The sequence below is a fragment of the Schistocerca nitens genome, chromosome 4, assembly GCF_023898315.1.
Source record: "Schistocerca nitens isolate TAMUIC-IGC-003100 chromosome 4, iqSchNite1.1, whole genome shotgun sequence".
Classification (NCBI taxonomy): domain Eukaryota; kingdom Metazoa; phylum Arthropoda; class Insecta; order Orthoptera; family Acrididae; genus Schistocerca; species Schistocerca nitens.
In genome coordinates, this window is record NC_064617.1 from 579,133,891 (window position 1) to 579,710,606 (window position 576,716).

Here is a 576,716-nt window from a genome sequence, read left to right on the forward strand (position 1 = left end):
AAAAAAAAACTTGACATTTATTATGTAATGGATATTACTGTTACTTTATTTAGAAAGTGAAAGTGGTGAAGCTTTGATTATTTAAATATGTTAAAATGTGAATCAATGTACAATAAGTTGTAGCCAATCAGATGGACGTCTTCAGGAAAGATAACTGCGCTAGTCAGTTGAGCGAAAATGTTCGGTGCGCGGGAAACGCGGTCGGAGACGGGCAGAGGGCAGTTGTGGTCGAGACGCCCAAGGGTACACTTCGGATTGAGACGCGAAAGCGGACAGTCTGTCTTAAGCAGCTAGGAAGTGAAACGACTTAGAAAATTTCGCTTTGTGTGGTATCGCGAGACTTAGTCTCTGAGAGGTGAGCAGCCGCGCGCCTGATGCGAACTTTTCGCGTAGATAACTTGTATCTCGTGATGAGACTGAATGATCGAACTGTGTCAAATGGATATGCGCTCGAGTGTAATAGTAATTCTAAATACTACCTATTTCGCTGTTATTTTGCATTCTGAATAAACATTATTCTAACCAAATTGCAACTGTGAGGCCTACATCATTTATGGGTTGTTCAAATGGCTCTGAGCACTATGGGACTCAACTGCTGAGGTCATAAGTCCCCTAGAACTTAGAACTACTTAAACCTAACTAACCTAAGGACATCACACACATCCATGCCCGAAGCAGGTTTCGAACCTGCGACCGTTGCGGTCACGCGGCTCCAGACTGTAGCGCCCAGAACCTTTATGGGTTGTTAATTTAGTTCCCGATATCATTACTGTTACTATAGTTACATTAACTTTGTATTTAGAAATCTTGTCATCAGCCAGACAATTTAACCAAAGTGTCACGAGTGTGTAGCTTAGGGCGTGTAGTGCGACACGTGCGGTTTAACCCCTAAACGAGTTTCAGCCAAGACATTTCGACTAAAAGGAACCGAATGTGAGCCCGAACATCTCAGGGATGTTAGCTCACACACGACACCGAAATAAAGGAAGACATCGAAGCAATTTAGAGGCGAGCCGCTAGACTGTCAACACGGAGGATTGCAGAGATGCTTCGTGAGCTCAAATGGGAATCCCTGGAGAGAAGACGTCGTTCTTTTCGCGAAACCGCATTGAGAAAATTTAGAGAACCGGCATTTGATGCTGACTACAGAACGATTGTACTGCCACCAACGTACATTTTGCATGAGTACCATGAATATAAGAGGAATTATGGCTCGTACGGAGGCATAAAGATAATCGTTTTTTCCTCGCTCAGAGTGGAACAGGAAAGGACACGACTAGCAGTTGTACGGTGGCTTGCGGAGTGTAGATGTAGGTGTAGAACGCTATTTACCTTAGCTCTTTTCTTGGCTGGTTCTTCCCATTCACCCCTCGTGCTCACCTATCAACCTTCCGCAACTCTTGGCACCCTTTTGTGTATTCTGTGTAAACTGCGTATGTTTTCACAAAGTTACAGAAGAGTGTTAATAATTTATGATGATTATTGGTTTAAAGGGATTAAACAAATTGATTATCAGTTCCTTTTTCAGTGTAACATCCCATAGGAAAATATGAAACGTGAAAAGGAGAATTGGCAGCTCCGGGGCATGTGAACTTGTCGTCGTGGATGAAAATGTGCTTGACAGAATTAATCAGATAGTTAAAAAGTAAGATAAAACACACGCTGCTAAAAACTGCAACTGGTCACTGAAGGCCACGCCAGGAAGAGTCGTCATAGCAAGTACGTCTGAATTGGGGTGAGAAAATGAATACTGTACAGACTAGAGAGCTAATTAGCTTGAACAGTTAGATAAATAAGATTGCTCCATAAAAATTTATAAATGCATGACAGTGCAGAGGGATGGAAGTAGCCAGAGGACACTCGGGTCACACGCCGCAGCGAAAGGCACTCCCCCACTTCAACTCCTAATATCGAAAGTTAAGGTGTATTAAATTTTCTAACATAATCCGTTTTTTCTCAGGAAACTTATGACTTCGTTAGCTGCTATCCCACCGTCCCCAAGTATTTGGGACAGGGAGGTAGACAGTTTGATGGCTCGCTCAGACCAGTCAGCTGGGCACACATTGTGAGAGTATGATCTACTGTGAGGTGACTACTTCAGCAGCATTCGTAGCAGTCCTCTTTACATGAAAGGAACTCGTTTGGAAGTTTGGTGTGGCCGATAAGCAGTCGGCACAGTACAACGTCATCTTTCCGAGAGGGCTAGAGAGAAGGATGTCATTTCTTGGTGGTTCCCTTTAAGGTCGTGATAACCTGCCATTCCATGTCTCAGGATTTCAAAATCTGATGCCGCTGTTGCAATCATCGGTCTGTACCCGGTACTAGAAATTCAAGTTGCCTCCGATTGTTGCTTCTTTAACTAATTTGTCAGAAAGTTCATTTAGCGGAATACCTACGTGGCTCTGTGTCCAGAGGAATGTTACGGTGGTGCCGCAGAGCTGGATGTCAACAAAGATATCTTGGCTGCTAGCTGCAAAAATATTTCTGGGGTAGCACTGTGATTTACCTTGTGAACAGTTCATTAATTCGCTGCTAACCTAGGAGTACTTTGTGAAGAGATTTTTAATGTATTGCAGAGTTCGTGATATGACGACCAACTCTGCAGTGTATACAGTTCATACGACCAGCACAGAGTATACTTTTCGTGGCCCCTTGGGTACGCAGAAAAACGTAACCTACACTGTCTCTGTCGATCCGTCTGTGTAGATGCATGTCTAATTCAGGTCGTCGTAAATAATCGAACGGAATAGGCTTCTGTGAATGGTGTGGTCAGCAATTACCTTGGTGCCACGGAAATATCTATACAAATCGAACACATGACGGTGGATGCCTAGAGGGAACTCTATATATATATATATATATATATATATATATATATATATATATATATTTATATATATTGACAAGAGGAAGAAGAGGAAGGGGAGAGGGGGGGGGCGGCGGCAGTTGGATGTCCTCTTACAGAACTTCCAATCTTATCTCAGCCAGCCAACCCATTTGTGGGTGATCTGTAAACCCTAAAAACTGCTGACTGTGAAAGAGCCAAGTAACATGGATGGGTAAACCACTGACATTGTGGCTGCATAGTTCACTCATAGGCTAGGGGTAGTGGATTTAACTGATAATCAAAACATCCTAGGTCCTATGTTCGCATACAGACATCGCTTAAATTATGAATAGAAATCATCAGCAATGGCGGTCGAAGACTTCCGCCAAAATGTGTCACTCTTGTTCTGCCAACGGCGTTCTCAAGGACGACAGAGGAGCAGACAGAGGTTCAGGCCACTCTCTAGCCCTTGGTGTGGGGAAACTGCCACTAAAAGGTGGAAGAATCAGCAATGATCAATGGTATGAGGGTGCAGAAGGCTTTTGGGGGGAGGGGGGGAGGGGGTCATCAGTCTTCTGACTAGTTTGATGCGACCTGCCACGAATTCCTCTCCTGTGCCAACCTTCATCTCAGAGTAGCACTTGCAACCTACATCTTCAATTATTTGCTGAATGTATTCCAGTCCCTTTCTTCCTTTACAGTTTTCGCCGTCTACAGCTCCCTCTAGTACCATGGAAGTTATTCCATGATGTCGTAACAGATTTCCTATCATTCTGTCCCCTCTAGTTGTCAGTGTACGAGGGTCACTCCAAAAGAAATGCACACTATTTTTGTGAAAATACAGTTTTCATTCTGCATGTGTGAAAGTTTGACAGTGTGTAGATACATCCTTCCCGCTTGTTTTCAAACTTAGTTCAACCTGTTCCCGTGAGTGGTGCCGTCACAGCATGTCTTCAAGATGGCTGCTACACTTGACATTCGTCATAAGCAACGTGCTATCATAGAATTCCTGTGCTGTGAAAACGAGACAGTGGGAAACATCCACAAGAGGTTGAAAAAGGTGTACGGAGGTGCTGCTGTCGATCGCAGTACAGCTAGTCAGAGGGCAAGCAGGTTACGTGATGAAAGCGGGCACGGCAATATTGAGGATTGTCCTCGCAGCGGCAGGCCTCGTACTGCACACACTCCAGACAATGTGCAGAGAGTTAACGAAATGGTGACTGCTGACAGACGCATCACAGTGAACGAATTGTCACGCTACATTGGGATAGGGGAAGGAAGTGTTTGCAGAATACAGAAAGTGTTGGCGTTAAAAAAGGTTTGTGCCAGGTGGGTTCCCAGGATGTTGACAGCGGCTCACAAAGAAACAAGAAAAAAGGTATGCAGCGAACTTTTGGAACAGTAAGAGAATGTTGGAGATGAATTTCTTGGAAGAACTGTGACAGGTGATGAAACATGGCTCCATCATTTTTCACCAGAGACGATGAGGTAATCAATGGAGTGGCATCATACAAATTCACCCAAGAAAAAAATTCAAAACCACAGCTTCTGCTGGAAAAGTTATGGCTACGGTGTTTTTAGATTCCGAAGGACTCTTGCTTGTGGACATCATGCCTAGTGGAACCACCATAAATTCTGATGCATATGTGACGACACTGAAGAAACTTCACACTCGACCGAGTCGTGTTCGACCACATCGGCAAAAGCAGGACGTTTTGCTGTTGCGCGACAATGCACGGCCACATGTCAGTCAAAAAAACCTGGAAGCGATGGCAAAACTCGGATGGACAACGCAAACACCCACCTTACAGTCCTGACCTGGCTCCGTGTGACTATCATCTCTTTGGGAAACTGAAAGACTCTCTTCGTAGAACAAGTTTTGAAGATGACTCCCTTGTACACGCTGCCAAACAGTGGCTCCAACAGGTTGGTCCAGAATTTTACTGTGCGGGTATACAGGCGCTGGTTCCAAGGTGGCGTAAGCCAGTTGAGAGGGATGGAAATTGTGTGGACAAATGAAAATATTGTTCCTCAAGGATGTATCTACACACTGTAAAACTTTCAAACATGCAGAATAAAAGATGGATTTTTAAAAAAATAGAGTGCATTTCTTTTGGAGTGACCCTCGTATTCCACATATTCCTTTCCTCTCCAGAACTGCGCAGAACCTCTTCATTCCTTACCTAGTCAGACCACCTAATTTTCAACATTCGCTTGGAGCACTACCTCTCAAATGCTTCGATTCTCTTCCGTTCCGGTTTTCCCACAGTCCATGTTTTCCTACTATACACTGCTGTGCTCCAAAAGTACATTCTCAGAAATTTCTTTCTCAAATTAAGGCCTATTTTTCATACTAGTACAATTCTCTCGACCAGGAATGATCTTTTTGCCAGTGCCAGTCTGATTTTGATGTCATCCTTGCTCCGTCAGTCACTCGTTTCTTGCTGCTTAGGTAGCAAAATTCCTTAACTTCAACTACTTCATGACCATCAATCCTGATGTCAACTTTCTCGCAGTTATCATTTCTGCTACATCCCATTACTTTCGTCTTTCTTCGATTAACTCCCAGTCCGTTTTCTCTACTCGTTACATTGTTCATTCCATTCAGCATATCATGCCGTTCTTCCTCACTTTCACTCAGGATAGCAATGTCATCAGCGAATCGTATCATTGATATCCTTTCACCTTGAATTTTAATCCCACACCTGAACCTTTCTCTCATTTCCAACACTGCTTCTTCGATGTAGAGATTGAACAGTAGGGGGTGGGGGGTGGGAGCAAAGACTACATTCTTCTCTTACACCATTTTTAATCCGAGCGCTTCGTTCTTTGTCGTCCATTATTCCCTTCTGGTTCTTGTAGATGTTTTACATTACCTGTCTCTCCTCGTAGCTTACCCCTATTTTTCTCACAGCTGCGAATATCTTGCACCATTTTACATTGTCGAAAGCTTTCTTTCAGGTCGACAAATCCCATCAAAGTGTCTTGATTTTTCTTTTGTCTTGTTTCCGTTATCAACCGCAATGTCAGAATTGCCTCTCTGGTCTCTCTTTTCTAAAGCCAAACTGATCGGCGTCTAGCACATACTCAATTTTCTTTTCCATTCCTCTGTACATTATTCTTGTCATCAACTTGGATGCATGAGCTGTTAAGATGATTGGGCGACGATTCTCGCACTTGTCAGCTCTTGCACTCTTCGGAATTGTGTGGATGATATTTTTCCGGAAGCCAAATGGTATGTCGCCAGACTCACATTCTACACACCAACTTGAATAGTCGTTTTGTTACTTCCCCCAATGATTTTAGAAATTCTAATGGAATGTAATCTATCCCTTCTGTCTTATTTGATCTTACGTCCACCAAAGCTCCCTTAATTTCGATTCTAATAGTAGATCCCATATCTCTTCTAAATCACTCCTGTTTTTTCTTCTGTCACATCAGACATATCTTCCCCCTCATAGAGGTCTTCAATGTACTCTTTCCACCTATCCGCTCTCTCCTTTGTATGTAAAAGTGGAACTCCCATTGCACTCTCCATGTTACCACCCTAGCGTTTAGTGTAGCCGAAGGCTGTTTTGACTTTCCTGTAGGCTGAGTCAGTCCTTCCAACAAATATGTCTTTTTAGATTTCTTCAATTTTTTTTCATGCAGCTATTTCGTCCTAGCTTCCTGCACTTTATTTATTCCATTCAGCAGCAACTTGTTTTTACGTTCTCCAGAATTTCCCTGAACATTTCAACACGTCCTCCTTTCATCGATCAGCTGAAGTACTTTTTCTGTTACCCATGGTTTCTTTGCAGTTGCATTCTTTGTACCTATGTTTTTCTTTCCAACTTCCGTGATTGGTCTTTTTAGGGATGTCAATTCCTCTTCTACTATTCTGCCTACTGAGTTGTTCCTTATTGCTTTATCTACAGCATTAGAGAACTTCAAGCGTATCTCATCATTCCTTAGTACTTCCGTATCCCACTTCTTTGCATATTCATTCTTCCTGACTAATCACTACTACATTGTGATCTGAGTATATCTGCTCCTGGGTGCGTGAACAGGTATTCGCTATTACTAGCTGAAACTTGTTACAGAACTCAATTAGTCTTTCTCCTCTCTCATTAGTTGTCCAAAGCCCATACTCTCCTGTAACCTTTTCTTCTACTCCTTCCCCTATAACTGCATTCCAGACCCCCGTGACTGTAAGGATTTCATTTACCTTTTGTGTACTGTATTACCCTTCCAATACCCTCATACTTTCTGTATCTATCTTCAGCTTGCGATGTCGTCAGGTATATCTGAACTGTCGTTGTCGGTGTTGGTTTGCTGTCGATTTTGATAAGAACAACCGTATGACTAAACTCTCCACTGTAACACATTCTTTGCCCTACCTTCCTGTTCATAACGAATCCTACCCCCGTCGTAGCATTTCTCGCTGTGGTTGATATTACTCTACACTCACCTGCCCAGAAATCCCTTTCGTCTTTCCATTTCACTTCACCGATCCCTACTATATCTAGACTCAGCCTTTGCACTTCCCTTTCCAGATTTTCTAGCTTCCTTACCACATTGAAGCTTCTGACATTCCACGCCCCGACTTATCTTTTCGTTGATTATTCAATAGTTTCCTCATGGTCACCTCCACCTTGGCAGTCCCCTCCTGGAGATCCGAATGGGGAACTATTACGGAATGCCAATGGAAAAATCATCAAGACAATGGAAAAATCATGACACTTCTTCAAATACAGGCCACATCTTCTGTGGATACACATTATGTGTCTTCAATGTAGTGGTTTCCATTTCATTCTGCATCCTCATGCTGTTAAATGTAAATGTCGTCTGACCAGGTCCTCCCGTCGTGTAGACCGTTCGCCGGGTGCAAGTCTTTTGATTTGACGCCACTTTGGCGACTTGCGCGTCCATGGGGATGAAATGCTGATGATTAGGACAACACAATACCCAGTCTCTGAGCGGAGAAAACCTCCGGCCCAGCCAGGAAACGAACCCAGTCCCTTAGGATTGACTTTCTGTCGCGCTGATCACTGACCTACCAGGGGCGGACCTCATGCCGTTGATCGTAGCTGATTCCTCCGCCTTTATGGGCAGTTTCCCACCCCAAGGACAAAAGAGTGCCCTGAACCTTCTGTCCACTCCTCCGCACTTTCTGACAAGGCCGTTGGCTGAATGAGGGTGACTTCTTATGACGGAAGTGTTCGGCTGCAGCCGTCAATGAATCAAAATTTAAGCGGTGGCGACTTTCATGCCCGGTTAGTTGGTTTAAAAGAGGAGGGGGGGGGGGGAGGTGGGAAGCGACGAAACTGTGAGGTCATTGGTCTCTTGTTCCCGGTAAAATAATTTCACAAGGGGAAGAAGAAGAAGGAGACGTACAGCACAATAACAGGAGAAAGGAAGAACCAGAAGAACGACAGAAGGACAACCAACACTACTGTGACGAAACAGGAAAAGAAAAGAACAGAGAGAAGCAAGAAACAGGTAGAACGGATAAACCAAGAGACTAGATGACCGTGGCTGGCCGACCACGAGAATAAAATGGAAAAGCCAGTCACTCTGCGACACATTAAAACATCCACCCTAAAAGCATTAGAGTGGACAACGCAAAGGGACAAAGAATGCGCGCTAAAACTTATATAGAATGATAAAACACACAGTCATGTATTAAACGTAAAACTAAATTAGCCGATGAGGCGTTGTCAGATAAAATTAATGGCAACGAGTCTGGTAACTGAAGAGTCCGTCGCAGGGCAGCCAAAGAAGGACAGCTCACCCAGATATGGCCACTGTCAGCCGGGCGCCGCACCGACACTGAGGTGGGTCATCACGGTGCAGGAGGTAGCCGTGTGTCACCCAAAAGTGGCCAATGAGGAGCCGGCACAGAGCCACAGTGTCCCTGCTAGAGGCCCCCATGGAGGACTGCCACACATTCGTACTCTCCTTGATGACGCGCAGTTTGTTGTGCACGCTGAGGTTATGCAAATTCGACTCCCAAAGCCATAAAACCTTTCAGCATAGTACTGAATGCAGGTCACTTGCAGAGAATCAGAGCTCCATAAGCGGTTTCCGTGTAGCCTGTCGGCAAGTTCGTTGCCTGGGATTCCGACGTGGCCTGAGGTCCAGACAAACACCACTGAACGACTGGACCGTTCCAGGGCATAGATGGACTCCTGGATGGTCGCTACGAAAGGATGACAAGAGTAGCACTGGTCGATTGCTTGTAGGCTGCTCAAGGAGTCAGTACACAGAAGAAACGACTCCCCAGGCCGTGAACGGATGTGCTCAAGAGCACGACAAATAGCCATCAGCTCAGCAGTGGAAACACTGCAGCCATTGGGCAAGGAATGCTGTTCAACATGTCCTTCATGGATATAAGCGAAACCGAAGTGAGCATCAGCCATCGAGCGGTCGGTGTAAGCCACTTCGTGGCCGCGGTACATGTCAATAATCGACAGGAAATGGCAGCAGAGAGCCATGGGGTTAATTGAGTCCATATGAAAGGTGTACACAGACCTAGGTGTACACCCTGAAGGTGTACGTGAGTGGACCTCACATATAGGTTGTAAAGGCAAGGACTCCAGTTTGGAAAGAAGGGATCGGACACGAACTGCAATTGAAAGCGCTGAACTGGGCAGCTGATGCGGGAGATGAACCGCCGTGAGTGGGAAAAGGAGATGTTGATTCGGGTGCGCAGGGGAACTACTAACGTGTGCAACGTAAGTGGCCAGCAGTTGTGCAATGCAGGGATTCCAGCTTCCATAAGTACGCTAACCACCGGACTCGTCCTAAAGAGCTCCTGTCGCTGGGCGAACCCCACAGTGGCGTACTGGGTCGAGGAAACGCAACGTTGAGAGCGCCGCCGAACCATAAACCAGACTCCCATAGTTAATTGAATTGAACTGAACAAGGGCTCTGTAGAGCTGCAGCAGCGTAGAGTGATCTGCAGCCCAGTTGGTGTTGCTCAGGCAGCGGAGAGCATTGACGTGCTGCCAGCATTTCTGTTTAACCTGACAAAGGTGAGGTAGCCAAGTCAATCGGGTGTCAAAAACCAGTCCTAAGAAGCGATGTGTCTCCACTACAGTTAGTGGATCGTCATTAAGCTAAAGTTCTGATTCTGGATGAACGATACGACGCCGACAGATGTGCACAGCACACGACTTTGAGGCCGAAAATTGGAAATCGTGGGCTAGAGCCCATAACTGCGCCTTGTGGATGGCTCCCTGTAGGCGCCGCTCAGCAACAGGAGTGTTGGTCGAGCAATACGAAATTCAGAAGTCGTCTGCATACAGAGAGGGTGAGACAGATGGCCCTACAGCTGCTTCTGGACTATTAATGACAACTAAAAATAGACAACACTCAATACAGAGGCCTGCGGGACAACGTTCTGCTGGATATGGGGGGAACTATGGGAAGCACCAACTTTGACACGGATTGTTGGAAGCGACTGTAAGTTTTGGATGAAAATCGGGAGCGGGCCTCGGAGACCCCACTCGTATAATGTGGCAAGGATATGATGGTTCAAATGGCTCTGAGCACTATGGGACTTAACTTCTGAGGCCATCAGTCCCCTAGAACTTAGAACTACTTAAACCTAACTAACCTAAGGACATCACACACATCCATGCCCGAGGCAGGATTCGAACCTGCGACCGTAGCGGTCGCGCGGTTCCAGACTGTAGCGCCCAGAACCGCTCGGCCACCCTGCCAGGCAAGGATATGATATCGCCAAGTGGTGTCATACACTTTTTGTAAATCAAAAAAGGCGGCAAGCAGGCGTAGGCGTCTGGAAAAGGCTGTTCGGATGGAGACTCGAGGGACACATGATTATCTGTGGTAGAGCGACCCTGCCGGGAGCCGCCCTGACATGGAGCCAGTAGGCCACGTGACTCCAGGACCCAACCTAACCGCTGACACACCATATGTTCCAGCAGCTTACAAAGAACGTTGGTGAGGCTGATGGGCTGGTAGCTATCCACATCAAGCGGCTTTTTACCAGGTTTGAGCTCCAGAATGATGTGCTCTCCCGCCATTGCCATGGAAAGACGCCATAACACATGTTCCAGTTGAAGATGACGAGATCTCGCTTGTAGTCAGATGAGAGATGTTTAATCATCTGACTGTGGATCCGATCTGGCCCAAGAGCTGTGTCGGGGTGATATGCAATGGCACTGAGGAGCTCCCACTCTGTATCGGTATGTAACACGCCATTTACGTTAACACAGGGAACACCTGTTGGGGTCTGGTACTCGAAAACACTTTTGGTCTCTGCCCAGACTTGGGAAGGTGACGAATGGCACCCAGTGGTCGAGACATCTCTCTCACAACACTCCTGCTTCCGTCGTTTGATAAGTTGGCGATCGCGGTACGGAGCCGTTTAAAGGTCATGACGTGCTCCACGGAAGGGTCCGCTTATGCCGCTGTAGAGCTCGCCGACACTCCTTAATTGCTTCACCAACTTCTGGCTACCACCATGGGACTGCCTTTCGCCGGGGGCACCCTAAAGAGAGAGGGATCGTGTTTTCTGCTACATAAACGATTATTGTAGGCACCTGCTCAACCATCACATCGATGTTACCATGTGAAGGAGATTCAACAGTGGCAACAGAGGTGAAAGTTTCCCAGTCTGCCTTGTTTAAAGCCCAACTAGGCAGGCGTCCGTGGGCCTAACGCCGGGGCAGTGACAGAAGGATGAGAAGTGGTCACTACCACACAGGTCGTCATGTGCTCTCCAGTGGGTACATGGGAGAAGTCCTGGACTGCAAACTGATAAATCAGTGGCTGAGTAACTACCATGAGCCACACGGAAATGTGTGGCGGCCCCAGTACTTAAAAGGCAGAGGTCGAACTGAGACAGTAAAGTTTCGACATCTCTGCCTCGGCCAGTAAGCATGGTGCCATCTGACAAGGGGTTATGGGAGTTAAAATCTCCCAAAAGTAGGAAAGGTTTAGGGACTTGACCAATCAGTGCAGTTAATACATTCAGGAATACTGCATTAACAGGAGGAAGATTTCCTGTGTCGTCCTCATTCTGACAGCCACAGCTTCAAGAGGGTTTTGAACAGGCACAGGTTCACTACAACATGAGTTCAGGACATAAACGCAATCCACCTGACACTCAATATAGTCACTACGGTTCCTGTAGTATCCCTTATAGCTGCAGAGGACAGGGGTCCACATTGCCGGGAACCAGGTTTCCTGCAGGGTAATGCAGATAGCAGATGTAAAGCTTAACGGTTGCCGTAGCTCAGCCAGGTGGTGGAAAAAAACCACTGCAATTCCACTGGAGGATGACGTCATCGTGAGACTGGGAAGGCATGGAACATTCAATGAGGCGCTTTACGCCTCAGGGTCACCTGCTGCCACCGACTTTTTGCCTGAGCAGTCTATATCCATTCTCTCTGAGGGTCCGGCGACATCTAGGTCCTCAGTGGACACCCAAATCTCCACGTCATCCACACATGCAGAGCTTGTAGGTAGCGGTGGTTTGGGTGCCATCGCCATTGCTTTGGTCTTGGGGACCTTCTTCCTGAATTTCTCTCGCTTCTCCTTGGGTTTCCCTGCCTGGGAGGACTTCACTGATTCAGTCTCCGGGATTGAGAATGAGCATGAAGCCCTACAACTAGCTGCTTTTGGGCTCTTCAGCTACTGGCGGGTGTCATGTTTCCCATTAGCAGGAACCTGGGAAGGGAGTGCCCCAAGGGACCCCTTCCTAGCGAGAGGATGGGACTGATGTCCCCGATGGTTGGGGTGGGGGGGTTTTGCTCCTGAAGTAGGGGGTGCAGGAGCAACAGGGAGGGAAGTGCCCCCTACCATTGTGGGGGCAGGTGTAGTCTTCTGGCTCTGAGAGGCGACAGGAATGCGAGCAACTGATGGCGATACAAGTGTTGTCGTAGCAGCAGTGAAGAGGAGGTCATAATCACAGGATGCAGGTGCTCAAATTTCCTCTTAGCCTCAGTGGTCAGTTGTTCCGGGGTCTTATATTCCATGATTTTCCTCTCTTTCTGTAAAATCCTGAAGTCTGGCGAACAAGGTGAATGATGCTCTCCACAGTTGACACAGATGGAAGGAGGGACACATGGAGTATTGTGATGTGACAGACGACCACAATCTCGACATGTGACGCTGGGAGTACAGTGGAAAGACATATGGCTGAACTTCCAGCACTTAAAGCACCACATCTGGGCAGGGATATATGGCTTGACACCACAGCGGTAGACCATCACCTACACCTTCCCGGGCAATGTCTCATCCTCTAAGGCCAAGATGAAGGCACTGGTGGCAGCCTCATTATCCGTCGGACCCTGATGGTCGCGCTGGATGAAATGAACACCTCACCACTTTAAATTCACGCGCAGCTCGTCGTCAGACTGCAAAAGAAGGTCCCTGTGGAATATAATACTCTGTACCATATTTAAGCTTTTATGGGGCGTGATGGTAACTGAAACATCCCCAACTTGTCACAAGCAAGTAATGCCCATGACTGGGCAGAGAATGATGTTTTTATCAAGACTGACCCAGAGCGCAGTTTGGACAAGCCCTCCACCTCCCCAAACTTGTCCTCCAAATACTCCACAAAACACTGAGGCTTCATGGACATGTAAGATTCCCCATCAACTCTCGTATATACAAGGTACCGGGGCTAATAAGTTTGACTGCCATCCTTAGCCTGGCGTTACTCCCTGGTGTGAGGTCATATTTCTTAGGAATGAAGTTAGACTTTGCCCGCTTGGAGACTGATAGTGGCGGATCACCAGGAAGAGATGAGGTACTAAGCTTCATGGCGTGTCATCTGCCCTGATACCACCCACTCCGACCAGGGGCCCTCCCCATGGGCGCCACCCAGCCTCAGCAAGGGCCACCTGGCAGGATGGTCATTGCCTGGAATCCCGACGCCCCAGGAAGATGGGCATCTACTCCATGGCATATGTGGGGAGTTATGGACGCAGGCATCAGCAGAGTGATCCCTGTGTTGTCAGGGGAATACAATTAACAGGGTACAGTACATAGCGGACTGACTAACATGCTGGATATGAGGTGCTAAGAAGTCCATGGTCATCGTCGGCGCAGAAAGCGACACTGCGTACTGCAAGGTGGAAAACGCACCCAAGAAGGTGCCCTTGCCCAAGAGATGGAGAATCAGCGGGCTTGAAATGCGACGACGAGAAAATGAGCTAAAGATCTCAATGCACGATGGACACAATGCACCATGTAAGGCGCCCTTCCCCAATTGGCTCGGTCTTCGGGAAAATTTAGAAAGATCAAACGGACAGGAGACCATCACATAAAGGCCGAAACGTGTGAGACTCCTTTTAGGGGCCTCTTACGATAGGCAGGAATACCACGGGCCTATTCTAGCGAGGATGTTTTGATGCCTAATTAAAGACGCTGCCCCTATACCACTGGGCCTACTAGGCAATGGATACCAATGCATTAAAGATACAACGTGTACCTATGGGACATTTGAGTAGTATTTGAAAAGTGTCTTTATGTTCTCTCCAATGGCTGAAGACACTCGACTAGTCCCCCGACCGGATTTCCGAGGAGGGGCTGCCAAGGGGGATGTTACCATGAGAAACAGATTGAATAGCCAACGAAATAGTAATCTTATGTGAGTTTGAGCGTGGAATATCACGTGTTTGAACGGGGAAGCGGAGCTAGAAAATCTGAGAAGGAAATGCGAAGACTATCTAGATATAGTGAGGATCGGTGAAGTGAAATGCAAAGAAGATAAGGATTTCTGGTCAAAAATGTATTGGGTAATATCATCTGCACCAGGGAATGGTGTTACAGGAGTAGGATTCGTCATGAATAGAAAGGTAGTGTAAAATGTGTTTCACTGTGAACAATTCAGCGATAGTGTCGTTCTCTTCAAGATCCACAGCAGACCAACACGGACAACTATAGTTCAGGTATACATGCCGAAAATGATATAGAGAAATTATATGAGGATACGGAATGGCCAGTTCAGTGTGTAAACAAGAAATGGTTAAGGAGAATATGGGCTTGTTACTCGGAATGAGAGAGGAAAAGAGACTGATTTCTGCAATAAATTTCAACTAGTAATTGCGAATAATTGGAAGAGGAGGAGGAGGCATACTTGGATAAGGACGGGAGATTCGGGAATATTCCAGTTATATTACATCATGGTCAGACAGAGATTCTGAAATCAGAGAAGTGGGATACGGCAGTACTAAGGAATGAGGAAATATGCTTTAAGCTCTCTGTGGCTATACGTTCTGTGCTGAGGAATAGTTCAGTAGGCAGTACAGTTGAAGAGGAATGGACATCTCTAAAAATGGCAATCACGGAAGTTGGAAAGAAAAACATTGGTACAAAGAAAGTAACTGCGGAGAGACCATGGGTATCGAAAGGAATGCTCGACGAACGAAGGTACTACAAAAATGTTCGGAGAAATTCAGTAATATAGAAATGCAAGTTACTTAGGAATGAAATAAATAAAAAGCGCAGGGAAGTTAAGGCTAAATGGTTGCACGAAAAATATGAAGAAATCGAAAAATAAATGATTGTCGGAAGGACTGACTCAGCATATAGCAAAGTCTAAACAACCTTCAGTGAAATTAGAAGCGAGAGTGGTAACATTAATAAGATTGCAACGGGCATTCCTCTGTTAAATGTAGAGAAGAGAGCGGATAGGTGGAAAGAATACATTAAAGGCCTCTATAAGGGGGAAAATTTGTCTGATGTGAGGAGACAAGAGTAGACTTAGAAGAGACAGGAAATCCAGTATTATAATCATAGTTTAAGAGAGCTTTGGAAGACTTAAGATCAAATAGGCAGAAGGGGTAGATAACATTCTACCAGAATTTCTAAAATCGTAGGGGAAAGTGACCACAAAATGACTATTCAGTTGATGTGTAATATATATAAGACTGGAGATGTAACATCTGACTTTAAGAAAAACATCATCCACACAATTAGCTTAACAGCTCACGCATCCAAGTTACTGACAAAAATAATATACAGAAAAAAATGTAAAAGAAAATTTAGCATCTGTTAGATGACGGTCAGTTTGGCTTTAGGAAAGGTAGAGGTACCAAAGAGATAATTTTGATGTTGCAGTTGATAATGGAAGCAGGACTGAAGAACAATCAAGAAACATTCATAGGATTTGTCGACTTGGAAAAAAGCTTGACAGTGTAAAATGGTGCAAGATATTCGAATTTCTGAGAAAAATAGGGGTAACCTATAGGGGAAGACAGTTAATATGCAATACGTACAACAACCAAGAGGAAAAAAAAAGACTGGAATACCAAGAACGAAGTGCTCGGATTAATAAGGACGTAAGACAGGGATGCAGTCTTTCGTCCCTACTGTTCAACCTGTACATTCAAGAATCATTGATGGAAATAAAAGAAAGGTTCACTAGTGGGAGTAGAGTTCAAGGTGAAACGATACCAACAATAAGATTCGCAGGTGGCGTTGTCACTCTCAGTGGAAATGAAGTATTACAGAATCTGTTGATTGGAATGAACAGTCTAATGAGAGGACAATATGGATTGATAATAAATAGAAGAAAGGTCAAAGTAATCAGAAGTAGCAGAAATGAGAATAGCTTGAAACTTTGCATCGTAATTGACGATCAAGAAGTTCATGAAGTTACGGAATTCTGGTACCTAGGCAGCAAAATAACCTATGACAGACAGAACAAGGAGGACATCAAAATTAGACTAACCCTGGCAAAAAGGACATTCCTTATTAAGAGTAGGCTACTATGTCAAACATAGGCCTTAATTTGAGGAAGGAATTTCTGAGATTGTACTTTTGGATTACAGCATTGTATGGTATTGAAACATGGACTTTGGGAACACGGGAACATAGAAGTATCGATGCATTTGAGATTGGTGTTACAGAAGAATGTTCAAAGTAAGGTGGATTTGTAAGGTAAGGAATGAGAAGGTTCTTCGCAGAATCGATGGGGTTGTGAAATACGGAAAACATTGACAAGAAGAAGGGACAGGGTGATAGGACATCTGTTAAGACATCAGGGAATAAATTCCATAGCACTAGAGGGAGAAGTAGAGGGTGGAAACTGCAGAGGAAGACGGATTTGAATGTACTCAGAGTAACACTTGCAACCTACGTCCTCAATATTATTTTCTGAGTTGAAAACATTGACACTGGAGAGGAATTCGTGGCTTACCACATGAAACCAGTCAGAAGCCTGAGACAAAAAAGAAACTTGTATAACTCCATGAAGTTGGTACTTTGCGGTATGTAATGATGTAGAGCTGTAATATAGGCAAACGTCGTCCACATAAAGTGACTGAGACCATAGATCACGCTGCAACCATGATATCATTGACTGCAATGGTGAAGCGGTTTACGCTCAAAACCGATCCCTGAGGGACCACAGTTTACTGTAAATATTGGTTGCTGAGGGTTCATCTTATCCGGACCTGGAATTGTCGAAGTGTAGGAAATTCTGGACACAACTAGGTAAGCAGCCCCAGAAGCCCCACTCAATCAGTGTAGATAGGATATGATGGCGCCAGGTGGTGCCACACGACTTCTACATATCGAAGAATACAGCGATGAGTTTTTTTCAATGCGTGCAAGCACTGCACACTGCACACTCTGTTTAAATCAATTGCTCAATGGTAGACCAATCGCCCATCGATAATTATTCGAAATTTGAGGGTCTTTTACCCGTTTCAGGCTAAGAAGCTATCGTTCCCGTGAAATATGATTGATAAATTCGAGGTTGTGTTTTATGCTGTCGTTGCTAAGGAGTTTAACCATTTGATTGTGGGTTTTACTGGATCCAGAGGCTGTCTCTCGACATTCTGCTGAAGTGTGGTGGAACTTCCTTGACTAAATGGAATACTGGATGTATCAAAGTCTTGCGTAGGAGGGTAAGTAGTTTGCTCCGCCACGCGTTTCGTAGTCAGCAAAGTGTATCGCGAAGCACTCAGCAATGACTGAGCGATGAGTGCAGATGTCGCCATTGAGGGTGTTGTTAGGAAGTATTGTGGACAGTGGGTGGCGGAGTTCAGTCCATGGTTGAGATGATGGGATGTGGGCCATCATAGACGATACATACTGTTCTCAAGAATCTGCTTCATTTTTCTTTTTGTTAAAAACCGTGACTTCGCTCAAAGTCCCTCAAATGCTATTAAATATTCCGTAGAAGAATGGCGTTTGTATCGTTGAAGCTCCATACGACTCTCTCTCTGTTAGTTGCAGATATTTTTACAGACACCGTCACACAGGTTCCCAGGAGGGCCTGAAAAAATAGGGTATCGTTGCTTTCGCACCGTTTATAATCGTGTCAGAAATATCTTTTACCAATTCATCGATATCTTTCCCTCGTCTGGATTCAGAAGTTGCTTTGGAAGTCTAAGTTTGCCAGTTGTCTTTCTGAAGCTACCATCGTGGTGCATTTTCCCTTGGTCGATAGCCTGAGAGAGTGCTCGCTGTCTCAGGGGAGGCCATGGACGTACTACTGAATCAAGAGTAAGGCGCTCAGGCTGCAGACTGTAATACCTGTGGCTGGTTACGTTTCATAGGTTGTACTGAAATATGTTGCACCCTCAGAACAGACTTCTGGTTCTGAAACTAATTGCGCTATTACTTGGCCCTTGTTAAATGAGTGTTTCAGCATCCCCCACGCAGAGCATTGTGGGTACTGAAGTTCCCTTCTAGGAGTGAGGAAGGAGGCAGGTGTTATACTAGCTTCACCAGCTTGTGATATGGTATTTATCTGTCGGGGATAGATAAATATTACATGGTTTTACCCTGACAGGTAGACACAGCCACAGTTTTTAATGCAGTGCTTAGTTTTTTTTTTTGTTATGGTTTTGGAGCGCAAAACTGCTACGGTCATTAGCGCCCGGTCTGTGACTTAGGAAAAGCTAAAAAACGAAACTGGAAACCAGCAGCACTGGGAGCAAAACTCAAAAAAGTGGGGAAACCAAAAACAGAAAGAAAGCTTAAAAAACCACTATAGAAGGGGGGTTGTCTGTCCCCAAAGAAAAGCTTCAAATTACTGACGTCATCTCACTGGCACTAATGAACTCGAGAACGCGATCGGCTGATCGCGTGTCATCTGCTAAAATGGAAGATATATCAGGCGACAGCTGTAGACGGGCGCATAACGGAGTAAAATATGGGCACTCAAGTAAAAGGTGTCTCACCGTCCACAGTTGAGAGCAGTGGGGACAGTGGGGGAGGATCGCCGCTTAAAAGATGTCGATGGCTAAAAAGGCAGTGCCTTATTCGGAGTCTAGTTAAAATTACCTCCTCCCGACGACGAGTTCGGGAGGAAGAGGTCCAAGCACAGGGAAGAGCTTTCACGTCCCGCAATTTATTATTGGGAAGTGTCGACCAATGTGCGTGCCATAAAAGAGCAACACGGCGACATAAAACACTCCGTGGATCGGCGAAGGGAATCATGCGAATAGCTGGCCGAAGAAGAGAGACTGCAGCCTTGGCCGCTATATCGGCCGCCTCATTTCTACAGATACCAACGTGTCCTGGGATCCAGAGGAACGCCACAGAGACGCCCCTCAAGTGGAGCAAGTGGAGGCAGTCCTGAATCCGGTGGACCAGAGGGTGGGCAGCGTAGAGAGCTTGGAGACTGAGGAGAGAGCTGAGAGAGTCTGAGCAGATAACATACTGTATCCGTTGATGGCGACGGATGTATTGGACAGCCTGGAGAACAGCGTAAAGCTCCGCAGTATAAACCGAACATTGGTTGGGAAGCCGAAATCGATTTGGGGTGTCGCTAACAATATAGGCACTCCCAACACCAAACGATGTTTTTAAGCCATCAGTGTAAATAAATGTGGCATGCTTCATTTGTGCGCATAGAGCAGCAAATGCCCGACGATAAACAAGAGAAGGGGTACCATCCTTGGAAAACTGACAAAGGTCACGGAGCAGGCAGGTCCGGGGCCGGAGTCAAGGCGGTGCTGTACCCCAAGTTGTCAAGAAAGTTTTAGGAAAGTGGAAGGAAAGAGAATGGAGCAGTTGACGGAAGTAGTAGGGAGGAAGGGCGGACAGAATACCCTAAATCCAAGGAGGCGTCGAAAAAAATGTCATGGGCCGGATTTGCAGGCATGGAAGACAGATGGCTAGCATAACGACTCAGAAGGACAGCTCGCCGATTGGACAGCGGAGGTTCAGCAGTCTCAGCATAAAGCCTTTCCACAGGGCTGGTGTAAAAAGCTCCAGACACTAAACGTATTCCACGGTGGTGGATAGAGTCGAGACGCCGAAGAATATACGGCCGAGCAGAGGAGTAAACTGGGCTTCCATAGTCCAATTACGAGCGCACTAAGGCGCGATAGAGGCGGAGAATGACCACTCGGTCCGCTTCCCAAGAGGTGCCATTCAGAACACGGAGGGTGTTGAGGGATCGCAGACAGCGAGCCGAAAGATAGGAAACGTGGGAGAACCAGCACAGCTTTCTGTCAAACATAAGACCCAAGAATTTAGCGACGTCCACGAACGGAAGGTTGACAGGACCTAGATGTAAGGACGGCGGAAGAAACTCCGTACGACGCCAAAAATTAACACAAACGGTCTTACTGGGAGAAAAGCGGAAGCCGGTTTCGATGCTCCAAGAAGGGAGGCGATCGAGACATCCTTGGAGACGTCGTTCAAGAAGGCTGGTCCGTTGAGAGCTGTAGTAGATCGCAAAATCGTCCACAAACAGAGGGCCCGAGACATCAGGAAGGAGACAATCCATAATTGGATTTATGGCAATGGCAAACAGTACAACACTTAGCACGGAGCCCTGGGGTACCCCGTTTTCTTGGGAGAAGGTACGGGAGAGAGCAGTGTTCACCCGCACTTTAAATGTGCGCTCTGTCATAAATTCACGAAGAAAAAGGGGCAGCCGACCTCGAAAGCCCCAAGAGAACAGTGTGCAGAGGATGCCTATCCTCCAACAGGTATCGTATGCTCTCTCCAGATCAAAAAATATTGCTACTGTTTGGCGTTTCTGGAGAAAATTGTTCATGATGTAAGTGGTGAGAGCAACAAGATGGTCAAATGCAGAACGATGCTTTCGGAAACCGCATTGGGCAGGTGTTAAAAGACTGCGGGTCTCCAGCCACCAGGCTAAACGGCAATTCACCATACGCTCCAAAACCTTACAGACACTACTCGTGAGAGAAATGGGGCGATAGCTAGAGGGAAGATGTTTGTCCTTTCCAGGTTTCGGAACAGGAACGACGATAGCTTCCCGCCATCGTCTGGGAAAGGTACTGTCGGTCCAAATTCGATTATAAAGGCGAAGGAGGTAACGCAGACTATGCTATGAGAAATGCAGCAACATTTGTATGTGGATACAATCCGGTCCTGGGGCGGAAGAGCGAGAAGAAGAGAGTACCTGTTGGAGTTCCCGCGTGGAGAAAACAGTATTGTAGCTTTCGCGATTTTGAGAGGAGAAGGCAAGGGGTTGCACTTCCACTGCACGTTTCTTCGGGAGAAACGCTGGCGGGTAATTTGAAGAGTTCGAAATCTCAGCAAAGTGTTGACCCAATGAGTTAGATATTGTGACGGGGTCCACTAATTTATCATGCGCGACAGTGAGCCCAGAGACCGGGGAGATAGGCGCTCCAGATAACCGCCGAACGCGACTCCAAACTTCCGAGGAGGCAGTGAAGGTGTTAAAGGAGCTAGTAAAGAAGTCCCAGCTTGCCCTCTTGCTATCGCGGATGACGCGACGGCATCGCGCACGGAACTGCTTATAGCGGATACAGTTGGCCAAAGTAGGATAGTGTCTGAAAACGCGAAGAGCAAGTTGCCGCTCACGTATTGCGTCACGGCATGCCTCGTTCCACCAAGGAACTGAGGGGCGCCGGTGCAATTCGGAGGTGCGAGGTATTGTACGTTCGGCAGCTGTAAGAATAACTTCTGTAATATGAGTGACCTCATCGTCGACGCTCGGAAAGTGACGGTCATCGAATGTCGCTAGAGACGAAAAAAGTGTCCAATGGGCTTGGGCAAACTTCCAGCGTCTCGGGCGCATATATGGCAGTTGTGGCTGCAATCGAAGGACACATGGAAAGTGGTCACTCGAGTGTGTATCAGCAAGAGCGAACCATTCGAAGCGCCGAGCTAGCGGAACAGTACCGACCGAAAGGTCCAAATGAGAGAAATTAGTCATGGAGGCAGACAAAAACGTAGGGGCCCCAGTGTTGAGGAAAACAAGATCCGCTTGCTGGAAGACGTCTATCAATAGATAATGGACATAGAGTGGATAGAAAATGGAAGAATGTGAACAAGGTTGCCCACAACTCAACGACTGCTCAGAGCTTGCGACCGACAGCGTGGAACGGCATTCAGCTGAAGGCAGAAGATCCTTATCCATAGGTTGTTCGGGAGCAGCTCCTGCGACCAGCGATCGGTCGGTTGATCGGCCGCCAGCAGTGCGCCTCGGCGACACAGAAGACGGCCGAGGGCGGTTCCCGCCAGGCGGTGCTGTAGAGGAGACACGCCGTGGCGGAGAAGGAGAGTAACTGGGTTTCTTATTAGCCTTTTTGGAAACAGAACGTTGAGATGAAGGAGGAACCGATGGTTGAGAAGTTGGGGTACGTAAAAAATCTTCATGAGTAGGCTCTTTTTTGGAAATCCCGGTGTCTGATTTTGGGGCTCGAGATTTAGCAGAACCCGATGAAGGGTTAGCCATAGAGTGAGCAGGTGATAGTGGGGAGGTTGAATGGGCGATCTTTGCGGTGGCCGATCTGCGTGGCTTCCTCCTTTGTTGGCCGAGGACAGTGCTGTATTCACCTGTGTGAGGCACAGTAGTCTATCGACTGGCGAATAACTTTCGAGCAGCAAAAGTCGACACCTTTTCCTTCACTCTGATCTCCTGAATGAGCCGTTCGTCTTTAAAAATGGGGAAATCTCGAGAGGAAGCAGCGTGGTCACCCATACAACGAGGGGATGGAGGTGGACAAGCACCCTCATGGGCATCCTTGCCACACGTAACACATTTGGCCGGATTGGAACAGGACTGGCTGGTGTGATTGAACCACTGACATCGATAGCAACACGTAGGGTTTGGCATGTAAGGATGAACGGAATTTCTCATAGCCCGCTTTTATGTTTGATGTGAGTTGAACTCTGTCAAATGTCAAGAAGACAGTATGGATTGGAACGATGTTCGTGCTAACCCTTTTCACGACTCTATGAACAGCCGTGACGCCCTGGTCAGACAGGTAGTTTTGAATTTCCTTGTCGGACAATCCGTCGAGGGAGCGTGTATAAACGACCCCATGTGATGAATTTAGAGTGCGGTGCGTTTCCACCCAGGCAAGGAAGGTGAGTAGCAGTGAAGTAGGCAGCAATTTTTGTGCCTGGAGGGCACTGACTGTTTCTAACAACAATGTGCCATTTCGTAATCTGGAACAAGACTTTACAGGACCTGCAATTGCATCGACACCTTTCTGAATAATGAAAGGGTTGACCGTGGAGAAGTCTTGACCTTCGTCAGACCGAGAAACAACAAGGAACTGTGGCAACGATGGAAGAACTGTCTGTGGCTGAGACTCATTGAACTTACGCTTGTGAGCAGACATAGTAGATGATGAGGAAACCATTGTGGAAGTATCCCCCATGATTACCGGCGTCTCCAATGGCGCGCTCCTCCCTTGTTGGGGCCCTCTCTGAGGGCACTCCCGCCTTAGGTGATTGTTCACACCTCAGGTCACACCTCCCGAGAAACCGACGGAAGGACCAATCGGCACTTTCGGAAGGTATCACCTCGGGTCATCACCCCTCTCTGGGCCTGGCCATTACCAGGGGGTACGTACGTGTCCTGCCTGTCTACCCGGCGGCGGGGAATTACGCGTTACTCCGTCACCGGCTACGCATGGGATTGCGTGGGTCGGCCTTCAGACACGCACAGGGAGGAAAAAAGGGAAAGACAAAGAAAGGGAAAGGAAAGAAGAGAGGTCTCAAACGCCGCAGCGGAGAAAAGGGTAAAGAGAAGAGGTAAGGAAAAGAGAAGGACAAAGACTTGTCAGCAGAGAAAGCGAAGAAGAGAGATTGTATTACATTTTCGAGCGTCCGTCTCCAGACATAGGCACAAAAAATACTCCCAGGGGGACAAAGGGAAGGAAAGAGGCAGAGGTGAGGGGGGGGGGGCGAAGATGAGGGATGGGGAAGGATGCGGAAAAGGAAGGTATGCAGCCCGGAAAGGAAGGAGGGCCACATTAGCTCGGGGTCCCGTGCTCGCTATGCATGTATCCACAAAAGAGTTGTGGACCCCCTGGGGGGTGACAGCAGTACTTAGCGACACTTGCTCACTGAAAGTGTCAGATCGAATGAGTATGCAATCTCGTCCACAAACTTTGCGTTAACTCGATATTTAAGGTACTATTTGTAATTTTTAATAGTGACAGTCCAGATTCTGAGAATCGTGTCTCCTGAAGTGTCACTTGGACTGTAGAGTAACTGAAGATATCGGGCCACGTGGCAGTGGTAGCCGTTACAGTACCACATGAGGAATGTCAGATGGTCTGATAAAGCAGCGAAGGGGCAACAGGAGTAGTGTACGAATTACTTTGTTGTTGAGTCGTCATCCACCTGAATGTGCCTTTCTTCAACGGTTTTCATAGGCTCGACCTTGGTCGCTGGGGGCGGTAGATCGAAAGGGAGCAGATCGACTGGTGCAGCAGAATTCGTTTTCCCAGCTAAAGCATTTTTCTCGGAGGTGAACTGTGGCCATAGGAGCCTATGTAGGGTCTCTTTTTTTTTGTTTTTGTTTTAGGGCGCTAAAACAACTAAGGTCATAAGCGCCCACGTCAGAAACTTAGAATACTAAGACGAAAAAGGAGTTGAAAGCGGCTATATGTTAAGCCCAATCGATGGAAGAAGAGAGAGCTAAAAACAAGGACCTCCTCTTTGCGAAAGATGCACTAAATACGCTATAGAGACAACCTAGGTACCGAACTGAAGATTAATATCCTTCGCAATATTTCTATGAAGGATAAAACGTATAACGCGGTCAACAGCCCATGCGTCGTTCGCTAAAATGGCCAATAACTCAGATTGCGAACATACAATAGTGATTAAAAGAAGGGTATAGGGTCAGGAAATGACGAACAATCAAAGTTTTTTGACAATAGCAGAAAATGGTGAGAATCACCACTTAATGGCGAAGGCTAAAAAGACAGTACCCAGTACACAACCAAGCTAAAATGATCTCGTGGTGAAAGGACCGAGAGGAGGGCGGCCAAGCACTGGGAGAGGTTTAATTCCCCAGAGCCTGCTCCCATGAAGGGAAGATCAGTGGTGATGCAAAGTGATACCAACTGCTGACAGACAGCAACACGGAGATCATCGGAGGTAAAGGAAGAACTAGCTGGCCGAGGTAGGACGACTGCAGCCTTGTCAGCAACGTCATCAGCGTCGTTTCCCGTCAGACTGGCTTGATCAGGGACCCACAAACACCACAGTGGTTCCCTCAAGAGTGAGCAAGTGGAAGTTTTCTTGGACCCTTTGCGCTAAGGGGTGGACTAAGTACAGTACACACAGGCTCTAAAGAACACTGCGAGAATCGGAGCAGATGACAATTGAAAAGCCTGTGTCGTCGGATGTACGGGGTGGCCTCATACAGGGCGAAGTGCTCTGTAGCAAATACTGACTAGTGATCCGGAAGCCTATACCAAAAGTGGTCGATGCCAACGACGAAGGCACACCCAACACCACGGTCAGTCCGACAGGCATCAGTATACACAAAGGTACTTTCACTAAGTTCTGTGCATGGTAGAGAAACTGATAGCGATAGATAGAATATGAAGTAGTGTCCTTAGGAAGTGAATGAAGTCCAAGGTGAACACGGGCCGCCACACAAAGCCAAGGTGAAGGGTTCACAGCCATTGGGAAAGTGGCGGATAGCATGGAGTTAAGGTGCTGGAGCAAAAGCCGAAAGTGAACTCTGGAGGTAATAGGGAAGATGTATGCACCTCATACTGGTGGTCAAACGAGTCATCAAAGAAAGAGGCATAACATGAGTAGCTAGGCAAGGCACACAATCGGCATGCTTATCTGCTGAGGAGAACATCATGTCAGTGTGACAGCGGAAATTTGGCAGCTTCGACATACGTACTCTCAACCAGGCTAGTGCAAAAGGCAACAGTGGTCAAACAGGTGCCATGATGGTGGATTGTATTTAGACGGTATAACATGAAGGACGTGCAAATGCGTAAACGAAACACCCATAGTCTAGTCTCGAACGGACAAGGGATCGGTACAGATGGAGGAGGGTGGCCCGATCCACTCCCCAGGAAGTACTGCTGAGGACACATAGGGCACTAATAGACTGGGTACATTAGACAGCCAGGTAAGACACATGGGAGGACTAAGAAGCTTGCTATCAAGATTGAGCCCCAGAAATTTTTTAGTTTCAGGGAATGGAAGAGCAACAGGCCCAAGATGTAAAGACACTGGAGGAAACCAATTGCGCCGCCAGAAATTCTTAAGAACAGTTTTTTCAGTGGCAAAGCGGAAGCCATTGTCGATACTCCATGAGTAAAGACGACTGACACACAGCTGGGGACGCCGCTCAAGGAGACAAGTCCGCAGAGACTGCAAAATCGTCCATGAAAAGGGAGCCAGAGAGCCCAGTTGGACGCAGGTCGTAATAGGTTTAATGGTGATGGCAAAGGACGACGTTCAGGACGGAGACCTGAGGCACCCCACGATAAAGGTGTCTGACAAGGCAGAATACAAACGTACCTCGAAAACTCTGTTAAAAGTTCCTGAATGAAACGGGGCTGGTGGCCTCAGAGGCACCATGTGTAAAGAGTACAGTAGGCTTCATCTGGATTAAAAAACACGGCCACAGTCTGATATTTTCGCAGAAAACCGTTCATGAGATGAGTTAACTGCAGAATGGGGCGCTCGAGATCTACATTGTGCAGTGATTAGTAAATTGTGAGACTCGAGTCACCATACCAGCCAGGCATGAACCATATGTTCCAGCTGGTGAGAGAAACGAGGAGGTAGCAAGAAGAAAGGTGTTGGGCCTTACCAGCTTAGCTATGGGTACGATAGTGGCTTCACGCCAGCGTCAGGGAAACGTGCCACCTGCCCAGATGCGATTATACGTATGAAGGAGGAAGTGCTTGCCCGCAAAAGAAAGGAGATGCAACATCAGAATGTGAACATCGTCCAGCCCTGGGGTGGAAGGTCGGGATGAAGTGAAAGCAAAATCTAGCTCCCACATAGTAAAGGCGGCATTCTAGCATTCACTATTCTGAGAGGAGACGAATATCTCCTGAGCCTTCTCCACTAGTTTCCGAGAGAGGAAGGCAGGGGACTGATGACCTTCGCTGTTTAGTCCCCCCTTAAACATCCCAACAACCACCACCAGAGTGATAGTGGATGGAGCTAAAAGATCTCCGCAAAACAGGGGCTCAAGGTGTTGGAGATAGCAATGGGATCCACAATGACATCATCTGCTACGGTCAGACCGGAAACTGGGGAAAGGACCTTGGTCCCAGAGAGTCGTCAGAGGCTGGCACACATGATGGAAGAGCTATAGTGTTAAACTAGTAAATGTGATCCAGCTAGCTTTATTGCTATCCTGAAGAATGCGACGACACTGCGCACGCACCTGTTTATAACGAATACAGTTCTCCATCGTAGGACGATAGTCAAAACCGCGGAGAGAACGTCGCCGAGCGTGAATTGCGCCACGGAACGCCTGAGTCCGCCAAGGGACAGGACACGTCGCACTAAAGGTGAATTGCGAGGAATGGAACATTTTGCGGTGGTAACGATAACGTTTGTAAGATATTCTATCTGCTCATCACAACTGGGCAAATGTTTTTCGACAAAGATCGCCAGGGAGGAGTACAGCCTCCAGCTGGCCTTTGAAAGCCGCTTTACACGTAGGAGAGGTAGGAGTTTGTAAACGGACAGCACATGGGAAAAGGCAGCTCGATTACATGTCAAAGAGAACAGACCACTCGGGACGATGGACAAGCTGGGCAGTGCAGAACGAGAGGTCCAAATGGGAATAGGTGTTCTTTGGAGTCAAAGGAACGTTTGTGTCCCAGTGTTAATGCAGATGAGGTCTAGTTGATTCAGAAGGTCAGACGAGAGGGCATCTCTCGGACAGGTTCGCAAAGGGGATGCTGCCCACTGAAGTCACTGAGCCTGTTGATCAATAAGCTGTAGGGAGTCTGCCCTAGTGCCACTGAATGATTAAGGCATGTCGACAGTGCAAAGATAAAAGGTGAAGCAAGGAGGGAAAATGAGGATTGCAACAGCTTGCAGCCATGTGTTCAGTGAGATGGTTTGTCTATTATTATCATCACAGATGAGCAGGTGGCTCTCCCAGGAGATGGAATGCTGTCCTCAGGGAGAAGGTCAAAGTGGGTCAGAAATAAAGGCAAGAGATCAAAGTGGTCGTGAGGACGCAATTTTGTTTCCTGTAGCCAGAAAGCAAGTTATTGGATATAAAGCTGAAAACGTTCCATTGGAGAAGACTCATGATGTGGAAATGGAAGGAGAGAAAAAATGAAGGGTTGTCTTCTCGGCAGCTGCTGAGTCCTAGCCTTCAAAGACTCACTGCTACTGGCGCAGAGGCTAGAGTATCCTGCTCCTTGAGATCTAGAGGCGTTGGCATTCTCACTAAGTCGATCAGCAGATTGCAGGGCAGAGAAATGGTTGGTGGTGCGCACCGGCGAAACAGAGGTCGGCCAGGTGAGGGTATCACGCTGTGACACTGTGGAAGAGGATCACCGGTCAGCAGAGGAGGAGACTGGTTGCCTTTATTTGGATTCTTTGAACCTTTGCGGTTGACAGATGAAGACTCAGGTGTTTGTTCCCTGGAGGGATGTAAAACGTCTCCACAGTAGTATTTCTTCTGTCCTTCCTGCCCTGCCAGTTGTGCAGCAGGTGATTTTGTCGCCAGAGGCGATAATTTGGTGGTTTGTTGTGCAGTTGGAGGAGAAGAAACATCGGGTTCAGGATGTACAGTCTGACCATGACGACTTCATAGCCAGATTTGATCTTTGATGGAAGCACTACTCTATCCAACGTGAGAAAAAGAGTGCTTGTAGGCATGAAATATGCATCAACCTTTTTCATTACCCAATGGACTGCAATGACGCCCTCGATCTGTTTGCTTTTAGTAGACATAGACTGAGTTGGTGATTGTCTCATTGCAGGAAAAAATCCCCCATGATTGCCAGCGTCTCCAATGGAGCGCTCCTTCCAACTGGGCTGCTGCCCCCCTTCCCTTTGTTAGAGGAGGGCTCACCCGCCTTGTGTTCTTTCACACTTCCGGTCACACTTCGCGAACTCCCGACATAGGGACCAACGGGTAATTTGGGAAGGTATAAGCTCAGGCAATCACCCCTCCCTGGGCCTGGCCTGTATCACGGGTTACATGCGAACCCTTCCTGTCGACCTGGGGCTAGGAATTAAGCGTTACCCAGTCACCTTTTACACGTCAGACACATGGTCTTTGGGAGCGCACAGGGAGGAAGAAGAAACGAAAAGGAACTTCGAACGCCGCAACAGAGGAAGGATAGGAGATGGAGAACAAAGAAAGAATAGAACATTAGAGGGATAGTTTTGATGTCAGGCTACTGAAAACTGAGAACGCATTTCCAGAAATATCCCAGAAATGTTCCCCAAGGGAAAAGAAGAGGAATAGCAGGGGGATAGACATGCAGCACGGAAGGGGAAAGGTGCTGCAAAGGCTGGGGCCCTGTGGTAGCCAAGCACAAACTGAACAACGAATGATGAGCCGCCTGGGGTGGGGAAGGGGGGGGGGGGCTATAGGGTTCCGATGGAAGAAAGGAGAGATTTGTGGAGAGTTGGGATTCGAGCTGGTTTTGGAGACTTTCTCTGATGACTTATAAAGAGCCGCTTGAAACTTCAATGCGATTTATTTATTCACATATATGTGTAGTCAAATCACAGGAGTGTGCAATCGCATCCAATTCATCAAAGTGCTATTGCTAAAAAGAAAAGAAGGACGCTGTAGAAAAAGGACTGTCTGCATCAAAAAGCAATTAAAATAGATTACTGAAGCAGCTGGAAAAGGAGGTAGGGACGAGGGTCCCCAAATCTAGTATGTGACTGCAGATACTGGAAACCCCAGTCACCCTGCCCTCACCCAGAAAGTAGTTTAAAACATTAAACCTGAGAATAAATGCCACTGTTAGTGAGGAAAAAGATAACCAGTACAATTTTCAGTGATTCGTCTGCCAATATTAAGGCCAAAAATCCAGATGACCGTGTCTTGCATGCTCAGCCAGAAGGGGGCCATGCCACCCGGATTGTTACGTAAAATAAAGCAATGGGTTAGCTTGGTATGGCCAATGCGAAGGCTACATTACAAAGTGGATTCCTCCTAGGAGGACTGGAAGGAGGTACCCCATGCACCAGTTGTCTCCTTGATAGTGTGGAGTTGATCATAGGTGGCAGTAGCCCACCAGATAATTTTCAATCTTCGAATGAGAAGATGTTTTCTTGGCACTCACAAATCTGCACATGAGATCGCCAAAGCGAATGGGTTCTAATGGCTCTGAGCGCTATGGGACTTAACTTCTGAGGTCATCATTCCCCTAGAACTTAGAACTACTTAAACCTAACTAACCCAAGGACAGCACAAACACCCATGCCCGAGGCAGGATTCGAACCTGCGACCGTAGCAGTCGTGCGGTTCCAGACTGTAGCGCCTAGAACCGCTCAGCCACCCCGGCCGGCCAAAGCGAATGGGGGTCGAATACTCCCTTCTCTAGCCAAGCAGTCGGTCACTTTCCCTGAGATACCCAAATGACTCTGAACTCATAGAAAGAAACTGAACAGGCAGTACAGCTACGGTCAGAGAAGTGGTCATGAATAAAATATTATCACAAGGTGACAAGAGTAATATCGATCAATAGCTTAGACACTGTTCATTGAGCCACGGGTTAAACGGCGATCAAGGGAGGTTCGTTTCACACCATGTAGGGCTCTTTTAGTGGCTATCAGCTCCACCAAATGAACGCTAAACGTTCCAGGAAACAAATACCGTTCCTGACTGGCGAGAGATTTAACAGCAAATCCCGCACTACCCATGGTTTTACAGCCATCGGTGTACATGACGGTAGTAAACAGATTCTTCTGAAAAAGTGACAGATACCAGAAGGTCATGAGGGCGACTAAACCTTTAGGATCGGTCCTAGTTCGTGGACTGGTTATAAGCCAACACAGGGTTTGCAGGAAAACACGGTGAGCTCATTCAAAGGTGGTTTGGTGGAACTCTTGGCAGAGGGCCTCAAGGACATTCCATCTCATAAACCCACCCGAGGCGGATGTCATTGGTTTGTATGCTAAAAGAATGTGAAACTGGATGATTGGCAAATTGTTGTATGTTAATTGCGTAGGAGATCAAGATTTGACACCATCTAAACTGAAGAAGAAGAATCCCTACTTCGATAAGAAGATTATGAGTCTAGTCCAGAAGGCACTAGTGGCCAATGTTACTCCATTATAAAGGACTGGGTCCAACAGTTTCAAAGCTGAAGATGCCATTGGCAATCTTAGTACCATCTCAAGAAGCCCAGGGCCCAGTAAATACAGAGGAGAGTAAAGTAATCTGCATCCCAAGAGATGTGGTAAGGAAGCGGGGACCTTTAAGTTTCCACATGCAGCTAATTTTTGTTGGCAAATGTTGGACAGCCAAGCCAGCTTTTTAGGAAAAAGGAGTTCCAGAAATTGGGACTGTGCAACAAATTCCAAGCACTTGCCTGTCAGAGTACAGTTCTGGTCAGAATGGATCGTGGGAACCATGCGAAAGGGCCCAAACAGACGCCATTCGGATGCTGCCTTGCAGCTGGGGATCAGCCCAGTGTATACAGTGGGAGCTGTACCAACTGAAAAATATTCGACATATATCCTGGTGGTGACCAGTGGTCCATTCATGGTGATGAGGGAGACTAACACTCAGCACGGAGCCCTGTGAGATCCCAATCTTTTGGACCAGTAAAGAGCCGAGTGAAGTACCAACTTTAACCAGGAACAACAACCTGTGGGAAAAACTGCTAGGGAGACTCGAAAATACCAGTCATTGAGTTAAGTAAAATGTGATGTCAACAAGCTTTGTTGTATACCTCCTGCCGATCAAAAAAAGATTGCTGGCGTTTAGAAAAAGTAATAGTGGGACAATAGGCCCTGTGATTCAAGAGCCCAGCATCCTAGCTGGATGCAAACCTTTCAAGCAGTTTGCAGAGTACTTTTAAAGGCTAACAGATGAACAGCTATGGATGAACGTTAAGTTTCTGCCCGGCTTAAGGATTGGGACCATGACATTATCTCGCCATTGTGAAGGAAAGATACCTTCTAGCTTAGTACAGAGGAAGACTTTGAGTAGATGGAATCTTTAAGTAATATTCAGACGTTGTTCATCTGATTATGAATCGAATCAGGGCCTCGAGACGCATGGTGCGACATGGTGAGAGCCTGAAGCAATTATCAGTCAGTGAAAGGTTCAATACGTAGTTCGACTTGGTGGGTAGTGAAGGATATGGAGATGTCTTCAGTTTGTTTATCCGTTCGAAAGGTAGCTGGGTAAAACGAGATTACTGAAACAGTCGCAAAAGGGATCTCTAGGTGTTCAGCACAAACCGAAGCATTGATACAGATGGGATGAATGGCGAATGTATTTTAAGATTTCACGACAAATGATTCTGGGCACAGTTGGCACTAGTCGTACCAATGAAGTGTTTTACTTGTTGCAGCTCCTTCAAACTGATAATGAATTGAAACGTATGCGTTGCAGAGCAAGATGCGAGTTCAGCTTGTGACCATCACGAAAAAGAAATCCTGCAATCCGTCATATCGCCTGCGAAATAAGTTCATATATTTTCAATTCGTCTTTTTTGTTCTCTAGAGAAAAGTAACCTGATAACATCCCTGTTCTCATTACTGTAAATCTATATTATGGACTTCAAGGAGTTACAATATTCAGTTTCAGATTGGTTCTTACCAATTATTTAAAGGATTGGATTATAATGGTCCATTCAGTGGCTGTGGCAGTGTGATGGCAAAAACCGCCTTTATCTTGGCACCGATCTGTGTCACACTCAGAGAGACATGACACAGCATGTGTGTCTCATAACAAACTTCCGTATGGTTCATATATTATTTTGTATGTCAACATTTTGAAACACTCACGGTTTCTTTCAGGGATTATTTCTTTGCAGGTATATAACTTTGTTCAGCAGTTTCAAGAGATGTATGGTGTATTAACCATATAGTTTAGTACCATTTTTTTTATCTCACAGAGTGCAAGGAAAATTGCAATCAATATATGTAATAAATGCAAGGGCGATATGTCTGTTCATATCACTATAACTCTTCAATCCACCCCCACAGCCCTCTGGAGGTTATAAAATACGGTAGCTCTCTAAACCCATCTATGAAGGACGTTTTGAAGCTATGGGTATCAAAAGAGGGCAAAATAGACTACGGGAAGACGCATTCGTTAGTATACTTTTGGAAATTGATAAGAGCAGACCAAGCAAAAAGTGAAAGTGATAGAAAGTAAAATAAATGTAGGTGAAAGTGAATTACGTAAGGAAGAAAGGAAGATCAACGTTTAACGTTAAAGTCACCATCGAGGTCATTAGAGTCGGAGCACAAGCTATGGCGTTTTCAAAGATGGGGAATGAAATCGGCCGCGACCTTTCAAAGGAACCATTCTCGATTTGCTTGTAGTGATTTAGGGAAATTCCTTCCGTATGTGAGCCCAATCCACTAACCACTGTACCACCTCGCTCGATAATTCCATGAGTTAGTGAACACCGTATTAATTGGAATTTTAGTAATGTTAAGTAATATCATTTAAAAGGCTGCTGAAACACCAAAGAGGACGGAGGAGATCTTGCAAGTGCTGAACTGAAATAAAGGAAAGAACGAACAGTGAAGAAATGAAACAGATGACAAGCGACGAAGCAGACATAGAGAAACTGCTGAAGCAAGATTATGAAATGAACGGAGTTAAAATGAGTGAAGGCAACGTTCGCAAGCGCTTGAACAAAACGGTATACGAGAAGCTAAAGGCAGGAGAAGAAGGCATTACGTTTGACAGGTAGCATTACATTATGATTTCACTAAAGACTACAATAAATATAAACACGCTGTCAATGGCAAAGTGGTTCATGCCCGTCAGTTCTGCAGTGCTAGGAAAATTGGTAAAAGAACACCAGTAATGCGTTGCGTGACTACAAAAAACTGATCGGCACCACTGGAAGTGCCTCTATCGGAACTGCAGGATCGGCAGTGTTCACGCCGACCGTAGAGGGCGCCGCTCCAAATGCAGTCGAGCGCCCCCTGGCCTCTATGGGGCGTCGTGATCAATCCAGATTCTCCGTCACTCGCTGCAGGGCCGACGGTTGGCACTGCCTATGAAGACAGAGGTCGCCGCTAATGGCCAGCCCACCACGGAGAAAATTGTATCCTTTGTAAGCTACCCACTATTTGTTTATGAAATTTCGATCAAATTTACCTCCCACTCTGCAAAAAGTCTAAGTATTACCAAAATTATGTACCTACGACTGTTATCCAACTTAAACTCATATGCTAACATCTGACTAAACAGAATCCAATTCGAACTGAACTGTCACAGTATATATACACTCCTGGAAATTGAAATAAGAACACCGTGAATTCATTGTCCCAGGAAGGGGAAACTTTATTGACACATTCCTGGGGTCAGATACATCACATGATCACACTGACAGAACCACAGGCACATAGACACAGGCAACAGAGCATGCACAATGTCGGCACTAGTACAGTGTATATCCACCTTTCGCAGCAATGCAGGCTGCTATTCTCCCATGGAGACGATCGTAGAGATGCTGGATGTAGTCCTGTGGAACGGCTTGCCATGCCATTTCCACCTGGTGCCTCAGTTGGACCAGCGTTCGTGCTGGACGTGCAGACCGCGTGAGACGACGCTTCATCCAGTCCCAAACATGCTCAATGGGGGAAAGATCCGGAGATCTTGCTGGCCAGGGTAGTTGACTTACACCTTCTAGAGCACGTTGGGTGGCACGGGATACATGCGGACGTGCATTGTCCTGTTGGAACAGCAAGTTCCCTTGCCGGTCTAGGAATGGTAGAACGATGGGTTCGATGACGGTTTGGATGTACCGTGCACTATTCAGTGTCCCCTCGAGGATCACCAGTGGTGTACGGCCAGTGTAGGAGATCGCTCCCCACACCATGATGCCGGGTGTTGGCCCTGTGTGCCTCGGTAGTATGCAGTCCTGATTGTGGCGCTCACCTGCACGGCGCCAAACACGCATACGACCATCATTGGCACCAAGGCAGAAGCGACTCTCATCGCTGAAGACGACACGTCTCCATTCGTCCCTCCATTCACGCCTGTCGCGACACCACTGGAGGCGGACTGCACGATGTTGGGGCGTGAGCGGAAGACGGCCTAACGGTGTGCGGGACCGTAGCCCAGCTTCATGGAGACGGTTGCGAATGGTCCTCGCCGATACCCCAGGAGCAACAGTGTCCCTAATTTGCTGGGAAGTGGCGGTGCGGTCCCCTACGGCACTGCGTAGGATCCTACGGTCTTGGCGTGCATCCGTGCGTCGCTGCGGTCCGGTCCCAGGTCGACGGGCACGTGCACCTTCCGCCGACCACTGGCGACAACATCATGTACTGTGGAGACCTCACGCCCCACGTGTTGAGCAATTCGGCGGTACGTTCACCCGGGGTCCCGCATGCCCACTATACGCCCTCGCTCCAAGTCCGTCAACTGCACATACGTTCACGTCCACGCTGTCGCGGCATGCTACCAGTGTTAAAGATGCGATGGAGCTCCGTATGCCACGGCAAACTGGCTGACACTGACGGCGGCGGTGCACAAATGCTGCGCAGCTAACGCCATTCGACGGCCAACACCGCGGTTCCTGGTGTGTCCGCTGTGCCGTGCGTGTGATCATTGCTTGTACAGCCCTCTCGCAGTGTCCGGAGCAAGTATGGTGGGTCTGACACACCGGTGTCAATGTGTTCTTTTTTCCATTTCCAGGAGTATATATATATATCATATTCATCCTTGCTGTCCTTTACAGTAACTCTTTCTTCGTCTAACAGATGCAATCACAAGTCAACACAGCACTACTGACTGCATAGAGGAAAGACTGTGCCACAATAAGACCTAAGACTGTGTAACAGTAACGTGACTTGCTCTCTCTCTCTCTCTCTCTCTCTCTCTCTCTCTCGTGCACATCGATAACTAATAAAAATCAAAATGACGAGCCCATCTCACACCTTCGGCGCCTCTATTTGTTGGCGCACGCAGAGACAGAGAGATCAGGAGAGCCTTTAAAGCCTGCTATCAACGCTGGCGCCACAAACGTCAATTACTAGTGGCAACTACTCGAACTGAAGACTATTCAGTGAGAGAATCCATTCTAAATCCAATAGCGTTGGCTACACGTAAATATTGTAAATATAAGTGTATGAACTTTACCCATGCGACTGAATGTCTGCTTTTTTAGAATTAGTATCCACCTTGTACCTGCCACTTACAACTGTAGACAAGAATCACTTCATCATTTGAGTGTAGAGACTCCGTAATTCAATCATCTTAATGCAAACGTAAGTGATTTGAGACAGCGTTCTCGGCCGAGTGTTCCAGGCCGTTCTAGAGGTTTCCCAGCCGTTTCCTAGTGTTCCAGTTTTTTGTAACGTTCTAGAATATTTGTGAATGGTTTGGGATGTTCTGTAATGCCTTGGAATCTTCTCAGTGTTCTATGAAGACTTAATTATTGACAGTAGTTTATTGCGAATTAGAATATATCCGAATATTTAATTGGATTTAACAGTACTTCAGAGTATTTTTGAGCGCAGCTAAAGACCAAGCGGAGCTGGTTTCTTTTCAACTGATGTGTTTACTTTAGTATGTCCTCCAGTTTTTCAACTTTCTTACTGTACACCTCGTGGCTACCGTGTGACTTCTATTCTGGAAGTAATTTGTGTTTTTTCCAATGAGTGTTGTACATAAAAATAATGAAAAGACGTGGATGACTATTCTGAAACATTAATTCGCGTTTCGTGTTCGGTCCTGCAAATACTGTGTGCCACATAGAAATGGAGTCCATAATTTAACTACTTGCACATAATTTTGTGTGATTCTTTTTAAGAAAATGTTATCATTCTGCCTTTTTTAGCAGATTTATCCAATAAGTAGTGACTACGCAGAATGCAATAGTACACCAATACGTATCCTTCCCTATTGATTCCTGGGATAATACAGATAAAACGGTTACAAAGGTAGAGAGAGATGGGTTCTGGGATGAAGCTGTGCCTAATAGACCTACACGCAACCAGTTGGATATTTAGCACTTCATTTCTTTAATATAGGATCAATAGTTAGAGGAAAGAAGTCATTGTTTATGGAATAACTAACAATGAGGCAGACATTGCGATGAAATTTAAAGACACATAATTAATAAAAACGTGTGTATATTTAGTAAATCTTACCTGGGTATAGTTAAGTTCTTCCACTCATCAATAGTCAAACCAGTATTCTCTCTGCCAGGAACGTAACACCAATGGTCGGGAGTCTGCATTGCCAGGTAATACAAATGTACACTCATCAGATTGACAGTGGCACCCAAGTAAGTGAAGATTATGTTAAATCTCCTCTGGAACTTCCCTCTTGCGCCAATAGCCTCCATAACTTCCTCAAATGCTGGTGCCGTTACTTGCTCGCAATCTTTTGCTAGTAGTTCCATGTTCGCCTGCAACCGAATGACAACAGTTTTTCTTCACTATTATATCTCCGTAGGTACCTGTAACGATCACAGGTGGCAATGCAGATCCTGAAAATGTCTTTAAACGGGTCGAAGAATCATGTAAATGTATTAAATCTAAGAGATCCGTAATCATGGTTCAAATAATGGTTCATTTGGCTCTGAGCACTATGGGACTTAACATCTGAGGTCATCAGTCCCCTGTAACTTAGAACTACTTAAACCTAACTAACCTAAGGACATCACACACATCCATGCCTGAGGTAGGATTCGAACCTGTGACCGTAGCGGTCGCGCGGTTCCAGACCGAAGCGCCTAGAACCGCTCAACCACACCAGCCGGCGTGGAGCTGTCCAGTCGCTACGAGCTTCGTGGTTCACCGACCCAGGACGTCGAAGTTGAGCAGTGGCTTCAACTACCCAGGCCACGTCCATTCATGTTGTGGTGGTTCGTTTCGGTGGTTAGCTGTTGGGTAGGTTTTCCTGTGAGCAACACAGTGTTTCTACTGCTGAAAGTTAGCTGCCATGCGTTGCAGTTAACTATTTTGGTTGACTTCAATTCGAGTGCACCAGTGGAATGTTCTGCCTTGTGGCCGTTAGTGTTCTGGTTACCTGTCCTGGGCACTGACGTAAATTCAGGCAGCGCTCTTTCCTCACCTGTTGTCGCTGTCCAACATGGTGTGTAACTTTGACAGCTAATACATATTCCATTATGGATTATCACGTCTGCCTTTAAAAGATTGTGGTAATATACTTAAAAATTTTGAAACTTAATTGTGGCCTTCAGCCATTGGTATTGCACCTCGCATGTGTTTGTTCTATCTGCTTTGCCTTGTGGCTTTCCATTTAGCCGTGATGTTTTTTTAATTATTTTATTGCTATTTGAATTGGATTTTTATCTTGTTGATTTGTTAAGATTTCTTGTTTAGAGGCCTTCAGCCGTGAAAGAGTTACATTTGGTAAAGGTTCAGCTTTGTGCCGCTTTGGTTGTAAATATGTTATTAAATTACAATAAATTATAATTAGAAGGAGAAACTGACCCCAACCTTATTTGGCCCCTTTCCACTATCCTAATTACCTGTTCTCCCCAGCGGGTTTAGCGGGCGTATCACAGACTTCTGAACCTTTCCTGTTGAATGCAAATGTCTCATGATGGTTAATTGGTAATACATCACTTATTTTAGTAGTTGACACTTCCTGAATGTGGAAAATCATTCATGCCAGAATGGTCTTTGTTCAAACAAGAATATCTTTTTCTGGCGTATTTTTCCCAAAAGCACTCGCTCCACACAGAATTCAAATCTTTCGAGCTGCTTTTTCCGCATTCACTCCTCTATTATACCAAAAGTAAATAGTGTTGCAGATGTTACACCTTTTTCCACTTGCGACCCAATTTTACAATGCTTAACCGTAGTTCATGATTTTGAAGTATGTAAAATGTCAATGCTTAACTGCAAGATGATAACTAGACCTTCAAATTCGAAAATCACAGGTGATACATACACTGACAGTGTCCACCATGGCGGCGCCCGATTTCAGGCGGCGGGTGGCGTTTGGCCGGTGGCCGGCCACGAGCCTCCTGCGGAATTGTTTCTGGAAGTGAAGCGAATAATCTTCGATGTTCAACCAGACTTAATTTTAGATGAGGGCCGAAATGTGGTAAAAAGAAAAAAAAGGGAGCTATAGTTGGACATGAACACGCGACTATAAGTTCAGAATGCACGACGATCACCATTTTTTTATCTCATTTTGTTCTATATTGTTCTTTGCGGACGTCCAATGACATTTGTTCAGGTTGTTCGTTAATCCGTTTACTCAGTTTTTTTATTACAGATGGTAGCTAAACCCTCTGACCGAATACATTGAGCTACCATGCCGGCCGGCGCCACTAGACCACGGGCTCACACAGCACGACACATCTCGGAAGTAGACAACACTTCCTCATCTTACAATGTTGTCAGATTGTGCAGATTGCCGGACTTGGCATTGTCAGGGGCGGTCGGTTTTATTGGCCACCTTAAGTGAACGACTCTGACTTCGTCTCTGTGGCGGCCGGCTGGCGGTCAGTTTTTATGTCTAAGACTGTACGTACTTACGCAAGAGATGTAAACTTCCTGTGAGCTCGTGTTTTGCTGTTGTGGAGGTTATCAGGAGAAGCTGTTTGGAGCCAGCCAGAGGCGCTGTTACACAGTTCGGGCTGTGGAGTTCACAGTCCGAGGTCTAATCCCTGCATCTTTCTGAAAGTAGTTAGATCACTAGGGAGCATTAATAATTGATTTTGTAGAAGTGACATGTTGAATTCTGTCTCGTTGGTCAAAACGAAGCTCGTGACGCATATTATGACTGATTTTGTAGGAGTATCAGTTCAGAAGATTAATCCAGGTCCGCTAACAAACGTTTCCGATTAAACCTACAGAGTAGCTAGTTGCGTAATTTCTGTCACGCGCCGCACATCACTTAAGAGTGCGTGGTTCCTAGCCAGGGCGAGACGTGAACCTTCGTGAGGGGCCACAAAAGCTGTGAGGGCGGGCGGATGGAACACTTCAGACCCAACGAGCAAGACATTTTCGGTGGTCTAATCTGTCAGTTACTGCGTCATAGAAACCCTTTGGTCTGTAATAAAAACTTTTAAAAAATAGAGTATTTGGAATCATTCTGAATAAAATACATGATTCCATTTTAAAATGCAACAATGCATTGTATGAGCTTGGCCACTAACGTATCCATCCACCATCCTCCTTCCCTTGCCGTGCACATCAACTCATACATGTGAAACCTTTGTCTCACTGAACTGCCACTCACGAGTTCTTTCCATAAAAAGACAACTTTCATAGTATCTAAGATTTTTGGTCCCAGAGGAAACTAAGAACTAAAAGATCTTCACAATCGGCACGATTTCCTACGTCTACGCTACTACCCAGCAGGTCACACTTAACTACCTAGCAGAGGGTTCTCCGAACCTCCTTCAGACTATTTCTCCACCTTTGCACTCTCTAACAGAGCGTGGAAAAATGAACACTTAAATATTTTTGCACGAGCTCTGGTTTCTCTTATTTTATTATGATCATTTCAACCTATGCAGGTTGGCGACAATAAAATACTTTTCACATTCAGTGGAGAAAGTTGTCGATTGAAATTTCGTGGAAAGATCTCGCTGCAACGAAAAGTCTTTGTTTTAATGACTGGTATCCCAATTCGCTTATCATATCCGCGACAAGCTCTCACCCTTTTAGTGATAACACAAAACGAATTTTTTCGGTGTACTTCGTCAATCCTATTTGGTAAGGACCCCACACAGCACAACAATACTGTAGCAGAGAAATAACAGGGGATTCGCAGGCAATCATATTAGTAGACCTATTGACTCTTCTAAGTGTTCTGCCAATAAAACAAGCTTTGGTTTGCCTTCCCCATAACATTATTTGTGTGTTCGTTGCAACGTAAGTTGCTCGTAATTTTAATTCCTGGGTATTTCGTCGAATTTACAGGCTTTAAATTTGTGTGGTTGAACACTTTCCGTTACTGAGAGACAATTGCCACTTTTCGCACCATTCAGATATCACGTATACGTCACCTTGGAAATGGCTTTGATCTTCTGATGACTTAACTAGACGGTAAATGACAGCAGCATCTGCAAACAATTAAGACGGCTGCTGGTATACTATATGGGCCAGAAGACTTGCCTTTATCGAGTGCTTTAAGCTGCTTCGCTACGCAGAGCAAGTCTTCAGTTGTTCTCGATTGAAATTCTGCAACATTTCCTTTATCATCTGTGGTGAAGGACTTTCGGTAATCTGTGTTTCCTAACTCCGCTTTAGTGGTGCTGCCATCGGCAATATTACCATCGGTATCGCGCAGTGAAGTATTTATTGGGCATTGCTGCTGGTGTACTTTAGATACAACCTGAATTTCTTTGGCTTCTCTGTAATGTTTCGAGACAGTTTCATTGTGGGAGCTATTAAAAACGCATCCCACTGGAGCGGCTCTAACTTTCGAGCTTCAGTAAAACATTGCCAAGTCTCGGTCATTTTATGTTATTTTAAATTTGGCAAGCTTTCTTTTGTTGCTTCTGCAACAGTGTTCCGACCTGATTTGTGTACCAAGAGGGACCAGCGCCATTTTTTTATTAATTTATTTGGTGTAAGTCTCTCAAATGCCTCAGATATTATTTCTTTGAATTTAAGCAACATCTTGTCCACACTTACATCGTTAGTTGGAAATGAGTGGAGGCTGTCTCTTAGGAAGGCGTCACACGAATTTTTATCTGCTTTATTGAATAGATGCACTTGCGTTTACTTTTGGTAGATTTGAATGGTATGGTGGTCAGTCTCACTACAGCGATCTCGTGGTCACTAACTCCTGTATCCGTCATGATCCTCCCTTTGTGCTCAGGATTACTTGTTGCTAAGAAGTTTGTTTTCGCAACCATTTACACTTTGAGTGGGCTCCTGAATTAATTGCTCAAAGAAATTTTTAGAGAAAGCATTTAGTACCATTTCTGACGATGTTATATACCTATCACCGGTTTTGGATACGTATGTCCGCCAATAGATCGAGTGTAGATTGAAAGCACCACTAATTATTACTGTAAGAGGGGGGGGGGGGGTACCTATTTGTGATGAGACAAGTTTTCTTTGAACTGTTCAGCAACTGTACCATCTGAGTCTTGTGGATGCGAGGGAGAGGATCAGTAAAAGGAACCAATCATTAATTTATTCCCGGTGTCAAGTACAACCTCTACCGACACTACCTCACAGGAATTATGTGCTCCAAATTCGCTACTAGATAAACTACTTCTAACAGCAACAAAGCCGCCATCACCAACAGTACTTAATCTTCCCCTTCTTAACACTGTTAGGTCCTTTGATTTAATTTCGGTTGAGCTTATCTGCGGTTTCAGCCATCGTTCGGTACAACAACGATTTGTGCTTAGTGCTTGGAGCTCTGGTTCTTCCCCAACAAAGCTGCGACAAAACTACAATATTGATTGTTTCTATGTCCACCCTCTTCCTGTGTTCGTCCTGCCCCCTTTGAAATGAAGCCCTTTTTGCACTTTCCCGACACCCTCTAATCCACAGAACCGTCCAATCTATTCCACACAGCCCCCGCTACCACATTCACAGACCCGTCAGATCCTCTGACTCAGACCCTCCACTCAGCTCAAAAGCAAAAGTCTGCAGTCTGTTCTGTCAACAGTGCTACAAATGGTGAGCTCTGCCTTCATCTTTCAAGTAAGACTGGCACTCTTTACCACTTCAGCTGTCCTCCCAAAACCAGGAAGTATCTCTTCTGATCCAAAACGACAAACATCGTTAGTACCGACATCAGCCACCACCTGCAGTTGGATGCACCCTGTGCTCTTCATGACATCAGGAAGCACTCGTTCTGCATCTGGAATGACCCCTCCCAGTATGCACAGAGACGGGCACACTGAATTTTCTCCACTTCTTATCAGCCATATTACTAAGGAGCACAATTACGTGCATGAAATAGGAGCTCCCAGCCACTAGTAAGACCACTACTGGTGAATACCCAGATCTTGAGGACCGAGAAGCTTCCGCTGAAACAGGGTGAGTGACTGCATTCGCTTCATGGTTTTCGTCAGTCACACAGCTCCCGAAACCTGTTCATCGTACGAACTGGGGGAGGTGAGTCTTCAGTTGCCCCCCCCCCCCCCCCCCCCAGAATTTCTTTCACTATCTGCGACACCTTCAAACAATCTCCCACTCGACCAATGGTGAGGGGTCATGCTCAATGCAGGCAGTACCCAGGACTGTCACAGTAGTGGGTCAGTTGAGAGGGGTGGAAACGAGTGACGTGCTGAACGTACCGTCTATCCCCATATCAGCCCCATACAGAGATGCCCATTGGCAACACCCTAATCTGCTTGATCAAAGCCAGTACTGCCTGTAGCTGGGAGAAAAGGGGGCACCAACTCAGCTCGCATCTGAACACAGAAATCACATACACCATCCATATTGAAAGTAGAGGAACTGTAGAATATAAACTAATGAAAACGCAGAACTATCAAACATAATTCTATGCTCCAACGTGCTGCTGCCTGGATGGGAGCTGCTGACCAACTAACGAGTTCTACAGTTGTAACTGACTACTAAAGCGAAAAAACTCCCGACACAAATATACACTACACAGTATTTAAAACGCGAAACTGCGGCTACTAGAAACACAAATACGCAAGAAACACGATTTTAAACAGAAATATAACAGTAAAAAAAACTAAGTCGCTTCGTTTTATTTGAAGCTCATAACTCACAAACCAAACTGTACTCTGGCTGGACAGGAGATGCTTACTAACTAACAAGTTGTAGAACTGGCCATTTCAATCGCTGAAGACACAAGACATAGGGTTGTATCATCTTCTGCCACTACTAAATGCGTGGGGATCCTAGCTCCATGCAGTGTATGTCACTACATATCGACCTATCCCATGCAGAATGCAAATGGAAGCAACTTCCCAAATTGCCCACATAAATGCACAGATTATTGTATCTTTTTGCAACACTAACGCGGCAGTCCATTAATTTCGTCGTATAGTATTTGCTATCTAAGATTGTTCATAGTAGTGATGAAGTGTAGGAAAGCGTAACCGCTCACCACGAAGGTGGTTCGGCAATATCACAATTGAGAAACATCCTGCTCCGTCGTCCGTGAACTGGGATGTGTGTTTATGTCCATGACAAACCAGTTCATCTCAAGGATACAGCCTGCACAATTCTGCCCACCGGCACATCTGTCATACATCTGGATCGCGGACTAAAGGATAAACACTGTCTCATATGGACGGTGAGCGGAGATACGCCAACTATGTTCGTCTGTGGCATCAGTGTAAAGAACTCAGGCAATCCTAAATTCCTCCAGTTCACAACTATAATTTTATCGATCGAACTATATTACGGAATCTATATTCCACGTAATAGTTTTCCACTGGTTCTTATTGCATCATGCGGCCAAACGATTAAAGCATAAAAATGGTAAATAAATCAGTTTTACCGGGTAGAAACTGAGTAAATAGTGCTGTCATAATATGAATCTATACTCAAGAAGATAAGCAAATAAGTATTCAGGGAATATTTGCAATGCATAGTGAAGATTGATATTTTTGCCATACTTTAAAAATTAGGATGTTTAGCAGTAATGAACAAAAGGTAAGGATTTTAATTGAAATGGCACAAGATTACTGACATACAACGAAATAATTGAGCGACTTTTTTTCTTTTTTGTGTAAAAATTACGAAATGCATGGGACCACTGCAATACTTCCAAGACGAAGTTTGCTGGCAATTGACAAGTGTCTGATCGGACAGATGCACGAGAAGTGATGTGGGATGATGATCAGCACAACCGTGAATAAGGCAGCCTCTAATGTTATAGAGCGGGCAAGTAATGTTTTAAAGTAACGTATAATTGCTCTGATCTCCATACCTTCCTTAAATATTACCAAGCTATTTTACGCCAAGTGACTTAATGGGACACAAAACTAACTCTCTGCAATGATAATTTTGTTGAGCTACACTGAGCTATTTCCCCAAATATAAATTGGATGACTTCTATGCTCCAGCGATCGCGTAAGAAACCAAGAACTGAAATCAGGTAAATGGTACGGTCTCTGATATAAGTTATAAGATACACGGTTATTATTAAGACTCCATTACTGATACTAGAAGGAACAAGTTACAGAACGTATCACGTACCGATCTGACTCTGAAGAAGAATCGACTAAACCGTCAGATCCTGAGAGTACAGCACCTGCGGCCAGTGCCACGACTAGCACCCATCACACGGCAACCCATTGGAAGTGGTTCACGTGGCGACACGCTGTGAGACACAACGCAGAGTAAAGAATCGTCACACCTATAGCAGGTCTGACTCGTTTTTATGCAGTTATTGAGACTTACCGTATGTGGAATGAACGACGAAAGCTGATTGTCACCGTTTGATATCGTTGGTGCGGGGTTCCTTAAACTCGATTTTGTGTGTCGTTAATCTTTAGCTCTGTAATTTGTGTGGGCCTGTTTTATGGCCTGTTCAAGGTAACAGATACCGTGCTAGTTGCATTATCTGTTTAAGTGCGTCAAAAAGTTATACGTTTATCAACAAGCAAATCACGCAGTTTGAGACGAAGCCTGAACAGTATTTCCATAAACAGGCAAAGTACCAGAAATTAAAATTTATTCCTTCGATGTGATACACTGGCAACGGCCTTGCCACAGTGGATACACCGGTTCCCGTGCGATCACCGAAGTTAAGCACTGTCGGGTGTGGCCGGCACTTGGATGGGTGACCATCCAGCCGCCATGCGCTGTTGCCATTTTTCGGGGTGCACTCAGCCTCGTGATGCCAATTGAGGAGCTACTCGACCGAATAGTAGCGGCTCCGGTCAAAGAAAACCGTCATAACGACCGGGAGAGCGGTGTGCTGACCCCATGCCCCTCCTATCCGCATCCTCACCTGAGGATGATACGGCGGTCGGATGGTCCCGATGGGTCGCTTGCGGCCTGTAGACGGAGTTAGTTAGTTAGATGTGATACACTACTTCATACCTTGATCTTCTTACTGCATGGCACTGAAACATCTGAGGCAGCCACCCTCAACTGGGTCACTTCGTGAATCCCAGTCAAACTAAATGTACACTAAGAGACTGATACAGTTGAGGTGTACATAATTTTCAATTATACGCCTTGAATAAATTATCACATTTTCATACAGCCACCAATGTCGTCTATAGTGCCTCTAAAATTTGTTGCTACTTTTGACGATTGGCTGAACCGAGAGGACAAGACGCCATTGCCCACGTAACACCGTTTTTTTCCCCTACCACGCTGACAGCAGTTTGGTTGGTAACGCGCCCATGTTGCCGCTCCGGGGATATACAGTACGACGCGGTCTCGCGCAAGAGATGCATCTACATTCACTAGCTCTTGTTGTGAAGAGGTATTTTTCTGGCGTTGAAGTACTCTGCAGTTGTCATGTGCTGGGCGAACAAGTATTTTGTGGTGGTTTTGCGCTAATAACAGTGCAGCGTGTATGAACAAGAGATTCGCAATAAAAGTGATTGTCCAAGAACACGTTGGGCTGCTCTGAAGATAATGTTCTGCTGCAAAATATGAATTCGACAACAGTAACGGACAACGCGCCATACCACTCCGTTGTGATGGGTAAAGCTCCAACAACGCAATGGAGAAAATTGATATTTTGCTCTGGGCACAAAGAAATGTTCCACTAGATAAAGTTGAACCTAGAATGTTTAGGGCGGAGTTAATGGAATTTGTAGTACTATACAAGCCAAAAACTCTACGCTACCATGTCGTCAGACTCACTAACGCTAAAGGGCATAGCTTAATCAGGCTTCCTCTCTATCATGCTCACTTAAATCCACCTGAAAATATATGGGCCCAGGTGGAAAGTAACGTGGCAAAAACCAAGAAATTGACGCTCAGCGAGGTTGAAATGCTGACAAAAAAGCCACTGCAAATGTTACACTACAGGACTCGTCTCGAGTTGTCAGACATACCACAAAAGTACTTGAGTCAGGAAGGACTGACGAGTTTTCAGTAATACATAACTTTTTTGTCATATTAAAGAACTGCTTCTTTTGCCGAAACACACCAGAGTTTACAAATATTGTCCCACTAACATTCTAATGCAGTTGAAATTGCGACAGAATCCTGAAACAGTATTATTAAACAAGCAACTGAGGGCAAGACAGGTCAGTCGTTACGAAAAGGCCTATTGTCAGTATATCAATAGACGTATAATTTCGCTTATTTTGTTGCAAAACCTACAGCACCTCTCATTTCACCATCTATTAATGGTATTTAAAAATTTCATCAGTTCACTGAAAAAAACTGTAGTTGCTTGAATATAGCGGTAGTCATGGAAGTTTTGCTTTTTAATCATATGGCAAAATACTCTCCTTTTCGTGTGCTATCATTTGCAAAAAATCTTGTTTTGATATCTCAGAGAGTTTGAGATACGAGGGTTTTCTGAATATTTCATTCTGGCTTTTCCACTGGCATGTGCGTTTGTGACGGAGTGCCTTACTTACATTCCATTTCGTCGACACTGGAGGCAGATAACAATATCCTTCCAAGTTTAAAGAATAATTCAGTATCTTATTTAAATTTTACACGCAGCAACATATGCAATTGCGAATTCATAGCAACCCCCATTTTTCACTGCAAAATTTAAGAATTTCTTGCAGTAGTTTACCAAGTATCAGAATATCGCAGTAACTATGGTCATTAACGAAATGAAAGGCACTTAATCATGAAGCTGACGCATTAAGCTATAAGATGTGCCAAAATCAAAGTTTATACCGAATAATTTCTTTAAAAATCTTTTGAGAACGATTGGAGATCGGCCAGCTTGTGCAGCTTGCTGTTCACACAGTCCAACGAGCTCGACATGTCCCGCATCGAGTAGGTCTGGCATTATGGTCACCTGCAGACGTGCTCAGCACTCACTGTCAACTGCGCTTCTCTCTGTTCGCTGCGTCGCTGCGTATTGAAATGTCAAAAGTCGCAACTAATTTTAAACGCACTGTAAACACCGTATCACGGTATTAAAATTTTTCCAAGTCCACGTAAGGAAGTTCTAGACTAATCAATGCCTCAATAAGCGTCTCGGATACACTTCAATGATAAAGTTATCGACCGAAATAAGGTAGCGATAAACGAAATATAACACATTTACTGTAACCTAAGTAATCGCGCAAAATTACTATGATCCTTTCTTTGGCCTCTTTCGGCAGCAACGAAATATTTCCACCACTTTGGAGGGGTCCTCGCTAACGTGACATTGTGGAAAACTATACTTGTTCTATGCTTTAGGACTCAAAACTGGAACCTATTTCTTGGCAAATGACTGGTATTACCTTCGCTGTGCATATTCTTAATGGCCTGCTGCATTCAGAAGAAAAGTATACTTTAATTTATATTCGACGGCCAACTTTATCTTTGGAACCCGCGACATTGCGTCATCATTGAGAAATGTATCCCGATTTGGTTCTCTACAATATAAATTTTAATTTAACTCATGAAATCACGATGACTGCGCTTTATAACCTGTTTTGATTGTCACAGAAACTATGTTCAAATAAAATTACTGCCATGCTAGTACATTAAAAAGTTATTGCACACGCATGAGCTGTTCAAAAATGTTTCATGCAACAAACCGAATATAAATGTGTAGCAGTTGCCACGTGTTCTAGTCGCAGCTGTCTCGAGATAAAAAAAATTATTGCTGCAAAAAGATGGTTTACATCTAAGACTAATGTGCGTTTAAGGCCATGTGTTAACCGAACCTAGAGCGTACGATTTGTTGTAGGTCTCATCGCACCTTATTAAGTTAATAGATAGTTCGAAAGAGGCCAATAGCGCACTATCTACAACAGGACCAGGACTAGGGAAGCTCAGACGCGTGAAACAGTCGTCGTGTTAATGGCATCCCTCATTTCTTCCTGTTGTGGTAACTACATCTGAAAGGATGAAAGTACAAATCAAGGCAGTGAAAAAGCATAACTTCTTAGGAAAAGTCGATATGAATATGCAATAATTTAGAATCACTACCAATAAACAGGGCCAAAATAACTGCCAAACGGAAATGTTCCGTCTATGCAACTGAATGAAAAGCATTTTGTTTTCTACTATACGCATTTCGCTTTTATTTATGAAGCATCTTCAGTGGCCTCTAATACATATTTCTTTTTATACACATAATAAATGTACTATGTAGTAGTTACAATATGTTACTGCGCTACATTCTGTCATGCTTTTCCTCTTCTTTTTCAGATTTGAAACAAGTTCTGTAGCACAAATTACGTAAGGTTAAATTATCGTTTAGTACAGGTAGAAGGTCGAACACCTGATGATACATGTAACACACATGAAAATTACTAGAGCGAACAGTCACAGTAGAAAACTCCTGACATTACAATAAAACTTTCACATAAAAAGCCCTTGGAATGAGAAAGAAAACAATTTACGACTAAATCAATACAAATAACTCCCTGATGATGTTAGCCACTAAAACAATGATAAACAGAAATCTGAAATATAACCAAAGAAAATAATTAATTAATCTCTCTCATATATATATATATACCTGTTCTATGCTTTAGGACTCAAAACTGGAGCCTACTTCCTGGCAAATGCCTGGTATTGCCTTCGCTGTGCATATTCTTAATGGCCTGCTGCATTCAAAAGAAAAGTATACTTTAATTTATATTCGACGGCCAACTTTATCTTTGGAATCAGCGACATTGCGTCATCATTAAGTAATGTATCCCGATTTGGTTCTCTACAGTATAAATTTTAATTTAACTCATGAAATCACGATATATATATTTATTTATTAACTGTAAACATACACATGTTTCTTACTAAATGAAAAGTGCAAGTGATGTGCTGTGATAAATGTGGGTGAAAAACATCGAAAATCGGCTGGAGCATGGGAACTGAGCGGACACATCTACAGGACCACGCATATGGACTTAGCCTCACGAAATTTGTGGTACGGAAGTTTTCTCTAATCTGAAAAACAAGAGGGAAACATGACAAATTTTGACATATTGTTACTACTATGTAACACGTTTACTACATGTATAAAAAGAAACGAATCACATGCCACTGAAGGTGCTTCATAAGTAAAAGGAGCGAAACGCTTGTATCAGAAAACAAGCTACCTTCCATTTACTTGCATAGACGCAACAACCTCCATGAATCTGAAGCTACGAGTACTAAGGATTGACGGAAAACGGAAAAATGACTAGATTGTTCGTTGCTCAAAGTAATGAAATTAACAAAGGCTATAAGTATAACCGTAATACTGGTAGTATCCAAAAGACTAATTTTCCAAGGCATAGGCCGGCAGCTGTGGCCGAGCGGTTCTAGGCTCTACAGTCCGGAACCGCGCTGCTGCTACGGTCGCAGGTTCGAATCCTGCCTCGGGCATGGATGTGTGTGATGTCCTTAGGTTACTTAGGTTTAAGTAGTTCTAAGTTCTACGGGACTGATGACCTCAGATGTTAAGTCCCATAGTGCTCAGAGCCATTTGAACCATTTGAACATATGGTTAGTTACGCTCCTTAGCTTTTACAGTTAGATGAGAAAATAAAAACAATTCAAGTAACGATTAATAACTTTTAAGCGTTTGCTGACAAGTGACAAAACAGAAAACCTCTTTGTACTTCAAAGTGTTTATTTGTTGCTATGTGTATTTTGTAGCCGTTTGAAATGAATAATTTTTAGCGTATAATTATCCGAAAAGTTATCCTCGACTACACGCAAGAACTCTTCTTTGGGGGAGTGTTATTTCTGCCTGGGACATCACAGGTGCTGAAGTGGTAGTGAAGTGGCAAGAAATAGCATGAAACGGCATGGGCAGTACGGACAGATCACTTACTCGTACGAGAGTTACAGAGGACAATTTAAAGTTGTCTATTCACAGAAAATATCCTCGTATTAATCTGTAGTGATGTACGTAAACCACTCCATATCTAAATGTGGACGACTGCGCTTGGATTTGAATTCAGCTCTTTCTCAATACGAGTGATGTGTCTCCAGTCACTAAGTGTAAGCGGATTAGTGGTTGGATTAAGTCTATGTGGTCAACGTTGCCACAGAGCACTGCGCATCGCAGGAACACTTTTCAGAGGTATAGTAGCACATATCCGGACGCGCTTTGACCACTAGTAGCTGCTATGTGAGAGCACACGATCACTAACTTTCGATACCTAGCGGATTTATTGGTTATTTCTCTTTGAATGATGTTAAATGTAACACAGATGTTGCAATCTGAAAGATACGGCACTTAAACCTACCGCGCTACTGCTCCTATGGACTCCGTAAAACCGAGCGAGGTGGCGCAGTGGTTAGCACACTGGACTCGCATTCGGGAAGACGACGGTTCAATCCCGCGTCTGGCCATCTTGATTTAGGTTTTCCGTGATTTCCCTAAATCGCTCCACGCAAAAGCCAGGATGGTTTCTTTGAAAGGGCACGGCCGACATCCTACCCCATCCTTCCCTAATCCGATGAGACCGATGACCTCGCTGTCTGGTCTCCTCCCCCAAACAACCCAACCCCAACTCCGAAAACTTCGCATCAGGGTCTCGAGCACACCTTCAGTTGTCCACTTTTTAAGGAGCTTTTGCGCATGCGCGATTGGCCTGAAGTAATTGCCTTACGGCCAAATCCATACGGATTTGCACCGAGCGAGGTGGCGCAATGGTTAGCACACTGGACTCGCATTCGGGAGGACTACGGTTCAATGCCGCGTCCGGCCATCCTGATTTAGGTTTTCCGTGATTTCCCTAAATCGCTTCAGTCAAATGCCGGGATAGTTCCTTTGAAAGGGCACGGCCGACTTCCTTCCCCATCCTTCCGTAATCCATGAGACCGATGACCTCGCAGTTTGGTCTTCTCCCCAAATAAACCCAACCCCCCATACGGATTTGATAAACAACGTGTACAGTTCACGATATGCACACGTAGCCCTTGCCACCCAACTAGAAGTTTACTTCAGTGCCACCAGGTGGTAGCACACTACAGCAAATTTTTAACCCCATTTGCTCATCATATATGATGTGTTGGATGCGTCTTGAGCGATGTGTGGCTGTGTTAGATGATACGGGTGCTTGCCATGTAGTGCCTTCCCCTTCCAATTTACTTTCTTTGTATTTGTTGATGTTATGTGATCTAAAGGGTTGTAGAAGTGGTTATGAAATTGCAGTGGTGTAGCCGATGTATTTATATGAGTGATTGCTTTGTGTATTTTGCTAGTTTCTGCTCGTTCTAGAAAGAATTTTCTTAAATTGTCTACCTGTCCATAATGTAGGTTTTTTATGTCGATGAATCCCCTGCCTCCTTCCTTTCTGCTTAATGTGAATCTTTCTGTTGCTGAATGTATGTGATGTATTCTATATTTGTGGCATTGTGAACGTGTAAGTGTAAGTGTATTTAGTGCTTCTAGGTCTGTGTTACTCCATTTCACTACTCCAAATGAGTAGGTCAATATTGGTACAGCGTAAGTATTTATAGCTTTTGTCTTGTTTCTTGCTGTCAATTCTGTTTTCAGTATTTTTGTTAGTCTTTGTCTCTATTTTTCTTTTAGTTCTTCTTTAATATTTGTATTATCTATTCCAATCTTTTGTCTGTATCCTAGGTATTTATAGGCATCTGTTTTTTCCATCGCTTCTATGGAGTCACTGTGGTTATTCAATATGTAATCTTCTTGTTTAGTGTGTTTTCTCTTGACTATGCCATTTTTATTACATTTGTCTGTTCCAAAAGCCATATTTATATCATTGCTGAATACTTCTGTTATCTTTAGTAACTGGTTGAGTTGTTGATTGGATGTTGCCAGTAGTTTCAGATCATCCATGTATAGCAAATGTGTGATTTTGTGTGGGTATGTTCCAGTAATATTATATCCATAATTTGTATTATTTAGCATGTTGGATAGTGGGTTCAGAGCAAGACAGAATCAGAAAGGACTTAATGAGTCTCCTTGGTATATTCCACGCTTAATCTGTATTGGCTGTGATGTGATATTATCTGAATTTGTTTGGATATTAAGTGTGGTTTTCCAGTTTTTCATTACTATGTTTAGGAACGGTATCAATTTAGGATCTACTTTGTATATTTCCAATATCTGTAGTAACCATGAGTGGGGTACACTATCAAAAGCTTTTTGGTAATCAATGTATGCGTAGTGTAGCGACCTTTGTTTAGTTTTAGCTTGATATGTCACCTCTGCACCTATTATCAGTTGCTCTTTACATCCTCGTACTCCTTTGCAGCAGCCTTTTTGTTCTTCATTTATAATTTTGTTCTGTATTGTATGTGTCATTAGTTTCTGTGTAATGACTGAAGTTAATATTTTGTAGATTGTTGGTAGGCATGTTATGGGGCGATATTTAGCTGGGTTTTCTGTGTCTGCTTGATCTTTAGGTTTCAGATAAGTTATTCCATGTGTAAGTGTAGCAGGGAATATGTATGAGTCTGCAATGTAACTGTTAAATAATTTAGTTAGGTGTGAATGTGTTGAGGTGAACTTCTTCTGCCAGAAATGTGCTATTTTATCATTTCCAGGGGCTTTCCAATTGTGCGTAGAATTAATTGCTCGGGTGACTTCATGTTGCAAAATTATCACTTCAGGCATTTGTGGTATCATCTAGTATGAGTCTGTTTCTCCTTGTATCCACCGAGCATGCCTGTTATGTTGTACCGGGTTTGACCATATGTTGCTCCAGAAGTGTTCCATGTCTGTTATGTTTGTTGGATTGTCTATTTTTGTGAGTGTGTTATCTATTGTTTGGTAAAATTTCTTTTGGTTTGTGTTGAATGTTTAATTTTGTTTCCTTCTATTTTCACTTTTTTTGTATCTTCTAAGTCGTTTGGCCAATGCTTGTAATTTCTGCTTCTTTTCATCTAATTGCTCTATTGCTTCTTGTTGTGAGACTTTACCTAACCTTTTTCGTTTTTTTTGTCTGATATTTCATTTCTTATAAATTGTGTTAGTTGTCCGATGTCCTTTCTCAGTTTTTCTATTCTGATCTGTAGCCTGTGTTGCCATGCTGGTTTTGTGGGTTTCTTCTGTGTGTTGGTTGGCTCTGATCTCTGCCTAGTGTGTATATTTAGTGTAGTGAGTGCTCCTACATAAACCAGTAGTTGTAACTCTTCCATAGTTGTGTATTCATTTATTTTGTTGTGTATGATTGTGTTGATAGTTTTTATTGTTGTTTCGACTTGTGGGTTATTTGGTGGTCTATGCAAGAATGGTCTAATGTCTGTATTTGTGTCTTTGTATTGTATATATGTCAACTGAAATTTTACTTCTACATCTAACATGTGTGTCACTTCATGTTCTATTTGTGCTTGTGCTGGTGGCTATCTTAAGATTTCGTTTTCCTCTGATTGTTTAATTGATGCGTGTTGTTCTTTGTTTGTTTGCTCTGGGTTGTTTGAGTCCATTACTGTATTTTCTTCTTCTTCTAATTGCACATTATTTTGTTCCAGTATTTGTTGTACTTGTTGTTTGATGTTTTCTAATTCTGACTGGGGTATCCTGTTATTTTTTATTATTACACGGATCTGATCAGCTAGTCGTTGTTGTGTTAAAAATTTTAATTCCGGGTATCTGGTAATAAATGTTGTGTATACTTGTGATCTGTATCCAGTTGTGTTGGTTCCTAGGTTTGTTGCTTGGTAATAACAGAACATGAGGTGTCGTTTAACTTCATCTGACCATCTCATCCTCTGTCTTTGTTTTCCTTCTAGGGTGGTTGCAGGAAGCATATCCTGCAAAACACCTCTATTTGGATTTAAATCATTTTCCAGTTGGCTAGCAGTTTATTATTATTATTATTATTATTATTATTATTATTATTATTATTATTAACGGCAGTGGCTGTAGTTATATGAACTTCTTGATAACTGTATAACTGTTATACAGCAGATGCTATTAAGTTCACTGTCAAATTTAACTTAATCTGAAAATTTTATCAACACCCAAAATTCATACTCACGAGGCGCCACTGGCTCTGACCCATTATGAGTATTATTTCTATGGAATACATTGCGTAAATCTCACCTGTTACGAGCGTATGCGTATTGCATTCTGCTTATCAATTAATTCAGTTTTTCTCCTTACTTTAGACCAGCATGCGCGTGCCATTTTAAAAACCTATCGACCTAATAGCGTGTGCCTAAAAGACTAGAAAGATGACCGTTGGAAGGGGGGGAGGGGCTTTATTAGTGCCTAAGACCTAAAGCGTCTCATTCTGTAGTGGCTGTTCTCCGTACAAAGTCCTATTTTGCTTTCCGTTTTCCATCAACACACAAGGCGTCACTACGCAGCTAACCTAGGCAGGAACAGCACTTCGCTAGAACTGCTACATATTTTTATGAATGTGTTGCGCCAGACCGGGACTAAAACTCTGATCACTCGCTTATTGCGGGGAATCTGTCTACTAACATTCTGCAAAATTTACGATTTATTGCAGATACTACCTATTCGCGGTTCCCGCCAATCTGGTATTGTCAGTATAAGGCAGTGGTTCTCAAAGTGTGCGCCAGGGCGCACCGGTGCGCCCTAGAACACTTACGGGTGCGCCCTGTAGTATTTTAGGAAACCATGTGGACAAATATAAAAGAACATATAGCTACTAGATTTTATCCATTTCACGACAGGTATAAAACGGAACGAGTGCTTAAGTTTTGTCGAACAGTTCAGTTTGGTTAAGGAAACAGGGTGGCTTATTCTGCTTGTAGAGTAGACAGTATTCGGAATGTTTCATGCCGACTGTATTCTCTCTTCCATTGCTGCTTATTTTAGCTATCTAACAGTAGCGGCTGTTTGGGAACTGAGCAAAGGTATTTCAAAATAATGAGTGATGATAAAGCCATTGCCGGCCGCTGTGACCGAGCGGTTCCAGGCGTTACAGTCCTGAACCGCGCTGCTGCTACGATCGCAGGTTCGAATCCTGCCTCGGGTCTGGGTTTGTGTGATGTCCTTAGGTTAGTTAGGTTTAAGTAGTTCTACGAGGCGGGGCGTGGAATGTCAGAAGCTTGAACGTGGTAGGGAAACTAGAAAATATGAAAAGGGAATTGCAAAGGCTCAATCTGGATATAGGAGGGCTCAGTGAAGTGAAGTGGAAGGAAGACAAGGATTTCTGGTCAGATGAGTATCGGGTAATATCAACAGCAGCAGAAAATGGTATAACAGGTGTAGGATTCGTTATGAATAGGAAGGTAGGGCAGAGGGTGTGTTACTGTGAACAGTTCAGTGACCGGGTGGTTCTAATCAGAATCGACAGCAGACCAACACCGACAACGATAGTTCAGGTATGCATGCCGACGTCGAAAGCTGAAGATGAACAGATAGCGAAAGTGTATGAGGATATTGAAAGGGTAATGCAGTATGTAAAGGGGGACGAAAATGTAATAGTCATGGGCGACTGGAATTCAGTTGTAGGGGAAGGAGTAGAAGAAAAGCTTACAGCAGAATATGGGCTTTGGACAAGGAATGAAAGAGGAGAAAGATTGAGTTCTGTAACAAGTTTTAGCTAGTAATAGCAAGTACCCTGTTGATGAATCACAAGAGGAGGAGGTATACTTGGAAAAGGTCGGGAGATACTGGAAGATTTCAATTAGATTACATCATGGTCAGACAGAGATTCCGAAATCAGATACTGGACTGTAAGGCGTACCCAGGAGCAGATATACTCAGATCACAATATAGTAGTGATGAAGAGTAGGCTGAAGTTCAAGACATTAGTCAGGAAGAATCAATACGCAAAGAAGTGGGATACGGAAGTACTAAGCAATGACGAGATACGTTTGAAGTTCTCTAACGCTATAGATACAGCAATAAGGAATAGCGCAGTAGGCAGTACAGTTGAAGAGGCCATTACAGAAGTTGGGAAGGAAAACATAGGTACAAAGAAGGTAGCTGCGAAGAAACCATGGGTAACAGAAGAAATACTTCAGTTGATTGATGAAAGGAGGAAGTACAAACATGTTCCGGGAAAATCAGGAATACAGAAATACAAGTCGCTGAGGAATGAAATAAATAGGAAGTGCAGGGAAGCTAAGACGAAATGGTTGCAGGAAAAATGTGAAGACATCGAAAAAGATATGATTGTCGGAAGGACAGACTCAGTATACAGGAAAGTCAAAAGAACCTTTGGTGACATTAAAAAAAACCGTGGTAACATTAAGAGTGCAACGGGAATTCCACTGTTAAATGCAGAGGAGAGAGCAGATAGGTGGAAAGAACACATTGAAAGCCTCTATGAGGGTGAAGATTTGTCTGATGTGATAGAAGAAGAAACAGGAGTCGATTTAGAAGAGATAGGGGATCCAGTATTAGAATCGGAATTTAAAAGAGCTTTGGAGGACTTACGGTCAAATAAGGCAGAAGGGATAGATAACATTCCATCAGAATTTCTAAAATCATTGGGGGAAGTGGCAACAAAACGACTATTCACGTTGGTGTGTAGAATATATGAGTCTGGCGATATACCATCTCACTTTCGGAAAAGCATCATCCACACAATTCCGAAGACGGCAAGAGCTGACAAGTGCGAGAATTATCGCACAATCAGCTTAACAGCTCATGCATCGAAGCTGCTTACAAGAATAATATACAGAAGAATGGAAAAGAAAATTGAGAATGCGCTAGGTGACGATCAGTTTGGCTTTAGGAAAAGTAAAGGAACGAGAGAGGCAATTCTGACGTTACGGCTAATAATGGAAGCAAGGCTAAAGAAAAATCAAGACACTTTCATAGGATTTGTCGACCTGGAAAAAGCGTTCGATAATATAAAATGGTGCAAGCTGTTCGAGATTCTGAAAAAAGTAGGGGTAAGCTATAGGGAGAGACGGGTCATATACAATATGTACAACAACCAAGAGGGAATAATAAGAGTGGACGATCAAGAACGAAGTGCTCGTATCAAGAAGGGTGTTTGACAAGGCTGTAGCCTTTCGCCCCTACTCTTCAATCTGTACATCGAGGAAGCAATGATGGAAATAAAAGAAAGATTCAGGAGTGGAATTAAAATACAAGGTGAAAGGATATCAATGATACGATTCGCTGATGACATTGCTATCCTGAGTGAAAGTGAAGAAGAATTAAATGATCTGCTGAACGGAATGAACGGTCTAATGAGTACACAGTATGGTTTGAGAGTAAATCGGAGAAAGACGAAGGTAATGAGAAGTAGTAGAAATGAGAACAGCGAGAAACTTAACATCAGGATTGATGGTCACGAAGTCAATGAAGTTAAGGAATTCTGCTACCTAGGCAGTAAAATAACCAATGACGGACGGAGCAAGGAGGACATCAAAAGCAGACTCGCTATGGCAAAAAAGGCATTTCTGGCCAAGAGAAGTCTACTAATATCAAATACCGGCCTTAATTTGAGGAAGAAATTTCTGAGGATGTACGTCTGGAGTACAGCATTGTATGGTAGTGAAACATGGACTGTGGGAAAACCGGAACAGAAGAGAATCGAAGCATTTGAGATGTGGTGCTATAGACGAATGTTGAAAATTAGGTGGACTGATAAGGTAAGGAATGAGGAGGTTCTATGTAGAATCGGAGAGGAAAGAAATATGTGGAAAACACTGATAAGGAGAAGGAACAGGATGATAGGCCATCTGCTAATACATGAGGGAATGACTTCCATGGAACTAGAGGGAGCTGTAGAGGGCAAAAACTGTAGAGGAAGACAGAGATTGGAATACGTCAAGCAAATAATTGAGGACGTAGGATGCAAGTGCTACTCTGAGATGAAGAGGTTAGCACCGGAAAGGAATTCGTGGCGGGCCGCATCAAACCAGTCAGTAGACTGATGACAAAAAAAAAAGTTCTAGGGGGATTGATGACCTCAGGGGTTAAGTCCCATAGTGCTTAGAGCCATTTGAACTATAAAGCCATTGCTGGCCTATCGAGGTCATCCCTTACATCACCGAGAAGTGTAAGGAATTCTAGGGAAACTGTAATTCGCAGAGGGGCGAGAAAACTAAGTATTCGGGTGGCAGAATGCTGCGATCTGGAGAAACAGAGTGGTCAGATAATTGTCACATTGCTACAATCATAACAATATGCAGTGGTGGGAGTGATTAATTCAATTAAAAATCGTTGTAACTGTATTTATAAATGTAACACTTTTTCCGTAGTAAAGTTTGGTGTGGCCGACACAGTAACTTATTTGATGTGTTGTAAAAAACTTGCAGTCCAAGACTGCAACCATGGACTGCAAATTTCTTACAACATAATGCTTCATGGTCATTCATAATTAATACACGTCTCAAATGCTTCTTCAACTCCTTGCACTAGAACTGTATTTCAAATTCCTTACCTTAATTTCACAATTTTTTATATAAATCATGTGTTTTCAGCGAACCCTTTGTACTTTTGTGTGTAAAATATAACTATCTGAGTCACTGGTCGGTACCAGGCATACATATATCCGTGGATGACTAGTACTGGTCGTGAAATTTTCCTTATCTCCCCCTCTCACCACCCTTCGCCCTGTAGACGCCGTGAAAATTATTTTCGCAAGCCTCGTTCCGTGCCTTCTCCTTAACCAAACGGTATGACACTTGTGTCGCTCTTAAAGTTTGTAAATAAACAGAGTTAATTCACAGTGTTGTCAAGCGTTAATGGATTTCTGGTCAGATCCAAAAGTGCAGAATCAGGATAAAACGGTGAAAAAATATTTGATGACACGGATTTTTCCGATGGAAACTCTTACGGATATTACCTGGTCGTGTCGTGCTTTTGTTTCGCAATTGATTTGCCTATGGACGTTTTTCTTTTATGATAGTAGCCAGGCTGAAGTTGAGACTTGTGAGCTATGCATGTGGTTACAACTTGTCCATAGAATTCGGAAGGTTTCGTGTCACTCCCGATGATTGCGAGCCTGTCCCACCTAACTCCGAGTGGCGCTGCAACAGCACTTAGGAAGTGGATTACATATTATTATTATTATTATTATTATTATTGGCCATTACCGCGACAGTGTGTCAAAAAATTATAAACAACATCCGCAACCAGTCATTTTTGAATATTTAGTTGAAGATGGATATCTTTCTGTTCTCAATAAAATATTATTGAAAAGATAAACTGGAAGAGGAAATTATCTATGAGTGCTGCTTATTGTTTGACATCGAGCTGTCCGTGATTAAAAGAATTTCAATTCATGTTCTTTGCTACAGATGAGTAGCACATGTGAACATGATCGTCATTCATGAAGCCTTGCTACTTCTGAGCGTCATTTCCACTGCAGTTTAGGATCCAGTGGATTCATGATAGAATTTCCAGCAATGTTAACGGAACTTGAAAATTGTCGTTGGCAGCACAGTTAACCCATGGAGGCACAAAAATCCAGGCCCAGAAAGAAAACGCGTTTCCATTGTTGTGCGCTTGACGTTATCGCAGAGCTTTCAGGTTATATGTCAGTGAGGTGGTGTTAGCGCATGTGGGGCTTGTGTTTTGTCTACAGCTTACTGCTTATTTCCAAAGCGCTAGAAGTGAATCTTACACGCAAAATACAATCGAATAAAATGGGAAGAGTTCTGAAAATTCAGCATGCCGTCGAAGAATCCAATTTTGGAAGTGAACAACAGCTAAGTGCAAGTGAAAAAGCGGAACAGCGGTCTACTCGTAAGTACAGTGACAGCTACTTAAGCTATGGTTTCACTTGGATTGGGAGTGAATATTATCCTTCCCCACTATGCTTAGTATGTAGGGATAAAATGGCAAATGAATCTCTGCTTCCTAGTAAACTGAGCAACGTTGTAAATCAATGCAGTCACATTTTCGAGATAAACCTGTAAGCTATTTCAAGAGATCGGCTGAACAGCAAACAAGGGCAGCAAATTCTTTTAGAAGTGTAATGTCTGTTTCTGATAGATGTCTGTCTGCTTCCTACCATGTCTCTGAACTAATAGCAAAGAGTATGAGAGCTCATACTACCTGGTATTGGTGAGGCACTTATTTTGCCTGCTTGCAAAAAAAAAGATCATGACGATGCTAGGTAATGAAGCAGCCATGAAAATTAGCAAAATTCCTTTCTCGACTGATACAATTCACAGGAGCATTATAGAAATGTCTACTGATATTGAGAAAAATGTATGCAATAATAAACTCAAGCACTCAGACTTTGCATTGCAAGTTGATGAATCAACAGACGTTACCAGGCAATCCGTTCCGTTCCGTTCCGTTTCATTAATCAAGATCAAATAGTAAATCAGTTTCTTTTTTTTAAAAAAAATAAGAATAAGTGTGTGTACTAAAAGTGAGGATGTTTTTAACATTTTAAATTATTATCTTAATAAATGGTAGTTAACATGGAAGTCGTGTGTAGGCATTTGTACAGATGGCGCCCCTCCAGTGGTAGGCTGTGTTAAAGATCTTACTTCTTTAGAAAAAAAAAAACTAAGATGTTATCGTAACTCAGTGCTTTCATCATGTGGAGGCCTTAAAGCAAAAACATTGGGAGAAAAATTGAAAGCAGTCTTCGATCAAGTTGTTCAGATGGTAAATTTTACTAAATAAAGACCTGTCAGACCCCGTTTATTCAAAAAACTTTGTATCGATATAGAGTCAGAACATAGACTGTTGCTTTTACGCACAGAAGTCAGGTGTTTGTCGAGGAAGTAGTACTTACTCGTGTGCGTGAGCTACGACGAGAACTTCTCGTGTTTTTCGTAGAAATGAAACATTTGCATTTTGCACCCCCCTTCGAAGTGAATTTTGGATTGCTAGATTGCAGTATTTGGCCGATATATTTCAGCAATTTATTATTTTGATTGCTACATTGCAAGGAAAAAGAGGAAAATATGCTCATATCCACCAACAAAATTAAAGCGTTTCACAGAAAACTACAATCATGGAAAAGAAAAGTTGTTCAAGATAACTTGGAAATGTTCCCGTGGGCAGGAAGCACATACATAAATGAAATACTTGCAATAGTAGTAGATCATTTAATAAGTTCAGAAGAGAAACTGAGTTCATATTTACCATCCCACGACGCTGAACAGTACGATTGGATTCGAAACCCTTTCATGGAAACTTCAGGTGATTTCGGCTTAACATTAACAGACGAACTGGCAGCTATATTTACTGATCGTAGACTGACGATAAAGCATAAGGAATTCTCTCTCTAAGCCTTTTGGATATGTGACGATATCTAAAACGTCTTTGAGCATTTTACGTCAATTTTCGACGTCATATTTATGTGAATTAAGATTTTCTGCCCTCAACACAATTAAATGTAAAAAGAGAGGAACTCTTCAATGTATTGACTAGGAAATGAGAATGTCTTTCAGATATACCTCCAAATATTGAAGAAATCGCGAGGAAGCATCTGGCTCATGTTTTTCATAAACACTAGAAAGAGTAGACGTAAGGTACGTTTCATTTGTATTGCATTTTTACTTTTCTCTATAACTTGAATTAATCGTTAGTTTTATTGCATTATTTCATTTCATTACGTTTCACTTAAGTTTCTCTTGCCTTTCGTCTTGGCAGGATAGGAGGCAACATGGCGCTCGGCCGTCGCATTTTGGTGACTATCGAGCTTCATGAATCATTTTTCATACAAAAATTATTTGTTCACATTGTAATAATGTATGTTTTTTATTAATATAAGTTGCATTTTCTGTAGTCTGGACGCGAAATTCAAAATAAAATGACAATTTTTATTTTATCACAGTGTTTATTGCCTGTATTAACTGTTGTAAAATATTCCTCAGTAATGTGTATGTAGTGCACCCACAATTATTTGCGGCCTTTTAACTGCGCCCGAAGCTCAAAATGTGTGAGAACCACTGGTATAAGGTGTAAAACAGGACTTTTGCACTTCTTTATATGTGACATACCACTCAAGAACTTATAATTGTTACAGTGCATAAACTATAAATTATGACGACCTCTTAATAAAATATGGTCTAGTAAAATTTACGATCGGTTGCCCCCCCCCCCCCCCCTCCTTTAGTGTTAGAGTTAACCACCATTCTATCTCGTCTCCACGGCTGAAAAAACAATATTATCAATTATATTTACTCCTATCACTTATGAATACTATAAAAAGAGTTTAAATTAACCATATGATGGTGTGTCAACGAATGACAGTTATTACAAAGTAAATTTCGGTTACAAAAACAAACACCTTTTACAACAGTTGTTTGTTGGTCATTTCGTCTCCAGCTAGCCAGAGAGAAAAATGATCACTAATGCGGCTATATGTTTTCTCCTAAAACTCCTGAATATTATTTCGAAGGGATGCGTAGAATAACACGACTGGTTGGATTCCCGGTATGCAATTTTTTTAAAGTATTTATTACGTAGAAGAATCAGAATATTTGAACAGATATCACTTATTTCACGTCACTGCATCATAACTTATTTCATCCACCTTGTGTTCAATGATTTCGTATCAGTGAATTAAATTTGTTGCTTTATATTTCTGTAAGAACAAAGAACGCTGGACATACTCATTTCATAAGAATACCTAGAACCAACGCGATGTGGTTATGTACAGTGAAAAGAGTACCTAGTATCTATATATGCATAGAAAATGGTAGGCGCGGAGAGGATTGTACGAAACTACCTTACTCATACTAACGTACTTAATAACACTCTTGTACAGTCCCCCGTCAGAATTCGGTTCGCGTGTTTAGGGTCCGTGCAAGTTAGACTGTTTAACCACCACGAAAGATCAAGAGTTTTAGTAAGACTGGCAACGCTAAAGGCTTATTTGACCGACGGGAAAGTAACATCTGTGCTGCACAAGCTGTCTTGGCAAATGGACAGATGATGAAAGATGCCCACATTGTAATACGAGCAGTAATTTTTTTTCCACTCTCCATTTCTGAAGGTAACGGAAGTTAAATATTTGCTTCAGTTTCGAAACAATCAAAATGGTTCAAATGGCTCTGAGCACTGTGGGACTCAACTGCTGAGGTTATTAGTTCCCTAGAACTTAGAACTAGTTAAACCTAACTAACCTAAGGACATCACAAACATCCATGCCCGAGGCAGGATTCGAACCTGCGACCGTAGCGGTCTTGCGGTTCCAGACTGCAGCGCCTTTAACCGCACGGCCACTTCGGCCGGCTCGAAACAATCCTTTGACAAATATTTTGCAAAGTGCAGATATACAAGCAGAATAAACTTCAAACATTAAATATTACACGCTGCATCGAAAAGTGGCCAACATGAGACAGAAATATAAGAAAAACTATTTTGTTTACGTAACAAAGCTCTAACATAATTCAATCTTGCTGGAACGGATCCACACGCCTACAATATTGTCAGCGGTTTTTTCTTTCACCTACTTAGGGTCGCCTGTCCTATTACGCTAAACAGAAAGAACGCCCAACACTTACAGGTAAGATGTATCTGCGATGTAGCTCCAGTGCTTGCAGTCTAACTACACTCCTGGGCCGCAATATAGCTCGGGGTTTCTCGCCGAGGTCTTCACGTCATAACAGCGATTAACTGCGGCGTGTATTCTAACGTACTGCTTATGTTCTTCAGCATGCAAGCGGCTCTACGACGTCATACGACGCAGCTTCCAATGCCACATTCTCGCTTTGATACGTGTTACGCCATAACCCCATTCTGCCATGATGGCGCCATCTTGGCTGTTGCCGAGCGGGAAGGGGCTGTGGTAAAGGAACTCGATAATTAGTTATTTAAAATTGCCGTTCCACAGCTGTTTACGTGAATTTTTTCCGTGTCCTTGTCCTATCCTCCACCTTTAGTGGCCTTGTAATCTCCAAGGTATTGATTCCCAATTATCCGCATTGTTTTCCTTCTAATATGAATTTACGCTTTACACGTCCGGAGTTCATTTCAGTAAGGTTCTACTGTGTCTGTGCGCGCGTCATTATAATACGATAAAAATACCGACATTTCGGTTACTTTTGCAGCCACTCTGATTAAGGCTGCTTGTAATAGTGGAAGAAACGTCGGTAGTTTTATCATATTATTAAGACGCAGTCACAGACATAGTAGAACATTGTGAAATTTATTCCTCCTTGCTTGCTGGCAAAATGTGTTTTGTGCTTGTTAGCCTCCACATGGCGACCGCAAGTCTTGTCCAGAATGGCAACTGCGTCCCGACTGTCACGTGTTGGTCTAGTGACAATTACACGTTGATCGGCACTTTTGCTTGAGAACAGTACTCGCACACTATTCCTTCGACATCATATATTCGCAGAGAAATACGTGGGGATTCCCAATTCTTTTAAATAAACCACAGGCCTATTAAATATAGATTCTCCATGTTTTTGTATAACGTGATTTGGTATGGACTCTTCGCACTGTCTTCTGTCATTTCACACATGATAGACGTGTTAATCACAGATTTTGATGAGTCTTAGGTATGTTGCGGAGGCACCTATTCTGAGTCTCTGGCTAGCTGTTTTTCATACGACGGCTGGATGTTTCCGTGAAAATCGATGTTGAAATCTTGAGTGTTCCTGCTATACCTTTAATGTTATCATGCATCATGTTTTCAAACAAGCGAAAGTAGCTCAGCGGCCTAAGACTCACTGCTCTCACGCTGACGGTACAGGTTCAAATACTACCCGTGTTTGTGACTTTTTTTTCATTTTCATCGTTCAAATTATTATTAAATGGTGTATATTAGGCAAAGTTATTCATTTTCCCTGTAGTAATTCGATTAATATATCAATCATTACATCAAATTTTCTTCAGATGTGTATTCCGTTTGTGTTTCGCAATTTGGATAATGTTCGCTTGATTGATAGGAAGGTTAGACTGATCAGACACTTTACCATCAAATCTTTGTATATGACAGGAATGCGTGTATCTATACCGTAAAAATTCTCATCCAAATGTATTCCATTTTGCCAATCCTTTGATGTTTGTTTTTACAGGAAGGTTAAAATATTTACGAAAAATATTCAAAATGTTCCGAGCCTGCTAAAAGCTGATAGAGAAACCACTTCGGGAGGACATTTCATAAAAATACACTATTTAATTCTGCATCCGTTTGGTGCATCTGTTTTCACAGGAATAATCCATGCGTGGTTCGCGTCGAAGCTAATCGACGAAAGAACAATCTTTTAGAATCCAAACGAACTGTGTTTCCCATTGTCGCTTCTGAAAAATTCGTGTGCCAGCAATGCAGTAGCTTTCATATGCGTGTTTCTCTATGAATTTGTGTTTTGGTTGCTTCTACGGCAAATACCATGCGGAATTCTGTAATAGCACAGGAAGCAATGTAAGCGATAGCGAATAAGACGATACTGTTATCTGCTCTGCGACAAAAGGAATACGCCTTTGAAGAAAGTTTTCTGTAGTGTCTGAATATTATTAGTCTGAATCAATGGGAAAAAATAAATAACAAGTAAACGAAAAACACACTGTTCCATACTGCGACACAAATGGTGATTCAACCTTACATAACTGCATATTTCAGAAATTTTTCTTTTGTCTCTCTACATGTTTTCATCTTGGATTATTTGTGATGCTGCGTGGTATGATATAGCCAAATTCTTCCTTACATTTGGTATCAGGATGTAATGACTGAATGTCCCTTGAGCCAATAGACGGCATTTCTTTCCGTGTTCGGGTATGCCGCTCCTTCTGGGTATAAAAAAGTCCACTCATGTGATACTGTTTGGTGTTACCCTGCACGTGCAAGCTAATTACTGCCTAATTGTTTGCCACATGTCCTGTACTTTAACGCACACTAATCTGTGCTCCTCAGAATTAATTAACCCTCGAGATGCGAACAGTGGAGACTCTGTTTCGTGTATGGCGTGAAGTTTAGAGTTGGTAGGTAGTTTTCTCTTGACAGCCTTGTACATATCGCTTTCACATCCGAAGGTAAATTCTGGTGGCTACTGTTTCTCCAAATCTCCTACCAGTCGTAATGTGGATTTTTCAGTTCTGTCATATTTCTGTTCTTACCTTCTCTTAATTTCTGATGTACATCTTTCACTGTTGTCATACTTTTAGCGGTGAGTTTCAGTTGGATATAACTAAATTCTATTAAAAAACCTTAAAATGATAAAAACCGTTTGGAATGTGCTGCACATCTGTGGGCGGGTACAGATTAACAGCAGTGATCTCATACAGTAAATGGGTCGTTAAACTACTGGGCGACTTTGTCCACAGTTTGTTATACCTATACTCACTCAATGCCTAACGTATGCATGTGGGAGTCCACTTTTACTTTCCCGGTGTTTTGCGTGGGAAATCCTCGTCCTTCATTCATTATACCTGATTTTATTTTGTTCAGTTTTGCACCTGATGCCAGTTCGTATCTGCGTATAATTTGTAGTGCGAGCTGTATGTCGTCTCCGTTTATTACTACAAGACCTACATCGTCGGCGTATGCCTTACAGCCAATGTTTTGGCTATGTATGTGTAATCCTCTAAGCTTTTGCTGCAGAGTGACGAGCAAAGGATCAATAGCGATGGAAAACAAGGCCAGCGACAATGGGCAGCCTCACCTAACTACTAAAATCAAAACGCCTCGATAACTGACCGTTGATCATAATTCTTGATGACCCGTTCTCTAATAGTCAATGTATCACGTTGAGCAACCGTAGTAGAAAGCCCATGGTACTCATTGTCTCTAGGAGGTACTGGCAGTTGATCATGTCAAAGGCGTTTTCAAAATCTAAAAAAATGGTTCAAATGGCTCTGAGCACTATGGGACTCAACATCTTAGGTCATAAGTCCCCTAGAACTTAGAACTACTTAAACCTAACTAACCTAAGGACATCACACACACCCATGCCCGAGGCAGGATTCGAACCTGCGACCGTAGCAGTCCCGCGGTTCCGGACTGCAGCGCCAGAACCGCTAGACCACCGCGGCCGGCAATCTTCAAAATCTAATGACATTATTGCACATCTATGGTCAAGGTCGCTTGCTGTAGCTATAGTGTCTATATAATTACACGCGATGTGGAGGATTGATCTGTCCATACCAGTTTGATAGGCTCCGGTGATGTCATGTATTACCCTCTTGGTCCTTTGTGCAAGGATGCGGGCCATTATTTTGTAGTCAACTGTTAAGCAGTGTGATGGGTAGCAGCTTCTGAGAGACCCACTGTGTGAGGTTTTCAAAATGAGCACAACCGCTTCTTCCATATTTGTAATAATTTAGGTGTCAACTGTGCATGGAAAATCTGGTAAAACGCTGAAGGCACGCCACCTGGACCAAGTGATTTGCTTTTCGGACTAAATGATATTGCAGCATGTATATCGTCTTCATAGATCTTCTCTATAATACCGTGGGATGTTGTAATACTGAGTTTCCTTCGAATATTAGTTAACGGTTCTGGCGGTGCACCGAGAGAGGTGGCGCAGTGGTTAGCACACTGGACTCGCATTCGGGAGGACGACGGTTCAATCCCGTCTCCAGCCATCCTGATTTAGGTTTTCCGTGATTTCCCTAAATCGTTTCAGGCAAATGCCGGGATGGTTCCTTTGAAAGGGCACGGCCGATTTCCTTCCCAACCCTTCCCTAACCCGAGATTGCGCTCCGTCTCTAATGACCTCGTTGTCGACGGGACGTTAAGCACTAACCACCACCACCACCACCTGGCGGTGCCTCGTTATCAGTAGCAATGGGGGACATAAGTTGTGCAAAATGTCTGTATATTTCTTTTCTAATTTCCAGTTGGTTGATTAAAACGGCTTCTTCATTCGTTTGGAGTTCCATAAAATTTTTCTCTTGCCCCCTCTTCTTTTCGCGTGCAACGTGAAAAACTGATGTTTCGAAAACCGCGTCCTGCCTTCTCGACAGAACTTGTGTTCTTCTAATTGTCTGCGCTTCAAGACAATATTTTTGCTTTTATTTTTCTCGATATGGATATAGTTCCCAATTGCCGATGCATCTGGTTTATGGAGATCCCTCAGACACTGGTAATAAATTTCAACAGCTCTCTTATACCAGAAACTTTATCCGTGCGAATAATCCATTAACGGTTTCCGTGGTTTCGGTTTGAAATATTGAAGCCACAATGACAAAGCAGACTTATAAGTAGTAAACTTCCTCTCACATTCTCCCGCTGCTCGATGGGTTTTCTGGCTTTTATATTTGATGTCATTATATATGCAGCATGGTTGGAAAAGCTTGTAGGCCACAGTTCCGTCTGCAGTACTCTGTTTTTCAAGGTGCTTAAGATGTAGATCCTGTCTACACATCTCGCTGAAGTGTTCGTAATGAAAGTAAAGCCAGGTGCTTCACCCGTGTTAAGCTTCCATGTGTCAGATAGTCTAAACTCTTTCACTATTTATGCTAATACTGTGGACGTGATAAAATTGGGGACTTGATCTTTGGGATTTAAAACACAGTTAAAGTCCTCCGTAGTTATGATGTTGCCATGGTGGACACCGAACAGTGGAGCAATTTCGTGTTTGAAACACTCTGCTCTACTGCATCGATTGCTGCTTCCTGACGTTGCCTAAATAGTGATGATTCTCGTGTTATAGAATGCGCAAGCAATCCCTCTACTATTAGGAAGAGTTTCAATGCCGTTAACGACAGTTCCTCCTTTCGTTAGCATCGCTGTCCCTAGTTCACTTCCATGTCCAGAGTTAACATAGCATTAAACCCATTTATGTCATTTAATTCGATGTCTTTTACTTCTTCAAATAAGGCAAAGTCGATATCGGCGACATAAAAAATCTTTAAGGCTACTGAAGTGAATTTCGAATATTGTTTACGTTCAAGGTTGCAATTCCATAAGCATGAAAGGGGTCACAAATTTGTGAGCATTGTTACGAGCTATCGTCGCTACCAGTTGTTATCATTCATCAGATAGCCGTGGAATTCTTTGCAACTAACGGCCTTAAAATTATGTTCTAGACTCTATACTCGTCTTCAAATTCATCCCTCCTACGTCTGAAACAGAAATACTTTCCCTGCAGTTCTTTAATAAACTTGCAATTTCTGTCAGGCATGTTAGCATTTAATTTAATAGCTTACGCAACACCAATTATTTACTTGAAAACACGGCCAAACAATGACAGGGCAGTACAGAATGTGCGCACGGAGAGCAGCAGTGTTGGGAAAGAATTTCGACATATTGCGCAGCGCTAACAACCCAGGGTTTTCGCTTCGTACCGACAATCTACTATGGTAACAATTACACATGAAAGCAGCAAGGTTTCGAGAGAGCGCAGTTGGGGTTGGGTTGGGTTGGGTTGTTTGCGGGAAGAGACCAAACAGCGAGGTCATCGGTCTCATTGGATTAGAGAAGGAAGTCGGCCGTGCCCTTTCAAAGGAACCATCCCGGCATTTGCTCATAGCGATTTAGGGAAATCACGGAAAACCTAAATCAGGATGGCCGGACGCGGGATTGAACCGTCGTCCTCCCGAATGCGAGTGTAGTGTGACAGCGCAGCATAGAACGTTAATATTCGTAGCAATGAATATAATTTGAAGGTGTGGTGTCTGTCCTTCGGACGTGTCCGAAAGAATAGTCACCGCGCAGGATCCGCAGCTATGATACCTATTATGTAAATTGAAGGGGCGGGGGGCAGAAAGGAAAGGAGAGGGCGGAAGCTAATGATCGGGACTTTGATGAGTGAAAATGTTTGCCAGACTGAAACTCAAACCCGGCACCTCCTACGTACTAGGCAGTCACGTTAACCACTGTTACACGCAGACACAGTGTTTATAGCAAATGACCAGGTGAAGTGGCACAGTGTAGAGCACACTGGACTCCCATTCGGGAGGACAACGGTTCAAGCCCGTGTCCAGCTATCCTGATTTAGCTTTTCCGTGATTCCCCTAAATCGCTTCAGGCAAATTCCGGGATGATTCCGTTTGCTTCCCCATCCGAGTTCGTGCTCCGTCTCTAATGACCTACTTATCGACGGGACGTTAATCTCCTTGCCCTCCTTCATCGCAAATGCGCGGACTATCTCACACGCTCCACGGCCGACTTACACTCCCACCTAGCGCCAGCTATCCGCAGTCACAGCCGATGTCCTCCATGCTCGCTAATTTTAGATTCCTCCTGGAGGGCGAACGTAAATGTGTATCATCAGCGAAGGTTGTAGATTCATTGCCCATCGAAGTCGCCGCTGATTCGGCATCAAGTCCCGATGGAGCTGATATCATTTGCTCCTTTCCTTTCCTTCCCTTTCTCCGCCCTCCCCTTCAGTTTACGTAATATGTACCACAGCTGCGGATCCCGCTCGTGGTTCCCGTTCTTTCGGACACCGTGTATTGGTTCAAATGGCTCTGAGCACTATGGTCATCAGTCCCCTAGAACTTAGAAATACTTAAACCTAACTAACCTAAGGATATCATACAACACCCAGTCATCACGAGGCAGAGAACACCGTGTATTCACATAACTGATTCGCCTCGGTGGGAAATGAATCCACAACCTTCAGTGTGAATGCAGATTTACGTTTTTCCTCCAGCGGGAATTTAAAATTAGCGATCGTGGATGACATGGACGGGACGGGTGGATAGATGGCGCTAGGTGGGAGTGAGTGTTAGCTGGGGAACTGCCGAGGTAAAAAAAGTGGTTCAAATGGCTCTGAGAACTATGGAACTTAACTTCTGAGGTCATCAGTCCCCTAGAACTTAGAACTACTTAAACCTAACTAACCTAAGGACATCACACACACCCATGCCCGAGGCAGGATCCGAACCTGCGACCACTGCTGTCGCGCGGTTCCAGACTGTAGCGCCTAGAACCGCTCGGCCACCCCGGCTGGCCTGCCGAGGTAATCCACGCATTAGCGATAAACACTGCGTACAGGTCGCTGTAGGGGAAACCGGAGCAGAAGAGAATCGACGAATTTGAGATGTGGTGCTACAGAAGAATGTTGAAAATTAGGTGGACTGATAGGGTAAGGAATGAGAAGATTCTACGCAGAATCGGAGGGGAAAGGAATATATGGAGAACACTGGCAAGGAGAGGGGAAAAGATGGTATAGCATCTGTTAAGACATCGGGGAATGACTGTTGCCGTATTAGAGGGAGCTGTAGAGGGCAAAAACTGTAGAGGAAGACAGAGACTGGAATACATCCAGGAAATAATTGAGAGAGTAGGTTAGATGTGCTACTCTGAGATGAAGACGTTAGGAGAGGAATTCGTGGCCGGCCGTATCAAACCAGTCAGAAGTCTGATGACTCAAAAGAACGCTCAGTGGCTAGTTTGCCGGCGGTAGCGCTGGTGAGTGGTTCTCTGCGGTGTGCTGCTGTTGACATCTCTCGCGGCTTGGTGAATTTGTGTGATTAGCAGCCAACAGCTGTCTGTATTTGGAACCGTTTGAATAGTATAAAATGGCGCGATGTCTCAGCCAAGTAGGAAAGACACTTCGAAGTTCACTTTCGATGGAAATTCTATTAGACCGACTTCCTTTGTGGTTGAAAAGTTTCTACAAAAAGAACTGGAACTGGATTTTGACGATCTTATTGGAATTAATTTGTCGACTGTCAGCATGGCTGTATTGGTGACGCCGGCCAGAGTTGCCGAACGGTTCTAGGCGCTTCAGTCTGGAACCGCGTGACCGCTACGGTCGCAGGTTCGAATCCTGCCTCGGGCATGGATGTGTATGATGTCCTTACGTTAGTTAGGTTTAAGTGGTTCTAAGTTCTAGGGGACTGATGACCACAGATGTTAAGTCCCATAGTGCTCAGAGCCATTGGACAGATACCATCCACCTCGCATCGATCCCGACTTACAGTGTTAGTGAAAGAATCATTCCGAAGGAGACCACAGATACTGCGGAGGTGTCCCTGACCACACTGCAACTGACAGAACCTGTGACTAATGCTCCAACCGCTAACATATTAGAAAACACCACAGCAGCGGCTAACACTATACGGGAACCACCCACCCCGATTTCAACAACACTCAACAATGGCAATGTTAGTGCAAGTGACATCCCAATGACGAACACCGAAACAGCAGTGGAATCCTTTAGCAAACCACAACTCACAGAAGCTGTAACGAAATCCCCCATCACCAACATCCCAAATGACTCGAAAGTTACTGAAGTAGCATCTGCTGACGATAACATTTCCGATCAGGACCAGGAAACTGCAGAGGGGTCTTCAGAGACTACACGGAAAAGCTTTTCCCTAGAGGGAAAAAAAAAAAAAAAAAAGCGAAAGCTTGCACGTGTAGGAGCTGAGCAAATTGCTTCGCTAATGCGTACAAACACTAAAGAAGTAGCTAATAAAATCAATGAGGGATCTGTGGGAACCTCTGTCTACAGTCCACCTGTGCCGTCCATCAAAAATGCCTCCACCCCTGCTAAACCGATCCACATTGCCAAGTGACAGAACGGACACTATGGGCAGCATACCCAACATACGAACAGCCCTACCACTCAAGGGAATTGCGCAACGAACCAATCGAGGACGCAGAGATAAACAAAATACCCGCATCCACTGACGAACGAATGATAGATGTGTCAATTATTGAGAAACATAAACTCTACAGAAAAGTATTCATTGTCTGCTGTTAACTAGTAGCAAACTGCAGGAAACAAACAATAGTACTGTAATTGTTTCTAAATATAGAAATCTAGAAATACAGAATATCTACTGGTTGTCGATGTTCTCTTGACCCATAAGCCCCACAGTTCTGATCCGTACTTGTCGGTAGAATTCACAAGACTGTGTGCCGCATGCAGCTACTACCAAACTGTACGACCTTACAGCAACTGTGTTAAAGCAGTTGGAGTGTACTCCGGGTCAAGGGAAGAGAGGATCGAAACTGGAAACTGAACTGAGCTAAGTGAACTAACGGAACGGTTTCGGTCTTCGAATTAGACTCATTTCACACACTTCACCATCAGAACAATAGGCTCTTAGATCCTGGGAGTGAGATGTACTCAGTATCAAAGGAGGGGAGATTCATCCATGCGTATGATAAGTTTCACTACGAAAGGGAAGTAGAAGTAAAAGAACGATGTTGTTGTTGTGGTGGTCTTCAGTCCTGAGACTGGTTTGATGCAGCTCTCCATGCTACTCTATCCTGTGCAAGCTTCTTCATCTCCCAGTACCTACTGCAACCTACATCCTTCTGAATCTGCTTAGTGTATTCATCTCTTGGTCTCCCTCTGCGATTTTTACCCTCCACGCTGCCCTCCAATACTAAATTGGTGATCCCTTGATGCCTCAGAACATGTCCTACCAACCGATCCCTTCTTCTGGTCAAGTTGTGCCACAAACTTCTCTTCTCCCCAATCCTATTCAATACTTCCTCATTAGTTATGTGATCTACCCATCTAATCTTCAGCATTCTTCTGTAGCACCACATTTCGAAAGCTTCTATTCTCTTCTTGTCCAAACTATTTATCGTCCATGTTTCACTTCCATACATGGCTACACTCCATACAAATACTTTCAGAAATGACTTCCTGACACTTAAATCTATACTCGATGTTAACAAATTTCTCTTCTTCAGAAACGCTTTCCTTGCCATTGCCAGTCTACATTTTATATCCTCTCTACTTCGACCATCATCAGTTATTTTGCTCCCCAAATAGCAAAACTCCTTTACTACTTTAAGTGTCTCATTTCCTAATCTAATTCCCTCAGCATCATCCGACTTAATTCGACTACATTCCATTATCCTTGTTTTGCTTTTGTTGATGTTCATCTTATATCCTCCTTTCAAGACACTGTCCATTCCATTCAACTGCTCTTCCAAGTCCTTTGCTGTCTCTGACAGAATTACAATGTCATCGGCGAACCTCAAAGTTTTTATTTCTTCTCCATGAATTTTAATACCTACTCCGAATTTTTCTTTTGTTTCCTTTACTGCTTGCTCAATATACAGGTTGAACAACATCGGGGAGAGGCTACAACCCTGTCTTACTCCCTTCCCAACCACTGCTTCCTTTTCATGTCCCTCGACTCTTATAACTGCCATCTGGTTTCTGTACAAATTGTAAATAGCATTTCGCTCCTTGTATTTTACCCCTGCCACCTTTAGAATTTGAAATAGAGTATTCCAGTCAACATTGTCAAAAGCTTTCTCTAAGTCTACAAATGCTAGAAACGTAGGTTTGCCTTTCCTTAATCTTTCTTCTAAGATAAGTCGTAAGGTCAGTATTGCCTCACGTGTTCCAGTGTTTCTACGGAATCCAAACTGATCTTCCCCGAGGTTGGCTTCTACTAGTTTTTCCATTCGTCTGTAAAGAATTCGTGTTAGTATTTTGCAGCTGTGACTTATTAAACTGATAGTTCGGTAATTTTCACATCTGTCAACACCTGCTTTCTTTGGGATTGGAATTATTATATTCTTCTTGAAGTCTGAGGGTATTTCGCCTGTTTCATACATCTTGCTCACCAGATGGTAGAGTTTTGTCAGGACTGGCTCTCCCAAGGCCGTCAGTAGTTCCAATGGAATGTTGTCTACTCCGGGGGCCTTGTTTCGACTCAGGTCTTTCAGTGCTCTGTCAAACTCTTCACGCAGTATCATATCTCCCATTTCATCTTCATCTACATCCTCTTCCATTTCCATAATATTGTCCTCAAGTACATCGCCCTTGTATAAACCCTCTATATACTCCTTCCACCTTTCTGCTTTCCCTTCTTTGCTTAGAACTGGGTTTCCATCTGAGCTCTTGATATTCATACAAGTCGTTCTCTTATCTCCAAAGGTCTCTTTAATTTTCCTGTAGGCAGTATATATCTTACCCCTAGTGAGATAGGCCTCTACATCCTTACATTTGTCCTCTAGCAATCCCTGCTTAGCCATTTTGAACTTCCTGTCGATCTCATTCCTTTTTGCCTGCTTCATTTACTGCATTTTTATATTTTCTCCTTTCATCAATTAAATTCAATATTTCTTCTGTTACCCAAGGATTTCTACTAGCCCTCGTCTTTTTACCTACTTGATCCTCTGCTGCCTTAAGTACTTCATCCCTCAAAGCTACCCATTCTTCTTCTACTGTATTTCTTTCCCCCATTCCTGTCAATTGTTCCCTTATGCTGTCCCTGAAACTCTGTACAACCTCCGGTTCTTTCAGTTTATCCAGGTCCCATCTCCTTAAATTCCCACCTTTTTGCAGTTTCTTCAGTTTTAATCTACAGGTCATAACCAATAGATTGTGGTCAGGGTCCACATCTGCCCCTGGAAATGTCTTACAATTTAAAACCTGGTTCCTAAATCTCTGTCTTACCATTATATAATCTATCTGATACCCTCTAGTATCTCCAGGGTTCTTCCATCTATACAACCTTCTTTCATGATTCTTAAACCAAGTGTTAGCTATGATTATGTTGTGCTCTGTGCAAAATTCTACCAGGCGGCTCCCTCTTTCATTTCTTAGCCCCAATCCATATTCACCTACTATGTTTCCTTCTCTCCCTTTTCCTACACTCGAATTCCAGTCAGCCATGACTATTAAATTTTCGTCTCCCTTCACAATCTGAATAATTTCTTTTATTTCATCATACATTTCTTCAATTTCTTCGTCATCTGCAGAGCTAGTTGGCATATAAATTTGTAATACTGTAGTAGGTGTGGGCTTCGTATCTGTCTTGGCCACAATAATGCGTTCACTATGCTGTTTGTAGTAGCTTACCCGCATTCCTATTTTCCTATTCATTATTAAACCTACTCCTGCATTACCCCTATTTGATTTTGTGTATATAACCCTGTAGTCACCTGACCAGAAGTCTTGTTTCTCCTGCCACCGAACTTCACTAATTCCCACCATATCTAACTTCAACCTATCCATTTCCCTTTTTAAATTTTCTAACCTACCTGCCCGATTAAGGGATCTGACATTCCACGCTCCGATCCGTAGAACGCCAGTTTTCTTTCTCCTGATAACGACATCCTCTTGAGTAGTCCCCGCCCGGAGATCCGAATGGGGGACTATTTTACCTCCGGAATATTTTACCCAAGAGGACGCCATCATCATTTAATCATACAGTAAAGCTGCATGCCCTCGGGAAAAATTACGGCTGTAGTTTCCCCTTGCTTTCAGCCGTTCGCAGTACCAGCACAGCAAGGCCATTTTGGTTATTGTTACAAGGCCACATCAGTCAATCATCCAGACTGTTGCCCTTGCAACTATTGAAAAGGCTGCTGCCCCTATTCAGGAACCACACGTTTGTCTGGCCTCTCAACAGATACCCCTCCGTTGTGGTTGCACCTACGGTTCGGCTATCTGTATCGCTGAGGCACGCAAGCCTCCCCACCAACGGCAAGGTCCATGGTTCATGGGGGGGATTTCACCATAAATTTCTTAATTCATATTACGTTATACCCATTACTTCAGAAAATTGTGCTTCATCTGTTCTTTTCACTTTTTGTTCGCTTCTGTGACACTATATCCCGCATACTACCGATTATTTATTTCCTGGTTTTGGTTAAATGTTTGAGAGGAGCGAAAACAAAACTCCCTAAATATTATGCAGTAGGTTTTTGTCCGAATTTTCATAGCAAAAGTGGGAAGTGGATAAATGGAGCATGGAAATGGCCAGGTCACGTCTACTTCAGCAAAAAAATAATATTTGTTTGAAAGTGAACAGGAATGTTAAGAGAAACTTAATTAATGACTGGAGGGAGAGCTGAAATATTTCACGAGTATCTGCTGCCAGATACGGAGTAAGTGAACTGTGAAAATGTTCGTCTCTTTAACGCATAGACATTTCGGGTGAAAAATTTGTATTTGTGTGATGTTTCATCTTCCTTCAAATCAAGTACTAAGCTTAGATCATTTCGAGAAAACAGGCACCAGGAAGACCAATGAAATATCAGAAATGCATTTCAACTTCTCACAGCTTAGTGTATAGTCCATTAAATTTCGGGCATGCACCCACGCAAATAAAATTTCTTCGACGAATTTTTCGGCCACTTACCGTCCGGCCATCCTCGGAGTGAGTTGCAAGACTTGCAGCTCACTCTGAGGATGGCCGGACGATGATAAGCGGCCGAAATATCAGTGGAAGAAAGTTTATTTGCGCCACTGCATGCCCAAAATTTAATGGACTCAATACCAAAAAGTTTATCTTTTCAAGGCCCAGCTATTTTGGCATAAAACGTTTCAATACTGTAACACTTAACTGTCAGAAATATTTCTTCTGAATCAAGTACTAAATTCAGGAAATTTCGAGAAAAGAAGACACTTGGAAAGCATACGCTTTCTGAACAAAACTTGAAAATAAAAAAAAAATGAAAAAAGTCGGGCAAATGTACAGTAGAATTAATTATCTACAAGTAAGAAATAAAATAGACTAGAGGAACATTTGACGCGCCTTTGAATGATATTCGAAATAATGTACAGAGGAAAGGTGCTCTTCAAAAAATGGTTCAAATGGCTCTGAGCACTACGGGACTTAACTTCTGAGGTCATCAGTCCCCTAGAACTTCGAACTACTTAAACCTAACTAACCTAAGGACATCACACACATCCATGCCCGAGGCAGGATTCGAACCTGCGACCGTTGCGGTCGCGCGGTTCCAGACTGTAGCGCCTAGAACCGGTCGGCCACCCCGGCCGGCTGGAAAGGTGCGTCCAATATTTTCTAATCCATGTTATTTCTTACTTTCAGACAAAACATTTTACAAAATATTTGACCGATATTTTTCAGAATAGTTTTTTATATCACTGTTGACGTTACACACACTTCTATGCAGTACTGAATTTGAAATATACAGTTCACTAAATTACATTTACTTTCGCTCCTAATGCATTTCAATTGTACAGCTTCCGAGGATCAATTTAAATATTGTTTTGTACACTCTAAGATACAAAAAAAATGATGCACCACCACGGAATTATCAGAATGGGACGAAAATCGGTAGATGTGATATAAATGCAAGACAAAGAAATGGTTACGATTTCATAAAAAAAAATGGATGATTTATTCAGGAGAACCAGCTTCGGAAATTGAGCAAGTGAATAACTCGTTGGTCCACCTCTGGCCCTTTTGCAAGCAGTTATTCGTCTTGGCATTGATTAATAGAGTTGTTGGGTGTGCTCCTGAGGGATATCGTGCCAGATTCTGTCCAATTGGCGCGTTACATCGTCAGAATCCCGAGGTGATTGAAGGGCCGTGCCCATAATGCTCCAAAAGTTCTCAGTTGGGAAGAGATCCGAACACCTTCTTGGTCAAGGTAGTGTTTCAAATCAAATGTGTCAATTCCTAAGTGACCAAACTGCTGTGGTCATCGGTCCCCAGACTTACACACTACTTAAACTAGCTTAAACTAACCTATGCTAAGAACAACATACACACCCATGCCCGAGGGACGACACAAACCTCCTGCGGGAGGGGCCGCGCAGTTCGTAACATGGCGCCTGTAACAGCGCGGCCACTCCGCGCTAGGTAGTGTTGGACAAGCACTAAGACAAGAAATAGAAACTTGGTCAGCAAGGTCGCCAATTGAGATTGGTTTGTGCATTATGGGCAGGGCCCTCCAATCGTCTCGGGATTTTGACGTTGTAACGCGCCAATTGGACAGAATTAGGCACGATACCCCTCAGGAGAATATCCAACCAGTCTATTAACCACAGCCAAGCCGAATAACTTCTTGCATAAGGGCCGGAGGTGGACCAATGTGTTATTGACTTCCTCAATTTGCGAAAATCGCTCCCTTAAATAAACCATCCAAATTCTCTTAAATTGTGATCATTTATTTGTCTGTGCATGTACATCGCATCTATTAATTTCCGTCCCACTCCCATAATTCCTTCGTAGTGTCTTTATTTGTGTCTTGGAGTATGTTATCTGAGATTTACTTACGGTGATTCAGGTTAATACGCGAGCAACTCCGTATGATGTATCTTTTTGAAATACATTTATCTCAACCGAAACATTAACACGCAATTTGTGCCTGCGTTTATGGTGATACTGCATCTCATCTACATGAGTAATCAGCAACAAACACTGATAGAAAAGAAATTCACAAAATCAAACTTCATAAATTAGAAAAGAGAACATAATTCAGCGTCGGCTTAAATTTCGGTCGTTTTGATTTGAATGAAGCACCGATCTAATAATAATAATAATAATAATGAAACTGCTTCTTATTACCTGTTTTCGTAAGACGTGACATCACTAGGTTAGGGACACACTGCGATCTACATTATTTATTGAAGATGATAATGGTCGTGATCGCTGTATAATGTAATTATCTATCATCTAGCTCTAATTACATTATGTTACGATCAAACCCACTAAAATTTGTCATGTTTATTATCTTGTTATGTAGAATTTCCGTTTCTTTTAAACTTCCTTGCATTTTACCTTTATTCATGCTGAATACTTGGCCACTCTTCCATCAAACCTTCCTCAGCTCTCTCTTAACGAAGTTGACCTTCGCGCATTTGATCCGTCAGAATTTTTCATAAATAGTTAATACTAACTAAATTAGGATTGTCGTGATACCAGGGTAGGTCAGAAAGGTCACAGTTCGTAGTAATAGACGGAAAGTCAGCGAATAAAACAGAAGTAATATCCGGCATTCCCCAAGGAAGTGTTATAGGCCCTCTATTGTTCCTGATCTATATTAACGACATAGGAGACAATCTGAGTAGCCGTCTTAGATTGTTTGCAGATGATGCTGTCACTTACCGTCTTGTAGTCATCAGATGATCAAAACGACTTGCAAAATGATTTATATAAGATATCTGTATGGTGGGAAAAGTGGCAATTGCCCTTGAATAAAGAAAAGTGTCAAGTTATTCACACGAGTAATAAAAGAAATCCTCTAAATTCCGATAACGCGATAATTCACACAAATCTGAAGGCTGGAAATGCAGCTAAATACTTCGGGATTACAATTACAAATAACCTAAATTGGAACGATCACATAGATAATATTGTGGGTAGAGCAAACCAAAGACTGCGTGCGATTCATTGGCAGAACACATAGAAGGTGCAACAGGTCTACTAAAGAGACTGCTTACGCCACGTTTGTCCGCCCTATTCTGGAGTATTGCTGTGCGGTATGGGATCCGCATCAGGTGGGACTGACGGATGACATCGAAAAAGTACAAAGAATGGCAGCAGCTCGTTTTGTATTATCACGAAACAGGGGAGATAGTGTCACAGACATGATGCGTGAATTGGAGTGGCAATCATTAAAACAAAGGCTTTTTCCTTACGACGGGATCTCCTCATGAAATTTCAATCATCAGTATTCTCCTCCGATTGCAAAAACATTCTGTTGGCACCCACCTACATAGGGAGAAATGATCATCACCATAAAATAAGAGAAATCAGGGCTCGCACAGAAAAATTTAAGTGCTCGTTTTCCCCACGTGCCATTCGAGAGTGGAATGGGAGAGAGACAGCCTGAAGGTGGTTCATTGAACCCTCTGCCAAGCACATTATTGTGAATAGCAGAGTAATCACGTAGATGTAGACGTAGATAAACATATTCAGAAGGTACGACAGGGGCTCGATACATATGGAGCGTCTTAAATGAACGCAAGTGCTTCATGGTCATGAGTCTAATTTTTCTTGGCTATATAGCCTCAGCCGACGATATACAGCCATTATCGGAGAAGGTCGACGTTTTGCTCAACCTACCCAAACCTACAGACTACAAACAGCTTAGGCAGTATGGTAAATGTTTTCCGACGTCATTTACCAATTACCGCCGAAACACAGGCACCGCTTACGAATGCACTGGCTGGCAAGAATACCACAGGAAAGCGAAAGCTGCAGTGGACACTAGAAATGACCAAAGCTTTTGGAAACTTACAAAGAAGCCTAGAGGCAGTGATACTCGCGCACCCCATACCTACAGCACCGTTGGGTATTCTAGTAGAAGCCAGCCGGAACGCAATTGGTGCAGCCTTGCAAAAACAGGTCGATGGACATTGGCAACCTCTTAGTTTCTTCTCAAAGAAGCTGCAACTTCGATAGACAAAATGGAGTGCATATGACAGAGAATTGTTGGCAACAGAAGAAAGCGTCAAACATTTCCGCCCGCGTATTGAAGCCAGGTCAGTAACAATTTTCACTGATCATAAACCTATGGTGTCAGCTTTCAACAACACTTTCGTGCATTAGGTGTTGACGAACTGTACACATGTCATACTCCGCACAGACTCAGTAAGAGCGCCATATACCTGGAACTTATCGAATAGCACGACGCAACACCCAGACTATGGACATCTCACAGAACGACAAAACTATTAGAGTGTCCATAGAGAGCGGGTTTCTATGGCCGAGCGGTTCTAGGCGCTTGAGTCCGGAACCGCGCGACCGCTACGGTCCGGCATGGATGTGTGTGATGTCCTTAGGTTAGTGAGGTTTAGAGGTTTACGTAGGTCTAAGTTCTATGGGACTGATGACCTCAGTTGCTAAATCCCATAGCGCTCAGCGCCATATTTGTCCATAGAGAGGGTAAAATCAGCATGGGTCTTGCCGGGACCGGAGTATGATGACACTCAACAGAATGAGAAGGACCGAAGCTTGGAACTCACTATGAATGATATGGTTTAGGTTTAGGAAGACGTTCGGGGTTTGATGAGGATCGTTTAAACGCATTAATCCACAATGATCAACGTGCTCGAGAACTGGCGAATATGATGAATTGTGATCATTCCACCATTGTGCGGCATTTGGATGCATTGGGGAAGGTTCAATATTGGGTGTGTGGGTACAGCAGGCTCTAAGCCAAAATCACAAAAATCAGCAGGTGGCCATATGTGCATCACTGCATGCTGTTACGTTATATAAATTTTATTTTTTTAATTTATCAGGTGAATATTTTTTGTTAGAGCATGATTCTTTCTCTCAGGGATATTATCTTTTCTTATCACATTTACTTACGTGCATAAGTAAATATGAAACGGGTTCTTGAAGGGCCGCTGTTATTCAAGTACCATCTTTAGATTTTGAACATGATGACTAAAATATAGTTGCCGTTAACTGAATTGAACGTAATTTTGTTAATTTCTATTTATTGATTGCAAAGCAAGGCTCGAGAGAATTTCGATTGTTGCCGTGGAGCGACCAAGATAAAACTTACTGAACTCAAACAATATGTATAATTTAAAAAATGAACTTTAACATTATATTAATTATCTGTTGCAATTTAGAAACGTTCTTACAACGAAATCTCTCGCATTTACAGTTACTGTTAACACTTTGGAAAATAAATTAATACTTCGGCGCGTAATGGCCGACCAGAGGCTGCATCGGAAGATGAGCTTCCAGCAGCGCAAATTACTGAAAAATTGCTTGAAGAATCCATTATTCTACACCACAACGGATCATCATGCTGCATGTGTGTGATCTCTCGATACATACGCACATATTTGTTCCGCCGGGTGGAATCTCCCAGTACCAAGATTTTAAATTCTGTAGATTGTTCTACAAGCCCTGCAAATTCTGGTAATGCTCGGGGTAATCCAGACAACGAGTCTGCCACAACATTGTCAGTCCTTACACATGTCTGATTTGAAAATCGTAGTCCTGTAGAGCTAAAATCCACCTCGTGAGTCGCTTGTGCAACAAACGGCACGTAAGCACGTAGCTGAGCGCCTGGTGGTCGCAAAAGATTATGACTCTTTTGCCATATACATTGTAGTGAAATTTCTTCAAGGCCCAAATTACTGCAAGCGCCTCTATTTCAGTTGCAGAATAGGACCACTCACGTGAATTTAACACTCGGCTGGCAAATCCTATTATCTTTACTTCTGTTTGCTGGCCATTGTTGTGTACTTGGAATAAACAACATCCCAGCCCGCAAAAAGATGCGTCTGTTGCTAGATAGAAATCTCGTGACATGTCAGGATGGAGTAGGATTTCTGCATTCACTAATGCGGCTTTAATTTGGTCATGGGTTCTCTTGCATTCTTCCGTAAAATTCCACGGCCGATTCTTTCTAAGCAGACGTAGTAAGTCCTCACTGTTTAGCAACTGTGCCGGTAAAAACCGCCTAAAAAAGGAGGCCATTCCAAGGAATGATTTCAATTTCTTTTTCGTCTTGTGGTACGGCATCTGCTCTATCGCTTTCACCAATACGTATTTTTTTGTTTGTGCCCAATTTTACTTTTAAGGGGTGAAACACACCCGAAAGGTACTTTGGCTTATTAGGTTTAGAGGTAATGTCTTCGAAATGATTGTATTGCACAAAAAATGTTTCTCATATAGAATTCTTATGTAATTAACTTTCTTGAAAAGTGTATAATCGAATTTTGTAATAATTTAAAATTCTGCAAAATACTCCACCGCCATTAATTAATTTTGAGAAACGAAAACTTTTTCAAGCTATGTACAACCCTGTACATCCTGGTTTCTAGAATACCATTTATGGACAACATGAGTAGTCTGTATACAATGTGCAGTCAGAGCATTTTCAACATAGTTAATTAAAAATGTAAACATTCATTATTAGTCTAGTTGTTAATTTTACTTATATTTGTTTTATGTTTTCAATTGTTACTTTAAGTTTCACGTTTTTCTGTTTTTTTTTTTATTTTACCATTTTACATCCGTGTATTATGTTAATTGAAAATAATAAGTAACTGATTATGAAACAAAATCATTACAATAATGGTAATCTTTAAATAAATGCTTAAAACATAACGTTTTCTTATTCCATGCACATAAAATAATCGAAATTTCAACACATAATGTAGACAACAGAGAACACAATATAAAACAGTATTCAGCAGGACTTCAAATTGTTGCGGGTGATCCTCTAAATATCTAGATTTATATCAGACATATTTCAGTTCATTGGTAAGCCTTGGCGAAAAGAATTGGTTATGTACTAGCGACTGCAGCTGAATTGTATTGTTTCGCAAGTGGAGACTGACATCAAAATCATTCAGTAGAACTAGATCTGAAAATCTTCTCGCAAGGTTCTTCCAACATCGAAAGTCATACAGGTACCACATCTATACCTATGCCGCCGAGTCCTCTGGGATCACCATGTCAGGCAAACGTGAAAGGCAGAAAACCAATCATACTTGTGCCTAGGCAATGTCCTGCTGAAATGCAGAATGTGGAGCAGCTTGAAAAAGAAGCAACACCTCAAGCTTCAAACCATACGTGATGTAACAGTTGCTGTTCAGATTACTCCCAATACGTAATAGACGAGACTGCATATTCTATCCAGGGGCACTCTAAACCATCAGTGTACACGTTTGGACGTTACACTCTTCGAAAAATCCAGGTTTCTAGATTACAGTCACCACTGTAGCAACTAACACATGGGACAAGTAGAAGCGAGACCTGCGTAGAAACACATTTCGTCACTCATAGTACCAGATCCCCCCCATTAACGATGGACCTTGCCGTTGGTGGGGAGGCTTGCGTGCCTCAGCGATACAGATAGCCGGACCGTAGGTGCAACCACAACGGAGGGGTAACTGTTGAGAGGTCAGACAAACGTGTGGTTCCTGAAGAGGGGCAGCAGCCTTTTCAGCAGTTGCAGGGGCAACAGTCTGGATGATTGACTGATTTGGCCTTGTAACACTAATCAAGACGGCCTTGCTGTGCTGGTACTGCGAACGGCTGAAAGCAAGGGGAAACTACAGCCGCAATTTTTCCCGAGGGCATGCAGCTTTACTGTATGGTTAAATGATGATGGCGGCATCTTGGGTAAAATATTCTGGAGGTAAAATAGTCCAACCATTTGGATCTCCGAGCGGGAACTACTCAAGAGGACGTCGTTATCAGGAGAAAGAAAACTGGCGTTTTACGGATCGGAGCGTGGAATGTCAGATCCCTTAATCGGGCAGGTAGGTTAGAGAATTTAAAAAGGGAAATGGATAGGTTAAAGTTAGATATAGTAGGAATTAGTGAAGTTCGGTGGCAGGAGGAACAAGACTTTTGGTCAGGTGAATACAGGGCTATAAATACAAAAGAAAATAGGGGTAATGCAGCAGTAGGTTCAATAATGAATTAAAAAAATTGGAGTGCGGGTAAGCTACTACAAACAAAATAGTGAACGCATTATTGTGGTCAAGATAGACACGAAGCCCATGCCTACTACAGTAGTACAAGTTTATATGCCAACTAGCTCTGCAGATGATGAAGAAATTGATGAAATGTATGATGAGATAAAAGAAATTATTCAGGTAGTGAAGGGAGACGAAAATTGAATAGTCATGGGTGACTGGAATTCGAGAGTAGGAAAAGGGAAAGAAGGAAACATAGTCGGTGAATATGGATTGGGGGTAAGAAATGAAAGAGGAAGCCGCCTGGTAGAATTTTGCACAGAGCATAACTTAATCATAGCTAACACTTGGTTCAAGAATCATGAAAGAAGGTTGTATACATGGAAGAATCCTGGAGATACTAGAAGGTATCAGATAGATTATATAATGGTAAGACAGAGATTTAGGAACCAGGTTTTAAATTGTAAGACATTTCCAGGGGCAGATGTGGACTCTGCCCACAATGTATTGGTTATGAACTGTAGATTAAAACTGGAGGAACTGTAAAAAGGTGGGAATTTAAGGAGATGGGACCTGGATAATCTGACTAAACCAGATGTTGTACAGAGTTTCAGGGAGAGCATAAGGGAACAATTGGCAGGAAAGCGGGAAAGAAATACAGTAGAAGAAGAATGGTTAGCTTTGAGGGATGACGTAGTGAAGGCAGCAGACAATCAAGTAGGTAAAAAGACGAGAGCTAGAAGAAATCCTTGGGTAACAGAAGAAATATTTAATTTAATTGATGAAAGGAGAAAATACAAAAATGCAGTAAATGAAGCAGGCAAAAAGGAGTACAAACGTCTCAAAAATGAGATCGACAGGAAGTGCAAAATGGCTAAGCAGGGATGGCTAGAGGAAAAATGTAAGGATGTAGAGGCTTATCTCACGAGAGGTAAGATAGATAATGCCTACAGGAAAATTAAAGAGATCTTTGGAGAAAAATGAACCACTTCTATGAATATCAAGAGCTCAGATGGAAACCCAATTCTAAGCAAAGAAGGGAAAGCAGAAAGGTGGAAGGAGTATACAGGGTGTTACAAAAAGGTACGGCCAAACTTTCAGGAAACATTCCTCACACACAAAGAAAGAAAATATGTTATGTGGACATGTGTCCGGAAACGCTTACTTTCCATGTTAGAGCTCATTTTATTACTTCTCTTCAAATCACGTTAATCATGGAATGGAAACACACAGCAACAGAACGTACCAGCGTGACCTCAAACACTTCGTTACAGGAAATGTTCAAAATGTCCTCCGTTAGTGAGGACACATGCATCCACCCTCCGTCGCATGGAATCCTGGATGTTGATTGTGAAAATTTCCAGTTTGATCACGTTGGAATGAAGCCTCATCCGTAAAGAAAACATTTGCACTGAAATGAGGATTGACACATTATTGGATGAACCATTCGCAGAAGTGTACCCGTGGAGGCCAATCAGCTGCTGATATTGCCTGCACACGCTGTACATGGTACGGAAACATCTGGTTCTCCCGTAGCACTCTCCATACAGTGACGTGGTCAACGTTACCTTGTACAGCAGCAACTTCTCTGACGCTGACATTAGGGTTATCGTCAACTGCACGAAGAATTGCCTCGTCCATTGCAGGTGTCCTCGTCGTTCTAGGTCTTCCCCAGTCGCGAGTCAGAGGCTGGAATGTTCCGTGCTCCCTAAGACGCCGATCAATTGCTTCGAACGTCTTCCTGTCGGGACACCTTCGTTCTGGAAATCTGTCTCGATACAAACGTACCGCGCCACGGCTATTGCCCCGTGCTAATCCATACATCACATGGGCATCTGCCAACTCCGCATTTGTAAACATTGCACTGACTGCAAAACCACGTTCGTGATGAACACTAACCTGTTGATGCTACGTACAGATGTGCTTGATGCTAGTACTGTAGAGCAATAAGTCGCATGTTAACACAAGCACCGAAGTCAACATTACCTTCCTTCAATTGGGCCAACTGGCGGTGAATCTAGGAAGTACAGTACATACTGACGAAACTAAAATGAGCTCTGACATGGAAATTAAGCGTTTCCGGACACATGTCCACATAACATCTTTTCTTTATTTGTGTGTGAGGAATTTTTCCTGAAAGTTTGGCCGTACCTTTTTGTAACACCCTATATAGAGGGTCTATACAGCGGCGATGCACTTGAGGACAATATTATGGTAATGGAAGAGGAAGTAGATGAAGATGAAATGGGAGATATGATATTGCGTGAAGAGTTTAAGAGAACGCTGAAAGACCTAAACCAAAACAAGGCCCCGGGAGTAGACAACATTCCATTAGAACTACTGACAGCCTTGGGAGAGCCCTGACAAAACTTTACCATCTAGTGAGCAAGATGTATGAGACAGGAGAAATACCCTCAGACTTCAAGAAGAATATAATAATTCCAATCCCAAAGGAAGCAGGTGTTGACAGATGTGAAAATTACCAAACTATCAGTTTAATAAGGCATGGCTGCAAAATACTAACTGGAAAAACTAGTAGAAGCCAACCTCGGGGAAGATCAGTTTGGATTCCGTAGAAACACTGGAACACGTGAGGCAATACTGACCTTACGACTTATCTTAGAAGAAAGATTAAGGAAAGGCAAACCTACGTTTTTAGCATTTGTAGACTTAGAGAAAGCTTTTGACAATGTTGACTGGAATACTCTCTTTCAAATTCTAAAGGTGTCAGGGGTAAAATACAGGGAGCGAAAGGCTATTTACAATTTGTACAGAAACCAGATGGCAGTTATAAGAGTCGAGGGGCTTGAAAGGGAAGCAGTGGTTGGGATGGGAGTGAGACAGGGTTGTAGCCTCTCCCCGGTGTTATTCAATCTGTGTGTTGAGCAAACAGTAAACGAAACAATAGAAAAAATTCGAGTAGGTATTAAAATCCATGGAGAAGAAATACAAACTTTGAGGTCCGCCGATATCATTGTAATTCTGTCAGAGACAGCAAAGGACCTAGAAGAGCAGCTGAACGGAATGGGTAGTGTCTTGAAAGGAGGATATAAGATGAACTTTAACAAATGCAAACCGAGGATAATGGAATGTAGTCGAATTAAATAGGGCGATGCTGCGGGAATTAGATTAGGAAATGAGACACTTCAAATTGTAATAGAATTGGGGAGAAGAGGAGTTTGTGACACAACTTGACAAGAGAAGGGACCGGTTGGTAGGACATGTTCTGAGGCATCAATGGATCTCAAATTTAGCATTGGAGGGCAACGTGGAGGGAGACCAAGCGATGAATACACTATGCAGATTCAGAAGGATGTAGGTTGCAGTAGGTACTGGGAGATGAAGAAGCTTGCACAGGATAGAGTAGCGTGGAGAGCTGCATCAAACCAGTCTAAGGACTGAAGACCACAACAACAACAGTACCAGATGGAGAATTCATCCATCCGTTTCAGCCTGAAGCTTTTGTAGTTTCTGCAAAAAGAAATTTGAGGCATACATGTCGCCAGTCCAATCAGCAGCTGACGGTGTCTCAGCGTCGACGCTGACAGGTGCACACACACGCCTTTCGAGAGTGGAACGATACAAAAATAGCTTCACATGTGCCTATCGAACAAGTCCGAGATATTATTAGGTGCAAAGTTATTAAACATTGTCCTCCAGCAAACCTTACTGATATTCAGTGGTCTAGCGTACAAACTACAGGACAGAAATTCACCAGCAGTAGATGAACCCTTTGCCAGATACTTAATTGTGAGTTGCAGATTATTAATCATGTAGATGTAGATGCAGACAATCGTTAAATTGCTCTAATATCGACCCACAACCGTGCTGTGCTGTGCTGTCAATTACTGACATGCGGACAGCTCGGAGATACATGAAATGTATTCGCAGTTACGAAAACGAACAACCACCGGTTTCATGAGGGAATGACGACAGCGAAAATTTGTGCCGGAGCGGGACTCGAACCCGGATTTCCCGCTTTACGCTACCGGTCGCCTTAACCCTTTAGCTATCCGTACGCGACTAACGGCAGGCCCCAGACTTTCATATGTCGTCGTTCCTGCATCGTACCTTGTACACGTACACACATTATGTAATTCCCGTACAGGGGAGGACATTTTAATTGAAAGTCGATGCCTGTCATTGTCAGATAAATACGATATCGCAGTGCCTGTGTTGTTAAGAAGAATGATGTAGTACCGTAAGTTGGAGAGAGTCTAATGCTCTTGTCATGTCACCATGTCCAGCACGTCTGTTTTCATTGCATACAATTTTCTTGAACCCGCTCATTCAAAAAGCGAATCACTCTCTCACCAGTCGGTTCTGTACGAGAAAAATGTCGCGTTATCTCAGTCCCATTTGCCAGATACCGATAATTACGAACCGTTTGAATTCACTGACTTGCTGAATATTGAACCCACTTATCAAAGATCCGTAACAGTCAAAATTTTCATTTTGTCACTTGCCACACTGTTTATTGATAGGAACCGCCTTACGCGTTTCGATTATATATCATTTCCAAAGGTTAAATGAAATGGTTCAAATGGCTCTGAGCACTATGGGACTTGACTTCGGAGGTCATCAGTCCCCTAGAACTAAGAACCACTTAAACCTAACTAACCTAAGGACATCATACACATCCATGCTCGAGGCAGGATTCGAACCTGCGACCGTAGCGGTCATGCGGTTCCATACTGAAGCGCCTAGAACCGCTCGGGCACAACGGCCGGCAAGCCAAATGGAAAATATATACATAATGTCATGAGTGAATAAACGGTTACATTGAATCTACAACGGAACTGAAACATTCAGCGTACGCTGAACGAATGTCTACGTAGTATCTAGTCATCTGTAGTGAGCAACAGCCTGTGTAAATTAACACGTTGCTCACAACAAATGACTAGATACAGTGGTCTAGCGGTTCTAGGCGCTCAGTCCGGAACCGCGCGACTGCTACGGTCGCAGGTTCGAATCCTGCCTCGGGTATGGATGTTTGTGCTGTCCGTAGGTTAGTTAGGTTTAAGTAGTTCTAAGTTCTAGGGGACTGATGACCACAGATGTTAAGTCCGATAGTGCTCAGAGCCATTTGAACCATTTTTGAACTAGATACAGTGTACCCAAACGTTTATGCAGTGTTTTTAATATGCGTAAGTCAGTTCCAGTTAATAAACAGTGTGGCTAAGACAATTTGAAAATTTTGAGTACAACAATGCCGCTACGCCTCTTACTCCATTATTGCAGATCATTAATGAGTAAAAGTGTTTAACTTTCACATGTTCTGATGGCTCATTGCTGGCTGAGATCGCCATGGCATTGACTTCTTTGGTAACACAGAAGAGAGCACGATTGAAAGAGTGGAGGGGGGCGTATGTGTACGCCATCTCTGTACTGTCTCAATCTCGTGTGGTTGTCGGAGCTGCTTTCGCCATTCAGCAGGCCCGCATGTGCGTTGTCCGCCGACGTTTGCGCATGCCCAGAGCCGCTGCGTCGCCTGCAATGCGCTTTCCTCATCGACTCGCACCGTGCGTGCTCTTCCCGACTTCCGCGATCACGACTTCCCTCCATACCCGGTGTTCGCTTTTATACCGTCACTTCCGTAATTCAATAGTGGACGCCACCCACTAAATTGCGAAATATCCTCAGTATTACAGCTTGTTACTGCGTAAGTTGTGCTGTTTGCAAGAATTGTCACAGTTCAGTGATGGAATGCAAAACTAAAGATGATGTATGTTGTAATTTTCTTCAGGGCTAGTTTCACCCGGCATTAGTTTTCACTGTTATTATTTAGTATGTCCATAGAATAATATTGTCGGAAGTTTTATCCATGTTCTAATGTAGTATCTTTTTGCTTAAGTCAGCTGGCCTGACGTATTTTTTACACTATGACATTAAACATTTCTGCCTCTTCGTGAGCCTTGTAGTAGTCTGTCACACTTATCCAAGGGTCGTTTCATAGTCACGGGCGTAATATTTGTGCAGTTTACCCCGAAGTATTAACACACAAATAAAGAAACTGAAAGACCTCATTATGACACTATATACATCGTAGTTCTAAGGATGCGAGTTGTGTTGATTTGCCACTAAACAAATCAACAGGAAGTGTTACGGACGTAACAAAATCGCGTTTCACGGAATGACTCCGAAGTATTATTCTCTTTCGGGTAGACACAAAAATGGTTTAATGGCTCTGAGCACTATGGGACTTAACTGCTGAGGTCATCAGTCTCCTAGAACTTAGAACTACTTAAACCTAACTAACCTAAGGACATCACACACATCCATGCCCGAGGCAGGATTTGAACCTGCGACCGTTGCGGTCGCGCGGTTCCAGACTGAAGCGCCTAGAACCGCTCGGCCACTAGGGCCGGCGGGTAAACACAAACTGCTAAACAACTTCGTTTATCTGCCCTTCATTACTGTGATCTCCGGATTATTTCGGTAATTTTTTTTTATGAACACAGGGTGAATCACCGTAAACTTGCACCGAAAATACGGCGGGAATGGAAAATGCTATTGATGTTTGGTTTTCACTGAATGGATTGTTAATCAGGGGTTCATATTGTTAGCCAATCAACAGATTGTAACAATACTTAGAACGAGCAATTTTTGTGCAAACATAAACTTTTAAATGGAACGATACTCATTGACGCTAGAAAACTAAAAGTAGGATAAATTAGAATGTTATTGGTGTGTGCTGCAGCATTCTAGTACGAGTCGTTTACTGGATACCGTATTTTGAAAGGTTCCCTCCTGACACTTGTACAACCCCTGTAGTAGCACACACTAAAGAACAACATAAGTTGTTACGGCGTAAAGTCAGCGCTGGCACGCCAGTCGGGAACGACAGAGAAGAGACGGCTGTGAGAATAGATCAGCCAATCGCACACTGACCGACCTCCCTCGAGGACGACAACGTGACGAGTGGCCCCTAGCTGAAGAGGACATAAGCGCCGCGCCCGACTGGTGGCAGCATCCCTCCAAGACCCAGGCGGTCATCATAGGCTGCACCACCCGTTCCTTCCGCCTCCATGATTTCTACCTCACAATTTATGGCCGTCCTATCCATCTCACTCCTACCCTCAAATACCTTGGCCTCACACTCGACTGCCACCTCACCTTTACTCCCCGTCTCCTTACCATCCAAAACAAAGCTCACAACCACCTCTGCCTCCTCAAACTCCTGTCTGGCCAGACGTGGGGTCTGCATCCTTCCACCATCCTTCACACCTACAAATCCTTGATCCGCCCCATCCTCTGTTATGCCAGCATAGTTTGGATTTCCGCCCTTCCCCGGTTCTATAAAACCCTCCAAATCCTCGAACGCCGTGCGCTGCACCTCGCCTTCCGCATCCGCCTTCTGTCCCCCCACGCGCATCCTCTATGACCTCATCCCCTTCCCCCACCTTTTCCTTGAACACATCCGCACACTATATATTGTCCGCCGCCTTGATCCCCCTCACCCCTGGTGTTTCCCTTCCTCTCCACCCCCAACCGCCGCGCCTTTACCGTTGCGTCCCACCCTCTCTCCATCTCCACACCCTCCATCTCCTTTCCCAACGCAACTTCCATCATCTACCCCTCCCGGATGATGAGCTTCGCCCTGACATCTACCCTTCCTACCAACTCTAACCCCATCTTCCTGCCTCCTCCTCAGGGCTCCCTCTCCTCTCCCTCCCTCCTCCTGAGCGGCTTCCCCCTCCTACTCCCCCTCCATCTCTTGTGCCTCCTTTCAGTGTCTCTGCGCTCCCTCCTGCCCTGTCTTCCCTCTTCATCTGCCGCCCCACGTTTCTCCTGCCTTTTCGTGTACCCACTGATGCCCCTCCTCTCTTCATCCCACTGCTTCCCCTGCTGCCCCTTGCTCTCCCCTACTTTTCCATCCTCTCTGCCCTTTCCCTCGGCAGGTCCCGCATGGCAGTTTTATTCTTCGTCATGTGTGCTCCAAGTGGGTTTTTTAAGTGTGTTGTTCCGGAGTGTTTTTACTACTGGGGCCGACTTTTAACCTGTGCATGTCCATTCAGTGTCTTCTCTGAGTTCTGAAGAATCGCCAAATGTTTTTTTTTAACTTTCTGGTGACTTTTTTAAACTGTCCTCCATGAACCCATGAACGTCTCCGTGTCAATCTATTTTTTACCTCCATTTTCTCCCATTATTCTGTTTTAAGTTCCCCTTTATCACCTTATGTATGTAACATTTTATTCTTCTTTTAAGTTGTCATATCACTCGGCTGAAGAGCGGCGGATTGTGCCGCTGACAGCCCTCCCCTGCCCCATATGAAATCACAATAAAGAAAAAAAAAACTGGTGGCAGACCATTTCGACAGCAGCTTCAACGTTAGACACTTTGGTAGCCGAGACATCGTAGCCGCTAGCATTAACAATATCTATGTAGCACAGACTTGTTTGTCTATTGTGAAGAATACTATTTTGTATGTCGCCCTTTTCTTGCGCCACATCTATCAAAGTTAAGTAATTATATGTCATCTTGTTGTAATAAAACTCATTAATACGAGTTGTCTGATTGTTATCCTAGCGAACTGAGTATGCAGTATTCCTAGACACAACACAAGTTATGTCGGATCTGACCAGTTACATGAATATTGACCATTACAGGTTTGTTGAAAATGACCACCGACAGCAGCAATGCATGCTCCCAGTCTGATATGGTACGACCACCACACGTGTGATATCAATTCAGTGGAGATGTTCGAGCAGACTGTAGTAGGTCGTTGCATATCATCAGTTATAGTTAGTATATTCTTGAAGAAGCGTCTTTCAGCATTCCCCACAGAAAACAGTCTTCAGGTGTCAAATCTGGGGAACGGGCCGGTCAAGGCACGGACACACTGTGACCAGTCCAATGATTTGGAAACAATTTGTGAAGACATGCTGCAGAACTTCGTTCACTGTGGGCTGGACAGCCATCATGTCGGTATCACAGAGGAATGTCTTCTAGTATCCCTGGAAGATGGTCTGTTGGGCGGCTGCAGTACTCATGCACATTCAGTGTTCCGTCTATGAAAACCGGCTTATGAGCCGATGCTTCACTATACGACACCACACGTTTACACTCCATGGACGCTGAAGTTCCATCTGACGAAACCAACGAGGATTGTCAACAGACCAATAGTGCATGTTTTGGCGTTTTACCTGGCCATGATTGGTAAATGTGGCTTCATCATTGAACAAGTTACATGGTACATCTGGTGTATCCTGTCTTAATGCCCATATACAGAAGTTAACACAATTCTCATAATTGTTGCCATGCAGTTTTTGATGGAGGGAGATGAGATAGTGATGGAACCTATATCGACGAAGAATGCGGAGGGCACTAGCCCGACTCTGCCCCATTCTCGTGCGATTGCGCGGAAGCTAGCGTGCGGGTCAACAGCAACAGCAGCAACAACATTAACTTCCCCCTCTTCTGTAGTAACTTTTTTCTTTCTGTTACATTGTCTAGGTGCTACACTACCACTTTCACGTACATGGATGAAGAGGTTGATAAATAATTGCTGAGATAATTAACGTCTATTGATATATCTTACCGCATATACTGTACAAAAACGAACTGCATTCTTCCTACACTCTCCATAGGTCATGAGCATGTCGATCTTTTTCCATTTGTTTTTCCACTCACAACCTACTGCTTGGACTGTCACACACTAACTGACTAGCAAGTCGCAATGCACTCAAGGAACACACAAGCACTCTGTGAGCAAACATAACAGCGTCATATCTAGCAACTACACAGGCTAATGGCACATACAAGTGTCAGCGAAGAAACTGTTCAAAATACAATGCTCACACAGCAATCCTGCAAAATCAGCCTCTGACATTCTAATTTATCCTACGTTTAGTCTGTTAATGTCAATAGGCATTGTTCCATTTAAAAAGGGTATGTTTGCACAAAAAATACACTTCCTAACTGTTATTACAATCTGTTTACTGGCTACCAGTACGAGCCTCTGACTTCCAATCCATTCAGTGAAAACCGCACATCAATAGCACTTTCCAAAAAATGGTTCAAATGGCTCTGAGCACTATGGGACTCAACTGCTATGGTCATAAGTCCCCTAGAACTTAGAACTACTTAAACCTAACTAACCTAAGGACAGCACACAACACCCAGCCATCACGAGGCAGAGAAAATCCCTGACCCCGCCGGGAATCGAACCCGGGAACCCGGGCGTGGGAAGCGAGAACGCTACCGCACGACCACGAGATGCGGGCAGCACTTTCCAGTTCCGCAGTATTTGCAGTACAAGTTTCAAGTGTTTCACCCTGTATACTTCCTTTTTATGTAACTGCATAGTTGGACGATATTTGGGAAAATTAATTTTGTGAGTCCACAATGAAATTTTCCCTCTGCACGAAGTGTGCGCTGATATGTAGGAGTATGAGAACTTCTGTGAAGTTTGGAAGGTAGGAGACGAGGTAATGGCTAAGCTAAAGTTGTCAGGACGCGTACTGAGTCGTGCCTGGGTACTTCAATTGTAGAGTACTTGCCCACCAAAGGCAAAAGTTCCGAGTTCGAGTCTCGGTCCGGCACTCACTTTTAATCTGCCGGGAGGTTTCACATCAACACACACTTCCCCAGAAGAAGGGAAAACCCTCTTCTGATGCGCGACGCACAACCTGGAGCGATCGCAGCTTATCATGAGTGTGCCTGGATAAACAAAGATTTGTTTTTGATATGGTTTCAGAGGTTTGTAGATTTTGCAAATCCTTCAAAAGAAAAACCTGTCCTCCTAATACTGGATGGTCACAGCTCTCATGCTAAGAGTATCGATTTAATTGAATTAGCAAGGCAACATAACGTAATTCTTTTTTGCTTTCCCCCTCAAACAACCCACCATCTTCAACCCCTCGATGTTTCTTTCATGGCCCCCTGGAGCACTACTACGAGCAAGAGGCCAGGCAGTGGATGATTTCAAACCCTGGTAGACCGGTAACTATTTACCAAATAGGAAAACTATTCAAAGGTGCTTTTACAGGTGCAGCTGTAAAGCAAACCGGTGAGAAAGGCTTTGAAAAGACTTTAGTATCCAGCTCTTTAACAGACATGTTTCCCCAGATCATCTATTTGCGCCGGCAGATACCACCGATCGGCCTGCGCTCTTCAAGATGTGCCTCACCAACTTTTGCAAACCTCTGTACAAGCTGGCGAAACTGAGGTAGAAACGCCGAAAGCACCTCAGTCCCTAGAAGGAGAAGATATTCCAGAAGAAGCACCCACTGAACAGCTAACGGTAGTAGAGGCTGATGACGGCCAATTAGAAATTTCCCAGCAAAACTCAAAGAATATACAAGTTTCTGGACCTTCACGAGTGTCACCGTTTCCATCCATCTCTCCTAAGCTGTTAATGCCTCCTCCAAAAGTAAATTTGGAGGCGAGAACCAACAGACCAGTAAAAGCAATAGGAAAGAAAGGTAAAACAGCGATAATAACTTCTTCACTATACAAAAATGATTTGCAACAAGATGTAAAAAATAAACAAGAGCGAGAAGAAAAAAAAAGTTTGAAAACAACACTTTTCAAGCCTAGTAGACTTATATGTATTAGTAGATCTAAAACAAAATTCCAGAAAGGCAATAATGTTCCAAAATGATAAAATCTGTGGAGAAGCTATCAATCTCAGCAACACGTAGCCTGGTGAATAAAATCAATGAAGATGTTTGATGAGAGTTCTAGCTCTTCAGACGAAGACAACCCTAAGGAAGCTTGTATATTTTGCAACGAGTTGTATGCACAGTCTCTTTCGAAAGCAGGATGGATTCAGTGCATTTCCTGTCATGTTTTGGCACATGAGGTGAGCTCCAATGGCAAGGAAGAGGATGACACATCTGTTTGTGACTTCTGTTCTTAGTTGATTAGGGCTAAGTTTTGTTTGCAAAACTTGTTCAGTTCTTCAAAATTAATAACTAAATTTAAAGATTTTTAAAAATACGCCAATTATGTTTCTTTTATAATATTATAAACTGACAATTTACCTTGTAAAGTAAAATTTGCCTAATAACATTAATTTTTAAGTACTTTAGGCCGAAATATTTAATAAAGTAACTTGTGGGAGTCTAAACTATTACATTTACTGACAATTTCGAAGTTAGTATTGAGTTAAAAGGTTTTCAATAAAAGTTTTACAATAGTGTACATTTTTTGTATTGATTTAAATGGGTACCCAATTTTACCCAACCCATGGGGTAAAACTGGGTTTTTGCACCTGCTGAACAAAAATATTGTAAAATATTGTGTGTTAATTTTAAAGTAAAAACATAATAATATGTTGATAACAAATAAGTCAGAAACCTAAAAAACTATGGTTTGTTGATCTATTGCTAATAGATATATTTTTATATTAATTTTAAGTTATGGTACCCAGTTCTGTTTGACTCTTCCGTATATCCAAACATAAGGGGCGATAGATTCATTTCATAAACAGCTGCACAGTTAGCAATGTGAGGGTTCAACTGGATCTGCTACAGTGTACAAAGAGGACAGGCACAGTGTGTCCCCTCATCGGCTCCCTTACACATACTCTCACGTTTTCTTTGTTGCACTATTGACTGCGATGTTGATTACAGTGCACGAACCCATATCGGTGATGGCTTTCCAACCCTTTTGTCCGTGGGAGCGCTATTGATTATCACATAGTGCTGGATGCCTGTGCTTTATAACACTTGTTTGAGAGAGTCTTGGCAGGATGCAGCACCTTCCAGAAGCGCTGACAGGGAGACTTAAAAATCAAATGATTTTCTAGAACGTCACAACAAGTAACGATACTTCAGTGATGTGAAAACGCGTGAATGCCTCGATTTCTTCTGTCTTCGAAAATGACTTGTATAAAAGGGGGGAAATCCAGATTTCGAGTGAGAAATTCGAGGGATATGGTCAACAACATCACTGCCTCAAGTTGACTAATGTGGATTATTTTAAACTGGAGGGGGTCTATGCCGGGGTGGTTGGTTAGAACTACTGTATACACCCAAGCTGCAGCTCTTTGTTTTGCCGTGCACCATAGCTGGCTGCAGCGGCAGTCACGAGGAGTTGGCAACAGGAAGTTACGGATTAGCTCAGCCTGTGACGAGTACAATGTGCCGAATTGTCTGGTCTTGCCCACAGCAGTGAGGGCTGGCGAAGCAACCACTGTGCTGGGTAAGTGCGACAGAAGCAGACGTGTGTGTGTTGCCTGAGAGAAGATTCACGTGACACATGTTTGTGCTGGGCATATTGATAACATCTGAGTTCCTACCACTCCAGTCATCCCTGGACGCCCACCATGGACGGACGTAGTGCACTCTGGCATACACACTCATTCATGACTATGGCTGAGGCCACATCGGTAGTTTTCACCGACCTCTGAACGTCGGTGCTGGGGGCGTATGAGGGGGTTGGCATGCAGCGTGTGGACCTCAGGACATGAGTGCATGGAATGTGTGGGTGTTTTCAACCATCTCCAACATATGGTCGTGGCAACTACTGCTACAGACTGGATCGTGGTGTAAGGGTGTCATGTTTAGTGCTTCTGAATTGCAGTGGTATTTGCTGTTTTCTCCATCCTATCATGCAGTATACCTTTCTCCTTCCATCTTCATCCTGGTGTAGCTGAGAGAACCAGTCAACTTTCGAATTCTATAGTACTTTTAAAAAAGAAAATACACTTAGCAGATCCATAGTGAATGGAAGCTTTATAACTGTGATGGTATAAATTCGTGTCGAAATTTGAAATTCCAGCTATCATTTTATACGTTTATCAGATAATTTAGAATTTTGCACAGAGCAGAACTTAATCATAGCTAACACTTGCTTCAAGAATCATGAAAGAAGTTTGTATATACTGAAGAGACCTGGAGAATATGGAAGGTTTCAGATAGATTATATAATCGTAAGACAGAGATTTAGGAACCAGATTTAAAATTGTAAGACATTTCCAGGGGCAGATGTGGACTCTGCCCACAATGTATTGGTTATGAACTGTAGATTAAAGCTGAAGAAACTGCAAAAAGGTGGGAATTTAAGGAGATGGGACCTGGATAAACTGAAAGAACCGGAGGTTGTACAGAGTTTCAGGGACAGCATAAGGGAACGATTGACAGGAATGCCGGGGAAGAAATACAGTAGAAGAAGAATGGGTAGCTTTGAGGGATGAAATAGTGAAGCCAGCAGAGGATCAAGTAGGTAAAAAGACAAGGGCTAGTAGAAATCCTTGGGTAACAGAAGATATATTGAATTTAATTGATGAAAGGAGAAACTATAAAAACGCAGTAAATGAAGGAGGCAAAAAGTAATAAAAACGTCTGAAAAATGAGATCATCAGGAAGTGCAAAATGGCTAAGCATGGATGGCTGCAGGACAAATGTAAAGATGTAGAGGCATATCTCACTAGCGGTAAGATAGATAGTGCCTAAAGGAAAATTAAAGAGACATTTGGAGAAAAGAGAACCACTTGTAGGAATATCAAGAGCTCAGATGGAAACCCAGTTCTAAGCAAAGATGGGAAACCAGAAAAGTGGAAGGAGTATATAGAGGGTCTTAACAAGGGCGATGTACTTGAGGACAACATTATGGTAATGGAAGAGAATGTAGATAAAGATGAAATGGGAGATATGATACTGCGTGAAGAGTTAGACAGAGCACTGAAAGACCTAAGCCGAAACAAGGCCCCGGGAGAAGACAACATTCCGTTAGAACTACTGGCAGCCTTGGGAGAGCCAGCCCTGACAAAACTCTACCATCTGGTGAGCAAGATGTATGAGACAGGCGAAATACCCTCAGACTTCAAGAAGAATATAATAATTCCAATCCCAAAGGAAGCAGGTGTTGACAGATGTGAAAATTACCAAACTATCAGTTTAATAAGCCATGGCTGCAAAATACTAACACTAATTCTTTATAGACGAATGGAAAAACTAGTAGAAGCAGACCTCGGAGAAGATCAGTTTGGATTCCGTAGAAATATTGGAACATGTGAAGCAATACTGACCGTACGATTTCTCTTAGAAGATAGATTAAGGATAGGCAAACCTACGTTTCTAGCATTTGTAGACTTAGAGAAAGATTTTGACAATGTTGACTGGAATACTCTCTTTCAAATTCTGAAGGTGTCAGGGGTAAAATACAGGGAGCGAAAGGCTATTTACAATTTGTACAGAAACCAGATGGCAGTTATAAGAGTCGAGGGGTGTGAAAGGGTAGCAGTGGTTGGGAAGGGAGTGAGACAGGGTTGTAGCCTCTCGCCAATGTTATTCAATCTATATATTGAGCAAGCAAAAGAAAAAAACAAAAAAAAAAAGAATAATTCGGAGAAGGTATTAAAATCCATGGAGAAGATATAAAAACTTTGAGGTTCACTGATGAAATTGTAATTCTGTCAGAGACAGCAAAGGACTTGGAAGAGCATTTGAAAGGCATGGACAGTTTCTTGAAAGGAGGATATAAGATGAACATCAACAAAAGCAAAACGAGGATAACAGAATGTAGTCGAATTAAGTTGTGTGATGCTGAGGGAATTAAATTAGGAAATGAGACACTTAAAGTAGTAAAGGAGTTTTGCTATTTGGGGAACAAAATAACTGATGATGGTCGATGTAGAGAGGATATAAAATGTAGACTGGAAATGGAAAGGAACGCGTTTCTGTAGAAGAGAAATTTGTTAACATTGAGTGTAGATTTAAGTGTCGGGAAGTTTCTGAAAGTATTTGTATGGAGTGTAGCCATGTATGGGAGTGAAACATGGATGATAAATAGTTTGGATAAGAAGAGAATAGAAGCTTTCGAAATGTGGTGCTATAGAAGAATGCTGAATATTAGATGGGTAGATCATGTAATTAATGAGGAGGTATTGAAGAGAATTGGGAAGAAGAGAAATTTGTGGCATAACTTGAGTAGAAGAAGGGATCAGTTGGTAGGACATGTTCTGAGGCATCAAGGGATCACCAATTTAGTATTGGAGGGCAGTGTGGAGGATAAATACCGTAGAGGGAGACCAAGAGATGAATACACTAAGCAGATTCAGAAGGATGTAGGTTGCAGTAGGTACTGGGAGATGAAGAAGCTTGCACAGAATAGGGTAGCATGGAGAGCTGCATCAAACCAGTCTCTGGACTGAAGACCACAACAATAATAACAACATCAAAGATTATTTAATGAAAAAATTGGTTCAAATGACTCTGAGCACTATGGGACTTAACATCTGAGGTCATCAGTCCCCTGGAACTTAGAACTACTTAAACCCAACTAACCTAAGGACATCACACACATCCATGCCCGAAGCAGGATTCGAACCTGCGACCGTAGAGGTCGCGCGGTTCCGGACTGAAGCGCCTAGAACCGCTCGGCCACTCTGGCCGGCGTTATTTAATGAAATTTCTAATCTAAAACATAGTACTGTTGTTTATGCATGCAAGCTACTGTGCAGTGTCGATGTTTTTTTTATTTCAAGTAGTTTTAAACTGTGTGAAGCAAATTGCTTAAACACCTATATTAACGATTTAATTAATATTTCCTGTGACACACCTTCTGAACTATTTGTGACATCTTAAAGATGTAATATTTCCGAAGGAGATTTAATAACTCCTGAAGCAGTTCGGGAAGTGTACCACAAGAAAAGTGCACCTGGAAGGCTGGGGCAGTTTAGAGTCCATGGCGAAATGAAATATCTCACGCTAGTTCCTATGTCATCTGCAGAGCAAACTACAGCTCTCTCTCTATTTCTCTCTCTCTCTCTCTCTCTTTATACAACGATCATTTCTGAACTTTATTTCGAGTCAGCTTTCTACTACTTTTATGATATCGTTAATCAGTGTGTGCGAAATAGCTACCACATCCGCGTTATGTCCCCCACATCACGATCATGTAACCGGAAATTAACTATTTACTAAATTCAGTAGTATTTTTGGATCGATTCCCTGTCATGTATTTGATTTGGAAGGAAGGCGTCTCTCGTGTGCCGGTATCCGACATGTTGGTTCATGAATACAGACCACTTGAGATGGCTGTGGGGCCGACAGGAGGTATGGCGCGGCCCCGGCAGCCAACGTGGGCCCTGAGGTACGCGCTTGGGGCAGCCTGCAGGGTTGGCGAGACGCGAGCAAGTTTTTTAGATATGTTTAAGCGATCTGTGATGGTGTAATTACATGTTTCCTTACGTGATCGGAATAAAAAAAACGTCGCAGTTGTTTAAATATTCCACACACTGCAATCGATTTCCTGATAAATTCTTTACATAAATTATATTCCATATACCACCTTGTATCCCCTTACTTTTTTAAATAAACGATATTCTACACATTGCCTAAGTTGATTGAACAATATTCCATACAATGCAATCGATCAATCACTATTTCCAGAAGGGATCGGGAGGCAAGGAAAACTGAAGAATATCGATTAAATATTTAATTAATTACCAGTAGTTAGTCAAATTGATAAAGTGGGAGGGTGGGGGAGGGGCAATTCGAATAACCCGAGGCAACTCATGAATACGGAAAGTGACACAACTGAGCTATTTCTTACCATTTGTAATCAATTCAATTAATTAGTCAATTAATGTCATATAAGAAGTGATACCAGGTTCCCAATAGGTTAAGGATCTGTCAGTCAAAAGGATGGATTATCTCCAGGGGGTTATAATCCTCTTAGCAGAATAACAGGTTGAGGACCTTTCAATCAAAAGGGAGCAATAGCTTTACCCGTGAATGTGTACTTGGCCCTGGTGCAGGCAACCCATAATGTGGGGCGACCTGAACTTCGTCCCACTAATACAGATGGTTGTTAGCATCCCACTTAGACAATGAATTGACATCATTTAGCTGCAGTACGATGGACGTACAGTAATTGTGGGGAAAGTTTAAACGGACTGTAATTCATACTCTGGAGAAGTATGGGCTGAGTAAGTGGATTAAGGACGACAAAGACCCACTATGGTTTAACAACAAAATTCTAAAAATGCTGAGAAGCAAAGGCCGTTGCACTCTTGGTTCGAAAAAGAACGCGCAAATAACGACAGGCTGTGTTTCAGTTGCGTTGCATGTTTGTCGCCAATAGAAACAAATCGTTGAATTTTACATCGCGATGATTACTCCCTTCACCATGGACAATATACTTGGTGTTACTTGTACAACGAATTACCAAAAATACTTCCGTGTGTGTCAGTAGCAGACGATGCATTGTTACCTCTACTGTTCGCCTGCGGTAGCCACATTCCGTAAACATGAAACAGCTGACTGTTGCGCGGGTTGCGCTGACAAGAAGCTTTCTGCTGTCACATCAAATACCAAAAGTTAGATTTTTATGTTTTGTGGAGAATGGAAGTGTGCTGTGAATGACTGTTCAGAATATGGTACAGTAGTTGTTAAGGCCGGTGTACTGAAGTGTACGTGGCAAATATGGAAGGACACTCGTCCGTATCGTCAGCGTAGATATGAGCCTTTATCGCACCTTCAGTAGAACGATTCCAGTTTTTGTCGTTGTAATTCTGTATCTGTTAAAGTGTTACTGCCCCGTGAATGGTTTTGGATACAATACGTCACGGCTGACTGCGCCTTGCAAGTAAGCATTTTCATAACTTTGTCAATAAAAGGCATTCTCAGATACTAACGTTATGATTACCAGACGTTGTCTTACGATTTTTATGAACTTGTTGTTAAAATTGTTGCTCTTAACATAAGTTGCAGTTCGTTCGTAATATGTTCTTCGTAATATGTATAAACCCATACTTCAAACACATGTTATATTTGTTTGTTAAATGCGCGGAAGTAAATTTTGAAATCACGATGCTGTGTTTACTTAGTAATAAAGACACGAACTTTGGTAATTTCTGTCACATCAAATATGTAGAACGAAACAACTTTATTTTACTTCATGTTTAGAACTGCTTCGAAGCGTAAGAAAGCGGTACAGGGCAAAATGATTACGAATCCGAAAATCTAACACAATAGCTATATTCAGAGAAATGAACGTTGTACCAGATGGAAATTGCAACTTGCTCAAGTCATACATTGACAGTTACGTATCTGACAAAAGCGAAATCTGTGTAGAGATAATGGATTACACACCTCAGAGCAAAGCAGGGTAACAACAGACAGTTTAAATCGATTTTCGGTGGGTTAATAAAATTTTTAGCCGACGTACCTGTATCTGATTTTGATATTTCATGTTTGCTGTGAATAATCACACACACATTTTATAACAGCCAATGTCTGTTGTCAAGAAATCTTCAGGGAACATTGGAAAATAAGTATTCTCATGCAGGCTGATTGAAAGTCACTGACACTGCAAATCTTTGTTTGTTGCAAAGCAATTGTTCATGCATACCATTAGTAAAATTTAAATACTAGTTACTGATGCAAAATGGGCTTACAGTAATTTTGAAAATTATGCTGTATGAAAAGACATAAGCCATTCATCAGTAAGATGCTCTGATAAATACCTCCAAACAGGTGCATCTGTTTACAGTATTCCAATAAGTTTCCTATGTTTCATCCTGTAGTACTACACTGCAAATGATTAGTAGTAAGCACATTATAAGAAGCTGTAGGAATGGACCTCAGTTGTGCAGTAAAAATAGTTGAGTCATGCTTTTGGAATTGATTAAAACTTGTAATTTATCATTTATCATATTTAATTTATAATTATTATATCATTATGTTGTTTGGCAACTGATATTTAGCTCTTTTAGTTGTGCTCTTAGCTATGTGTCTCTAGTTCTGTCAAAATTCTGTTGGTCAACCCAATTCACCCACCCTGTTGATTTCTCGGTTTGATGTTCGCAAGTAGTATATTGCCACACAGTTTTCAGGGCATCTTTCATATTGCCATTGAAGCCTATATTGTACTTTGTTGTTCCTCTTTATTCATTTTTTGTGCTGGATACAGATATAGGAGAAACTAATTTAGAAATAGTATGATAATGTAGGCCTACATCTTTTATAGTTAAAAAAACATGAATCATTTTAAAACTATACTGAACACCTTGTTTCTGTTAAGTTAGTATACAAATACAACCACAAAAAATACTCAGTTAATTTCAAGTGAATTCTTAAAATTACTGTGAAATAGTTGACATTTACCATTAAATCCTTAAACATTTCCGTATGTTTCTCTTCCTGAGGAATTCCTCTAAGCTGTTTATAGACTTTACTTTCTATTTGACTTAAGAACTGTATCTGCATATTTTATTTCTTGGATCAACCAAATATAATGTAATGCTCTCAGGGATGAAAGTGTTAAATTTCTTTATAAACCAATATGAATTAGAAACCTGCCAATTTTCAATGAAGGAATGTTGATAAAAATATCAAACAATTAAAAGATGCATTTATGAGACAGTAGATGAAGCACTGGGTCAACAAAGCGAAGAAAGGAAATAAAGCCCAGAGTGGTGGACAGAGGACACAGGAAAAAAGACAAAAGTAGAGAAGTAAATGCAAAACATGGGTGAAAACAAGAGACCCAGAGAATAGAAAAAGATAGGCCTTTGTGAATACAAAGAAGGAGGTTAAAGAAAATTGTTAATAGGAAGAATGAGACAGGGAGGAAGGAGATATGAGGAGAAGGATGTACGGGGCCACAAAGGTGGGAGAAGTCTGGAAAACAGTGAAGAATTTAAGAAGAAATGTGAAAGAAGGGACAAATATAATAATTATTGTAATTACAGAATGGGGAAAATCATTTCAAGGCACAGCTTGTGAAAGAGAGAACTAGTTATAAGGCATGGACCTGGGTTTGGGGAATGAATTTTGTGGAAATGTGGGACCAATAATGATTTGATTTGATTTATTATTGGTCCTGTAGATCATACAATTTGTACAGCAAAGCACATCATGATATAGGACAAGTCAATTTGAAAAATTATGTTAAGATGGTATATGACAAAAAACAACAGTAGTGGCACATAACTCACATAGCAGAATACATATAGGATATATAGACAAATTATAAAAAAAGGTGGTGTGTGATGAGAGATGACGGTGGTGCATACAGCACATAGCAGAATACATATAAGAGATACAGACAGAATATGAGTGACAAACAATAATTAAATTATCATACTAAGTAGAAATATCTACAAGTGAATATACAGCTTATTACAAGTAATTAAAATATTGTGGCACGTAGTTCACATAGTGAAATACATATATGAGATACAGACATAATATAGATAAGATACAATAATTATCTTACTAAGTAGAAACATCTACAACTGAATAAACAGCTCATTGCAAGTAATTAAAATTTTGTTTCAAGAAATTCATGTACGGAATAGAAACAGTGATTTAGTAGCAATTCCTTTAATTTAATTCTCATTATTTTTGGATTTTTGCTTGTTTTTTATGCCTGTTGGTCGGTGGTTGTATATTTTAATGCCCATACATTTAACCCCACTCACATATAACTTTGTGTTGTGGGCTATAATTTGTAACTGTGTTTTGTTTCTGGTGTCGTGTGTGGCGGTCTGCATTTCTGTCGAGGGCGTCCAAGTGTTGTACTGTAAAACAAGCTAGTTCCAATATATAGAGGCATGGCAGTGGCAGGATTTTTAGCTGTTGAAATAGTGGTTTACAGTGTTCAGTTCTTTTTTTACATTTCATTATTCTTACTAATTGCTTTTGTAGCTTGAAAATTGTGAGGGAATCGGAGCTCTTTCCCCAGAAGATTAGGCCATAGCTCAAGACAGACTGAAACAGGGCATGGTACACCAGCTTCAAGGTATCTACACTGGCTGTGTCTTTTAATGATCGTAATAGATAGCAGGTTTTACTAAGCTTTTGTGACAATGCCTCGATATGTGGTTTCCTATTTAGTGTGTTACTGATGGTAAGTCCAAGAAATTTGGTGTCCTGCCTGTTCGTAATGTTATCTTTGCTGATAACTATAACTGCATTGAAGGTGGTTAGATTTTGTCTAGTATATAAGTTCATACTTACAGTTTTTTGAGTATTTATGAGTAGTCTATTTGCTTCAAACCACGATTGTAAATGACAAGTAGTTTCATTAACTGCATCTTGCAATGTGTCACCTCTACAAGTTATCAGGATATTTGTGTCGTCTGCATACAGAAAGAAGCTGGCATTTGGTATGTGTTCTGGGAGATCATTTATGAACAATATGAAAAGAACAGGGCCAAGGACAGATCCCTGAGGGTCGCCATTTGTTGTATGTAGTATATCTGACCTGCAGTTCCTGAATGTCTCTGATTTTCTTATTTCTGCATATTGCTTTCTTTGACTAAGGTAGCTATGGAACAAATTGTGGGCTACACCTTTAATCCCATACTTATGGAGTTTCATAAGCAGCAGCTTGTGGTTGACCATGTCAAAGGCCTTGGACTGATCAAGAAATATACCGACAGCAGGTTGTTTATGGTCAGCGAAACTTTAGCACTTTTCTAGAAATGCATACAGAGCATGTGTGGTGGACATATTTTTCCGAAATCCGTATTGGGAAGATGTGATTATGGTGTTAGAATTTAAACGTATTTCTAATCTAGTTAACATACAGTATTCAAATATTTTTGAGAAGGCAGATAGTATAGCAATTGGCCTATAGTTTGTCATGTCCGTTTTCTCTCCCTTCTTGTAGAGAGCTATAATTTTAGCGAGTTTTAGCTGATTTGGAAATGTTCCCTCTAGAAATGAGGTATTTATGATATTTGACAGGGGTCCACTGATGTAATTTGAACACTTATGAAGTAAGAAGCAAGGTATTAGATCATGCTCTGCAGAATAAATCTTTTTGACTCTTTTTTTGTTTTAATAATATCTTCAATTTCATACGGTGTTGTAGGAGATAGGAAAAAGGAGTTCAGAGGAGTATTATTTTTGAGACAAGAGTGCACAGTGTTTGGAGAGTTAGTCAGGAGATTTGTGGGAGGAGAGTGAACAGTATTTGAAGAGTTGGTTAGGAGATTTGTGGAAATATCTGAAAAATAGCTGTTGAATTTAGTGGCAATTTTATGTACATTTTCAGTCTTTTGTCCTTCTATATTTAGTGTGATTTTATCCTCTATCCTTAACTTTCTGCCAGTCTGTTCATTTACTATACCCCAGATGGTCTTGCATTTGTTGGAAGAGTGCCTAATTGTTTTTATCATTATGAGCTTTTTTAGCCCATTTGATAACTCTCCTGTATGTGTTTTTGTAATTTTATTGTATACCTTGAACTCAAAGCAGAAGTAGGGAGATGTGTGAAAGAAATTGAATGTGGCAAATCTCCTGGACCAGAAAACATACTAGTAGAATTAGTGATATATGGACTATGGGTGCCTTCCAGAATGAGATTTTCACTCTGCCTTTTATGTGTGCCTTGTTTTGCAAGTTGTTTAACCCATGCATGTTAAAGGGAGAGAACATGCACAAGGTATGGAGTCTGAGTCATGTTTATAAGAAAGGTAGTAGAAGGTATGTAGAAATTATCAAGGAGTCAATGTTACAAACTCTGTTGGTAGATTCTATGGTTGAGCCTAAAAGGATAAAGGGAATGTTGATGGACGTTGAAGAGCAAAGTGGATTTTGGAAGGAACAATCTGATCATGACAATATTTTTACTTTAAAATAACTAAAGGAAAAGAGACAGGAAAGGAATCTGAGTAGTCATTAACTATCACATTATTTGCGATTGTCAGCGGTAACATGCATGCATACATGCAGCACATTGCTGTGATCGTGTGATTGTAGTGGCTGTACAACTGGTTAAGGAAATAGAAATCCTTTTATGCAACTGATTCCTGATTATTTCAGTAATTACAAATACAGTTGCTGCAGATGGATAAAACACTAGCCATTTGATGTTCATAGATCTCGAGAAGGTGAAAGACACTGGGCTGCTGAAGAAACAGCTTGAAGTCTTGAGGGAGAGTGTGTGTGGAGAGAGATATGTTAGAAGTATATACAACCTATACACATTTGCAGAGTGTGTTATAAAAATGGGGAATAAAATTTCATCATAGCCTTTTAATATTTCATAAAGATTGAATCAGGGAGCGTAATAGTAGATGATCAGCACATCAAGGCATGTCAAGAATTTAAGTGTTTGGATAGCATCTTGTCAGAGGAAGGAACAAGTAGATGGGAAATGCAGCAATTAGTAGTCTATGAGAAAACAGTAATCCAGAAGCTAAACCCTCTTTATGCTAGCATACTTAATAGGTTTCCAGATACATTGACAGGAAAAAAATTGCAATGCCAAGAAATAATTAATGAAGGGTAATGAAATTTCAGGAGTACATTTGTTTAGGTAACATAGTTAAGTGATTAACATACAAGATCACAGGTTAATGTACATGTGAGATAAGATGTTGCAAATGTGAAATGCTGGTACATTAATAACTGGTGCAACTGCCAGAATGTTGAATGCAAGCATGCAAATGTGCGTGCATTGTGTTGTACAGGTGTCAGATGTCAGTTTGTGGGTTAGAGTTCCAAGCCTGTTGCACTTAGTTGGTCAATACAGGAATGATTACTGCTGTTTGTGAATGATGCTGGGTTATCGTCCAATGATGTCACACATGTGCTTAATTGGAAACAGATCTGGTGATAGAGCAGGCCAGGGCAACATGGTAACACACTGTACAGCATGTTGGGTTACAACAGGAGTATGTGGGTGGACATTATTCTGTTGGAAAAGACCCCATGGAATGCTGTTCATGAATGGCAGCACAACAGATCGAATCACCAAATTGACACAAAAATTTGCAGTTAGGCTGTGTGAGATAACAATAAGAGTACTCCTGCTGCCATACAAACTTGTATCCCAGACTATAATCCAGGTGTAGGTCTAGTGTGCCCAGTGCTGCAACAGGTTGATTGAACTGGCCTCCTCCTCAATCAACACACATCCGTCACTGGCACGTAGGCAGAACCAGCTCTCATCTGAAAACACAACAGACCTTCATCCCATCCTTCAATGAGTTCTCAGTTGACAGCACTCAAGTCACAAAAGTAGGTGGTTTGAGATAATGGAATGCACATGCAGGGATGTGGCTTTGAGATCCTTGAAGTAACCATTTGTAACAGTTCATCTTGTCACTGTGGTGCCAACTGCTGCTCAGATTGCTGCTGTGGATGCCGTTTGATGCTCTTGAGCCATAAGCCAAACACGATGGTCTTCACTCTTGGTAGTGCCACATGGGTGTCTGGAGCACTGTCTTCTTGCGACCATACATTCTCGTGACCACTGCCTTCAGCAACCACATGCAGTGGCTACATTCCTGCCAAGTCTTTGAACTGCAATATTGCTGAAGGAACATCCAGCTTCTTGTAGTCATATTGCACGACATCATTCAAACTCAGTGAGGTGCTGATAATGAGGTCTTAATCGCCTTAATGGCATTCTTGACTAACATCAACTCACCAAGGCCAATCTCAAAGGCAGCTAATGCTCACAACCATTACAGTGTGTATTTAAAGCAAACCTGTACTCTCACTCTTAAGGGACTGGTGGTAAATTTGAAGAGACATCATCTTTCAGATATAGAAACATGCCTACCTCCTTCAGTTTATGTCACACAATTCGTTCTTGGTGTTGGGATCGTTTTGCTCTCAGTATGTGTGAATGGTTTGAAGAGTGTTCATGAGAGACAAGGGTGTCATCGGGAGTGCCGCAGGGAAGTGTGAAAGGGTAGAGTGAGCAGCTGTTTGTGACAGCTTGCTGGTGACACTGCAATATGTGGGAAGGTATCATTGTTGACTGACTGTAGAAGGATGGAGGATTACTTAGAAAGAATGTCAGTTTGGTGTGATGAATGGCAGCTTGCTCTACATGTAGAAAAATTTAAGTTAATGCAGATTCATAGAAAAGGCAATCCTTAATGTTGGAATAACAATATTAGTGGTACGCTACCTGACAAAGTCACATTAATTAAATAGTAAGGTGTAACACTGCAAAGCAGTTTGAAATAGAACAAGTATATAAGGACAGTAGTTGGGAAGGCAAGTGGTCAGCTTTGGCTTATTGGGAGAGTCTGAGGAAAGTATAAATTATGTACAAAGGAGACCATGTATGGAACACTAGTGCAACCCATTCTCGAGTATTGTTAGAGTGTTTTGGATCACCAAGTAAAATTAAAGAAAGGCATCGAAGCTATAGAGAAGCGCACTGCTAGATTTTTTACCAATAGATTCGATCAACACACAAGTATTACAGACATTTGCTGTAGGAAAAATGTGACATTCTTTCTGTGAAACATTACTGAGAAAATTTAGAGAACTAATGTTTTTGGGTGATTGTAGAACAGTTCTACTGCCACCAACATACATTTCACACAAGGATAATGAAGACGAGATAAGAGGAAGTAGAGCTCATTTGGAGGCATATGGATAATCTTTTTCCTCCCATTGCATGTGGAACAGGAAATAAAATGTAGTAGTAGTAGTAGTAGTAGTAGTAGTAGTAGTAGTAGTACATTTTACCACCCTCTGCCATGTACTGTAAGGTGGCTTTGGAGTATGTATGTAGATGTAAATGTACTTTGTTGAACATCCAAAGCAAGTTGCTAAGCTTTACACCATTTTCAACTATTTTCATGATTTACAGTAAGTCAGAGTTTACTACCAACATTGTAAATCAGGCCATTAGTATGCAAGATTGACAGCCATGATCACAACATACTTCTTTAGGAGACACCGCCAGCCAGTGTGGCCGAGCGGTTCTAGGTGCTACAGTCTGGAACCACGCGACCGGTAGGGTCGCAGGTTCGAATCCTGCCTCGGGCATGGATGTGTGTGATGTCCTTAGGTTAGTTAGGTTCTAGGGGACTGATGACCCCCATAGTGCTCAGAGCCATGTGAACCATTAGGAGACACCGGAAGTTACTTCTACATCTGTTAATCCCCCATTAATCTCCCCATTTAAGATAATGTTCTGCATCATTCTTTTCAATCCAGTCATAAATTTCTTTGATACTCCATGTCATGCTACTTTTGTTAATAACCTTTGTTGTGGAACTGAGTCAAATACTATATCTGAAAGACTGCCTTGATCCAGAGCTTTCAGGATGTTATTTGGGAAACGCGCAAATTAGCTTTTGTGTTACTGGGTGGGGTAAGAAGAAACAAACACAAGAGAACAGTTGCAAGGTAACAGTCTAAACATACTTGTTCTTTAGAATAAATTGAAGAATTAGCATGCCGTTTGTTTCACCTGTGCCATCCAGTCACATAATTTGTCATCTTCTTAGCTTACTCTTTCCTGGTATTCCTGCTTCCCAAAAGTACTGTGATAAGTATTTCACAGCACATGATAATGGTGATAGGCCTATATCTTATCACATATGACTGTAGCAGTATTTTGTTGGTAGCACATGCTATCTAAGGCAAATAATATTTTTCCTAAGAAAGAAAGTGAACATCAAATCCAAATGAACATGTTATAATTTTCACCACACCGTAACTCCACAGTAAGTTACTGTCTTGAATAATAAACCTCACTTGATTTGTGTATATCATATACTACCTCAGTAACAATTTGTTGATATCATATTTGGAACTTGGGGAAAATTGTATTAAATTACATCAGAACAGATGTTTAAAAACAAATACTGATTTAATTCTTATTATATTTGGAACATAAATTACAGATACTAATGTAACTGTTGTCTGTGATTATTTGTTACTAGTAATGAGGCAAGAGAATATTATTTCTATCTCTCACTGTTATTTGGTCCAAACAACCAATACCATAAATTTCAGTGTGGCCATGACTCTGTTATTTCTGATATTTATCAATGCTGGTAGAAAATACTCAACCTGTCTACGTTATCAACGTAATTGGTCTGTGATGGTGAAACACTGTGCGTCATATTAAAAATCGCCTTCTTTAATTGTACCAGTACAGATCTCCATAGTAACTATTTATGCTGAATGTGTGCTACTTGCCAAAGTGGGTGGAGAGGGGGTGGGGGGAGGAATATTTTGTATAAAAAGACACCCTTGTTAGTGGGTGACTGTTGTACTAGACTTGTTCGTGTAAGTGAGACTTTAGATGCTGACGTGTATTTTCCTCACTGCTCATTGGAATTCCATGAATGCCAGTTCTCAATCTTTTAAAATTTCTTGTTTCATGGATGGACTGCTTGAGTCCTATCCATCCAAGCAACAGAGTTCTTATAGATCCTCAAACAATAAAACTAAAATACAGCAACTGGGCACCACTGTAATCAATATCATTTGGTGGTCTGAAGGAGAGAAGATAGTTTTGAGAAATTCTCCTTGTTACAGTGATACTGGTTAGAAGATATCATGTAATACTCAAATAGTGCTACAGGTGAGAAAACTGCAAAATTACTGTCATAAAGGAAACTGGATGACACTCTTATCATTTTTAAACTGTGCAACACACTCAGCCCATGGTAGGAGGCTGTGACATGGCTGCAAGATCACAGACATGATGTGAAAGAGTTACCCTGCTAACTGATGAAAAAGTTGAGTTTTTGGCCGTAAAAAATAGCTTTGCTAATCAATCAGAATAATGTTAATGGAAGGGTGTTTGTTTGTTTGGGCATGCATTTTCTCGTTTTATGAAGGTCAGTTCCTTTACATGTTCAGAATCCTTTTTAGCACAGAAACAAAACTGCCATTTAGTTGTTTCTGCATTTTGTTTTTTTTATTCCAGGGTAGCAAGACCGTATTCGTGAACTGAAAATTGTTGAATGCCATGGAGGCCTGATTGCTCGTCTTTCACATTGAGGAGTCACTTATGGACTTCATAACAGAACCTTTTGAAAATTTCTACGATGTGTTTGAGGATATTGGAAAGTAAGTTTTCTGTGTAATCTTACACCTTGCACCTAGTAACATTCATTTACTTTGAAATACAAATACTAGATTTCTATGAAGTCTCCTTCAGTACAGATTTGTTGATATACAAATAAAAAAAAGACAGAATAGGTCTTTTTTTTAAGTCACTTCTATACCTTCCTTTCCTAAGTAACTAATGAAATATTGACATGAAATTTGTTATTGAACATATGATACATGACCGAACATTTCATTATGGAAATCATCTTCACGAAGCAAAAATTTAACAGTGAGGACAGCTTCTGATTGCCTGCAATGTATCTCCCTGCTCTTGATCTGATAACAGATTTTCTGAAGCATATGTTGTTATGCCTGAGAAAAGATGTGAACAAACACGGTTGTGCCAAACTTGTGTGACACTCGTTATCATTGATTGCAGGTGCTTTGATGATAGAACATGTTTTCCACCAGCCCATCCAGTTTGTCTACCCCTCTTGCACATGCTTTTCTTACTGTTAACTCATGTAATATGCATGGATCAATACCATCTCCTAGGCAATGCTTTTTACATGTGTGACAATCATTGTCACACAACAAAATATCCTCATACTGTGAGACTGTGTAACAGGTCCCCCCAATGTAATTACCTTTAATGTATTCATTTCCCAACACCACAAATAGTTTTCCACAACTATTTTTACATCTCAGGTCTTTATTTGTTGATCTGCCTGGGTTTATTTAGTTTGTTTCCATTTAGCAAGTGTCTTTTAGGTTTATTTCCAGTGTTATCATGCAGTGCTTAATCCCCACACCCCCAAGCAAAGTGTACCACCTGTCACTACTAGTCATTTCCATTCCTATTCCAGTCGCAAATGGAGCAAGGGAAAAACAACTCAGTATGCCTCCGTATGAGCTCTAATTTCTCTTATCTTGTGTAAAACATAGTACCATATAATGTTTATGAAATGCAGCCTCATCAGTCAAAATCACCTGCCCCCAACCCCACAAGTGAAATGTCATAACCAAAAAATTTCTTTTCCTCATGTACCACCCCTCTTTTCACAATGATCTCCATGTCTTTGGAGTACAACAATCCATATCCCTCAGAAAAAAAATTCCTTGGGAAAGTTGCCCCTGAATTATCTCTGCTCTGAATTCAGTTATGCACTCCCAATTCTTTGCACCCTACCTTCCAAATTGAAATTATTGCTCTCTAATAACTGGAAGACCACTCCAAAGACCATTTCTTAAAGTTATCTAATTTTCTGTCATTCATCTCCTGTCTCAGAAAATCACTGCCCAACAGGATGTATCCTACCCCAATGAGACCTCCTTGTCAACCTCACGTACAACCTGAGCCAGTCTTGCTGACCTCTTCCATCTGCAAAGTCCTCCAAAATGCTCTCCCAACATCACACAAATCCCAGAATCCAAACAAACCCAGTAGTCTGTTGTCAAACTACTAACCAAGAACTTCAGTCCCACAGAGGATTCAGTCACTGTCAATGACATGCCCAAATTCAATCATGTTGGACTAATCAAACATCTACTATCACCTAACCCGTATATTGTAAACACGTAATTGCAATAATTCCTTTGACAAAACCTGACTAACAGCTAACGTTGAACCTTGACTCTCCCATTTCTTACCTCCCCTTCCCTTCCCCCCTCCCCCCCCCCCACACCCCCTGCCATCCACTCTACCAGTTACTTTCCAGGAATACCTTACTTGCAGCCTGGCCACATGTCTCTTCAAAAGAGAACACAAACCATTTCCCTCATTGCCTCTCCCTCACTCTCACTCCCTTTCCACCTGGATTCTTTTTTGTCACTGCCAATGTAACTTCCTCATAAAACAACATCCCCATATCCAGTGCTTTGCTGTCATTGAGCATTACTTCTTGCAGTATCCTGCTGGCTCCAGACACACCTGACTAGCTATGTTGTTACCTATAACTATTTCTCCTTTGATGAGAAAGTATGTAAAAATCTGTGACATGGCAATGGGCAGCCGTATGGCACCCTCTTGTGTCAACCTGTTTATGGGCTGTCTAGAGGAAGCTTTCCTAGCTACTCAATATCTTAAACCCTTTATCTGGTTCAAGTTCATTTCTGACATAAGGGACAAGATACTCTATCCTCTATCCTCAATCCTTCATAGTGTCAACATGTTCTGTGTCCATTTCACCAGATCTTCTTTGACTCATTGTACTACATTCCTAGAAGTTGACCTCCAACTTTCAGATAGCCTTATGAAAATCTCCATCCATGTAAACCCCACCAATTATCAACAGTATCTCCACTATGTCAGATGTCATCCGTTTCACATTAAAACATCCCTCATAAAAAGTCTAGCCAAACATGGACAGAACATCTGCAGTGCCAAGTAGTCCATTGCACATATGTTGTGATAGTCTTCAAAAACTCCAAATTTAGTCCACAAACAGATCTCCTGTGCCATAACATGTGCCCCTAGTTCTCCAACCATCCTCACAAACCAGCTGCGGAGGACAACTCCCAAGGCTGAACAGCAGCAACATGTATTTTGCCAGGACTTCTACCACTTTTCATTGTGCCCTGAAGTGAAGAGCACCCTTACCAAAATTCTCCCCACCTCCCCCAAAGTCTAATTCTGTGGAATATCCAGGTCCTTCCATGTGCCACGCCTGCACACAACCCCTTGCTACATGTAGTATATCCCTGTGGAAGACCATGTTGCAAGACTGTTCTCCGCACTCACCAAGAACATCCTACTCTAGTCCTCTCATACCAAATCTGCTGTATCTCAAGCACCACCACTAATCAAGGCAGTCCGTGGAAAAATGTGGCACTGAGCACAACATGCTCTATTTAAATGTCTGCTACACAATTTGTGCCATCTAGATGCCATCCCCCTACTCCCTCCCTCCTGCAGCTGTCCCACAATACCAGCTTTTATTTTCCGAATTACTTAGATGGGAAATGTCTCAATTTTCAGTAACTCTGGTGCCACGTCGATCTTCATCCTTATCCTCATGACATCCACTTTTCTCTGTGAATCTACTACCACAGAATAAATTCTGCTGTCTTTCTCTCCCTCTGTCGTATACCCCCCCCCCCCCCCCCCAGCCCACTCCTTCACATCATCGTGTGCTGCACACATCTTCCTCTTTCTCTACCAGGGAAAGTACACTAGTGTCATGTACCTTATCCATTTTCTTGCTGCCTCTTGCTCCCAGACATCAGCTTCCCCTCGTGCCCCTCCAACTCTCTCTTCCCTTAACCACCTCCTCCAATGCAAGCATTCACACCATACCTGTGACAAATGTAGGAATACCTGAAAAATATGCTTGCAGTTGACACTTTGAGACATTAGAAGAAATGAGACAAAAATGCAACCACGGATGAAGTTTTAAATGAATAAAACTAAATGCTTGGGATGAAATAAATACACATTTTTAGTAGGTACAATACAAATGTAGAAGTATACACTTTTTGTTTTTTATTATTTTTGTCTTTGCTGTCTGTTTAATTAGCATAATGTTGTGGAATTTCCTTAGCACATTTCATCTTCCATTGTATTTTTAAACTGTGTTTTTAGTTTTTTCCTATCCTAAAATCTACAACTGATGTTATACTTCTGATGTATGAATTGATACTATTTAAGTATAAGTACCATTGTTTTGTGTTCTGATAAACTTACAGCTGTGTACATGTGTTCTTCCTTAGAGGCCAATTTGCAGTGGTGCGACGCTGTCAAGAGAGGTCAACAGGACGGCAGTTTGCTGCCAAGTTTGTCAGAAAACGTCGTGTATGTCGAGGAGTATCCCAGGAAGACATACGACGTGAAGTGCACCTCTTGCGTCGCCTGGCTGGCCATCCACACCTTGTGACATTGCACCAAGCTTTTGACAGTCCTCGACATGCTGTCCTGGTTCTTGAGATGTAAGCATGAATATTCAAAAAACCCAACTACAGAAGTCAAAAATTCAAAGCTGCATTTATTTCTATAACAAAAATATTTGTCAGTGGTATCACTTGTGTGTGCATGCATGAGAAAATTTATAAAAGAACTACTTGGAACAAATATTTAAGACATGCTATACACATTGTAGAAAGTTAAGTTTTATTTTGTCCTGTCCATGCTGAGAGAAGATAATTGATCCTTGACATTGAGCTTGCAGGACTCTGCAGAGTTCTTAATGACATTGCTGCCTGATGACTCTGGCTTAAAAAGAATCAGAGAAACCTAGAACATTAAGGAAAAATATGAAAGACTACAAGAAAATTACAGTGCAGAATTTCTTTTTATTTAACAGGAAGTGTGCATGTCCATCAAACATTTGAAACAGTGAAAAGTGTGATAAATAGGTGGGATAAAAATAGAAATCTTTCAGGATATAAAGAAATAAGGAATGAAATCATGAGGAAAGAAATCACTCCCTACATGACAAAAATTGAAAGCAACATCTTACCCCATGAACTTGGAAAATGTGAGAAGCTGTAATTCCAAGGAAACAGGAAGACTGAACACAGCTAAAGTCATAATGGCATATATGCTTACTGAACATATTGGGCAAAATTCAAGAAAAGTTATTATTTACACACTTGACAAAAGCAAGCTCGTGAAAGTGTCTGTTGTAGCTTCATGGACTACTGCAAAGACTGAACACTGAAGTGATCCATTCCTTATACCCATCTGCAGAAAAATAAGTATAACAAAAGGTTAACCATAGGATTCTACTCATGAACCAACCTTCCGAGATATAAGTAAGGTGTTGCATCTGTAAAGATTTGAACAAACAGCACCAGTTTTTAAGGCTTCATAGACAGTGTCTTAATTACAGTTGCAGGGTACTTAAGAATTGAATATTAGTAATCTGGCACTAAATATAGTAAGTAATGCTTTGAGAATAAACTAAAAGTAGCTACTAACGAAATTACATATGTCTTGCTGAAGAGAAGGTTTTCCAAAACACAGAAAATTCGCATTACAAATGAACAAAGAAATTCTCTCTTGCATGAGATTGTGCCAATACCTTGACATTATTCTGTACAAGAAACAAAAATTTCAGGTCCTTACATGAGAAAGTGAGAAAGGAACTAAAATAATGAAAACATTGCAAATGTCCGTGTAAAAAACTTGTGGCTAAAACTGAAATATCATGAGGCATAATTTTCGACTTTTGTCACTTTTGGAGCATGCACATCTGAAAAAGTAAAAACTGATAGAACCCATATCGCCCCAGTATTGAATAAAAAGAGAGTGCTGCTGCAAATTGGTTATACAGTGTGTTTGGAAAGTCACTGTGAATTGGACTGTGGACCGTGGATGCAGATTATGTTGGAAGTTCGAAACAAAGTTGGCAGAATTCTTTCTTTCTTTCTTTCTTTCTTTTTTTTTTTTTTTTTTTAGATACACAAATGTTTTTTAAATTAATTTTGCATTTGCTTGACATTTAACTTTTGGTCCAGTAGATGAAAGCTACTGATAATGCAATGTGTAGTGTTTGTAAGTTCAAATTGTTTTTAAATTATGGTGCTTTCAACTGAGAAATGTAGTTTTCTTGTTGAACATGTGTTTCAACATTGCAATAAACATCAGATTTAGTGCAGGAGTCATTTGCTGAAAGAGTCTTGGAAACAGTTGTATCTTATTGCTGTTCAGTCAGTCATCTTATTGAGAAATTTTGAGAGACAGACTCAGTGTTAAATGACAAATGAACTGGAAGACTACCTAAACCAAATGAACAGATGTTGATGAATATTGTTGACTATATGCAGCGGAGCCCAGCAAAATCATGTGCATGTTGGCACAAGATAAAGATGTTGAGCTTACAAGCACACATAAAGCAGTTAGGCAAACATTGAAATTGTTTCCTTTGAAAGTGATAGCCATGCAAGAATTGCAAGATGCTAATAATGAAAAGAAAATTGGTTACTGCAGATGGTTTACATCTTTTACTGAGAGAAATACCATTAATATTATTTAGTATTCTTTATGTGATCTTCTGTGCAGTTGAACCCTGATTTTACTGGTCAGGCAATGTTAACACACAATTATGGTCAATGAAGAATCCTTGTGTAGTGCTTGAAATGCCATTTCATAATCAGAAAATTGGAGAATGGATAGCATTATCGAAATGGTGCAATATTGGGCCTGTATTTTGTGAAGAAACTGTGGGCAGTGACATTACTGTTTATTGATTCATGTTTCATTGGCCAACTAGTGGAAAATGAAATCAACTACTCATGGTTTCATCAAGATTCCACTACTGTGCGCACAACTACTGCTATGTGTCTTCTGGAAGAGCTTTTTGCAGAACAAGTCACTCAAAAAAACCTATGGCCCCTTCACTCCCTGGGCTTTACTCCACCAGAAATCTGTAGTATGTAGCAATCTCCCATGCACAGTTTGTGATTGAAAACAAGAAATAACTGTTTACGTAAGAAGTGTCAGATCTACTGAAGGTGTTTTCCAATAAAATTCAGCTGCTCAAACCTATGTATCCATCCACAGGTGTCATTTCCAACATATGTTGTAACTGCACAGTAACTTTCTGTTCATCCTGTGCCATGCAGGACAATATGAATTAAAATTCTGCTGAGAATGCTTGCATTCAACCCGTAGCCTTATATGCGCTTAAGAAGGCAGCAGCTTACTGTTTAAATAAAGGGAACCAAAAGAAAGTAGATAACATCTTTGGTAAGTTGGTAACATCAAAAGCTGATATTTATAAATGCTTGACAAAGAAATGGCAGCAGACATAAGAATGAAGACCCCATTAGCACCAGTCAAAGATACAAGAAAGTCAGACCACATTAATCTGACAAAAAGCTTGATACACTTTCTGCCTGAACATGATTCCTTCTCCTTTTACACTGTCTGGTCACACCAGTATGCCCACCTGTCAGAAGCCTAAATGATCATCTTTTGGAGTGCAGACCTCTGCAAGATGTGTAGGGAGAGTGTCAGTGAGGTTCTGGAAGGTACCAAAAGGAATGTGAAGCCATGCTGACTCCAGTGCCACGGCCAGCTGTGCTGAGTTTCTTGGCTGGGGTTCCGTAATGTGAACAGCCTGACTGAGGTGGTTCCACACTTTCTATGTAAGGTTTAAATCCAGACAGTTGGTGGTCAGGGACATATGGAAAATTCATCCTGATGCTCCTCAAACCACACATGCACACTGTGAGATGTTTGACATGTTGCATTATTATGATGCCATTTTGCTGAGGAAAATCGAACTGTATGTAGGATGGACATGGTCCCCAAGGATAGATGCATACTTCTGTTGCTCCATTGTGCCTTCTGTAAATAGGAACTCACCCAAGGATGCCACGAGAACATTTTCCAGACCATAAAGCTCCCCCCTTGTTTGCTATAAGATATTTCATGCCATACACACCAATGGCAATCTCTGTCCAATTGACCATAAAATATGGGTCATTTGAAAGGCCAACTGTAGCCACTCAGTGGACATCCAATTGTGGTAATGGCACATAAATTCCAATTTTGACACTGATGAACAGCAGCTAGCATGAGTGTCCAAAGCAGGCATACACAGCACTGTTCACTGGACGCTCATTAAGGAGATGCTGTTGCTAGTCTCTTGGTTCATCTGGGCAGTAAGTTGTTTAACAGTTGCATATATATTTGCCTCTACACATTTCCACAGCTGTCATTCGCCCCTGTCATTTACAGCCTGTGGTGCACCACAGTTGCCTCGGCTTGGCTTTGGAAAGCACCATTTTGCTGTGCACAGTATACTCTAACCATGTGAACAGTTTACAAACTGAGCCATTTCAGAAATGCTTTCGGAAATACAGAAGCGTCCGATCTTACCCGTCGGCTTTGACCCATGACGTCACAAATACCGCGGAAACGACCATAAACAACAATTCCAATATGGCGGATATAAAAACATCGAATACGTATTGTAAACACTGAAATACACAAGTTTCACAAAAAGCCTAATGAGTGTAACGGGACAAGCGTGGGAAATTGGGGGTTTTTGGGTGGGGAGAAACTAAATATGTCGTTATGCGGTGGGGGGAGTCTGCAGTGCCCCCCCATCCCCCCACAGGCTTCATTAGTGTCAAATCAATATTTTCGAATCATAGGCGGCCGCTGCCGCGGCCGCATTCCAAAAAAAAAACTCCCAACCTAACCTCAAGTGGGCTACGCTACAGATCAATATGTTCATCAAATTGCTTCATATTACGTATACATGTTCTTTAAACAAGAGTACATCAAACCATGTATTAGGTTTTCCGCGTCGTAATGACGTCACACACCACAACACGCTTACGTCACGGGTCAAAGCCGACGAGTAAGATCGGACCTTTCTGTTGACCCATGCTTTCACACTTATTCCAAAATCCAATCTTTCTAGGTGTTAGATAAACCGCTCCATTTCCACACTATGATAACTGCACTGTTTTCTACGTGCCCCAACATGCTTTGTATACCCTCCACTACTACTGCTGCTACCTGTTGTCTGTGAATAGTTATAGCACATTGACATTGAACATAGGTGGTGGTTGTGGGGTCCTGCCCACTCTTCTCTTATTGGGAGCCTAAAGGATGCTGCATTCTCGGATAGCTAACAACAATTTAAGCAAAACACATTAATAGTTTTTTATGACAATAAAGATGGTTGACAATAGTTAACTTTGGATATACAGTGAGTTGTTGTAAGCGATGGGCAACATGCAAACATTCAGTGTCATTTGCTATATGCAATGTTCATGCAAATTTGTCACACAGTTTGTGGATCTCTAATAATGGCTTTTGTGGTGCTCTAGTCTAAGGCGTGGTTTCTACTAGTGTCTGTCTTCTACTCTCCACCGAGGCTAGTAGGAGTGGCACTTATATTCTCCCCATATAGAGGCCGCTCCTGTCGTGGTGCAGTCCTAGTTAGCGGGCTATTGGCTGATGCCATCTCACAGCCTTCTTGTGCCTGTGTTTGTTGTTATGCTTGAACAGTGGTCACATTAATTTAATTGGGCCGTGTATTTTGGATGAAGGAAGAGAACAGACACAGCATTCAGTAAATGTGGAGTAAGCTGAAATGCCGAAGTAAGAATTCCATCAGATCCAAATGACATAGAAACAAGCATCTTCCAAGGAGGCACTGTGTATAACATAAGAAGAAATTAAGTGCTATGAAGAGAGTTGAATGAAATGGATAATAAATATTCTTTGAGACTGTTGGGGACCTCAAAGACTATGCTGTTCACATCAGCAAGTAGGAACTGGACAGCAACCATTAGCAAAAGGAAGACAGACCAAAGGCAAGACTGCTAAAGACATGCTACCAGCAAAGAGATGTACAAGAAGAAATTGCTGCTGTGAAGACATAGTATGCAAACTGGTAGGCAACATGGTTATGTAAAAGAACTCCTTGTACAACATTAATTTATTCTGTATGTCGTATAGGCCTAAACATCTATCTCAGGCTGCAGTAATCCTAGTCAATTTAAGTCATGAAATTATGACACAGAATTGTTGGGCAGTGCTTGCCTATATGAGAAATTACAGTACTGCTGATAGACACATGTACAGTACGTATGCTATACTAGCATTTGGAACTAATAGTTCCTTTCTCAAGAATAGAAGGGGGGTAGGTTGGGGAAAAATAAAAAGAAAGGCCAGTTCATTCAGAACCGAGGATGAGAGCAACCTCACCTGTCAACAAACTGTTAGATCTATACGTATTTACGAAGGCAGCAGCTTACTGCTTAAAGAAAGGAAACCAAAAAGAAGTTGAGGACGTCTTTGGGAAGTTTAAAGCTGAGATTTATAAATTACATGACCATAATGCAGATAAACTTCAACAATTACGGGAAGGACTTATTACTGTAGACCTAAAATCAAACTGTAACTTGACTAAAGTGGTGTAGAATGAATACACTGAAAAGAAAATATTATATATTTGCAATGAAGCTGCAAAGCCAATTAATGAGTGTTGCTATTTAAAAAAGCTGGAGACAGGGATTAGCTGGGTGACGAGAGAAGTCAGAAGATTAAAATGTCTTGCAGTACTTTTGGTTAACTAAATAGCATCCAAAACTAAGCTTACACTGTGTCTGAAACACGAAGTAATCATTGTTAATTAACAGTTTTGACTAATAGTAGTTAAGAAAACCTTTCTGTAACTGAGTGTTGCTCAGTGAGCATTGGAGATATCCGTGTCAGGAATTATTAGGAGCAACGGGAAAGCAAACAAATGGATCTTGAACAGACTAGAATGGAAGACAGTTATGACTATAATGAAAATGTAGTGGAGATTGGTGAAGCCAGGTTAGACCGTCAGTGAGAGAGCACTTTGATTTCCTGCTGCTAATAAGGCGAGTACACCGTTCGCTTGTTACACATTTTTACGAGCTTCAAACAGGTACAACTTATTTCAGTTATCTGGGTAGTTACTATTTTATTTTTGTAATTTCTTGCGTGTTTGAGTGCCTACTAGACACAACCTTTTATTTTAATAACAGTGTAGTGTACAGTATCGCCGTTGCTATCGACCCTCGTATCGTACAGGCTTTTGTTTGTTTGGTTAGAACAGCTCAGTGTCGGTTAGACCGTCAGTGAGAGAGTACTTCGATTTCCTGCTGCTAATAAGGCGAGTACACCGTTCGCTTGTTACACATTTTTACGAGCTTCAAACAGGTACAACTTATTTTCAGTTATCTGGGTAGTTACTATTTTATTTTTGTAATTTCTTGCGTGTTTGAGTGCCTACTAGACACAACCTTTTATTTTAATAACAGTGTAGTGTACAGTATCGCCGTTGCTATCGACCCTCGTATCGTACAGGCTTTTGTTTGTTTGGTTAGAACAGCTCAGTGTCGGTTAGACCGTCAGTGAGAGAGCACTTTGATTTCCTGCTGCTAATAAGGCGAGTACACCGTTCGCTTGTTACACATTTTTACGAGCTTCAAACAGGTACAACTTATTTCAGTTATCTGGGTAGTTACTATTTTATTTTTGTAATTTCTTGCGTGTTTGAGTGCCTACTAGACACAACCTTTTATTTTAATAACAGTGTAGTGTACAGTATCGCCGTTGCTATCGACCCTCGTATCGTACAGGCTTTTGTTTGTTTGGTTAGAACAGCTCAGTGTCGGTTAGACCGTCAGTGAGAGAGCACTTCGATTTCCTGCTGCTAATAAGGCGAGTACACCGTTCGCTTGTAGGGTAAACATAGTCATGTGTAGGGACTGTGGTTGTTGTGAGCGGACGCAAGGAGAATTGGCCACTCTTCGGGGGCAGGTGGAGGCTTTGTCTGTTAGGCTCATCGAGCTCGAGGCGCAGGCGTCGGCTCGTAGTGGCGTTGGGGCAACTGTGGTGAGACCTATGCCTACTTCGGTGGCCTTGGAATCGCATGGAACCCCTGATGTCGCTGCGTCTTCCGGCAGTGAGCATCTTACCGGTCAGCCATCACTCCAGGGTGAATGGCGGACAGTGGTGGGCTCGCGCGTGCCTGGCCGAAAGGCGAAGGTGGGATCTGGCCGCGTGGCAGCTGCCTTACCCCTTTCCAACAGGTACGGGGTACTTCCTAGTGGTGATGACATCGTTTCCGAGCCACCACAGGATGCCTCGCCTGTTGGGCCAGTGGCCGATTCTCCGGCAAGGTCCCGACAGTCACAGAGGGCGGGCCTATTAGTTATAGGGAGCTCCAACGTTAGGCGGGTTATGGAGCCCCTTAGGAAAATAGCGGGTAGGTCGGGGAAGAATGCCAGTGTGCACTCGGTGTGCTTGCCGGGGGGTCTCGTCCGTAATGTGGAGGAGGCCCTTCCGGCAGCTATTGAACGCACTGGGTGTGACCGGCTGCAGATAGTAGCACATGTCGGAACGAATGACGCCTGCCGCTTGGGTTCTGAGGCCATCCTTGGTTCCTTCCGGCGACTGGCTGATTTGGTGAAGACAACCAGCATCGCACGCGGAGTGCAAGCTGAGCTTAATATCTGCAGCATAGTGCCCAGAGTCGATCGCGGTCCTCTGGTTTGGAGCCGTGTGGAGGGTCTAAACCAGAGGCTCAGACGACTCTGCGACTATAATGGTTGCAAATTCATCGACCTCCGTTATTGGGTGGAGAACTGTAGGGCCCCCCTAGACAGGTCAGGCGTGCACTACACACCGGAAGCAGCTACTAGGGTAGCAGAGTACGTGTGGCGTGCACACGGGGGTTTTTTAGGTTAGAGGGACCCCCCCTTGGGCGAAACGATAAAATACCTGACGGCTTACCAGAGAGGACATCATCATCGTTGATAAAGAACGTCCGTCCTCAGAGACCAAAAACAGGAAAAGTCAACGTAATATTGGTAAACTGCAGGAGTATCCAGGGCAAGGTTCCTGAATTAGTATCTCTTATTGAAGGAAATAGTGCGCATATAGTATTAGGAACGGAAAGTTGGTTAAAACCGGAAGTGAACAGTAACGAAATCCTAGACACAGAATGGAATATATACCGCAAGGATAGGATAAACGCCAATGGTGGAGGAGTATTTATAGCAGTAAAGAATTCAATAATATCCAGTGAAGTTATTAGCGAATGCGAATGTGAAATAATCTGGGTTAAGTTAAGTATCAAAGGTGGGTCAGATATGATAGTCGGATGCTTCTATAGACCACCTGCATCAGCAACCGTAGTAGTTGAGCGCCTCAGAGAGAACCTGCAGAACGTCGTGAAGAAGTTTCGTGATCATACTATTGTAATAGGGGGAGACTTCAATCTACCAGGTATAGAATGGGATAGTCACACAATCAGAACTGGAGCCAGGGACAGAGACTCTTGTGACATTATCCTGACTGCCTTGTCCGAGAATTACTTCGAGCAGATAGTTAGAGAACCAACTCGTGAAGCTAACGTTTTAGACCTCATAGCAACAAATAGACCGGAACTTTTCGACTCCGTGAATGTAGAAGAGGGTATCAGTGATCATAAGTCAGTGGTTGCATCAATGACTACAAGTGTAATAAGAAATGCCAAGAAAGGAAGGAAAATATATTTGCTTAACAAGAGTGATAGGGCACAAATCGCAGAATATCTGAGTGACCACCATCAAACGTTCATTTCTGAGGAAGAGGATGTGGAACAAAAATGGAAAAAATTCAGAAACATCGTCCAGTACGCCTTAGATAAGTTCGTACCGACTAAGGTCCAAAGCGAGGGGAAAGATCCACCGTGGTATAACAATCATGTACGAAAGGTACTACGGAAACGAAGAAAGCTTCATCATAGGTTTAAGAGTAGTCGAATCATAGCTGATAAGGAAAAGCTGAACGAAGCGAAAAAGAGCGTAAAGAGAGCAATGAGAGAAGCATTCAACGAATTCGAACATAAAACATTGGCAAACAATCTAAACAAGAACCCTAAAAAGTTTTGGTCATATGTAAAATCGGTAAGCGGATCTAAATCCCCTATTCAGTCACTCGTTGACCACGATGGCACCGAAACAGAGGACGACCGAAGAAAGGCAGAAATACTGAATTCAGTGTTCCGAAACTGTTTCACTGCGGAAAATCGTAACACGGTCCCTGACTTCAGCCGTCGCACGGACGCCAAAATGGAAAATATTGAAATAAACGATATCGGAATTGAAAAACAACTGCTATCACTTAGTAGCGGAAAAGCATCCGGACCAGACGAGATACCCTTAAGATTCTACAGTGATTATGCTAAAGAACTTGCCCCCTTTCTATCAGCAATTTATCGTAGATCGCTGGAAGAACGTAAAGTACCTAGCGACTGGAAGAAAGCGCAGGTCGTTCCCATTTTCAAGAGGGGTCATAAATCAGATGCGAATAATTATAGGCCTATTTCGCTTACGTCAATCTGTTGTAGAATAATGGAACATGTTTTGTGTTCTCGTATTATGACGTTCTTAGATAATACAAATCTCCTTCATCATAACCAACATGGATTCCGCAAACAGAGATCATGTGAAACTCAGCTCGCCCTATTTGCCCAAGAAATTCACAGTGCCGTAGACACTGGCGAGCAGATTGATGCCGTATTCCTGGACTTCAGGAAGGCATTTGATACGGTTCCGCACTTACGTTTAGTGAAAAAAATACGAGCTTACGGAATATCGGACCAGGTTTGTGATTGGATTCAGGATTTCCTAGAAGAAAGAACACAACATGTCATTCTTAACGGTTCAAAATCTGCAGATGTAGAGGTAATTTCGGGAGTACCGCAGGGAAGCGTGATAGGACCTTTATTGTTTACAATTTACATAAATGACTTAGTTGACAACATCGGTAGCTCCGTGAGGCTATTTGCAGATGACACGGTTGTCTACAAGAAAGTAGCAACATCAGAAGACTCATACGTACTCCAGGAGGACCTGCAGAGGATTAATGCATGGTGCGACAGCTGGCAGCTTTCCCTAAACGTAGATAAATGTAATATAATGCGCATACATAGGGGCAGAAATCCATTCCAGTACGATTATGCCATAGGTGGTAAATCATTGGAAGCGGTAACGACCGTAAAATACTTAGGAGTTACTATCCGGAGCGATCTGAAGTGGAATGATCACATAAAACAAATAGTGGGAAAAGCAGGCGCCAGGTTGAGATTCATAGGAAGAATTCTAAGAAAATGTGACTCATCGACGAAAGAAGTAGCTTACAAAACGCTTGTTCGTCCGATTCTTGAGTATTGCTCATCAGTATGGGACCCTTACCAGGTTGGATTAATAGAAGAGATAGACATGATCCAGCGAAAAGCAGCGCGATTCGTCATGGGGACATTTAGTCAGCGCGAGAGCGTTACGGAGATGCTGAACAAGCTCCAATGGCGGACACTTCAAGAAAGGCGTTACGCAATACGGAGAGGTTTATTATCGAAATTACGAGAGAGCACATTCCGGGAAGAGATGGGCAACATATTACTACCGCCCACATATATCTCGCGTAATGATCACAACGAAAAGATCCGAGAAATTAGAGCAAATACGGAGACTTACAAGCAGTCGTTCTTCCCACGCACAATTCGTGAATGGAACAGGGAAGGGGGGATCAGATAGTGGTACAATAAGTACCCTCCGCCACACACCGTAAGGTGGCTCGCGGAGTATAGATGTAGATGTAGAATGGATGGCAGATGGATAGAGGATATTTTTTTGCTGGATTCCAAAAAGCGATAAAAATGACATTTTGTTCATTCATTCTTAAACCTATTGTATTGTATACATTCCTTAAAGAAGGAGAAGAGCCTTCAGGAATGTGTAAGGAGTGAAGATATACATTAATTGGCAGAATTAGCCATTGCACACTTCTGTAAAGTGTACTAACAACCAGTTTCACTTATTGCTGATCTAGTCACTTTGATAAGTGTGGGAATTAACTCTTAATTACTCTTTTAGATTGAAAAGCAGCTACTTAAAAAAGAGGCCACAGTTCTTCGTCTTTCACTACTCAGCTGCTATTGTTATCTAAAGTTTCACACCAAGCTGTCAGCTGTCTATATATTGGTAAAATTAAAGCCTGTTTAATGCGAAAAATACTGTGATGTAAAAATAATTGCAACACCAAAAATTGATTAATGTAGAGTAGTGAAATTTCAGGAATACATTTGTCAAGGTAATATATCTACGTTATTAACATTGCAAGATCACGGGTTAATGTAAGTGTGAGATATGAAATGCCAGTATGTTAATATCTGGTGTAACTGCTAGAATGTTGAATGCAAACATCCAAATGTGCATGCGTTGTGTTGCACAGATGCCAGATGTCAGGTTTTGGGATGGAGTTCAATGTCTGTTGCACGTGGTTGGTGAATGATGCTGGATTTGTCATCCAATGATGTCCTATATATGCTCAATTGAAGACAAATGTGGTGATCAAGAAGGCCAAGGAATCGTGTCGAGACTCTATAGAGCACGTGGGCGAGTGTTACCCTGTTGGAAAACACCCCTTGGAATGCTGTTCATGAATGGTAGCACAATATGTCGAATCACCAGCTTGACATACAGATTTGCAGTGCAGCTGCCTTAAAAAAAAAAAAAAAAAAAAAAAAAATGCAGGATGCATGGGATAGCCGCAAGAGTGCTCCTGCTGTCATACGAAATCGCACCCCAGACAATAATTCCAGGTGTAGGTCCGGTGTGTCTACCATTCCGACAGGTTGGTTGCATGTCCGCAACTTGCCTCTTGTCTGCAGCTCGTGGTCTCGCGGTCGCATTCTTGCTTCCCGAGCATGGGGTCCCAGGTTTGATTCCTGACGGGGACAGGGATTTTCACCTGGCTCGAGATGACTGAGTGTTTGTGTTGTCCTCATCATTTCATCATCATTCATGAAAGTGCTGAGATTGGACTGAATGGAGGTTGGAAATTTGTACGGGCGCTGATAAACGCGCAGTTGAGCGTCCCACAAACCAATCATAATCATCATCATCATCATCATCATCATCATCATCATCATCATCATCATCAACTGGCCTCCTTCTAATCAACACACGGCCATCACAGGCACCGAGGCAGAACCAGCTTTCATCAGAAAACACAACATACCTCCATCCGGCCCTCCAATGAGCTCGCACTTGACATCACTGAAGTTGCAAAATAGTGGTTTGGGGTCAATGGAATTCACTCTACAGGGCGTCTGGCTTGGAGCTGTCCTTGAAGTAACCGGTTTGCAACAGTTTTGTGTCACTGTGGTGTCAACTGCTGCTCAGATTGCTGCTGCAGATGCAGTATGTCGCACCAGTGCCATATGCCAAACACAGTGGTCTTTCCTCTTGGTAGCGCCATATGGCCATCCGGAGCCATGTCTTGCAACTGTACATTCTAGTGACCATTGCTGCAAGTAATCATGTACAGTGGCTACATTTCTGACAAGTTTTTCTACAATATCACAGAAGGAATCCAGCTTCTTGTAGCCCAATTACACAACCTTGTTCAAACCCTGTGAGATGTGGTCAATGGGGTCTTCGTTGCCTTAAAAGCATTCTTGACCAACATCAATTCACCACGTCCAGAATGTATTTAACGCAAACCTGATTTGCTTCCTCATATTGGCACTACAAGCACCATTCTTCTGCAACTGGTGTGAAAATTTAGTAGATATCATCTTTCAGATGTAGAAACACACCTTCATGGTGTTGGCAATGTAGCATTAACTGAAACTCTCATTCCCAAATTCAACCATTCTGGTAACATGCAGAAGGATTGGGCAAATAGGTACTCTTTTACTCAAATAAAGTAGAAGCACCTAATGGAAGGTGGCCAGATGACATTCGGAAACATGCAACTAGTTCTGTAGGAGGTCTTCATCAAGCAACAGATGTCAAATGTTTATGGTTTTTGTAGTCATTAGATTAGTTTTTATTATTTGTGATAGTGGTTTTTTACTAACAACAACAACAACAACGACGACAATATAATAATAAAACCAGGTCCATGGGCCAGACACAAATGAAACTGCATACACAGTAAATCACCAGCTATACATTGCAGGAATTGAAACTGCTTCAGTGAAAAGACTAGAAAAACACCTTGGGAATATATTCATTCAGACGCCAGACCACACATATGCTCCTGAACATGAAACGTTTTCATGTTTCATTTACTGTATTTGCAATAACTTTCTATGGTGTAGAATGTAATTGGCTTACAAAAGTGAATGTGTGGTAAAATTCTTATTATTTACATAATTGGTTGTACGCTACATTCACATATTGCATAATTTGGGTTTAATGAAATGCACAGTCTGTGTCATAGATAGTCTTCCCACCAATTCCAGCTTTTCTGAATTGCACAGGTGGGAACTCTCCCTGCAGCATGTCCTTCATTCCCATAATCTTCTTGCTACAACCTTCACTTGTCCCTGTCCTCCATCTGCCTGTCCTCTTCCTTAGTCCCACTCCAGCATTATACAAGCCTTCTATCCCACAACACACCGGCATACACCTTTCCCCTTCTCTGATCTTCTCTTCTCCCTTTCCCCTCTCCAATCATAGCCTCCTGATGCTGCACTTAGCAGCCCACTATCCTGTCCCATATTATCCCTATAGGCCCCTGCAGGCAGCACTTAGGCCTTCCCTCACCCTTATCCAATATCCCTCCCCATCCCTGCCACACTTCTTTGGTATCCCCACTATCCCCTCCAGCTAGATTGGTGCTCACCTCAGATACAGTCACATTTGGGCCTAACACCAAGAGACAACAGTGACCATGTATGTGTGTTTTCTATATCTGATGAAGGACCTAGTCCAATGGGTGAATAATAACTAGGAGTCTTTTTCTCATTCTGTCCGTCTGCCACTCAATGTCTCCTGTATGTGGTGTGTAGCATCTGCCCATTATTAATATTGTTGTTCCATACCATGTTTTTCATTGTTTAATCTTTAAACACACACACACACACACACACACACACACACACACAAAAAAAAAGAGAGAGAGAGAGAGAGAGAGAGAGAGAGAGAGACTGTACAATGTTTGTTTTTTTTGTTTGTTTTTTTTTTTTCTTTTTTTTTTCTTTTCTTGTGTGTGTGTGTGTGTGTGTGTGTGTGTGTGTGTTGAGAAGGAAAGTCGAGATTCGAGAGAAAGTTTTTACATTGTGTGAGCTGTGTTGAGTGAGTTGTGTTGAATAAGAAAATACCTGGAGGATTGAGTCACTGGTCTGGGTGCTGAAGTGGAATTGGGTGTAAACAGGAGAGTGGGTAAAGGCAGATGAAGGGTAGGGATTAGCAGATATTAAGATGAGGTGTTCTTGGAGTGATAGATATGTGCGAGAAGATTTCCCACTTTGCAATTCAGAAAAATTGTTGTTGGGGAGAGACTTAAAATATTATTGCTTGTAATGCATCTGCTGGAGTCAGTGACATTATTTTCAGAATGAATCTTTCATTCTGTAGCATGGTCTGTTTGGTTGTTGTCATTTGTCTACTTGGATAATTTGTGCTCTGATCGGTGTAGAACACCGGGCTGTGGTTGCAGTGAATTTGGCATTTTATGTAACTGATTTTGAGGGTGGCTTTACCTTTGGTAGGGATAGGAAATCCACTGTCTCTTCCATGGGAATAAGACCTGTTTAGCAAAAGACTAGGAACAGTGAGGCTGCATGGGGCTTAGATATGGACAAGGATATTGCATAATTTGGTTCAACAGTGGAATACCCTGAGATGTATGGACAAAGTTTGTGGGGAAATATTCACAATGGGGTGTAATCAGAATCCTGGAGCAGTATCTTATTTAGTCATTCCAGTTTTGGATGATATTGAGTGATGAAGAGGCATACTTTTGTGCTTGGCCAGTAGAAGTACGGCCATAGGCCATAGATGATCTGTTTCTTGACAAGATTGGGAAGGTAATTTTTTCTTCAAAGTTCTTGGGAAGACCTAACCATACTTGCCACTTTGAGTACCTTTCCCGTAGGTGGCTGTCCTGCATTGGAGGGACATTTTTATGTGGGATTGACAATAGCAGTGAAAGTGGTTAATAGGTTTGATCAGAACATCTTCATTTGGATTTCCTATCAATGCAAAGAGACAAAAAAGGGGGAAGAGCAGATTTCCATTTTTCTACTTATTTTATCGTAGAACTGTTGTCTTCTTCATTAATACATTGTTGGAAACTGTCTATGGCATTTATTTTCCTGAAACATGGAACATTTTGTGAAAAGAATTTTTATGTCACACACTATAGTTTAATGTAAATGAATAAATAAACCACATAATTTTCAATATGCTGCATAGTGTGACGAAAGTCTAAACATTCTAGTGGGAAAAATGTGATTGTATTCTGAATGGAATGTAACAACATGAGAGAAGGAAAGTTGCTACTCACCATATAGAGGAGATGCTGAGCCGCGATAGGCACAATATCTTTTTATTGTGCGTATCGCGACTCAGCATCTCCGCTATATGGTGAGTAGCAACTTTCCTTCTCTCGTATTGTTGATTGTATTCTGAAATGCACTTCTGATTGTAAACTTTTTTCTCCTTTAGGTTTTATGGTTCTTGACGGCTGCGCTTCATTTCATCTATGAATTAGAATTAGAAACTGTTATTCCATTTCATTTGAATTAAAATTTGAATCACATTTACACTTTCATTGCAGGTCTCAAGTGCCTTGCAGACTACTTGTAGTAGTCACCTTCTTTCACCATTTCAGCATTTTTAATATGCATAAGATATTTTTCATTACTCAGAACTGATAAATGTTGAAAACTGTGTTTTCAACTACCATTTAACTACTGCTCAATGCTTTTAACTATGTGATATTTGTCTTTATAGATTGCAATAATTCTACTTGAAAAACCAGTACATGCTACCCTTTATTGTGTTGCCAAATACAAGATGTAATTGTTTTAGGTTCTGGTGTTATAAAGCAGTTTTATTGCTCTAAGTTGAATATTGTGGTATGTTGTTGTTGTTATTGGTGGTGGTCGTGGTGGTGGTGCAACACTCATCATTTCTTTCAATTGTTACATAATTTCGCAAGTTTTGCTGCCTGTGTTCTGTCCTAAGATGTTGTTGTTGTGGTCTTCAGTGCAGAGACTGGTTTGATGCAGCTGTCCATGCTACTCTGTCCTGTGCAAGCCTCTTCATCTCTGAGTAACTACTGCAATCTACATCCTTCTGAATCTGCTTACTGTATTCATCTCTTGGTCTCCCTCTATGATTTTTACGCCCCATGCTTCCCTATAGTAATAAATTTGTGATCCCTTAATGCCTCAGACTGTTTCCTACCAGGTGATCCCTTCTTCTAGTCAGGTTGTGCCACAGTTTTTTCTCCCCAGTTGTATTCAGTACCTCCTCAATAGTTATGTGGTCTACCCATTTAATCTTCGGCATTGTTTTATAGCACTACATTTCAAGAGCTTCTATTCTCTTCTTGTCAAACTATTTATTATCTATGTTTCACTTCCGTACATGACTACACTCCATATAAATACTTTCAGGAAAGGCTTCCTGACATGTAAATCTATACTAGACGTTAACAGATTTCTCTTTTTCATCAGAAACACTTTTCTTGTCATTACTATCCTACATTTTATATCGTCTGTACTTTGACAATCATAATTTATTTTGCTGCCCAAATGGTGGAACTTGTCTACTACTTGAAGTGTCTCATTTCCTAATCTAATTCCCTCATCACCACCTGATTTAATTCGACTATGTTTCGTTATCCTTGTTGTGGCTTTGTTGCTGCACATCTTATGCCCTCTTTTTCAAAACACTATCCTTTCTGTTCAGCTGCTCTTCCAATCCTTTGCTGTCTCTGACAGAATTACAATGTAATCGACAAACTTCAAAGTTCTTATTTCTTCTCCCTGGACTTTATTTCCTTCTCTAATTTTTTCTCTTGTTTCCTTTACAGCTTGCTCATTATACAGATTAAATAACATCAGGGGTAGGCTACAATCCTGTCTTACTCCCTTCTCAACCACTGCTTCCATTTCGTGACCCTCAACTCTTGTAAAGGCCATCTCGTTTCTGTACAAGTTGTAAATAACCTTTTGCTCCCTGTATTTTATCCCTGCCATCTTTAGAATTTGAAAGAGAATATTTCAGTCAACATTGTCAAAAGCTTTTTCTAAATCTACAAATGCTATAACCATTGGTTTGCCTTTCCTTTACCTAACTTCTAAGCTAAGTCGTAGGGTCAGTGTTGTCTTGCATGTTCCTATATTTCTCCAGAATCCAAACTGATGTTCCCCGAGATCAGCTTCTACCAGTTTTTCCATTCTTCTGTAAAGAATTTGCGTTAGTATTTTGCAATTGTGACTTATTAAACAGATAGTTCGGAAATTTTCACATCTGTCAGCACCTGCTTTCTTTGGAACTGGAACTATTATATTCTTCTTGAAGTCTGAAGGTATTTTGCCTGTCTTGTATGTCTTGCTTAACTCTAATGATTTTAATTTCTCGTTTGTTATTCCACATTTATATTAATAAAACTGCATGAATTATGTGAGAAGGGGTAAAATTTTTAAGGGACACAATATTGCTATAAGTTGGCATTACAATGTTATATTGAATGGACACTTGGCAGAGTTCATGCCACCCTTTTACAGATACAAAGATATTATGTCTTCACCTTACGTAAACATAATTGGTTGAAACATTTTTTGTACATTTGTTATAGTTTTTTTCTTCTGTCACACATTTAGCAAAGTAATAAATACTGTGCTAATAGAATAGAGCTGCTTCAAGAGTTTATATATTTAATGTTTATTGTTTGAATTCTAACAGGCTGGAGGGTGGAGAACTGTCCTCTCTCCTAGAATCTCGTGGTCATTTGGAGGAAACTGAATCAGCTTATTGTGCTCATCAAATACTACTTGCATTACAACACATGCACAGTCAAAATATCGCTCATCTTGACCTCAAGGTATGCGAGAAATAGCAATACTTCCGAAGCACTGTCATAAAATTTTGGTTTGAATTATTTCTAACATGAAATCATCAAGGTTAGTAAGTTTATATGAAGTATGGTTCTTCATTTTCAGTGTTTAAGACATAGTCTCACATACAAACTGTGTGGACAGAGATCCCCCACGTAGCTTTACTGACCTAGAATTATGCCTATGACACCTCATAACATACCTTGTTTTATTGTTTTCCTACTATTAATGGAATTGATGAATATTTATTAAAGTACACAACACTGCACAAGTTGATTTTTGATCTCTTCATGTTTATTGACGCTCGAAGTTATCTTTTATATGGTCAGCTTTGTAACCTGCAACAGCCTCAGTAGTTGACATAGAACAGCAATGAAACAATGAAACATAGATTGTTTTCGTAATGATTGCTAGCTTTTGACTGAATGAGAAGTACATACTGTTTACATTATAAAATGGATTCACAAATTGTAAATATATTTTAACATCAGTTGTACATTTTATTAGTGACACATGAAAATTTGTGCCGGACCACTTGAACCTCAATTTCCTGCTTTTTGCAAGAGGTTGCCTTTACCACTGCGGCTGTCCATGTATGCCTCCCACACTGACTCAGAATTCCATGTGTCATGTTGTCCATATCCCCTATGCTCTACTTTGTGATTCCCACACAGGGAGAGAGAAAGTTTTTTGTCATCATCATTTTAGCCTGTCGAGGCATCTATACCACTGATTTCCACAATGTCTGTGTTTACACAGTGCCTGTATGTTATATTACAGTGTTCATGCATGTCTGAAGACACGGACACTGATAATTCACAGTTGTTGTAAATTTTACGAAATGGATTTACAAATAGTGAATATGTTTTGATGCCAATTGTACATTTTATTAGTGACAAAGTTATGCCAGACCGGGAGTTGTATATGGATAGCCAGAGTGGTTAAGGTGACTGCTCGTGATAAGCAGGAAATCCGGGTTTGTGTCGCAGTCCAGCACAAATTTTCATGCGTCACTAATATGTACAGCTGACGTCAAAATGTACTCGCAGTTTGTGAATCCATTTTGTAAGATTTACAACAGCTGTGAATCATTAAGCTGTGTCTATTCCTTCATGAAGGACACTGTAATGTAACATACAGATACTGCATAAACACAGACAGTGTGTAAATCATTGGTAATATTCACAATTCCAATCCAACAACCTGCCTCAAAGGAAACGTACACTTTAACTGGATAGCAAATATATGGCAGGGCCTCCTAAAGAATTAATAAAATGAATAACATAGGAGGTCAGATTTTTATTATGGAACATGAACTAAGTGTGGCCTTATGTGTGATGTACATACTACAGGAATCACAAAATGGTAATGTGTGCACTTATTAACATAAAAAACAGGAGAATTACAAGTGACTAAGGCAGTGTCCCATGAACTATGAACCATGAACTTTCCCTTGATGTGGTGGCTTGTGTGCATTGGTGATACAGTTGCCATACTGTGGATGAAGGTGTAACTGCAATGGAGGGGTACCCATGGAGAAGCTTGATGAATGGGTGGTTCCTGAAGAGGGACAGCAGCGTTTTCACTAATTACAATTGCAGTAGTCTGCATGATTGACTGATCTGGTCCTGTAAGATAAATGGACACAGCTTTGCTGTGCTGGTACTGCAAATGACTGAAAGTAAGGGGAAACTGCAGCTGTTATTTCCCAGAGAGCATGCAGCTTTACTATATGGTTAAATGTCGCATAAAATATTTGGATTAGTGGGTGGGGCCACTCAGGAGGATGCCGTCATCACAGAAAGCAAAAACAGCATTACACAGGCTGGAGTGAGGAACGTTTGATCTCTTAATTGGGCAGATTAGTTAGCAAATATAAAAAGGGAAATGGATAGGTTGAAGCTAGATATGGTGGAAATTAGTGAAGTTCTGTGGCAAGAGGAAAAGGGCTTTTGGTCAGTTGAGTGCATGGTTATAAATGAGTGGTTCCAGTAATAAATAAGAAAATAGAAATTTGAGTAACCTACTATGAACTGCATAGTGACTACATTATCACAGCCCATATTGACGCAAAGTCAACACCCACCACAGTAGTACAAGTTTATATGCCGACTAGCTTTGCAGATGATGAAGAGATCAAAAAACATTTATGATGATGAGATTATTCAGATAGTTGAAGAGGGGCAGGAAAATTTAATTGTGGTGGGGGGCTGGAATTCGATAGTAGGAAAAGGAAGAGAAGGAAGAATGTGGTCTAGAAGAAAGGAATGAAAGAGGAAGCTGCCTGGTAGAATTCTGCACAGAGCATTATTTAATTATCACTAACACTTGATTTAATAATCATTAAAGAGGGTTGTATATGTGGAAGAGACCTTGAGACACTGGAAGTTTTCAGATTGATTATATAATGGTAAGACAGATACATAAGAATCAGATTTTAAGACGTAAGACATTTCAGGGGCAGATGTGGGCTCCAGCCACAATTTATTGGTTGTGAACAGGTAAAACTTAAGAAATAGCTAGAAGGTAAGAAATTAAGGAGATGGAACCCAGGTAAGTTGAAAGAACCAGAGGTTGCTGAGAGCTTTATAGGGAGCATTAGGCAACAAGTGACTGAAACAGGGGACAGGAATACAGTAAATGGCAAATGGGTAACTTTGAGAAATGAAATAGTGAAGGCATCAGAGGATCAAATAGGTAAAAAGATAAGACCTAGTGGAAAGTGTGAGATATCACAGGAGATATTAAATTTAATTGTCGAAATGAGAAATATAAAAGTGCAATAAATTAATCAGGCAAAAGAGAATACAAATGTCTAAAAAATTAGATTGACAGTAAGAGCAAAATGGCTAAGCAGGAATACTTAGAAGACAAATTCAAGTCTGTAGAAACATATAACTAGGGGAAAGATACGAACTTCATAAAGAAAACTTAAAGAGACATATGGAGAAAAAAAAAACTGCTGTATGGAGATGAAGAGCTCAGATGGAAAATCAGTATTGAGCAAAGAAGAGAAAGCTGAAAGGTGGAAGGGGGTACAGTATGTAGAGGGGTTACACAGTGGAAATGAACTAGAAGGCATTATTATAGAAAAGAAGAGGATGTAGTTGAAAATGAGGTGGGAGATATTATACTGCAAGAATAATTTAACAGATGCCTGACTGATCTAAGTCGATACCAGGCCATGGTGTAGACAACATTCTGTCATAACTAGTGATATCCTTTAGAGAGCCAGACATGACACAACTATTCCATCTAGTGTCCGAGATGATGAGACAGGCAAAATACCCTCAGACTTGGAGAAGAATGTAATAATTCCAGTTACAAAGAAAGCAGCTGCTGACAAGAGGTGTGAATATTACCAAACTGTCGGTTTAATAAATAACTGTTACAAAATGCTGACACAAATTATTTAAAGAAGAATGAAAAAACTGGTAGAAGCTGATCTCAGTGAAGATCGGTTCGGATTCTGGATAAGTGTAGGTACCTTCAAGGCATTACTGATGCTACAACTTCTTTAGAAGAAGGGTTAAAGAAAGGCAAACTTAAATTTATGGCATTTGTGGACTTTGAGAAAGATTTTGACACTATTATCTGGAATACACCCTTTGAAATTCTAAATGTAGAAGGGGTAAAATACAGGGAGTGATAGGCTATTTTCAACTTGGACACAAACGAGAAGGCAGTTATAAGAGGGGCACTGATGACCTCGATGTTGAGCGCCCATAAGCCCCAACACACACACACACACACACACACACACACACACACACACACACACACACACAGTTATGAGTCTAGGGGCATGAAAGGAAAGCAGTGGTTGAGAATGTGTGAAAAAGAAAGCTGGGATCTTCTTTTTCCTCTCTTGTTTTGCCATCTGCCTCCTTAAATTCAATTTTTCAATTTTAACTAATTACCATTAACACACATAAGTATAATCTGCATTTTCATAAAAGGGAAAGGTTGGCCCTCAGTTTTAAAGAATATAACACCGTATCTTAATTTTGTGCTTAGTTTTGTGTATGTAATTAATTTCCTGATTTATTTTGACTATTCATAGTTAATATCTTTCGTTATAGGGTGAAATCAATAATTGTTTCGTAACTTAAATTCTGTTATTGACTTATAAACAAATATAAGTTCTGTACTAATTATAAACATTTGGAAGACGAAACACTGGCATTCTTTAAGTATTTATTTGGCTCTATTCGAAAACATATTCCAGTTTTGTCAAAAGCATTGTTTGCATAACTGTATCTGTTAACTTCATCATTTAAATAAATAATTTGCCTTAATCCTCGTGGTAGAAGAAGTTGTTAAAGAGAACCAATTTTTCAATTTATTAAGTTAATTTAATGAGTTGAGTTTTAATTGTAATTTCTGTAAATTAAACATCAAACAATGTATAGTTCCAGTACCTATTATTGTGATGATATATAAAGGCCCAATTTTTGGTCTCGAGACAGTCAGTCCACTGCCGATTTTCTGATGAAGAGTCTGTGCTGGTTAGAACAACTACTATGTATCAATTGAACAGTGGAATAAGTGTAACACAATTAGGCCATGTGTTAAAACAATAACAGTGTCTGTCCAATACATACTGTATTATTCTGCAAGAAGTGTGAACTGTGTGGTTAGGTTTTTACCGCTGATAGATATTCAATAGTAAACTGTTGTAGTAGTATGCTAATGTTTGCCTGCAACCTATTAATGGGGCTTATCAAAATCTGACAATAGTTAACTGGCCATATAACTGTGTAATATTGGGGATTGTGAACAGTGAAAGTAAAGAACTGTGAAACGCAACTGTGCAACTGTTGGCTACATCATTTACAGTAATCAGTTTTGAACTTTCAACCCCCAATTTTCAGCCAGTATAACAACGCAGTACATCGACATCGAGGACTAACAGTGAAGAAATAAGCAGGTGATCGTCACAAAGGGAGTGAGACAGGGCTGTAGCCTGTTCTTGACATCATTCAATCTGTACATTGAGGAAGAAGTAAAAGAAACCAAAGGAAAAATTTTAAGAGGTAATTAAAGTTCAGAGAGAAGAAATAAAAAGCTTAATTTTTGCCGACAACACTGTAAGGCCGTCAGTTACAGCAAAGGACTGGGGAGGAGCATTTGAACAGAATGAACAGTAAGTTGAAATGAGGCTATAAGATGAACATCAGCAAAAACAGAATGATTGTCATGAAATGTAGTCAGATTAAAGCTGGTGATGCTGAGAGAATTAGATTTGGAAAAGAGAGAATTAGATTTGGAAATGAGACACTTAAGGTAATACATGAACTTTGCTGGTTGGCCAGTAAAATAACTGATGATGCACGAAGTAAATAGGATATAAATGTAGACTGGCAATAACAAGGAAAGTATTTCCAAGGAAGAGAAATTTGGTAACATCGAATGTAGATTTAAATGTTAGGAAGTCTTCTCGAAGATGTTCATCTGGTGTGCAGCCATGTATAGAAGTTGAAACATGGACAATAAGCAGTCCAGATAAAAAGAGTATAGAAGCTTAAAAGTGGTGCTACAGAAGAACACTGAAGATTAGATGGGGAAAGGGCATAATTAATCTACATCTACATGGTTACTCTGCAATTCACACTTAAGTGCCTGGCAGAGGGTTCATCGAACCATTTTCATACTACTTCTCTACCTTTCCACTCTCAAATGACACGTGGGAAAAAGGAGGTACTGAATAGAACTGGCTAGAAAAGAAACATGGCATAACTTGGCTAAAAGAAGGGATAAATTGATAGAACCCATCCTGAGAAAGCAATGTATCACCAGTTTAGTGTGGGAGGGACGTGTGAAGGGTAAAAATCATGGAGGGGGAGGTAGAGATGAATACAGGAAGCAGGTTCAAAAGGAGTACTATGTTGCAGTACTTATTCATAGATGAAGATGTTTGCACGGGATAGAGTAGCTTGGAGAGCTACATCAAACCAGTCTTAGGAGTGAAGACCACAACAACAAACAAGATAAAATGAGCAGTGACTTAAGGTTGTATAACTAATAGCTCCACAATTATGAAATGGCAGAAGTATCACTACTATTTTATAGGAGAGCAGTTCACTGTGAAAAAGGATTCCCTAAGTTTACTTAAAAATATCAAGGAAATGAAATATTCTGATTGGAATAATTAACAGACTAATGGACTATTTTAGTGAAATTATTCATTTTTGGAAACAGATTTTGGAAGTAAACTGCCTGACACAAAAAATGAGCACCCTGAAGGGGAGAGGGAAATGAAATAAAGCTTCACCAAATGAGAAAGTATGTGTGTTATTTAAGTAATTATAAACTCAAGTCCAATAAACATCTAGTCCATGTATATCTTCAATTGATTTTTAGGATGACATGAGGAATTCTTCAAAGTCCCCACTGAACATTGTAGCACTGCATTCATCTCTGATGTGTTGGATGGTCTGCTTAGGCACACCACAGTCACACGCTGGAGAAGACAGCAGCCCCCATTTGAAGAGTGGGTCAGCACATCTTCCATGGCCAGTTCTTAGTCAGTTCAGAGTTGACCAGATCTTGCGGGGCTGATCAAACCCAGGAACTGCCTCAGTAATACAAGCCATTAGGTGGCAAGTTGTTGGAGCATTTTGGAGCCATTCTTTTCTCCAAGAGTTGATGTCAGTCCCAATGAGGCTGTTGAGAGCAAGAGGAGGATGTCTTCAACGAAACCTCTTGATACTCAGATCAGGTATATCGATGTGTACCGGTAGTTCAGGGTTTGCTTCGATCTTGCTGTATTCCCTGACCAAGGCTGGTTCTCATCATATTTTTGGGGGTGGTATATGACTCAGGACAGGTATCCATATGTTAGGTGTAGACCCAACAGTTCTTGAAATAATGCGCATGGTGTTGTGAAGTTCAACATTGATTTTGTTCACATGGCTACTGTTTAGGCGTGCTGGTGCACAGTACTCCGCCGCAGAGTATACTAGGCTCAGCGCAGACATCCTCAGAGTTGTTGCTGTTGATCTCCAGGTGGTTCCATAGAGTTTATGGATGAGGTTGTTTCTTGTTTTCACCTTGGCAGCTGCTTTTGTAAGGTGTGATTTTAAATGACAAGATTCTGTCTTATGTGACCCCCTAAGTACTGGTGCTCCTTGGTGTGGTTGAGGTGTGTGTCGCCAAAGTGTACTTCCAGAGCTCTGTCGGTTTCTCTGTTATTGAGATGGAAGCAAGTTACCTCTGTCTTCGTGGCATTAGGCCTAAGCCTCCATTTACAGAAGTATGCTGCCTGTGCAGACAGTTTGAATGTCACGGTTTCTTCCATTGAATCAGAATCGGTGTGCTTTGTTGCAATGCCCCAGTCATCAGTGTAGCCAAATTTCCCACAAGCTGTTTCTGGCATGTCAGCAATGTATAGACTGAAAAGCAGTGGGGCTAATACTGAGCCTTGAGGTAAGCCATTTTGAAGGAATTTTTGGCTCCTGACTTTATTTCCCATGATGACTTGCAATCCTCTGTTACTAATCATATTACCAATAAGCTTTGTTACTTTTTGACAGGGAATTATTTTCATCAGTTTATAGAGTAGGCCTTGCCTCCAGATGGTATCATAGGCTGCTGATAAGTCAATGAAGGCCACAGATGTTTTTAATTTCTTTTGGAATCCTGCTTCAATATGTGTTGTAAGGGCCAGGACTTGGTCTGCACAGCTTTGGTTGGGATGAAAGCCGGCTTGTTCGACTGGGATGGCCTTGAGTATTGTCTGACCAATCCTGCTAAGTAGTACTCATTCCAGAAGTTTATACACCATTCTAAGCAGTGCTATGGGCCAGTAGTTTTGCGGAAGATTTCCCGGTTTACGTGACTTTAGGAGGGAGATTATCTTGACACATTTAAGTTCTTGTGGTATGTTTCCTGTCTGCAGTAGTGATGTGAAGAACTTTGCTAACCATATTTTCGTATATTTGCCATACTCGATAAGAAACTCTGGGAGGATGTCATCTGAGCCAGGTGCTTTACCTGGTGTTGTGTCCTTTATTGCTGCCGAGATCTCTTTGGGAGTGATGTTGCATGAATATTTTGTGTCATCACTGGCTGTTGCTTTTAGCTTTCTAAGTTCACTTTTAATGCATATTGTTGCCTCTCAGTGGTTTTCCCCTTTAGATGTTTTAACAATGTGCACAGCAATTTTGTTAGGTGTTGTGGGGTTTTCTTCTCGAGTGATACCGCTGGCTCCTAGTTTTCAAAGCAGGAACCTTGCTTTTCTGGTGGATACTTTAAAGTCCATAGCCCGAGTAGTTTCCATCCACTTCTGCCGTGCAGTATCAAGGCTGTGTATGAGTTTATCTGCTATTTCTCTGTCACCACTGCTTTGGTAGTCATTATACAGTTCCTCACATTTCTCATCCCAGACTGGAATGTATTCTTTGCGGTATCCCCTAGGTATATGCTTATTTGCTGTTCTGATGACTGCTCCCACAAATCTTTTATAGCTATCAGCAGATCGATGGATCCATCCCAGGCATTTATCGAGGTCTTCAGAGTAAGCTTTCCAATCTGCTTTTTGTAGGTTCCATCTAGGTCGAGGAGCTAAGGTTATCAATGGAATACTTGTGCCGATTTCTACTAGGACTGGATGGTGTTGACTATGAGGGAAATCTGGCAAAATATTTTGGCTTGTGTTGACCAGCTGGTGATTTTCATCAGCTGTGACAAATCATAGGTCTGGGTCATACTCACGTTTCCAAGCTGCTGAGCTAAAGCAACCGTGATCTTTAGCATCAAAAATGAGATGGATGTTGTTTTCTTCTGCCCAGTTTCCTAAGGCTCCACCATTTGTATCGGTTGTTCTGTATCATCATTGCTTGTGGTGGCTGTTGAAGTCTCCCACAAAGACCATCGGATGGTGGTGTGATTAGAGAACATCTGCTGGCCATGCAGATCCTGGTGGTTTGTAGATGTTACTTATGGCTAGTTCACCAATTTTGATTATCACAGAGTAGATTTTGTCATTTGTGGAAGTGGATATCAGGTGACTGTTCTCTGCGTTATCTGTGTGGGTTTCCTGTAGGGCAACCACATCAATGTTGTGCTTAGTCAATAACTTTTGAAGAATTTGGCATTTAGGAAAGGGCATTTAGGGAAGGGTGTCATAAAAGTGTTGTATCCCCTCCTGAGGCAAGAGAATGTACAACCGTTGTAACTAGTCATTTCTATCGTTGATGGTGGCTCTGGGATGGAGGTGATGTTCTGGTTCCATATGCACTATCGGAGAGAGATTTGGAGATCTTGTTGACCACAGGAGTACCTCAACTTTACACAGACAGTTCATAGAGACGTGCTATGTGTGGACAAGCATTGTCCTGTTGAGAAATGGCACTGCAGTAGTGTCACTTGAAGATGACAACATACTGTTATGCCATCAGAGTTCCATCAGTCACAACTATGATCTGAATTCATATTCTGTGGCTCCCCACACTATGTTGCAAGAAATAATACAACTGTGACCCTCCAAAACATTGGAAGTATGGGACATCTCCTCAAGTCGCTACCATACTTGCTGATGATAGTCATGTGGGAAACACACTTGATCATTGAACACAACGTGAAATCGTTAATAAGCAGACCTCGCCAGATGCAGCTGTTTGCATTGTGGTGCTAATGAATTGGGATAGTAATTCTCTGGTCCCACTGTTAATCTCTGACTAATGATATGAAATGACACAGAATGCTGCAGGGAGTTACTTGTTCTTGGATGCCCGGCATAGACGTGAATTGTTTATGATGTGCTTGATGCTCAGTATGGTGATCCTCTCTTGTGGTGGTCAGACGTGGTCGACTGAAACCTTGACGAGTACATCTGCACTCGTGTGCCCATGCAGTCCAACATTGGGCCACTGTCACATCCAAATGCCCCACCAATCTGGATATTGCATAATTTGATAGCTGTCCAAATGAAGACGCACAATAAGGTGAAACTCTTGTCAGGTGCTGATAACACTATCTAACATGAGTATGCAGAATTTCCATGTTGTCCACTATGATCCCCCAAGATCTGATGCTGTTCATGTCCCTTGTATATCCTACCAGGCCTGGTAACAACACTAGTGCATTCTGGAGGCTGTTGTATCTGTCGCAGAGCATTGCAGCTCTAACCATTTACATACCTACTGATGTTGTGTACAAGTATGAAGTTACACAGTAGTCTGGGTGCTTAGTTTTCTTTTTCCAGTCAGTGTAATTACATACTAAGATGGTAACATTATAGAACACAAAAATTTTAAATGTGCATAGCTTCTGAAATATGAAGTTTTTGGAAAATATTAGTTTGTTGGAAAATGAGGGCTTTCACCTTCTCATGATCTGCATGCATATTCAATGACAAATATTTGTTTAAATAAAATATTTTGAGTCAAAATAACTACAGTATGTTGCAGCTATCAGTGATGGGAAAATTATACAGTGAATAATAACATTTTATGAGACCTTGCTTGAATAAGAAATTGAATATTTAGTGTAACTATTATATATTAACGAGACAAGGAAAAAACATTATTGGCATCAGAAGTAGTGTAGGAGCAAGTAGTATAGCCCCACTTTTCTCTTTTACAACTAGGAACACATGATTCTGTGTCATGGGCTACTTCATCTCAGAGCATAGTCAGTCCTGAGTGCAAAATCATGTACAGTTTTGGAATAACAATCGTACATGTATTGTTATGTACTTTATCTGTTGTACAAAGTTCATATCAGTCACATGTATCCTGCTTGTTGTTGCACTTTCCATAAAATAGGTTTATATTACACTATTCATAACATTTATATTTGTAACTTATCTTTTAGTTGTGAGTGTTAGTTTACAGAGAATATGATGTTTATTTAAGAAGCAGGTAAATTACTTTTTGTTTCACTGATATTTGTTTATTGCTACTAGGCTTTTGACTTATGAGGTCATCATTAGGGAGCAACTGACCACGGTCCACAAAGTCACTAGCATACAAAAAAACAAACCTTGAAAACTGAAGATATAAATTAACTGCATGGAATCTTTAGCCATGAAATTGTTTAGCAAATGTAAAATCGAGTACTCATCAATCACGAAGTGTGCCATATATGTTAAGACAGTTAGCGGCTTTTAGTTACTCTGCTGTGGTACAATAGCATAGAGAAATAATTTGGAAGTGGACAAATTACAGTGTAAATGGTGGGCACTATACATGTGACACATTTCAGTGCTAAAAACACATGGATTCTAATACAACTTAAATATTGACACAGAATTTTTGCTATGATTTTGTGCACTATGTGGACACAAGTAACTATATACTGTGCTGGATGATGGTACGGATAAAAGAGTATTAAATTATGGTTTACAGAATTAATGACACCTAAACGGTACAAAATGAATGAAGACTGTATGAATTTAGTATGCTATCTGGAGGGAGAGTCCAAAACGTATAAATTCTGTTGTGAATATGCAACATTGACGTTGAGATCCAGCTTTATGCATGTGACTGATTTACTGAATCACGTAAAACTTGGAAGTGAGGATGTGGTCAGCAGTATCTGATCAATTAGAACCAAGAGAGGGTTTTATGCTAAAAGCTTATTTGTTACAAATATTTTCTTTCCTGTGTTGTCTAATGTAGAACATGAGAGTTTCCTAACACTTGAAGTCAGTAAGAAAATGACACAAAACTCTCACCTGATTCATAATGATCAATTTATAACTGAGCACATACCCACTCTTCAGCTTGACATGACCTAATAAACCAGTCACCACACTTCAAATACACTGGTCTATATTCATCCCCACATACCACAAACTGATACTACAAAGTTGTGTCATTTAGGTTTTGTTTTGTTTTCCATTCAGTCTCTCATCATATTATTATGTGCTTATTGTGCCTTTGCTCATTTTGGAATGTCCAGACTTTCTTTTCTAGAATTCAGTTTTCATACATTTTGTAGGTCTACTGTAACTAGTGGTTATCATCCTTTATGATCCTTCATATTACCTGGTACCATGATGTAAGTGTCTTTTATGCCTTACATTGCTTTCTCTGCAAACCTTTGCCTTGAGGTACCTGTTAGCCCACAGTATTGCACTATCAGACAAATTTGGCTACACACTGCCTTATTTACTTGTTATTGCCAAAAACATATCCATGTTAATGTCATATCTTTCATCTCATCCCTGACACTTAATGTAAACAATGCACATCTTTGTTTTGTAGCATCATTGTAAGGTGTCAGTGTATTTGAACATGTGAAGTCATTGTGTAATCAAAGTGTTCAATGGAAAACTGATGATGGTAATCCACCTTTGATGCTGTGTTTTTGTAATTGTGTTTGTAACACTGGGATATGTTTATCATGATGATAATGTGTGTTACATGTAAAATAATGAAAATGTAAGCAGTTCAAAGCAATGAGGACACAGTCACTGTAAGTACTTGTGCTATAAGCTCCAATGCAATTTCCAGCTTGTATTTATCTTTATTTCCTTCTGAATATTTCTCAGTTAAAATATTTTCTCTCTAGAGCACAATGGCATGCAAAGCACCCAACATCTGACTAACAGTTCATCCTGTAATGCAGCTCTCTGATGATGAACAGAAGTTCAAAACCAGTAATGGCAAGGAGCAATAAAACATGTTAAACAAAAACGTTCTCAAAATTATTGTTTGGTGTCTGTTTCTATAACATATCATATATTTCAAGCTCAATTGATTTATATAGGTGGATGGCCAACTCAACAGATCTACTGCCATCTCTGCGTAAGGGTTAGTTTTCACTAAAGTGAGGTGTCACAGGATGTGGGTACTGCGATGTTTGCGTATGTCTGGTTAAGGGTAACCATTAATAAGCGCTCATCTGGAGATACATTCGGCCTAAGTCGAATGAAGCGTAGCAGTTTGAAGGGCAGAGGAAAAAAAGTGCTAATGCAAGAGCCAAGGGAAAAAAAACCTCTGCGATAGTTAGATCAGGGGGTAAGAGCAGTAACAGATGTCTTGCTGCATGCGATAGGTCATGCAAAGCTAGGATTTGTTAGTAGTGGGTATCATGCATGTCGATACCTTTGACATTGTGCGGTGGTGTTGTTCGGCGGCTGCCGCTGGGTGCCAGTGTTGAGCTCTCGTCAGCAACCTGCAACAGTTAAGTTTATTATCGTTTTTGTGTCCGATAGGTCATATATCGGATGCACAGTGTAGGGTGATGTTGGCGAATTGTTTGTGCGTCAGTGGGCGAGTTGTCTGTGTCCCTGCTGTGGCCTGTTGGTTGGCTCCAATAGCAGCTGGTAATTACCAGTCAGTGTTGCTGATATTCAGGGGCTTGCCGACATTTGTCGCTTGTTAGTGTATGTTAGCTTACCTTAGGTGGCTATGCCCTAGCTAATAGTGTCTTTGGCTGCTTGTGCTTCCACCTATAGTTGTGATCGTAGTTTCCCAGAGTGAGTATGAAAGGATTGTTCGAGTGTCTCGAGTTCCTGTATAGTCATGTGGCAAGTTTTTTTGAATACTTCCTTGAGGGTTTCAAGGCGGTATTCTCAGTGCAGAACCACGGTGCGTGTGTAGTGTATAGCGTTGCTAATGATTCGTAGCACTTTGTTCTGTATGATCTGCAGGCAGCGCAGTCGTGTAGGAGCTGCATATCCCCAGACGGGAGCTGCGTATGTCATCAGAGGTCTAATCAGTGTCATGTATATGGACCTTGACACCCTCCTATTCAGTGTGCTTTCTCTGTTGAGCATTGGGTAGAGCTGTTTGAGCCTCGTGTGTGCTCTGTTGGCAACATACTCGATGTGGTCCCCCCATGTAAGTTTCCGGTCCAGCCAGACACCTAGGTATCTGACTTTCTCTCGGAAACGTATTGGGCGTGTATGTATTGTTATCGGTCTGCTGTGTTGCTGTTTGCGCAGTAGTTTCAGTCTGTGTGTAAACAGAACTGCTTCGCACTTGTCGACGTTTACTTTAATACGCCATCGCTCCAACCAAGGCTCGGCTGTTCTGAGTGCTGTCTGTATTCGTGAATTAATGTTCGACGGTTTCCAATCTTGCGCAAGGATGGTGGTGTCATCCGCGTAGATGGCTAACGTCGTGTTTTGTGTTGCTGGGAAGTCGTAAACGTACAGGTTGAACAGGATGGGCCCTAGGATGCTTCCTTGGGGTACTCCAACTTGGATACCATGTTGTGTTGATTGTTTATCCTGCACGTTAGTGTTGAAACATCTGTTTGTGAGATATGAGTGTATGAGATGTACGAGTTCGTCTGGGAAACCAGCTTTGCTTAGTTTGCGTATGAGGCTGTTGTGCCAGAGAGGGTCGAAAGCTTTTTCGATGTCCAGGAACACGGCCCCTGTGGCTTTGTTCATGTTGTAGCCATGTGTTACATGTTTGACTATGCAGAGGAGTTGTTGTGTTGTCGAGTGGTGATTCCTAAAGCCGAATTCCTCCAGTCTTAGGGTATCATTGGTGATGCAGTGCCTAGTGATACGTTTTAATATTACCTTCTCAACAATCTCGCTGAGCAAACACAGCGGACTGATGGGTCAGTAATTTTGTGGGAGGGAGTGGTCTTTCCCTGGCTTCCTGAACATCAGGACCTTGGCCACCTTCCAAAAGTTAGGGAAGTGTTGGTGTTTTAGGATGGCATTCGTTAAGTGTGTAAGGTATTCTACGGCTTTATCCATGAACTCCTGGAGGACATGGTTTTGAATGCCATCAGGCCCAGGGGCTTTCCTAGCGTTGGTGTGCTTGATAGCCCATGTGATTTCGTTTGTGCTAGTGCGTCTAATTTTGTTGCGCGAGGGCTGGGCTACAAGTTGTGTAACCTCTTGGTCCATTTCAAGTGTGAATACTGGATCTGAGGGAGCCAGATTCGGCATGAAGGGCACTGCAAGTGTTGTGGCCATAGGCTCTGCCTTCTCCATTGCAGAGTAAGCTGGGCTGTCTGGTCCTTGCAGCGTGGGAATGTAATGTTTCTCCCTGGTGAAGTGTCTGGCTAGCTTCCACATGTCAGGACGTGTGGTATCTAGCCTAGCGAGTTTCCGTCCCCATTGTTCGTTTTTAATCTTTGTATTTTATTCCGTATTATGCCATGGAGTCTGTTGACATGCAGTTTATAGAACGGGTGCCTGGTATGCTGTCAGTATCTCCTGAGGCGGTTCCTCATTGAGATAAGGCCCGGGATCTCCTGGGGCAGGGCCGTCAAGTGTTGTTTTTGGTGTTCTGTATGGAATGGCGTCAGTCATTACATCTTGGACGGCAGTTGTGAGAGCCTCCACAGCCTCATCAACTGATATTTATCATAGGTTTTATAATTTGTAAGGTAGTATGTCTGCTATTGAAGGACAATGTATTCCAGGGCTTTAGATACAGTAGATTTACTTCAGTGTAAGATTGGTTATGCATGAGTTTGAAAAACAGTCCAACTTTGTCTGCATTAAATATGTCACATACTTGTATTGTGCTGTCAAACCTACTAAGACACCATTTTCCTGGCAGGTACATTATCTTTGTAAACAGATGCAACCTCATCACAGATTTTATGGTGTACAGTTCCAGGATGTCCTCCAAACCTATGTGGAGCCACCCCATTGTTCTAGTAAAGTTTTCTGTTTTCATCTTGCTCACAATGTCTATAGCCTTTGCTTGACTTACTGCGCAACACCAAACAAATCTAGGGTGGCTTCATTGTGTATTTTTGATGTCATACTCTGTTGCCATTATGCTATACAGTCACAAAATACAAAAGTAATAAAATGATAGCAGTATTGAAAGGAAAGATTGCTGCTCTCCACATAGAGGAGGTTCTGAGTTGGAGATGGGCACAATGGAAAAGAATGCTAGAGATACTAAGCGTTTGGAGTAACTCCTTCATCAGACATAGAAACCTCACATATATGCACACAGGCACAACTCACACGTACATCTACATCTAAATCTAAATTCTGCAAACCACTGTGAGTTGCATGGCAAAGGGTACATCCTATTATGCCAGTCATTTCTTCGTGTTCCATTTACGTATGGAGCTAGGAAAGAATGATGTTTGAATGCCTCTGTACATGCAGTAATTATTCTAATCTTTTCCTCACAATTCCTGTATGAGTGATACATAGGGGTTGTATTGTATTCCTAGAGTCATCATTTAAAGCGTGTTCTTGAAACTTTGTTAATAGACTTTCTCAGGATGGTTTATGTCTATCTTCAACAGTCTTCCAGTTCAGGTCCTTCAGTATCTCTGTAACACTGTCCCATAGGTTAAAGAAACCTGTGACCATTTGTGCTGCCCTTCTCTGTATCCATTCAGTATCCCTTGTTAATTATACTTGGTATGGGTCCCACGCACTTGAGCATTGTTCTAGGATAGGTCCCACGAGTGATTTGTAAGCAATCTCCTTTGTAGACTGATTGCACTTCCCCAACAAACTGAAGTCTACCACCTGGCCACTGTCATCTCTGGTAGCTAAGGCTTGACTGCAACTTTGTCTGAGATGGATAACAATCTAGCTGGTATGGTAGAGGTATGGGCAATGCATGGGGCAGGGAGGCAGAAGTATAGCAGGATAGGGGTGGGGTGAGGCAGAAGCTAGTGTTGCAGGGACAGGAAAGGTCTGTTATATACAGTGTGGGGAGGCGGTGCTTGGAGTGGGGGGAAACAGAAGAGAAGATTAGAGAAATTGAGAAGGGATAAGGACTACGCAGTGAGATCAGGAAAGAGGGATAAGCAGATGGAGGACAGGGACTTGTGAATACTGAGGCTAAGAGGGTTGTGGTAATGAAAGATATTTCTCAGAGGGAGTTCCCACCTGTGCAGTTCAAAAAATCTCAGGCTGGTGGAATAATCCAGATGGCACAGGTTGCGAATCATGACACAGGTTGCGAATCAGTTGTTAAAGTAACACACATCGTGTTGGGAGGCATGCTCAGCAACTGGCTAGTCCAGCTGTCTCTCGGGTACAATTTGGTAGATAATGGTAGATCAGATGTTTGCTTTCACAGGTGGTCCTGCCTTGATGTGGTAGGAGATGCCCGTGACAGGACTGGAGTAGGTGGTACAGGAAGATGTGTGGGACACGGAGCAGGGATGGAGTAGGAACAGATGGAGAAATTGCGTAGATGTGATGGGTGGTGGAAAACCACACTGGGAGGGGTGAGGAGGATATTTTCACCCAGAATCCTAAACCATCAACCCCCCCCCCCCCACCTACCCAGCTAGATTACCGGACGCAGTTTCAGTGTGTGTGTGTGTGTGTGTGTGTGTGTGTGTGTGTGTGTGTGTGTGTGTGTGTGTTGTTTTTCTACATCTGACAAAGGACTTAGCCTGAAAGCTGAATATTTCTAGCATTCTTTTTCAATGTGCATGTTTGCAACACAATGCCGTCTCTATGTGGTTAGTATCAACCTGTCCTTCCCATATGGTTTTAATCCATCCTGTATCTTTCCTTGTTTGAAAATAATAAAAGGAATTACTGGAGACCTAGGTTGTTCTATCCACTGTATTAAAACATTTTCCAGCTCAGTACACCCAGATTTCACTTTATGCTTTAAAAGCAATTTGTTAGAGATACTTCAGTTTCCTAACATTCCCTTCTAATATCAAAGATGGCATCCCAAGAGACAGCTTGAATCCTTTTTATAACAACATCTTGTTTTTGTTGTACTTCTGTATGATATGCAGTTTCTTGGCCCCTGAAAGTGTTTTTTTTCTTTCTTATTTCATGTAGCCATTGTGTCACACTCTAAACACATTTCTGTACAGTAAAGAAACTTTGTTCCGTGGCTAGCAATACGTCACAACTAGGCTGGTGGTAGGAACCCTCATGTGACATAAGCTTTATGAGGTGTATGACCAGCAGCTGGAAGTTAGGAATGCAGCTAGGAGGAAGGTTTCCCACGTCCAGTTGTTAACAACAGCCCACCATTTGTCTTGTGCAACATTTTAAGCCTCCCGGCATCTGCTGACAGCTTTTATGAGCCTTCTCGTGCTTCATGGAAAAGTGCCATAAAGGAAGTGGCAGCATGTGTTATACTAAAGAGAAGTGCATCAAAATGGGAGATATGTTACAAGGGTGTCATGTGGAAATTTTTGCAGCACTGAAGCAAAGGAGTGTTTTACATGGGTGTGTGTTTAGAGGTTTCGCCATACTGCATTCACACTACATGTATGCTGTAATATAATGTGTGTTTTTTTGTACAGTTTTCATAATAATCAGTCTCTAAATGGTAATTTAATAAGTTTTATGCTTTGCTACCGTTATTACACTAAAAAAAACTATGTTAATGTCTATGGTTTGTTAAAAATTACAGTTAATGTGATATTTGTATTTAAGTGATTCTCTCATATGGTGGCCACTATTCACATTGACATTTATACATTTTCAACTTCTTTATTTATACACTTATGCCACAGTATAGAAAGTAAAATCTGTTAACCATTGTGATGTACTGTATTTGACAGGTAACACAAAAAATGAGCACTCAATGTAACACTTTGTATATGATCTCACAAGCAAAGATTCTAAGCAGTTGGTTTTTATCTTCAGTTTCCAAGGTTTAGTTTCTTACACATTAAAGTCTTTGTGAATACTAGACCTTATCTGATGATTGCCTAGTCAACTTCTTGCTGAAAAAATTAAAAAAAAAAGTTGATCAAAGCAGTCTGTTTGCTTTTCACCCTGCAATATTAAATTGTTCTGCCAGGTAGAGACCAAAAAATCCGTTAACATGACAGAATTTATTTACAGCCTGAAAATATACTTCTCGTTGGTGGAGGACTACAGCTGAAGTTGGTGGACTTAGGACTTTCACAGGAACTTGAGCCTGGTACACATCTACGAACCACTCTGGCAACCCCAGAATTCGCAGCACCTGAGATTGTCAGTTACGAGCCTCTCTCCTTAGCTACTGATATGTGGGCACTTGGTGTCATCACATACCTCATGTAAGTTGCAGGTGTTGCAGTTTCTTAAGAAAGTTTAGAAATAATGCAAATTTAGGAGACAAAAATAATTTTTCGTTCTTCCTCCCACATTGGTGAATGAATCTTCTAACAAGGAAGAGCAACAGTATAAGATTTTAATTTAATTTATTGAGTTGCTTCAGTTCTTGTGTGTTTCAGTATCATATCTGTGATACCTTGTTATGATGTGGAACATGTCAGTCATTTTACATATATGATAAATTTTTGTAATGAAAATAAAGCTGCTTGCTGACCATTTGCATTACTGGCTTTAACATTTATCTTGTTTATATTCAAGTAGCGTAGTGCCCCACTGCTTCATTCACATATACTGTATGGTCTGAACAGACTTTTTCTGTTTCTGTTTAATCGAGTTTTTATGTTGTTCCAAAATTGCAACACCTTCTAAACTTTTTACCCTAATGAAGGGCATAGAGGCATGGTCTTTTCCAAATTTACATCTGACTAAAATGCAATTCTGGCAGCTGGAGTCAAAGTCTCTTGTTAATGATGCTTTTGCATTCTTGTGGTGATATTTGTGTAGAACTTTCGTCACCTAACACATATTTCTTTACATCTAACTGAGCAGGGAAATACCAGTTTTCAAAGTTTAAAAATGTTTTAATTTTATGAAATATTTTCCTAAAAATTTGCATTCCTTACTTCACCACCTTAGGGGTTAAATTTCCAAAAATACTTAAACTCATATTTTTATTGTTATTTTTAACTGAGAAGTCAAATATTGATTTTCATAGAGGTAGCTTTCAAAATGCTTTAATATTTGTTTAGTAATCATTTACTTCTAAAAATATTTTTCACCCACAGTTTTACCCCCTTAATAGTTGAATTTCCAAAAATGCTGAACACATTTTTTTTTAAATTTCTGTCAGTATTCAAATACCAGTATTTGTAGTTCTAGGTTCAAAATTGGCTTAATAGTGACGGACCTTCAAAAATCCTTTCATTCCCTATTTAACCCCTTGGAGCGGAATTTGAACAATCCATTTGTAAACAACACCTGCAGTATAAGATCCACACCCTCTATAAATTTCAAGTTTCTATCCATGGCGTTTTGGGCTGGGCAATGATGATAGATATAGATAAACAATGGCCAATGTGAGTTTTGAGAAAGGCCATCAAATATTATCCTTACAACTTATTTCTGTGCAATGAATACTATATATTTGTAGATTTGCCACAGAACATTACAGTATTCTTTATGACAGTAGTGAATGAAAATATGCAAAGTAAGGTAACCTTTTGCCCACTTTCATAATTGAAATCAGCATGCACATAGAGCATAGGTAGTTGAATTAGTGTTTGATAACATCTATAATACAGCATTACTAATTCAGGTTCTTACAAATATGCACTCCCAGAATGTTTTAATATTCAGTTTTATGTACATTTCACACATTATTGTTATCAGTTGTGTTATGTCTTGCATTTTATTGAATTTATTTCACTGTGTATTTTCTAAGTTAATCTATAGACCATTTACAGAAAATGAATTGATATTTTTTTGAAACATTTCTTTGGTCATTCACTCTGCTAGAGAACTACTTAGTGTGGAAAATGTGGTGGCAATCAAATGAACTGGTAAACTAAGTAGGGATAATTAATAGGCTGATAAACTATTGCTGCCCTAGAACTAAGGAAATGGTTTAAGCAAACATAGAAATGGACACAAATCCCTAAACTTGAAAAAGCATGATAATAAACAACTTTGAAAGAGTTATAGAAAGTAGAAAAGGTATCTTTGGAATAAGAAGAATTGTTTAAGATTTTAAAGTTAAACAAAATATTAAAGAAATTAACTGTCCCTTTTATTGTTCTCTTAACCATTTTTGAATGCTATGTGATTACCTCCAGATTTTGTTGGAATACTGTGCCTTGATGTATCATATAAATTCTATTAAAGAAGTGGTACCTGCTAATCTCAAATGAAAGGAAAAGTAGCTTCACAGTATAGGCAAGTAGAAAGAAGTAGCACAGGAATTCTTTGAGCACTATAAATTACCCAAATGATACATCATCTCCCACAGATTTTATGAAGATGTATTAAAGTGAACATGAAAACCATTATCTTCAGTGGTGTAGCTACAGTTAATAATAGATCTAAGTTGTCATCCTACAAAACCACCAGTTTTAAGGTCACAAAAGAAAGTGAAACACTCAGGAGACATCGTCAGATGTCTACATCTACATCTGTATCTATACTCTGCAAACAACTGTGATGTGCACATCAATGCAACTTCGTAATGTACACATCATCAGCTGGTGTTATAACTAGGAATAACACAATTAATATATCACCATTCCAAGGTTTATTTTCACAGCACTGATACAAATGCTTCTGTTACCAGGCACAAAGTTGTAGATGAACACTTTATGGAAAATTATAGAAATTGATGGTGGTTATACCAGTGTCAAGGAAGTGCAAGTGAAATGCAGAATTCTGGTGGAAATCACAAGTCCATTTCATGCTAAGCCTTATGAACATTGAAGTCCAAGTTCCAGTATAGCAATTGGATTCTAAATCCACAGCGCAATCAAATCAACATCGAACAGCAGATCTACCGCAGCATAGCACTTCTGAGTTGTGGAGTGGGAACATGGCATGATGAGAACTGACTTGTAGACTTCAGGAGCAATGTTAAATAAGGCTCCATAGTTAATGGAGCCAGTGGCTGGGGTCCCTGTATATTCTGGGCAGTCAATCGCTGAGTGTTATGGGAGGCTGTGTTTTGAAGCACGCATATGCTAAGGCAGCCTGTGATGTTAGCAGTGGGCTGCGCAGGGAGAAGTGCAGTGAATGATGCATTTCTTGGCCTTACGTAATGGAGCACACACTGCTCGGTGTGGAGATTTAATAGTGGTGGATGCCACACACCTCACCCCTAGGGGAAGCAGGGAAGCACCTGCTGTAAATGCAGCAGTGTTGGTGACTCGGAGCACAGAAGCATATGGACGAAAACGCCCCGGCCGGGAGTGAAGGTTGTACCATGTGGACCTCAGCAGCAGAGCCAGTGGAGTAGGAGCAGCCAGTGGCATGTCTTCATCTTCATTTAGAATTACTCATTGTTGGTGGCAGGAAAACATCTCATAGGCCGGAAAGTGCAGCCTGGGGGGCTGGGAGATGTCTGGGATAAGATGCTCTTTTTGGGGTGTGGTGTTGATCAGCTGGATGTAGACAAAAGGCATCTATAAGTCTGGTGTTACTCTGGATGTGTGACTTTGGGTAGGATGGGAACCAGGTAATTGGTAATGGTGGTTCTGAGACGGGGACGGAAAAACTGTTGGGAAACTATTTTGGGGTGAAATTGATTGGCATGTCGCAGAACCTCCTGGTCCAGGAACTGCACTCCAAAGACCTTCTGGCCCTGATGCTGGACAGTTGTTACCGGAATCCAGGGTGGTTGCCAGCCAAATCCTTTTGTCCTCACTAAAGTCTCAGGATGGAACTTGGAAGCAGGCAGTGGTGGTGCTGGCCTTGGCATCGGCGTGATCAGGCTTAAGAGGGCTGCAATCAGTGTAGAAGTTCCACAAGAATTTTGTATCTGATGGGTGTGGACCTGTAACTGCTCAAAAAAAAAGTTAGTGATGCATCAGTGGAGTGATCCTGGAGGTATTTCTTCATCTGAGTTTTGAAATTGCATACCATCCTCTCGGGTTCTCCATTCGATTGTGGATGGAAGGAGGTTTTGGAATGTGGCGAATGCCATGCTGGTCACAGAAACCACAAAACTCCTCGCTATGGAATTGTGGACCATTGACTGTTACGAGCACTTCCGGCAGATCGGCAAACACAAATTTTTTTTTCTAAGGCCATGATGGTGTTGTCATTGCATTGGACAATGTACAGAAATTGGGAGTAAGCATCAACCACTATCAAGAACATAATGTTAAACACTGCACCGGCAAAATCAGTGTGTACCAGCTCCCAAGGATGAGCATATGGTGGCCAAAAAGCAAATGAATGTTGTGGGGGTGCCTGCTGGCTTTGGCAGGATGAACATTTTGGGGTGAGTTGTTCAGTCTCCTGGTTCATGCCCGGCCAGTAGGTGAACCTGTGAGCCAGCAGTTTAGTTCAGGATACCCCCTCAGTGATGTTGGTGCAATAGTGCAGGACGTAAAGAATAAGGAATGACTATTCATGGGTGTCCCTTGTTAGAAACAAGTATAATTACTCCCTTGATCAACATGAGCTGATGGCAGGCATTAAAAGAACTGACGGAATGCTGCAGAAGCCTTGGGAGATTGTCGTTCGGGCCATCCATGAAGTATGTGACTCCAGACTTGTTGAGAATACCTCATCACTACCGGTTGCGTCTGTGACCCGGGAGCTGGTAATGGGAAAAGAATCTATGGTGGCTTCTGCTTCTTCATCAGTGTGAAAACACAGAATTTCTTCTTTGTTGAACTCTGTATCGGGTCCCCATGGAAGATGGGAGAGGACATCAATGTTGGCATGCTCAGTCGTGTTGCAGAAGTGAATCTCATACTGGTAGCATGCCAGAAATAAAACCCAGTGCTGGAGGCAGTGAACAGTCCTGTCTGGAATCTTCACTGCTGGATTGAATAAGATGATCAGCTGTTTATGGTCTGTGATGAGGTGAAACTTTGTGCCAAACCAAAATGTGGTATTTCTATAATACGAAGATGATGGCCAGCATTTCTTTTTCTATTTGGGAGTACCTGTGTTGTTTGTTAGTAAATGTTTTCGATGCACCTTCCTGTGTGCCAGGACCACCCTGACACCTGTATCAGGTGCGTCTGTTGCAATAACTATCTGCTTTCTGGATAAAAACGTGCAAGGCACAGCGTCGTCAAAAACTGGGATTTCATCCTGTGGGAGGCATGCTCACAAGCTGATGTTCACCGGAAAGGCAAACCTTTTTTGCATAACTGGGACAAGGACACAGTTTCTGTTGCTGCTGCGGGTAAGAACTTTTGATAATACAACATCATACCCAGAAAGGAATGAAGTTGCTTTAGTGATATTGGTCTGGGAAGTTTGATTCTGGCTTCGACAAATGCCCAAGATGAAGATTATGTGGCTGAGGTACTCAGTCTCAGGCTGGAAAAACAACATTTTTCTTTCCTGCATTTTAGCCCAGTCGTCCTTAAGATCTGAATAAAGATTTCACATTGTGAACGTGTTCCTCTGTGGTTCTTCCTGTTTCAGTGATGTCATCCAAATAGTTAATGCATTCATCTTCATTAAGTATTAACTTTTCCAAGAATCATTTATAAATGGCAGGAGTACTTGTTATACCAAACATTAGGCATTTCAAACTATGAAGCCCATGCGGCATGTTAAGTGTAAGAAACTATTGAGATTCTGCATCAAGGGGAAGTTAGTGGTATACATCCTCTAGGTCTGTCTTAGAGAAGAAGTTTCCATCTTTCAATTTTGACAGTAATTCTTACGGCTTCCAAATAGGATATGTCTCAATGTCTGACTGGGCATTGACAGTTACTTTAAAATTACTGCACAGGCGGATCTTCCCTGATGGCTTTCACACTATGACTAATTGGGGAGCCCATTGACTAGAAGGAATAGATTCTAGAACTCCAGTTGCAATTAGACAATACAATTCTTCCTTTACTTGGTCTGTGAGAGCTAACCTAACAGCATGGGCTCGAAAGTACCAAGGCTGTGCATTGTGTTTCAGAGCGATGTGCACCTCAAAATCCTTTGTGGTGCTGAGTTCTGGGGTGAACAGGTCCTCATAATCCTAGCAAAGTGTCTGAGGTTGGAACATCTTTAGATACTGAATTCACAGAATCTTCTATTGAAAATCCAAATTTCTGGAAAGAGTGGAGTCCAAACAAGTTCTCACTGTTAACGACTTAGAGGGTAATTTGGTGGGTGACGTTATGAAATGTCATCAGCAGTTCAACTTGGCTATGTACTGGGATGGTATGTTCATTATAAACCATTAGAAGTCTCTTTGTTTTTTCCAAGGGAGGAGGTCCAAGTTTCAAATAGGTACAATAATTCAGAATGCTCACAGCTGCACCAGTGTCTACTTGTAATATAAATGGTTTCTCTGCAATTTGCACTTCTGTTAAAAGCTTATTGGAGATCTCTTGATGGTCAATAGTGGCTACCAGATTAACAGTCATCTGTTTGGCAGGAGGTTGTCTTGCCTGACGGAAGTTACGACATACAGAAGTTGAATTACCATTGGTAGAACAGGTTTTGGAATAGGCCCATCTGTCAGGACAGTCTTTGCATTGATGTTTTCTAAAACAATCAGGACATTATGACAATCATTTCGGTACCCAAGACTGGTTTGATTGACTCGAGTGGGGTGGAGTACGTTGTTGGTTAATGGTACGGTGTCCTGCCTGTAAAGTTGCTACATCCAAATCACCATTAGTATGGCCATTGGCTGTTGGCTTGAATGAGTTTACATTAACAGCTGCTATGTCAATCCATGACTCCAGTTTCTTGCTTGCTGCTCAGGTCACTTCAAAGCTTTGTGCTAAGTCCAAAACTTTGTCTAATGACAGGTCTTTGAGTTGAAGTGCCTTGTGCTGGAAATCCCTGTCTGGAGTACCCCGGGTGATCATGTCCCTGATCATTTCTTCTGCACATGACTCCATACTTTTAGGGGTAACAAAATGACATTTTTTCCCTAAAACGCCATGGCCCATTCTCTAAGAGTCAGGTTTGGCTGTTTCTTGCACTGGTAGAATGCTACCCAGGAGTAAATAACATGGGTATGCCACTGGTAATATTTAGTCTGCAACGAATGAATATTTGGGAAGATGAGCTCTGAAGGCTTAGATAAGGGAAATAATTTGCACAGTAGCCAGTCAGTCTCAGGTTTTGACCATGACGAAAACAAAGATTTCATGAGGCTGGCATCAGTTACCCTGAATGCATGGAAATGCTCCAGTAATCTTGACACATAGGCTTCCCAGTCCCCTAAAGTCTCATCAAAGGAAGGAAAAGGCAGCACTTGTTGTGTTGCTTGCGCCTGCAGTGAGCTTTGAAGAAGTGATTGGAGGGTATTCAGTAGCAGCTTCTGGTGCTCTTCCAGCTGATGAATAAATTGTGTGAGTAGAAATTCCAATGTAGATGATTGCTGGCTCATCTCCATTTCATTGTGTTATACTTAGGAATAAAACACATTATCACCATTCTATGGTTTATTGACACAACACTGATACAAACAATTCTGTTACCAAGTGCCAAGTTGTAGGTGAACACTTTATGGAAAATTATATAAATTGATGGTGGTTATACCAATGTCCAAGAAGTGCAACTGAAATTTGGCGGAAATCACAAGTCCATACTAAGCCTAGTGAACACTGAAGTCCAAGTTTGAGTTTAGCATTCAGATTCTAAGTCCAGAGCGCAGCTGAATCAACTTCGAACAACAGGTCCATCGGAGCGTAGCACTTCAGAGTTGAGGGTTAGAATCAAAGCTTGATGATGACTGGCTTGTAGATATCAGGAGCAGTGTTAAATAAGGCTCCATAGTTAATTGAGCTGGCAACTGGGGTTGCTGTATATTCTGAGTGGCTAATTGCTGAGCGTTATGAGAGGCCAATCGCTGTGTTTCGAAACACGCACACATGAAGGCAGCTTGCGATGTTAGCAGCGGGCTGTGCACAGAGAAGTGCAACCAACTATGCATTTCTCGGCCGCATGTAATGGAGAGCACCACTGCTCGGTGCGGAGATTTAATAGTTGTGGATACCATAGTTGGTAAGTAACTGATTAGAGTTGCAATTGTCTGAGACAGAATGGCCACCACCAGTGTGCATAAGTGTTGTTCATGTTCATTGTTGTTACTAGACCTGATGTGCTGTATAAGGGTTATGAACAGTGTCAGATGCTGAGTGGCCACTGCAAAGGACACAGAGATGCCACATACTTGTATGATACAGTGTTATCAGCTCCTGATAGAGTTTGAAAGAGGCATTATTGTGGTTCTCCATGTGGCCAGCAGATCGAATCACACAATGTCCAGATTTTTGGGGCATTTAGATGTGATAGTGGCCCACTGTTGTACTGCATGGGAATATGAGCTCTGGCATACTCGTCATCAATGTCCTGGTCAACCATGTCTGATCACCACAAGGGAGGATAACCGTATTGTGCATCAAGCACATTGTAAACCATCCCCCTGCATGTGCTACCAAAAAATGAGTAATGGGCCCACTGCAGGATTCTGTATCATCTTGCACCATGGGTTGGATACAGCAGGAGCCACATTAGTGAATTAACATCCCATGAATAGACATCTGTAAAAATCATACAACGACTATGTTTGGAGCAGTGCTGTGACTGTGAAGCATGGACTGCTGATGCAAGGCATCACATTGTCTTCACTGATGAATTAGAATTCTACATTAAGCTGGATGACCATCATTGGCGAGTATGGTGGCAAGCTTATGGAAAGGCTAGTTCTTCCACAGTTTTGGAGGTGTACAGCAGTATGAACCATGGACCTTGCCGCTGGTGGGGAGGCTTACATGCCTCAGCGATACAGATGGCTGTACCATAGGTGCAACCACAACAGAGGGGTACCTGTTGAGAGGCCAGACAAACATGTGGTTCCTGAAGAGGGGCAGCAGCCTTTTCAGTAGTTGCAGGGGTAACAGTCTGGATGATTGACTGATCTGGCCTTGTAACATTAACCAAAACGGCCTTGCTGTGCTGGTACTGCGAACGGCTGAAAGTAAGGGGAAACTACAGCCGTAATTTTTCCCGAGGGCATACAGCTTTACTGTATGGTTAAATGATGATGGCGTCCTCTTGGGTAAAATATTCTGGAGGTAAAATAGTCCCCCATTTGGATCACCAGGCGGGGACAACTCAAGAGGACGTCGTTATCAGGAGAAAGAAAACTGACGTTCTGCGGATCGGAGCATCGAATGTCAGATCCCTTAATTGGGCAGGTAGGTTAGAAAATTTAAAAAGGGAAATGGATATAGTAAAGTTAGATATAGTGGGAATTAGTGAAGTTCGGTGGCCAGAGGAACAAGACTTTTGGTCATGTGAATACAGGGTTATAAATACAAAATCAAATAGGGGTAATGCAGAAGTAGCTTTAATAATGAATAGGAAAATAGGAGTGCAGGTAAGCTACTACAAACAGCATAGTGAACGCATTATTGTGGCCAAGATAGACACGAAGCCCACACTTACTACAATAGTACAAGTTTATATGACAACTAGCTCTGCAGATGATGAAGAAATTGATGAAATGTATGATGAGATAAAAGAAATTATTCAGGTAGTGAAGGGAGACAAAAATTTAATAGTCATTGGTGATTGGAATTCAACAGTAGGAAAAGGAAAGGAAGGAAACCTAGTAGGAGAATATGGATTAGGGCTAAGAAATGAAAGAGGAAGCCGCCTGGTAGAATTTTGCACAGAGCATAACTTAATCATAGCTAACACTTGGTTCAAGAACCATAAAAGAAGGTTGTGTACATGGAAGAATCCTGGAGACACTAAAAGGTATCAGATAGATTATGTAATGGTAAGACAGAGATTTAGGAACCAGGTTTTAAATTGTAGGACATTTCCAGGGGCAGATGTGGACTCTGACCATAATCTAATGGTTATGAACTGTAGATTAAAACAGAAGAAATTGCAAAAAGGTGGGAATTTAAGGAGATGGGACCTGGATAAACTGACTAAACCAGAGGTTGTACAGAGTTTCAGGGACAGCATAAGGGAACAATTGACAGGAATGGGGGAAAGAAATACAGTAGAAGAAGAATGGGTAGCTTTGAGGGATGAAGTACTTAAGGCAGCAGAGGATCAAGTAGGTAAAAAGACGAGGGCTAGTAGAAATCCTTGGGGAACAGAAGAGATACTGAATTTAATTGATGAAAGAAGAAAATACAAAAATGCAGAAAATGAAGCAGGCGAAAAGGAATACAAACGTCTCAAAAATGAGATTGACAGGAAATGCAAAATGGCTAAGCAGGGATGGCTAGAGGACAAATGTAAGGATGTAGAGGCTTATCTCATGAGGGGTAAGATAGATACTGCCTACAGGAATATTAAAGAGACCTTTGGAGAAAAGAGAACCACTTGTATGAATATAAAGAGCTCAGATGGAAACCCAGTCCTAAGCAAAGAAGGGAAAGCAGAAAGGTGGAAGGAGTATATAGAGGGTCTATACAAGGGCGACGTACTTGAGGACAATATTCTGGAAATGGAAGAGAATGTAGATGAAGACGAAATGGGAGATACAATACTGCGTGAAGAGTTTGACAGGGCACTGAAAGACCTGAGTCGAAACAAGGCCCCGGGAGTAGACAACATTCCATTAGAACTACTGACGGCCTTGGGAGAGCCAGTCCTGACAAAACTCTATCATCTGTTGAGCAGGATGTATGAGACAGGCGAAATACCCTCAGACTTCAAGAAGAATATAATAATTCCAATCACAAAGAAAGCAGGTATTGACAGATGTGAAAATTACCGAACAATCAGTTTAATAAGCCACAGCTGCAAAATACTAACACGAATTCTTTACAGACGAATGGAAAAACTAGTAGAAGCCAACCTTGGGGAAGATCAGTTTGGCTTCCGTGGAAATATTGGAACACGTGGGGCAATACTGACCTTACGACTTATCTTAGAAGAAAGATTAAGGAAAGGCAAACCTACTTTTCTAGCATTTGTAGACTTAGAGAAAGCTTTTGACAATGTTGACTGGAATATTCTCTTTCAAATTCTAAAGGTGGCAGGGGTAAAATACAGGGAGCGAAAGGCTATTTACAATTTGTACAGAAACCAGATGGCAGTTATAAGAGTCGAGGGACATGAAAGGGAAGCAGCGGTTGGGAAGGGAGTGAGACAGGGTTGTAGCCTCTCCCCAATGTTATTCAATCTGTATATTGAGCAAGCAGTAAAGGAAACAAAAGAAAAATTCGGAGTAGGTATTAAAATCCATGGAGAAGAAATAAAAACTTTGAGGTTCACCGATGACATTGTAATTCTGTCAGAGACAGCAAAGGACTTGGAAGAGCAGTTGAATGGAATGGACATTGTCTTGAAAGGAGGATATCAGATGAACATCAACAAAAGCAAAACGAGGATAATGGAATGTAGTCGAATTAAATCAGGTGATGCTGCGGGAATTAGATTAGGAAATGAGACACTTAAACTAGTAAATGAGTTTTGCTATTTGGGGAGCAAAATAACTGATGATGGTCGAAGTAGAGTGGATTTAAAATGTAGACTCGCAATGGCAAGAAAAGCGTTTCTGAAGAAGAAAAATTTGTTAACATCAATTATAGATTTAAGTGTCACGAAGTCGTTTCTGAAAGTATTTGTATGGAGTGTAGCCATGTATGGAAGTGAAACATGGACGGTAAATAGTTTGGACAAGAAGAGAATAGATGCTTTCGAAATGTGGTGCTACAGAAGAATGCTGAAGATTAGATGGGTAGATCACATAACTAATGAGGAGGTATTGAATAGAATTGGGGAGAAGAGGAGTTTGTGGCACAACTTGACAAGAAGAAGGGACCGGTTGGTAGGACATATTCTGAGGCATCAAGGTATCACAAATTTAGCATTGGAGGGCAGTGTGGAGGGTAAAAATCATAGAGGGAGACCAAGAGATGAATACACTAAGCAGATTCAGAAGGACATAGGTTGCAGTAAGTACTGGGAGATGAAGAAGCTTGCACAGGATAGAGTAGCATGGAGAGCTGCATCAAACCAGTCTCAGGACTGAAGACCACAACAACAACAACACAGCAGTATTACTCCTGGTGTCACAGTATGGCGAGGCATCGGTTATGATATCATGTCGCAATTGGTAGTGACTGACAAACTGTGGTGGCACAACAGTACAACAGAAAGATCCTGTGCCTCATTTGTTACCTCTCATGACCGTGCTTGTCGACACTTGACATGTGTCTCTATGAACTGTCTGTGTAATGTTGAGGTACTCCTGTGGCCTGCAAGATCCTGATATCTATGCATGATAGAACAGGTTTGGAATTCTGTCCCAGTGCCAGTAACCAGTATATCAAAGACCTGTTAAAACACTTGAGGGCCGGCCTGCCTCAGAAAGGATAGAACAGCTTTGACACCCTTAATACCCATATGAATCAGTGCATTCATCCATGTCACAGGGGCACATCATCATACTGATAGGTTGGCTCACAATGCCAAGTTCTTTGCAAATTTGACTTGATTTTGTAATCACTGAAATAATGTCCCTGAAATAACATCACATCTCCTCTCATCTTACGAAGTTTTATTTCATTTCCTCCTCTCCTTGTCAGGCAGTGTAGTTTTCACCTTGCCATTGGTGTTAAAGTCAAGAATAGCGTTTTCTTGCAGTGACAGTTGTATACATTGATGTTCCTAATCGAATTGGTAGCATTGTAAGATATTTTTACTTTGTGTACAAACATTCCTGCAAATTTCACCTTACATATATACATGGTGATTCTTATTAACGTTTAAAAACACCCGAAGTGATGTAGATGCCACTGTGGGAAGTAATGTAACATGAGACACAGGGGAGTCACAAATGTCAGGAAATACCCCAAAAGTGGATGACAAATGTTGAACATGTGACATCATGAGATGACAAACCTCGCCATACGTGCGTCTGTTGGGCTTATTGATCCTACACTTGCCAAGAGCATTGCTAGATATCACTGCAAGACGGTGCAAATTTCAAACACCTTTTGTAAACGTTATCTGTAGTAAGCATAGATGTTACAAAATTATTGCCCTTGCTGTAACCAAGTAAAAGCTATTCTTATTTTATGTTTCCGTCCTGTTGTCCTTTCTTTTTTGGGTACAGACGTTATTTAGTAAAGAAAACATAGATCGGTTACTGGTAATGGTGAAATTTGGAAGCTTATACTCATTTACACGTGACGCGGTATGGTAGGGTTTTGGTACTGTACTTTGCAATAAACTTGCGGAGACAGCGAGATCGGTAAATAAAATAATAACTCTTACTGCAGCATAAACACATGATTTTCAAATGCAATGCAAGAAAATACTGCCTGCCAGATGCAAAACTCAAACCCTGAGCCCCAAAGAGTAAAGTCGTGCACATAGGCCTGGAGCCTCACCAATGTGCATCCTTAACGTGGGTTGAGGTGGCCAGGTGCAGCACGCTGACAGGCTCAGCTGCTGCATGGGTGGTATCATACGTCATCTGGCAATGTCACATGTTTGAGATTTGTCATACACTTTTGGGATATTTCCTGACATTTGCAGCCCCATGTATCGTGTAATAAATCACTTGTCTCAGTGCCATCTACGTTGCTTCAGAGGTTTTAAATGTTCATAAGAATCAACCTGTACACTAGGAAAGTTCTAATGGAATGTAAATAATTTAAAAGTGAAGGAGACCAATCATTTTTTCTTTTTTGTGTGTGGCTGTTGATTACTCGTCGCTTATTCCTATGTATGGTAGATAATTATCTGGGGGGGGGGGGGGACAAAAAAGAAAAAAAACACCATGAAACTGAGGAACTTGTTTGGAGGTTGTTGTGTGAGGTGTATAGATCAGTGACAAGATAATTTAGCCACATAGAACTGTCTATGTTCCATAGGTCATTTGAACAATTTTTGTATTGAAATGACATAGAACTAGTCAGTTTACAGTAACATTAATAAAAACAATATTTTCTAGACTTATAAATGCAGCTACACAAGAAAGTAACTCTCTTTTCTTCAGGCTACCAGTTTTCTAATTAAAAAACTCATCCTTGGAATAGAAGTAGTTGTCGAAGAGCAGTGATTTCATGTTAGATTTATAACTTGCATTGCCATTTAGATTTTTCAATGTAGACTCCACTTGCTAAAATGATAATATGCTTAATATAAATCTAGTATATCTAATGTTAGTTGGGAAGACTTGTGGGGAAAAAACAGGCAAAATATTTATTTTATTTCAGCATCATCAAACAGTATAACGTATATATTACAAAGAATAAATGAACACAAAAATTAATAGTACCAAAATATTAGAGAAGTTGTATAGTCATTAGTTTGGAAAGGACTCAACTTCACAATTAATTTGCTGTTTGTAAAACAAATGTAGACTACATTGATATATGAATAATTAATGAATATTTCAGTGGAGGAAAGAATATAAGAAGCACCAAAATTATAGTAAAAATTGTTTTATTGGAAATAGCAATAGCTCAATGCAAGTTTTACCACTAAATTTTAATACATGCTTGAGACCTGTGTGGATGTAAACAAACTCACACGATTCACTGGAAGTTATGGCACTATGTGTGTAGCTGGTTCATTGGGGTCAAAGGAAAGCCTAAGTGGGGGGGATATGACCAGTTGCAAATGAAATACATTTCAGAATCACGATCAGACAATGCATTAACTGCATGCTTATCATTTATCTTCTCATTATAAACTTCATCAGTGACATCAATTAGAGGTTCTTGCTGTTGCTCAGTGTCTTATAGTAAATTTAATACTAATTTCAAATTGTAGGAAACAATTACAGTTGCAGGTAATGTGTGTCATAATTTTTTTTCTGTATTGAAATCATGTGTTTCTGTTTGACGAACTATGTGGCAAATCATTAATATCCTTAATAAACTCCTACTTTTTCTAACAGTGAACAGAGGAAAGGGTAGATGAAAATTATATCTTTATTATTGTTTTAGATTTTTGTTGTAATTTGCTTTTATTTCAATTTTGCAACAGACTGAGTGGAATATCTCCATTTTTGGGAGAAGACAAGCAGGAGACTTACTCTAATATAGCTGCTGTGTCATATACGTTTGAGGAAAATGCTTTTTCTCGTGTCTCGACAGCTGCCAAAGATTTTATTACCAAACTCCTTTTGAAAGATTCTTCGAAAAGAGCAACTGTTACACAATGTCTAGATCATAGTTGGATTCAGGTATGTAATTAAACAATAAAAAAAGTAGATTCTTGTTCATTGAATCACATTTTGCTTACATGTTTTAATTACTTTTATATCTGAGTCCTGTGTAGGCTCTGGAGTTCTTTACAGCAACCAGTTTCTACAAAATAAAATGATGAAAGCACTAGATGTATGTTTTGTTTGATATTGACCAGTGTGTTTGGTACAAAGGAAAAGACATACTCACATCCCTTCATGTGCTTTCAGGCATGCAGCTTAAGCTTGTCAATCGTAAAGCCTAAAATAGAAGATAATATAAGGAAAGTGACATTGAAAACTAAAAAACATTGGAAGGTAAGACATCCTTATGATTTGGTCATAATTTTATTATATTGTTTTATGTTTTGCCAGAAGACACACAAACTGATAAAAAATTTGGCCTTATTTAGATGTTTAGTGTGGAACATGAAATTGTTATCTGATGAGGGGCACGATGCAGTTACATTATACACAGACTTAATTTGTATCATTAGTATATTATAACACACAATTGCCTAGACCTGATATGTGAGAAGATGGGGCTATGACCGAGTGGCGTCAGAATTGTTAGCATACTGGACTTACATCCAGGAGGACGATGGTTCAAACTTGCATCCAACCATCCTGATTTAGGATTTCTGTGATTCCCTAAATCGCTTCAAGCAAATCCCAGAATGGTACCTGTGAAAGGTTACAGTTGTGACTTCCTTACTCATCCTTTCCTAATCCGATGGGACCGATGAACTCACTGTTTCATCTCCTCCCCCAAATCAACCAACCAGCCACTGCTGTGGAACACATGCAGCCATTGCACAAAGAAGCAAAGGGGTGCATGCATTGGTGCAAAGTTATTCAAGCCACTGATTTGTGCACGAGTCACCATGCATAGGTGCAGGAATCTCTCTATCCCAAATCATGAGACACTTCTAATGGTTGTGCATCTGTCTGCAATTCTATTTGGTGCTTTGCAATAATACATCTCACTGCTAAGAGTTCAGTTTTTTGCATGCATTCAAATTTTCCTTTGCTTTAACACTTTGGTTCAGTGTCTAAAAAAAATGCATTGTATTTGGGGAGTATTACTGTGTGTTTCCTTGTCTGTGGTTCATTGAATCACATATACCTTTACAAAAACAGAATGATACAAAATGACAGTCTGTGAGTTCCTCACAAATAAGAACAACCTGGAACAAACAAAGGCAAGCCTGAACCAAGTAAAAGGCCTTTTGAATACATTCTGAGGCCTTTGATGTGCCAAAGCCATCCTGGGTCCTTTATGAGCTGCTTTGATCAAAAAATAATTTATGTCAATGAAAGCAAATAAAATAACTACAAAATCATGCTTATAAGTGAAGTAGCTGTGTCCACCATTGTATGTGAACTGCAGAGTAATATATTTCTCATCAGAGGTCACCAAACAGTCCAGCAAATTCCACTGCAATTCAAAATCTGGCACAACATCCAACCATTCGTCTCGATTTTGGAGGTGCGCGCCCACACACACACACACACACACACACACACACACACACACACACTCTCTCTCTCTCTCTCTCTCTCTCTCTCTCTCTCTCTCTCTCTCAATCTCTCTCTCTCTACTGTATCCTGCTACTAGTGAGTGTGAGTGTGCTGAGTGTAGTGTTGCTGTGCATGTGTACTTAAATTAGCTGCCAACTGTATCAGGATGGGCCAGCCATGTATCCCTGCTGTGCCGACTACCAGCAACTTGCACCTGTATATGTGGGGAGCAGCACTGTCCCACACTCACAATGTGTTTTGAGTTGTTACTGCTCACATCAGTTGTTCTATGTATCTCTTATGTTCCGCCTTCTGTATGATTCTTTTGTCGTGTTACATGTGGAGTCATGAGAGGTTTATTTCCATTATTGTTCAGAGTTTATGAATAGAGCCATGAGGTTTATGAATAATGTCATATTTGTGTTACTTGGATCAGTTTCATGTATTACTTGGCTACTATGTGTTTGGCAGTGCATTTGTAACAGTTTCCATGCGTGCAGTCTTGAAGTGTGGTTTCGTCAGGTCTAGTCATTATGGATGCTGTGCTACCACCATGATTAAACGACTTAGCTGAGGATTGGGAAGCTTACAAAAACAGACTCAAGACGGCATGTTTTGGCTTTGAATTTTTTGGCTTTCAGTGTGACAGACTCGAATTTGTACAAAGCCTTATTCCTTTCATGGATCCACCTAAGGTGTATAATTACTGTGTTAGCTTGCCCCTTTACAAAAATTGGCAGTTCTTACTTTTGATCACATGTGCTGTTTATTGTCCAACTGCCATCGCAAATGAAACATGTCATAGTGACACGAGTTGAATTCTACCGGTGCTGCAAGAAACCGAACCAGTCCTCCAGGGCCTGGGCAGCCGAACTTGACAGCCTTAGCAGTTAGTGTCAGTTTGTTATTGATGCCCATAATGACACTTATGCAGATTCTACAGTGCACAACACAATTATCTGTTTAGCTCTGGACAAGGAAGTGCACCAGAAGACTTTACTCTGTTAAAAACCCCTATTGGCATAACTTTTGCAAATAGCACAATCTTTTCATGTTTCCATGTTTCTCAGGCAATGGTGACCAAATTAAGCATGGGGGATGATGTGGCAGTAGTGTCACTAGGAAAAAAGATAGCCTGCACAAAGAAGTGGCAGTAGCGGCTGTTAACATGTGGGCCCAGCATCAAGTAGACCAAGACAGCTCAAGCAGCCACGACCACCACAGCATCAGCATTCTCTGTTTCCTTGTTGTCCTTCTGTTTTGTTCAGCAAACATTTGGCATGCCCTAAGCACTGGGCTACTTACAGTGCTTGCTAGAAGAAAGGCAGTACCGTCCCTGTGTGTCGTTCACTGAAGGTTGCTCAGGATATGGACATGGATGTAAATTGAGTGACTTCAATGCTTGTGACTTCTCATAAGTTGTGTATTGAGTTAAGTGTTTTTCGCCAAGTGCTCCATCTACAGGTTGACACAGGTTCTACAGTGACGTTATTGAATTCTCAAACCTATGTGAGTTTAGGCTCATTGCCTTTGATTCTGGTCAGTTATAACAAACAGAACATTGTGCTGTTGGGTCAGTTTATAGCATGTGCCTCTTACAAGTCAGTGGTTCATTCCATTACAGTTTTGGTGGTTGTTGTTGCCGGTATAGAGAATTCGGTTGAGATCGATGCATTTCGGGCATTTGGACTTTCTACCACCAGTGCAGTGGATCAGGTACCGTATTCTCAATTGCAAACACTGTGTAAGGAATTTTCAGACTTATTTTTTGAAGTTATATGGTGTGCTACAAACTTTTCTGCTCACATTTCTTTGAAATCCGTGGCTGGGCCTCATTTGTATCATGTGCATCCTATCCTGCCATCCAGAAAGATCACGTGAAAGCAGAGTTGGACAGACTTCCATCTCTAGGGGTGGTACGACCTGTTACAGCTACTGAGTAGTCATCTCCACTGGCTGTACTCTGGAATCCATCAGGGAAATTTCACCTCTGTGGTGACTTCAGTACTATTGTCAATGTGCTGTTGATCATGTATAAGTATCCTCTCTCAAACCAGAAGGAATTGTTGGTGAAAATATTGGGTGTCCAATACTTTTCTAAAATTGGTTTGTCTTGAAGCATAAGTGCAGGTTCCTCTGGATGATGAGTCTCGGTGATTTCTGCTTTTAAACACTCCTTTTGGTCTCTGTCAATATTTGTGCCTGCCTTTTGGTGTGAGTAGTGCCCCTGCTGTTTTCCAACATTTTTAGAGCATTTTGCTATGCCTGTCTTGGGTTGCATTAATTATGTAGATGATATTGTTCTCACAGGCTCCTTCATGACCGATCACTTGAAAACTTATGCACTTTATTTTCTGTTTTACAGTCCACAGGCATACACTGTAATCTCATGAAATCTCAGTTTTTTCAACCTTCTATTGTTGTTTGGAGTTCAAGAGCTTGTGGGATGGGCTTTGACCTTTGTCAGACCACATCTCCACTGTTACACCTATGCCTCGCCCCTCGTCCACAAAGGAGCTTCATGCCTTCCCAGGGAAGATAGCCTACTACCATAAATTCCTGCTGTGGTGACAACATTGGCCCACCCATTGTATGCCTTGTTATGCAAGAATGTGCCTTTTTGCTGGAACTCAATTTGCAGACATACTTTTCAAATGTTGAAATCCAGACTACTCTCAGCCCCTGGCTTAGCTATGCTCTCTCAGGACCAACCTACTATTTTGGTAACTGACACCCCTCAGTACAGCCTCAGTGTGGTCCTAGTGCACCAATATGTCGACAGCTCTGAATGACCTGTTGCTTTCGCCTCTAAATCTCTCATGCTGACCCAGCAGCATTACTCCCAGATGGAAAAAGAGGTTCTTATCATAGTCTTTGCTCTCCAGAAATTTCATGGTCTTTTGTATGACTCCAAGTTTCACCTCATTACTGACCATAAACCCATGATTCCCTTGTTTCACCCCCACACTTCCTTGCCTGACAAGGCAGCACACCACTTACAATTACAATTACAAAATCCATTTTCGATCTACGTAGTAACATGCCAATGCGGATGCCTTGCCCTGCCTTCCTGTGGGTCGTGATCCCGACTTTGATCATGAAGAATGGCTTTGCTTCCATCTTGATACTGAAACACAGGCCGTGGTGAAAGGTTTCCCAATTACGAGCTTACACATAGCAGCTGCTGTTGCCACCAACCCGTATCTCGGCCAGGTGGTTCGTTTTGTTGAACAGGGCTGGCCAAATAGACTGCCAGGTCAGGCTTCAGACTCGCCGTGCATCTGTTTTTCCTTATTGTATCACCTCTCAGTTTTTGACAGTGTTTTGCTTTTATGCTTAGAAGACCTTGCTTGTGGATGCATTTTTCCAGTTTCCTTCTTTCTCCAGTGTGCATCAGCATAGGCTGAGGTCAAAATTTGTTTCTTTTTGAGGGTTTTTTTCTATTGAGGGATTGCCTTAAACTTGAGTTCCTGTTAATGGACCGTAGTTCATTTCTCACACCTGTCAATTGTTTTTCCTGTCACAGAACTCATCATGTTATGGCTTGGCCATTCCACCCTCAATTACATAGTGAGGCGGAATGACTAGTGTGTGTGTTCAAGTCCCAAATGATAAAGTTCGAGGTGGATTCTTCGCCGGATGATGCCCTTCTCCAATTTGCTGAGCACCTATCGCTTCATGCCTATGGGGTGCAGAGTCCACGAGTTGCTCACAAGAGGTAGGCGCTTATGCTCCTCCACCTTCTGTAGCCTGTGCTGCACCTGCTGCAGTAGGGTTCCTCCGGCTGCTTCATGCTGCGATTGCCGGTATGGGTATGAGGGGTTGGTCATAGGTCCGAGTGGAAACCAGCCACTGCTGTCTGCCGTCGTGGTCGCCATCTTTGTGATGTCTAAATGGCTGATGCCCCCACTCATTGTGGGTGTCGCCGATCACCGCAGCCCGCATCACTGCTCTCCACCTCAGGCCCATTGTTGACTGCTGTGGAGGTGCCCCGTCATATTGGCTGCCTCCTCTACATGTGGTGCCCTTAGGCTTCAGCTCCCTGGTACCAGGTGCCGGTCTGTCTCCTGCCTGGGGTCCATTGCCGCAGCCTGCTGTTCTGGTCAGGCCACCTCCTTTGGCCCCGTTATCACCTTTGCCTCAGCCATCAGTGCCAGTGGGTTCAGTCCCGTGTCCACCAAACTACAATCTTCCTCCTGATGATGACACAGAGATGGTGATGGCACGCTCCTTCCCAGTGCTGTCATCGGGCACCGTGTGAGCCAACCACCTTGGGCATGCCTGCATCTCAGCGCATTCCATCCATATAGTAAGTGCCTGATTGGCACATAGTCCCTCCCCTGCCATCGGCACCAGCTGCTTCCACTCGAGACCCAGTGGATGTGTCTCTTGTCGGATCTCCGACGTCTCCTCTGTCCCCTGAGCACTCTCTTTGCATGAGGAATAGGTATGCTGTATCTTGCTACTAGTGTGTGTTAGCATGAGTGTGCTCAGTGTAGAGTTGCCGCGCGTATGTACTTAAATCAACCACCAACTGTATCAGCGTGGGCCAGCCATGAGAGGCCACCTGTAGGAAGCGTGCACATGGCATGGTCTCCGCCTCGCTGTCTACCAGTGACTTGTGCGTATATATGCATGTAGCAGCATTGACTAGCCCTCACTATGTTATTTTAGTTTGTACCACTCACGTCAGTTGCTCTGTGTGTCACTTATGTTGCACTTCCTGTATGATTCTTTTGTCTTGTTATGTGTGGAGTCACGAGAGGTTTATTTCTGTTATTGTTCAGAGGGTTATGAATAAAGCCATATCGTGTTACTTGGATCGGTTTCGTGTATTACTTGGTTACTAGACACACACACACACACACACACACACACACACACACACACACACACACACACCAGTGCTGATGAGATTTGACTGCTGGACATTTAAACAAAAATGTATTATCCTTTCTAAATACCTCTACAGTGTTGCAAGGTCAGAAATATACAAATATTTGTTTATTCTTGGAATGCTGACTGTAAATTTTAAGATCAAATAACTGTTTTGTGTTCCAGAGAAAGAAACATTATACGGTAACAACATAGCTTAATGTAGTTCTCCAGGGATATTACCAGAGCCTGGACAACTTTTGGGTGGTTGATAGATTTTGCTGTGGTAGATACCTTGAACTGGAACTTCAAACAGGGATAATTGTCCCTGTCACAGCAAACCTCGTCACCACTGGTACAATATCTCTGTATTTTGTTTTTACCTTTACCATCAATGGCTCATTACGATGAAATCACAAGAACAGATATTAAATAGAATACTTCTTGCCACTTGTACCTCTTCCACTATACTCATGCTTGCATTATATGACAGGTATTAAGTATCCTATTACTTGAGCTTCTTTTTATGATAGTGACTTTGTCTCAAAATATACTGAGTGGAGTGTCAGTTGCTGCTAACAAACTGGACATCTTGATCACTGTAATAGTGTCTGCAGTTTACACATGCCTCTCCTTGCATGTGAGGCAACACAGGTGCACAGTGACTAGGTACAAGGCACAGAGGTGTAAATGCACCATTAGATGGCTGAGCAGTTTAGAGCAAGTTTTCGTATTGCAAGAAGTTAGGAATTTTTCTGCATTCCATATTCACATGAGAAGTTGTGGTTCTCTGGGGGCAGATGAACGAGATGTATTAATGACAGACAACATCATGTCAGTAACTGATATCTAAATTGGACTGAGATGATGAAGAAGAAGAAGATTTATGCCTACATTCACATACGTACTCTGCGAGCCACCACATGGTGAATGGCAGAGGTTACCTTGTACCACTACCAGTCACTTCCTTTCCTGTACACTTGCAAATCCCAGCAAGGGAAAAATAACACTCTAATGCTTCCATATTAGTCTTAATTTCTCATGTGTTCATGGTTTTTGGGCAAAATGTGCCGTGGTGGCAGTAAAGCCATTCTGCAGTCCACACAGATGTCAGTTCTCAAAATTTTCTTAGTAGTATTTCGCGAAAAGAATGTTGTCTCCCCTCAGGGATTCTCACCTGAGTTCACGGAACATTTCTGTAACACTCCCATGTTGATCAAACCAGCTGATGACAAATCTAGCAGCATGCCTCTGAATTGCTTTAGTGTCTTTCTTTAATCCATCCTGGAGGGATCTCAAACACTGGAGAGCAGTACTGTAAAATGGGATGCACCAGTGTTCTATTTAAGGTCTGCTTTATAAATGAGTTAGGCATTCCTAAAATTCTTCCAATAAATGAAACCATTCATTCACCTTTCCCACTAATTACCCTACTTGCTTGTCCCATATAATATTACTTTTCAACATTATGCCTAGATGTTTGATTGACATTATTCTGTCTAGTAGCACACCCCTAATACTTTACTGAGCATCAGATAGATTGTTGTTCCTACTCATCTGCTTTAACTTTTATTTTTCCAGATGTAAAGCGAGCTGCTATTCACGACACCAGATAGAAAGTCTAAGTCATCCTATATCCTCCTACAGCTACTCAGTGTTTATATTTTCAGGTATACAGCAGTGTCATCAGCAAACAGTTGCAGATTGTTGCTCACCTTGCCCATCAGAATAATAGCAGTACTATCACACATCCTGTGTGTGTGTGTGTGTGTGTGTGAGAGAGAGAGAGAGAGAGAGAGAGAGAGAGAGAGAGAGAGAGAGAGTGAGGGTGTGTGTTTGGGGAGAGGGGGGGCATATTACCTGATGTTACCCTATTACTTAGGAGGTTTTTGAGCCACTCACATGCCAGAGAACATATTTCGTGTGCTCAGACCTTCATTGACATCTGCAGCTGGACACTGTGTCAAACACTTTTCAGAAATCTAGGAATGCAGGCTCTGCCTGTGGCCCTTCACCCATGGTTCGCAAGATACTGTGTGAGAAAATGGCAAGCTGTGTATCACATGACTGTAGTGATTTGTAGACCAATGCTTTTCTCCCTCAAGGAAATTTATTGTATTGGAACTTAAAATATGCTCAAGGATACTGCAATAAACCAGTGTTAACAATATCGGTCTGTAATTTTACAGGTGTGTTATTTTACCCTTTTTATGTACAAGATCACTTGTGTGTTTTTCTAGTCACTTGGGAAATTTGCCTTAAATGTGAGCTAAGTAAGGGACTGTTGCCAAAGAGTACTCTCTGTAAAACCGAATTCAGACCTGGTGGCTTGTTTGTTTTAAACTCCTTTGTGTTGCTTCTCAGTGCCAGGGATGCCTATGTCATGTACTCGATATGGGAATTTATGTGACTGTGAAATGATGGTATGTCTGTACAATCCTCCTGCATGAATGCTTTTTTTTTTTTTTTTTTTTTTTTTTTTTTTTTTTTTTTTTTAATGCAAAATTTGAAACTTCAGCTTTCCTTTTGCTGTTGTCTATTGGCACATCAGATGATTGACAGGTAACTGAACAGAAGCCTTTGACCTGCCCAGTGATTTTAAATAGGACCAGAATTTTCATGGGTTTTAAACAAGATCTCTCACTAATGTATTACAGTGAAAGTTATTGTAGGTATCATGCATCATCATTTTTATAGACGCATGAGTTTGTACTAACTTTTGTCTGTCGACATTTGTGCATTTGTTTTTTAACCTAGAGTGCAACAACGTCTGTTTCTGCAGCATTTTTCAAATTTTGTCAATAAACCATGGTGGTCTTTTGTGTCCTTAATCCACTTACTAGACCACGTATTCCTCCACAGTGTTGTTTGTAATTAGTTTCAGCTTTGCCGATAATTCATCTAATTCCATCATATTGGAACTAAATTATGTCCATTCATTGTCTAAGTATGATACTAACAGCAGCTTATCTGCTCTTTCCAACAGTTAAACTCTCCTAGCCTTCTTAAGGGATTTATTAACTTTAGTAATCCCTGTCGCCGTGATGATGTCCCGACAACTAACCCTTCTCTCTATACTGTCACTGTCAGTAAGATCAAGCATGTTTGTACCTACAAGATTTAAAATATTTCCATTGCATGTGGGTCGCCAAACTAGTTGTTAAATATATTTCTCAGAAGAAAGGCCTTTGCGTGTAAGAAAGACAGTGTAAATTGTGGAAAATTTAACTCGTGCGATCCTACATATTGTCAGTGTATTTTTTATTTTTCTTTCAACTTTTTTATTATTAGCTATGAATGTAGATGTGGATGCATATTTTTGTCATGTGACACTTCATATTAGTGTGGTAACATTGTGTAAGGGTTTGAGAGAAAAATAAGGGTAAAAATCACTATTCTCAAAGATAAGGGGAAATTGTGCATACAGTGATGACATCTATCAGAAATGATGGAAATGACAACCTTTGAACTGTAAGTGATGTGCATAGCATTGCATCCTGTTTGCACTTCCCTGTTAAATACAGGCTAGCTGTGCACCACCAGGGATTTATATTTTGAATTTTCAAAACATCAACTGCAAGTTTAAATATTTTTTCCCTTTACATGTCGACAGCTGCATTCATTACTAATTTGTTTTTGTTGTTGTTGTTGTTGTTTTTCGTCGTCTTCTTCTTCTTCTTCTTCTTCTTCTTCTTCTTCTTCTTCTAAGCTTCAGTTCATAGACTGGTTTGATTCAGCTCTCCACTCCAGTCCATCCTGTGCAGGCCTATTCATCTCTGAATAAATGCTGCAACCTACAACCATTTACACACACACACACACACACACACACTCTTCCCCCTCCACTTCCCAAATTGTCTGTACCTAGATGCCTGATGATGTGTCTGATCTACCATTTCCATCTTCTAATTAAGCTGTGCCTCCTCATTGGGTATTTCATCTACTCATCTAAATTCTTCTGTAGTACCACTTTTCAAAAGCTTCTATTCCCTTCTTGTCTGAACTGCTTATTGTGTGCATTTCACTTCTATAAAAGGCTGCATATACCTCCAGAAAAGACTTACTAACACTTAAATTAGTATCAGATATTAACAAGTTCCTTATTTTCAGCAAGGCTTTTCTTGCTGTTGCCAATCTGCATTTTATATCCTCTCTACTGTAGCCATTATCAGTTTATTTTCTACCGAAATAGCAAAACTCATATAGATTTCGTAACCTAACTCCTTCAAAGCCACCTGATGTAATTTGATTACATTCCACAGTGCCATTGGCAAAACCTCAAAATTTTTATTTCTTCTCTCAGAACTTTAATTCTCTTTCCATATTTCTTCTTTGTTTCATTTACTGCTTGCTCAATGTATGTACAGGTTGAAATACATCAGGGATAGCCAACAACCCTGTCTCACTTCTTTCTCAGTCAGTGCTACACTTGCATGGCCTTCAACTCTTATAACTGGAGTCTGGTTTGTTCTATATAATTTTTCAATCCCTGTATTTTATCCCTTACACCATCAAAACTTCAAAGAGTGTTGTCCTGTCAGCTTTATCAAAAGCTTTTGCTAAGTCTACAAATGATCTGAATGTAGGTTTGCCTTTCTTCAGCTCATCATTTATGATAAATTGTAGGGCCAGTATTGCCTCATGTGTCTTACATTTCTCTGGAGCCCAAACTGCTCTTTCCCAAGGTCAGCCTCTCCTAACTTTTTCATTCTTTTGTAAATAATTTTTGTAATTATTTTCAACCTTGGCTTATTAAACTGATGCTCTGGTAATTTTTCACACTTGAGAGCACCAGCTTTATATGGAACTGGAATTATTACATTCTTCTTGTAGTCTGAGGGTATTTCTGAGTCTCATATATCCTACTTACCAAGGGGAATTTTATTTTATTTTTACATCTGGTTTCAAAATTTTCATCTTCCCATTATATAATCAATCTGAAACCAACCATTATCCCAGATCTCTTCCACATATACAGCTTTTAAAAAATGGTTCAAATGGCTCTGAGCACTATGGGACTTAACTTCTGAGGTCATGAGTCCCCTAGAACTTAGAACTACTTAAACCTAACTAACCTAAGGACATCACGTACATCCATGCTCGAGGCAGGATTCGAACCTGCGACTGTAGCGGTTGCGCGGTTCCTAGAACCGCTCGGCCATTTCGGCCGGCTATACAGCTTACTTTCAAATGTTAGTGCTGATTAAATTATGCAATGAGCAAACTTCTGCCAGGTAGCTTCCTCTTTCATTGCTTTTTCCCTGTCCATGTGCTACTTTTTTTTTTCTTTTTTATCTCCACTAACTACCTGAATTAATAATTCATATCTAAGATTTTTCTAGATGCCCCCACACTCAAAACCCTTTTTTTTGAATCGTGTATATTCTTAATCAGACTGTTATTGAACGTCATGTCTCATTGTATCTTAGCCAGTAGATCCACTCTCCAGTTACCTCACAACTTTGGAAAATACTGTCTATTTTTATGCAAACATTAAAGTTCACTACAAGAGTAGAATCATTTGTTGGCCCTTTCATTTCTGCTATTGCTTGGAATGTTTTGAATGATGTTACATTTAATACAATGAATAAGTCTCTCATAATACAGCTTAAACATCGAAAAGTAGCATCTTGTCTCTATTTAAGTAATATTCAGTAACTTTATCGTTGAATAATGACAGCAAAATCAACCATGTGGTAATATTACTCTTTTAAAGAAAGTAGTGGAATTTTGAATGCTGTGCACATTGATACACCCTTGAATTCCATTTGCCAACTAGATCGTATTCTAAAAATTGTTCTCAGAGTGGTAGCAGCATCTCTTTACGTTGGAGATGACCTTTAAAATATCACATGCTTTGTTAACAAACATCTCATTTTAGCTCCAGTGTGAATGATTTTACAATTTGTTATTGTTTTGTTAGAATTTTATTCTATTTTATTGTTATAAAGTGTAAATAAAAAAATCTGTTGCAGCAATCACTTCGTGCTGTAAAACTCTGCCTGCAGCTGCAGGCAACTGGCGGTGATTGCAGTGTATATACTGATGTAAGTTGCTCGTGCTTGTGTGCTGCTGGTTGCAGTAGTAGATTCATATGTTCCAGCATGGCTTTCAGAGGGTAATTGTTTCATTGTTTCACTTGCTTTAAGTGTGCATGCGAAAACACTTGTTAATTTACAAACAAAATTTATTTGTATAGGTTATTCTTTCATTAATATTCTGGAAACGAATCAGTTTGGATGAAATCTTGTTTTTTATGTTTTTAATTTCTTGTTTAAAGGAGTAGTTAACTGTTTCACCAAAAAGCTGTCTAGAAGATTTTAGAAGGCAGTAGTATTGCAAAAACCAGCATTTAAAATTGCTACTCTTGTTACATATTACTAGTAAATGATGATATGAACAGTCATCTTTATATTGCTGTGAAACTACTGTACAGGGTACACCAGAATTAATTTTACAAATTTAGAAATGCTGGAGATAACTTCTCACTACAAAAAAAAATAAATAAATAAATAAATAAATAAATAAATAAATAAATAAAATAATAAAAAAATTCATATAAACGAATATTTGAAAAAGCTTCATTTTTTTAGTTGTTAATGGAACATCATTTAACAATGTTCTCAGTTTAGAAACTAGTAGCAAATTTTCCACTTCCACCCTCACAAAATGTATGGGTAGACGAGGAACCTCATGGCACAGTTCAAATTAGACACCAGTAACAGTTGATATATGGGCCAGAATTGTAGGTGACTGTGTGGCAGGCTGACACTGTGGTAGGCCCATATGAGTTCCCAGAATGTACTATATTGTTTATTTACAAGGATTTTATTCAGAACATTCCGTATGATGAGGCTCGAATACTTCTCAGTGACAATTTTGTATGTGTAGTAGGGTAATATCTACCTTGACACATGAAACATGCAGGGAGAACCAATTCCATGCCTGCTTGTTCCCCATAACTTAGTTCTTTCAATTATTATTTATGGGGCTACTTTTATTCTTTCAGCTATTATTTATGGGGCTACTTAACACAGTTGTTTTATGTAGCAGTCATGTTTCATCAGCAGAGGTGTTTTATTGGTGTGTCATGGAGCCCTGTCAAACCAAGAGGCACTCTTTGGGGTTAATAAAGTGTGTGTCAGTTCGTACTCTCATTAATGTGTGTATGTGCAGAAACAAGTGGAGGGCATTCTTTAATATTTGTTGCAGATTTCTGACTTAAGATCTTAGTAAATTGTCCTTGCAAAAATAACTTTGAGATGAGGTATTTTTTGGATATGTGTTCATACAGAGGCTTTTTTCTCATTTTGTTGTTCAAATCTCTCTTCCCCCTCCTTCTCATAGGTTGTAAAACAGGTTCTGAAACACACTGTACTGTATATTTCCCAAGGGAATCATGGATAAGTGAAAACTGTCACATACTCTTCAGCATTGCACATTTATTCCATTCAGTAAATAGGCTACTCTGTGCTGCTACAATGAGAAAAATAACATAATTAGTTCATTTACTTACTGACAGATGATTGGTAAAATCAGTTTGTGTTTTTTCATAGGTTTCTTATGGGCAAATTAGCTATTGACTGCTTAACAAAACATGCATTTCTACCTGCTGACTACTGTTGATATGTTACCTTCTCACTTCAGGAGATAAATATCACTTATTCATTTTATCCAATATGAACTGATTCATTCTTTGAGTAGAATGATATAGGGCCTTTATTTCAGTTTTCTTCTTCTTGAATTGACTTTAGCATACTATGAAGCACCCAGATAACACTTAATGATGTCAAACAATAGAGATTCCATAGTGTGCAAAGGATAGGTTGATACTCAAACACACACACACACACACACACACACACACACACACACACACACACAGAGCCACCATCTTCCCGGATGCTACAGCCCGTAGCTACCAGCAGTACAAGGATGGTCCCATAAGTACCTGACCCAACAAAGAAAACACAAAAATTTTGGAAAAAATGTATTTATTTTTCATCATTATCTCTTTCATCTCTGTACACTTTTACCAGCGATCTTCAATAAGTTCAATACCCTTCTTATAATCAGAACTGTCTAACTCCTCAAAATAGCCATTAACTGCCGACATCACGTCTTCATTTGTTGAAGATCTTTGACCACTACGCCATTTTTTCAAGTTTGGCAATAGAAAATAATCCAAGGGGGCTAAATCTGGTGAATAGGGCGTATGAGGAAGCAATTCAAGCTTTAATTTGTTAATTTTGGCCATTGCAATAATGGACTCATGAGCTGGTGTATTGTCCTGAAGAAATAACACTTTCTTCTTGGCCAAATACTGTCATTTTTGCTTGATTTCTTCGCCCAAACATTGCAATAAGTTTGCATAATACTCACCATTGATAGTTTTTCCTTTTTCAAGGTAGTCAATGAAAATTATCCCACGCGCATCCCAAAAAACTGACGCCATGACCTAGCCTGCAAATGAAACAGTCTTTGCCTTCTTTGGAGTTGATTCCCCAATTTATGTCTTTTGTTTTGATTGTTCTTTTGTCTCAGGTGTGAAGTGGTGGACCCATGTTTCATCCATGGTTATGGAACGGTGCAAAAAATCAGCTCTGTTGCTGCAAAACTTTGCGAAACACTCATTTGAAACATCTTCACGACACTGTTTTTGCTCGAGTGTGAGCAAATGCGGCACAAACCTTGCACACAGTTTTCTCATGTCCAAAGTTTCAGTTAATATGTGATGTAACACACTTTTTGAAATGCCTACTATGCCTGCTAGCTCGCGCACTTTCAGTTAACGAACATTCAGTACCGCTCTGTGGATTTTCTTCAGCATTTCTGGAGTCGTCAACTCATTTGGTCGACCACTGTGATGCTTGTCTTGGCAGATCAAATGGCCTCATTTAAAATCAGCTGCCCAATATTTTACTGCTCTCAACGAAGGAGCAGACTCTCTCAAAGTAGAATCTAGCACATCTTTAATATTGGTTGCACTGAGGCCTTTCAAAAAAAATATTGTATCACATAATGATGACCAATTTTCTCCATTTTCACTCATAACATTCACTATTGATGGCTGTCAAACAAATACTAAACAATGAAATGGTAGTTAAATCAAGACCCTAAGCTGCTGACAGGTATTGGTATACATCAACAGGGGTAGTTGAAAATGTGTGCCCTGACTGGGACATGAATGTGGAATCTCCTGCTTACATGGCAGACCCTCTATCCATCTGAGCCACCAAGGGCACAGAGGATACTGCGACTGTTGGGATTATCCATTGCACGCTCCCCATGAGACTCACATTCCCAACTTAATGGCCACACACTACGTTCGTAGTGCCCCTGCCCATTACACTCTTTACTCGTGGCAGACAATCTTACAGAGACCCGTAAGAGTTTTGGCAATGCATATGCATCCGCACAGAAGAAGGTCAATGGCTGGTTAGCCTTAACTACATGAAGATGGTATCTGTTCTTTTTGAAACTTGAAACATATGCTTCATAGATCATATACTTTCTAATCCAGAGACGTTTTTCAACAACAACTGCCATCTCTCAGTCAGGCCAGGTACTTACATGACCAGCATCGTAGTGCCTGAAGACAGTGGCCGGCCATATGCGTGTGTGGGTTGTGCTTTTTTTGTGTGCGTGTGTGTGTGGTTTTTTTTTTTTTTTTTACATTTTCTCCTTCTTCTGCTTTTGAAGGACTTTCTCCAAAATATGAAATATTTTTAACATTCTTTTTCACTGTACCTGTCTGTCACTCAACACCTCCTCTTTGTGGTTAGTTACAATATATCCTTCCCATATTGTTTTTATTGATTTCAGTTTTCTTTGGTGCCAACACAACTTAATTTCTATGACTTCTGCTTTTTTCTTGTCTCAGTCCATATGACTTGCCTTTTCTACGTGAGTTCTTTAAGTGATTAAAGATTATCTTAGTGAGTCTAGTGTCAACCATGCATGAGATGTGTCCAGAGAATTTCATCCTTCTGTTCTGCATCACCTGTGAGGCTCTGTTACATCCCTTGGTTGCTGCAGAGACGCTCATTATCACTGATATTTCTTGGTGCAATATTTTCTCTTAATATGTTCTACCCCTAATTCTCTCTCTCTCTCTCTCTCTCTCTCTCTCTCTCTCTCTCACACACTCACTCACACTCACACTCACACTCTCCCTCGCTCACTCTTCACTATATCCTCCTGTTGCCACTGGTAATTTGTTAGCTTGACATTAGTCGAGATCGCTTTTGAAATGTGGGTGTTCTTTGTGAAAAAGAATTACTTATCCATTTTCTTGACTCTTTCATAGTTTGCATTCATGTCTAAACTGTGTTGTTATATAATCTAACTGATTTATTTGATCTGGCCAATCCTATTGATTCTACCATTCCTTGTGGAGATGTATTTCAGGCATTTATTTAGTACTGGATATGTACTTTGTCTTTCCAAAGAAATTTATGTAATAAGTTTTGGTGTTACCTCCTCGGGAGTGTTAATTTGTCTAATGGTTGAACCAGTGTGCCGCGATAACGCTAAAAGATCATAATCAAATGTTACGTAGTTGAGAGAATGTTTCCTTTTTTATGATCTATTACAATTTATTCTTTAATACCATCTTATTCAAGTGTTTTTTCCAATTATTTGAGAGCTTTGTCCTTGACACAGGTGACAGGTATAATATAAATAGGTCAATCTTTTGTCTTATGTGGGATTTTGCTTTAAATGGTTCTGAAATCTCACCCATGAACTTAATTTTCGAGCTGTTTAGATGATTAAGAGTAACATGGTTTTGTTCACCCTTATTTCTTTGAGAATGTCATAAAATTTGCTGCTTATTAATTGAATCATAAGTTTCCTTAAAGTCCACATATACTGATAAATATTTCTTGCTTCTGGCAATTATGTACTTTGGTAGTGTTTTGAGATTTCACATTTATTCCACACAACATTATCCTATTCAAGAAACAGCCTCATATTCACCAATCGTGTGCTCCACTTTCTTCTTTAATCACAGGAGCAGTGCCATCAATAAGATCTGGTGTTTCTTGGGTAGAACTGGGCTGCCAGTGTCTGTTTACTGTAGCAAATATACATCAGCGCATTTTACAGTCATTGTGAATCTTGGATGTATCATATACTGTATTTATCCAACTATAAGATGAAGCTTTTTCCCCGAAATTCTTCATTCAAAAAGTACAGGGTTGTCTTATATTTGCAAATTAAACTATTGCTGCTGAGGTCAACGTTTTTACGCATTAATAGATTAATTAGTGGTCATCTTAGATTTACAAATGAAGCTTTGGCTTCTGAGGTTTCGTACGAATTTATTTTGAAGAATTTTGATGGGTAGGACTTAGCAAAAAATGCTTTCGTTGTAATAGGCTCGAGAACATCTGATATGCCGATATACTTGATACAGTGTCAACCTTGCTCAAAGAGTCACAGGATATTTGACTCGCAGCACTAGTACAAGGGATAGATGAGAATGAATTAGCCACAACAACCATCTAATGATCTGCTTAAAACATTGACAATTTCTTGAAACACAGGAGGAAATAGCATCAAATTCTATCAACTTACAAACATTTTTTTTGGTATTTAACAGGTTTACATTAAAAGTTTTCATTCATGCATGAATACCATATACATACATTTTGTGCTGTTTTTAAGTACAGTTAACATTCAAAGGTGAAAATGTTGTTCTTCAAAACCCTTACTTGTTTCTGCACCCAAATATTGATGAATTGAAACACAAAAATATGTATGTATATTTTTATTAGTTTGGAATTTTTTGTTTGTATGTATAACAGTTAGGAATGTCTTTTAAAGGAAATTAAGAAAAGAGCATAAAACAATTTATTCATCATCATCTTCGGAATTGTCAATTGACAGATTAGAGGGTGTTGAAGTTGCCCCAAAGTTGAAGTTGATGGCTGTGCATCACTATCATCTTTGATATTTCTTGAAATATGTAACATATTGTACCAGCTCAAATTTCCAGTTTGTCCTGCATGAATTCATCCACTGAGTAATAACATTTCAGTGTCAGTACATCATATAGCTTTCTTTTAAGTGGAGGTAAATTCATCTGCTTCAACTTGTTCCCTGTTAATTTATTACAAATTTTCATTCCTGTGTATTGAGGTCCCTGGGCATACAGTCTGAGGTGGTGGGTGGGGAGCATAAATATTTCTTTGTTTTTAGTATCATGTGGATGGACAAAATGGTTTCCCTCAAATAATTCATATCTGATGTACAAAAATTTAATAAATCTCAAATATGTATAGGGATGGCAAAGTTAATATTTTAAGTTTTCTAAATAATGGGCAACGTGGTTCTTCATGATTTGCAGTGCACGTATTTTGAATGTTTTTTCCTTGTGTTTTTAGTATCCACACCGTGTTTCTCGAGTTACCCCAAAAAACAATGCCATACCTAATAATGGATTCAAAGTAGCTTGTATATGCTACTTTTTGTATGTCTGTGTCAGTTGCAGTTGATAATATTTGCATTGCAAATGCAAAGATGCTCAGATTTTAGGTATTTAACGTGTGGCTGTCAGCTCAAATTTTTATCTACATTTATATCTTGGTTGTTGTTGTCGTGTCCCACTGATGTGTCCTGAGAGGGAGTGGAAGGACTGTGTTGGTACGCGTCAGAGAACTTACTTGGCATGAGGTCTCGGTGGTGTGGGCCGCCAACTCCTCACTGCTCCATTGTAGAGAAGGCTGCAAGGTGAGCTAGAGTACGGAACTCGGATAGGATCTTAGGGAAGCTTTCATGTATGAACACTCGATGCATAGAATGATTATACTGGAAGTACCCCTGGCACTTTTGATTTAAATAAGATTCTATATACAGTCTCCAATGATTGTCTATCTGGCTATGCAGTTGCCATCCCTAACTTCCCAAACCTAAGTCCTAATACAGCAGAGGCGAGCGCACCAGACTAAGTGTCAGCTGTGTCGATTCAGCATAAGTCCCTACTTGTTGCTGTGCTCAATACTCTCCTGCAACTCTTGCAGCATCCCGACGCAGACTAACGTGGACCGGCGTCCTAAGTACCTCACTCCATCACTGTCCTTCGATCTAGCGGCTATCTGCTTTTATAGGGGGTAGTGCACCCGGCACCACTTGTTCTAGAAGGTTCGAGCACCCCCAAACTTTGAGCCCTGAGTAGGCTAGTCACGCAGCAGCATGTGACGCCTACGTGATGAACTAGCCATTCTCCACTGTTTGCTGTGTCCAAGGGTTGCCACTAACTGTGCTTGAGCCTCGTGATACTGCATACTCCGCTCTTGTTAGTCGAGTACACATTACACATTACACATGAGATAGTCTGGTCACGTCCGCCTCGCTTGATCTGTAGCAATAATTTTCCAGCCTACAGCCTACATGATATTAATTCTATCTTCTACTATTCGCGACATGTGAACAATTTGAATCTGCTCATATTTTGACTGTTTGGTTTTGAATTGCATCGTGTGAGTCTTAGATATGTTTAGATTCAACCCATTTATCTGAAACCAAGTTTCTAAGGTAGCAAGGGCACTGATCACAGATCTGGGAATTTTTTCCGAATCCTGATCTTCAACTAAGGCAGAAGTATTATCTGTGAACAGAACTGATGGGGATCTGATATTTAGTGGTACGTCATTAACATAGAAGAGAAATAGGACAGGGCCTAATGTGGAGCCTTGTGGAACAGCCTGAGATAATTTTTTTTTCCAGTCAGAGAAATTGTATGTGCCATTTAAAGAGATGCTAACTCTTTGATTTCTGTTTGGTAGGTAGGATTTAAGCTACTGAAGGGCACTGCCACTAATGCCGTACTTATCAAGTTTTGTGTACCCCGTAGTTGTAGATATTTCCCAATACATTGATATCATTATATCCCATTTCTTTTGATAGATGGCTGACATCTTAGTACTTGTTACAGACCATTTTGTTCATCTTGATTAAAATTTTTGTTTTGTAATTCTTTTATAAGCTTCACTCTGAAGTCAATGCATTGTTTTGTTACCAATTTGACACTGTCCTCAGATAAGTTGAACTTCCTAGCATAGGTTTCAAAAGCATAGCTGAGTGAAATATAGGATTAGGATGACTTTCTTGATCAGATGTAGTTAAGACGTTCACTGTAACAGCAGTCTCATAAATCACTCTTTTACAAACAGATTGCAAACGAAAAGTAAATGTCCAGCAATTTTGTGGGATCAGTGTTTCCACCCTCAAATGCTTTCATGACTGTTCGAACTTCACCTAAAACACTTTGTAAATAAGTTAAGTACAGCAAATTGTTTGTATTTTTTATCATAGAATGGAGTAGTTCCACTGTGGAACAATTTATTTAATTTTACATCCCATTGTTGTAAAATACAACACTTCCGAAATGACATGAGACAATTACAGGTTCCAAGCTAAACTGAAGAGTTTCGAAGTGGCATGGCATGAGATTAATGCTGACTTGAGAGTGACTTGCTCTGGATTTTTGAAGTATCAAACAGCTGTTCTTTTCAAGTTTGGTTAGTGTTTCCCTGTAGAGTTAAGAGTTACAGCATGTATATTCCAGAGAAGTTGCATGTGGTAGTTGAAGAAACATACTTTAAAAAGTCGCTGAATAAATTTAGTCACTAAACAGTTTTAAAATGTCACTTTTGATGTCAAAATGTTCCTTAATCTAGTGAAAAACTCGCTAAATTGGCAACGTTGTGTGGGAGGAGGGGAGTGGTGAGTGGGCAGCAAATTTTGTTGTGCTGCCAACCACAGGAATGAGTACTTTATATACTGCATTTTTTGTCTTTTTATGAACATCTACCATGTTTAACTTCAATTTGCCTGAATCCATTTGTACAGGGAATTGAACTGACTTCAAAATTGGACAAACAGTCAACAGTAGCATACATGTCTGCAGATGATGCAAAAAATGTAGATTGGGTCCAGTGGTGTACTTCTGTATATCATGCAGCAATGTTGTCGATGCACACCATTAGGTGTGACGGTAACAGTTGGGGGTTGTGTCAGCTGCTGGTTCAACACAGGCAACGAGAGAGCAGCATGGAGAAGATATGTTTGAAAGCAAGGGATATTTTAACGTTCACGTCAGTATAGAAGCAAAATGCTCTATGTGCTCAGAAAAAAAGACAGCAGTGTTTGCAGGTCCCACCTTACCAATAATGTCAGAAATAGCAACTTATTTTGAATAAATAGCCAAATATGTGTGACAATGAAGTTGTGTCACAGCTGCCCTGTTAGGGTGATGATGGTGATGGTGATTCAGCGCAGATGACAGCAAACAAAAAGGGGGATAAAAATTTGTGATTTGGTTAGTTAGAATATGTTAAAAAATAAATTTTTCTCTAGGAACCTCTTAAAAAAAGGGGATGATCTTATTTTCAGGGTCATCTTATACTTGGGGAAATGCAGTATCTTGTATCACTGTTGTAGATTTTTGACTACTTGCAGAATTGCATGTTTTCATAGTTCAGTTGATATTGAAACCTCACTGGATGCTTCATCATTCTTGAACTTTGTTATTGCTCCGTTGATTTTGCATTCATCTGGTGGTGTGAAATCCAAGTTTTGTTGTGTGCTTTTTGTATTGAGCCTTTTTTTCTGTTATGACCTTTGAAATTGTTTTTGCTCTATTCCCAAAACAGCAGTGATCCTCCAGTTTTTTTAGGGCACCATTTTTTGTGCTTGCAGCCTATTATGTGTTCACTATTATCATCTTACCATGGATGTTTGCAATTCTTTGTGAGTGTTGCTTTGTCCTTATAAGCTTCTATCAAAGTCTGTTTCACCTGAAATCTGGTGGAAGTTTTAGTATTGATTTATTCTTGATATCCGTTGCTCTTCTCTTTCAAGTTCATCATATTGAATTTAAGTAACAATATTGTGAAAAGGAAAGTTGATACTCACTATATAGCAGAGATACTGAGTGTAAGATAGGCACAAATATAGCTTTTGGCCAGTAAGACCTTCATGAAAAGTAGGCGACAAACATACACACACACATTCACGCAAATGCAACTCACACGCACATGACTGCAGCCATGTGTGTGTGAGTTGCATTTGCATTATTGCGTATGTGTGTGTTTGTCTTCTAATTTTGACGAAGGCCTTATTGGCTGAAAACTAAATTTGTGACAGTATTTTTGTTGTGCCTATCTGCGACTCAGCATCTCCGCTACATAATGAGTAGCAACATTCCTTTTCACAGTATTGTTACATTCCATCCTGAATTTTCCATTGTTTGAATTTAAGTAACATGTAGGTGTGGCATTTACTTTTACTGTTAAGGATATATATTACCTAGACAATTGTTAATTAGTGATCTGTTTCTATGTTATGTTTTATTAAAATATTAAACAATTTTTATACATACAAGATTTCTGTGATACCTGATTTCATTGTCATATATTGTGGCTCTTAATTATTTTTCAACCGAACTTTGTCATACATTTCTATGTCTCATCAATGTGGGGCACTATTACTTTGTTGGTTTATATGTTCTTTAATATCAATGTAAATGTTCCACGTATAGGAATTATGCAAGTTCAAATTAACATAATGTCAACAAATTTTCGTAGGATGTCAATAAATAACTATACAGCCAACCTGTGAAACTTTGTACCCCTTTCTTCCATTTTTTGAAAATACTGTATACAAAATACCACAAATTACACACCACAACAGGCATTGTAACAGTTTACATTTATTGTTCCGTAACCTGTACAGAAAATTGGGATAGAGATCAACATAAACATCATTTCCTCCCTTTTTATTGCTCATGAAAAATACACATTGCATCCAGAATGAGATATTCACTCTGCAGCGGAGTGTGCGCTGATATGAAATTTCCTGGCAGATTAAAACTGTGTGCCAGACTGAGACTCGAACTTGGGACCTTTGCCTTTCGCAGGCAAGTGCTCTACCAACTGAGCTACCCGAGCTTCGGTAGCTCAGTTGGTAGAGCACTTGCCCGCGAAAGGCAAAGGTCCCGAGTTCGAGTCTCGGTCTGGCACACAGTTTTAATCTGCCAGGAAGTTACACATTGCATGTTGTACCACCATACAGCGAGACTTTCAGAGGTGGTGATCCAGATTGCTGTACACACTGGTACCTCTAATACCCAGTAGCATGTCCTCTTGCATTGATGCATGTCTGTATTCGTCATGGCATACTATCCACAAGTTCATCAAGGCACTGTTGGTCCAGAATGTCCCACTACTCAATGGTGATTCGGCGTAGATCCCTCAGAGTGGTTGGTGGATCATGGTGTCCATATACAGCCCTTTTCAATCCATCCCAGGCGTGTCGATATGGTTCATGTCTGGAGAACATGCTGGCCACTGTAGTCGAGCGATGTCTTTATCCTGAAGGAAGTCATGCACAAGATGTGCATGATGGGGGCACGAATTGTCGTCCTTGCCTCGCCAGTATGCTGCCGATATGGTTGAACTATCGGTTGAACGATGGCATTCATGTATCATACAGCCGTTACACCACCTTCCATCACCACCAGCAGCGTATGTCGGTCACACATAATGCCACCTCAAAACAGCAGGGAACCTCCACCTTGCTGCACTCACTGGACAGTGTGTCTAAGGCATTCAGCCTGACCGGGTTGCCTCCAAACACATCTCTGATGATTGTCTGGGTGAAGGCATATGTGACATTCATTGGTGAAGAGAATGTGATGCTATTCCTAAGGTGGTCCATTCAGCATGTTGTTGGATCCATCTGTACCATGCTGCATGGTGTCATGGTTGCAAAGATGGACCTCGCGATGGACGTCGGGAATGAAGCTGCAGTTTGATTCATAACACGACCTCCTGTGGTTGCACGAAAACCATTATCCAACATGGTGGTGTTGCTGTCAGGGTTCCTCTGAGCCATAATCTGTATGTAGCGGTCATCCACTGTAGTAGTAACCCTTCGGCGGCCTGAGCAAGGCATGTCATTGACAGTTCCTGTCTCTCTGTATCTCTTCCATGTCTGAACAACATCACTTTGGTTCACTCTGAGACACCTGGATACTTCCCTTGTAGAGAGCTCTTCCTCGCACAAAGTAACAATCTGGATGCGATTGAACTGCGGTATTGACCGTCTAGGCATGGTTAAACTACAGACAACATGAGCCATGTACACCCTTCCTGGTGGAATAATGACTGGAACTGATCAGTTGTTGGACCCCCTCCGTCTAATAGGCACTGCTCATGCATGGTTGTTTACATGTTTGGTCAGGTTTAGTGACATCTGTGAACAGTCAAAGGGACTGTGTCTGTAACACAATATCCACAGTCAACGTCTATCTTCAGGAGTTCTGGGAACCGGGGTGATGCAAAACTTTTTTTGATATGTACATATAGTTGCAATACAAACTAGAAATCATAGAAGTAATGAAACTGTTACATTTAATACAAAATAATGCAAGTTTGTGGAACATTGGTCATTTCAAAGAAGAAAAAAAAGAATGAAATAAAGGAAAGTAGTAGATCATACAAATATACCCTGTCTGGTAAAAAGTTACCCCGATCGACTGTATTGAAGCCATGAAATTTCCTGCATTTAGATAGTAGTGCTTGTTTAATAATCTGCCAGAAAATGAACCAAGATCTAATAGAAGTATATGTTAAGCACAAGTACTAGTTCTTGTATATTATGCATTGTTTTACTTGGTTATCAAATGCCATTTTGGCTAATGATCTTTTATGCTCAGGTGCATATTCTTTTGTACTTCATAGAGGATGTAGGATTGAAGGGGGTCAGTGGATGTTGTCCATCATGAACTGATTTTTTGATTGCTCGTTTGTCATATTGTAACAGATGACTACTGCATACTTTAATGGAGCTAAAGGACATTCTGAAAAATTCAAAGAAAGAGAACGTAAGACCGGAAGTACAGTGGCAATTATTCAAGGGTGATTACAAAATAGATTTTCTTATGACTGTACTTCTTTTCTACTTATCACAGGCCATCTTCATAAACAATGTCTATACGTATGAAACATAAAACTTTCCCAGTGTTCCATCATGAACTGATTTTTTGATTGCTCGTTTGTCATATTGTAACAGATGACTACTGCATACTTTAATGGAGCTAAAGGACATTCTGAAAAATTCAAAGAAAGAGAACGTAAGACCGGAAGTACAGTGGCAATTATTCAAGGGTGATTACAAAATAGATTTTCTTATGACTGTACTTCTTTTCTACTTATCACAGGCCATCTTCATAAACAATGTCTATACGTATGAAACATAAAACTTTCCCAGTGTTTGAAGTGTTTCCTGCAGTTTTGGGCAAACTGCCGGATGTCAATAACTTGTTGCCCCAATATTTCAGTGCAGAGTCTTCTGACCACCTTCAAGTGTATAATGGTGAAAGCACATGTAGCTCCCTTGTTTAAAACAGTGTCAGTGCATGTGTGGTAAACTCACTTGTCATGTTGCACATGTGTCTTCTGACAACTGAGTACACCAGGCACACAGTGGTGCAGTTTTAAACAAGGGATTTCAGTGTACTTTCAGCAGTATTGACTTGAAGGTGGTCAGAAGGCACTTCACTGATTTATCATGGCAGAAAGTTATTGAAATCCGGCAGTTTACCTGAAATTTCATGGAATTATGCCTATATAACTAACTATCTGAAATTGTCTAATGATAACCAGATATCAATTGAAGACATTGTTGTGGACTGGCAAGACAGCCAATCCACTGTGACGGGTAGCCGAAAGGCACGCGTTTAAGCTCACGCAGGCTGGCGTGAGGTCTGGAAAATGACAAGGTCTTTATAGTAGCAAAAATAGTACGTAGCTTCTGGAATACTTAACTTTAATCCATAGTTGGTGAACATCTGTCTGACGGTACATGCATCACAAGATAAATAGCAAATGATAATGGCGCCTTGCTAGGTCGTAGCAAATGACGTAGCTGAAGGCTATGCTATCGTCTCGGCAAATGAGAGCGTAATTTGTTAGTGAACCATTGCTAGCAAAGTCAGCTGTACAACTGGGGCGGGTGCTAGGACGTCTCTCTAGACCTGCCGTGTGGCGGCGCTCAGTCTGCAATCACTGATAGTGGTGACACGCGGGTCCGACGTATACTACCGGACCGCGGCCGATTTAAAGGCTACCACCTAGCAAGTGTGGTGTCTGGCGGTGACACCACATTCCTCCCCCGCAAATCGGCGGACGGTTGTGGCATAAGGCTTCCGCCCGCCGTGAAGAGGACCCCATGTTGACGCATGCGACGAGGTGAGGAGCCTAACAACAGGCGAGGCTGTGCCACCCGCACCCTGCCATTCGGTCCGAGGGGAGCTAGGAAACGCCTGAAAACCTAGTCTAGGGTGCACGCCAACATGCAGTGTAAGCGCCCTTAGAGAGACAGGAGGGGCCGAAGGGTCGACCTCCATCGAGCCGGGGCACCCTACAGGCGAAGACGACATATGGTCCGGATCGGGCAAGAATTCCATGGCGGAGGACAACTGGTCATGGGAAGCGATCGGCGGCGCGTGACCCATGGAGGCGCCCGGCGGGTGCAGCGACGCGTCCACTGCGGGCGTCGCCGGCGGGAGAACAGGCGGCGGCGGCGGCGCGTCGCCATGGGGCAAAATGGAAGGCAGCGTCAGTAACACCTGGGGCTGAGGCGAGCCAGTAGATGGGTCCCAAGGGCGCTGACCAGACGGCACCGTCGCTGAAAGCAGACGGGGAGCGGCAGATCCCGTGTGACGACAGAGGCACAGCTGATTGAGATGCCGACGCACCTCACCAGAGGCCCCCAAAACCAAATACATCGCGCGGCCGAGGCAGCGAAGAATGCTCCCTTCGAGCCAATGCCGTGAACCTCGATAGTTGCGATAGTATACAACGTCGCCTGGGGCAAAAGCAGGTGTCTGCCGCTGCACAGGAAACTGATGCGGCGGATGTAGCAAAGACATCAAGGGTCGATGAGGACGACCGTAGAGCAACTCAGCCGGCGAGCGACCATCTCGGGACTGAGAGCGATACGAGGACAAAAAGAGCAATAACGCGTCCTCCCGAGAATGCGACTCTTTCAACTTCAACATCTGTGACTTGAAAGTCCGGACCAATCGTTCAGTGGCACCGTTTGAGGGTGGCGAAAACGGCGCGGTTGTCAGATGTTGAATACCATTGGCCTTGCAGAATGACTGAAATTCTGCAGACATGAATTGTGGGCCATTGTTGGAAATAATAGTCTGTGGAAGACCTTCAATGCAAAAGATAGCGGATAACGCTTGGATGGTGGCAGATGACGCCGTGGAAGACATCCGGACAACAAAAGGAAAATTACTGAATGAATCTACCAGAACCAACCATCGAGCATTCCAGAATGGACCAGCAAAATCGATGTGTAAGCGTTGCCAAGGGGTAGTGGCTTTCGGCCATGCAAAGAATTTCCGTGGTGGTGCGGATTGTTGTTCGGCACACGCCATGCAAGAAGAGCACATATCCGTAATCGCAGCATCGATTCCGAACCAAGTACAGTGCTGACGAGCAAGTTGTTTCGTTCGCACTATACCCCAATGTCCTTGGTGGAGAAGCCGTAAGACAGTGGACTGTAACGAACGTGGGACCACGACCCTGGACTGATCATTATCAGAACGCAACAGCAAAACACCACGTCGAACAAAAAGTCTCTCCTTGTGAGCAAAAAATCGGCGAACCAACGGATCCGCGATCCGTGACTTTGACAAGGGCCATTGCATAGCAACAAAACGCAAAATGGTAACAAGGTCAGGGTCAGCAGCTGTGGCTGTAGCTACACGACGAAAATCAATCGGAAACGATTCGACCACATCATCGGTTTCCGCATCAATGAACATGCAAGCAAGTTCGGAAGAATCGAATGCTCCATCCTCAGCAACAGGCAAACGGGACAATGCATCGGCGTTTCTGTGCTTAACAGTGGACCGGTACAAGATATCGTAGCGGTACTGCGAGAGGAAAACAGACCAGCGAATGAATTTTTGCGCTGTATGTGGAGGTACAGGCTTGGTCGGATGAAAAAGCGATGTCAAAGGTTTGTGGTCTGTGATGATGGTAAAGTGACGACCATACAAGAAATCATGAAACTTTGTAACACCAAATACGAGAGCCAATGCTTCTTTCTTGATCTGTGAATAATTTCTTTGTGCAGACGAGAGCAATTTGGACGCAAAGGCAATAGGGCGATCATGCGAACCATCTTTGTGCGCAAGCACAGCACCGATCCCGAAATCTGATGCATCCACGATCAACAAAAGGGCCTTCGGGGGATCGAATGGCGTAAGGCAAGTAGGGGAAAGCAACGCCGATATCAAGTGTTGAAAGGCGCGTTCGCATTCAGTCGTCCAGACGAACGGAACACCTTTACGGCATAAGCGATGAAGCGGAGCTGAAATGGAAGAGGCGTGGCGCACATAGCGATGATAATAATTGATTTTTCCCAACACACTCTGTAGCTGCTTCAAATTCTGCGGCGAAGGCAAGTCTTGTATGGCACGGAGGTGCTCTGGACTGGGATGTATGCCTTGGGCATTGAGTACATGGCCCAGATAGGGTAAGTCACGAGCAAAAAACGCACATTTGTCCTTCCGCAAGCGAAGACCATTTTGTCGCAAGACCTGAAATAATATTCTGAGATTGGCTAAATGTTCTTCTTCCGTCTTTCCGGAGATCACAATATCGTCCAGATAGTTTGCTGCAGTAGGGACCGACTCACAAACTGTTTGCAGATATTGCTGAAACAATGCAGGGGCGGATGCACACCCGAATGGCAGTCGTTTGAATCGATACAAACCAAGATGTGTGTTAACCATCAAAATGCGCTGGGATTCTTCGTCCACCGGTATTTGCAAGTACGCATCTGCTAGGTCCAACTTCGAAAAATATTTTCCCGGACACAGTTTGTCAAAAAGATCTTCCGGGCGGGGTAAAGGAAAAGTTGCAATCACTAGTTGTGGATTCACTGTTGCCTTGAAGTCCATACAAAGTCTCAATTTACCGGAAGGTTTTGGCAAAATTACTAAGGGTGATGCCCAGAGAGAAGCCTGCACACGTTCAATTACACCTTGTGATTCCAAATCGTTTAATGTTCTTGCGACCTCATCACGCAATGCGTGGGGAACATTGCGCGCTCTGAAAAATTTCGGTTGCGCATTTACTTTCAGTTCCAAATGTGCTTTATAGTTCTTAGCGCAACCAAGGCCCGGTGCACAAATGTCTGCAAACTCTTCACATAGACGAGAAACACTGTCTGAAGGCACAGTCTGGTTCACTGATAGGACCTGATTGACTATAGACAAGTTAAACAACCGAAATAAATCTAAACCAAACAAGTTCACTGCAGAAGAAGAACGAAGGACGTAAAATGACACAAGTTTTGTTTGTCCTTTGTATGTTGGAAGAAGGCTGCACTGTCCTAACACAGGGAGCCCGTGACCTGAATATGTAGTTAGCTTAACATTTGCGGCACGCAACGGAGGTGTGCCCAGCTGTTTGTACGTGTCGTGATTGATCAAGGAAACTGCAGCTCCGGTATCGAGCTGGAATGGTATCACGTTGTCATTAATGTCCAAGTCTACAAAAAGTTTATTGTCCTGTTGACGACAAGAGCGACTGTCTCGTGCAACGTGAACTGACACTGGTACAGAATCACTTACGACTTGATGGGATTTCCGGCGATGTCCACGCACACTATTCGTGGGACGAACACAGTCACTGTTAGAGAGAGTGGCACTGGGCGGAGTGGAATGAACTACCTGAATTTCCATGGGCGAAGGTTCACGAGCCTGAGTATTCGGGGTTCGATTCCGATTCCGGCACGAAGCAAAAGGCCTGGAATGGTTGTGAGTGTCCGTTCTGAGCTTTTTCTGGCAAACACTTTGAACATGTCCTTTTTTATTACAGAAAAAGCAAATAGCCTGGCGTGACGGGCAATTCTCACGCGAATGTCTAGTAGCACACTGCGGGCATGATTTTAGCACTGCATTTGCTTGCCGGCGCGGGACACGCAGCTGAGAGCTTGGCGGCAGCTGTGTGGACGGGCGCGAGGGCTGTTTACTGTTCCGTGCAGCGCGCCCGGTGGGGCCGGTGAATGTGACACACGGCCGGTGAAGTTTCAAATAATTCCTGAGCGAAGTCAAGAGTGTCCTGCTGATCCAATATGTCCATCACCTGTTGAAGGGAGGGATTGACTAGTTTCAAAAATCTGTTCCCGTATACGAACATCAGAAACGTTCTGTGCAATTGCATCACGTACCATAGTATCTGAATAAGGGAGTCCACATTGACACTCAAAAGCACAATCCCTAGTAAGGCCTTGCAAGGTTGCAACCCACTCCCTATTAGTCTGACCGGCCGTACGTTTTGTACGAAAGAACGTATACGGTTTGGCAACTACATTGACTGATTCTTTGAAATATGCATCTAATGCAGACAAAATTTCTTCGTAGGACAGAGTTGCTACGTCGCGTCGGGGAAATAATTTCACTATCACACGGTAGGTGGACACTCCGACACAAGAAAGCAGAAAAGGCTGCCACTCATTACCTTGAATTCTGTAGGCGGCGAGATGGAATCCAAATTGGTGTGACCACTCCGTCCAGCTTTCCAGTGCAGCATCAAAAGGACGAAAAGGTGGTGCAACTGCGTGTTGTGGCTGCGGGAGTGGTGGAGCGGCGGCGGCCGCATTGTTTTGCATTGCACGTTGACCCTGGACGAGCTGTCCAAGGTCATCCAACAAGGCCTGCGTCTGCTGATTCTGTAAGCGATAAAATTCGGACAGTACATCTGGAGATTGTGGCGAAGCCATTACACAAGTAAATCAGTCTGTAGAGATACGAACACGAAATCCTCGTCGTCAACTGTTGTGGACTGGCAGGACAGCCAATCCACAATGACAGGTAGCCGAAAGGCACGCGTTTAAGCTCACGCAGGCTGGCGTGAGGTCTGGAAAATGACAAGGTCTTTATAGAAGCAAAAATAGTATGTAGCTTCTGGAATACTTAACTTTAATCCATAATTGGTGAACATCTGTCTGACGGTACATGCATCACAAGATAAATAGCAAATGATAATGGCGCCTTGCTAGGTCGTAGCAAATGACATAGCTGAAGGCTATGCTAACTATCGTCTTGGCAAATGAGAGCGTAATTTGTCATTGAACCATCGCTAGCAAAGTCGGCTGTACAACTGGGGCAAGTGCTAGGACGTCTCTCTAGACCTGCCGTGTGGCGGCGCTCGGTCTGCAATCACTGATAGTGGCGACACGCGAGTCCGACGTATACTACCGGACCGCGGCCGATTTAAAGGCTACCAACTAGCAAGTGTGGTGTCTGGCGGTGACACCACAGACATAAAGTCTGTATTTGAGTCTGCAATCATTTTATTTTTAGCACTTTTATTTTCACAAGTCCATCTTGATCACATAATTTTTTTACGCTTTATGACCGGTTTCGGCTTATTGCCATCTTCAGATCAGATAGTAGCAGTTTTCTAGCATGGCTCTTAAACCATGGTGAGTCTTTCTCATCCTTTATGACCTTGCCTGGAATTAGTCTAAGCAATATTGATTGATGCTTCTGGATTTTTTTCTATTAATGCTCTGACATCTTTGTCCTCAGCACTGAATATTTGATGCTGACTACTCAGGTACTCTACAGAGTGTACCCTGTCATTCTCGCTAAGCCAAAATATTTCACAACCTCTCTCAACATTCCTTGTAACTCATATAGTCGTAGATGATATCACAGTCTTAAGATCACTGACATCCTACTCTATGTAAACTGGTTAGAAAAACGCAGGTCTGTTTGTTTCTGGGGGGAGGGGTCTAAGATGTTACCTTAATGAGTCCATTCTCTAACTATCTGTCTGAAACAATTTTCAGACAAAATATTCACAATAATGTCACATGAATCTCTGTTTCTGGCACCAGTTTTGATCTCATGACTTACCTGTTCTATACCTGAGAAATTGGAGTCTCCCCCTATTACAATATCATGATCAGGAAACTTATAGAGGAAATTCTGCAAGTTGTTTCTGGAGCACTCCACCATTACAGCTCCTGATGCAAGAGATTTACAAAAGCATCCAATTACAAATTTTGACCCTTCTTTGGTGCTTACCATTAGTGAGATTAATTCACATTTGGAATCCATGGTAACCTCACTGTCAGTCAGACTCATGTTTAGTCAGGCAGTTTTGAAATGCAGAAAAAGATTATCCTGTGCAGTGTTTGGGAAAGGTATGATAAATGATGTAAAAGTATGTAAGTGGTGCAGACTTCGTGATGAAGGAAGGAAGAATGTTAATGATGAAGATCGATCTCAGTGGCCTACCTTCATCAGTCGTGTGACTAGGGCCTCCCATCAGGTAGACAGTACGCCAAGTGCAAGTCTTTCAATTTGACACCACTTTGGCAACTTGCGCATTGATAGGGATGAAATGATGATGATTAGGACAAAACAACACCCAGTCCCTAAGCGGAGAAAATCTCCGACCCAGCTGGGGATCGATCCCGGGCCCTTAGGATTGACATTCTGTCGCGCTGACCCCTCAGCTACCGGGGGTGGACATCTTCATTAGTGAACCGTTGACACAAAAAGTTGATGAAGTTTTTTGAAAACAGACACTTTAGTACTGATGGTTTTCAGCAGCATGTACCTCAAGTTTCAAGTTCAGTAATATATGCGATTGTTACTGACAAGCTTTAATACAAAAAAATAAAAAAGTAAATAATGTGCAAGATGGGTCCCAAGAATACTGACAGATGAACACCAAAAAAAGCTTCTGGTGTGTTCTTTGTCATTTTGGAGTGCTAAGGCAAGGATGGTGATCAGTTTTTGAGTCACTTTGCAACTGGTGATGAAACATGGTTTCCTTACTACCCTCCAGAGACTAAACAAGCCAGCCAGTGTCATCGTTCAAATTTTCTGACAAAGCCAGTTTTCTGGGACTGAAAAGGTATTTGTGTTGAAAGACTTCCTGCCAAGAGGACTGACATTAAGTGCTGAGAGGTTTTGTGTAATCTTATTAACTTTGGTACAGCATTTAAAACTGCCAGTGGGAACTATTCTCAAAGGGCATCGTTCTGCTTCACAACAATGCTCAGCTTCACATTTCAGCAAGGACAAGGGTGCAACTGGACAAGTTTCAGTGGGAATTACTGGATCTCCTGCTCTACAGTCCTGATCTGGCACTCTCAAACTTTCATGTTTTTCAAAAACTTAAGGAATTTCGTGGTGGACAGTGGTTAGAGAATGGTGACATGTCAAAAGCAACTGTAACAGGCAGCAGAGTGTATGATAACAGTATCCATAACTTGGTGCCCTGACTGAACAAGTGTTTTAGACATTAATGGTGATTACATAGAAAAATAAACTAATGTTCATGTTTTAATTTCCTATAAAAGTTATGACCATAAATAAAATGTTCATTGTGCTGTAACAAAATGGTTTCATGTTTTTTTTTTTTTTTTTTTAAATACTTGTTTTATCGAATTCTTTACTGCCTTAAATATGCCACCACCTATGGCATCCACCTCTCCTTAATCATATTCCAATTTGAATTTAGGATGTTGTTGCTGTTCACTTCAGCTTTCAACCAACTCTCTGTTCCTAATACTATTGGGGTGCTATTACCTTTAATAAACAATGTTAATTCTGGGGCCTTACCAATGGTGCTCCTGCAGTTTACCGATATTGTATTTTCTACCTGTGAGGACAAGCTTGCTCTGATTATAATGTGGCTGAAGCATCTTTGATTTTGTCAAGCAATTCGTCTTCATCCCTAGAGGGTTCCTCCAACAAAAAACCTCCCATGTTGCATGCCACCTACCACAAGTACTCCAATCTGATTTTATATTTATAACAATGTATTCACCTGACCAGAAGTCCAGTTCTTCCTGCCACTCAACTTCACTAATTCCCACTACATCTAACTTTAAACTATCCATTTCCCTTTTTAAATATTCTAACCTACCTGCCAGATTAAGGTATCTAACATTCCACGTTCTGATCCTTAGAATGCCAGTTTTTTTACCTGATGGTGATAAAAGATATAAGTCTGAATTCAATCTGCAAACTTAGTGTTTAGGAGACCACTGCAGAGCAGATTTTTATGTTCGTTTATGTTTGTGTACATCTCAAACTCAGTGGTGCCATAGTTGAGTAACTTTCTCTCCTCCTCTGATTTAGTCATGACTTTATTGTTGTATTTTTGATGTTTTATGAAGTGTTAAAAAGAAAGAGCAACAACAATAACAGTATGAAATGGATAGGGGCAGTGCTTCTTGTTTGCATAAACAAGGAGAACTGGCTGCTGTCCATAAACAGCTGGAAGCTGTGTAGACCATGTTGGCCATCGCCAATGGGCTTCACACTTCTGCCCAAAGTCACAGCGACATCAGGGCACTAGTGACAAGCTCTGTGATACTTTTGGTGTGGTTGGAAACCCATGGTAACCATGTTGTCGCTCTGACTTCCGATAAGCAACATCTGACTGGTCTGTCTTCAATTAAGAGAGAGTGGTGAACAGTGGTGACTTTGCATGTCTCTGGGCAGAAGATGAAAGCAGGAACAGGCCGCACAGCTAACTCCTGAAAACTTAGCAAGAGGTATGAGGTGCTATCCAGTGTTGGTAACACTTCTAAGCTGGCATGGTATGCTCACATGTCAGGCCAGTGACTGATTTTCCTGCCCAGTCTGGACAGTGCAGAAGGCACATATTCTTATCTTTGGGAGCTCCATTGTTAGGCACGTTATGGACCCCCCCTCCCCCTCCCCCAAAGGATATTAGGAGATAGGTTGAGAAAAAATGCCAATGTCAAATGTCAACTCAGTAAGTTTGCCAGAGGGTCTCGTTCGAGATGTGTAGGAGGCTCTGTCAGCATCTATCAAGCACACTGGTTACAACTGTTTGCAAGATAGTCAGACCTGCACATGGGATACACTCTAAACTCACTGTCTGTAACATTATACTCATAATCAATTGCAGTCCTCTAGTTCAGAACAGAGTGGAAGGTCTGAACCAGAGGCTCGGATGATTCTGTGTCTGCATCAGATGCAAATTTCTCAATCTCTGCTACCAGACGGAGAATCATAGGGTTTCTTTAAATAGGTCAGGCACTACAGCAGTACACAGCTACTGGGATAGTGGAGTACATGTGGTGGGTGGGTGGCACGCTACATGGGAGGTTTTTAGGTTGGAGGAACCTTCCCCCCCCCCCCCCCCCTCCCCCACCACCACCACAGTAGTACAAGTTTATACACCAATTAGCTTCACAGATGATGAAGAGATCAAAGATATTTATGATGAGAAAAAAGAAATTATTCAGATTGTTAAATGAGACAAAAATTTAATAGTCACGAGGGACTGGAATTTGATAGTAGGAAAGGGAAGAGAAGGAAAAATAGACTGGGAGAAAGGAATGAAAGAGGAAGCTGCCTGGTAGAATTCTGCATGGAGTATAATTTAATCACCACTGACACTTGGTTTAAAAATGATGAAAGAAGGTTGTGTACATGGAAGAGATATGAAGACCACGGAAGATTTCAGATTGATTATATAATGGCTAGACAGAGATTTCAGAACCAGATTTTAAACTGTAAGACATTTTCAGGGGCAGATGTGGACTTTTACCACAATTTATCAGTTATGAACTGTAGATTAAAACTGAAGAAATTGCAAAAAGGTAGGCAATTAAGGAGATGGGACCTGGAGAGACTGAAACAACCAAAAATTGAAACAACAAAAAATTGTTGAAAGTTTCAGAGGGAGCATTAGGCAATGATTGACAAGAATAGGGGAAAGGAATGCAGTAGAAGAAGAATGGGTAGATTTCAGAGATGAAATAGTGAACACAGCTGAGTATCAAGTAGGTATAAAGACAAGGGTTAGCAGGAAGTTCTGCAGGACTCTGACTGGTAATCCTACTAGACATCTAATCATCTTCTTCTGCCATCTGAAAATATATTTAGCTCCTGGTAAATTGCCTTTGCTGTACAGACAATTTGGGTACTCTTCCCAAGAGTGTTTTTGGTCTATTAACAGTCCAAGAAGTTTTACTGTTTTATTTTTGGTTACCTTTATTTCTTTTGTTTGTTTATACACAGCTGATTGGCATGTCACCAGTGATCAGTAATTTGCATCATTTCTCTGTTGTTAGCCAGTACACTTTGTAAATTCTCACACGTGGTTATTAATGTCATGTAATCATCATGTACTATATTCCTACTTGGTATATAATTTGAAAAGTCATTAATGTAGGCAATAAACGGGAAAGACCAAAGAACAGAGCCTTGTGGTATTTCTCTTTTTATTGGGAGTATTGCTGATATCTGCTTATTTTCATACAAAAGCTGTAACCTATTGCTTAAATAAGATTTGAATAAATTGAGTGATTTACCTCCTATGCCATAATATTCTGACTTTTTGCAGATTATTTCATGTAACACTGATTCAAATGCTTTACTTAAATCAGTAAGTGTCCCAGAAATAGATAGCCTTTTTCTGTGCTCTTCATAAATGTTATTCACCAAAGCTTCAACTGCTTTTACAGCTGACGGATGAGACCTAAATCCGAATTGTTGCAAATTTAAAATTTTGTTCCTTTGAAAATAGCTATATATCTGTTTATCTAGGATATGATTGGTACTATTGAAAAGGGCCTGTAGCTATTTGCGAGGTTCTCACCTTTTTTACACATAGGTAACGTAACTATGAGCTTAAGACATTCTGGGAAAGTTCCTTCACCTAGTACTGTTGGGCTGTGGAAGAAAAGAAGCGTTATTTTAATTTCCTTTGCTATACACTTTATGACAAAATTACTGAGTCCAAAATGGTCTGCCGGCCGGTGTGGCTGAGCGGTTCTAGGCGCTTCAGTCTGGAACTGTGCGACCGCTATGGTCGCAGGTTTGAATCCTCCCTCGGGCATGGATGTGTGTGATATCCTTAAGTTAGTTAGGTTTAAGTAGTTCTAAGTTCTAGGGGACTGATGACCTCAGATGTTAAGTCCCATAATGCTCAGAGCCATTTGAACAAAATGGTCTTCTGTTGTGGAATTGCTTAGTTTGTGTATCGATTTATGAATGTCATTTAAAATGATTAGGGTCCACATAAATTTCTCACTTGTTTGTTTTGCATGACCTGGCAGGGCTTCTGCACCTAATGGAGAAATATTGAGTGGAGTGGTCATGCTGATAATATTTAGAAAATATTTATTGAATGTATCACAGTCAATAGGGATACTGTTATCTTTACAGATATTATTAATTTTCATTTTGATTACATTCTAGGCTGCTTTACATTTACTTTTGCAATTTAAAATTTACTCACCATCTGCACTCCACTTAGCATTTTTTATTTCAGATCTGTAGAGTTTTTGTCATATTTATATAAAAGTTAGGAAAGATAGCTTGCCACTTACCATAAAGATGACACATTAAGTTGAAGACAGTTACAATTATAAGACACTTACAGAAAAATTTCAGCCACAGCCTTCATCAGAAAAAGAGAAACACACACCAATCGCTTGCACAAGAAAGCACATCTCACGCACACATGACCACCAACTCTGGCAGCTTGGGCCAGAATGCAACTATCACATGGGATGGTAGCAGTGGGTGGGGAAGAGGAAGAGAGAGCAGTGTTTGGGTGGGGGGGGAGTGCTGTCTGGCAGGTCTGTTTTAGATCTGCCTGGATAGCCGAGTGCATTGAAGTGCCCACTTCCGGGGAAGGGGGAACTGCTGACCCTGTATTGAGTCTCACACAAAGGGGGCTGGCATGTCAACTAGTCAGGATGTGGTTTTACACAGTTTTCCATGCCCAGCTGGTTCCATGTCCTGTCTCAAATACACAATGCCCAAACACTTTCAAAAATGATGTGACATTTGAACATGCGATTAAATTAGACACAAAAAGAAAGAAAGGGTACACAGATCCTTCTTCCTGGGTAGAGCGGCGGAGGGGGAGGGAGGGTGTGAGGACGTATTGGCAGTAGCTTTGCCTTTGGAAGTGGTGACCTAATCATAATAGTACCATGTACAGGGGTGTGCCAGATTGGAAAACTGTGAACACATGAATGTTACCTGAAAATCCAAAGGTGAAGACAGTTAAAGTGTGGACCCAGGAGAGAAAAGAACTACATCGGAAATGAATGGAGGAGCATTGCACATTGTCAAAGTTTGGGAAAAGAGACAGTTGAATTGACATGGTCCGATAGTTGGCTGGAATAATGAAAGAACAATAGCAACATTTGAAACCAAGATCACAGGATACCAACCACAAAATCCGTGTTTCAGATTAAAGTGTGGCGAACTGGCACTGAATGACAAAGAGAAATTTGAGACAGTGGTGAAGTACTTTGGTGGACTATTGAATTGAGTCGAACAGGTAGAGAGATTCCCAAGAAGCCGAGAGAAAAAGAGAAATGGTATGTCAAAACATTCAGATGAATTGGAGATTAGATGACAAGTCAAGAAAAATGGTAGAACAGCAGGAGAAGATGACACCATAGCTAAACTACTTTCAAAGCTGGGCTAAGCGTCACCAGAGAAATAACAAATATCATAGAAGACATATGGGATACTGATGTAATACCAGAAGACTGGAAATGTCTCTACATAATAAAGGGGTAGGACTGTTGTTAACAGTTACAGAGGGATATCTTTACTGCCCATCAGATACAAAATTCCATCACAGTGCCTGCCCAGTAGGACACAGCTCCAACTGTAAAACAAAGTAGGAGAGTATCTTGCAGAATTCAGTGTGGAAGGATTCTGTGCTGAAATATTCCTGAGACACCAAGCATTATAAGCAGAGAGACCGTATGTACCTTTGTAGAATTCAAGAAGGCATATAACTATATAGATAGACCATCATTAATCCAAGGATTGGAACAGACAGACCTCAGCGAGAAGACAGTGAACTTTATGAGAAAGAAACTAACGAACACCAAATCCTAAATTAAATTTGTGGGAGAGTTATCAGAGTCCTTTGAGATAAGAAAAGGGTGTAACAGGGCAATGGTAATTCATCAGTATTGTGAATTACATCGGTGTCAATGTACTGCATTGCTATACTGGCTGAAAAATTGGGGGGGGGGGGGGTGTATGTGGAAGTCAAACATGGACTACTTTAAATGATGTAGCCGACAGGTGCACATTTGCATTTCACAGATGTTTACTTTCACTGTTCACAACCCCCCAATAAGTCTCATTAATAGATTGCAAGTGAACATCCACATACTGCTTCAATAGTTTACTGTTGTACATCTACGAGCAGTAAAAACCAAACCACACAGTTCACAAGTCTTGCAGAATATTGCGGTACGTATTGAACAGACACCGTCATTGTTATAACACACAGCCTAGTTGTGTTATACTTATTTCACAGTTAATTTGATGCATTGTTGTTGTTCTAACTAACACAGGTTCTTGTCTGAAAGTCGGGCATGGACTGACTGTCTCGAGACTAAAAATTGTGCCCTTCTTTATCCTCACAATAATAGATGCTGAAACTACACAGTGTTCGAAGTTAAATTTACAGAAATTACAATTAAAACTTAACTCAATAAATTAACTGAATAAATCGAAAAATTGGTTCTTTTTAACAGTTTCTTCTACTACAGGGGTTAAGCCGAATTATTTGCTTAAATCATGAAGTTAACATATATAGTTTTGCAAACAATACTTTTGACAAAACTGTTAATTACTTTCGAATTAATTAAGGGCTGGCTCTGCTAACATGGTTTTGAATAGAGCCAAATAAATACTTAAAGAATGCTAGTGTTTCATCTTCCAAATGTTTATAATTATTATATAATTTATATTTGTTTATAAGTCAACAGTAGAATTTAAATCATGAAAAAATTACTGATTTCTCCCTATAATGTAAGATACTAACTAGGAATAGTCAAAATAAATTAGAAAATCAATTACATTCATAAAACTAAGCACAAAATTAGATCTGGTGTTATATTCTTTAAATCTGAGGGTCACTCTTTCTATTTTATGAAAATGCAGATTATACTCACCAATGTTAATGGCAATTAATTCAAAAATGAGAAAATGAATTTTAAGGAGGCAGATGGCAAAACAAGAGGCGAAGTAAAAATATCCCAGCTTGCTTCGTCACAGAAGGAAAATCAATAGACAAGATATTGGCCGTCTGGCATTTGTTGATAATCTTGCTATGCTCACAGAAACTGCAGTAAAGCAAATCAAGGTCCTTAAAGAGAATGTCAAAAGATGATACTACAGGTATCTTTCAAGAAAACAGGATTCATACCAAACCAAAATGATGCACAACAAAAGAATAAGACAAAATATGCTGAGATTAAGAGAGTTCACACATTCAAGTATGAGTGGGAGATGATACAGGCAGATGGGATAGGGAAAGAAGCTCAAGGACAGATAAATTGAAAGATAAATAAAGCATTCTGGAAGATTGTAAACATCTGCAATAAATCATGGCGATTGTGTAATGTAAAGTGAGACATTACAACACTACCATCAAACCAGTAACCTCATATGCATCAGAAATGTCATGGATCAGAAGGGTACACTAGAAAATACAAGAACCTAGAGAGAAGAATCATCAGACAAATCCTAGAGCTCAATAGGACAGGAGGAGGCTACAGATTGTGGAGTAGATGAGGGATGGACAGATATCTAAAATAGTACATGACTTGAAAAAACATTAACTGAAATTTTACGGGCATATCAAGAGAATGCCAGGACACCCAACATATTAAACAAATCTTGGATTACACAAAATGCATTAAGAAAATGAAGTGGGTCACAGAAGCCAGGGAAGACCTGAAGGATGCCAGCATAACAGACTCAGATATAGAGGATAACCACACATTCAGCCACAAAGTACTGAAGTTGGAATGTGAGGCAAGAGGTCGAGAAATTCCAGATTGGAACAACTTGGTCAGGAGAAAGAAAGATAGTGCATGGTGAGAAGATGAAAGAAGTGTGGCACCTGAGAAAATCTCATGTCAAGTTAGCACTTTGTGTGATCCTCTAGCCGCCTATGTGTTTATAGTAACACTATCACTAACACTTACGCACATAAAGGCAGGAATATGCATGTGGGTAAAAGAAAAAGAAATGAATTGTATCGTGTATAAGTCAGAAATAGTCTCCTTTTTTAAAATTTTAAACAGTTTAGATTATTACAATATGCCAGTGTAAATTTATTATAAAATATACTACCATACAGAATGAAATAAATATTAACTGCTAGTGAAATAAATATGTGAATTTTGTTAATATGCATGATTTTTCCACATTAAATGAACAAAGAAAAGTTTTGTGAAAATTAGGATAAGCTTCAGTCTGATTCTGCAGATTTTTAGTATGGAGACTTCAGCACACACCTACCAAATCCACTTGCCAATCAGTTGCAATTATTAGGGTTTGAGTGACTCTGTAAACTTCATTTTCTTGACATCTATAGTGTGTTAAACTAAAGCTGAAACAGTTGTCATCCCTTCATTCCTCCCAAACCCCTTCCAGTGACGGAAATGCGTTTAGACTTTCTTCCAAATCCATGACTCACAATTACTGGCCTCAGTCTCCTTTAAAAGTGGCCTCATTCTGTTACATTTATCTGACAAGAAGCTGTTCCCAGCATGCAAAGTAAATTTCTTAATTCATCAAAAAAAGTTTAATATCAAGTATAAAAAAATATTTATGTAATTATTTTCTTTCCAAACAGGATGGCGATAATTTTGTTGTGTCTGCACTGAACAGTGCTGCAGCCTCTGGTAATGTGGAAGGTCTTCAGAAATTAATGAGTCTTACAAAAATCAGTTTAAATGTCTCCAATAAGGTATGAACTCTGATAAACCTTTACATTGTGTTGTTCTCTACTGTATTTTAATTTTAATTTTGACAAGTAAATTTCTCTCTCTCTCTCTCTCTCTCTCTCTCTCTCTCTCTCTCTCTCTCTCTCCACACACACACACACACACACACACACACACACACACACGTACACAAAATCACAGTGTTAAGTGTATGTTCACAGTTAAATGTTTTTTTTACCAATTGTAGATCAGTTATTCAGATAGGTTAATGCAATTTATATTTTCAGGATAGCGCAACTATTGACTTGTCCATGTGTACACAAACATTTGTGAAAACTGCAACATTTGCAGGTGATGAACATGTGATCAAGATTATAGAACTGCAACCGATCTCTTTGAGAAATGAATACTTTGTTAAGTCCGTGTTTATTGGAATCTGAGTCTCTGAACGTCATGGTATGGAAGCAAAGAAAATCGCTGATGGTCTTGGAAAATATCACTCCATGATGTTTGTAATCACCATTGGTTGCTGGAGAACTGTGATAAATAAATTTCCATCCAACCATATACAAGATATGACTGATGGGCAAAATGTCTGGCAAACATATAGCTCAAGGAGAAAGTGCTAGGCTAGCTGTCATTCTGTGGAAGAGGAGCATTGTCGTTCTGAAGTACAGTTTGTGGATGTGGTTGAAGAAATTGAATTTCCTTGGGCTCTGAAGCATTTCATGCAGAGTTAGTTGCTGCTGAGATGACATACAATGTGTAAAAGTGAAGACAATAGTGCCACAATCTGTTGCTCTCAGCATATGCTCACAGCTCCACAAAAAAGTGAAAGCCACCAGAACGTAATTCATCACAGTAGCTTCGTACACATTTGTGGTCATCATCATCATACAGATTAAAGTGACACATACATTTTGTCACTTAATTTCACAGCAATCATATTCCCCTGTCTGTTACAGTCCAGTGCATGTGTTATTTCTAGACAGTGTCAGTTAATGTTGGTATATATCCAGCTCACAACAGATTATACAAAACAGTCAGTGCAGACAGCATACACGTTTTACAGTGTTTTAGCATAAAACCAATACTATAGATGGAGTTACAGTCTTGCAGATAAGAGGTGAACATCCCTCATGATGATATGATTACAGTCATGGTTAGGCATTCACTCACTGATGTATGTAAGTTTCTTCATTCTGCTGCCACTGTACTTGTACCACTGTTGTAGAAGTGTGCCATGTACAAACACAAATGTTACAGGATGACATAGCCATTTCCTGGAGGTCAATCATTCTGTCCCATTCAAACTTGGCCCCATACTGATAATGCTTCTGTTTGCACTCTAGGCACTTGCGTCCCCTTCCCCCTTTTCACTGTGTTTGAAAGCTAATAAATGAAAAAACTTAGTGTAACATTGACATTTCTGATAAAACTGTAGAGGTCTTTGCTAGTCCTATGTGTACACCAGTTCTTTTGCACCCTTAATCACTCACTCACGATACACAGTTCAACACATCATCTGAGTTTCGCTTCATTGTCTCATTCTTCCTGACTCTTACAATTTTCACAAAAATTGGTGTATACACAAACCAGTGAAGTTAGTTGTTATTGTTATTTTTTTTTAAACTGTCTTGCATAATGTAAATCAGAGCATCCTACTGCCTCACTAAGCTTAATCCTATTGAAGGGGGTATGCCGTTATGCTCCTCATAGCTCTGAAATGATATAGACAGCCAGTTATAAGGGGACTTCCATTTTAATGTGGACAAGGAACCATGCTGTAACTTGGCATCATTCACTGACACAAATCAGTCTCACAGATGAAGTAAAAAAATGGGACCATTGATGACTGAACCACAAACTTTTGGATTCAATGTCTGACGCTTATGTTCTCAGCCACCAATTCACATATAGCAACAGTATCATCATCAGGATTTCCTTCCAGCGAGACAGGTATGGACTTTGTGCGCCATATATTGTATAGACATTGAAAGCAATAACATGTTTTAGTCCTGTGCTGGCCTACTAAGCCTAACACATCTGAGGATTTTCTTTCTGGGCTAACTCCCGTAGCCTTTGAAGATCCTCTGTGCCCCTAGGTAGTGGTTCCTCTCTTCATTAGCCCTCATAAAGGAGAGTGTACCTTCTCCACCAATTACGCTTTACCAAAGGTATTGTTTTCTGCCGAAGTTGCCATTAAGGACATCACCATAACCATGGCAAGGAACCTGTTTTTGGTCCATGAGAGGTATTTTATTTCCCTATTTCCCTCAAATCCTCTGGACAAATCCAGTCAGCCTCTGCCCCCACCCACCCAATCTGCCACCTGGGATGCGCCATATAGTGGAATAGATAAACCCCAATGGGATAGCAGCACCAGACAGCAGCAATTTTTTGGCCTTTGGAATTGTTAAAAAGTCAAAGTTTTAGAGAAGAAGATAAAAATATCTATAAGAAGATTAAGTCTACCAGAATTCAACAGTTAAGTGCGACATGACCGGCTAAAGATTAGCCACAGCTATGATCACAGGAATATCAGTATATCTATGAATATCTGTTTCAAGACTATACAACTTCTGCTGAAAGATAGGCCTTAATAAAAAATCTTAACAGTGTTTTATAACAGTGTATTCAGTTATACCAATTTAACTTCTGTTAGCCCCTTGTGTACGGTAATTAAATCACGGACAATCATCCAAGGTACTCTGATTTGGAGCCAAATGGAAAGTTTAAACCAGAGGCTCAGACAATTTTGTTGCAATCTTGGATGCAGGTCCTGACCTCTCCTGTCTGGGAGAAAATACGAGGGCCGTTCAGAAAGTAACCTCCGGTTGATTTAAAAAAATACACCAAGTTAAATAAAAATATTTTAATATATACATCTTACAACTACATCTTTGCACTATGTTTCTACATAGTCTCCATAGCGATTGAGGCACTTATCGTATCTCTTCACAAGCTTTGAAATTCCTTCTGCATAAAAATCACCCGCTTGTGCCTGGAGCCAGCCTGTGACCGCATCTTTGAGCTCTTCGTTGTCATCAAATCGCTGTGACCCGAGCCATTTCTTCAAATGCATGAAGAGGTGATAATCACTTGGCGCCAGGTCTGGGCTGTAAGGTGGATGGTTGATAACGTCCCACTTGAAGGACTCAAGAAGGGCCGTTGTTCTGCGAGCAGAGTGAGGACGGGCGTTATCGTGCAAAAAAACTATACCGGAAGTCAGCATACCACGGCGTTTGTTCTGTATAGCCCGTCGTAACTTTTTTATTGTTTCACAGTACACGTCTTGATTAATGGTCGTACCACGTTCCATGAATTCAACCAACAACACCCCTTTGGCATCCCAAAACACCGTTGCCATTAGTTTTCTGGCAGAAAAATCTTGCGAGGCTTTTCTTGGTTTGGTAGGCGAATTTGAATGTGCCCACATCTTTGATTGTTCTTTTGTCTCAGGGTTCACGTACTTAATCCAGGTTTCGTCACCGGTCACGTTTCTGTTTAACAATGGTTCTCCTTCGTCCTCATAACGTGACAGAAAGTCTAATGCAGAGGCCATTCTTTGAGTTTTGTGGTGGTCGGTAAGAATTTTGGGCACCCATCGTGCACAGAACTTACGGTAACCCAATCTTGCTGTCACTATCTCGTACAAGAGAGTCTTAGAAATCTGTGGAAAACCAGTAGACAACTCCGACATTGAGAAACGTCGATTTTCACGAACTTTTGCATCAACTGTCTGAACGAGTTCGTCAGACACCAATTATGGTCTACCACTCCTCTCTTCATCATGAACGTTTTCTCGTCCACTTTTAAATAAACGGACCCATTCACGGACAACTCCTTCACTCATAACTCTTGGTCCGTACACGGCACAAAGCTCACGATGAATAGCTGCTGCAGAATATCCTTTGGCTGTAAAAAAATCTTATGACAGCACGCACTTCACATTTGGCGAGGTTTTCTATTGCAGCACACATTTCAAACTGCCACAAAAACTAAACTAGCGCAGGTACGACATTCACTCGACCACGGCTTGATGCCGACTGACCTGTTGAGTGCGTGAACGCACAGATGGCGTCGCTACTCCCCCCACAACCCGCACTGTGACCAATCGGAGGTTACTTTCTGAACCGCCCTCGTAGTTCAGGTGTGTGCTACATGTTGGTAGGAGCTACTATGGTAGCAGAGTGGATGTAGCATGCACACATAATTTTTTTGATAGTACAGAAATCACTCCACAGGCCTGACAAGACACATTCTGGTTTGAGACAGGGAAGAATAGCATGCTCATTAATTAAAGAGAATAGCATTTATCATGGCATATCAAGGGTAGGAAACATCAATATAGTATCAGTTAATGGCAGGAATGTCTATGGAAAAGTCCCAGTACTAGTCTTGCTTATAAACGGTAACAATACCCATGTAGTACTAGATGCAGAAATATGCTTGAAGCCAGGTGTTAATATCAATGAAATTTTAAATTCGGACTGGAATGTGTATCTCAAAGACAGGCTGAACACCAGTGTTGGAGGATTATTTTAGCTGTAAAAAGTATTATTGTATTTAGTGAGATTAGTAAGGATTCCAGCTGTCAAATAATTTGGCTAAAGATAAGTGTTAAAAGTGGATAAAACATGGTCATCAGATGATTTTATAGACCCCCCTGCCTCAGAAGGAGTTGTGGTGGAATGTTTGAGGGGAAACTTGGAGAATATTTTGTGTAAATTTCCTTGTCATGTCATTATATTAAGCGAAGATTTCAACATACCAGATATAGATTGAGACTAAAGTGATTAAGGTAAGTACAGGGTGTATACGACCCGGGACAACCGGGAGATCCAGGAAAAACCCGGGAATTTTTTCATCCGGGAGGAAACCAGGAAAAACCCAGGATATTTTTAGAATTCCGGGAATTTTTCATTGTTTGAGTTTTCAGTTAAATTTTTGTAATTTTGGCTGCTAAGAACCGATATTCTAACAAAGGATATTACTTATCCCGCTACTGCAGAATAAAACTTCAACAATAAAACATAAACGAGAGAAAAAAACGAAAATAACTTAAATTGCAAAGGAAATGCGCCATATACAACAACGACACACAGTGCTCATGCAAGCGTCTGCCAATCGAAAATGTGTCAAAGGCTTTAGGAAGACTATGCAGTGCTTCATAACAACAAATTGCCTCCAATGAGCGTGATGTCGAAACTGTTTAAATTCGATTTGTTTTAGCATTTCGCGCGCGCTCATGCACATGCGCAGTTGAGTCACGTTTGAGTAGTGATTCTCCCGCTTCTGGCTACAGGAATGTGGCTGTTGGCTGTGCAAGCAGTCGCAGCAAGCAGCTAGATGCTACGGGAAAAGGGGGCGCCAAATTCATATTCTTGGGGAAAAAAAAACTTGTTTCACAAAGCGCCTAGCATCCAGCACACGTTTGTCTATCGATTATTGATATGATTTTGAAACACATCCCTGTTGGTTTTTGAACATTTTTGAACACATTTTAACTTGATTTCTGAATGAATCATAAGTTGACTTTTGAATCCATGCATAGTGTACGTGATGTTTCTGTCAGGAGAATCCTCGTCGCATCTAGAAATAAACTTTCCACAGACAAAAGGGGCCGGGGCAATACGAGCTGAGGGAGTAAAGCCGAACAGATGAATGCCAATCGCTGCCTGATTATGTGGTTGATTGGGTTTGCAAATGATAAGCATTGTTATAATTACTAGCGAAATCCATAGATTCAGGCTACCAGAATGGAAATAAATGACTAACAGGAATAACAGGTGAGAAAGATTACGTATTATCTTCTCGGTGTATCCAAGAAAATCAAATTTTGACAGAAAATTTTTGGCCAGATCGCTACACTGGTAAGGACCAGTTGTAAGTCCCCGGCTAGCAGACGCATAGGTTCTATTCTGGAAGTAACGTGGAAAACGTGTTGTTCGAACACATAATAACGCCTAACCGAAAAATAATCGCGGGATAACTAAACTTGTGATTCTGACAGGGTTAGTGAAGTCAATCAGCGAACAAATTTTGACAATGGCAGCAATAGCTACAGAATTGGTGATGACAAGATTGTTAGAACGAGGAAGGAGAAGAAACGGGGACATCACACAAATTATAGAAGAATAAGATGATTCCAAATTTATATGAAAATTTTGTAGTGAAACTATTTCCTAACATAAAGCCTTTTGCTTGTAGTAGGCCTAATAGACATTTGATATTGGTACTTCGTGGATTATATTCTGTCGTGTTATAAAATGGCCATTTGTGCCAAAACAGTCTCGTTTATTTGGTGTGTTTCAAAATTGCTGCCGTATGAGAAAGGCCTATTTTGTGTTTATCTAGCAGACAGTTACAAAATAGACGTAATCAGATCAAGAAACCACACCAGTCTTGGGTATTATTTGTATTAACAGCTTTTTCAGTATTAGATAACAACATTTCGATTTTTCATGTAGCAAAACGTAGCAAGATTAGAAAGAAAAAATGCTAGGATCTAAGGTTTGAAGAAATGTGTAATTTCTTGCTTATCTCTTGTCAGTATTGGTTTTATATAGCCTATATTTAATTTTATGTCACACAAAACAGCAAGTTATTAACTAATATGCAATAAAGAGTTCAGATTTTCTGAAGAGTTCTTGTTCTCTCGATTACAAAAAAATCCCATCCGCTATTAATTGTGAGATTTTTTAAAGAGAGGCAGGCTGTCAAACCGACCGACTGGGAGCAGAAGAGGCACCACAGGACATTTCAATGTCCACTCTCCTGAATATAGTTTGGACATGCGGTAGAAAAATGCTTTATGAAGAGGCGTGGCACTGCACTTTGGCATACTTAAGACCAAATAATGTGTCTTACATTTCCTCGAATGCTTATGTTTTATGTTTCAGACTTCTCAGAAAGATGTGCGCTACAAGATGAACATATTTTGAAAATTCAATTTTTTTTAGAATTGACTCGGTTCGCAAATGTAGATCCGGCGCTGATGTGCAGAGCAGTCTGAGTTATAGTGGGTAGTCTCCACATGACCCGTGTTTACATTTAGTGATTTTGCTGTTTCCCCTTCGTTTACTCTTACATCAAATGAAAACAAAACAGGTATCTGTGGCCGGGAGCTATCAAGTGAATTAAAACACATTCACATAATTACGGAAGGCTAAAATATGTCATTAGTTTCAGATTTTATTTTATTTCCACCTTTCTGACAGTCAAGCATTAATCGCCTTGAGGAACAATGACGTTATTTTTGTCTGTTCGCTAAGGAAATTTGACTTTTGTTAACCTTTTCCGCAGAGGCAGTCAATGTATTTGAAACGAAATGTTTAATTCCACAGTATTGGCTAGTTTCAACTGTTTGCTGCATTTCAAGTGCACGTTTTCATTTTCTAGCATGTATGGCATTATGTCATAATAAAGAACCAAACATGATATAATTCAGTACTGATGCTCCAAGAAAATTTACATCCCAAATACCACACTGAAAAGCTTAATATTATGTCGAGGTCTACATCATTTAGAATCCGGACATACAAATGTGCCCTTTCAGTATGCACTTTAAATGTGCACATTTTAATATTGTTCACAAAATTCTGATGTTCTTGTAGTATCCTCTGATGTCTTGTTACTTTGATGACATAATGTATGATCTTTCAATGTTTTACACGTACGTACATACGGGCTTCTTACGTCATGATAGCTACCAAAGCGCGGTGTCGCCTATCTGTGTTTTCTGGCAACTGCTGAAACGGATCTGTTTCTAATAGATCGCGGGAAAATATTGCGAATGGTGGTTGGAAAAGCGTTACATTCAAAGTAAATATCCTTTTACGTAAGTTGAACTATGTGCAAGAATGTACCATGAATTTATTAAATCACAGAGCGTTTCCCTCTCATTTAAAAATCAACTCTTTGAACCCTGCGATCAGACATTGTCATTATTAAAAATTTTACTGGCATGTTTGTGTGATATATCTTGAAGTGTAACACACGCAAAAAACATCAACAGTATATGCGAAAGCTTAGCTTCTCTTGCAGCTTGAGAACAATATTATATGTGAAAACTTTGCTTTTCTTGTAGCAACACTATATTAATTTAAACTATTAACTTTCCCTGTTTATGTGTTCGTGCTACTTAACAGTGATGTTGCTGTTGGCTGACTACATCACGTGTACTATGCTCTGAATATACGCTGTCATCGACTGACAAGATCACGTGACATGAGCTACGAACGGCCTACAAAAGTGCATCGAAATCTCGATTTCAATGATTCGGAAAGTAACATGCGGTGTTTGGTGGAATTCCAGTGTATACTTTCGTAATGCGAAAATACGCAGCGTACATGTTGCTGCACATCAAAGATGTTTTTCCAAAACGTGTCTTTTCCCCTGAGTTTAGTTTTCTAAAGTGCCGGGATATTGTACGCCCGGGTATAAAACAACCATTCAAAGGACTGATAAGGGAAAATATACTGTCACCCAGGAGAAACTGTATTTTGAACCGGGAAATCTGGGAAAAATCCGGGAATTTTTTTTTTTTTGTCCACGTATACACCCTGTAAGTAGTACAGGCAGGGAATCATGTTAAATTGTTCCCCTCTCTTACACAAAAGTTTGAGCTGATAATCAGAGAAACAACTTGTGAAGGCCACATATTAGCTCTCCTGGTCACTAATGGGCCTGAAGTTTATGACTCAATGTGGAACAGGGAAGTAGTGCTCATAAGACCATTACAGCATCACTGAGTACAGTTGTAACTTAGGATATTTCTGCTAAGCAAGAGTGACAAAAACAGATTTCAGATTACCTGAGTGGCCAACATAAAAAATTCCTCTCCAGGACCAAAAATGTAGAGCAACATAGGACAGTGTTCAAGAGTATTGTGTAATATGTCTTAGACAGGAATGTGTCAAGCAACGCTGTGAGGGATGGGAAAGATCATAAATTACCTCTTATATCTGTATTGACGAATGCCTTCATAATCTGGTTGGAGGATGCCCCAGTTTACGGTGATTCCGGCTTATAGGTAATCATATTCCTAGCTATAATTGAGTGTGTTTGGGGGTCAGATAAAAGACACCTGTAAATTTAAGTGGGGAGTTGACATGTATTTTACGTGATGATGAGATGAATGTGTTAAGCTTTTAAATCATTATCAAACAATGAAAAATCCAGGATGGAATGTAATAATATTATGAAAAGGAAAGTTGCTACTCACCATATAGCAGAGATGCTGTGTCACAGATAGGCACAACAAAAAGACTCAATTAAAGCCTTTGGCCATTAAGGCCTTCATCAACAATAGGCAACAGAAACACACACACACACACACACACACACACACACACACTCACTTTCTTTGAAGTATATGTTTAAAAATTTGTTAAAAATTTCTAATATTATTTTTGATAAAAAAGATAAGATTATTCTGGATTTTTTGATGTTTCTTTTCTTTGTTGTCTCAGATCTTCTAGATGTTCTTTTTTTTGGACAACTCTATTTTCTGAATTTTTGAGAACTTTTTTCTAGTAATTATTCATTCTCTTTGTCCCACCATGTCTTCTTTTTAACTCCTGACCAATTCTAAAGTTTTCTCTACTGATTTACCAATTTGTACATGGAATTCATGCCAAACCCATTTTTTGTTGTCTCAATTTCTTCTCTGATTTTTTTCTGCATTTTCTGTCGTCATATTAACTGTAGTGGAGTTGTATCTCATTACTGTCTTGGTTGTATTTTTTGTTTTAGGTGGGAAAATCATATTTTAATCATACAGAGATAATGATCTGAATTAGATTCCCCATTTCTGATCACTTTAACATTCATAATTTCTGTAACACTCCTTTTAGATATGGCTATGTGATCCAGCTGAATTCCCCAAAGTTTGGATTTGTAGATATCTAGGTTTCGGATTTTCTTGGTAGTTTGTGAAAGTGTGTGGACATAAGTTTTAATGGGAACATTTTACACATGTTGAATGCTCTTTCACCATTTTGTTCATTCTTAAGCATGTTGGATATTCTTATACAATTTTTTTTTATTTTTTTCCCCCTAGCTTGTGCACTGAAGTCAATAAGAAGTATCTTAACATTATTTTTAGACACGTTGGAGATTTCAGGTTGTGAGACATCCCAAAATTGATTTACTTTCTGCAGATTACTACTACTACTACTACTACTATACCTAAATTGCTTAAGGCAAATGCTGGTATTATTAATTTAAAAATGATTGTCAGTTTCTTTCCCCATTCTTCCCCGATTCAAGTTTGAACTCCATTTGTTATGACTTTGTTGGCAACTGGATGTTAAACGCTAAGCTTGGTTCTTCCTCCCGAGTGAGGAGGTGCAATGGTTAGCACACTGGATTCATGTTCAGGATGATGATGGTTCAAATCTGTCTGGTCCTCCAAATTAAGGTTTTCCATGATTTTCCTAAAGCATTCCAGGCAAATACCAGGATGGTCCCTTTGAAAGGGCACAGCCAATTTCCTTCCCATACTTGAAATATTCCAAGCTTGAGCTACATCTCTAATGACCTCTGTGTTGATGGGATGTTAAACTCCTAACTTCCTTCCTTCCTTATCCATCTTTTGTTTCCAGTGTAAGCATTTAGGGTGGATAATTTGTTGTCATGTTGATTGGTTGGCACATCCAGTTTTAACCATATTTATCTCATACCATACCAGTTTAGAAAAACAGACAACAAAGACCTTTGTGTAATCTAATCAGAAAACCTATCATCATGATTGTCTGTGCTGCTGATGATTAATATGCTCCTCTTTTGTAGAGCAGTTCTCATGGACTCAGATGCGTTTAGTGATCTTCAGGTATTTCATCTGATGTGTCCCACACAGTTAAAGGTCCAAAACACTATAATTTTTTAATAACAAACTAGTGTAAGTTGTGCAAGGTAAGTAACCACTCTGGGCACAAAACTATTTTCCTTTGATTTTTCACCGAAGAAAAAAATCCGTCATCACATGATGAATCGCTATAAGTGGGGAGGAAGCTGTGTCTAATACGGTGTTCACTTAAGTGACAAAGATAAACCGCCTTTCTATCCCATAACAGAAGGTGGTGATCGTAAGCCAGCTACTGTAGGTATGATGCATAACTATGATTCCTGATAGACTCCTCTACCAAGAGAACAAAGTGAGTGTACAGGGTGTTAAAAATAGTGTCGAATACTTTGAGAAGTGGCAGTACTGATTGAAACAAGAAAAATGAGTCCAGTAATTATGGGTCCAGAAATGCATAATTTCTACAATAAACACATGTTTACAGGAGGTATTAAATGTGGCATCCATTCATGACAGTGCATCCCTCTGCCTTCCGGCATAAGGAATGACACACCCATTGGAGTATTTGGAGTATACTTGGTTGTTATTGTACCTGCTGGCATGCACTGAAGATGCAACCCTGTAAGTGTCCACACATCTTTGATTGGCATTGCATAGACCAATTCCTTCAAGTGTCCCCAAAACCAAATGTCTAGGGAATTGAGGTGTGGGCTATGAGCAGGCCAAGATGTGTGGTCTCCTCGACTACTCCAGCGGTCCTGAAATGTCTGCATCAGATGTTCACGCACATTGTGACGAAAGTGTGGTGGTGCACCATCATGCTTGAACTACATTTGTATTTGCTGCTGCAATGGCAAAGCCTGAGCAAGATAGACAATACAGTAATGAGAAAGTCCAGATACGTGCCCCGGTTAACCTTCGCGATAGCATGTATGGCCATATTACTCTATCTCCAAGTACACTTGCCCATATGTTGATGCCCTCTTTTTTGAAATGCTTCGGGGTTTACATCTGCTCAAACAAGCTGGCTGTGGAAATTCGTAACACCTTCTCTTGTGATTCCCACCTCATCAGTAAATAAAATCTTGGATGTGAACAGTGGATCTGCTCCATACATCTGCCATCTACCATGATGATCCTGTGGCCTTGGGGCCGGAAGACATTGCAGATTATATGAGTACAGCAGTTGTTCATGAAGAACCCTCTGCCCTGATAATTGAGTGAGACATGCCTTCTGCTGCTGATGCTGCTGCTGCTGCTGCTAATTGTCACACACTAGTTGCACACTTTGTTCCACTGTACATAGCACATGCTCCTCTATGTTGGGTGTGTGGCTTGTTTGGAGCCTTCCATTCTCAGTCTTCTGAGGTGCAAGGGTACCTGTGTCCCTCAGATACTGGAAAAGTTTCCTGAACAGTTTATCAGAGGGCACTCTGCACTGTGGATATTTTGCATAGGCTACATACATACATTTGCTAAACCATAGCAGAATATCATGTCCACCATTTCACGTTTTGAGTAGTAAGCTTCCATTGCTAATAAGTGGTGAAAGAGAGAAAATGTAAGTGTACTATACCATTTGTGTATATAAATAGCGCAATGACAGTAAACACATAAGATAATTTGAGAATCTGGATTTGGAAGAAGGTAAAACATCATGATACATATCCAGGATTGACAGTTCTGTACAACAATGCAGACTGATATGACGAAAACTAATGTAGCCTACAACACCACTCAAACCACACAACTGACTGCAGCCCACCTAATGGTAGGTAGAGTACTGCAAGTAAGACATCATAACATCCTGCTGACAAATTTGACAGTGTGCCAGTCCAATGATTGTGTTAACACCCGCAACCCAGCATCATGCAACCCTTCCTATAAACACATGATTATCTCAGAAAGTATCCGTTTCTGTATCCATGTTTATTGGACTTATTTTTTGTGTTTCGATAAGTACTACCACAACTCAAAGCATTCAACATAAACATTCTGTACATAGCATGCAATAATGTGTGACACCTACACAAAAAAGTGCCTCAGTCTTACATCTTTTGTGTTACAGGAGAGAGTCAGTCCTGCACATGTGGCAGCAGGCTGTGGACAAGTAAGTGTACTGGAGTTACTAAACACATCTGGAGCGAATCTACAGGCCAAAGATGACTCTGGTGACACACCACTGATTTGGGCAGCTCGTCATGGACAAGAAGATGCTCTCAGCTTTCTTGTCAATGCTGGAGTCAATGTCTCAACACAAAACTTAGTGAGTTAATGTTGGAATATTACTGTGCATATTAAGCAAGCATGTTACTTGGTACCTGGAGACATTATATCAACGAACGTAGTCAATTTTTGAAACTATAATGTCATTGGATAGATAGAAAATCTACTCACCAAGCCACTGCTATCCAGTTACATTAACTGGAAACATTGTCAGACAAAAATGATTTATTCTGTGAATATATACTCTGTACTTAGATAACAGTTCTCAAGAGATTGGTAATGTAATAACTCATGTAAGAAGCTGAGTTGAGTTACTTTGTGTACACGTAATACGGGAGGATACAATAGAAGAGTTCTTGGCCTGGGGCAGAGATGGTATTGATATCAGTAATATTGTACAATTGTCTGAAGGAGGCATTGAGTGACAGGCAGTCACAGTGAAAAAGACTATTAGATATTATTCAACTATAGACTAAGTTCTTTGTCACACATAGAAGGCAAAACCATTACACAATTACAAGAGCAGAACTGACACACACATGGCCAATTTTATCTCCAGGTGCTAAGGCCTTGTCCCAGGCCTAGAACTTTTCTCTGTATCCCCTTATATTAACTCGGCATCATAAATGAATTGTTACATCACCAGTCTCTTGAAAACTGTGATCTGTGTGGCGAGTATCAATATATCCTTTTAATATAAGGTAACTGGATAGATAAAAAAGTCTACTCACCAAGCGGCAGCAGAACTCACACACAAAAGATTACAATTAGACAAGCTTTCAGAGCCAGAGGCTCCTTCTTCAGGCAGAAGAGTTGAAGAGGAAGGAAGAGGGGTGAAGGAAAAGGACTGCAGAGGTCTAGAAGAAGGGGTAGATTTTGGGAAAGTCACTTGAGCTGTGTGTCAGGGGAGACTTACCGGACAGGATAAGAAGGAATGACCGATTGTTTGGACATGCTCCAGATGAGATTTGAAAACCTGAGAGCTTAAAGGTGGAAGACAGGGTAATATGCAAGACAGAGATTTATGCTTAAACATTGTGCACGAGTTAATAAAAGTGAAATGCTAAGTGCATTGTAAGTAACAGATGAGGGGGGAGGGGGGGTGCGAAAAATAGACAGATAAGAAAATGCAGGATGTAGAAAACTAAAACGAAGTGAAGAAATGAGTAGCTACTGTGAAAAATGCTGAGGCAGAAAAAATTAACACAAATTAAGACCAGGTCAGTGTCGAGAACCAAAGACATGCTGTAACAGTAGTTCCCATCTGCAGAGTTCTAAGAAACTGGTGTCTGGGGGAAGAAACCAGATGGCACGTGTGGTGAAACAAGCACCGAGGTCACAATTGTCATGTTGTAGAGAATGCTCTGCAACAGGATATTGTGTGTTGCCAGTATACACCCTCTGCCTATGCCCGTTCATCCAAAGTGATAATTTGGTGGTAGTTATGCCAATGCAGAAGGTCGAACAGTGTTTACATAACAGTTGATATAAGATGTATGTTTTTACAGGTTGCTCTCCCTCTGATAATATATGTTTTGCCAGTTACAGGGCTGGTATAGGTGGTGGTAGGAGTGTGCATAGAGCAAGTGTTGAATTGGGGACGGTCACTGGGGTAGGAGCCATAGGGTAGGGAGATGGGTGCAGAAGGAGCATAGGGCCTGACAAGAATATTGTGGAGATTGGGAGGGCGACAAACAGCTGTTCTAGGTGTTTGGATTAGATTAGATTAGATTAGATTTACTTTCATTCCAATTGTTCCGTAGTGAGGAGGTCCTCCAGGATGTAGAACATGTCAGAAAAACAACAATACATGACAAGTATTTACAACTCAAACAAATAAGATAATGTACCATTCCACAGGTCCCAAGTGGAATGATCGTCATTTTTTAATGAACACTATATGAAAGGATCATTTTACAAATACTAATGCACTGAATTTAAAATAAAAAAAGTTTTTTATTAATGATATGAATAAAATAGGAAGAAACATTCCACATGGGAAAAATATATTAAAAACAAAGATTCCATGACTTACCAAACGGGAAAGTGCTGGTAGATAGACACAATAAAAAAACACACAGACAAGATTTCAAGCTTTCGCAACCAACGGTTGCTTCGTCAGGAAAGAGGGAAAGAGAGGGAAAGACAAAAGAATGTGGGTTTGAGGGAGAGGGTAAGGAGTCATTTCAATCCTGGGAGCGGAAAGACTTACCTTAGGGGGAAAAAAAGGACAGGTAAACACACACACACACACACACACACACACACACACACACATATATATATATATACAGACACAAGCAGACATATTAAAGGCAAAGAGTTTGGGCAGAGATGTCAGTCGAGGCGGAAGTGCAGAGGCAAAGATGATGTTGAATGACAGGTGAGGTATGAGTGGCGGCAACTTGAAATTAGTGGAGGTTGAGGCCTGGTGGATAACGGGAAGAGAGGATATATTGAAGGGGAAGTTCCCATCTCTGGAGTTCTGATAGGTTGGTGTTAGTGGGAAGTATCCAGATAACCCAGACGGTGTAACACTGTGCCAAGATGTGCTGGCCGTGCACCAAGGCATGTTTAGCTACAGAGTGATCCTCATTACCAACAAACACTGTCTGCCTGTGTCCATTCATGCGAATGGACAGTTTGTTGCTGGTTATTCCCACATAGAAAGCTTCACAGTGTAGGCAGGTCAGTTGGTAAATCACGTGGGTGCTTTCACAAGTGGCTCTGCCTTTGATCTTGTACACCTTCCGGGTTACAAGACTGGAGTAGGTGGTGGTGGGAGGGTGCATGGGACAGGTTTTACACCAGGGGCGGTTACAAGGGTAGGAGCCAGAGGGTAGGGAAGGTGGTTTGGGGATTTCATAGGGATGAACCAAGAGGTTACGAAGGTTAGGTGGACGGCAGAAAGACACTCTTGGTGGAGTGGGGAGGATTTCATGAAGGATGGATCTCATTTCGGGGCAGGACAGACCCAGTCTCTCTCATCTACTCAATCTCCCACTTCTAGCTCCACTCCCCCCAACACCTCAAAATTCTAGTCAACACAATCTGGAGCCACAACACCCCAATTCAGTAGTTAACTTTCCTCCAAACCTCTCTCCCAATCTGAAACATCTGTCCTATCCAAAGGCCTCACCTTCAGCCCCACTCCCAGATTCAACCAAACTGCCCTTGTCAAAGATTTACTGTCGTACACTCATAGTCTCTGCTGGAAATATCACTTTGCCACGAAGAAAAATATTCCTGATCCTTCTCCTAATGATCCAACTCCCCAAGACACTATCCAAATTGAACCATGCCTGGAACAGTTCCGTCCTCCATCACAGCAGGACCCACCTCCTCTTCCTCAAAATCACCCTCTCCAATCCTTCCAGGAATTTCTCACTTCCAGCCTTGCCTTTCAATCTTTCTTGAAAAACCTTAATCCTACTCCCAACATCACCACAGCCGAAGCCCAGGCTATCTGTGATCTGAAAGCTGACTGATCCATCATCATTCTTCCGGCTGACAAGGGTTCCACCACCATGGTACTTGATCGTCGGGAGTATGTGGCTGAGCGACTGCGTCAGCTTTCAGACAACACTACATACAAAGTTTGCCAAGGTAATCCCATTCCTGATGTCCAGGCGGAGCTTCAAGGAATCCTCAGAACCTTAGGCCCCCTACAAAACCTTTCACCTGACTCCATCAACCTCCTGACGCCACCGACACCTCGCACTCCTACCTTCTACCTACTTCCTAAAATTCACAAACCCAAACATCCCGGCCGCCCAATTGTAGCTGGTTACCAAGCCCCCACAGAACATATCTCTGCCTACGCAGATCAACACCTTCAACCCATTACATGCAGTCTCCCATCCTTCATCAAAGACACCAACCACTTTCTCGAATGCCTGGAATCCTTACCCAGTCTGTTACCCCCGGAAACCATCCTTGTAACCATTGATGCCACTTCCCTATACACAAATATCCCGCACGTCCACGGCCTCATTGCAGTGGAGCACTTCCTTTCACGCCGATCACCTGCCACCCTACCTAAAACCTCTTTCCTCATTACCTTAGCCAGCTTCATCCTGACTCACAACTTCTTCATTTTTGAAGGCCAGACATACCAACAATTAAAGGGAACAGCCATGGGTACCAGGATGGCCCCCTCGTATGCCAACCTATTTATGGGTCGCTTAGAGGAAGCCTTCTTGGTTACCCAGGCCTGCCAACCCAAAGTTTGGTACAGATTTATTGATGACATCTTCATGATATGGACTCACAGTGAAGAAGAACTCCAGAATCTCCTCTCCAACCTCAACTCCTTTGGTTCCATCAGATTCACCTGGTCCTACTCCAAATACCATGCCACTTTCCTTAACGTTGACCTCCATCTGTCCAATGGCCAGCTTCACACATCCGTCCACATCAAACCCACCAACAAGCAACAGTACTTCCATTATGACAGCTGCCACCCATTCCATATCAAACGGTCCCTTCCCTACAGCCTAGGCCTTCGTGGCAAACGAATCTGCTCCGGTCCTGAATCCCTGAACCATTACACCAACAACCTGAAAACAGCTTTCGCATCCCGCAACTACCCTCCCGACCTGGTACAGAAGCAAATAACCAGAGCCACTTCCTCATCCCCTCAAACCCAGAACCTCTCACAGAAGAACCCCAAAAGTGCTCCACTTGTGACAGGATACTTCCCGGGACTGGATCAGACTCTGAATGTGGCTCTCCAGCAAAGATACGACTTCCTCAAATCCTGCCCCGAAATGAGATCCATCCTTCATGAAATCCTCCCCACTCCACCAAGAGTGTCTTTCCGCCGTCCACCTAACCTTCGTAACCTCTTGGTTCATCCCTATGAAATCCCCAAACCACCTTCCCTACCCTCTGGCTCCTACCCTTGTAACCGCCCCCGGTGTAAAACCTGTCCTGTGCACCCTCCCACCACCACCTACTCCAGTCCTGTAACCCGGAAGGTGTACACGATCAAAGGCAGAGCCACGTGTGAAAGCACCCACGTGATTTACCAACTGACCTGCCTACACTGTGACGCTTTCTATGTGGGAATGACCAGCAACAAACTGTCCATTCGCATGAATGGACACAGGCAGACAGTGTTTGTTGGTAATGAGGATCACCCTGTAGCTAAACATGCCTTGGTGCACGGCCAGCACATCTTGGCACAGTGTTACACCGTCCGGGTTATCTGGATACTTCCCACTAACACCTACCTATCAGAACTCCGGAGATGGGAACTTGCCCTTCAATATATCCTCTCTTCCCGTTATACACCAGGCCTCAACCTCTGCTAATTTCAAGTTGCCGCCACTCATACCTCACCTGTCATTCAACAACATCTTTGCCTCTGCACTTCCTCCTCGACTGGTATCTCTGCCCAAACTCTTTGCCTTTAAATATGTCTGCTTGTGTCTGTATATGTGTGGATGGATGTGTGTGTGTGTGTGTGTGTGTGTGTGTGTGTGTGTGTGTGTGTGTGTGTGTGTGTGTGTGTGTGCGCGTGTGCGAGTGTTTACCTGTCTTTTTTTCCCCCCTAAGGTAAGTCTTTCCGCTCCCGGGATTGGAATGACTCCTTACCCTCTCCCTTAAAACCCACATCCTTTCGTCTTTCCCTCTTCTTCCCTCTTTCCTGACGAAGCAACCGTTGGTTGCGAAAGCTCGAAATGTTGTCTGTCTGTTTTTTGATTGTGTCTATCTACTAAAAGTTTTTTATTTATTTATAAGGTAATAAACATGTAACACAACTACTATAATACTTATTTACAATGAACACTTTACTGCACTGAAATTGTGCAGAAGTTATATAATAAATCAGTTGGTTCTACTGAGAAATTCATCAGTGGAGTAGAAGGAGTTGGCCACCAATAAATCCTTTAGGCTTCTCTTAAACTGAATTTCATTGGTTGTTAAGCTTTTTATGGCTGCTGGCAAGTTATTGAAAATGTGTGTTCCTGAATAATGCACACCTTTTTGTACAAGACTAAGTGACTTTAAATCCTTGTGAAGATTATTCTTATTTCTAGTATTGATTCCATGAATTGAGCTGTTGGTTTGAAAAAGTGATATATTTTTAATGATAAATTTCATTAAAGAATAAATATATTGGGAAGCAGTAGTTAGTATCCCTAGTTCCCTAAACAGGCTTCTGCAGGATGTTCTTGAGTTCACACCACATATAACTCTTACTGCGCGTTTTTGTGCCCGGAAAACTTTAGCTTGGCTTGATGAATTACCCCAAAAAATAATCCCATATGACATTATGGAATGAAAGTAAGCACCAGCTTTTTCATTTTTATATCCCCTAAGTCTGACACAATTCGCATTGCAAACAGAGATTTGTTAAGACGCTTCAGCAGTTCCATGGTGTGCTTTTTCCCAGTTGAATTCATTATCAAGCTGTAACCCCAAGAATTTAACACTGTCCACTTCTTCTATCTGCTTGTCATCATATGTTAGGCATATACTCGTGGGACACCCCTTACAAGTTCTGAACTGCATGTAGTGTGTTGTTTCAAAGTTTAGTGACAAAGAATTGGCTAGAAATCAGTGATTAATGCCCACAAATATTTTATTAGCTGATCTTTCTAAGATTTCTCTTGATTTGCTATTTATTGCAGTGTTTGTATATCGGCAAACAAAACAAACTTGGCATCTGGTAATGTTACTGATGAAAGGTCATTGATATACACAAGAAAAAGTAAGGGCCCTAAAATGGAATCTTATGGGACCCCACGTGTAACTAGTTTCCAGTTGGATGATGCCTGATAGCTTGATACATGTCTCTTTCCTAATAACACGGTTTGTTTCCTGCCAGAGATATAAGATTTGAACCATTTTGCAGCATTTCCTTTTACACTATAATATTATAATTTGCTTAAAAGGATATTGTGATTTACACAGTCAAATGCCTTTGACAGATCACAAAAAAATACCAGTTGCCTGCAATTTTTTATCTACTGAATTAAGCACATTTTCACTGTAAGTGTAGGTAGGCTTCTCAATATCAGACCCATTTAGAAAACAGAACTGTGGCTTTGACAGTATGTTATTTGAGATGAGATGGTTATAAAGCCAATTGTACATTAATTTTTCTAAAATTTTTGAGAATGCCGGCAAAAGTGAAATTGGACGGAAATTCAATACTATTTCTTTATCTCCCTTCTTAAACAGTGGCTTAACTTCAGCATATTTTAACCATCCAGGAAATATTCCACTGTTAAATGACTGGTTACACAGAAAGCTTAATATGTTACTTAACTCAGAAACACATTCTTTAATTAGCTTTGTTGATATTTCATCATACCCACTATATGTTTTTGATTTTAAAGATTTTATGATGGACATTATTTCTGCTGGGGTAGTGAGGGTCAAAATCATATTATGGAAGTTACTTGAAATGTCTGGTCTGAGGTATTCCATAGCAGCATCTACACAACCTGACAACCCCATCTTTTCAGTAACAGTTATAAAATGTTTGTTAAAAAGTTCTGCAACACTATACACGTCTGTCACCAATGTATCATTTACTCTTAATGCTATTTGTCCCTCTTCATGTCTGGTTCTACCAGTCTCCTCCTTCACTATATTCCATATTGTCTTTATTTTGTTATCTGATATGACTATCTTGTAATATATTTGCTTTGATGTCCGTTTTACAGTCTTTAATATTTTGCAGTATTTCTTGTAATGTGCTATAGCACCAACATCGGAATTGTTTCGGATTGACAGATACAGTTTTCTCTTTGTTTTACAAGATAACCCTATTCCTTGAGTAATCCATGGCTTCTTTGTAGACTTTTCCCTAACCTTGGTAAGTTTTTGGGGAAAACAGCACTTTATTAGCAAAAGTGTTATATTTTTCATTCATGCCATGAGCACTGTAAACATTAGTGCCGTGAATGTCTCTGAGGAGTGTCCTAAAATAATCAATTTTTCGCTTATTGATTACCCTCTTGAGCTCAGATTTAACAGATTTTATATCCTATTCAGTATTAACATTTAACAGAAGGAACTGCATGTCATGATCTGAGAGGCCATTGACTATTGGTTTTGTAATGTAATTTTGTTCATTGGACTTTTCTATAAAGATATTATCAATGGCTGTTTGTGGGCAATTGGCTACCCTAGTGGGGAACTTTACAGTGGGAATTAAGTTGAATGATAGTGTTACTAACTCCAATAATTTCTTATTGGGAGAGTCTTTAAGGAAATCTACATTGAAATCACCAGCAACCACTATTTCTTTGTTTTTGGCAGTTAAATGGTCTAGTACAGCTTCAAGGTGGTTTATGAACAGATTAAAGTTACCTGCAGGTGGTCGATATACACTTAATATTATGAAGGATTTTTTGTGAAATTCTACTTCTGTTGCACATGCTTCCATATGCTGCTCTAGGCAAAATTTATGAATGTCTTATGTTCTTAAATTTATGACAGTTCCTGATGAATGTGGCAACTCCTCCTTTCTCCATTTCTGATCTACAAAAGTGAGATGCTAACCTAAACCCTGTAACACTTAAAAGTTCTATACCATAGGTCACATGATGTTCAGAGGCAGATTATGTCAGCTGGGTTTGAAGACTCTAATTCATCTGTGGTGTCACCGCCAGACACCACACTTGCCAGGAGGTAGCCTTTAAATCGGCTGCGGTCCGTTAGTATACGTCGGACCCGTGTGTCGCCACTATCAGTGATTGCAGACCGAGCGCCGCCACACGGCAGGTCTAGAGACACTTCCTAGCACTCGCCCCAGTTGTACAGCCGACTTTGCTAGCGATGGTTCACTGACAAAATACGCTCTCATTTGCCGAGACGATAGTTAGCATAGCCTTCAGCTATGTCATTTGCTATGACCTAGCAAGGCGCCATTATCAGTTGCTATTGATATTGTAAATAATGTACAGACAAGAGCTACGTTCAACATTAATGGATTTAAGTTAAGTATTCCCCCATCTGCATCCGTTTTTCTAAGTTCTAGTTTCCTTGTCCTGTTCCAGACCTCACGCCAGCCTGCGTGAGCTTGAACGCGTGCCTTTTGGCTTCCTCTATTTGTACAGGTTGGCTCTCCTGCCAGCCCACAACATCATCTCTGCAGATAATTAATTCATTAATTTTATTTCTCAGACCTCGAATATTTTGATGCAATAAAGATAGCTGACATTTCACATTGACTGAGTTAAAATTGGTTAGAGTTAAAATATCTGCTGACTGTTGAAAATTCTTAATCAATGGCTGTTTATGCTGATGTAATAAGCTAGAATTGTGTTTTTTGGTTTCTTTCTCAAACTGAAGGTTTGTCTCAGTCCTAACCTCTCTTAAAATTTGGTTTCTTTCTGACCTCGCTACCCTAAAAAAGGGTATTTTCTGAACCCTATAACCACTGGTATTTTATCACTCATGACAGTGCCTCCCCCCTTTAACTTTCCTGCTATTTTCCCAGCCAGTTTTCCCTTCCCCTTCCTGTTGAGGTGAAGGCCATGCCTAGTATAATCCCACCTATTGAGAGAATCAACAGGAACCACACCAATGTGTGATCCTACACCCAACATAAGCAACAATTCCAACTCCAAATTAACTCTCTTGACAGAAGAGTTCAAATGAGGTCGGTCATGGCGCCCAAGAACAGATACAAACTCAACACTCGTATGCTTCAATGCTGTTGCAATCTTTACCAGGTCACATGCTATACTGTATCCAGGATATCTGTCAATACTATTACCTGCTCCACCCACTATAACCACGGTGTCTTCCTCAGTGAAATCTTTGCAAAGTGTTCCTAAATCCTCTGTCACCTGCTCCAGACCAGCACTAGGTTTAAAAAAATTGATAACCTGGTATTCTGATCCTAGTCATCCTGCAAAAGTTGGCCAACACCTCTGCCATGGGAACTACCTAACAACAACATTTTCTTTTTCTTTACTGATTTCCCTAAATTCTTACTTTTCAATTTGCTGCTGAAAGTTTGTTGTGCCCTGTCTACACCTGCAAGTGCTTGAGGCTCACCAGCTTCTAACTGAAGCAACAGGTCAAATTCATTTTCCACATTCTCCACGAAACTGTGAGACAAAGTTCTAGGCCTGTTCCTCCTGTTGCCTGTTGCTACTTCCCACCTCTCTTCATGCTTCTCTCTCCGTAACCTGTCAAGATCTCCCTTGGCCTTGTCTAACTCAGCCTGAAGGGCAGCAATTTTCCCCTCCTGTTCTAGTAATTTCCTATCTCTACTACAAATCCTACAAAACCACTGATGAGTCTCATTTACTTCCCCTATTCCCACACCACTATAGTCACCCACATGGAAAGAACTACAGCACCCATCACAACAAAGCCCCGACCTAACAATTCTACAGCAAGTCACACTTTTAATTCATGATAAACGTGATAGTTTATTAAGAATAAGTCAGTTAAATTACAGATAAACAAAAAAATGTGGTTCCACAAATTTGGCCTATACGCAACTGTGTGTAAACAAAAACAACAGTGCAAAGTTTCTGAAACAACAACTTAAACTTTACGCTACTTTCCGGAAATGCTAGTTAAATAATGAAGAGGTACGCTACAGTTAAATTGCTGGAGAGAGCAAAGAACAACTAAATGAAATTCTATAGATTTTCTGTGGCAAAACGTAAACAGAAAATACGACTGTACAATCTTTTCGTGTTTTCTGCTATATTATGTAAAGAAAAATGAAACCTTTAATGCTACACTTAAAAGGCACACTAATACACCTATTTACCACGTAATCAGTAGTAAATTATATGTTTTATAATCTAAAATGACTTATCTGTACCAGAACACCAAAACTCATGCAGTCGCCTGGCTGCAGGGCTGCCAACAGTGAATGTGGGGGGCAAAATCTCAGACAGAATTGATCTCATTCAGGGCATGATTTTAGGAAGTCATGGACTTGTCAAAGTAGCTGATTAATACATTTCAGACCAGGAATATATTGAGTGAGCAGAGGTGTGCTCCAAAGTTGTTTTTTGGAGGGATCAGTAGCATCTGGATTGGATGTGATGCCATGGGAAATACGCTTTTGAACGAGGCTGGTGGGGTACTTACATCCAGTGAAGGTTGAAGTGAAATGGTGATGTATTGCTTTAATGAGTGTGCATCCAAACAAATATGTTTGCCTTGAATTACAAGGCTGTATGGGAGAGAATGGTTGACATGGAAAGGATGGCAGCTGTCAAAATGTAAGTACTGTTATTTGTCAGTATGTTTTATGTGGATAGAAGCTGGAGGAGGATGAGATCAACATCATGGAAAGTGGCATGGGGTTTGGAATATGACTGTGTGAAGGTACTCAGAGATTCCAGGAATTTTAACAGGTCAGCCTCACCATGAGCCATATGGTAAAGATGTCATCAATGTATCTAAACCAAACCAGGGGATGAAGACTTATGGATCCCAGGAAAGCCCCCTCCAAGTGAACCATGGAAAGGTTGGCATAGGAAGGAGCCACCCTGATTCCCATGGCTATCCCCCTTTCTGCCCCTCAAAGGTGATGTAGTTGTTGGCAAGTATAAAGTTGATTAAGGTGATTAGGAAGTATGTCATAGATTTGGAATCAAGTGGGCACTGACTAAGGAAATGTTCAGTAGCGGACAAACCATGTGTGTGGGGGTTGTTGGCATAGAGGGGTGGCATCAATGGCGACGAGCAAGGTGTGTGGTTGGAATGGGAGAAGGATGGACACAGGTTACAGACAATCTAGTAAGTGGTTGGTATCTTTGATACCAACCATTGTATTTGAAGCGATTGACTATAGGATGATTGGGTTTTTGTATCTTAGGGAGAAGGTAAAGGGGGGGGGGGGCATGGTTTGGGTGGGATGAGAAGTTCTATGAATTGAGTGGTTAGTTCTTTTGAGGGGCCTGAGGTTTTAAGGAACAACTGCAGGTCAGTATGAATCACAGGGATGGGATCTTGATGGCAGACACTGTATGTAGTGGTGTTAGACAGCTGGTGTAGACCTTCACTACCATACTCATTTCAGTCAAGTACCACAGTGGTAGGTCCTTTGTCTGCTCGGAGGATAATGATGGGATTATCTGCTGACAGCTTTTAGGGAATGTAGGGCCTGAAGTTCTGCAGAGGACAGGTTAGGGTAATGTTGTAGGGACATGAGGAAGGGTTATGAAGCAGTGCTGGATGTGTGTTGTCAAATCTCGCTGATGCAGTCCCCAACAATCAGTCTTTCCTTCTTATCCCGTACAATAAGTCTCCCTGACCCGAGGTTGTGGGTGACTTCCCGATATCTACCCCTTTTCCTAGACCTCACCACTACTTTTCCTTCACCCTTCTTCCTTCCCCTTCAATCCTTCTGCCTGAAGAAGGAGCCACTGGTTCCAAAAGCTTACCAATCACAACAGTCTTTTATGTGTGTGTTCTGCTGCCACTTGGTGAGTAGATTTTTTTATCTATAATTAAATAATCCACCCCCCCCCCCCATCCCCATGAACCATGGACTCTGCCATTGGTGGGGAGGCTCGGAGGCTTGCATGCCTCAGTGATACAGATAGCCGTTGGTGCAACCATAATGGAGGGGTACCTGTTGAGAAGCCAGACAAATGTGCGGTTCCTGAAGAGGGGCAGCAGCATTTTCAATAGTTGCAGGGACAATAGTCTGGATGATTGACTGATCTGGACTTGTAACGTTAACCAAAACGCCCTTGTTGTGCTGGTACTGCAAAACGCTGAAAGCAAGGGGAAAGTACAGCCATCATTTTTCCCGAGGGCATGCAGCTTTACTGTATTGTTAAATGATGATGGTGTCCTCTTGGGTAAAATATTGCAGAGGTAAACTAGTCCCCCATTCAGGTCTCTGGGCGGGGACTACTCAGGAGGACACCGTTATCAGGAGAAACAAAACTGGCGTTCTATGGATCGGAGCATGGAATGTCAGATCCCTTAATTGGGCAAATAGGTTAGAAAATTTTAAAAAGGAATTAGTGAAGTTCGTTGGCAGGGGGAAGAAGACTTCTGGTCAGGTGAATACAGGGATATAAATTTAATCTCAGATAGGGGTAATGCAGGAGTGGGTTTAATAATGAAGAAAAAAATAGGAGCATGGGTAAGCTACTGTGAACAGCATAGTGAACGCATTATTGTAGCCAAGATAAACACAAAGCCCACGCTTACTACAGTAGTACAAGTTTATATGCCAACTAACTCTGCAGATGACAAAGAGATGGAATAAATGTGTGATGAGATTAAAGAAATCATTCAGATTGTGAAGGGAGACGAAAATTTAATAGTAATTGGGGACTCGAATTCGATTGTAGGAAAAGGAAGAGAAGGAAAAGTAGCAGGTGAATATGGAATGGGGGTAAGGAATGAAAGAGGAAGCTGCATGGTAGAATTTTGCATCATGCACAACGTAATCATAGTTAACACTTGGTTTAAGAATCATGAAAGAAGGTTGTATATGTGGAAGAGGCCTGCAGACACAGGAAGGTTTCAGATAGATTGTATAATGGTAAGACGGAGATTTAGGAACCAGGTTTTAAATTGTAAGAAATTTCCAGGGGCAGATGTGGACTCTGACCAAAATTTATTGGTTAGGAACTGTAGACTAAAACTCAAGAAACTGCAAAAAGGTGGGAATTACAAGAAATGGGACCTGGATAAACTGAAAGAACCTGAAGTTGTAGACAGTTTCAGAGAGATCATTAGGGGAACAACTGACGAATGGGGGAAAGAAATTCGGTAGGAGAAGAATGGGTAGCTTTGAGAGATGAAATAGTGAAGGCAATACAGGATCAAGTAGGTAAAAAGATGAGGGCTAATAGAAACCCTTGGGTAACAGGAGAGATATTGAATTTAATTGATGAAAGGAGAAAATATAAAAATGCAGTAAATGAAGCAGGCAAAAAGGAATACAAACGTCTCAAAAATGAGATTGTCAGGAAGTGCAAAATGGCTAAGCAGGGATGGCTAGAGGACAAATGTAAGGATGTAGAGGCATAAGTCGCTGGGGGTAAGATAGATACTGTCTACAGGAAAATTAAAGAAACCTTTGGAGAAACAAGAACCACTTGTATGAATCTCAAGAGTTCAAATGGAAATCCAGTTCAAAGCAAAGAAGGGAAAGCAGAAAGGTGGAAGGAGTGTATAGAGGGTATATACAAGGGCGATGTACTTGAGGACAATATTATGGAAATGTAAGAGGACAAAAGGTGAAGATGAAATGGGAAATATGATACTGTTTGAAGAGTTTTAGCTTCGGGAGAGCCAGCCCTGACAAAACTCTACCACCTGGTGAGCAAGATGTATGAGACGGGCGAAATACCCTCAGACTTCAAGAAGAATATAATAATTTCAATCCCAAAGAAAGGTGTTGACATGTGTGAAAATTACTGAACTATCAGTTTAATAAGTCACAGCTGCAAAACACTAAAACGAATTCTTTACAGACAAGCGGAAAAACTGGTAGAAGCCAGCCTCAGGAAAGATCATTTTGGATTCTGTAGAAATGTTGGAACACGTGAGGCAATACCGGCCCTACGACTTATCTTGGAAGATAGATTAAGGAAAGGCAAATTTACGTTTGTAGCATTTGTAGACTTAGAGAAAGCTTTTGACAGTGTTGACTGAAATAATCTATTTCAAATTCTGTAGATGGCAGGGGTCAAATACAGGGAACGAAAGGCTATTTACAATCTGTACACGTATTAGATGGCAGTTACAAAAGTTGAGGGCCATAAAAGGGAAGAAGTGGTTGGGAAGGCAGTGAGACAGGGTTGTCGCCTCTCCCCGATGTTATTCAATCTGTATATTGAGCAAGCAGTAAAGGAAACAAAAGGAAAATTAGGAGTAGGACTTAATATCCATGTAGAAGAAATAAAAACTTTGAGTTTTGCCGATGACATTGTAATTCTGTTAGAGACAGTAAAGGACCTGGAAGAGCAGTTCAACAGAATGGACAGTGTCTTGAAAGGAGGGTATAAGATGAACAACAACAAAAGCAAAACAAGGATAATGGAGTGTATTCGAATTAAATCAGGTGATGGTGGGGGAATTAGATTATGAAATGAGACACTTAAAGTAGTAGATGAGTTTTGCTATTTGGGCAGCAAAATAACTGGGGATGGTTGAAGTAGAGAGGATATAAAATGTAGACTGGTGATGGCAAGGAAAGCATTTCTGAAGAAGAGAAATTTGTTAACATCGATTATAGATCTAAGTGTCAGGAAGTCTTTTCTAAAAGTATTTCTATGGATTGTAGCCATATATGGATGTGAAACATGGAGGATAAACAGTTTATAGAAAAAGAGAATAGAAGGTTTTGAAATGTCCTGCTACAGAAGAATGCTGAAGATTAGGTGGATAGATCATGTAGCTAATGATGAGGTACTGAATAGAATTGGGGAGAAAAATTTGTGGCACAACCTGACAAGAAGGGATCGGTTGCTAGGACACATTCTGAGGCATCAAGGGATCACCAATTTAGTATTAGAGGGAAGCATGGAGGGTAAAAATTGTAGACGGAGGCCAAGAGGTACATACACTAAGCAGATTCAGAAGGATGTAGGTTGCAGTAGTTACTCAGAGATGAAGAGGCTTGCACAGGATAGAGCAACGTGGAGAGCTGCACCAAACCAGTCTTTTGACTGAAGACCATACAACAGCAACAACAACATCAACAACATGAGGTGCGATCAAGAACTACTAGGAAATTTTTTTTTGTAAAGAATCTTTATTTATTAGTCAGCATCAACTTTTTTCCATTCAAAGCAATTCCCCCCCCCCTCTCCCCCCCAGATATAAAACTCTTTTGCCAGCCCTTTTTTTGGTCTGGGAAGCACTTCTTTAACTCCTTTTTCGTTATGGTGTTCATATTCTTCAGAGATTCTGTTTTTATGTCACCAATGGTGGCAAAATGGTGTCCTTCCGTGATTCTCTTGAAGCCTCAAGAATAGAAAGAAGTCACAGCGGGCCACGTCCAATGAATACACTGGCCGAGGCTAAATAACAGTTTTCTTTTTTGCCAAAAAATCGCAAACAACCATTGAGAAGTGAACGGGAGCATTATCGTGATGCAATTTTCGTGAGTGATTTTGCCACAATTGTAGTAGTTTTGTTTGGATTGCTTCATGCAAATGGTGCATAACTTACAAGTAGTATTCCTTATTGACCATACAACCATAAGACAGGAATTCATGATGCATTGTCCCATCGCTATTGAAGAAAACAGTGAGAAGGACCTTCACATGTAATCAAACTTGTCGAATTTTTTTTTGTCTTGGCTCTTCATGCATTTTCCATTGGGATTATTGGGACTTGGTTTCAATAACATACTAATTTACCCATGTATCATCTCCTGTTGTAACTTTCTTTAGAATTTGTGTATAGTTGTCAGCTCATTCAGCAATTCCTGAGCAACATGTATATGATGTCGTTTTTGGTTGAAATTCAACAATTTTGGAACGGACTTTGCTGCTACATGTTTTAATCCCAAAACATCTGAAAAAATTGCTTGGCATGAGCCAAAGGATAAGCAACCTCTCTGATGGTTATTCTTTACTTCTTCCACATTGTTGTCAGTAATTGACGTGCTAGGGCACCCAGGCTGGTCGTCATTTTCAACATCTTCTCAACCATCTTTTAAATGTTTGTGTTACTTGTAAACTCTTGTCTTACTCATAGTAGATTAACCAAAAGCCACAGTCATCATTTTGAATGCAGTGCTGCACGTTATTCCATTGTTTATGCAAAATTTAATGCCAATTCTTCGCCCCACATTCTTTGAAAGTAAAAATTTTTCTGAACGTCAAAAACACTTGTATCCTTGTGTACTGTCAGCAATAAACTAAATAAAGTTAAAAATCTTCTCGGTTGTTAAGCTGCATCGTATTTCATGAAATAGTTTCGATCCTTCTTCTGCGACCTTCTTCAGGGTCTTGTGGTGTCCGCAGTAGATAGGGCCCAATCTACAGTGGACACCACAGGATGATCCACTGTAGATTGGGCCCATTCTACAGCGGCCACCACAAGATCCTGAAGAAAATTCCAGCAGAGACATTGAAATGTCGATTGTGTGAAGAAATGTGACGAGGCCAAACAATTCAGAAGATTTTAACTTCAGTGACAATTGACATGGAAGAAGCATGCAGACTCACATAAATAAACTAAATATTCAAAAAAGCTGAAAATGCAAACATAAATGAAGAACATGTGTACTAATAAGATAAAAAAATTGGAAAATCGGGTGTATAAAGCCCATTGAATTAAAAAATTCCCATTACTTTTTGGTCACACCTCACGTTGTTTAGATAGATTTTTAAAGCAATTGCTTTTTGTGTTTTTGTTGTGTATATTTGAGTTACTGTGTTGATTAAGGTTTCCAAGTAGTCGTCTTCTCCAAGTTCAACGTTATAGAATGAGCAACTGATTTCAACAGGCCTGTACTGTTATTGAAGATCATGTGTGTTAAATATTTCATTAAACTGCCATCACAGTTGTAAACATGATGAAAGTGCACATCACATTACTAGATAGTAACCACATGAAGGGATATTTAGTAGCTCACATAATAAGCTTATGAATAGAGGGAGTGCAATACATTTTACACGAACAATTAACTTTGAGTTACCATTTCGTAATACAGTATGTGTTCCACATCTTACCAGATGTGGTGAAATGTGCTTCTTTATTGTTAACAGTTCAGAAGTACACTGCAAAACTTCAGCCACAGATATAAACACTGGAAAAATGTGCAGTTGAGTTGTCGACCCTTCACTCACATCTTCAGGCTGCATTGGCTTCCACCACACAGCTTGAAGCTGCTGCCTAGGGGCATCACTGTGGGGAGTCAGACGCGGGGATGCAAGGGACGTCAAGCACGTCCTATGTGTCCCCTGGTCAGTCCACTACTGTGGTCGCCCTGGGTACTGGCTGCCCTGAGGTTGACCCCTCACCCATGGTCGAGTGGGAGATCATTCCAAAGTCTAGCAGGCAGCGAAAAGCTTTCTGAGGGGCCGATCGTAGGGCCTCCCCAGTTCATTTGATGAACAGGTTTTGGGCATTGTCTATGGCTGACAATGTCTCTGAGCTGGATCCAGTCGTTCACCCTGTTCCAGAGGAAGCTTCTCAGCCCGCAAGATCTGGGCATTCACAGAGGGTGGGTTTTCTGGTAGTTGGGAGCTCCAATGGTAGGCATGTAATGGAGTCCCTTAGGAACATGGCTGCCAAGGAGGGGAAGGAAGCCAGTGTACACTCCGTGTGCATACCAGGGGGAGTCATTCCGGATGTGGAAAGCCTGCTTCCAGATGCCTGAAGAGTATAGGGTGCAGCCAACTGCAGGTGGTGGCTCATGTCGGTACCAATGACATACATCACTTTGGATCCGAGGATATTCTCTCTGGTTTCGGGTGGCTAGTGGAAATGGTAAAGACTGTCAGTCTTGCTTGCGAGATTAAGGTTGAGCTCACCATCTGCAGCATCATCGATAGAAGCAACTGTGGTCCTTTGGTGCAGAGCCGAGTGGAGGGTCTGAATCGGAGGCTCAGGCGGTTCCATGACCATGTAGGCTGCAGATTCCTTTACTGGTGCCATTGGGTGGTGGGTTTCTAGGTTCCACTTAATAGGTCAGGAGTCCACTACACACAGGAAGCAGTTACATGGGTAGCAGGGCTGTATCGAAGAGACTGGGCGATTTTTTTATGTTAGAGGGCCTCACACAGAAAGGGCGTCTGCCTGAGAGAGGGCAGGTAAAACACAGTAAGTTACTTGTAGAAACGATCGGTATTGTTGTTGTAAATTGTCGTAGCTGTGTTGGGAAAGAACCAGAACTCCAAACTCTAATAGAAAATACTGAAGCTTAAATAGAGGTACAGAAAGCTGACTAAAGTCAGAAATAAGTTCAGCAGAAATTTTTTCAAATGATCTAACACTGTTCAGAAAGGATAGATTCAGTACACTTGGTGGTGGACTATTTATTGCTGTCAGAAGTAGTTTGCCTGGTAGTGAAATTGAAGTAGATAGTTCCTCTGAAATAGTGTTGGTAGAAGTTATACTTGACAATTGGACTAAACTATTAATTGGATCGTTTTACTGACCCCCTCCCCCCCGACTCAGAAGATATAGTTGCAGAACAGTTCAAAGACAACTAGAGTCTCATTTCAAATAGATATCCCACTCATACAATTATAGTTGGTGGTGACTTTAATCTACCCTCAATATGCTGGAAAAATTATATGTTTAAAGCAGGCAACAGGCATAAAACGTCATCCAAAATTTTACTGAATGCTTTCTCAGAAAATTATTTTGAACAATTAGTTCATGAGCCCACTTAAAACGTAAATGGTTGCAAAAGCATTCTTGACCTCTTAGCAACAAATAATCTTGGACAAATAGAGAGTATCGTGATGAATACAGGGATTAGTGACCACAAGGCAGTAGCTGCTAGGCTGAATACTGTAACTTCTACTAGCGTCAAAAAGAAATGCAAAGTATATCTATTTTAAAAAAAACTGATAAAAATGCTCTTAACACCATTTTAAAAGACAGTCTGCACTCCTTCCGATCTGAACATGTAAGTGTAGAAAAGTTGTGGAATGATTACATAGAGATAGTATCAACAGCAATTGAGAGATATATACCTCATAAATTAATAAGTGGTGGTACTGACCCCCCATGGTACACAAAATGGATCAGATCTCTGTTGCAGAAGCAGCAAAAACAGCATGCCAAATTTAAAAGAAGCAAAATCCCCAAGACTGGCAAACTTTTGCAGAAGTTTGAAATATGGCATGTACTTCAATGTGAGATGCTTTCAGTAATTTCCACAATGAAACTCTGTCTCAAAATCTGGCAGAAAACCCAAAGAGATTCTGGTCATACATAAAGCACACCAATGGCAAGAAGCAATCAATACCTTCACTGCGCGATAACAATGGTGAAGTCACTGATGACAGTGCCACTAAAGCAGAGTTATTAAACATGGTTTTCTGAAACTCCTTCACCATAGAAGACGAAGTAAATATTCCTGAAATCCAATCGAGAACAACTGCCAAGATCAGAAACATAGAAGTAGATATCATTGGTGTCACAAAGCAGCTTAAATCAGTTAATAAAGGCAAGGCTTCTGGTCCAGATTGTATACCAGTCAGGTTTCTCTCAGAGAATGCTGATACAATAGCTCCATATTTAGCAATTACACACAAAAGCTTGCCCACTGAAATATCCGAACCTAAAGACTGGAAAATTATTCAAGTCACACACCAGTACCCAAAAAGGGAAGTAGGAGTAATTCGTTGAATTACAGGCCCATATCACTAACGTTGATTTGGAGTAGGATTTTGGAACATATACTGTATTTGAACATTATGAAGTACCTTGAAGAAAATGATTTGTTGACACATAGTCAGCACGGGTTCAGAAAATATCGTTCTTACGAAACACAACTAGCTCTTTATACTCATGAAGTAATGAGTGCTATCGACAGTGGGTGTCAAATTGATTCCATATTTTTAGATTTCCATACGGCTTTCGACACCGTTCCTCACAAGCGTTTTCTAACCAAACTCCTTGCCTATGGAATATCACCTCAGTTGTGTGACTAGATTTGTGATTTCCTGTCAGAAAGGTCACAGTTCTTAGTAATAGACGGAAAGCCATAAAATAAAACAGAAGTAATATCAGGCGTTCTCCAAGGAATTGTTATAGGCCCTCTATTGTTCTTGATCTATATTAATGACATAGGAGAAGACCTCAGTAGCCGTCTTGGATTGTTGGCAGATGATGCTGTTATTAACCATCTTGTAAAGTCATCAGATGACCAAAATTAATTGCAAAATGATTTAGATAAGATATCTACATGCTGCAAGAAGTGCCAGTTGCCCCTGAATAAAGAAAAGTTTGAAGTTATTCACATGATTACTAAAAGAAATTCGCTGAATTTTGTTTACGCGATAAGTCACACTAATCTTAAGGCTGTAAGTTCAACTAAATACTTGGGGGTTACAGTTACAAATACCCTAAATTGAAATGGTAACATAGATAATGTTGTGAGTAGAGCAAACCAAAGACTGTGATTCATTGGCAGAACATGTAGAAGGTGCAACAGATCTACTAAAGAGACTGCTTATACCGTGCTTGTCTGCCCTGTTCTGGTGTATTGCAGTGTGGTGTGGGATCCACATCAGATGGGACTGATGGATGATATCAAAAAAGTACAAAGAAGGGTAGCTCATTTTGTATTATCACAAAGTAGGGGAGATAGTGCCACAGACATGATATGTGAAGTGGAGTGGCAATCATTAAAACAAAGGCGTTTTTCATTGTGACGTGATCTTCTTAGGAAATTTCAATTACCAGTTTCTTCCTCCGATTGTGAAAACATTCTGATGGCACCCACCTACATAGGGAGAAATGATCATCACGATAAAATAAGAGAAATCTGGGCTCGCACAGAAAAATTTAAGTGCTCGTTTTTCCTGCACGCTGTTCGAGAGTGGAACGGTAGAGAGACAGCTTGAAGGTGGTTCATTGAACCCTCTGCCAGTCACTTTATTGTGAATAGCAGAGTAATCACATAGATGTAGATGTAGGAGAATCAGTTATTAAAAGTGTATGGATAGCTGACACCATAGGTAAATCAGAAAAATTGCTAAAATATGACTAGATAGATAAGAAAATCTCCTCACCAAGCAGTGGCAGGAGAAAATACATGTAAAGGTTAAAGAAATATGCAAGCTTTTGGAGCCAGTGGGCTGCTCCTTCTTTGAGAAGGACTGAAGGTGAAAGAAGAGGGATGAAGGAGAACGACTGGAAAGGTTTAGGAAATGGGGGAGGGACTACTCTGTCTCATCCTGTATTCCAGAATGAGATTTTCACTGTGCAGTGGAGTGTGTGCTAATATGAAACTTCCTGGCAGATTAAAACTGTGTGCAGAAGTAAAGCTGTGAGGAAGGGGCGTGAGTTGTGCTTGGGTAGCTCAGTTCGTAGAGCACTTGCCCGCAAAAGGCAAAGGTCCTGAGTTCGAGTCTCGGTCCGCCACACAGTTTTAATCTGCCAGGAAGTTTCATCCTGTATTGTTGCACACAGAAGGGGGAAATATAAGAAAGATTATGATTATTTACAATACAAAATAAATTTGAATTATTATTTACTTATTAAACTCAAAGAAACATTTTCTATCATTTAGGATGTAATGCAAACCATTGTTTTCTCCTTATTTAAACTTACTTTCTGAATGACAGTTCTTGTCATGCCACTTGTCCTTTTGTGTCTGTAATTTGCCAGACAGAGTGATAAATTTTTACTCTCAGATTTCCGTACATCTGTATTGGGAACTGGAACAATCTACAGCATGACATGAGTTTTGTTATATGTGTATTCTCTCATCCACAGGATGGCGGAACAGCATTACATGAAGCAGCATTACATGGTCGTACAACGTGTGTACGTCGACTCATCGCGTGCCCTGACATTTCACTTGATATTCCAGACTGTAATGGCCGAACACCTCTTCATGTGGCTTTGGCCACTGTTCGTGAGGACTGTGCGTTACTGCTCTTGCATGCTGGAGCTGACGTTGATATGTGTGATGTGGTAAGACATCTGCTACTAAGGTAATATTTTTTTAATTGCATGTAATTTTGAGCAGGTATTACATAAATTATAAAGAAACAGTAAGCCATTTTGTGAAAATATCATTACTGTAACACTTATTACCAAAGATAGATGAAGAGTATGTCGATTGATTAAAATTGCAGTGAATAAACAGTATAATTGGCTTAAGCTGACTTTAATGAAAGTGCTTCTTTTATGTAACAAATCTCTTTATAACATAATTTTAGTACTGTTCTTTATTACTATTCCTAAATTAATCAAATATATTTTAAATCGAATGGTGCTGTGGTTGTTTTTATGTACAATGGCATCAAACTTAAGAGTCCTTTTAGCACAAAATCATGTGGATTTTCCAACTTCCTTACCTATAAAAAAAATAATAAATCATCATCAGATACATCAGACCATTAAAGGAATTGATTTTCTAATAGTCATATACTCTTCATTGTTGATTCTTCAGTGGAACATGATTGATTACTTACTCTTTTGTGCTTCAGCCCATGTAGAGCCTGAAATATGCTCACGATTTTTATTTACTTAAATCTGGCATATTTCGTGATAGTACCTTTTCCGTGAAATGTTTACAAGATGATATTTGTCTTGGTTTCAGTCGTCTAGTGGAAGTATGATTCCACGATGCAGTTTCGTCGGCTGCAGAAATGACCTGGTTCAATGCGTTTGCCTCATTTTTGGTGCTTCAGATACCATTTCTTCGAATGTGGTTTCTTCTTAAAGTTTATATAAAAAAAGTAGTAACATAATTCATTTTTTCCTGTTCACTAGAAAATATTTATAACGGTGACCTGCACATTGTTCTACCGTCAACACACACCAAAAGACATTTTACACAACCTTCCACTAGTAATCAGTCTCTTTGATATTGTTCGTCACATCTACTAATAGTAATCAATATGCTGTCACTCTCAAAAATATAAGTAAATTAACATAAAATAAGGCAAATTACAATAAAAAAATTCTGACAAAAATATAAGAAAACATTTACAATTTGGCATCGACAACTCCGGTAGAAAATAACACATCTCCCAGATCCATTACAAGCCTTAGCCTCTCCAACAGTTGCAACCCAGTCTTAATGATCTGCTTGCCATATCTTTCTCAGATCATTCTGCACATCATGCAGCCATAGTTTCCATGGTCTTCCTTTGCACCTTCCTTCTGCCACCTGTATTTCCTCTGTAGACCTTCATGACGGATTTCTCCTCTGACATTCAATCTACATGGCCGAACCATCTTAATCTGTTACTCTTGATTTCCAAAACTAGGTCATTATAACCATATAGTTCTTCTAATTCTTTGTTGTTGCATATTGTCCATTGCCCTGCCTCACCCATTGCTTCAAAAATCATTCTTGTTGTTTTCCTCTCCAATTTGTCAGGAACTTCTCTACTGCCGCAGTTGTCCACATTTCGAGCCATTCATTACCATCAGCCGTATAAGTGTTTGATATATAGTCACCTCCGATTTTCTGCTCAGGCTATGTGACTGAATAATCTTAGTTGGGGTCCAGTAAGCTTGATTCCTATGGCAATCCTTGCTTTCATTTCTTCACACATGCTGTTATCATCACTTAGCAGCACTCCAAAATTCTGGAAATCCTCACATCTCTCAAAGTTGACTCCATTCAACTGGCATTTGTCTCTAACAGCAGTGTTACTTCTGGGAGCTAAAAGATATTGAGCTTTAATGTTGTTTACGCGGAGTCGCAAGATGTCTGCCCCCTTTTCTCGATTGCAAAATCCTTCTCCCGGCTCTTTAAGGCTTCAATACAGCTTAGAAACATCATTGGTGTATGCTAGGTTTTCGTTCATTTCATGCCAGTGTGTGTCATTTGTACCAATCTGATTAGTTTACATGGAAATTCCATGTCTATTTGGGTCTGATACAGACCTTTCCTTTTGATGCTGTCATGAGCCTGTGTAAAATCTACAAAGAGCTGATGCACATCCACATTATATCCATAGCACTTTTTCATTGTTAGCTTTACAGGGAAGATACGGTCAGTTGTTGATTACCCTGTAGAAAACTACCATCTTTTCAGCAAGTGGAGCGATCCCATAGCAGTGACTTTGGCTAAGACTTTGTATATAACGAGTAAAGTGATGCAGTGGTAATTTTCACATATTGCTTTGTCCCTCTTCTTATGAAACAGGCAAATGATGGCCATGTTCTGCTAGTTCAGCTCATAACTCATTAAAAACAGTTTAAATTGTTTCCATGGCATGATGGCATCCCAGTTAGGATTTAGATCTTGTGACGGTGAGAGACTACATAAGATTCCTAATGTTAGTGGAATGTTCTTCAAATTGTGCTGACACATTGTAATAACATCAGAGTGTTACAATTCTTGTTGGAGGTGCAAGTCACCTCTGGTTCTTTTGTATGCAAGCAAACAGCAAACAGGTGCACATAGTCAGACTGTAGCTTGCTGTATCATTTACCATCGAGAGCTGATGTCAGGTGTATCATACACCATTCCTCTCGTCTCATACAGAAGTCCTCTGTATAAGAACATGTATTACTGTTGCCTGAGGAATGTTCTGTTGACAAGCTGGATTCACTGTCTCAGTGACAAGTGTTTCTCCTGCCAATGGTGTGCGTCAACTTCTGCTGGAACTCATCAGTCCAGATGACCTTTTCCAGTGTTCAAGCAACTAATGGCAATGTTCCTGCATCCATACCTATTTCTGCAACATGCAGTGAGCATTGTGAGAAGAGGTACATGTGGTGTAGTGGCTTCAGCACCCATTAGTGAGAATGTGATTCTGGATGGTGTGGCTGCTCACTTGTTATTACTGTTAAGCATTGAATTTGGGGGAGGGCAGGGGTTACACTGTATTGTGGCATGTTTATCTGCTGTTAGTCTGTAATAGTTGATGATAATCTCTATCACCAGCAATTGACTGTGTCTACAGCGGTTTTCCCAGAATAGAGATGTTTACACTACATGTGTAACGCCAATGGCATCTGAAAAACCCAGTGGCTGTCCAGCAATAGGGATTGAGTTCTCCATGTGTCTGGCACTCATAATGTGATCATAATCAAATGTACTGATATTGTGGGTCTTTCCCATCCTGCAGTTGACTGTCCCAATGTTGAACAGTGCAAGATATGACATCCCAGTCACATAACATACCAACCTACTCTGTTGCCATCTTCACAGTAGCACAAACTGTCAAACACAGCAGCTGCCTCGCATACAGTTCATCATGACTGTATACTTTATCTGACAGTCATCATATTCTAGTTCCTGTACTTCTAATACTACATTGAAACAGTGTTCCTGTTTAGTAGTTGGTGCTGAAGGACTCATACTGAACAGCAGTTGTGTGCAACATAAAATGTAATCGAAGGGAAAATTTTTAGGTAAAGTATTCACTGCAGTAGGGATAACTTGATTAGTCCTGTTGTATTTAAAATATGTTTATTTTCATGCCAATATGATAACCTAACAATGAAAATTCCAGGTAGGAATATCAACCATGTAGGAAAAGATAGATTGCTACTTGTGGTAAAGAATATATGTTAAGTTGCAGACAGGCACAATGAAGACACTTACCAATCCTTTGGCTCACAGCCTTCTTCAGCAAAAGAGAAACACACACCATTCATACACACATGCTAGCACATCTCACATACACACATTTGAGTGAGGTGGTGTAGTGGTTAGCACACTGGACTCGCATTCAGAAGTACAAGGTTCAAACACACATCCAGCCATCTTGATTTAGGTTTTCCATGATTTCCCTAAATCGCTTCACGCAAATGCCGGGATGGTTCCTTTGAAAGGGCACAGCTGATTTCCTTCCCCATCCTTCCCTAATCAGAGCTTGCGCTCCATCTCTAATGACCTCGTTGTCGATGGGACGTTAAACACTAATCTCCTCCTCCACACACAACTGCCAACTCCGGCAGCTCTGGCCACAGTGCCAGAAGGTGCAAGCTGCTGTAATTAGCAGTTGTGTATGCATGAGGTGTGCTGGCTTGTGATGAGGTGTGCTGGCTTGTGTGTATGAGTGGTGTGTGTTTCTCTTTTACTGATGAAGGCTGTGGCTGAAAGCTTTATGCAGATGTCTTTTAATTGTGCCTGCCAGCAACTTAATGTGTATAGTAAATAGCAATCTATCTTTTTGAACATTGTCAGTAGGATAATCTTTATGGCCAAAGAGTTACTTTCTGTAACATTGTAAATATTTGTAAACTGGGTCAGTAAAAGAATTTCAATGTTCACCAATTGTAAAGGATGCTGTATGAGGAATGTACAGCATTTTATGAGATGATTTTACTAGGGCAAAGGAAACCTAATATCAGCATGTGTTCTGTGCATTTGTTGAACCATAACTGTTTGAATGTAAAGTAACTGAACTGTTGTCTGTTTCTCTCTGAGGTGAAAGAGATCTGCTTCAAAACAAAATCTTTTTGTTTTACATCAGCAGATTTCATTACCATTAAATTGGTAGTGATGTGTGGCCTTGGAAGCATGTTAACTCTAGTGTTTCACTATTGAAATGTATTTTACAGAGATCAGTGATGTGAATTGTGACTGGGAATGCTATAGTGAACTACTGGAATAGTTTAATGACATAATGGATAATATTTGATACACCTATCCGTGGTAGCTGTTTACAGATTCATGTAGTTCCACATGTACTATGGAATAGCACCACTGTGTAACACACATATTATTCACTACAAGTGACAAATTCCCTTAGTATATGCTCAAAAGTCACTGAATGATTGTGTTCACATATGATGAAATCTGTGATAGCAAAAATAATGATAAATGACAAAAACAGGTGACTATTGTATGAATTCTTGGTTTCCTGGTTTACAGATGTGGACACAATATAAATTCAAAGAATCTCAAATACGAATGAACTGACCAGAATCATGGTACATTAACTATGAAATAGTGAAAAATAGAATCAGGGTGAAAGTAGACACATACTTGTATTAAGTGTTTTATTTATTAAGAGCAATATTATCTTCTCCAAGAATATTGCAAATTACCCTAGAGAAATCTTGCATAAACATGTACTGTTGTTCAGTAATTTCTGACCTTTGGTATAGGGACTGCAGAAATTGATAATTACCCTTATAATTACATTCGAAACACTGTGTTTATAGGAGGGTGATGCACCTATTCATCTCGCTTCACGGACTGGCCTGCTGACTGCTGCTCAAACTTTGTGTGCTTTTGGTTGTACGGTTGACATTGCAGATGCAGATGGTCTGTATCCTATTCATTTAGCTGCACGCTATGGCCATGGAGAAGTCGTTAGGTAAGAGCATATTTTAATATGAGAATTATTAAGAATTTAAAATTCATTGTAATAATGAAGGTTATGATAATGTAGTGGTGGCAGTGCTGGTGCTGGTGCAGGTGTTGCTGCTGGTGGTGGTGGTGGTGGTGGTGGTGGTGGTGGTGGTGATGATGATGATGATGATGATGATATGATGATGATAATGATGGTGATTGGGATTGGAATCACTTCTAATTACAGAAATGATTATGAGCTAAGGATTTTAGCAGATTATTTATTTGCTGATCGTGGAGTTTTTAGAGTGATTTGTTCTGTGTCTTGATTCATACTTGGCAGGCCTCCTTAAGGTGTGTGGCTGAAATAGTTTTGCTAGGACTATCATTTCCTCCTTTTCCTGTTCCATTCAGTACTGGCGGAGGTTCGAGTCCTCCCTCGGTCATGGGTGTGTTTGTCCTTAGGATAATTTAGGTTAAGTAGTGTGTAAGCTGCTTAGGGACTGGTGACCTTAGCAGTTAAGTCCCATAAGATTTCACACACATTTTAAACTTTTTGTTTCCATTCACAAACGGAAAGATGGAAGAACAACTGTCGATTTATATCCATATGAGCTTTAATTTCTGTGTTTTTCTCATCATGGTAATTTTGTGAGGCATTTGTGGGAGGAAGTAGTATGTTGCCCAACTCTTCTTGACGTGTATAGCAATAATGGAAATACCTGATGGAGCAATATGTATAATAAGGGAAAGGCAGCCACTCGTCTATAGTGGATTGATGCTTGGAACACAGAAACACACAATAGAAAATGGAATTCACACTAGCTCTTTTTCTAGCAAATGTGCACACCTTCACATGCACAACCACACAGACATTCAAACGTATACTCCCGTGGCCATGGCAAGACTTGTTCACGTTAAAAGTCTATGTTTCATTGCTGCAAATCAAACCTGGGAATATATACTGATTGTGAAGTTGTTTTTTGACATATCAAAAGGTTAGTTCTGAAAATCGTATTTAGTTTATCAAGAGCACTTGGTCGTTTGTATTCTCCTGTTTATTTATTTTCTTGTTTTTCCCATCGTTGTCCTCCATTGCCATAGACACAAAAACTAATCACCTGATTTGCTCACATCATTCATTTGGTTTGTTCTAGCTTTTCTGTTTTGATGTGTTCCTTATACATTACATTAGTTTTGTTATAATTCATTTTCAGCCTACTTACAACTTGCTCCATTAATTTCTTTCATGCATTGTTGAAGTTTGTCTCCATTAGAACCGAAAAGTACATTGTCAGGAACAAAATGAATGTAGTTATAATATAAAATATTTCTTCTTTGTTTTCCCAGATTAAAAATCTGAAATCTTTTTTTAGGACTGTTGAGAATATTTTTCTGAAACTAGAATATCTCTGCCTGACTCCTTTTTAAATGCTTAATTTATCACTAACCTGATAGAAACTAATGGAAATTGGTAGCATTGAGATGTATCTTTTTCATTAGATGTAACATAAGATAAATCTGTGCCTTGTTTCTCAAGGGCTGAAAGTACAGATTCTGCCAAAACTGAGTAAAAATATTTCTCATGATCTGTGAGTCCCAAACAGTGTGCTTATTCATACTCATTGTTCAATTCTATATTTTCATTCATTACTTGCAGATGTTCCATGGTGCTGTATGTTCCTTTAAAAACACATTTTTTGTTTATTTTTTTCTTGCTTAAAACCAGTCTTTCCTTTTTTTCCTTAAAATCAGTCTTTCCTTCTCGTCCATCTGATAAGGCTCCCCTGTCCAGGGGTTCTGGGTGACTTATCTAAACTGTACCCCTTTCCCTAAACTTCTCCATTCCGTTTCCTTCACCCCTCTTCCTTCACCTTCAGTTCTTCCGCCAGAAGGAGCCACTGGCTCCGGAAACTTGTAAAAGTTAAATCCTTTTGCAAATGTGTTCCCCTGCCGCTGCTTGGTGACGGTATTTTTTTTTATCTGTCCATTTACATTATATTATCAATAATTGATTATTTTTGTTGTTACATATTTTTTGTTTGTTTGCTTGCTTGCTTAAAACAAAATAAATTTTCCTCTGCAGCAGGTACCAAACTTAGTTAATATCTTGTACATTATGGAAAGGAGAATTACTGGACTGTAGTTTTTCATTTATTGTTTATTTATTTGATTAATCAATTTGTTTATTCATATGGGGATTATCTCACAATGATATAAGATTCGCCATCATGATGAAATGCCGGCCAGTGTGGCCGAGTGGTTCTAGGCGCTTCAGTCTGGATCTGCCCGACCACTATGGTCGCAGGTTCGAATCCTGCCTCGGGCATGGGTGTGTGTGATGTCCTTAGGTTAGTTAGATTTAAGTAGTTCTAAGTTCTAGGGGACTGATGACCTCAGATGTTAAGTCCCATAGTGCTCAGAACCATTTGAACCATTGAACCATAATGAAATGAAGATAAATAACACATACAGAATATTCAAACAAATTTCGGCCTTGCAGCCGGTCGTCGTTCAATACTTCGCACGATATTTCAACTGGGCACCTGCCAGTCATCTTCAGGTGAGCCGTCGCAGACTGGTGGTAACGTCCTCTGCTCCGCAATATATAACGTACTGTAACTATTCTGCGCATGCGTCGAAAATAAAGTGAATAAAGAGGAGAACATGCCAGAACAATCTTTAGCTTTTCTTCCTCTCGTTGGCAACACTTCGTTTAAAATAGCAAGAATCCTCCGAAAATTTCAGGTAAGAGTGGTTTTCTGCACACCATCGAAGATTGCGGACCTTGTGGAATCAGTTAAGGACAATCTGTTACTACGAAAGGCCAGAATTTACAAGATACCATGCCAATGTGGTATGGCTTACATAGGTCAAACCACACGCACCGTGAAAGAATGCTGCACTGAACATCAACGTTACACCCGCCTTTTGCAGCCAAGCAAGTCCGCTATTGCTGAACATTGTATTTCTACTGGACATTCAATGGCGTATGAGAAAACAATGATTTTGTCCACAGCAACGTCTTTCTGGGACTCCATTATTAAAGAATCCGTAGAAATACGACTGGCGGAAAATCTGTTAAACCGTGACAGCGGCTACTAGCTGGACAGTGCATGGAATCTCATCATCTCCACGATTTGCTCAAATCGAAGACGACAGAGTGCGTCGACGGCCGTGGCAAACAGCAACGCATAGGGCGACTGAGTTCCGCTATTCCACCAACGAGGGCGCTGCCGGCGGGCAGTGTTGGTTCAACTATCAAGTTTTCGACGCATGCGCAGAATAGTTACAGTACGCTATATATTGCGGAGTGGAGGACGTTACCACCAGTCTGCGACGGCTCACCTGAAGATGACTGGCAGGTGCCCAGTTGAAATATCGTGCGAAGTATTGAACGACGACCGGCTGCAATCCCGAAATTTGTTTGAACAGTCAATTCACCGGGAAAATTTTAAAGTTCACACATAAAGAATTTATTAGTATGGTTTTATGAGGATAGTATAAGTTGTCGGCTGTGGTCTTGATGAAGGAACCATCCCAGCATTTGCTTGAAAAGTAATGGAAAACCTAAATTAGGATTGCCAGACAGAGCAAACATGCTTGTCAATATAAGTGTTTTAACAACTGCAGTGACTCAATTGATTGGTCCCTGTTACACAATTTGGTCAAGATAACTTAAAATATGAGACATAGTTTTGCAATTCATTGCTGCACACCCTAAAGACAACCTCTGGTTACTTCTGGCACTTAATCATGCTGCTATGCCCTTTGCACTAATTCCAGTTTGTTGGGAAACTGACTGCAGGGCCATAAACATGCAACTATTATGTATTGTTGAGGTATGCATGCTGTCTATACACACATTCAGAAAGTAGACTGGAACTTCGTCTATGGCTGCTGATCTCTCCATTTTTTAGTGTAGTCTTGCTGGCTTCAAGCTCTGTTGTGGGAAACATCTTTGTGCTTGCTGTTTAAGTCAAAGCGGGTGGGGCATGTGTTTAGGAAGAGCTTGTTGCAACTTTGTCACAATATCAGGTAAACAGTCATTTACAAAACAACAATTCCTGATGATACTCTCTTATTCTACCAACATATATGATTTGTATGTTGTTATACTTGTGTCTGCCTTTTCCAGTTTCATGTTTTATGATATGCTTTGTATTACTTTGAACTATTTTTTGCAGCAAGCAGTACCCTCCTGTAATTTTTTTTTCCATTTCTTTACCTTTGATAGTAATCTAGGAGCTGTGGAATAGTAATGCTTTTGTAAAGACTGAGAAATTTAAGTGTGTGAGAGTACTTTATAACACTGACAGTTGTCCCTCTAGTTTCCTTAGTTGCTGCTGTTGAAGTGGCTACCTTTTAAAATGTCTCTCAAGAATTAATTTGAACATTGTGCAGACTTTAGGGAACTTAGCATGTACCTTGTTTTCCATGTACACTACATCCCAGGTTTGATTTGCCAATACCATAGAAACAGTATGTATTTTCTTTTCTGAGAAGTTCTGTGGGTTTTACCAAGATTGTCTTTAGCTTTATTATCTGACAATAAGGATCGTGAAGGCCAAGACCCCTTACACATACTTTATAATTCTCTGTGTTGATATCTGTAAGTACATAGTTTAAGATTGATGGTGAACTTATTGATACCCTAGTTGCAATATTGTTTGCCATTACTGTCATGCCAAAAATGATCAAAATGTGTAGGAAGTTATTACTAATTTCTCATTAAACCTATGTTAATATTCATGTCTTCACTTGTTGTTATGTGAGATTTTGGGGCTGAGACTTTTTCAAGGACTCCAGTTAATTTGTTGAAGAAAGTGTCCCTACCTTTCGTGTACCTGTGAAAGAAATGTCTAAACTGGTTCAGATATTTTCAAGGAATGAGTTCCTGTTATCATGATTTATCCCCGGGGGGGGGGGGGGGGGGGGTGTAATCCAGCCCATGACAACAGTTATCTGACGACGTGTGGCCCCACACTTACCTGCTATACTCTCACTAATTAATGCCACCAACCTCCCTTTCCCAGTCCTGTTGTCGTGCAGATTGTACCTAGTGTAGTCCCATCTCTAGATAGTCCTTACTGGCGTAATGCAGTGAGTGCCCAGTCAACAGTCATCAGTGCCATCTCCAGCAACACATTTATTCACCATAAAGCACTGCCAAGTCATGATGTTAGGACAGCCCAACCATGCTCACATTTTTGCTACTGTTTAGTTGGCTCACAACCTATGATGTATTTTCAGTCTCTATCCAAGCTGTTCCCAGCCCCACACATTGTCACTATCAAATAATCTTTCATGAAATCCTTCCGCAAAGACCCTAAACCCACCATCCGATACAACACAGCGCTTAGACTGAAAATGCTGGTGATCTGATACTCATCTCCTAACACCTCCGGTAACTGAGGGTTGCTACCTAGCAGAAATATGCTCTTTTCCCTAATGTTAATGTTATTCCTAACCTTCTTACTCATAGGCAGAGTCTACTGCACATCTCCTACTGTTACACAATACTGAATCTCCTCTCCTTTCGTCTCTGTTACTGGCAGACTCAACAGAACTATCATAGTAACTGCCATCTGCTAGACTTCTGCCAAGTGCAACTGCCAGTTCCCAGCCCCCCCCCCCCCCCCCCCACTAATGCCTTTTTTTCCTTCATTAGCTCTCTCCCAGTATCATCGAGATGTACCCAAAGAGCACAGATCTTCCTTCCAGCTCCTCTATTAACCTGTAACTGCTGCAGTTTCAAGAGAGGGCTTCAGTGACCTCTCCAGAGTTCTCCCCACTACATCCTCCCTCCCTCCCTCCACTCTCCTTGAATGATGCTGTTTGGTACAGTTCTCACAATGCATCCCATTATTTATTTTCCTATGGCAACTCTCACAGTTTCCACTCATGGTCAACTAAAATAGCTATAGCAAAGGGAAAATAATCTCTCAATACACCCTTGCGAAGTTGAATAATTAGAGCATTATTTCAGTTTCTGAGAGACTCTTCCTCTGCAGACATTCTTTAAACAATTTTGCGAATTCCGTTCATATCACTTTACCTCCAACTTTATGTGTTTCTGTTGAAACACATTATTTCCACATTCTTTTCCTTTCTCCATAGCTCAAATGACTTTATACAGCTCATCTTCATTTACTTACAGAATGTTGTTAGTTTGGTTAACCATCCATGTTTCTGATTCATGTCGTCAGTTATATAAATATTTTAAAAAATGCTAGAACAATTTTCTCTCTTTTGTTAGTTAGTGTGCTATCTGGCTTTTGAACTGATGAAATGTGGTGTTTGCCCAATACAGTATTTTACTTTGTTTTTCTGATGCCTTTGCTGTTTTCAGTTGTTTCTTTTACCAGATTTTCATTGTATTTCATTACAGCCTCTGTAAGACATTTCCAAATAGTTTTTTTGTAATTAATGTTATCATTTGCTTGAAACTCTCTCGTCCTGTGTGACAGTTGCTTTATTCAGTTGGAGATTCTTTTCTTTTGCGTTCTTTGTGTCTGCAAATACCTTTGCTATTTGCATAAGTAACTTTGTTACATAGTTACTTCTTTTGTCTATATCTGTAAAGTCTTTAGTTTCTAAGATGCAGAAATTGCTGCTTAATTTACTGTTGTGTACCTTCATATTCTTAGCTTTTTCTGATCCACTGTCAGACTACATCCAACATTACAATTTTCCGCTACAGCTCCGATGTGAGATGATGCCTGAATCGTTTCCATTATTGTGCTCTCCATCTGATCCAGTGTTGGGATTCGCTAGACACATGGCAGCACATAGTACAAAAAGGTGACAACACAAAGCATATTGTATTCACAGATTTCTAATAGGATAATGACTAGTAGAAAACATGTAAGTGCTGATGATATTGTCAGGTGGCTTCTCGAAGACAATCTACCAATGGAGTGGAAAGTGATGAAGAGACACACCCTGTAGGAGATACCTGGAAAGTTAATCACGATGGCGAGGGTGATCTTCTGAAGTTTCTTTTTTCTGTCAAGCAAGAAGGTTTCACCAATCCTCGTGGTGTTCGATCAAAATCAGAACTTGAATATTTCAAACTCTTCTTCACTGATAATCTTACTAGCAAATCTGTGAATGCTACAAATGTGTATGCTACAGAAAAGATACAGAAAGTCACTCCACTTACAAAACTTTCAATGTGGCAGTCATGGAGGGATGTTTCATTAGAAGAACTGAAGTCTTCTCTTGGTGTAGTATTGAACATGGTCTTGAATTTGAAGGTAGAATTAGTTGACTGTTTTATGTAAGACTGGCTAGAATCAACTTGTGATAGGACATACTGTGGGGACCCTTATATGAAGTATTTCTTACCGCACTTTCACATTTTACTTATTATGCAATACACATTACACAATATAGCAAATACAACTTTGGTGCAGTGTATTGTTTCAGGTAACATTGCACATGAGATATATAAAATTTAACACAGGCATTTATTCAACTACAGCTCATTGAAATACAACTACCAGAAATCTTTAATTAATGGAAAAGTATGTTATTGTAATCATCAATTGTACAAAATTTACAGAGAAACTAATTATTTCATTTCTGTAACTATCAGACAATAATCACATAGAAATGGTAGTGTTAAAATCAGTTCACTCATTAAATGGAAAATTCAGTTATTTAATAAAATGTGAAAATTAATGTTTTGGGTAGATTTCTGGCTAACTTATGCACTGAAAGTTACACACTCTCACGAGATTACGTTTCTATAAAAACTCAAATCAGATTCTTTGTAATTAATTTTATAATTATGAGTTCTAGAACTTTCTGTCATAAACAAACTATTATTTTCATCATTTGATCAAAACAAAATTATTATGTAAAATTTGAACCTCAAAATCCATTTCTACATTATGTAAAGTATTCCAAAATATGTTAGCATCAAAATTCCTACTGTAGTTAATGAGGTATTAATTATTTTGTATCAAGTATTTTTAGTCAAATATCTCAAACAGAATTTCAACACTAAATCTGAAAAGCAATTTTAGAGATCAAATTTGTTATAATCAGTCATTCATTATCATCAAAATTGTAACTGTAATTTTGTGTGAAACATCTTGATTTTAATTGTAACTCAATTAATGTGACAATATTATGAGAAGGAAAGTTGCTACTCACCATATAGCGGAGATGCTGAGTCACAGATGGGCACAACAAAAAGATTTTCACACTGAAAGCTTTCGGCCAATGGCCTTTGTTGACAATAGACACACACACACACACACACACACACAGACATGACTGCAAATGACTGCAGTCCCAGGCAACTGAAACCATACGTAATTAATGTGACTCTGTTGAACAATACTTTCAAAGAACTTGTATTGTTAAGAAATTATACAAGCAGGGAGCCTAAGAGCCTGTGGGAGGGGGGGGGGGGGGTAGTAGTTTTCAGTTAGTTTGAGTACATGATCTTGTAAAGTCAGTTTCTGTGAGCTGTGCACTGTGTGAACATCCTGGGACAATATAAACATTAACACAGAATGCAAACTCTTTGTTGGTGTAAATTATTTAATATTATCGGTTTTTCAAATTGACTCCTGGGATTTCTGCAGTGAAGTAATTAATATCAGTCACACCATTTAACAGTGAATTGATGGAGAAAAGTCATTGAAACCAACGAGATAAGTACACAATCACAGCATTTCATTGAACTTAACGAACTCTTAATCTACGAGTACGTTAATCAAACATTTTTAGCTAGAACCTGGTAAAAAGAGAGTGTTAGAAACTCCTTTTTTCAAGGATGTTTCTTCTTATTATTCTTTTTCTTCCAGCCCAAATATTTTGGATACTGCATTTAGTTCCAGCTGTCAGAGCTCAGGTGTGTCAATATATGAGAGGGAACAAGATGAAGAACATTAGTGAGTATATTGACAGTAAATGCAAAGGACTTTATGTACCAAAAAGAAATGTGCCTATAGATGAGAGCGTAGTAGGATTCAAAGGAAGAATTCAATTCAAGTGCTACAATCCAAAGAAGCCTACGTAGTAGGATTTACAAGTTTTCTGTCTGTGTGATTCAGAAAATAGTTAAGCTGTTTGTCGCATTAAATATTATGGAAAGACAACAACAGAAAGTCTAATTTGTTCTGATTTACCTTTTGCAACCTGAATAATGGTTCAAGTGCTACCTTGTGCAGATGGTTCAGGCTATCACGTCTTTACTGACAGGTTTTACAAATGCCCTCAACTTGCTTCATATTCTAATGGGTACAGTTATGCCTTCTAAGAAGAAGATGGAACTTGCTGAATATGAGTTATGTGCATATCAAAAGCGGGATGAAAATTTTACACTAATGTTCAGAAAAAAACAGAACACCTTGAACAACTATATATAGAACATTCATACTCACAGGATATGTACGTTAGTATGTTCTGCAGGAATGATTAGCATTTCAGTCACCTTGATTCAGCATGTCTCCTGTTGCCTAGTAGGCCCTGATATATTTTTTCCAAGCATGATGACACCAACGCATATAAGATGTGAATGGTGTCCTGTGGTACAGCCATCCATGCTACATTCACCTGGTTCCAAATTTCATCTGTGGTGGTTGGGATTGGGTCACAGCACTGCACCCATTGTTTCACCATATCCCACACATCTTCGGTTGGCGATGAGTCTGAAGATCAGGTGGGCCAGGGCAAAAGGCTGACATCCCATGACCCCAAGAAGACATGTGTTCATGCAGCAATATTTGGTCATGCATTGTCGTGGTGAAAAAAATGCGTATGGGGTGTTGTGCAGAAAGGCTATAGCTACGGGTCATAGGATGTCATTCACCTTGGCCACACTGATCACAGTGCACTGGACACGCACAAACTGTGATTTGTGGTTGTACCCAATAGGACCCCTCATCATAAGGCCTTGAGTTGGTGCTGCTCTCCCTGTCTGAGGCAAAGCATAATGTGGCCCTCATTTTCCAACAAACAGAACCTGGATTCATCTAAAAACACTATCTGATGCCGTTCCTGTCCACAGTGGCATTGTTACATACACCATTACCATCTGCCATGTTTCTGCACATTCATGAAAGGTAGGTGGGGAAGTGCATAATCCGTGCCTTAATAAACAGTGATGGACAGTCATCCCCGATAGTGTATGACGTGTTAAATTGTTCCATTGTTGTGCCAGAGCTGAGAAGGAAGCAGATCTGTACTGCAATGCCAATCAGATGAGGTATTGATCTTCTTGGTGGGGGTGGGGGGTGGTCTGGGTGGTGTGACCTAACCTGTCATCATGTTCTACAGCCTTTCATGAGCCATTATCCACACACCTTTTGCACTGCTGAAACACTTCATCCCCATGAGCAACAATTTTCTGGATGGATGCATCGAATTCTCACATGCCAGTAATGCACCCTCTTTCAAACCCACTGATTTGACGGTACAGTTTGTTTCATTTATACATCTGATAGGCATCCTGTACCTCTGCTCAAATCACACTGGCCCATTACCTGTAGTTTGTAGTGACAACGAGAGCCACAGGCACATTTTATAGGTAGGTGGTGTTGAGCCATGGTATCGATGTTGACCTCGAAACCGTGGGCCAACATGATTCAAATGTTAATCATGTCTGCAGAACATATTAATGTACATGTCCTGTGAGTGTGAATGCCCTATCTCTAATTGTTCAAGGTGTTCTGCTTTTTTTCTGAACTTGAGTGATGTTCTTCATTCCATCAGAGATTAATGTTGAGTACATTCTTTGGTTCTCAGACCCAACTGATTCCTGGTTATAGAAAGAAAGAGCTTGTGTGGTTGCTGAAACCCACTGTTACTTTGGAATACACTAAATTTATTGGAGCAGTGGACAGGGCTGATCAATACAGTAGTTGATATGGTTTTACAAGATGATCATACAAGTGGTGGGAAAAATTTTTCTTCTGTCTGATTGAAGTTGATGTAGTGAACAGTAATATTCTTTACTCAAAAGACAAAAACAGATGTGGAGAACAACTGCAGATTCACTTTTCCTATAGGATAAATACTGTCGGCTAGCTAGTCGGCCAAGTGGGAAATACAATTTCAAAGAAGAGAGGAAGACCATCATTGCCTGACACCAAGTAGAGACTTATAACGCAAATTGAAAAGAAAAAAAAGAAGAAGAAAATCAATGAAGGACTGCATAGTTTGCAGCAAACACAAGGAGAAAGAGGAAGAAGTGAAACAATTTTCTAGTGCGAAACATGAAAGAGCAAGTGTGGACTCACCCACAAGAATGTTTCAAGATGTACCATACAGAAAATCTATAAACAACCATAAATAAAAACACCATATGTAGTTGCAAAAACTGTTGTTGTTGTTGTGGTCTTCAGTCCTGAGACTGGTTTGATGCAGCTCTCCATGCTACTCTATCCTGTGCAAGCTTCTTCATCTCCCAGTACCTACTGCAACCTACATCCTTCTGAATCTGTTTACTGTATTCATATCTTGTTCTCCCTCTACAATTTTTACCCTCCATGCTGATCCCTTGATGCCTCAGAACATGTCCTACCAACCGATCCCTTCTTCTAGTCAAGTTGTGCCACAAACTCCTCTTCTCCCCAATTCTGTTCAATACCTCCTCATTAGTTATGTGATCTACCCATCTAATCTTCAGCATTCTTCTGTAGCACCACATTTCGAAAGCTTCTATTCTCTTATTGTCTACACTATTTATTGTCCATGTTTCACTTCCATACATGGCTACACTCCATACAAATACTTTCAGAAACGACTTCCTGACACTTAAATCAATACTCGATGTTAACAAATTTCTCTTCTTCGGAAACGCTTTCCTTTCCATTTCCAGTCTACATTTTATATCCTCTCAACTTCGACCATCATCAGTTATTTTGCTCAACAAATAGCAAAACTCCTTTACTACTTTAAGTGTCTCATTCCCTAATCTAATTCCCTCAGCATCACCCGACTTAATTCGACTACATTCCATTATACTCTTTTTGCTTTTGTTGTTGTTCATCTTATACCCTCCTTTCAAGACACTGTCCATTCCGTTCAACTGCTCTTGCAAGTCCTTTGCTGTCTCTGACAGAATTACAATGTCATCGGCGAACCTCAAAGTTTTTCTTTCTTCTGCATGGATTTTAATGCCTACTCCGAACTTTTCTTTTGTTTCCTTTACTGCTTGCTCAATATACAGGTTGAATAGCATCGGGGAGAGGCTACAACCCCGTCTCACTCCCTTCCCAACCACTGCTTCCCTTTCATGTCCCTCGACTCTTATAACTGCCACCTGGTTTCTGTACAAATTGTAAATAGCCTTTTGCTCCCTGTATTTTACCCCTGCCACCTTCAGAATTTGAAAGAGAGTATTCCAGTCAACATTGTCAAAAGCTTTCTCTAAGTCTACAAATGCTAGAAATGTAGGTTTGCCTTTCCTTAATCTTTCTTCTAAGATAAGTCATAGGGTCAGTATTGCCTCACGTGTTCCAACATTTTTATGGAATCCATACTGATCTTCCCCGAGGTCAGCTTCTACCAGTTTTTCCATTCGTTTGTAAAGAAGTCGCGTTAGTATTTTGCAGCTGTGACTTATTAAACTGATAGTTCGGTAATTTTCACATCTGTCAACACCTGCTTTCTTTGGGATTGGTATTATTATATTCTTCTTGAAGTCTGAGGGAATTTCGCCTGTCTCATACATCTTTCTCACCAGATGGTAGAGTTTTGTCAGGAATGGGTCTCCCAGGGCTGTCAGTCGTTCTAATGGAATGTTGTCTACTCCTGGGGCCGTGTTTCGACTTAGGTCCTTCAGTGCTCTGTCAAACTCTTCACGCAGTATCATATCTCCCATTTCATCTTCATCTACATCCTCTTCCATTTCCATAATATTGTCCTCAAGAACATCGCCCCTGTATAGACCCTCTATATACTCCTTCCACCTTTCTGCTTTCCCTTCTTTGCTTTGAACTGGGTTGCCTTGTGAGCTCTCGATATTCATACAAGTGGTTCTCTTTTCTCCAAAGGTCTCTCTAATTTTCCTGTAGGCAGTATCTATCTTACCCCTCGTGAGATAAGCCTCTACATCCTTACATTTGTCCTCTAGCCATCCTTGCTTAGCCATTTTGCACTTCCTGTCAATCTCATTTTTGAGATGTTTGTATTCCTTTTTGCCTGCTTCATTTACTGCATTTTTATGTTTTCTCCTTTCATCAATTAAATTCAATATTTCTTCTGTTACCCAAGGATTTCTACTAGCCCTCGTCTTTTTACCTACTTGATCCTCTGCTGCCTTAAGTACTTCATCCCTCAAAGCTACCCATTCTTCTTCTACTGTATTTCTTTCCCCCATTCCTGTCAATTGTTCCCTTATGCTCTCCCTGAAACTCTGTACAACCTCTGGTTTAGTCAGTTTATCCAGGTCCCATCTCCTTAAATTCCCACCTTTTTGCAGTTTCTTCAGTTTTAATCTACAGTTCATAACCAATAGATTGTGGTCAGAGTCCACATGTGCCCCTGGAAATGTCCTACAATTTAAAACCAGGTTGCTAAATCTCTGTCTTACCATTATATAATCTATCTGATACCTTCTAGTATCTCCAGGGTTCTTTCACGTATACAACCTTCTTTCATGATTCTTTGACCAAGTGTTAGCTATGATTAAGTTATGCTCTGTGCAAAATTCTACCAGGCGGCTTCCTCTTTCATTTCTTAGCCCTAATCCATATTCTCCTACTAGGTTTCATTCCTTTCCTTTTCCTACTGTTTAATTCCAGTCACTCATGACTATTAAATTTTCGTTTCTCTTCACTACCTGAATAATTTCTTTTATCTCATCATACATTTCATCAATTTCTTCATCATCTGCAGAGCTAGTAGGCATATAAACTTGTACTACTGTAGTAGGCGTGGGCCTCGGGTCTACAATAATGCGTTCACTATGCTGTTGGTAGTAGCTTACCCGCACTCCTATTTTTTATTCATTATTAAACCTACTTCTGCATTACCCCGATTTGATTTTGTATTTATAACCCTGTATTCACCTGACCAAAAGTCTTGTTCCTCCTGCCACCGAACTTCACTAATTCCCACTATATCCAACTTTAACCTATCCATTTCCCTTTTTAAATTTTCTAACGTACCTGCCCGATTAAGGGATCTGAGATTCCATGCTCCGATCCTTAGAATGCCAGTTTTCTTTCTCCTGATAACGACGTCCTCTTGAGTAGTCCCCGCCCGGAGATCTGAATGGGGGACTATTTTACCTCCGGAATATTTTACCCAAGAGGATGCCATCATCATTTATCCATACAGTGAAGCTGCATGCCCTCGGGAAAAATTATGGCTGTAGTTTCCCCTTGCTTTCAGCCGTTCGCAGTACCACAACAGCAAGGCTGTTTTGGTTAGTGTTACAAGGCCAGATCAGTCAATCATCCAGACTGTAGCCCCTGCAACTACTGAAAAGGCTCGTGCCCCTCTTCAGAAAATACATGTTTGTCTGGCCTCTCAACAGATACCCCTCCGTTGTGGTTGCACCTACGGTACGGCTATCTGTATCGTTGAGGCACGCAAGCCTCCCCACCAACAGCAAGGTCCATGGTTCATGGGGGGGTTGCAAAAACTAACATAAAAGAAAATATAGTTGTCAAGTGCCTCATATCACATTTTATTTTCTTAAAATACTAGCGGAATAATCCATAAGCCCTGCCATTGTTAACTGCATAAAATAAATAAGGTTTGCAGAGAATGCAGTGAGTAGAAAAATTGGGTTGGATAGGGTTAATTGAATTATCAGCATTTGCATCTCTTGACTTCATGTCTGATTAGTTGGTTTCTTTCGAGTACAGTACATTTGACAAAATAAAACTGCTCCCATGAAGTATGACTAAGTCCCACACGAGACATTGTTTGCCTATACAGCCACATCACAGTTTGTGTAAACATTTCTGCCCCATTGATGCGCATGTTGCGTTATAGCGGCAACATATTACTGTGTCAGTGAAACACACTGTACACAATATTGGAAATTAAAATCAATTAAACATTATACACGGAAGTATAGGATCTGACAGAGATTGCAAAATATGTAGTTGTTTGAACGACAGAGCTAGGTGTGATCTAAAGGTGGTGTTAGCATTGCTGTGCAATTAGCTCATGGTCAAAGTGTCTGATCATCACCCATAGAATGAGAGTTAGGTTCCACCATCTTCTCAGTACTATTATATGCCCCATCACGGTAGGTGCCAATGCCTTTCTGTGGTAGTTTCTCTTGCTTCAAAAAGTACAAAACTGGTGTATATTATTTGTAGCCTTAGGAGAACTATTATAGTATGAGCCGAAAACAGTATCAAAAAACTCCCAAAGTTTTAAACAAAGTTCATCCAAGTTATTTTAAGGGCATTCATTTTATAGGAGTCAGAGAAAATACTATTGTGTGGAGAGGAGTAAGTTATTTTAGATTAGTCAGACTTCTAGCAAATTTTTGTCTTTCTACGAGGCTCATATTTCAAATTTCTAACTGAACTATTATTCAATTCTTTGCCCAAATGAAACAGGTGGTGATATATTTTTATTAAATTAAACACTCAAATGTAAGCACCAAGCGCAACAGCAAACCTTACGCCCTTTTATCCAGTAACACTGAAGCTTACTATCACTCCCAATTTCAAAAACAATTAAGTCCAAATTAAGTTGCCAAAGATAAAGTTTTGTCTGTCTGCATAAAACTATTTATAGAAGTAGCAGGCAGAATGAAAAAGCAGGTGCAACAGAAAAAATCATTAAATTAAATCAAGTAAGATAGAATACTTGTTTAACGATGAGCTCATGAAATTTTGTCTCAAAATTACAAATGAGCTGGGAAAAATAAGTTCAACTATTAAGCGTAGTGGGTCTGAATAAGATGCTTACATTCTGTCAGGCAGTATTTATTAAAATCCAATGGAACATGTAGAATGATCCAAAAGAGGTAGTCAGGTAAGAAATAGCACAACCTTCCAATTGACAGGACAAGCAAAGAATATGGTTTTCCAACATAAAGTGTGGTTTATTTCTCCATAGTTTGTAAGAAAAATTGAGTTTAATAATGTTAGTGGTCTGTGGGTATAAAACTTCAGATGACAGAATGATGAATTGCACTGCTCTCTGCCTTACTGCAATTACAATTTAATTTGAGAAAATGCGTATTCATGTTCTGATTTGACACAATTTTTAATGTACTACCTTAATATCTGAAGTTGAGTAGCTGTTGCAACAATATTCATTTGATGCTACTCTTCACAAAGTAATCTTTCATTTGCTACAATGAATTGTTCTTCAAACTGAGCAGCATAACTAGGAGACTAGGTTTCTAGCATAAGATGACTTATTACTAACATGTGATAGACTATGTGTACTTATATGTGACAGTATCCAATACTATGGTAACTTTGTCTTGCCACCCTAGTAACTGAATTAAGACTCATATTTTTAATAAGTGTTTTGACAATTGTGTGAACTTTGTGAAGACATCAGGTGATGACCCTGTTGTGCTAATACTTGATGGACATCATATAAAATTTGTTTGATATACAAAGCAAGAGGAAAATGTGTCCATGTCATCTGTTTATCACCTTATTCCACACATAAAATACAGCCTCCTTTGTAGAATTCATGAGACCTTTTAAAATGCATTATCTTCAAGTGTTGGATGGCAGTACATATAGCAATATTATGAAGGAAGCAATGGATCAAAGGAAATAGAAATACACAGGACCTGCTAATATAGCAGAAAACTGATGAAGTTGATCCGCAAAAAACAGAAACCTGATGGGCAAGTAACCCAGCTCAAGTAGCAACCTCATTTTCGATCACGAGGTTAATTGGAGAGACTTGCTCATGAGCAGTAACAATGGAAAATGCTACAAATGGCCTTTGGAAATCGAGACGTTTCCCATGAAACAGGCATATACATAAAATAATGACAATGCAGTACACCAGGAGTTTGGCATACAAGATAAAACAATGAAGTTAATGTTTAGTCCAATTGGTATCCATCCAGCTCCCAAAATCATCTAGCCACATCAAGAGCCACCTGATCTTGTAAAATCAATGCTTTCTGAAACTGTTAAGTAGCTAACATTGTCACCATACTGGGAACATTTGAAACAGTAAAAAGAGATGAAAGCTGTAGTGGAATCAAAGGAGACAGAAACAAAATTTTTGTTTTTGAAAAAGAGAAAAACACAGGAAACAATCTTGCAGTCGTCCTTGTGTCACACAAATTCAGTCGAGGAAAATATTTCAAACGTGCAATCTGAAGAAGATGGAGACACTGAATGTATATTCTGTGAAGACTCTAACAAGAGAAATGGGCACAGTGTATGAAAAAGAGTTTTCGTATTACCTGACTACACTTCTGTTGCACAATAAACGCAGAAAATGTTGGAGAGGCAATAAGGAAGACAAGCATTATTTTAGTGTTTACCTGTTCGTATATTGGTGGATATCAATGTTTTCTCTGACTGTCTCATATTAGGACACCATTTCTATTTCTATTCAGACTGACTTGTGAAGTGGTACAGTTCGCTGATTCTTGATGCAGTAGTCCTGCTATGCCATACCACTAATGGTAACATGGTATTTCATTTCGAACTGCAGCAGGTCAAGGGCTGTAAGAGAACAATACATTATGCTTTACTCTATTGTCAACAGTGCCTGTGTTACTAGCTGCAAATACTTGTGAGTTGTTATTTACTTTATTATTTCTCATTCTGTTAGTTCCAGTGTTGTGCCTCCTATCTGTGTAACAGAAATTACTTTCTTTTCTACTTGTAAATTTTGACAGATAATGATTACCTTTACTTTTTTCTGTGTGTGTGTTTTCTGTACAGCAATTTTTCCCTGATTAAAATCTCCTCTTTCTCCATTTAATGTATCCAGACCTACTATAAATGTTAATTGATTATCCACACTTGTCCATCCACTATACAAGATTTCTTTCCACATGAAGTAAGGTGATCTCTTCGCCTGGTTCATGAGTCATGCTTGGGTAGCTCAGTCTGCAGAGCATTTGGTCATGGAAGACTACGGTCCTGAGTTCAAATCTCAGTCCAGCATACAATGTTAATCTGCCAGGAAGCTTCATATAAGCGCATACTCTGCAGCAGAGTGAAAATTTCATTCTAAATGAAAATCATGTTCCTCCACAAAAATCTGTCATCAATATAGCAGGAAGAAGGGAGACATATTAAATAACATTACCACAATGCTTGTTCGAGCATTTTGCAAATTTCCTTGTATTAAGTGTTAAATAGGATGAATTCAATAAATAAAATTTAAAGTACAGTAATTTCACTTAAATTTCTAATTAATAAAGATGAAGTATCAAATGTTGTAATGTGAAGTGGTGTGAGACGAAGGAAGTTTCACATCAGTAATGAAGGTAGTATGAGGTACACCCATAGTTGGCATCAGTTACCTGCCTCATCCAAGGAGGCACAGAGGCAGTCGGCCTCTGGAAATATGTCTCATCATTCATGAGACTTGCCCGTGTATCTATGTCTGAGGGGCAGGTTTCGGCCAGTGTAAGTTCATGTGACACTTCATTTTTGGCCCACAAATTTGGAGTGGAATTCAAGTCTGGAGCTTGAATAGGCCAAGTCCTGAGCTTGAATAGGCCAGTTGATAAGGTTGACGCCAGCCTGTTGCAAAAACCATTGTGAACAATTTGACTTCTGTGAACTGATGAGTGGTCTTGCAGTAGCTGGATCACCTGTTGTTCTCAGAAATCAACCATTGTCCTCACTACTGATGGGTTCTGCTCCTCCTGTGATTTGAGTGACCTGCCATTCATTTATGACCGTCCCCAACTTGCCCCTCTATCCTCACCAAGGAAGCAACTAATAATTCCAGAAGGTAGGATAATGTAATCAGCTTTATTTTATGTGGATCATTGAGATTGTTAAAAGTTTTGCCCCTGATGGTAAATAATGGCTAGCATTTCTGTCTCATAATGTAGTCAAATATGACCTTTGTCAAATCTGGTATGGTATCCTAAATTTTCCGTAGTTAATTGGTCTTTAGTTTTTGTCCTGCTTTTGCATTCATATCCCCTTCAGTGACAGCAAATACCTCTCCAAAGGAATACAGTACAGTTTTTCTAGTTTGATTGTGGGGCAAGTTGGTACTAATGTTTATTCTAGTAACTGCCCTTCAGTTATTTTTTCTCAACTATTAGGCAAGGTGACATAGTGCTAAAGGCAGTGGACTAAATTTAGTAGAAGTAAGGTTCAAATCTCCATGTAGCTATCCAAATTTAGGATGTCAGTGATTCCAGGGTGGTTCATACGAAGTAGCATGACCAATTTTCTCCTCAATCCTTCTTAAATCCAAACTTTTACACTGTATCCAATGAATTTGTCGTAGATGGATGCTGAAGGCCTACCACCACACATAATTAACTGTTAGCTTGGCATGATAGTTGTTTTTCTGCAAGCCCATCAACACTATGTTAAAACATCCAACTTATTGTTCTACAATAGAGTGAATGGAGATAGAAGTTTCAGATGGGGTGTCCTAGATTGATTGGTTCTTTATCTCACAAATTTCCCTAATATCTAAAACTTCCAGTTTTGGAAGCTTAAGTCATAACCACTAAGGACCGATTTTACCATGCTGCTTCATAAAAGTGCTGGACAGATACAGTGCATCATGATTGTAGATCTCAGAACAAAGATGCTTCTCACAAAGCCAACTCCTCATGTTCCCTCCTGCGTCAGAATGATTGTACAGGGTGACACAGAAAAACGAAAACATTTCCACAATCCAATAAAACTAGAAGTGATGAAAGAAAGAAATTGCATTCATAGTAATTGAAACCTTACAACTTTGCCATTTATGAAACATTGATGGCATTTATCGTTTTTAAAAAATTGCGTCCTTTAGATGGCTTCCTCCTGCATGAATACATTTGTGAAATTTGTGTTGAGATTCCTCATTGACCACTGCAACATCTCAGTTGGAGTACTGTGAATTGCATCCTGAATTCTCTGTCTTAACTCATCCAGGGTTCTTTGTCGAGTCGTGTAGACTTTGTTCTTGAAGTAGCCCCATGAGAAAAAATCACAAACGGATAAATCTGGCGATCTAGGGGGACAGGGAATGTTACCAATCCTGAGATCAAATGGTTGTCAAACAATTCTCACACATATGCCACTGACTGCCAAGCAGTGTGTGATGTCACTCCACCCTGTTGATACCGGGCTTCTTGAATGTTTGGAACGTTGTCCAATGCAGGTGTAATGAAAGTTCGTAACATCTCCATGTAACGATCGGCATTGACAGTTATTGTGTTTTCTGTTTCATTTGCGAAAAAATACGGTATGTTAATCCCCTGTGATGAAACACCACACCATACTGTCACTTTACTAGTGTGTATAGGGCACTCATGAATGTCATTAGGATTTGTGTTTGCCCGGTAACAGTAGTTATGTTTATTCACATAACCTGTGAGATGAAAATGTGCCTCATCTGACATCCACAACTTATTTAGAAATTTGTCATCATTGTTTATTTTTGTTATCATTTGATAACAGAATCTAATCATAACCGGTAATCGTTGTCCTTCAATTGTTGCACAATCTGTAGTCTGTATGGATGAAATTTTACATCAAGATGGAACATTCCAACCACTGCTGCTTGCTTACGAATTGAATGCTGTGGGCTCAGTAAGACAGATTCATGTACAACATCAATTTTCGCTGGAGAATGCACACTTCTTGGTCATCCTGCTGGTTTCTTCTTGAGGGCAGATCCAGTCTCTTCAAAGTTATTAATCCTACATTTTGTCGCATGTTTTGACGGAGCGGCATCATGACGTCCTAAATAGTAAAAACGTCGAAACTCCCTCTGCGCTGCTACCAAACTATAATTGTTTTTATAAAACATTTTTGTGACTAACACACACTGTTGCCCGTTTCACTGATCCACAATTACTGAAATGGTGGAGTATTTACTCGCTAACTTTCACGAACCCGCAGTGCTGCCGCCTGCCCATGGCTGCCACTACTCATTTCAAACATTCCTGTTATTCTGTGACACCCTGTATATTTACATGTCTGTATTGAAATAACATTTGTAATCAAACTTTATAATACTATTCATTTTTAATTGGAGAGTTCCAGTATATATTCCGCTTTTCAATGAATGAAATTTTTCTGTATGTTAGCTGTGTAAACATGCAGGAGAAAAGTCTTGTGAAGAAATAAATAAAGAAATGAGAATTTATTAATAATCTTAAAAAAATGGAAACTACAGGCAATTTTTTAGGATTTCATGAATGAATGATGAGCATAAACAAGCATGTCCTTGATGAGAACTGATAACAAAGATGAAATAGCTGTTAAAAGCAGATCCTATTTTTTCTTAATATATGGCATTTGAAGTTATTAATTACAATGATGTTTAACAATCATTGCTGAGGTGAAGCTCACTGATGGTGTCTGGGAATTCAGAAGCTTTCAGATTGCAGAATTTACTTTAAGTTCTGTTGAAGACTCCTTGTAACTCTGCATTGTGTGTACCATGCAGAGATTGTTTTGGCTAGTGATATGCAACATCTGCACATAATTGTGAGCTGTGTAATAATCATTACATATGTTTATAAATATGGCCACCCTTTTCCATCTGCAGCAGAATAAATATGTTGGGGTTTTAAGGAACCCCTATAAAATATATATTTAGGAAATGTAAGAACATCAGGTATTTACAATCAAATCTCACCGATTTAGACAGTGAATGAATTAGTGTTTCATGTGATGAAGAGTTAAGTTGGAGATAGTCAAGACGGGAGAGGAATTAATTCAACTGATGTAACAGTTAGAACTAGTGTTCCGGATAATGCCCCTCAAGCCTCCACGATAATGTTGGAAGTGTAAGCAACTAGCGTCTGCTTATTATTTTCAGCAGTGGCAAATTTCTATGAAAAAGACTTACAAAACTGATCCTATAGTTGAGTTGGCATAAGTTGATCCCTGACAGTTTCAGTGTGTTGGGCACAGCAGATTCACGGATGTACCTCAACAAATAACGTAACGCAATTATGTAAATGTCTCTATGGCAATGCCTCAGTGTTGTCACAGGCACAGGCCATACCCATTTACAAGAAGAGTAGTAGAAGTGATCCACAAAATTACTGCCCAATATCCTTGACATTGATTTGTTGTAGAAAGTTACAACATATTCTGAGCTCAAACATAATGAGGTATCTTGAACAGAATGACCTCCTCAAAGCCAACCAGCATGGTTTTAGGAAACATCGATCATGTGAAACCCTACTCGCACTTTTCTCATTTGACATACTGAAAGCTTTGGATCAAGCAACCAGCTAGATACAGTGTTTCTTGATTTCTGAAAAGCATTTGACTGAGTACCACACCTACACTTATTGTCAAAAGTACAATCACATGTGGTATGAAGTTAAATTTTTGACTGGATTGAGGACTTTTTGGTAGGGAGGACACAGCTTGTTATGTTGGATGGAGAGTCACCGTCAGGTGTAGAAGTAACTTAAGATGAGCCCCATGAAAGTGTGTTGAGACTGTGGCTTTTCATGTTTTATATTAATGACCTTGCAGACAATAGTAAAATGAGGCTTTTTGCAGATGATGCAGTTATCTGCAATGAAGTACTATCTGAGGTAAGCTGCGTAAATATTTAGTCAGATCTTGATAAGATTTCAGCATGGTGCAGAGATTGGCAACTTGCTCTAAATGTTCAGAAATGTAAAACTGTGCACTTAACAAAATGTAGTATCCTGTGACTATAATATCATTGAGTCACTGTTGGAATCGGCCAGCTCATACAAATACCTGTGTGTAACGAATTGTGGGGATGTGAAATGGAATGATCACATAGGTTCAGTCGGGTTAAGCAGGTGGTAGACTTCAATTTATTAGTAGAATACTGGGGAAATGCAATCGGTCTACTAAGGTGATTACTTACAGATCATTTGTGCAACCCATTCTTACCAGGTGGGACTAACGGGGGAAATTGAATGCATACAAAGAATGGTAGCATGAATTGTCACACGTTTATTTAATGTACGGGAGAATGTCATAGAGGTACAGTGAACTGAAATGGCAGACTCTTGAAGACAGACATAAATTATCCCGAGAAAGTCTATTAAAAACGTTTTAAGAACCAACTTTAAATGATTACTCTAGGGATATACATAACCCCCTGTGTGTCGCTCATACAGAGGTTGTGAGGGTAAGATTAGAATAATTACTGCACGCTCAGAGGCATTCAGACAATCATTCTTCCCACGCTCAGTATGTGAATAGAATGGGAAGAAACCATAATAACTCGTACAGTGGGGCATACCCTCACAGTGGTTTGCAGAGTATACATGTTGAAGTATCTTTGTAGCTGGCTACTGTTTTTACCTGCAGCCATTAATGCTTCACGGTAGGAAGCAGGCAACAGCAATACAGGCTGTCAGGGATCTTCTCATGCCATCTCGACTGTACACTACAGCAGTTATCTGAAAGTCATAGACACATGTGGAAAAGTAATGATTGACAAATACATGTAAATGTAATACACTGTTGTAACTGTAATAGTTTTTAGTTATTTCTTGGTGACTGTCATAGATTTACAGACTGCTTCTGTAAAGGGAAGTATGATTTATTGTGAAATAAATATTTAAAGATTTTGCGCACTATCACTGCTAAGGTAAAGCAGAGTCAGGAAGAGGACGCCACAGACGGCAACTTGTTGACAAGAATAGGAACTCTTAAGATTTTTAAAATCAATAGAATGACAAAGCCAAACTCTTTGAGAACTGCAGGGGAGTAAAACACAGAATAATAGAGAGATAGCGTGCAAGCCATACACAAAAATCGAGTATCAACAATTACGTTACATATTTTTAGAAGCATTTCTGTAAATTATATTCATTTTGGAAATAAGGAAAGCAGACCATTTCAATGAAAATAGTATTTTATACAGATCTTAATATAACTGAATGCAGCCCATTTACATTTTCTCATTTGTTTCATAAAGTTGTCCAAAATGGTTCACTCTAGCCCCATCTAAATTTTCTTTGGTGCCTTTTCCATATACCTTGCTTAAACTTTCTTTCGTTCTTTCCTTTTTCAGATGTTTGTGCCTTGCTGGATGTAATACTGATCAGAAGAATACTGATGGAATACGAGCTGAAATAACAGCTTTAAAACATGGTTTCAATGATGTTGCTAACCTTCTTGCTAAACTTAAAAATGTAAGTTACAAATATTAATTCATTAATTAAAAAACTTTCCACTACCAAAGTTTTGTCTCCTAATATAAATTAAACATAATCAATCATGGGAGTTTCTTTTTTGCTGTGTTGTAATAGCATCAGTGACCTTTAGCAACATATAATTGTTTTCAGAACAAATTTTGTTTTAAAACCCATCTTTCATAAGTTTTTATGATATGTCAAAACTAAGTTGTAACTACAGTATGTAATGACTGTCAGAGCATCCATTTTATTGGTATTGAATGTCTTTTTTTCTTGTTTATTTCAATATTTAGAGGGATGAACTGATAAGGCAGTTGATTCCAACTTCAAAGCCCCCATCTCGACTTAGTGTAAAGTTTCTAGGACGCACCGGCTCAGGCAAGACAACACTCATCAGTTCTCTGACAGCTGGTCTTATCACAGGCCTTCTTCGAAAAGCCAGACTGTCTCCTTCTTCAGCACCATCTCGTACAGGTGAACATTTGTCTTTGTCATTGTTACTGACAAGGTAAAACTCATTGTATTTTGTTACTAACTGCTGTTATTTTATGCAGATTTTAGTGTTATTTTTTCTCCTCTTTGTTCTTTGATTTTTGTCTTACTTTATTGATTTTCAGCATTGTATCTGAAGAAACTATTTACTTATCATTTACATTATGTGTATGTCAGATTTCTTTATAGCAAGTCCATGCAAACAAGTATCTGTAAACACTGGGAATTGATACTGATGCAGCTGACTTTTCTTCATCCTCTACAATTTTGTGTGTGTGTTAACATAAAAGATATTGAATATGGAATGCTTCCTAGATAGTGCAGATGTATGCATTACTGTAGTTTTGTGTTTTTCACCATAAAATGCTCAGATGACTAAAGTTCTTTATCTAGTAATGAAAGGAAGCATCAAGAAAGAATAAACAAATATCAAAATCCAACAACAGATGCAGGTGTTGTAGCAGAGCAGTGATATAAATAAATGGCAAAGTCAACATAATTGAAAACAAGTTGAGCGGAAAGGATCACATGACCATTAACATCATAATATTCTCTCTGAGGATATCGGCATGGCTGAAATTGATGTCCCATTCCAATGACACATTGACTTGAGATTGTGAATGGCACCATTTAAATTCTCATAGAGAATATTTGACACTGCAATTCCACCCTGTTGCTGATCTGACTTTCAACACTTGATTATTGGTCATGATTAATAACCTCCCTTGCCTAATATCATTGGTCAAATTGTTTTATTTTCTAAATAAAATGTTTGGAGGCAGAAATATTGTCCACATCAAAATATTTTCCAACTTTTGACCATTTACTTAATGTTCCATATCATGCAAAACAGTTTGATACCTTGCCATCAGTTTCCAACAAAGATTAATTCATTCAGAGACAGATCATTATACACCGCCAGAAAAAAATTAGTACTCTATATTAGAGATTTCCAATTCACTCAAGATTTATTGTTGCAACATGGCATATGGAGTACATGAAATGGTTACATCTACAGATCAGTAGCAAAAGCAGTTCTGGGTATGAGGTATCGACGTCTGCAGAAACACCCACATTAGCACGTGTTGTAGCAGCCACAGGTGGCAATGCATACACTGACTCATGCATCCAATTGAACGTATAGGTGGCTAATACTGTCCTGGGATACGTTTGCTCGATGTGTTCACGTAGTTCTGAAAGAGTTGTTGGTTGCCGAGTTGCATAAGTCACTCTCGCCCCATCAAGATTTCAAAAAGCTTACACTTTGTCTGAAGCTTCCCATTTGGATTGCATTACATTGGGGGGAAGGGGGAGGAGAAAAAAAATGAGGTAATTTTCAACAATTTTCGAGATACTAGAAAGAGAATGTATCTTTATGGGGAAAAATATTTAATAACTGCTTGACTTGTAGCAGTATAGAAAATCAGCTTAAATTGTTATGGCTCGAACAGTGGTTTCTGAAATATTGAAAATAATTTTAGATGGAGCTGTTACCAGGGCAGTTTTTTTAATTGAAACTGAAATAAGATGTGATTAAAAACAAGAAACACTGTTGTTCTGACAGACATAGGATTTTCATTTGTATATTAAAGTATCTGTAACATTGTTCAGAAGGGCTTTTAAAGCATATTATGTAGACTGTGAAGCTGTAGTACATGTCTCATGTTTTCTTAAAATAATAAAAGTACACAGCCAAAAGTTATAATTTTAACTGAAATATTTTTATTACTAATATTAAATTTATTTAAGGGTCTCAAAGGAGCATATTTAAATAACAAATTTCTAGGTAGACAAATGTTTAAACTTAAAATGTACATGTTCAGCGGTGAAGATCTGTGGAGTTCTCAAGTGAGAGTTTTAATAGTGTGGAAAATCAAACTATGAAAACTCCAGGTAGGAATATCAACAGTGTAGGAAAAGACAGATTGCTACTTACTGTAAAGAAGACATGTCAAGTTACAGACAGGCACAATTAGAAGACACTTGCACAAAGCTTTTGGCCACAGAATTTGTCAATAAAAGACACACACACACACACACACACACACACACACACACACACACATGATACCAAACTGTAAATGTTTTCTTATATTTTTTGTCAGAATTTTTATTATAATTTGCCTTATTATATGTTAATTTACTTATATTTTTGAGAGTGAAAGCATATTGATTACTATTAGTAAATGTGTCGAAGAATAGCAAAGAGACTGATTACAAGTGGAAGATTGTGTGTTGTGTAAAATGTCTTTGACGCTGGAGTCATCTTTGACTATAGTCAGTCGGCAGTTGACTCTTGGTGTGTATCGACGGTAGAACAATGTGCAGGTCGCCGTCATAAATAATTTTGAATTATGTTACTATTTTTTTTATATAAACTATAAGAAGAAACTACATTCGAAGAAATGGTATTTGAAGCACCAAAAATGAGGCAAACACATTGAACCAGGTCATTTCTGCAGCCGACAAAGATGCATTGTGGAATCATACTTCCACTAGACAACTGAAGCCAAGACCAATATCGCCTTGTAAACATCTAACGGAAAAGGTACTGCCACGAAATATGCCAAATTTAAGTAAATAAAAAATAGTGAGCATATTTCAACTTTGTGTCTTAGCCGGGATATCATATTTCACAGGGAAGGTGAAAGTATAGAAGTGCATGGATGGGGAGAGAGATGAACACAGTCTGGTGGAGCGAGTAGGGACTAGACTGCTAACAGGTGCAGTGTCAGGAGGCTGCGGGGCAGGTAGGTGGGGAAAAAAGGAGCAAAAAAGGGGAGGAGCAGGGAAAGATGGGCAGGTGGTTTGACAGAGGGCTGCACATGAACAGAGTGGGAGATTAGAATATGGAGGAGATGATAGGACAGAAGGGGTGGAAATTTCTGTGGAGAGTGTAGGTACAATATGTTGCCATAGGTTGAGTCCAGGATAATTACGGGAGTGGAGAATGTGTTGTGAGGATAACTCTTGTCTGTGCAGTTCTGAAAATCTAGTGGTAGAGAGAAGGATCCAGATGGCTTGGGTAGTGGAGCAGTCATTGAAATCAAGTGTGTTATGTTAAGCTGCATGTTGTGCCACAGGCTGGTCTACTTTGCTTTTGCCACAGTTTGGCGGCAGCCGTTAATCCTTGTGAACAGCTGGTTGGTAGTCATACCAATATAAAAATCTGTGCAATGATTGCAGCAGAGCTGGTAAATAACATGGCTGCTTTCACATATGGCCCAGCCCCTGAAGGGGCAGGATAAACCTGTGACAAGACCGGAATAGGAAGTGCTGTGTGGGTGGATTGGGCAGGTTTTGCACCTGGGTCTTCCACAGGGACATCATCCTGTCCCACATTTCAGGCCATGATGATAGGTAATCAAAGTCCACATGAAGGATGTGGCTTCAGTTGTTCCAGTCTGGGGTGGTATTGGGTAACGAAGGGGGCACTCTTTTGTATCTTGTTCTGAGGAGTGGTTGGAGGCTTTGGGTTATATGGAGGAATGGTATGGGAGATCTGTTTGTGGACTAGTGTCGGGCTAGTGTGTGTCTTTGAAAGCCTTGGTATACCTTCAGCATAAAGGCCTAGGGAATTCTTGTCACTGCAGGTATGCTGTCCCCTGGTGGTTTCCAATTTCTTGCAATGATACAAAAAGTTCTTTCTTATTTAACAAATTTCTTATATTTTGATCAGTTTCTCCACTGGTTTTTGTAATGGTGTCTCAAGTTATTTGCCAACTCTGTCTTTCAGAAATACTTTCTGTAAAACAGGCCTAGTGAAAATATTGGAAATCACAGGGATTGAACAAACAGTGGCCTGCCTGACTTAGTTGGACATTTCTGGACATTAGTAATGCAAGTGGCCTCTTACCAGATACGTTCAGTTGTAGATCGTGTTGTGTGATGTGTGCCAAAGCATATGTGGTCCTCCAGAGCACGTGGAGATGCACATTCGCCGTCGCCCCTTGTCAGTGTCCTGAGCTGACAGCTTTCACATCTCATCTGTCCATATATTAAACCAAAGTGTACACAGTTGGATGTTCTGTACTTAAAGACTACCTAAACAATGTGTTGGGTTTCCACAAACATCTTTCATTGGCCTAAGTGCTTAGTAGCAGCACATGTTTTCCGTAGGATTGACGTGTTACACCATAGAAGAAACACTGATACATGGTACAACAGGATGTGCCCTCTATGATGCGCTTTACAATGATTTGTGAAGTATGAATGCAGATGTAGAAACTCATGCATTCATTTTAATTGTTTTTTAGATCAAATTGAATGTTATTGTTGTACAAAAAATGATAGTTCATGTGAGAGACCTTTAATGTGGTGCATAAATTTCCATACAATTATAAATGTGAAGAACACCAAATACAGCAAGTTAGTTTTGCACACAGGTAAATCAATCTAATCATCTTTCTACTTAACCTAGACCATGGGCTATGCAACAGGTTACATTGTCACCACACATATCATTCACAAAACAGTAAAAATAATATTGAACAAATATTGAAATAAACATGCTCAGTGTTCCATTTTAATGTCAGAGAGACATTGTCATGATGTCATGTGTCAAACAGGTGCCAAGTTGATTAACATATTAATGTAGCTAAAGTCCCATTTTTGGTGATTTGTAGTACTTGTGAAGTAGACAAATATGCAGTTTAGCTTATATATTGTGTTAAAGATCTCCCCAGACCTCAATGCATTTGGTAACATCTGTTTTGCAAAAATATCAGAAAATCTAATGCCTCCAGATAAGACCATAACCTGTATTCCAAGTTAAAAGTGGATATTGCTTCATAGTTATTGGAAAATTAATGTTTGACAATTAAACCATCAAGATTTTGAAATATGTACAGTAATGATTACTTCAGGCAGAAGTGAAGGAAATGCTGAAATACACTGGCCTGTACCTTTAAACTGGGCTATCAACATTTATGGCCACCAATCCATGTAAGTCTGTGTTAAAAGTCTAGATTCTTGCTTCTACCATGGAATGATAATGAACTCTGTTAACACTGAAATAGCAAAGAGTCTGTTACATGCAACTAGAATGGCAGGTCTCAGCCTTGTAAGATATTCTGAAGGGATTTGTTTCAGTTCACAATTTGATGGAAAAGTAACTTTCCATCTCAGCAGAATATGAGGACATTGCCAAATGTTAGTTGTTGTGATGGAGGGACTGTTTTTTGTGATCAACTTTACACTCTGGGTAGCTGTTCTGACACTATATTGAAGTGTTAATGGATCAACAACATAATGTTTCACAATCAGAAGAAAACTTTGTAGTTATAACAATGCTTAAAAGAAAAGAAAAAAACTCAATGGTGTATGGTTCCAAAGTCACTTTTTCTTTCTTTAGTTGGTTAGATTTGATGAGTTTAATACACAGTAAATAAATTATTCTTAATAATGTACAAATTGTGTCTGTGATGTCAATAAATATAATGTAATTTTAAGTATATTTTCATTCTCAACATAACACAGAAAAACATTGAAATAAAAAAAAGTAAGGAACATACAGTACTTCAAAAATAAGCCATTAATAACTGCAAGAGTAGCTCAATAAGTAGTGCCCCACAATTTTTTTCTCAGAATATATTTATTCTTCAGTGTTAGAATTTGATGACAATGTCAGCCAACATTTGTTTCACATGTATTATTTTCCTATGCAGTTTCCAGCATGTTCTATGGCATTGTGCCTTAATTTTGTAAGAGTTGTATTGCCTGTTGGTAAAAGCTCTTGTTCTGCGCTCATAATCATGTTTTCACTACTTGAATTATGTTCTCATCATCCCAAAGTGTGTCTGACTTAGAGAAACTGTAAGTGTTCCAAACACGTGGAAGTCTGATGGCACCATGTCTGGGCTATAGGGTGAATGAGGCATTGATGTCAAACCCAATTATGTGTTGTGCACCCAAGTCTTGACACTTGTGTGTGGGTGTGCATTGTCTTGTTCGAGCAAGATTTCTCTTGGATTCTTGTTAGACCAAACACATTTGAAATGGTTCTTGAGTTTGTTCAGAGTCTTCACACAGACTCTGAATTAATAGTGGACTCTTTTGGCAATAAATCCATGAGAATGATACTATCACTATCCTAAAAGACTGTCGTAATGATTTTGTCAGCAGAGGGAACTGGCTTGAATTGCTTCTTTTCGGGTGATTGCAGTTGGTGTCACTCAAGAGATTTCCCTTTTGTTTCCAGCATAAAGTATGTACCCAGGCTTCATCATCTGTAATGACCTATGGCAGGAAAGCCTCTCCATTGGCCTCAATCTGCTCCAACAGTTCAGCAGAAATAGCTCGTCTTTGAATCTGGTGGTCTGTTGTGAACATTCTTGGAACCCATCTTGAGCTTGCATATCCAAGGGTTTGTCATTTGTACACACACTTCCAATGCTCACCGAATGCTGTAGAACCAGTTGTCTAATTGTGATGCACGTATTGAGAGCAGTGGCTGTGACAGGATGTCCTGAACATGGCCAGTCACGGAGCTCAGTTTCTGCACTTCCTGGTGCTTGAATGTCTGTACCCATTGCCCAACAGCACTCCTGCCAACTGCGTCATTACCATACAATTCACACAAACATTTACTATCAACACTGTGCACTAATGTTTATGGATGTTCACGATGATTTCTTTTTCCACAACTAAGAACAGCACGTTGCTTGTAATGAGTGTCTTGCATAGACATCATTTTGATGGTACACTATGGCCCTGCCATCTGTTGGAATTGTTAACAAAAGGAAAACCTATTTGAGCACTATTTATTGAACAATCCTCATAATACCAAAATTGGCAAAAACAATGTTAAATTTGGTGAAAATAATACCAAAATAGGCAGAAAATAACACAAAAAATGGGAAAAAAGCACTGCAGTTGGCCATGAAATAAAATAAATTATCTCTGTCCCTACTGACTGCTCAGTTATTTAATTGGTTAGCAAGTTGTGTGTACTATGAGTCACTTACCTTTCCCATAATATATAATGCTGAGTTTAGTTTCAGTGCATTATTTGGATCTTCCGTGGATCATAATTGTGATTTCTCAATATAAAATGGAACAAGTCAGTTAGTTTAAAAGTATAGCACAGTTCATCAGTAAGAAATATGAGAACATACTGACCATTCATATTATTGTCTTTCACATTAATCATAAGTTACCTTTAATTTCTCCTTTCTTCATGTGGTGCACTCTCTCTCTCTCTCTCTCTCTCTCTCTCTTTTTTCCCAATAACATTTCCATAGATAAACGGCCCACAACACACAAATAACTTTGAGTAAACAACTAGCTGCCAAACTTGAATTTCTATGACTGTCAAAATAATAAAAAACGTATTATAATATACATGCAACATCAAATCATTGAACAACTTTAAAATGTTACTGAAAAAATTATACATCCAATAACTACAGACAGCAGTAATAGTTTACTCAAATTTCGTATATGCCCCTCTACATGTCAGGATGTGAGTACAATATCCAATGTAAAAAGCCTTTATAAATTACATAGTATGTAAAATTTAAATAAATATGATTGTTTGCAGATGTACTGATGAAGGCAATAAAGCCAAAGCTAGCTTATATACAAAAATAAAATATCAAGCAGTGTACTGTCTTACTAATTATTGGAACAGTGTCCTACTGTGGATAATAAGCAAACTAAGTTAAGTTACTGATTTGCTTCTTGTATTTTTACAAAGTGAAATAGTCACTGAACTCAGTTTCTGTAGTAAAAATAGCATTAGCACAATTACTACTTGTGTTTCTAAGAATAAAGTATTATTTTCTCCACTAGCACATTATCTTCTCCAGAATTTTGTCAGCAGTGAAACTATAATTATTGGCATCTCTCACTTCACTTTTCTTATAGAGCAATCTAACAACAGCCTCTCTCTCTCTCTCTCTCTCTCTTTTTCCAGCCTATGTGGGAAATTGAAAGGGTGGTGCATATTAGGTGAGAACAGCTCGTTAGTACTTTATTTGAAAAATCAGCTCCAGAGGAGCTTTAATTTTTGAGAGTGTGTGTCATTTCTTTAATTTCAGAAAATGTGGTGAGAGTGAGATCCAACTCAGTAAATTTTGTGAAAATAGTACCCTTTTTTTTGGGGGGGGGGGGGGGTGATTCGGCAGTGTGTTCTTCAACTAATTTTCGTAACACACTTGTGTAGGCTGTAAAAGTTAAAGAGTTTCCCCAAAAAATAATTCCAAAACTTACTAGTGAATTAAAATGTGCAGAATAAGCTGATTTTGTCATTCTTAAATCGTCTATTCCTGGAATCATGCATGCTACAAATGTTCCTGAACAAAGGAACTATATTGATATTAAAGTGGGGGTTTCCAATTGCAGACTGTGAGGTACCTGTAGTCCCAGAATCCACTTGTCTTTAATTGTTTGTACAGAAAATGTGCAGTGGCTGGAGATCTATGACAAGCACTGAGGCTTCCCAAAATTTAATGTTAATCAATTTACCTTACAGTTTATTCAGATGTGGTTGTGGTGGTGCAAGACTTCCCGAATCCAGCACTAGTATGAGCAGTTGCTGCTTTTTCCCCATTGTCATGAACCCACTCTACTATGCTGGAAAAGTTATCTCCATAAGGACACCGTTACGGTGTGGCTAATGGCTGTATAGTGTATAGTACTTTGAGTCTGCATTGTCCATGTGGCTTCTTGTTGTCTAGGCAATGATTCCTTTGCTGCTCTGGGTCCAAGAAAAGGTGTGGGGTTTTTAATTATCACTGGACTCACGAAATCATGAAGCAGTATTCCATGGTTTATTTGTAACAAAAACACATATTTAATGCCAAAACTTGAAAACAACTACACTCAACCATGGCCAAAACTCAAGTGGCTGAAAACCCGTTGTAGACCAAAGGTCACGGTCATAAGCTACAAAGAATGTACAGTTTCAGCATCGATTATTGATCGCAACACCTAACCTAGTATTATATTAAAAATTGCTTTTTAATGCAACTATAGTGTACCGTATAATATAACAAAATGAAGTCTATTTGTCAGTTCCATTACAATAGCCCCTCAAGAATTTTGTAAGTATGAACATGCAAACAAAATTCTGACACCAGAATAATGGAACTGCCAAGAATATGATTTTAAATAAATTAAAATTCTTAATAGGTCTATTTTCTTTGAATTACGCTAACTTTCCGCGGATAGCGATTGGCATGACATTTGGTTTAACACTGAAATTGTTACACAAAGTAAAGGAAAACATACAATTGTTAATCTTAAGGTAAATGAAATACAAAAGAAGATTTACAATGCTCACTTAGAAGAGTCCCTAATGCTGTAGCACGTCACATTAAACCATTGAAAAATTGTAACTTTTAACTACTGGTTTGTTTTATTTTCTTTTGTTGACCACTTTTCTCACTACTCACAGTAATGTCCTACAGTGTTCATCTGCACTTAGGTGACTTCCATTAGTAGGTCTGATTTCTGCTCGTCCTACAGTATGTTCATTTCCACAGCTTAGCTCTTTGTATTGCTTCATTGATTATAATGCCATGTTATCTAAAAATCACATACAGAGATCACCTTTTGGTTACATAATGTTTATATGGAAGTACATGGCTGGATTACATATTTATCCTTCTGGTAATGTTTGTCTAGTAGGAGAAGTTTACACAATCTGTCTGAGTGATACTACACAGGTATGGATGGACTGGTCCAAAGAGGATCCTTTAAATAATAATAAATTCAATAAAAATGTAATACAAATGCATTAACATATTGGGTGTAAAATGTCTTATCACAAACTATATCACATACTCCAAGGATAAACAAAAAATTAAATTGTTTTCAAAAGTAAAGTTACAGTCAGTCTGTTACAAGGGTTCATATTCACAGTAAAAGTGCAAGGGTAGAATCACGGATGAAAGTTTTAGAATGGTATGTATATATAAAAATCAGAAAAAATATTACTGCCTATGCTTTGCAGTGGTTGAGAAACAAATATACAGTAATTCATGTGGTTTATTAAAAACAATTCTCTCCTAGTATAGTTGGACATTTCAATTACTTAGGTGTGTAGTAATTAGGACTCTGCCTTTAAGATTAAAAAAAATGAAAAGAAAACTTAATTGTTGCGATACAGATTTCGTGCTGATTAGTGGTTTGGATTTTAAATGATGTCTCAACGAGTGTGGTGTAAGAAGGTTACACAAACTATCAAATATCATTCAAATTGCATAAACATATTGAAATATCAAGAACTAACACATTAAGCATATTACACAGAGAAAATTCATTGCAAACACTTCATACAGTGAATACATTTTAAGCAAGTAATAAACATTTTCAAGGACACAAAACTGTATCAAAATCAAACAATTTTTATACATAACATTTCATAATTTCCAGTGTTGAGTCACCTTTTAACTTTCTCAGAATAGTTTTACCCCTTTTGTTTATACAAATTGAATGAAACAAAATTCCTTAGCCCGAGAACTCTCCTGATACACCAACCGGTATGCATTAGGGTGTGGATGCTCTACAATCTCAAATGGACCCATGTATATATATCAAAGAATTTCTTTATTTCAGAAGTTAGAATTTTTGATTTCTCATGTGATTTTACTAAAACATAATTCCAACTTTAAACTTGGTTGCTTTGATCTTGCCATCATGTCGTCTCTTTCTAATTTCTCCGTTTTATCATGGTTTCTTTGACTATGGCCTCACGTTCACGCATAGTCATCATTGTGCATGGTGGAAATTCTACAAGATCAGTGATAATGTTGTCTGGTTTTAGATGAAACATAATTTCATAAGGTGAAAATCGTGTGGAAGTGTGTTGCAAACTGTTCATGACATCTTCAAAGTCTCATACATGGTTGTACCATGTAGGATGTTTTATGACTGCAATATGCACAACATAAATGACCAATCACGCGCATATACCTCTCAGCTGGGTTCGACGACGGATTATATACAGATATTTGAACATGTTTGATTCCCAATTTATCAACAAAGGCTTTCCAAACTTTTGACAAAAACTGAGAACCGTTATCCGACAAGATTGCTTTTGGTTTCCCCACATTTAAGAAATAGTCTTTCTCAACTTTTGTAACTATCTCTTTACCTGTGGCTTTTCTGATAGGATACAACTTGATTAGTTTAGAAAACACATCCACCATGACAAAAATGTAGCAGTGGCCACTCCTACTCTCTGGAAGAGGCCCATAGAAATCAACAGCGACTAAGTCTAGAGGTTGTGCAGGGGTAATGTTTTGCATTTCACCTTGACATTTTCAGTTACTTACTTTGACTCGTTGGCACTTATCACAAGTTGACAATTCTTTTCTAACTTTCTTGGCCATATTGTACAAGTATATGTTTTCTTTTAATTTCTGCATACACTTCTGAATGCCACAATGACCATAGGTCTCATGAGTATACCTAATTAAACTCTCAGCTTCATCCTCAGGCCAGCATAGTTTACAATTGTCAGAGTCTTCATCAGTTCTCCTAAAAAAAGTACCTTTAAACACCTTATAGTAATTGTCTAATTTTTCATAGTTCTTTTTCCCTAAGCAGCTCTTTATTAATTTCCAATTTGTATCACAGTTCTGTCTCCTCCTGATTTTATCACACAATGATGTAACAACTTTTTCATCTGTGACCCCTTTAATATACCTCATTTTAAACTGTTTTTCTTCATTCTGATCAAAAATTTCTGTTTCCCCTCCTATTGGTAGCCTTGATAGAGCATCTGCAACTATGTTGACAGTGCCTTTAATATACTTAATTTCAAAGTTGAATTGTTGTAAATACAATGCCCATCTTGTAAGCCTATCATTATAGAGCTTGCATTCAAGTAAATAGCTTAACGCTTTATGATCGGAGTACACTATTACCTTGTGTGCAAGTAAATACGTCCTGAATTTTGAAAATGACCGCTGTATGGCTAATAACTCTCTTTCTGTGACTGTACAGTTCTTTTCATGCTTCAGTAACATTCTGCTTTCAAATGCAATTGTGGAATGAACTGTCTCCCCATTGACTTCTTTTACTTGAAATAATTCGGCACCTAGCCCATAATCACTACTGTCAGTATGTAAACAGAAAGGTAAATTGAAATCTGGTCTCTGTAACAGGTTCTGGTTATTCAGTTCCTTTTTATTCTGTCAAAAGCCTCTTGATAATCTTTACTCCATATCCAAACAGTGTCCTTCTTTAACAAGTTACTTAGACAGGGTGTGTTTAAGCTTTGTTTGCTTACAAATTTTCTGTAGAAGCCACATAGCCCATAAAACGAAATGCAGTTGTTTTCTGTTATGGGGTATAAGAAACTCTGCAATAGCTTTAATTTTATCTGGATCTGCCAAAATTCCTTTTTCTGTTATGACATGTCCCAAAAATTTTAACTCAAGTACTGCAAATTTGCACTTTTCTAGTTTTAGTGTCATGCCCTCTCTTCTAAGTTTCTCACACACCTGTCTCAAAAGCTTAACATGCTCATTCCAATCTTGTCCAGTTACTAAAATGTCATCTACATAAATCACTAATTTGGATACTAGTTCCTGCCCAAGCACATGGTCTAAAGCTCTAATGAATTCTGTTACCGATGAGTTCAGGCCAAAAGGGACTACACAATACTGATAGCAACGGGCATTGTATAGAAAGGCAGTGTATTTGCTAGAGTTGGGTGCTAGGGGTACTTGGTGAAAGCCTGAGGTTAAGTCTAGACTAGATATTAATTTTATATCCTTGAACTTGTGCAACAGCTCATCGATGTTTTCAGTGTGGTCTGTTTCCCTGTATAAGATCTTGTTTAAAGGCCTGGAGTCAAGAACTATTCTCACTCCCCCATCTCCATTTGACACAACTATTCTATCGTGTGCGCCATGTCCCACGGTTACACAGGGTTGGCTATGGTTAATCGGATTTGGAATGTTAATTTTAAGGGGTGGCTGGATGCCCTTCCCGCTGCCACCCCGTACCCCCCAGGACGGAAATAGTGTACCCCAACTGTTTGTGTCTAGTGGAATCCGTAAATAATGTGAATGTGTTCAGATGTCTATGAGCTGTGTAACTGAGACGGAATGTGGGGACCAGCCCGGTATTCACCTAGCGGGATGTGGAAAACCGCCTGAAAACCACATCCAGACTGACCGGCACACTGGATCTCGTTGATAATCCACTGGGCGGATTCGATCCAGGGGTTGGCGCGTCTACCCGAGTCCAGGAAGCAGTGCGTTAGCACTCTCGGCTACCCTGGCGGGTCTCTCTTTGTCACAACTACCAGTGGGTTATTATAAGCGCTGATACTCCTTTCAATAATGCCACACACTTCCATCTTATGTAATTCTTTCTCAACTGATGTACATTTTGCTGTGGGAACACCATATGGTTTTATGAAAAATGGGTCATGGCGTCTTAATAGCAAAGTACATTGGTAACCACTAACTTTCCTTGTAATGTTGCTAAAGACATCAGTGTATTCCCATAACAAAGACTCTAGTTCCATTTTTTGCCCATCGTTTAGACCACTAGCTTCTGAAATCTTGGTGTTTACAAGTGTTTTGAAATCTACTTCACTTAAATCTAGCTCTGTTATGTGTTTGTCAACATATCTTTTCTCTTTTACAAGATTTATAGTATGACATTTATCATTACACAAAACTGTATTTGATATGACAAACTTGGTGGAGATAAAACCCCCATTTGATGTTGTTATGACAAGTTTTTGTCCTCCCCAGTCAAATCTTGCATCTACACTCCGAATCCATGACATCCCAAGAATACAGTCCTCACTGAGTCCTGGTATAGTTAGGCATCCAAGTGTAAATGTGACTCCCTCAATTGTAAAAGATAACGAAGTTTGACTTTTCACAGTTTTACTATGTTTTTCTGTAGCACCTCTTATTTTCACCCCAATGACTGGCATTTCAAAGTAATCTTTCTCGCACTTCAGCTTTTTGCTTAGTATTTCAGATATTCCCGACACTTGACTCCATGTGTCTATAAGGCACTTGCCTTCCCAGGTACCATCTTTTACTCTAATGAATGGACTACATATGTAATCACCTTTTTCAGGTTGAACATATTCATACAACAAATAATTTTCAATTTCACTAAAACAATAACTTCCTGACTTACAATTACCTATATTACTGTCACCTTTATTACTTATGGTCATTACATTAACATACACATCATTAGCACTGTCACTTTCATTGATAATTTCATTAATCCAAACATTTTCATCTGTATAACATTGTTCATCACTAAGACACAGTTGTTCAACAATAATATGTTTAGTATTTTGCCACCTATCAGGATATAAAATTTGAGACATACTAAGAAACATTTTTCTAAAATTGCTATCATTTCTAATTGCATCACTATTTAGCCACATATTATAAAGAAATAATTCACCTTTGTTCACTGCAAATGGTAGACTACTTACACAGTCAGTTTTACTGTTCAGGGAATCTTTATCATCTACCTAGGTTCCTTCATAAGATGTTGGATTACAGAACCTGTTGCTTGTGACACTTTCATTAACAGCACTTAAATTGTTAACAACATCCTTGAGTACATCTACAACATGTATATAATTTTTTCCCACACCTAATGCTTCCATTTCCTCTTTCTAGCAAACAATATATGCCTCACCATTAGCATGTATTATTAAAATTTCATTTTCCCAAATACTACAATCATCAACCTCTCTCTCCTGAAAACTTAAAATGTTGCTTTCACAGCCAAGTGTATTTAATTCTTTGCTCATTAAATCAGTGTCAACAATTTGCTCGCCTGGTTCCCTCAACAGTGCTTCAATTCCTAAATCATGTAAATCGTTAACCTGCAGGTCCTCTGACAAACAACAAGTTTCTGCCTATTCATAAAATTCAGCTAAGTCAATTACTTCCTCTGCCTCTTTATTACAACCAATGTGTTCATTCTTAACAGGTACTGTGTTTAGAGGGTAGTACATATTCATAAGATAACTACTCATTACTTCAGATGTATCTTTTGGTACAGTGTAGTCACTGTTATTCGTCCATCTATTATCTATGCTTTTTGCCCTTACCTTGTGGACCGACAATGGAGCGCATGCTAATTTTTTACTTCATGACTTCCCATGGCATTTTGAATCCTGGTGTCACTATGTTCACACCAATTCCTGTTTTCAGACTCCCGGTGATTAATTCTGTTCCAGTTGTTCCCAGATTGTCCTCTTGAATGGAAATTATAGTTTTCCCTTGAATGGAAATTAATATTATTATTGTGACTGTTTTGTTCCCAATGATGAAAACTATGGTTGTTGGACCTACTGTTTTCCCTTCTGTTAAAATTAGTGTTTCCCCAACTATGATCCCAAACTCTCTGTGTGTAATTGAAATAGGTTTTTGGTATCCCCACTTTGTCTATAATCCTGTCTAGTTTGTCCACGTAGTTTAGAAATTGTTCAATGTTGTCATCTGGTCCATAAACTATGTCCCGTTGCACATCTGTTGGCAACCTTCTCTTTAAAGCATCTATCTGTGTGAGCTCATCAAAGGGTTTCCTCAAATGTACAAGTTTCTTCAATTGATATTTACAAAACTGTTTCATAGTCCCTGTAGTGTCGGCAGACTTGCCAACACTACGCACACTAATTGAAAGAGGCGGCCAAGATGCACGCGCTAACTCACGAAGGATGGAGTGAGGTCTGAAACAGGAGACTTAATGAATGTGATAAAGAAAATACGTATCTTTGGAATATACTTAACTTTTAATACTTCCTTGTATACATCGTTCTTGATGAGACATCTGGAGATTGTGGTGATACAAGTGACTCTTTATATACAAGCTATTTAAGGCTAATGGCGCCTTGCTAAGTCGTAGCCATTAACTTAGCTGAAGGCTATTCTAACTGTCTCTCGGCAAATGAGAGAAATGGCTTCGTCCGTATAGTCGCTAGCAACGTCGTCGTACAACTGGGGCGAGTTCTCGTACGTCTCTTGAGACCTGCCGTGTGGTGGCGCTCGGTCTGCGATCACACTGTGGCGACACGCGGGTCCGACATGTACTAATGGACCGCGGCCGATTTAAGCTACCACCTAGCAAGTGTGGTGTCTGGCAGTGACACCACAGTCCCCTGTGTTTCCCTATAATTTTGTCCAGTCAAGAACTTGCTCTTTATCCTGGCTTGTTCAGTTTCAGACCAGAATTGTTTTAAGAACTCCATTTCAAATTCTGCATAAGACATGTCCATAGAAAAATTTTGATTGGCCCATGACAAAGACTCCCCCTCCAAATTTTTTTTTTTTTTTTTTTTTTTTTTTTTTTTTTTTACAAATTTAATTTTGAAACTTTCACTCATATTGGGCAAAAAGTTGTAGAGACAACTCTGCAGAAAGTCGACAGGGTGCAAACTACACTCATTAGAAAAGTTTTTAACTGGGATATTGGATAATAAGGTACATCTGTTCATAGAAAAATTTTTGCTAGCTACATCATTTCTAAATATTTCAAACTTCTGGTTCAACTCTGATGCTGTACTCTTTAGTTCACTAACATTTGTCTTAGTTTCAATCTCGTGGAGTTTTACTGTGTTACTGACGGTTTCCACTTTGTCATTCACAACAGTTAGTTTTGAATCTACTCTACTTTCAAGATCTGTCACCATAGCTTTTACATTCACACATACTGTATCTATTTGACTATTAACATTAACAAAACACTTAGCATTTTTCTCTCTATCTGTGACCAGTTCATTTTTTACAGACTGAATTTTGTTACTCAGACTAGATTTACTTCTCCCACTTTAGATTCTATCGCCAAAATCTTTGTTTCTGCCCTGCTAAGTATCTTGTCTGTCTTGGTTATATTGTTGCGAAGTTTTATTACCCCAAAGTAAGACAATATCAATTTTTTTGTTCATCACTCCCTCTAGACGCGATGTTTTCTGTTTATGACCCGAAGACTGTCCACGTCTGTCTGAATCATGTTTTGTAATTGTTCTTCATTAGCTTGTAAGCATGCTGCAGCTGTTTGATTTAAAGCTAACGATTCTTCCATCATTTGTAACAGTGATTTAATGTCCAACATCTCACATTCTGATGAATGAAGACTTTGATCCACTTCTTTGAGTGACTCATCTTCCATTTTTATTGGCATGTCTACGTCCCCAAAGACTAACAAATTTTCACAATCCTGCTCGGATTTAGCACCACTTTCCTCTTTTACAATGGTCATTTTTGTAAAATTTCACACACAAAATAATAAAAGAAATAAACAGCACTACACAGATGTACTTATCTTTTCAGTCTGGGTACTCACTCGTGTGGTCTGTCCACTTTACTGTTTCGTTTCATCTCCCTTGACTTCCATGTATTGCACTTCTTTGTACCACATGGTCATTTGACACAAGAAAACCAATTTGTTTTTTCTAGACATCTTTAAATGTCTTATCCCAGCACAGAGCCCCCAGTTGTCATGAACTCACTCTACTGTGCTATCTACATAAGGACACCGTTACGGTGTGGCTAATGGCTGTATAGTGTATAATACTTTTGTAGAGCCGGCCATGATGTCTTCATTGTTGATGCTACTGAGTCTGTGTTGTCGATGTGGCTTCTCGTTGTCTAGGCAATGATTCCTTTGCCATTCTGGGTCCAAGAAAAAGTGCGGGTTTTTTAATTATCACTGGACTAACGAAATCATGACGCAGTATTCCATGGTTTATTTGTAACAAAAACACATATTTATTGCCAGAACTCGAAAACGACTACACTCAACTGCGGCCAAAACTCAAGTGGCCGAAAACCCCTTGTTGACCAAAGATCATGGTCATAAGCTACAAAGAACATACAATTTCAATATTGATTATTGATCGCAACACCCAACCTAGTATTATATTAAGTAAATGCTTTTTAACTCAACTATAGTGTATAAAATAACAAAATGAAGCCGATTTGTCAATCCCATTACACCATCTAGATCACTGCTAATGATGATCTTTCCATACTTACCAGAAACGTTATCTAATGCCCTGACCATGATCACTTGATCCTCATCACCATAGTCTTTCACAGTGGCCCTATGTCCTTTGCCACCAGCCAAGGTTTGTGCTTAGCCTCACAATACATGTAATATGCTAATCTGTTCTTAATTTATCCTATGCCATCTGATATACATCCCTCTCATGATTTCTACCTGGTAGCACGCCTTTTTTCTTTACAGTTCATTTTATTTCTGACCTAGTGCTGTTTGTTTTCATAGCAGTGTGTTATATTCTACGTCCTTGTACATCTACTGTTGCAGGTAATAATTCAGACTAATTATCTAATAAAATCTTGAAGGCTGGTTCAGAACTGTTCAGTTTTCTTCCTTTTCTTACTACCTTTCCCAAATTTCCATAGTCTTTTTCCCTATTACATTTATTTAACTCATATTTTCAAGATGTAAGACATCCAGTATAGCACAAAACTACTCTCCTGCTCAGTAATTCTCTTATCTCACAATGGAAAGGCTGTTATACATTTAGATTTCAGCCACAACCTTCTTCAGAGAAAAATAAATAAATAAAATAAAATAAAAATATATCTAAAAACAAAGATGAGGTGACTTACCCAACGAAAGTGCTGGCAGGTTGATAGACACACAAACATACACACAAAATTCAAGCTTTCGTAACCAGTGGTTGCTTCATCAGGAAAGAGGGAAGGAGAGGGAAAGACGAAAGGATGTGGGTTTTAAGGGAGAGGGTAAGGAGTCATTCCAATCCCGGGAGCGGAAAGACTTACCTTAGGGGGAAAAAAGGACAGGTATACACTCACACACACACACACACACACACACACACACATATCCATCCGCACATACTTGTGTCTGTGTATGTGCGGATGGATATGTGTGTGTGTGCGAGTGTATACCTGTCCTTTTTTCCCCCTAAGGTAAGTGTTTCCGCTCCCGGGTTTGGAATGACTCCTTACCCTCTCCCTTAAAAGCCACATCCTTTAGTCTTTCCCTCTCCTACCCTCTTTCCTGATGAAGCAACTGTTGGTTGCGAAAGCTTGAATTTTGTGTGTATGTTTGTGTGTCCATCAACCTGCCAGCGCTTTCGTTTGGTAAGTCACCTCATCTTTGTTTTTAGATATATTTTTCCCATGTGGAATGTTTCCCTCCATTATATTCAAATAAAATAAAAAAAAAAACGCACATACAAGGTGTGATTTAGAAGTTTCAAGACTGATTCATTTCTGAGGAGGAGAGCACGCGCGGACCAGTACCACCGGGTAGGGGAAGTAGTGGGGAGTCTCAGGGAATGAACTCAACTGACGCTGTGGCAGTTGCCTCCGGAACGCTGGAGAGAGCATATCGCTTGCAGCGTGAGTGCATGTCATTGACCTCGGTCGAAAAGTGGGAGAGGCGAAAATGGAGCAGCACTTGGAGCAGCATTATGCGATTAAGTTTTGCATGCAACTGAACAAAACCGCCATGGAGACTCTCGGTACGATTCAAGAGGCCTTTAAGAAAGAAGCCATGTCCCGTGCAATGGTTTTCATGTGACACAAACGTTTCAAAGATGGCCGCGGGAATGTTGAAGACAATGACCACTCTGGGAGGCCATCGTCAAGCCGAACGAATCAAAATGTGGAGGGAGTGGGGAACTTTCAAACAATGACCGTTGTCTTAGTACTATATTAATTTCCAATGAACTGGGACTCAATCAGAGACGGTGTGGAGGATTGTGACAGAGAATTTTATGATGCAAAAAGTGTGTGCCAAACTGGTGCCAAAAGTTTTGTCGGTGGATCAGAAGAAAAAGCGCACGACTGTTTTCCAGGAAATGCTCCAACGGTTGAATGTTGATCCAAACCTTCTGGAGAAAGTGGTTACTAGTGATAAGACCTGGGTCTACAAGTACGATCCTGAGTCGAAATGTTAAAGCTTCCTCGCCGAAGCCCAAGAAAGCTCGCATGAGCAAGTCATGTGTGAAGTGCATGCTGATTGATTTTTTTTTTAATGGTAAAGGAATGATTCACAAGGAGTTTGTAGCTCGTGGACAGACTGTCACATGTGACTTTTATGCTGGATCGCTCTGTCGCTTGAGGGATCGAGTTTGCTGCGTCCGCCCAGCAATCAAGGGCGATTGGATTCTCCATCACGACAATGTGCCCCTCACACGTCAATTTCAAGGTGACAACTCTGCCACAGCCACCCTACAGCCCCAACTTGGCTCCAAGTGACTTTTTCCTCTTCCCCCGACTCGAGACAGGCCTAAAACAAATCAAATCGACTCCATCGATGCCATCCAGTAGGCTTCGACGAGAGCCCTTGACAGCATGACGCCCAAGGCCTTCCAGACGGCTATGAACAGTGGAAGACGTGCTGGCAGCACTGTGTTGGTGCCGAAGGAGCATATTTTGAAGAATTTTAGTCCGCTGTACTTAAATGTCCAATAAATTTCTAGTTCTGAGTTAAGTCCTGAAACTTTTGAATCACACCCTGTATATTCATACAAGCAAGCACACCTCTCACACAATGACCACCATTTGTGGCAGCTCAGACCAGAATGAAACTGTCACATTGAATGAAGGCAGTAATGTGGAGTGGGGTGGGGAAGGGAGAGGGATAGCTGGGTTCAGGTGAGAGGAGAGAGAACACTGTCTGGTGGATCATGTAGGGACTAGTGGAGACATTACAAGACTGCCAGGTGCAGTGTCGGGATGCTTTGAGGCAGAGGGAAGAGGAAGAGGGGGGGGGAGGAGGGAGGGCTGAGCAGGGAAGGGGAAAAACGGGCAGATGCATTGGCACAGAAGGCACACAATGATGGTGAGCTGACGTGAATAGGGAGGCGGTGATAGGGACAATAAGATACCATATGTTGAAGCAGGCATAATTTTGAGTGCAGAGAATGTGTTATAAGGATAATTCCCAACTACACATTTTGCATTTTTAAAAAGCTGTTGGTGGAGGAGAAACACTCATTTAAATCAAGCATGTTATGTTCAGCTGCGTGTCATGCTATAGGGTGGTCTACCATGCTCTTGGCCATCCTAGTGGACAGCTGGTTGGAGGTCATACAAATATAAGAAGCTGTGCAGTGATTGCAGCAGAGCTAGTATGACATGGTTGCTTTCACAGGTGGCCCAGCCTCTGATGGGGCAGGATAAGCTTGTGGCAGTACTGCAATAAGCAGTGCTGGGTGTGTGGATTGGGCAGGTCTTGGCACCTGGATCTTCCATAAGGACATGGTCCCTGTGGCAAGGGATTAGGACTGGGAGTGGCATAGGGCTGGACTAGGATATTGTCGGGGTTAATGGACAATGAGAACACCATTTTAGAAGGGTGTAGAAGGATCTGACATAAGATGTCCCTCATTTCAGGGCAAGATAATAGGTTATCAAAGCCTTCACTAAGGATGTGGTTTCAGTTGTTCCAGTCTGGGGTGGTACTGGGTGATGAAGGGGACACTCTGTTGTAGCTGGTTCATGGGAGTGGTGGGTGACTTGTGGGTGTGTGGGGGAATGGTATCGGAGATCTGTTTGCAGACTAGTCTGGGGTAGTGTGTGTCTTCCAAGGCTCATGGGGTCCTGGGTTCGATTCCCAGATGGGTTGGGTATTTTCTCTGCCTAGGGACTGGGTGTTTGTGTTGCCCCCATCATTTCTTCATCATCATCATCATCATCATCATCATCATCATCATTCGTGGCAGTGGCTCGACTGGACTGTGTAAAGAATTGGAATGTGTAAAAATTTGGACTTTATATGGGTACTGATGACCGCACAGTTGAGTGCCCCACAAATAAACAACATTAACAAACATCTTTGAAGGCCTTCAGCATAAAGGGCAAGGGAGTTCTCGTCACTGCAGATTCTCCAGCCCTGGGTGGACAGGCTCTGTAGAAGGTAGCTGTCAAAATGCTGGTACTGTTAGTGGTTGGTGGGTTTAATGTAAACGGAGGTGCAGTTGGAGCCATCAGAGAGGAGGAGGTCAGCTTCAGGGAAGGGGGCATGCCAGGTTGGGGAGGATCAGGAAAGCAGATGGGAGAGATGTTGAGGTGCAGATCATGAAGATACCATCAGTGAACCTGAACCAGACCAGGGTTTTAGTGTTTTGGTAGGCTAGGATTGTTTCTTCTAGATGGTCCATAAACAGGTTGTCATGTGAGGATGCCATGCAGGTGCCCAAGGCAGTGGGATGTTTGGGGGGGGGGGGGGAGGAATGACACTGCATATCTGTCTGCACACCAGGTCTGAGGGTAGCGTGTGTGGTCTACCGTGCTCTTGGCCACAGTTTGGCAGTAGCTGTTCATCCTGGAGGACAGCTGGTTGGTAGCTATACCAATATAAAAAGCTGTGCAATGATTGCAGCAGAGCTGGTATGATGTGGCTGCTTTTGCAGGTAGCCTGGCCTCTGATGGGGCCACAGATTTGTTCATATACCTTCCCTTCAAAGGAGTAGTAGTTTTGTGTTAGGATAAAGTTGGTAAGGAGTATGAGGAATGAGGTAGTGAGTTTGGCGTCTGAGGTATGTTGGGGGAAGGGAGTGCTCAATAGTGGCAAGAAGACGGGAATGGGGGATATTGGTGTATGGGGAAATGGCATCAACAGTGAGAAGTGGGGATCCAGGGGTAAAGGGGTGGGGATGGTGGAGAGTCAGTGAAGGAAATGGTAGGTATTCTTGATGTGGGAGGCTAGATTTTAGGCAATTGGTTGGAGGTTCTGGTCAACGGGGGCCAAAATTCTTGCAGTGAGGGTTCAATAAGCAGCTAGAATGGGGCTTACAAGATTGTTGTGTTTGTGGGTTTTGGAGAGCATGTAAAAGGTATGTGTTTGTGAGGTGACATAGGGTGAGGAAGGGAATGAATTTAGGGGAGAGGTTCTGGAGAGGGACTAAGGCCTTAAACAGGGATTGGGGGCTATGTTTGATCTCTGGAATGGGATCACTCTGACAGAGTTCCATACACTTAGTCTTATAATTATTGTGTAATATTTGTTCTTTGAACTCTGAATTGTGCAAATGCAGCTTATTTCACATATAGCATAGTAGCATATAGTATACTCTTTTCATTCCAGTTCTCTCTCACCCTCCCCCCCCCCCCCTCCCCCGCTCTCTCTCTCTCTCTCTCTCTCTCTCTCTCTCTCTCTGTGTGTGTGTGTGTGTGTGTGTGTGTGTGTGTGTTTTATACAGTCTGAGTAACTTATTTAACCCATTTATCCTCAAACATATTTTCCGTATTTCATTATTGTATTTTTATATTCAAGTCTGCGTGAAAAAAATCCCTGTTTCTCAACAAACTATGTTTTGTTTCTGAACAAACTGTGTTTTGTACTGAGTTCTATATGAAAATTATCTCTTGTGAAAGTATCATTGTTTCCATAATATTTTATCTGACAATGTAATTGACTTTTTTTTAAAAAAAAAAAAAGATATGTGTAATACAACATATTATATTTCGTGCAATCTTATGGCAGGTTCGACATCACCAGGAAGCAAAATGCAAATAGAAATGGATGTAACTTCCTGCCGTGGTCAGCCTGTCTTCGATGTCTACAATGAACATTATACAAGAGGAATTGATGTACAAGAGGTTTGTAACACTCTGTTCTCTTTGTAGAAAAATTGTTCTCATGGGCTTCTTGTAAGTACTTTGTCCATAATGGACTCAAACACTATTAATGAAGGGCTACAGCTAATTAGATAATTGAGAAAAAGATAATCGGTTTTCTCCTCCAGTTATTTTTATTGTGAACACAACTTCATGACGCCATCATGTGATGGATTAAGATTGTTTTTATTTTGAGATGTGCATGTGTTGTATATTTAGCAGACAGTTACGTGGAAAGACTCATAATGAAACCAAACAGGAATAGTCCTTGTTGGAAATTTGTGTAAGCCATAGTAAAAGTTAATATGAGAGAGTCGCTGATTATGTTTGAATAAAATCCTACCACTACTTAGCTGTTACACATGCATTCAGTAAGGTTGATATTAAACAAAGCTCCATTATCCCTTTCGGTGGTAGAAACCACATGTCCCTAAGTTGTACAACTAGGCACGCAGATTTATAATGGTTCTGGTAAACAGTTGCAATAGTTGGAGATCACTGGTAGAAACAAGGTGGATAAGACAACTAAGTAGAGACGGCCACCAGCCAGCCTTATATTTGTCTGCTAATGAAATTTGAGAGACCAGCCAGTGATATTGGGCAGTGCTCCTACTACAGGTTCCCTCACCAAACATGGGCAACACCATCAGTACGTCTGTAGGGATTACTAAATTTAGCTTGTATTTAAATTGTAACATCTTGGAACAAAGTTGCACAGATGAAGCACCATCTGTTAATTGTTTATGAAGCCACTGAAGCCAAGGTTTTGATTCAGCAGTCATTTCTCTGTCAGTGAAAGCAGACGATAATGAATTTGAAAATTATTGGTCATGCTAGTGTGAAGCAAGATAAACTACCATTCTCTGGCTGATTTCATGGAATTTGGATGAACAGTTACATTTGATGTGTACTATCAGATGTTCATCAAACAGATGTGCCATCAAAAATTAGCAGTGCGGAGACTGGTTGACTGGAGTAGCCTTCACTACAATAATGTGCTTCCTTACACTGCAGGCCATACCAAGAATAAGATTCATAATTTATGTACATCTACATATACATCATCTTCATTTAGATTGGGAGTTACCCAAGAGTGCACTTGAAATAATGGTTTGGTGAACATCTGTTTGAAGATGACAAGGGATTCAAGACTGCTGTCATCTACTGGTTCAATTCCCTTCCTGAGAGCTTCTTTGCAGAGGGGCTAAAGAAGCCCATGTAATATCATGAAAATTGCTTAGAAGTAGAAAAGTGAAGTCATAAATTAAAACCCCTAGTAAAAGCTTATTCTATTTTTTAAATGATTAAATGAACCTTACTTTCTGAAAATGCCCTGTAGTTAATAAAGTAGATGTTGTACACAGACATTGATTTAAATTTTACTAATACATCATCATGTAAAAGTATGAAAATCAGCATTATATAATTTCTTCTTTTCCTCTTTCTCCTTCTTCCTCTTCTTTCTTCTTTTTTTTGTACAAAAATTTTGAAAAGACAAATCATTGCTGAGTATTGTTTCTTTCTGCCACTAATCAGCAGGTCTGAAATCAATGTTTTCACTGACTAAAGCTTTTATTCATACTTCCAGTTATATAGATTCTGGTTATTAAAATGTGATATTGCAGTATGTACTCTGTTACAGTGTGTTTGTTTAGAGGTGTGTAATTATTTTCTGTTTCCAAGTTGTTAACATCATTGGTTCTTGTCAGATATACTGTTGTATGACTTCTTATATACTTGGCTTTAGGGGTGCAGTTTTTTTAAGCATTTAATGTCTGTCTGCAGATGTTGAGATGATTTTTTTCCACAATGGGCGAAAGAACACCCTGTCTTGTATATTACTGTAAAAGGAATTGTAGCAACCAGTCTCTGTTTATGCCATCAAATTTATTATATTTTATCAGTTTTGGGTGTTTTCACAGGAGGTCATTTTTAGGTTATTACATAAAACAAATAGCATCTCTAGATTTTGTGCTTGACAATCACATTTTTCCTCACATTTCTTAATTGTAACTACATAATATGAGCACAATACATCATAAACACAGTTTGCTTGTCTTTTATTCATGTGGTTACAGCATGATAACACACATCTGAGAGGAAACACACCACTGCAGAGTGGAAATTCATAGAGGAAACAATCCCCTCAACTATGACTAAGTCACTTCTCTGCAATGTACTTTCATCCAAGAGTGCTAATCCTGCAAGTTACGTGAAATTTAGAAGGTAGGAGAGAGGTACTAGTAGTGTTGGAAGTAAAGCTATGAGATCAGGCCATGAACTATGCCTCGAAAGCTCATTCAGTAGAGCACTTGGAGGTGAAAGGCAAAAGTTCCATGATTGAGTCCTGGTCCAGCACACAATTTTAATTTTCCAGAAAATCTTGTTTTATGTAATTTCGTTCTATTTTATGTAGTATTATGTCTGTGAGATTGGGTTGCATTACAAATTTATCTTATCTTATATTGCTTTCTACATATTGCGAATTTCATTTAGAGAGGCTATGATAAATGCAAAACCTCTAACAGTTATTGTGACATTATTGACAGATACATGATTAAGCTTAATTTTTTCAAACACATTTTAATTAGTATGCTTTCTTGTCTGTCTCTCCTCCAGTATGGTAAAAATTTTGCAATTAATTTTAAACTAACTTACCAGTGAGCTAGAGACTTTAAATTTTAAACATGGCATAGAACTAGATGTCAGTGCAGTAGTGTGGGAATAAGAACCATCCACCTTTAATAGGGGAGAAGTTGAAATGGGGTAATAAAGAAGCATAACACAGAGTCCTCCCCCCATGAACCATGGACTTTGCTGTTGGTGGGGAGGCTTGCGTGCCTCAACGACACAGATAGCCGTACCGTAGGTGCAACCACAACGGAGGGGTATCTGTTGAGAGGCCAGACAAACATGTGGTTCCTGAAGAGGGGCAGCAGCCTTTTCAGTAGTTGCAGGGGCTACAGTCTGGATGATTGACTGATCTGGCCTTGTAACACTAACCAAAACGGCCTTGCTGTTGTGGTACTGCGAACGGCTGAAAGCAAGGGGAAACTACAGCCGTAATTTTTCCCGAGGGCATGCAGCTTTACTGTATGGTTAAATGATGATGGCGTCCTCTTGGGTAAAATATTCCGGAGGTAAAATAGTCCCCCATTCGGATCTCCGTGCGGGGACTACTCAAGAGGACGTCATTATCAGGAGAAAGAAAACTGGTATTCTATAGATTGGAGCGTGGAGTGTCAGATCCCTTAATCGGGCAGGTAGGTTAGAAAATTTAAAAAGGGAAATGGATAGGTTAAAGTTAGATATAGTGGGAATTAGTGAAGTTCGGTGGCAGGAGGAACAAGACTTCTGGTCAGGTGAATACAGGGTTATAAATACAAAATCAAACAGGGGTAATGCAGGAGTAGGTTAAATAATGAATAAAAAAATAGGAGTGCGGATAAGCTACTACAAACAGCATAGTGAACGTATTATAGTGGCCAAGATAGACACGAAGCCCATGCCTACTACAGTAGTACAAATTTATATGCCAACTAGTTCAGCAGATGGCGAAGAAATTGAAGAAATGTATGATGAGATAAAAGAAATTGTTCAGGTAGTGAAGGGAGACGAAAATTGAATAGTCATGGGTGACTGGAATTCGACAGTAGGAAAAGGGAGAGAAGGAAACATAGTAGGTGAATGTGGATTGGGGCTAAGAAATGAAAGAGGAAGCCACCTGGTAGAATTTTGCACAGAGCATAACTTAATCATAGCTAACACTTGGTTCAAGAATCATAAAAGAAGGTTGTGTACATGGAAGAATCCTGGAGACACTAAAAGGTATCAGATAGATTATGTAATGGTAAGACAGAGATTTAGGAACCAGGTTTTAAATTGTAGGACATTTCCAGGGGCACATGTGGACTCTGACCACAATCTAATGGTTATGAACTGTAGATTAAAACTGAAGAAATTGCAAAAAGGTGGGAATTTAAGGAGATAGGACCTGGATAAACTGACTAAACCAGAGGTTGTACAGAGTTTCAGGGAGAGCTTAAGGGAACAACTGACAGGAATGGGTGAAAGAAATACAGTAGAAGAAGAATGGGTAACTTTGAGGGATGAAATAGTGAAGGCAGCAGAGGATCAAATAGGTAAAAAGACGAGGGCTAGTAGAAATCCTTGGTTAACAGAAGAAATATTGAATTTAATTGATGAAAGGAGAAAACATAAAAATGCAGTAAATGAAGCAGGCAAAAATGGAATACAAACGTCTCAAAAATGAGATCGACAGGAAGTGCAAAATGGCTAAGCAGGTATGGCTAGAGGACAAATGTAAGGATGTAGAGGCTTATCTCACTAGGGGTAAGATAGATACAGCCTACAGGAAAATTAAAGAGACCTTTGGAGAAAAGAGAACCACTTTTATAGATATCAAGAGCTCAGATGGAAATCCAGTTCTAAGCAAAGAGTGGAAAGTAGAAAGGTGGAAGGAGTGTATAGAGGGTCTATACAAGGGCTATGTACTTGAGGACAATATTATGGAAATGGAAGAGGATGTAGATGAAGATGAAATGGGAGATACGATACTGCGTGAAGAGTTTGATAGAGCACTGAAAGACCTGAGTCGAAACAAGGCCCCGGGAGTAGACAACATTCCATTAGAATGACTGACAGCCTTGGGAGAGCCATTCCTGACAAAACTCTACCATCTGGTGAGCAAGATGTACGAGACAGGCGAAATACCCTCAGTCTTCAAGAAGAATATAATAATTCCAATCCCAAAGAAATCAGGTGTTGACAGATGTGAAATTTACCGAACTATCAGTTTAATAAACCACAGCTGCAAAATACAAACATGAATTATTTACAGACGAATGGAAAAACTGGTAGAAGCTGACCTCGGGGAAGATCAGTTTGGATTCCGTAGAAATGTTGGAACACGTGAGGCAATACTGACCGTACGACTTATCTTAGAAGAAAGATTAAGGAAAGGCAAACCTACGTTTCTAGTGTTTGTAGACTTAGAGAAAGTTTTTGACAATGTTGACTGGAATACTCTCTTTCAAATTCTGAAGGTGGCAGGGGTAAAATACAGGGAGCAAAAGGCTATTTACAATTTGTACAGAAACCAGGTGGCAGTTATAAGAGTCGAGGGACATGAAAGGGAAGCAGTGGTTGGGAAGGGAGTGAGACAGGGTTGTAGCCTCTCCCCGATGCTATTCAACCTGTATATTGAGCAAGCAGTAAAGGAAACAAAAGAAAAATTTGGAGTAGGTATTAAAATCCAGGGAGAAGAAATAAAAACTTTGAGGTTCGCCGATGACATTGTAATTCTGTCAGAGACAACAAAGGACTTGGAAGAGCAGTTGAACGGAATGGACAGTGTCTTGAAAGGAGGATATAAGATGAACATCAAGAAAAGTAAAACGAAGATAATGGAATGTAGTCAAATTAAGTCGGGTGATGCTGAGGGAATTAGATTAGGGAATGAGACACTTAAAGTAGTAAAGGAGTTTTGCTATTTGTTGAGCAAAATAACTGATGATGGTCGAAGTTGAGAGGATATAAAATGTAGACTGGAAATGGAAAGGAAAGCGTTTCTGAAGAAGAGAAATTTGTTAACATCGAGTATAGATTTAAGTGTCAGGAAGTCGTTTCTGAAAGTATTTGTATGGCGTGTAGCCATGTATGGAAGTGAAACATGGACAATAAATAGTTTGGACAAGACGAGAATAGAAGCTTTCGAAATGTGGTGCTACAGAAGAATGTTGAAGATTAGGTGGGTTGATCACGTAACTAATGAGGAGGTATTGAATAGAATTGGGGAGAAGAGAAGTTTGTGGCACAACTTGACTAGAAGAAGGGATCGGTTGGTAGGACATGTCCTGAGGCACCAAGGGATCACAAATTTAGCATTGGAGGGCAGTGTGGAGGGTAAAAATTGTAGAGGGTGACCAAGAGATGAATACACTAAGCAGATTCAGAAGGATGTAGGTTGCAGTAGGTACTGGGAGATGAAGGAGCTTGCACAGGTTAGATTAGCATGGAGAGCTGCATCAAACCAGTCTCAGGACTGAAGACCACAACAACAACAACAACACAGAGTGCCACTTGTCCAGTTGGAGTTCCTGCACAGTGGTTGTGCTTAGAAAATTCCATCACAGTCACTACAGAGGGCACTATGTATGTAAATTACTGGTACTTGATGCAGACAGTGAGCAGCGCCTCATTCAGTTTATAGTCGACCATTTGTAATGCCTGAAGTAATTTCTGCTAAACTGAGGACACAAATCACTTGCAACCTAGGAAAAAGAAAAAAAAAAAAAAAAACTGTGGCTTTAACCCCTACCACCACCACCACCACCACCACCACCACCACCACCCATACAGCACATGTGGTTGCAAATTTATGTATACATGACTCATTATATTGTTTTTTTATTAAGTTATTCTCTTGTCACTCTGCCGGCCGGAGTGGTCGAGCGGTTCTAGACGCTACACTCGGGAACCGCGGGACCGCTATGGTCGCAGGTTCAAATCCTGCCTCGGGCATGTATGTGTGTGGTGTCCTTAGGTTAGTTAGTTTTGTGTAGTTCGAAGTTCTGGGGGACTGATGACTACAGCAGTTAAGTCCCATAGTGCTCAGAGCCTTGTCTCTCTCTCTGTTCGGTACAAGGTTGCAGTTGATTTTGAACTAACTTCCCGATGAGCTAGAGACTTGAAACTTTCAACATAACTCAGAAGTGTATGACAACACAATGTTAACAAGCATTTTGTCTGGTGTGTGGTGGATGGTACTTTGTGTAACACTGCCATTTCCCCCTTCTCATGTTCCAGTCATGAATGGTTCACAGGAAGAACGGATGCTGGTAAATGGTAAATCTCTGTGTATGCTAGAATCTCTCTCATTTTTACCTTATCAGACTTTATACGAGTTATAAATAGGAGGAAGTAATATTTTAGGTCACTCAGGTAAAAAGAACTGAAGTAAACCTGACATTTTGTCATATGTCTCTGTTGTAATCTCATCAACATGTTTAAAATCGACTGAAAAATTTCACACACACACACACACACACACACACACACACACACACACACACACACAAGATTAAAAAACATAAAATAATTGTTTAAATAAAAGTGTTTTTAAATATACTGCATTTTCAAATCGGACTTGAAAGTATAAAATAATTTGTCCTAGTCCCATATACATTCCTAAACTCATACAGATTGTTTTGAAAATTTGTTATTGTGAATTTTTAATAGCTATGAAAGTACATACTATACATAATTGGTGCATGAATAGTTCACCTCCAAAATATTTTCAATTGCATGTACCCCAATGTTTTTGATTATAAATCTTATTGCCGGCCGAAGTGGCCGTGCGGTTAAAGGCGCTGCAGTCTGGAACCGCAAGACCGCTACGGTCGCAGGTTCGAATCCTGCCTCGGGCATGGATGTTTGTGATGTCCTTAGGTTAGTTAGGTTTAACTAGTTCTAAGTTCTAGGGGACTAATGACCTCAGCAGTTGAGTCCCATAGTGCTCAGAGCCATTTTTTTATAAATCTTATTAGAGTATTTACATAGCTATTAGTAATTCACAGTCACAAATTTTCAGAACTATGTGTATGGTGTTAGAAATTATGTCATACCTTTTAATCCAATATAAAAACGTGTTGCATTAAAATTTATTTTTATTTAAATAATTAATTCTGTGTACAGGTTATGACACATAATATTTTAACAGTTATTATAGAGTCACGTACGGGTTCATTAATTTATATAAATTTTTTGTGTGCTTTTTTATGATGGTCATTATGTATGGCAATGTACTTCTTAAACAATACAGATATCCAAAGCCAGCACTAGTTCAGGATAACGCTGTCAGGACTCATAGCTTGCTTTTCTCACACAGTTTCTTGCAAGTAGCAAAAGCGTGTGAACATTTAGAAGCCATTTTGTGGAGTTCAAATCCATTCAACACTTTTCCACATTGTCAGCTAGTAACTGGGATATAACCACACAGAGTATTTTCTGGAATATTTAATTATTCAGATCGACCTATGTGTATTACACCGACTATCAAATATCCATCAGAAACATAAGTCACATCAGGTGCGGTGCAAGAAAGTGCAATAGGGCCATTTGTGTTCTCAGTATACATAAATGAATTTGTCTGATAGTATCATCAGCACTGTCAGATTGTGTCCTGACTGTTCTTTAGAGTATAGATAGTAAGGAAACACAGAAAGACTTAGGCACTATTTCCACTTGGTGAACTAAATAAAACAATATGACTAGTAGATCGTTACTCACCACACAGATATGTTGAGTTTTAGACAGCCACAATGAAAACTGTACACATTGAGCGTTTGGCCAAAGCATTCTTCAAAAAAAAAAATAAAAAAGAAAAACACACACACACACACACACACACACACAACACTCACATACACACACAAACACTCACTTCACACACTCATGAGCACTATCTCCAACTACTCCAGCCAGAATGCTGTGTTGGGAAAAAGCAGCAATGCGGAGTGGGGCAGGGAAGGGATAGGGGTGGTGGGATACTGGTGGGGATGGGAGAGGGGAGAAGTGAACGCTACCTGATGGAGTATATGGAGTATGCATGGGCTTGATGGTGGCAGGACAAGACTGCTAGGTACAGCTTTGGGGGCTGTGGGGGGAGCAAGGGGAGGGGGCGTGAAGCAGAAAAGGAGAGTGGCAGAGAAAGGGAAAACACTGGTGGGTATCTTGAAAGAGAGCGGTGCACAGGGGGGGTGAGTGGACATGAACTGGGAGGAGGTGATAGGACAAAGGGGCAGTAACTGTTAGTTAGAGGGTGGGGGACAATAAGTTACCATAGGTTGAGGCTGGAATGATTTTAGAAGTGAAAATATGTTGTAAGGATAACTCACATCTGTGCAGTTCAGAAAAGCAGATGTAGATGGCCTGGACTGTGAAGTAGCCATTGAAGTGAAGCATGTTATATTAGCTGCATGTTGTACCATAGGGTTGCCTACTTGGCTCTTGGCCATAGATTGGTGGTTGCCATTCATCTAGTGGATTGCTGATTGGTAATCATACCAATATAAAAAGCTGAGCAGTAATTGCAGTAGAGCTCATATATGGCATTGCTGCTGTCACAAGTGATCTGGCCTCTGATGGCATAGGATAAGCCCTGACAGAATTGGAATAGGAAGTGCTGGGTGGATGGATTGAGCATGTCTTGCCCCTCGATGCTCCACTGTGTTAGGAGCCTTGTGGCAAGGGGCTGGAATTGGAGGTGGCATAGGGGTGGACAAGGATGTTGTGGAGGTTGGAACCCCACTTTAGGTGGTTTGGGAAAGATCTTGGGCATGATGTCCCATATTTCAGAGCATGATGATAGGTAACCAAAGCCCTGACAAAGGATGTACATCACTTGTTCCAGTCTGGGGAGCTATTGGGTGATGAAGGGGACACTTCTTTGTAGCTAGTTCTTTAAGGTGGTGGGAGGATTGTGGGGTGCATGTGGAAATCGCATGGGAGGAGATAATGCCTGTCTGTGAAGGCCTTTGAGAGACCTTCAACATACTGGGCAAGGAAGTCCTTGTCATTGTAGACATACCATCCCCAGCTGGCCATGCTGTATGGGAAGGGTTTTTTGGTGTGGAAGGGACAGCAACTGTCAAAATGCTTGTACAGTGGTGTGGATGAAGCCATCAGAGAGGAGGAGGTCAACATCCCAAGAAAGTGACACTGTGGTTGAGGAGGACAAGGTGAAGTGGATGGGATAAAAATGGTTCAAATGGCTCTGAGCACTATGGGACTTAACAGCTGTGGTCATCAGTCCCCTAGAACTTAGAACAACTTAAACCTAACTAACCTAAAGACATCACACACATCCATGCCCGAGGCAGGATTCGAACCTGCGACCGTAGCAGTCGCGCGGTTCCGGACTGCGCGCCTAGAACCGCGAGACCACCGCGGCCGGCTGGATGGGATAGGAGGTGTTGAGGTTGTGAAGCAGTGTAGTTAGGGTGTGTTGGCCCTGAGACCAGATCATGAAAATATCATCAATGATCCTTTTCACAATATTGTTGGTATTCTAACTTGGACTTTCCATTGTTTGAACTGAGTAACTGTTGTGTTTAAATGTTGGGAGGATTATAGGAAAGTTTAGTGCATCTGTTGTGGAGGAAGCATACAATATGCTAGTGAAAACTGTCCAAGAGCTCTGCTCCAGAATGTTGGGTCTTTATGAAGTAAATCTGTCACTAAATGTGAAAGGAATTTTGGGATACTCTGGTAGGGTCTTAACAAATTTGTATAGTCACAATAAATAATAACAGAGCTGTTCAGGGAATCATTGTAAGAACTCTGGCATGGTTCTCATGAAATCATGTTGTGCAGCAATTCTGCTGCTTCCATCTAATACCTTGCGTATTCAGAAGTAATGTGTGACACTATACAGTAGCTTGCAGAATGTGTATGTTGATGAAGTACAGAAAGACTAGAATAATCTTAACTCTCATACAACCCATTTTCCACTAATATCTTAATGGTTTTCTGTATACTGAATGAAAAAAAAAGTTGACAGTGCTTGTTTTTGAAGTTACTGTTGTCTTTGTGGCCAAAAAACAATTTTCAAAACTTAGAATGGGTTGATGAGCATTCACTATGATATGGCATTTCACCATCTAGCCTGGGCTTACTCTCTTTCTAATCTCCTCAGTGCTTTTAGCTCCATATCTGAAATGGTAACAAAAATTCATAGGACTGCCCTTATCTGACTGAGGAAGTGTGTGGAGAATGTTGTCTGAAAGATCATGATGCTGATGGTTCAGATGTCTGACAACAAAAGGAGATGGCTAAGTCACTGGCTTCAGTATGAGTATTAAAGATAACATATTTCATGTGATTATCCCCAATGCTGGACATTGTCTTTGCATATATTTGGATGAATTTTGTTTAATCTGGTTTTTAAATATTTGAAAGCAGGTGTGTGTATTACTTTGGTGTAATGAAGAGAGATTCATTTTGAGTGTTGATTTAAATACTACAGTAATCTAGAAAACTGAAGAAAGTCCATAAAGATGTTACAGAGACCCTTCTCTTGAGTGATGTAATCTACAAACAGTTCACTAATCTATAATTATGATGATACAACTGTGGGTGGTTCATAATGGCTTTGGCCTTCAGAGAAGATTGTAACTGTTATATGACCAGCAAAATTCATGATATAGTGTAGGATGAATATCCAATGAAAATCTTTCAGGTATCACATTAGAAAAATCTCAAGTTAAGAGCTATTTAGTACTCTGCCTAAGTGTTTGCGTGTGATGAAGCTGAAGATAGTTATCATAATCAGCCAATCCAAGCAAGAGTAGAATTCCATGATTTGTCCAGGCTCAAACCACTATCATGGTTAGTTAAATCCTTCACCTTGTAAATTGCAATTACTTCCTTCACAAAAGAGTCCCAAGTTCTCAACACATCACAAGGTCACCAAGATGATTTTAGAGTACCACTAAAAATTATGATCAATATCTAACATCTAATTCTGGATTCCATGCCTTGCCCAGTTACAGGAATTCTGTATTAACTTCGTTGATGTGCAGCAGATGTATCTGGGTCATCAGTACCTCTGGCATCATTTACCGTGGTATGGACCTTAGGTTTAAATTACTCTTACATGTGCTGTTGCTTCAGCTGAAGCTCAAGTTGAAGAAATATCAGTGGAAGAAATGGAGTTTCTTTGGCTGCATGCCTGAAATCTAATTAATCAGTCAATGAGTTGTGAAAACATGAATATTGACATTTTGGACATTATTTATTGACCATAATGGAATGAGAATGTTCACAAGATCATATTGTGCCTTGATAAGGGTTGCATCCTGCACGGAGTTGACAAAGAAAGTCATATTTGGTGAAAACAAATAGTATCTCTCATTAGGATTGTAACCTATCTTAAATCTGCAGTTGCCACAGCCAAAATCATGAAGTTTCAACATGTATTGGTACCTTACCACCTTATTTCTCCTACTCTCTAAATTTTACACTTTACAATAACACAAACTACATGAAGAAATCAATTAAATTTTATTAATAAGACCCCTGAAGTATCAACTTTCCAGGCACCCTTCTCACGCATGTTGTTTATTGAGATGAATCTCATTCTGAATGGTTATAATAGTGCACAGTATTTTGATAAATTGTTGTTTAGTCCTAAATACCTGTCAGATGAAAGTACCGGGTGATCAAAAAGTCAGTATAAATTTGAAAACTTAATAAACCATGGAATAATGTAGATAGAGAGGTAAAAATTGACACACATGCTTGGAATGACATGGGGTTTTATTAGAACAAATAAAAGGAGCTGCAATGAGAGAGAGAATCAGATGCGCCAGCAGTCGCAGCAGGTTGATGTTACCTGAAAAGGCGCTTTTAGTGAAGCTGTATTATCAGAAGGGGGAATGTGCTAGTTCAGTGTTACGATCCTATCGCCATAGGAAGGGGATTCGAATAGGTAAAGGTCCGTTGACAAATGCAGCTGTGGCGAGAATGATTTCAAAGTTCGAAGCCACGGGGTGTTTAGACAATAGTCCCCATAGTGGCCGACCGAGCACAAGGCATAATGCTGCTGAGACAGTTCAGTAAGAAATGGAGACTGTAGCGGGTTCGTCTATCCACGGGGAAGTCAGCACTCGTGCAGTCGCATGTCGAACCGGCATTCCATACACTACTGTTTGGTTGGCACTGAGGCGTACCCTCCGATGCTAAACGTACAATATCCATCAGCATCATGAACTGTTACCTGGCGATTTAGTGAAGCGGAGGGCATTTGTGGTGTGGGCGTTTCAAAAGATGGTGGAAGATGACGATTGGTTGAGTAACGTGTTGTGGACCGACAAAGCTCATTTCACACTCCGAAGGTCTGTCAACGCCCACAACTGCAGAATTTGGGTTACCGAAAATCCTAGAACTGTCGTGGAAACTCCATTGCACGATGAGAAAGTCATGGTATGGGTTGGATTTACCACATCTAATGTTATCGGGCCTTTTTTCTTCGAGGAAATGCGTGATTCTGGTTTTGTAACTGCTACCGTGATGGGTGAGAGGTACGCCTATATGTTACAGAATCGTATCATCCCCAGCCTGGCTGATAAACACCTGCTGGATCGTCCGATGTTTATGCAGGATGGCGATACACCCCATATTGCTAGATGTGTGAAAGATCTCTTGCGGGCGTTGTTTGGTGATGATTGTGTGCTCAGACGCACTTTTGTCATGCTTGGCCTCCCAGGTTCCCAGACCTCAGTCCGTGCGATTATTGGCTTTGGGCTTACCTGAAGTTGCAAGTGTATCATGATCGACCGACATCTCTAGGGATGCTGAAAGACAACATCCGACACCAATGCCTCACCATAACTTCGGACATGCTTTACAGTGCTGTTCACAACATTATTCCTTGACTACAGCTATTGTTGAGGAATGATGGTCGACATATTGAGCATTTCCTGTAAAGAACATCATCTTTGCTTTGTCTTACTTTGTTATGCTAATTATTGCTATTCTGATCAGATGAAGTGCCAACTGTCAGACATTTTTTGAACTTTTGTATTTTTTTGGTTCTAATAAAACCCCATGTCATTCCAAACATGTGTGTCAATTTGTACCTCTCTATCTATATTATTCCGTGATTTATTCAGTTTTCAAATTTATATTGACTTTTTGATAATCCGGTACATCTACATTGATGATACCCTCGTCTGCAAAGGAAGAAGACTAGTCTGTAACACAAATAGTACCAGGAGACATTGGAATTAAAGGAAATTACTTATCAGTGAGGTCAGTAATTGTACACTACAATTCACTGTTTGGTGTCTGTGCTGGCTGTTGTCTTATTGATCTCAAAAATAATATCTTTGGCAATGAGCTGTTGGTTACAACTGAACACACTAAGTTGCAAGTTGTTTGACCTTTTAAACCAACATGATAATCTTGTTTCACTCACTCAGAAAAATAATGTCCACTGGAATATTGCTTCCCTCATCAATAAGAAGATGAATTGGTGTGTATTACTTGACATCAGTGTGTTTCGGTATACTAAAATTTAAATAGGACTCCTTTCTTTGTTGAGAAGTTTGTTTTACGAGTGAGATGAGAAAATTTTTGAGTGAATTATATAGATATCTGTGATGCCTGTGATCTTTTCTAAATAAGTAATTCTTTACTTGGTTTATATTCTCATTTTTAGGGATTCAAACCCCAGTGAGTAAAAAGGTAGCCTTTATAGGATTACTTTGTTTGTCTGCCCGACTGTCTGACTGTCCCCTTTTTGTCAGCAATGGGGAGATGCATCAAGTTGAAATTTATGTCAAATGCTAATGTCTAGGCTCCTTGGTGGTGTAATAAATTTAAGCTTCAAAGTGGATGCAGTCAAAAGATATGCCCATTCATGACACATATTTTGATAGTCACAAATTCACTTATCAAAACATATAGATAAGCTGCTTATAATCATGTCAGGCCTGGCAATCAAGTGGTAAAGTGCATGCCTGGAAACGAAGAAGTCGCAAGCCTAGCATTCACCTTTGACCTATGTGAGTAGTCACCAGAAATTACGAATACATAAGTCACTGAAGTGGCATCCAATTTAAAGACTTACACTAGGTCCTTGAGCCACACAAAATGTTTATTGTTATATATGCACATAAGTTACAGGAGTCTACATCTACATCTACATCTACATGGATACTCTGCAAATCACATTTAAGTGCTTGGCAGAGGGTTCATTGAACCACCTTCACAATTCTCTTTTATTCCAATCTCGTATAGTGCATGGAAAGAACAAACACCTATGTTTCCGTACAAGCTCTGATTTCCCTTATTTTATCATGGTGATCGTTTCTCCCTATGTAGGTTAGTGTCAACAAAATATTTTCGCATTCGGAGGAGAAAGTTGGTGATTGGAATTTCGTGAGAAGATTCCATCGCAACGAGAAATGCCTTTCTTTAATGATGTCCAGCCCAAATCCTGTGTCATTTCTGTGACACTTTCTCCCATATTTCGCGATAATACAAAATGTGCTGCCCTTCTTTGAACTTTTTTGATGTACTCCATCAGTCCTATATGGTAAGGATCCCACACTGCGCAGCAGTATTCTAAAAGAGGACGGACAAGCATAGTGTAGGCAGTCTCCTTAGTAGATCTGTTACATTTTCTAAGTGTCCTGCCAATAAAATGCAGTCTTTGGTTAGCCTTCCCCACAACGTTTTCTATGTGTTCCTTCCAATTTAAGTTGTTCATGATTGTAATACCAAGGTATTTAGTTGAATTTATGGCTTTTAAATTAGACTGATTTATTGTGTAATCGAAGTTTAACGAATTTCTTTTAGCACTCATGTGGATGACCTCACACTTTTCGTTATTAAGTGTCAACAGCCAATTTTTGCACCATTCAGATATATTTTCTAAATTGTTTCGCAGTTTGTTTTGATCTTCTGATGACTTTATTAGTCGATAAACGACAGCGTCATCTGTAAACAACCTAAGATGGCTGCTCGGATTGACTCCCAAATTGTTTATATAGATAAGGAACAGCAAAGGGCCTGTAACAGTACCCCAGGGATCACCAGAAATTCCTTCTATTTTACTCGATGCCTTCCCCCCCTCAATTAGTATGAACTGCGACCTTCTACTTGCACTTGTCCAGTGTGTTTTTTTCTTGTAATTATGTTATTCTTTCATTTTGTGGGTGTGGTTGCACTGAAACTATCCTTTGTGTGTGTGTGTGTGTCTTTCATGTAGTTATTAATTGGGTTTCTTTTTATTCTTGGTAACTTCTCTTTTTACTCCTTATTAAATTTGAATAGTAAGGTGATAATTATCATTTGACCCGTTCAACTCGATTCATTTGACAATATGACATTACATGTTCACATTTTGTAAATTTTTGTGTCTAATCTTATGTGTAGAGTAAGATTTGAGTAAATATAAAAGTATGTTGTATTTTATGTTTTATTTCTGTTTAAGGTCTCTGTCTCTGGTTGTGGTGGAGATTTGACGTTATGGGAACTTTCTGGACAAGAGACCTATTTTCTGATATACCATCATTTTCTAGGCTCAACAGCTTGTCTTCATGTTGTAGTTTATAGTCTGGCTGACCCACCAAGCGCTCAGCTTGAGCAGTGTCTCTTCTGGCTTACCTTTCTCCAGGCACGCACAGTACCACCACTTGAACCACTTGGTAAGATGTTTGGTCAGTATTTCTTAATCTTGTATATCCCATCAACAGTTCTCCAAGCAACAGAGCATTTTAGATTTACTCTTTAATTTCAAGTTTTTAGACATTTTCTTAATGTTTTATTCATTTCTTTTTTTTTCCAAAAGGAACATCCAGCTGTCCTAGCTTTTGATACAGTTAATTCCTTCCTTAGCAAAGAATGAGGGATGTATGGGGGAAGATTAAAAACTAGGGGCATTTCGTTCAGACCAAAGACAAAGACTCAGATGGTTCCAGCTGTGTGTGTAATGAAGTACCCTCGTTCTCACAACAAGATGGTTTCAGCTGTGTGTGTAATGAAGTACTCTCGTTCTCACAACAGGTCGAGTCCTCTCAACCTGGGGTGTGGGTGACCTGCCATTAGTTTTAAACTTTCCCAAACCTATCCCTTTTTATTAGAACTGGCCTTTTAGAATGTCTAAGAAAGGGTAAGGGGGAGAGAGATAGAAATATGGTAATTGATAACAGTGTGTGTGGTTTTTGTAGCTCCAGGAAAAAGAAAGTGGAGTTCTAGCAAGTGATCATTGTAGTTTCTTGCATTTTCCTTATAACACAACAAAGTCAGATAAACTACAATGGATTCTCGATGAGCCTTCAATTTTGACACGTTTCCATGCTCTTCATTTTTTAAATGCATTTCAGACTGCATCAGAAATACATAAAAAGACTGAAATCTAGACTTTTAAACTGAGAGTTGCTAATTATTTCATACTTCGTGATATGATCCTGTTTTTATTATATTATATTAGAACTGATGATATATTGAGTAGCTCAGGAGATCCTTGTCATGTTTTTTCTCTAACTGGTTGTTGGAATGGTAGTAGGGCTTTGTTTAAGTGTACACATTTATAGATTTGTTAGTGTTAGTTAAGGATAATACTGAATTGGTGTAGTGACCCACATAAGATTCCAAACCTGCGACCCGAGCTCACAGCTGTACAGCATGCCACAGAAGTCACAAGACACGAGCACCGACAGAGGCCCCACAATCTTGGATGCACATGCATCCTCTCTGTAGTGCACTCTACTGGCTGGCCAACAGCTTATAGAGTTGGAGCTGGCCAGCCTCACTCTCAGTCAGATGTTTACTTCAGCCACGGGATGATTAGGACTACCAGGGCAGCCACTCCGTAGCAGGTCTTTTTTCTGTGCCTATATTTGTGAAGTAATAAAGTGTTGTGTTCGTTATTACCTGTGTGTTCTTGTAGACAGGACATATTGGTGATGAGTATGGTCATTTTTCATGTCTTACATGGTGTGTTTGATTTTCGCACTGTGTTGTGACATTTCTCTTGTTGTGACATGGAAGCTCTGCTTCAAACGTTGGTGCAACAGCAGGCGGAACTTCTTATAATCGTACAACAGGCTGTGATGGCATTGCTGTCTCCATCTTGTCTCCAGCTATGTTTCCTCCTCCATTTATCGTTTGACAAGGCAGTGGAAAATTGGGATGCATATGAACACCGCTTATGGCAATGTTCCCTTGCCTTCCATATGACAGATGCAGAGGTATGCTGTGCACTGTTTTTGTCATGGATTTCTCCCACCTTGTATCAGGTGTTGCAAATATTGACCCCATCACAGTAACCTCCTTTGTTGTCTTTTGACAATGTATGCTCAGTGTTGTTTTCCTTTTATCACTGTCACACACACGTTGTGGCTGCTAGGGTTGGATTCTACCTGTGCAAGAAACAGACCCATCAGTCTTATTGCGCCTGGGCCGTAACTGTTCACAGCCTTAGTTACAAGTGCCATTTTGTCATTTCCAAGTTAAAAAGAGACATGTGTGGATGACTTGGTTTGCGATGTTATAATCTGCTTCGCCCCGGATAAGGAAGTCTGGCAATGGCTCCTCCAATTAGAAAACCCTTCCCTTGGTGAAGTGTTGTCCATTGCCCAGTTATATGAGGTCTCACATACTGCTGCTCAGCAGCTGGAAGCATGGTGCGACATTGTGCTGGTGCAAGATGGCCTGGCTATGTTCACTTCAACTGGGGAGGACGACGTAGCAGCGGTTTTATTTATTTATTCTAAGATGATACAGAGATTGTATCAAATACATAATTTTAAGAGTATACAATGTAAGAAATGACAAGCAAAATAGAGGTACAGAATCAAATGTCCCAAGTATTATGCTTAATTATGTACCCATTACACAAGTTTTTAGATTTCTAAGTCCAATCTGTTGATCCAGTTGAGCCCTTCAGGTGATGCATGGTGGATGTTGCTCCCTCTTGCTGTCATGTGAGTCTTGTTACTCCCAACACGATAGAGCAAATTGTCCCCAGCACTGGGCTGTCTGTCATAAGTGTCAGAAAAAAGGCCACATTGCTGTAGTCTGCCAGTCAACAGCACAAAACACTGTATGAGAGTACATGGATATGGATATACGGAAGTGTCATCATCCAGTTCAGTACCCAATCAGATGTCCAACAAGTGTTTTGTTGATGATTTGGTTCTCTCTCAACAGCTGCACCTCCAGGTGGACAACGGTGTGACAGTTTTCCTCTTAATGCCCAAACATATTAAGATCTCGGCTCTCCTCTGCTACACCTACGAGTATATGGTAAGCAGCAAATCCCTTTGCTTGGTCACCTACAGATCAGCAACTCAGCCTATTACTTTTATTGTTGTTCGCAATTCTAGTTCAGCAAACCTTTTCAGGTTTGATGCCTTTCAGACCTTTGACTTTTCAGTAACAGGCTCCATGCAATTGCTACCTGCTGTCATCCCCTATCAATCATTGGAATCTCTGTGTTCCAAATTCCAGGATTTATTTGTGGAAATCGTAGTGACCAGCACAGACTTTAAAGCCCACATAACATTGAAGCAGTCAGCTCATCCTAGATTTTTTCATGTTTGGCAGGTTGTGATAGACCTCAGCTCCCCAGTCAGGGCAGAGTTGGACCAGCTTGCATCTCTTGAGGGTATGGTTCCCATTTCATCTAGTGAATGGGGCGCACTTCTTTTTGTAGTGATTAAACTCCCTGATAAACTGTGACTTTGAGATGATTTTAATGTCACTGTAAATTCACAGTCCGTGGTCAACACATACCCATTGCCATGCCTGGAAGAGATGTTTACACACTTAGTGGGGGTAAATTCTTCTCCAAACTTGATCATTTTGAAACATATCACAAGTTACCCTTGGGTGAGGAGTCCAAGCATATCGTGGTTTTTAATATGCCTCTTGGCCTATATCAATACCAGTAGTTAACGTTAGGCGTAATAAGTGCCTCTGCAATTTTTCAGTTCTATGTGAAGCTGGTCACGTCCACTGTTCTGTGATGTTTCAACTACCTGGACAACATTGTCATTACCGGACATAGGACGAATAACCACCTGCACAATATCTAGTCCCTTTCCAAAAAATTTTAGATCCTGGGTTTGTGTTGCAGCCTACAGAAGTCTAAATTTTTCCAACCCTCTCTTGAGTAACTGGACCACACCATCACAGCAGCAGTGTGACCAACCTCTGGCGAGTCTGGACAAGGCTGTTACAACCTGCTGTGTCCCTTTTCATTGCACAAATTGCAGGCTTTCTTGGGTAAAATTGTCAATTACCATCGGTTCATTCCCAGGGCATCCATCATTCCATGCCTTCTCTACCTTCTTCTCCTTAAGAATGCTTCCTTTGTCTTATTATAGTAGTAGTATAGTATGAGATTGTCTGGTATAAATATAGGGCCAAGATGCGCTGAAGAAATGGCGTACCTTTGTCCTCAGCAATTTTCAGTTTTTAATAATGTAGAGTGACAGTGACTCGTGATGTATCTGCACCATCATGCATATAATTCACCCAATGTTATTCTCAAGAGTAGAACTGTAGCATACACCCAATGTATAGACACATTTTATTTTTATCCTATCTTGAAAATATTTTGACATTGTGATTCATTGCTAAAACTTGAATTATTTATTGGAAAATTTTGTACACAGCTGGAGCAACAACTGTAGAATGAAATCTTCTTGTAGAAATTGTAAACAGCCCATCAGTTGCAAATTGGAATGTTTATTAAAACCCGTTTACCACGGTTTCAACGTTTATAAAAAGTCTTCTGCAGTGGGAAATATAGACAACCTAAGCAAGTTAACAGTGAAAATCTGTTAAGATATTTGCGTGTGGTTCAGTCATGTCTCATTAACGAATACAAAAACAAAAACTTATTCAGACTTATAAGATTACATGTTCTGGCAGAGGTACATTAAAATATAGTTGAAAGGTATCAGTCAAATATAAAACATTACCTCCACAATAAATTAAAACATGCACAACATGGTTGTTGGCATTTTGTATTTCCACTCCAGTGTTCAACTAGTGCACTAACATCACATACCCAACGCTTGTGCTAAGGAAAGCCTCTGACAAGAGTGGGCATTAATAGTATATACAAGGAGGGTGCGTAACAGTGAAAGAAATCTCATCGTGCTAAAGAAATTTTGTATTTGGCTGACGCCCTTTGGCTGTATTTTAACACACCTCTGCCACAGAATGTAATTTAGTAAGTCTGAATAAGTTTTTGTTTTAAATTTAAGGTTTCATTTTTATATTTGTTAACAAGATATGATTTATATTGGTTTACAAAATGTGATTGTACCTGTGTGTTTATTTACCTCTTAAAGTATTTGCACTGTTAACTTGTTTACATTGTCTATATTTCCTCCTGAGGAAGATGTTTTTATAAGTGTTGAAACCATGGTAAAGGGGTTTTAATAAAGCTTCCAGTTTGCAACTGATTGGCTGTTTACTATTTTTACAAGAAGTTTATTGTTTGTATTCTTGTCTCTAAGGAGATATGAAGAACCTATCTTACAACTTTATGTTGCAGCACACACATTTAGTGTTATAAATGAAAATAAGGAAATGTTATTCTACTGGTTGCCATGGGTTGTCATTGCTAATCACAACTGCTACAAACTTAGGTTACTCTCAACAGAAAGAATCCTCTCAGAAGGTTGTAAAATTTGAAATCATAACCTCTGTTCAGCAGTGTTTCAAAAATAAATACCAACAAGATAATTTTCATCCATATAATACCAATAATACCTGCAATTCAGTAACATGTGTTTACTTTTCAACCTGTGTTTTTGCCAGACGTACTGGCCACTGAAGAGAAATGGCTTATATAATCACTTGGTGACTACCTGCATCAGGAATAAGTACTAGTGAAATGTGGCTTGGGGTTAAAGCAGACTGGCAATAATAGCTGTAAAAGCATCAGTAATCTGATTTGATGAGTAAAAACTCATTTCTGCATATGCTGTCTTCACAAAACATTGTGTTTTGACCAATGTATAGGATGCCAAACATGGAAAAACCAGGATGAAATAATGACAATATTATGAAAAGTATTGTTGCTACTCACCATATAGTGGAGATGTTGAGTCGCAGATAGGAACAACAAAAAGACTGTCAGCAAGTAAGCTTTTGGCCACACGTGACCACCCCCCCCCCCCCCCCCCCCAACACACACACACACACACACACACACACACACACACACACACAAGGCTTGCTTGCTGCCAGTCTCTTGTTGTGCCTATCTGGGACTCAGCATCTCCATTATATGGTGAGTAGCAACTATCCTTTTCATAATATTGTCAACGTATTACTGTATTCCATAGTATATAGTTTACTCTCTACTAAATATTTGTTCAAGGGATTTCATTGTTGTTATGTAATAGTATATTTCTGAGCTTAAATAATTTTATTTGTAAAATAGTGAATCCGGAAATACAATTGCTAAATATGTATGGAAATTGCATATACATCCTATGATCCTTATCCCTACCCCACTCTGCCCATCTTCTCATCCCCCTTCTCTGTGCCCATCTTCTCATCCCCCCCCCCTCTCCTCTCTCTCTCTCTCTCTCTCTCTCTCTCTCTGTATATCTCCTCCTCCCCCCTCACTCTGTCTCCTCCTCCACTCTATGTTTCATCTGAATATTCAGTAGCTTCACACATCTCCTGCTCCTCCCATCTCCGTGTGCATCTCCCTCTCACCCTCTTTATGTCCATTTTCATCTGAATGTTCATTAGAGTATCACATAAAAATGTGAAGTAAATCTATCAAGATCTACCAGAGATTTTTGGCAACAGTGTTTTTCCTTTATATGTTTCATATATATTTATATATGTAATATATTACAAAAATATATATTCTGTGTCCATCAGAAAGTTCATTAGAGTGTTGTGTAAAAATTAGAAGTAACTCAATTGAGAACTTTTTGAGATTTTCAGTAACAACATATTTAATTTTTATAGTACATAGCATTTATATATTATGTATATTAATGTTAAACTGATTTTTCCTTATGAGAACATGTGAGCAGAATTGTCAAACTGAACACAAAAGAAATAACTGATCAAATCAGTAGAGCCATTCTCAAATGTTGATCTTTCACAGCTGATTTAAATTTCTAACTTTTCCAGTGCATTTTTCAAAAAATTTTTTTCATACAAACCGTGCCCTGACAATTATGAACACAACAAAGACAAAATCAACCAAATCTGCCAAGTCAGTCTTAATTTATGATATTTCATACAAGTAGCAATTGATGTTCATTTCTGACTTTTCTGTTAGATTCTCCAAATTTTTTTTCCATATGGACCTTCTCCTGACAATAATGAATACTTTTAAAAAAATCAACCAATTCACTGACACTGTTCTCAGGTGATGATCTTTCATACATGCAGCAATTAATTTTTATGTATATAGATAAGCTGGTGAACATTTTTCATGATGATGCATTCAGCTGTGTGTGTGTGTGTGTGTGTGTGAAATAACAAATCTGTTAAATTTTTATCAGTGAACCAGTCTGGCTTGAATATTGCATATTTAAACATTGTACTTATGATACTACTACAGTACTCTTCTTCCAGCATATTTATTTCAGTTATACTCTGTACAGGTGAAGGGGGTGTAGCTGGACGACTTCCCCTAGTACTTCTTGTTGGCACACATGCAGACATGGGTGGGCGATATGCAGATTCAGCTGCAAGACGTTTAATTACGCAGCTTCGCACAAGGTTCCGACTGCAGCTAGAATTGCTGCCTCATACAATTGTGTTAGATGCTCGCATTCCTGGTAGCCCAGGAATACGTCAACTAGAGGCAGCCGTAGCAGGAGTGAGACAGCGACTGTTGCTGGTGAGTGGGACTACATTTTGTTATTTTTGTGGCACAAGTATTGTTTGAAGATGGGATCATTTTACCCAGCACAAGGACTATCCGTTATTCTTTCGCAGTTAACAGACAGTATGAAGAAGATGGTCTTCCCATGAAAAAGATGAACAGAGAGATGAGAAATGCAGATAAGCAGTAGAATGCATAATGATAACTGTGTCGTGAAGTAGAGGCATTTAACTGTAGACAGATCATCCTTCATCCATCTATCCATCCATCCAGTTTTAGGATTTTCTTGCTTTCTCTTAATCAGTTGAAACAAATAGCAGGATGGCTATGTTGAAAAGGTCTCAGCCAATTTCCTTCCCTAATTTCATCTTGGGCCCTGTCTCTAATAACCTTTTGTTGCTTATGTTCCTTCCTTTCAGCAAAGTTTATGTTGGGATGGGACAAGGACCCAAATGATCCTAGTTGTGAAGTAGCCATTGAAATTGACCGTTGTTGCTCAGAGTCATTTTCTGCCAGTTGATGGTCAACTTTCCCTTTGGGTGCAGTTTGACCTTAGCCAGTTATATAAGTTGATAGCGTATTAGTAGTCACATCTACATGACAGACTTGTGCAATAGTCACAATGAAATTGATGCATGATGTGGGTTCTTGCACAAGTGTTCGTGCCATATTCTTGATCAATTTGGAACACAATGTGTTAGATGGGTCTTTTACTCAGTCATGACACATGTGGCAGTAGGGTTATAGGTAAGGACAGATGAGGACAGTGGATAGGTTGAATAGCAGAATACTACTTTGTGAAACGTCTAAATGATTTTGGAGGGAAAATTCTTCATTCTAGAGTACCATTACATATACTCAAAGTCTTGGCAGAGGATGTGGTTCCAATCGGCAGTGATATTGTGTAATAAATGAGATTCTCCTTTGCAACTGGTTAATGGATGTGTGTGGACTGTTGGGACTAGTAGATGATGTAATGCACAAGATTTTAAAACAAGAGAGGTGAAAACTGTGAAACCAGGAAATTTCTGAAGAATCTCTTCCAAGATTTGAGGTCTATCGGTTTCCAGAATAATTATGTTGTTAATTTGTCTCGAATCAAGAACAAGCCTCAGTAAACCATATTTCTTCTTCACAGTAGGAAGTGGACTGCTGCCTCACCAATACCTTGCTGAACCATGTAATTAATTTATTCTTTAACTTTCTGATGATAAACAAAAGGAATGGTGTAGTGTCGTCTAACAAAAGTATTGTGTGGCTTAACTTGAAATTTGTAAAGAAAACCATGAATAGTGCCAGACAGGTACATTATCAAAAATGTAAGCATGAGTTTTTAGATTTCCTGTAGTTGCTGTTTATGAAAATCAGAGGTGGCTTCACAATTGTCAACTTTGCTCTAAATCATATCGAAAATGTCAATCACAGCGTTGTCATTGTTGTGCTTGTAGTACAGGTCAGCTGAAGTAAATTGTGTGGTGTACCAGTCGATATTTGGCTGGCTCTGAGCACTATGGGACTTAACATCTGAGGTCATCAGTCCCCTAGAACTTAGAACTACTTAAACCTAACTAACCTAAGGACATCACACACATCCATGCCCGAGGCAGGATTCGAGCCTGCGACCATAGCAGTCGCGTGGTTCCGGACTGCAGCGCCTAGAACCACGTGGCCACCGCGGTCAGCAGTCGATATTTCTGTTTGAAGAAAGGAAATGCAGGCAGTTAATGTCTTGTTCCTCACTAGAGAGGCTCTGATATGTTTGTGATTCTGGCTTGCAGTGGTGCATGTCTGTTAAGACCTTGGTGAGACTTTCGGAATAGGGATAGGATGTACTCAAAAGATGTGAATTGTTTTCTAAAAATTCTCTACCAAACATTGACATTGATAAGCTGTTTAAACATTTGCATTAGAGAACTACACAGCAGAGCATATTGCAGTGCAATCATTTACAACTCGTTAACAGTGCAATCAATTGCAATAAAACAACTATTCACATTGGTGTGTAGAATGTATGAGACTGGCGATGTAGCGCCAGACTTTCAGGAAGGATGTCATCCACACAATTCGAAAGATTACAAGAACTGGCAAATGCAAGAATTATCACACAATTTGCTTAATAGCATCCAAGTTGCTGACTAGAATAGTATACAGAAGAATGGAAAAGAAAATTGAGGATCTTTTAAATGACCAACAGTTTAGCTTTAGGAAAGATAAAGGCACCAGAGAGGCAGTTCTGACATTGCAGCTGATTATGGAAGCAAGCTGAAGAAAAATCAAGACACACTCAAAACATTTGTCAACGTAGAATATGTGTTTGACAATGTAAAATGGTGCAGGATGTTTTAAAGTCTGAGAAAAATAGGGGTAACCTGTTGGGAAAGACAGGTAATATACAATGTGTACAAGAACCAAGAGGAAACAAGAAGAATGGAAGACCAAGAACGAAGTGCATGGATTAAAAAGGGTGTAGGATGAGGATGTAGTATTTCACTGCTAATGTTCAATCTATACATCGAAGAAGTGATGACTGAAATAAAAGACAGGTTCAAGAGTGGGATTAAAACTCAAGGTATATCAGTGGTACAGTTTGCTGACAACATTGCTACTCTCAGTGAAAGTGAGGATCTGTTGAATGGAATGAACAGTCTAATGAATACAGAATATGGATTGAGAGTAAATTGAAGAAAGATGAAATTAATTAGATGTGGCAGCAATGAAGTAGTGAAAAAAACTTAACATCACAATTGGTGACCATGAAATAGCTGAAATTAAAGAATTCTGCTACCTAGGCAGCAAAATAATCCATGACGGACAGAGAAAAGATAGCATAAAAAGCAGACTAGCACTGGAAACAAGGGAATTCCTGGCCTAGAAACGTCTGCTAGTATGAGACATATGTTGTAATTTGAGGAAGAAATTTCTGACAATATACATTTGCAGCACAGCATTGTATAGTACTGGGGCATGGACCATGGGAAAACCAGAACAGAAGCGAATCAAAGCATCTGAGATGTGATGCTACAGAAAAATGTTGAAAAGTGGGTGGGCTGACAAAGTAAGGAATGAGGGGGTTCCTTACAGATTTGCTGAGGAAGAGAATATATGCAAAACACTGACTAGAAGAACGAACAGGATGATAGGACATCTGTTACAATATCTGGGAATAATTTCCATAGTACTAGAGAGAGCTATAGATGGTAAAAACTGTAGAGGTAGACAGAGGTTGAAATACATCCAATAGGTAATTGAGGATTGGTTGCAAGTGCTGCTCTGTGTTCAAAAGGTAATGGGCTGCATCCGACCAGCCAAAAGACTGGTGACTCAAAAGCAAAAGAAACATACTTTAATGTCTATGAATGGCAATTCTTTCAAGGTTACGATTGAGAGCATCTTGAAGAGGAATTTTGTTTTTCCCCCAATCAGTCTTCTGACTTTTGATGCGGCCTGCCACAAATTCCTCTCTTGTGCCAACCTCTCCATCTCAGAGTAGCACCTGCAACCTACATCCTCAACTATTTGCTGCATGTATTCCAATGTCTGTCTTCCTCTACCGTTTTTGCCCTCTACAGCTCCCTCTAGTACCATAGAAGTCATTCCCTTATGTTGTAACAGATGTCCTATCATCCTGTTGCTTTTCCTTGTCGTGTTTTCCACATATTCTTTTCCTCTCCGATTCGGTGCAGAACCTCTTCATTCCTTACCCTATCAGTCCACCTAATTTTCAACATTCATCTGTAGCACCACATCTCAGATGCTTCGATTCTATTCTGTTCCAGTTTTCCCACAGTGCACATTTTACTACCATACAGTGCTGTGCTCCAACATACATTCTCAGGAATTTCTTCCTCAAATTAAGACCTATGTTTGATACTAGTAGACTTCTCTTGGCCAGGAATACATTTCTGGCAGTGCTAGTCTGATTTTGAGTCCTCCTTGCTCCATCTGTCACAGGTTATTTTGCTGCCTAGGTAGCAGAATTCCTTAACTTTACATGCTTCATGACAATCAATCCTGATATTAAGTTTCTTGCTGTTCTCATTTCTGATACTGCTCAATACTTTTGTCTTTCTTTGATTTTCTATCAGTCCATATTCTGTACTCATTAGACTGTTCATTCTGTTCAGCGGATCATGTAATTCTTCTTCAGTTTCACTAAGGATAGCAGTGTCATCAGCAAATCATATCATGGATATCCCGTGACCTTGAATTTTAATTCCACTCTGAACCTTTCTTTTATTTCCATCATTGCCTCTTCAGTGTACAGATTGAACCATAGGGGTGAAAGACTACATCCTTGTCTTATACTCTTTTTAATCCGAGCACTTCATTCTTGGTTGGCCACTCTTATTATTCCCTCCCGGCTCTTACAAATATTGTATATTACCCATCTCTCCCTATAGCTTACCCCTATTTTTCTCAGAATTTCAAACATTTTGCACCCTTTTACAAATACTTTTTCCAGGTCAACAAATCCTATGAACATGTCTTGATTTTTCTTTAATTTTGCTTCCATTATCATCTGTAACATTAGAAATGCCCCTCTGGTGGCTTTACCTTTCCTAAATCCAAACTGTTAGTCATCTAACACACCCTCAATTTTCTTTTCCATTCACGTGTATATTATTCTTGTCAGCAACTTGGATGCATGAGCTGTTAATCTGATTGTGTGATAACTCTCGCACTTATAAGTTCTTGCAGTCTTCAGAATTGTGTTGATGATATTTTTCCGAAAGTCAGATGGAATGTCGCCACACTCATACATTCTACACACCAATGTGAATAGTTGTTTTGTTGCCACTTCCCCTAATGACTTTAGCAATTCTGATGGAATGTTATCTATCCCTCCTGTCTTATTTGTTCTTAAGTCCTCCAAAGCTCTCTTAACTTTTGATTCTAATACTGGATCCCCTTTCTCCTCTAAAAGCAACCTGTTTCTTCTTCTGTCACATCTGACAAATCTTTCCCCCCACAGAGGCCTTCAGTGTACTCTTTCCACCTATCCATTATCTCCTCTGCATTTAACAGTCAAATACCCCTACCACCCTTGCTTTTAATTTCACCGAAGGTTGTTTTGACTTTCCTATATGCTGAGTCAGTCCTTCCAACAACCATTTCTTGTTCGATTTCTTCACATTTTCCATGCAGCCTTTTCATCTTAGCTTTCCTGCACTCCCCATTTATTTCATTTCTCAGTGACTTGCATTTCTGTGTTTTTGTATTTCCTTCTTTCATCAATCAACTGAAGTATTTCTTCTGTTATCTATAGTTTCTTCGCAGTTCCCTTCTTTGTCCCCATGTGTTTCTTTCCAAATTCTGTGAATGCCCTTTTTAGGGATGTCCATTCCTCTTCAACTGTACTGCCTACTGAGCTATTCCTTATTGCTGTATGTACAGCCTTAGAGAACTTCGAGCATATCTCGTCATTCCTTAGTGCTTTCATATCCCACTTCTGTGCATATTGATTCTTCCTAACTAATCTCTTAAACTTCAGCCTACTCTTCATCACAACTATATTGTGATCTGAGTCTATATCTGCTCCTGGGCACGCCTTACAATCTAATATATGATTTCGAAATCTGTGTCTGACTGTGATGTAATCTAACTGAAATCTTCCCATATCAACCGGCCATCTCTAAGTATATCTCCTCTTCTTCAGATTCTTGAACAGAGTATTTGCTATTACTAGCTCAAATTTATTACAGAACTCAATTAATCTATCTCCTCTCTCATTCCTTGTCCCAAGCCCATATTCTCCTGTAACCTCTTCTTTTACTTTTTCCCCTACAGTTGCATTCTAGTCCCCCATGACTATTAGATTTTCATCTCTCCCTTTACATACTGTATTGCCATTTCAGTATCCTCATATACTTTCTCTCTCTCTTCATCGTCAGCTTGCAGTGCCAGCGTGTATACTGGACTATTGATGTCTGTGTTGGTTTGCTGTGAATCCTGAAGAGAACAACCCTATAGCTGAATTGTTCACAGTAACACTCTCTCTGCCCTACCTCCCTAATCCTAATGAATCTTACTCCTGTTATACCATCAGGGATCAGTAATATCCCTTTAAGCACTACTTAAAGGCTATGCTTTGAATGGAAGTTTTTGGAGACTTCTGGCGATGTGCACACAATTTAGTAATATTTTTGTGACTTAATGTGCTATCCAGTGATAGACACAAAGTTTGTTCTTTTTGCCACCCAGAATTAGATGTTCATTATCTCACTCCATACACGCACAAATCATTGTTTTAATGTCCTCGTCACAGTGATGAAAAAAATATACTTATTCTCAACTGTTGATAATTCTACCATCTGAGTTTTTGAAAGCGAGACCTAAGACAATTTTTTTTTTTTTAGGAGAAACGAAATTTAGTCAGAATTTCGTCTTGTAAGATATTCCTTGTTCAAAAAATATATATTTCAAAAGTTTGCCGGATATGCATCACTGGAGGAGTGTGTTCCTATATCTAAGGATGGTGACGTTTGATTACTCAGTACATTGTGTAATCACACCTCTTTTGTTTTTAATAGTAATTCTAAGCATGTTGTGTGACATTATCTGCATCGTCCGCAAAGTATTGCCAGTTCTGTTTATTTCATTTCCATGTGACCTTTGTATGATTAGGATCACTGAACTAAAGTGTTGTCAAAACACTTTTATATTCAGTGCCATAACGAAATGAAAAGTCAGAATGGAGGTAATGGTATGTTACTTTTAATTATTTCCTCTAATAATCTGGAAATCTCTCTGTCATGTGATGTCTGGATTGCACCAGTTTGCAGAACTACACACTCAAAAATATATACATAGAGAACAAAGTGATATAAATCTCAATATTTAAATCGGTTATATTGTTCTATCATTTTGTAGTAATACGGTTCACGTTTTCTGTCCCACTTCAGAGTAGACAGGGAACTGTCTCATAGCTATGCCCGATGTGAACTGACTGGGCACGGCCCGTGTTGCCTGAGTTGTTGTTGTTGTTGTTGTTCCGCTGGCAGAGGTCGCTGCCAAATTCTCGCGTGCCCTCTGGTGGACGGGACTCTATTTGCGGCAACTACCATCCGTGACGCACCGTACCGATGTGCGCCTCCCGCGGTCTTTCTGGTGGCTACTGCACTCCGCCTCCTTCGGTGGGTGAAGCCACTGTGATCCACTGAGTCGGAAGGTGGAGCGTCGTGCAGGAGTGATGACCTCCACGTCCATCGGAAGGCTGGAGTCGGGGGGATCTGCCAACCCTCGAGCCGGAACCTTCGAATATGGCTGGAAGTGACCCACACGAAGAGGCCCCCGTTGTCCCACCACCGGTACCCGGGACAGAATGGGAAACAGGCCGTCAAACTCTGGATCCTGGTCCACCCCGGGAGGGGCAAGACCCCGTGGCAGGGACGATGGGGAAGGGATGACCACAGGTGAACCAGCCTCCTGAGAAACCGGCCCTGCGAGGGGGGCCGGCTCTCGCTGGGGCATCACTAACGATGGCGATGCCGGTCCTGGAGCTACTGGAGGCTGCCAAGGCTGAGAGCCATCGCAGTGTGGCGGAATCACAGGGGGGAGGGGTGGTAGCGTCCCCTGAGAAACCAACACAGGTGCCGGCAATGGGGAAGCCGGTGCCCAAGGGGTCGGAGGGTGGGTGCCCAAACGTGGACGTAGCTGATTTTGGTGACAACGTACGTCCCGGTCCCCCATCTGCAAGGTATAGAGCCGGCGGCCATTTCAGCGCAGGACCACCGCCGGTATCCAACTTGGATTGCGACCAAACCCACGTGCCCAGACCGACATACCCGGTGGAAAGCCGGGTACTCCGTTTTGCGAAGACTGGCGAGGACCGGGCCGAAAGAAGTGCGGCAGAGTCCTAGGTTGGCGCCCGTGGAGGAGCTCTGCGGGGCTGCGTTCTCCGATGGGTGTGGTCCGGCATGCCTTCAGGAAAAACGTCAACGCCTCCTCTGCAGGAAATTCATGCACATACTTTTTCATCTGTGTCTTAAATGTGCGCACCATGTGCTCGGCTTCCCCATTTGATTGTGGATGAAAGGGGGGAGAGCAAATGTGCCGAATACCGAAGTGCCTACAAAAATCCTGGAAGATCTGCGACATAAACTGAGGTCCATTGTTCGAGACCAGGGTGACTGGCAGACCTTCCACAGAAAAGATTTTTGCTAGTGCCTGAATTACAACCTCTGAAGTGGTTGAGGAGTAGCGAACCACGTATGGAAATTGGGAATAAGCATCAATGACAATGAGCCAAAAGCCATTGAGAAACAGGCCTGCAAAATCGATGTGAACACGTTCCCATGCCTGGGTTGCAGGCGGCCATGAAGAGAATGCTGACCTGGGAGATGCCTGTTGGCTCACACACTGGGAACAGGCGGCCACCAAGTGCTCAATTTCTCTGTCAATACCGGGCCAGTACACATGTCTGCAAGCCAAGGTTTTAGTACGGGAAACACCCCAGTGCCCCTCATGTAATAACGTGAGGGCTTCCCTTCGCAAACTTGCAGGAACAATCACGCGAGGAGCTGTATCATCGGTAGCCAGAAGGAGAACTCCTTCCAAGACGGAGAGGCGGTCTCGTAGAACAAAATAATTACGAAGAGGGTCCGAGGCCCGGCCTGGAGGTCGGGATGACCACCCCTGCTGAATGAGGCGAACTACTTGCCTGAGAACCGGGTCAGCTGCTGTTTCCCTGGCGACTCTAGAACTAGTGATCGGGAAGCCATCAACAGCTTGGCAGGACGCCACATCCAAATGAAAACACATAATCTCCTCTCGATCGAACGTAGGATCCGGGTCCACCGGAAGACGGGAAAGAGCGTCTGCGTTGGCATGCTGTCCGGTAGGGCGAAAATGAATGTCATAATGGTACTTAGACAGGAACAAGGCCCAGTGCTGTAGTCTGTGGGCCCCCCTATCCGGAATCTGAGAGGCGGGGCCAAATAACAATATTAATGGCTTATGGTCAGTGATTAACTGAAACTTCATGCCGTACAAGAAAGGGTGAAACTTAGTAACTGCTTAGACAATGGCCAAAGCCTCTTTTTCCATCTGGGAGTAATGGGCCTGTGCGGGACTAAGAGTTTTAGACGCAAACGCCAGTGGCTGCTCAGAACCATCTGCGTTGCGATGGGCCAGGACCGCCCCCACCCCATACTGCGAAGCATCTGTAGCCAGGACCAACGGCTTATGGGGGTCAAAAGTAGCCAAACACGGCGCTGACGTGAGGAGGCCTTTCAACGAGGTGAACGCTCGCTCGCATGCAGGCGACCAATCAAAAGGAACACCCTTGCACAGAAGGCAGTACAGTGATGGTGGAATCCCTGGGAATGAACCGGTGGTAATAGGCAATCTTGCCTAAAAAAGCTTGTAACTCCTTCAGTGAAACGGGCCGCGGAAGGTCGACGATACCTTGGACCAAACTTCCTAGCGGCTGGACACCGTGACGAGAGATTGTGTAGCCCACATACTCAATGGACGGTTGGAAGAAGTTTGACTTACGCAGGTTGCAACGCAAGCCCATGGACCTGAATTTGAGAAAGAGGGTGCGAAGGTTGTGCAAGTGTTCCTTCGTGCTGCGGCCCGTTACAATTATGTCGTCCAGGTAATTAATACAATGAGGGATTGTCGACGTGACGTGCTCAAGATAACGCTGGAATATCGCCGGGGCACTGGATATTCCGAAGGCCAACTGCTGGTATTGGTAAAGGCCAAATGGGTTGTTGACAACTGCCAGCCCTTTGGAGTCCTCATCAAGAGGTATCTGATGATAAGCCTCTGAAAGATCGATTTTCGAAAAATATTGGCCTCCCGCCACGGCAGAGAACAATTCATCAGCACGAGGCAAAGGATAGGTGTCCACCACCAATTGCGATTTAATGGTGGCCTTGAAATTGCCACAAAGACGTTATTTTCCCGAGGGTTTCCTGACAATAACGAGGGGCGAAGCCCACTCACTAGAAGAAATGGGAAGAACGACCCCTAGGGCTGTCAGCCGGTCTAGTTCTTCTTTTACCTGAGGGCAGAGAGCCAAGGGGATCTGCCTCGCACGTAGAAAACGCGGGCGAGCCAATGCCTTCAACGTTAAGTGAGCTTCAAAGTCTGAGACACGCCCCAGGCCCTCCTCAAAGATACCCGGAAAGTCAGAGATCAAAGATTCTAATGATTGATAGGGAATGTCTTCGGAGACCAACTGTATGGTATCAGTGATAGAAAACCCGAAAGCTTGAAATTCATCCAAGCCAAAAAGGTTAGCAGAGCTTGCATCACTGACAACAATAAAAGTAATAGGCCGAGTGACTGATTTGTAAGTCACGTCGGTAGTGAATTGACCCAGTAGGGGAATGAACTGTTTACCATAACCGTGTAGACCCCGGTAAACTGGCGCCAATGTGGCGACCCAAGGTCGGAATAAGTTTGTGCATTCAACAAAGAAACTGCCGCGCCCGTATCTACTTGCAGTTGTAATCGGCGCGACCAAAGCTACACCTCGATAAAGAGTTCATGTGCCGATGCGTCGGGAGCTGATGAAACTTCCTGAATCTCCACGTCCATGTCCTCTGTAACTGCTTCCTTCGATTCTTTCGAGGCTGAGCGGCAAACTTTAGCAATGTGTCCTTTTTTATTACATTTGCGACAAACGGCTCAACGCTGGGGGCCCTCCAACCGATTGTGATGTATATAGCACGACGCACAGGACAGTAACAGGGGCCGGCTGCCGGAACTCTGTTTACGTGCTGTGCAGGAGCAGCCGTAACGGCTGGATTGTACCGCTCGCACGTCGTCCACCCCGGACACAGTGGACGCGGCCGTGCCGCCATGAACCGCCGTGACGTCGCACCACGCTTCCAACTGTTGACCTGCAGCGTGAGAGACTTCATACGATTGAGCAATGGACAGGACTTCATCGAGGGAAGGGTCTTCTAACTGCAGGGCCTGTTGCCGGACCTCCCTATCAGGGGCCGAACGAACAATGACGTCGCACACCGTAACGTGGGCATACGACTCTTGCGACTGCTCCGTGACAAAATGACACTTGCGACTAAGACTGTGCAGGGTAGCGGCCCACGCCTGGTAAGACTGATGGGGCTGCTTCTTGCATTGATAGAACTCGACCCTAGCCGCACAACATGCGTGCGGCAGCGATAATATGAAGACAGTAATGAACACAATGCGTCAAAAGACAAGGACGAGGGTTCCTGCAACGGCACTAGCTGCCGCAAAACTTGATACAGCGAGGGAGATATCAAAGACAAGAAAAGAGCACGACACATCTCCGCATCGGCAACATGAAACGCCTGGAAATGCTACCGAAGGCGATGTTCATATGGTCCCAGTCCTCCGCCGTCTCGTCATACGGGGGAAAGGGAGGAGGGAACGGCGCTGGAGCAGACGGCGTGGAGAGCAACGCCGGAAGCACTTTTTTCATGGTGGCCATGAGCTCCGTCTGCTGCTCAACCAAAACCCGCACTAAATCCTCCATGCCGCGGATAAGCTGCGAAACCGGGACGACGACGCTACACGCGAAAGAATGACCCTACTTGTCACCAGTTGTGTAGTAACACGGTTCACGTTTTCCGTCGCACTTCAGAGTAGACAGGGAACTGTCTCATAGCTATGCCCGATGTGAACTGACTGGGCACAACCCGTGCTGCCTGAGTTGTTGTTGTTGTTCTGCTGGCAGAGGTCGCAGCCGAATTCTTGTGTGTCCTCTGGTGGACAGGACTCTATTTGCGGCAACTACCGTCTGTGACGCGCCGTGCCGATGTGCGCCTCCCACGATCTTTCTGGTGGCTACTGCACATTTGCTTATAACCATGTAAGAACAATTGAACACTTTTTTCATTATCTGTGCTCTCTACTAATGTACCATTCTGCAGACTATTAACTTGTACTTCAGCCAAAACTTTTGTGAGAAAACTGTTCAGAGCCATAACATTAAGTACTGATAACAAATGCAATCCTCTATGGCAAATCAAAGTTCCATCAGCCCAGTCAGAAAGGTGAAATTCGTGACATGCTGTTGTGTATCATCTTCCCATTCCTACTTGAACATACTGGTTGAGATTGCTCATCATTGTAGATGCATAGAAAAGAATTTTTGCTAGATAAGACTTTATTTTCCCTTTCTCTTTTCTTTGATTCTTCTCTCCTTTCTTATCATTTTTTCTCCATTAGATTATGACTTTATGTTTACTTATACCACTGTTTGTACAACAACAACAACAAATTACTTATTAACACACTTCCGTTTCTTTTCTCAATACAACCTGCAATTCCTTCAAGTATTTTCTCTTGTTTATCATGTATTCTCTCAAGCAAAGTCTTAATGAGATTTTTAGGATGTAAAATATTGCCAGCTGCAATCAGTTGTTGACAGTCAGTCCACTTAACAGCTGTTTAGCCAACTAAGTTCTGATTGATATATTCTTCCTTTTCCCAGTTTTTCCCAACCTTGCATCTCCTCTCCTTTTTCGCACTCTTTCCACCTCCTCTTGCAGAATGAATTAAAAACTGCTGTTTCTCATTTCTGATTATTGTTCTAATTGTCTTACACAACAACACATTATTTTGTATGTGCATTGCGCCCAAGTTACTCTTGCTTAGCGACTTAAATTTTTTTTTTTTTTTTTTTTTTTTTTCACTTTACACCAAGCATTTTGCTGCTATTGTTGATTATCCTGTGGGATGGTCTTTATTTCTCTGTCAAAAAAAGTGTCATCTGACAACCACAGGTAACTATAATTACATTTTCTATGAGGGGTGTGGGAGGAAATCTAATCATGTGGCTTGTATTTTAATGGAGCAGAAACATCAAACTACCGTATTCAGTATTCTGTTGCGTTGTGAACCATAACTCCACCAACAAACTTTCAGAGGTGCCAGTATTGATCAAAACAGTAAAAGGATATCTAGTAACTTGGGCTCTAAAATGCATAACTTACGAACTGTGAGCACTTGTTCATCTTTGCTGTTGTGAAACACATCTCTTCTACTGAATAAGTACTCATAGCTCTTAAGGTTATTTTAAAGACCATGTTTACTGGACATTTTTTCATGTTTTGGTCTATACTACCTTCTCTCAAAATATGGAAAGCAAAGAGCGTGCAGTAGAAGAGGTGTGTTTCACAGTACCAAAGATGAACAAGTGCTCAGGGCCCATGTTATTAGCCACATCTGTCTTGCTTTGGCCCAAACTACCACCTGTGAATGTTTGTCAAGGAGTTCTGTTCACACTGTATAATGAAGTGCTCAGAATGAATGTCTTTATATGTATAGTCTGTGCAATGTAAATGTAAATTTATTATAAATGTTTCTTGTTTAGTAAATTTGTACAACCTGAGATTTTGAATCTCTCTCATTTGTTTTTCATTCATTATTGTGGAATCTGATTGTGCATACTATTGTCAAATAATGATGATTTTTACATGAAGCTGCTGTTATATTTTCACATCTGTTAGCCACAGTTGTATGAAATATTATATATTTACCCTTGAATTGTAAATGTATTTAGAATTTTGTTCCTAAAGGGGATAGACATTAAGAAAAACAGAAAGTTATTGAATGTGTCAGGTAGTACTAGCATAATTTTCCAGGGCAAAGGGACATCAGTATCACACCTACGTCCACGAAGTTGTGGGCGTTATGCGCTGCTTATAGAGTCTCCTGCTGCTGAACGCAGGGTGCTGCAGTTAAGTAGTATCTTGTTGCACAACAAAGAACATGCTGTGAATGAAATTTCAATGGTCACACTTTTTTACTTATCATTTTTATTTAATTAATTTACATGGATGCATTGTTTTCAGCCATCTGACATGCTGCCATGACTGACAGGTTGGCAATGCAGATGGCGTTACCATATAAATCAATCATGGTACTGCTTTATGTGGGAATCACCAAGCAAAATAGCAAGACCATAAAATTTTGTTGTTGTTATCATTTCACCAACATTAGATGTGTATCTTTGTTGACAACACCTTACTATTTGTAGTTTTGAAAAATTGTTTTTCTGTTGTCACTGTTGTCGTACTACTACACAAAAATGTACAATATCACTCTAAAAAAAATAGCCTTCCTCGAGCATAGGCTGTCCACTGTTCAGTTTTAAAAGTATTTTACACTTTTCGCCTATGGTATGTATTCAGAAAATTATGCTCACTTTTGCACAGCTGCTGCACTTCTATTGCATTATTCCTCATTTTAAAATTTTCATTTTGTTTGATTCGAAGCTTACTGTGTGTTGTTGTTTTGATACTGAATATTATTATCCTGTTATTTCAGTTGTTGGTATGGTGAATGTCAGAATGATAACATTCTGTCACACTGGCTGACATGTGGATTTAAATAACTCTCTGTTTTGCTTCCATTACTGCACTTTTTGGCTGTGATACCATTTTCGAGAGATGATCTGAAATACATATGAAGGGCAACATAGTTAAAATATAAAACAGCTATTACTTGTTTGATCAACAGAAGAAAAAGATGAACTACTTAATGTATCCTGCTACAGTCAATATACTATGGTTAGACTCCAAGCACTCAGTAAACCACATAATGGTAAGGATGTATAGGGGATTTGGCTTAGTACACAATAAAATTTGTTTACATAGTCCTTTGAATCATGTCCTGTACAAGACATGCACATGGTAATGCCCAAAACATACCTTTGGTGTTGGACAACTCATTGTATGGAGTGAGGGTTTGATGATATGAGGTGGTGTGATTAGAATTTTCAAAATATGATTTTCAGTGTTATTATTAGAGTTTTATTTTATTTTCATGTTGCTGTCACACAGATTCAAAACAACTATCTGGTTGGCATAGTTACGGCTTACAACAATCGATTTCACATTTCTTCGCACAAATATGGCCAAAACTTTGGATACAGTGTAAAACCAATGATCAAGAAGGAACATTTTCAGATTCTTATGAAACAATATCAGAGAATACCTGTTTTATATATCAGATGGCGTTGACTGTTGTAAAGTTGAATGTCTTGGTTAAATGGTGAATTTGTAAAGGCAGAGGTACACATTTTTTGAACATGCAGTTTCACTTTCTGTCTCTTACCATGACCATGGACATTCACATGTTTGCTGAATTTTGCAATATTATTTTTAACAAACTTGTAAATTTCTGATATGTGAAGACTGCCAAATGGTAGAATGAGTGATTTTTGGATGAGCATTCTGCAATCAGTTGGCTGTGCCCTGTTCCTTACTCTCACAGTTCTCTTCTGTGTGAGGAAAATATCTGAGCTCTATTGTGCATAGTAAGCAGGGAATTCTCTGGGCTTGTGTGGTATGTGAGGATGTGTAAAGCATCTCACACTTTGTTCACCTTACTGTTAGTTTTACTGGTGTGTGTTTGCCATTTTAAATTGTCATGGATCTTGTTTGTGATGAGGGAGATATTTTGGGGCCATGTTATTTCATGACAGCATAAATTTCTTGGCTCTCAGAGAAAGTTCAGGAAGGTTTCTTTTTTTCCCCACCTTGACTGTCAGGTTACTTCTGTCAAAGCAACCACACAATACAACTGTACTTCCAGTTATGGTCTCATAACCATTTCTGCCAGTAAGAGGGATACAGCATCATCTGCAGAGAATGTGCTGGTAGTACTACTGATTTTGAACAGTAAGTCATTTATGTAAAGAAGAAACTGAATTGATCGAAGCACTGAACCTTCGTGCACACCTTATGCAAAATCACCATAGTTGACTGTTGTAAAGTTGAATGTCTTGGTTAAATGGTGAATTTGTAAAGGCAGAGGTACACAGTTTTTGAACATGCAGTTTGTGAGATATGAGCTGAACCAGTTTAGAGGGATGTCTCTGATGCCATATGATGTCGGATACCTTTGTCAGTTCTACTTAGATCTCAAGTTCTCTCCATTTTTTGTCTAGATCATCCTTTGTGGAGAGTGTGTACTCAAATATAGCAGTTGTCATGGATTTGCAGTTCCATTTTGCCACTGTGCTTATATTGTTTAATTCCTGTATCGGAGTAAAAGCTGTCAATTCTGGGCAGAAGTATTTCAAGTCAGATTGTGTTGAGACAAGGCCTGAACATGATATAGTCCATCAATTAACTGAAGAGCGATTAAGCAGATCGCCATTCTACCTTCTCTACTATGTTACAAGGAGCAACTGTAGGCTGTTTCCCAATGTTATATAATCTCTTCTGCAGCAATCCTTTTAAGTGAGTGGTAATGCAATGTTCAGACAACCATATGAGTGGTTATTTTCCTATAAATGTGTTAATGATATACAGAATACAGAAATTAGTAGTAATATAACTCGCACAAAATACACAGAATCTGATCACTGTGCATCACACAGCATTGCTATATGGGAAACTGATTATTAGTCATCCTCTGCAGCAGGTAAGAGTTTCTTCTGTAAAAGACAGCTTTCCCCACCACAAGTTCTGTTCACACTTCAGTTTACAGACACACTGCATATTTTAAATGGTTAAAACTGAGAGACAATTTTTATGAAAAAGTGCACACAAGAGGCCAGTAGAATCAACCAGGTCAAATCCCAGCCCATAACCATACATACACTGATCAGCCAGAATATTATAACCACCTACCTAATAGCTAGATGCCCACATTTGGCTCAGGTAACAGCAGTGCCACACTGTGGCATGGAAACAATGATGATATCCCAGATGTGTTTGATCGGGTTCTGATCTGATGAGTTGGGGGCCAGCACGTCAATGGGAACTCACTACAGTGTTTCTTGAATCACTCCATCACACTCCTGGCATTGTGAGATGGTGTGTTATCTTGCTGAAAAATGCCGCTGCTGTCGGGAAACACGATTGTTGTGAAGGGTATACATGGTCTGCAGATAGGGTACAATTCTGCTCAGCTGTCATGGTGCCTTGCATGAGCTCCACTTGTCCCATGAATGCTCACATGAATGTTCCCTAGAGCATAATGGAGCCACCGCCAGCTTGTCTCTATCTCACAGTATAGATGTCAAGGAGCCGTTCCCCCATAAGACAATGGATTTGTGCCCTCCCATCGGCATGATGAGGAAGGTATCGGGATTCTTCAGACCATGTATCGCTCCGTCATTGCGCCAGTGTCCAATGCCAATTCGGCACACTGTGTCTTCAGATACACTTGTACTCTGCCCAGCATTAACATCTGATGTTAGTTCTGCCACAGTTTGCTGCCCGGTGTGTTTTACCAGTCTGCCCAGCTATGTGTGACTTCTGTAATTAGGGGTGGCCACACAACCCCATTACGTCTGGATATGGTTTCACCTTGCTTTTGCCATGTGCTGAAGACACTCAACACAGCATCCTGGAACACCCAACAAGTCATGCAGTTTCTGAGATGCTCATGCCAAGCCTCTGGGCCATCATAATCTGCCCTCGGTCAAACTCGGATAGATCATGCAGCTTCCCCAGTCTATACATGGATAGCACACTCACTGATACTACGTGCACCGTGCATGTGTTTGACTAGCAGTCGTTCCTTGCCAGATGATGCTGCTATCGTGTGGACAGGCTTATATCGATAGTAGGGGTGCTCATAATGTTTTGCCATCCTGATTTAGGTTTTCCGTGATTTCCCTAAATTGCTCCAGGCAAATGCCGGGATGGTCCTTTCAAAGGGCACGGCTGCCTTCCTTCCCTAATCCGAAGAGAATGATGACCTTGCTGTCTGGTCTCCTCCCCCAAAACCACCCACCCACCTTCATAATATTTTGGCTGATCGGTGTATACTGCCTGCAACAAGAGTATTCAAGAGTCCAAAAACATCCAGACATTTGTACCAAACACAATAGCAACAGGTTGGAGTAGTCTCTATAATACTTACACAAATCAGAAGTGTGTGAACAAGTGAGATGATTGTTCTTGAAGCGCATTTTTATTGTGGCAGTGTGGGTCCAGTGGTTGCTTCAAGTGATCTTGTTTTCACATGACTGCTGTGTGATATACAGTATTTGCTCCAGTTTCAGTGTTCTCTGCAGTTGGCTTCACCTGCTGTCTCTGGCAGCTGTCCTCAGAGTCAGATCAGGAGGCACGATATAACTGAAAGAAGGGCTATCCACAAACTCAGTATACAATCTGATAGAAATGCCATCAGTCCCTGGAGCTATGTTCAGTTTTAATGATTTCAGTGGTACGAGGGTTAAATTGGAGCAACTCTCCTGTGGGATTTTATTTGGAAAGGAAAATTTGAAAATGGAGTTAAGCCATTTCTGCTTTCCTTTGCTACCATCAATTTCAGTTTCTGTCTCATTTGCGCGTGATTTACTTATGTGTCACAGACGGCATTTACATATGATAAGAATTACTTTGGGTTCCATAAAAATCATTTGACAAAATTCTGCTATGGCAATCATCAAAGGCTTCACGCATTGCTTTCTTGACAGCCAAACACATTTCATTCAGTGTTTTTCTGTTTATAGTCCTGTCGTTTTTTTTGTTACACCTATTAGCAGTCGTGTGTGTTTCTTAAGAATTTACTTTGGAGTGACTGTGTATGATGGAGAGTTCCCTTCACTTTATGAACTGTTCTACTGGGTACATATGTATCCACTGCATGGTCGACTATTCTTTTGAACTTCAGTCATAACTCTTCTACTTGCTCCTTTCCTGCACTAAAATTTCTAGTTCCTCATTTGTATATGATATATTGTGTTTTTATCCAGTTTAATGAACATATACATTCTTCTACTTTTTTGGTTTACCTTTGTGCTTTGGTAATCATTATTCCCACTACCACCCCATGGTCTTAGATACCAAATTTGATGGACATCTTCAAAGAGGTTAGGTGTATTTGTCGCCATTAGATCTCATACATTTCTATCATTAGTGGGGTTCCAAACCATCAGTTCAAGAGTGAAGATATTTAGTAATGTTTCACAGGAAGTCTTGTCATGCCCACCACCAACAAAACTTTAATTTTCCCAGTTTTTGTTGAATGATTAAAATCTCCACTGGTGGTTACAGTATGTTTGGGGAACTTAAATACAAGTGAACTGAAAAAAGTTTTCAGTTGCATCAGAAGATGAATCTTGTGTTCAATAGAAGAATCCAATTAAAATTTTATGTCCACCTCTGATACTGAGTCTTGCCCAATCGATCTCGCATGCAGCTTTAATTTCTCTCTTGATGGATTTGAGTGCCTTGTCTATTGTGACAAATACGTCACCTGCATTGCCCAGTAGCCTATCCATTCGACATACTCTTAAATTTTACTCCAAAGATCTTATGACTATCAGCTTCAGGTTTCAACCAACTTTCTTTATCTAGTATTATGTGAGCTTAACCACTTTTCAGGAGTGCTTCAAAATCTGGTGCTTTGTTGCAAATGCTTCGGCAGTTAACTACTAGGAATTTAAGATTCTTGCCTGTGGCGGGGGATCACTCCTTAGGATCATATACTAATACTCCCATGTCTCCCTATGCACAGCAGTCAGCTACCTGGGTAATAGTCTCTCATGTGTAGTACACATGTGATTCCTTTAAGGGGTCCCTACGGTTATCAACTCATGGTGCAAGTCTAGGAAGTGGCTGTCTAGATTCTCACAGAACCTTTGAAGTCTCTGGTTCAATCCTTCCACTCCACTCAGAACTAAGGGTTCATGATCAGTTCTGGGACAGTACTACAAATTGTTAGCTTTGGAAACTTTATGTGCAAAGTTGGTCTTTTCAGCCTTCTCTACCAGTCACTGCAATCATCCAAGTACCAAATCAGAGCTCAGACAACAGGCATCGTTTGTTCCAATTTGTGCCACAGTCTGCATTTGGTTGCACCCTGTTCGCTAAGTGGCTACTGGAATAGCCTCTTCAACATGTTGAATGATGCCCCCAGGCATATACGCTGAGTGCTTTTTCTTTAACAAGGCTGCTCATAGTTGAACAAGTTTCAAGTTTTAACAGTGTTATATCAGTAAAATGGCTCAACAATAATTACAGTGTGAAAACAAATGTGATACTGCATAGAATAAAGTTTTATCTCTGTTAATAAATGAAACTATATCGGATTCTTGAAACATAAAAAACTGCTGTAAAATGATATTTTGATGTGGTGTCATAAAACAGATTTAAGTAATAGCTGTCCATAGTGACACTAAATGAGTCTTCCAAAGTGAATGAAAATATTCAGTGAAATAAATTTAATGTTGACTGCAGGTGGAATTAGGATACAATCCAGAAAAAGCTGGACTGGATACGCTTATTAATGAAAGTGTGACAAAAAGTTGATGTATGTCCACATACAGCTTTTGGCCATTGAAGCAAATAGTCTTCTTATTTAACCAGGTTGAGTGGTTCTTCATTGATAAAACTGTTACCCTTTTTTCCTCTCATTGTCCTGTTTGCGATAATTCACTGTATGTTTAATTATATTCATAGTATAAACATACCTCTAGCAAGGTCAATTGCTGTGGCCTAAGATTATGTTTTGCACATATTAGAACTGCCTTGACGTGTTCCATTTAGTTTTTCTCTTCAAAAATTCTTTATATTACCCATGTTTATAAAAAATTACTACTGTTTTTCAGTTTCTTACCCAGATCTCTTCGTGAGCAAAACACAAAGAAGAAGTTGAAGACACAGTTATCTTAAGAGAATTTGTAATATTTTTCCCAGATTTTTCCCTTGTTGTAACATAAATCACTTTACTGGACATTCTAGCTTCAGTTCTTCATTATAGCGTAACAAATCCTGAAATTAAAAGAGAACCAGTGAGGTTAATTTAAAGTGATTTGTTTATTGTTAAGAAAACATTGCAGCAGCCATGACGCAGCCCCATTGTGAATATTGTTCTTTGTTGTCGATTCACCTTAGGAACATAATGCAGTGATTCTGCATGCGTTGGATTTGGTAAACCCTTAGTAGTTTTCTGCAGGTATATGGCACCAGATGTCAATGCACAGGTCACGCAAAACCTGCAGATTATGGATCAGTTGTTTATAGGCATGGAGCTGGTTCCCCATACCATTCCAGATATCTTGCATCAGGTTCAGATCAGCTACAATATTGGGAAACTAGGCAAACAGAAGAGAAAACATATGCATGAAGAATATGTATTTGAAGACAAATAAACATGTTTAAATTTGGTAACCTACAGGAGGTTCCACGCTGGACAGGATTCCTCGAGGCATCCCTGTCATGGTTATCACAAGCTCGTCGCCTGCTGCCCTTTCCAGTGATGCCTTGGTCTCAGTTTGTTGCTGCTGTCCGTGATCGTGTCAATCCCTTGGCTGGAGAAGAACATTTGCGTGAGCTAGCACACCAACTAGAAGTTACTGGAGAGGTTTGCCATCACCAATTATTGTAAAACATTTGCTCTTTACATTCTCTTCATAATTAAAATCTACTTCCTTATGTAACTTCACTCTTTCAGTGTTATTGTAGTGTAAATATTCCATAAACGATTGAAGTGATTCATTTTTTATGAAAAATTGCCTTTCTTCTGCTGCAGTGTAATAATAGAAACACTTGTTAATTTATTTCATCATGTTGTTCTGAGGAAAATTATTATATACTTGGTATACCAAACCACAAGCATCAGACTTACGTGACAGTAAAGGTTCCTAAAATGATTGTTTTGGAACCAGGAAACCATGGTAAAAAATGAATATTTCAGGCACTGTGATGTTAAATGAGCAATGTGTGTGACACATGAGTTTGTTAACTGCTTGTCTTTCTGCATTGATAGTCATTGACACTATCTGGAGACAGTGATATATCCCTGTTTGACTTTTTCCAGTTATGTTGCATTAAAGTGGAAATGAGCTGGTTACTAGGATCCTAGCTGCCTCATACGTTGTACGACAGTCATCGATGATGTTTATGAGAGGATGGCAGAAATGCGTGCACTGTTGCAGTGTAGTAGACTGGTAGTCACGACTGTTGATGGTTCCTGTAAGGTGTGGGTTGTTTATTTCATTTAAAAAAACTAAATATTAATTTCTAACCATAGTGTCTTATCTTAAAGTACTCACTTTAGCACCCTCTTCCACATGTATAATTTTGACCCTAAAGGTTTAGGGTACCCTATAGTTGATGCATCACAATAGTTACAAATCTGACTTGCTATTAAACCCTTACTTCAAAGAAGCAAGTCTGTACAAAGAAATACGTACCAGTAAAGTCATCAGAGTTCATATTTTCACTTCCTGCCAATTCTGAGGATTCTGAAACAGAAATTGATGAAAAAATGATGAATCCATTTCAGACATAGTGCAGGACCCCAACCGATGTTTGGTTCCACAGCCTAGTAACAGTAACAGTCGGAACAGTGTCTGTGCTGTGGATCTTGAGATTTCTAGTGATCGTACTTTAAGTAAAGAAGGGAGGTCAACAAAAGAGGAATGAGGCATACAGTATGTTTTCAACTTGTTTGATTCAGTAGGAGAAACAGTTGTCAGTTGCTCATTGACAGAATACAATGGAGAAAGACACTACTTCCTTTCTTTACTTACCACTGAGATGTTAGAACATGTGGTTCTGGGGAAAAATTGGTATGCAGAGCAATTGAGGCAAAAAATTGTCAGACTGTCAGTGAGATGACAAACAACTGGAAAAATTACAGGGTGTGTACGACCCGGGACAACCGGGAAATCTGGGAAAAACCCGGGAATTTTTTCATCCGGGAAAAACCTGGGAATTTTTCATTGTTTTAGCTTTCGGTTAAATTTTTGTAATTTTGACTGCAGAATTGATTCTCTAGCAAAGAATGTTATTGTTTCCTGCTACTTGAGAATGATACTGCAGCAATAAAATATAAACGAGAAGGAAAAAAATAAATCTTTAGTGGCAAAGGAAAAGTGCAATTTACAACAATAAAACTCCGTGCACGCACAAGCGTGTGCAAATAGCAAAAATATGTCAAAGGCCATAGGGCACAGACTGTAATTCTTCGTAACAATAAACTGCTTGCTATGAGCATGACGTCACAACTGTTCACATTAGGTTCGTTTGACCAGTTGCCAGCGGTCGTTGCGCATGCGCATTTGATGGCGTATAAGCAGTACCTTCTCCCGTCTCCCACTACTTGAAGTTTGGCTGTTAGCTGTATCGGTAGTAGCAGCAAGCAGCCAGATGCAAATGAGAAAAATTTTTCTCACGTGCCATAGCTGCCAGATTCGCGCTTTCACAGAGTTGTCTGAGTTGTAGTGGGGAAGGGGTTAGTCTCCACGTGACCCGTGTTTACGTTAAGTGATTTCGCTGCTTCTCTTCGTGTACAGCTCCAACGTCAAATGAAAACAAAATGGATTTCTGTGGCCGGGAGCTATCAACTGAATTAAAATACATACACATAATTACGGAGGGCAAAAATATATTATTAATTTCAATTTTCTGATTTTATTTTATTTCCAAGTTAGGAGCAGTCGAGCATTAATCACCTTGCAGAACAATGAAGTTATTTTTGCAAGTTTACTAAAGAAATTTGGCTTTATTAATCTTTCTGCTGAGGAAATCATTTTATTTGAAACAAAGTGTTTCATTCTACAGTATTGGCTAGTTCCAACTGTTCGCTGAATTTCAAGTGCAATTTCAAGTGCACGTTATCATCTTCTGCCATGTATGGCATTATGCCATAATAAAGAACCAAAAATGAGATCGTAGAGTACTGGTACTCCAAGAAAATTTACATCCCAAAAACCACACTGAAAAGCTTAATATCAGATGGGACCTACTTCATTGTGAATCTGGAAAAAGCCAATTTGCACTTCAAGCCGAATTATGCATTTTAGTATGGTTCACGAAATTCCAATGCTCTTTGGAGTATCCTCTGATGCCCTGTTTCTTTTATGGTGTAATGTAAGCTCTCTTAGTGCTTTATACACACGAACATGCGGGCTTCCTACACCACTGCAGTTGCACACGCACAATAATGCCTGTTTTCCGGCGCTCTCTGGCAACTGGTAAATTGAACCTATTTCTAACAGTCTCCGGATAGTACTGCAAACGCTGGTTAGAAAAGCGTTACTTTCAAAGTAAATTTCTTTTTACGCAAGATGAAATAAGTTACGTGTGAGAAAGTGGGATGGATATCTAAATCACAGAGCGTTTGAAACTGAACAGTTTGAGAACCAGCCACTTACAAGAATTTCGAGCCGAGACATTTATGTCATAATTTTAAATTTACTGGCACAGTTGTGTGATGTATCTTAAAGTATAACACACGCAAAAGAGATCAATATTACATGTGAAAGCTTAACTTCTGTTGTAGCGTGTTAATGTTAGAGACCAATATTATATGTGAAAGCTTAGCTTTTCTTGTAGATATACGGTACTGTGTACATTAATGTAAACCATTAACTTTTCCTCTTGTGTGTTCGCACTATGTAACCAGTGATCTCACTATTGGCTGACTATAACATGTGTCCTATGCTCTGAATAGCTGCTGCCATCGGCTGGCAAGACCTCGTGGCTTGAGATATGACTTGCTTACGAAAGGACATCACAACCTCGGTTTCAACGCTCCGGAAACTAATGCGCTGTGTTTGGTGCAATTCGAATTTATACTTTCGTAATACGAAAATATGCAGTGTACATGTTGCTGCAAATCAAAGCTCCTTCCAAAACTTCTTTCATTTTTTGAATTAAAAGTCTCTCCATACTTCTCTCTCCCGTCTTTTCTTTTTTTCCCAGAAGTTCTACGCGATTGTATAAAATGTTAACCATTCAAAGGATTGATAAGTTTTGCAGTTCCGAGGGAAAATCTACTGAAAACCTACTGTCACTTAGCACGGAAAAAGTGTATATTCGCCCGGGAAAAAGCATATTTTTTAAATGGGATATCCGGGAGAAATCCGGGAATAATCCGGGAATTTTATTTCCTTGTCCCCGTATACACCCTGAATTATCTGTAGCAAAGTTATACCTGGATTGGTATAAATGTGTTGATTGATATCGTTGCATTACCAGAAGGAGTGCATTACTATAGTACAGTACCTACTCTCTGTCAGCCTCATATATTGAAGCATATGACATGAAATAGTTTCAAAAACACATGTCAAACTATTCTCATAAATGACCATAGGATGAATCATCCCAGAGGGCATCCAAATCATGATGAATTTAATAAGGTCACACCTCATATAATCTTTCTGAACAACATGCTTTGTAAGCCATATACTGCCAGTAAGGTGTTGGCTGTTGATGAAAGCATTATTCCTTTCAAGAGATGGGCATCACTCAACTGGTATACACCCATGAAACAGTCAAATGAGGATACATAGTGTGGTGTTTAGCTGACTCAGACATTTTATGTCACAAAATTTATATGTACACTAGAAAATCAGATGATTGGTCAACAGAAATTTCTCTGGCAGAGTCTGGCCCAAGACCTGAAACATAGTGGCAGTGTTGTAGCATTTGGCAACTTCCTCCCCACTGTGAATCTGATGCAGATGTTGTTGAGCAATGGTATCTGTTCTGTAGGCACAGTGAGAGCAAATGTTAAAGTACTGCCTTCAGTAGTGACAAAGTAATCTACCTTTAAATGAGGAGAATTTCAGCTCCAATGCAAAAGTGATAGTGCTGCTATAAAATGGATGGACAACAAACCTATCACTATTTTGACAACTGCAGAGAATACTAGTGATACCACACGTATCTCAAGGAAGACTAGGGATGGTACTATCAGCAGTAATAGTTGTCGAACTGTTGTAGCAACATACAGTAACATAATTGGAGGTGTAATCACATCAATCAGTTAAGAGAACATAACACATTATGCTGACATTTTCGTAAGAGGTGACATTGGGTTCTTTACTTTCTACTAGATGTGGCAACTGTAAATACCTTTACATTGTAAAAAAATGAATAAAGGACAAGAAGGATACCAAAATCTGTTGAAGTGTCAATTACATCTTGCAAAACAATTGATAGATGGCTTCTCATCCTTAACAGACAAAGAATGCCCAGTAACCTTTATAACTGAGAGAAAAGTACAACCTGTTCGACAACATGTTTGACTGGCGAAAGATCATCATATGTGTATTCTGGGAAACACACACAGATGGTACTGAATGTATTCTGTCCCTGTATATTGATTCTGGCTTCTGCTGATGTCTCGGGGAAAAAAAAAGTTGGGTGAGTGGTTGTGCCGTACCAGTTATATACTTTTACATGTTCATATATGAAAACAGGAAATTTTTCACAGATCTTCACACAAACATTTTAACTTCCACTCATAAAAAGAAGAAAGGATTAAAATAGGACAATTACCAAACACTTACACTAGTTGTCCATGCATCAGAAATAATAACTTCACCCCATGGAAGAAGTGAACACTCATGCTCAGAAAATCAGCTTATCAGCTTTGTTTCGGGGTGGGGATTGAATAATCAAATGTATGAGATAGGAATATTTGCTTGTTTATCTGTTGAGACATTAAGGGCTCCTAAAAACAATTAGAAATGGATATTTCAATGAAAATAGAACTACAGGAAGACTATGACTGAAGTGCATCAATCGAATTATATAGGATAATGTAATAGGATATGTTCCATGGATAGTATCATCCACCAGGCCAACTTCAGACTGCAATAACATGCCAGACTTCACCTCAAAAAGCTATCCTACCTTCTCTAAAACTCCCTTCCTGTCCCTCTGCAGCACCCCAAAGAGTCACGTCATCAACCACCACTCCTCTCCCACAAACCGAGCTTGGCCAACTTCCTTAACATCGCATAGCCTTCACCAGTGCTTCCCAGACCAGTAATAACTCATAATTACAAGAACCAGTCACAAAAGTACTGTGCTCTCAACTTTCCATCCAAAGCACTCTCCCCTCCTGAATTATCTGTATTAACCAAGGGCTCCACTTTGAGTCCTAAACCATCATTTAGTCATGCCTTGAACAGTTACAATCACTATCCCAGTGTGATCCACCACCTCTACCTCAAAATCACCTCTTACAGGCCTTTCAAGAACTCCTAACATCTAGCATTGCTTCACAACCCTTTCTCTGGTCCCTGCAACATAACTCTAACCTGTCCTCTGCAGAACTCCAGGCTCTTCATTCCCAAAAAGGTGATGACTCTGTCATTATTCTCCCAGAGTACAAGGGATCCACCACTGTGATACTTGACAGATGGGTGTATGTAAATGACGATCCACGCCAACTGTCTGACACCTCTATATATACAGCATCTGCCATCAAGACCCCATCCCTGTGATGCAAAATGAACTACATTCACTTCTTAAAACCTCAGTCTGCTCATAGGCACTTACACCTCAACCCATAGAACTTCTTCCTAAGGTCCACAAAATCCAATCACCTGGCTGCCCCGTAGTTGCTGGCTTCAAAGAACTCATCGAATGTATATCCGCCTTAGTTGATCAGCACCTTCAACCTATAGTACAGGAACTTCCATCCTATATTAAAGACACCAACCACTTCCTAGATCATCTGAAATCTGAGCCTTTTCTGCTCCCATCACATACCTTATTTATCACTATTGATGTCACCTCCCTCTATGCCAACTCCCTTCTGTACATGTTCATCTGCTGCTGAATATTAACTTGACTAGTGGCCACCCGATTACAAAGCTATGTTGTACTTTGTGGTGAACTTAGTCAACTTTGCACTGTCAAGGACCCTCTCTACTATGATGCAAAGTTATGTCCATAAAGACACTGTTACGGTGTGCCTATGGATGTAAAGTGATTTATAGACATGATCATCGTGTCACTTATCTTGATGCTGCTGAATATCCATTGTATATGTGGCTTCATTTTGACAGTTTCCATCCTTTCCATGTTAAATGTTCCTTGTCATATAGCCTTAACATTCAACACAAATGTATTTGTTCAGATAAAGAAAAAATGAAATGAAATGATCAAATGGCATTGTTGGCTGGGAGGCCCCATGCAGGGGAGTTCGGCTGCCATATTGCAAGTTCTTTTTAGTTGATGCCACTTCAGCAACTTGCAAGTCAATGATGATGAAATGATGATGATGGACACACAACACCCAGTCTCTTGAGGCAGAGAAAATCCCTGCCCCCGCTGGGAATCGAACCCGGGACCGCCGTGTGCTGGACTCTTTACATCAATACACCACCTCAGCATTTACTGGGCATAATTATCCTACCAGCCTCATTCAAAACCATATTTCCCAGTCCATCAATCCAATCCTGGTACTGCTGATGCCTCCTAAAAGTAGCTTAAGAATACCACCTCTTGTCACTAAGTATTATTCTGGTCTTCAGTGTATTATTTAGCTACTTTGATTAGGCTGTAATTTCGTTAAATCATGCCCTGAAATGAGCTCCATTCTGTCTGACATTTTTCTCACCATACCTAGAATAGCTTTCATCCTCCCCCCCCCCCCCCCCCCCTCCCAACGCTCACAATATTGCAGAGGCCAGGCCCTGTGCTCCTTGTGCACCCATTTCCCTCCCCTATGTCTCCTACTCCTGTGATCATCCTCGCTGTAAGACTGCTGGAAAAAATAATACACCTGGAAAGATGATGTCAATTTTGATCTGATGATGGCAGTGCAACCTGCAGGATAGTAGATGTACTGATAATGGTTTCAACATCGTCCACTAACAGATAGCATCGTGTCATAGCTACCAGACTGCCCTCTGAGTTTACTCTTTAATAGGGAATGCTCACAGCCAGAAGGCTCAGTGTGGTACAGATGTATGAAGCAAGCAGTCAACCATGCCATGGAGACACATTCATGCTTTCTACAGCCATATAAGCGAGTTTGAGAGCGGTGGAATTGTGACTTTCCAAGTGGCAGGATGGTCCTTTCGGGCAACTACCACACAAGTTGGATGTGCTGTGTCAGTCATGCAATGCTGCTGGTATTGGTGATCACGTGAACATTCTCACACCTGTAGATGAGGTTCTGGATGTCCACACATCACAGATGCCCAACAGGATACCCGTATTGTAAGGGCATTAGTGGCAACTTGTACAGCTTTCTCTCGTGCCACAGCATTGGCGTGCATGGCTTGACTGGTGCCATCAGAGGATCACATGGAAGATAGAATGGTGCACTGTGGTCGTCAGCAAAGAAAGCAGATTCTGCATGCTTGCAAGGGATAATTGATTGTGTGTACGGGTGTAGACCTGGTGTGAGTTGTCTCGTAGAGTACATTTGTCCATGACACACTGGCCCTATCCCAGGCCTTATGGTCTGGGGTATGATAAGCTACACATCTGGTGTTTCTGGAGGGACGCTAACCAGTGCTCAGTAGATGCAGAATTTTGTTAGACCTTTCCCTTGCCATTCTTGCAACAGGAGGGTGATGTGTTGTTCCAACAGGATAATGGTCACTCACACATTGCCCATGAACGTCAGTGTGCTCTGTAAGCATGTAGCAAATTCCCTGGCCATTCCCTGGCCTGCATGATCTATGGACCTGTCTCCAGTTGAGCACGTGAGGGATATTGTGAGACAACAAGTAACCCAGGGAACCTTTCAACCAACAACTCTTACAGAGCTACATGAACAGGTCAAGCAGGCATGTCATATTGTATCCTAGGATAGTATTTGTCATCTGTTCGATCGATTAATTGCCAGAGTCAGCACTTGCATTGTCACCAGTGGATGCTACACAATGTAATAATATGGGTTCATGTGAGTCTGGTGATGTGTAAATGTTATCATTTCATGTACGTCATATGCACCGTCGCAACAATAAATGTTGAGAGAATTTGAAACCTCTAAAATGGGGTCCTAATTTTTTTCTGGGAGTGTATTTTTTAAAATTAATTATGTTTATTGACAAATTATGAAGGCTGTGGTCTACAACTCCTACACAGTAGTGAAGGAAGAAGGGAGAAAGATGCTAAGGCTTGAGATCTGCTACCAAGTGAAGAAGAAACCCTTGCATACTGTCTTGGATGGGCAACTAAGTGCCAGTTACTGATAATGCAATAGTTTACTTTTTTCAATTCACATACTAACTTTATGTATCAGATCTTGGATTTTCAATGCTTCTCATCCACGTCATGATCTGTGTGTTTATAGCAGCTCCATTGTTATTCATCATGAGTACACTGTGTTTGGCTTAATGCCTCATCTGTTACTACATAACTACCTGCAATTATAATTTCTCCATATTTATGTTTTTAACCTTCCACAGCCCATATGATGTTCATGTTCACTGTCTCCCATCCAAAGCTAGAGTCCCTTTGTGGCTGACTACCTTTGTCTGCAGTTAGTAAGGGCAACTGTGAACAGGAATGTAATTGCCCATTTCATGCTCCAACAACTATCTGCAAGGAATATCAGCACAAATATAGACCATTGTACAATGCTAAATATATGTCACACTCCCAGAACGATCTCTCAGTACTATTTAGTGCATTAAATCTGTACCTGTCCATAGTACATGATGCAAATTTTCTGCTTAATATTGGTGTCTACATTTAGAGCAACTTTTATACAATAACACTGAGTGCTTTTTCTTTGCCTTCTTTGCAAGAAGAATGAACAATTGTCTCCAGTTAATGGTAGCTTTTTATGGTCAGTAGAATCAATTCATACTTTATTGTGAAGTATGTTATTTTTTCTATGAAATAAAGAAGTGAAAAAGCATAATTAAATTATACTGCTGTAACTAATTGTCAGAACCCCAATAATACAAATTATGTCACCAATTTGAAAACTCATAATCAGAGCTCTGCTGCAAGATTGCTATTAGGAAAACATCTGGGTCACTCCCTCCTTTCCCATAGCTCGTTGCCTGTGTTCAGTGCAATGTAGCAAAAAGGTGAGGGGTCTCATGAATTCTGTCCATGACTGTACACCAATAATCCCCCCACCATTCCCTCCTGAGCATGTGGTACAACTAACATTCCTTAAATTGCAATGGTCTACCATGTAATACAAAAGATAATATTGAAAGGTTCGTGATAAAATAACTTATTTATAAAAGTATATTTAATAGAAATATTAAAGGTTTGCTGTGGGCTGAGCAGGAGATATATTGGGAAATTCTGAGAGAGCTGATAGACCGCTGTTTCTATTGGCTTATCCAAAAAAGTCCTCAACTACAAAAGCTCGTTGATCAGTTGTAAGAATCATTGTGAGCTGTGCAGCCTGTATCTGACAGCAGAATACTGATCGCAGCACACAAGAGAGAGGCACTGGAAATGTTAAGACCACAATTCTAATACGATGCCAAGAAAATTAACTTCACTGAGTTGCTACAAAAATCTCTCCTGCAAAAGGATTAAAATAGCTATGGCACTGTTTCCTTGAAGTTTTTAAGGAAAATATTCAAACAGTTCCTTAGCTAGGTTCACTTTTTCTCAGTTTTTGTCAAAATTTCCAGTTCTGTGTTTAACATGCAATTAAACATAAACATAAAAAAAAACCTTATTTCAGTCTATATGTTTTATCAAGCTTTGCAGCTATAGTCACTGCCTTCTTTGTGTAATCACAGACATATTATGTTTTGCTGTAAAGTTGTAACTGGAGGGTGTAATTGTAAATGCTAATTTCTTTTTTCAAAACTTTATATTCTAAATATGTGAGTCACAAATGACTGATGAGAAAAAAAGAGTTCAAGTGAGCACTAGTTTCTGAAGTTTGGAGATTCGAAATTTTATGACAGATGTGGAAATGGAAACAGTGATTTTTGACAAATAGCTCACTTTGGTGGTGGAGGATAGGAGAAGTTGCATGAAGCATGCATGGACTCTGGAGGGAAAAGGAGAGTGGGGAGAGAGACCATAAAATTTAAAGAAAATTTATGAAAATGAAGAGAGAGGTTGATATAAAGGCTGAGAATGAGAGAGAGAGAGAGAGAGAGAGAGAGAGAGAGAGTGAGTGAGTGAGTGAGAGTACAAAGAAAACCAGTTTCATTTCTTGCAGATAGTCCAGCTCCGTACTCCTGCTCAAGACGAATTGGTGGTTTTGAGCCCTCGCTGGCTGGGTCAGTTAATAGGCCAGTTACTTTCACCAGACTTCCTCGTGAAAGCTCGTACAACAGGGTGCTATTCCTCTCATGACTTCCAAGCAGCTGTTCCACAGGTAAGATGTAACTTTTGTACTTAGGTTTGTGATGTTCTCCTGCTTTATTTCATCGTTGATTGTCCTCAATGTCGACGTACTGTGTTGCTATACTTACTGAAAAATGGGAAAAGGGGGGGGGGGGGGATGGAAATTCAACACTGACTACTTTAAAGGATGTAGCCAACAGGTGCACATTTGCATTTCACACTTCTTTACTTTCACTGTTCGCACCCCCTCCCCCCACCCCCCAGTAATTCACAGTTATATGACCAGCGCGCTATTGTTCAACTTTCGATAAGCCTCATTATTAGGTTGCAGGCAAACATCCACATACTGCTACAATAGTTTACTGTTGAACATCTATGAGCAGTAAAAGCCTAACCACAGATTTCACAGTCCTTCAAATAAATTGAACAGACACTGTCATTGTTTTAACACATGACTTAATTGTGTTACACTTATTTCACAGTTAAGTTGATGCATTGCTGCTGTTCTGACCAACACAGGTTTCTTGTCTGAAACTCGACCGTGGACTGACTGTCTCAGGACCAAACATTGTGCCCTTGTATATAATCACAATAATAGGCACTGAAATTACACATTGTTCAGTGTTTAATTTACAGAAATTACAATTAAAACTTAACTCCTTCAATTAACTGCATAAATCGAAAAATTGGTTCTTTTTAACAGTTTCTTCTACTACAAGCGTTAAGCCGTTATTTGTTTAAATTATGAAATTAACAAATATAGTTATGCGAACAATACTTTTGACAAAACTGGAAATTACTTCGGAATTTTGAGCTGGCTTTGCTAACATATTTTTGAATAGAGCCAAATAGATCATTTAAGAATACTATTAGTTGTTCCTCCAAATGTTTACAATTAGTACCATATTTATATTTGTTTATAAGTCAACAACAGAATTTAAGTTATGAAACAATTACCGATTTCACACTATAACAAAAGATACTAACTAGGAATAGTCAAAATAAATTAGAAAATCAATTACGTACATAAAACTAAGCACAAAATTAGATCTGGTGTTATATTCTTTAAAACTGGGGGCCAACCTTTTTCTTTTATGAAAATGCAGATTATACACATGTATGTTAATGGTAATTAGGCAGACATGAAAAAAATGAATTTTAAGGAGGCAGATGGCAAAACTAGAGGGGAAGAAAAAATTACCCACCTTGCTTCATCACAGGTTGTTGATTTTGGCTAATAAGAGGTAGGCTCCATTGAGATCAACACTTTATATGCTCAAATAAACACAGTGATTGTAATTGTTTTTGTAAAGGGGTGCATTAAGGAAGTAACATTATGTAATAAGATCAGCTTCTGCTCACATGTTTAAATTGTGGAAGGCTGTGACACAGCACAAGTTGGATAATATTCTGGTTGTTTCAGATTAAATGTTGGGGAATTGTCATGTGTAATTACATGATGTACCACCCCTATATTTACAATTCTATAAAATTTACAAACATGTTAATTATTCATTATTATTAGTGCAACTTCATTGTTCACACATCATATACATTTTCACTTCAGTGATAAATGGAGATGTGTTGTTGTTGTTGTTGTTGTTGTGGTCTTCAGTCCTGAGACTGGTTTGATGCAGCTCTCCATGCTAATCTAACTGTGCAAGCTCCTTCATCTCCCAGTACCTACTGCAACCTACATCCTTCTGAATCTGCTTAGTGTATTCATCTCTTGGTCACCCTCTACAATTTTTACCCTCCACACTGCCCTCCAATACTAAATTGGTGATCCCATGAGGCCTCAGAACATGTCCTACCAACCGATCCCTTCTTCTAGGCAAGTTGTGCCACAAACTTCTCTTCTCCCCAATCCTATTCAATACCTCCTCATTAGTTATATGATCTACCCAACTAATCTTCAGCATTCTTCTGTAGCAGCACATTTCGAAAGCTTCTATTCTCTTCTTGTCCAAACTAGTTATCGTCCATGTTTCACTTCCATACATGGCTACACTCCATACAAATACTTTCAGAAAGGAATTCCTGACACTTAAATCTATACTCGATGTTAACAAATTTCTCTTCTTCAGAAACGCTTTCCTTGCCATTGCCAGTCTACATTTTATATCCTCTCTACTTCGACCATCATCAGTTATTTTGCTCCCCAAATAGCAAAACTCCATTACTACTTTAAGCATCTCATTTCCTAATCTAATTCCCTCAGCATCACCCAACTTAATTCGACTACATTCCATTATCCTCGTTTTGCTTTTGTTGATGTTCATCTTATATCCTCCTTTCAAGACACTATCCACTCCGTTCAACTGCTCTTCTAAGTCCTTTGCCGTCTCTGACAGAATTACAATGTCATCGGCGAACCTCAAAGTTTTTATTTCTTCCACATGAAATTTTGTTTCCTTCACTGTTTGCTCAATATACAGATTGAATAACGTCGGGGAGAGACTACAACCCTGTCTCACTCCCTTCCCAACCGCTGCTTCCCTTTCATGTCCCTCAACTCTTATAACTGCCATCTGGTTTCTGTACAAATTGTAAATAGCCTTTCGCTCCCTGTATTTTACCCCTGCCACCTTCAGAATTTGAAAGAGAGTATTCCAGTCAACATTGTCAAAAGCTTTCTCTAAGTCTACAAATGCTAGAAACGTAGATTGGCCTTTCCTTAATCTATCTTTTAAGATAAGTCGTAGGTTCAGTATTGCCTCAAGTGTTCCAATATTTCTGCGGAATCCAAACTGATCTTCCCCGAGGTCGGCTTCTACCAGTTTTTCCATTTGTCTGTAAAGAATTCGCGTTAGTATTTTGCAGCTGTGACTTATTAAACTGATAGTTCGGCAATATTCACATCTGTGAGCACCTGCTTTATTTGGGATTGGAATTATTATATTCTTCTTGAAGTCTGAGGGTATTTCACGTGTCTCATACATCTTGCTGACCAGATGGTAGGGTTTTGTCAGGACTGGCTCTCCCAAGGCCGTCAGTAGTTCTAATGGAATGTTGTCTACTCCCAGGGCCTCATTTCGACTCAGGTCTTTCAGTGCTCTGTCAAACTCTTCACGCAGTATCGTATCTCCCATTTCATCTTCATCTACATCCTCTTCCATTTCCATAATATTGTCCTCAAGTGCATCGCCCTTGTATAGACCCTCTATATACTCCTTTCACCTTTCTACTTTCCCTCCTTTGCTTAGAATTGGGTTTCCATCTGAGCTCTTGATGTTCATACAAGTGGTTCTCTTTTTTCCAAAGGTCTCTTTAATTTTCCTGTAGGCAGTATCCATCTTACCCCTAGTGAGATAAGCCTCTACATCCTTAAATTTGTCCTCTAGCCATCCCTGCGTAGCCGTTTTGCACTTCCTGTCGATCTCATTTTTGAGACGTTTGTATTCCTTTTTGCCTGCTTCATTTACTGCATTTTTATATTTTCTCCTTTCATCAGTTAAATAAAGTATTTCTTCTGTTACCCAAGGATTTCTACTAATCCTCGTCTTTTTACCTACATGATCCTCTGCTACCTTCACTACTTCATCTCTCAAAGCTACCCATTCTTCTTCTACTGTATTTCTTTCCCCCATTCCTGTCAATTGTTCTCCTTAAATTCCCACCTTTTTGCAGTTTCTTCAGTTTTAATGTACAGTTCATAACCAATAGATTGTGGTCAGAGTCCACATCTGCCCCTGGAAATGTCTTACAATTTAAAACCTGGTTCCTAAATGTCTGTCTTACCATATATAATCTATCTGAAACCTGTCAGTATCTCCAGACTTCTTCCATGTGTACAACCTTCTTTTATGATTCTTCAACCAAGTGTTAGCTATGATTAAATTATGCTCTGTGCAAAATTCTATCAGGCAGCTTCCTCTTTCATTTCTTAGCCCCAATCCATATTCACCTACTACATTTCCTTCTCTCCCTTTTCCTTCTACCGAATTCCAGTCACCCATGACTGTTAAATTTTCGTCTCCCTTCACCATCTGAATAATGTCTTTTATTTCCTCATACAGTTCTTCAATTTCTTCATCATCTGCAGAGCTAGTTGGCATATAAACTTGTACTACTGTAGTAGGCATGGGCTTCGTGTCTATGTTGGCCACAATAAGGCGTTCACTATGCTGTTTGTAGTAGCACTCCTATTTTTTTATTCATTATTAAACCGACTCCTGCATTACCGCTATTCGATTTTGTATTTATAATCCTGTATTTGCCTGACCAAAAGTCTTGTTCTCCCTGCCACCAAACTTCACTAATTCCTACTATATCTAACTTTAACCTATCCATTTCCCTTTTTAAATTTTCTAACCTACCTGCTCGATTAAGGGATCTGACATTCCGCGCTCCGATCCATAGAACGCCAGTTTTCCTTCTCCTGATAATGACATCTTCTTGAGTAGTCCCCGCCCGGAGATCCTAATGGGGGACTATTTTACCTCCGGAATATTTTACCCAAGAGGACGCCATCATCATTTGTAAAGCTGCATGCCCTCGGGAAAAATTACGGCTGTAGTTTCCCCTTGCTTTCAGCCGTTCGCAGTACCAGCACAGCAAGGCCGTTTTGGTTAGTGTTACAAGGCCAGATCAGTCAATCATCCATACTGTTGCCCCTGAAACTACTGAAAAGGCTGCTGCCCCTCTTCAGGAACCACACGTTTGTCTGGCCTCTCAACAGATATCCCTCTGTTGTGGTTGCACCTACGGCATGGCTATCTGTATCGCTGAGGCACGCAAGCCTCCCCACCAACAGCAAGGTCCATGGTTCTTGGGGGGAGGTGGTGAATGGAGATGTATGTTGTATATTTTTAAACCTACAATGTGAGGACTTTATTTTGTGATGCCTGTCAGAAATTATCAGGTAACCATTATTTTCTTTGATTGCTTCCATAGTAGGTTTTGTGCTATTGGTTACCCCACAAGAACTACCATGTAGTCATACAACAGTTCTGCTCTACATAAACTTTCAATTATTGTTTTGTGTATTCTTTCCATATTTTCTGTGGAAATGATTTTAAGGTAATATACAGGTGTTGCACACGTGGATCCCAGTGTCAGGAAGATTACTAAGAAAGTGAGCATTTCTACATGTGAGGAAAGAAAGTTTGCAAGTAGTACTTTCTTTGTATAATTAAAACTGTCCATTCAAAATGTTCCTGTTGCTTCATCCTTGGAGGTCCCATGGCACTGTGCGAAATCCCACTTGAGACATCCACACAATCTTTCAGTGAAATTCAGCATGTGAGACAAATGATGTGACAACTCTGCAAATTTATTCCGAAACATTTGTCGGCAGACCTGAATTTTTATCTGCACCGCTGCACTATTCACACAGTGTAAATAAAAGTCAGTAGCTTCACTTTGACCTACGAGACATGATTAAAATTGTCACTACCCCTATATCTTTAATAAATTCCCAGTAGCAATCTTTCAGAAGGACTCTCAGATCTGACCAACAGATTGGCAAATGTACACCTCAACTCGTCAGTACACTGCATCCGTCTGATTTCAAATGACTTTCACCCATAGCCTCCTAAAAAACAAAGCTGGGTGAAGTTCAAAGTAAAAGGGAGTGAAAGATACACCAGAAAACCAAACTTCGAGTTTCCATGGCAACAAATGACATTTATTACTTTCAATTGGACCTCATAAAATCTACCTGGTTGATTAAATACCACCTTCAGGTAGCTAATGACTCCTACCTTCTCAACCTCCATATTCATTTAACTTTGACGCATGCCTAAAAAACAGGAAGACTAAGCAGAATTTAATGCCCGTGCAGAAGCACACACTTGCAAACTCTTTCAGAGCTTTTCATACTGGCAGAACAACTTTCTTGTTTACTGAGGATCACTTCTCCAAAGTTAATCCATCGCCTTGTCTTCAGAGGGCCCACAGCTTGCCTCCCACACTTGTGAGGGCTGCTTACCAACTATAATTTAATGAGCTCCATGGAATTGTTTCAACATTAACTCCTTTCTGCTCTGTTCTGCCTCTGAGCACAACCCATTTCATTTCTGGCAGCAGCAGCAGAGTTAACATATGTTGTAGGTGTAGATTTTTGTTGCTACAGTAGCATTAGCTGTCAGCTGGCATTTCAGGACTGCAAACTGTAAATTGGTAATATCTATTTATAACTCTCATATAAAAGGGAGCACTTCTCCTGTTTGTCATTGCAAAATCTTCTTCTTTTATGCTAAGCTATTCTGAGGTACTTAAAATGCGTATAAAATTTAGAAGGTACTATTTTGTGAAACATTGCATAGACATTTGTGAGATTTAGAAAAGGGGCCTCTTGTCAGACCATTTGCTGATAATGACAAGACATTCTTTTTCAGAAGACTGACATTGATTGCTTTTAATAATATCATTGAGTCCTGTTGGATTAAAAAAAAAATTTAAATTGATACGAGCATGCACAGAATGAAGTAAACTACCACAAAAAAATACAAAAATAAAAAGAAATATAAAGAAAGTAGATGTTTTACATCTCCGACAAGATATCCCTTTTCACTTTCTGTCTCACATACACCAGTTGTGTTACAGAGAAATAACAGGGTGTGGGGCATACCAAACTTCCCATGAAATACAATGTGTGCGTTATCATTTTAAATGTTCCATGAATAGTGTTGTGCATATCATCTGGAATGATGAAAATCCCTATTTTCTAGCCTCTGATCATTTGTTTTTAAATTTCTTTGACAAGGGGAAAGATTTGAAATCAGTCACTATGGTCCAGAAAGATGTCTTATTAATATTGAACACAAATTTTCATGTAAACCTTAAAAGCGTTTAGCTATCAATAATGCACAGTTTAAGAAGCAACTAAGGAATTTATTCATAGCTAACTCCTTGTACTGCATTGATGTATACATTATTATCCATGCATATTTGAGTTATTAGTGACTACTGCACATAGGCAGTACAATAATGCAATATCTGTAAATTAGCATTGAAAACTGTATCCACAATTTCCTGTTATCACACAGTTTTTAGTAGTAAGCTGTTATATCTAGGCTATCTTTTGGGTCAACTTACGTTTATATCTTCAACTACAAGTGTGCTTTCTGAACAGAATTAATTCTGTTCCTAGCTACCTGCTTCAGATGTACTGCCAGTATTGGAGGCCTTAGGGCTTTGCGCTCGGTGTTACGAAGATGAAGACATTGCTGGTGAATTTGAAGATTGTGATTGTAGTGGAAGTGAATGTGAAGATCCTACTGTGAAGTCCAGCTGTGCCACTTACATAGAACCAGAATTTGAATTTCCATGTTTCAATTTTGTTGAGACTTTAGATGGTTTGTGGGATGCTCGCTACCATGCCACTTGCTATGGAGGCTTACGCCTTCGTGCACCTGCTCCTTCATCATGTCTGCTACGCTGTCTGTTTCCCCGTTTCCAGGTTAGTTACATTCTAATTAGTTTCAATAATTTTCATGTTATATTGAAGTAACTTTGTGTTGCATTGTCAGTAACTTTCTCATTATTGTATAATGACTGTAAAGTTAACCAGATATAAAATATTTCTTATAGTGGTTGTCAACCTACATTTAAATGGCTGGTTGCCTAAGCTCCCCCCCCCCCCCCCCCCCATGAGCATGAGCATCTCTGTTCAGTCTACAATCATACACTTCCCCCTTCCTCCTTTCCTGTTGCAGTTGTCAGCCTTATTCCATTCTTTATATCTCAAAAATGTAACATATTTCTTCATACAGAGCTTTATTCAGTTTATTTTCTCTGATGTTTGACCACTTTTGGTCATGTATCTTACTTTCAGTAACAATTTTATGAAAAGAAAGTTGTTACTAACCATATAGTGGAGATGCTGACTCATAGGTAGGCACAACAAAAAGTCTGTTACAAATAAGCTTTCAGCCATTGAGGCCAGTGTCAAAAATAGACAACATGCACATGCACACAATCACACACGCACAAACACACATGGACGCTCGCGCAAACGCAACTCACACACACGATTGCAGTCTCTGGCAGCTGAAGCCACACTGCGAGTGGTTAATTCCAGTGACAGAAATTTACTGGCCACCCATTTCACTTTTTCCCTTAATTGCAGGGTTGTGACTTAACAGAAATGAGAAAAATTTTTGCAGAAAAAAATTTTCTTTGGCTCTTGCCAAATTTGAAATCAAAGACTACTGCAAGCCCATCGAAGGTCATTGCTTGTTTTGCTTTTGTCTATAACAGGAGCAGCCAAGATTTCAGCTCACAGGCCATGCCCGAGCACGATTACCATAGCGCTCAGCTTTTGCTATGCATTTCCCTCACTCTACACTGTATGAGAGTGAGAAGGGAGATGAGGGTAATCTGCGAACATGCCACATTTGAATGGCATTGCAGTCACACTGCACCTTACTTTGTTTTATATTTCACATTTATCACAAACATAGATCAGAAACAAAACAAATTTTCAATGAAAATAATCAATTATTGCTAATATGATGTAAATGAATAGATAAAAAATCTACTCACCATGCGGTGGCAGGGGAACACACACACACACACACACACACACACACACACACACACACACACACACACACACATGAAAGTATTTAATGTTTACAAGCTTTTGGAGCCAGTGGCTCCTCCTTCTGTTTGAAGAGTTGAAGCAAAAGGAAGAGAGGTAAAGGAAAAGAACTAGAGAGTTTTAGGGAAATGAGTACAGGTCAGAAAAGCCACCCAGAACCCCGGGCCAGTGACAACTTACCAGATGGGATGAGAAGGATATTTTCATTATTATTTAATTATTTTTGGCATGCTGCAGACATAGTGTAATTTTTATCTAGTACATGTTGTTGACATATAGACATACACAGAAAATTTCATAGATTTTCATGCTCAAGTTGCTACATAATCTTGACTTATTTACTTTCATTATCAGAAACAGGTCTTTCTCACAAATATCTCAATCATTATGGAGATGTGGAAAATATACCTGAGGTAAGCAGTATAGACATCCTGGACAGTTTTAACGCAAAAAGGATTTGTTATTAAAATGGATAATTACGTTGCAGGTCAGTCAATTACATCTACACATGCACAGGGGTGCTTCCAACTGAAATGGCAAATCGTATTGAAAACATGTGTAAGGCTGACAGTGTTGTTAAAACGTTGAGGAGACTGTGCTTTGTAATTCTTTCAATGCCACAATGAATTCTTCAAACCTCACATTTTCTTTAAAGGCAGTGATCTTAGGGAACTGGACTGTGTTTATCAGAAGGCGTTCTCTCTCATAACGCTGTTTTCTTTTCAAACGTAGTGTCTTACTATGCACACTGTGCATTGAAGTTCACTTAAAATGCGAGGTTGGCAGTCCATTCTGGATGTTTTAATTTTCATTCCTTCTCTCCTTTTTCCTTCATACATCCAACAATAGTGAGTTTTAAATTGAAAAATCATTGTGGAATGCACTTTTACTTAACCAACATACTTCACAGTAATATATAAACTCTCCATACTCTTTGTTTAATTCCACTGAAGACCGTCGCAACTGACAATGGAATAATGTGTGTGACTTCATAAGTTTTGCTATTCATACCACCATTTTCCTCACTTACTGCAAGCTGCAAATTTAGCATAAAGTGCTTCTTGACATAATGAACCATAATCCCATCTGTCGATTGTTGTAATTTTTTGCTCTTTCATTGTCTAAATTTTTAAATTCTTTCTGTGTGGTCTTTTAATATCGTTCCATAACAAATTTGCAATACCCACCGCCTGTGTGATTGCATAATAGATATTGATAATTCTAATCCTTTCTTCTGTTATTCCCATTCATTTTTAAATGTTCATGGCAACATAGTGCTAAACTGCCTCCTTTTGTGCAAACATCCACTGAACCTGTGAACATCCTTCATGCTACAAACAAATAGTGAAGGGTAAACGGCACTGACTCCACAATTCTGCTGAAGTAAAGAGAGTTGTGCCAATCGAAAAATGCCACACCACAGTACTAAATGAAATGTGACTTCTGGGAAATTATGAGCAAAGCTGAGATAGTCCAAGATGTGACCTGCACACCAGACACACGTGAAGTTTGGCATGCTGTGGTCAGCTGTTGTGTAGAAGTATTGTGTACAACAGTAAATGATATAGACTTAACTGTTTGTTAGCACTGAATGCCATTTACAATTTATAAAACATTACTTACATTGTCGTTAGTTGTGGAAGTGGACCAAACACTTACATGCTGCAAACAAAATTTTTGATCTCTTGCCCAGTGATATGAATTGTGTAATGAGAGTAAAGTGAAACTGAAAATAAATTAAAAAGGTTTCTTCAAAACAACTCCTTGTATTCCATAGAAGAATTTTTATTGTTGTAATGTGTAAAAGGTGGTGGGCAGGAATTGCTGACTCGCATCTGTATGTCTAAAAAAATGTAATAGATCAGCGTGTATGCATATGTACAAAATAATACGGTTTATTGTGCAAATAATCCATGGAACATGAGACAAACAAACTAAATTCCCATAGTCAACAAATTTAGAATAGAGCTAAATTGCTCAACTCTACCTGTATCTTCCTAAAATTGTCCAGCCCTTACAAGTCAGTGAAAGTGGAAATAGTGTATATGTAGTATTTTTCTGTTAATAACTGTTAAAAGTATATTGAAAACTATAGACAGGAAGTCACAGGATTTGCGTGTTTGTGGATTACATCTGATGTATTGTTTAGTGGTTTCTATTCAAATTATCTTCATTGCGTCCTACGTCTACACTACCAACACCTGAATTCCTCTCTTTGCCTCTCCCTTCTTCCACCTTTCCCCCTCCCTTCCCCCCCCCCCTCCCCCTCTCCAGTATTCTTTAAAGCAGAAATATTGACAGGTACATTTATTTTATTCTTTGTGCCATTGATCCACAGTGTCATGTCATTCAAAGACAAATATGTAAAGTTTCTCTGCATTACGTGAACCAAGAATTAAATGGATTGAATAACATTAATGGTGATGATAATGATTTTGTATAAGTTTTTATTTCTAATAACGGGTATGAAACGGAAAGTATAATGACCAAGGCATGTTGCTAGGAATGATCATGGTATTTGTCTGAATTAATTTGAGAAACCCAGGAATGATAACGGTATTTTCCTGAAATAATAGGGAAAGCCATAGGAAATCCAAATCAGGATGATTCAGTTAGTAGCAGTCCTAATTGTACTATTGTGGCTGAATTTCTTAAGTTCCATTCACTTTAGTAAGACTACAAAAATCACATTTAAGTCAATATTACATATTCCTGTGGGGAAAGAGAAGTAATTCATGGGGAGAAAAGCTTCAGCTTGCCTTTGAAGATGTGCACATCAAAACTGATTGCATTCAATCTAAAAACCTATTGAAAATGTACACTTACGCACAACCACATGGGTTTTAGAATTGAATAGAACTTGTTTGCCACTTATTCATGTGCTCATTAAATTGATGCACTGTTCCTTTTGAACAACAGAATTTTGTCAATGGCAGATACTGTATGGTGGTAGATTTTACTTTCAATTTAAGGATCTTCTACAATGATTCATGATATAACACCGCATCTGGTTCAAATGGCACATTTTTGTACTAAAAATGTTCTTTGCACTTCAACTGCATTCACCAGAACTGTTATTCACATGTAAAAACACTGTTAACTTACCTAATTCTGTTGTATAAAAAAAGGCCATGTTTTTTCATTGTATTTATAGGTTCAACTGAGGCGCTGCACACAGCAGTTAAGTGATCCAGACACAGACCTCTACCAGTGGATGAATGGCTCAAAACTATGCACAGGAGCAGTAGAGTCTCAAGCAGTCCTAATTGATGAGATGGAAATTGATGATGACAGTGATGAAGATGATGATAGTGACAGCAAGAGTGGCTTAGGTCAAGATGAATGGCTTGAACTGAAGGTGCGGGGACCTCCAGGGTCAGCTCTGGCTTGTTTCTGTTTGCTAGAAGAGCTGCTGGCAGTTATTGATCAGGTAACTGTCAAGTGTTGAAGTATATCAAATTTTGAACACACAGATGTACATGTAACACTGACTAGCATTATTAAGTTAGAGGGAGAGGATGGGATACTAGTGAGACAGCAAAAAGGGGGAACAGGAGGACATATTTGGTAATTGAAGACTGTGAGGAAGGAAAGAGATAGAAAGATGTTGTTCAACAGCAGTGATGAAATGCATGTTGAAAGGGATATCTGTTACAAGACTATAGAGTGGTACATGTACATACAGCAGTTAGGAGGAAAATGACAGGAAAAGGAGATGGCGAGGGACATAAGATAGTTTCAGAGATGGAACAATCAGGTTTAGAAAATGCAGGGACAAATATAAGGTGTTCTGGAGGAATATTTAGGTCCTGTTGCGTTTTTGCCATCCTAGTCTGCACCTCCATTACTCACCATATTTGAAGGCACTTCTCTAGCACTCTTCTCACTCTTAAAACTCCGCCAACTCCCTATCCACTTGCCCACTCACTCTCCGCATGCCCGCTCCCTGTCTGTTCGCCCCCCCCCCCCCCCACCCCCGTCCACTACCCCCCTCCCCCATTTGCTCGCCCCCCCCCCCTGTCCGCTCGCCCGCCCCCTGTCTTGTCTGTCCACTTGCTCACTCCCTGTCTGGTTTGGGTAATTAAATTACATCAATTTGTAAGCCACACTGCTACGTTAATAGAATATTTTCAATGGAGCAGAACTTAGAGACTGACTGATGATTAGTCGATTCACAGCTCAAGTGCAGTCTCTCACTGTTGCTTTGAATGACACAACTTGTACTTTACCTTACATACCTCAACTAGTGTATTTTGGGCTATAGTCAGTACTAACATGGTGCAGAGAAGCTTATAGTATGTGAAAGCCCATTGTTCAACAGTTTTAATATTTATTGAAATGAACCATTGTGAATTTTATTTACTGCCTTCCAGTTCTTTATTTAACTAATTGTCTTTTCCTCAGGGTCTGCTAGCATACCTGTAAGTCGCACACAGTGCACAAATGCCTCCTTCTCCTCCTCCTCTCCCCACTCTCTCCAGCCAGCTATCCCTTGCATCTGTCCACCTCCTCTTCCTCTCTCTGTCTTTCCACCTTCTCATCTCCCCTCTATACACCCTACCCCTCTTCAGCCTGTGTCTGTCCATCTCCTTCTCTGCCCCTTCTCTCTCTATGTTCATCTCCTACCCCCTTCTGTTTATATCCCTCCCCCTCTCTCTGTCCATCTCCTCCTCTCCCCCCCCCACCCACCCTCTCTCTCTCTCTCTCTCTCTCTCTCTCTCTCTCTCTCTCTGCTCATTTCCTACTCCTCCTCTCTGTCTCTCCACTCCTTTCCCCCCCCCTCTCTCTCTCCATCCTCTTCTTCACCAGTCTTTCTCTATCCATCCACTCCTGCCCTTGCTCTCTGTCTATTTCCTCCTCTATACATCTATACATCTTTACCTCACCCAGCCATGCCCATTGCCACATGTAGCTCCTGCAAAGCAGTTTGATAACCAGGCCAGTACTAATCCCACAACACGCCTGCTGTACAGGGCAGGGGATTAAAAAGCTCTTTTTCCCCTGGCATATAGGCTACTAAACAAAAACGGTTGAGGGTGGCCAACACACCCGTCTTGCTGGGGCTGAAAAAACATGCTTTTACCTGTATCTCTGCTCCTATTGGAGCTAAGAGTTTATAAATTTAGGAGTTTAGTTATGAAATTTGCTGCTTATGTGTCACATTTGTGTGAAATCAATCTAGATGTTTTGGAGGATATCCTGGACATAGTTACCTGCATGCATACATACATACATACATACATACATATGACCCTACACCATTCTGTTTTGTGTATGCTGTATATACTGGCATTTTCTGTGCAGCTTTGCCCATGTGTGGCTCAACATATATATTCCACATATCTCCTCCATCATCCTCTTTGTGACCACCTCTTTCTCCCCCATCTCTCTGTCCACCTCATCCTTCCACCTCTATCTGTCCAACAAATCCTTCCCACTAGTCCCCTCTCCTTCTGCCACCTCTCCCTACGCCCATTTTCTCCAGCTCCTATCCTCTCTCTCTTGCCCCCCCCCCCCCCTCTCTCAGTTCATCTCCTCCTCCATCCATCCCTACCTTCCGCAGCCATGCCCATCCACATTTGTAGCTCAGGTCAATAAAACAGGCCATTACTACTACCACAAATGCTTGTCATCTATGGCAGCTACGTGTCATCAGTTTGAAAACCTTTTTTGCCCCCGACATACAGGCTACCATCCGAAGCTTGATGATAAAGAAGGCTGATACTGCTCCAAGACAACATGCCTATTGTGCAGGACAGCCTACATGTCAGTGACTGAAAAACTGTTTCTTACCCCTGATGCTTAGGCTGCCCTGTGAAGGAGGCTGATACGTCAAGCTGATACTACTACCACACAACACATTTGTCATGGAAGGCAACTTACACATCAGAGCTTCTGATGTGTAGGTTGCACTACCAAGCAGGTCAATAACACAGGCCAATACTACCCCAACACGATCAACTTGTCTTGAAGGTCAGCCTACATGTCAGGGGCTGGAAAAAAGTGTATTGCCATTGACACATAGGCTGCTGTGCAAAGGAGTTCATGAAGGAATGCTGATATTATTCACATACTACATGCCTGTTGTGTAGGGCAGCCTGTATGGCAGGGGCAGAAAAATGGGTTTCTGCCCATATCTCCACTCCAATTGGAGCTGGGAGGCTATAAAACCCATACTGCTGATACTCATAAGGTTTGCTCTTTGTGTGCCAAAATTGGTCGAAATCGATCAAGGGGTTTGGGAGAAGATCACGGACGAACATACATATATACATACATGTTGCTTTGTATATAAATAGACTAGCCCCTTCCCACAGCTTCACTCATGTAGGCATTTGACAGATATATTGCACACAACTCATCCTTCCCCCTCTCTTGGTCCATCTCCACCTCCCCCTCTCTCTCCCTCTCTCTGTCCAAATTCTTCTCCCCCCTGTCTGCACATCATCTCCTCACCCCCTTTCTGCCCATCTCCTTCTTTCTCTCTACCTCCCTTATCCTCTCACTCTCTGTGGCCATTTCCTCCTTTCCCTCTCTCTGTCCATTTCTGCCCACGTGCTCTTCCCTCCCCACCTCTTCTTCTCTCCCCTCTTTGCCCATCTACTCCTCTTCCATCATATTTGTGTTCACCTCCTTCTCCCACTCTCTGTCCTTCTCCCACTCTCTGTTTTCATACATCTCATCCCTTCTCCATCTGTTCCACCCCGGTAAATCTGTCCATTACCTCCTTCACTCCTCTCTCTGCCCATCCTGTGAAGTTTGTTGTTTGTGTGCCATATTTGAATGAAATCAATCCAGTGGTTTGGGAGGAAATCCTAGACACGCAAACTTGCTTCTTTATTTATGCCCATCTTCTGCTTCCCCCTCTCTCTGTCCATCCTGTCTTTCCGTATGTCCACCCCATCCTCAACCCTCTCTGTGTCTATTTCTCCCACCCATTCTCTATGTCTTCTTCCCACCATCCTGACATGCAACTCCTCCTCCACACTATCTCTGTCCGGGGTGATTCTTCTCAAACAACATTTTGGTAGTGCAGTACAGCTTATACTCTGGGAGCTGGAAAACCATTTCTTGCACATGACTTGTAGGTTGCCCTGCAGAGGAGGTTGATAAGGCAGGCCACTACAATTCCCACACAACACACCTGTCATGCAGGGCAGCCTAAATGGCAGGGCCTGAAAAAGCACATTCTTGCCCATACCTCCCCTACTATTGGAGCTAGGAGGTTATAAAACCCACAGCGCTGATACTGGTGAAGTTTGCTGGTTGTGTGCCAGATCTGGTTTACATCGATCCAGTTGTTTGGGTGGAGATCCCCAATATACATATACATGAGCGCGTGCACCCCCCCCCCCCCCCCACTCTCTCTCTCTCTCTCTCTCTCTGTAGCATTTTACCCGCTGCTTCGCTCATGTGCATGTTCAGCACGCGTATTCCACACATCTACTCCTACTTCCTCTCTGTGTCCATCTGTTCCTATCCCTGTCTGTCCACCTCATCTTCCCCATCTCTCTGTCCGCCTCATCCTCCCGCTGTCTGTCTGTCTGTCTGTCTGTCTGTCCATACATCTCCTCCTCCCCATCTCTCTGTCCATCTCCTCCTACAACCCTTCCTTTTCCACATGCATAGTCTACATCGGCTCACAACAGCTGGACAGAAGTTTGCCAAGTCTATGCAACCCCTTCTCCACTAGACGTAAAATAACAGTGACAAATAAAATTTTTACCAGAGGTGTAAACTTGCACCTTTCTGCCATACTGTAAGGCTTTAATGAAACTATCAGGCATTTGACAATTTTCACATCTGCTAGTATAAAACTTCATTGGTGTTGAAGATTCTTGCTCATTTTCCTGCAGATATTTTATAGTAAAAACCTTTGTAAGCATAAAATATATGTGTTAACAAATGTGCCTGGAGCTTTGCATGATATTATGCCATATTATTAATTATTTTGTGCTAGGTTGTGAGTGAAGTTAGCCCTGGAATGGCACTGGAGAAGCATGCATTAAGCCCTGCCCAACTCCGTTGTCATACCAGTGACCCCTACTGCTGGGCCCCAGAACAGCTCATGAAGGCTATACTGAAATCTGGTCTCAGTGCTTCATTGCGCAATCCACGAACTGGGGGAAGTGAATCATTGCTTGACATTATTGGTTTTGGAGAACCAGAAGTAAGTACACATTATGTAAGTCCAAAAGTTGATTCTTGTGTTGCCATAAATTAATAAATTTTATTTCCATCATGCATGAAGTCTGTGGCAGCAATGGAAATGAACTTTGTTCAAATGTTGATGGTGTTAGGACAGCAACCAGCCACTTTGTTCGGTATAGATTTTGTGTCATCTGTTCATGACACTTCCGTGCTCGCTGCTTTGTGGATACATTTTCTCATACAAAATATAAAAATAAGTGGCTCTGTATCTGAGTGCGTGTTCACAAGAAAAGCTTAGCTGTAGTCATATAAAGTGGTGGTCGGGAACAAAGAGGAAGCATTTTCTGTTTAATGGAGGCTGTGACGAGATAGAATGAAGCAAAAGAGGGATATGTTCTTGATGTAGTAAAATGAAAGATGTGAAACACATGTACCAGGGCTAAGAGGTTGGTCAAGATGGTACATAGAAGAGAGAGAAAATGTGCTGATAAATGAAAAAGAGGTACAGATAAAGAAACGAGAGCCATAAAGAAATGGGAAATAGATAAGCATGCAAAGGAAGATCAGTAAGGTGTGGACGAGGACTGTTTAATTGTTGGTGATTTAAGATTAAGGAATAATGGAGAGAAATATGTGATTGAGACAGAGATCTTTCATACATAGGACACTTGCCTGACATCACTAGAAACTGACAGCACTTTTACAGATAAATCAAAAAATAAACAACAGATCAATTTTTGCTTTCCCATCAGTAGGTGACAAGTGTCATTATTTGTGTTATATAAGTCAAAACTAGTGGCTAAAAATGTTTCTCGAGGCATTGTACTGTCTTATTTTATCCATGGTGGATTTGGTAAACTCTTGGCCATTAATGATTGTTGGGGAACACCACCAATTTTACTGTCTTTTCTGGTCTGCTTTTGCACTTCTCCCAGAAACATACATTTGTATTTGTGTTTAGTTCTAGAACTTTTTCTGCTCTTCTTAATTCTTTCCACTATCAACTATGTTGTATGTATGTTAAAATGACAAAGTCTATTATAGTTTGAATTCCTCATTAAACTCACTGGATAAGTCAGGACAGGACTGAGGAAATTCTTCTTCTTCTTCTTCTTCTTCTTCTTCTGCATCATCTTCATCCTCAGCCAGTTACCTAAATGTTATAAGAACTCAGCACTTTGCTTATTTCAGTAATATTCAGCTATTATCTGTGCTTTATGATTTTCAGGTGCAGAAATTATTCTTATAATTCTCATTGATGTTCCTCATAGTATGTATTTGGTGAAGGTACACCCTTTTTGTGTATCATAATATGGACTGTAATGTTCTGAAATTTTTATATTTTATTGATATGTTGAAGAAAAAACTCTTGCTGATCAGTTACCACCTTTCTCACATTCTCCAAGCATCCATTTTATTTACATATCATGAACTGGTATGTTATGCTATCTGCCTTCCCAAAATTTTCACTCTTTCTGTGCTTTTTTGCAGTCCATGCATCTCAAGAAACATTTACTTAGAAACTCTTGAGTTCTCTGACATGTTCATGACAATGTTCAGTTCAGCATTATCTTGTCCTGCACCTTATTTTGTGAAAAGCACTTATAAAGGTAACTCTTTTGAGAATCGTTACTTCTAGTGCAAGGAAAACAAGAAATATTGTCTCTCTCATTTATTCAACAAACAGCCGGAAATTTTTCTTTGTTCAGGTACTGTCTTGAAAAGGAGAATGTTTTCAAGCTGTGTCAGAAATGTCAGCACCCCTTATTGTATTTAATGTTACATTGTGGTGGTTCATCAAAGAAATTCGCCATCATAGGTATAAGGCAAATGTGATGAGATAATTCTGTTTCCAAGCCATATAGCTCTTGGTGAGACACTGATGCCATCAATATTCAAATAATGCAGTCTGTAACATCAAATATGCTATAGCAATCAGTAAACAAAAATGACTGCATGGAGCAACAGATGGTAATGAAAAGACTTGATGGCAACCAGAGATATCAGTGCTCATATCGTGCGACAATGTCAGACAAATATTTAAAGGAAATTCCCGTAGCAATATGGTCACATCGTCAATCAGATGAAGCACTACTTTATACAGTCTAAGACAAAGAAAATGCATCACAAAGCAATTACCTAAATTGGAGTGAAATCCAGAGATGTGATGTACAAATAGCAAATGATTACAATTTCATTAAAAAACTGATGATTTATTCAAAAGAAAGAGCTTCGCAATAATGTGTTGGTCCACCTCTGGTCCTTAAGCAAGCAATTATTCGGCTTGACATTTATTGATAGAGATGTTGCATGTCCTGCTGAGGGATATTGTACCAGATTCTGTCCAATTGGTGCATAAGATCACCAGAACCCTGAGTTGGTTGGAGGGGCCTGCCCATAATGCACCAAAAGTTCTCAATTGGGGGGGGAGATCTGGCAACTTTGCTTGACAAGGTAGAGTTTGGCCAGAACAAAGACAAGCAATAGAATCTCCTGCTGTGTGTGGATGAGCATTATCTTGCTGAAATGTAAAAGAATATTAACAACGGTCTGCTGTGCTGTAAGTGTGCCACAGATAACAACCAAAGAGGCCCTGCTATGAAAAGAAATGTCAACCCAAACCATCACTCTTGGTTTTATGGCCCTATGACAGGTGACTGTCAGGTTGGCATCTCACCACTGTGCACAGTGTTTGAAGGCACGTCTATGCTGAGTGATTGGGGCTCATTTTGAAGTGGGACTCATCACGGAAGATAGTTCTGCTACAGTAAATGAGATTCCAGGCCAAAGGCCTGCCTCGGATGGTGGTGGGATATCAACCTGACTGTCATCTGCCATAAGGACTGACAATCAGGAGTGGTGGTCTGGGATGCCATTTCTTTTCTTAGCAGGAATCCTGTGGTGTCATCTGCAGCAACTGTATAGCACAGTGGTATGTGAATAATATTTTATATTCCATTTTGTTGCCCTCCATGGCAAGCCGTACTGGACTTACGATTCAGCAAGGTAATGCCCACCCACACAAGGCGATAGTTTCTACTACTTGTCATCATACTTTCCAAGCCCTAGCTTGCCCAGCAAGGTTGCCAGATCTTTCCCCAATCGAGAGCATTCTGCGCATTATGGACAGGGCCCTCCAACCAGCTCAGGATTTTGAAGATCTGACACACCAGCTGGGCAAAGTTTGACACGAGGACATCCAACAGTTCTACCTTGCATAAGGATCAGAGGTGGACCAACAAGTTACTGATATGACTGAATTTGTGAAACTGTTTCTCTTGAATAAATTTCCTGAAATTGTAATCTTTTGTTTGTATGTGATGATGCATGTTTCTCTCTCTCTCTCTCTCTCTCTCTCTCTCTCTCTCTCTCTCTCTCTTTTTTATGTGTATATTTTTACAAGCAACAGTATCCGCAATGGGCCTCAGTAATTGTTTTCTCTGTAAAATATATTGTACAGCATGCATTTGTGTATCAATCACATTTTATTACCATAACAACAAATCAACAAATACAGTCTGCATACATAAATAGAGAGGTAAAAATAATTCATATGAAGACCAAAATTTACAGTGCTATTGCTATTCTCCAGTCTTGTTGCTAATAGGACTCTAAACCCTAATTTTCCTTTCTTCAGATTTTGATAAGTCTCCCTGAAATCCTTTTACCAGCTTTTGCTGCAGTTACCACAAAACAGGTCTGTTCCAAATCAAGAAATGAAGTGTGCATCAAAAGTTTTGGGAAGTTTTGCGATTTTGTAGGATCCCCTCTTCTCCATGTTTATAATTTTATATATCAATATGCCAACTGCATCTGAATGACCATGAACATCTATTTTTATTTTTGGTATTTGCTACTGCCTATGAAGCAACTTATTTTACACACTGCAGAGAGTCTTGTCTCTCTCCCTCATCACTTAGTTAATTTAGTGATTGAATGTGTACTTGATAGTACCTGAAAACAGCTCTGAATGAAGCCAAGCTGCTAAACCAGCTGTGTACCATAAATCTTCTTGCTCTTCTTCATTGGCCATTTCCAGCTTACTGGGTCAGTTTGTGAATCAAGAACCTTCATTGTTGTATGTGTCTCCACCACTCCTCTCCTTCTTTAAGTATATCTTCTGGCTTTACTCCTCTTGTCTCTATAGACTTCATCACAGTCCTGCCCATATCTTTCTAGTTCTTCCTCGTAAGTCTCCTGTTGACATTTTCAAGAACTTCTCTTTTTGGCTCTTTCTCATCTTCTATTCTTATCATATGTCTATACCACCTCAGCTTTGTTGTTCTGTCTTTTCTCTTGTCTGAAGCTTGAGCTGTCCCTTAGTCTTTTTCCTCATGTCCGATTCTAAGCTCTCTTGTTTGGACTTCGACACTTCTTAAAAACTTTATCTCTTCTGCCTATGTGCTACGCTCCTCCCTTGTTCTCCACTCCACGTACCAGATGCATATGCTAGATTGGATTCATAATTTGTTGAATACAGAACTCATTTAAAAATTCCTTTGGGACATCTCTGTTCCACAGAATACATCTTACTCTCTGGGTTTAGCTACACTGCTCTGTAAAACTTAAAAGCTGGGTAGATAAAGTAACATAACATTGGAAGTGAATAAAAGTATGAGAGCATATTACCAGTGGTGTCCCAGTCATACATAGAAAGTTTGATGTCACATTGCATGAGTTCAGTATTACTGTAGTGCCAAATAAGACTGGCTCCACAACATGACACAGTTCAACGAACAGGAAGAGACTGTGTGTGACAATCAGCGAGAAGTTGTGGTACCCTGTGGTGGTGTTCTTCATGACAACGTGGTACAGAGACAACATTTGGATGACTTTACATTAGGTAGGATCATTGGGAAATTGGAAGGAGGATGAAGTGTGACAAGAGTAGCCCAGCAGTTTGACATTGCTCACAGCAGTTTTTTGAGTGTGTGGAGAGCATTCCAAACTACAGGCATTGCTACCCAAAGGAGAGATGAGGTGGTCAACATTGGTCAACTACAGTAGCAGGTGAGTGCTGCATTGTGCGGCAGGCAACAAGCGACCCACATCAAACTACTGGTACAATTTTACCCACATTTAACAAGATAGCAGTCTCACATTCCACAGTGCCATGGCAACTGCATAGGGTGGTCTCTTCACTCTTCTATCAATATGTTGTGTTCTGTTGATACTCACACATCGATGACACCATTTGCAATGGTGCCAAGAGTAGAGTGACTGGACCAATGAGCAGTGGGGCTGCAAGCTGTTCTCGGATGAGAGCAGTTTCAGTCTGAGTAGTGATTGAGGATGTGTCCTCATATGGTGAAAGATTACAACACATAATACACCCAGGATGACTGTCAAAATGAATCTTTTAGTGACCCAGCTGTTATAGTGTGGGAAGGCAAAATGTTGTGTGGATGTACTGATCTCCAAATCATTGAACACAGTACACTGACCCGTCAGCTTTATTATGACACTGTACTCCATTCCCAAGGTTGTCTTTTTCAGAGGTGCATTCAGCCCTAACTTCATTTTTAGGGTTCCATAACTCAACTAGTAAATACAGAACCTATATAGGATCACTTTGTTGCCCATCTGTGTATCTGTCTGTCTGTCTGTCTGTCTGTCTATGTGTCTGAGTAACTGTTTGGACTCCTTTTTCTCCGGAATGGGTTGAAGTATTAAGTCAAAATTTATGTAACATACTATGGTCTTCAGTTCCTTGCCAGTGTGAAAAATTCAAGCTTCTAAGTCAATGCAGTCAAAAGATACGGCCATTTATGTCACTTATTTTGATACTCATTAACTCGCTCGCCAAAACATGTAGATGAACTATCTGTACACATATCGAGCCTGGTAATAAAAAGCTGAGAGAAATTCTCATCAATGGAATTTGAAAGATGTTCAAATGGTTCTGAGCACTATGAGACTTAACTTTTGAGGTCATCAGTCCCCTAGAACTTAGAACTACTTAAACCTAACTAACCTAAGGACATCACCCACATCCCTGCCCGAGGCAGGATTCGAACCTGCGACCATAGTTGAAAGAAGTCCTGTGACAGCCACACAGAACCACTGTTGATAAAAGAATGATGAAAGTGATCAGATAAAGAAACCAAAAAATATATGTGAAGTTGATCTAGTGGTAAAGTACATACCAGGAAACCAAGAGGTCGGAGAATTGAATTTTGGTCAGACCACGGACTTTTAGTTTTCTTTTCAACCTATCCTTTACCTCTCAGTGATGTGGGGAGTTGCCAGAAACATCATATATTCCGCGTTAAACTATAGGCCTCCTTTCCCCTTTTGGATAATGTGTAGGTTAGTGTGCCATGTAATAATTATACTGTATTATACTGTAATTTGTTTGTTTGCTATTCTGTTTGCTTGGCTTAGCTAATTCTTTCTGTGTATTTGATCAGCTGCAGCTGTTATCCACTGGCCCATAACCCTGTGAGATTAAGTGTTTACTTACCTTTCTCCATTCAAACAGGCCTCAGATGGCTGAACGATACTGACCAGCTGCCATATCTTCTTCATCTGATAGGCTAACTGGTTGCTGATATGAAAGGGCATACGCATTGCTCTCCCAGCCATAGTCAGTTTTCACTATGGGAGCTGCTACTTCTCAATAAAGTAGCTCCTCAATTGGCCTGGCAAGGGCTGAGTGCAGCCCACTTGCCAACAGCTTTCAACAGGCCCACATGGTCACGCACCCAAGTGCTAACTAAGCCTGACAATACGTAACTTTGGTGATCTGATGGGAACTGGTGTGTTACCACTGTGGCAAGGCCATTTTGCCTAACTTTGACTTTCTGTATTTCAGTTTTATATGATACTGGCCAGGCAGCCTTTATATTTACAATTAGGTGTGATTATGATTTACTACAGCTGACTCCTAAATCCCTTTTAAGTAAATGTAAGCAACACAGTCTAGAGGTGCCTTGTAGTGTAAGCATGGTTCATCCATTTGCATCAGCCTGTGTGCTCTAGGAAGTTTGCTATCCAGCTGTTTTTTGGATCACACTTTCTGCCATAAGGCTCACTGTGTTTACAAGTCTGATAGCCTGCCTGTCCCATTGTGGATACATGTTTGGATGTATGCTTAAGGTCCGTCAAAATAATTACTTGTAGGCATCTCATATTCTTAACTATATTCTGTGTGCACCCTAAAGCACCTTCATCCAGAATAAAGCTAATTTGCATGGCCATTGGCAATTGATTCTATTATCTTGTATCTGTCTTAGATGCTATTGAAGTATTTTGTGTGGTGAAATTCTGTTCACTTAAGATTGTTCAGTGTTGCTGTAACCTGGTCCTTAGGGGTGAGGCATCTTGTTCCTCAGAGAAATTTGTGTGTCACATTTAGTTACTAGAAAGGGGTTCGCTGTGGTAGTCATTTAGCATTGAGCCTTAAGCTGTTAGTTGAGTTGCTAAGTGTTGCTATTTGCTTGGTCAATTGAAGTTCTTGACCTGTAATTGCCTGTTAATGAGAAATGATGTATGGCAATTAATAATTCTGGCTGCAACTGCTTAGTTTAAATTATTTTGATTTTTGTTAGTTACATCTTGCACCCGTGCATTTTAAGAATTGTATTTATTGACGTGGTAAGCCATGGGTTGAACTGCGTTATTTACTAATCATCAGTGCTCCCACTATTAAGTTATGTGTTTTGCTAATTGTAAAGTGTTCACTTCTTTTCGATAGTATGCTACCTTTAAAATATACAATTTAGCTGACCTAGCACCTTACCACTCCCCAACCAGCTCCCTACCACCTCAGTTAGGGACACATTACTTGCCAGACTGGCATCCAATGAAAAGGTTTGTACCAGATCATTCAACCACACAAATAATAATAATAATAACATTATTATTATTATTATTATTATTATTATTATTATTATTATTATCATCTGTGCTGTGTGAGTCGGGAGGAAAGGTACATGCTTTGATTGGAACAAAAAAAATTATGTGAACATATGTCCTGTTCTTTACAGTTTACAAGGAAACGGATGAAGACAGTGGGGAATTGGAGAAATGCAGGTGATAGTAAATGAAACATTGTGATCTAATGTTTAGTTTAACTGTGAATGTATCCTTACAAAAGATGTTCAAAAAGTCCACCGTCAACTGCAGTACATTTCCTAGCTCTTGTAGATTGCTGCTATGTTACTGATCTGAGCTTATTTGTATGGTCCTATACTTGAGCACACACATGCAAAATACAAGTGAGAAGTTCCTCCTTTGTATCAACACTGTGCTCATAGACTTTGCTCTTAAGCCAAACCCACAAACAGTAATATAATGGAGTAAGATTAGGTGACTTCAGTGGCCAAAAAACGACTCCACAGTGACCAATCCAATGCACAGGATACATATCAGTGAGGTACTGTGTCCCTGGCCATGTGGAATGTCCAGTAGCTCCATTGTGGTGAAAGTGCATATGACAACCAAGGAATACTCTCTAATTACTCTGTTAACACATTTTGAAGGAAATCAAGATATCATGCTCCATTAAGACAGTTATGTAAGACAACTGGACTGATGAGTTGGTCATCATCATATCACATATTCACTGAAAATTTGTTTCCAAAACAGTGTGCAGATTTTCATCTCCCACATGTGAGAATTGTGTTGCTGTGGGTAATCATTGACTCATCAGTGAACTGAATATGTAGAATACAGCATTCATTGGCAATGGCCCATTGACAGAATTCCTTTCATATGGCATCATCTCCTATATGCAGATGTAGAATATTCCATCGATGATAATGATGCAGCCCCTGCTCATGTATTGTGTGAATCACTTGTGTACATCAATATTGTGAAAAGGTTAGATTACTGCTCACCATACAGCAGAGATGTTGAGTCACAGACAGGCACAACAAACAAACTACTAAACTCGTAAGCTTGCAGCCAGAACGCCTCCTTCTGAAATAGACAACATACATAGGCCTCTGTCACTGGCTGTTGAGGCCAGGCAGTAAGTCTGACCTTGACAGCCATAGACAGTGGTCATGCATCTCCGAGCTATACAGAGTTCTTCTAGAGCTGTTAGATACGTACTACACTCATGTAATCTGTTAAAATGCCTGCTAAGTAGCTGCTATCTGGAACTCTGTGATTAGGAACTCATAGTTCACATTTATGGACAGCAGCTGTGCAATTCCCAGTGCAAAACCAATAGATGAAAATCATGTCACCATACTCCACGTTTGTGAAGACCTGTGGCATTTTCACTACACTGACCCGTACTGTTTTGACTGTACATGTAACAACACTGTAATACAATGGTGCAACCTCTGTAGTACTGAAACATGAAGTAAAAAACTTCTACACTTGCAGGACTCATTTCCCTACCATGTGCAAGTGAATTGCTCAGTTAAGACAACACTACATAGCATAATGTCACATGAGAGTTCTGGTGAAGAATAACTTGTGACTGATGCCCGTGATTTTTCAAATAGCTGTATGTCAGATATGATGAAGAAAAGAGCATATGTTCATTTGGATTCTTTTGTTCAGGACCATCAGTAATATCACCCCTCAAAGCATATACCTTTCCTCCTGACTCACCCTGTATACTTACTTAAGTTTGTAACAGCACAGGTGGAGGATCTCTTGTAATGTGAGGATTTTCAGTGGAGGGACAGGCCCGCCCATTAATGTGGCTTAAATCCCATTAAGCATGTGTAGTATGCATTGGAGAGACAAACTGTGACATGTCTACATGCACCAATAACCATCCAGCAGTTGTCATCCAGTGTGGTGAAGGAATGGAATGTCCTACCACAAGAACTCAATAGATCACATGGCCAGCATAGTAGAAGATTGCAGAGCAGGTGGCCACCATGATTTGCCGTGATTTCACTGTAATGATGTCTTCAAATAAAAGTATTATTTCTGTTTGTCTTGTTGCATATTTCTTTCAGTTATCTTACGTACTGTACAGTAGCAGTTCTTTCTATGCATGATCCAAGTTTCATCAAGCTATGTTACTTAGCAGTAACATATGATATGTAAGTTACTTTTGTCCTTAAGTCCTGCACATCAGTTTATTTGTTGGCTATATTTTTTCCGCCAGTTTTCTCGGCTATCTTGTCAGTATTTGTGATTTAACTTCCACATTTACATTTGCATCCACATATACATACATACTCCACAAGCAATGTATGGTGCATGGCAGAGAATACCTTGTACCACAAGAAGTCATTTCTTTTCCTGTTGCATTCAAAAATACAGTGTGGGAAAAATGACTTTCTCTAAACCTCCATACAAGCCCCAATTTCTCTTATTTTATCTCTGTAGTCCTTACTTGAAGCATACTTAGGTGTCAGTGTAATTGTTCTGCGGTCAGCTTCAAGTGATAGTTCTCAGAATTTTCTCAGTGGTGTTCCTCGAAAAATCATCCTCCCACCAGCATTTCCCATTTAAGCTTCTGAAACATCTCTTTAACACTTGCACATTGATTGAACTTACCAGTAACAAATCTAGCAGCCTGGTTCTGAATTGCTCCAATGTCTTTCTTTAATCTGACTTGGTGGGGTCCAAACACTCGAGCAGTACTCAAGAATTGGCTGCACTAGTGTTCTTTACGTGGACTCCTTTGCACTGTCCTAAAATCCTTCCAAGAAACCGAAGTTTACCATTCACCTTCCTTACTACAATCCCTACATGTCAGTTCCATTTCATATTGGTTTGCAGTGTTACTCTTAACATAATTAATTGACCTGAGTGTGTCAGGAAACACACTACTAATGCTGTACTCAAATATTAGGGGATTTTTTTCCTTATTCATCTGCATTAACTTAAATTTTTGTACATTTAGAGCTAGCTACCATTGATCACACCAACTTGAAATTTTGTGCAAAGCACCTGTATCATCCTATAGGCCTCAACAACACCTTCTCGTACACCAAAGCATTATCAGAAAACAGCCACAGATTGCTGCTCACCCTGTTTGTCAGATCATATATGTTTGTAGAGAATAATAGTGGTGCTGCCACACTTCCCTGGGGCATACCCATGTCTGTGATGAACACGTGCTGTCGAGGACAACATACTGGGTACTTCTACTTTAGAAAGCTTCGAGCCACTTGCATATCTAGTCTGTATGCTTGTACCTTCGTTAGGATGCTGTAGGGGGCCAACATGTAAAACATTTTTTGGAATTCTAGGAATATTAAATCTGCCTCTTGCTCTTCATCCATAGTTCACAGGATTCACATGAGAAAAGGGCAAGCCGAGTAACGCTAGAGCAATGCTTTCTAAAACCGTGCTGGTTTGTGGACAGAAGCTTTTCCGTCTCAAGGAAATTTATTGCATTTGAACTGAGAATATGTTCAAGAATTCTGCAGCAAACCAATGTTATGGTATTGGTCTGTAATTCTGCGGGTCCGTTCATTTACCCTTCATATATACATGAGTCACCTGCACTTTTTTGCAGTCACTTGCGACTTTGCGCTAAGCGAGAGTTTTCTCGATAAATGCAAGCTAAATATAAGGCCAATGTCATGGAGTTCTCTTTGTAAAACTGAACTCCATATGGAACTGGTGACTTAACTTGCTTTCAACTCTTTCAGTTGTTTCTCTGCACCAGGGATGCCTATTACTGTGTCCCCTGTATGGGAGTCTGCACGATGGTCAGACGACAGTAGATTTGTGTCATCCTCCTATGTGAAAGACTTCTTAAACACAAAATTTGAAACTCCAGATTTCTTTTTGCTACAATCTGTTGCTACATCAGACTGGTTAATGAGTGACTGGATAAAAACCTTCAATCCCTTTAATGATTTATGTGGGGCCAGAATTGTCTCACATTTATGGTAAGATTTTTTTTACTAAAGTGTAACAATGATAGTTGTTGTTTGCTTCATGCATCAGTCTTTTTATGGAGGCACAAATCTCTAATAACTTTTGCCTATTGTCATTTGCATATTCTCTTTTGAATTAAGAGTGCAATAGTCTTTGCTTCCTCAGTGTCTTCCAGATTTTGTTATAAAACCAATATGTTTTTTTTTCCGTCTTTAATCTAGTAGTTACTCGACACATACTTCTCCAGAGCACGATATACGATCCATTTAAACTTTGCCCATAATTCCTCTTCCTCCATCATACTGGAACTAAATGCCATCTATTCATTGTCTAAGTGTGACACTAGCAACTGCTTACCTGCTCTGTCTAGCAAAAATCCTCTCCTAGCCCTCTTGATTTATTGTCTTTAGTAACCATCATCATTATGATATCATGCTCACTAATCCCTGTTTCTACACTGACAAATTTGCTAAGGTCAGGTTTGTTTGTAGCTACTTGGTCTAAATATTCCTGTTGTGTGTAGCCTTCAAACTAGCTCATCAAGACATTTTTGGAAAACGTATTTAGAAGTCCAGAATGAGATTTTCACTCTGCAGCGGAGTGTGCGCTGATATGAAACTTCCTGGCAGATTAAAACTGTGTGCCGGACTGAGACTCGAACTCGTGACCTTTGCCTTTCACAGGCAAGTGCTCGACCTACTGAGTTACCCAAGCATGACTCATGCCCCGTCCTCACAGCTTTACTTCTGCCGGTACTTTGTCTCCTACCTTCCAAACTTTACAGAAGCTCTCCTGCGAACCTGGCAGAAGTAAAGCTGTGAGGACGGGGCGTGAGTCATGCTTGGGTAGCTCAGTTGGTAGAGCACTTTCCTGTGAAAGGCAAAGGTCCCGAGTTCGAGTCTCGGTCCGGCGCACAGTTTTAATCTGCCAGGAAGTTTCGTATTTAGAAGTATTTCACAGACTGCCTATCTATACCTCATGCAATGTATCCATAGATGTCCCAGTCTATACCTGATAGGTTAAAATAAATGAAAAGCACCAGTTTGCTTTTGTTCTACAATATTGGGTATTGTAGAACAAAAGCAAACTGGTGCTTTTCATTTATTATAATGTTGTTCTACCAAGAACCAACGGAAGATTCTGTTAATATGATAGGTTAAAGTTTGCCTCTGACTAATATTGCATGATCTGCGTATTTCCACACCACTGAGTGTAGACTTTCTTTGAATGCCTCTAAAACTGTCGCAGCAGAATGGAGTGGCTGGTAAAAATTCAACAGTTAACTTGATTTCACCTAGACCAGTTACATGTATACAGATAACTTCGTAGTCACACTCAAATTCAATCTCAGTAGAGAATATTTTTGCAACTGCAACAAACACTCCCCCTCCTATGGTGTCTAATCTGTGTTTCCGATGTACATTCCTTGGCTCACTAAATATTTCAGAGCTTTCTACTTCAGGTTTCAGCCAGCTTTTGGTCCCTGTAATAATTCGAACACGGCAAATTTCCTGGAGGGCAGTAAATTTTGGAACTTTGTTATGAATACTTCTACAGTTTACTGATAAAATTATGACTCTGAGTGAACATGATCTGATTTCACTCTCTGCGTGTCGACTGGCGAGTGTTCATTAGAGTACCTCAAACTACTGTCTAGCCATTTCTTCCACGAGCCAGTCATATGAATTGAGGATTGCCTCAGAACCCAAGTAAAGGCATTTAGAACCCAAGTGACAGGCATTATTTGTGCTGATGTGAGCCACAGCTTGCAGACAACTGCACCCTGCATGCTCAATAGATGCAGGCAACGCAAGGCAGGTAAGGCCTGCCGGCAGACATATCGAGTGCACATTGGCTTTCTTTCCAGCCCATGCTCTTGTTCCTAACATTGGAGCTCCTGATAAGTAGCAAACCCCTCCTCCGTTTGCCTGCTCAGACCCTGCAGAAGAAACATCCACCTGTCACTGAAAATGTTAGTGGGTGAGACCATAAGGCCAGCCTCCAAATTGGCCTTCCACCTCAAGGGACACAAACAAGTTATCGCTCACCCTGCAGAGAGATTGGATCCATTACATCGGGTACCTTGGAAGATGCCCCAGTAGCAGAGCCCGTTGGTGAAACAAGCAACACCTTCAATGTCCCATGTGACACGCCAGATTCTCCACCACTACTACTTCCCAAGGCAGCAGCCTACAGACAATTGACTGTAGCCAAAAGTTTCAGTTGATTGTGAACTGCTGTCACCTCCTCCTGTGTCTGCACACAGGATCCATCCCAGCATAACTGACTTAAGGAGTAAACTATAAAAGCATACAAGGATACCTAAATTACCAACTTGATACTCTCCTGGTGTTTCGTTGTTGGAGGCTGCCTTATTGAGGTGTAGCTATTTGTTGGAAATAAGTGACAACTATGCTACAGACTGCCTGAATTTACACTTTACAGTTACAATACACAAGATTACACCTATAAAATAGAAAAACACTCATGGAATTGAAGAATTAAACTCTAAGAAAACACAGATAGAGCTTAATACGTAACTTGCTGCTCTGCAGGTTCATAACAGGTGACTTGACTTCCTAATTACTTGAAACTTTTGATCTCTTACAAAAATTTTCTATTGATTTTTTACTTTTTCCATTTCCACTTCCTTCCTTCTGATTGCCATCACTGCTGTTTTTATCTTTTCTGTGCTTATTCTCCTCCAAATTGTTTCACCCTCTTGGTTCCATATTTCTACTTCCTTTTGCACTTCATTTTGTGCTCATCCCATATCACCATGTCTGCAAACAACATGGCGTTCATTGGATTTCTTTGATCTTAACCCTTTTGCTGCTGTGGACATGTATACATGCCCTATGCGCTGTTCTGCTGTTCCCCAGGTGCTGTGGACATGTATATGCACGCTGCTTGGGTTTTCCTACAGTAATATTGACTTTTGTATGCTTCCTCAGCCACTGACCTCTCACTGCGGCAGACAAGCTACTTCCATATCTTGGTGAATAAAAAGGTTTCTGGTATTTATAACATAACAGATGTGCCTCTTTGCAAAAAGCCTCATTTTGATATCTTGAATGATTTATGACGGTTGTTATGACCATATAATTACCGATGTGCAGGAATAGGAATGAGCAAGTTGCATGGGACTGCCCATTGGGTATGAAAACCAATAATTTGAGAATGATATGAGATGTCATTCTACTCTCAATTTTAAATAAAATTTCAATATCTTACCTACATTTATGTACTGCAACTTATGAGCTGAACTCAACCGTATGCAAATTTTATGCAATGCGTTTTTTTCCTCTGCAGTCTTCAAAATTTCATGCAATGTTTTACTACTTTTGATGCAGCACAATAACTATGATGTATAATGAAAAGAAATTCAAAAAGCGAGTGAAGTTATCAAACTGTAAGTTGAGCAAAAGTCAATTTTTTCAGCAAATAGTTTTCTTAAAATCAGATGGTAAGTATTTCATAACAGCTGGAACACCATCTCTCAGCACTGGTTTCAGCATTTTGTGTGCAGTACAGCCACAACAAAGCCACTCTCAGCACAGAATGCAGAGGGCACATCTGTAGGAATGAAAGGGCTACATAAAAGAAATAATCTTAAAACAGACACCACTGTTTGGTCACCGCAAGTCCTTTTTATTCTTTAAAAATAAGGTTTTTTGACAACATTACCTATAACTGCAACTGAAATTTAGCACCAGTTTACCTTATGGTAAGGATACATTCAGAATTTAGGTACTTAAAACAGTCTCTGGAAAGAGTGAAGTTACAAACAACTGTTTTGGATTATACTTAACAAACTAAATCCAAAAGCGATGGTGAATAATTCAAATTATGCTGCAAAAGGAAAAAATTTTAGTGACTGGCGTGGAATCACAAATAATGCCTCCTGCCTGAATTCAGAGAACATCATCAGTTCCTACAGGCAGCTGACTGCTTTGCTAAAGACAGCTAGCCTCATGCATGGAGTGGAAGTGGAGCTAGTGTTTTGCAGCATTGTTGTCAGAACTGATTGCAGCCCTCTGGTTTGAAGCCAATTGGGAGGCTTAAACCAGGGGCTGAGATGATACTGTGATGATCTTGGATGTGGATTTCTCAGCCTCCGCTTTTGGATGGAAGTTTGTTGGATCCATGCCCCTTAATAGGTTAGGCATGTATTAAATGCAGAAAGGGGTACTAGGGTACCAGAGTAGGTGCAGCATGCACATGTTGGTTCCTTTATGATAAACAAATCCCTCCACAGCCCCAATAAATGCATTCTGCTTTTGGATAGGGAAGAATATTAACCCCATTATTTAAAGAGAGTAGCATTTGTCATTGCAGATAGAAGGAAGAAAACTTTGATATGGTATTAGTTAACTGCTGGAGCATTTGTGGAAAGGTTCCAGATCTAAACGCCCACATAGTATCAAAGTTAGCTGAAGCCAGATATGCTATCTAGTGAAGTTAGTACAGATAAAGGTGTATAGAACATGGCCAACAGATGCTTTAGTATACCTGTGCCCTGAAGACCAGTAGTGGCAGAATATTTTAGGGGAAGCTTGGAGAATATTTCACCACATACCTCCCTGACAACAGCCAACCAAAACCTCCACATATAACCTGGTTTAAAATAGTTCCAACATCCCTCCAATAGTGATCCCCCTCCCCTTCCACCCAGTCATCTCTTGGTAACCCTTTAGGAATTTCTCTTTCTGCTAACCTGGCCTTACATTCCTTTCCTAAATCTCTCCCTAATTAGTCTAGCAACATGTCAGTGGAACACGTAGCTATCCATAAGCTGAAAATCAGTCCAGAACTTATCATCTTTCCTGCAGACAAAGGGTTCATATATCTCCATCCCTCCTTCTCCCCCTCCCTTTTCCACCCCTCTGCCTTTCTTTCTTCCCTTCCTGTCTCCTTCTTCATGTTCACCTTTCATTCCTTTCTTCCTTCCCCATTCCCACCTCTCCCTCTCTCTACCTCTTATATTTTCTATGCTCTCTGAACGCTCATCTTGTGGAGCCATGTCAAAAGACCTGCCTCACACTATCCCATTTCACTCTCCTTGCCTCAGTCATCTTTCCCTACCCCCTCCCCACATCCATCAGCCAAGGTAACTTCCACTCTTGCCACAGCTATGTGCATTTTGATGTCTATGTGTTTGTGTGTGAATGTGAGAAACAGCAACAGCTTGAAAGCTACTGTAAATGTAGCCATGTAGCCATGACTTATTAAACTGATAGTTAGGTAATTTTCACATCTGTCAACACCTGCTTTCTTTGGGATTGGAATTATTATATTCTTCTTGAAGTCTGAGGGAATTTCGCCTGTCTCATACATCTTGCTCACCAGATGGTAGAGTTTTGTCAGGACTGGGTGTCCCAAGGCTGTCAGTAGTTCTAATGGAATGTTGTCTACTCCCAGAGCTTTGTTGCGACTCAGGTCTTTCTGTGCTCTGTCAAACTCTTCACGCAGTATCATATCTCCTATTTCATCTTCATCTACATCCTCTTCCATTTCCATAATATTGCCCTCAAGTACATCGCCCTTGTATAGACCCTCTATATACTCCTTCCACCTTTCTGCTTTCCCTTCTTTGCTTAGAACTGGGTTTCCATCTGAGCTCTTGATATTCATACAAGTGGTTCTCTTTTCTCCAAAGGTCTCTTTAATTTTTCTGTAGGCAGTATCTATCTTACCCCTAGTGAGATAAGCTTCTACATCCTTACATTTGTCCTCTAGCTATCCCTGCTTAGCCATTTTGCACTTCCTGTCGATCTCATTTTTGAGACGTTTGTATTCATTTTTGCCTGCTTCATTTACTGCATTATTATATTTTCTCCTTTCATCAATTAAATTCAATATTTCTTCTGTGACCCAAGGATTTCTACTAGCCCTCATCTATTTTACCTACTTGATCCTCTGCTGCCTTCACCACTTCATCCCTCAAAGCTACCCATTCTCCTTCTACTGTATTTCTTTCCCCCAATCTTGCCAATTGTTCCCTTATGCTCTCCGTGAGACTCTGTACAACCTCTGGTTTAGTCAGTTTATCAAGGTCCCATCTTAAATTCCCACCTTTTTGCAGTTTCTTCAGTTTTAACATACAGTTCATAACCAATAGATTGTGGTCAGAGTCCACGTCTGCCCCTGGAAATGTCTTACAATTTAAAACCTGGTTCCTAAATCTCTGTCTTACCATTATATAATCTATCTGAAACCTGTCAGTATCTCCAGGCTTCTTCCATATGCAATCTTCTTTTACGATTCTTGAACCAAGTGTTAGCTATGATTAGGTTGTGCTCTGTGCAAAATTCCACCAGGCGGCTTCCTCTTTCGTTTCTTACCCCCAATCCATATTCACCTACTATGTTTCCTTCTCTCCCTTTTCCTACTGACCCCATGACTATTAAATTTTCATCTCCCTTCACTATCTGAATAATTTCTTTTATTTCTTCATACATTTCTTCAATTTCTTCATCATCTGCAGAGCTAGTAGGCATATAAACTTGTACTACTGTGGTAGCTTCCCCCATGAACCATGGACCTTGCCGTTGGTGGGGAGGCTTGCGTGCCTCAGCGATACAGATGGCCGTACCGTAGGTGCAATCACAACGGAGGGGTATCTGTTGAGAGACCAGACAAACATGTGGTTCCTGAAGAGGGGCAGCAGCCTTTTCAGTAGTTGCAGGGGCAACAGTCTGGATGATTGACTGATCTGGCCTTGTAACATTAACCAAAACGGCCTTGCTGTGCTGGTACTGCGAACGGCTGAAAGCAATGGGAAACTACAGCCGTAATTTTTCCCGAGGACATGCAGCTTTACTGTATGATTAAATGATGATGGCGTCCTCTTGGGTAAAATATTCCGGAGGTAAAATAGTCCCCCATTCGGATCTCCGGGCGGGGACTACTCAAGAGGACGCCGTTATCAGGAGAAAGAAAACTGGCATTCTACGGATCGGAGCGTGGAATGTTAGATCCCTTAATCGGGCAGGTAGGTTAGAAAATTTAAAAAGGGAAATGGATAGGTTAAAGTTAGATATAGTGGGAATTAGTGAAGTTCGGTGGCAGGAGGAACAAGACTTTTGGTCAGGTGATTACAGGGTTATAAATACAAAATCAAATAGAGGTAATGCAGGAGTAGGTTTAATAATGAATAAAAAAATAGGAGTGCGGGTTAGCTACTACAAACAGCATAGTGAACGCATTATTGTGGCCAAGATAGACACAAAGCCCATGCCTACTACAGTAGTACAAGTTTATATGCCAACTAGCTCTGCAGATGATGAAGAAATTGATGAAATGTATGACGAGATAAAAGAAATTATTCAGGTAGTGAAGGGAGACGAAAATTTAATAGTCATGGGTGACTGGAATTCGAGTGTAGGAAAAGGGAGAGAAGGAAACATAGTAGGTGAATATGGATTGGGGGGAAGAAATGAGAGAGGAAGCCGCCTTGTAGAATTTTGCACAGAGCATAACTTAATCATAGCTAACACTTGGTTCAAGAATCATAAAAGAAGGTTGTATACCTGGAAGAATCCTGGAGATACTAATAGGTATCAGATAGATTATATAATGGTAAGACAGAGATTTAGGAACCAGGTTTTAAATTGTAAGACATTTCCAGGGGCAGATGTGGATTCTGACCACAATCTATTGGTTATGAACTGCAGATTGAAACTGAAGAAACTGCAAAAAGGTGGGAATTTAAGGAGATGGGACCTGGATAAACTGACTAAACCAGAGGTTGTAGAGAGTTTCAGGGAGAGCATAAGGGAACAATTGACAGGAATGGGGGAAAGAAATACAGTAGAAGATGAATGGGTAGCTCTGAGGGATGCAGTAGTGAAGGCAGCAGAGGATCAAGTAGGTAAGAAGACGAGGGCTAATAGAAATCCTTGGGTAACAGAAGAAATATTGAATTTAATTGATGAAAGGAGAAAATATAAAAATGCAGTAAGTGAAGCAGGCAAAAGGGAATACAAACGTCTCAAAAATGAGATCGACAGAAAGTGCAAAATGGCTAAGCAGGGATGGCTAGAGGACAAATGTAAGGATGTAGAGGCTTGTCTCACTAGGGGTAAGATAGATAGTGCCTACAGGAAAATTATAGAGACCTTTGGAGAGAAGAAAACCACTTGTATGAATATCAAGAGCTCAGATGGCAACCCAGTTCTAAGCAAAGAAGGGAAGGCAGAAAAGTGGAAGGAGTATATAGAGGGTTTATACAAGGGCGATGTACTTGAGGACAATATTATGGAAATGGAAGAGGATGTAGATGAAGATGAAATGGGAGATAAGATACTGCGTGAAGAGTTTGACAGAGCACTGAAACACCTGAGTCGAAACAAGGCCCCGGGAGTAGACAACATTCCATTAGAACTACTGATGGCCTTGGGAGAGCCAGTCATGACAAAACTCTACCATCTGGTGAGCAAGATGTATGAGACAGGCGAAATACCCACAGACTTCAAGAAGAATATAATAATTCCAATACCAAAGAAAGCAGGTGTTGACAGATGTGAAAATTACCGAACTATCAGTTTAATAAGTCACAGCTGCAAAATACTAACGCGAATTCTTTACAGACGAATGGAAAAACTGGTAGAAGCGGACCTCGGGGAAGATCAGTTTGGATTCCGTAGAAATGTTGGAACACGTGAGGCAATACTAACGGTACGACTTATCTTAGAAGAAAGATTAAGAAAAGGCAAACCTACGTTTCTTGCATTTGTAGACTTAGAGAAAGCTTTTGACAACGTTAACTGGAATACTCTCTTTCAAATTCTGAAGGTGGCAGGGGTAAAATACAGGGAGCGAAAGGCTATTTACAATTTGTACAGAAACCAGATGGCAGTTATAAGAGTCGAGGGGCATGAAAGGGAAGCACTGGTTGGGAAAGGAGTGAGACAGGGTTGTAGCCTCTCCCCGATGTTATTCAATCTGTATATTGAGCAAGCAGTAAAGGAAACAAAAGAAAAATTGGGAGTAGGTATTAAAATTCATGGAGAAGAAGTAAAAACTTTGAGGTTCGCCGATGACATTGTAATTCTGTCAGAGACAGCAAAGGACTTGGAAGAGCAGTTGAACGGAATGGACAGTGTCTTGAAAGGAGGATATACGATGAACATCAACAAAAGCAAAACGAGGATAATGGAATGTAGTCAAATTAAATCGGGTGATGCTGAGGGGATTGGATTAGGAAATGAGACACTTAAAGTAGTAAAGGAGTTTTGCTATTTAGGTAGTAAAATAACTGATGATAGTCGAAGTAGAGAGGATATAAAATGTAGACTGGCAATGGCAAGGAAATCGTTTCTGAAGAAGAGAAATTTGTTAACATCGAGTATAGATTTAAGTGTCAGGAAGTCGTTTCTGAAAGTATTTGTATGGAGTGTAGCCATGTATGGAAGTGAAACATGGACGATAACCAGTTTGGACAAGAAGAGAATAGAAGCTTTCGAAATGTGGTGCTACAGAAGAATGCTGAAGATAAGGTGGGTAGATCACGTAACTAATGAGGAGGTATTGAATAGGATTGGGGAGAAGAGAAGTTTGTGGCACAACTTGACTAGAAGAAGGGATCGGTTGGTAGGACATGTTTTGAGGCATCAAGGGATCACAAATTTAGCATTGGAGGGCAGCGTGGAGGGTAAAAATCGTAGAGGGAGACCAAGAGATCAATACACTAAGCAGATTCAGAAGGATGTAGGTTGCAGTAGGTACTGGGAGATGAAGAAGCTTGCACAGGATAGAGTAGCATGGAGAGCTGCATCAAACCAGTCTCAGGACTGAAGACCACAACAACAACAACAACACTGTGGTAGGCGTGGGCTTCGTATCTATCTTGGCCACAATAATGATTTCACTATGCTGTTTGTAGTAGCTTACCCACATTCCTATTTTCTTATTCATTATTAAACCTACTCCTGCATTACCCCTATTTGATTTTGTGTTTATAACCCTGTAATCACCTGACCAGAAGTCTTGTTCCTCATGCCACCGAACTTCACTAATTCCCACTATATCTAACTTTAATCTATCCATTTCCCTTTTTAAATTTTCTAACCTACCTGCCCGATTAAGGGATCTTACATTCCACGCTCCGATCTGTAGAATGCCAGTTTTCTTTCTCCTGATAACGACATCCTCTTGAGTAGTCCCCGCCCGGAGATCCAAATGGGGGACTATTTTACCTCTGGAATGTTTTACCCAAGAGGACGCCATCATCATTTAATCATACAGTAAAGCTGCATGCCCTTGGGAAAAATTACAGCCGTAGTTTCCCCTTGCTTTCAGCCGTTCGCAGTACCGGCACAGCAAGGCTGTTTTGGTTAGTCTTACAAGGCCAGATCAGTCAGTCATTCAGACTGTTGCCCCTGCAACTACTGAAAAGGCTGCTGCCCCTCTTCAGGAACCACACGTTTGTCTGGCCTCTCAACAGATACCCCTCCGTTTTGGTTGCACCTACGGTACGGCTATGTGTATCATTTTGGCACGCTAGCCTCCCCACCAACGGCAAGGTCCATGGTTTTTGGGGGTTTATCAAGGTCTTGAAACACTTGGTTCAAGAATAATAAAAGAAGATTGTATACATGGAAGAAGCCTGGAGATACTGACAGGTTTCAGATAGATTATATAAAGCCACATAAAGTACAGAATTACAGCCCCAGCCTAGTGTATTCTGCTGCAGTATGTATCCATACGTGTGTGTGTGTGTGTGTGTGTGTGTGTGTGTGTGTGTGTGTGTCGTCCTGCTAAAAAAGGATTCACCTGAAAACTAGCAAAATTTTCAGACATGTTTTTGTGTATGTCAGTGCCTCTTCTGTTTGGCGAATTGTTACCTTTACTCTTAAATTATTTTCTTACTGCCAGGACTTCCATTAAAATATTTGTAGTACAATTAGTTTCACATGCCACATAATAAAAGGCATGTATAGCCATGTTCTCAGAAAATTTAAAAGAAAAATCAAGGGAAGTACCGCATAGGAGAGGATCAATTTGTATTCAGGAAAGGAAAAAGACCAGGAGATATTATTGAAAGTTTTGAGAATGATGCTACAAAGAATACAGGTATATGTACAGCTGTTTTATTAAGTGGGAAAAGGTGTTCAGCACAGTTCAGTGGAGTATCCTCCTGAAGACCTTGAAAGACCAGAATGAGATTTTCACTGTGCAGCGGAGTGTGCGCTGATGTGAAACTTCCTGGCAGATTAGAGCACTTGCCCACGAAAGGCAAAGGTCCCGAGATCGAGTCTCGGTCTGGCACACAGTTTTAATCTTCCAGGAAGTTTCACCTTGAAAAACATTGGTATAGACTTGAAGGACAGAAGACTACTGACAAAATTGTACAAAAGGCTAATATTGATAACAAGGAATAGCCGTGAGGAAACAAGAGAGACAGTTATTTGAAGAAATGCTTGGCAAGGGTATTCCTTTGTCACCATCACTTCCCAGTTTGCAACAGTGTGTGCTCCAGCAAACAAGATGATGGAAATGCACTGGACGATATTTCTGATGACACAGGGATACGTAGGGGAGGACAGTCTCATGACCTGCAGGTCTTCCTGACTTCAGTTGTTTGGATTATTATCTGTTGAGCTATTTAGGGCAATTAGTATATGCGAAATAAATTTCTAACGCAGAGACACTTCATCAAAGTGTCTTGGGAACTTGTAAAAACATTTGTCACAATCCAGGAATGTTGGAAAGTTTATGGAAATCCATGGTCCAACAAATGTATACGTGTATCTAGAATGAATTTCCACTCTGCAGTGGAGTGTACACTGTGACTTGAAACTTCCTTCTGATTAAAAGTGTGTGCCGGACTGGGACTCGAACCCGAGACTTTTGCATTTTTTGGGTAAGTGGACTACTGACTGAGCTATCTGGGCATGTTCAAGACTTCGAAACTTTACTCAAAGAAAAGATCTCAAAGCTTTACTTCTGCCAGTACTTCATCTCCTACCTTCCAAATTTCACAGAAGTTCTTCCACATCCTTCCAGGACTAGCACTGCTGGAAGAAGGTATATTGCTAAGTAATACCTAGTGATGAAAGTTTCAAGCAGTTTTGTTTTTCACTTCTAGCATAGAAAATGGCTCATCTATTTGCAGCTGATGCATTTGGATTAGTAGATGAAACGTACAAAGCAAACCTACTGTATCAAATGGCCTGTCCTTCAGCTTTTACTACAATTGCTCTGGTACATAAAACTCAATATAGTCTCAAAAAGCCACCGCAGATGTAGGTTGTGCATAGACAACATGTGTACTGCTGGGCTGCTAAATTCTGCAGGGATCAGGGGTAGGAGTGTTCTACTGGGAATTGTGACAGGTGTCTGCCAAGTATACTACAGGCATGTTTGTTTGGTGCTGTATGGAAGCAAAGAATGACTGCATGTTCCGGTGTCTTGGATTGGTCCATTTCTGGAATTCTATGAGTGTGTATACAAGGATGTGACAGAAGAAAGTTCAGGACTTCACTTACTTACTGTTATAGTTTGCATCTATCTTCATTATAGGCTGATGCTTCGACCACCGAGACAAAAGGAATGGCATAATGTACCACACATACCATATTAACAAAAAAAAGAAATTATATCTAAAAACAAAGATGATGGGATCACAGTGTAGGCAGGTCAGTTGGTAAATCACGTGAGTGCTTTCACACGTGGCTCTGCCTTTGATCGTGTACACCTTCCCGGTTACAGGACTGGAGTAGGTGGTGGTGGGAGGGTGCATGGACAGGTTTTACACCGGGGCCGTTACAAGGGTAGGAGCCAGAGGGTAGGGAAGGTGGTTTGGGGATTTCATAGGGATGAACAAACAGGTTACGAAGGTTAGGTGGATGGCGGAAAGACACTCTAGGTGGAGTGGGGAGGATTTAATGAAGGATGGATCTCATTTCAGGGCAGGATTTGAGGAAGTCGTATCCCTGCTGGAGAGCCACATTCAGAGTCTGGTCCAGTCCCGGAAAGTATCCTGTCACAAGTGGGGCACTTTTGTGGTTCTTCTGTGGGAGGTTCTGGGTTTGAGGGGATGGGGAAGTGGCTCTGGTTATTTGCTTCTGTACCAGGTCGGGAGGGTAGTTGCGGGATGCGAAAGCTGTTGTCAGGTTGTTGGTGTAATGGTTCAGGGATTCCGGACTGGAGCAGATTCGTTTGCCACGAAGACCTAGGCTGTCTTGGTGAACTGTCCATTCGCATGAATGGACACAGGCAGACAGTGTTTGTTGGTAATGAGGATCACCCTGTGGCTAAACATGCCTTGGTGCATGGCCAGCACATCTTGGCACAGTGTTACACCGTCCGGGTTATCTGGATACTTCCCACTAACACCAACATATCCGAACTCCGGAGATGGGAACTTGCTCTTCAATATATCCTCTCTTCCCGCTACCCACCAGGCCTCAATCTCCACTAATTTCAAGTTGCCGCCACTCATACCTCACCTGTCATTCAACAACATCTTTGCCTCTCCACTTCCGCCTCGACTGACATCTCTGTCCAAACTCTTTGTCTTTGAATTTGTCTGCTTGTGTCTGTATATGTGTGGATGGATATGTGCGTGTGTGCGAGTGTGTACCCGTCCTTTTTTCCCCCTAAGGTAAGTCTTTCTGCTCGCGGGATTGGAATGACACCTTACCCTCTCCCTTAAAACCCACATTCTTTCTTCTTTCCCTCTCCTTCACTCTTTCCTGACGGAGCAACCGTCGGTTGCGAAAGCTAGAATTTTGTGTGTATGTTTGTGTTTGTTTTTGTGTCTATCGACCTGCCAGCGCTTTCGTTTGGTAAGTCACATCATCTTTGTTTTTAGATATATTTTTCCCACGTGGAATGTTTCCCTCTATTATATTCATAAAAAAAGAAATTATATGGATATTATGGATATTGTGAAGACTGAAGTATTCCTGATCGCATTAAGTAGTGTAACGGCAGAAAAAAACTTACTTGCAGTGTAGTAGAGTCTCAGACAACTATATCTAGGTATGTGAGAGAATTCTGCAATGGAAGAAAAGTTTATGTTTAGGTTCCAGAGGAAGAACCCTTCCCCTTCAGGCACCAAAGCACCACTTGGACACCACATAGGAACAATTATTTTTTTGAAAATTTATAGTCATTGGTATTAAGCCAATGTCTATACCACTTTGTTCGTTTCAGTATCAATATTTATACAGTCATACAATATCACCTGGTACACGTTTCGTTCTGGAACAATATTGATCAATAACTTCTGAGTTGAGCTGAAGTGTTTGGATAATGTGTGTGTGTGTGTGTGTGTGTGTGTGAGAGAGAGAGAGAGAGAGAGAGAGAGAGAGAGAGAGAGGGGGGGGGGGCAGTGAGAGTTATCTGAATATCTGTACTGAACATTGTCTCCCACAGGGAGTTCTTCCTTTCATGTGTATGTAACTGAAAGGGTTTGTGATTGCACGTAAAATTTTCTATGGAGATCATTTTTTGTGTGACTTTCGAATGTAACTAATGCATTCAAATGAATGTTATGTTTCTCTTTCCAATAATTTTATGAGTATCCAGTCGACTAAACATAAAACCAATGCATCACCAATACTTGAACTTCATTTTTTTCTAGGTCTTGCAGCTGCTTGTGACAGCAGACAGATTATCAGTATCAGCACTTTCAACATTGTGTCGCCAGCGTCTGTGTCTTCTGTTAGATCCACCTGATCCTCTTGGACGTGACTGGTGTCTCCTGGCTGTCCGTTTAGGTCTACTTGATGAACTCGCTCATATTGATGGATCTGCCTCAACTGCCTCTGTGTCACGCACAGCAGCTCTTCTTGATGCATGGGGAGGAACAATAGGTATTATTTAGTTTTATTTTACTCTTGCACTAACTTTGTTAAATCATTGATACAAAATACATATTGAAACAAGAAGAATCATTGTGTGAGGATAAGTAACCAGTTGCATTCCCATGAAGTAAATATATTTATATGGTATCTTTTTATTACTTTTTTTGTAGAACTGTTACATTTGAGGTCTATGGAAACAGGATATAGCATAATTGTTACAGATTACGATAGGAAACTCAATTATAATTCAAAAAAGTGCTCTAAAATTAGTTCCTTGTTGAAAGTAATAAGCTAACTCTTCATTTCAACAGGACACAAGACATTTAGTTTCTCAAAAATAGTTTTATTCTAATTTTTGTAAATGATGTCTAGGGATTGTTTCAAGATTTAGCCTTCCTGATTTGTTTCTTCCCAAAACATTATAAGTGAATGTTAGAATGGCAACGACAAAAGACCATAACCAAAATTAGTGTTTTAGGTTGCTGTTCAGTTTATTCATTGTTATCTTATAATAGTGATATGTAGGGCCCAGATTGTAACGACAAGTCATGTGAACTTTAGAGTGAATTTTACAACAATTTATGCACGAATCCTGATATTGTAGTGTAAAAAAATGTATTTTTATTGTGCATATAATGTCATACTTACACCGTTTTTTAATGATATATTTTGGCCAAATTTTGACGTAATAAGTGATATTTCAGCCAACTTTTCCCATAATAATGCATATTTCAGTCAATTTTTGCCAAAAATGCATTCATTTGTCTTATCTTTTTTGGACACAAAAATAAAAACATGAAGATGTTACTCACAGGACAATATTTCAGGTGTGATGTCACAAATAAACTCGACAGTTATTACAAAGCTTTATTTATTAGAAGTACAGTACACAAGTGGCATAACACACTAGTTGGTTCGCTGATGTAAGACATTGTTGCATGGGGTCAACAAAATTCTCTTGAAGCCAACCATGCTGGATTCTGATGTAATAAACATTGCACATGTGGTCACACAATTGGGTTTGAGTACAAACTTGTAGTCTGGTTCAATTAAAATGCTCCAACAGCATGTTGCTGTGAGGTTTTGTTCTTGATTTTGGAGAGAAGTTCTTCAGGACTGATGGGAAATTATTATTTTGTAGGCTATATAATGTTAAAGTTAATGCAGAAAAGCACTTTAATGTGCAATGACATCGTAATATCTCAAAACACAGCAGCTATGTAAAGGGAAGTGATGAAAACGACAGCAGACAAACAATGTTATTTGAACAGCCAGGTCCATCATCAACTGTGCAATCATTCTTTCAGGACTTATGTGAAATGATGGCATTGTGCAACATCCCATTGGAGAAGCTGAAGAATCCACACATCAGACAGTTCTTGCAGACGTACTCAATACATCCATTTCCAGATGAAACTTTGTTAAGAAAGAACTATTTATCCATGTGCTATGATGAAGTACTCAACAACTTATGAATTAGTATTACTGATCAAAAGGTCTTGGATATCCATAGATGAAACCACCAATGTGTATGGGCGTCATGTTGCAAATGTTGTTGCTGGTGTTCTTAAAGTTGACAGGCCTGGAGAAATGCTCTTCCTAATGTGTGAAGCTCTCAGGAGAGTAAACAACATGACAACTGCCACTTTGACAACTCTATGAAGCTACTGTGGCTGGATGGTGTGAGCAGAGCTAACATTTTGCTGCTAGTAACAGATAGTACTTCATACATGGCTAAAGCAGCCAAGGGGTTCCCGATTATTTATTGCAGTATGGTGTATATCACTTTTGTTGCTTATGCATTACACAGAGTTGCAGAGGAGGTGCAAACAAATAACATCATATAGTAATACAGAACTGAGGAAGAACTTCCTTAAAGTATATGTCTGAGACTTAGCATTGAATGGAAGTGAAATGTGGACCATCAAAAATTTGATGAACAAACAGGAAGTACTAAAAATGTGATGCTATTGAAGAATGTTAAAAATTAAATTGGTGTATAAAGTGCAAAATGAAAAAATTCTAAATTGAATAGGGAAGGAGAGAAGTCTATGGAAGACCCTTACCAAAATAAATGACACATTTGTGGGACATGTACTACTGCATCCAAGAGTAGTTAATTTTGCACTGGAAGGAGCAGACAAGGACTAGCATATGCAAAACAAATTGTGATGATGTTTGATGTAAAAATTATTTGGAGATGAAAAACAAGAGAGTTTCAAATCAGTTGTAAAACTGATGACTTAAAAATAGAAGGGTAGAAGGTGGGGGAACAGACAGTGACAAGCAAAGTCATGTGACAAAGGGACAGAAACTGTGCAGAAATCATGGAATAAATGGTTTATGTCCTGGATATAGGAATATAGGTTGTTGTCGATAGGTTGAAGGTTTTGGTCCACTTTTAGTGATAGTGAGGTGTCCTATTTGGTTGATTATATGGATGTTGGGAAGCCTCTAAAAATTGGGGGTCTGGTGAATGGTGGGTGTGAGGAAGGGTGTGACCTGTGGAAAGAAATTGTGGGAAGTCTCAAGGGACTTGCCAAGGGATTGGAGATGACTGAACACTTCTGGGATAAGAAAACAGTAGCAGAGCTTCTAGGTGCTGAATCTGAAAATTGTCAGAGGACCTCTGCCAAGTAATCACTATAGTTCATAGCCTTAAGAGTAGTCTCTTATGCAATGAGAATTATCTGATAAGAGCCTATTTTGAGGAAGTGGATAGTGACAGTTTCTGTGGTTGTGAGAATAAGGTCACTTGGGAGGAATGCAGGGAAGGAATGTGAAGCCAATTTGTTGGACTATGAATTTTACTTTTTATTGACAATCCCACATCATCTTGCTGACGTATTAAGTGATCTAGGAAACAAAAATGTGTAGCTTGACAGTGAAAAAATGCTCTTATTTTTTTTACATAGCCCACTTTTATTTTAATGGGCTTTGTCCAATGACTTTCCAGAGAGTATATTCCATTCGTGAGCTGTAATTCTGGAAGACCTGCAAAATACATCATAATTTAATCAGCCAAAAAATTCTGCTACATGCAAATTTATTGTGATTTGAAGAACAAGTGGGAGCCAGAGGATGCCACATCTGACGAACAGGATTGATCTTTCAGTAATTCATACTTTAAATATCTGTTTCTGAGCTGTATTCCATCCACATCACAATAGGTGTTCAAAGTGACCCAAAAGGGATTGCAGGTGGTAGGGATAGAAGCAGTTGTCATGCAGAATACACATAATTGTACTTTGGCTTACATCATGTTGATGGACCACTTGCCAGGACCTTGTATTATGGTTAGTCTCAATATCCTGTAGAACCTGGTCCTCGAAATATGGTGTACACACAGTCTGCCATCTCCCTGCACATTTGTCTATCTGAAATGACCCATGATCACACAAACACCCAAAAAGGGCTAGAAATGTTGTGTGATGTGGTTGGTGCCTGTGAGGGTACTTGTTTTGGTATAGTGGTGCTGCCTCTCGACTGTTCCCATCTGCTTGGCCATACACAAACACCATCTCGGCTTGTTCTGAACATGAATACTGAACCATTCTGCTGCTTACAGTACACTGCATCAGTTGCAGAGCCTGCAACACACAAGGAACACACAGCACATGGTAAGATGAATTGTCATTCATGAATGCCATCTACTGTCACAAAGATGCATTTCCAGACACATGTTCACAGGATCTTTTTTCCTCCATTTCCGGTCAGGAATCCATCGTTGCAGTTTGTCAATTTTATTAATGTTCATCCTGCATAACAAACATGTTTCTGCCAGGCCAACAAAATTTTCTTCTTGAACTTCTACTATTCTGTTCCACCTTAACACACCTTTATCTTCCTTTCCTGATCTTATTCTGTAACTCAAAGTCCTTCATCTTCCTTCTGTACAATTTTCACAGCATGTTTCCTATTGGGCACCTACTCTGGATAGGTGCCAGCCACTGGGATGCCTCTGTCAGGCTTTTCTCTCGTTTCATCAAGAATTTAGATGTCAGCTGCCACCCATTATTTTTTAAACTGGAGAAACATCAGGATAAATATCGTAAGTTGAAGCAGTATAGAAGACTTTCAGTCTATGTAACTGATAATTTTGTATAGCTGATCACTTAAGTTTTCAGAAGTTTGTAGTAAGCATATAACTTTCCTTTACCCCTTAGCTTCCAAGCCCTGAATCAAGCAAGGTGGCACAGTGAAAAGACAGTGGACTCATATTCTAGAGTACAGTGTTTTGAATCACTATCCAGTCATCCATATTCAGATTCTCTGTAGAATTGTGGTGTGTGTGTGGGGGGGGGGGGGGGGGGGGAGGGGGGGGGGACCACTCTTCTCTTTGCTGCTGTGTGACATCCCTTCAAAAACACAAAATTAAAAATATGACCATGATAGTTCAGATTTTCAAGCAATGAATAATCAAGGATGGAATAATGAGACTCACTATATAGAAAAGACGTTGAGTCACAGACAGTCACAGTGAAAAGAGTGCAATACATTTGAGCTTTCAGCTGAAAGGCCTTCTTCTAAAGTATAAAACGCACCACACTCATGCAAGCGCAACTCTAGCCACAAAGGAGCACTCTTCTTGTGACTCATGACCCAGGACTGGAGCCGCTGAATCACATTCTCCACCAGGGTTTCAATTACCTCATGTTGTGCCTTGAAATGAGGAATATCCTACCCACTGTCCTCCATACCCCTCCCACAGTGATATTGCACTGCGCCCACTGAACCTAAGCAATATCCTTGTCCATCCCTACTCCACCCCTGCTCCCAACCCCTTGCCTCATGACTCATATTCCTGCAATAGTCCTTCCACCACCACCACCACCTACTCCAGTCTGGTCAAAAGTATCACCTACCCCATCAAGAGCATGGATACCTGAAAAAGCAGTCATGTGATCTACTGACCAAGCAGTAACCACTATGCTGCTTTCTTTGTGGGCATGATAACAAACAAGCTGTCTGTTCACATGAATTGCTACTAACACTGTGGCCAAGAGACAGTTGGATCATCCAGTTGCTGAACATGCTGCCAAACACAACATGCTTCATATCAGTAACTGCTTCATGGCCTGTGCCATCTGGACCCTTCGTGCCAACACTGTTTCTGAACTGTGCAGGTTGGAACACTTCCAGCAATATATCCTACATTCCCATAACATTCCAGGCCTCACCTCCACCCACCTGCCCTGTTCACTGCTTCCACTCCAGAACTACACAGCTTTCTATTCCACCAACATACCCATTAGTCATTTTTCCCCCTCCTCTACCTATCTCCTTTTCTGCTCTCCTTCCCAATTCCCCCCCCCCCCCCCCCCCCCCCAACACTCAAACCTGGACCATGAGCCTTACACTGTCCTCACTATATCACAAGCAGCACTACACCCTACCCCACCGCTAAACTGGTATCTCTCTGCCTCCCTGCCCCAACCTCCTCCTTACTACCACCACCCACAGGGTGCTTCTCCCATCAGGTGCAGTTGCTCATAATTCAGCCTCAGTCGCCAGAGACCATGGTCTTGTGTATGTGAGTTGTGCATACGTTAATATGGGTGTGTTTTCTAGTTCAGAAGAAGGTCTTTTGCCCAAAACCTCAATTGTATAGCAGTCTTTTCATTGTGCCTGTCTCTGACTCAGCATCTCCTGTATATGATGAGTAGCACTTTTTAATACTTTTATAGTTAAGAGTTTCAAATATAATTAATTCCCCAAATAAATACTACACATTTTATTTTACACATTATATAGAAGAGGTTATTTGTGTTTTAATGTTGTTCATTTTGAATTTCCATCTGTTGTAGGCCAGTTGATAACTACACTGGAAGAACTCGGACGTCAAGATGCAGTTGCAGTATTGCTAAACAATGCCCCTTTGTACCGCATTACTTTGTCATGTCAGTCACCAGCATCTTCTGACTCTAGTTCACGACTGTCTCGCTGACCACAGCTGTTACCTAAATCAGTTATATATGATCTCACAACAGTAATGTTGCATCAGCCCTAAGGAATTGTAAGGGCTTGTAAGAAGTATTGTTGATTTGCTGCACTGCACTCAGTGAGGCAGGGTTTGGAAATGTACACACTCTGTTGAGGATAAATTGTGTGATGTTGTACAGTGCTGTTAATTGAAGTCACTTTGTTTTTCTTTCTTCTGGAAATATAGGTATTGGTATTTGGAAAATGCATAGATCACAGTCCTTGACTGTTATACTGAACAACATACATTTTTCTAGAAGAAGAAAATGAGAATTTAGAAGTCAGTCAGTCTTAAGTTATTAGACTTTTGTTAGTCTACTGAGATTGAGAAATAGACCAAGGTAGAATATGGGACAAAGAGCAGCAGACCATGAAGCTGAATGATAATGAAACAGCATCATTTATATTATGATTTTTGTTGCTGTGATCTTTGACATATTGCATATTTATGCTTGTAGAACTCATTACGATTTCATTTACATACAAGCATTCCTGCGTGTGCATTTATAGACAAGTAAACCTTTTTACTGTAAGAGATAGCTTTCTGTCTGAGTTAATAATGCATTTTCTTGCCTTTTCTGGCATGCTTCCTGTTCTCTTCTCCCCTGTTCTCTTTGTTTTAGTGTTCATTTACTGTCAGTATTGTTGTGTGCTGCTATCTGCTCAATGATCTATGTGGAAACAGTATTTTTTCCTTTATAAGTAATCATCTTTATTTGCATCATTGTTCTTGTATGCTGATATAGTTACATAATGAGGATAGCATCCATATTTTATAAAATAGGTGTACACATTGTAAGAAATGTCATCTGCCAATATATTACCTATTTTTGTTGTATAAACTCTTATTTCAGTGCTTTATTTTTAGTGACTAATTTTGTTGACTGTGGTATTTAAAATAATCTTGTGTAAGTATTGAAACTATTCTCTGTTTCTATAAATGTACTAAGTGAATAAGTTTCTAGATTTTTCAACAAAACCACTTAAACAGTCCATACAAATGATAAAGTTCCTCCAGTGAGGCATTTGCTACCTGTAGGACTGACTAAAAGTCACAATTTGTTCTTTGGTCTGCAAGAGTTTTTGCAATATTAGTTTTAGAAGAGGAGCTGCTACAGCTTTGTATCAGACAATATGGTGTAATTTTTTGGATGGAAATATGGAATACCATGGATGATGTAAAATAACGGAACTACGATGAGCAGTAGGTGAAAGGTAGTAAAGAGAGGATGAAAACTTACACATACTTCATTCTGGCACTGATTTTGTGCAGTACTTTATTCTATAACGACATCTCATGTCTTAAATACCTTTGTTAAATTACACACAGTACTCTTTCCATTTACTACATTATATTTTTTTAAACTTGATTTCATTTTCTCCTGTTCCACTCAAACGATACTGCATACTTTACTCTCAGTAGAATGGTTCCATTGCACCTAGTGCAATACTTTCTTAATCTTGCTGACACACTGTCTGCTAACTTTGACCTACCACTCTCTCTGACTCTTCAGCCCTTTACTGTCTCTCATCTTTTCATACTCATCCCATGGGAGAAAACTAAGTTTCTTGAACTCAGGGAAATACGTAATTTTGACTGTTGCAGTGATATCTGTGTATATGACACTGTTAAATTGTATTATGTTAAATGTATGTATATTGTGAGCATTTGTTAAATTTACATTTATGAAATGTGTACTGTTGTAAGGTTGCCTTTTCAATTCAGTCATTCTATAAAAAGTATTTTTGTTGTTTTGCTATTAAGTCAAAGTACAATGTATTTGATATAAAATATTATATCTCTTGCAAAGGTTGGACCAGCATTTCTTTGTATGGGTTCTACTATCAGCATGAAAACAAATTTGGATAGCACAGGTTACTTGATTAATTCTATTTTAGTCAGCATGTAGTTTTATCATTAAAAATACTGACCTGCAAGTAAGAATTTCTAGTAATATGCAGCAACATAAGCAATTAGATGATCAACAGATCTAATTAACCACTACTTAAGATCTCCAGTGGACATTTAGGGGCAAGTCTGATGTCTGAGACATAGTCACCATATTGGATGACTCCATGACTGATGATATGCTTTCCATTTTATGGATCTTAAATAATTCTTTTATGAACAATAGTTTCATAGAGGCAAAATTTTCTGCTGTTAAAATATTCCAATCCTTGTTTGCAGATGCTAACATACTTGGGAAATCAACATTTTAGTTCTGTAAATAGTGTAAAACTTAGACACTTGTGCTAATCTCATGTATCTACTAAAATTTTGTTACTGGTGGTTTGCAGTTAGATCCATTGGAATTAATTGGAATTAACATAGTTTTTTGATAGTTCTATATTTAATGATGTTTTGGGGTGATATGAAGAATAAATTAACTCTTCATTATTAAATCATTAATTTATGTTTTGATCCATAATTCATAACAAGTAAATTTTTTGCTCTATTGTTGATAGGTATGTTACAAACCTGTAAACATGAGACACAAAGCATAAGTTATAAATATACTGTAAATTTCAATTGGTTGATAGTAGCAGTTCCAACAGTTGCTGATCAAAATTTCAACAAAACTATGTATGTAAACATAGCAGTAGATAGCAACCAGTGTAACTGTAGACAAATCTCTTCAGCAATAGCAGTATTTCTGCAGATTATTACCGTCTTATTTTCTTTCTGTGAGGGGATAAGGCTATTAATTCTTTCAGATTTGTAATATAGAATTTTTATTTTTAGGTTTGTAATATAGAATTTTTACTTTTTGCTTTGTAATATTTATGTAGGTAGAGTCTGTGATAGAAAACTGTCTGCTGGGCAATAACCAAAGTGACCAAGTCAAAGTCGACTGTTTAATGTGAGATAAATTTGACTGCTTTCAGAATTCAAAGTCCAGCAATCTGCAAAAGCTAGCAACTGTGAGATGCTGTAGTTTGTGGAACAAATAGGGAAGGTGGAGCACAGTGTAACTGAAAATTTGCTTTCTTAAATTTTGGAAATCAAGTTTGTGAAGATATTGTTCTTTTTATCTATTTTTCTTTAAGGACTATTCAACAATCATTTAAGGCTCACAGACTCATTGTGCCTTTGAAATTGGCTTATTTATTGAGACTATTAAGTATGAGTGAAAACTGTTACTGTGTACCCCACTGCAGGGCAGTGTAACACGTATTGGCGGCATGGTGTAACAAGTATGAAAACCTAGATTCATGTTGGCATTAGTTATATGATTCAGCTGCTTCAGAGTACAAGCTACAATTGAATGCTAGATGAAGTTAGTACGTAGAATCTTTAAAATTGCCAAAAGTGGCAACTGGTGTGATGACTTAGACTCAGATTGAAGAGTGCCCCATGCTACACTGTACTCAACCTTTTTCTGTTATTTTCCATTTGAGTTGCCCTTTGCTGTAAGTGAACATGGTCTTGTGGTAAATCCAAGTGAAGTGGAATACAGAGTCCACTTATGGTGTATTATTTTGATTCTGCATTTTGTGTTTATACTGAAATTAAATATCCCATTTAAACTCACTGACTATTTATCTCACTTTCTGAAATTTCAGCTGTTGCAGATATATCCAAAAACATTTTCATAACAAAGTTCTTGGCTAGTTGTCAATCCTGAAACATTTTGTGCCTGTGTTCACCCTCAACACAATGGGTGCCAGCTGATGGTCAATGGCTGCAGCTGCTGCTGGCAAACATAAAGTTATTCAGTGCTGTGAGTCTCACCGTAAAATGTTTACTATACACCAACTGGACAGAAAAGCATATACGCTGTCTGATTCTGATCGATGGAATTCTGGAGATATTAAGCTGATTAAAAATAATGTAATAAGTGTTTTAAAACTGCCTTAAAAAAAAGCTTCATGGTGCAGTTGGGTGCGAGAAGTCAGTGGCTGCTAAAGCAGGTTTAACGTCTTTTGACATACAAATGGCAAAATTAGTACTGTGACGACCACCCATGTAGCGAATGACACAAGAAATGCGGAAGTATATAACTTACTGTCCGTAGTAAAATTTACCCACAAATAAAAATTAATTACATACTTACCATGATGAGCCTGTATCGAAGGTTTATTTGAAAGATAGAAAGAAAGTGTTGGTGATTTATTTGGGTATAATATGCAACCAATAGCTGTTTTGAATTTTTGATACTATTTATTTTGTGTTCCAGCAACTAGTTTTCAAGCCACTGCAGGCTCACCATTAGATGGACATTTTACAGGAACATCATGTGGACCATGTGCAGTTAGACACTGTGATAATGCTGCTGTTGGAATTAATAGACATTTAGTTACCAATAACAAAAAGTTTATGAACGTTTTGTTTCATAAACTTTTTGTTACCTGTAGCTAAAATTCCATTATGTCCACCACCACCACCACCACCACCACCACCACCCCCACCACCACCACCACCACCACCACCACCACCACCACCCCCACCACCCCCCACCCCCACCACATAGTCCAGGTAATGTTCCTGTAACACCTCCACCTGATGATGAGCTTGCAGTGGCTTGAAAACTATTAATGGTACACAAAATAAATAGTATCAAAAATTCAAAAAGTGTCTAGTTACATGATATCCAAATAAATTGCCGGTTTAAATCACAGTTGCATTTCACCATCCACAATGGATGTAGTGAAAGAAAGTGTAACTCCAAAAACTGGAAGCTGGGCCTGGCACCATGTTGTGAAAGGAATGGTGGCCTTGACTGTTATTTGCCCCCTTCCCCCATAAAAAAAAATCTTTAATCAAACTTTAAATTACTGCATTTAAGAAAATCTCTCTGCTGCTGATCTTCTTGTAACATTTATTTAGTACCTTTACAGATGCCTGCTTTATGAATTTCAAAAGGAAAAGTCCCTCTAAAGATTATAAGATACTGATAATTACATTGATTGTGATTTTTGTCATTATAGAGGAGCAGTCACCTTGGGGAAAATGTAAAAAGAAATACAAACTGTTTATTTTTATGCCTCTGTGATAAATCTGGAGATCTAAAATGTACAAGAGAGTATAATTACAGATGTTTTCTTATCTGTATTTTTGTTTTTGTATCAGCCTCCATATACTCAGTTTTATTCATTACTGTGCACCATCAAATTATTTGTAACTTGGGTTTGCTTCTGTCTACCATCACTGCAATATTTCAACATTTTCATAGTGTTCGTGAAATTCTACTTATATGTGATGGAAGACTGCACATATACATTATCTATTTCAGAATAAAAAGTTCCTATATATTTGTGTTCTGTAACATTTTAAGCAAGCTCATTTAGCAGTAACTTTTTCTATCATTAAAATAAAAATTCATGGTACACTAATTACATTTTCATCCCTGTGTTGAAATTTTCTGACCACAAAGTTTCACCTCCTCCCAAAACAAGTAGGTTTTGACAAAACACAGATTTTATATTTTTGTTCGCATTTAGCATGAAGCCAGCAGCTTATTACATAGTAGTAAATCTGAAAACTAAAAAACAAAACAGAAGAATAAGGACATACATAGATCAATATAACCCATCATGATAAATGCCTAAAAATATAATTGTAGTAATTTTTGTAAGGTAAAGATTAAACAGTACATACATATAGCACTACCTCTTGATATGTTCCATGATTTTGTGCAGAAGCTACCCACGGGAATAGAAACTTAATGTGCAGGTTACAAATGCTTGAAAACACAGGTTACAAATGCTTGAAAACACCAAGATGATTTTGTAAGTTTTATTTTGTTTTGTAAAGATAATGGTGACACTAGTCATACATCTATTAAATCACATATGGTCATCTTAATGTCTTCACGACTTCATTAAGAAAAATGAAATGAGATGACCCGTGTTTTTCCATAAAATGTACACTGCATGAAGTTCGCTAGGTATATCACAGACATTTTCTGTGAGAACTCGCATATGAACAATAACTGACATTATGATTTCCTAAGTGAAAGCAGTAGCATGCCATGTAGGCCATGGAAGTTGCTGCTTTATGAGGAGAATACATGGGTGATTGTCAAGGCACTGTGTAAGAGGTAATCTCATGAGCATGAGATGTTCATATGTGGATGACCAGACACAGCTCCATTGTGAAAATATTTCTGGATAAATCTGCTCTTACTGACCTGTTATAAAGTGAAATAACATTTCACTGTGACTGAACTTAATTTAAACATACATCTTTATTATGCAGTATAAAAAAATTATACCGTGAATGACCTCGTATGCTAGCCATCATGTTTCTATTCTGCCCAGCTGTCCACTTCACTGTGAGCGTATACAGAAAACTGCAGTTCTGCTAGCTGTTTTAACTCCTGAATTGGGAAGACAGTTCACATTTAATGTCATTATGGACTTAGTCACTGAAACTGGCAGTGCAGTTCTTTTTTTTCTCAAAGACTGTATGTGGAATTCTGTAGGCAGTGAGTTCTGTGTTCAATATTCCTCGCACACATCGAAAAATTCCAGTTTCCTGTGTGTTTCACCTGTGTGGGGCATTAACTGTCTCAAAATTCTAATTGTTGATGCTCAAACATTTTGATGTGACAAAGTCTGTTATTTATTGTAGTAATTCTTGTTGGACGTTTGGTCTAATAAATTGAGGAAACATTTAAAAATCATTCTCTTGTGATAAACATATCATAAAGTTTACTATTTACATTGTGTAGCACTGATTACAGTTTTTACTTAAGTTTTCCTGTATTGAGAAATGTGAAAGTTACCAAAATGACTTGTTGAAAATGATGACTGTCATTAATGTGATGTGTGAATGTGCTATTGCATTTGAGTAATACTAACATGAATATGTCACCTACAAGATGACTAAAAATATCAAGAGTGTTTGTTGATGTCCTTATTATATATTTATAGAAATGTGATGAAGCATGTAAATGACTTGGTGAACATTCAAATGTTGAGTGAACATGAGTTGGACCACCAATTACTTATGTAAACTTGTAAGGGGATAAAGAGTATGATACTATTTTATTTGAGCTCTCATGCTTAAATGCACTCTGTGATATGATTATATTTATTCATTTGTTTTGTAAGTGCTTCTGCCTTTTCTCCTGTTACATATTAACAAGTATTTTCGCTGCATCTTAAAAGACAGAGTTCTGTACCTCGCACATTGTACATACAAAAAAATGTTGTCTGTCTTGGAGATTTCTTTTGTACTTACAATGCTAATATAAATATGTATGTTTTTGCATTGCTTGTTAAAGTTATTGAGTATAAACAACATTCTTGATTCACGACATTCTTAGTTAAGTTTTATAATAAACCATTACGGAATAGTTGAGACAAAATTTTAAATTATTACTCTTGAGAAGAAAATGAATCACCATTAATTTTTTAATTTGTACAACCAATAGATTAGAACAATCAACTTATGATTTGTTGTTGTTGTTGTTGGTGGTGGTGGTGGTGGTGGTGGTGGTGGTGGTGCTGGTGGTAGTGGTAGATGTAGATGTTTGACCTGAAAGGCATCCATGGAATTGAAAACATGAGAAATTTTGTATCTCAGTGTTTCAGCCTTAGGTAATACATCTGAATAGCTAATGGCATCAGGCAGTTTAGTCCCTCAGTGTATGCAATAACAGGATTTCAGTTCTTAAAATTTAGATGAACAGAGACCTAAAAACATATTCAAGAGTATTCTTCTTCATGTGCTCATAAATTTCAACACAAGTGTGAGCATCCTCAACGTTCAAAGTGATGAACGGTTCCACCCTTGCTTAGTACAAATAGTTGATCCAAACCACAATGCCACCAATTCGTCGATTCCACGTATTCTTATTAGTCTTTTTGCTTGTGAGTGAATCACAAGAAGATGCTGCATTGGAAGGTGAGCAAAATGTGGAAGGCTCATGACTGGGAGATTACAGATTACTCTGTTCTTAGCACACATGAGGTGAGGTTGCCTGATTGCAAGTAGCAGCTCTTCAGACTCAACACTGGTAATAGGCTGTTTCCATCATAATCCTCTCGTGGTGAATAGTACTGACAAATTTTAGGCATGACTGTTCATCTCACACACGTACTGAGCATCTGTAATCCAAGTGAGATAGTTCATCAGCCTTGAAGTGAAGCATTAAACACACTCAGACAGCCACTTTTCTCCCATCTGGTATGCGTCAGACACACTCACAAATATGTTTAGTGCATTGTTATCCTTTTGCTTTCAGATGTCTCAGGTGTGGAAAACATCAATTTTTTATTTACAACTAGGCCCAGATACCTGGCTGAACTTTTTAAATTTGAGAACTGTTCACATGACTTGAAAATGTCACAAGAATGATTAAGGCTAACACAAGCAGTTTTTCTAATGATACTTGGACGACTGTTCCTTCAACTTGTTAATCACCACCGAAAGCTGATAAGTCATTGTTATTATGCTGGAAAGATACAGAAAATGACCAAATCATTTGCAAAAAGCTAACATTGCATTTTGGGTGGTACTCCTGTCACAGCTATCGAAAATGCATTTAAATGATGTACACAGTTCACTTGTAGGCCTCTGGTCCTGTATTGGTACATGTAAATTTGGTGTGTGCAGTGCAAGACGACTCACTGCCCTCCCCTCATTTCCACTCTACAATCAGATGGAACACAGTTTGTTATACTGTATAAAAACACTTGATTTCATATTACTTTACAAGGTGCTCGCAAACTGCAGCCCTTGGCTGGTCAAGACATACGTCTGCTTGTTGCAATGTCTGCCTGAGGCATCTGCCTTCAATGGCAATCAGCAGTACTGCTTGCACAAAGGACCCTAAAAGTTCAGTTCTGCACACACAAAGTTACAATATTTGCTGATAGGGAGTCAATTATACGGGACAGTCTCGTCCAATTTGCTGAATGCCACTAGATGACAGAGTGGCAAAGGAGTTACCAAGGTCAGCCTACTCCTCCTCTAACATGAGTCTTCACATTTTAAAGGTAAACATAAAGCTAACAAGCAATAAAATGAAAATGGGAATTCCAAACAAGGAAATCAATAAAAGTATACCTAGTCACAATATTAGTGCATATAAAAATGAAATACACTAACATTTAGAAACACAAAACCAACAAAATCAAAATGTTACTGTCATACTGCCCATGAAACATGAAGCAAACTAATATGCGAGACGTAAAAAAAAAAAAAAAAAAAAAAAAAAAAAAAAAAAAAAAAAAAAAAAAAAACAAGAAATATTAATGTCACACTGCATAAGAGACATGAAATGTACTAACATTCAAGACAAAGAAGCAATAAAAATATTACAGTGACACTGCATGTGAAGCCTAGGAAATCAATGCCGACAGCAGTCAGTCCACAAGGAAACAGATACAGCTTCTCAAAATGAGATTATGAATTAAAATTTTGTTGCTGTAAATAGAAATTTAGCTAAGAGGTTTTATCATATACCATAAATGAGATGGAACACATCACTGGTTCACTGCTCAGGCAGGGGGTTCAATTTAATTAATAGATCTTTTTATTGTACCAGTGGCAGTTTTTAGCATCACTACACTTGCGCGCACACACACACACACACACACACACACACACACACACACACACACTCTCTCTTATCAGGACCGTGAAACAGCTGATCAATGACACCCAGCTTCCATACTATAGGAGGCAAGTTGTCCTCCTTGATAAGCACATTGTCACTGATCTGGGGCTAACATGCTCTTTCCAATGTCCATTTACTTTGTTGCTGCAGGTACTCTGTGGACAATTTCTTCCAAAAGGGCTGATGCAACTTTTATACAAGTTGCCGATTGTTCGCCCTGTTGGCAGGAATCTCAAAGATAGAGTGTTTAGGACGGGTACAAAGCAGGTTCCCCATTAAATGTCCGATGTTCCAGTCTTTGAGTGGCTTGTCACAATTTACCAAATGGGACAAGAAACCTCTGATTTCTATCACGAGCTGTTTGTTGGTGAATGTGTGCCTCACATGATCTATTTTGCTTGTACATAGGCTTGCATGGAATTGGAGGAATTGTACCTGATAAAAGAGTGATTTCTTTTCGAGATGCCATCCATCTCGATGACGGCGTTTGTGGAGACGATCGTCGACCTAGTGTAGTGAAAAAGTGATTCACCCTAAGAGTTGGCACGCTTCCATTGATCGACAGTCGAATCCCGATGGTCCCGTGCCCACTGCAGTCGTAATTGACGATGTCATTAGGTCAGCATGTGAACATGTATGGTTGATCTGCAGCGGAGCTCTATGTTCAACAATGTGCAATGAACAGTGTGCTGCGAAACACGTGTGTGCACCAGCATTGTGCTCTTTCGGCAGAGATATTGCAGATCACCATCTATCCTGCTTTAAAGAGCAGACAAACCTCCGAACCCCACGTTCTGTGAAGAGTCGTGGACGTCGAAACATTTAGCGCCTAGTGGTAGTTTCACTGTCCTTCTACGTCTTTCTGTAGATGCTCGTGACAGAAGCACGTGAACATTTGACCAGCTTCGCCATTTTCGAGATACTCGTTTACAGGCCGTGCGTAATAATAATCTGCTCTTTGTCAGAGTCGCTAATCTCAATGGACTTCCCCATTTTGCCTCGTGATGACTGGGTGTTGTGTGATGTCCTTAGGTTAGTTAGGTTTAGGTAGTTCTAAGTTCTAGGGGACTGATGACCATAGATGTTAAGTCCCATAGTGCTCAGAGCCATTTTGAACTTCCCCATTTTCAGCCCATATCGTCGCTAGGGTGATCTCTCGTCCACGTTTGTTCCGCTTACATACGTGCCCACAACGCCACTAGGCAGCATCCAATCTCGCGGTGGGCAGTGGTCATAACTTTTTGGCGTATCAGTGTATACAAACTTCGAATATCCGTAACGCTGGTATTTATAAAAACTTCGAATATTCTAGAATATAATAACATTGCAGGCAAAACATATTTCAAGAACTGATAACTAATTAAAAAATGAATATTTGCTGGAGGTCGGGTTTGAATTAGCAGCACTCCAGATGCGATGCTGATAACTATACCATGATTCGCAGCCATTGCATAACAACCAGCAAAAACTAGCCGAGACTCATCTGTTAAGCATGAAAGAATGTAGTAACAGAAATAAATTAAAGATTCGACTAATTATTCAGCAGCAAAGTGAGCCTGATTCATCTTTTTGTAAGTTGCGGATCCTGTGTTTATTTTTTTACGTGCTTGTCTTTCTTTTCTTGGTTTCTTTGACGGTTCTGTTGTGTATTCTTATTATGATACACACTTCCCTTCTAAGGCAATAATTCTGCTCGGAGTCTAATGATTTGCGTATTCTTACACTTTGCTCGATTTTCCAACACACAGATATTTTTATTTAAGCTAATTGTTTCATATTCAGAAGACTTGCGTGTTGAGAGTGCTGACGTCGTAGCTCTGTTTCTGGCTCTTATGAAGCAACAGTCGTGGAAATTGGTCTCCTCCGTGACAAACTATTTTACCGATTTTGACCTTTCTTCAGGCGTGTGTTTCTGTTTACTTTTCGACAACAGCTGCACTCTTATTTAGTACGTTAAATAATATACAGTGTCCTAACTAATGAGGTCTATCTGCTATTCAATACCGCTTCAACCGCACGCGAGCTATGTGCCGGACATCCATCATGTTGGAAGTACATCGCCGTTTTGTCATGCAGTGAAACATCTTGTAGTAACATCGGTAGAACATTACGTAGGAAATCAGCATACATTGTACCATATAGATTGTCATCGATAAAATGGGGGCCAATTATCCTTCCTCCCATAATGCCGCACCATACATTAACCCGCCAAGGTCGTTGATGTTCCACTTGCCGCAGCCATCGTGGATTTCCCGTTGCCCAGTAGTGCATATTATGCCGGTTTACGTTACCGCTGTTGGTGAATGACGCTTCGTGCAAAAAATCTGTCATCGTCCCAGTGGCAGAGCTGTACACGACGTTCAAAGTCGTCGCCATGCAATTCCTGGTGCAGAGAAATATGGTACGGGTGCAATCGATGTTGATGTAGCACTCTCAACACTGACGGACGTTTTTGAGATTCCCGATTCTCGCGCAATTTATCTGCTACTGATGTGCGGATTAGCCGCGACAGCAGCTAAAACACCTACTTGGGCATCATCACTTGTTGCAGGTCGTGGTTGACGTTCCGCATGTGGCTGAACACTTCCTGTTTCCTTAAATAACGTAACTACCCGCGAACGGTCCGGACACTTGGATGATGTCGCCCAGGATGCCGAGCAGCATACATAGCACACGCCCGTTGGGAATTTTGAACACAATAGCCATACATCAACACGATATCGACCTTTTCCGCAATTGGTAAACGGTCCATTTTTACACGGGTTGTGTATCACGAACCAAATCCCGTCCGCACTGGCGGAATGTTACGTGATACCACGTACCTATACGTTTGTGACTATTACAGCGCCATCTATCACAAAGAGAAAAAAATGGTCCACTAAAACATTCATATTTCTTTACGTACTACACGAATATGTAATAAAAAATGGAGGTTCCTATTTTTGAAAAAACGCAGTTGATATCCGTTTGACCTACGGCAGCGCCATATAGCGGGCCAACCATAGCGCCATCTGGTATCCCCCTTCAAGCTAGACAAGTTTCGTTCTTTGTAGTTTTTTCGTTTGACGCTTATTTCGTGAGATATTTGGCCCGGTCACGACCCATGGACCACCCTGTATATCTGGTGCTCCCTCGAGTTCTAGTTGCAGTTCACCGCGTTACCTCGGAAGATGTCTCCTGCTGTCGAAGCTGAAATGTTAGGAGAAAGTTTTACGCATTGACCACGGCCTATTAGCCCAGAAGTTTAAAGTGAAGTCAGTACCGGCCGTGAAAACCTACATTTATTAACGTTTATAAATGGGCTTTCTCGGGACAGTTTGCGTCTATCTTCAAGTATCTGCTAGTTCAGTTTCTTCACCATCTCGATGGCACTGCGACTTCATGGAATGTTTGTTTGGCAAAATAAGGGTAGCAGCTTACTGATATCGGACGAGAGCAACATGTCCGACTGTAATGAATGTGTATTTGCAACAAATGCTGCTAATTTGTTGCCTGGGCACAAATTTTTATTGCCAAGAAATTTTTGTTCCGTAAATTTTAGCTCGTGAGCCCCCATGTGCACCTGCACGAATGACAAACTGAAATTAAGCTGAAAGTCACTGTTCACGGGGCCTCCGAAGGCGAGTTTGGATTTCTAAGAGTTGGCTATGCTTAAGGCTCATGATGAACCAATGTATTTGTCATATTTACCCTAAAAATCTAGTGAACTAGTTAAAAATATATACAAGCAAAACTTTGTGGTGAAAAAATGTGTTTTTAAGATCTAGCAAAAAGGCGTTTAATCACTTTTTGCAGCACCTATCACGAACAAGTCGTCACTAAAGATTTGAGGAAGCGCACGTACGTAACAAACAGAGACGCACTGTTGTGGGGCCAGGTGGTATCTACTGTTTCTTATGTTAAATCTCGTGGTTTTGTCGTTTTGATTATAAGAAATCATGTATTAAAACTTGAGCTTCACAATATTTTATAAAACAAGTATCCTCATTAAGTTTAATCACGAGTTTTAAAAAATCGGAAATTGTGATTTATAAGGCTGAAGGGGAGAGGAGGGGGGGGGGGGATTGCATGTTTGAAGAAGTGCGTTCTGCACCAAAAATTTTAGAAATTAAGCACTCGCCAACCGCTCCACGAATACTGAACGAAATGGTGAATGCCCTACACAAGATTGTTGCCAACTGTTTTAAGCTCTAGCTTTCCCGTGAGTCAAGTGCACAGATTTCCGACTTCCGAAATATACTTAAAATTATAGTTTTAATGTTATACATATGTCTCATACATAGTTTGCATGTAAATATCCGCAGATTTCCATTGTTGTTCTCTTTATTTTTCATAAGTTAAATGGTTTGTAGGAAATGGAAGATTTTGTCAAGGAAACACTGCTTTATGCTGTTTTATTGCTAGTAATTAAGGGGCTCCGGAAAGGCTCAAAATCATGAAAAGTTCAATTTTTACTTTTTTGCGTTTTCTGAATCTGCACACTATTACCTTTTAATAGATATATAATTTATTCAATTCCGAAGACAACTATTTTTAATTTTTTTTAAAATGTGTTCTACATGGACGTGACCCACTGTGGCGCTGTTAAACTGCTGTCAAATGGTGTTATTATTAACGTCCGTGTTCATCAGGTACATTTTAGTGACGTGAGATAAAGTATGTGTTGTGGCTAACCCGTGATGGTTCAATATACACTCCTGGAAATTGAAATAAGAACACCGTGAATTCATTGTCCCAGGAAGGGGAAACTTTATTGACACATTCCTGGGGTCAGATACATCACATGATCACACTGACAGAACCACAGGCACATAGACACAGGCAACAGAGCATGCACAATGTCGGCACTAGTACAGTGTATATCCACCTTTCGCAGCAATGCAGGCTGCTATTCTCCCATGGAGACGATCGTAGAGATGCTGGATGTAGTCCTGTGGAACGGCTTGCCATGCCATTTCCACCTGGCGCCTCAGTTGGACCAGCGTTCGTGCTGGACGTGCAGACCGCGTGAGACGACGCTTTATCCAGTCCCAAACATGCTCAATGGGGGACAGATCCGGAGATCTTGCTGGCCAGGGTAGTTGACTTACACATTCTAGAGCACGTTGGGTGGCACGGGATACATGCGGACGTGCATTGTCCTGTTGGAACAGCAAGTTCCCTTGCCGGTCTGGGAATGGTAGAACGATGGGTTCGATGACGGTTTGGATGTACCGTGCACTATTCAGTGTCCCCTCGACGATCACCAGTGGTGTACGGCCAGTGTAGGAGATCGCTCCCCACACCATGATGCCGGGTGTTGGCCCTGTGTGCCTCGGTCGTATGCAGTCCTGATTGTGGCGCTCACCTGCACGGCGCCAAACACGCATACGACCATCATTGGCACCAAGGCAGAAGCGACTCTCATCGCTGAAGACGACACGTCTCCATTCGTCCCTCCATTCACGCCTGTCGCGACACCACTGGAGGCGTGCTGCACGATGTTGGGGCGTGAGCGGAAGACGGCCTAACGGTGTGCGGGACCGTAGCCCAGCTTCATGGAGACGGTTGCGAATGGTCCTCGCCGATACCCCAGGAGCAACAGTGTCCCTAATTTGCTGGGAAGTGGCGGTGCGGTCCCCTACGGCACTGCGTAGGATCCTACGGTCTTGGCGTGCATCCGTGCGTCGCTACGGTCCGGTCCCAGGTCGACGGGCACGTGCACCTTCCGCCGACCACTGGCGACAACATCGATGTACTGTGGAGACCTCACGCCCCACGTGTTGAGCAATTCGGCGGTACGTCCACCCGGCCTCCCGCATGCCCACTATACGCCCTCGCTCAAAGTCCGTCAACTGCACATACGGTTCACGTCCACGCTGTCGCGGTATGCTACCAGTGTTAAAGACTGTGATGAAGCTCCGTATGCCACGGCAAACTGGCTGACACTGACGGCGGCGGTGCACAAATGCTGCGCAGCTAGCGCCATTCGACGGCCAACACCGCGGTTCCTGGTGTGTTCGCTGTGCCGTGCGTGTGATCATTGCTTGTACAGCCCTCTCGCAGTGTCCGGAGCAAGTATGGTGGTTCTGACACACCGGTGTCAATGTGTTCTTTTTTCCATTTCCAGGAGTGTATATCGCTGGTGTGATTGTCGATTGTTTCATCTTTATTTACTCTGTCGTTATCTCGAAAATATTCGTAATTAATTCTGTTTCTTGAGTCTCTGTTTTGTTGAAGTATAATAATGAGTAAAAGTAAAGTTATTAGAAATCCTCTGAAGGCTTTTCAGAAAAGGAGAAATGTTGGAAAGCCAAAGGTATGTGTTATTACTGTAAACAATAAAGACGATAACCAAGTGAGTGAACCTAACCTCTCAAGTACACCTACCCATAGCAGTCAAAGTGGGAAAGAAAATACTTGCTAACTGGTGAAGTGTACACTCATAAGCATAGTCTGCCTCATGCAATAATGGAGGTGATAAAACCTATTTTCAGAGACTTAGCAGCACCTGAACTGTTGAAAAAGTGTATTCACAGAAAAACTCAAAACCCCAATGAAAGTGTAAATAGTGTTATATGGTCGAGAATCCCCAAGACTGTATTTGTTGGAATAGAAACACTTCACTTTGGTGTCTATAATGCTGTTGCAACTTTCAATGATGGCAACATTGTAAGGTGCAAGGTATTTAGAAATATGAGAATGAAGATAGGTTCTAACATGGTACGAGCGATGCTTGCTTTAGACAAGGAACGCGTTCGGGCTGCAGACAGGGCTGTAAAGAGTCTAGAAATACAAGCAAGAGTAAACAGGAGGAGGAACAAGAGGAAGCTGGAGGAGGAGTTTGCAGAGGATGAAGATAATCCATCCTATGCACCTGGAATGCACTAAAAAGATAATCCAATCTTTGTCGCTCGATTCCCAAAACTTTTATTTTCTCATACTAATTACATGTTTTCTAAGGATCTTCCAAACATATTTGTTTCAAACTTTCAGTAAATGTTACACAGTACCTTCTGCATAATTTAACACAACCTTTTTCCAAAAAACTGTATATTTTTGAATATATAAATAAAAAATTGCAAAAAAATGTTGTGAATTTTCATTACAATTGAAAAAAAATCATCTTTAATAACCGAACTAAAATTTTGTAAAATCCCTGTGGTAAGTTGTACCCCATATTCCAATAAATAATCTGTAAAAAGTTCAACTTCCTACCTCAAATACTTTGTGAGGAAACATGAAATTTATAAGCGTTATTTTAACATTGCAAGTATAGGGCGTTACGGAGCCCTTTAAAATCAAGTATATTCACACGTCCCTATCTATATTTACCTCGTAATGCTGTCTCTGCTTTCAAAGTTTAATTTTTATTTAGGTGAAAATTCATGTTTTTGTGTGTGGAATGCACATATAGGCCTGTAATTTAATATGTTGTTGTTGTTGTCTTCAGTTCTGAGACTGGTTTGATGCAGCTCTCCATGCTCCTCGATCCTGTGCAAGCTTCTTCATCTCCCAGTACTTACTGCAACCTACATCCTTCTGAATCTGCTTAGTGTATTCATCTGTTGGTCTCCCTCTACAATTTTTACCCTCCACGCTGCCCTCCAATGCTAAATTTGTGATCCCTTGATGCCTCAGAACATGTCCTACCAATGGGTCCCTTCTTCTTGTCAAGTTGTGCCACAATTTCCTCTTCTCCCCAATTCTATTCAATACCTCCTCATTAGTTATTTGATCTACCCATCTAATCTTCAGCATTTTTCTGTAGCACTACATTTCGAAAGCTTCTATTCTCTTCTTGTCCAAACTATGTATCGTCCATGTTTCACTTCCATACATGGCTACACTCCATATAAATACTTTCAGAAACGACTTAAATCTATACTCGATGTTAACAAATTTCTCTTCTTCAGAAACGCTTTCCTTGCCATTGCCAGTCTACATTTTATATCCTCTCTACTTCGACCATCATCAGTTATTTTGCTCCCCAAACAGCAAAACTCCTTTGCTACTTTAAGTGTCTCATTTCCTAATCTAATTCCCTCAGGATCACCCGACTTAATTCGACTACATTCCATTATCCTCGTTTTGCTTTTGTTGATGTTCATCTTATATCCTCCTTTCAAGACACTGTCCATTCCGTTCAACAACTCTTCCAAGTCCTTTGCTGTCTCTGACAGAATTACAATGTCATCGGTGAACCTCAACGTTTTTATTTCGTCTCCATGGATTTTCATACCTACTCCGAATTTTTCTTTTGTTTCCTTTACTGCTTGCTCAATATACAGATTGAATAATATCGGGGACAGGCCACAACCCTGTCTCACTCCACTCCCAACCGCTGCTTCCCTTTCATGCCCTTCGACTCTTATAACTGCCATCTTGTTTCTGTACAAATTGTAAATAGCCTTTCGCTCCCTGTATTTTACCCCTGCCACCTTCAGAATTTGAAGGAGAGTATTCCATTCAACATTGTCAAAAGCTTTCTCTAAGTCTACGAATGATAGAAATGTAGGTTTGCCTTTCCTTAATCTATTTTCTAAGATAAGTCATAGGGTCAGTATTCCCTCACGTGTTCCAACATTTCTACGGAATCCAAACTGATCTTCGCCGAGGTCGGCTTCTACCAGTTTTTCCATTCGTCTGTAAAGAATTTGCGTTAGTATTTTGCAGCTGTGACTTATTAAACAGATAGTTCGGTAATTTTCACATCTGTCAACACCTGCTTTCTTTGGGATTGGAATTATTATATTCTTCTTGAAGTCTGAGGATATTTCGCCTGTCTCATACATCTTGCTCACCAGATGGTAGAGTTTTGTCAGGACTGGCTCTCCCAAGGCCGTCAGTAGTTCTAATGGAATGTTGTCTACTCCTGGGGCCTTGTTTCGACTTAGATCTTTCAGTGGTCTGTCAAACTCTTCACGCAGTATCGTATCTTCCATTTGATCTTCATCCACATCCTCTTCCATTTCCATAATATCGTCCTCAATTACATCGCCCTTGTATAGACCCTCTATATACTCCTTCCACCTTTCTGCTTTCCCTTCTTTGCTTAGAACTGGGTTTCCATCTGAGCTCTTGATATTCATACAAGTGGCTCTCTTTTCTCCAAAGGTCTCTTTAATTTTTCTGTAGGCACTATCTATCTTAACCCTAGTGAGATAAGCCTCTACATCCTTACATTTGTCCTCTAGCCATCCCTGCTTAGCCATTTTGCACTTCCTGTCGATCTCATTTATGAGACGTTTGTATTCCTTTTTGCCTGCTTCATTTACTGCGTTTTTATATTTTCTCCTTTCATCAATTAAATTCAGTATTTCTTCTGTTACCAAGGATTTCTACTAGCCCTCGTCTTTTTACCTACTTGATCCTCTGCTGCCTTCACTACTTCATCCCTCAGAACTACCCATTCTTCTTTTACTGTATTTCTTTCCCCCATTCCTGTCAATTGTTCCCTTATGCTCTCCGTGAAACTCTGTACAACCTCTCGTTTAGTCAGTTTATCAAGGTCCCATCTCCTTAAATTCCCACCTTTTTGCAGTTTCTTCAGTTTTAATCTACAGTTCATCTCCAATAGATTGTGGTCAGAGTCCACATCTGCCCCTGGAAATGTCTTACAATTTAAAACCTGGTTCCTAAATCTCTGTCTTACGATTATATAATCTATCTGATACCTTCTAGTATCTACAGGATTCTTCCATGTATACAACCTTCTTTTATAATCCTTGAACCACGTGTTAGCTATGATTAAGTTATGTTGTGTGCAAAATTCTACCAGACGGCTTCCTCTTTCATTTCTCTCCCCCAATCCATATTCACCCATAATGTTTCCTTCTCTCACTTTTCCTACTCTCGAATTCCAGTCACCCATCACTATTAAATTTTCGTCTCCCTTCACTACCTGAACAATTTCTTTTATCTCATCATACATTTCATCAATTTCTTCATCATCTGCAGAGCTAGTTGGCATATAAACTTGTACTACTGTAGTAGGCATGGGCTTCGTATCTATGTTGGCCACAATAATGCGTTCACTATGCTGTAGGTAGTAGCTTACCCGCACTCCTATTTTTTTATTCATTATTAGACCTACTTCTGCATTACCCCTATTTGATTTTGTATTTATAACCCTGTATTCACCTGACCAAAAGTCTTGTTCCTCCTGTCACCGAACTTCACTAATTCCCACTATATCTAACTTCAACCTATCCATTTCCTTTTTTAAATTTTCTAACTTACCTGCCCGATTAAGGGATCTGACATTCCACGCTCCGATCCGTAGAACGCCAGTTTTCTTTCTCCTGATAACGACGTCCTCCTGAGTAGTCCCCGCCCGGAGATCCGAATGGGGGACTATTTTACCTCCGGAATATTTTACCCAAGAGAACGCCATCATCATTTAACCATACAGTAAAGCTGCATGCCCTCGGGAAAAATTACGGCTGTAGTTTCCCCTTGCTTTCAGCTGTTTGCGGTACCAGCACAGCAAGGCCGTATTGGTTAGTGTTGCAAGGCCAGATCACTCAATCAGCCAGACTGTTGCTTCTGCAACTACTGAAAAGGCTGCTGCCCCTCTTGAGGAACCACACGTTTGTCTGTCCTCTCAACAGATAACCCTCCGTTGTGGTTGCACCTACGGTACGGCCATCTGTATCGCTGAGACACGCAAGCCTCCCCACCAACGGCAAGGTTCATGGTTCATGGTTCATTTAATATAGGTACCGTTGTACCGTTTATAAAAATCTGTCTCCGTAGCTGAGCGGTCAGCGTAGATGACTGCCATGCGAAACAGTCGGGTTCGATTCCCGTCACCGCCGTGGATTTTTCCCTGGTTAGTGGATGGTACGAGATGTACTCAGCTTAGGTGCCAACTGAGGAGCTGTGAGCAGTAGCAGCTCCAGAGTCTGGAAAGTGTGCGATAAATTCGCGAAAAACAATTCCTCGTGGTACAGTAGACCCTCGAAAATACCACTAATTGTTTAGATTCTGGCGTAGTCACGATGTATACCAGCAGTAACGTTCCAGAACAATTTGAATACACCACCGGCAGGACGGTACAATGGTCAAGCCCAGTCAAACATGGACGCAGCAATACATGCGCGGTCACCTGCGCTTATTCATTCCGAAACGACGATATACTGTGGCGACACTAACCGAAAATTACATTCGTTGAACAATGTCCTTGCAAAGAAAGCACATATTCCTAGTCACTAACAGGTACAAATTTAAACAGAGGTCTCGACAGTAGAACAAAGCACTTGAAGTTATGAGAGCAGGTGACAATTTTTTAAGCAATAAACAGCGAAACGTTTCAAAAATTAATTTGTTTGTTTATTTTCTTTGACATGTGGAAAAAAATAATTTTCTCTGGAATGTTCTAGTAGAGCGATTTCTGTGCTGACATGTATTCAAAAACATGTACCGTATCAAATTACCGTGATAACATCTGTTTATATTTTAAAGTTTATCCAGAAACATCATTTACAGAGTTTACTGGTATAGTCGCTGTGCTCACCATATAGGGAACACTAAACTGCCGATATTGGGTGAACCGTAGAAGATAAACATGTACTACCACATTGTTTTACGTACATTTTTGGGATTTTACGTGACTCTTAGGATTTAGCCATCATATTGTAAAATAGTGCGCGGGCGCCAAAATTTTCTCTGAATTCATTCATTTAAATTCACGCAGCGTACTGGTTGTGTTCCCTGCAGCACTAAATTACATAAGATACTAAATTGTAGACCTCAAAAAAGGTCTACATAACAGTCCGCGACATCACATATTTATCTCGTGCGGTTCACGCACAAGCACAGTTTTTTTCTGCTTGGCAATTATGCGACCCACCTCGCATGTAATGCATATGTCGCCAAAGTCACGACCATGAAATTTTACACACCTCCCGAAAGAAGTTTCACTTCAAACAGTGGCCAAGTCTCTAGGATCGTAAACTGCATGCTGTGGTTTCAGTTCCAGCGGCGTGTTAAATTTTTCAGTCGTGTTATTCGAAATGCAGCAGTCTTTAATTTTATCCGTATGATTTCGTTTTCAATATAATTACTTTTTATTTCATTTATAGTTCTTCCCCGTGTCGTGTTAATCACTGTATGGAGTTTTTTTTAATTTTGTCCTTTTTCTTCCTTTTACTCTTTCTCCATTTGAAGTCTTTGCTTATGACATTATAGTTACGGCAACTTATTAATCTATCATAATACTTAAATTTTTAAGAGATTACCAGTCTATCGATTAAACATAACAGGCGAAACATTCTGTCTATAGTCTCTAAAAATTTTCGTAAGTCTTGCACAGAGGGATATATGAGAAGAGAAGGAATAAACTTTCGTGAGGCTGACAACATATCTTCGTGACGACCATCTGCTATGGTAGAAATGTCACACGGAGGTTAAAAAGTTTCGTGGAAACTCATCATAAAGACCTCACGTTCATATGTGGTTCTTATTTTTAATAATGCATATAAAATTAAAGTGTCAGAAATTAAATTTAAGAGAAGAATTATATTTAGAACTAAGTTAAACGAATAAAAATAAAAACCACAATCATTTTGACAATGATTTTTTAAAAAAAAAAACTCTGTTCTGTAAGTACTGAACGCGTAACCTTTAACTTACGAGCCTAGAAGCTTAGCCATTACGCTATGGACACATTTTCACAAACGATGGTCCACCAGAAGGTTGGTAGCACGGTGGGAAACCCGGTACCTAATCCTATACCACTGTATGGGTGGTTTCAAAAAGTCAGTCCCTCCCCTGAAGTCTCAATGACAAATAAATTTTTATTGTATTCGGAAGTAAATTAATTATAACGATAACATATTATTATCAAATCAAACATCGTCAATTGATACCACTGCTTTATCGCAAGCGCAGTGCGATCATAAATGAGTGTGTTACATCAGATCAATTTTCTCGAGATTGATGACAGATAGAGACCTCCACCTAAGTCTAAAGAAAAATTCAATATGTTAGCTAAATTTCGTACGCCAAAACATATTATGTAATATATATCAAACGCAAAATCATAGCGACCTCTATTTTTCATTGCAAACTTTTCCGAATTTCGCGTAGCGTCTTACTTTCACATAAATATCACAATAACTATGAACATTAACGCAATGATGGGCATGTCATCATGAACCTGGCGTATAAATCTATAAGTAAAGCAGAAATGAATTTTTATACCGATTAGTTTCTTTAAAAACCTTCGAGAAAGATTGCAGGGCGTGCGCCTCGATTCTGCCATCGCCGACCAGCCGAAAGATTTCAGACACTATCGGTCTTTCCTTCCGAACAAACGAATGAACTTGCACAGCGCTTTGGACGAAAACTGGTCACCGCGCATCGGCCACCGTATACTGCACGGTCCACAGTTGCAGGGGCAACAGTCTGGATGATTGACTGATCTGCCCCTGTAACATCAACCAAACGGCCTTGCTGTGCTGGTGCTACGAATGATTGAAAGCAAGGGGAAACTACAGCCGTAATTTTTCCTGAGGGCATGCAGCTCTACTGTATGGTTAAATGATGACAGCATCATCTTGCGTAAAATATTTCGGAGGTAAAATAGTCACCCATTTGGATGCAGGCGGGGACTACTTAGGAGGAGGTCGTTATCAGGAGAAACAAAACTGGCAATCTACGGATTGGAGTGTGGAATATCAGCTCCCGTAATCGGGCAGATATGTTACAAAATTTAAAAAGGGAAATCGATAGGTTAAAGTGAGATATAGTGTGGATTAGTGAAGTTTGGTGGCAGGAGGAACAGGACTTCCGGTCAGGTGTTATAAATATGAAATGAGAATAGACCTGGAAACACTGGAAGGTTTCAGACTGATTATATAACGTTAAGGCAGATATTTCAGTATCATGTTTTAAACTGTAAGACATTTCCAGGGGCAGATTTATTGGTTATGAACTGTAGATTTAAACTGAAGAAATTGTAAAAAGGTAGGAAATTAAGGAGATGAGACCTGAATAAACTGAAAGAACCGGAGGTAGAGTTTCAAAGAGAGTATTACGAACCGATTAACAAGAACAGGGGAAAGCAATACAATAGAAGAAGATGGGTAGCTTTGAGAGATGAAATAGTGAATGCAGCAGAGGATCAAATAGGCAAAAAGACGAGAGCTAGTAGAAATCCTTGGGTAACACAAGAGATACTGAACTGAACTGATGAAAGGAGAAAATAAGAAAATGCAGCAAATGAAACATGCGTAAGGGAATACAAACGTCAAAAAAATGAGAATGACAGGAAGTGCAAAATGGCTAAGCAGAAATGGCTAGAGGGAAAAAAACCAAAAATAGAAGCATGTTTCACTTGGAGAAAGATAGATACAGCCTACAGGAAAATTAAAGAAACCTTTGGAGGAAAGAGAACTACAAATATTAATAACAAGAGCTCAGGTGGAAACCAGTCCTAAGCAAAGAAGGGAAAACTGCAACGTGGAAGGAGAATACAGAGGATCTATACAAAGGAAATGCATTTGAGTTTTATACAAATGGAACAGGGCGTAGATGAAGATGATATGGAAGATATGATACTGCGAGACGAATTTGACAGAGCAATGAAAGTCCTAAGCCGAAACAAGGCTTCATTAGAACTACTGATAGCCGTGGGAGAGCCAGCCATGACAAAACTCTTCCATCGGGTGAGAAAGATGTATGAGACAGGCAGAGTATCCTCGGACTTCAAGAATAATGTAATAATTCAAATTCCAAAGAAAGCAATTTCTGGTAAATGTGAAAATTATGGAACTATCAGTTTAATGAGTCATCGTAGCAAAATACTAACGCGAATTCTTTAAGAAGAAAGGAAAATCTGGTAGAAGCCGACCTCGGAAAAAATCAGTTTGGATTCCGAAGAAATGTAGGAACACACGAGGCAATGCTGACCTTACGATGCCTCCTAAAAGATAGGTTAAGGGAAGGCAAACCTACGTTTATAGCATTTGTATACTTAGAGGAAGGTATTGACAATGTTGACTGGAATATTCTCTTTGAAACCTGAGGGTAGCAGCGGTAAAATACAGGGAGCGAAAGGCTATTTGCAACTTGTGCAGAAACCAGACAGTATTATAAAAATCGAGGGGCATGGAAGACAGGCAGTGATTGAGAAGGGAGTGAGACAGGTTTGTACCCTATCCACGGAGTTATATGTGCATTGAACTAGCAGCAAAGGAAACGAAAGAAAAATTAGGAGTAGGAATTAAAGTCCAGAGAGAAGAAATAAAAACATTGAGGTTTACTGATGACATTGTAATTCTGTTAGAGACAGCAAAGCACTTGAAAGGGCAGTTGAACGGAATGAACAGTGTCTTGAAAGGAGTATATAAGATGAACATCAACAAAAGCAAAACAAGGATAATGGACTGTAGTCGAATTAAAGCAGGTGATGGTGCGGGAATTAGGTTAGGAAACGAGTCACTTAAAGTAGTAGATAAGTTTTGGTATTTGTGCAGCAAAATAACAGATGATGGTCGAAGTAGACAGGATACAAAATGTAAACTGGCAATGGCAAGGAAAGTTTTTGAAGAAGGGAAATTCGTTAACATTGAGTATAGATTTGTCAGAAAGTTTTTTCTTAGAGTGTTTATGTGGAGTGCAGCCACGTATGGGAGTGAAACATGGACGGCAAATAGTTTAGGCAAGAAGAGAATAGAAGCTTTTGAAATGTGGTGCTGCAGAAGAATGGTGAAGATTAGGTTGGTAGATCATGTAATTAATGAGGAAGTACTTACTAGAACAAAAATTTGTGGCACAACCTGACTAGAAGAAGGGATCTGAGACATCAAGGGATCGCCAATTTAGTACTGGAGGGAAGTGTGGGGGATAAAAATCGTAGGGACAGACAAAGAGATGAATGCAGTAAGCAGAATCAGAAGAATGTATTTGGCAGTAGTTACTCAGAGATTAATAGGCTTGCACAGGATAGAGTAGCATGGAGAGCTGCATCAAACCAGTCTTTGGACGGAAGACCACAAGAACAATACGCCACAGAGTGAAAAATATCAGGTAAGTTCTATGTGCAACAGATGTAACGGCTACCCCGTGCGGCTACTGCTTGGTTGTCTGCCATCACTCTCTCACCGCAGAGGCACTGCTGGAGGCTGATTCCTTTGCTAAAATTAATGGTTAGTTTTACTGGTTCATGGCCCACTTGTTGTGTCAACACACTGTTTCCAGTCATCCATAGCTCAGCAATGTAGAAATCGCTTGACTCTTCCTCCAAGAGATCCATTTTACTGCTGTGTTGCATTATTGCAGTGCTTGCCTAGTCTGTCTTGTGCTGCACAAACAGCCCCAATGCTGCATCTGGCATGCTGACACTTTTACTACCCATTGGCTGCTTCCAGCTCCTGTGGCTGAACTGCTAGTTTCTGTGGTGGCACCCAAAAGGAAATGGCGGCGGCACTAAGCATCACAATGATATTTGTCATCTTGAGTGAGTACTCCCACCATTGACATGTCATTAATTAATAATTGATAGCATATTCAATATCACAAATCTCGTAGTAATAGTTGAAATTAAAGCGCAGAGTTTCAATGTATGTGGTATAGCATTTTTATTAAAACAAAGTACTGTTTATAATCCAATGTTAGCCCTGGACAGTTACAGCACAGTATCTGCTGAAGTTCCCCGCACACACTAATTCTTATTATATTGTTTCCAAAGTACGACTTCTCAAAGCTTATGAGACCAATCATATTTCCTCCGAACAGATGTATGAATTGATCAAGACAGCTAACCTATCACAAGACATTGAAGCTGATGTAACATTTTGCAGCGTCATCCCCCGAACCAACCCCTGTCCTCTGTTTGGTAGTGGGTGGAAACTTTAAACCAGAGGTTCAGATGATGTGATGACATTGGTTGCTGAGTTATCGACCTCTGCAGCTCAGCGGAGAATTGCAGGATCCTCTTTAAGGGGAGCCGGAGGTGGTCAAATCCAAAAAATTACGATTTTTTTTTTGCTACCGAAAATTAATTGGAACATTCCTCTTTAATGTAAACTTTGAATTATTGTTCTACTCGCCCTAGAAGTGGAGTTATTACCATTTTCCCCCACGCCTGCAGAGGAAATGGGCGGCCGCTGAATGCATCTAACACCCTATCGTGACTTCCTGGCGAACTGCTTGGGATTTTCTCAGCCTGTTACGCATAGAGCGCCTTATGTTACGCATACAGCGAGTGTGCAAGGGTTGGCTACATTGTTTTCTGTGACAAATATTACCCGTATTTCCTTACAGCTTACTCCTATTTTCCCTAGAATTTCGAACCTCTTGCTCCATTTAATATTGTCGTACACTTTTGTTCTGGTTATGATGCCACGTTTTAATAACCGTGTATGTTTACGATTTTTTTTGCTACCGAAAATTAATTGGAACATTCCTCTTTAATGTAAACTTTGAATTATTGTTCTACTCGCCCTAGAAGTGGAGTTATTACCATTTTCCCCCACGCCTGCAGAGGAAATGGGCGGCCGCTGAATGCATCTAACACCCTATCGTGACTTCCTGGCGAACTGCTTGGGATTTTCTCAGCCTGTTACGCATAGAGCGCCTTATGTTACGCATACAGCGAGTGTGCAAGGGTTGGCTACATTGTTTTCTGTGACAAATATTACCCGTATTTCCTTACAGCTTACTCCTATTTTCCCTAGAATTTCGAACCTCTTTCTCCATTTAATATTGTCGTACACTTTTGTTCTGGTTATGATGCCTCGTTTTAATAACCGTGTATATTTACGATTTTTTTTGCTACCGAAAATTAATTGGAACATTCCTCTTTAATGTAAACTTTGAATTATTGTTCTACTCGCCCTAGAAGTGGAGTTATTACCATTTTCCCCCACGCCTGCAGAGGAAATGGGCGGCCGCTGAATGCATCTAACACCCTATCGTGACTTCCTGGCGAACTGCTTGGGATTTTCTCAGCCTGTTACGCATAGAGCGCCTTATGTTACGCATACAGCGAGTGTGCAAGGGTTGGCTACATTGTTTTCTGTGACAAATATTACCCGTATTTCCTTACAGCTTACACCTATTTTTCCCTAGAATTTCGAACCTCTTGCTCCATTTAATATTGTCGTACACTTTTGTTCTGGTTATGATGCCACGTTTTAATAACCGTGTATATAAGATGAGGAAGAACGTAGGGAAAAGAAAATTAACACTAACACCAAGTTGCGATACTACAATGAATAAGAGCGCGGAACATCGTCTCTTTGCAGTTTACCGTTTCGAATTAGTTCAGTGTTGCGCCTGTTGTTGGTAGTACACTCCTGGAAATGGAAAAAAGAACACATTGACACCGGTGTGTCAGACCCACCATACTTGCTCCGGACACTGCGAGAGGGCTGTACAAGCAATGATCACACGCACGGCACAGCGGACACACCAGGAACCGCGGTGTTGGCCGTCGAATGGCGCTAGCTGCGCAGCATTTGTGCACCGCCGCCGTCAGTGTCAGCCAGTTTGCCGTGGCATACGGAGCTTCATCACAGTCTTTAACACTGGTAGCATGCCGCGACAGCGTGGACGTGAACCGTATGTGCAGTTGACGGACTTTGAGCGAGGGCGTATAGTGGGCATGCGGGAGGCCGGGTGGACGTACCGCCGAATTGCTCAACACGTGGGGCGTGAGGTCTCCACAGTACATCGATGTTGTCGCCAGTGGTCGGCGGAAGGTGCACGTGCCCGTCGACCTGGGACCGGACCGTAGCGACGCACGGATGCACGCCAAGACCGTAGGATCCTACGCAGTGCCGTAGGGGACCGCACCGCCACTTCCCAGCAAATTAGGGACACTGTTGCTCCTGGGGTATCGGCGAGGACCATTCGCAACCGTCTCCATGAAGCTGGGCTACGGTCCCGCACACCGTTAGGCCGTCTTCCGCTCACGCCCCAACATCGTGCAGCCCGCCTCCAGTGGTGTCGCGACAGGCGTGAATGGAGGGACGAATGGAGACGTGTCGTCTTCAGCGATGAGAGTCGCTTCTGCCTTGGTGCCAATGATGGTCGTATGCGTGTTTGGCGCCGTGCAGGTGAGCGCCACAATCAGGACTGCATACGACCGAGGCACACAGGGCCAACACCCGGCATCATGGTGTGGGGAGCGATCTCCTACACTGGCTGTACACCACTGGTGATCGTCGAGGGGACACTGAATAGTGCACGGTACATCCAAACCGTCATCGAACCCATCGTTCTACCATTCCTAGACCGGCAAGGGAACTTGCTGTTCCAACAGGACAATGCACGTCCGCATGTATCCCGTGCCACCCAACGTGCTCTAGAAGGTGTAAGTCAACTACCCTGGCCAGCAAGATCTCCGGATCTGTCCCCCATTGAGCATGTTTGGGACTGGATGAAGCGTCGTCTCACGCGGTCTGCACGTCCAGCACGAACGCTGGTCCAACTGAGGCGCCAGGTGGAAATGGCATGGCAAGCCGTTCCACAGGACTACATCCAGCATCTCTACGATCGTCTCCATGGGAGAATAGCAGCCTGCATTGCTGCGAAAGGTGGATATACACTGTACTAGTGCCGACATTGTGCATGCTCTGTTGCCTGTGTCTATGTGCCTGTGGTTCTGTCAGTGTGATCATGTGATGTATCTGACCCCAGGAATGTGTCAATAAAGTTTCCCCTTCCTGGGACAATGAATTCACGGTGTTCTTATTTCAATTTCCAGGAGTGTATTAGCCCTATACTTCTTGTGTAAAGCGGGTAATATGCAGTATGTACAAGAATCAGGAGGGAACAATAAAACCAATTTTTCATGACTTAGCACAGCCAGAATTGTTACACAAATGTCTACATGGAAAGACGCAGAATCCTAATGAGAGCGTAAACAATTTGATTTGGAAAGTGATTCATAAAGGGTGTTTGTAAGCATAAAAACACTGCACTTTGGCATTTATGATGAAATAGCAACCTACAACCAAGGGAACAGTGTGAAGTGTGAAGTTCTAAAGGCATTAGGATTTACAGCTGGGGTGAACACTGTATGAGCACTAAGAAATATTGACAGAGAAAGGATAAGAGGAGCAGAAAGAAGAGAAAGGCACATGAAGTATGATGGAACAACAGGCCAGAAAAGAAGACAGAAGAGGAAACTTTTGGAGGATGAAGAAGAAGAACCTGATAATCCATCCTATAGTGCAGGAATGTATTGAGAAACTTTGATAGCCATTTCCCGTAAATTAGAATTTTTCGAATATAAGGAACATTTTCTCAAAATCCACTCAAGCTAGAGAGATGAAATTTTTATACAGCACTCCCAATGGTCAAACTTACATTGTAACACAGCCATTTGGCAATATGTTCAGTAGTTTCATTTCAGTTTAATTATAAAGCAATTATTTGTAAAAAAATTGGGTCATTAATAAAAAAAATAATTGGAAGGAAACTAGAAAAGATACTCCAAAATCCCTCTGTCATAACTGCAACACTAAACCACTCCATATGTCAAAAAAATTCAAAGTTTTCTATTTGGTAGTTTATTCATAAATGTTCCTCAAACCTAGTGATTTTAACATGGGCAGCATAGGCACGTCCGGCTCCCCTTTAATAGGCCACAAGTGTATTACAAGCAGCAAGTGGTTCCTAGGATATGAAGAAAGACCCAGAAATGGTCAGCACATTTCGTTATGGGTTGCTTTAGTATGACCAAAATCATCAAGGCTATGATCAGTTAACTCTCCTAGCAAATTTTGAAAGAGATGTACAGGTTTGCACATAAAATCTATCTGCCGCAGAGACTAAGTCAGACTCACGCACTTAAAACACGCTGCCATCGTAACCGGCCGCTCTTCAGAATTCTAAGTCTGATCATATGTACGATCTGACTCGCTATAGGATGCGGAGGTGTGTAGTGGAAATTCGTGAACCATTACAGATCTATATCTGCACGCTGTGTAGTGGACAGTCTGCCTTCAGCAGTGCTACGGTGCGGATACGTGCCTGTGTTGAGCATGTGAGGCAACGCTCGCCTTTGTTTGTGTTTATATTGGCCCTTTGGCTACGTTTTCCTAATTACGAGAACTTTCCGCAGCATTCTGCGCTTACGAGACCGCGGTCCCCACTTTACACAATGCATACATACCGGACCTCTTCCTAGGGTGCGCACAGCGCAGCGCCACTGCTGGCTCTACCTGCAGGGAGGGAACACTTGCGTGCTTGGTGAGCAGTCTGTCCCGCATGTCGCGACGATTTGCTTAGTTAGGCGAAAACCTGACAGCTCTTCTCTGCTCTTACATGCGTCCGTAAAAAAATAATAAAGAAACTTGTGAGCAACAGTTTAATAGAGGAACTTGTTAAAGATCCTCGTGAGGACAAACAGACTTTTTCGAAATTTATGGACAATTTATTGGAGCCTGAAACTGAGGAAGAACCTGATTTGTTCTTTAAATTCATGGCGACAAAAGTCAAAAAATTTGCACCGAACCTTACATGCGAAGCCAAAAGACAAATTTGTTACATTGTGATGTACTTGCAAATCATAAACGGGAGAGACCTTGGGTATACCAACAAGGCGACGTTTCAGTACGAAAACAGGGATCGTCTTTTGCCCTCCTGTTTCTATCTCAAGTGCCGACAGTGAGCAAGACTCTACTTTTTAAGAAATAATGTCGATACCTACAATAAGTAAAACATACTTTCTATTTTATGCCATGTAGTATTATTTTATTTCCTTCTGCTACAATCTATTTCATTCAAATTACAGAATCAATATTTTATTATTTTAATCATGGCAGCAACACCAGCAACCCTTACGAAATTGTCTCGAATGGAAAACAGCCCACAGTTGCACTGATTATGTTTATTCTAAACCTTGACCATGGTTTCAGCTACAATAATATGGCCTTCTTCAGAAGTCCTAAAAAGTGATCAAACCAACATCTAGACGAGTAATACAATTTATACATAAATTTCTAAAATTACGTATGTGATAACATATTACTTACATAAGCTTTTAAAATGAAAAATGTCTTAGCCCACTGACTGCGTCAAGATCAATAACACAAAATAACTTCAACAGACATAATCTTGTTTCCCACTACATCTGTTATACTAGGCGCGCGATCGTCAAGTGTGCTACATCATGCGCGCCATAGGTGGCGCTCCCCACATTGAGCTACATAGCGCCGTTTATCAGGAAACTAGTTGATATCTACGATAAAATATTAATAACAAGCCTACAAGTGCTACTGAAGGACCATATACTTATTAATACGACTGTCCAACAGTTAAAATGCTGTTGCGTACGATCATTAAAGTGGTCAAACATTAACAAATCCATATAACAACGTTTCCATCACTATTTAAAACATCATTCAGATTCGGGGCTATTATATGCAAATATAGCTCCAGCTTACATTATACGCTCTAACGGTTTATAGGGCTAATTCTACCAGCCGACCTTAGTCGATGTACATAGGGACACTACTAATGATTGACGATAGTCCTACGAATAGCAGTGTAGTGCATAAGTGCGGTAACATGGTACAAGACAATGAAAGGCACATTAACATAACTGTCTCAACACAAACTGTTGTTAACATAATAACAGCTCATGGCTCTTTACGACAATTTCCTACTGGAGCATTGTCCTAAAACAGTAGTTTATCTCAAATAATCATATGATAGTATGGTGAAATCGAGTCACCACTAGTGCCTACTTGCTATGCCCAATACGGGCTGAAAACCTTCAAGGAAGCTGGAACTTTTAGAAGTTTATGTATAGATTGTATTACTGGTCTAGATGTTAGTTTGATCACTTTGTAGGACTTCTGAAGAAGGCTATATTATTGCAGCTGAAACCATGGTCAAGGTTTAGAATCAACATAATTAGTACAACTGTGGGCTGTTTTTCATTCGAGACAATATTTTGTCCCATTCCCTACTTTCGTAAATAATAAAAAGTACATGTGTATGGATTTAATTAGTGAAACATGCTTTCTATTTTATGCATATAGTATTATTTTACTCCTTTCAGCTGCAATATATTTCATTAAGATTACAAAATCAATATTTCTGTCCTATTCCTTGCCTTCAGAAACAATAAAAATTACACATATATACCCTTAATTAGTGTGCAAGGAAAGCAATCCAATATGATCCAATAAGGTCAACACTTTCATCATACAAACAGAAACTCCAGAAATCAGCATTCATTCTACTGGAACAATGACCCAGCAGTACATGTAACAGTCGAAAATACAAGATATCACATGACAACATTCACTAACGTCACTTATTAATGAGAAACAGACCTAAATGTAAATGCAAGCTATTCTGGTGGTGTAATTGATTTCGCCACGCGGTTACAGAAATTACTTCTCAGTTTGTCTTCAGTTAACGAAAGAAGATAAAGAAGCTAGTTGGGTGTGAATCTGAAAAACGCCTTCAACTCGTCTGCATCGTCGATCAAATGTTTTGTTACAGAAATGTTACATGTTTCTTCTACTTCTCTAACTTACATGTACTTTCGGAGTGCCAAAATTTACTTTTTTATATATCGAACGTTGCACTATAGACTTCCAACAAACTATAAAAATAAATTCGAACTTCTATAAAACTTATTCTCGCTTTCAGCAGCACAAAAAAAGTTTGTCGCTTACTACATTTCGGATATTTGAATGTAAAAGTTCCGCGTCAGAAGCGAGAATTGGCTCTTTGAGCACTATGGGACTTAACATCTGAGGTTATCAGTCCCCTAGAACTTAGGACTACTTAAACCTAACTAACCCAAGGACATCACACACATCCATGCCCGAGGCAGGATTCGAACCTGCGACCACAGCGGTCGCGCGGGTACAGACTGAAGCGCCTAGAACCGCTGGGCCACTCCGGCCAGCGCGAGAATTTAATTTATTACTTTCACTATTACGGACTCTATTTGCCAGAAAGTTTGCAGGCGTTATCGGCATGTATATTGAAGGTAGCTATAAAATTATGTTGTACAACACATAGTTTACGAGATATGGCGTGATAACTGTTGAGTAGTGTGAAAAATCAACTTTTCTTAAAAGCTTAAATATTTATTTACTTTAAAATCGCAAACTTATATTGAACTATAAAAAGGTGTCAAAAGGTAGTTTTCGTATCAGCATTTTATGTACACCATTTCCATTTTTTATGTTCTGATTTGCATGGCCCCGCGCATAGGAAAACGTTTCGTGCAGCGTCCTCCGGTCTGCAGTGTACAGCGGAAGATGCAAGCGTTTTCCGCAACACGCTGTGATATTTAGTTTTAAGCGTGCACCAGCTGTACTAACAAGACCACATGGCCAACCAATACCGTAAAGCAAAACTACAATTCCTCTTTTGTCGCCGGCTGAGTCGGCCGAGCGGTTCTAGGCGCTACAGTCTGGAACCGCGCGACCGCTACGCTCGCAGGTTCGAATCCTGCCTCGGGCATGGATGTGTGTGATGTCCTTAGGTTAGTTAGGTTTAAGTAGTTCTAAGTTCTAGGGGACGGATGACCTCAGAAGTTAAGTCCCATAGTGTTCAGTGCCATTAGAACCATTTTTGAACCTCTTTTGTGCTGACTCTGCACGATCCAAAACACTCAATGTGGAATGATTCTTAAGAGACGAGGTACAGATACCAGCATGGGACATTATAAGTATACGTTTTTCCATCGTCAGCAGCACAGTGTGCGTGAAGAATATCAGTGACGCCACACACGACAGGATCATGAGGTAGGCAAGCCAAGGACTTTGATTTCACCATGCAGATGGTAACGTAGGGACAGTGACTGACAATAACATAGGTTTGGACGTCTGAAGAATTAAGAGTTTTCTAGCTGCCTTTTGAAATACCTATTGAATCTCTAATAACCACCCTCCACCACAACTGCACGGTTCTCGACCATGCAGGCCCAAGTGAATACAGTTTGAGACATATCCTTGCTTGAATGGTGTCCAACAAGTGCTTATTTATCTTCATAGCCACATACCCTCTTACCTCCGCATCGGGGGCTGCAGAGCCATTATCATATACGACAACCAACCCCACGTATGCTCCAGATGTGTACAGGACGGACGTTGATGGATAAAGGAAGGACATCTTCGATCAGAATGCATACAGGAGCTGAGAGCACAATTACCACCAGCGGATGTTACACACCTACCCAAACCAACCACTCTGCTGGTAATGTATGTAGTGGTGCTTACCACCACCACAATTTCATGAGCACTGCAGGTTAGCCACTTCAGCCCACAACAGCCACCAAGAAGTGATGGTTTGGATGAAGGGACCAATAGATAGGAAGGCTACCATATGACAGCCTCCTCCCTCCAACAGCACAACCAGCATCGCCACCATGTAACCATTTATCTCCCTTGTGGTGTCATTGGAAGCTTTCGAACCCAAATGTCAGCACTCATTCCCATCATATGATGCAGAAGAACATGTTCGCAAACAATGTTCACCATGACGACACAAGTGGAGGCATAGGTTGATACCAGGAACTAGTAACCATCTCAGACCCAAGTATAATATCACACATGCAGATAATGCCCACTTCCTGATGTCAGCTGATGGTAACAGTGATGGACAACCCTGCTTGATGGTCACGCCATTGCCCGTCCACTCTATGCACGGCATAATGAACAACATGCAGGTGGAGACAGTCATTTCCTCACTGGCATTATACACTACTGGCCATTAAAATTATTACACCAAGAAGAAATGCAGATGATAAACGGGTATTAATTGGACAAATGTATTATACTAGAACTGACATGTGATTACATTTTCACACAGTTTGGGTGCATAGATCCCGAGAAATCAGTACCCAGAGTAACCACCTCTGGCCGTAATAACGGCCTTGATACGCCTGGGCATTGAGTCAAACAGAGCTTGGATGACGTGTACAGGTACAGCTGCCCATGCAGCTTCAACACAATACCACAGTTCATCAAGAGTAGTGACTGGCGTATAGTGATGAGCCAGTTGCTCGGCCACCATTGACCAGACGTTTCAGTTGGTGAGAGGTCTGGAGAATGTGCTGGCCAGGGCAGCAATCGAACATTTTCTGTACCCAGAAAGGCCCGTACAGGACCTGCAACGTGCAGTCGTGCATTATCCTGCTGAAATGTAGGGTTTCGCAGGGATTGAATGAAGAGTAGAGCCACTGGTCGTAACACATATGAAATGTAACGTCCACTGTTCAAAGTGCCGTCAATGCGAACAAGAGGTGACCGAGACGTGTAACCAATGGCACCCCATACCATCAAGTCGGATGATACGCCAGTATGGCGATGACGAACACACGCTTCCAATGTGCGTTCACCGCGATGTCGCCAAACACGGATGCGACCATCATGATGCTGTGAACAGAACCTGGATTCATCCGAAAAAATGATGTTTTGCCATTCGTGAACCCAGGTTCGTTGTTGAGTACACCATCGCAGGCGCTCATGTCTGTGATGCAGCGTCATGGGTAACCGCAGCCATGGTCTCCGAGCTGATAGTCCATGCTACTGCAAACGTCGTCGAGCTGTTCGTGCAGGTGGTTGTTGACTCAGGGATCGAGACGTGGCTGCACGATCCGTTACAGCCATGCGGATAAGAGGCCTGTCATCTCGACTGCTAGTGATACAAGGCCGTTGGGATCCAGCACGGCGTTCCGTATTACCCTCCTGAACCCACCGATTCCATATTCTGCTAACAGTCATTGGATCTCGACCAACGCGATCACCAATGTCGCGATACGATAAACCGCAATCGCGATAGGCTACAATCCGACCTTTATCAAAGTCGGAAACGTGATGGTACGCATTCTCCTCCTTTCACGACGCATCACAACCACGTTTCACCAGGCAACGCCGGTCAACTGTTGTTTGTGTATGAGAAATGGTTGGAAACTTTCCTCATGTCAGCATGTTGTAGGTGTCGCCACCGGCGCCAACCTTGTGTGAATGCTCTGAAAAGCAAATCATTTGCATATCACAACATCTTCTTCCTGTCGGTTGAATTTCGCGTCTGTAACACGTCATCGTCGTGGTGTAGCAATTTTATTGGCCAGTAGTGTACAACCACCCCCTTCCATAGTAAGACATTATGGACACTGAACACTAGCCCCCCTCCCCCACAGTCGAGAGGAGAGATGATGAAGAAGACACGTCGGAAGAAGACACTTCAGCAATCCCACTCGGATCGACATGTTCAGTTAGCCCCATCCACCAATAACTTACAAGTGTGCCTCCTGTGCCTTGGGCTGGTCTCACGCATTCACTACACCCACTTCCTCTCCCAACGATGATAGATTAACTACAGTAATACTGTGACAAGCATACAGAGTGAGCACAGTTAACATCAATATGATTCGCAGTATGGTAAAGATACAACTATTTCAAGACATGATTCGCATGTTGGATGTTGACATTGCCCTATTACAAGAGGTGCACACTGTGACAATTCCAGGTATTTAGGGATACGATTTGTAGCAGTCTGTTGGAGATCAGTCTGTGTGCGGGGTGGCGATCTGTGTCCAAGAAGGGCTTCAGGTCATAGGCATAACCATACTCCCATCCACATGGGGCATGACCTTACCATATTTGGTACGCATATCATCAATCTATACACCCTGCGAGTCATGTCAAACCGACGTAAATGTTTTGGTTTTTGCTCTGAAGATGCTGCCCCACTGTTTCTCGGTTGTTTCGATCACTCTATAGTTGAGGCGAAAGACCAACACCCCAGCTACTCACCATGGCAGGCCCTACGTCTAACCGTGAAACAAATCTGCCTTGATGATGAATGGGAGATGGTCTACAGCGACGCCCCCAGCTACATACATCTTACAAGACATTCAGAAAGCTGTGAGTGTATTTTCAACCGTTATTTACTTATTTACAGCTATTGTATTTATCTTGCAGTTAAATATTGGATTTTTCATGTCTGATACTTATGAATGTTGTTCAAGATTTGTAAAATAATGTTGAAAGTGGAGCAAGGTCTAAAATTTGAAACATAGTATTCACTATGGATTTAATAGAGGAATTAAGGCAACATAGGCAATGCGCAAAGGAAAGGATTTTCTTGTTTCAAGAAAGATCGTTCCACCATGAATGATTTTCCACATTCAGGAAGCCTCAATGACTGACATGTTATGTGGTGAACCGTGACGCATTGGCCGGCCGGGGTGGCCGAACAGTTCTAGGTGTTTCAGTCTGGAACCGAGTGACCGCTACGGTCGCAGGTTCGAATCCTGCCTCGGACATGGATGTGTGTGATGTCCTTAGGTTAGTTAGGTTTAAGTAGTTCTAAGTTCTAGGCGACTGATGACCACAGATGTTAAGTCCCATAGTGCTCAGAGCCATTTGAACCATTTGAACAGTGAGCATTTAAACATCGTGTGACATTTGCACTCAATAGAAAAGGTTCAGAAGTCATGTGTAGGATTGCTGTTGTCATATGTCTGAGCTTTGTAATTGCACAGTGAATGTACTAATGTGGGCATACATAGCTTACCACAAGCGTGCAAATTGACAAAACATCTGAACTGTCTTCTCAAGCCCAGGGTATCAAATAGACATTCTAAATAAATATGACCCTGGACTTGTAAGGCAGCTAATATCAGGTGCAGATCGTAACAAAAATCATTAGAAATACTGCTGTCACGCAACTAGAATGCATGAACTAATAAAAGTGAAAGTTTGGGGTCTATTCTAGAAAGACAAAACAGCTATTCCCTTTTTTTCTACATATAATTTATCAACTGTTGCTTTCAGGAGTCAAGTGGTCAACAACAATCATGTTCAATTACTTTTGACACTCAATAATAAAATATTTTATTCTTGGGCATATTGAAATGATGCTTACTGAAATCGTTATCTCTACACATGAAAATTTTTTATCAGAGGAAAGAATGATTATTAAAACTCCTCATCTGGTCGTTTAAATCTAAGTTGTCATAGCTGGTCAATGAACTGGATTGGTGCAGAATAGATTTAGTTTTTGAACTAATAAAAAAACTCTCATGTACTCCATGTGTGGGTACGTTAGTAGCCTAGCTTTTAATATTCAATGGTCAAAGTGTACACAAGCTGGAGTGAGCAAAATCTAGGCTCAACATTTACTATGGCCTAATGCGCGATGCTACTTTATCAAGCGGCATCTGGAATGGCGTTGTCTCCATGCTGGATCTGAGGCGCTAATTCCCTACTCTGGCGTTGACTGAATTCATTCAGTCACAACTTTCTTGCATTGTGTAGAACGTTAATCTTTCCTTAGTCGAAATAATGGCTACTGCACACTCCATATGGGTTGCAGCGACGTGCACAACTTCTTTGCCCGCAAAAATTCCTGCAGGAATAATTAACTTCAGGTAACCCTACAGGTAGAAATGTAGGCGATCAGATCAGGTGAATGTGGCGGCCACTTCACGTGGCCATGACGCCCAAGTCAACAACCGGCAACCTGCGTGTCAAGCCATTTCCGTACACAGGCGCTCTATCCTACTGAAAGTACAAAGGAAATATCCCGTCTTTGATATGAAACTTATCCTTTCTTTCAGGAGTGCTAGTTCTGCAAGGTTCGCAGGAGAGCTTCTGTAAAGTTTGGAAGGTAGGAGACGAGGTACTGGCAGAAGTAAAACTGTGAGGACGGGGCGTGAGTCGCGCTTGGGTAGCTCAGTCGGTAGAGCAATTGCCCGCGAAAGGCAAAGGTCCCGAGTTCGAGTCTCGGTCCGGCACACAGTTTTAATCTGCCAGGAAGTTTCATATCAGCGCACACTCCGCTGCAGAGCGAAAATCTCATTCTGTTCACATTTTGTTTCTGTCGTTACAGGTCTGCCGTTAATGTGAAGGAGACCATGTCACTGACCAAAGAAAAGATGATCAAAATCATGCTGCTAGCTGGAGGCCTGAGTTGCATGGCGATATACCAGGGACTTCAACCAGCAACACCCTGGCAGGGAACACGTCACAGAAAGTCCTGTCAGGAAAATGATTAGAAAGTTTCAACAAATGCGGTCAGTGGCAAGTAAGCCCCATATTGGCAGTGCCTGCACAGAAACGGATGAGTCTACGAGTGTTCACAGCAGAGGCCACGAGTCTCAGCCAAGGTATCAGGAGACTCGTCCAACGGCATGGCGTTCACTGGAGCAATATCCATCGAAGCCTTGACAAGAATGGCATCCATACAAAATATAACTCCAACAAAGTCTAGTGCAAGACGACCTTGATTGAAGAATGCAGATTTTGAGTCGGTGTTAGTAAAACACATCACCGATCACGATATTGCTTACAATATACTCTTTAGTAATGAGGTGACGTTATACGACACTGGGCAGGTCAACAAGCACAACTTGTAATACTGGTCATTGGACACCTCAAGGTGGATACCTGCCTTTAGGTTTCAAGGACGTGCCAAAATGACGATATGGTGTGGCATATGGGGAATAGGTCTCACTGGCCCTATCTGTCTGACGGAAACCGTCAGTGCTGCAACCTGTCTGCAGATGGTGGATTAGGTGGTCATGTCTATAGTTCCCAACAAAGACGGGATATTTCCTTTGTACTTTCAGCAGGATAGAGCGCCTGTGTATGGAAATGGCTTGACACGCAGTTTCCCGGTTGTTGGCTTGGGCGTCATGGCCACGTGAAGTGGCCACCACATTCACCTGATCTGACCACCTACATTTCTGCCTGTAGGGTTACCTGAAGTCCCAGAAACGCAGATCACTGAGGCCTGTGATGCTGTCAAACCTGCTTTGTTGCGCTGTGTCGATGCAAGCTTTCTCTAATGGATATGAAACAACTGCAGGTATACAGAGATCATGTAGAACACATTCTATAAAGTATACTTTGTTTTGCAGTGTGTTGGGTTTCATTCGTTTCGTGATTCATGGCAAATTAAAAATGTAGTAGCAAATGATGGATAACTTTCTACCTATAAAAGATATTGTGAAACCGACTTCACTATGTGTTACTCATCAAATTCTACCATTCAAACATGTATGACATGACCCCCTTTCTCACTGACGACATATGAGCTGAATCCATTATACTGGATACCAAGATGGCGGACAGCTCTCGCAGGTCACCCAAATAGTTCCCCCCCCCCCCCCCCATCCCTTTGCTTACATCCATATCCACCCTGTCCCTGCCTCTTACCATTTTCGCGACATTTAGCTTGGTCCTGATTTTTAGAACGCACTGTATATAAAACCCTTTCCAGAAAATGTTTGGCGACTGAGTGATAGTCGACAGACGTTCAGGGTAGGAACTGATTTATCCTACTGCATTAGCTAAATATTTATTGGTAACTTCGATGAAATATTCTGAACAATCCGTGCATAGTAAGTGACAGTGAATTGAAAAATGGCGTTCTTGACAGAAAGAAGGTTATTTTACGTGTAAATTACAATGTAACTTTTTATTTACGTTGCGGGAAACTTGTTTCTCCCTACCTTTGCCTAACTTACAGCAATGAGAGACTGTTCACATTGCTGGTGCCTCACTTGCTGGTTTAATTTTCAAAGGTTTTTTGAGTCCACATTTTCTGTCACTGATTGTGGTTCCCTGCACAGTAACCTTTTTTGTTTGGAACTTTGTCCCTTGTGGCTTACGAAGTCTTCTTGTGGATGTTCGCAATCAGTAGTCAATGGTGTGTTGTCATCTCTTCATTCCTCTCTTTTGAGGATATTGCTAATGACAACGGTCCCAAGAAAAATATTTTCTGTTAGTATAACAAGATGTGCTGCCTACTCATAACGCCGACAACATAAACGCTGGACATGCTCCAAAAATGTGAATCACACATGGTGATGACCTCTTTAGTTTTCAGTATACTTAGGCCAGAAAAACACTGTAATTTTTACAGATACTGATGTATGATGTTTGGTTTGTCAGTGCATCTGACTAGTATTAGTCACTATGCTCTAGTCCCCAAACCTAGTTACAGAAATGCGATTAAGACTCAGTGACATATACTTTTGGTATTCCAACCCCTGGCAGTTGCATCTTTGAGTCAGAATCTGTAATCACTTTGCAGCTGACTCAAGGAACACATCAGATGATATTTTTGTTACTAGTGGTATAACTGAATCTTGGCAAAATGCACGATATGTTTGGCAATTCTGTGAACGACAAGTACACGCACGATGGCAGAATACTATCCTGCTAAATTCACTTGATCTGTTCATATTATTTTCATTGAATAATCTAAGTGATTTGCTCATGAGATGTGAAGTAAGGTAAACAGTTCATGGTTTTGAGTCCAGGAAAGTCGTTTCATGCGGAAATTGCAAATAATCTCATCTTCTACATTTAGATTTAGTTGCCATAGCCACCATGGGGCAAAAATGGAAAGACAAATACTGTAGCTCTTCACTAGTTCTGAAGTTTTGTGGTCGTTTGTGTAGCAAATGTTGCTTTGGCTCATGTTTCTAGTCTTTCTGAAGGCCACATTTTTATCAGTTTTGTAACAAGGCTACAGGGAGCAAGATCGAAAATCAAGAACGTAAACTTATTTCTTTTATTTATGAATTGCCACGTTTCTATACCACTTGAGAGTAACGGGACAGCAAATAAACACAGACCATTTCTAAGCCCAGTGTAAGTACTGTTTTGCTAATCTGTGCTATTATAGGATCGTTTGTGTTACAGCTATCTTATATTTATTACAACAGACCTGCGGTGTGTGGTGATTTGCAGTATTTCATTTGTATTAGTACAGTGGATAATCTAATAGCAGTGAGCAATATGCCTCAAATGTTAGACCTTTTCCCACTTGCATTTGTATTTTACAGGTCTCAAACAACGTTCGTAAGTTTCAAGGATGTCAAATTCAGTACGTAACTGCAAGATAAATACTAGTGCTCCAAATAAGAAAATGACTGTTGATAATGCACTCACAGTGCCGTGCTCACCTGGTCGAATGGCGCCTGGTGTTAGGTGGTGGGTGGCATATGGCCAGTAGCCATTGGCTGGTGGCAAGTGAAGAGCGAAGAAATTCTCGAGCGTGAACTGTTCTGACTTTGATGGAGCCATGAACTATTTGGCGGAATTGTTTATGGAAGTATTTGCTAGTACTGGTGGGATAGAGGGTGAAGCGAATTACCTTTGAAGACCCATCAGACATAACATTAGTAGACACCCAAAATACGACTAAAAATGGTTTTGAGGGGTCTCAAACTCGCAACTGTATAACTACACTGAACTATATTTACCACTAGATAACAGTCAGACATAGCTCTGTAATGGCTCGCAAAGAATGACAGCACTTCCTCTATACAATTCCGCTTCTTCCGCTGTTGCCAGATGGTGCATATGGCCGTACTTAGTTTTATGAGGGGCAGCCAATTGTACTGTTCGCCTTAAGCGAACGACTCCGAGTTTGTCCATGCGGCGGCTAGCAAGCGGCTGGATCTTGTGGCTAAGAATGTACTTGATGGTGTATTTATTGTCGCCTTCCTTGAAGAGTCGAGCAGCTTTTTGCTTGCTCCTACAATCCTACGTACATTTCACGTAAGTCCGTTACAGATACTCAAGCTCATACGCAGGCTCAGTGACGCCTGACATGGTCAGGCTATTTGTAACACATGCAGGAAGCATAGCCTAGGAAAACTGTGTACAATCAAGTAGAATACGAAAACATCGTATACCAACCGAGCAAAAATAATGGGGAGCCAATTATAGATGTAAAAGTGAGCATTTGATAAAGCCGTTTGACAGTGTAGTATGAACTATGTTAAGTTTATCAGGTAACATAGCGTTCAGAATATGAAAAGGCGGTGGATAAGCATTGGAAAGCATCTTTAGCTCTAGTCATGCAACAACATGAATTCGTAGGTACGAAAACAATAACAGTACGTAGCTGAAAACGTCACCGTGAGCAAGCCAGTTTGTAGACCTGTCGAAAGAATTGTAGACCAGAAATCTCAAAAAAAGCATTATATGTCCAAATGGATTTTAAAATATAAAGACAAGAATGGCATACAGCTAAGATTACAAGGCGGAGGTCTAGACTACGTCCTGAAGTGGCAACATGCCGTTTGTGGGAAGCAGATACTATGTAATTGGGATTAATTCATGAATAAATTCCAAGGAGCTTGTGCCTAAGTCTATCTAATCCTAAAACCATGAAAGTAACAGGGGAATGAAGTTAAAAACTACAACACAGGGAAGCTGCCTTTTAAGGTAACTGGCAACGTGCCATATTTAAAAGATAAAACATATGTGAGAGTCAATTGATAAAAACATAAAAGTTCAGAATAGCGCTAACAAGTGTAAATAACAAAATAAAAGATCATAAATGAGAGTCAAATGATAAAAACATCAAAGTGCAGTGTAGCGCTAAAATATGAATAACATACGGTAATTTCGCACGTTGACGACCACACAGGAAACTTTCCAGTTGCATGAGTGAAAGTTGGATCAAAATCTGATTACTTGCTATAGTATAACACGTATTTTCGCGAGAGCAGCATATGCTTCAGCTGGTCCTCAGGTGAAAACATGCAAGCACATACAATTGTTTTTTTCGTTATTGAGTTTCGATTCCCCCCGAAGGGGGCGGGCTGGCAATAGCTTAATACGCCGCTCTTCAGCCTACAGAGTTTGTTTTAAAAAGATGAAGATAATAAATAAAAGCTGGCGATAAAATCGATGACTTAAATGGTCAAATGGCGGAAAATCGCAAGCACATACAATTCGTAGTAATTTTGTAATAAAGCCAAGCGATCAACAGTCATAAAATGAGAGGGAAATTCCATTCCCTGGCTTACGCAAGAATGATCCTGCGTGGCGTATAACGTAGTCATCTTTGTAAGATATGTGCAGATCAAAGGATAATGTGAGAACGCCGCACGCCACCAATCTGACACGACATGTCAAAACGAACTGAATTATGCAAGGGCTCCTACTGGCCAACCGAAGTAGCCAACACTAGCGATAGATGGCGCGAGAGCGCTTGAGTTTACAAAGACTGGCACAATTAAGTCGTATGTATACTGGAAAGGAACATAGTACCTAAGACTAAAACTGATGGTAATGTCTAACACATTCCTAATGTAATAATGCAAAGGAATAATAAAACATGATGAGAGATCCAATCGTCATCAATAAAATGAAAATATATACTTGTATATATACAATGTACATCGAATAATAAAATTTAGAATACACAAATGGTCTTAGGCATCTCCGGCGGTAGCTCGGAAGAGTACCGCCCTTCGATAACTGCATTGCCATTTATCGAAGCGTTAGGTGTTGCAGAAGCAGAAGCAGCAGGAGCAGCAGCCGACCAGCGATCCATCCAGCCAGCCAGCCAGCCAGCCAGCCAGCCAGCCAGCCAACTAGCGATCCAGCCAGCCACAGCGATCCCGCCAGACAGCAATCCAGCCAGCAGCAGTGGCAGCCGTCCCAGCAGCCCAGCAGCCCAGCAGCCCAGCAGCCCCTGCGGTCGCCCTACCGCCGGCGGCAGCGGGAGTGGGGCTTCGGCCCCAGTCAGCGTCTTCGTCCGTTCCTTGTCTTTTTCTTCTTCCTTTTTGTCCAGTCCTGTACTGTTCTTTTCCTTCTTCTCTCCTTCTAATCGTGACTACAACAACCACCACCACCACCACCACCGCCGCCATCATCTATACCTCACTGTCCGCCGCCACCACCACAATTACGTGCAGTGCCCAGTCGTCCCCCCCTCATTCCATCCCCCCACTTCTCACCCTTCCCTCTCCTGCACTCTTCGTCGCCCCATCCCCGGCTCCTTCCCCCTTAGCCTCCTCCCCTGATCCCTTTTCTCTCCTCCCTCACCCTGTTGCCACCATCCCAACAGTCCCCGTCAGTGTGGTGGCCTGGAGGGCCACAGGCCACGTGCAACTGTCTCCATTGCCATCGCCATCACCATCAACATTGCCTTCGCCTTCGCCGTCGTCTTCACCATCACCATTGCCAACACCAGCACCAGCGCCCACACGAGGACCTGCCACCTCCCGCCATCTCCCAATTTCTCCTGTCCCCCACACCCCTACCCACCCTTCTGTAGCAGTTAAGCGTCCCAGCAGCACCCTGCCTCCTCTGCTCCCAAAAAGTCCCAGCCTCTTCCTCCTCCCACCCCAGTAGATGCCATGGATCTCCGCCCACCTGTGTCTTCTACCACCTCCTCTTCCTCCTCCTCCTCCTCCTCCTCCTACAAATACTGCCTGTCCCGTCCTGATCCCTCTCTCCTCGAGGCCTGGAAACTCACACTGCTCTTCCGCCAGAACTTTCTCAGAGCCCCCACCTCCCTCGTCACTCCCCTCCGAGACTCCATTCTTATCACCTCCCCTTGCCCCACCCTTCACTCTGACACCCTCTCCAGAATCTCCATTACCCACTTTGGCCCCTGCTCCTTCCCCATCCCCCTCACACCAACCCCAACCCCTGCATCACCTGCCAACCCTGACCACCGTGATCACTCGGCTTAGTCCGACGATCAAGGAGGAGGAGGTGTTGGTGGAGCTTAAGGTGCACATGTACCTGGAAATACGGGCAGTACACCAGATTTTCAACCCTGCCGGCGCAACCCACCTTATGCGGGTGTTCAGTGAACATGCCCCTTCCATCAACCTTCTCCTGAAGGAGGGTGCCCTCCTTTCCCATCATTGGTACGAAGTCGACCTCTCTCACTCCCCTCCTCAAACCCTCCGCTGCCAGAGGTGCCTGCGTTATAATGGACCTGACATCTGAGCACTGCGAGGCCTCCGTCTGCCCGCACTACAAACAGGCACACTTCCTCCAGCAGTGTCCCAACTTCCAGTCCCCTCCTTCCTGCAATGCCTGCAACCTCCTGCACCCTACCTACTCCCAGAAGTGAAAGGCCCGACCCCCCACCACTCCTGAACTCACTGTCCCTGTCTGCCCTCTGGACGCCCCCACCCCTCCTAGCAATTCCATTTGTCCTCCCCCCCCCCACTGCTGATGACATCATCAGGTTTGTCACCAATGTCCTCCAGAACATCCACCCATTCCAGCACCCCCACACCCTCCAACAGATATCCCTCACTACCCGATCCGTCTTCCACCTCAACACCTATGCCACCTATTCCCATAACCAAACCCACTTCACCTTCTCCCATCTCGACACCGTTGTCTAAATCCCTGTCATGATGCGACAGCACATATCTTGTTCAATAACGTCCGTCCCCTTTCCGCAAATAAGAATCTCCTCCTGCACACCCTCATGACCCACCGTGTGGATGCCTTCCTCCTCAACGAAACCTTTCTTCAGCCCCAACATACCATACACACATCACCCTACCTCCTCCAACACTCCGATAATTCCTTCCCGATAGCATGTGGTGGAGTAGCCATCGGCCACCACCGCCAGATCCTTGTTGGGCTCCAACCCCTCCATCCCGACCCCACAGAACACCTGCTCCTTAGTCTCCTCTTCGCCGGCATTACCATTACCTGCACCACTATCTTTGTCTGCCCTAACACACCTATTCCTTTTGACCGCCTTTCCCACATTGACCGCACCTTCTGCTCCTATGTGATCGCCGCCAACCTCAACATCCATAGTCGTTCCGCCGCCCAGTTACGGCGGTGGCACCGGTTCCTCTCCTCCCTCCAAGATGATCTCGTTCTCATTCCCCAGCAAACCTGCCCCAAATCCAATACCACTCCAGATGTCGTCCTCTCCTCCCCTAACCTCCTTGGCCACATAGCAGTGGACGTCCTTGACCCTATTGGTAGTGACCATCTCCCTGTCCTCCTCACCGTTTCAGATGGTTGTCGCCCCCCCCCCCCCGTCTCAATCCTCGAATCAACCCTCCCCCAAAATATGTCCATGATTATTCCTGTGTCGACTGAAATGCCTACCGGGATACTCTCTCTACCCAGATCAATAGCCACCCCATCACCTACCACCAACCTGATGATGTTACCCATGCCACCTCCTTTCTCCAGCAGACCTTGTCTGAGGCTGTGGAGGCCCACGTTCCTACCGTCGCCATTCACCAGCACCGTCCCACTTTAGCCCACAGGCCATCCTCTTCCTCCGTGAATCCCACCATCTCTACCGTGCCTTCCTTCACATGCCTGACCGGGACACACTACAACGCCACCGGCAACTATAACGACACGTCAGAAACTGCGCGTCTCGTCCAAGTACTGGTCAGCCTTCTGCTGCCTTACTGGATCTAACCCCCCCCCCCCTTACTACCCTCTCCTCCATGATGACCAACCCTTCCTTGACAACCTTAGTAAGACCAATCACTTTGCCTCCTACCTCTCTGATATCTTTACCCTCCCTGACGATCCCCAGTTCGATTACTCCCTCTTCCCAGATGTCCGCGATTGAACTGACACCTCTGTCCCTCCCCTCGCCTCTGGCTTCCAGTACTTGGACAACATTACACACAACGAACTCAATGGCCCCATCACTACTCAGGATATCATCACTACACTCCACACGAAAGGCAACACCACTCGCGATCACGATTGTGTTACCTATTGCCACCTCTGTGAAGCTCCTGCCTCCTTCCTCTCCACCCTGGCCAGGCTATATAATGTGGTCTTGTCCACCGGCTACTACCCCAACCTGTGGAAAACCTCCCATATCCTGATGTTCCTGAAACCTGATAAACTGCCATCCGCTGTCGCCTCCTACCATCCCATCAGCCTTACCTCGGTCTTCAGCAAGGTCCTGGAATCCATCCTTACCTAACGCCTCCACCAGCATCTCCACCAGCACTGCCTCCTTCCCACTACCCAATGTGGCTTTCGACCGTCCTTCTCTGCCAATGACCTTCTCCTTCACCTCACTCATCTCCTCTCTGAACAGCTCAACTCCTGTCAATCCGTCATCTTCCTCTCCCTCGACCTTGAGCCTGCTTACGACCATGTATGGCATTCCGGTCTCCTCTTCAAGCTCCAAACCTTCGCCCTTCCTATCAACTATGTCCGTCTGATCTGGTCCTTTCTTTCCCAACGTCCTTCCTAGGCCACCATCCATAACATGGATTCCTACACTTTCTACCCCTCCGCCGGTGTGCCCTGAGGTTCTGTTCCCTCCCCTCTTTACTACCTTCTGTATACGGCGGACATGCCGCCACCTCCACCCCCCATCCACCTTCTCCAGTACGCCGATGACACTGCCTTCCTTGCCCTTGCCCCCACCGAGCAACGCTCCCAACACCTTCTGCAATCGAATCTTGACCAGTTCACCACTTGGTGCAACCAGTGGTTGCTCAAGGCCAATCCTTCCGAGACCGAGGCAATCATTGTAGGCAAAACAGCCCCTTCCTTCCGTCTCCTCGACTCCTATATCACCATTTATGGCCGTTGTATCGCCCTCACCACCACCCTCAAGTAACTTGGCGTCACCCTTGACCGTCGCCTCTCCTGGACCCCTCCATCTCTGGACAATCCAAGCCAATGCACATTTCTGACTCCGTCTCCCCAAGCTCCTTTCTGGCTGCACATGGGGTCTGGATCCCACCACCATCCTCCACACCTATAAATCCCTGATCCGCCCTAACCTCTGCTATGCCCACCCTGCCTGGATCTCCGCCCCTCCTACCTTTTACAAATCCCTTCAAATCCTAGGACGCAATGCACTCTGCCTCGCCTATTGCATCCGTCTCCCCTCCCCCACGCGGATCCTTATGACCTTATTCCGTTCCCGCACCTCCTCCTTTTCCTCGGACGGATATGGATCCTATACACCTCCTGTAAACCTGATCCCCCTCACCCACTTGTCTCTCCCATCCTCTCCCACTGCCGTCCGCTGCCGCCCCTGTATTCACATGTCCCACCTGCTCTCCATCTCTCCACTCTCCATACTCTAGCCCAAGGTGGCTTCCACCAACTCCCCCTCCCTGATGATGTCCTCATCCCCTCCATCTACCCCTCCTACCAACTTTGATCCTCCCCTACCACACCCTGTGTTTTCTCTCCCTCCTCCCTTCCCTCTCCCTCCTCCCCCCAGGCTTCACCTCCCCTCCCTACCTTCTTTCCTCCCCCTCCCATCACCTCTGCCACTGGCATCTACACCCTCCTCTCTCACTCCTCCCCTACCTTTTCCCCTTTTTTGGCAGGTCCCAGGATTCGTACATGTAAAATGAACAGTCGCACGCCGGGAATCGTCGCCAGTGTTTTGTGTGTGCCATCGTGTTAGTGATTCAGTGTTTCGTTATTTGTGTTCCTTCATTCACGTGTGCCATTTCTGTCATCTCTGTTAGTGTCCGAGTGCTGAACGTTTTTATTTGGACGCTGCACCTGTGAACGACTTCATGTATTTTAAATTTGTGTGTCTGCTGTTGTCTATCCACCGTGTTGTTTCGTTTTTCGATGTCTCCACTTGTATTGAATGTATTGTCTGTGGCCGAAGAGCGGCGTAGTTTTGCCGCTGCCGGCCTACCTTGTATGAGGTTTCAAAATAACAAGGCTATAAACAGCAGATACAATGTTGTTCATCATAAAATTTAACAATGAAATGTTATGAGAGATGAGACGACAGCTGATGGTGACGAGCGCCACCTCGCATGGAGCAGGTGTTCCGCTAGCAGCGCTGCAGGCAAGCGTAGCTAGATAGCGGATGTCGGCAGTGTTACGACTGCCTAGTCCGGAACACGTGCGGTCAGAGATTAGCAACAACTACTTGCTGTATAATATTTCATCGAAGATGCTGAAGAAATAATTCATGCTGATTTTTTTCTGTTTATTCAAAATCTTATCTGGGGCGTTCTTCATGCTGGAATAAATCTCTAATTCTTCGAGCAAATCAAGGTTTCCTACCCTTTGGCGCATAATGTAATATTTCTAGCGCTTGATTAGAGTCTTGCCCCATATGCCGTTCAGTGGTAATATACGATCCAAAAGCTGTTTCATTTTGAGAGTAGTTGTGCTCCATGAAACGTGTATCAAAAAATGTCTATCTGTCCAATATCGTAACAGCCGCAGCTGTTGCAATTGATTTTGTACACACCTGATTTATGGAACTTATTAGGTTTTGGCCCTATCCGGTGTCGTACGCGTCTTTTAAGCGAGTTAGTAATCTACATAGCAATTCTAACAACCGTTTTGCGAAAGCACTGCTCAATTTTTTGTAACACATGGCCATTATAGATCATACTGTAAATTTAACTTTATTCATACGATTACTTTTGACAGATCTGAAGATGGTTAATGATAGAAACCGAAACTAGTTATCGAACTTTAATTGTGATAGGAAAATTGCGATCTAGGCATTAAAAATTTTACTTTAAAACATTTTTATGTAATAAACATACGCAGGTTGTCAATACGCGTTTTTCCTGCACACCATTAGCGACTGAAACAGGTTGTTGTTGTCTTCAGTCCTGAGACTGGTTTGATGCAGCGCTTCATGCTACTCTATCCTGTGCAAGCTTCTTCATCTCCCAGTACTTACTGCAACCTACATCCTTCTGAATCTGCTTAGTGTATTCATCTCTTGGTCTCCCTCTACGATTTTTACCCTCCACGCTGCCCTCCAATGCTAAATTTGTGATCCCTTGATGCCTCAGAACATGTCCTACCAACCGGTCCCTTCTTCTTGTCAAGTTGTGTCACAAACTCCTCTTCTCCCCAATTCTATTCAATACCTCCTCATTAGTTATGTGATCTACCCATCTAATCTACAGAATTCTTCTGTAGCACCACATTTCGAAAGCTTCTATTCTCTTCTTGTCCAAACTATGTATCGTCCATTTTTCACTTCCATACATGGCTACACTCCATACAAATACTTTCAGAAACGACTTCCTGACACTTAAATCTATACTCGATGTTAACAAATTTCTCTTCTTCAGAAACGCTTTCCTTGCCATTGCCAGTCTACATTTTATATCCTCTCTACTTCGACCATCATCAGTTATTTTGCTCCCGAAATAGCAAAACTCCTTTACTACTTTAAGTGTCTCATTTCCTAATCTAATTCCCTCAGCATCATCCGACTTAATTCGACTACATTCCATTATCCTCGTTTTGCTTTTGTTGATGTTCATCTTATATCCTCCTTTCAAGACACTGTCCATTCCGGTCAACTGATCTTCCAAGTCCTTTGCTGTCTCCGACAGAATTACAATGTCATCGGTTAATCTCAACGTTTTTATTTCTTCTCCATGGACTTTAATACCTACTCCGAATTTTTCTTTTGTATCCCTTACTGCTTGCTCAATATACAGATTGAATAACATCTGGGAGAGGCTATAACCCTGTCTCACTCCATTCCCAACCGCTGCTTCCCTTTCATGCACCTCGACTCTTATAACTGCCATCTGGTTTCTGTTCAAATTGTAAATAGCCTTTCGCTCCCTGTATTTTACCCCTGCCACCTTTAGAATTTGAAAGAGAGTATTCCAGTCAACATTGTCAAAAGCTTTCTCTAAGTCTACGAATGCTAGAAATGTAGGTTTGCCTTTCCTTAATCTATTTTCTAAGATAAGTCGTAGGGTCAGTATTGCCTCACGTGTTCCAACATTTCTGCGGAATCCAAACTGATCTTCGCCGAGGTCGGCTTCTACCAGTTTTTCCATTCGTCTGTAAAGAATTCGCGTTAGTATTTTGCAGCTGTGACTTATTAAACTGATGGTTCGGTAATTTTCACATCTGTCAACACCTGCTTTCTTTGTGATTGGAATTATTATATTCTTCTTGAAGTCTGAGGGTATTTCGTCTGTCCCGTACATCTTGCTCACCAGATGGTAGAGTTTTGTCAGGACTGGCTCTCCCAAGGCTGTCAGTAGTTCCAATGGAATGTTGTCTACTCCGGGGGCCTTGTTTCGATTCAGGTCTTTCAGTGCTCTGTCAAATTCTTCACGCAGTATCGTATCTCCCATTTTGTCTTCATCTACATCCTCTTCCATTCCCATAATATTGTCCTCAAGTACATCGCCCTTGTATAGTCCCTCTATATACTCCTTCCACCTTTCTGCTTTCCCTTCTTTGCTTAGAACTGGGTTTCCATCTGAGCTCTTGATTTACAAGTGGCTCTCTTTTCTCCAAAGGTCTCTTTAATTTTCCTGTAGGCAGTATCTATCTTACCCCTAGTGAGATAAGCTTCTACATCCTTACATTTGTCCTCGAGCCATCCCTGCTTAGCCATTTTGCACTTCCTGTCGATCTCATTTATGAGACGTTTGTATTCCTTTTTGCCTGCTTCATTTACTGCGTTTTTATATTTTCTCCTTTCATCAATTAAATTCAGTATTTCTTCTGTTACCAAGGATTTCTACTAGCCCTCGTCTTTTTACCTACATGATCCTCTGCTGCCTTCACTGCTTCATCCCTCAGAACTACCCATTATTCTTCTACTGTATTTCTTTCCCCCATTCCTGTCAATTGTTCCCTTATGCTCTCCGTGAAACTCTGTACAACCTCTCGTTTAGTCGGTTTATCAAGGTCCCATCTCCTTAAATTCCCACCTTTTTGCTGTTTCTTCAGTTTTAATCTACAGTTCATAACCAATAGATTGTGGTCAGAGTCCACATCTGCCCCTGGAAATGTCTTACAATTTAAAACCTGGTTCCTAAATCTCTGTCTTACGATTATATAATCTATCTGATACCTTCTAGTATCTACAGGATTCTTCCATGTATACAACCTTCTTTTATAATCCTTGAACCACGTGTTAGCTATGATTAAGTTATGTTGTGTGCAAAATTCTACCAGACGGCTTCCTCTTTCATTTCTCTCCCCCAATCCATATTCACCCACTATCTTTCCTTCTCTCACTTTTCCTACTCTCGAATTCCAGTCACCCATCACTATTAAATTTTCGTCTCCCTTCACTATCTGAACAATTTCTTTTATCTCATCATACATTTCATCAATTTCTTCATCATCTGCAGAGCTAGTTGGCATATAAACTTGTACTACTGTAGTAGGCATGGGCTTCGTGTCTATGTTGGCCACAATAATGCGTTCACTATGCTGTTGGTAGTAGCTTACCCGCACTCCTATTTTGTATTCATTATTAGACCTACTTCTGCATTAACGCTATTTGATTTTGTATTTATAACCCTGTATTCACCTGACCAAAAGTCTTGTTCCTCCTGCCACCGAACTTCACTAATTCCCACTATATCTAACTTCAACCTATGCATTTCCTTTTTTAAATTTCCTAACCTACCTGCCCGATTAAGGGATCTGACATTCCAAACTCCGATCCGTGGAACGCCAGTTTTCTTTCTCCCCATAACGACGTCCTCGTGAGTGGTCCCCGCCCGGAGATCCGAATGGGGGACTATTTTACCTCCGGAATATTTTACCCAAGAGGACGCCATCATCAATTAACCATACAGTAAAGCTGCATGCCCTCGGGAAAAATTACGGCTGTAGTTTCCCCTTGCTTTCAGTCGTTCGCAGTACCAGCACAGCAAGGCCGTTTTGGTTAGTGTTGCAATGCCAGATCAGCTGAAATAGGTGCAGGAGGAAATGACAGTGACACAGGGAGTAACCTGCATTTCACGCTACAGGTTAGAATCTGTAAAAAGGAAAGGGATAGACGGTCCCGATTATTCTGGGACCATTATTTACGTGCACATTTTGGTGGGACTATAACAGATTGAGGTAGTATAAAACAGTACGTGGGAAAGAAGTAGTAGTTCCAAATAGACAGAAAAGATACCAGAGAACCTTCCACATAGTGAAAGAATATCCCTGAAACGTACAGGAAAGCATGCATAACTATATTCTGCTTTCCCAGCACTTTTCAAAACACTCATTTGTTTTTCAAGAAAAGTGCATTAATGGGGGCCCGTGTCAAATAATGAATCTGAACTAAAACGTTAAAGTTTTTCAGAAATACTAATATGAAGATACAAACGTAATACTTTTCTTGCTTCCTGTTTTCCAAACTTACTACATATCTCCCCATAATGAAAAATTTAAAGCGACCCTTACGTCTGAATTAGTGCGAAGTCAGTAGTTGTGGCCCACCCTACGAGATGGTCCTCAGGGCGCGCACTAATTTCGCCCACCCAGGAGCCGCCGCTGTTTGTGATACAAGAGAAACAGCGTGTTCAGTCCCACTGGCCGTCAACAGTGGAATGTACTGCGACTTCCCGCCCTAAATCTGTCAGCCAGGGCTACTTGCTGCGACGTCTATAGGGAGACACGGCGGCAAACCGGCCACTGTAGCTTGCTGTAAAAAATAGTTCAAATGGCTCTAAGCACTATGGGACTTAACATCTGATGTCATGAGTCCCCTAGACTTAGAATTACGTAAACCTAACTAACCTAAGGACATCACACACATCCATGCCCGAGGCAGGATTCGAACCTGCGACCGTAGCAGCCGAGTGGTTACGGACTGAAGCGCCTAGAACCGCTCGGCCACAGCGGCTGGCCCTCGCTTGCTGTATCCTCGAAGAAGTATTGACTTCGTGTGCGCGTAATGCTATGATTTTGTGTTGCTGTCATTTATTACCTTTCTAATAAGTAGTGAACTGCCAGAGAGATAGAAATAATAGTATTGACTTCGTGTCGAGGTAGTGCTATGACTTGTGCTGCGATCAATTATTACCTTTCTAGTAAGTACCGCATTGCCAGTGGGATAGATAAGAGGAGACGCAGTTGTGGCATTGCTCATTATAACGACAGTCCTGTAAAATCCGACATATTACGTATCTTCGTTTACCGAAAAACGTTTTCATTCAGCGCACGTGAGTATCTTGCAGAAAACGAGTGGGTAAAGTGGAAGTTCGTAATGCAAGGATATGCTCAGAACATTACGTCTCTGAGGATTATGTGCTGAGTCAGAAAAATGAGGTCTTAGGTCTGCCTCTAAGTAAGACAAACTGAAAACTATGCTTTCGCAGAAAATATGTAATTGGGAGATAACACTCAGAATGCTGTAAATACTGTAGCAGTGCAGGATATAAAGGAACTAGAAGAATGGGAGAGGAAAAAGAAAACTGAACTGGGCATGATCTAAGAAATTATGAAGTACTTTTGAGTATGTGGAGCAGAAGAGAAGGTAATGACGGAAATGACTCAGAACATTAACAATCATCTTAATGGGTGTCAATACAACAACTTGTAGAAGGAAACGATCGGCAGCATGGAATGAAGGAAATAAGAATCGATCGTAACTGGGTTCAGAAATCATTTCCGTTATAACTAAAACTTCCATATCTGTAACACGCTTTTTTCTTTGAGTCATCAGACTGACTGGTTTGATGCGCCCTGCCATGACTTACCCTTCTATGCCATCATCTTCATCCCAGAATAGCAATTATATCCAGCGCTCTCAATTTTTTGTTGGATATATTCCAATCTGTGTTTTCCGCCTTAGTTTTGACCTTCCCTCTAGTACCCTGGAAGTTATTCCCCAAAATCTGAACACATGTCATATCATCCTACTGCTTCTTCTTGTCAGTGTTCTCTCAATATATACCTTTCTTCGCCAATTCTGTGGAGAACATCTCATTTCTTATCTTATCAGCCCACCTAAGTTTCAACATTCTTCTATAAAACTACACTTAAAATGCTTAAACTCTATTCTTTTACGGTTTAGCACAGTCCATAATTCACTACCTCATAATACTCTGCCCCAAACGTACGTTAAGGAAGATGTTGGCTACCAATAGACTCCTCTTGGCTAGGAATGCCCTCTTTGCCTGTGCTAATCTGCTTTTTATGTTTTCCTGCTTTGTCCGTCATGTGTTATTTCGCTTTCAAGGTAGCAGGATTCCTTAACTTCGCCTATTTCGTGTTCAACAATTTTGATTTTTATCGCAAATCTCGTATGTGCTGCTCCTCATTAATTTCGTCTTTCTCCGATTTACTCTCAATCCATTTTCTGTGCACACTAGACTGTTCCATTCAACGGGCCGTGTGATTCTTTTTCTATTTCACTGAGTATTGCAATGTCATCAGCGAACTTTATCATAAGTATCACTTCATCCCAAATTTTAATCCCACTCTTGAACGTCACTTTTATTTCCGTCATTGCTTCTTCCATGTATAGACTAAACAGTAAGGGCGAAAGATTGCATTCATCTCTTACAACCTTTTTAATCCGAGCACTTCGGTCTTGGCCTTCCACTCTTATTGCTCCATTTGGTTCTTGTACATACTGCATATTATCCTTCTTTCCTTATAGTTTACTCCTATTTTTCTGAGAATTTTGAATGTCTTGCATCACTTTACAACGCTTTTTCTAGTTCGACAAATTCTATGAAGGTGTCTTATTTTTCTCGTCTTGCTTCCAGTATCAAGCACAACATCAGCATTGCCTCTGTCGTGCCCTTTCCGTTCCCAAAACCAAACTGTACATCATCTAACAGATCCTCAACTTTCTTTTCCATTCTTCTTCCAACCCGCAACTTTGGTGCACGAGCTGTTAAACTGATTGTACGATAGTTTTCGAACTTATCTGCCCTTGCTTTCTTCGCGATGATATGGGTGATATTTTTCCTGTCTCATATATTGCAAAATCAATTTCAGAAAGCATTTCGGTTTCCACTTCCACCAATTATTCAAGGAATCCGAAGGAATGTTATTTATGCCTTCAGCCTTATCTTACCTCAAGTCCTCCATAACTCTGTTAAAATCTGACTCCAGTACTGAAACCTCTATATGATTTATATGGCCTCTCATTTCTCCTTCTATCACGTCATCAGACAGTTCCTTCATCTCATACAGACATTCACTGTAATCTTTCCGCTTATCTGCTCTTTCATTTGCGTTTATCAGTGGAATGCCGCTCGATGGTGTTGAAAAGCAAGCTTGTCTGGCCAAAAATTCAGTTTTGCAGGAGAGTGGAAAAAGCGTTATTGTTATCTCGATGTCAAAGAAATGTACAATTAGTATAATCATAAAACATTTCATTAATAGACTATTAGATAAAAAACACTGGAAAATAAGTTTCAAGCCATACATTAAATACCAATTGAAATACGATGTTGCTGTATGAGCAGACTGATATACGATGTTACTGTATGAACAAACTGATATATAAGGTTGCAATTCGACACCATCGTCTTGCACTCATAATGTTGACGTCTTTGCTTTTAATTAAACCGAAGGTTTGATGTTTCTATATGGTCAGTCAGTTCTTCTGACAATCATTTCTTTCTCGAGATCTTCACCTGCTTCCTACATCTATTTTACCTAGGCTTCATTGCACATCCTATTTCCTAAGTTACTTATATTGCTGAATTTCAACATTTCCTGAACATTTGTGTGCTTCTTTCTTTCATTGCTCAGTCGAAGTGATACTTAGTAGTTACCTTCCTCGTACATCTATTTTTACGGCCAGCTTATGTGAGTGCCCTTTCTGCTGATGTCCATTCCTCATCAGGTTAACCACCTACTGTGGTATTCACTACTTAAAAGTCTACAGCCTTAGATAACTCGGAAAGGTTCAAATGGTTCAAATGGCTCTGAGCACTATGGGACTCAACTTCTGAGGTCATCAGTCCCCTATAACTTAGAACTACTTAAACCTAACTAACCTAAGGACATCACACACATCCATGCCCGAGGCAGGATTCGAACCTGCGACCGTAGCGGTCGCGCGGTCCCAGACTGTAGCGCCCAGAACCGCTCGGCCACTTCGGCCGGCAACTCGGAAAGCACGTCACCACTGCACAGTAGTTCAATATCCCACTTCTTTCCACATTGATTATTCCCTTAAATTCAACCTACACCTAATTTCTTACTTAAGTTAAATTCGCGTTAACACACACTTTCCTAAGTTAAATTTCTCTTTTTTTGTCGTCAGATGTGTGTGTTTTACTTGTAGGGCATCAGAGAAAGTGAGCATCACTTGGATCTGAGATCTGTGAGAAAAAAAATACCTTAACCAGTTTACATTTGAAGGGGTCGAATGATTCAAGCCTATGCCTCACTGTCTCGAAAAATGAGATTTGACTATGTATCGACTGAGTTCTTCTACTGGTGAAGACGTTTGTCGATTTTTCAACAGCTGGTGCAATAATGTAAGCACACTTTAAATCGCTAAAACTTATCAAGTTGGTGTATAGATAGTTCCATATCTTTATTTTACTCTCCTGTAAAATTTACGCCTTGTGACTTAGGCTTGAATCACTCTGACCTCTTCATTCGTTAAAAATGGTAAATACCGCTAATGGTTGTCTGAAATATTTATTTATTGGAACTCCAGTTTCGAGAATTAATCATTTTCTAGCAAAAGTCTCCAAATTGCAATCGCACGTCAAATTACCTTTTTAAACTGCTAGAAGAGTTGCTCCTATTGTTAAAAACTCAAAGAAACTTACAAAAATATTATTCAGATATTATTCCAGTTTTTTAGAGTGAAATATTATGCACTTCTCAGAGGAGTATTCTTATCTTTTTGATATCTTGATTTTAAAACTTGTTGTTTAGTATTTCATTCAAAATGACTTCATTTTCTTCAGCACATATTTCACAGCTTGCGCAGTGCGATGTAAAAGTAACTATGGTTGTGCAGCTACTCTCACACTTCGGTGTGCTCTTCCAGTAACATTCAGATAGTCCTCTGAAATATGAAACGTAATTGAAGGACCTGCCTTATGATGTACCTCAGATCTTGTATTGATTTCTTTGTCACGGTCATGACTGCTGGCAAAACGAGTCCCTAGTTTCATAAATGGTTTCTTAACAGTTCCATCAACAAGTACATTATAGAGTATCCTTACTATCCTGTCACAACACGCAGGGTCTGAGAAATTCGTTTTATTTGTGGCTAACACAAGTTCCTTCCATATTCTCAAATGACTGATTTCTTAGTTGCAAGCAAAAGCTACAATGTGTAGTCCAGCTCCTTCCTTTCTTTTTATTAAATCTCTTAAGAACTCACTAGTCACCGTGACGTCAAAGTTGTAATATAAAATTTGCTTCCCTGTTGCAAATAAGGAAAAGCCCATCATCACCTGATATTTTAGCGAAGGTAAGAACCTCATCGAATCCTTTAAGCAGGTCAACTCCAGTTCTAATTAATACTGTTATCTCTTTTACTACACTCAAGCTGCTTGGGCCGGCGGTGTGGCCGAGTGGTTCTAGGCGCTTCAGTCTGGAACTGCGCGACCGCTACTGTCGCAGGTTCGAATCCTGCCTCGGGCATGGATGTGTGTGATGTCCTTAGGTTAGTTAGATTTAAATAGTTCTAAATTCTAGGGTACTGATGACATCAGATGTTAAGTCCATAGTGCCTTATTGGCACTTGCGTCCATAGGTTCGTGGCATCTGAATCATACTGGAGCCCGACCATAAGCTCTTACCAACTGAAATCGGGGCTCATCTGACCAGGCCACGGTTTTCCAGTCTTCTAGGGTCCAACTGATGTTGTCACGAGGCCAGGAGAGGCGCTACAGGTTATGTGGTGCTGTTAGCAAAGGCACTGGCGTCGATCATATGCTGCCATACTCCATTAACGCCAAATATCGCAACACAGTCCTACCTGATACGTTCGTCGTAAGACCCACATTGATTTCTGCGGTTACTTCAAGCAGTGTTGCTTGTCTGTTAACACTGACAACTCTAAGCAAACACCTTTGCTCCCGGTCGTTAAGTGAAGGCCGTCGGCCACTGCGTTGTCCGTGGTAAGAGGTAATGCCTGAAATTTGGTATTCCCGGCAAACTTTAGATACTGTAGATCTCGGAATATTGAAGTCCCTACGGTTTCCGAAATGGAAACTACCATTCCGCGTTCAAAGTCTGTTAATTCCCGTCGTCCGGCATAATGAAGTCGGAAATCTTTTCATATATATCATCTGAGTACAAATGTCAGCTCTGCCAATGCACTACCCTTTCATGCCTTGTGAACGCGATACTACCGCCATCTTTATATGTGTATATTGCTATCCCATGACTTTTCTCATCTCAGCGTAAGACAAAGGCATAAAGTCTGCATCACAATAATATCTCATACAAGAGACGGAACAGAATAAATCAGTGGCATATACCATGTACGTAAAACATTAGGTGTACAAAGCCATCCTTAAAAGTCCACATTTTTATGTATACGATCTCGTTACAGCTGTAGCTTGACAACAACATACGGAATATGGACCGTTCGGAGATATCTGCCTACACCTCTGAATGGGCCACATACGAACGCTGCAGGTAAACTAAATGGAATTCTCAACTCGGAACAATGATGAAAGTTCACAAGGAGGATGAGGCCGAAGTGGCCAAGGCAGACCTAATCACTGGGAGAGCAACAGGAGAACAGCAGAAGGAAAGAAGAGCAAGAGATACGAAAACACATATGTGAAGGGCCGCACCCACGTCAAATGAGAGCCAGAGTCAACCAATTGGTACATACAGCAAGGACAACGTAAGGAATACAATGGAACCAAAGGAAGAAACAAACGTTACAGGTGGACAGCAAGCAGGGGTAATCGACAAAAAACATTCATGACAACACATAGCGATAGCAGGAGTAAGGAGTAGAGCAACGATGTAAACAGACGGGCGATTTCATGGCAGCAAAGTAGATCGAGGAGTGACAAACAGAGGAGATGGAACCACTGGCGCGAGGCCCACAAGTGCTGACGTCACGTGCATGTGCCAGATGAAACAGCCAGTGAAGAAACCAAAGCTGACACTTGGCAATGTATGAACACGTAATGCATGGAACTGGACAGATGCGGGAGAAATGGTGCCATCTGTGGAGCGCAAATTCATTGTAAATCAAGGCTTATGTATTGCTGCGAACTAGTCTTACAGGGAAATTATTATTTTTCAACAAAAGTAAGGAAAAGTAGCACGGAAGCGCTCTAGAGCGCTGCGTTAACAGCTGCAGCGTTACGGCATGTGCAACACAATAACAGATACGCCAGTGGACTGCGCACCGAGAGTAACCGAGCTCAGTGGTAACCGGTGCTGCACAGCCGTAACTACGCAGCATATGGAACAGTGTCACCACACCAAGGCAAACACTTGTTTTAGCAACGTGACTAGGTGCCGGAATTTAGGCAAACAAATTTGCACTGGAGGCATATAATTACATCTGAATTTTAAAGCAGGGATCACTTGTCATAGACACTAGCCAGCAGTACCACCACGACGCCAGAGGGACGCCGGACAGTGAGACGACTGGGCTCCGACAGCTGCAGCCGTGGGTTCGAGACAGAACTGCGCCTGCCGTCTTCATAAAGACGGTCACCAGACTGGGTGTCTCAACTCTGCCGATCTGCTGTCTGCGCCTGCCGACTCCGACGCTGGGTTCCTAGTGGGACTCGGCGCCTCAACGCCAGCCTGTTAGCCGTCTTCTCGTTCCGTCGCGGTGACACGAATGGGGCGAGGGGCCGTCTTCCGAGTGGGAGGCCATCGCAGCGCAAGACGAGGCGCCGCTGACGCCAACACCTGTGGCCACAGACGTTGCTGGCCTCAGCAGTGCGAGGTGCCGGCCCAGCAGCACAAGGCAGAGGCCGCCGCCCTTCATCAGCCCACCCAGGGTCAGAGAGGCTAGGCGTGCCTGCCTCACTACGCCATGTACCAGAATTGATAAAGGTTTTAACAGTGCTTGTCCTGGGCCCTACGGCCAGTCATCGCCACTTTCTCATCCCCCAGTTTGCCCAGCATGCTACACGTTAGACGGGAGGAGATCGCACGTGAAAGATATAAAAGAGGGTAAACGAGAGTGAGCCTTGTCGCAAATCGACCTATCACACGAGGTTTTTGTGCGTGCTTGTCTTTGGCTAGAGGCTAATATCAAGATATTAGCAGTAAATTTTCAGAGTGTTCGGAAAAAAGTTCCTGCATTTACTGTCCTCCAGGAAGCGTGTGGTGCGCTAATTATTCTCGGGGCTGAGACCTGGCTGAACCCTGAGATAGGAAGTTCTGAAATATTTAGTGAGGGTTGGAACGTGTATCGGAAAGACCGATTAGACACCGTAGGAGGTGGTGTCTTCATTGCAGTTGACAAAAATATTGTGTCTACTGAGGTCGAAGTAGAGTGTGATTGTGAAGTTATCTGGACACGTTTAACAGGGCTAGGGGAAATAAAGTTAATTGTGGGGTGTTATTACCGGCCACCAGGTTCCACCGCGACACTTCTAGAATCATTCAAAGGGAGTCTACATTATGTATCGCAGAAGTACCCGGATCATGCTATATTAGTCGGAGGCGACTTCCACCTACCTAGTATAGATTGCGATGTCTATGGATTCATTACAGGTGGTACAGACAAGCCGTCGTGTGAATTACTTTTGAACACATTATCCGAAAACTGTCTTGAGCAGCTAAATCGACAGCCAATGTGTAATGGAAATATTTTAGATCTGGTAGCCACGAACAGACCAGACCTCATCGACGGTGTCAGTGTTGAGACAGGGATTAGTTATCATGATGTTGTCATTACGAATATGGTTATGAAAGTTAAAAAGTCGGTCAAGAAGGCAAGGAGAGTATTCTTACTAGAAAGAGCAGATAAGCAGTTGTCAGCATCCAACTTAGTAAATGAATCTACTTCATTTACTTACCGACGATGGACGTGGAAGAATTATGGGCAAATTTTAAACACATTGTAAATCACGCATTGGAGAAGTATGTGCCGAAAAAGTGGGTTACGGACGGAAAAGACCCACCGTGGTTTAACAGCGCAATTCGGAGAATGCTCAGGAAACAAAGGCAGTTGCACTCGCGGTACAAGAAAGATCGGGAGAATGAGGACAGGCAAAAGTTAGTAGAAATTAGTGCTGCTGTAAAAAGAGCGATGCGCGAAGCATTCAACCACTACCACCGTCATACCTTAGCAAAAGATCTTGCTGAAAACCCAAGGAAATTCTGGTCTTACGTAAAATCGGTAAGCGGGTCGAAGGCTTCCATCCAGTCACCCACTGATCAGTCTGGCGTGGTAACGGAATATAGCAAAACGAAAGCTGAAATTTTAAATTTAGCATTTGAGAAATCTTTCACGCAGGAGGATCGTACAAACATACCGCCGTTCGAGTCTCGTACAGATTCCCGTATGGAGGACATAGTGATAGACATCCCTGGGGTTGTGAAGCAGCTGAATGGGTTGAAAATAAATAAATCGTCAGGTCCTGATGGGATTCCAATTCGGTTTTACAGAGAGTACTCTACTGCATTGGCTCCTTACTTAGCTTGCATTTATCACGAATCTCTTGCCCAACGTAAAGTCCCGAGCGACTGGAAAAGAGCGCAGGTGACGCCTGTATATAAGAAGGGTAGAATGACGGATCCTCAAAATTACAGATCAATATCCTTAACATCGGTTTGTTGCAGGATTCTCGAACATATTCTCAGTTCGAATATAATGAATTTCCTTGAGACAGAGAAGTTTCTGTCCATGCATCAGCACGGCTTTAGAAAGCATCGCTCCTGCGAAACGCAACTCGCCATTTTTTCACATGATATCTTGCGAACCATGGATAAAGGGTATCAGACGGATGCCATATTCATTGACTTCCGGAAAGCGTTTGACTCGGTGCCCCACTGCAGACTCCTAACTAAGGTACGAGCATATGGGATTGGTTCCCAAGTATGTGAGTGGCTCGAAGACTTCTTAAGTAGTAGAACCCAGTACGTTGTCCTCGATGGTGAGTGTTCATCGGAGGTGAGGGTATCATCTGGAGTGCCCCAGGGAAGTGTGGTAGGTCCGCTGTTGTTTTCTATCTACATAAATGATCTTTTGGATAGGGTGGATAGCAATGTGCGGCTGTTTGCTGATGATGCTATGGTGTACGGGAAGGTGTCGTCGTTGAGTGACTGAAGGAGGATGCAAGATGACTTGGACAGGATTTGTGATTGGTGTAAAGAATGGCAGCTAACTCTAAATATAGATAAATGTAAATTAATGCAGATGAATAGGAAAAAGAATCCTGTAATGTCTGAATACTCCATTAGTAGTGTAGCGCTTGACACAGTCACGTCGATTAAATATTTGGGTGTAACATTGCAGAGCGATATGAAGTGGGATAAGCATGTAATGGCAGTTGTGGGGAAGACGGATAGTCGTCTTCTGTTCACTGGTAGAATTTTGGGAAATATGTGGTTCATCTGTAAAGGAGACCGCTTATAAAACACTAATACGACCTATTCTTGAGTACTGCTCGAGCGTTTGGGATCCCTATCAGGTCGGATTGAGGGAGGACATAGCAGCAGTTCAGAGGTGGGCTGCTAGATTTGTTACTGGTAGGTTTGATCATCACGCGAGTGTTATGGAAATGCTTCAGGAACTCGGGTAGGAGTCTCTGGAGGAAAGGAGGCGTTCTTTTCGTGAATCGCTACTGAGGAAATTTAGAGAACCAGCATTTGAGGCTGACTGCAGTTCAATTTTACTGCCGCCAACTTACATTTCACGGAAAGACCACAAAGATAAGATAAGAGAGATTAGGGCTCGTACAGAGGTATTAGGCAGTCATTTTTCCCTCGTTCTGTTTGGGAGCGGAACAGGGAGAGAAGATGCTAGTTGTGGTACGAGGTACCCTCTGCCACGCACCGTATGGTGGATTGCGGAGTATGTATGTAGATGTAGATGTGGATGTAGGGTGTCCACAGGCAGCTTTTAAGAGGTCTCTGGCGAGCTCGCTCTCTTGCAGACAGCCGCCGAGGTGGCGGCAGTGGGCTAGTAGGAAAGCTCGCGGGATGTGCGGGGCACCTGGAAGCCCCGGACTGTCGTCTGTGCTTTAGACGACGGGCAAGCAGGCCGCACTCCGCCGTAACTGATGGTATAGCGGGGAGAGGCGCCTATTACACCGCGGACTGTAACCGGATCAGAATAACAAAGTGATTGACAGCGAAGCATAGTTGAACGCGGAAAGGGGCGATGTCTGTTTGCCGGTGCGTGCGCGAGCATTATGGCTGTAGCAGCAACATCCGTGCGGTTCCTTACTGGACTACCTTCTCATGCCGCCTTTTAGTGTGCAGTATTGAGTTCACTTTACAGGCTCGTTATATCCTTGTGGCTTAGCAAACACATTCCCGTGTATAAAATAATACCGTGTTCCTATCATTTGTGTATCTCAACAAAAGCAACAGGAAGAGCACTGTTATTACAAAAATCGGAATGAATCACGTTCAGTTTTTCTATTCGATACGTACGGTGTGTTAAAATGGATCTGCATCGTTCATGTAAATATAACAACGAACAATAATAAAATAACATAAACTGCTTGCGTATTTACCAATCACTGTAGTGTGCACGCAGTGTCGTTCTTGTGCAGACGAATATTCCTTAACAATGGCATGAAATTTATTGCCCAACTGCAGTAAACACCATTCAGTCAAAAATACGAAATATAAACACAAAAATAAAGATGAATTAAGGCAAAGCGTAAATGCCACTTGGCTCAGAATGACTTTCTTCCTCGATACTGTCGTTATCTGAACTCTGATCCGAGGAAGAAAAAAATGGTTCAAATGGCTCTGAGCACTATGGGACTCAACTGCTGTGGTCATAAGTCCCCTAGAACTTAGAACTACTTAAACCTAACTAACCTAAGGACAGCACACAACACCCAGCCATCACGAGGCAGAGAAAATCCCTGACCCCGCCGGGAATCGAACCCGGGAACCCGGGCGTGGGAAGCGAGAACGCTACCGCACGACCACGAGATGCGGGCCCCGAGGAAGAGCCACTGGAATTTTCCAAGGATATAATTATATTTTCTATATTACTCTCGACACTCACTTCACTTTCCCACGCTGCTTTAACAATAGTTTCTTCGTGGCGTACAACATTTCTCTACTCCTCTGGCGTTATTTGTGCCACTGTTTCCTCTAACAGTCTTTAAATTTCAGCCACAGTGAAACTTTTGTTATTTGTTGCCTCATAATTTTTAATTTGTGCCCAAATCATTTCGATGGCATTATGTTGCTGTGGTATGGAGGAAGCCTGCGAACCCTGGCCATGTTCTTTAGCTACCTTGTCCACAACTCACTGCTGAAAGTGTGGCCTATTTTTCTTTACTATTTCCAGGAGCCCTGCCTTACACAAGGCATATTTCAGTCGACGCCACATTGAGCGACTTGCGTGCCGGTGATGAGGATGAAATGATAACGAGGATAACACAACATCCAGTCCAGTCCCCGAGCGGAGAAAATCTCCAACCCAGCAGGGAATAAAACCCGGGCCCGTTTGCATGGGAGGCGAGCACGTAGCACGTTACCACACAGCTAAGCACGCGGACTGCCTTACATAGATCGTCCTGAATTTTCACGTTGTAGCATTTAAACCGTTCAACAATGTCGGCTTTTTTCGTTGCCACCGTTGGAGCTTTAATAACGGAATGGTATGCGGTATTATCCATTACAATGACTAACGGCTGATTTAAGTTTTCCAGTAGTTGTCTCTTGAACCAATTCACAAAACTATCATGGTTCGTCTCCTCATGGTAATTGTTTTGCTCGATCTGTAAACGAGGAGACAGTTAGGCAAGTAACCACTTGCAGTTCCAGCATGCAAGATTATAATTTTTGAATCCTTTCCCACCAGAACAGCAAAACTTCCACATATGCTGTGATCTGTCTAGTCTTTCCTGACAAAATGACCGGCGTTTATCTGGGTTTCGTCGAGCCACACTATATCTTCAAGCAACACTTTAACAAAAGTTCTTAAAAATCGACAACGCCACGCTACGTTGTAGCCTCCCTCCTTTATAATTTTCGGTCCATTAATTTTTTTATACCGAAAACCGAGGCCTCTGATAACCAGCAACAAAGACGTTTTGCTGCTACTGAACAGCTCTCCCTCGCGAAGACTTCCCTCAATAGTTGGATGTTCTTTCCTCTCGTAATATCCATATGTATGGCGACAAGCAGCATGTTGTAAAAAACGAGTCCAAACTTGTTACACGTGGTTCTGTCCTTCTCTTCTTTACGGGTATACGCAGTTTGTATGAACCAGGCTCTTCCAGTTCTGCACAATATTTCTCCTTACAAATTTTGACGACAGTATTTTTGTATATATTCAAGGCGTCTGCAGTTCCTTCGATTACCTCCGTTAGAGACAATAGCGTTGCACCCACCAATGCCTCTTTCTTTCTCGAAATATTCTCGCACCGAGCACACAAACTCACGTGTCTGACCACGCAAAATATGAGTGGATCGCTGGACTTTCGGTTTAGCTGCCACACTTTTGCGTACTTCCACTTCAAGCTTCAGACATTCCGTAGCGCAAAATAAACTTGCCGCACAGAGAAACAAAGCATACAACAAAACGTACCACGATTGTTTATGTTACCGGCCGCGAGCGTCGTCTACAACTGCCCACAGTCGCCGTTACCTGCAGTAACACAGATATTTGACAATGATGAAGCGAACAGGAGGCGTGGCCAAGGGCATTCTCTGATTGGCTGTTGCTGTGGTAACAGCCTTTTGAACAGATATACGTCCAGCTCTTTGTCGTTCTGATCCAGATGTAGGGAAACTGCGGTATGTGCCTGAGTTCTACTATACGTGCCACAATGGGGCCGCAAGCTGCATGTTTACGTCTCTCCAACAACACTCGGTGAGAAGCTTCTGAAGTTGTTGCGCCCGCATCTCGTGGTCGTGCGGTAGCGTTCTCGCTTCCCACGCCCGGGTTCCCGGGTTCGATTCCCGGCGGGGTCAGGGATTTTCTCTGCCTCGTGATGGCTGGGTGTTGTGTGCTGTCCTTAGGTTAGTTAGGTTTAAGTAGTTCTAAGTTCTAGGGGACTGATGACCATAGATGTTAAGTCCCATAGTGCTCAGAGCCATTTTTTGAAGTTGTTGCTTACATTTAGCAGTGCAGCAGCGATGATCTAACTACCGAGTGTCTTGTAAGATGCGCTAACTTCGCTAATACTCGTTAACTGAGCGGACCTCTGAGAGAATCTGATAACCATTAATTATCATCTAACCATTTAAATCACTTGATCTGTTCGACAAGTTTCAGCCTCTCGTAGTGAAGCTGCCTCCTAATTACTTGCTTATTGCCTATTGTGCTGGTCCTTTGGTGAAAGGAGTGGATAGGGACATACGGCCATATATTCATTAAATTTTCCCACTGGAAACAGTGTAACGTTTTGGTGTGACTTTTAACGCTCCACTTGTTTTCCTTGCGGATGCTCCTTATGGGGTTGGCCCAGCCTGGGCCCCCGTAAGCCATTCCTGGTACCAAGAATTTTTACTTGTCCGTTCTTATACTGTAAAACAGAGTAGTACTGAAGGAAGGGGAGCAGCTAATCCCTAAATCTAATCCCCAGAGTGCGACATTCAGATATTTGTTGCCACGCTATGTTGCGTGTATTAATTTTATTGTGTTTGTAATAATAGTATTGTGTATGTCTTGGAACCAGTTAATATGGGTTACTAAGCCGTGTTTTTGTGGAGTGTCACGCGTTCTACCGCCCTGTGCGAACCGCTTAAAAAATAAGAAGATTGCTCAGAGTATTTTGTAAGAGTTTCAACTTCAGATTTCTTATTACAGTTTTCTTAAAACGTTCTTTAGATTGATTTAAATGTCACAGGATGTGTACAGTTAAGGTTCAGCTGGGTGTTCGTGTGAATTTATGTAAATTATTTCACGCACTGCTAAAGCTTTTAATTATTGTTTGATTTTATTTAAAGGCCTACACCGTTAAGATAATGTAATTTTACTCTCAAACGCTCCTTGGTGTAAAAATGTTTGGTAAATTTCATTACACCTAAATCTTTGCGTTGCACTGGAAATACCCTTTGGTTTTGCGGCCCATCCTTTTAAGTTTTCTGATTTGGTGATGTATTTGACTTTCTGCAAATTTGTATAAATTGTAGTTCAAATGTGCGTTAGCGAATGATGATCACTCCCCGTTTTCCCAGGCCTTCCTTGTCCTTCTTAGTAGATGCGTACAGAGGTGTCTCAAAGAGAATGGAGGTTCAGCACCTGGATATAAGCGATAGAAGAGGTCAGCAAGGTGTTAATTCCAACGTTCATAAGACACGAATAAAGTGTATGAGAAAAAGTTACTATTGAAGAAAGGTAAAAGGAGAAAGAAATACTGGGAGAAGAGACAGACGCAATAGGTCAGGAAGAAAGGAAGGAAGATGATGTGGATGAGAAGGAAGAAGAGGCTAACAACGGAACAGTAGAAAACTTTGGTGACGTGTAAGAAGAGGAAACGGAGGAAGAGGGAAGAAAAGGAAGAGCAGAAGAGGAGGCAGATAAGGATGGCTGGGAGAACGAAGACGTAGCAAGAGACGCTGCAGTGAGGAAACTGGAATCAGCGGAATGTTTATTTATTGAACCTACACACATGAAGAAACAAGATCTGATAGAAATGCTGAACACTGGGAGGCAGTGTGAAGAAAGAGACGTTGTAGTGAAGAGCCGGATGCAGTAGGTGATTTGGTCAGTGAGCATGGACGTCTGAAGAACAAGGTTCGCTGGCAGGTGGAGTGAAGCAAAGGTTCTAGTGAAGAGATTAACACTAGTAGAAGATCTAACAATAGGTATTTACAGCGAAAGAGAAGACTGGACATCATAGAAGTACAACCTTACGAGTAAATCAGAGTTTTCTAATAAAACTTATGCGTTTTCAGGATTTGTGTACCGGCTGCAGGTTCCAGAATTATTTTGTTAAATAATCGGGAAGAAGTAGGAGATAAAAGAGCAAAAAGCAGCACACAGACAAGGCAAGATGCCGATGGGTGTACCGAAACCAACAATCAAGAAACCACCAGATAAATAGCAAGCATGAAAGTTCAATTAAGAAGGGCAATTTACGAAGAAAACTTTTTATTAAAAGAATTTGTCTAAGAGAAAGAGCTTTACAATGTTATTTTATCAGATCAACAATTTCGCGAGAGAGTGAATGAAATCTAGTGAGATTAGGGCTAGTATTGCAGTTAAAACAGTCAGCCCGACGACGAATATCAGTAATTGTTGGAAGTACCAAATGCAAGTGTCGAAATTGACAGAGCGGTTTATCCGTGTGCTGAAATGCCAAAATCAGCTACTGGGGAATGTTGATAAGCACAGAGATCCGGACTGTGAAGCACGTGCTACTGCTTGACAAGGATAACAGAAGGTAGTTCATAACATGATGATTATAAACACTGAACAAGGCAGCAGACGAGTGATTTGGCATGGCGTTCTGGCCTTCACTGCGATGTGAATGAATGGAAGAGTGATTCTGCGAATTTGTGTAACTTAATTTAACTCTTTAAATCTATAGAACAAACAAATCTGACAGCTATACAGGGTGCTCCCTTAAGAGCGTGCAAAAATGTAAAAGGACAGAGGGAATGCTCCACTGAACAATTTGAGATAGGGAACCTGGTGTCGGAGAAGCTAGCTTAAGGAGATATGGAAGTAAACTTGTCTACCGCTTTGTCCAGCATTACTGTTTTCCAGCTTATTTACCACTACCATGCGTACAAGTTTACTGTGCTGTTTATTTACCTATACATTCCTTATTTCCTATAAGGAAACGGGGAGGACGAGCCTGATTACCAGGAAGTCACGATGTAGTAGGCCGTCTGAATGGCCACATGAGGTTCGCGCAAAAGAGTTCTACCTGAACTATTTGAGAACGTTCCCTTGGCTGTTCGTGAGAGGATGTAGATATAACATGACGGTGCACCGCCCCGCTTCACTGTGGGTGTTCGCAACTATCTCAATGCTGTATTTCCGAGTCGCTGTATTGGAAGGAAGCGTCCTATTCCATGGCTTGCATGGTCACCTGACCTGACCTATGGGGATCCCTAAAGTCACTTTTGTATGAGATCCCAGTGGATACAGAGATGGAATTAGTTGTCAGAATTGTACTGCCTGTGATGTGATTCGAAACACATCACGGATATTTGTTAGGATGCGTCAGAGTCTTATTCGCCGATGTCAAGCTTGCATTGAGGCTGATGGCCATCAGTTTCAGCACATTTGGTAGGACACGTTCATTGCGTCAGTGAGGGTATTTGCAGTTAACTGTAACTAACGTAAATAAAACAGTACACAGTAACGTGTTTTTATTCCTATTATATCCTTAATCTGGCTTCTCCGACCCCATATTTCGTCCCTCAAATTGTTCAGTGGACCATCCTCTATTTTCTGTTAAATTTTTACACGTTCTTACGGGAGCACCTTGTATATCGCTATAAGTAGAGGGTATTCTGACAATGATGATTACATATTCTTAGAATCTTGGCGACGGGTGTAACGGGCATATTTTCGGTTCTTCTTTTATCATAGGGCAACGTAACATCACTTAAATGTTTAGCTAAAATGTGTAACAAAATTGTGCTAGTCATTCATTTCAATTCCTTTTACTTATTTGAAGTTTTAGTATGGGTGAAAAGTAATACGTTATATGAATTTGTTTTCTTATTTGTAAATGTAAGTAGTATGTAAATGTATGTAGTTTTTGTGCCATCTATATGTAAATACACTTTGTTCCGGTAGGGAAGATCCTCATATGTGATAAATTTTGTTAATGTGGAACGGCAAATGAGAGAAGAAAGTCTAAGCTGGGACTCAGAAGTGCTTTGATTAATCGAAAAGTAATAAATTCACCGAAGGAGAATAGGTTTTCGTTGTGGTGGAAGCTGGATGAGTTTAAGAAGAAAAGACAAGCACTGTATTGAGACGAAGGAATTCATGTGTGAACATGGGCAGACAGAAGTTTCCAGAAAACTACTACACTGATACTGTTTCAGTAAAACGCTAAATTTTCGAGAAGAGTCATCATTCTGAAATTCGAAGAAGAAGAGGAATCACAAGATGCAAAGATTTAGAAGAGAGAAGAAAAGAAAGATACATGATTTTTTAGAGATAAGTTTTACCACTACAATGGGAAATCAGAACTAATCATATGTGAAGAAGCGTAGAACCAGAAGCCGTTTCATCAACTAAATGCTATTATATTGTGGTCTCACTATGTCAGTGTACTGATCAGTTTTTCTGCCTTATTTGATAAAAGAGAGTTTGAATTATGCCAGCATTAAAGATTGTATTACAAAGACTGTTATCAAGTATTTTCGTGTACTGAACTGTGAGGAAGTTTACAAAAGTTAATCTGATTAGTGTGAGGAGAAAAGCGGACTTGATTTATAAGTGTCACGTTACTAAAATGATCATACGCTACTTAGACACCACTCAACAGTCGTCGATTCCTGAACGCTCAGAGGACTGTATGTGCATATCATCTCAGATCAGACCAGTCGCTCATTCTACCTAAAGCTTGTAGCAGTGAGCAACACAACGGAACGGAGTAGCAGAACAGTGCCAGGAATTTATTTTGTATCTTTTGAAAATTAATTCTGTCATCGACAGACAGCACCTCCCATATTGTCGTGCTACAGCGATCGTCAGATATCTGCGGCACATCGGCACCACAGATTATCCGACCCATTGAGAATTCTCCAGCGATTTGTTCACAACACCAAGCATTGTTTTGCATCAAGTGAACAGGTCATCAAAGACTGTCATGTAGATAAAAATGTTCAAATGTGTGTGAAATCTAATGGGACTTAACTGCTAAGGTCATCAATCCCTAAGCTTACACACTACTTAACCTAAATTATCCTATGGACAAACACACACACCCATGCCCGAGGGAGGACTCCAACCTCCGCCGGGACCGGCCGCACAGTCCATGACTGCAGCGTCTCAGACCGCTCGGCTAATCCAGCGCGGCTATCATGTAGATATTTATAAACTCCTGAGAACAGCAAATTCGAATTTATTAACTAAATAAATGCTCGGGGTTCTATTACACCTTATTTTACTATCAGCTCAAAACCATTTCGCAGCTAGAAACTTCTATTGTACCAGTTGAGAGGGCTGGTGTCTATCTGTCTGACGGGAACTTGAACTTCCGTAACATCAAAGACGAAATGGGATTTCAAACAGGCTTATTAACTCTCCATATTCGCAGCTACGCACAAGTGTTACTATAACAAGGGTCACAGAATCTCTACGGCGCGTGGCTGCAGGCGAATCACCGCGCCCCTAGCGGCGAAATCGCTCGGCGTAAGGACGGCACTCTACTGTCCTCATTCCGCACGCGCGCGCGAACTTCGACACGAGTGACTATCGAACGCGCCGACTGCTGTGTCAGCGTAAGGACGGCGTTCTATTGCCTTCATTTCGCACTCGCGTGCCAACTTCAACCGAGTGACTATCGAAAGCGTTTACTGCGGTGCCAGTGTGTGGCAGTCGCTACATACCCTTCGATGGTTTAGTTCTCCTAAATTTCGACACGACTGTAGTGAAATCAGACTTTTTAGAGACAATTTAGAATGTTAAGCAACGTACCGTGTAAGCAACCAGCATTGAAAGAGACAATGCTTGTTATTTACTTAATTTAGAATGTCTCACAATATACTGACCGATGAGGATGTTTCTATGTATTCTTCGGTAGCTTTGCTTTTCTACAGTTGTTCACATCCGTGTGCAATCAGTATTTTAAGAGACAATGCTTATTATTTACTGAATTCAGAATGTCTAACAATTTACTGATCACTCAGGATACGTCAACAGTTCTCACGTGTTACATTCTCTTAGCTTCACACCACTTAAGGCATAATAAAAACGCTTACCCGCAACAACACTCTCGAGAGAAAACAGTGGAACTTCTAGGGAGTTGCAAATACTCTAGTCATTCTTATTTACGTTTCGGTGAGACTGAGGCAGATTATGGAGGCATCATTTTGAGATAAGGTCCAGTTCGAACAGTTCAACTGTAGCATTGCAGAGTACATATGTATCAAACATCTGCAACAGCGCGTTATATTTTGATCATATATTTATTACAGACTGTGAAGAGGTAACATTGTTATTAGTTGTCACGTTCAGTTATTGCAGGACGCATTCTGCCATTAACCAGGGGTTATTCACTGGTAACGGTATCATATCATATTCTCCGAGACAATCACTTACGTTAACAGTCGGTGAAATAATATTTACCGTTCGCTCGCCTGAGAATTCCTATTAAAAATAATTTTTCATTTACTTTAATAGAAAACCGTCGTGTCAAGATCATATGATTTCTTTTAAGTCGTAGCTCTCACATTTCAAGGATTTATAATGTCGCAAATGAGGTTCTGCATACAAAGCAAAATTCGCGAAGGGCCTAACGAGTTTTTACTCCAGGCGAAAATGGGTCGGGCAAGCATATTTTTAAAATCATGCTTGGGAAAACAGCAAAGCGGGTCTAATTGCTGTGTAGGAATATAACGTGTACTTCCGGCGTCGTTACATGGCTTGAGACGAAATGTGTCTCCACCATTATACATCGGAAAGAAAAGTAAATTCACAAAAGTGAGTTGCTGAAGCAGCAGTTTCACCTAAAAAGGAAACAGCGTTACGTCGGCGAAGAAAGTGTTAGCGACTGATTTTTAGGGCTGCCATGGTATCATCGTGATTCGATATCTGGAAAAAGATAATACAGCGACCGACTCATATTTACTGGACCGTTTGCTTAGTGAGTTAAAGCACAAGGAACTAACATTAACGTGCAAAAACGAAGTCTTGCGTCAAAAAGTATCCCTGCTGGGCGTTGCGATGTTAAATGCGCACGAATTTCATTTCAAAACAATCCGATTCTCACAATATTCGCCAGATATTTTGCAAAGAAACCTTTCTGTTTCCTACCTCCCCCCCCCCCCCCCCCCCCCCGCCCCCCAAGAAACAGACTGGAGCGGAGAAATCTCCGTCGGATCGGATCAAGATGTTATCTGGGCTTTAAGTAAGCATTTAATCGGAGTTGAAAACAAATTTGTTTACGGGAGGGGTTGGAACGTTGGTTGATCAAATGCACTGAATTTACTGGAAGAGTATTTCGAGAAATATTTTTGTGTTTCTTTCGCAAAATATGTTATTTACTCTTCTTTATAAAACTTTCCAGCCACCTGCCGCATGTTTCTGACGAAGTAACACCCACAGATAGCTGTGTTTTCACAAGAGCACAAGAGAGATCATTGTGATAAAATGCTGAAAGCTGTCTGATTTATTTCCGTTTCCTGATCTATGCAGTACATATTTTCGATAAATTTCTTGCTCACTGCATTTGAAAATGTTGGACTCATTCCACTTCAGACCGCTAAGCCATAAATGCTGGGATGTTGCACACCTCCCCTTGCCAACAAGACCACAAAGACACTGCTCGTTGCATCAAATGTGAACTCTAAGGCAGCTATGGCTGAAATGCTGGTGCTGAGAGAGTACCAATGGGACGGAATAAAAGATCTCCTTATCAGCACGCCGCTGAACTTCCCCATATGTCTTCCGTAGAAAATAGCCACCATACTTCTCATGTCTCATGACTCTTGCGCTTCAAACGAAAGGCCAGTCATATCAGTGGCTGTGGCGTCGTCCCGTTGCGGGAGCCTGAAAGAAAACAAGTGGCTCGCAATAGCGGGGAGAAGCAGCAGCAAATAAAAAGAAGATGCCACTCTGTCCACCGTATGTCCGTGACTCCCATCAAATCGAAGAATTGTTAAGAGAAAAGATGGCCTCCAGTTCTCTTATACAGAGTATTATCTATTGAATGATGTTGCTTCCTTTCAGTGTACATGCCTAATAATCTGATCGGACATTCGATGCCACCAGCACATTTTTGTGCAGTGAATGAAAAGAGAAGTCATACTCTTTGCTTTGATGCCAAGTACAAATATTATACTGACTGCTAGAATGAAAGGAATTACATTTTTTTAAAGACATCTAACGTAAAATCAAAAAGAGTCTCTTCAGACACAGCATCGAATGGACGTAGGAACAAGAATAACTTTATATACTCGGTTTCTTGCATTACGTCTCAAAGCAGTACACTATTTCCAGGATCCCCAAATATCATTCTCGTTAGTAGAAAAACATACTTCAACATTAAAATGTAACCGATATTACGAGGGATGTTCAATAAGTAATGTAACACCCTTTTTGTTCGACCAGTTTGTGTCGAAAAATACGGAATTTGGTGTGGGGCATCAGAGAATACTCGCGCTTCAGCCCCTATGGTTTCATAATGTTCCGATAGGAGGCGGCGCTCAAAATGGCATCTGCAAAGGGGGTGCATTCCAAACAGAGAGACGTAAACCAGAACATCGCAGATATTCATAGGCGTTTGCAGAATGTCTACGGAGGCCTGGCAGTGAACAAAAGCATGGCGAGTCTTTGGGTGAGGTGTCTGCGATCTCTGCAACAGGATCGCACAGACCTGTCCTATCTTCCGCGTGCCGGCCGACCGCACACGCTTGAGACCCCTGCAATGTTAGAAAGTAGGACGCTCCCATTCGAGATTATTGTCACAAAAATCCGGCGAGGTTCTCCTTCACCATGAAAGCGCGAGGCCTCACAGAAATCTGCGCACCCACGCAGCATACAAAACTTCATCACACTGTACTTTCAACATTGCAGCACAGTCAGCAATCGTGATAATCTAATATACAAGAAACTGTCAGCCTAGATTGCGGTAGTGAAACCAACCTTTACCTAGGTTTCAGCCCAAATAATTGAGCCTTCTTCAGAAGATATACCTGAATCTATAATTTGTCTAAGTGGGCATGGTCTAGAAATAAAACTAAAACAGCCTGAATAGGCGTATTCACATTTTAAAAATGCGGTACATAAGTACTAAGTCAACACCAAGACTTAAGCTCTGGCGTGCGGTGGGCCTCGGGAGCTCACGAGGAATTTCAGTTGCTGTATGAGACGCTGAGGCACATTCCGGAAAAGCTGGTTGCTCATTTGGTTGATGCTGCAGACATTATTATTGAAAAACTGATTTTTTGAGTGTTTTATACAATTTTTAGCAGTTGGCACGCAAATGCTAGTTGTAAAATAATGTAAGCGAGCGACAGTTTCAGCAACTTTTCTCGTACAATATTCATCACACTGCAGTTTTAACACCGTCCCTGAAAATCACTAGGGACAGAACTTTCTTGTCCCCTAGAGCTGAAGCAGTTTACCTGTGACATTTTTGTAGCATAGAAAGTGTTTTTTATGTTCTCTACACAGTCTACAATTTTGAGTCGGTAGTTTATTCGCACCCTACCTATTACCTTTGCATGAAAATGACGTCATTAATGTAGGCCTATATATCTGTGCCTCGGTCTTATAACCATTCTTATGCGTTGGAACCAACTGCGCCTTTTTTTCAGTCACGTGACGCAAGTATGGTACAAGTAGAGGGCCAGTTCCTCCGCATATTCAAAATAGAGTCTAACGGGCATGCTGTCTGGTCCTGTGGCCTCTATTCTATCGAAAATTCTGAGATGTTTCTCAATTTCACGCTTACTTCTACGTCAGTATTCTTGCATCCGTGTGACCGTCGAAAGTAGGATACGTGCTGTGGTCTTCTTCAGTGGACCAATTTCAGAAGGCAAAATTTAGTATTTCGGCTTTGATCATAATATTTCGTTTCGTTGACGTTAAGGTCAACGGACACATGGACGTACGATTTTGTTCCACTGAGAAATTTTAAATAGGCCCAAAACTTTGTAGTGTTTCTTGACGCTTCAGCAAGCAATTTCTTAGTTTAGAATTAATTAAATGCTTCTTGCATAGCTGTCTTTGTACTTTTTCTACTTTCTTTTACCTTTGATTTGTCAGCAACGGTTCTCCTACGTATCTGTTTTTCAGTTCCCACAGCTTTCGTAGCAGATTCCTAAAGGCATTACTGAACTATGATGAGTTCTTCCCGTGCATTACTTTCTTCAGTAGCATTTATTTACTCAGCAAATGGCCTACAATAACTCAGAATTACTGCTAGAGATCCTCCACAATCTCTTCTTGAGAGATAATGTTGGCTGTTTACTGGTCTGGTGATTTCTAGTAATTTTTGTATCACACTTGTGAAGCAGCGATATCTTTCTATCTTTCTTAATTTTTTGTTTAATGCCAATGATCCACGGTACTGATTGCAGTTGAAACAGGTTAATAAGTTCAGTTTCATAAAATTTCCGAGTGTGTTCACGACACAATTCACGCCGTACGCTAGTAACATTCCTGTGGAGGAAATATGTCTAGGAATATATGAAGGGATTATTACAATAGTGGTACGAGTCCATTTTTGTTCATATTGAGATACAGAGTCCTAAAGTTTAATGAGCGCTGAAAAATCTGCAATTGAGATTCCAGAAATATTCAAGCATATGGCTTCTTGTTAGAGACGAACCTTTCTTTCTGTCTGTTTGGCTCATTAATTTCAGAAGCAAAATAAACAGAAAAGTGGAGGTAATGGACTTGTACCACTATTGAAATAAGCCCTTCATATATATTTATTGTGTTTATGTATCTCCATTTGTTTCCTGTTGTTTCCTATGAACGATTTTGAATGGATGATTACGTGAGTGAGCTGTTCTGAATGTTTCACGGGGAACTAGAGTTAACAGTATACGGACTAAGTTTTGCCTACTTAACAGTTTATCATATGGACGAGGATAGTAGAGAGTGAGGTCAGTGTTAGGGATGTACCGTTTCCACCGGACGCCTTTGGGTAGGTTTGGCGAACTCTGCAGGTGACGAGTATTGTTTCTCTTTTCCTTCCCTGTTAGGACTCTACGTGCGAAATCGGGCAGCGGCCTAGTGCCTTGTCTTCGAGAGCGTTGAGCTTACCTAATACGTTTTGGAGTCTGGTATTTGAATGAATAATCTTAACCCATAATGCCTCTTAATACACATGTTTCAACAGTGTTATGTTGTAGAAAACGATTCACTGTCAGATTTCTAGTTTTTGCTATTTATTTTCATTTACAGAGAGTGACTTAGCATTTAGGATTCTGCTGATTCAGATGCGCAACCACGAGGGCCGTCAACTTTTCGAGCGTCAACTTTCATGGACAGTTTAATTAGTAATTCAATCACGTATTTTCTCGCGAAGTTTAAAGGTGATTAGTCTGCTGGATTTGCCCAGTAGCTGGTGTATCGAGTCTTTGATCTTTTGTTTGTTAGACCTCAACGTGGTTTCTAAGTAAAATTAAATTCACTCCAACCTAATTGAATGTGTAGGGACAAAAACCTTCAGCGATCCGTCTTTACTGATTACTTAAGCCCGATTCATATTTCTACAGGCGAATTGCGATATTTTGATTGATTTAAACTTAGTCTTGAGTTACAGATCCCGACACTTCTTCCTCGTTCGAGACCAATCCGCTAATACTGCAACTCATCTTGTAACACGCATAACTACCCGTGGAATGACTGCTTATGTGTGTCATGAATTTATGTTCGGTTTCTGTTTATAGAATTCAACTTGTTTTGCTATCACGTATCTAGGTGTGATACTTACCCTCATCGCCCCTGCTTAGTCTTTGATGGCTTTGTTTGTAGTGGTTTATGAGATAAATACCATTCGTAGCATCCGTGTTTGTTTGATCTCTTGAATATGTGCGTGGAAACCGCTTCATCTTAATCCTACCATGCCCATCCACTCCCATATCCAACGCATGAGTCTAGCGCTGCTTATGACACCACTGAATTCATTGTTTCTTGTTTTTTTGAGTGTAATATACATCCCCCTATTTAGATGATTTTATGTGAGAGGATTTCAAATTGAATTCCTGTACCTTACGAATTGTATGAATACGTTGTAAAAAGTTAGTATCCTTGTTTGTAAATATCTGTGGCAATTCCATATCTTTATCAAATAAACTACCAATCTTTATCCTAATGAAACCCTTCTTTTTCTATTATACCACACGTTTCCAATCCAGTTTCATACGGTAGCCCCAAATCACTAACGAAATCAGTGTGTTCTGACGGAGGAAACGAAAATATTTGATTAAAGTGGACCCAAAGCTTAAATATATACCACGTTGCAATCCACTACTTGCTCATCTTAATCCACTGAACTTATCTGTTACCCATATCATTACCGTTTTATTAGCCATATTCAATTCTACAAATTTTTTTGGAATGATACAGGCGTGTTAGACGATGAATATGACATGGACAGAAAATTACTGCTACGTGAAAGAAAGAATTGTCGATTTTGGTCCAAGAAAATGAATATAAGCTTTTCAGTAGAGCCGCTGCTATATGGCATGCCAATCTAGACTAATTTTTCTTTACTACCAAGTAAATTTCATCCTTCTTACGCTGTCTTTCTGTTCACTTAGACGAAAAGTTCTGAGATCTCCGTTGACAGATGACCCACAATGTTTTCCTCGTGGATGGGCTGTCTCACCAACTGTTCTATATAATTTTCAGAAAATGAGTTTTGTACGACGTCAAAAGATTCTTCGCTCCTGTTCCTCTTTCTAAACGCTTGTGTGTTCCTGTCTATAAATGGCTCCTATTACTGTAATATAGTCGGGGTATTTAAGCGCTGTAGTTAGCGAGCTTTCGCTGAAACATTTCACCTCTTTGATACATGATGTAGTGGTCGACAGTAACATCCAGTCAATCCATGGCACCTTTGGCGATTATTTTCATCCACATTATCTTACATGCTTACTCGTTTTTTTTTGTCTTGCTGCAGATTACGGAGTTCTTTATCGCAATAAATACACCATTATCATTGGCTTTCTTTCTATTATTTCGGCGTACATTCCATCATGAATTTAATATTTAGTTATTATTCACTTCTGGAGACAACAAACTTTCAGTAACAGGTATTATAGGTGTGTTATTACCGTTATGAACAACAGTACACGTGCACCTTATTCTGAATGCTTCTGTAGTTACTTAATATTAGGTTTACATTTTTCTGTCTTGATCCACAATCGTGTTTATTCTCTTTAATAACAACTTCATGTGTCTTTCGCATGGTTCCTCTTTATTCTGAAGCTAACTACCCGTCTGGTGCTCTCTAACGTGATTAAATACGCACGCCACAATTACTCTGCTGTCCAAGTTGCTGCCTCTGGAGTGTAGCGCTTCCCTGACGTGTTAAAGGGGACCCTGCAGTACTCCGGCCCATAGTGCAGGTCAAGGAATCTGAACTTTAGATCACTGCAAAATCGATGGAGCCTCTGGTTTAATCCCGCAACATGATTTCGAACCACAGGACTAGAATCGATACTGGAGACGATGCTGCACATTGTACTATGTGATTTCACCCATTGAGCCAATCCCTTCATCCAGCCACTGAAAAGGCTTCGGTGACCTCTGAAAGCAGGCGACAAGCATAATTGAGCCAACATGATTCACTATTTGCAGCTGGTAGCACCCAATAGGTAGTAGCAGACCATCCTCCAACTTGTTAGAGACAGAGAGCAAAACTAAAAAAAATGGCAAGGTGTAAATCAGGTTATCCAAGGAAGAGTCCATTGAAACTGAGTTCCATTTGGCACTGGTTCCATCACACGAATTTCCCGAAAGAAATGATATTGTTAACAGCTGTTCGCAGTTCTTTGAAGTAGAAATAAGATAATTATTTACAGTTTGTAGTACTGCATTCTACCAGAGATACGAAAGCTAAAATTTCAGATAGGAACATTTTGTGTATTAATCACTTTAGACGTAGAAACATATATAAATCTAATATTTATCCATCCGCCATTTTTCGTCTCCCAATGCAACGCAATTAAATTGAATGTCAAAAGCTTTTACTATAGTGAATCCATAGCAAAGTCTCACCTTATATTAATTTCTTTTCCTTTTCTAATTCTATATACGAGATATACATTCTAGTTAATGATAAGATATGTACAGGACTTAATTGCAATGCAATGTGTGAGCTACTGTAAGATCATAGCAGATGGCTATCTTGTGTTGTCGCTCATCGCCAAGAGAAAAATTGTTATCCATTTGGAGTTTTCTGAATGTAGATAATTAAAATCATATGAGCCTCCGATACTAGGCTTGAATTGACGCTAGTCATTCTATCTCACGTGAACTCCATCGCCTTTCATTCGCAACATTGACGCCATTCAACAACTGGCATTTACTTGTCAAAAAAGATAGAAACTAGTATCACCACCATTTCAAAAACGTTTTTGTTCTTTTAGCTACATTTCACTCGAAACAGTGTATGGTCTAAAATGTAGCAAATGGGAAGCTACACACAACCAAATCTTTTCAATACAACATTTTGAAATCAAGTATACTTGCTTGACAAACAGGGTCATTTCACAATGATTGTTACACGTTAAGGAAAGGTAAATGATATGTTAAGAACGTAAAACCTCACACTACCACATGTGAAAAAATCTGATTTATAAACCGAATACTTTCTTCAAACTCGATTGAGAAACATCACACAACCAAAATAACCCCTGAAAAAAAAGTAGTTGTTTTCTTTTTCATGAGAAAAATAGAGCTTTCGATGGAAAAACAATTCCAAAAAACGGTGTGGCGTAGTCTTACACAACTTTAAATGTTTTTCGGCGTGAAAATTCGAAAAACGGTGTTTTCCACTTCTTCAAGCGGTCGCACAACCCCCCCTCCCCCCTCCTGGCGTCTGGTGTGAACATTCTGGTATGAATGAGGTCACACCTACATGCACGCTTCCACTTTCATAGGGTAAACACAGGCATATGGCGACTAGGTGCAAAGCGCACACGTGTAAGCGCACCTCTTTTGGCGACCTGAAACTATACTTCACAGTCTGCTCATGCACACTAACGCTCACCAGGTATGCAAAAAATTAAAAACAAGTTAACAGAAACTACTAAACACACACAAATCTACAGTTACTATTCACTTCTAAAGAGAAACACGAAACAATTTTTTAAATAAAAATAAATTTTTAATATAATATGTTTTTAAATCGGACTAAAACGTACAGAATAATTTCTCCTGCTCCATACAGCTTCCTAACCCCATACATATAGATCTGGAAAGCGGTGACGGTGAAATTTAATAGCTATGAAAATATTTGTAAGATTTATAACGAAAAGCATGGGATGTATGCAGCAGATAGTAGTGAGGAGGTAATCTATATATGCATCAACCGTATATTGCTTGCACCTCGCGATTTTCATTATAAATCTTACAAGTATTTTCATAGTTATTAAAAATTCACTGATTTTCAGAACTGTTAGTATAGGATTAGTAATCTGTGTGAGGCTAGGAGAAATTGAGATACTGAGAACCATAACGACATAAAACACATCGTCATCGATTTTGAGAGAGCGTGGTCCTGACATTTTTTTTATCTTATTGTGGACCTGTTTTATCGCTACAGGCCCATATTGTATACATGAACATTCACGTAAAGCTGTCTCAGCGATTTCTTTGATATTCTCTTCCATATTGGCCCAAATTACAAAGGATAATTTTGTTGCTCTGAGCTGCTTCGTTGTTATCTACAGTTGCCAACATAATTTGGTGCGTACATCACGTATATAGTATAAGTCTACTACTCAAGCACTAGCTGTAATGATACAGGTTCCCTGGACTTTTTATCGAAGAAAATCCCACAAACGTCCGGGAGTTGCCAGTTACATCGAGGTAGACCACAATTTGTCATTTCCCAACAGTCTGCAGATGCCTTGCAAAATCTAGTGCCCATATACGTAGGTGGAAGGCAAATACCAATATTAAACATAAAGACTTAACAAAACTACTAGTCTTCATGCCTGAAGTGGATAGATAGTCTTGTCTGAAAGTTAAGCCACAGAATGTGCATAATGGACCTTATGGTAACAATGACCATGTTGTGTTGGAATAGGTCATTATTGTGTGTTGTACATTTGGTCTGTTCTTTACGTTCTTATTCCAGTTTCACATTATTGACAATCTTTACAGCTGTCAAAAAGTCACTGTTCTCACTAGCCTACATATGAAAAGTGTGTGAATTAACAGTAATAATAATTATAAACATTAATTAAAATTTCATGACGTGAAGTGGGTATATTATTTTGATATGGGAAATCTAGGATATTGAGGTTTGGTTAAAAAACAAGTCAAACCTTTGAGACTGGTTTGCCTACAAATTAAATTTTCAGACATATATCTATTTTTCTCGAAACTTCGTGTCTGTGTTTTTGGTCCTTATAGTTCTCAGTACCTCAATTATTTTCTAATCTTTACTCCTATTTAAAACGTGATGTATTAAACCTTTATTTTTAAATGTTTTCTGTTCTTTAGCCTTCTGTGGATGAAATTTCTTAATGGGTTTTGAACATTGTCATGAGATTGTAATAAAGACATACGTTCAATTTCAGTTTTATAAAAGTGTCTTTTCACTTGATCATACTTGAAATGCAGTGGTGTTACACCTATCTACTAATACACTGGTGCGGGAAACTTAGAAGGCGAAAGAAACTACGACTTGTTACTGACAAGTAGTAAAGGTCACTCAAATTTGGACCGTACACAGAAAGAACTGCTGCAGTAGAGTACAGAAGGTAACTGAAAGAAATATGCAATGAGTCCAACAGAAATGACACAAGTATGCAATTAGTCCAACAGAAATGACACTTTTATTCAAAGACAATAATTACACTAAAGCCACCGCGATATGTGATGGCCGCTGGGGCATTACAAAAAGTGGAGCGTGGTTTTTAATAGGGTGTGTCACCATCACAGGGGGCAAAGCATGCTCTGCAACGTGCTCCCATGCCGACCACGAGGTTGATAAGCATTACTTGTGGTAGGGTTCTCGGTTCCTCCAACAGCACAACTTGTAACTGCTGGCTGGCCGTTGATGCATGTTTTGACCACTCACTCTCATTGAACTATTACAAATAATGTTAGATAAATCTTCTAACCTACAAGTTGCGTTTAAGCTGGAATCAGAAGATGATCATCTATGACGAGCATGACATGAGCAGGAGTGAGCAGGACAGTTAATTGTCTTTAGCAATTTTAGTAAAAATTTGGACAACTCAGCTTATTTCTTGACGATAATTGTAGATTTTTTTTATTCTCGCAGATAATTATAAACCAACGGCAACCACAGCTAAAATACTTATACATAGTTTATAAAACTTTCAAATAGTAAAATCAAAATGCTGAAATGAGTAAAACTGATGATCATGTAGCTGAATTCAAGCTCATTAAACCGCTATAGCTGTATTTATCTCGACTATGTAATTATTTATTCGCTGTTACAATGGTATTGCTAATTTTTATACAGAGGTGCTGCAGAAGATGCTACTAAAACGTTGCACAACATGTAGTGAGAGTCTGTGAGGATTTCAATAAATACAGTTACAGTGGATCAACGAACTTTCATTCAGCTATATGTTAACAGTTTTACCCATAATAATATCTGGATTTTACTGTATGAAAGTTTGAAAAATATGTATTTTTTTATTTTTGTTTGTGGCACAGTAGTCTTAGCTAACGATTCCTTTCTGCAATGGCTACAAAATAAATCTCCAGGTTTTTCTAATTCCATACATAAATTTAACAATGAGTCGTTGCAGGATTGTACATTTTCTACAAAACATGTTTATTGCATATTTCATTACAGCACAGTCCTTCCAAATCCATACTGCATCTAACTTACAACTTAGGAGACCAACTCTGCTACAGCTGACTCGTGTCAAAACTTACACATATTACTTGTTCACAAGGAAAGACGAACTGGTTAAATAATCTACTAAATACAAACATACAGGGTGTTTCAAAAATGACCGGTATATTTGAAACGACAATAAAAACTAAACGAGCAGCGATAGAAATACACCGTTTGTTGCAATATGCTTGGGACAACAGTACATTTTCAGGCAGACAAACTTTCGAAATTACAGTAGTTACAATTTTCAACAACAGATGGCGCTGCAAGTGATGTGAAAGATATAGAAGACAACGCAGTCTGTGGGTGCGCCATTCTGTACGTCGTCTTTCTGCTGTAAGCGTGTGCTGTTCACAACGTGCAAGTGTGCTGTAGACAACATGGTTTATTCCTTAGAACAGAGGATTTTTCTGGTGTTGGAATTCCACCGCCTAGAACACAGTGTTGTTGCAACAAGACGAAGTTTTCAACGGAGGTTTAATGTAACCAAAGGACCGAAAAGCGATACAATAAAGGATGTGTTTGAAAAATTTCAACGGACTGGGAACGTGACGGATGAACGTGCTGGAAAGGTAGGGCGACCGCGTACGGCAACCACAGAGGGCAACGCGCAGCTAGTGCAGCAGGTGATCCAACAGCGGCCTCGGGTTTCCTTCCGCCGTGTTGCAGCTGCGGTCCAAATGACGCCAACGTCCACGTATCGTCTCATGCGCCAGAGTTTACACCTCTATCCATACAAAATTCAAACGCGGCAACCCCTCAGCGCCGCTACCATTGCTGCACGAGAGACATTCGCTAACGATATAGTGCACAGGATTGATGACGGCGATATGTATGTGGGCAGCATTTGGTTTACTGACGAAGCTTATTTTTACCTGGACGGCTTCGTCAATAAACAGAACTGGCGCATATGGGGAACCGAAAAGCCCCATGTTGCAGTCCCATCGTCCCTGCATCCTCAAAAAGTACTGGTCTGGGCCGCCATGTCTTCCAAAGGAATCATTGGCTCATTTTTCAGATCTGAAACGATTGCTGCATCACGCTATCTGGACATTCTTCGTGAATTTGTGGCGGTACAAACTGCCTTAGACGACACTGCGAACACCTCGTGGTTTATGCAAGATGGTGCCCGGCCACATCGCACGGCCGACGTCTTTAATTTCCTGAATGAATATTTCGATGATCGTGTGATTGCTTTGGGCTATCCGAAACATACAGGAGGCGGCGTGGATTGGCCTCCCTATTCGCCAGACATGAACCCCTGTGACTTCTTTCTGTGGGGACACTTGAAAGACCAGGTGTACCGCCAGAATCCAGAAACAATTGAACAGCTAAAGCAGTACATCTCATCTGCATGTGAAGCCATTCCGCCAGACACGTTGTCAAAGGTTTCGGGTAATTTCATTCAGAGACTACGCCATATTATTGCTACGCATGGTGGATATGTGGAAAATATCGTACTATAGAGTTTCCCAGACCGCAGCGCCATCTGTTGTTGAAAATTGTAACTACTGTAATTTCGAAAGTTTGTCTGCCTGAAAATGTACTGTTGCCCAAGCATATTGCAACAAACGGTGTATTTCTATCGCTGCTCGTTTAGTTTTTATTGCCGTTTCAAATATACCGGTCATTTTTGAAACACCCTGTATATACAACAGAAACTTTTACAAAAGGAATTTTTATGATAACTGTACCTGTATTTGACATACAATGCTTTAGTGTTCATTAAAAATACAACTCGCTTTGAACTTTTCACAAAACATTTTTTTTTTTCACTTGCACTTCAATGTTCAGTACCAGTTGTTGACCACTTTCAAATTTAATAGTGTCTTCACTTGGTCCATTATTACTTTCCGTGTAGGATAAATAAAATTTTCTTTCACATTTTCCATGCTGAATTTACATTTTCCTTGTATACTTCTTTTACATCAACTGGACATGATCTACAAAATACGCCCTCGAATTAGTTTTTCGTTACATTAAAAGACATACAGAAGTAAATGGCTATCATGTTTAAATTCCAGGGGTTGCCTTATTATTTGAGAGAATAGATTAATGTGAACGTTTTCTGAGTGAATATGCAGCCAGAAAGAATAAGTCAAAGATAAAATAGCAGTAAACTTAAATATTTACACAGAATCCTTAATATCGCAACATACGAATCCAAAAATGTAAGCAGTATGCGATTATCGAACCTGTACCACACAAGCAGCTTGTAGTGAAATTGAGTGCTTATGGAATATCGTCTGAGTTATGTGACTGGATTTGTGATTTCCTGTCAGAGAGGTCACAGTTCGTAGTAACTGACGGAAGTCATAGAGTAAAACAGAAGTGATTTCTGGCGTTCCCCAAGGTAGTCTTATACGCCCTTTGCTGTTCCTTATCTATATAAACGATTTGGGAGACAATCTGAGCAGCCGTCTTAGGTTGTTTGCAGATGACGCTGTCGTTTATCGCCTAATAAAGTCATCAGAAGATCAAAACAAACTGCAAAACGATTCAGAAAAGCTATCTGAATGGTGCGAAAATTGTCAGTTGACACTAAATAACGAAAAGTATGAGGTCACCCACATGAGTGCTAAAAGGAAAGCGTTAAACTTGGGTTACACGATAAATCAGTCTAACCTAAAAGCCGTAAATTCAACTAAATACCTAGGTATTACAATTACAAACAACTTAAATTGGAAGGAACACATATAAAATGTTGTGGGGAAGGCTAACCAAAGACTGCGTTTTATTGGCAGGACGCTTAGAAAATGTAACAGATATACTAAGGAGACTGCCTACACTACCCTTGTCCGTCCTCTCTTAGAATACTGCTGTGCGGTGTGGGATCCTTACCAGATAGGATTGACGGAGTACATCGAAAAATTTCAAAGAAGGGCAGCACGTTCTGTATTATCGCGAAATATGGGAGAGGATGTCACAGAAATGATACAGGATTTGGGCTAGACATCATTAAAAGAAAGGCGTTTTTCGTTGCGACGGAATCTTCTCACGAAATTCCAATCACCAACTTTCTCCTCCTAATGCGAAAATTGACACCGACCTACCAACGATCACCACGATAAAATAAGGGAAATCAGAGCTCGTACGGAAAGATGGAGGTGTTCGTTCCTTCCGTGCGCTATACGAGATTGGAATAATAGAGAATTGTGAAGGTGGTTCGATGAACCCTCTGCCAGGCATTTCATGTGATTTGCGGAGTATCCATGTAGATGTAGATCGAAACTCAGACATATTATTAAAATCTCAGACTGAAAAATTTACCCTGTCGTCATCATATTAAATAAAATCATCCTGTAGGTTGACACATTACAAAACATTGCTGTTTCAAAATTAAACCTAATTCTCTTTCAAATAATATTGATAATAGTATTCTTATGTCAGAGTTGTTTCAATATTTTTGTATTATCAAATGGTCAGCAGCATCATGATATTACAGATATTTCTCACACTCTGTTCTTCTATCACTTCCATCCTTTCTATTGTCCCAAGATTTATCGTGATAATTACTCTATGTAATTTTCATGCGTTTCTTTCAGCTATGAGAACCATAGGAATCATTTAATGAGCTTTCAAGATATACTCTTCGCCTTAGTCAGACACATCACTACCATACAAAATAAAGTTACCTTGTCCTAACTTCATCTCTGCACCATCACCAACCTCAACAGCATGATCATCACAATTTCATAGAAATTCTTCTCCTATGAACATCTCAAAGGCCCTGCTTCAACGTAATATCATCACGTCATTTTCCTCGACCTATCAACTTCAGATAGTGAAATCACTCTGTACATAGTGCATGTATAGGCAAACTACTATCAATTCCAGTTCATTGTCTCTGCTGCGTGCATAAACATGAGATTTGCAAGGGATTTCATGTTCAGATTTATTTTACTTCCAAACGGTATATTTTCGTACCTGAATCCCTTATCAAAACTTTTTTTGCTATGTCTACTCTACAACCACTAGAAGCCTTTAACAGGGATCTGTAAAATACCCGATATAAATGGCCAAGTGAAAAGCATAGATTTTACAGAATTTTACAGATTTAATCGATACACTTGAAGCGATTGTCATTGTGCTTTGCTGATGGTCGTTGAGAACGATAGGCGAATGGTGAACTGTAGTCCTTTGACAGGAAATACCATGTCAGTGGGAATGATAGGAATACTTGGTAGGAGCATATCTTCTCAGTCTGATTTGCCATTCAGAATAGGCTGCTCATTTCGGCTGCACAAACTGTTATCCAGGACTACTAACAGGCGAGAGCTTAGTGAAATCGCAACGTATAAAAGATGTCGAGAATTGCAGCATTGTCTTTCTCGCAGTCGTTTTAACGGAAAACGATTGCACTGTTGCTGGAAAACTACATAGCTATAAACCTTCTCCAGACAATGACGATCATTCTGTAAAAAATCGCACATGAATTAGCCCATTATTTTCTGAGATCATATGTTCCAAACAAACAGAAAAACCAGTGTGGCTGATTAAAACTGTGTGACGGACCGAGACTCGAACTCGGGACCTTTGCCTTTCGCGGGCAAGTGCTCTACCAACTGAGCTACCCAAGCACGACTCACGCCCCTCCCTCATTCTGGAGAAAAACAAGTATTTTTAGGGTTCCGCATTTCAGTCGGTAAAAACGCTAAAAATATCTAAGAGTGGAAGATCACCTCGCTGTTCGTCCGTCTGTTAAAAACCTTTTTTCTCAGGAAAAGGTTAACACATCAACTTGAAATTTATGTCACATATTAAGGAGTATGGTCTTTGACAGTCTAAAAAGTTGAAGCTTCTAAATTAATTTACTCGAAAGATAGGGCCATTTAAGGCACGTATTTTGATACTTGCAAGTTCACTTATCAAAATCTATAGGGCACTTCCCATTAACCTAGATCATGAAATCCGGCAAGAACCAAGGATTCACAGCACAACAAAAGGAAAACAAATCCGAAAATTGTTAATATGTAATTATGACACACGAAAAATATCTTTTAGTGATTTGTTATCTGACCATCTGTCTGTCCTTGCGCCTGTTAAAACCCCTTGCTCTCAGGAACGGGTTGACGTGTCAAGTTTAAACTTGTGTCGAATCCTGAAGTCTAAAGTTCTTGGCGATGTAATAAATGTGAGCTTCTAAGTCTATGCAATCAAAAGATACGGCAGTTTATCTCATATATTTTGATACTCAGAAACTGACTCATCAAAACCAGTAGGGTACTTTCCATTGACCTAGAATCGCAAAATTTGACAAGAAACGAGGTTTCAGAATACATGTAAAGGAAAAAATCCGAAAATTCTTAATCTGTGATTACGAGTATATCATACCAAAAAATAATTTTTTTGTGATGTCAATTGTCCTTCTGTTAACATCCCCTTTTCTCAGGAATGAGCATACATATCTCGCATGTATCGATATTGATAATAGGCAAAAATCGTCGAGATTCTATAGGCTTTGCATGGATGAACTATCTGTATGCATAATTTAAGTTTTATGGAACCGACGGTACACGAGTACTACTCGCGCCTATCTGGATTTTTATATAGATAAGAATTCTATGAATATTCCATGGTTCGATGAAGCAGGAGAATAATAAATAAACAAATAACTTGATATCGTAGATATGAAAAAATCTTAAAATTAAATTTAATCCATGTTGTGTACATAGTTCCGCGTAGTCAGTGCGTACACAACTTTCCCACTTGCGCGGCCCGCTAAGCACAACAGCGCAGGCACAGCGCTCATCTGTCTCTGCACTACGAGATGGCGCTGTCTTAGAGACGGACCAAATTCTGCTTCCGCCGATCCGCATATTAATATGCAACGCAGCCAATGAGATTACTGCTAACGTAGAACCTTTTCTCCTCGTGGATTACATTCGCGCAGTGATACCTGAACGCTCGAGGTATTATAACGAGTGTACAGACCTCCGATTAGTCAGTCTGCATTAGTCTGCATTAGTGTGCATCAGTCTGCAGTCAAGTTTCAGACTGTGCCTAATAAGATTATCATGTTCCTGTACATAGCCATGAAGATAAATGTGTAGACACTTTGTCAAGTATCAGAGATATGTGAGAATAAGGTTAACGTACCAAGACCAAAGGAACTTCAGATTGTCAACTGTAAATAGCATCCAGAATGAAGTTAAGTAAGGTTTATAATTGTTATTATTTTAATAAATGTGGCATTTATATCGTCTGACCTAACGGCAGAAGATAAACACGCCACGATAAGACCACGAGACATATTGCTGACACTCGCCTACTTCGCTAGAGCGACTAGTCAAATAATCTGATGGTGTGTGTACCGAAGGTCTTACAGTACGCACACCACAATCCACTTTATCACTCACATGACATTCCACGCTTTACAATTGCGACAGTTTTCTTGAAACGTCGGCGTAAATTTCTTTATATATTTTAAGTCGTGCTGGTGTTTAGATAGACTTTTTTCTTCTAAATAATATTTCCGAATTTCCACGGTAGGATGCGCCTGAGGTTTCCGCAGCAGACACAAGCCAATGTCATAAGCCCTTCGTTTTGGCGACTTCTGTTATTTGCACGAAATTAGAGCTATTTGTGCTCATTTCGTACTCTATTGAGTGAAGTGCGGTTAGCCAGAGGCTACGAACGGTCCTTGATCCGAGGTGGGGATCACGCTTGTTTGTGCTCCGAGTTTAATTTGGGGCTTTGTAGGCGAGACGGCGCCGTGCCGTGTTTGGCGTCAGCAGAGTGGACGCCCGCAGGGGTTTGGACGCCGCGCTGCGCTGACGTTGACGCTGCGGGCCGCGGGCGTCGTTGCGACCGCCGCGGGTGCAGCCGTCCGCCCTCTGTTTGGTCCCCGTTACAGCGGCCGCGTCAGTGTTTGTTGACATGCGGCCGGCGACACCGGCCGCCTGTCGGCTTACCTACGGCGCGCTTAGTGGGCGCGGCCGCCACCGCCGCCACAGGGGCGCCGCTACTGCAGGGGGGAGCTGTGACCAGGTAAGTTTGCACCTTTCGCGCGATTGTAGTAATCACGTAGATGTAGCTAATGACCCTCTAGTACAGAGTGGGACAAATAAAAGTGGCACAGAGAACAGAGTCCCAGGCTACAAAGAAACGCAGCGGAGGAAAGGAAATACAGTACTAACCTGAACGTAGCAGATGTTGAAAATGACCACCATTCACCTCTTGGTACAGTTTTGGGTCCTGGTCAGCAAGTTGCTGAAGGCGGATCGTAGCTGGACTGGTGGAATAGCCGCAGTCTCGTCCGAAATGTTCTGCTGCAGTTCTTGAAGGCTAAGAGGTTTTTTGCGATACACGTTAGACTTGAGCGCTCCCCACACGAGGTTATCGCACACTGACAGATCAGCTGACCTGGGTGGCCAGCTAGGGCCGCGACCAGACTGGCCTCTGCTAACAACTCTGTCGGGCGTGAAGATTGTGTAAATTGCTGCGAGGTTCGGCTGTCTTTATGGCAGATACTCCATCCCATTGGAAGTAGCTGGTCTTTTCCTTCGCCGTCAATGCTGCCAGAAATGATTTCAAAATGTTGGCAATGTAACTAGCCGAACTCAGTGTGTGACGAAAGAAGATCGGACCAATAACGCGGCGTGCAGACACTGCACACCAAACAGCAACCTTTTCATCATCCAATGGTGTCTCGTGAAGTTATGCGGATCCCCACTGCCGGGATCCAGTGATTTTTTGAGCTGACATAACTACTCAGGTGAACCATGCTTCGTCAAACTTAAAAGAACGGATCCATGTGCAAGCCATTCATTGTCATCTCAGAGAACAGCCACTCAGAAAACTGGAGGCGGTGAGGAGCATTTGTTGAATTGAAAGCATGAACAACGGACACTTGGTAGGGATGCCTGTGCTGGTCCAGGTGGAGCGTTCATTCATATGATCGAAGTGAGATGCCAGGCATCGGGTTGATTTGGTAGGACTCTGAAGCATTTTCTGGTGAACTGCAGCCACGTTTACTGGTGCGCGGGCACGTTCGGAATGTTGCTTTTTTTTCTTTTGATTTGTTCAAAACAGAGCGTGTCTGACGCTATTTTCGAACTAAGCGTTGCATGGCAGTCTTTGTTGGCACTTTGACCCCATTAAACTTCTCAGCAAACAAGTGACCACACCGTTTCCACGACTTTGCTGTCACGTAACATTCCAGAACACACCCGTTGCTCCTCTATGAGCTCCATCATGCACTGACACAGCCCGCACTATGCTCTGAGCTGGTGTGGATCACGTGCCGGGCGTACACGTGATGGGCCTGTCAGGGGGTATGATTACACGCAGTTTTATTTGCTCGACTAGGTACGATGCGTTTCTTTATCTTTTTCCAGAAATCGAGGTTGTAGCTTTAAACCTTTGAGTCCCAGAGGTTTTTACGTCTAACCACCATTTTAATAATGTGTTTTTGAAGTACCAGTGACTTTCGCGTGAAAACACCGAGAGATTCAAAGCGGTAAACTGAGGTACGTAATAAATTTCTTCTACTTCCGTGAATGGTCACATAACCTCTGGTCCCTGCACTTGACAATTTTCTGATACACAGCAGAATCTGGAATTAGAAAGCAGGGCGAGTCTCGAAAGACGCCCGGGATGGGTCCGCGGGTCGAGCGGCGCGTTTTCTGGCTGTTACCACTGCGTCTGTCACTTGTTGCTATGCGTAGTTCTTGGACACCAATATTTCGCGCGTGTCCCCTACACTGTACTACTGAGCGTATTGGTGTTTTCTTTTCAGTTTGTCAAGTTAAATCACTTCAGATATTGTTGCTGGACGTCATTATTGGTTTCTCTGCCCGTATGTTGCTGGGCCCGGTCCTCAGACGGAATCAATAAAAAATGGTTCAAATGGCTCTGAGCACTATGCGACTTAACTTCAGAGGTCACCAGTCGCCTAGAACTTAGAACTAATTAAACCTAACTAACCTAAGGACATCACACACACATCCATGCCCGAGGCAGGATTCGAACCTGCGACCGTAGCGGGCGCTCGGTTCCAGACTGCAGCGCCTAGAACCGCACGGCCACACTGGCCGGCACGGAATCAACAGTCCGCGTGTCTTCAGTACTGTGCGACTGGCTGTTAAAGTGTTTTTTTTTTTGTTTTTTTTTTTTTGTTTTGTTTTTAGTTTCCTGCTGAGTTTCTATTCGGCATGGTATACACGAAGAATAACGAGGTGTTTCATGTGTTGAACTATGCAAAAATAGCAGCGTATGTAGTTGTCGGCATGAATTCATACGAAATTTTCCTAGTGTGCATGTTCCAAATGATTCCACGATACGCAAATTAGTGGAGAAATTTCAAGAAACTGTATCTATGTTACACAAAGGAAAGCCTAGAGAACCTGGTGTTTTAACCGAAAATAAACTAGTCGAGATAGGGGAGGCCTTGGAAAGGAATCCGAGAAAATCTCTGCGCCCCTTGGCACTTCAGACAGGTGTGTCAGGAGCATGTGCTCACAGAGCTGTGCACTAACTGAAATTGAAACCATACAATATAACGATGGTGCATCAGCTGAGCTGTTGCTCGCCTCGTTATTGCGACTGGCCTTTACAGTTTGTGCACGGCGGGGAAGTAGATCCTGAAATTTTTTTCTGATGAAGCATGGCTGCATTTGCCAGCGTAGGTAAATTCTCAGAGCAATCTTCATGAATTACATCAACAACATCTGCATGATGTGAAAACAGGAGTGTGGTGTGCAGTCAGTGCAAGACGAATTATTTGACCAATCTTTTTCCACGAAACAATACGTTCTGACAAGTATGTGAACGATACACTGCATCCTTGCTTCGAGAATTAAAACCTAACGAAAAGATGTACGATTATTTCATGCAGAACAAACCACACATCACCAATGCTTCTCTGACAATAATACGAAGTGTTTTTGGTGACGGGATATTTCACTGGCCTCCTTGTTCTCCAGATCTAAATCTATGTGATTTTTTTATTTGGGGACCGTTTAAAGACAAGGTGTAGCCAACCAGTCCCCACTCGCTCGAAGAGTTGGAAGACAGGGTTCGGCTAGTCATTTCCCAGATTTCGGCAGCCGAAATTCGTAGAGTGTTTGCTAATCTATTCAGATGTCAGGCTGCTCTTACACAGAGCGACATCATTTTGGGCACCTACTGTAAATAAAGGTAAGATTAAGTTAATCAGATGGCATCGTTGTTTATGCTTAACTTAGGGAAAGCGCGCGCGAAGCTGAACTACCAGCAGATAAGTTTCCAAGAGTCGTTCGCGGTGGCGGGTGGCGGTTTCGGTGGCGGCAGCCGGCGACCGGACACCCCCCCCCCCCCCGCTCCCTTTCCCCGGGGCGTACAGTTTTATAAGAGACGAATATTAACGGTACACGCATACGATGTGGCTACTGTACTGCAGGTTCGTATTAACAGTAGCACTATTGACAATATGACTCCGACGGCACTGTGCTCTTATTTACACCATATTTTAAATATGTGGGACGATTTGCCGGCCGGGGTGGCCGAGCGGTTCTAGACGCTACAGTCTGGAACCGCGCGACCGCTACGGTCGCAGGTTCGAATCCTGCCTCGGGCATGGATGTGTGTGATGTCCTTAGGTTAGTTAGGTTTAAGTAGTTCTAAGTTCTAGGGGACTTATGACCTCAGCAGTTGAGTCCCATAGCGCTCAGAGCCATTTGAACCTTTTTTTTTTTTTTTTTTGGACGATTTTAAGCTGATTTTGTGAATGTTTTGTGACAATTACAATATGGCTTCGTTATATTAGGACACATTATAAAACAGCTACGCCTTGTCATATTCTAAGCGCATGTTTCCCCATCCATGAACGTAATAATTTTTCGTTAAGGCGTACTTTATTCTTTTAAGATGTGGTGAGTGGTAAATTCGAGGGCGAATTTCTCCAAAGGGTGGAGGAATGTTGAGTGGTACTTAAGTAAATAAATTAGTGAAATCAAAGTGAAGTAGAAATTAGAATATAAATGAAAAACTTGGTTTAGTTTAGAGAGTTACATACTGGCAAACAGCGGGCAGAACAGCAGAGCAGAAGAGACAATGACTGTGAAGTCAGCGAGTTCCACATAAGCGGGCGCTGTCGATTCAGCCGTCAGGGCATCGCCCGACCGGCTCACGTGTTTCTCAATTGTCACATGTGAGCAAAGGCCCTCGCCTACATTCCAAGAGCCAATGACCGACGTTAAGAAGACTCTTCGAGAAGCTTTTCAACGTGACAGAAGAGGCAATGACCGTGAAGTCGTTCACCTCCAGTAAACTGAAGTGAATAAATACGCGACACGCAGTGGGCCCGACAGACGAAAGAGACGAAGGAAAAGAGAAGAGTAGCAGTAGTTTTCAGGCAGTTTCGGTACTGAAGACCGTCATGCAAGAAGAGACTACGTCATGCACAGGCGCACCAAGTCCGCCGCTATAATGAAATAGCAAGCAGCAGCCTCGGCGCCAGAAGACAGAAGTTAAAAGGTATTTCAAGTCTGAATTTTACGTACCCAGGTGACTCGTGAGGACGGGAAGGAGACGGCCTCACATCAGCAGTCACCTGTGAGCTGGGATGAAGATCTGACAGCCGAAGACTGGCAAGCGGGAGTCCGTTGTTCGAGTCCGGGACACTGGCCTTCCCCCGCCGCGCCGCTCCGCTGGCCGACGCACAACACACGCGGCCGCTTAGAGAAGAGAAACACTGGGACGCCACATCCAAGGTATCACCATCCGATGTACGACTTCGCTCGCAGTAATTAAACGGCCCTCCTCACGCTGCGCGTCTCCAGTCAGCTAGGCGAGACGGCGACAGGAGACACTGCCACGCGTAATCAGACGCCGCCGCTGCGGCAGCAGAAGGCTTCGCAAACGACACAGCTGCCGCTCTCCGAGCCAGAACATCGCGTAAGGAAACAGTTGTACGAAACTTGCAATAAAAGTTATTTTATGTAAAAATGCTGTTTCATTCTACCTCATACCCGAGCCAAGGAAGAACCCACCCTGCCCACATGTTGATAAGAGAGAAAAATTAATTAATTTAGTATTTTCATCCTGACGGAATGCTTTAGAATCAAATGCCCTTTGCAGTAAAGCTCATCCTGGCAATTGACTAGCATCAAAAGGGAAAACCCAGTTACATTTAATGACAGAACTATTACAGATGTAATCTGTCCCTTACTTGAATTTCATTTCCTACGGTTCGCTGCAGAAGCTGACCGAAAGCTGTAATCTAACGATCAAAAGTTCTGTGATCACTGACCGAAAAAGAAATTTATTCTACACCTCCTGGATCACTGTTTTAATCCGCTACCATGTCGCAGCTTGTGTCGTTAGCGTACCCCTAACAATGCAGTAAATTGTAGAAGTCGTTTACAGCGTTCAAAAGCAGCAGTCGGCGTGGAGATTTTGCTACGTGGTTGTAGGAGATTTGTGTCTGTACATTTTCGTTACATAATTGAGCTGTCGTGTGGTTTTTGCATAGTGATCATATTTAGGAGATCATAAACCAAGCTTATCTAAATTCAATGTAACATAAATTTGAGTTTGTAACACAGTTTTTACGAGTGGTTTCGATTGGAAACCACCACTGTTGCATGTACTTTCGTAATTAATTTTTTAATTTAATGTAAATTTATTAAATTTCAGACACGTTTACTCCTTGTTATTTAGGACTATAATTTGGTGTAGGCTTTATCTGTTCATGGAAGTGTCGAGACGTCACCCGTCATCTAAACGTCCGTCTCTTAGAAGAAGATATTCAGAGTGATTTGGACACAGAGACATCTGAGGTAGAAAATGACCCTGAGGATGCTTCTGTGGATATTCTCCATCAGGTAAGTGCGTCAAGAACTTCAACTCCTTTGCCAGGTCCTGACATACTTACTGGAAATGCTGTTCATGACGCTGTTAATGACGACAATGAAGATGAGCCTGCCACGACAAACTCAAATGTCCAAATGTGTATGAATCCCTAAGGTACCAAACTGCTGAGGTCATCGGTTCCTAGACTTACACACTACTTAAACTAACTTACGCTAAGAACAACTCACACACCCATGCCCGAGGGAGGACTCGAACCTCCGACGGGAGGGGCCGCTCAATCCATGCGTGGCGCCTCAGACCGCCCGGCCACGATAAACTCAAAAGTAACATTGCTCACGTCGTCAGAGTTAGTTGCTGTGCATAACATCTCTGAAGAGGTCGAAACAAACGTTGATGTAAGCCGTGAATCACCAGCGGAGGCATTTCTGAGCTTTTTCTACAGGAAATTATGAAAGATTGATAACTGTATGCTCCAGTGGTTCCAAACTGAAACCACTTCCATAAATCAGTTGGTTGTTTACGTTCTGAAAATTTCTACTTGTATTCGTAGCTTACGATGACAATACAGGTTAATTACGTGAAAAAATTTAAAATTATTATATTTTTCATAATGTTGTGACTCAAAAGATTAGTGAGCTTCAACAATTAAAATAAAATTACCTTGCAACTGAAGGCTGAAAAAATTGTTTAATTGTTGTACATTTCACAGTTGCTGACACGCTGCAATATGTTAAAGATTTGTAAATTAGTGAGCTTGTTGAATACCGTACGATAGCGCCAGACGTCCAGTATCGGATTTAGGCGCAACAGCTGAGGACGGCAGACTAGACGTCTTTCTGTGCTGCATTAGTCACATCACTATCATATTTTTTCTAATCTTCCACCAAACACTCGTATCGCTACAACAACTCATTTTTCTTCGGAAAGAGGCATAGCATTAATGACAGTGATGATAATCAATATACATTGTTGGTATGCGTACACTATTCAAATCTCGTATAGCTCGGAATGACTTCATTGCGATACGCACATAAATACATCGGTTAATTAACGTACATTTCGTTTTTATATCTCGATTATACCTCACCACGAATGTACCATAGTGATTATAGTTATTATTATTATTGTTATTATTATTCTTGATAATGATTCATTACGGCTAGAAGAAGTGTTCTGAGTATGACTGCAGAAAGAGACAAACCGAGAAGGAAGAAAAAAAAAGTGGTGTGACTCGAAAGCACTAACAAAACGCTTCCACTCTCCCACCTTAACCAGTTACACAAATGCCGCAGCCCGACGGCTGGACCTCTGGTATTCGATATGTTTATAAAACTTTGTGTAGTTCAGTTCTTTGAAAACCCTTGAGACGCGCTACGTACTAGGACAACGTTTGTTAGATCTGTTTATGTGCTACAATGATGCGAAAGATGAGTAAAATCACTGACCCGTTGACGTATTCATACCTTATGTCAATGATGTCCTTCAAAGTGTTGCTAACAACAGGGCTTGCCACTTTGTATAAGAATGGGCTCAAATAAAAAGTCAGCTGACGACAAACATGAATTTAAAACACTTTTCAAATTACACGTCTTGGTACATCGGGAAATATTTGCATTGTTATACAGAAAAAATAATAATATTTGTCTTCGTGATGTCACGTTTACGTGAGTACCATTATTGGAAATGGAGCATGACTGTTACTGACCAGATGAAAAGAACCTTCTGTTGGTTTAATTTACAAAAACAGATTTCTGTTTCTGTGGTGTAGCGTCCTTTTAACATGGCGTAGAAAAGAACCATCGGCAAAGTCTTCCATTCAGCATTGGAGTAAAGCATCACAAAATAACTCAAGTACTTCGGAAGACAATACGTATCCAATCAGAAGGTTTTCTTGCGTCTTAAGCAGTAACCAAAGGAGTCAACAACACAGGCAAATCACACTCTTAATATCTAAAAAACCTTGTGTTAGATCAATTTGTGACTGCTGTCCTTAAATAGTAACGTTGTAATCAGATTTAAAGTTGGTTGAAACTTCAGTGATTTAGGCGTGGATGAAGGTAATAAGTCCTAGTAGTTATTTCAGATAGTTACTTTACTTATTTTTTAACATACTTGAGAGTCTACTAACAAAATTTGGGGGGGGGGGGGGGGAGGGCTGGGGCTGTTGTAGAATCTTGATCTTTTCGCCAAATATCTCAGAAGGATGGGAGTGGCGAATGAGGGCTCACAACTGGGAATGTGTCGACGCAGTGGTGGCACCCGGGACGGATATCGGTGGTGTCACCCCACTAATAAAAACTTTTCAAATCAATAAAACTGGATACGTGTCAATTATTAATATGAAAAACACATATCATCAAAGTGCAATACATAAGAGTATTCTTTTATTACGCATTGTACATTAGTACATGTCATTATACACTGTACATTAGTAGATAGTATTATACTTGTATATTAACATACATTTTTCATAAAACTATTTGCTAAAACGAAATGAAATGAAATGAAATGTCATGTGGAGAATGCCTCCCGGCGGGTAGACCTGGTCGTCTGGTGCAAGTCTTTTGTTGCAACGCCACTTCGACGACTTTCGCGTCGATGAGGATGAAATGATTATGATGAAAACGTCACAGACATCCAGCCAGTCCCTGAGGGGAGAAAACCGCCAACTCAGCCGGGAATCTAACCCCCCCCCCCCCCCTCCACGCATGACAAGCCAGCGAGTGTCCACTCAGCTACGGTGGCGGCCTAAAGCGAGATACAGACACTGATACAAACGCTTGAAGTTCCTTTCTAGCTCCAACAGCCGCAAACTCCAATATCACATCTTCAAAATTAATATTTTATGTTGCCTCACGTTCGATAGTTAGTCATTTAGCCTTGTGTTGCTCATTGTTGATCGTACGTAATTTTTAATTAATTTTAATTTACTAAAGCTCCTCTCACATGAAGCACACGCGAATCGTCATAAATAACTTTAGAGAGAGCATAAGGTTTGGAGAAGTCTTCAAAATCCAGTTCCAGGATGAATTTCAACATTTGCCGCTTTTAAAATGTCTACTCAGCCTTGGAATCTCTCCTTCTGATACTTCGTCATAAAAACCAGTGAATTTTGAAACAGCCAATTTCATCTCCTCACTGTTTGCCAAAAGCAAGGAATTTGGCTGCACAACCTCAAACAGTAAGGCAACATCTTGAATGGACTTTGATTTGGTTCGGAGTTCAGTACTGGATCGCTAAAGACATTTCGATATATCCTTTTGATGCTCAGCTCTCAGTGTAAGTGCTGTATCGGTGGTCAGTTCACCAGTTATTCGTTTTTCACAACCAATTCTTTTTTCTATTGGAATGTCTTATTCCTCCGATTTCATCACAGCAAAGCGCATTGCCTCTTCTACAATATGACCTCGTTTTTGTTCAGTATGAAAACGAAGTGGCTCTATTTTTATACTAACAGATCAAGACTCAAGGTTCTACTTTGCAATGCAACCTGAGTACAATTTACTTGTCTCATTACATCAATCCACAAGTGAAGAGCACAGAAGTGTGGAATTACAAGGACCAGGCATAAGATTTTGTATAGCACCTCTGATGTCAAATTTTATTCGTCATCACATAATTCGTCATTTGCAGCGACAAGCCTAACAATTTCTGCCAGTACTTTTACTGCAGCATAATAAGCACTGAAACGCGTAGTTGAGAGCCATTTAACAGATGCTTTGCTGTGATGGATAAGCATCTATATTTTTTATTTGCATTTATTTGCATGTAGGACGAGGAATTTACTATGGATCTTATATGCATATGCACACCTGAATAATTGCTACAGTAATTCTATTCTTAGTTATAGCAGCTGCATTTATAGGATACGTTTTACCTTGAGGTCAAATATCATTCTGAGGTGCAACAGTAATTAGCTGAAATCGTTATAGGTACGGAAAGCTGGCTGAACCCAGAGATAAATTCTGCAGAAATTTTTACAAAGGCATAGACGGTGTTTAGGTAGGATAGATTGCATGCAACCGGTGGTGGCGTGTTTGTCGCTGTTAGTAGTAGTTTATCCTGTAGTGAAATAGAAGTGGATAGTTCCTGTCAATTATTATGGGTGGAAGTCATACTCAACAAACGAGCAAGGTTAATAATTGGCTCCTTTTACCGACCTCCAGACTCAGCCGCATTAGTGGCAGAACAACTGAGAGAAAATCTGAAATACATTTCACATAAATTTATAGATATAGACTGGGACACTCAGATGTTTAGGACGGATGTTAGGGGCAGAGCAGCGAGTGACATTATACTGAATGCACACGAAAATTCCCTCGAGCAATTAAACAGAAAACCGACTCGTGGAGATAACATCTTGAACCTACTGATAACAAACAGACCCGAACTTTTCGACTCTGTAAGCGCAGAACAGGGAATCAGTGATCATAAGGCCGTTGCAGCATTCCTGAGTATGGAAGTAAATAGGAATATAAAAAAGGGAGGAAGGTTTATCTATTTAGCAAGAGTAATAGGAGGCAGATTTCAGACTACCTAACAGATCAAAACGAAAATTTCTGTTTTGACACTGACAATGTTGAGGGTTTATGGAAAAAGTTCAAGGCAATAGTAAAATGCGTTTTAGACAGGTACGTTGAAAGGTGGCTACACTGAGTCACAGCGGCAGAGATTGCGCCAAAGAGTTTTATTCCGCCGCCCCCACTGGCAGTGCTTGTTCAGAAGTTGTGGTAGTTAGTGCTTTGCTGAGAGGATGTCGATAGCTGTACTAGTTGAGGACATGTCGTGTGCAGTTGTTTTGTTGGGCTAGACAGATGTTGTTCAAATGGAGATTTTGTAATGATCAGAGTGTATTTTTAGTCAATATATATGAAGGTAAAAAACATTTTTTAAAATTTTTTTTTTTAAATTTCCTAACTAAGAATGCCTCTTGGTCACAGGTTCAGTCAACAAAGCATCTGGCTTGTGTTCATGTATTAGAGTGTAATTCTGGTTTTTATGTGCAATTACAGTATTTCTGTTTTTTTTTAATTACTGCATTGTAAATGGCATTTAAATATCTTGTCTTATTGAGGAAGAACCGTGCCAGATGTGTACGTTGAATCACACTTCCACACACAGAACAGCTACACTTGTGCCTTGTTGTTTCGTAGCTTTTATAGTTGCTGGGGACTTAATTAATTAATTGTGATAACGCAAATTTCCTTCCATTCTTTGTTGTTATTCTATGCAGTCAGATTGCGGAGTAATACTAGTCAGGGCCAGCCGGTTACGAGACTTCGAAATCGTACATACAGCTACTAAAATTAAAAATTATTTGCATTATATTTAATTAAGCCCCCATGTACGTGGCGACCGCTGCTTCGGATCGTCCCTTGGAATTCTTTTGATAGTAAAAATAGCAGACAGTAGTATTGTTGAAGTAATTTGTAGTTTAGTAATTGTAGTCTATATTGCATGTGTAGATTTGGTAATTGAACATTTGTAGTTGTCTTGTCATTCTTCTAACAGTATTTTTGCAGAATTTTACTCTTGATGTCTTGTATACGGGTTTGACAATTTTGTGCAATTATGAAGATTTCAATTGTTCGTTAATCGTGTTTGTCGGAAAGCATTTCGTGTGAATGGTATTGTTGGAGATAAAGTGTCATTGTGTGTAATTTTCGTATAGTGACGAGCTTTGTATGTTTTGTAAATGATTACGCGATCGATGAAAAAGGCAAAAATGATGGATAGTCAGAATGACGAAATTGTTAACATGGCGAACTCGCCAACACAGGAGAACAGTATGATGAATAATGAAGTAGAAAACAATTTAATAAGCAGGGAAAATAGTCCGGAACCAGTTCAAAACTTTTCACAATTAAAGAATTTTCAGAATACGAGATTAACGACAGAAGATTCTGGAACAGTATCGAACACAGATAGCTTTACAGCTATGACGAAGGAAGCTGGTTTTGCGGGAAATGTTAGGGGCGAAAAGAATTTCGAACTAGTTAATGTGGAGCAGTTGATGAGTGCAATATTTAATTTGGGATCTGAATTAAAAACAGTGGGATCACAGTTACGATCTGAATTTAAAACAGAGATGGGAACTTTGGCAACACGGCTAGACTCACAAATAGGAACAATTGAAACAGATATGGGAACATTGGCAACACGGTTAGAAACTGATATGGCAACAATGGAAACACGGTTAGACTCACGAATAGGGACATGCTTTAAAAACATGAAAGATGAATTAAAGAGAGAAATTAGAGAAGAAGTACAACCGATTCTGAATTCTCACAATAATAGATTAATTTCAATAGAAATTAGACAAAAGGAACAGGATACAGAACAGGAAGAAAGAGATCGCGTGATAGTACAATAATTCTCAGAGTTAAATTTACAACGTGCACACGATAAGGAAGAAATATTTGGAAGAATCGAGGAATCCGTACCAAATGACAGAAGAAATAACCTAACACAACAGTATGAACAGTTAACTACTAAATGTGTCAATACCGAAATCCGAGTCGCGACACTTACGGAAGACGTAAATAAACAGAAAGAAAAATAGGTGACTTATCGGAAAGAGTTGAGGAGATTTCAGATAAATTGACAAGTCTTAGTTTAAATGGGGACAGAGATTCAGATGATACAGCTCCGTTGCCATTTGCAGAAACCGAAGAGTACCAGAACATAAATAAGCATGTTGAAAATCATGGAAAATTCAATGAACGCGTTAAAAGGGAATTTGAGGCGTTACGAAAGCAAGTCAAACAAACTGAAAGCGAAATCGTAGGAAAAGACGGTAGAAGAAATTTGGAATCACCGATAGCAGCGGGTTTTGAAGATAATAATTTATTTCATTTACGAGATGCAACAAGAGAGCGCCAGGCGCGCGAACTTGACAATAATCGACATTCGGACTGGGACAGACGCGGTAGGTCTTTGTCGCCACGAGGCGAAAACTTTAAACACTTTTTAACTGTTCTGAAATTTAAGATCTTTCGCAATTCTAAGAATGACATACATCCATGTTCATGGTTAGATCAATTTATGTACGCACTTCCACCAAATTGGCCACTAAGTCACAAACTGGAATTTATGTGTGGATATTTAGAAAACGAACCGGCGACGCGCATGCGCGCACTTATTAGAGATTGTAATAATTTAAATGATTTTTATCATGCATTTCTATCGGCATATTGGTCCGAAAACAAGCAAGACAGAGTCCAACTTAGTCTTATTATGCAGCGTAATTTTAAACAGTCGGAGTTCCGCACGCCGGCAGAATACTTTGAAGACATGATTCGAAAGAATCAATTCCTTTCCAACCCTTATAGCCCGACTGAATTAATTCGCATTTGTTTAACTAAGCTGCCACAATCGATCAGACAAATTGCTTCAGCCGGAAGATCTAAAGACGACATTGGGACTTTTAAGACTTTGCTACAAGAACTTGAGTATGACAACGATGACGGGACTTCTTGTAATTTTTTTAGTAACGGTAATCACAATAGATTTTCAGACAGAAGGGATAATGATCGGAACGGCCGTTATAGCGGTAATTTTGAAAATGACAGACGAAACAGACAGGACAATAGATACCAGCCTTATGACAATAACAGACGTTCTAACAGAAATTATACAGACAATTATAATAACGGAAATTCCTACCGGAATGATCAATCATATGGAAACAGTAATCGGTATCATCAAGACAGAAATTATTCATACAATAATAGAAATTCTTACTACAGAAATAACCAGGGTAGTAGATATAACAATAATTTCAGAAGTGACAGTCGAAATTACACAAGAAATAGTCATGCAGATAGACAGGAAAACAGAAATTTTTATAACAGACACAACCAAGAATTTACATGTAACAGACAGGAGGGACCTAATTGGCATCCTCCGCGTGACAGAAATTCAGAGAGACAAGTGCAAATCGTAGAAATTGATCCGCGAAATAACGCGAATAATCTAAGACGTGACCCAAACAATCGACAATGACTTGTAGCTTCGGCTTCTGGCACTAATATAGACGGTTCAGAAAGTAATGACACTACGACTTTACACTACGTACGCCTGGAAGACGTAGAGACATTTTGCTAGACGAAAAGGAAAATAATGTAGACGCATTTTTACGTCCTGTTATTGAGGTATGTGTGGGTAAGAATAAGTTCACTGCGGTTTTAGATTCTGGGAGCTCATTGAATGTTATTAGTGAATCAGTTTTTAGTATATGTGTAAGAACTATTGCTTGTCCTGTGTTACCTGTTTCTAAAACTACAATTCGAGGAGCTATTTCTGGAAAAAGTGTGGAAGTCAAACAACAGACCAACCTAAATTTCATTTGTCAAGGATACAAATTTTCTGCTAATTTTATTATTGTTCCATTACTCAATACACAAATTATATTAGGTACGGAGTTTCTTAACACACATAAGGCAATTTTAAACTTTAAAGAAGGAAGTGTGAATTTGACTGTTGCCGGAATGTCGAGATGTTTGAAATTTTTCGAGTGTTTAACGAAATCTGAATCAGACACAAAATGTTTAAGGTTTCTTACTTCTGATGTTTTCGCTGAGTATTATGACGACAATGTGTTCATTCATGACAACGACAATAGATACAGAGACGCGATGGATGATATAATTAATAGCGAAGAATTAATTAATGAAAAGGTTAAGAAAGCTGAAGTGCCAGATGACGTTGCAAGAGAAGAATTGCACCAAATTTTGACTTCACATGCTACAGTATTTAGTCATCACACAGGAACTATACAAGGCTTACAATATTTATTTAAAGTAAAAGAACACACACCATTTCGGGGGAAAACGTACGCTATTCCTTTGGCTTACAGAGACAAGGTTAAGAGTGAACTTCAATACATGTTAGATCAAGGCATTATTGAGCCAGCAGTCAGTCCTTATACCAGCCCATTACATGTCGTTCTTAAAAAAGATGGGTCAATTCGTTTGGTTCTGGATTCCAGACAGATAAATTATATCATCATTCCTGAAACTGACCGTCCACAAAATTTAGATGAACTTCTTCAACATTTCCATGGAATTAAAGTTTTATCCACGATTGATATGCGCGCAAGTTTTTGGCAAATAGAACTCCACCCTGATTGTAGAAAATACACTGCCTTTTTAGCCTTTGGTAACTGTTATCAATTTCGGAAATTACCGTTTGGACTTCTCTATCTTCTGCAGCATTCATTCGTAGTTTAAACGAAATTTTACCTGTTTATCTTCGTGACAATATTACTTCATATGTTGACGATATTCTTATTGCTAAACGTTCTTGGGGCGAGCATAACAAAATATTGGATTCATTATTACGTATTTTTGCAAGAGTTGGCATTACAGTGAACTTGGAAAAATCTGAATTTGGTCGTTCTCGATGAAATTTCTTGGTCATATTATTTCTACAGAAGGTATTCTTCCTGATCCAGAGAAACTAGACGCTATTCGTAATTATGCTGTTCCTACTACAAAACGTGATGTTCGTAGTTTCCTTGGTGTCTAATTTTCTTAGACGCTTTGTTAGATTGGACAATTTGGCCACACCTCGTTTATGTGAACTATCTGGAAAGAATTCTAATTGGTGTTGGGATGAGGAAGCTCAATCAGAATTTGAACAACTTCGTGATGCTTTAGTTGCTGCTCCACTTCTTTCACATCCGGATTTATCTAAAAATTTTTGTTTGGCGGCGGACTCATCATACAAAGGCCTAGGCGCACACTTATTTCAAGAGATAGAAGAAAACGGCGTTGTAGTACAGAAAACTATTGCATTTGGAAGTCGTGTTCTCTCTAAATCAGAAAAGAATTATTCGATTACGGAACTTGAAGCCTTGGCTGTTGTTTGGGCTTTCACAAAATTTCGGACATTTTTGTTTGGCAGACATACTAAGGTTTACACCGATCACCGAGCTCTGGAATTTCTTATGTCAGCAAAATTAACACATGGAAGATTGTCACGATGGGCGCTGTATCTACAGGAATTTGATTTTAGTATTGTTTACATACAGGGTTCTTCAAATATTATTGCTGATGCTTTATCACGTGCACCTATGGGTTTGAAACAAAGTGCTGAGGAGGACTGCAAGGAACACAATTATTGTTTGATGTATATTCAAGGTGTTGCGTTTGAAAATTTTATTTCGTCTTCGCTCCAGGACATCGCTAAGGAGCAAAATAAGGATCCAATCTGGAAGGACATTAAGGAGAAGTGGAGGAGAAAGGAAAGCGTAGCGATTAGACAGTATTATTTAGTTCGCAATGATATTCTTTTTAAACGAAAATCGGTCGACAACTCTGGTTAATTTGCATTCCTGATGAGTGGGTTAATAAATTGATTTGGTATAGACATTTCAGTTATGCACACTTTGGTCCCAGAAAATGCTTTGATAAATTACGAGAAAATTGCTACTTCAGTAATATGGAAAAACGTATTCGATCTGTTCTTGCCAAATGCAAATTATGTCAAAAGGCTAAGCCGCCAACTCTTTCTCACAGAGCACCGTTGTTTCCTATCATTCCAGCGAAATTAAAGGACATGGCTGCAGTCGATTTGTTCGGTCCAGTCGTTCGTTCTACTAATGATTTTGCGTACATTTTGGTAGCAGTGGAATTGACATCAAAAAATGTGTGTTTTACGCCTTTACGCATAGCAACAGCTCGTTCAGTATCTAATGCTTTCATCAAACATTTTCTTAAAGAAGTGGGTCATGTTGATAAGGTTATATCAGATAATGGATCATAGTTTCGCTCTAAAATTTGGCTCCGTACTCTACGGCGTCGTAAGATTAAACCAATTTTCATTTCACTTTTTCACCCTCAATCTAACGCTTCAGAGAGATGGATGAAGGAAATCAATAAATTGTGCCGTCTTTATTGTCATCAGAATCACAGAACTTGGGATCAGTATCTTCATATTTTTCAAAACATTCTGAATGAACTCCCTAATGACTCAACTTCTTTACCGCCTATATTGATATTAAAAAATAAAGCACCGACAAATCGCATTTCTGAAATCGTTCCTATTCCGCCTACACGGAAACTGCGGCATTCTGAAGTTGTCAACCTGGCTCTATGAAATATTGCATCTGCGGCTGCTGGAAGAGAGAAATCAGCTAAACGTCCTGGTCGTTTAAAAACCTTGTCAGTTGGTCAAAAGGTGTTAATTAGGCTTATGTCGCAAATTTTTTCTGCTTTATAACGGTCCATATAGGGTTCGCAAAATCATTCATGATAATACTGTCGAAGTAGAAACTCTTAAATCTCGGCGCTCTAAGGGAATACATCATATATCGAACGTTAAAATTTTTGTGGTATGACATACTTTTGAGAGACTAACAGAGAATACAAGGATACCGCGCCGTGTTTTGGAGGCGGCACATACTCAAAGCAACAGTCAAGTCTGCGCGGCGCACAAGGCAGTCGTTGACCGCAAACAATTACTTCCTACGTCACGCGTACCTACAGCTGATCGAGCGCTCAGTGCGAATGCACTGACAGCCGTAAACAAATACACAGTCTAATTTCTCTGATTAAATTCAGTATAAAGCTATAGTGACTTGATAAATTATGTTATTAACGTTCAGTATTTTTCAGGATACGGTTGCATAAAATATTTAAGAACTTCAGGTGAATTCTGTGTGTGTCTGACATTCAGAGGACTTGCTATCGAGAAATTTTCAGGAAGAATGTAATTTCGAAGAAGAAACTAATAAACTAAAAAGGTAACTATTAATTGAGTTTATTTTTCAGGTAACATATTTCCACTTAGGTACGTACTTTAGACGTAATTTGCTGCTCGCGATTACGTGATTTATACTTTGTGCTAAATTTTATGTTCTATGAATTTACTTGGGAAGCGACGTGCTTGCGTACATTTGCTGATTTTGACGATGTTTTATTAATGAACAGGGTTGTTACTTGCGTATATTATGCATCGCTTGGCTGCTATGCTTTTTCACTGATGTCATATTTTTTATTATGTGCCTGCTGTGCTTATTTATTTAAATTATAATTGTCACCTGATTAATTGTGCTGACTGTGGTTATGTATGTAAGTTATACTTTGTGATTTATCTGCTTGCGCCTTCATGTTTACTTATTAAGATTACATATGAACATTTATTTGCTTATGCTGATATGATGCTAATGACCTGTTTATTATGTAAGATACATATTTGCTGCTTTGCGTGTGGATTGCATATTTATACATTTCTGTTTGTTGTCATAACTACTCTTTAATTTGGTATATAGAAATGCTGATATGCGATGTACGAACATGGAGTTTAGGTTACACTATGGTATTAATTATAGATTGTTTGCTTGGCAGAGCCTCGTTGTAGGGATTGTGCTACATCCATGTGTTGACATTCTGTTCTCTACTGGTATATTTACTCACTATTGCATGTTTTGCTTACGCTCAGTGCCTTATATTTTAAGATAAGAAAATGAACTACTGTAATGCTACGAACGACATTAGTACAAGAAACTTCATTGAAGTCACATGAGCTGGAGGTTTTATGGAAGCTGTATAAATTTATGCTAATAGGAAGGAAGCTAACGACATGAAATACCAACACTAGGTTTAGACCATTGACAGTTATTACACAGCATTCTTCGTGAGCAATTGAAATAGTAAGTGACACTTGACACAAGAAATACTCCACATGTTTGCTTCTGTTTTGCCATGATTCTTGTAGTGGTGTACACACTGTGAAATATTACGATCATTCACACTCCGTACTCATACTTACTTACTGAGAGTTATTCAAACTAAAGGCTGTTAGAGGTCATGTATGCATTTCTTTTATTTCATGATGGACAAGGTAACCAAAATGTATTTTATAATTCATAATGAGTAGAAGATTTGGGTCAGATGGATTACACAGAGGTTGTGTGTGGACATTGTGTCTTCGGATTGTATGGGATGATGAATTGAGGTCTGCACTAGGATTTTATCTGTACTTGTTCGAGGAGACTGACTAGAGGAAAGAGTTGTTATGGAAGTGATATTAGCGATAAGGTTTATATGTGTCGACGTATTGAAGAGGTATTATTGAGGTATTGAGATTGTGTGAAGTTGATGATTATTGGAGTTTTGGTGGACAAGAGGTAAGGTAAATGATATTGATGATAAGATTTATATGTATCGACGTAAGAGGTATTATTGAAGTATTAAGATTATGTGATGCTGATGATTATTGGAGTTTTGGTGGATAAGAGGTAAAGTAAGTGAGGAGCATATTTTTTTGTTGGTTTATATGGAACAAGGAGGATGAAGATGGCAGACTCGAACACTCAAGTGGAAGGAAAATTGTCTACACACACACTTTGTTAAATCAATAAGCAGTATATACTTTTTTTTGGAGAGAGGAAGCATTTGCATATCTTGGCACATTGACAGTTGTTCAGCAGCCCTACATTTCATTTGGCTTGGCAAACATTGGTCTTGACATGATAACTGTGACGTTGACTAATTATTATTGACTGTTATACATTGCTGTCACTACTACTTGATACACATGTCGAACATCAAATCTTTGACAGAATTGCATTTACACAGTTAACACTATTCAATTACACAGTAGTACTTAATGTGGATGAAAGATGAGTGAGTGTGTTTTGTGTGTTTTCCGTCCCTAATCCCAAATAATTGGTACCGACCTATCTCCTAAATATTATTTTATTTGTTTTTTGTGGCTTGCACTGACACCCATAAATATTACAGGTTTACTGATATTTGTGTATTTGTAATATTTAATATGGCAATTATCTGATATCATTTGTGTGTTTATTATAATTTGTATGTTTAGTGTAAGAACATTGATATAAGTTTATAAAAGCAATTGTGTGTGCATTCAAACTGTTGTTCGTGCTTACACGTATTAACATTGGTGGGTGCCACTTGGAAATGTTTAATTTGTGCTAATGAACTCTGATGAACTATCTGATTAATGATAGTGAATATTATGGACTTTTACGTGCACTTGTTCAACATGATGGGTGCCACTTGGAAATGTTTAATTTCTGCTAATGAACTCTGATGAACTGTCTGATTAGTGATAGTGAATATTATGGACTGTTACCTGCACCTGTTCAACATTGCTAGGTGCCACTGATGGAACTGCTTCTACTGAAATGATGTCACTTGTTAGTGTCTGCACCTGTCAACATTACTGGGTGTCACTAATGGAACTGCTTCTACTGAAATGATGTTACTTGTCGCTGTCTGCACCTGCTCAACATTGCTGGGTGCCACTGTTGGAAATTCTCAACCAGTGATGAGATGTCACTTGTTTCTGTCTGCACCTGTCAACATTACTGGGTGTCACTAATGGAACTGCTTCTACTGAAATGATGTCACTTGTTGCTGTCTGCACCTGTTCAACATTGCTGGGTGCCACTGATGGAGCTGCTTCTACTGAAATGATGTCACTTGTTGGTGTCTGCACCTGCTCAACATTGCTGGGTGCCACTGTTGGAAATGCTCAACCAGTGATGAGATGTCACTTGTTGCTGTCTGCACCTGTCAACATTACTGGGTGTCACTAATGGAACTGCCTCTACTGAAATGATGTCACTTGTTGCTGTCTGCACCTGTTCAACATTGCTGGGTGCCACTGATGGAACTGCTTCTACTGAAATGATGCCACTTGTTGGTGTCTGCACCTGCTCAACATTGCTGGGTGCCATTGATGGAACTGCTTCTACTGAAATGATGTCACTTGTTGGTGTCTGCACCTGCTCAACATTGCTGGGTGCCACTGATGGAACTGCTACTACTGATGAGGTCACTTGTTGCTGTCTGCACCTGTTCAACATTGCTATGTGCCACTGATGGAACTGCTTCTACTGAAATGATGTCACTTGTTGGTGTCTGCACCTTCTCAACATTGCTGGGTGCCCCTGATGGAACTGCTTCTACTGAAATTATGTTAATTGTTGGTGTCTGCACTTGTTCAACATTGCTGGGTGCCACTGATGGAACTGCTTCTACTGAAATAAGGTCACTTGTTGGTGTCTGCACGTGCTCGCCATTTCTGGGTGCCACTGTTGGAGCTGTTTAAATACTGCTGATGAAATGTTATGAGACTGCTATTTGCACCTGTTGACCATTTCTGGGTGCTACTGTTGGAACTGTGAACTACTCTGAGGAGTACTACTTGTTTATTGAACTATTGACAATATTTTATGTGAATATTTGTATAACCTGATTTTTTGTGTATTTACTGTTTATGAAATGTTATGACACTCTTACCTGCACCTATTCGTCATTGCTGACGCTATTGATTGAATTGTTTAACCACATGATACTTGTGTAAACTATTATGTAAAATCACATGGATGAAAGCATTTGTATTCCTTACTGTATTTTATATATTAGGTTACTGAAGGGTCAGTGCAAAGCCAAAATTTATCTAGTTATGTGATATTTACTTATTAATATTATATTTTATTTTCGTCCGTATTTTTTTACGAATTTGGTGGTATTTTCACCACCAATGCTGGCAAAAATACCATCAAATTCTAGCCCGTGGAGGAGGGGCATATGAAAGGTGGCTACACTGTGTCACAGCGGCAGAGATTGCGCCAAAGAGTTTTATTCCGCCGCCCCCACTGGCAGTGCTTGTTCAGAGGTTGTGGTAGTTAGTGCTTTGCTGAGAGGATGTCGATAGCTGTACTAGTTGAGGCCATGTCGTGTGCAGTTGTTTTGATGGGCTAGACAGCAGATGTTGTTCGAATGGAGATGTTGTAATGATCAGAGTGTATTTTTAGTCAATATATATGAAGGTAAAAAACATTTTTTAATTTTTTTTTTAAATTTCCTAACTAAGAATGCCTCTTGGTCACAGGTTCAGTCAATAAAGCATCTGGCTTGTGTTCATGTATTAGAGTGTAATTCTGGTTTCTATGTGCAATTATAGTATTTCTGTTTTTTTTAATTACTCCATTGTAAATGGCATTTAAATATCTTGTCTTATTTAGGAAGAACCGTGCCAGATGTGTACGTTGAATCACACTTCCACACACAGAACAGCTACACTTGTGCCTTGTTGTTTCGTAGCTTTTATAGTTGCTGGGGACTTAATTAATTAATTGTGATAACGCAAATTTCCTTCCATTCTTCGTTGTTATTCTATGCAGTCAGATTGCGGAGTAATACTAGTCAGGGCCAGCCGGTTACGAGACTTCGTAATCTTACATACAGCTACTAAAATTAAAAATTATTTGCATTATATTTAATTAAGCCCCCATGCAACGTGTCGAGTAAAACTGTGAGGGACGGCAGAAACCCACCGCGGTTCAACAACAAAGTTAGGAAACTACTGCGAAAGCAAAGAGAGCTTCACTGCAAATTTAAACGCAGCCAAAACCTCTCAGACAAACAGAAGCTAAACGATGTCAAAGTTAGCGTAAGGAGGATTATGCGTGAAGCGTTCAGTGAATTCTAAAGTAAAATTCTATGTACCGGCTTGACAGAAAATCCTAGGAAGTTCTAGTCTTACGTTAAATCAGTAAGTGGATCGAAACAGCATATCCAGACACTCTGGGATGATAATGGCATTGAAACAGAGGATGACACGCGTAAAGCTGAAATACTAAAGACCTTTTTCCCAAGCTGTTTCACAGAGGAAGACGGCACTGCAGTTCCTTCTCTAAATCCTCGCACGAACGAAAAAATGGCTGACCTCGAAATAAGTGTCAAAGGAATAGAAAAGCAACTGAAATCACTCAACAGAGGAAAGTCCACTGGACATGACGGGATATCAACTGGTACCTACACAGAGTACGCGAAACAACTTGCCCCCCTTCTAACTGCCGTGTACCGCAAGTCTCTTGAGGAACGGAAGGTTCCAAATGATTGGAAAAGAGCACAGGTAGTCCCAGTCTTCAAGAAGGGTCGTCGAGCAGATACGCAAAACTATAGACCTATATCTCTGACGTCGATCTGTTGTAGAATTTTAGAACATGTTTTTTGCTCGCGCATCATGTCATTTCTGGAAACACAGAATCTACTCTGTAGGAATCAACATGGCTTCCGGAAAGAGCGATCGTGTGAGACCCAACTCGCTTTATTTGTTGATGGGACCCAGAAAATATTAGATACAGGCTCCCAGGTAGATGCCATTTTCCTTGACTTCCGGAAGGCGTTCGATACAGTTCCGTACTGTTGCCTGATAAACAAAGTAACAGCCTACGGAATATCAAGCCAGCTATGTGGCTGGACTGAAGAGTTTTTAGCAAACAGAACACAGCATGTTGTTCTCAATGGAGAGACGTCTACAGACGTTAAAGTAACCTCTGGCGTGCCACAGGGGAGTGTTATGGGACCATTGCTTTTCACAATATATGCACTACTGGCCATTAAAATTGCTACACCAAGAAGAAATGCAGATGATAAACGGGTATTCATTGGACAAATATATTATACTAGAACTGACATGTGATTATATTTTCACGCAATTTGGGTGCATAGATCCTGAGAAATCATGATGCTGTAAACAGAACCTGGATTCATCCGAATAAATGACGTTTTGCCATTCGTTCACCCAGGTTCGTCGTTGAGTACACCATCACAGGCGTTCCTTTCTGTGATGCAGCGCCAAGGATAACCGCAGCCACGGTCTCCGAGCTGATAGTCCATGCTGCTGCAAACGTCGTCGAACTGTTCGTGCAGATGGTTGTTGTCTTGCAAACGTCCACATCTGTTGACTCAGGGATCGAGTCGTGGCTGCACGATCCGTTACAGCCATGCGGATAAGATGCCTGTCATCTCGACTGCTAGTGATACGAGGCCGTTGGGATCCAGCACGGCGTTCCGTATTACCCTCCTGAACCCAACGATTTCATATTCAGCTAACAGTCATTGGATCTCGACCAACGCGAGCAGCGATGTCGCGACACGATAAACCGCAGTCGCGATAGGCTACAATCCGACCTTTATCAAAGTTGGAAACGTGATGGTACGCATTTCTCCTCCTTACACGAGGCTTCACAACAACGTTTCACCAGGCAACGCTGGTCAACTGTTGTTTGTGTATGAGAAATCGGTTGGAAACTTTCCTCATGTCAGCACGTTGTAGGTGTCGCCACCGGCGCCAACCTTGTGGGAATGCTCTGAAAAGCTAATCATTTGCATATCACAGCATCTTCTTCCTGTCGGTTAAATTTCGCGTCTGTAGCACGTCATCTTAGTGGTGTAGCAATTTTAATGGTCAGTAGTGTATAAATGACCTAGTAGATAGTGACAGACGATCCATGCGACTTTTTGCGGATGATACTGTAGCATACTGAGAAGTTGCAGCATTAGAAAATTGCAGCGAACTGCAGGAAGATCTGCAGCGGATAGGCACTTGGTGCAGGGTGTGGCAACTGACCCTTAACATAGACAAATGTAATGTATTGCGAATACATAGAAAGAAGGATCCTTTATTGTATGATTATATGATGGCGGAACAAACACTGGTAGCAGTTACTTCTGTAAAATATCTGGGAATATGCGTAAGGAACGATTTGAAGTGGAATGATCATATAAAATTAATTGTTGGTAAGGCGGGTGCCAGGTTGAGATTCATTGGGAGAGTCCTTAGAAAATGTAGTCCATCAACAAAGGAGGTGGCTTACAAAACACTCGTTCGACCTATACTTGAGTAATGATCATCAGTGTGGGATCCGTACCAGGTAGGGTTGACAGAGGAGATAGAGAAGAACCAAAGAAGAGCGGCGCGTTTCGTCACAGGGTTATTTGGTAAGCGTGATAGCGCTACGGACATGTTTAGCAAACTCAAGTGGCAGACTCTGCAAGAGAGGCGCTCTGCATCGCGGTGTAGCTTGCTGTCCAGGTTTCGAGAGAGAGCGTTTCTGGATGAGGTATCGAATATATTGCTTCCCTCTACTTATACTTCCCGAGATCACGAATGTAAAATTAGAGAGATTCGAGCGCGCACGGAGGCTTTCCGGCAGTCGTTCTTCCCGCGAACCATACGCGACTGGAACAGGAAAGGGAGGTAATGACAGTGGCACGTAAAGTGAGCTCCGCCACACACCGTTGGGTGGCTTGCGGAGTGTAAATGTAGATGTAGATGTAGAATATCCCAGCATCTAGTCGAAGCACGATACATTTTGTACAAAGGAAAGTTGGCCACATAAGTTAATTGAATGATCAATACATCAAACAAAAACAACTTTACTGTCTTTTGCTTTAGTAATAGCTTGTACTCTGTACACGCCGCTCATAATAGCTGCTTTCTTATAACCTTGGGAATGACGCATTAAAACGTCTAAACCGTCATTTTAAAGCTTCTTAATAATTTCGTCACTTAGATCAGAGGCTTTTTTTCCTTCCAGAGGACTACTTCATTTACTTCCACTATCTGTTATCGGTTTTCACAGAATAAATCACTTCAGGGACCTGATCAATATGCGAAATATCAGATATGCTATCAAACATAATACCAAAACATCAGGTCATTTAATTTCATTGACAAGCTTACCACTTTTTGAGATTTACCATGTTCCAAGTTCAACATGCGTTCTTTCAACACTACATCATACTCTGACTGCAGTTTCACTGGTTGGAAGAAACTACCTTTGTAGAGCCTTGCCGCGCTAGTATTAGTCTTAGTCGTAGGAAAGAGGAAATTTTATTAAAAGTCAATGAACGCACGGTTGGACGATGGAATCTGGGGCCGCTGGCAGAGTGTTGAAACAGTCGACAGCTAGTAGGCCAGGAAATGCAAACATGGCACTCACGAACGCGGTGCTGCGATGGCGCTATGGCGCGCACGAATTGGTTTGTGTGTAGCAACAACGAGGTAGCACACTGCAGCGTTGCTCGAAGTTATTGCGATATGAGGCGAGGAACTAGGCCAGTGCCAAGTCGAACTTGTAGATGGCTGACGTTTGGGAATTTATCTCTGCCATAGTTTCTGTCTCTCTCTGACACTACGTCGGAGGCGAGGGGAAAGGCAGTTTAAATAGTGAGCTACTTTTACCTTGGGAGAGTGTGTGACAGGTCAGTCGAGAGTCGGGACTGTGCTGGTCTACGCTTATAGGGGCCAGTCTAGTAGCGATGTTGTAAATATACTGTGTAAATCTGTACTTTGTTTCCATGTACTTGTCCGAGCTGTGTTCTGTCTCCAGGGACACAACACCGAGGCTGGACGGAACGGCAGCCGGGTACTTGGAGATTGCACGGTCTGCCTGAAGGAGGGCAGTGACAGCGGTCTGCAGCGGGTCCAGGACGGGCCACGTTCGCTTCCCACCTGGCGTACCGGGGTCCGGGCGAGGCGTGCGCTGCAGGAGGCGCAACGGCGCTGGAGCAGCATCAGAGACGGCAGCAGGTGTTGCAGTCCGGCAACCACCACTAGCGGCAAGTTGCGGCACAGCGTCCAGGAGGGCACGGATTCGAGTCCGGTCCTGTCCTGGGAGCAGCAGCAGCCGAGGGCCACGGGTGACCAGTACATCCACATTCGTCCCATGGTCGGATAGAGCAGGCCAAACGGGTTGGAGGGCGGCGAGGACCAGGGACTGTAGCAGTCTCCGGAAATGCGGCAGCTACACGGCGCCAGCCGCTACGCCTCGGCAGGCGACGCGACGACCGGGCGAGCGCGGCTGAGTTCGAGCTGAGCGTCCTTGCTGACGGCAGCAGCGGTGTCGGCACACCAGGAGCTGCTGAGATGTCTGGACTCGCGGGCGGGCAACACACCGACGCTCCGCTGCACTCTCCGAAACATTGTAAATTATGAAAATAAAATAATGCTTCCAAATACCGCTGTATCACTCTGCACTGCCTCTTGACGCTATTGAACTTGTTCGGCCTCCTGACTAAAAGCGGCGCGGTGGGTCCCGACTTCAGCTCGGCCATCTGGAGTCACGGATTCGAGCATCGCGACACACGCAACAGCCTTGTCCTTCATAGCGCCCACGAAATGCTAGGTTTTGTTTAGCCAGAAACGAAGTTCTATCCAACAACCTTAATAAAAGATACTTCCATTTCAGTTTTTCAGTATCCATTAATTGGGAGGCTGCATATTGTAGTGTTTTATGCAGTTTTAGTCTCATCTACAAGGATCTTCCAGGTGTTCGTTTGTAGTTTCACTGTCGGCCACTTTAGGATTCAGTTTTCTGAAATGCAGTCACAAATGTATATCTTGCATTTGTACTACTGGTAATAGTAAACAAACGACAGCAGAAACACTAGAAGTTCATGGAGAATAAACCATCCAAAACCGCAGAAGTTTTTCACCAGTAGGCATCGCCTTGATCCATGCCTAGATACTGTGCCAAATGGCCCTTCTCTGTGTTGGAAATGTTTAATTATTTTTTTATGATCGGAATGCGAACATTATCAGCATCAGGTATGCTCCAAAGGGAGATATCTCTCAAGTTGTAAGTAGGCTGTTTAGGTTTTTTTATTGATAACGCCACCTCAGTATGAAAATCACCGGCTGTGCCGTGTGCAGTCTGTGGCTGCTTTACATTGTTGTAATACTCAACCATTGTAGTGTTAGGCAGCTGGCTGTGAACAGCGCGTAGCGTAGGGCAGTTGGAGGTGAGCCGCCAGCAGTGGTGGATGTGGGGAGAGAGATGGCGGAGTTTTGTAATTTGTCATGATATCAAGGTAAATACATTGTTGGTTCTCTATTAATATCTTTTATTTGCTAACTATCCCTATGAGTAGTTAGTGCCTTCCATAGTTCGAATCTTTTATTTAGCTGGCAGTAGTGGCGCTCGCTGTATTGCAGTAGCTTGAGCAGCGAAGATTTTGGTGAGGTAAGTGATTTGTGAAAGAGATAGTTTAATGTTAGTCAGGGCCATTCTCTTGTAGAGAATTTTGAAAGTCAGATTGCGTTGCGCTAACAAAATATTGTGTGTTGAAAGTCAGATTGCGTTGCGCTAAAAAATATTGTGCGTCAGGTTAAGCACAGTCTTGTAAAATTATTAAAAGGGGACGTTTCAAAGTCCTACAGTGATTCTTTTATGTTATTACAGTCTTTCATACTAATAACATTATCAGTATTATCACAGTCATTTCCAATATTTTTTCTGATTCTCGGGTTATCATTATATCTGTATTGTCGCAGTTACCTTTTGACTATGAGCTGATATTATGTCAACTTGAGAATCAGTTTCTTTTGGTGAAATCTGGCTATCATCATTATTTGTAAAATACCTGAATATGGTGCCAAACATGCTCTGAGGTGCGTCAGTTTTAGCCTGTATGTTTTTTTCTTTTTTTTGCTGAAATTCACATTTTCTTTTAGATGTATGAACTCCTCGAGGCATATTTATTTTTTGTTAGCTATTTGGTACATGTACCTAAAGAAGTATTGTCATTTAGTATAGCCGACCTCATATTTATGTTATTTTGTGAAAAAAGTGCTTAAAGGCAGTGACAGACAGATACTATTTAATGTTATTTAGTTTCAACAAAATTATTTGCGTGGTGCATCATCAAAGTTTCCTAACTGCTGGACTATGACCTCTCCTGAGAACTACCTACACTATATGATCAAAAGTATCCGGACATCTGGCTGAAAATGCCTTACAAGTTCGTGGCGCCCTCCATCAGTAACGCTGGAATTCAGTATTGTGTTGGTCCACCCTTAGCCTTGATGACAGCTTCTACTCTCGCAGACATACGTTCAGTCAAGCGCTGGAAGGTTTCTTGGGGAGTGGCACACGGTTCTTCACGGAGTGCTGCACTGAGGAGAGGTATCGATGTCGGTCGATGAGGCCTGGCACGATGTCGGCGATTCAAAACATCCCAAACGTGTTCTATAGGATTCGGGTCAGGACTCTGTGCAAGCCAGTCCATTACAGGGATGTTATTGTCGTGTAACCACTCCGCCACAGGCCGTGCATTATGAACAGGTGCTCGATCGTGTTGAAAGATGCAATCGCCATCTGCGAATTGCTATTGGACAGTGGGAAGCAAGAAGGTGCTTAAAACATCACTGTATGCCTGTGCTGTGATAGTGCCACGCAAAACAACAAGGGGTGCAAATCCTCTCGATGAAAAACACGACCACACCATAACACCACCGCCTCCGAATTTTACTGTTGGCACTACACACGCTGGCAGATGTCGTTCAGCGGGCATTCGTCAGACCCGCACCCTACCATCGGATCCCCACATTGCGTACCGTGATTCGTCACCCCACACAACGTTTTTCCACTGTTCAATCGTCCAGTGTTTACGCTCCTTACACCAAGCGAGGCGTCGTTTGGCATTTTCTGGCGTGATGTGTGGCTTATTAGCAGCCACTCGACCATGAAATCCGTTTTCTCAACACCCGCTTAACCTTCATAGTACTTGCAGTGGATCCGGATGCAGTTTGGAATTCCTGTGTGATGGTCTGGAGAGATGTCTGCCTGTTATACATTACGACCCTCTTCAACTGTCGACGGTCTCTGTCAGTCAACACACGAGGTCGGCCTGTAGTCTTTTGCGCTGTACATCTCCCTTCACATTTCCACTTCACTATCACATCGGAAATAGTGGATCTAGGGAGGTTTAGGAGTGTGGAAATCTCGCGTACAGACGTATGACACAAGCGACACCCAATCACCTGACCACGTTCTAAGTCCGTGAGTTCCGCGGAGCGCCCCGTACTGCTCTCTCACGATGTCTAATGAATACTGAGGTCGCTGATATGGAGTACCTGGGAGTAGGTGTCAGCACAATGCACCTAATATAAAAAACGTATGTTTTTGTGGGTGTTCGGATACTTTTGATCGCATAGTGTATCTACTATTGCGAAGTCTATGTATCTTGGGTTTGCATGCATTTTAAGTTAATACGAATATATTAAGTAGTTTCATTTTAACGTTAATCTCACTTGTACGTTTATTTTATCCTCCACCTTCAAACATGTATAAACGAGGTTCTACTGTATACAGTAAAATTGTCCGCATAAACTAGTTTTCGAACACCGATTTCCCCTAATTGGCTCGGCTAATCGACGCCCTTCTGTAGTTAGTCCAGCAATGAAATATTCCTTGCTACGCATGTTTGCAAAGCTTAATATTACTTACTAAAAATAGTACAGCAATGTTACAACCAGTTTCGGTTAGCATAAGCTGTCCATTTTCTAAAGTTACATGGGATGATTTATGACATGTTTGCGCTTGGATAGCGTAAGTCGCTTACATAAACCGCTTACCTAAATCTTAACAGAACTGGTACTGTCTGCGGGAACGAACTGACAGCACTATGATTAATTGACAAGTGATTATTACCACTTCTGTTACGATTTGTGTATGTGACATGCTGCCCGCACTCAAGCATGTCAGAAGTATTTCTGATGCAATGATGACTTATGCTAACCGAAAGCAACCAAAAATAAATTCCCTTCGAAACACAACTGGTGGCTGTATTTTTCAGCCTGAATTATATCACAGTTCCTATCACAGTTCCTGTGGTGATGGCAATCATCTCCACAATATTGATATACGTTGTTACAAGTTATTAAACTATGCTATATCCATTTATTTTGATTTTAGTTTTTTCACAAGATACCTTGTCAGCACTTTTATAACACGCTTTCGAAATAAGAAAGATTCACTTCACGCCAATCAGAGTTCACAACACGAAATAAACGAGAAATGACACAGCCGACAAGCAACGGCGATTTTGGGGGAACCCCAATTGAGCCGCAGAGCTATGAGAATACAAACGACAGAAGACGGGTCTAAAACAGTCCGTCCAGTCCATAGTAGCTGAAACGCTGAAGCTGAACTTCGTAGAAGTCGCTGTATTTCATGCCTTCTGACACAACTACCAATCCTAACGATCTACTGTTTGGTAGGAAGCTCGGTTACTGTAATCTATTCCAACAGTGGCGTCCGATGGCATTTAATGTTAGGTGTTGCAATGAAGTGTCAACGGAGAAAATTCCCTATCTCGGCGCCTGGGTCCCGACTTCTTTATTCACGACCGACAAAAATATAAAATGCACTTATGCTGATGAGAATATATTTACTCCGAATTTTTACAGTCAAAACAAATATGCAAATGAAGCAAAAGTATTGTGATTGCTGCTGAGATATCAGTATCGGTCCTACTCTGGGTGGCATACCTTAGCGGCTAGTATAACATATTAACGTTGCGGGAGGAGAGAATGCTGCTGCGCGGAGCATTTCGAACTGTTTCTAGTCTACTACAACACCCAGTAGATTCGCCTCAGAGCTACCAGGTGCTGCAAACAGGCCTGTATTCGATCCTATTCCAGTTAAATGGACCGCGCAGTCTGCCAGAGAGACACCGTAGAACGGCAGGCCCCTTGAATTTGCTTCAAGACCAGCTGCGTTTTTGAGTCCGTTACGAGGCAATAGAGCATTGGGCGACCAAAGATGATATATTTCACGGTACGTTTTAGGCTTCTCTCTCTCTCTCTCTCTCTTTTTTTTTTGAATCATCAGTCTTCTGACTGGTTTGATGATGCGGCCCCCAACGAATTCTTCTCCAGTGCCAACCTTTTCATCTCAGAGTAGCACTTGCAACCTACGTCCTCAATTACTTGCTGGATGTATTCCAATCTCTACAGCTTCGTTTAGTATCATGGAAGTCATGCCCTCATGTCTTAACAGATGTCCTAATATCCTATCCCTTCTCCTTGTCAGTGTTTTCCGCACATTACTTTCCTCTCCGATTCTGCGCAGAACTTCCTCATTCCTTACCTCATCAGTCCACCCAATTTTCAACATTCTCTGTAGCATCACATCTCATATACCTTCTCTTCTGCTCCGGTTTTCCCACAGTGCATGTTTCACTACCATTCAATGCTGTGCTCCAAACGAACATTCTCACTTCCTCAAATGAAGGTCTCGGTATGGGCTTTTGTTGAATTTCACCGAGGAGTCAAGCGGTATATTGCCCCTCCTACATATATCTCGCGAGGAGACCATGACGATAAAATCAGAGAGATTAGAGCCCACACAGAGGCATACGGACAATCTTTCTTTCCACGAACAATACGAGACTGGGATAGAAGGGAGAACCGATAGAGGTACTCAAAGTACCCTCCACCACACACCGTCAGGTGGCTTGCAGAGTATGGATGTAGATGTAGAGATGTAGATATTTGATGCTAGTAGACTGCTCTTGGCCAGGAATGCCTTTTCCGCCGGTGCTAGTCTGCTTTTGATGTCCTCCTTGTTCCGTCCATCATCGGTTATTTAGCTGCCTGCGAGGTAGAAATCCTTAACTTCATCTGTATATTACCCGTCTCTCCCTATAGCTTACCCGTATTTTTCTCGGAACTTCGAACGTCTTGCAGCATTTTACATTGTCGAACCCTTGTTCCTAGTCGACAAATCCTGTGAACGTATCTTGAGTTTTCTTTAGTATTGTTTCCACTATCAACTGCAACGTCAGAATTGCCTCTTTGTTAGAAATGGAAATGAACGTATGGCATTGCTGGGCGGGAGGCCCCATCCGGGGAAGTTCAGCTGCCAAGTGCAAGTCTTATTTTAGTCGACGCCACATTGGGCGACTTGAGTGCCAGTGATGAGGATGAAATGATGATGAGGACAACACAACACCCAGTCCACGAGCGGAGAAAATCTCCAACCCGGCCGGGAATTGAACCCGGGCCCACTTGCATGGGTGGCGAGCACGTTACTAAGCTAAGCAGGCGGACGCCTCTCTGGTGCCTTTACCTTTCCTAAATCCAAACTGATAGTCATCTAACACATCCTGAATTTCCTTTTTCCATTCTTCAGCACATCATTCTTGTCAGCAACTTGGATGCATGAGCTGTTAAGCTGTGTGAGATAATTCTCGCACTTGTTAGCTCTTGCAGTCTTCGGAATTGCGTGAATGATATTTTTCCGAAGTCAGATGGTATGTCGCAAGATTCATATATTCGACACACCAACGTGAATAGCAGTTTTGTTGCCACTTCCCCCAAATATTTTAGAAATTCGGATGGCATGTTATCGAGCCCTTTTGCCTTATTTGTTCTTCAGTCCCCCAAAGCTCTCTTAAATTCTAATACTTGATCCCCTATCTCCTCCAAATCAACTCCTGTTTCTTCTTCTGTCACATCAGATAAATCTTCCCCCTCATATGGGCCTTCAGTGTTCTCTTTTCACCTATCCGCTCTCTCCTCTGCATTTAGCAGTGGAATTCCCGTTGCGCTCTTAAAGTTACCACCCTCAATTTTATTTTCACCGAAGGTTGTTTTAACTTTTCTGTATTCTGAGTATTTCCTTCCAATAATCACTTCTTTTTCAATTTATTCACATTTTTCATGCAGCAATTTCGTCTTAGCTTCCCTGCTCTCTCTGTTATTGTTTCATTCGTCAGCGACTTGTATTTCTGTATTCTTGAATTTCCCTTAATATTTTTGTGCTTCCTTCTTTCATCCATCGACTGAAGTATTTCTTCTGTTACCCATGATTTCTTCACTGTTACCTTCTTTGTACCTATGTTTTCCCTTCAACTTCTGTGACAGCCTTGTTAGAGATGACCATTCCTCTTCGACTGTATTGGCTGTTGAACTATTGAAGTATTCCTTGATACTTCCGTATCCCACTTCTTTGTTTATCGATTCTTCCTCACTAATCTCTTAAACTTCATCCTACTTTTCATAACTACTGAAATGTGGTCTGCTTCTGGATACGCCTTACAGTCCAGTATCTGATTTCTTAATCTCTGCCTGACCATGATGTAACCTGACTGAAATCTTCCCTTATCACCCGGCCTTTCCCAAGTATACCTCCTCCTCTTGTGATTCTTGAACAGTGTATTCGGTATTACTAATTGAAATTGATTACAGAACTCAATTAGTCTTTCTCCCGTCTCATTCCTTGTCCCAAGCTCATATTCTTTTGTAACTGCTTCTTCTAATCCTTCCATTAAAACTGCATTCCAGTCCCCCACGACTATTAGATTTTCTTCTCCCCTTACATACTGTATTATCCTTATCCTTTCAATATCCTCGTATACTTTGTCTCTCTCTTCCTCTTCAGCATGCGACGTCGCCCATGTATATCTGAACTATCGTTATCTGTGTTGGATTGCTGTCGGTCCTGATAAGAAAAACCCTATCACTGAACTGTTTACAGTAACATACTTTCTGTCCTACCATCCTACTCATAACGAATCCTACTCCGTTATACCATTTTCTGCTGCTGTTGATATTACCCTATACTCTTCTGCCCCAGAATCCTTGCCTTCTTTGCATTTGGCTTCACTGACCTACTATATCTAGATTTAGCCTTTGGATTTCCCTTTTCAGATTTTCTAGCTTTCCTACGACGTTTAAAGTTTCTGACATTTCACGCCCCGACTCATAGAATGTTATCCTTTCGTTAGTTATTCAACCTTTTTCTCATGGCCCCCTTGGCACCTGGAGTTCCGAATGGGGGACTATTACGGAATCTTTTGCCAATGGAGAGACCATCATGACAATTTTTCAATTGCAGGCCACATGTCCTACGGATACACGTTATGTGTCTTTAATGCAGTTTTTTCCGTTCCCTTCTGCATCCTCAAGCCGTTGACCATTGCTGATTCTTCTGCCTTTAGGGGCACTTTCCCACCTTAAAGAAAAGGCAGTGCCCTGAACCTCTGTCCGCTCCTCCGTCATCTTTGACAAGGCCGTTGGCAGAATGAGGGTAACTTCTTACGCCGGAAGTGTTCGCCAATGCCAATTATTAATCAAAATGTAAGCTGTGGCGGGTTTATTTATCAAAGACGCTACCCCTAGACCACAGCTTCTTACTAAGACGTAACACCCCCTTTATTCCGGGGCCGATTGCACGTATCGTCATGCGGTTTTCGGCGAATCATAGCGGACTATGGGGCACATACGTTGGTACAGGCACAATAATCACAACGTTTATACTGAACGATCTCGTGATGACTGGGTGTTGTGTGATGTCCTTAGGTTAGTTAGGTTTAAGTAGTTCTAAGTTCCATGGGACTGATGACCATAGATGTTAAGTCCCATAGTGCTCAGAGCCATTTTTTTATACTGACCGAGATAATGAGGCAAGTACATGTTTTATAAATGGGACGCTATACTATTTTTACCATCATCCGAAATCTCTGGAAAAGACGCCTATAGTGATGTAACGCATGTTGCTATTGTGATTCAAACTTTGCTTAAAAGACGCTGGGAAATTGAAGGTCGAGGCGGTCGGAAGCGCTGCAAACTGTAAACACGCCTCGCGCGACCCGGAAACCAGGCCGCGTCGTACAACTAGCAGGTCGTGCGACGTTGAACCAGTAGGACGTGGGTCTCCTATCCAGACGTAGATGCTGCTGGAACATTATGTCCAGATATGTAGACAAATCAGGAGAAGGTAGACATGTTACTTCTGTATGGCGAATGTCGTAGGAATGCTGTTGAAACCGTACGGCGGTACAGGGATATGTGTCCTGATCGTTGGTGTCCTACTCGCCAGGCCATTGCAAGAACGATTAGTACACTAGTGCGAAGAGGCAGCTTCAACAGCAAACAAAGGAGGGGGAAGAAGACACAGAGACCTAAAGAGGCTGTTCTGGCCGTGACGTTTATCGATCCTCATTGTGGCACGAGACGTATTGCCGCGGTTTGTGGGGTCAGCCAGGCGAGTGTCATGCGCATTCTACACCGGCGTAAGTTCCACCCATATCACCTTTCACTCCACCAGGCACTCGAAGGAGGCAATTTCGAACATCGTATGGAATAATCTCGGTTTGCTTTGCGACGCCTGCTAGATGATAATACATTCTTCAAACGTGTGCTCTCCACCGACGAAGCAACATTCACTAATCACGGGAATGTAAATTTACGTATCATGCACTACTGGGCAGCTGAGAACCCACACTGGCTGCATCGGGTACAGCACCAAAGGCCATGGAGCGTCAACGTGTGGTGCGGCATTGTAGGAAATTACATAGTAGGACCTTATTTCGCTGCAGGAGTATTAAATGGAAATAACTATGGGGACTTTCTTAGGAACATTCTACCCGTTCTGCTAGAGGAGATACCACTCAATGAGCGCCTGTGTATGTGGTTCCAACGCGACGGCTGCCCAGCTCACTCCCCACGTGTTGCAAGTCAAATATTGAACGAGACATTTCCTGACCGCTGGATTGGACGGAATGCTGCACTACAATGGCCTGCCAGGTCCCCCGATTTGACTCCACTTGATTTCTTTTTGTGGGGAACACTGAAATATGCGGTCTACCGCGAAGCCCCAACAACGCCAGTTGACATGCACAGCCGAATCATCACTGCTTGCTCCACCGTATCAATCACTGACTTTTCATCTGTTACCCATTCTCTTGGACGTCGATTACAGATGCGTCTTGCAGTCGAGGTTAAACCGTTTGAGTACATGCTTACGTAAAGTACAACGCCATGTTTTGTTAAGAACACTATGAATTGTGAAGGTTATCAAATGGTTCAAATGGCTCTGAGCACTATGGGACTTAACATCTATGGTCATCAGTCCCCTAGAACTTAGAACTACTTAAACCTAACTAACCTAAGGACATCACACAACACCCAGTCGTCACGAGGCAGAGAAAATCCCTGACCCCGCCGGGAATCGAACCCTGGAACCCGGGCGTGGGAAGCGAGAACGCTACCGCACGACCACGAGCTGCGGACTGTGAAGGTTATCAGTAGGTACTAATGTATTATTGAACGATATGTGTCAATGACCAGTAACATCTTTGAAGTATAAATGTAACGTGAGTGGACAGTGTGTATACCACGTAGGTTGTCCTTCTGTAGCATTGTTTGGTGGGAGGTGGTCAGCATATGAATGTGAATAAAATGATTATCCCATCAAATGTGTATTCTCTCTAATTATAATGTCCAATACTATCTGTGGAAACAGTAGTTTCACAGCAGACACTTTGTTACCCCACAGACACACTCAGACGTCACCCTGTGAAGAGTTTCCCACGAAGCATCCATCAATACCATTATCAGCGGTTTACTGTGCGTCAGGTGTAACACGTAAGCAGGAATGGGGCAAAGCTTAAATGAGAAACTGCGTGACAAAGCGGTTGCTATGTTCACACAATAACTATTCATTTCAGCCTGGGAATGTCCATGCATTTGTCATAGTTCTCATGATCCCCTTTTGATATGCAATTAGCTAGCATGTGCCACCCTTGTACCTATGGTGTATCGTGAAGAGGTCGGATGAGGATTTACCTACGCAGCGTAGGCCGTGCATGCTGCATAGAGCACGGCAACTCGGCCTGCGGGTCGCGCGAGGCGTGTTTACAGTCTGCAGCCGCTTAGACCACCTCGACCTTCAATCGTACAATATTTCCCAGCGTCTTTTAAGCAAAGTTTGAATCACAATAGCAACATGAGTTACATCACTAAAAGCGTATTTTCCAGAGCGTTCGAATGATGGTAAAAATAATATAGCTTCCCATTTAAAAAATATGTACTTGCCTAATTATCTCGGTCAATATAAACATTGTGATTATTGTGCATGCACCAAAGTATGTGCCCCATAGCCGCCTATGATTCTCCGAACACCATTTGTCGAAACGTGCAATCGCCAATCGCCCCTGGAATAAAGGGGGTGTTACGTCTTACGCGACTCACTCTGTATATGTTTGCTCAAACAATTCCAGAACATTCGTAATTTCGTGCCAATGGTGTGTTGGAGCGAAATGCGGTTGGTATCCCTGCACACACCTGGGTTTAATGTGTAACTACCGGAAATTTCATTGTTAGATGTTTGTTGGCTATTGTTGAGTGCTGCTGTAGAACGTTGTGTCGCACAGTTTGCGAATTTCGAGATGGCAGAGTTAGAGGAGCAACGCGTATGCATTACATTTTGCGTGAAAGTCAAGAAAACCTTTAAAAGACACACCAGATGATGCAGGAACCCTACGGTGATGAGTGCTTAAGCAGTACTCGGTGTTACAAACGGTTCACACGATTTAAAAATGGCCGGACGAAAGTTAAATGTGACCCTCGTTCAAGACGACCTTCAACGTCTACCGACGACGCTAATTTCATGAACGTCAACGAAATTGTGCGTACCAATTGTAGAATGACTGTCCGAGAGAATGCAGAAGAATGTAACATTTCAGTTGGATCACGTCATGAAATCTTCACACAGCATCTTGGAACGCATCGTGTTGCCACTAAACTTTGTCCCACGGCTCATGAGTCAAGACCGGAAAGACCTTCGCCTCGCAGTCTGTGAAGAGGTTTTGGATCTCGCAAATGAGAACGAAATGTTCTCTGAAGAACCATACTGACGATGAGATGTGGTGTCGCGTCCCGGCACAGATCCAGGTTGCCAATATAGTGTTGGTACAGCCTGCGTGGCGTAATCAGGACGTTAACGACACTGTGAGTCCGTGATTGCCTCAATGAATCTTTATAACGGAGATGAGGGGGAATAGAATCTCCTTGGCTACTTAAGGTGATATACGCAGTCTAGGTGCAATTGAGAATTTCTTGTCAGAAGGGGCATAAGTTAGGATACAGGCAGTGCTGGTCTACCAAAGTAGTGAGTTACAACTTTTCCCTTAAACCAGTTAATTTGACGATTAACATAAAAGATATGTGAGATGTCAGGCCCTTTCCCTTTCTTCTATATACAGTTTCTTACAAGTCCCTTCAGGATCAGCCAGCTGTTTCCTCAGCGTGCTTCTTGTGCTTTATCACTATCGACAGCCGCGCGAGATTAGCCGAGCGGTCTCAGGCGCTGCAGTCATGGACTGTGCGGCTGGTCCCGGCGGAGGTTCGAGTTCTCCCTCGGGCATGGGTGTGTGTTTGTCCTTAGGATAATTTAGGTTAAGTAGTGTGTAAGCTTAGGGACTGATGACCTTAGCAGTGAAGTCCCTTAAGATTTCACACACATTTGAACACACACACTATCGACAGAGAAAAGTGTCTTTGCTATCACTTTTCTGTGAACTACTGGATCATTGGCCACCTGGCCTAAATAATTAATCACTGGTCCTTTGGCCTAACTATTCAGTCACTGTCTCCTTGACCTAAATAATCAATCACTGGTCCTTTGGCTGTCACTGTTCAGTACTATTCAAATGAAAAGAAAAAGTTGCTGCTTATCTAACAGTTGCAATTGTGTCTACCTGAGTACAACCGTCTTCTCGTGGCCGAAGTCTTTATCGTCTCATCCGTAGCGGCTGCTACCCTCTCGAGGCTGCTCGGTGTTGCACCCACTCGTGCTTTTTTTAACTTCTGCGCCGACTCTTTACGCTGCTCCTCGATGCCCTTCATATTGAAAGTTGGACGTCTGTGATTCTGCTGTGTACATACAAAAGCTGTGAGATATTATTATCGCGAGTAGTGGCGAGCGAGCAGTTGTCGAGGGGAGTCGAACGCAGGGTGCGGTGGAGAGAAGCCGCGCGACGTGAGAGGTCGCAGCCTGCCATGATCGTGCTAGCAGCGCCAGAGGAGACTTTGGTATTAATTGAAGATTTTTGGTAATTTGCCTTTTCGCACGTAGTTGTTGGTTGTGCACTGGAAAGATTTTGTCAGATTTTTGTATGGATACATTCAGAACAATATACGTATCATTATTGTGGTCAGAAACGTGTTTATTGAGTATAGACATTATGGAATAATTAAAAGTCTGTATAAAACTCATAAGTATTTAAATCATCAATTTTCTGAATATAGCAAATTAAAAGTTTTTATTGGTTTCTTTTATTTTTCATTACATCGTTTAGGGTTTATTGACCAAACGCCTCCTGATCATTTAATTTCTATGTATAAAAGTATGGCAGTAATTATTGTAATTGGACCTTGCATGTATCGCAGTATTGCTTTTTGAAATATTTCAGCATGTTGCTGCTCACACAGTTGCAGCGGCAAGACGAGGTAAGTTGTCTCTTGAGTACAGGAGCATTGCAGAACAGTTGTTAGGAGACGTTTATGCGATATTTTAAAACTCGCAGTCAGATGGTTCAGAATTGATTTTTTCTAAAAAAAATTATCGAGTTCAGCCTCTATGGACTGCGTGTAGAAACCAATTACATTTTAGTGTATAAGTCTTGTTCTGAAATCTCACCCATAAATTTTATTTTTGACACTGTGTTAGTGAGAGTTTGTTTGATCACCGTTCTTGATGCATCATCCAAACTCTTCTAACATATTCATCAACGCTTTTCGGTCGATGGACTTATACGCCTTCTGGAAGTCAGCAAACACTGCCACATAGTTATTTCCTCCAGCTTTTTTGTACCTGATGATGTTCTTCTGGTTAAAGATCTATTATGGGCAAGAACGGCCCTTTCGGAAACCAGCTTGATATTCCCCAGTCAGTTGGTCAAGATGACCTTCTATTCTGCTTTGTATTGGTTTGGAGATAATCTTATATCGAACAGATACTAATGAAATGCTCCTATAGCTATTAACATTCTTTTTATCGGCTTTTTTGTGCAGAGGATGTATTAAAGTTGACTGCCATTCGGTTGGTATCATCCCAGATCTACTCAAAAAGTTGGACTAGTGCATCTAGACTTTCATTATTTGCCACCTTCAGTAGCTCCGCCACTATTGAATCCTCTTGGCTTCTTTATGATTTGGGGAACGAATAATTAATTTTCTGTTCAAATTTCTCTCTCTCCTCTTTTCCACATTTCCGAACGTGTTTCACCTGTCGACCTGCCTACCAGGATTTCGTTTCGTTGGACGATTTCGCATTTAGAGATGCTTCGACTTGCTACTGAATTTGAAAAATTTTATGCAATAGTACATAGGCAGTAGTCGTAGCATAGCATTTTCTGTTGCTTGCGCGCTGCTTTGCATTAATTCAAAACTTTTATTTCAGGAATTCTGTAGTTCAGTATTTATTTTGTAACAGTGAAGTTAACAGTTTTGTGTTAAGTTAGTTGTTTTGCTATTTTGTGCCATTTTCTGTATTGATACAACGACAATTAAACCTAAAACACAGACAGGAATGGCTAAGAGAGTAGAAGTACGGTAGCTTCAAATGAAGATTCGGAAAATTTGAGATATGGTGTAGAAAATTCTTCTCAGGATAATGAAGTCATGGCACTTTAAAACAGTGCTGTGAATAATCTAAGTATAGGCTATAATCTGCCGATCATGCGTGATGAATTGCAGCGAACTACATGCAATTCAGGTGGTCAGAATATCGTAACACAGTCCGATTTTGTTATGAGAGACTGAGGTATTGCTGCTACTTATACAGAGCAAAATAATTTTTTCTTCCCTTCTTTCAGTAGTAATGTTACGCAATTAATACTAGCTTGGTGAGATTAAAAAAATCCAGTGACGAGATAAATGACAAAATCAACGAATCTAGTAGCAAACATGAACAAAATTTCAAGTTATAGGAAGATAACTTCAAATTGTTTCGGGATGAGATTAGTGACAGTTTAAATTGTAATTCTAGGAAATGTCAGAACGGTTGAAAATTCAGGTACGTGAGGAACTCAAGTCAGATATTAATATCTTGAGTCTAGACTTGATTATGTACAGTCTGTTGGTATTGTTGAGACAAGACAAAAGACGTCATAACAGGAATTGCAAATAGAGAAATTAGCACAAAAGTTAGAGTCATTATGGTTACAAACTAACTGCGAAATTTCAAAGACGTAAAATCAATTGATCCCTGTTCGCAAAACGAGTCGAAGAATGAGCAGAGAGAGTGACGCAAATGAACAATAATTCAGATAAAAAGGTGAAACGATACTGAGCCGGTTTCATTCACTGATGCCGAAGAATGTCAGTCTGTGCAACGTTTTATGGAAGGGCACATGGCTATTAATCAGCAAAATAAATGTGATGTAAGAAAGATACAGGAACAGCTTGCCAGTATCGAAGAAAAGATCAGTTGCGATAACGATACCAGTAGATTGATTCAGTCATTCTCATTTTGAAAATGCTAATCACTTCTCTCGTGAACGTGATATGTTTGCAGCACGCAGTGGCTGGAGTGCGAGTACAGTATGAGAGAAAACTCATCCATTCAGAAAAATGATGGTTTTAATCACAGACATTTTCTCGCAGTTAAACAATATGGAAAAGCGAATTCGTACTGTCTCAGCGAAATGCAAACCTTACTTAAAGGCGAACCCATCTATCATTAAGCGTAGAACACCACTATTTTCAACGACTCCTGTGAAACTAAGAGAATTATCTGCTGTTGATGTTCTCGGTCCTCTTACGAGATCTAAATGTGGTCATTAATTTCTTATTGTAGCTGTTGAGCTGATCACAGAATTTCCCTTTCCGGAAAGCCACTGCAAAATCTGTTTCTACAGCATTCGTAAAGAATTTTCTGAAAGAAGTGGGGCATGTTGACAAAGTAATTTCTGATAGTGGCCCACAGTTCGTTCTAACATATGGCTAAAATCTTTGAGACGTAGGAGAATTAGATCAATGTTTATATCACGTTTTATGCTATCTTGTAAGTCTTCAGAATGCGTTATGAAAGAATTAGGTAAACTTTGCAGATTGCATTGCTATTGTCAACACAGAAGTAGGGATTCACATCCATTCGATTTTCAAAATATCATTAACGAACTACAGAATGATTCTACAAGAGTAACCTCCATTCCTTATACTACGGAATAAACCACCACCAGATCGTATAAAGCAGTAGCCTTCACGAAACGACGACGTTTAAGATACCATGAAATAATTAATTTAACATTGAAAAACATCAACAAAGCCCCCGAGAAAAGGAAGAAGCTACAGAATCCACGAGTGAACATCAAGAGTTTACAGATAGGTCAGAAAGTGTTGCTCAAATAGCATCGTTTATCTCACAAAGGAAAGTCTTTAAGTAGCAAGTTTTTCTTGCTGTATGAAGGTCTTTTCCGCATCTGAAAAGCACATACAATATTGTGGAACTTGAAACGATAAGCAGACATAAATCAAGATGTCTTTATCATGTAGCGAATATTAAAGTGTACAAAGAATAGTACGCTAGGTGGTATACTGCACTTCGGTAAACATGCAGTGGCGAGCATGCGTGCCCCAGCTGTTACAGTGCACTTTCGTACTTCAGCTTTCAGCACTGTTTCGTACTCTTCAGCTAAGCTGCGTATTTGTAGATGTGTCTCTTACTGTCATATTTCTTGCGTTTGGAATTTTTCTTTTGAGATCTTGGGATAGTAGAGTAGACTTCGTTGTGTGGTTCTGAGATATTCATTTTTTTCTTCAGGAAGATAGTTTGCACATATAATGAAGTTTTTTCTGTCTTGTGGTAACTTGTGGTGTACATTTTTCCATAACCTTTACCAGACAGAATAATGTGTTATCTTTGAGGAAAGTGCATGAGATGACTTTTTCTGTAGGTACATACACTCCTGGAAATTGAAATAAGAACACCGTGAATTCATTGTCCCAGGAAGGGGAAACTTTATTGACACATTCCTGGGGTCAGATACATCACATGATCACACTGACAGAACCACAGGCACATAGACACAGGCAACAGAGCATGCACAATGTCGGCACTAGTACAGTGTATATCCACCTTTCGCAGCAATGCAGGCTGCTATTCTCCCATGGAGACGATCGTAGAGATGCTGGATGTAGTCCTGTGAAACGGCTTGCCATGCCATTTCCACCTGGCGCCTCAGTTGGACCAGCGTTCGTGCTGGACGTGCAGACCGCGTGAGACGACGCTTCATCCAGTCCCAAACATGCTCAATGGGGGACAGATCCGGAGATCTTGCTGGCCAGGGTAGTTGACTTACACCTTTTAGAGCACGTTGGGTGGCACGGGATACATGCGTACGTGCATTGTCCTGTTGGAACAGCAAGTTCTCTTGCCGGTCTAGGAATGGTAGAACGATGGGTTCGATGACGGTTTGGATGTACCGTGCACTATTCAGTGTCCCCTCGACGATCACCAGTGGTGTACGGCCAGTGTAGGAGATCGCTCCCCACACCATGATGCCGGGTGTTGGCCCTGTGTGCCTCAGTCGTATGCAGTCCTGATTGTGGCGCTCACCTGCACGGCGCCAAACACGCATACGACCATCATTGGCACCAAGGCAGAAGCGACTCTCATCGCTGAAGACGACACGTCTCCATTTGTCCCTCCATTCACGCCTGTCGCGACACCACTGGAGGCGGGCTGCACGATGTTGGGGCGTGAGCGGAAGACGGCCTAACGGTGTGCGGGACCGTAGCCCAGCTTCATGGAGACGGTTGCGAATGGTCCTCGCCGATACCCCAGGAGCAACAGTGTCCCTAATTTGCTGGGAAGTGGCGGTGCGGTCCCCTACGGCACTGCGTAGGATCCTACGGTCTTGGCGTGCATCCGTGCGTCGCTGCGGTCCGGTCCCAGGTCGACGGGCACGTGCACCTTCCGCCGACCACTGGCGACAACATCGATGTACTGTGGAGACCTCACGCCCCACGTGTTGAGCAATTCGGCGGTACGTCCACCCGGCCTCCCGCATGCCCACTATACGCCCTCGCTCAAAGTCCGTCAACTGCACATACGGTTCACGTCCACGCTGTCGCGGCATGCTACCAGTGTTAAAGACTGCGATGGAGCTCCGTATGCCACGGCAAACTGGCTGACACTGACGGCGGCGGTGCACAAATGCTGCGCAGCTAGCGCCATTAGACGGCCAACACCGCGGGTCCTGGTGTGTCCGCTGTGCCGTGCGTGTGATCATTGCTTGTACAGCCCTCTCGCAGTGTCCGGAGCAAGTATGGTGGGTCTGACACACCGGTGTCAATGTGTTCTTTTTTCCAATTCCAGGAGTGTATTTTGTGAAATAGGTCATGAATTGTATTATAACTGCTGACTTTATTTTGAACGAGAGACTGTGTATCAGTGTTTCTGAATTGAGGAAAGTGTTTCTGATGGGCAGTGGTTTAACTACGAACATTTCTGACTGATGATGTTCTACTATTTATGAAGTATTTTTGAAGAATGATAATTTCAGAGTTGTATGCAAACACATGATGAATCTAGGGAATATTGTGCGATATAGACATGGAATATGATGAGGAATTTTGCTTTAGGATTGCCATGTGAGGCTTATGATGTTAATATGGGTTATTATGGTGCAAGTATTGCATATTTTTGGTGGAGTTATGGTATATTACGTGAAGTGGACTACGAAACGTAGGATATTATGCTGAAGGTTAATTAAATATGTTGTTCACAGGAAGACAAGCGAGACATTATATATGACTTAGTGAGGAAGCAATTTTTGCAGCTATTTGCGGAACAAGACAACATAAGGAAAGTAGGCCTACACTCTTTAAACGAAGCAATCCACAGCTGTTTTAGGTACAAGGAGGTTCTGTTTGTGCACATTTTATATTATTCGAAGATAGAGTCAGAGTGATATCTTCACATGAGATTTATTTTGTCATGAAAGGATTTCTGAGAGGACATTACTATTAAAGTTTTGTTGCTTCTAACGAGATGTATTATGGCGTTAAGAGTTATCGATTATAGAAAGAAAACGAATTACAGATACCAATCATACCGCCTATAAACATTTTAAACTCTAGGAAACACGAAACGTTTACCTGTATAAAACACCAGCGCTTGCAGATGACAGATTACTTTTCACCTATATGGACCTATTTGGAGATAATAGTGCATGTGTGGCTGTGTCTGTCGAGTAATGAGCATCGATACTTTTACATAGATTTTTTATCTACTGCTGAATTATGTGAGGTATGCGTGAAATGAATTTTCTAGCTTTGCGAAGTTTTGGAATGAAATTGTCTCGGTAAGAAAAATTTGTTTTTCTACTTATTACTGTTTACACTCATTCTATTTTTCTGTGTGTGGCATGACTATGATGAATTATTCTTTATTACTTAAGTAATAAAAGGAACACAGAGCTCTATGCATTTGTAGGAACTAAAAATATTTTTCAGGTCAGAGTATAAAGTACGTAGCGTGCGAGTTACATTCTAACAATACGAATGTTGCAGTGGTCTGTTACAGAGAACTAGACATTCCAGAAGTACCCAGTCGTGCTAAAAACATTGTTTCATGACGTGTATGTAAATATGTTATGCATTTTGACACCCTTTTCTTTTCAGCGTGTAGCATTTTTATGCCGTGATGCAAGTTGATCATTTTATTCATGTTGTAAATAATTGCGTAAAATAAGTTACTCCAATACATTAGTGTCTTTCTATTTAAACAACTTTATTTCAGACTTTCTCTTATGACTCTGTTACAGCAGTGATGCAGTGCCGATTGTGTACGCTATGTTAATGATTGTAAGATGATGACTTTTTTTCTCTTGTCATTAAGCAATACTGAAGCTCAAGAGAGAGAATTTAGTTCATTTTCAGTTAATAAACCATGTCTTTCAGCTGCTATTGGACAGTTCGAGGATAAATCTTTTTTGTGTTTCATCTTAGAGTAAGTTATGTCATAATTAGTTACTTTATAAGATATGTATTTTGAATGTCGTATTTATTTTGCTGTTGTGACTAACTTCATATAGCTGTACAATTCTGACTTCACACACAGACAAGTTGCATTTGAAACATGACGATATTGACATTGTGTTGCAACCTGCTCTTGTCTGTTCGATGATCATCATGTGAACATTAATGTGATTTTTGAGAAATGAAATAATTATCTTGTAGTAATAAGGAATTACTTGTGATAATCACAGGCCCATTACTCATTGATTGGATGTGTAATAAGTTATGACAACTAAACTGAATATGCAGTCATAAGAAATGACATTCTTCATTAACTTACGTTGACTGGAGCTCAAGACAGTTATAGTGTAGAAGTAGGAATTACATATACACTCACATACATTTTCCTTAAATATCTCCCACAGAAATCGGATTATATGAACTTCATATTTTGATTGTTCACCTGTAATTTTACTGTGTATGTAAATGTATCTTTGAGCAATGCTAATTTTCTATTGTATGATAAATTAAATTACATGTAACTACTATGTATATATCAACTTTGGGATCTACGATTAATTGTAACGTTTTTTGTAGATATGTGACCATTAATGTCTTTGGACACATCTGTATGTCATTCAGTGATGTTATGAGTCATGTATTTTGTATATTCTCGATCAAGACATATACTTTGTGGTAGGCTGAGTACTGTGTCATTAGAAAATGAATTTGTATAGAACTAGTTTGCCACTATGCGATTGGCCTAAAATTCATACCTGCAACTGTATTTCAAGGATTGCCACACTTGTGGTCATGCACGTTTAAGTCACTTACTGAGCACTGAGCCTATGTGCCTATTCATGTAATGTTGATTTTTATATTCAAGTGCATAAATCTTATGCTTATTGATTTATTCAATATTATTTGTTTCTGTTATTGTGTCATATATGAGACTTTTGATCTCCTAGGTCAATTATGAGAACCTGTTTTCTCAAAGCGATACGACGTCGATACTTTTATGATCATCATGAATTCTTTGGTACTCAACAAGGTATACAAGGAATGCTATTACTACTGATTCTGTACTACATCTCTAAATGAATAAGAAAAGGAGTGACACACTAAAATATTTTTGGTGTGGTTGTCAGTGGACATAATGTGTATAATGCTTCCCTGAGTCTGCTTACACCTCAAACTTGTGTGTCGTCAAATGAAAATATTATCATTTTTGGTGTGGTTGTCAGTGTACATAGACTCCCTGAGTCTGCTGCACCTATAACGTGTTTCTTTACCTGGCTTTGAGTTGCCAGATGATTTTTATTCAGTTGAAGTACTTTATATAACATTTTGCTGTCTTGCCAAATGAACTACCGCCAATGTTAGGTAGATTTGAGTGCTCACCAGCACAATGATATCTGTATATTTATTTTCTCCTCTCTACACTGTTTGCAATTCTATGTAATATTTGTATCTACTCAACTGAAAGATGTGTATCTACTCAACTGAAAGAAGTGTGGTTTCAGTTGCCTGAGACTGCAGTCGTGTGTGTGAGTACAAGTCTATTTTTGTTCATTCTGAGATAAAGAGTCCTAACGTTAAATATATACTTGAATATTTCTGGTATCTCAACTGCGGATTTTTCAGCGCTCATTTAACTTTAGGACTCTGTATCTCAGAATGAACAAAAATGGACTTGTACCACTATTGAAATAAGCCCTTCATATCATAAATTTTCTGAATATAGTAATTTAAAAGTTTTTATTGGTTTCTTTTATTTTTCTTTACATCGTTTAAGGTTAGTTGACCAAACGTCTCCTGATAATATAATTTCTATGTATAAAAGTATGGCAGTAATTATTGCAACTGGTCCATGCACTGCAGTATCGCTTTTTGAAATATCTTAGCATGTTGCTGCTCACGCAGTTGCAGTGGAAAGACGAGGTAAGTTGTCTGTTGCGTACAGGAGCATTGTAGAAAAATTGTTAGGAGACGTTAGACGATATTTTAGAACTCGCAGTCAGGTGGTTGAGAATTGAGTTCTTTACAATTAGGGGGACGAGAATTAATTTTGTGTTAATTTTTTTTTCGTTTGGCAGAATTCTATTACTGCCAGAGTTGGAACTTAACACATTTCCGCACGTTCTTTAAAAGTAGCTACGAACACGTTTCAGTATACACACTCTGAAGGCCTGCCCTTCTCGGACACTGTACCTAGCATCCGCTTTCCCCTAGCTTGTTTTTCCTTGTTCCAGAATATTTCTCTGCTTTAGATCTACACTGGTTTCCTCTCTCATATAAAGATCCACGGTGGAATATTCCTACTCGTCCTCCAAGGTCCGGAAGCTTCACTGCTAGTGGCTGCCTTAGTGTTGACCCGTTCGTGCAATTCCCCGCTGGCTCCTCTTCCTCTTGCCGTGCGCTCGCTCGGACGCGAGGCGCTGCCTGAGAATTGCTGGCTGAACCTCTACAATACGCTTTATTATATCTTTGTGATAGTTAAGTAGTCTGGGGCCCTGACATTTGGTCTACGGTGATGATTTGAGACGAAGATTCAATCTTCACAATGGGTTGGGAAGGGTTCTTCAAGACCAAAAAACCTTCGCAGGTCAGGTTAAATGTCAAAGCCATGATAATAGTTTCTTTTGACTTTGAAGGATTAGTTCATCGTGAATTCGTGACACAGGGACAAATTTTTAATCAATGTTACTATAACGACGTGTTGCGACGCATGCGAGAAAATGTGAAGAGGAACGCCCTGAAATGTGGCGAGACAATTCATGGCTCTTGCATCATGACAAAGCACCCGCACATTCATCCCTGTTGGTGAGTGATTATTGCACAAAACACGAAATCACTGTGTTGCCTCATCCTACGCACTCTCCAGACCTGGCTCCTTTCGGATTGTTTTTCTAAAGTGAAAACACCGTTGAAAGAACGAAAATTTGCAACGACAGACAGATAATGAAAATTCGCAGACGGCCTTTCACGCGATATAGCAAGAGGTGTACTAAGACAGCTTCCGGAAGAGGAAACGGTGTTGGGAGCGATGTATCAATTCTGGAGGAGAGTATTTCCATGACGATGCATAATAAGTAAATGCATAACAAGTAAAAGGCAAGAGCAGAAAAATTTTTCGGGACAAAATTCCGGAATTTTTCGAACAGATCTCGTGTATAAGAAAAGGGTACATACGAAGTGTAAAATCATTGGGAGTTGTCCAACACTGCAACAACCCCACACACTGCCACTTCAACGACTGAATTCCAATAACTGTGGTACGATGAACTATTGCTGCCATATTGTACCACATTTAAACTTAAATTGCGCTTACACAATTATTCTAGTTCCGTGAGATATTTCTATCACAGCAAACAATCAGCACCAAAATTGAGTTGTCAGTACTGTACGAGATGCTGTCCCCTGCACCCACTGTCAATTCTCACCTGGAAGTTGTCCTACCCTTCCTCCGCAAACTTCTCTGGGGTGACCTCATTATAGATACATGGACTATATATTTGTGTCAGTATTCTACATAGTCTCAAGGTCACGGACAGAATTTTAATCAAAAGAAAGAAACCGTCCACCTGTTCTAACTTTGTTCCTCCTATTTGGCACTCAATCCGTTTATACTTCTGTCAGTGGGAAAGAAATATAAACGGATTGAGTGCCAAATAGGAGGAACAAAGTTAGAACAGGTGGACGGTTTCAAGTACTTAGGATGCATATTCTCACAGGATGGCAACATAGTGAAAGAACTGGAAGCGAGGTGTAGCAAAGCTAATGCAGTGAGCGCTCAGCTACGATATACTCTCTTCTGCAAGAAGGAAGGCAGTACCAAGACTAAGTTATCTGTGCACCGTTCAATCTTTCGACCAACTTTGTTGTATGGGAGCGAAAGCTGGGTGGATTCTGGTTACCTTATCAACAGGGTTGAGGTTACGGATATGAAAGTAGTTAGGATGATTGCAGGTACTAGTAGATGGGAACAATGGCAGGAGGGTGTCCACAATGAGGAAATCAATGAAAAACTGGGAATGAACTCTATAGATGTAGCAGTCAGGGCGAACAGGCTTAGATGGTGGAGTCATGTTACACGCATGGGAGAAGCAAGGTTACCCAAGAGACTCATGGGTTCAGCAGTAGAGGGTAGGAGGAGTCGGGGCAGACCAAGGAGAGGGTACCTGGATTCGGTTAAGAATGATTTTGAAGTAATAGGTTTAACATCAGAAGAGGCACCAATGTTAGCACTGAATAGGGGATCATGGAGGATTTTATAAGGGGGCTATGCTCCAGACTGAACGCTGAAAGGCATAATCAGTCTTAAATGCTGCTGCTGCTGATGATGATGATGAGAAAGAAGTAACAGTGTTTAGTTACTATTTATAAAAAAAATTACGCGAGCAAAATTCTGTATACTTTTAAAACTAATCAAATCACGTATGGACGGTTGCGTACCATCTTGTACCTTGAAACGGTAGGTTTTCTACAATGGAACATGTGATATTTGTAATGAACAGAATTTCTTTAATGTTTACACAAGTTTACCTGTCCTTAAATGGAAATTTTTGTTAATTGCCAGTAGCTTGTAATTCAAAATGTATTTAACTAGTAATTGGGTTCTGATGATAGTGCTAAGCATTTTGATTTCACTTATTTAGTGATTATTGGTGTGTAGTAGAGTAACAATGTAACACATAGACTATTACACAGACTACTGACAAAGTTCTCTAAATCGCAACAGTTTTATATAGAATACTAGCCACGTTGTTAGAACATGTTTTCACATTTCGAAAAATCTTACTTTACCAGAGTTAGTTTTCTAATTTAAGAAAAGAATGCATGCAGGAGACCCAAGGTGAATGCCATCATTTAAGAATGGAATAAGAAAGTTGAAAAGTGTTCAAAGGTGTCGTGCAACAATTCAGTTCTCTCACAAAGAATCTGTTAGCCCATAATTGTTCAAAATGTTCAGTCTTACATGCAGAAGAATTTCAGTCACGTGGCACAGAGATACCACTGGCATACTGAGATTTTGCTTACTGTGATAGGACATGTTGAACATTAATGTAACTCAGCTGTTTGACTCAAGTTCATAAAATGGAATATCACGCAGTTATATAATTCTTTGTTTCGGACGATTTATCACCAATAGAATTTTAGAGTCTTCTACTTTATTTGTGAAATTATTAAATGATTGACAAAATTCAAATTTTCTCTTGAAATTGGTTCCTGCGAAGGACGCACCAGAGCTGGGACGACTTACGAAAATTGAAGACAGTGCACAACTGGTATTGGACAACCGGCGGTTGAAGATTGTAATGGAATGCAACGCATATCTAAGAAAACAAGTTTAATGTTAGTTGCTGTGGGTACGCTAAAAAATGGTGTGAGTGCTGGTGCAGAAGTTAAAAGCAGCGAGTAGGCAGGCCATGGTGACAAAACACTTGGAGAGCAAGAATACCTCTATTTTTACGTGTCTCGGTGGAATTTCGGCCAGAGGAAGGCCGGCGCCAGGCAAATCTGTTCATCCTGCTGAGGTTGGAGACAACGTTCCACCCGACCTTGCTCGCCTAAAAAAGTAAGACAACATATCGCAACCCAGCACTTAAATTGTGGGTGTTCTGTTTAATATAAAAACTACAGCCTAAATTCAAAACATGTAGAAAAAGTCAGCTAGCCTATCTTGGGGTCGCTTGGAAAGATTAACTACTTCTTCATAGCCACAGTTAATATAAAATAGCATTAAAAGATAAATTAACACGAAAGGAGGTACCGACCAGTGATTATCTGACACAGAATTAGTAGTTCGAGCTCGTCAGAAGACAATACTGAATGCAAAAGCACTACGCCCTGGGCACTCAAGAGTGGCAGACGTGCACGGGTTCTTCCTCAGTACTCATCAGCTGGCGGATAGGTTTGGCTATAATTTGGCTTCAGTACTCGTATTGCCCAACTTCAGGCCATGGTAATTTAAGGTACTCTTGAACTGATCACGAAGAAAGTTCATAGTGACAGTCATTTAATTCATTGAACCCTGAAATTGAAACCATAACATGCAAATACTGACTCTTTATGTAGTCTGTTCTTCCATAGTACTCAACAGCCCATAAAGGGAGAAAATAATGTTACACAAGCATTTCTGAGAACAGCTCATCGAATATATTAAAACTAAAAACATATAAACTTCTCCATACCATAAATTCCGAAGACCCCCCCCCCCCCCCTCCGACCCCCCGACTTAAAATTAATAAACTGGCAGAAGTGACTCTGCCGTAAAATAACAAACAATGACCTTATTTCCTATTACTAAAACATCTGTTAACAAATCCTAACAACTATATACTTAAGAAACCAATAAAACAGACCGTGAATTACTCAACGTATCTTTTACTGATGAGACGGTGCTTTCGGTAGAATTCCATAACCAGTTCCACAACCGTGTCTCTGAGTGAGAACATTTCCAAACATGCCATGCATCCAATTGATCAAAAACCAGTGGGCCTTCACTCGTAATGCTGAGATGTTCGTCCTGTCATCTTCCTGTTGCAACAAGGTTGATCGAAGATTCGTACACAAGAACTCATACGGCACGTGCTCAATATAGCAGTCAACTATGGCACCTCTCTTGGAATGTTGTTATACTGCGTTCATCATAAGAATAAACCTGATATATTACACCACGTATTCTTCCACGTTTGCTGGAATCTCATTGCATTTAATTTCACGGGGAGCGGAAGGCAAGCTGATCTGAGTACAGTCAGGTACGACAATAATGATACGTTTTATGCTGTGCGTTACGCGTACATCGACTGAGCGACAATACAATAGTTTTACCGGCGCATTTAACTTGGACAGCATTGGCTGGCAGCCTCTTGCTACTAACCTGAACTGATGTGAGAAGTTGAAGTTACGAACTAAAGAGACGAACAAAGAAACAATACAGCTTCGAACGTCATTTAATTTTTAATGAGAAAAATATTCTGCGAATATCCAGCAATACTTCATGCTTCCGGGACGGAAAGCGTGACATACCATCGTTCTTAGATAATATAGTACAATTAAAAATAACAGTGATGAAAATTCTTAACTTAAACACAGGGTAATTCTACTGCGCGAGATGTGTTGACGCAAAAGCGTATTACAGGGATTCCACCGTATAGTTAAATATTGAAGCCACTGAAGGTATTACTTATGGTCATTCGTCTGGTATTCTCTCAATTCCTTCCATATCGAATCCGAGAAATATATTTCAGTACTGGAACTGTCATCTGCTACATAGTAGTAGATCAACAACAGAATCCACATCGGCAGCCAAGCGCCACATTTTCTCCTCTTTCCTTTGATGTAGCCTAGCGTTATGTATCCCGCCAGTGATGCGTGACAGGCCTTCGTACGTTAGTTCCAGTACGTCTGATAGTTTAAATGTCTTATTTTTTCTCTCGTCAAATCAATTAACTTGGCTGTAGGTTAGTTCTGCGCCAACTGTAAAAACTGCAGCATTTGAACGGCGCGCTCAATGCTGTGAAAATTGTTGTCAATGTTTCCACGACCCTTATTACTCTGACTTATGTGAGACCATATCTGTGACATAAAACGCTGGACGTACCGCTAGTCCGCATAAAAAGTATTTGATTTTCATTTTTGTCCAAAAAATTAATTTGCTGTGTTTTCTTAATTTAGAAAGCTTTATAACAAAAAAGTCCTCAACTTTAGTAAATAAAGTTCCTCGGAAAAATTCAAAGCTGATTTTTTTTCTGTAAACTTGTGAAAAACAATAACAACGTGTTTTTTCGCCACTTTCTAACGGTGTTTTACGCGCGTGTTTCACTACGAGAGCAGGCAGCAGCGTCAATTATTTTGACACTACCTATTAACAGCGCGACGATCAGAGGACAGCAGTACAGCGACTGCGACCGTGCACAATTTTTGAAATAAAAACTACATAGCTAAAATATGATCAATAAAGACGTTGATGACTGTTATACATTGTGTTGTTGCTGTTGCGGTCTTCAGTCCTGAGACTGGTTTGATGCAGCTCTCCATGCTACTCTATCCTGTGCAAGCTTCTTCATCTCCCAGTACTTACTGCAACATACACCTTTCTGAATCTGCTTAGTGTATTGATCTCTTGGTCTCCCTCTACGATTTTTACCCTCCACGCTGCCCTCCAATGCTAAATTTGTGATCCCTTGATGCCTCAGAACATGTCCTACCAACCGGTCCCTTCTTCTTGTCAAGTTGTGCCACAAACTCCTCTTCTCCCCAATTCTATTCAATACCTCCTCATTAGTTATGTGATCTACCCATCTAATCTTCAGCATTCTTCTGTAGCACCACATTTCGGAAGCTTCTATTCTCTTCTTGTCCAAAGTATTTATCGTCGATGTTTCACTTCCATACATGGCTACACTCCATACAATTACTTTCAGAAACGACTTCCTGACACTTAAATCTATACTCGATGTTAACAAATTTTTCTTCTTCAGAAACGCTTTCCTTGACATTGCCAGTCTACATTTTATATCCTCTCTACTTCGACCATCATCAGTTATTTTGCTCCCCAAATAGCAAAACTCCTTTACTACTTTAAGCGTCTCATTTAGTAATCTAATTCCCTCAGCATCACTCGACTTAATTCGACTACATTCCATTATCCTCGTTTTGCTTTTGTTGACGTTCATCTTATAGCCTCCTTTCAAGACACTGACCATTCCGTTCATCTGTTCTTCCAAGTCCTTTTCTGTCTCTGACAGAATTACAATGTCATCGGCGAACCTCAAAGTTTTTATTTCTTCTCCATGGATTTTAATATCTATTCAGAATTTTAGGATATCTTAAAATTTCGCTTACCACAACATAGTAATAAGGTATGGAATATATGAGTAGGACATTCTTCCAGGAGCGTAACAACACAAGTGTACGTGTGTTACAGCTGTCGACCAATCATCACGTTTGTGATTGCTTACATCAGGTTTATTCCCGAGATGATAAAAGTGTAGCAGAGCTTCAGAAACCGAGAGACTGCTCGGCACCACTACACTGGACAACGTTATAAAAACCAAGTGACAGGAGGACGCTCGTCAGACACAACTCGTATATACCGCTGGCCAGAACCAACAACATCCATGCTAGTGCCAATTCAGGTTCGTAATATTTTTCTAAAATTCACGTATCATGTGATTTCATAAAATTTCGATTCTGCAACCTATGAACATGCGGTGACGCTTAACGGCTTACGGCAGCACCTCATAACTATTTCACATAGCGAAATGAACGTGTTGCCTCATTTTGCCGTTACTCGCCAGAGTGCGGCAAACACGTTTTCTGTTGTCGTCACTCGGCGCCTGCTTCTCCGTCTGCCAAGCCGCCTCGCGGCTCCGTCCCTGAGAAAAATGACGCTAGACACTAATCGGTAGTACAACCCCAGTCGATTCGCAGAATCGTGCAAGTCGGCATTACTTTGATGAGGTGTTACGTATCAGTTACCTTGAACCATTGACGATTGCTTTCCCGGTACAGGAACATTTCGTTGCCTAGCCGTTTTAGTGCAAATATTGGTAGTATAAGATATAAAGAGTGTTTCAGCAAAGTTAATAAAAATGTTTTGCAGGTGGGATGCGATAATAGTACTAAAAAAAGTCTTATCCTGGCATAGCTCCGTTGGTCCGGTTGGGAACCCGGTGACGACCTTACTGTTCTGATCAGATCCTGCTGATGTTGCACATGCTGTAAGCACAGTCTGGGTATCCGTTGTGCGACTGGACACAGTGATGAAGATACAGGTGAGAGTCAATAGCAGATTTAAATCCACTTGTTTCCACAGGTTACGAAATCCGCATACGCAAGCACAGTAGAATAACAGTATTTTAAAAAACAGTAATGCACACGCCATATATCCTCGCAAAGTGTTTGCAAAGTCTGAGACCCTAGAGATGTCAGAAGAAAGAGTACGGCTCATTTTACATGAGCGATAGGTCACTAGGAAGTCTTGGCAAGACGAGTGCTGAATTTCCGCAAATTCCGACCAAAAGCAAATATTATATTTATTTAGCATACGGCAACAATAAAACAATGAATACATAATGCAACGCGTCTCCAAAGTCACACTCTCGTTATTTGGCTCCCATTCATAAATCATTAGACAGATGCAATCTAGAATGGCATGTATCAATCACGAAGTAAAACCAATTGGGCAAAAAGTCCTTGACTCACATAGTAAGCATGAAGTAAAACGATTAGCACGAAAAGCGCTCGTTTTACATCTTCATTCATGCACGTGCATCCTTTTAGTTGCATCACACTACCTTTCGACTCCCACAGTGCCCAGCAGTCTTCAGCAAGCCTTCCGGCTACATCCTCTTGTTGCCCTTCCAGCTGACTTCTCCCAAATGATTATACAGTGACACTAACGTACAGAGTCACGTGAGAGCACTGAATAACTGGCAGTGCTTTTGTGTTCCGAATGCTTATTATGGGTGAGAAATGTGTCGGTCACATCACGCCAGAATCGAAACACCAATAAAACTAATCGCTGATAGCTAGAGGCCCTACATAAAAAAGGAACATGAGTCTATTTCATTTTCTGGGAACATTATAGCCAGTGATTTCGCGGGTACAAAAGGGATTCATGTTTATATCCATTGCTGGATGAAGGCCTCCTTCAGATTGTCCTTTGTATTGCGGTTTCTGTTATACGAATCCATGTCTCCTAATTTCACGCACTAACCTCCCATTAGAACTTCGCCTCGGTCTTTCCTTCTGTCTTTCAATCCAGCAGATTATTTTCTTGGTCCATCTACCATCTATTCACCTCGCTACAGTTACCATAACTTCTAATCCATTTTTCATTACAGTTGTCAATTACGTGTTCCATTCCAGCCTACATCCTAGGCCATTTGCGTGTTTACCTATCTCTCCAGGTGATTTTCAATATGCATCCCTATCCGTTGCTCATGGAGCACGCCTTAGATTTTTAATGGTTTCGTTGGTGCATAAGACTAGAATGATTTCAACAGGATTCATTTTTATAATAACTTCCGCTATTCTCAATGAGATTTTTCAACAACTGGAATATTGTTCTTAATTTTATTCATGTAATAATGTGTACACCTGAATATACTCCCCACTCTGTGCACCTCTAAAATTATCCTAATTTTTTTCTGCTTGATCTTCATTTACTCGTTGCACTTGTAATATTCCCACTACCTGAGGTGTCCAAAGTCATAGGATAGCGATACACTCATATACAGATGGCAAAATCATCACGTACACAAGTTACAGAAGGGGAGTGCATTGGCACAGCTATCATTTGTACTCAGTTTGTAAGGTAGCAGAAAAAATGAAGGTCAATTTCACACCTTACATAAGAGTTTTATACATCTTAACGGGAAGGTGAATACGACCCCTAACTTACTTTGGTGGTAATGAGCAGATTTGCCTATAAGTATGTAATGCAAAAGGGATGACTCTCAATTGGTGGTATTAACACACCACTCCTATGTAATGCATGTCAATGAGCAGAAGGTGAAACAAGGAAACGTTTTGTGTGGAAATAGCGCGGGCAGAAGCAGAGGCCGCACCACAGGTGGCACCACCAAAACCTCTTAGGGGGCGTCCTGCAGCGGGAGTTGGTGACCGGACAGTTGACGCATACTGGAGAGCAAGTAATTGGCCACCAGAAGTAGGACAAAAAGAAGCTTTAGAAAACTGAATTCCAAATTGATACAAACAAAACCAGTTATGCAGTTGATCACATGAACAGCGAGTGGTACACATGTGACGTATACATGTAACTTTTAGGCGTCTGGAGCGGGTACAAAACGTCCGATTTTTGTAATTTCCTGCGTGTTCGAGTGCTTACTACACACAAACTTTTATTTTAATAAGAGTGTAGCTTGTCGTACCGCCGTTGCTCGGATCGTACAGGCTTTTGTTTGTTTGGGTTAGTGTAGCTCACGTCAGTGTCGGATAGACCGTCAGTGACAGAGCACCTCTCGTTCCTGCTGCTAAGAAGGCGAGTATACCGTTCGTTAGTTGGACATTTTTACGAGCTTCAAACGGGAGCGACTGCAGTAATGGATAGGAACTGTGACTGCTGTGCACAGATGCGAGCTGAGTGGGCGACCCTTCTCTCACAGCTGCATTGGCTTCCATCACACACCTTGAGGCTGCTGCCAAGGGGCATCACTGTGGGGGGTTGGATGGAGGGATGCGAGAGTCGTCGAGCACATCCCATGTGTCCCCCGCTTGGTCCACTGCTGTGGCCGCCCCGGGTACTGCCTGCACTGAGATTGATCCCTCACCTGTGGTCAAGTGGGAGATCATTCCAAAGTCTGGCAGGCAGCGAAAAACTTTTCGAGGGGCCGATCGTAGGGCCTCTACGGTTCATTCGATGAACAGGTTTTGGGCGTTATCTGTGGCTGACGATGTCTCTGAGCCGGATGCAGTCATCCACCCTGTTACAAAGGAACCTTCTCAGCCCATAAGGACTGGGCGTTCACAGAGGGTGAGTTTGCTGGTAGTCGGGAGCTCCAACGTTAGGCATGTAATGGGACCCCTTAGGAACATGGCTGCCATGGAGGGGAAGGAAGCCAGTATGCGCTCTGTGTGCATACTGGCGGGAGTCATTCCGGATGTGGAAAGGCTGCTTCCGGATGCCATGAAGAGTACAGGGTGCAGCCAACTGCAGGTGGTGGCTCATGTCGGTACCAATGAAGTATGTCGCTTTGGATCGGCGGAGATTCTCTCTGGTTTTGGGCGGCTAGCGGGAATGGTAAAGACTGCCAGTCTTGCTTGCGAGGTCAAGGCGGAGCTCACCATCTGCAGCATCATCGATAGAACTGACTGTGGTCCTTTGGTGCGGAGCCGATTGGAGGCTATACTTGACAATCAGACTAAACTAATAATTGGATCGTTTTACCGACCCCCGACTCAGAAGGTATAGTTGCTGAACAGTTCAAAGAAAATGTGAGTCTCATTTCCAATCGGTACCCCACTCATGCAATTACAGTCGGTGGTGACTTTAATCTACCCTCGATATGCTGGAAAAATTATACGTTTAAAGCTGGCGGCAGGCATAAAACGTCATCCGAAATTGTACTGAATGCTTTCTCAGAAAATTATTTTGAACAGTTAGTTCATGAGCCCACTCGAAGCGTAAATGGTTGCGAAAACATACTTGACCTCATAGCTACAAATAATGCTGGACAAATAGTGAGTATCGCGACGAATACAACGATTAGCGACCACAAGGCAGTTGCTGGTAGGCTGAATACCTTAACGCATACAACCACCAAAAAGAAACGCAAAGTATATCTATTTAAAAAGATGATAAAAATGATCTTAACGCCTTTTAAAGAGACAGTCTGCACTCCTTCAGATCTGATTATGTAAGCGTAGAAAAGTTGCGAAATGATTTCAAAGAGACAGTATCGACAGCAATTGAGAGATATACATCACACAGATTAATAAGTGATGGTACTGTTCCCCCGTGGTACTCAAAACGGGTCAGATCGCTGTTCCAGAAGCAGCGAAAAAAGCATGCCAAATTAAAAAGACCGCAAAATCCCCAAGATCGGCAAAGTTTTCCAGAAGTTCGATATATAGTGCGTGCTTCAATGCGAGATGCTTTCAATAATTTCCACAACGAAACTCTGGCAGGAAACCCAAAGAGATTCTGGTCATACCTAAAGCACACCAGTGGCAAGACGCAATCATTACCTTCACTGCGCGATAACAACGGTGAAGTCATGACAGTGCCACTAAAGCAGAGTTATTAAACACGATTTTCCAAAAGTCCTTCACCAAAGAAGACGAAGTAAATATTCCTGAATTCCAATCAAGAACTACTGCCAAGATGAGAAACATACAAATAGATATCCTCGGTGTCGCAAAGAAGCTTAAATCACTTAATAAAAGCAAGGCTTCCGGTCCAGATTGTACACCAGGCAGGTTCCTCTCAGAGTATGCTGATACAATAGCTCCATATTTAGCAATTAAATACAACCTCTCGCTCACAGAAACATCCGTACCTAAAGACTGGAAAATTGCTCTAGTCACACCAATACCCAAAGAGGGAAGTAGGAGTTATCCGTTGAATTACAGGCCCATATCACTGACGTTGATCTGCAGCAGGGTTTTGGAAAATATGAACATTATGAAGTACCTCGAAGAAAATGAATTATTAACACATACTCAGCACGGGTTCAGAAAATATCGCTCTTACGAAACACAACTAGCCCTTTATACTCTTGAAGTAATGAGTGCTATCGACAGTGGATGTAAAATTGATTCCATACTTTTAGATTTCCAGAAGGCTTTCGACGCCGGTCCTCACAAGCGTCTTCTAACCGAACTGCGTGCCTTTGGAATATCGCCTCAGTTGTGCGACTGGATTCGTGATTTACTGTCAGAAAGGTCACAGTTGGTAGTAATAGACGGAAGGTCATCGAGTAAAACAGAAATAATATCCGGCGTTCCCCAAGGAAGTTTTATAGGCCCTCTATTGTTCCTGATCTATATTAACGACATAGGAGACAATCTCAGTAGCCGTCTTAGATTGCAGATGATGCTGTCATTTACCGTCTTGTAAAGTCATCAAATGACCAAAATGAATTGCAAAATGATTTAGATAAGATATCTGTATCGTGTGAAAAGTGGTAATTGACTCAGAATAAAGAAAAGTGCGAAGTTATTCACATGAATACTAAAAGAAATCCGCTAAATTTCGATTACGCGATAAGTCACACAAATCTGAGGGCTGTAAATTCAACTAAATACTTAGGGATTACAATTACAGCCGGCCGAAGTGGCCGAGCGGTTCTAGGCGCTACAGTCTGGAACCGCGCGACCGCTACGGTCGCAGGTTCGAATCCTGCCTCGGGCATTGATGTGTGTGATGCCCTTAGGTTAGTTAGGTTTAAGTAGTTCTAAGTTCTAGGGGACTGATAACCTCAGTAGTTAAGACCCATAGTGCTCAGAGCCATTTGAACCATTTGAATTACAATTACAAATACCCTAAATTAGAATGATCACATAGATAGTGTTGTGGGTAGAGCCAACCAAAGACTGCGATTCACTGGCAGAACTCTTAGAAGGTGCAACAGGTCTACTAAAGAGACTGCTTACACCACGCTTCTCCGCCCTATTCTGGAGTGTTGCTGTGCGGTGTGGGGTCCGCATCAGGTGGGACTGACGGATGACATCGAAAAAGTACAAAAAAGGGCAGCTCGTTTTGTATTATCGCGAGGTAGGGGAGATAGTGCCACAGGCATGATAAGTGAATTGGAGTGGCAATCATTAAAACAAAGGTGTTTTTCGTTGCGACGGGATCTTCTCATGAAATTTCAATCACCAGTTTTCTCCTTCGATTGCGAAAAGATTCTTTTGGCATCCACCTACATAGGGAGAAATGATCATCACGATAAAATAAGAGAAATCAGGGCTCGCACCGAAAAATTTAAGTACTCGATTTTCCTGCGCGCCGTTCGACAGTAGAACGGTAGAGAGACAGCTTGAAGGTGGTTCATTGAACCCTCTGCCAGGCACTTTATTGTGAATAGCAGAGTAATCACGTACATGTAGATCCACAGTGCGTAACAGCGGTTACTGAGTGGAGCCGATGAAAGCCAGGCAGAAGAGGGCAGCCAGGCCACAAGCGGTCGTCCGACCCGAATGTTGCCAACCAACCGACGGGATGTCGGCCTGCTGCTTATAGCCGACGCTGACCCGGTGAAGTACTTGGGTATCTTCGCTCTGCGCAGGCCCTCCCTGCGCAGCTCGTGACTTCGGCCGCTCGGATCTCGTGACCACCCCCAGTCGCGACGCTACCGCCAATCCCCAAACTTAGCGCTTCCTCCTCGGGCCAGCAAACCCCGTATATATATCGGCAAGCAAATACCTTCTAAGGACACAACCCACAGATACCAACTCTTCCTCATACATACTGGCATTAGTGCCGCAAGAGGGATAGTCGACACTACCTGAGCGAGTGTACTAATTCAATGGCGCAACGGCTCAACGTAGCCCATAAACAACCCTTTTCAATCTATCCCAGGCATGTTCGATAGGGTTCATGTCTGGAGAACATGCTGGCCACCCTAGTCGAGCGATGTCGTTCTCCTGAAGGTAGTCATTCACAAGATGTGCACGATGGGGGGCACGAACTATCGTCTATGAAGACGAAGGCCTCGCCAATATGATGCCGATATGGTTGCACTATCGGTCGGAGGATGACATTCACGTATCGCACAGCCGTTACGGCGCCTTCCATGACCACCGGCGGCGTACGTCCGCACCACGTAATGCCATCGCAAAACAGCAGCGAACCTCCACTTTGATGCATTCGCTAAACAGTGTGTCTAAGGCGTTCAGCGTGACCAACTAGCCTCCAAACACGTCTCCGTCGATTGTCTGGTTGAAGGCATATGCGACGCTCACTGGTGAAGCGGACGTGATGCCAATCCTGAGCGGTCCGTTCGGCATGTTGTTGGGCCCATCTGTGCCGCACTGCATGGTATCGTGGTTGCATAGATGGACCTCGCCATGGAAGTCGGGAGTGAAGCCGCGCATCATGAAGCCTATTGCGCACAGTTTGAGTCGTAACACGACGTCCTATGGCTGCACGAAAAGCATTATTCAACGTAGTGGCGTTGCTGTCAGGATTTCTCAGAGGCATAATCCTTAGGTAGGGGTCATCCACTGCAGTAGTAGCCCTTTGTCAGTCTGAGCGAGGCGCGTCATTGACAGTTCCTGTCTCTCTGTTATTCCTCCATGTCCGAACAACATTGCTTTGGTTTACTCCGAGACGCCTGGACACTTCCGTTGTTGAGAGCCCTTCCTGGCACAAAGTAACAATGCGGACGCGATCGAGCCGCGGTATTGGCCGTCTAGGCACGGTTGAACTACAGACAACACGAGCCGTGTACCTGCTTTCTGGTGGAAGACTGGAACTGATCGGGTGTCGGACCCCCTCCGTCTAATAGGTGCATGGTTGTTTACATCTTTGGGCGGGTTTAGAGACATCTCTGAACAGTCAACGTCTATCTTGATTTCTGGGACCTGGGGTGATGCAAAGCTTTTTTTGATGTTTGTATGAAGCATAACTGAGGTTAATTGGCCATTATCGTTAACGGAACATTACATGCAAATAAATCTATAGTAATGTAGTCTACTTTGTTAGATACCTTAGGCTGGCGCACCTTTATTAAACTATAAAGGGCGATCAAAAAGGGTTCGGTTGAAGATGTTGCTGAAGGGTATATACAACGTAGAGTGACTCTAATGCGGGTGTATAAGCACCAGCATGTACACAAGCTGTTAGTGTGGCATTCGTGTCTTCATGGCGTGCGAGGTGAATGCGGAAACGTAACTATGGCGACGTTATTATCAAATAGTCCAGACAGGACAAGCGTGCTTTTATTCTTTTCTTGGCTTGGCAGACACCGGTAGACATACTAACGGAGAATGATGAATGTGTATGGGCAGTATGTCTGTCGGCAAGTTCTGCGCTGGTCGCGATTCGATACAAGACGCTGGTCGATCTGGCAGGATAGCGTTATCCATTATGGACAAACAGGAGACACTCGAGCATCCGCCCTATAGTCCTGATCTCTGCCCATGCGACTATCACGCCTCTGGCCCCTTAAAAAAGGCCTTGAAGGTCGACGACTCCTGTCGGATGAAAATGTGCAACAGGCAGTTACGGACAAGGTGGTTTACCAAACGGTTATCTTCAGCCGGATGCGTCGCTGGGATGATCGCCTCAATGCTTACGGCTATTTTGTCTAATTGGCATACCATTTATGGATTGTACCTTTTGATCAACCCTTATATGACAAACACATACTCAAGTGCTTTTGAATTACGATTAATAATGTATCAGTATTAAATAACGTCACAACATGTGGCCATAGTTGCGTCACTGCGTGCTTTGAGGTCGCGTGCCGCTGTCGTCTTCTACGCCACGCCGTCTGGTCTTACTCTCAATAATATCCCTGTTATTGTTCGATTAGAAAGGTGGTTGAATATTGCTGAGTGCTTTTCAGGAGAAAATATTTTCTTGAGCTCATTTAGGAACTGGTGGGAAGCACGTTTAACATCTGCACAGCTAGGCTGTCTTAAATAGGCAGTGCGCAAGGAACAGAGCATGGGTACAGATCAGTAAAGGTGCATGACGCTTAATTTGTTAGAACCTTTGGGGATACTCAGGCAGCAGTTAAGGGCAGTCAAATAATAACTCGAATGAAAATGCATACTTAAAGAGTCAGGAACAAAATCAGTCAAAAAGCTTTTTCCACAAATACGAACCCATATTTATGGAGGCTCTGCATGTCTACTGAGATTGTAGTGTTACAAAATGTGGACAATGGCAGTCACATTTGTTGCTCAGAAGCATCACCCGGTAATGGGTACAAATATATTGTATTTCTAGGTTTATTAATTTTTGTAGAGTGCTGGAATCGATATCTCAGTTTGATTTCTTATATTTCATGTCCATCGAAAGACTTTATGGATGAGTGAAGTCGGTCGTTCATAAATAAAATACAGTCTGCAGAACAGACAGTTGTATCACCGCACGCTGCAAATCAACGATCGCAAGAGGATCGACACAGGCCAATCGTTAGTGGACGTAATTAGCTTATAGCTACGAAAATGAAATGATGCTTTTTGTATTCAAAATCAGTTGTTTTTGTGTGGCTTTCGAGTTACTGTTGTGATACCATCAAGTACCGCTGTATTTGAGATTGTAATGTACGGCTATTGCTGTCACTGTTGAAACTTTATTCGCTAAAAGAGCCAAAATACGAAATAGCGTATTTCGTGAAAGTGCATACGTACAGTTTCAAGAAGTATACATGAACACTTTCCAGAAGAAGTATACCTATCTTTGAAGTATGGATTTTTAGTGATTGTGAAATTATAGTTTTCTTTAATTACGAAGGAGATATTGCAAAATGTTCGCCGTCGTATTAGTAGCAATAAGCTCTTATGACTGTTTTACTAAGACAACTATCGACTTCCTTCCCTTTAGAGATCACCAAATCTAATCTAGTCAATCGAATAAAAGTTTTTCAAATTTTAATGGGTCAAAAGGAAACAACCGTTAAGGGAATAATGGACGAATAGTTACTTATCAGTACCAACGTTATATGTTTGTTACATGAAAACCTTTTTAATTGAAAAAACTTTTTATACCAAGAGCGCATTTTAAGTTTACAGTTACAACATAATGACTCATTTCTGTTGTTTTCTGTATCCATCTACATACAGCAGAATATACAACAGTATATGCAACGGCACAACTGTTCTCCCTACAGTACCTGCTGCCGTATTACAAATCACGGGCTTTTGATGCAAGTTTTACTAAGGCAACTCGCTGTTTTCCTTCTTTATTACCGCCATTTAGCGAGATTATGGTTTACAATGTGGCTCGCTCATAATGAAGTTTTTAACTACGTACTGCCATAGTCTTGTTGGCCCACAATACGAATGCATTTCGTTACATGACTACAGTTAATGACGATTTTTAAAGCATATTCACCGCTTCTTACGATCTGAACGATCTGAAGATGGTTCTGGAAAACAACTGAAACTAATCGTGGAGCTATAATTGAATAGTGAATATTGCGATCCAAGCGTAAAAATATTTTTTTACAGTAAATGTTTTTATTTAATAAATTACCTCCTCCACACTGTCAGGCTTCGCTGGTTATATTTTTGGTTTATAGAGAGCTTTGGAGGACAAAAGCTGTAGTGTAACTTCCGTGAAAAACGATATTATCAACGAACTGGGCAAGTAACACTTTTTAATGCATTCGTCGAGGATCCATTGCGGATTACGCGCCTACAGCAGTTTAGTGATATTATTAATCTGTGAATAAGAATACAATAAATGCTTTATGCGTCGTTTTTTACGTCGCTACCGTTATTACGACTTGAGACAGCACCAATACTTACACGGATTGATGAAATTAATACATTATATACCAAGACGTCACCTAAAGACTAAAATCATGGCCAGCCGTGGTGGCCGAGCGGTTCTAGGCGCTTCAGTTCGGAACCCCGCGACTGCTACGATCACATGTTCGAATCCTGCCTCGGGCATGTATGTGCGTGATGTCCTTAGGTTAGTTAGGTTTAAGTAGTTCTAAGTCCTAGGGGACTGATGACCTAGGATGTTAAGTCCCATAGTGCTCAGCCGGCCGAAGTGGCCGTGCGGTTAAAGGCGCTGCAGTCTGGAACCGCAAGACCGCTACGGTCGCAGGTTCGAATCCTGCCTCGGGCATGGATGTTTGTGATGTCCTTAGGTTAGTTCGGTTTAACTAGTTCTAAGTTCTAGGGGACTAATGACCTCAGCAGTTGAGTCCCATAGTGCTCAGAGCCATTTGAGCCATTTGAACCATAGTGCTCAGGGCCTTTTGAACCATTTTTGAACTAAAATTATGACAAACATTCAACACATATCAAGTACATCTACAGAAGCTTCTAGCTCATTGTTAGGATTGCTAACTGCTAAATGAGCTATATTAATTTTGATACCATCAGCGGTAATAGCAATTACCGAGAAATTGTTCTTCATATAAAAAAAATTAAATTGTGATGGTCGGAGCTGAAGCAGATGAGTTAGAAAAAGAATAATGTGTTTCATCTTATGATGGAACACAGACAGCGAAACTTGTGTAATTATGTAACAACTGAGAGAACGGTGAGTGTTGCAGCTTTTTCTTCTCTTCTTTGATTTACCTGAAAGTACTTGGTTCAAAATGGCTCTGAGCACTATGGGACTTAACATCTCTGGTCATCAGTCCCCTAGAACTTAGAACTACTTAAACCTAACTAACCTAAGGACATCACACAACAACCAGTCATCACGAGGCAGGGAAAACCTCTGACCCCGCCGGGAATCGAACCCGAGAACCCGGGCGCGGGAATCGAGAACGCTAGCGCACGACCACGAGCTGCGGACATTGAAAGCACTTCTTTCTCTCTGTGGCTTCTGAGTTACTACTGATGTGGAGAGTCATTGCGGTACATTATTCTCACAGTGCTAGTCCATTCATCGTCTTGTACAACATACACCGAAACGCCAAAGAAACTGGTATATGCATGAGTATTCAAATACAGAGATACGTAAACAGGCAGAATACGGCGCTGCGGTCGGCAACGCCTGTATAAGACAAGTTTTTGGCGCAGTTGTTTGATCGGTTACTGCTGCTACAATGGCCGGTTATCAAGATTTAAGGGAATTTGAACGTAGTGTTATAGTCGGCGCACGAACAATGGGACACAGCATCTCCGAGGTAGCGATGAATTGGGGATTTTCCCGTACGACCATTTCACGAGTGTACCGTCAATATCAGGAATCCGCTAAAACATCAAATCTCCGAAATCGCTACGGCCTGAAAAAGATCTTGCAAGAACGCGACCAACGACGACTGAAGAGAATAGTTCAGCGTGACAGAAGTGCAACTCTTCCTCAAACTGCTGCGGATTTCAATGCTGGGCCGTCAACAAGTATCAGCGTGCGAATCATTCAACGAAACATCATGGATATGGGCTTTCGGAGCCGAAGGCCCCCTCGTGTGCCCTTGATGACTGCACGACACAAAGCTTTACGCCTCGCCTGGGCACTTCAACACCGACATTGGACTGTTGATGACTGGAAACATGTTAACTGGTGGGACGAGTCTCGTTCAAATTGTATCGAGCGAGTGGACAAGTGGGGTATGGAGACAACCTCATGAACCCATGGACCCTACATGCCGGCAGGAGACTGTTCAAGCAGGTGGAGGCTCTGTAATGGTGTGAGGTGTGTTCAGTTGGAGTGAGATAGGACCCCTGATGCGTCTAGATACGGCTTTGACAGGTGTCACGTACGTAAGCATCCTCTCTGGTCACCTGCATCTATTCATGGTTCAAATGGCTCTGAGCACTATGGGACTCAACTTCTGAGGTCATTAGTCCCCTAGAACTTAGAACTAGTTAAACCTAACTAACCTAAGGACATCACAAACATCCATGCCCGAGGCAGGATTCGAACCTGCGACCGTAGCGGTCTTGCGGTTCCAGACTGCAGCGCCTTTTACCGCACGGCCACTTCGGCCGGCATCTATTCATGTCCCTTGTGCATTGCGACGGACTTGGGCAATTCCAGCAGGACAATGCGACACCCCACACGTCCAGAATTGCTACAAAGTGGCTCCAGGAACACTCTTCTGAGTTTAAATACTTCCTCTGGCCACCAAACCCCCCAGACATGAACGTTATTGAGCATATCTCGGGTGCCTTGCAACGTGCTGTTCAGAGAAGCTCTCCACCCGCTCGTACTCTTACGGATTTTTGGACAGCCTTGCAGGATTCAGGGTGTCAATTCCCTCCAGCACTACTTCAGACATTAATCGAGTCAATGCCACGTCGTATTGTTGCACTTACGCTTGCTCGAGGGGGCCCTACACGGTATGAGGCAGGTGTACCGGTTTCTTTGGCTCTTTAGTGTATGATCATATTACGGAAGTCTTTAGTCCTGGCAGGCGAAAAAATATCGTTGCACTAATTTTAAATCAAATACACAATAATAACTTCACTCGTATAGGACCTGCTTTCAAGAACTTCAAGACTTGTCCCTGCTTTACTTTTCCATTGAACTTCGAGCTGTTATGAAACAATTGTTACAGCACCTGAAAAATTTCATTATTTTCATATTGAAAATGATCTTGTCTTGGTATTAATCTGTTATCGCTTTTAATACATCTTAAAAACAACTGAGCTACGTGACATGACAAATATAGATTTTTTCATTTGTTGGTAACCATTGCTTTTTATGAAATTTGATTATAGAAACTCATCTACAGGATGTAGAATACCTCATAAAAAAGTAAGAAAGAAGCAATACTCAGCTGAGCTGAACGACTGTTAACAATAATTAAGTTGGAAGTTACTGGTCCGAAAAACTGAATAATGCATAAGATATGTGGCTATGCTACGACGTAGTGGTTCTCAGAAGAAACAGAATATTATGAAATAATTACTCTTAGTCTGCTAGAAAAGACGAAAAATTTAGTTCATTAAAAAAAATTCACTGGTAGATGAGGGCAGTTATTCACTAATAAGACACTAACTTACACGAAGGTTTATTTTTAGACAGCATTGACCAGTTCACCGATTTTTGATTTGTTTTAACGCTCGTGATGCAACACTGTACAGAACGCCAACTTGCACAATCGGTTACATATATAGTGAAACAATAAAGCGGAAAGTTTACACGAGATATTGTGAGTCGAAACCGATATTTTGGATTAACGGCGCCGTCGGTTCAGAGCCGATTCTGTTTTTTTGCAGTCAAATTTAATCGCATTTAGAGACTGCGTGGATCCGTTTTTAACGTGTGAATAACGATTTCCACTGAGCGATGACGAGATAAATTTGTTCAGAGTTTTTGTTTGCACACCAGTGGTTAATTAATGAACGAGTTTGAATGGAGAATTACAGGAAAGAGGACAGATTCAGCATGGACAGCTTTTCGCAACTGGTAGCTTGTGGTTAAATTGTATATGGGAAATTACTGCTGTTTTTCCACACACGTATGCACCGACATAGCATGTTATCAAAGTAGGACCTACACACATTCAGCCACGACGAGTATTGCAACTTAACAATATAATGGAAGAGCTAAGTAGAAGAGGCGAACGATAGTAAACAAACTAATTAACATGTCGAAGAAAGGTTATACCTAACCATCATAGCGTTACAGTGCATTATTTGATTCAGTAATTTCCTAAAATAACTTTTTTTAGCAGCATATGCGCTGCTGTTCAGCCGGAAGACATTAATTATACAATAGAAGACATTTAAATTACAAAGGAGAAAATATGGCGCACATAAATATAAAAGGGGGGAACATAATGGAAGAGAACAGGCAAAGAGGGGGCGACTGTAAAATGGAGATAAAAACCTTAAAAATGTATTGCGCACAAAAAAACTCACACTGGGCGAAGTATGGCCGGAGCATAAAAGTAGCGACGGACGGCGTAGCACATAACGATCACTAATAGTAACACTATGAAGAAACCAACGTCTGAGTATGCAGATTGTATAGAGTTTGTATTCTCATGATTGTGAGGACAAGGTACATCTCCTTAGTACTGTAGTGAAAGACTGTATTTTATTAGCTCAAAAATGTACTTATTTTTCTCGTAACCTTTAACCGTGAATCCTCATTCTTCAATAGTTTTCCATTAAGTAGACTGTATCCTCGAAATGCTATTCTGCAACTGGAAAAATACCCATCTACAGCTGTCTCAAACTCTTCAGTGGACTCAGTATAGGATAAATGCACATAAGAATGTACAGTCCTAAAGAGAGCGTAGCTTGTCTTCCTGACAGTTAATTAAAATCATCTGCTCGCCACTGAACTAGTTGCGTTCAGAATGGTACCAGAAGCCCCTCGCAGAAGTTGTGTGAAGAAATCCCGTGTTTTCGAAGTGAAACAGGTAAGAATCACTTTTTAGCTTTCTTGACGTAGTTCTAGTACTCTGTTGCATAAGTTGTACACAGAATATACGAGCAATGGCCTTCAATAATTGATTGCATTTAGAAAGGCTGGCTTGTAGTCTACCACACTACATCCACATACTTTGCAAATGTGACGTGTGCTGCAATCTGTTGGCTTCGCCTGGAATCAGTATACCTGTTATAAAGAGAGCGCATATAATGTCCCCAAAGAGTAAGTGCGTTCTCTTTAGGGCACAGCTGCAAATTAGTACCTCTTGAGTGTGTTGTGAAGTCCGAAGGATAGGTTTTGTTTTTCAGTGACTTCAATTAGGTTGCCGCTGCTCTTGGTACGAAAGAGTCTGCTTCAAGGAAAAGACTGAAAGGAATTGGAAATTTGTGGAAATTTGTGGTAAGATCTTATGGCACCAAACTGCTGAGGTAATCGGTCCCCAAGCTTACACAATACTTAATCTAACTTAAACTAACTTACACTAAGGACAACACAGACACCCATGCCCGAGGGAGGACTCGAACCTCCGATGGAAGGAGCCGCGCGGACAGTGAAAGGACGCCATAGACCGCCCTGCTACCCCGCGCGGCAGAGAACATAGATTTTAGCGTTTCCAGCGGACTGGATCCATTGTTTTAAGTGTGGGAGATGGTGGCACGAACAGTGCTCTTCATTTGAGGATGATATTGCGTTCATTTGTGACATTTAATAAATAAGTACTCTTTTGGCATATTTTGCGTACTCTTAAGCGCAGGTGGACGAAAGAGTACGTATTTCCTGTTTTTTGTATTTTTGAAACGTTCAATGAAAGTATTATCTCTCTGCTACTGTAGTCTTCTGAACAGATGGATTTTGTGTTAATACACATAAACCTCACTTCCTGGAGAGCTATATCTTGTAACTTGTACCTCCCTAGTTTATCTACCAGGTACCTGAGCACATCATGATTGCTCTATACTTCTGGCATTCCAAAATTAAAAACTGGAATCCCTACAACATTGCTAGGTTTTTCCAGTGAGCTCTATTCCGTTTCTGAGACATATATTGAGTGTCCTGACCAGTTAGTATGTTTGGTGAGTGAGCTGGCGACACTATGCACAATCTCCAAAATGGAAGACCATGAGCTTTCATTTTGGGGCTCCCTTCATCATTGCTTCATGGGTTTCTTCTACCCACGATACTTTTTATCCAATGCAGGTATATTATTTCTCCGATGCCCAAAGTTACTGATGAAAATTCTCCTGTCCACCGACTGGAAAGGAGTCAAATGGAGCACTAGAAACTGTACCCGAGGAAATGGTCGCAATAAGGAGCATATAAAGTGCTCCATAACAGTACAACAGATCAACGTAATCGGTATACATCTGTCAATATGTGCATCTATGTGACATCTATTCTTGACGACGGGAGTGTCCTGTGCCATTTTCAGTCGCGTGGAACTCTTCGTTGCTCCAGCGACCTAAGATAAACTTTATGTAGAAAGGAACAAATTCTTTCGTGTAATGTATACATAATCGTTCACTTGTCTCAACAGGCTCTACCATAGTGTGAGCTTAGTTAATTTTATATTCTGCAGTAATTTGCCTCAATGTCTAACGCTGAAAGGACTAACCTTCTTATAGTCTCAATGTCTAACATCAAACTCGTCGAAACCTATCCTGAAAGCCGACCGATGTGGCCAAGCGGTTCTAGGCGCTTCAGTCTGAAACCGCGCGACCGCTACGGTAGCAGGTTCGAATCCTGCATTGGGAATGGATGTGTGTGATGTCCCCCTTAGGTTTGTTAGGTTTAAGTAGTTCTAAGTTCTAGGGGACTGATGACCTCAGGTGTTAAGTCCCATAGTGCTCAGAGCCATTTGAACAATATGAACTATCCTGAAATTTTTTATACAGATAGAATACACCGAAAGAAACCCAATGTAAAAGTTTTAATTTGTGAGACACACTGAAAATATATTAAAATGGGAGAGATTGCGAAATTACATGTAGTAGACAGCGCATGCACAAGTGACGCTGACGGGCGCATGTCCTTGGTTGACGACACGTTGGTAAACAGTTAACACGGCACTGCGTGATGGTAATTTGAAGGGAATTTCAGTTTCCGTTGTTAGTTTCTCTGGCACAATTCTTCACAGTTACTATTCGTCCGATTTTGCAACTCGTTTAATATCCATAATAAATAGCAGTGGTTGCTAATAACATCTGTTTTTCTGTGGGTTCCGGAGTTTCACAGTTATGCTTTCAACCTTTCGAAGAAGAAATGTGAGTAACGTGGTGTGCAAACGAAGTCACCTATTTTTCATGAAGACCTACATGTCTATTATTCGTTAGTTAGTTTCGTGGACTTTCATTCGAATGGTGTCAACATTTCGCTGGGAGTTGTGGAAACAGAAGAAACATTAAATAACTCGAACGTTACCATGAACTGTAGTTCGAACGATGATTGTTGTGCTAATTAAAGTCCAGAATAAAAACAGGCTACCTCCCAAGCCCAAAGAAAACACGTGTGTAATAAATTTCAGTGACAAAGAAAATGCTGCGTCTTCCGAACAAGGCACAGCCAGGGCAAAAGCACCACAGATGCGAAGTACGAGCTGGTGCCAGTGCCATAGAGACTCGCCACTTGAGCGAGTTGCACTAGCGCCACGGGCGGCGCTGAGGATGAAGACATCGACTTCGCCTCGGCCAATTTCCGGCCGAGTACAATCCGCCAATGACCGGACGACAAGGGAAAGGATCCTACTCGGAAGATAGAAGAGCAACTCTCGCGCATTTGGTTATAGATCGTCGTCCAGGGCTGACTTACACAGGGAACGTCGGTTAGGAAACTCTTAGAAGTGAACAGACAGTTGCTGTAAATTGCATTTTCTATTTTCTGTGAAGTTTATGTACGATTATTTACACTTAGCCATTGAGGGCCTTTTTTGTGTTAATTATATACAGTGTTACAGACTTCATATTTCAGCTAGTCACAAAGGTAGGTAAACCTTTTAAATCATTTATGTGACTTTGTTACTAATTTTCTGGAGTGCTGTAGAACCTTCGTTCTCCTATCCTGTTACCTGACCATGCGTATAGCTGTGTAATAGTGGCAGGGAGAAATTGTCTTGGGTGTGCTGCACCAGAAGCCGTTTCACGAACTCACAAACTCGGCCTACTGTTTCAGTGGCAACTCGGCCTCCACAGCAGTAGCAACGAGGCCTTTACAAAACTGGCGACGAGGCTTTACAAAAGAAAAGGCTGTATATTTTTTGCTTAAAAGAAGAGGGGAGAAACGCTTCAGCTTAAGCACTGTGCAAAGCCGGTTTCGTTTGTCACATCAAAACCTGAATTGTATAAATGGAAGAAAGATCTACACAAAGTACCAAATATACCGATGAGCCAAAAAATTATGACCACCTGCTTAACAGCTTGTTTGTCAGTCTTTGGAACGAAGTACTTCACTGATTCTGCGTATCAGGGATCCGACAATATTTTCTTGATAGAGCTTGTCGCTGTTTCCCATTATGTTGAGCCAGCTGGGTGATGGTACGTATAATTCTTTATAGAACGTGACGCAAATGTTCCTTCTCTTTATCCTGCAGATCAAGGCCAACTTGGTCAATACCATTTTTTGTTTCAAACGTATCTCTAATTCTATCCATTTTTTTACAGTTTATGTTGTTAAATAATTGTTCATGCTTTTGAAGACGATTTTCTAACTGAACCCAATCACAGAGTCCATCACTTGACAGCTTGTTTGAAGGAGATCCAAAAAGTTTATAACATAAACCAAAAACTTTGTCGGTAGATTTCGAATACACAAGTCATTTATGATCTCTTTTTCTCTCCACTTGGTAAAGTTCTTACGTAAAAATGAGTTAAAAATTTTCTTCTGTTCTCATTTAAGGGATACTCAAAATTTACAATTTTAGTACTGCCTTCCTGTACAATTTCATATATCATGGAGGATGTTAACGTATTAGACCAAGTGCCTGCGTCCGAATTGTCATTACTTCACAATTGCTGCTGCTAGGCCTACCCGAATGTGCTATAGCAGGAGGTCCGAATTCCAGTGCGTCATGTTCACTCGTATCAAAAGCACCACACGTTGGGAGGGTACTTTTAATGCCATAGTCCTTTAAGCACATTTTAGTCTAAAAAATGGTTCAAATGGCTCTGAGCACTATGCGACTTAACTTCTAAGGTCATCAGTCCCCTAAAACTTAGAACTACTTCAACCTAACTAACCTTAGGACATCACACACATCCATGCCCGAGGCAGGATTCGAACCTGTGACCGTTGCGGTCGCGCGGTTCCAGACTGTAGCGCCTAGAACAGCTCGGCCACTCGGGCCGGCACTTTAGTCTCACTGTCTGAAGTTGTTGGTCGAATAAATTTTTCGAAAGGGCTTCTTTGAGTTCAAAAACTGTTCGTGTTGTAGCTTTTTCTTGATCTTTTGAGCACCTGAATCGTATTTTTTAAATCTGCCCCTTTCACGAGACGTTTCCTTGTTGGCACTTTGAACTTCACAGGACAGGCAAAAACACTGTGCCTTGACAGACAGCGCACACACAACACGTGAAGCAGCGTGAGCTGGAAATGTATCCTACGTTTAAACTGACGACAATGAACAAATCATTCTGTGGGGGAACACCGCGTAAGGGAACAATGTAATGCTTGATAGTTAGCCACAGCAATGAGTAGAAAGGTCGCGGAGAGGCGTTGAGAAACAATGAATCGCTTACCTTATAATTTACGCATGAGCGATAGTCATGTCTTGACAATAGAGCGCATCACCTTCATTGTTCCCCGGTTCCCTCGACTCCTCGGAGCGATATGGCAGTTGTGAGGCGCGCACGCCTTGTTTGCGTGTCGCCTATTGTGCTGTTTGCGAGTGAGCGCGCTTTTGTCTACTTCCGCGTAGCGACTTGTCTCGGATTCCGACTCCGGCTCGTCTCAGATTCCGACTTCATCGACCATCACGGCGTTTTCTTACCACCAAACCACAATTAAACTAACTTTTCCTTTGGACCACGAACAATCAAAGGCGTATAAATTAGAGCATTTTATTCGGGATGAAATACGTATCCCGCGGCGAGATGTTCCTGGAATTCATTTCTCGATCCTCATTACTACTGTGTACATAAAGCTGGCGAATGAGAAGCTATGCGTCGACGTAGTGCGACGCCACGCTAGCGCTCTCAAGTTTTGATGGTTCAAATGGCTCTGAGCACTATGGGACTTAACATCTGAGGTCATCAGTCCCCTAGAACTTAGTACTATTGAAACCTAACTAACCTAAGGACATCACACATATCCATGCCCAAGGCAGGATTCGAACCCGCGACCGTAGCGGTCGTGGGGTTTCAGACTGAAACGCCTAGAACCGCTCGGCCACAGCGGCCAGCCAAGTTTTGATACTCTGACGGACATATAGTGACTGTCGTGGTTGATCACGTTGGTTTTGGCCTCCGAACGTTTCGACTCTTCGAACTCCCATTTCAGATAGCGTCTGATGTTGTGGAGGCCGCCTTTAAACGTTACGGCGACGTTGTCCGTCACATTGCTGAAACATGGAAGACTTTCGAAACATACTGTGTCCTCAATGGTGTCCGTCAGATAAAAACCGAACTACGGGAACACGTGCCTTCCTACTTCTTTATTGCCAGCTGCAGGACTGTCATCATGTACGATGGCCAGCTGCGCACCTCTTCAGGTTGTGGCCGGGAAATCCATGTCCGTTCTGAATGTCTCCGATGTAGACTGGTTCAGACGCCGATCGGAGACGTCGCTCTTCCTGCGGCGCCCAATGTGTTACTTCTGTCTTACACGTCTGCGGCTGTGTTACCTGCTGCGTCCTCTCTGAATCAGTCGGTATCGGTGTCGACCCCTCTCGACGACGCAATGGACATTTTGTATGTCTCTCCTGACTACTGCTGGAGGCAATAAAAAAGAACGATGACTTTCAGCAGGCACAAGCTGTCTGTCCGAACCCCATGGCTGTTGATGATGGAGTTGTAACGACCTACGCTTTTCCGCCACATGGTCACATGTCGGAACATAGCTGTCCGCCATCCGATACGGGACAGTACGCTAGGAAGCAACGGTCGCCAAGGAAACAGAAGAGACAACGCCATATCCCTTCCAATGACTGCCTCCATCGGTAGTGTGCACCGGATGACGACCCTGCTACTGATGGTGCGCTGTCCTATGACGGCCTGACACCTGAAGATGCGACGTCCTTCCCCGCCTCCATCTCCGGCCAGCGTCCGCCTCCAGACACCGACCTTCCCCCGCCTGCGTCTGATGCGGCTAA

General features: G+C 41.1%; 1 protein-coding gene and 1 pseudogene across 1 annotated transcript; both read left to right on the forward strand.

The window, feature by feature from the left end:
* The first annotated feature begins 45,795 nt into the window (after positions 1-45,795).
* On the forward strand, positions 45,796-45,912 carry LOC126253790 (5S ribosomal RNA; annotated as a pseudogene).
* Positions 45,913-104,207: 58,295 nt separating this feature from the next.
* Positions 104,208-409,323, forward strand: LOC126251853 (death-associated protein kinase dapk-1-like). The gene is made up of 24 exons (XM_049952529.1): positions 104,208-104,512; positions 114,572-114,714; positions 118,405-118,620; positions 136,891-137,029; positions 155,767-155,963; positions 170,677-170,875; positions 171,107-171,193; positions 183,247-183,318; positions 212,998-213,111; positions 225,967-226,164; positions 248,499-248,699; positions 253,866-254,020; positions 278,125-278,245; positions 278,542-278,722; positions 302,174-302,289; positions 318,329-318,542; positions 325,491-325,729; positions 346,805-346,990; positions 357,533-357,691; positions 364,757-365,065; positions 369,363-369,638; positions 374,169-374,378; positions 400,758-400,989; positions 406,788-409,323. Exons 2-24 carry the CDS (start codon positions 114,656-114,658, stop codon positions 406,925-406,927), a joined length of 4,020 nt encoding a protein of 1,339 aa, XP_049808486.1. The 5' UTR covers positions 104,208-104,512; positions 114,572-114,655; the 3' UTR covers positions 406,928-409,323.
* The last annotated feature ends 167,393 nt before the right edge of the window (positions 409,324-576,716 follow it).

Bases quoted from the DNA above. Each gene is read 5' to 3' on its own strand.
- LOC126251853 (XM_049952529.1), top strand. From the start codon at position 114,656: ATGGACTTCATAACAGAACCTTTTGAAAATTTCTACGATGTGTTTGAG. The intron at 118,621-136,890 runs GTAAGCATGAAT...GAATTCTAACAG, and splicing joins GCTGTCCTGGTTCTTGAGAT to GCTGGAGGGTGGAGAACTGT. The intron at 400,990-406,787 runs GTATTATTTAGT...CATCTGTTGTAG, and splicing joins TGCATGGGGAGGAACAATAG to GCCAGTTGATAACTACACTG.